The 417,341-nt window shown below is 39.6% G+C and overlaps 2 protein-coding genes across 4 annotated transcripts; one reads left to right on the top strand and one right to left on the bottom strand.

Moving 5' to 3' along the window:
- Positions 1-7,345: 7,345 nt before the first annotated feature.
- On the bottom strand, positions 7,346-350,917 carry slmb (beta-transducin repeat containing E3 ubiquitin protein ligase slmb). 3 transcript variants are annotated; one of them, XM_067135559.2, is made up of 12 exons: positions 350,778-350,917; positions 193,473-193,695; positions 185,409-185,595; positions 156,233-156,326; positions 123,806-123,976; positions 103,023-103,214; positions 92,608-92,870; positions 65,994-66,104; positions 63,982-64,060; positions 61,296-61,464; positions 19,612-19,655; positions 7,346-15,993 (listed from the first exon to the last, which is right to left on the bottom strand). In XM_067135559.2, exons 1-11 carry the CDS (start codon positions 350,829-350,831, stop codon positions 19,645-19,647), a joined length of 1,554 nt encoding a protein of 517 aa, XP_066991660.1. In that variant the 5' UTR covers positions 350,832-350,917; the 3' UTR covers positions 7,346-15,993; positions 19,612-19,644. The 3 variants fall into 3 exon arrangements, with proteins under 3 accessions (XP_066991660.1, XP_066991661.1, XP_066991659.1); XM_067135560.2 differs by having other exon boundaries at positions 61,292-61,464; XM_067135558.2 differs by having other exon boundaries at positions 61,274-61,464.
- A 100-nt stretch (positions 350,918-351,017) lies between these two features.
- Positions 351,018-413,275, top strand: LOC136857143 (oxaloacetate tautomerase fahd-1, mitochondrial). The gene is made up of 4 exons (XM_067135561.2): positions 351,018-351,127; positions 375,371-375,464; positions 393,110-393,256; positions 412,771-413,275. The coding sequence occupies exons 1-4, from the start codon at positions 351,066-351,068 to the stop codon at positions 413,116-413,118; spliced, it is 651 nt and encodes a 216-aa protein (XP_066991662.1). The 5' UTR covers positions 351,018-351,065; the 3' UTR covers positions 413,119-413,275.
- The last annotated feature ends 4,066 nt before the right edge of the window (positions 413,276-417,341 follow it).

The following is a 417,341-nucleotide window of genomic DNA, read 5'->3' on the forward strand; positions in this document are numbered from 1 at the left end:
ATACACTTCTCCACACCTCGAAACCAGTTACTGAACCAACTCTGCCACTTTTCTTCAGTTGCATTTTCACACTCTTGATACCATGCTGCCAGAAGCTCCTCGTTGGATGAAAAACGCAGCCCTTTCAGCTTCATCTTCACTTCTGGGAAGAGTGCGAAGTCACATGGAGCAAGATCAGGACTGTATGGGTTCGAAACTCACTGTCGGCAGCCCTGAAGATGGTTTTCCGTGGTTTTCCATTTTCACACCAGGCAAATGTTGGGGCTGTACCTTAATTAAGGCCACGGCAGCTTCCTTCCCATTCCTAGCCCTTTCCTATCCCATTGTCGCCATAAGACCTATCCGTGTCTGTGCGACGTAACGCAACTGTCATAAAAAAAGACTGTATGGAGGGTGATCAAGCACAGTCAACCCTGATCTGGCAAGAAAATCCATTGTTACATTAGCATGATGAGCTGGAGCATTGTCGTGATGCAAGAACCAAGTGTTAAGCCGTGACCTTGGACGGAGTTGCTTGAGAGCCTGGATGACCTGAGGCAAGTCTCACTGTACCACTTTGCTGTAACTGTCCTTTGTGTTTCTAGCACATCCCGAGTCAGGATGCCCCGTTTAGTGAAGAATACTGCAATCATCCTTTTCTTCACTGACCTTGACTTTCACAGTCACAGGAGTACCCTAATCTTCAAAAAGCCAAACCTTGTTCTGGGATTTTGTTGGGACATCGTAATAATAAAGCAGAGTTTCGTCACCTGTAATGATGCTATTGACGTTACGCGAAGTCCCATTTTCAAACTGTTTTAGCATTTCTCAGCACCATTTCACTGGATGTGCCCTTTGTTCCTCTGAAAGTGAATGGGACACCCAAAGGGAACAAACTTAACATGGAGATGGTTGTGTAGAATTGAATGACTAGGTGATGCAGGGATGTGGAAGGTCTTTTTCTACCTGTCGATAGGTCAACTGCCTCTTCTGCTGCAACATTTTCCTCACAGCTTCAATGTTTTCCTCGGTCACTGATTCAGACGGTCACCCAGAACGAGGATCGTCTTCAACCCCAAAATTTCCCCTCCGGAACTCTTTGTACCAGCAGAAAATTGTTGTCCGATTTAGACAGTCTTTCCCCAGCACAGGAGTAATTTCCTCCAGGCACTCCAGTTATTGTGTAAAAGTCTTGGAAGAATTTATTCCACAATGTTCAAAATATTTTGCAGACCGATCATAAAATAACACTGAAATAAAATAATTCTGATTCCCCTTTATTTAATACCAATCAGGTTCTTAAAATATTTCAGTTGTTAATAATAATATTAATAAGGAAGAAGAATTTTTTTTAAATGTGAATGGATTTGAAGAAAGTGGAACCAAAATCATTTCCTTTAGAGATTACTGTATGATACTGGTGTCAATACAGAATAGCAAATACTGTATGAGATTTATGAACGGCATTTTTTACACACCAAGAGAGTGGCCATGTGTTAATGCACTGCATTCAGGAGACAAGTGGGTTTCAACCACACCATCGGCTGGCCTGAGAATGATTTCCTGTGGTTTCCCATTTCAACTTCCATGTAAATGGCAGGACAGTTCCTATTCACAGGCCACTGCAGATTCCTTCCACCTACTTACCCAACACCCTTCATTTCATCTTCATTAGCTCAACCAAGGTTGGCAACAGGAATAGCATCTGGCCGTAAAAACAGGCCACATAATTTCAGGACCTAGTGTTCACAATGCACTATGTCTTCCGTTATAGGCTAGAGGAATTTTGTTACTTTCATTGATCTGTCTGTCTTTGTCTTATCCTTGGCTTTGACAATATGAATGACTGGTATGAGCGATCCTAATAATGCCATTCCTTATGCAGCCAGTCCCTGCCATAAATGGTGTGAAAATGTTGCTCATAGGGTCAGTTGGTGCATGCATTGCAGTGGGCTTGGCAGACTGATATGTAATAGCAGCCCGGCCCCGCGGTGCAGTGGGCACCGTGTCTGCCTGTCACCCGGCGGCCCCGCGTTCGTTTTCCCGGCCGGGTCAGGGGTTTTTAATTGCAAATGATTAATATCCCTGGCCTGGGGACTGGGCGTTTGTGTCGTCCTTAACTTTCTTTTCCTCACATTCAACACTCTACACTACCGCAATTCCAATTACATGCAGGTTCATATAATATGGTGCAAGTAGGGGCAAAAGATCACTAAAGGTCGACACCCGGAACAAATAGCTTTTTTTAAAAAATATATGTAATAGCAACTTCTGGCTCGATGAGGAAAGCAACGGGAAACTACCTCACTCATTTCCCCAGTATGCCTCTTCAGTGACGCCTAGGCCATCTATGACAGCTGATGGCTGAGCTGTTGAGGATCCAACCAGCCTTAGGGCTGTACATACATACATAATTTCATCTCGCCTCATCCCTCACCTCAGGAAAAGTGACCAAGGGGTAGATATGCATTCAAATATTTTACGGAGTAACATATTACATTTAAGGAATCCGTCAATGCATTCGGTCATGCTACACTTGCTACCGTGCCCTCTCTCCACATCCATGCTTTGAGACAGGCTTCAGGGCACCTCCAGGGGACACCGCTACGATAGAATACTACGTATTTCATACTTCAAGGAATTTTCAAGCAAGAAAATATATTTCATTTACTTTATGCAACTCCTTTATCAAAACATTTGGAGTGCAGATCAATTCAAAATAAATTTAATAATATTAACTTCAAAGTTAATTGAGGATCCTAACAAGCTCTTGCTCATGTATACCACTTGTGGCATGATTTGAAGAAAATTGGTAAAGTTGGTTTTCTTTCCATATCAAATTTTCACAATGTTATCAATCTTCAGTCAGAAAACAATTATATCTTGAAGGATTTGCAGCTTTCATTTACAATGTGACAATTTGGGATTATTCATTACTTCTGTCTGTTTTTAAGATAAGAATGCATTTAAATTTAACAGATTCTTTGGATAAATCAAACACAGGAAGTAGCACTAGCACATTCAGAAAAGTACAGCCAAACTCTTGCCAGATGACTTTGTAACGACAATGTCCGTGGTGTCAAATAATATGGCTAGCTGGTGGGGAGCAAGTGTTTCATTATTCAAAGATGAACAACTGCAGAGAAGTTAGCTGATGATTGATTTAAGGGAAAGTACAATATGATAAGATAATCCCTCATAACATTAGTACGAATATTTTATCCCAGATTGGCAATACAAGCACAATACTTTTCAGTGTGAAGTATCTGAAGATATTATAATAAAAAAGTTCATAGTTAGTCAATAAAAGCAGCTATATAAAACAGAGTACCACAGAGATGCTTCATATTTGGCAGACAACAGAGGACTGGAATACAATAGGAACTTTATCCATCATCAAAATAACAAACACAATTTTCAGAGTAATTATTTATAATGATTCTTCCCTGCACTTCATACTAAGATTCATTTCACCACTTTGTTTGAAAATTTTGTGTAGGGTGCTTAATAAGTGGAGGCAGGAACATTGAAGAATAGCAAGTTTTCACAGTCCACTCTATGTAGAATCAATTCCCCCCACAAAAAAAAAAAAAATTACATACACACCACGAATATATCGCATGAGCACAATGAAGATTGCAACACAGTATCATCATAGGCTGACTTGTTCCACTTGCATTTAATGCAGATTGCTTGCACGAAGTACCACTACGGGGTGTTTTATGTCCCTCCCTCATTCATAGATGCAATATACCAAATAACGCAGAAGTAATAGTGTGAGCAAAGTTGAATGAAGATGACGCACGTCCTGACCAGACATTCAACCGCTAGACGAGTTTGAGAGAGGCCACAATGTCTGGCTAAGAAAGCCAGGTTGGATGTTTAGGCTAACTGTACGTCACTTGAACAGTTTTGACTACACTGCGTGCTTGTGTTGGATGCAGGGGGAACATAAGGGTACACACATGCCTCGTGAAGGCTCAGGTTGACCCCAGCAGGGAAGAAGATAGTTTCATCATTCAGCAGTCGTAAACACTCCATGGGTGTTGCTGCATACCATCCAAAGATATGCCAGGAAAGGAGAGAATACACCTGTATATCAGTACCATATCCAGGTAGTTAGGGGCAGGATCTGTCATCTCGGGATCCCTTACGACATCTACCATTACGACCTGAGCCTCGCTGAGCACGTTTGAATATCTGCCAGAACAGCCAACACAGCAACTTGCAGATTGGTGGAGAACAACGCACAGCATTGAATCATGATTCTGTCTGGATACAGACGACCACTGAATTCAAGTCTGGAGACATCCTGGTCAGCACAGTGATCCATGCTTCATTGTGGAATGGCACACTGCCAATGAGAGGTGTCTCAATGTAAGGTGCCATTTCCTACAATTCCTGCTTTCCCCTCAGTGACTGAAGGAAACCTCACAGTATGGCGATCTGTGACGGCGTGCACTTCCCCCTCTGGAACAGCTTGACAACCTTATTTTCCTAGTAAAATAATGCCCAACCTTACACATCATGATCATCTCTGGCTTGTCAATACCAATATACTTCCTTGTCCAACACCGTCTCCAGACATGTTGGGCACAAAGGACATTTGGGTCCAGATTGGATGGCAATTTCCGCCAATAGCAGCTAAAGCAGATTTAGAGGGTCAGTTGCACAAGTTGTGGCAAGATCTTCCTCAGGAGAACATTAACATCTGTACGCCACCTTGCCCGACTGTCTCCTGTCTCCATGCTACAGGTGATCCAACACCATACTAAGTGCATCCTGCAAGTGTACCATGCAATAAATGCTTAGTATGTTATAATATTTTTATGTTTTCTGTGCAATATCAATGGCTCCTTCATAGACCAAAGTTCTTTGTGCAAATGAGATTTATATTGCCTTTTTTTCTTTTTTTTAGTGAGTGGTGTTATTTTTTCATGTCACACTGACATGGATAGGTCTTATGGTGACTATGGGACAGGACAGGACTAAGAAGGAAGCAACCATGGACTTAACTGAGGCACAGCCCCAGCATTTTCCTGGGGTAAAAATGGGAAAACAATATCATCTTCAGGGCTGCTGAGAGTGGTGTTTGAAAAAACCATCTCCTAAATGTACCTATTGCTGTTACTGTATCAACAGCTGACTGGAATCACATTACAACTCTCAGCAATCTGTTCTTGCCAACTTTGAGTAGTGGGTACAGGTTACCGGTACTTAACAATTCACGGAGTCTTGAACATTCAGAAGCAAAATAGATGTCTTACTGTGCTTGTTAAAGACCAAAAGAAAAGGTTGGATAGATACTGTAGTTCCCTAATTACAGAAGATTTTCTTGAACACAGGATAAAACACATATACTGAAGTACCTTCCAACAAAATATTTTGCAGTACCAAACGTTGACCTAGTGATCATACAGATCTAATAACCAATATCCACCTATTAGATGTTTGAATTTAACATACAAAGCCATCTTTAAACATTATATTAATGAGGGAACATTTATACAAGCTCTCCAGTAATACTATGGGGTTAGAAATAAAAGTTATCTGCGAGTACATCAAGACTAATTGAAGATATTTTAATTAACTTTGGGAATGAAAAGCTGCAATCATTTCAACATGCATGCCAGACATTGGAACCATTACTCAGATTAGAGTTACAATGAAGATGGCTTTTGAACAATTATGGATACTGAACCAACTTAACTAATGGCAATCAAAAATTAGTCAAAAGTGTGTGATGTATAGTTTTCTATTTCACTTTAGAATCTATCTATCTATCTATCTATCTATCTTTCCCATTCTACAAAGACAAATACCACCTCGAGACTAGTAACAGCATTGACAGGTCTTCTGATCAGATCAACGGTTCCACACTTTGTCAATCTTTGTGTAAGAGGTTTGGGTTGAACGATCTAGTATCAGCAGTTATTCTGTCAACAATAAAGGGCTCAGCTATCATCATTAAGAACCATGGCCAGTAAAACACTCGTTTGGTCTTAAATATTCAAGATACATGTTTATAACTTTAGACTGCATTTATGTAATATTGCCAAATATGTATTCACATTTACTGTAGTGGTACTCTTTGCCCTTGTAGCAACTTGCTGTTTGTAAGCAAGAAATGATAGCTGCTCAATACCAACATATGCAGCAGACCTGGACACTGAAAAAGATAAAATAAAATGCAGGGCAGTGAAATGAAATGTTTAAGTATGATAGGAAAGACAAGAAAGGAAATGTTTAAGTATGATAGGAAAGACAAGAAAGGACAGAATAAGAAATGAGGACATCAGGAAAGAAATTGGAGTGTAAAAGTTTTTTAACATAATGGAGAGAGATAAGCTTAGATGGTTTGGATATGTCATGAGGATGGAAGAGGGCAGGATGCAGATGAAGACCCAAACAGGACAAGGGAGGGAGAGAGGGAGACCCAGACTAAGGTAGTTAAAATGATTGAGAATAGTACAATTAGAAGAAATCTGGATTGGAACACAGTTAAGGAGGAACAATGGTGGTTGGATAGAGGAAAATGGAAGGGTGCCATGAACATCCCAACTTAGTGGGAGCTGGATACAAGAAATGGATGAATAATAATAATAATAATAATAATAATAATAATAATAATGATAATAATATAAAAGAGAAACTGGCCATGAAAATAGAGAAATTACTGTATACCCATTATCATATCAAACAGAAAATGGTCAAATATTTCCTGAATGATTATTCAAAATAACACATCACAATTGAACTAATTACTACCCCATGCTCTCCTTCACAGCCCTTCACATGGATGGTGGTAATGGTTCGCTGAACAGTTTGGAAAAAACTGCTACCGTATATGAAGACAGTAGGAATATATTTCTCAAGGAAAATGGCTAGTTGAAACAGGAGGCTAATGTTCTCAAGTGCCCTGAAATATACTTGAGAGAAGGGAATTCTACCTTTATATAATGCATAAATATACTCAGTAATTAAATAATTTCTAGAGTTTAAAGCTAGTGAAAACAAGCTTTAAGTTTTACAAAAATGTTGAAATGATTGCAGCCATGGGACTTAAGCATAAAATGAACTATTGGGATATAAATAACATTTCAAAAATCCCAAATGCATTGGATGGTGTTTAAACTGTGGTTGCCTTGGCAAGAGACTGCGCCACCACTCAGCTATTGTGTCCCTTTTCTGAAGTCTGAATTTCATTTTATCTCAGTCCCCCCCCAAAATTTGAAATAATAGTTACTTCAAAGCAACATTTTACAATGAACCTTGATGGGTGTGAATGAACTGTAAGCAAGTAATAAGGAGGCCACTATACAGTAGCAGTTAAGTAATTCTGCAACAAAACAATGAGCTAGGAAAATGGACAGAAGAATTTGTTGGTGTATTATTACTTAATTTTTCCTTTCCATAGCTTTCATCATCCACCTGCCTTACAGAAATACTAAGGAACTTCTTCTTCACGGTAATATAAACATATTTTTAGAAATCACATAGCCAAGAAGCATAAAAATCACTCGGAATTAGACCAACATTCACAATTCATTCTCATATTTACACATTAAAAAATTAAATATACAGCAAATTAAATTAAAAACTTGGTCATAAAATAACATTGCAACATAAAATTTTGCAATTCTGGTGCTATTAACAAGAATAAATTAAAGAATATTAAAACATCCTTAGCCACACTACATCTTATGGTGACAGCTCGAATTATTTCTGCCAAATATTCCATCAAGTTCAAATATCTCATGATAATCATTTATAATGATGCCCATTAGATTCTAAGTATGGAAGGAAAATAGGAGAACTCCATAAAAAGTGTTCCAGAAAACAGAGAACATTAGCTTGGCAGCAGCCAGATTGAAACTTCTGTACCATGGTTCACCTGTGATCTATAAGTGAATCTATATAAGCCCAAGCATTAAAGTCAACTGTTATTTCATGGAGGCATTTTTATGTACAGTAATATTATTTAAAGATAAAAATTTCATTGTTCCGTATTAAAGTATCACAGTTAAATTGAAATAATAAATATGGTAGTTCAACCTATTCAATACAAATAAAAGATGTAGAGATTACATTCTTATTTAATTGAAATGGTACCGGTTTCGACACCAGTCATTTTTATATCGCCTCTTCAACTGATATTGTGTGGACTTGACCGTTAACTTCTTTCTTACTTATGCATTGTTTTTTGAGTTATAATCGGCTGATGATGACCCAGACTGGGGTCGAAACCGGTACCATTTCCACTTTTAATTAAATAAGAATGTAATCTCTACATCTCTTGTTTACTCGTATTGAATAGGTTGAACTACCATATTTATTATTTCAATTTAACAGTAATATTGTATCACAACTCTGTTTTGAAGCATGTGGACTTGTATTTACACAGTTCTGAAATGTCCTAATCTCAAAGAAGGTAACCATTAAATTATTATTATTACTGTAATTACTTCCGTCATAATGTACATGTAAGTCATCTGATTAATATGATCCTCATTACTCCTGTCAAATACCACTTGATCATACCACATGAAAAGTCAGGCACTTCATTATAAGCCATTTTTATTTTGACTAATTCTTTCTTTAGACGTAAAGTTAACCCTCCCCTTTCTTATTACCAGTCTGTGACCAAGTCTCAAAGTTACTATTACTAGTGGAGCAGTATATAGCAACTGGTAGCATCTAGTCCACAGTGCAAGCTACAGCCTTCTAATTAAAAGGCAGCAGTCTTTTTTTTTTAATGTCACTGTTCATACACAGATCACCCTGAACACTCTTATGAATGTACCAGTGTTGTAGTAGTATTCTTAGTTCAGATTTTTCCAAACCATAGATCCTGATTTTGTCAATTGAAGGTATTTCTTTCCTATTATGGATTAATAACTGAAGAAAAAAATATGGCATATGGCTTTTAGTGCTGGGCGTGTCCGAGGACAAGTTCGGCTCGCCAGATGCAGGTCTCTTGATTTGACTCCCGTAGGCGACCTGCGCATCGTGATGAGGATGAAATGATGATGAAGACGACACGTACACCCAGCTCCCGTGCCAGCAAAATTAACCAATTATGGTTAAAATTCCCGACCCTGCCGGGAATCAAACTCGGGACCCCTGTGACCAAAGGCCAGCACGCTAACCATATAACCATGGAGCCGGACACTAACTGAAGAGCGAAAGCAGGTAGCAGGTAGGGACCCTCTTCGGAGGCAGCCCTACACAGGGAGTGACGCCCCGGTCTAAGAGAGTCCCAGAGCACACACAAAAAAAAAAAAAAAAAAGTGTATGGATTTCAGTGCTGGGAGTGACCCTGTGTGTGTAACATCTGGTATGGGTCCCAGCTCAGAGTTACGAGTGAAGACCTCAGTGGCATCTACTGCGGAGAAGGTGGACTTAGGTACGGTGGAGATAGCGGGACAAACCCGTAGTGTCTGTACTCTAAAGGAGCCGCTACAAAAGGCGTTTGACTCCATGTTATGGGCGGCCTAATTTGAACCTGGCAGAAGGTAATAAAATGCCTCTGGGAGTGGTGAACCCATCGTACAAACAGCCAATAAAATGAGTGCGAGTGAACTGACACCTCGGAAAATGCTAGGGAGTCACCCTGAAGTGATGCGCAGTTCCCGGTGCTCTGGGGGAACTGTGAGAAGTGAACTACCAGACATCACAAGAATCGGTATCATCAATGTCATGACTTTGAATGGCAAGGTAGAAGAACTGATAGAGTATATGGAGAAGGACATAGCAATCATGGGAATAAGTGAGACAAAATGGAAGGGGAAAGGGCAAAAAGAACTGAAGAAAGGGTATAGATTATATTGGAGTGGAGGAAAGATGGCAACAAATAGTGTTGGTGTTATATTGAGAGAACTAGCGCAATATGTGGACAAAATTGACCAGATCAGTGACAGGATAATTGAAGTTAGACTTTGACTTGAGAGTGGAATCAATACAGGTTTATGCACCCCAATCGGGGAATGCAGATGAATGTTGAGAAGAGTTTCTAGAAGAATTGGAAAGTTGTATTAAAGACAAAGAGGTTGTAATAATGGGAGACATGAATGCACATGTTGGAACAGACAGACAGGGAAAAGAAGAGATAATTGGCCCATATAGTTATGGAAACCAAGATGAAGGAGATTTGGTAATAGATATTTGTAGAAGGAATGGATTGTTGGCAATACATGGTTTAGAAAAAAAGAACTCACAAAAATAACTAGAGATGGTTGGAGAGATGGAAAGACAATGATTGATCTTATTCTGGTGGAGAAGGAGAAACGTAGACAACTGGAAGATGTGACACCAATGCCAAGAGCAGATTTCGAAGGAGACCATAAAATGGTAGTAGCCAAATTAAGACTTGGTAAAATAACAATAGAAAAAAGGGAAAGAAAAGGGGATTGAAGTTAAAAGAGAAAGAAATTAGGGAAAAGTTTCAAGAGGATCTGAAGAAAGAAATTCCCAAAGATGATGTGAACAGTGTGGAAGAGGAATGGACATGTTTCAGAAATGGATTTGTAAAGTGTGCAGTAAACACGTGTGGAAGACTATCAGTGAGGGAAAAGGAAAAGGAAACTTCTTGGTGGAACAACAGCATAAAGGAAGCAGTCAAAGAGAAACAAATGGCTTGGAGGAAGTGGATAGGCAGCAATAGTACAGAGAATTGGCAGAAAGATAAAGAAGCCAAAAAGGTAAGTAAGAAAATAGTACAAGAAGAGAAACAGAAGAGCTGGGAAAGTTTCACAGAAACTTTACAGGAGAATATACAGGGGAAATAAAAAGGTTTTGAATGATTTGGTGAAGAATACTTTACAAAATAGGGATGATACAAAATTTGTTAAAACTGAAACAGGGCAGATATTGAGGTAGATGAGAAGGAGCAAGAAGAAACAATGGGGAAAGAAGAAGAACAAGAAAAGGAGAGCAGATTTTGAAGGAGACCAAAAAGTGGTGGTAGCCAAATTAGTAATAATAATAATAATAATAATAATAATAATAATAATAATAATAATAATAATAATGCTATTTGTTTTACGTCCCACTAACTACTTTTTAAGGTCTTCAGAGACGCCGAGGTGCCAGAATTTAGTCCCGCGGGAGTTCTTTTACGTGCCAGTAAATCTACCGACACGGGGCTGTCGTATTTGAGCACCTTCAAATACCACCGGACTGAGCCAGGATCGAACCTGCCAAGTTGGGGTTAGAAGGCCAGCGCCTTAACCGTCTGAGCCACTCAGCCCGGCAGCCAAATTAGGATTTTGTAAAATAACTAAATAGAAAAAAAGGGAAAGAAAGCCATACAAAAGATGAAGAGAGGTAAAGCAGCAGGAGTGGATGAGGTAACTACGGAAATGATAAAAGCAGCAGAACGAACAGGGCTACAGTGGCTGTATAGATTATTTAGAATAATCTGGAGGAAGAAAGAGATCACAGAAGAGTGGTGAAAGGGTTTAATTATCCCGATATTTAAAAACGGTGATAAAAAGGAATGTAATAACTACAGAGGGATCACCCTTATTGTCCATGTAGCTATTTTAGTGAGTATTGGAAGGAAGATTGAGGAGGAAGCTAGAAGGAGAAATAGAAGAACAGTATGGTTTTAGGAAAGGCAGATCAAAGTTTGACCTGATATTTACAGTAAGACACATGGAGAAAATATGGGAGTTTGGAAAAGACATAGTGATGACATTTACTGACATTGAGAATGCTTATGACAGTGTGCCCAGACAGTTGGTATGGGACACATTAAGGAAAAAACAAGTTAACAGAGTGGAAGTGCAAATAATAAAAGCTATGTACAAAAATTGTGTTAGTAGTGTGAAGACTAGCGCTGGAAAACCAAGAATGTCAGATTGGTGATACAAAGCTGCAACAGGTAGATAATTTCAAGTATTTAGGATGTGTTTTATTCTTTTCCTTTATGTCGCACTGACACAGATAGGTCTTATGGCGACGATAGGATAGGAAAGGCCTAGGAGTTGGAAGAACGTGGCTGTGGCCTTAATTAAGGTACAGCCCCAGCATATTCGAACTCACTATCTCCCGGATGCAAGCTCACAGCCGCATGCCCCCGAGCGCACAGCCAACTCGCCCGGTGATGTGTGTTTTCCCAGGATGGTAATATAGTAAGTGAGATTGAACCAAGGTGCAGTAAAGCTAATGCAGTGAGCTCGCAATTGCAATCAACAGTGTTCTGTAAGAAGGAAGTCAGCTCCCTGACGAAATTATCTTTACATCGGTCTGTTTTCAGATCAACTTTGCTTTACGGATGCGAAAGCTGGCTGGACTCAGGATATCTTATTCATATGTTGGAAGTAACAGACATGAAAACAGCAAGAATGATTGCAGGTACAAACAGATGGGAACAATGGCAGGAGGGTACTCGGAATGAGGATATAAAGGTTAAGTTAAGAATGAACTCTATGGATGAAGCTGTACCCATAAACCGGCTTCGGTGGTGGGGTCATGTGAGGCGAATGGAGGAGGATAGGTTACCTAGGAGAATAATGGACTCGGTTATGAAGGGTAAGAGAAGTACAGGGAGACCAAGACGACGATGGTTAGACTCAGTTTCTAACGATTTAAAGATAAGAGGTATAGAACTAAATGAGGCCACAGCACTAGTTGCAAACAGAGGATTGTGGCGACATTTAATAAATTCACAGAGGCTTGCTGACTGAACGCTGAAAGGCATAAAGGTCTATAATGATGTATGTATGTATGTATGTATACTTCTCTTTCATTTAAACTGCAACGTGCCATGCTTCTGCATCACTCAATATAGTATTTCAAAATAACAGAGAATCAAGTAATTATGAGTCGAAAGAGGTTTCTAGGCGTTGAAAGAATTATCGTAATCCTCACCAGATGATGTGAATGTGCATCAGTGAAAGGATGGTGATTTATATTATCAATCTACATAAGGAAACATCCTGTAGTGAATCATACATCTGGTAGACTGCAGCAGAAATTTAATTTAAATATAACAGGGTAATCACAGTAAACTTTGGTAACAGAAGTCTCTGATAATGCAAGCACACCATGCACAATTCTGCCTATCTTTCTGCTTCTATGCAGGGATTGGCCAAATGAAACTCTCCAAGCAAACTATCAAGACTGTCTCCAACATGATTTTATGGTTACATTGTCAACAAAGAAACTCTGCCTTTGAAATGGGATTTCTTGAAATTAAGGCAGTCATCTCTCCTTACAGATTGCACTGCTAATCTCTCTCCTATCTCTGTTTAATTTTCCCCTTACAAATTATTTGACTTCGATAACCACCTGGCCCTTGATCTTTTCCACGTTACGGAAAATCTTGTGAACAGTAATTTCATTCCCTTGTGAAAAAGAAACAAAATATTTAATAATTTTAAATCTCATGTGGATTGGCAAAAAGAGAATAACTGCCACCTTCTTAATTAAAACAGCTAGGCGGAGTAGCTCAGACAGTTAAGGCGCTGGTCTTTTGACACCAACCAGGCAGGTTCGATCCTGGCTCAGTCCGGTGGTATTTGAAGGTGCTTAAATATATCGGCCACGTGTCTGTAGATTTACTGGCACATAAAAAAAGTTCTGAAGACTAAATTCTGCCACCTTGGCGTCTCCGACAACAGTAAAAGTAGTTAGTGGGATGTAAAGCAAATACAGTAGAACCTCGATAATTCAAAATCGGTTAATGCAAAATGCCGCCTAAATCGAGGAATCTTTTGTTCCCGGAAACACGAGGTATGGTTTTGCACGTTATTTAAATTGTTTAATTCGAAATACAGGTAATTTGTAATTCAAAGAACAACGTCGGTCCCAGTATTGAAATTCAGACTTATAATTAAAATTGTCCTTCATTTTGTTAAAAATAATATTTTAAGACATAATTTGAATAAAAAATTCTCCACGTCATGATAGAACGCGTCTTCCAGAATGTGCAGGCGTATCTTTCCGCACTTTCACTTTGACGTGTCTACAGCATGCTTCAGAGTTGCCAAATTCTAGTGAAATCATAGTTCTTCTGTATTCCTGTAGTTACTCCTTTTACTTGAAGTTTTAGTGTGCAGTTATAAACTTCAAAGTTGTTATATTTGATTAATACTGTGTTTTAGTTTATTGTTATGGTACTTTAGTTTAGGGCACGTGTTCCTTTTTTGTGTTGCGAGATGGCTAGGTGTCAGTATTCTTCTAAGACACTCAGCAAGAAGATGAAGATTATAAGGGAGGTCGACAAAGGACAAAAAACGAAAAATGAAATAGCTAAAGACTTTGGAATTCCTGTGTCCACGCTTTCAACGTTTAAAAAAAAAAATCGTGATAGCATAGGAGCTCAGGAAATCCAGGGTGTAAATACAGCAAAGCAAATGCGCATTTGAGGAGCTAAACACACTGATTTGGAAGTACAATTGATCGAGTGGTTTCAGCACGTTCGGGGCGAACAATATCCCTGATGATGGAGAGATTATTAAGGGGAAGGCGAATGAACTGGCGCTAAAGATGGGGCTCGAGTTTCAGTGTTCAAACGGGTGGATTCAGGGTTTTAAGGAACTGTACATTATCACGTGGCAGGCAGTGTGTAGAGAAGCAGAATCAGAGAACACTAGCGATGCAGACTGTTGGCGAGAAAGTGTGGCTCACATAATCAATTCGTAAGCACCAAACAATATCTTCGATGCCAATGAGACTGCATTGTTTTTTAATGCCGAGCCCAAACGGACTTATGGTTTTAAAGGAGAGAAGTGCCATGGAGGGAAATCTTACAAGAATAGGGTCTCAGTCCTGAGTTGCAATGCGGATGGAAGTGAGACTCCCTCCCCTTGTCACAGGAAAGTTCGAGAAGCCACAATGTTTTACGGGCATTTCTGTACATTTCAATATGCCATTACATAAACTTGAATTCAGAATGACTGGAAGGTATTATACTACACCTCTAAAGAATATAAATAAATTGGAGCGATATTCACTGCCGCTCCGAGTAAATGATCTGTCTCCAAGATTTTAGACCGAAACTGGAACTGTCAACACTTAAGCACAGCAACTATAGTCTGGAGAGAGTAACTACATTCTATTTTCCTTCCATAACATCAATTAATGTCATTCAATTGAACTACCCTCCCTACCTCCCCATCCTTGGAAACTAATTCCTACCAGAATTAATAAACAAGGACAATAGCATATTATAAAATCCACTTGTATGTTTAATATTCAGCATGTGTGGAATGCCTTATTCAGAGCACTAATTCTTTTTAAATGGGCATATACTATTACACACAACTATTAGTAAATATAACACTGCATAGCAGTGCTTTAGGCCTATAACATCCAAAAGAGCATTTTTGCACGTTCAGATGGTATTATTAATCCTTGCTTGCAATTATCTGTAACAATAAAAACAAAAAACCTGAACAAATAGGAAAGCATCACACTAGCACAAAAAGATGAACATGTTTTTACTTCATGAGCAATCCTGACAATTTCTTTTGTATCCTTTGCCAAAAAAAAAAAAAAATGATTTGACACTGTTAAACAAATTAGCCGTAAAAAGTTGCTTGCTTTACAAAATACTTTTAGGTGCCCAATGCTCTAAGTCACAATTAAGAATAATATGTGAATGTAGAATATGTGAGGATAAAACAGCCCTAGTTTACTGATGCAATATACAACAAAGTACAATCATACATAATGTCACTTTCAGTTTACAAAATATCTGTATACCGCTTCACATCAGGCTCTTTTTTCCCTTAAAACGTCCCATACTAATGTAAGATACTCCAAATGGTGAGGAAACTGAACTGAGACGATGCAAAAAGCAGCTACTGCAGTAAACAGATCACTTAAGAATATGTACACCACGTCACACCAACATACTCGCATCACCACTATCGAGTTTCCAGCAAGCGAGCTGCCTGCGATGTAACCATCAAGTAAGATTGATGATCCTCGCAGAATTAAACAACACAACAGCATAACAAGAGCTTCTCGTCACCACATCTGACGAGATCATCCAGTACGGCCAACCTGAAATGGAAAATTAAATGTCAAATACTACAAGATAGCAGCAAGGCAAGGAGGAGGAGTCAGAGATACTGGACACACTCCTTTGTTTACTCAAAATTGATTCCTGATCCTCCTCACAGGTTAGGGATGGGAATTTTCACAAATAATTCATAATATAAGATTAAACTACACAATAAGATTACACAATGTTTGGTTCTATGCACGAGAAGCAGCTTGGTTATAGGTAACAATGTTCGAGAAAAGGGACTCTCACAAGATAACACGCCGTAACATATTGACTCAAGTATTAGACCCCTTTTCCCCCCACATTTACAGCAAGAAAAGTAAGTGAATACATGACTTCTAGGCTATAAATTATACACGTAAACATTCAACACCATTCTTTAACAAACTTATGAGTGTATTCTGAGTTTTACTGGCTATTTTTGTTGGAAGGCAGTATTTTTAAATTGAAAAAGAATAAATTGTGAATATACGAGTTTTAGGCTTACATATAAAGTAACAGTCAGTCTTTGTTATTCTTATATCACGTCATTCGTTCATCTCATTAATAACTCCTCTGATGAGGTTAACGTTTGGAAGGACATCCGGTCGTAAAAACTTGCTACGAAGATTCGTCTCCCTTCATACTCGACCCAGTAGAGAAAAGGGATAAGGGTATCGCATTATTAATGCAATATTAGTACAAAAGAACATAACTGCAATCATTTGTGTCTGTCAGTTAAGAAGTAGGCCTACCACACAGTAAACCTGATCACTGCTTTCATTTGAATTATCGTCTTGTGCCACAAATTTCCCTGCTACCAGCGAGTTGTCATTCCAAAAGACGTCATCTTCACGGGAATTGAGAGCATTTGAGATCCCGTCTTTTTGAAACTTAAAAAATAGTTTTGTTCCCGACTATGGAGTCCAAACATTGAGAATATATTCACAAATAGTTTCTGAAGACGGTCTCTGTTATTCCCAGTTGGTGTATGTATAGTTGAAGAAACCCGTTCCTAATAAAGCCGGGCTGCAGAAAGAGTGTCAAAATACCAGCTGACAACTAGCATATGTTACGAGTTGTATTTCCGAATGTAACACATAGTGACTGGAAGAATTCTTCGAATAACTGTGGCTATTGAAAGCTAGACGTTTATTTCCAAAAATATTTCGTGCTTGTTCTCTACATTTACCACATCAGGATTTACCTAACCAGCTGTAACTGAGATAAGGAGGAGGAGGAGGAGGAGGAGGAGGAGGAGGAGGAGGAGGAGGAGGAGGAGGAGGAGGAGGAGGAGGAGGAGGAGGAGGAGGAGGAGGAGGAGGAGGAGGAGGAGGAGGAGGAGGAGGAGGAGGAGGAGGAGGAGGAGGAGGGAGGAGGAGGAGGAGGAGGAGGAGGAGGAGGAGGAGGAGGAGGAGGAGGAGGAGGAGGAGGAGGAGGAGGAGGAGGAGGAGGAGGAGGAGGAGGAGGAGGAGGAGGAGGAGGAGGAGGAGGAGGAGGAGGAGGAGGAGGAGGAGGAGGAGGAGGAGGAGGAGGAGGAGGAGGAGGAGGAGGAGGAGGAGGAGGAGGAGGAGGAGGAGGAGGAGGAGGAGGAGGAGGAGGAGGAGGAGGAGGAGGAGGAGGAGGAGGAGGAGGAGGAGGAGGAGGAGGAGGAGGAGGAGGAGGAGGAGGAGGAGGAGGAGGAGGAGGAGGAGGAGGAGGAGGAGGAGGAGGAGGAGGAGGAGGAGGAGGAGGAGGAGGAGGAGGAGGAGGAGGAGGAGGAGGAGGAGGAGGAGGAGGAGGAGGAGGAGGAGGAGGAGGAGGAGGAGGAGGAGGAGGAGGAGGAGGAGGAGGAGGAGGAGGAGGAGGAGGAGGAGGAGGAGGAGGAGGAGGAGGAGGAGGAGGAGGAGGAGGAGGAGGAGGAGGAGGAGGAGGAGGAGGAGGAGGAGGAGGAGGAGGAGGAGGAGGAGGAGGAGGAGGAGGAGGAGGAGGAGGAGGAGGAGGAGGAGGAGGAGGAGGAGGAGGAGGAGGAGGAGGAGGAGGAGGAGGAGGAGGAGGAGGAGGAGGAGGAGGAGGAGGAGGAGGAGGAGGAGGAGGAGGAGGAGGAGGAGGAGGAGGAGGAGGAGGAGGAGGAGGAGGAGGAGGAGGAGGAGGAGGAGGAGGAGGAGGAGGAGGAGGAGGAGGAGGAGGAGGAGGAGGAGGAGGAGGAGGAGGAGGAGGAGGAGAGCCATCTAAATTCTGCTGACAGCCTACTGTGTCTAACATCAAAACTTTATCCCATCATGGCCCCAAATTCATCTAAGAAGAAAACCGCATTGTGCTGTATGCATTCAAACTACCAGAAGAGAAAAGGAAGGAATCAAGATGCATGTGGTAAATGTGGTTTTGGACTTTGTGTTGTGCCCTGTTTCAAGGATTTTCTTGAGCTCAAGCACTTGTAGAAACTATTCCACATGTACTAATAATTCTGGAGTGTATTTGAAACCCATTTTAGATTTATTTTAAGCCAATTTTGTATTATATTCTAGTAATAGTATTGTTAAAAGTTTGGTTGTGAAAGTGTTTTTTCCTTTTAAAAAAACTTAACACCTGGCTCAGAGGGCTCACTTGATCATCAAAACATGGCAGTGAAAAGGTTCAAGCAATTCTTTCACTTATAGAAACTATTTCTTTTGTTAGAATTGATGTGTTAAAAAAATTAATTTCATTCGTACCAATTTCCAATCCCTGAGGTCAATTGGGACCAATGATTAAATAAAATATATCTCCCTCTTAACATAATTGACCATGTTTTATATCATATTAGGCTTACAAAATGTGTTTAGTAACAGTAATCTGATTACAAATTATTTAAACGTGAAAAAATCTAGTGGAAATTGTTCCCCATTGGTCGGCTGTGATTGGGCCATTTCCGGACTTTCTGCCGGCTTCGGAAATATCATGCATGTGCTCGGCGTCTTTTACATCCGGCCGCCCTAGTGAGCGCGTGTGCTCGAGGGCTCCCCTCGGGAACCCCAGTTTAATTTGGTAAGTGTTATTTCAATGTTATCTGGTTTTGTTTAATCTAATTTAATTACTTTGTTATTTCGGTATTTCCTTGCTTAATGTCAGTTTTGAAGTTTTAAATTAAACGTGTCCGAGTTTGCCCTAGATTCCCGCTGATGGTAATTTCAAGTCTTTCACCTATTTTCTAATCAACAATCCATTCATTTGTGTTTTTGGATTCGTAATTGTATGAGTTTGTCAAAGGCGTTAAGTTTCAGCTGCTTTGTGATTTAACCTCGTTTTTGTAATTTTTCGTTTGTTATTTTTAATATAGTTGAGCTAGAAGATGTTTCTTGTAAGTCTTTTCTGCCCCATAATGTCATACGTTCCCATGGACCTCCTAGGGCTTCCAAGCACCTTCCACTCTCCTCTCTTAGTTGTCATTTTTAGGCCTGTAAGTGTTCCCTTGTATACGATTTAATTTTGCGTATCTAAAGATACTCGTCATGTTTCCATATTCTAATGTGAATTCTCTGCCACGGCGTTGTACTATTTCCTTATTCATATTACTAAGTGTGTATATTATTTACAACTATTCTTTACTCACCATTTTATGTCAACTATTATTATTATTATGTGTAAGCTGAGTCTCGAACTACCGCTACACTTACCTATCACAATGAAGCAATTATTTGGAAGGAGCGTCACTCAAAAGCTGTAATCAGAAATAAACATTGCATGTTACAACAAGCACAGTTCTCACTGAAATACCACACACAATTCCTTAACACTACATTAATAATGTATTTGTTTGTGTTGCCTGTTTATCAACATAAAAGACACTTCGCAAGAGATCAAACTCCTGTATGCATCTTAAAACTTATGTCTTCACTGAAAATAGTTTCTAGCCCAATTTGATAAGAAAATTAAAATTTTGAAGTACAAAATAAAAGGGAAAGTTGGGTAGGGGGGCACTTGGTCCATCTACAAAGGATATTAGTTAAAAAATTATTCTAAAAGTAATGGTTGATATGGTTTCCATGAATGTTCAACAAGCTAAATTTGTCTTGATCGCCAAAGAAATGTTTAATGATCATAAATCTTCGCTAAATTGAGAATAAAGTTTCATACAGATGGTAACAATTCAATAACTACTTAATGTTAGAAACCCTTAACAGTAAAGCAGTGACAAATATGATTTTATCGATAACTTTCCTTAAACTAAACTTGCGCAGTAATTTGGGGATATAACAATGAAGAAATTCTTTTCTATAATTGTGGAGTAGATTATTTCCAATAAAAATGCAAATTCAAACTGAACTAGAAAACAGGCAACACTAACAAACAGCTCAAAACTTACAATGTCCACTACTAAATAACAAACTTGAAAGATGCTTAAATTTAAATGAACACTTGTGTGTATTCATGCTTTATTTTCTTGCTTGAAATCTTTTAAACTTGTTTTCTATGTATTCCTGATTTGACGTGTACATTCCACAAAAGAAACCTGTCTAGTAAGTTCTGCTTTGGAAAAATCCAGTTTACACATTCAGCTTTTCTCACTACTTCACTTTCCTTTCCTACTTACCTTCTCACTCTTGCTAACTGGTTTTTGTTGCACTGGCTACCTCTATTGCAGTGAAATTGTCCGAAACTAATATTACGTTTTAAATGAAGCATGATGCTGCATTAGTCTGATGTAATAGTGTAGTACAAATACTTTTCTTAAGGTTTTATTTTTCTTTAAAGACAAATTCCATAGGAAGAAACCTGATGATGGAATATAGTGAGACTTCCCCTGCTTAAAAAGTCAAAAAATGTAAGAATTGAGATTTCCACTGCCAGAGGTGCATATGGTCCTGGGGTTCACTCAGCCCATAGCAAAAATGAATACCAGGGGGGCTTGTTCCACGAAAAAACTTTGCAACCTTTTCACTTTGCACTTTTCAGTTCAGATTTTGTTCCACCATCACTTTTCAGATTTGTCTTGCAAAGTGAAAAGTTAGGAATCTTTTCACTTTTCAAGCCTGTTATGTTGCTCCATCAGTACAGAAGTGCAAAGTGCAAAGAAATGAAGTGAAAAGTTCTCAGAAATCTTGCAGAGAGTCTATTCCCTTTTCAGCTGTTAATTAACAAGTATCTACACTAGTTTCTTAGCATAGAATTTGATTTAGAGATATAAACATGTTACGATGAGAGCTTTTATCATCAAGTGAGGATAGTGATGATGAATCCAAAGAATGTACAAAGACAGGATTAATTTTCATAAATTCACTTCAATGGAATTTCACGAGTGTTTTCATGTTAGCCCAATACTGGTCATTATTTCTTGAAACCTGCAGCAAAAAGAAGTCAATCCCTTTCAGAAAAACAACAAATTCTTATATGCTTACAATGGTGAGGAAATGGTGCCCAGTTGCACGGTGTAGCAGCAATCCATGGGACATGAAAGTAACTATTTGCAGAACTGTTACTCAAGTCGTAGATGCTATGTAATATTTCCTAACGTAGTACGTTGGCCTGATAATCCATATACAGTATTTTCTTGCGTATTAGACCCCCTTTTTCCTTTTCAACTTTTACAGCCAGAAATAGTAAAACGTGGTCCAGTAAGCGATAACCTCAAAATTTTGTGCAGCGAACACATGACTTCTAGGCTATAAATTGTACTTGTACACATTCTATACTATTATTTAACAAACTAAGAATGTATTTAAGTTATACTGGCTATTTTCGTCGGAAGGCAGTATTTCTAAACGTAAAAAGACAATTTATTTTATTTATATCGTGTCAGAAGCATACATAAGTTTAATATTAAAGATAAGGAAAAACGTAAAACATAATATAAATACTCCAATGGCGAAGAGCCACATTAAACTATGTGAGCCCAAAACCTTGCAACATCAAGTGCATTTGGCTTCGCTTTAACCAGGTCTTCTGTTGTGCAGCTGAATGGGCATGAACTGCATTGCAGCAAATGGGCTGTGGTCTGCTCTTCTCCACATACACACAAGGTACTGTCCACTTCGAAACACCATTTCTTCTAGTTTACCCTGCACCGCGTAACACCAGAGCGCAGTCTGTTCAGTGCTCTCCAATTCACCCAATCTGTGACATGGCCAGGAGGGAGTTCCTCTTTTGGGGTCATCCATTGACTGATCCTCGTATGTTGACTCCTGACGTGCCATTCTTGAATTCTTGCTTGCTGCGCTGTTCCTGCAAGTGTTTCGGTTACTCTGAAGAAGCTTTTCCTAGACTCAAGCCGCTGGCGTGGTGGCTCATATCCAAACAAAGGGTGGGCTTCCGATGTCAACACCTTTCTCTTTTCTTTCTTGGCTGCCACTTCACGGCGAATATCGGGAGGTGCTATCCCTGCAAGGCAATACACTTTTTCCAAAGGTGTAGGTCTCAAACATCCAGTAATAATGCGGCAGGTTTCGTTGAGTGCTACATCAACTGCTTTGGTACGGAAAGATTTGTACCACACCGGGCATGCGTATTCAGCTGCGGAATAGCAGAGCGAAAGGGCAGATGTCCTCACTGTGTCTGGCTGTGCTCCCCAAGATGTACCAGTTAGCTTCCGCACAATATTGTTTCTAGCAGCCACTTTCTGCTTGATGTTCAAACAATGTTTTCTGTAGGTTAAGGCACGATCCAGAGTGATTCCGAGGTACTTCGGGGTAGGATTGTGTTGTAATGCTATGCCTTGCCAAGTGACCTTCAGAGTTCGGGAAGCTTCTCTGTTGTTTAGATGGAAAACACAGGTTTGCGTCTTAGTTGGGTCTGGGGTTAGTTGATTCTTCTTGTAATAGCCAGCAAGAGTGTCTAGAGCTGTGGACTATGTTTGTTCAATCGCCTCGAAGTTATCCCTCTGAGAAGTGGTGACACAATCATCAGCATAGATGAAACTATTCGTCCCGGCAGGAAGAGGCTGATCATTTGTGTAAATATTGAAAAGCACTGGTGCCAACACGCTTCCCTGAGGTAGTCCGTTCTTCTGTATCCTCCACCTGCTTCTTTTTCCCTGGAACTCAACGAAGAAACTTCGATTTTGAAGTAGGTTTCTAATGGCACAAGTCAGATGGGAGTCCTTTTTCATGCTGTATACCATTTCAAGGAGAATTCGGTGATTAACAGTATCATATGCTGCCGAGAGATCTATAAATGCAGCTCCTGTGATTTTCCGGCTTTCAAAGCCATCTTCTATGTGTTGACTTAATTTCAACACCTGCGATGTGCAGCTTTACCCTCTCCTGAATCCAGCTTGCTGTGGAATCAGAAGTGGCTCGATTTTATCAGTTAACCTATTGAGGATTAGTCTCTCCAGAATCTTAAAAAGATGGCATAATAAGGAGATTGGCCTGTAGCTCCTAGGGTCATTTTTATCTTTGCCTGGTTTTAGAATGGCTATGACCCTAGCCTTCCTCCATATTTTAGCTATCATGGAAGACTGAATGCAGTTATTCATGAGTTCTAGCAACCAGCACTTCGCAGTAGGACCAAAGTTCTTAATTTGTTCCATTCGAAGGTCATCGAGTCCTGCTGACTTCCCAATCTTACATTTACTGAGAGCTAATTCCAGTTCAGTTAGTGTGAAATGCTTAGATAACTCATTGCTCTCGTCTGGTTGTCTGACTATAGGATTCTTCCCTACTCTCATGGAAAGCTTTGGGTTTTCATTAAGCAAAAGTTGGTGTGCTATTTGATCTGCACTCACATTGGCATGTGTTACCTTGCATAGGATCATTGCGCAAGCGTTTTAAAAGTCTCCAAGCTTCTTGACTGCTCCTACCCATATCGACTTCAGACATCAACTTCATCCATGTCTCCTTCTTTGCCTGGGAGATAGAAGAAAGAACACTTTGTGTTGCTTGAATCGTTTGCTCACTAAATGGGTCTTCTTCGTGAAGCCTGTAGTAATCATGCAGCAGAGCAGTTGTTTCACGAGTTATACCTTGAAGGTAGCGTGTCCTGCAGCCTCTGGGAATTGATGCCCGTGAACAGAACTTCACGATATCAATGAATTTGTCATAATCTTGGGGTATAGGAGAGAGTTTTTATCCTCTCATCCAACATACTGGAAAACCTTTTCCAGTCAGCCTTTCGAAAGTTATATCTCCATCTGAACCGAGCTTCGTGTGGTCTTATGGATGAAGAGAGGTGACATATTAGTGGCCGGTGTTGTGTTCTTGGGATTGGTGAACCCATTTCTTTAGAACATTGCTGCACAAAGTAGTTGATCACAAAGACAATAAATGGTGAACACTACTTTTAGGCCTACGGTACATATAAAAGTCTTTAGTTACTCATATCACGTCATTAGTTACATCTCATTAATTCCTCTGGTGAGGATGACGTCAGAAAGGGCATATGACAGTAAAAACTCGCTACAAAGATTCATCTCACTTCATACTCGACCCCGTAGAAAAAAAGGGGTAAGGGTATCGTGTTATCATATAATTAAATACTGATACAAAAAAACTTAATGGCCAGTCATTTGTCTCTATCAGATCAGCAGTAGGCCTACCACACAGTAAGCCTGATCACTGCTTTCATTTGAATTATCGCCTTGCGCCGCCAACTTCCCTGCCCTGCTACCGGCGTGTCGAAGACCAAGTTGGTCTTGGCGTGTCGGCATTCCAAGTGACGTCATCTTCACTGCCATCTCGTCAGTCGCGTCAGCTATGCTTCATTCTTTTTGAGCCATGCACTACAATCGAGAGCATACGAGGTCCCGTCTTTTTTAACCTTTTAAAAATTTTGTTCCCGACTATAGAGTCTAAACAGGGTGAATCTATTCCCAAATGGTTTCTGAAGATGGTCTCTGATATTCCCAGTTGGTGTATATGTAGCAGAAGCCACTCTTTCCGAATAAAGCCGTGGTGTAGAAGACATGCCACACCATCAGCTGATAACTAGCGTATGTTACGAGTTGTACTTCTGAATGTAAAACATAGCAATTTGAAACATTCTTTTGATAACTGCGACTGTTGAAACACAGACCCTTATTTTTAAGTACATTTCATGCTTGTTCTCTACATTTATCACATCAGGATTTACATAAACAGCTGTCCGTGAGATAAGACAGACCACATTGTTTAGGTTAGATATATTATCGCCCTGATTGTGCCAAAGGTTCCCCGACGGAAAGAATAAAAATAAGTAACAGGAAAATATACCGCGTTTATGGACATCTACAGGTGTGGCGGTAATGCGTTTTATTACCATAATGTTTAATTTCGTATGTTCGTAGTCTCTTTTTTATTATCGCATACCCTAGTATGTTTTGTTTGGCGTCTCCGAAAAAAGTTTAAAGTACATGGTGACATAAAATTATTATTTTTTTTTTTTCCCCAACTTCAGGCAAATTTAGATCTCCCCCAATGACAACGTAGTGTTTTATTCTCCGAGTAAATCAACCGTAAAATGTGACGAAAAGTGCGGAAAATGTCGAAAATTAGTGAAAAATGGAATGTTGTGTGATTCATGTGATCGATGGTGGCATTATAAGTGCAGAAATTGCCCTAGAGACATAAAAACTAATGAAAATGTTGACTGGATTTGTGAGCAGTGTGTTCGGAATGTTGTTGTTGGGGACGGCGTTGACGAAGCACCGAAAACAGTCGATGAGGAATATATAAGTGCATTAGAAATTATAAACATTCTAAAAAAGGACAATGAGACTCTTAAAGTTGAAAATCAAGAATTAAAAGAAAGACTGCGATCGCTAGAATTTGGGACTGACCATTCTTCGAGTGATATACCGGTACAAGTAACAAACTCGAGCACGTGGTGTCAAGTAGTTCGTGGATGGCCGGCTAAGAAGAAATCTACAACTGAATTTCCGGAAATAAACATTAGAAATAGGTTTTCTGCCCTAAATAATTTAATCCTGGAAGAAAGTGATCGCGCGCGTGAAATCAAATCATCGCGATCCGTTGCCGTGCCGAGTTTAAAATTTAGGCCTAGAATTCAGATTCAAGACCCAGTTAGGCCTAAATCAGCGAAGGTAGCTGTGTTTGGTGATAGCCAAGGAAGGGGAATTGCGGGAGTGATTAACGACGAGAATATAGCAGCAACCGGAGAAATATATCCAGGAGCTTCTATCAGCAGTGTTGTGGAAAACGTAGAAGCAGCAACTAGGAACTTCGGGAGCGGCGATGCAGTGCTTATCATCGGTGGGACGAACGACGTAGCTCGCGACGACGCCAAGAATGTAAGATCACAACTTAAACATACACTAGGGAAGCTGACCCACACTAACGTTTTTGTAGTGAACGTGCCCCACAGGCATGATTTGAGTAGAGACTCGTGTGTGAACATTGAAGTGGACAAGGTCAATACAGATATTGTTGAAATTTGTAAACATTTTCGGAATACTCAGGTTATTGAATGCAGCAGTTTTGAGAGATACTGTTATACAAAACATGGCCTCCATCTAAACAATTCAGGTAAACGAAAGATAGCAAATATTGTTCTAGATTTTATTAATCTTAAGATATGTACTGTAAAACAGGCAACTCCCTTGAGTTATAATACTGACCAGGAAAACTAGTAGAAAGAGCCAGCTGTACTTCAAGCTGGCTCAGTCAACTAGAAAAAGAAACTCAGGATAGTAAGGAATTTCAAGTTACCCAATTGCAACAGTCAAGTTTTAGGGAGGAAGGGGGTCTGAGATTGCTCTTGGTAAACTGTCAAAGTGTAGTAAATAAACAATTAAAATTCGGTACATTGATGGAATCTTATGAGACTGATGTGGTGATAGGAGTGGAATCGTGGGTTGAAAGAAGGGGTGGGTAATAGAGAAGTATTTCCAGAAGGGTACACAGTCTATCGTAGAGACCGAGGAGATAAAAAGGGAGGGGGGGTGTTTATTCTGGTGAAGGAAACTTACTGTTCACATGAATGGTTTACCGATGAAAGGGATGAAATATTAGGGATAAAATTAGTTTATGATAATATGAAGGAGGTGGGAATTATAGGAACATACAGGCCTGGAAGAGAGGAAAGAGACATGGAAATCTTTGAAAAAATAATAGATTACTTGTAAAAACAATAATAATGATATGGTAATAATTGGGGGAGATCTAAATTTGCCTGAAGTTGAATGGAAAGGAGCTGCAAGTGAAGCCCATGAACAGAAACTGGCAAATAAGTTAATTTGGGAGGGAGGATTTACACAAGTAGTACAAGAACCGACTCGTCTCAATAACTTACTAGATGTATTCTTGGTTAAACCATGGGAAATTGTTGATAAAACTGAGGTAATTGAAGGAATAAGAGACCATAAGGCTGTAATAATGGATGTAGGACTCGTACCAAAAAGGCTTAATAAGAGGGTTACACAAGACAAGAAATTGTACAGAAAAACTAAAGTTGATGAATTTGGGACTTACCTTAAATCACAATTCAGTTGTTGGATAAGTGAAGGGAGTAACGTGGATACACTTTGGGCTAAATTTAAAGGAATTATTTGGGAAGGAGAGAAGAGATTTGTACCTGTTAAGAAGGGTAAAATGACTTCAGACCCTGTTTATTATACAAGGGAAATAAGAAAATTAAAAAGAAAATGTAGAATAGTAAACAGGAAAATCAAAGAGGGTAGGGAGAGTAGAGAAACTAGAAAACAGCTAATGAGGGAACTGAATAGAGTGAAAAGGAAGCAAAAGAGAATTATATGAATGGCATACTTCAAGAGGGTAATGACCACAAAGGGAAATGGAAAAAGCTGTATTCATATATCAGGAATCAAAAAGGAAAAAGAATCCAAATTCTTACAATGGTGGGAGAAGGGGGTGAACACTATTTAACAGATACTGAGAAAGCAAACCTATTTAGTAGGGAATTTAGAGATTCAGTAGATGATTGTCAAGAGTTGGAAACCGAAACAGAAGATAGAGAGGGAGAGAGACAGAGGGAAACAAGAAGCTTCTCATTCACAAACGAAGATATTTTCAGAGAAATCCAACTGCTTCAGCAAGGAAAAGCAGCAGGAAGTGATCAAATTACTGGGGAGGTATTAAAGACAGTGGGGTGGTACATAGTGCCTTATTTAAAATTTCTCTTTGACTATGTCATAAATAATAGTGTAATACCAAAGGAATGGAAGGAATCTATAATAATACCAATTTATAAAGGAAAGGCTGATAAAAGGAAACCAGAGAACTACAGACCTATCAGCCTGACCAGTATAGTTTGTAAAATTCTGGAGATTTTAATAGCAAAGTACATCAGAGGGATATGTGATGATAAAAATTGGTTCATGAGGAGCCAGTATGGATTTAGAAAGAAATTTTCTTGTGAGGCACAACTGGTGGGATTTCAGCAGGACATATCAGATCAGTTGGATTCAGGAGGTCAGTTAGATTGCATAGCCATAGATCTTTCCAAAGCCTTTGATAGAGTGGAACATGGAATATTATTAAAGAAATTGGAGGGAATAGGATTGGACGTAAGGGTTACACGTTGGATAAAAGCATTTCTAAATTCAAGGGTTCAGAAAGTCAAAGTAGGAAATAATGTATCTCAGGAAGAGAAAGTTTGGAAGGGAATTGCACAGGGTAGTATAATCGGTCCGTTACTTTTCTTAATATACGCAAATGATTTAGGGAACAATATAACATCAAAAATAAGATTGTATGCAGATGACATAATTGTTTATAGAGAAATAAACAATATTGAGGATTGTTCAGAATTACAAAGGGACCTTGAAAGTATCCAACAATGGGTTGAAGAAAATAATATGAAGGTTAATGGAGGCAAATCAACTGTTACAACTTTTACGAACAGGAGCTTTAAAACTGAATTTGAATATACTTTGGATGAGGTAGTTATCTCAAAAGATGGCAAGTGCAAATACTTAGGTGTGAGATTTGAAAGTAATTTGCACTGGAAGGGTCATACTGATGACATTGTTGGGAAAGCATACAGATCATTACATGTCATAATGAGGCTTCTTAAAGGATGCAACAAAGAATTAAAAGAAAAAAGTTACTTGAGTATGGTTCGTCCATTATTGGAATATGCAAACAGTGTTTGGGATCCTCACCAAGAATACCTAATAAAAGAAATAGATAGTGTGCAGAGGAAAGCAGCAAGATTTGTAACAGGGGATTTCAGGAGAAAGAGTAGTGTATCAGAAATGTTAAAGGAACTTGGGTGGGAAACTTTAAGTAAGAGAAGGGAGAAAACTAGACTTATAGGATTATATAGAGCCTATACAGGAGAAGAAGCATGGGGAGATATCCGTGAGAGGCTTCAGTTGGAAAATAATTATATCGGCAGGACTGACCACAAATATAAAATTAGAAGGAATTTTAGCAGAAGCGATTGGGGTAAATTTTTCATCAATTGGGAAGGGTGTGAAGGAGTGAAACAGTTTACCAGGGGTAGTGTTTGATCCTTTTCCAAAATCTGTACAGATATTCAAGAAGAGAATAAACAGCAACAGAGAAAATAAATGAAGTGTTAGAGGGCATTCGACCAGTGCAGGTTATTGTAAATAAAATTTAAAAAATGTGTGTGAATAAATTAATTCCATCCCCTGGTCTAAGGAGTTTGGACAGCCAAAGTAGGGGACTGCCTGTAGGAGTGAAGTACAGTGGGGACTTCGAGGGCCCTGGGACCGCTACGGTAGCTGTGAAGGCCCTTCAGGAACTCTGAAAAGTGGTGGCAAAAGGGGCTCTGGTTAAGACACAGCAGGTCGTTATGCTACTTAGGATCCAGAACGGGTAAAAAAAAAAAAAAATAGTAAATAAATAAATGCAATGTAAATATTAATGTTATACCAGTTGTATAGTATCATTTGAAGTAATTCCACATACTGTATATCAGTTGACTATATTTGTAAGTAGTACAGGAGATATTATAAGTAGAATTTTGTAAACAATGTAAATTTATTAAGGATGAGCTGTGTGTTTAATAGAAAAAATTGTTAGCATAAATTATATAATATTGTATTATAGGAAAATTTTATTCTCTTGTTAATTTAATATTTAGTGCTTGACAATAATGTATTTTAGTGTACCATTTGCCACCGAGGTAGACACCTCATTTGCAAATAAAGAGATTTTGATTTGATTTGATTTTGATTTGATTTAAAACAATCATTTTAATTGGATAGCTTTTATCATGTTTTAAACTTACTTCTCTCCAAATTTACACTCCCACTGGCTCGAGTTACGAGATATTAAACGACCACTTTGTTAATGATCTCGCCTGCTGTATAAATAGCAACAACCGCAAATATTTCTCAACTAAAGTAAACTTGTTTCCTCATCCCGAGGTGGTACAGCTCTTCCCCAGTGGAGGGGAGTTCCATGTACCGCTTTTACCGCATAGCAACCTTCCTGCCATTCGTAAATCTCTGGCAGTATGGTACCGGGAATTTAAGTCAGACTCCCGAAAGCAGCAACTAACTGTGCTAACCATTATGCTGGCGGACATTATTAACTACAAAACACGGACATATTTCATGACTGATACATGCTTGCAATGTGCGGGTCGGACACGAAGATAGGCCTATTCACCTATTTGTGTGACGACATCAGAGCTGCAGTAGACCTACGCTATGGAGGCAGACATTTCTTAACTATGAAACACAGACGTACTGCAGGGATTCGACGCGTTTTCATTGCGTAGGTCGTACGGACGAAACTATTCACAAATTTGTGCGATGTCATTACAGCTGCAGTAAGACTTGTACCCACTTTGAAGTGGAATCATTATCTTCTGTGACGAATTACGTTGGGGGGTCTTATATGGCGAGATTTATTATTTTCATTTTCTTTGTCTCAAAGAGCCGGGGGGGGGGGGGGGCGGCGGCGTCTAATACACAAGTAAATACGGTAATATCACGAAGGAATTTCTAATGAAGGGTGTCTTTCCTGTGTGTGGACGTGTCAATGGTGGTGTTCTTAATTTTTATGCTCCTCCTGAGCATGAAGATGTTCATGTTAATAGACATGGGCATCATTCTATCAATATTATTTTTTAAGTTGCCAAAAAAGGATGTCCTGTTCCTCCTTGACAAATTCTAGCACAACCAGCTTGTTGTAATTATCCCTCTTTCCCATTATCAAAAATCAAAACTTCGAAACTACCAGTACCACATTTAAATTGTCTCAACATAGAAAATACAGTGGAACCTCGATTATCCGTTCCCGGAAAATACGTTTTCCCGGAATATGCGTTCAAATTACGTGGTCCCGCGAGCATCGTAATTAAATCACGTTGTAAAAGTCCCGCATTATCCGTTCCTCGAAGAAACTATTTCCCGGATCAACCGTCCAGAAATTCCAGTCCCATCAACGCTAAATCCTCGGTCAATCGTTTTTTAATAAACTGTATCTCACGAAAAGACGGTTATGGCATACTTGTGGATCTTGGCGTTAATGCCCCGTCATTGCGATGTTTAGTAGGGCAAGTACTGTACCGGTACTGGAAAAGCGATCGGCGGTCAACTTGCATAAGGGACCATCTTAGCATCGCATTCGGGGGGTATTGTTTAGAGAATCTCGTAAAATCATAAAGCAGACAGTGGCCACAACAATTGTAAGGAGACACGGCGCATTTCGACAGCTCTGCTTGAAGACGGAACGAGTTTCGTCAAATGTTCGCACTTATAAAACGCCCATATTATGTCCAGGGTTAGATGTTTAAATTTTTACACTTTTTCGATCGTACTGCCGAACAGGTTTTCGGCACTTTGCTCAGGGCACTGTACAGTAACTGGGCTTTCAGGCAGGAATCGAAACTGCTCCTTCTTAACACAAATTCAGTACTTTTTATATTATCGTACATGATTATGTTAGCGAAACCAGAACAGATGTTGCACCTTACATTAAAAAAGAAAGCCATGGGAGGTCTTGGGATTGCCTATTACTGTGTAAGTCCTAATGTAATACTGGGAATTTTATGTTTTCGTGTTAAAATACCAAAAACCGCAGTCGTTTTATTTGCGCACGTTACATTTAAATCGTTTGCATCATTTCCAACTCGTACTGACCTGTGCAGCGAGCGCGGTTTCCAATGACCTGAAGGTCACGAATAATCGTAATTTCTGAAGTTGTGATGATATTTCTTTTATCTTTCCAATTTGATTGGATTTGTGACGGGCAGAATTGAATATAATGCATTCGAGAACTTTTAAGGATCAATACTTACATTCGAAACCATGTTTTCGAGTTCAACATAACCTTTAAAAGTCGATGTAGACCTAATTTGCGCGGTACGAGATTTCCAGAAACTGACTACGATCAGTATACCGGAGACCAAATTACAATGAAAGATTAAGAAATGAAGGGATTTCGCCATCATGTTGGGTGCTTTTGTATCTAATGTGCTTTATTTTTTTAGATGAGAGGATTAAAAACTACTTGTGGTCGATTGTCGTTTGGCTTGGCGTTATTAGATTTTTCAAGAGTTTGGCTAGCCTAATCAAAGTTGCTGAACTGAAAGAAGTTTTCACGGAAAACTCACTAAATTTTCCCCGGTAAAACTCAATGTAAAGTATCGAGATTTTGACTCGCGTACCGGTAATTAATGCGGTTTCGCGGTCTGCTTCTCATCCAGAGGGCCCGGGTTCGATTGCGACCAGGTCAAGCAATTTTACGTTGATATGTCTGGTTCCAGGCCCACTCAGCCTACGTGATTACCTTTAATTGTGGAGCTATCTAATGGTGAGATGGCGACCCCGATCTAGATAGCCAGGAATATCGGCCGAAAGGATTCGTCGCACTGACCATGTGTCACCTCGTAATCTGCAGGCCTTCGGGCTGAGCAGCGGTCACTTGGCAGGCAAAGTCGCACTGGAGCTGTAGTTTGGTTTGGTTTAGGAGTTTTTTTAAGATTATAATTATACATATTTCATTTTTGTGATGTTTAGCCAAATTGTTGATGGTTTTCATTCATTCCCGGATTTTCCGTTTTCCCGTGTTGTACGTTTTATTTTCATGGTCCCTCGAAAAACGGAGAATCGAGGTTTCACTGTAACATTAAAATCGTGGAGTATTATAAAGTTTGTTTATGGAATAAACTTCATCGATTCACTCTTATGCAAAGAAGACTTTTCATTTTGCGAAAAAATTGATAAGTAATACCTAGATCATGGTGGAACAAAAAATCTCTGCACTTTGCAATAATTGAAAAGTGTAAAGTTGAAAAGTTGCCAAGTTTGTTCGTGGAACAGGCCCCAGGTTAATTCCTGAGAGCAAAGACGGCCCCGGTGTAGAGCTAACCCCTCTACCCCACCAAGTGCAGAGGTTATAGATAGTGGAACCCTCCCAGGGCCTTCATGGCCTGTACGGAGATGACTTTGCTTTGCTTTTCTCCTGTTTAAAGATACCTATACGTTTACAGACACATTTTACTACTCATCACTGGTCTTATTGCTTTATTTAACCCTAACTAATTTTATAGCCATTTGATTCCTGGCCAGATCACAGATTTTAATTCTGAAATGAGGGCAAGAATGGAGTTCATTCAGCCATGCTGAGACTAACTGTGGAATTCACCAATGTGAAAGGCAAAACACCCAGTCAAGAAAGCCAACCAATACAGCTGAGGATGATGTTGATCACGTGGAACTCCAGTATCTGCAAGCTATCTGGCTGGGCAGCAGTCATCTTAGTAGACTAAGGCCCTAATGGATTGTTGCCCCACAGGTTTGATTTTTTTTAATGTAGCTACTCAGGCAACATGACAAAGACAGGAACTAACATAGTGTACAAACAAATCAGTTTATGTAACATACTGAAAATACAGAAGTTTCAAACATGTTGTGATTTAAACATTAAATTCCGAAGACCAGCAACCACAGAAGTAAGGCCTGATGCTAAATGTCAACACATGCAAGTCAAAGTTCTCAATTTATACGGTTCTCAAGCGCAACAAAGTTTGAAATTTAAGAAATCAGTAGTATTACTACTAACTAGTTGCTTCACATCTTCCATAAGCATTCAAAGAACATTAAATCTAATAAAATAACTTAATAATGTACAATACATTACTAATTCAAAAAAGTGAAGCTGGAGATTTCCAAAGCACAGAACTTACTTCCCATTCAAGAATAGACAAAGGTTTCCTGTGTTGAAGATTGCATCTGCATTACTGGGAAATGCATGTGTATTAAGACATCAGAATGTTATTGACAGAGAGACTGTACCCTGTAAGGGACAACATTCTACGAGCATCATGGTACAGACTAAGATTATCCAAAAATTATTAACTTACAAAAGTTAGAAGTAGAAACTTGCCTAGTTATGGGTCTCTAAACTGTATGCAAAAAGTTCTGACTCGGGCTTGAAACACAAACAAATTATTTAAAAGGTCCTATTTTTGCAATGTTATCTTTCACCATTACTTATTTATTCCAAACTAGGAGTTGTCAAATTATCTGGGATGTCATGTGTGCACGAGGAAATGAGAAGTTAATGTGACGACAGTACATTAAGTGTTTGAACATACAACTGAGGGAGGGAGATAGAGATATGCAGCCTATACCGAAAAAAAAAAAAAAAAAAAAAAAAAAAAACTTTCAAATTCACAAAACATGCCACTTGCAAGTACAATATAGCACAACTAACTGTTCATAACAATGAACATAGGCAACATTCATCTTAAGCTATGACAAGACAGAGGACTATGCTATGTTTGCTACATCAAATTGCCACACAGGAAGCCATGTTTTATTCAAAAAGGCTCACTATTGACCAAGAAATTGGCCAATAGTGTGATGCGGAAAAAATAAATGATCTGAACGACAACTTTTTGTTGTTACTGTCGTAAAAGGAGGTGGATACATGGACACGGTGTGAACTTTAAAAAGAGCAATGCTCAGGGAATTTTATCATTGGATATATCCGTTATGTGAAAATTAAGTTAAAATTGATGAAAGTTTCCAAAATAACACGAATCTGTTTGATAATATTTATCACTTACAGGGGATAAAATATAAAGGAAAATTAAAAACTCTTAACACAATGCGGACCTGTCCCGAGAAAACTCGTGTTTGCCTAGCCGAGTGTTGCGGACCAGTCCCGAGTTATCTCGTGTTAGCAGAAGACCCAGCAGACTGAACTTTAGTGCTATCTTTTGAGATATACGGGAACTATTTGGACGTCAAGGGTGATAGAACTCTTGTTATGTATGGTTCTACACAATCGATAGTCTCATTTCTTTTAGAGTATTCTTCACATCATAGATTTTCTTTGCATTTCTAGAGAACATGTTTACAAAGTTCGAAGAGCCATGCAAGATAATTTCAATACGGAACAATGAAGTTTTTATCTTTAAAAGATGAAATTATTCGCGAATTATGTGCCGATACAGGCTCTGAATATCTAAGTGATGCTGAATATTTAGAGTTCGATGATGAAATATCTTCTAACGGAAATGTTTCAAGTGATGACGAGGATATAGTCTTATCTTCAAGGTGTGGAACTCACGTAGCGCAGAACGGTTCTGATAATTGTGTTACGGGTGTAAATGTTCCAAATATTGTAAATAATGTAGTGTTTTCTGACCACTGGGTATTGGACAACAGTGAACCTAAGCTAGAGGATTTTGAACGTGCTCCTGGTATAAAGGTATGGCCTAATGAATCTGGAAACATAGGACAAGTAGCAGGACTTATGTTTGGTGAGGAATTTTTTCAGTATGTAGCTGAACAGACAAACTTATACTATGAGCAGAATTCACATTCTCATAACGTATCCCCAAAAAACACTGAAGTGGACTAATGTCACTAGCAGAGAAATTTAAAAAATACTGCTCTGTGTATATTGATTGGGCAGGTGAAGAAATCATGTCTGAAAGATTACTGGCCAACTGATCCCTTCTAATAAAAAAAACCCATACTTCCGAAAATATGAGCCGAAATAGATTTCATGAAATACCCTGCATTTCAATAACTATTTAGGAAGGACACTAGAAAAATGCACAGTAGTACTTCAAAAGCTAGTGAAGTTCTGACAGTTTATTTGAATGCATGCACTCTGGCTTAGAGGTAGTTAGAAAGTGGCCAGGAACAGGACTGTGCATGGGGTGAAGGGCACCCGGTCCACAATGTGTTAAGACCTGTAATTAAAAAAATGAAAGATAAAATATTTATATTATCACAACAAAAATTCCTGTCTGAATCAGAATGTTTTAAGGTAAAATATCAATGAGTGATGAACATAACCTGATGTAATCATTTTGTAAGAAACCATGTCCCAGGCATTATCCTGCATGTTCTGGTACCTATATTCTTCTAAGGTATTTTTCTGGAAGTGTGGATCCTTTACTTCAATTAATTACTCAACAATAATTTCTACGTAAGCAAATGCAGTGCTGAACGACTTGTAACAAACACTGGGAGTGGGAAATATTGCCTAGGTACAGGTGCACAGCCGACATTCAAAGCAAATCCCATGTGTATACCCATCCCGTGCAAAGTTTTAAAAATATAGCAAAGAATTAAACACTACAACGCAGTATTGTGCAAAAATGTTGTGTGGCTAGTCAAACTGTCAAAAAAGGAAACTATTTTTCTCTGCATAACGAACTCTGTGTGGTCACAGCTTTATGCCAATCCCACAAGGGAAGTTTTGAACATACCAGGAATTGATGAAAGATATTTGCCATGTAAAAGAACCGGATTCTGAGGGGAAAGGTGAGTGTGCATGTCTGTGTGTCTTGTTAATATTTACTAGGCAAGCACCATTTTTTTAAAAGTTATTAGGTTCAATATGAAAGAAGGGAGGAGTACATCTTTAATATGACATGGTTCAAAAGGAAAGCTTTCTATACTGATGAGGTTTCGAACCAAGTTGATTTCTCAGTCATTCAATCAACAACAATAGGTATCAAAAGTCCGTATTTAAGACTACTTTAAGCTTTCCTCCATAACCAAGCATGTACTTCATCCGTATGTTACTAGAGCATCTCTCATTTTTACAAAGGGAGTCAATCAACTTCCATAGGTTTACCATTAACCACAAAAGTAAGAACAGATTTGTAAGAGAAGGAGAAAAACATAGAACAGTGATTCTAGCTAAAGTGACAGCTCAGTGCATGAGATTTTGGATTGCATTGTAATTACTTCAAAGTTCTAAGCTCTGATCTTCATTAATTCACTGCTTTCCATCAATGTATTTCTCCAACCATTACATTTTGTTTGTTCCATGTTAGCTTTTTTTGTGTCAGTATTATGAACAAGTTGGTATTAAAAGGCCCCTAACACATCAGTAAAGAAAAGTTAAGAAATACTGAATGCAAGTGAGTAGTGATTTCAAGATATTTTTTGGTGTCATTGTAGTATATATTGAGCCAATTAATGGAGAATAGAAAAAAAACTAAGTGCATATCATTCTAAAAGGAATTCTTAGACAGTGGTATTTATATGGTATAAGCACATGACTAATATGTTATATAAACCAAATGTTTGGAATTTCACAGAAAAAAGCTTGACAGTGTAATAATTTCAGAGCAAATTCCTTAACCAACAACCTTATGAAGTCAAATATTAGCATTAATTAGCAACAGAAGATACAAAATAAACTAATGGATAAGAGTGACTTGCCAGGTAATAACTTGGTTATGAGGACATGAAAAGTTTTTATTCCGTGGTTTCCCCATTTTCACACCAGGCAAACGCTATGGCTGTACCTTAATTAAGGCTATGGCCACTACCTTGCCAAATCCTAGCCCTTCCCATCCTTCCATCGCCGAAAACCTTTTGATGTGTTAGTGAAATGTTAAACAACTAGCCAAGAGTTTTTATCATCATATTAATGTTCGAACTTCAGGGGATGTAGTAGTAGTAGTAGTAGTAGTAGTAGTAGTAGTAGTAGTAGTAGTAGTGGGTGGGATAGGGAACAAATGATAAAGAATAATATATCTCCTAATATGGATTACGACTATTGACATTTTATGCCCATATAGAAAGTTTAAATCACACAAATCCCAGGTTGGCTAAATACACTAAAGATAATGAAAAGGAACACATTATAGAATAAAACAAATTGACAGGTCAATGCGGGAAGATGCGAGCAACAGAAAGAGGGGATAAGGGCATTGAAGGACAAGGACAATGTTCATGTCTTTGTATACTGCCTTCTTCAAATTAGTAGGCTATATCCTCATCAATCCAATTTGTACAGCCATTTCTTCTATCTCCCAATGAACTCATATCTTGCTTCCTGGCTCCATCAGGAGGGCAAGCATGAATGCTCACTGAAGTGTCATCTTGAGATTTTCAGCCTTGATGTGGACACTATCATAAGAAGATAGCCGGATAAATAAAGGAAAAGAAAGCTGAGAAGAAATGGATGCAGAACTGAGATTGATGAGGAAAGGAAGGTTTTACAAGGACGTACAACTGGGTAACTATCCTTGATTCACTGTCCTAGTCCTTTTATGTTTTCATGTTTATTCTTGTCCTCTATTTCTGCCGCTTCTTCATCTCGCAGTGATCTGATTGTGTTAATCATATTATGTGCTTTTATCATGTTCCCTTCTATATATAACCCGATCTGTCACTTCTTTGTTCCTTTTGGTAACTTTTATACTACAGATAAGATGACTTGCAACAAAACATGGGTACCATTTAAATTTGAGTATTTCTATTCTGCTGGCACCAAAAGTAACACTTATTTGACATGAAGCTACGCTTTAGCTTAAGATTTGCAGTTTCATGTGACTATACCTAGGGAACAAATTATTTTTTTGAACATGTCTGTTAGCAAAGAGACGGCTGGACCATATGAAGCCAGTGTGTATAGTTTGCTAAGGAAGTCTTTCAGATGACTAAGGTATACAACAATGATGAGTATAGGGTCTGATATACAGTAAATGAAAATGAGAATGAAAATCAAACAGAGACTGAAGTGAAACCAATGTTGAAATTTTCAATGATTCAGCACTTCTAATGACTAGGAGTGAAATAAAGTTGACAGAAATAGAATTTCAACATTCTATGTCAAGAATCAAAGAAGACATGAAAGAAAGAAAGAAAGAAAGAAAGAAAGAAAGAAAGAAAGAAAGAAAGAAAGAAAGAAAGAAAGAAAGAAAGAACTTCTAAGTAAAGTTGTCAAGAGAATGTGTTTATTGAACATTAATACTTGTACTAATCCCTATTCCAGAAGCTAATAAGATAATGAATGATGTGTTTTCCAATGCTAGAAGAACAAAGGAATGGAAAGTATTATTAGAGGGCAATGCGCCAAGGCACACTGCTCACTGCTGCTTTGAGGATTTCCGTATTTCCTACAATTCTAAATATGAAGTTACATGTATGTCGATATTACTCTACTGGTAGTAGTGATTAATGGAGAGAAAAACAAACCCCATTCCTAACTTTCATAAATATACAACATATAGAAAAATAACATATTGGAATAAGGAACTCTGTACTGGACTGTAGGCAGATAGTAAAATTCATCAAAAGAATTAAATATCAGGGATAAAGTTTTTCAAAAGAATTAATTAAATATCAGGGACACAATTATAATTTAGAAGCACATTAAGCTTCTGCCTACAAGCAAATAGTTGCATGAAAATTTGGAAAGAATGTGATCTTCCCTCATGCATTTGTGAATCATGTTCTTGTCCTGTAAATCACTACTCACCATCACAATCAGTATATCATTCCTGGATTATTATTCTGGCCCTGGACTATACAATTTCATTTGATATTTTTGTATTAGCATCATATTCAATGACAAACAACAATAAGTGATTGTACTATAAAGAATCTGAATGTGTAAGGGGCCCCATAGTAACACTTAAGGTAATCAAAGCCTGATGAAGGAAAAAGATCACAGACACATACACAACAAAGAACTACAAACATCATTAAAATTAAAAATCAGGATTCACACACAAAAGGAAACAGAACTCAGTGATGGACTTCCGTTACTAAAAAGATACTGGAGAACACAAAAAATATATCAAAGGTTTGAAGAAAAAATGTAGCTCTCTAAATTAACATTAATATTGACTGAGTTGACAAGCAGCTCCTTTCAATGCCCTGTAAGTTAGCTGCTAATTTCCACTGCAGTCAAAATTAATGAGAAAACGTCAAATTATTGAAATCACTACTAAAATGGCCACTTTTGATGCTGTAAATTTTGTACATGAAGATAAAGTTGAAACTACCTCAAAGGTTTGTAATTAAATCTGGAACACCAATTACTATGTTAATCATAACACATTTCCCTCTAAGCAGAGTTTCTGCACATCCTTACTGTTAGTGCGAAGAACTAATGCACTGTTTCAAAAGGAAAAACTGAGCAATTCAGGGTTAGTACAAAATAAAAACAAATAAAAAATTACAGTTATTTACATCAACCCTCCTATTGCCAGCCATTCTAACCTTCCTGCAAGTGATCGCGGTTCTCTTCATTCTTTACCGTTCCTTCCAAGTATTTATCACAGTACTTTCAGACTATTACATTTCTGAACAGCTGATTATAGTGTCTGTCAGTTCAAGAATGCAGTCCCTTCGATGTCTGTCCTGTTTTAAAGTAGTGAAGCGAACAGTGAAAAATAGTTTCTTCATCCGTTTTGTAGCTAGCAAGTAAATGACTTCATACTGACTGTTCAGCCATCTGAGATGACAATTAATATGTCCAAATGACATTGTATTTATATACTACATATTCGTTGATGAATAAATGCCTATGATGCATTGTATTTCAAGAAACCTACTTCATGATTAGGAACAATACTGTAATAAAGGATGAAAGTGTATGACCACTTTGCATTTGAGTAAATGTCAAATATTATCAATATCGTTTCTGCAGAGTCGCGTATGTACTGAACATAATCATTGATCAACAAAAGGAAAATTATATCTAACCTGTATTCTACCTGCATGAAGCTTCATCGACCTTACAAAAGTTACCATACTTTGATTGATTGAATAGTACACACTGAACAGAATGTGTCCCTTTGGAGATACATCTGAGCATTGAAGTTGGCCATTTTGCCTCGCCACATGCTAATGTAGGTTGTAACAGCTGCTACTAACAAAAAGTGTGGGGCGATTATCAAATCTCCTGTACAATATTTTAGAGTGAATGTCAGTAGAGAAGAGCTCAATAGGAAGAGAAAGCAACTTGTTTTCAATATTTATGGTAGATTATAGGATAATAACCACCAGTGAGCTGTAGAAGGAGTGTTAACGAAGCAGCACATTTGAATGCCGTGTCTATTTGCAGTGCTTAGGTTATATGGCTCATACCAAATTCAAAGATCACAGTTATTCACTTTCTTGTAGGTCTTGAATTGTAATAACAGACATAACCACCCTGTGTATGTGAACTGCATGCTTCTCTCTACGTAACTGTCAGTGTAGTGAACTGTTAACATAACTGACAATTGACAAAAGAAAACTGGAGGAGAGAGGTTCAGCCCGGATATAGAAGGACATCTCGTTTGGTTCTTGCCTTACCGGGTACCAAAAACTGATGGTTCTGAAGTGGTAAAGAAAACAAAATTAGGCACTGTTTAGCCATAATTTCATTAAATTACATTTACTTGTTATGGTCACTCTTCAACTGAATACCTTTTATTTATTTTTAAATTTACCTGTACTGTAGACCACCAAAGCCTGAGATATGCTAGTCTATTTTATTGAAAATTCAAATATGTACACAGCATTAACGAAAGGAACGGCCTTGCATACAAAAATTTGTATATTCATGTAAGAACAGGACCTATCAAATGATTGCTATTCATTACACTTGGTACATTAATTTCAATAATAAAAGTACTAATAATGCCTAGACACCCCACACTGTGTTGATTGAAACTTTCAGCATCCCATGCTCCTTGGCATTTTTAAAAAAGGGGCCTATACTAGGTGAAAATCATCCAAGTTGTCTGTACAAGTAAGGTGCTGCAGGATGAACGACCAGCAATTTAAACAATTCTTAACAAAATTTCAAGCAGAGCGTGTAAGGTCCAATACCCAAGACTTTTCGAAACACACAAAAAACAGCAAAATCTGAAGCTTGTATACCATCATATTATCACCCAATGTAATTCGCCGGAGAACACTAACAATTCCACTTTGGAGTGGGTACAGGCTGTACTGCAGCTTCGATAAATCCCACAAATAGGTCAACAGTTTCACCTGCCAACCTGCGCATTGCTAACACACATCAGCCATGTGATAAGTCTGTTTTGTAGTGTAACAGTTAGCACAATTAGCTGCCATCCTCCAGTTCGATTTCCAGTACTGCCTGAAATTTAAGAATGGCAGGAAGGCTGGTATGTGATACAATGTCACACCGGGAGCTTATTGGATCTGCACTGTACAAACTTGCTACTAATAATAAAAGAGACGGTCGGCCCATTAAACATATTTAAGCATTGCCAAATGATCATTGTAAATGATATCAACTTTCATAGCCTTATGAGACACAGATGGTCTAACATATCAACTGAGCATGGTGAAAGTGTTATTCTCCTCTTCACATGCTGCCGACCTCCAAGTATGGTATAGACACCTGTAGGCCTAATTTAATTTCAGTCCAGCTTCAAAGCTGTCGAGATTGAAATGATGTATCTTTGAAGATAATGATCTCCACATTCCTTGTATGTATGTATGTATGTATGTATGGGCCCAAAATCAACACTTCATTTTTCTTTTCTTTCTGACGAGTTCGAAATAGTCTGACCTCTTTCCGCTTTAGAGCATACAGACTTAAATTTCTGCTGCATTCTAACAGATGTATCATTGTACAGTATCCCTTATGTAGATTGATAGTATAAACCACCTTTTCACTGATATGAATGCTGACACCATCTGGTTAGGATTCCAATAATTCTTTCAACGCCTTGAAACTTCTTATGACTCGTAATTACCATTACTACAAGATGCAAGTAAAGTCTGCCTAAATGGAGTAAATGCTCACTCAACTACAACTGAGACAGATACAGAGACATTACCCAACAAATTCTTTAAGGAATAACTGGGTGGAACGGCTAGATCTGCATTTACTTTCAATGAATGGTGCCTGTCCTAACAATGAAAATATATCTTCTCCAATTCCTATATTTCACAGTGCTCAACTGAAATAACAAAAATAGAGTATCCTTAGAATATAAATTGTGTCTGTTAAAAAATCAAGGACATGGGATTAGCACTGAAACCTAGTAACGATGTTTAGGACGGAATATTAAACAAATTAATCTCATTTTTATCATTAAGTATTAAGTGACCAAAAAAAAAAACAAAAAAAAATGTAAACATCCATGCATCAAACAGCAAAAAATCACATCCTCTACAACCAGGGTTTTTCTTCATACAAACTTTTATGCAATTTATTCTGCACAAAAGTGAATCCTTCAATACAGCTACACAGTGTCCAGTAAGCTAACTTAACTTACAGATAATAAGCAATGATTCTTGCTGTGCAATATTAGAGGAGGACAGAACAGAGAGGCGGTAATACATGTAAGTCTTAAGGAAAGGCTAGGTATAAGCATTAATCCCCCGAATGTGAAAGTCTTTTTTGGGGGCTGGTTAACCAAAACTGTTTATTACAGATCACAACATAACAGTTTTTTTCACTCTCAGGTTTTTGTTAAATAAGGTCTCCATCCTTAAGCGATGATATCAAAAAATGAATTAATGTCTGTCTGAAACCTGGTCAAATCTCAAACAGCACACTCAGTTCTGGGACCCTCAAACAACCTATGTATGACAAGTGTATATAGTGGAAGGGGAGATCGATTCCTGTTACACAAAAACATTAGTAATTTGCTCCGATGTGGGTTGGTGTTCCAGATAATAGTCCTGCATAAAGCCTTCAAAGATGGAATTGTATCAAAAAAAGTTTGTGAAGAAATGAGTGACAGAGCGGGAAGTCATAATTAGTAATGTAATCCAGAGAGGGAATGGCCAGAGACTGAGATGATGAAGTATCAAAAGGCAATTGAAGGCATTCCAGTTAGTTAATAGTACATCAATAGGCTTGAACCAAGCAATCATCACTGATATTCACCATACAATGCCTGAAGTAGATTGCGTCTTAGTTCCTTTTATACACATCTAAAGGAGCTGACTACGCACTGGTATGTACAAAAGACTACCAAAGAGTCAACATTCGACAAGTTAAATATGCATATGGGGTTCGAGCCAAAAGTGTATTGACATGGTGGACCCCACATAAACTATTTTAAATAGTTTCTTTAATAGACCATGTACCTGTTAGCGTGTGTTCAGGGGATGGTGGGTTCGAACCCCACTGTCGCCTGACCTGAAGATGGTCCTCCATGGTTGATCATTTTCACAACAGGCAGAGGCTAGCCCAGTCCTATCCCATCATCGCCATAAGACATGTCCAATAGGGGTAAGATTAAAAAAAAAAACATTTAATCAATTTCCACAGGACACAATGAAAAAAAAAAAGACCACTACCACTTAGATCACATGTTATACCTGGTTATCTGAACTATGCCTTGAGTTGCAATTTCTACTCCTACTCCAACGTTATTTTTTAAATACAGTAAGTTTTCCATCAGAGCACTTCATTCATGCTTGCAGATCCCTGGGAGTCTGTGAAAACTACAAAAGGAGTCCACGAAGAATGATGATTTAGCGTATCATATCCCCTGTTTCCTCAACATTTAGCAACAAAAATAATTTACGACTTCAATTTTCATGTTCTGTGAATTGTGATGAGTTGTTCTGTCAAATACTGTGGTAAAACTCTTGTGTGTTTTGGTGTTCATAATTTTCAAAGATAGTGCAAATACGAATTAATGGTTAAAATCAGGTTTGCTAATGAGAAAAATTACTGAAGAACTTACAACTAAAACATGCACTGGAGAAAAACACACAAAATGGAAGTCATTTAGACTTTGGAATCACATACTTGAGAAAAATTGTTAACCACAGTATTAAAGTCAGATGTACAACTGAAGATTGTCTACCATTGAGCTAAATCTCAAAAAGCTGACTGGTTCAAGAGAGGCCCAACGAACACATTGATTGTTTCAAGTAAGTTAAGGGCCACGACACTTAAAAGGTTGGGAACTGCTGTTCCGTAACTACTTTTGCCCTTTCAGTCTGCTTCATTCTTTGGTACCCTGCACTCCTTTCTGCCTTCATTTGCATGCTCTTTTACTTCGTTCATTGATCAGGTGTAGTATCTCTTTAGTTATCCATCCATTCCTACTTCTTATTGTCTTCATCTTGCTATCAACAGCCCAATCGACCTCATTTCTCAAAATCGTCGACTGTTTATCTATTGCGTTTCCTTCACTCTTGATTTAGTCCTTGTGCAACAATTCCTCCCTTCTTTTTTCTTCGTTCAAAGAAGAAGCGCCATAGCCTTACATAAAAACATATCTACCAATAAAATTAATAACGAGTTACACTTAAGTCAGCTGAAAGATGTCTAAAACTGGGTGAGAAGTCCACCAAAGAGATTAGATATTGCCTACGCTATTCGTCTGTTAACTGGTAGATGTGTTTCAAAGACCAGGGTATGAATGCAAAGTATGACATTTCAATGGTAGAAACTTTCCAAACAGAGATTTGCAGATGATCTGTTTTCAGGGAATCACTCAGAGCTTCAGTTCATTCTAACTAAACCAAACAAACCACATCATGCAGCAGCTCCAAAGGGCCATGGCCTACCAAGCAACCACTGCTCAGCCCAAAGGTCTGCAGATTATGAGGTGCCATGTTGTTGGCACAACTAATCCTCTCAGCTGTTTTTCTTGGCTTTCTAGACCAGGGCCACTATCTCACCATCAGATCCTCACCATCATTTCCTCAACTGTAATCACGTAGGCTGCGTGGACCTCAAACCAGCCTCAGATCCAGGTAAATTCTCAGACCTGGCCAGGAATCAAACCCAGGGCAGGCACGCTACCGCTACACGGAAAGGCTGGCTGGAAAGGACCTGCTGATTGACCTGGATTAGCACAGCAAACAACCAAGACTTCTCAAAAATGAACATGCGCTAAATATTCGAGATTGAAGTAATGCACAATTTGGTTTTGTCAGTTCTCAAATATGGTCATAAAACACCATTTGCAACTAAGAAACAACCATTCTATTTTTGAGCATTTCTCAGAGAGATGATCTCTGCAACACCATCACAAAGCATAAAACTGGAATGAAGACTGACAAAAGTCAGCACAGTCCAAGAAGTAGAGCTGGGCTGGGAAAGTAGGACTGTCTGGGCACTGTAGATGAGAACTGCATTGACAATATTCATGATGATTCAGTTCAACTCTATGGTATTCCATGTTCGGCCCCGCGGTGTAGGGGGCATGCGTCTGCCTGTCACCCGGCAGTCCCGGGTTCGATTCCCGGCCGGATCAGGGGTTTTTAATTGTAATGATTAATATCCCTGGCCTGGGGACTGGGTGTTTGTGACGTCCTTAATCTTCCTTTCCTCACACACAACATTCCACACTACTGCCATTCCAATTACACGCAGGTTCATACAATATCGTGCCAGTAGGGGCAAAAGATCCACATGGGTCGACACCCTGAACAAATAGCATTAAAAAATTAAAAAAATTATTCCATAGAACAAATTCAGACATAACCATCCATTTTATTGTGCACATTCAGAATCGGGGGCCCCAATGTATTTTTCCAGGAGCTATGAATTACCACCACCTTACACCATCCTCAGTAGGCCTATTCATAGTGGTGGGTTATCGGGGTACTTAAACACACGAGTGCCACGTGCTGATCACATTCACTCCTTGCGCGAAAAGTGCCAGAGTCGACTGAATCAGCGCGATGATTTTGTGTTTAACAGCTTCTGCTAATAGATGTGTCTGGGTGTTTCGTTCTGTTAGAAAGTTGAGGTTGTAAGCTTTCGCAAGAGTGGCATAGTTTTGGCCTTTGAGATCGTTGACACAAATGGAGGGAGTTAATAATCTGCGACGTTGACAAGCTCCGAGTTGTTGACAACATGGCGAGCTGTAGTAGAGAGAGTTTCGTTGCTGGCATGGATGACGATAAGCTAATAGCCTATTTAGAGGAAAATGATGTAATAGCAGACGAATTAGAATTGGAAAATGATTGTGATAGTGACGTGACACCAGGAACACCACCATTATCACCAGTACCAAAGAGGAAGTGCTGTTCTGGCCCCAGTACATCAGGTGTTCAGGTTAGTACTCAATTTCAGTCTGTGAAATTGACTAAAAATTAACTGTCAGTTCCGAGTGATTCAGTAAGCGACAGTGACAATAATAATGAAGGTAATGTCAATGTTAATGTTGATATCCGAGAACCTTTTCCGAACCAGTCTGATAGGCCTACCACTCCAGTCATTTACATGGAACTCGTTGGGCATAAACATGCGCCACCACATAATGCTCCTCCAATAAATTATTTTCAGTTCTTCACTAATTCATTCCTAAATTTGATGGTAAATGAAACAAATAGGTATGCCCAACAATTCCTGTCAACATATGCCTTCTCACCACAATCAAGCATTTCTGATTGTAATTTTTAACATGGGTCTTATCAGGTAGCTTTCGAATTTTCGTATTGGTCTGTAATTGATCACCTTGTTACACCATGATTTGAGAAAATGTTTTCACAAAACAGATTTCAATTGATACGATTTTTTCACTTGACAGAACATAGAAAATTTTCTGGTCCTGGTTCTGAAAATTATGATCCATGTGCTAGGTTTGATCCCCTACTGCAGCATGCTAACAGGTTGTTTCAACATCACTACACACTACATAAACAGTTATCCATCGATGAAAGCCTAGTGGGAACTAAATGCCGCACACAGTTGCTTCAGTACATGCCTAACAAACACCACCATAAATGGATAGAAATGTATGGAAAAATGTCTATGATGTTAAGGTAATTCCAAGTGAAGACCTTGGTGGAGACCATAGACTGTTGGTTGCAGTTATTGCAGAGGAAAGACCTCCCAAAGTCTGTAACAAAAGAGCCCCAAAAATAAAAACTAGGCGACTAACCGAGCCAAGTGTAAAGGAAGAATTCAGGGAAGGTGTCTGCAGGTTGCTGCTGAGAGAAGAACTGAAATTAGTAGATGAAAAATGGGATACTCTAAAGAAGGTTGTGGTTGGTACAGCAGGAAAAGTATGTGGACGACAGTGTCAAATACGAAAACCTAAAGAAACTGCCTGGTGGAATGATGATATTAAAAAGGCTATCAATGACAGAAACCGTGCAAGAAGATCCTTACATCAAGCACGAACGCGGGGAGATCAACATGAAATAGAGGAGAAGCTGTCAGAAAAATTTACAGATCAAACAGTTCGTTGCAGCTGGAAAGCAGGAATGCAAGGAAGATCTGGCTACCAAAGGAAATAAAAAACTGTTAAACAGTATTGTTAAGAATAGAAGAACTCAAAATGAATCTATTCAATCTGTAGAACTTCCTAATGGTGAGGTGACTAGGGATAAGACCAAAATATTACAGGAGTTCCAAAGGCACTTTGAAAATTTGCTGAACTGTTATGAAAATGTCACTCCATTAGACAACGAACCTTATGATTTTAGCAGCACAAATACAGTAGTCTGACGTGGTTGGAAGTAGAGACAGCAATATCTAAGCTGAAAAACACCACATCAACTGGATCAGATGAAATAAGTGTTGAGATGATCAAAGCACTATGAGAGGTAGGACAACAGTGGATGTACAGTTCCAGTTCCAGTTTGGCCGCCATAGTGAAGCTGACAAAACTTCAACCCACCTGAGTGATCAGAACGAAACCCGAAGGTGCGAGTTCAACAATCGCAACCTCTGCATGTTAAAGATGCAGATGCTAGTCCACTTTCTGACGGATTTTAATTTTGTGTTCATTAGCAAGGAATTTCATGACATTGTCCGTATCCATAACTAGGCTACAACAAGACAAATATGTACCACGCTAGTCAGTTTCACACGATTATGTTCCCAATCTAGATATCGGCTACCATATCGTGCAACAAATATTCAGCACACTTCACTGTACCACTCAACACAAAATAAATTACTAACTTCTGAATAGAATGCAAAAAGAGCACAAATAGGCTCACTGTTATTCAGCAATCTCGCTGCTAACCAGCAGGCAACATTGAACATTCCTGAGGCTAACAGCTTGCTGCCCGAAGGTGCAACTTATCCTGTGAAATTCAGGAATTCAAGGCCTTTTCCCACAATCACGCAATTGTGATGACGACTATTACCTGAGATGGAAGTCAAGTATATTTCACAAGGGAAAACAAATAACATTTTCAGGACTAGGAAAAACGTTATCGTACTAAGCAGTAATAGCGAAAATTCGTGACAAGATAAGAGAGTTACTTTTATATACATTTCATACGATAAGAATCGGGACTTGGAATTTATAACGTGCTAAGCGGGAAAACGTGTTCATGAGGAACACACTAACGAGGTTTCACTGTATATTACTGGCACCATCAGAAACAGAAAAGGTTTACCCGATTTATCGAGGAAAAAATTCAGTAGAATTGCCAATAAGTATTTCAGGAAAGGACCCATGCTCTTTGTAGGATCAAAGCAGAAGAAATCTCAGAAAAACCATATAGTACTTCTCAGAACAAATAGTAGGGCAACAGAAAGTGAAATCCCTCCTTCTCAAAGGAACCGTGAGGAGGCTGTAGTAAAACCTGATCTGATTTGAGTACAATAAATTCATAGGAGGTATTGATGGGAATGACTTGATACACTTTTACTTGGATGAACGAAGAACAGTGAAGTATTGGAAGAAAGTGGCATTTAACATTATTGTAATAATGATGCTAAATGCCTATCTTCTGTATTGTGAGAATAATGATATCAAACCCATTAACGCGACATTACTAGCTAGGTTTGACGTGCGCCGTTACTCCTGAGTGAGCGCAGCGCGCACCTCTATATTTAAAGACCATAATATGCCCATATCAAGTAGAAGGTATTTTTAGTGGATAAATTTGAGATATGATTTTTTTTAGGAACATGGCAGAGCAGGTTGGCTATGGAGCCAACTCTGCATTTGGGAGAAGTGAGAGTTCGAACCCCACCGTCTACTGTCCTGAGAATGGTTTTCTATGGTTTCCTGTTTGCGCTTCTAGGCAAATGCCGGGACAATTTCTATTCATAGGCCATGGGCCTCAGCCGATTCCTTCCACCTCAATGCCCAATTTCATTCACTATCATTCATTCATTCATCCTCAATGGATGTTAGCATCAGGAAGGGCAACTGGCCGTAAAACAAGCTTTATAAATTCATCTCACCTCATCCCCTACCCCGTGTCAAGAAACGGGACTAAGTAGCAGACAAACAATTTATTTAGCTACGCGAATGTTTAAATTTAAACGAACGTGAGATAAGAGGAGTATGCTTAGTATGAACTAAACTAATGCAAACATAATCCAGCATAATAGGAAAGAAGTATTTTACACAGTCATCACTTATGTTGCTTCAGTATGCTTCGTGGAACACTGTTTGCAAATTTTGTTTCTGGGTTTCAACATTTGTAGCGGGACCATGGTTATTTCATCCTTTCCTAACACGAATGTAATATAACTTTCAATCCATGAAAGTGCCTCCTCTTTCTCAGAACTTGCAGACACACTGTTTCAGAGTTACACTCACTTTTGTAAACCTCATCCGTTTCATTACCATCACTTTCCTTGTTCTAGTCCACTTCATCGTATCACCCAAACACAAAGGTATCTGATCAGTGGATGCCTTTATAACTTATATAAATTCACTAAGAACAGTCACAAAATAAATATTTCACATTAAACACAAGCATAAATCAAACCTTAACTACAATGCGCGCAATATGAGTAGCACTGTTAATCGCTACTTAGTGCCCTGCTCACCAAACATGCACTGTCGCACCTAATAATGGATTGAGGGTCCTGGTTTTCAAAGATAATGGAAATGACTGACACATCCCCTTCTGAACGATCTGTTTGAAAGGTACAGGGAGTTTCAATAGTAGAGGTTGTATAAAATTCCTACAAAAAAGCGCAGCGCTCACCATGTGAGTAACCATGGGTTAACAGACTTCAGATTTACTCATCCATTACTGAGGCAGCGAGCACAGAATGGACGCAACACAAAAGGAAGCTCTTCAGATTTTGACAACAAAGAAAGGAGAAAACTCAATGTCTGGCGTCAAAACACTGCCAGAAATGAAAGAAAAACAGTGTGTAGTTTGTTCTACTCCTCAACAACTCAAGAGGTCCCGTACCATATGTATAAATTGTACGAAGGGGTTACACCCAAGTTGTGTGGAAGAACATCAGTGCAAATAATAGGCGAAGTAATCAAGTGCTGTTGTGTTTTTTTCTCTTCAGCAGTATAAGGAAACTTAAAGATTTAGACTATTGCTGTACTCATTGTCTTGTAGTTTTAATAATTTATACGCTATATTGTTGTATTTATTGCCTTGTAGTTTCAATAATTTGAACGTGGAACATCATGACTGCAAAATGTAGAAGACATGGTCTGGTGGCATTGACAATTTGTTTTCATCAACTACAGAAAGTAACTTAAGGGTGTATATTGTTGAAATATTTCCATTGTTACTTTTCACTAATAATTATTGTGTACACTACAAAAGGGCTGTGCATTAAATTATTATTCAAGGCCAAGGGCGACTGACTGTGGAACAAAAAATTCAGTGAGTTGTGAGTGCAGATTTAAAAAAACCACTTTTGGGGGTTGTTGTAGTAAAATTGATCGAATTTTTAATGATGTTTTGTATTAAAATTGTGTGTGTATTTTATCCATGTTCTTGGATTTAGGCAATATCACAAACTGTACTTCCAAAATTATACCTAAACTTTAAAAAAATTATTGAACAATTGTTGAATTGTTGCAAATTAAAAATAAACTGGAGATGTTTTTCTCCTGGAGACAGGGTACGAAATCAAACCGATTTTATCCTGATCAGAAGTCGTTGGAAGTCGTCTGTTTTAAACAGAAGTTACCCTGGTGCTGAATGTGGTTCAGACCATATCCTCGTCATCATGAGAATGCGACTAAAACTCAAAACCACAACAAAGGTACGGGAAATGAAATTTGATGATAGAGCTCTATGGAGCTTCAGCGAGGCTATTCGTCCCAAACTACAATCATTAGGAATAAATCCCACTGGCACTGCAGATTCGGTATGGAACAACTTGAAGACTGCTGTGAGTAGTGCATGCAAGGAAATACATGGGCAGAATTCATTTCCTAGGAAGCCATGGTTAAGCGCCGAAACTTTGAGCTTAAAAGAGGAAAGGAAACAGCTGAAAAGAAAATTATGAAACTGATGAATATTTAAAAATGCACGCATCACTATCTCGGAAAATTCAAAAGCAGTGCAGACTTAATAAGGCAAACCAGATTCATCAAATCTGTGAAGAGATTGAACTGCATAAGCAGCACTGTCAACCTTGTGATCTCTTTATGAAGATAAAGAAAATTACCCGCGACTTCAAGCCCCGTTCATGGGTTGTGGAAGATGAAGATGGTACCCTCATTGGAGAGGAACAACTAGCCATTGAAAGATGGAAAAGATACTGTGAAAATCTATATGCAGATGCGACCACCAGGAATGTTTGCAAAAAGTACAACCCTAATCAATCTAACTCTGAACCAGAGCCTTCAATATTGAGGAGTGAAGTAGAAGATGCAATTAAACACCTGAAGAATCATAAAGCATGAGGAAGTGATGGCATCACTGGGGAAATGATTAAGAAAATGGGAGAAAAGTGGGTATGTTTAATGTACTTCATCTGTAACAAGATATGGGACAGAGGTGTATGGCCACAAGACTGGCTCATTTCCATCTTCATTCCACTTCACAAAAAAAGGATTAACAAGGAACTGCAGGAATTTTCGAACCATTTCACTAATATCACATGCAAGTAAAATATTATTGGATATCATAAATGAACGTTTGACACCTTACATTAGATATCAGCTCCCGTCAGAACAGGCTGGCTTTGTCAAGGGAAGAGGAACTAGAGAACAGATTCTAAATATACGTCAGTTGGTTGAAAAGGCACATGAATTCAACATTCCTTTGTTTCTGTGCTTCATTGACTACCAAAAGGCCTTCGATTGTGTTTTGTGGCCGAAGTTGTGGTGTGTTCTAGAGGAAATGGGAATTCCATCTCATCTCATCTCATTTCATTTCACTTATAAAAGGCTTATACCATAACAACTTGGCCAAAGACAGAGTTGATGGTTAGCTATCATCAAGTTTCAAAGTCTCCAAAGGTGTGAGACAAGGATGTATCTTATCACCTCAATTGTTTAACATCTATGATGAATATATCATGAGGCATGCCCTCGACAGTTGGGAAGGAGGATTTTCAATTGTTGGGAAGAGAATTAATAAACTCCGTTTTGCAGATGACACCACACTTGTAGCCAGCAGTGTATAGGAGCTTGTTGAGATAACTGATCATGTACAACAGGAAAGTCACAAACTTGGCATAAAAATTAATTGGAACAAGACAAAACTAATGATTGTCAACAAAGGTGCAGAAATTCAGCTGCCACAGCAACTTAACAATCTCCAAAGAGTCTATCAGTTTCCTTATCTTGGTTCAATAATCAAGGATAAAAGTAGCTGCGAAAAAGAAATCAAATGGCGTATCATTCTAGGACATACAGCTATGGAAAAATTAAAGATGATCTGGCAAGATAGGCAATATCTATGAATACGAAAAAAAGATTAGTCCATTCGCTTGTGTTCTCGATCTTCATGTATGGATGCGAAACTTAGACCATAAAAGCTAAAGACAGGAACCGAATCAACGCCTTTGAAATGTGATGTTGGAGAAGGATGTTGCGAATACCGTAGACAGCCAGGCGAACAAATGATTCTGTCACCTGGGAAATTGGAATACAAGAAAGTTTATGCCAAGTTGTGTACCAGAGAATCCTGCAATTCTTTGGTCATATAATGAGAAGAGACGATGACAACCTGGAAAAATTAATTGTCCAAGGAAAAGTTTCTGGCAGAAGGACACGAGGACGGCTTGCAAAAAGATGGGTTGATCAAGTAAGACAGATCCTGAATTTACCATGGAGAATTACTATCCGGAAAACGCAAATATGTACAGAATGGTATCAGCTTATAAAAGAAACAACAAAGTCCTTGGGTCACGATACTCAGTCATGAGTGGAACGACTGGAGAGGGAGAGCAGCAGCATTTCTTGTTACAGCTAGAAGTGTATTTTATGAAATACTGCAAGAATAATACACATATTTTTAAAAATCAACTTTCAATTAATATTTTTCTGAAAGTCTGCAAGAACCACTAAAAATTCTTAGCCAGAATTTCAGAAAATGGCTTGGAAATAAGCGGGTTAAAACTAAAAATACCGTATTTACGCGAGTAATCCCCGCATATTAAAAAAAAAAAAAAATTGAGGCAAGAAATCGGGGTGCAGGTTTTATTTGTGTCAAGGTTGCCAACAGGCTCCTGGCTCACCTGGTTTTCGATGCAGTGTACAGTTATGCTTTGTGCAGCCGTACATGGAAGAAAACTGTCCCCATATATCACTTTAAAACGGAAAACAATTCAGACTTCTAATTCTAAACTGTATATTTTTTTAAATAGTACCGTATTTTACAAAGTAATTTAGATTCAAAATTTCTCCGCATTAAGATAGAACGCGTCTTCCGGAACGTGCAGGGGTAGCTTTCCGCACTTTCACTCACTTTGGTGTGTCTATAGCAGTGGTTTCCAAATGGTGACCCGCGGGCTGCATATGGCCCGCGAAGCCATTTTTGCAGCCCGCAAGAGCACTGTAAGAAATAATGTGCAGAAAAGTCACAAAAATATGTATTACCTCGTTCAGAAACGTGTTAATTTTTATACACATTATTGACCCAAGTCAGAACTAATTATTCTTTAATACTAGTTCCCCTTGTTCTCAACAGATTATTTTTGATTTTGCCACATTTAAAATCCAAATTTAAAGTAATAATGTTATTATTTTTGCGTCCCACTGACTACTTTTGATGGTTTTCGGAGATGCCGATGTGTCGAAATTTTGTCCCACAGGAGATCTTTTACGTGCCAATAAATCTACTGACACGAGGCTGACGTATTTGAGCACCTTCAAATACCACCGGACTGAGCCAGAATCGAACCAGCCAAGCTGGGGTCAGAAGGCCAGTGCCTCGACCGTCTGAGCCGCTCAGCCCCGCTCCAAATTTCACTCTTTTATGCAATTTTAAAATAATGATTTAAGCAAATGAATGATCAAACACTCATTTCAATTGAATTAATGCATATCATTTCATAATGGTGCCTCTGTACTATTTGCAGAATTTTACAAAAATTGGCCTACTCTAGTGCGGCCCACAAACACGACTAAGGTTTCCAAAATGGCCCTCGAGCCCTTACAAATTGGAAACCCCTGGTCTATAGTTTCATAGTTGAAAATAGAGTGAAATCTTAATTCTTCTGTATTCAGTGTTTTAAGGAACCGCACAATATCACGTAGCAGGCAGTAAGCAGAAAAGCAGAATCTGTGAAAACTGGTGAGGGTTGGCATTTCTGAATTACAAGATGGCTGTTAATTCTAAATTACGTAACTGGAAGTCTGATTTCTGTTTTACAAAGACTTCGAACTAACCAGGTTTTTACTGTATCGCAAAACTAACATCAGATTTCACCGGTGTGTCTATTTCAAGTGATTACATTGCACAAAAAGAATTATCCACCACCGGTCGTGTTACTGTTCAGTAAAAAGTTGCGCAGTAGCATGGCATATCGAAAAAGCAGTGGCAACACAAAGCGAGACAGTTGGAAATTGGCTTATATTGATATCAACATTTCTTCAGCTTGCTTGCGTAATGAATGCCACAAAAGAAATGGAAAAGCTTAAGAAAAGATCAAGAATTCCTAACCGGGATAGAACAGAAAACATAAGCAATTGCAATTCAATCGGTGTGTTGAAAAGGGTACACATTCCAAAACCCTTACTTTTCAGGAGAAAGGAAAAACCGTTTTGTAGCTAAAAGAAAGGTGTGATCAAAAAAGTTTCTATTAGGCATTTATACATCATACTTCTACGTATTCAAGTATGGAAATCATATTACGTATGGTTTTCAAGTTATATAATTTTTTATGTCAAAGAATATGTCCCTTTTTATACTCAAATTTGAGAAAGATCTTTGTAGAGGTAGATACTGTATAATAAACTCGTAATTTCAGAAGTCTATTAAGCAGTAACACATTATTACACAAAATTCACCAAGCATCATTTCTTTTATAGTTATTCATTATCATTCCGTCTCTTTAAACATGTTTTACTTTACGAAGATGTCTAGCCTCCATAACCCTTAAATGGTGTATATCTTCTATGTTTAAAATATCGTGAAGATCATCAACATTATCGTCCATTCCTTCAATGCTGAATGAATAAGTCGAATATTTCACCACGATTATATTACTGCAGACAGTAAATACCACGAAAATAAACTGCGCACTCAGTTTTTCTTCCCCGCTACTCGCTGCTATACAACGCTTATACAAGGGTCCTGATCAGTATTAGCAATTCAATGAATAACGATAAGAGATGTATATACACACAGGAGGTTTATACACGGTTTATTAGTAACGACTTTCACCTAAACCTTGTATGAAAGTTATACACCGTTTATTAGTAAGACGGTAAGAAGAGACCACGTGTGAGAAGTATGTTAGACGAACATCGGAATGCGCCAGTGTATCTGTTTCAAGTGTTTACATTGCACAAAAAAAATTATCAACCACCAGGTAAAAAGAGACCGCGTGTGAAGCGTTTTAGACGTGGTGTGTGACGAGTTTGTACGTAATCTAGAAGAGGATTCTAGTGATACAAGAGACAATGAATCTTCCCATCTACAGGGAATTGAGCCTATTGCAAGTTCAGATTAATGAAATACCTGTCATGTAAGTAGGGCTACTTGCTCATTTTCATGGAAAATATATTTCATAGCAGTGATAATGTATTTTTATAATCTCAGGCAAAGTAGCTATATCCGTAAATTTACATGTTCATATTTGCGTAAAGACCACGTGGACCTCGCGGAGTGATACGAAATGTTCGTTTATGCCTACGTTACTCTTTTGATGGAAGGAATTTTAGTTCATTTAATTTTTTTTCAAAACAGGCTTCCTAAAGTGAGGGTGCGGGCATTATTTGAGGGCGAGGATTACTCAGGTAAATACGGTACTACACAGGCAGGTAAGAGTGTTTCACCGTCCACTAAATTAATTGAACTACTATTTACAGTTAATCACAAGTTCACTTTTGTTTTGAGTTTCCCACTCACCATAGTTTCTGCTCACAACCATAAAAAACACAAAAAAAAACACACACACACACAAAAAAACACTACCACGTCAAATTCCTTTTCTCCACATGGCTCCTCACAGCACAATGTCATTCCAGAACAGTTCTGACCTAACAAGCCTTGCTGAATACCGTGCAGCTTTTGGATGGACTCTCTCTCTATGAATAACGCGTCAGCGACAGTCTCGTACTGCTTACTTGCACTTGCCATCGATTCACTCAAGACACACTCTCGAGACTGGCTTCAGACTGACACGTGCCAGTTAAGTTTTCTACAAATACATAGCGTGACCAAAGATTCTAGACGTACCCAATTCCAGATAATTCTGTGTGCCTGGTCCACTGTTAATCAGCTTACACCTTCTTCTAGGAGCTCTCAATCGGGAGCCTCAACAGTTTGCTGGCACTATAGATTTGAACACAAAATTAAAATCTTTCAGAAAGTGGACAAGCATCTGCATCATTAAGCGCACAGAGGTCGCAAATGTTGAACTTGCACCTTCGAGTTTTGACTCGATCATTCGACTTGGAAGTTTTCAAAATGGCGGTCAAAGTAATTCCTGCTGATTCCTCCCCGTCACACATGCTTGAGTGTAACCTTCAATTCATTGTCTAAGAGTGTGACCAGAAATAATAATGTTTAATAACTCACTGTTATGAAATAGAAAGCTTCTACTAACATGTGTTTTAGAAAGAGAGTGATCTGCAATAATACTTGGATAATTTTATTGGTCCCCGTGCATATGTTTTCATATTTGTTGTTTAGTGTTTTTCACACCTTTCAGTGCACTTGTTATTTTTTAAGCCCCAGCAGAAAAGGTCTTCATAATTGTTCTCTCTTGTTTTTCACACCTTGTAATAATTTCCTCTCATCTTTAGAAATAGTACGTATAGTTTTCACTGAACCCACGGATACACGACGTAAAATGCCCTCATGTCAGAAAAAACTTATCTAGTTTTTCCATATCCCTGTTGGATAGTTTTTATTCGTATAACACATTCATTTTGTTGTTTTGAACGAGGTTTCACCGTATTGCTGTCTGTAAATCACGCGAGCCTAGTAAATTAATGTTACGTTTGCATTTCATACAAGTATTTAATAGCATGAAAGTAAGTGCTTACTTCAATGCATATTTCACCACTTTTGGAGCATAGTTTCATGCTTATATTGGCGATTTATACAGCATATATATCCGATGTCTACTCATGAACAATGGAAAGAGAGCAGAAATGAAAACGTCCTGCAGGCAATTCATTTCATAATGTCTGCTTGGCATCAGATCTCACGAGTCACAATTCATAACTGTTTCCAGAAGTGTGGCTACAATGAAAGTGTCAAATATGTCGACAAAAAGTCAAAGAAACATTTAATATTTCTGGGCATGAACGATGTGGAATTCAATATGTACTTGTCAATAGACAGTGAACTCCTCATATGTTCTATTCTCAGTGTAGAGAAACTGTGTGGTGATATAACAACATCAACTTTTCCGAAGCTCTGAGTGCATTCGAAATACTTCGATCCTAAATTTATAATGCAATATCGATAGCAGCGAACTACTTTCATCATTAGTTCGAATTTTGACATCTGCAGTGCTTTGTAAAATAGCACACATTCTTGGGCATCCTCTCCTAGGAACAGATTTTATTTCACAATTCATAAAAGAAAAGCAAAAACTGTGTGTGCATGTGTGCATGCACTCTTTGGGATCAGAACAGAATAATAATTAGCTTTCTGCTAGGTAGCAGGATATTCAGTCAAGGAATAAGTAAACATGAAAAGAAAACAGAGATCATACAGAGCAGAAACACAAAATATACAGTTCTCGATAATACATCCTTCCATCACTGCACTCCGAATTTAACACAATGGTGCTTTTACTAAGAAGAGATAATCAAATGTGCCAATATGGCAATATAAGTGTTCCTGACCACTAAAAACGACAAACAGAATAATTATGTTTGTTACGTGCGGACTATGAGATGAGCAAGAGAATTCAGTTGTATGCACAGAAGGAACCAAACAAAACCCCCGCCTGAGAGAACACCCATTTACCGGTACAATGGCTCTGTGTATGCGTGTAATGAAATGGCCAACATTGTACATGGACAGCACACGTAACAGTCGATGAAACATGGCACTGAAAGATCAGCGGATCACATGGACACATTCACTGACCCACACAGCAATCTACCGGCAAATGTAGTAAAACGCAACAACCACAGCATCTTATTTTGCAAATAAATGACTATTTGAGTCAATGGACTTTCTGAAATAATGAATATCCTGAGATGGATTTGTTTCTATTTCTCTCTTATTAGAACCAACATGGAGCAACAACTTACATTCTGGTGATAACATGATTACACACACCCATCTATTGGACTAACATAGAAAGATCTGCACAAACAACTTCCACAGAACCCTCTATTGGGCTGGCACAGAAAGATCAGCGGAGGAAACCTAGCCATCTGCCGGTGCATATAGTTTACTGCAACAACGTAGGCATTGTATAATTTGAATAAATTACTATTATAACATCACTTTATAGATGAAATAAAATTCCTACTTCTATTCCAAAGATTCCTTTCCTGAGTGGCTATATTAAGAAAGCCTTTCTACATTTCAATAAAGGAAGAGGCACCAGAAATTTGGAAACAAAATCAACTATACAATTATTCTCCTACATTCATTACGCTACATGTAAGCCACAAACAACCTACAGCTTCGGCCACAGTGCAAAAGGCAAGCGGAACGTAGTGTGGTGGCAGAGATGAAACTCAAACCTGTGTTAGCAAATGTATGTGGCATATCGCCAGCGACAGGTCATTTTGGAGGGGAAGTTGGTTCAAGGACAACGCTACCCGACGCTAGCCTCTCACTCCTGTTTGAGATTTCAGCTGCGCCGCCTGCAATGACTGTTAGTGAATTAACAAGTGCTAATTTCTTAAAGGTCAAACTCAAACTTTCCTATGGAACAACAGAGAGAACTTCGAAAATCTGATAGTGACAAGAGAAGCCTGGAAAGAGATTGGAACGATTTTAAATATACCAGGTAAATTCAGTTTAAAATCAAACATGGTTACGGACATAAACAATATTGTCATTATTACTGTACATCCTATTATTGTTTAATTTATATTATCCTTCGTAATATATTACCAAGATGAAAACTTGTGTTCGGCATTACATCCGACTTTTATGGGTCTCTGGAAGTTTGCGACTTTCATATGTAGTCACGCCTAAGTTTTGGTAAGAAGTCAAAAGTTTAAATGGACATACAAGTAGGCTATATTTGAAAAATCTTATCAGGAAATCAATTCAGTTCTCCATATAAATGATTAAATTCCCCATGCATTTCACGTTATTTATTTACTGGACGATCACAAAATTCTCTCCTAGTACTACGTTGAATTCTTCAGTTTAAACAAAAAAAAAAAAAAAAAAAATTCTAAAAGCAGAGACAAAAGAGAAAATTTTGAAACTGCCGTTATCTAATCACCATGTGCAGGGGAGACACTGCGCCGCTTACTGACTCTTGCTAGATGTCCACACAGATACTCTTTCCTTCCCGCTCTTCAACTTTTCGATAGCGGCAATGCTCCACTCGCTGCCTACACTATGACCGAAGCCTAAAGGTCATGTATTTGAAATTCTGCAGCGTAATTCTTAGTTCCGAGGTGTCATGCGGGTGGAATTTGAAAAATAAGGATATCAATATGCCCATTCTTCCAAAAATATACAAGTTGTCAGGATGTCATCAAAGCAGAATACTACAGGGAAAGGAAATATATAATAAAGAAAAAAGAAGGTTTCCAGTTTAGACGGAAAAGTTATCAATTTCCAAAGATCTGTTAAAAATAATTTCTGTTGAGGGTGCTCTTTGGCGGGAAAATAAAATTCTATTATTCACACAAAATATCAAAAGCAAACACTTCTACTAGTTCAGAGTAACTCGTTACTGGACACCACAATTATGATTAACCCTGGTTGTAGTTGCAAGTTCTGGAAGAGCCATCACTGTCCGTAATTACTTTGAGATGTAAGTGTACGTGCGTGTTGGGGAGCGGTTGCTGAGCGTCGTCATCGATGATTGCTGCTGCTGTGGTGTTCCATCAGGTGGGTTACAATTGAGAAAATCCCAGATGAGGATCGTGTCATCGTGCGAACTGCTCACTATCTGGAACTCGTCGAACTGCAGGCGGAACACTCGTCCTGTATGCTCCTGATGAAGAAACATAACAATACAAATAATCAATAATTATTACTAATAGGGAAAAGGCAATGAAAGAAATAATATTACCAATATTTTCAGGCTTAAAGCACTGAGTTAGTCAGTTCCAAATTCAGTTGAATTGATCTGCAGTCTTTTTGATCAAGAAAGACTAAGGAAAGACACACCAGAATATGTTTTAGTCTTTCCTATGCCCTTATTTGCAGACAGGAGTTCTTATTAAATCACCCCATGTAAATCCTCCTCTCCTCCTGTCACTAGACTTCATTTCTGGCCAAATTTCACCCAGCCTCACTGTAAACCACCTTGACATCACACTGAATTCAGTGATCTGAGACATAAAAAGAACTCCTGCGGAACTAAATTCCTGTACTTCAGAGTCTCTGGAAACTCTGAAAGTAGTTAGTGAGACATAAATTCAATAACATTTTTACGATCAGTTTAGCAGCATGTATGGTCTTAATAGTACCATCAAAGAAGGTCGGCTACACTGGAATAGACAATGGGAGAAATCACTGTCTTATATCCATACATTTCATTAAGGCTGTCTGGGATTCTGAGGAGCAAAACACTATTCGAAACTGCTTCAATGCAGTGATGACGTCACGCTAGATGAATTTTCCAAAGAGCGAGGAATGGCACCGAATAACAGGAGACTTCTCTCTTGAAACATGTCAACATTGTTGTTCTTCCAGTATGTGAAACCACAACAATAGATGAAATATATGAAGATCAGAGGACAGAAGCAGCATTAGTGCAGGATGAAAGGGATAATGAGCAGATTCTGAGGCAATTCGTAAGGTGCTGAAAGTGATGGAGGCAATTATTGACATAATGAAGCGATAAGTGTGCAGTTTCGAGAAGATGATGAAGAAGCAATGCCTTTGTTAAACAAGACATGCAGTAAAATTTTAAAATTAAAATCAAGAAAGCAATCAGCAATAGAGGGTATTTCAAACCCATGTAAATATTAGTGTTTGACTGTGACATAAGATGTATTATTAGGTTCAAAGTTCATATATTATCAACTAGCTCATGTACCCGTGCTTCGCTACGGGATTCTCAGAAAGACTGACTGTGGTTTTCCTAATGGAATTGAACATAGGTCATTACAAAAACATCAGTAGGAATGTAGCGACTGAAAGCAATGCTATCATATAAAATACTCGATCAAATGAAAACCGCACTCTTTCTTACTTTCAACGAACAGTACTACGGTGCCGATCTAACAGTCCAAAGTTCCAGAGCTGGAATGACCAGGTCGCAGACTGCCGGGAACACTCATCTGCCATTATTCCGTTAAATTTGCACACTGCTCATTCCAATCAGTGCCTCAGAGTAGACTGAATAGCTCGAATGCTATGATGAACCAGTGTGTTACGTACCGGTAGTATCACAAAATTTGTGAAACAGAGGAATGGCATGCTAAAGAAGAAAGTTATTTAACTCCCCAGCTACTTCCCGCCAATATTCAGATAGGCTGTTACACTTGGTACGACCGGGCGAGTTGGCCGTGTGGTTAGAGCCGCGCAGCTGTGAGCTTGCATCCGGGAGATAGTGGATTCAAACCCCACTCCCGGCAGCCCTGAAGTTGGTATTCGGTGGTTTCCCACAGCGTAAGTGCTGGGGCTGTACATTAATTAAGGCAAAGGCCCCTTAATTCACACCCCTAGCCCTGTCCTATCCCATCGTCGCCATAAGACCTACCTGTGTCGGTGCGACATTAAGCAAATTTTAAAAAATACTCAGTACGCAGCAGTAATCCTATCTATCGGAGATGAGTGGAAACAGAAGACACAAAGCACATCACAACGAACAATGGTCAATGTAATATTATTGTTGATTAATTTTATGAGCTTTCTATACTGTAGGCCTTCACATTAGTTTTCTTTGGGCTTTGTAATATTAGGGCGACATTTTAGGTATTCCCCTAAACTACCATTTCACTCAGCGTGAATACAGTTATTGATGGCCTAGATTATATCGACTTATTACCGTGACTTCGCATACCAATTTTCATTAAGACATGGCTACTTATAACAAATATTTGAGAATTAAATTTCAGGCTTTCCCTTAAACTACCATTTCACACAGCGCTAATAAAATAAATTATAGGCTAGATTGTAGCAGTTCATCACTCGACTTTACATACCGATTTTCATTAAATTCGCTTCAGCCGTTTTCTCGTGATGCGTGTACATACATACATACATACATACAGACACACAGACAGAAATTACGGAAAAGTAAAAAGTGCATTTCCTTGTTACTGTGGACATGACCGATACAGAAATACCATTCTTTTCAAATTCTGAGCAATGTACAAACAAAACTCTTATTTTATATATAGATTTTGTGTTTTTGCTGTATTTTACCATTTATGACATCCAAATTCTTGGGTCTCTTCAAGAACATACCAACAAGATTCCACTGTACATATAATTTTGTTTAAGAACTAATTAAAAAGCAGAGAAGCATGTATCTAACTAAATAATGGTACAAACTCACCACTAATGTTCGTAAACAAAGTGTGCTGGCAGGAGCTCTTGGATCTAGTGCTGCTATTAAGTCCCAAACTTTAATTTTTCTGTAACATACATAAATTAATAGATAAATTCACTTAATTTTGCAATCAATATTCACAATAGCCAGCAATAAAGGTACACAGAAAGAACAGGCTTTTGTAACCTTTATAAATTACGAAAGAATTATTTCAAAAATTTGAAAAGCAAAGGTTTCAGTACAAACATTTTCTTAAAGGGAGTTGGAATGCCCCGTCTCACCTATATTAAAATTGCTCAGGATAGATAAAACTTGCAAAAACATTGAAAAGTTTATATCTGTATATGGCATCTGTTATATCTTCACTGAATGAAATGAAGAGACCTTTATAGTTTGCTTACGACGACTCATCTCCTTTTACAAAAGCCATTTTTGAGGGGAACAAGATACTATACTAGTGTGCGTAATTTGGATGATGAGAACTTTCCTTGCTATTATTTTGGTTTTGTCGCTTCTTGAAATTGCTGTAGAGACCTAATAAAAGTTCTAATTCAATCCCCATGGTAGTTTTAGAGATCTGAGTGCTGGACATATTTTGCTGAAAATGTGAGGTAATACTATACTTCTACAGCATAGTGAATACTGATGATGATGATGATGATGATGCTTGTTGTTTAAAGGGGCCTAACATCGAAGGTCATCGGCCCCCATAGTGAATACTAATACAAGGAACCACTGAATTACAAACCAAGTACTAGTGACTAATACAATCAACCACTGAACCACAAGCAAAGTATTACACTCTTAGAGGTAAATTTATCACAACAATGCTATTAACGTAAGGAATGATGCTCTTGCTCTCTCTACTAATTCAAAGAAACCATAGCCTTCATTGATAGTTAGTTTTAAAATGCAAACTCTTCACTAGAAATGCTTGAAGAAAAAAATAAAAAAATAAAATAAAATGGAGAAATACTGAACTATACATTTGTAATCTTCAATGTGTTTGGGTTTTATTTTAAAACAATGTATCAATTTAATCAGGAATACTGAATTATTTTATAGGATGGAAATCTAAAAATTATTTCTTTTTATGGTTCCAACTCCCCTTATGAACAACTAATTACTTTCCTAGTGGCACATTAAGACATTTAAAAAAAAAATCATTTGTAGTACGCACGGCACTGAAAAAAACATCACAGGCACAGTTAAAAGTACTTAAATAAAAGAACATGTACCTCAGAAGATTCTTAGTAAAATCCTCAAACACCACATCTCAGAAATGACTTGCTCGCTCTTTCTTGTGGGAAAAGGTACATACATAAAAATTAACTATGAATATATGAGGGCTGGTTCATTTAATGAACTGATGTTCCTCTTCAAACCACGTTTGAGCCTTGTCTTTAGAATGTAGTTTCTTCTGCTTATACACCATCTCCTTTATGATAAGTTTCCCAGAATGATTTTTTGAAGATGATTAACTGGTCTCAAACTGAATTTTCATACTCTCTCTAAAGTTGCAGAAGTATGCTCTTTCAAGGTTGACTTCAACTTGAGAAAAGGTGAAACATCGGCTGGAGCCACGTCTGGTAGAGGCACGACAACAGTTCACGATTTCAGTCACATGACCTTATTGGCAATCAAACCCAGGACCACAGACATCTGAATGTAAAGACTCTGACCAGTCTGCCACAGAGTCGGGTGTTCCAAGCTAATTACAAAAATGGTTCAACCCCAAGAAGAGTAAAAAGTATAGTCTAAAAACAATATCTGTTAAAATTGTCTTGTAAATGAAACCTGAATGCTAAAATAGCTCTACACTTGATATTTCAGAACTACATGGTTCTGGGATTGTGAATGGGAAATTTATGTTTTGACAATACTGATTACTTCAATTATATATTATCTTCTCACAGCTTCTGTTTCTTCATACCAAAGAAAAATTTCAATCCACATATAGATGCTAAAGTAGAAATAAGACAAAAGAAAATAGCAACACACTTTTATAACCAACTTACCCGTCATAGGCTCCACTGACTATCCTCTTACTGTCGAACCGAATACACCGTACTAGCTCTTCATGACCTTCTAGTACTCGTAAACAAGCCCCACATTCAATATCCCATAACCTACAGAAAGACAACATTAGTTATAAGTTACACAAGGACTCAAAATAATTATATAAAGCAATCAATGATAATTACTACTTCTACAGCTTAAAAAAAATCTTTTTACGAAAAAGTATATCAGGTACTAACTACAGGACAAATCCTCCGAAGTTCATTACTTGACGAGTTATGTTAATACATTCGTTGAACCAATCTCTCAAGCGATACATTTCAGGATAAAGATTCTTATATTATACTTATCACAAACACTGTATCATGTTTAGTCAATAGCTCTGGAGTTGGCTGGCAGACACTTTTAGAAACACGACATTCCTAACAACAGGCCAATAATAAAATCTTTGAAATACAACTTTAAATAGCTAATAGGCCGTTACATTCTTATACCAGACTAGCTGATGTACCCGTGCTTCGCAATGGGATTCTCAGAAAGACTGACTTTGTGGTTTTCTTAACTGAAATCAAGATAGGTCATTACAAAAACGTAAGTATCAATGTAGCGATTAAAAGCAATGCTATCATATAAAATACTCGATCAAATGGAAAGCCGCACGTTTTATCACTTTTAACGAACAGTGCTGCGGTTAGATTGCGGTGCCAATCTAATAGCCCAAAGTTCCAGAGCTGAGATGACCAGGCCGCAGATTGCCATGAACACTCATCTGCCATTATTCCGCTAAATATGCACACTGTTCATTCCAATCAGTGCCTCACAGTAGGGACTGAATAGCCCGAATGCTATGATGATCCAGTGTGTTACGTACCAGTAGTATCAGAAAATTTATAAACCAGGGGAATGGCATGCTAAAGAAGAAAGTTATCTAACTCCCCAGCTACTTCCCATCAATATTCAGGCAGGCTGTTACACTCTGTACGACTGGGCAAGTTGACTGTGTGGTTAGCGGTGCGCAGCTGTGAGCTTGCATCCGAGAGATAGTGGATTTGAACCCCATTGTCGGCAGCGCTGAAGATGGTATTCCGTGGTTTCCTACTTTCACACCAATCAAATGCTGGGCCTGTACATTAATTAAGGCCTAAGACACTCCTAGCCCTTTCCTATCCCATCGTCGCCATAAAAGCTATCTATGTCGGTGCGACGTAAATCAAATAAAAAATACTCTGTACGCAGCAGTAGTCCTATCTACCGGAGATGAGGGGCAACAGAAGACAAAGCACATCACGACAAACAATGGTCAATGTAATGTTCTTGTTGATCAATGTTAGGAGCTTTCTATATTGTAGGCCTTCACATTTAGTTTTCTTTCGACTTTGTGATTTGTAAAATATTTTATACCGTAAAATGTAGTTTCTTATTCTCCGACTTACATAGCGATTTCCATTAAATACTGTTTACCTATTTTCTCGTTACGGCGCTGATATGGACTTGGTAACAAAAATCCAAATTCCTGAACATGTTTGTGATCAAAGCCAGTACGGTAACAATATATAAGACATGAATAATAGGAAATTTAATACTATATAACCTTAGTTATGTAGCATTCATCGATTACACCTCTAATAAGAAATATTTGAGAATTACATTTTAGGCCTTCCCCTAAACTACCATTTTTCTCAGAGTGAATACAATTATTGATAGCCTAGATCAGGGCCTCTCAGGGTGCATGCGCGTGGTGCATGCACCGTGCACGGTGCAAAGGACGACTTGGCTTGGTTGACCAGAGTGCAGACCCCCCACTCCTCGATTTGGAGCAATAGAGCTAACTCTCTCTTTCCTCACGCCTGTCTCGCTCGCTCCGCCTGTCTCCCTCTCCCCCACTTGCGCCGTAGCGCTCCAAATCCGGGCTGAGTTGAGCCGAGTATAGCCGAGTAGAGCCGAGCATAGCCGAGTAGCCCAGAGACGAAGCGTTGATCCGAGCCATACCGAGCGGCACCGATGCACAGTGCACGGAGCTCTTGCGCCTTGCTCTGCACGCACGAGATTTTGGGCGTTTGAGAGGCCCTGGCCTAGATTGTAACAACTTATTCCCCAACTTTGCATACCCATTTTCTTTAAAATACGACCATTAATAACATAAATAGTTGAGATTTCAATTTTAGGCCTTCCCCTAAACTACCATTTCACTCAGCGTGAGTAAAATGATTTATAGCCTAGATTGTAGAGGCTCATCCCCCGACTTCACATACCGATTTTCATTAAATTCTCTAAAACCGTTTTCTCGTGATGCGTGTACATACAGACAGACAGACAGACAGACAGACAGACAGACAGACAGACAGACAGACAGACAGACAGACAGACAGACAGACAGACAGAAATTACGGAAAAGTACAAAGTGCATTTTCTTGTTACTATGGACATGACCGATACAGAAATACCATTATTTTCAAATTCTGAGCAATGTACAGACAAAACTCTTATTTTATATATATAGATGATAGCAAAGAGTAAAGAAAAATGGGAGTGGTAAAACTGGCATTTAACATACTGAATATTTGGATAGTTGTAATGTATTAAATGCTGTACTCTGAGTATTTTAACCATATTTTAAACCTTAATAACTTGTACAATTCATTAGCTAAATGTCCACACCACTGGAACCAAAAATCAATTATGTACTGCAATGCTTGCTGTAACAGCCGATGGCTGAAAGTTTGCACCTTATGGTGTTCTTAAAATGAAAAACAAGCCAAAAGTAAATTTTCCAGAAGGGATCCACATTCATATCCAAGATACATCACCCATACAAAACTGGATATGAACGGTTTGGGGAAATCTAGCAGGGTCTCTCCAACACCCACCTGACAGAAGACCCTAAGGTATTATTCGAAACCATGAAAACCGACTTGACTGAGATTTCTGGTAGACTGACATGGGTCCTTCAAATCTTGAACGCTTTGATAAATAGATCATTCAACGAGAATATGCAAAAACTATCAGTGCTGGAAGGCAGAAAGTGTGCACGAACTTACTCCAACAGGCAAGATTCAGAAACCAATTCTGGAGCGAATATTCTGCACTTGGGACAAAATTTCTTCGAAGGCGATTGAAAAGAGCTTCAAGAAAACAGTAATCTTGAATAAGTTAGGCAAGACTGAAGAAGACTTCTTATGGAGATATACGAGCAGTGATAGCATCAGCAATTCTACCTGTAGTCCTGGCAGCAATGGCCTATAAATTGTAAGACTTCTTTCCTTCTTTTTTTGCTGGTTGTCAATTATAAGACTGGTACATTAGTTAATTAATATTTATTTTGTTTCAGGCTGTAATGGGGAGAATAATTTCCAGTGTCCATACTTCAAACCCATATGTCTAACTTACTTGATGTAGGGCCTACTGTATTTGACTGATCAGAAGAAAACTTGTGCTATAATTATTTTAAGCTGAATTATATGTAAACAAGCTGAACCAATTTCATGTATATTTGATGTAACTTTTAAGCATAAATAAATTGTACAATAAAGGTGTGTATATATATCTGAATTCCACGAACAACTGTCTGAAATTTCCATTTTTCATGTCTTTGAAGAATTGTATATATTTATTTATTTATTTATTTATTTATTTATTTATTTAGTTATTTTGAACCATGTAAGCATTACATTTTTTTTTCAAATTCACATACAACATTATTACATTAGTATTTACAGAATCCATACTTATCGGGGTTGCTGAGATGAACACACACTCCTATGGTGTGAAAATGTTGCTCATAGAGTCAGTTGATGCATGCATTTCAGTGGCCTTGGCAGACTGATATGTAATAGCAACTTCTGGCTCAGTGAGGAAAGCAACAGGAAACTACCTCGCTCCTCATTTCCCTAGTACGCCTTCTCAGCGATGCCTAGGCCATCTATGACAGCTGATGGTGGACCTGTTGAGGATCCAACCAGCCTTAGGGCTGAAGACTGAACATACATACATACAGTTTTCGGGGTCGTAATGAACAGTGACATTCCGAATGTCATCAAGTCCAAGTACAATCTCATCGGCACGGGGAGTGAGAAGTGACGAGACAGGAAACGCCCAAAATGATAAACATTATGGATATATGTATGTATGTTCCAGCACAGCTCTCAAACTGAACTTGGTAAAACAAAAATACTATGGAGGTGAGAAATTCCTACCCCATGCTAGGGGTGAGGAATGCGAGGGGATGACATGTAAAAATAATAGTGATGACGATGATGCTAATTTTTTAAAGGGGCCTAACATCTAAGATGATCGGCCCCTAACTGTACGTGATGGACGACATGATTTGATAATTAAAATTTTAAAATGTATCCACTGACTAGAGTTTAAAATATATGGTGATGAAAAATGATTCCAAGATTATAACTATCAGTGGATCTAATTCACAATGCCTTATTTTCTAATAAAATTATAGAAAATACAGGTGACAATGGAATAAGGCATTGCTTGGAAGTACAGATATATATAATTCATGTTAGAAGTTAAAATAACACATTAAAATATACAAACACAAACTAAAATAGAGTAAATGGGATACAAGCGCAGTTAACACAAATACACTAAGACAAAAGACATTATTACACACGATAAAAAAGAGCACTATCCCTCATAAAACGGATGACGAGGTCTACTGACTGCTCGTCATCTCTCAGGATGAAGGAGATGGTAGATTTTTAGCCTACGGCGCAGATCGATCAGGTCTACACAATCCGGAAAGATGTGCACCATGGTAAGATGATTGCTACTGGTACACACCGGAGAGGGTTCCCTTTTCAGCAAATAGCAGAGCATTACTATACAGTGACCAATCCAAAGACAACATAATACCATACCTGCCAACTTTACAAAACCAAAAATTAGTTTTTATTATGAAAATCAGGAGATACAATTGGTCAAAACTGCTTATTCTACATGTCTTGCACAATACAGTACTATGATGTACTTAAAACACTTATTGTCTCAAAGCCCGACTGTTGCTATAACGAGGCTACAAGGCTAAAAATTACACATCTCTATTACACACAGAAAGTATGCGAGTGAGATGATCAGTCTCTGATAAACCTTCCGAAAATAGTATGAACTAAAGCTCCACACGTGTGAATCGGTCATGCACTTAAATGCCATTACTTACCAAATGCATAGCATAATATATTGCATAAAGTGCCCGCGCGATTTCGCGAAGCGCAATGCTATTTGCATCAAATAACTAGCTGTTGTACCCGTGCTTCACTAGGGAATTCTCAGAAAGACTGTCCTTATGGTTTTCCCAACTGAAGTCAACTTAGGTCATTATAATTACGTCAGTATGAATGTCACGATTAAAAGTAATGCTGTCATATGAAATATTGGATAAAATGAAAAAAAGCACATTTTCTCACTTTTAAAGAGAAATACTCCAGTGTCAATCTAACAGTTCAAATTTCCAGAGCTAGAATGACCACGCCGCAGACAGCCGCGAACTCTCCTGTGTCATTGTTCCACTTAAGATGATGCTTGTTTAAAATGACCTAACACCTAGGTCATCGGTCCTTAATGGTACAAAATGAGATGAAATGTAATGACAATTTAAAAGTCCTGAAACTATGATGGTTGTACTCTAAAGGGGTCCAAAATCTGGGTCATCGGCGCCTCATAATGGTACTTACCTCTAGCAAAGTAGAACCATGGTATTTGTCATGTTGCGGTACTAACGAAAAGTAGCGTAGACTCTCTGTATTCCACACATTATGGTACTACTCACAGGTAACGTAATGCGCACATGTAACACAGACCTATGGTGATACTTGCATTGCAGCACCATTTGTAGGCAACGCAAACGTATGGTGTTCCTCACATGAGTACTAATCACAGGGACTCGTACTATCCCGTGATGTTCCCCACATACTGGGTACTAATCATAGGCAAGGCAACCCGTGGTGCCGCTCATAGAGTGATACTAATTACAGGTACTGTAAAACCCAGATTCACACACTGTCACCACCAATCACAAACCTACTGTGTACCGAACATAGTGGTACTACGCACAAGTAAAAGCAACCCATGGTGTTCTCCGCGTGGTGGTACTAATTATTAGTATCATGGTTCTAATTCAAACACCCCTAGGTAGCCCCTTTCAGTCGCCTCTTACGACAGGCAGGGAATATTCTTCGCCTGCGTCCCCTACCTACAGCAAGGTGTGTGTTTGGTCCTCAAGAGCTAATTTATTTTGCTCAAGTCTGCCAGCAAGTCGGTTAGAACCCCCCTATCCACCACCTGGAACACGCCACGTGGAATTATCACCTCCCCCCCTGCTACACCAGCGAAGTAGGTTTGTGGTTATGCAATTTTAGCGTGCACATTGCTCATTTCAATCACTGCCTCAGAGTAGGGATCGAATAGCTGGAATACTATAATGATCCAGTGTGTTATGTACCAGTAGTACCAGAAAATTTATAAACCAGAGGAATGGCATGCTAAAGAAGAGAGAGATCTAACGCCCCAACTACTTCCCGCCAATATTCAGGCAGGCTGTTATACTACGTATGCATCAGTAGTCCCTTCGATCGGAGATAAATGGCAGCAGAATGCACAGAGCACATCACAACAAACAATGGTCAATGTAATGTTACGGTTAATCAACTTTTTGAGCTGTCTACAGTCAAAAATGTAGGAAAATAGTATTTTCAACATCAACTTTTTTTAAAATGGACACCCTGTATTATTTCGTGCGCAATCGTTAACATGAAAAATCACATGAGTAATGGCGTTTGTTTCATCGCAATAGGCCAATTACATCCCGAGATATTGCAACGTGAAGTTGACGCTTGAGATAAACGAAACGCACAGCAGTTGCACATCTTGAGACCCAAGCGCGAATCTAACGGTCCTCTTACTCACAATATGATTGCTGTACTACGATGCGACAGGCACTGTACTGAATGCTATTTGCACTGTTATCAAGAGGGGTGAAAATAGGAGAAGGGTTTCCTGCCACAGCAAAAGGATATGTAAATAACGGTTTCTCTCTTGCGTGTTTTATTTACCTACACAGTACATTGCAGTACCTGTACTGTACTACTTCAGAATGCACATCATTCGTACAGCAAAGTTACTATAACGAAATTCTCTTATTTTCATCCCTCTTGATAGCAGTGCAGATAGGATTAAGTATAGCGCCTGCCGCATTGTAGTACGGCAATCATATTGTGAGTAAGAGGACCGTGAGATTCGTGCTGGAATCTCGGGATGTGCAACTGCTGCGCGTTTCGTTTATCTCAAGCGTCAACTTAACGTTGCAATATCTCGGGATGTAACTGACTTATTGCGATGAAACAAACGCCATTACTTATGAGATTTTTCATATTAGCGATTGCTTACGAAATAATACAGGGTGTCCATTTAAAAAAACGTAAGTTGTGTTGAAAATACTATTTTCCTACGTTTTAGACTGGCTTATAGTATTTACTGTAATTAGCCCCTTCCCTGCCTTCATGCCAGTGAAAGTCATTCTTCAATATCTCTTGTTGTTCCAGATATATCTGCGGTGAAACATTTAAGTGGGCCACCCTGTATACTGCAAGCCTTCATATTTAGTTTTCTTCCGACTCTGTGATATTAGAGCATCTGATGTAAAGTGAGTCTTCCTTTCTTTTATGACTCCCTCTTGTGTTATTAATCAAGCGATCGCTCCATCATGACTTTTCTCATTCTTATAATCAATCATCTTCAGAATATTATTATAGTCTGTACGGTAAAACTTAATAAGACATAAATAATCAGAAATTGTACTCTCTATAACTTTTGTTATGTAGTACTTTTCGATATGACCAATTAGATAGGTAATTAGAAATTACATTTTTGCACCTTCTCCTAAATTACCATTTCAAACAGGGTGAATAAAATTAATTATAGCGTAGACTGTAGTTCCGTATTCCCCGACTTCACAAACCCGATTTTTATTAAATTCTGTTCATCCATTTCCTTGTACCTCAGCGCTGATATAGACTTAGCAATAAGAATCCAAATTCATTAATATCTCTGTTATCATAGCTGGTATGGTAAAAATTTATAAGACATAAATGATGGGCAATTTAATAACATATAACTTTATTTATGTAGTATTTATCAATAGGGCCAATAATAACATAAGTGACAAATTTCACGCCTTCCCGTAAACTACCATTTCACTCAGCATGAACACAATATTGTTTATGGCCTAGATTGTAGCGACTTATCCCCGACTTCATATACCGATTTTCATTAAATTCTCTTCAGACGTTTTCTCGTGATGCACGTTCGTTCATACATACAGACAGACATTACGGAAAATTAAAACGTGCATTTCTCCTTGTTGCTATGGTCATGACTGGTACAGAAATATCATTCTTTTTAAATTCTGAGCAATGTACAGACACACTTATATTATTTGAGATAAATTAAAATTAGTCAGAACTGTCTCCAAATAGCTCCTAAAATCTATAGGAAAGCCAGAGGTCCCGGGCTCGATTCCCGGAAGGGCCTGGAATTTTAACCTTAACTGGTTAATTTCACTGGCATGGGGGCTGGATGTATGTGTCGTCTTCATCATCACGACGCGGTCGCCTACGGGTGTCAAATTAAAAGACCTGCATCTGGCGAGCCAAACTAGTCCTTGGCGCTAAAAGCCATACGCCATTTCATTTCATTGAAATTCTGTCACTAAATTACGAAAAAAGACTCCATATCTAGTGACTAGTCTCTAGAATCGACTAGACTGATGTGAACGAACACGAACATAGCACGCAAGAACGAGAGATTGACAAACGATATACGTGTCGTGATATACAAGTTTCAATAAACATCCCACATTCGCGCACATTTCTCGCATTAATAAACGTAGATATTTTGTTTGGAAGCGGCCAATGAGTGAAGTTTTTTCTGGCAACTGGTGTAAAACAGCTGAAATGGTGGGATTTGAAAACAAATGTTTGAAGTTCTCCAAAAATAAGCTAAAAGTAATAGAAAAATCGAGAGGCGGGAAAAACTGTCGAAAATCGGGAGTCTCCCGCCTAAATCGGGTAAGTTGGCAAGTATGTAATACCACTGCTTCCCTCCGAGAAGCCCGAAGGGAAGTCCTCCATATCTTCGTTTTATCTTTTATCGCTCTCAGCTTACTTGGAAGTGTCACTCCATCTCCCAATGTCTCAGCAGAGAGCGAATATCACTTGCTGGAAACTTGTAAGGCGATGGAGGCAGTGTAAATACCTCTTTGGCAGCCTTATCTGCTAACTCATTTCCCCTCTACACCCGTGTGGCTTGGGAGCCACATAAATGTTATTCTGGTGACGGCATCCAAACACGTGGCCAGCAGGTCCTGGATCCGCCGCACAAGAGGGTGCCAAGGGAAACTAGTATCAATAGACTGTAGCGAGCTCAAGGAGTCTGTACAAAGTGTCGGCGCTCATCAGACAGTGCGTACCGCAGAACTTCACCGATACATAGAGCTCTGCTGTGTACACACTACAGGTTTCCAGGAGAGCAAAAAGAAACCTATCATTATCGACAACGAACGCACATCCCACCTTTGTTTCTGTCCTCGAACTATCCGTGTAAACGACGACTGAACCTGGATACCAGCCAAACTGACAGGAAGAGCCTCCGATAAATCTAAAGGTCCTTGTTTTTCTTCGGGCCAGTGTGCAGATCCAGGATTATTTCAGGTTGTCGTATTATCCACGGAGGTACCCCACTTGGTTGTCTGACAAGGCAGGGAACCACAGGTACATCAAACAATCTGCGATTGCTATCCAAGCGTATTCCAGCCAGCCACGTTGCTCAAGGATAAGCAGCGTACAGCCGACAGTTTTCATTGTGGAACACTCAAGGACAGCTTGGGTGAAGTGGCATCTGTTGCAAATTTGCAGCACATGACAGAACCATTTGCTGGTGCCTCAGGTGTAAAGGCGCCACACCAGATTCAGCAACCAAGCTGGTAATTGCACGAAAAGCTCCCGTCGCCAACCTAACCTCGCTGTGGTGGATGCTATTCAGTTTTGAAAGGACGGCGGCTGCACTGCCGTAGTCTAAACTGGATAAAATATGTGCCCTATAAAATCAAAGGAGCACCATGCAGTCAGCCCCCCAATTAGTGCTGCTAAAAAAATCCAAAATATTTGACTCCTTGGTGCATTGCACTTTTAACTGCCACACAAGTGGCTCCCACGATAATTTGCTATCAAAAAGGAGCCCGAGAAATCGGTGTCAACTACGGGAAAAGCGATATTTCCTAAATAAAGCTCCGGATGCGAGTGAAGAGTACGCTGCCAGCAAAAGTGGACAACAGAGGTCTTTGAAGTTGAAAACTGAAAACCATGTTTTAAAGTCCACTGTTCCATTCTCCTGATAGCTCGTTGTAATTGTCGCTCTGCGATTGCCATATTATGCAAGCTATAATGCAGAGCAAAATCGTCCACATATAGCGATGATATTACTGCTGAACCAGCAGCAGCGACAATACGTTTATGGCATTCGCGAAGAGAGTAGCACTAAGAACCAATCCTTGTGGGACTACATTTTCTTGAACGTGGTATTGCGAATATGTCCTCCCTACTCTGACACTGAATTTGCAATAAATACTGGCAAGTTACCTCAGAATCTCCAATGATGCAGGACTGCAAGGATACCATATAGCTATGTGGTGTAATAGGCCTTTTCTAAGTCAAAGAAAATAGCCATCAAATGCTGTCTGCGGAGAAATGCATCCTGGAGAGAACTCTCCAGGCGTACCAAGTGGCCAGTGGTTGAACGAGCAGCTCGAAAACCAGATTGGCACTCGAACAAAAGTCCTTGTTTCTCCAGACACCACACAACTCGGCAATTTATTATCCTCTCAAATAGCTTACACAAACAGTTAGTAAGACAAATAGGACTGTAATAAGGCTCTAAGATGGGTATGCTTAGCCGCCATTTTGGTTCATACATGCACAATGGGCCATCTGATCGAACCGTAGTTTCTCCTATGAGTGCTTGCTTCGTCACATTGAACGTATTGCTTTAATCACCGCGTGCAGTGACAGAATAGTGCTGTATTTGTGTGGATATTTATTACATAATGGTGCGTTGTTCTGCACCTAATTGTAGTAATGTCTCTACTGCGAGATGCGAATTGTTTAGATTCCCTTCTGGTCCATTATGCCTCCAATGCCTCTGCTACACCTTCTACTTCAATTGCTAACTTAAACCTGCATCCAGCTCCCACTGACATTACTACACCCCTTAATTCAGTCACATTGATCATTCAATATTCATTTCTGCCCCAAGTCCAGCAACAGGAGTTCAACTTCGAAACACCACAGTTAAATTATTTGTCAAAACTAACTTCATATGACAGAAAATTTGTTTAACGTTGGTGGTCGTACAACAAATGCATTATTGAAAACCAAGATCTGTGGTAGGCCTATATGCAGACGTTTTAAACTATGAGCTTTCTGACTCAAGCTCTGAAACATTCGTATTTTTTTAAATGTGGGTGGTCTAAAGAACCCAAATTGAGAAGTTATGGAATTAATTTATAACTGTGAGGTCTTCGATAAGGATTATAAACATCATAAAATGCAAAATAGTGCAAATCTTGTGAGAAAATTTTGAATGATAAATGTATCAGTAGATTTTTTTCCAACATGCTGTAATTCAGCAGTATCCGCACCCAAAATGCTCCCAGTGGGATTCTTACAGGAACCTCTTGGCTATAAGTATGAGATTTTTGTTTCAACAAGGTAAGAATAACGGGAAAATGGTCACTGTCACAGTGATCATCGTGCTTATTCCAAAAAAACAGCGGAACTAATGTGTGTCGTAACGTACACTGAAATGAGTTGGTTCACCTGTGTTCAAAATACATAAATCCAGCTCTGTTACTAATGTTTCCAATTTCCTTCCCCTGGGGCAAGCTGACCTATAAGATCAGTGACATCATTTGTGTTAAGAGGCTGGCCTAGTGGAAAATGAACATATTACACACTGTTGCTATGACAGGCATCAGTATCTGCACCCAAAATACTCCCAGTGGGGTTCTTACAGGAACCTCTTCGCTATAAGTATTAGAATGAACAAAAATACCCATGCCACCGGACGCCCGGTGAGCATAATATCATTCTGTCAAGTATAGTCTGAAATTTCTCAAGACTGTATGATGACCTGGTCTGAGGTTTGTCTCCTGAATACGGACTATACTTGCCGCGAACTTACTATTGGGCTGGCGTAGCACAGCAAGATGGCAGTCATAACTGTTACAGTCCCACTGCCATAGAGTGGAGGAAAAGAGAGAGTGTTAGGTTATGAGCAAAAAGATGCTCTTAAACCTAAACACTATCAATATCAACATCTACATCCGTAGATGTAGATGAAAGCTCGACGTCCATCCCATCATCAAGAGATAGAGGGACTGACACCATGAACTTCGACGCTTTCCGGGAGGTGGGGGGATGATGTCCCGCTACAAGGGGAGTGTGCAGGTTTTGGAGCAGGCATACCTGCTGGCGCAGACTCATACCCTCCAGTTGGAAGGCATGATTACGCCTTTGCAGAAGTGCGGGAGCGCCCGGTGAGGGCGTTCCTCCTCTCCGCCTTCTTTTCATGTTTAGACGGGCTGGGAGATAGTTTCCCAGCCCTGGTTGACAATCACGCCTCCACCAGCTTGGTTACGGCTTTCGTTGACCTATGACGGGGGGGAATTGGACTTCCCCCTCCCTGCTGCGCCGGCTTAGGAGTCCCAGCCGGCATGGACTTCTTTGTGGTCGAAGGTGGTGTGACAGTTCACATTCTCTGAGGAATAGTTTAATCTGAAGACCAAAGACATCCATAAATAGATCATCTTTTAAACTCCAACAAATTATGTAAGAATAAAGCTACACCAAAAGGACATCATAATAACGTACTGTTTTATATCAAGACTACGACATTCTTAAAAGAATAAGTGACACACAAGAGTTGGACGTATGTTTAAGAGACATCAATTTTAATGGACTTGTGTAACCACAACATATTTTATCAATGTTTCAAGACATGTCAATAGTGTAATACAAGGTGTCCGGGTTTAAAGTATAATAATATAAAATTTAATAACTTGAGAAGTAGTGGAGATAGTTACTTGCGGTTTGTTTCTACAAGTAGGGAAACTCAAAATGTTTGTTTACATACTTAATAAACTTCGATACGCGCACCATTAGTGGCGCGATAGACACTGAATTGGTATTCCACTTCTCTCCAAGTATTCTGCAGCATTGTAGGCATAACATATGCGATAGCTGCATGAATGTGATGACGCAGATCCGGTACATCACGAACTGGTGTCTGGTACACTTGATTCATGACAAACCCCCACAAGAAAAAAATCAAGTGGCGTAATTTCAGAGCTTCTACGGGGCCAAGCAATTGATGGACTACCTCTCCCAATCCAGCGATCTGGAAACACTCTATTCAAGAAATACCTCACAACTTCCGCATAATGGTATGGTGCACCATCTTGCTGAAAGATCATGTTGTGGCACAACATACTGCTCCAAGATGTCCAGGTAACGTGTTCCATTAACTGTAGGCTCCGCGAAGAAGAATGGGCCAATAACCCTGTTCTTCAACAATCCACACCACACATTCACTATCGGGAAGTCCCGTTCCAACTATCACTACATGGGGGGTTCAGATCCCCATATGAGGCAATTGTGCTTGTTGACTGTGCAGGAAATATGGAATGTAGCCTCATCCGAGGAACAGACCGAATTGAGGAATGCCTTGTTTCCATTAATTTTTTCCAGAATTGTCTCCGCGAATGCCTTCCGTAGCAGCCTGTCCTGAGGTTTGATTTTCTGAAGAAACTGCAGTTTGAACGCCCGTAGACGCAACCTTTTGTGGATGACATCGTGTACTGTTGAATGAGGTAACTGTAACTGCCTACTTGCTTGTCGAATTGACTTACGAGGGCTCCGCTTGAAGAACTCGCGGATTAAATCAACAGTAGCCCCTGAAACTGCGTGCTTGGCATGGCGGACCGACATCGACAGCAAGGTCCCAGATTCTTGAAGGCATCTGTCCCATTTCATGATTGTTACCTAAGTGGGAACATCATCAGTTGGTAACAGTCAATACTCGCACTGAAATCTACGTTGCACTAGTGTAACGGATTTTATCTTCGCAAGCGAAAGCACACAGGACACCTGCTGTGGAATCCACATGGTTACTGGCGCGCTTCTCATGAACAATGCAGTTACGGCCATGCACGTGGTACCACCGCCACCGCAAGCGCAAACAGAAAACATTTTGAGTTACCCTAGTAGTAGAAACAAACTGCCAATAAATATCTCCATTATTTCTCAAGTTATTAAATTTTATATTATTATACCTTGAACCCGGACACCTTGCATTAGGTGTTGGTGTTTGCAAGTTACATGTAATGTTCTTTTCCATTTATAATTTAAGGCTGAAGATGACCCAATACAAGAGTTGAAACTAGTCCCAACGTAGTAAGTAACATTAACATATTAGGTACAGATGGGTGTTTTAAAATACTGGGACACCCTCCCTCCTGCGGACATAAATGTGGAGGGCCCTTACACAAGGTAATGTGTCCAACGGCAGAACAGGAGGACGAGGATCCATTTCCAATGTTATGGTTTCCCAACGGCTGTGAAGGCGGAAGAAGATAAAGCCATAAAGGCACTACTCAACTAATTGGAGTCTGCGGCAGTCCGCAGCAGCTATGGAGCTTGCTACTGCTTGTCTCATTCTACATGTGCGTGGTGAAAGGTTCTTAAATCAAAGTGTGTGGGCCTTCTCCCTGCATGTTGAGGTCCACCTTGAAGTCATGCTTGTGGCATTTTCTTCTGCAACTCCTATAAAATCCAATGGCGATGGGATACGGATGGTGGAAGCAGATTTAGAGTGAATAGCACCAACATAAATGCTAACACCTGGGCAATGACTGTACAAAACTGTGTTCTTTGGCGCAAAGCTACTGCAGAAGGTGTGTCACTGTTTGAGCAGGCACATCTCAAACAAGAAATAGAAACCCATAAAATGCGGGAGCTACGTCAGATCCAACCACGTCCTCTACCCACCTTTGGATGTGACCTGAGTGGCTGCATGTTTCATGCGAAGATTGGCTTGATCAGTCATAAGTGACATCTCCACAGGGCCAACAGACTTTAAGACGAATTGCACAATGAAAACGTATTCTTGGAAATTAGTAGTGGCCGACGACGACAATATAAGTATTGAATAGGTGGACCTTCTCATCCTCCTTTGATAGTGATAAAACATCCAGCTCCATGGCTAAATGGTTAGCCTGCTAGCTTTGGTCACAGGGGTCCTAGGTTGATTCCCGGCAGGGTCAGGGAATTTTAACCATCATTGGTAATTCCGCTGGCACGGGAGCTGGGTGTATGCGTCGTCTTCATCATCATTATTTCATTCTCATCATGATGTGCAAGTCGCTTACAGGCATCCAAAAGACCTGCACCTGGCGAGCCGAAGATCTCCGACATACCCCGGCACTAAAAGCCATACGCCATTTCAGTGATAAATCATCGATACGGACCGAAATGAAATTCATTTCTTAAGATTAAAAACTTATCAGCCATGAAAAAGCTGCCACTGTGGATCAGTGGAAGAGTGTCGGCTTCCGGATCCCAAGATAGCGGGTTCAAACCCGGCAGAGGTAGTCGGATTTTTTAAGGGCGGAAAAAAGTCCATTCGACACTCCATGTCGTACGATGTCAGCATGTAAAAGATCTCTGGTGACACATTTGGTGTTTACCCGACAAAATTCATTAAATCTTAGCCATAGACGCCCAAGAGAGTTTCGGTTTACTCGGTCTGCCATCTAGTGGGCCTAGAATAAAACGGAACGTCGAAATTGACAAGCAGACAGCCAGATGGCGTCAACTTGAAATGTCTGCACACAGTAGCTGAGGCCATACAATTATTATTATGATTATTATCATCATCATCATCATCATCATCATCATCATCATCATTATTTTGCCATGAAAACATGTCCTCCCCTCTCATTTCGAATTTTCTTTACAGGACACCAGTGGACGATTGTTACTATTCGACTCCAACATAGACTTTGAATGTCGATGGGGGAGATCACTAGTGCACATAGTGAGAAAACTATACCAAGGATCATTCATCGCATTCAACGTAACACTGGTGAGCATAAATATTGATAATGGAAAAATTGCAGACGCTTAAACGTTCGTAATAACGGATGCATCGGCGATAGGTTCTCAGTGTAACCCAAGGATAATGCACAGTTTAATAAAAGAATTTTCAAGGGACAGGGAGAAAAAAAGCTGTTTTTATAGCGGGTTCTCGCTATTTGCCATACTCTCTTTAGCGGGCTGGCCCCGTGGTGTAAGTGTAGCGTGCTTGCCTCTTACTCGGAGGCGCCGGGTTCGATTCCTGGCCAGGTCAGGGATTGTTATCTGGATCTGAGGGCTGGTTCAAGGTTAACTCCGCCTACGTGATTAGAATTGAGGAGCTATCTGACTGTGAGATAGTGGCTCTGGTCTAGAAAGCCAAGAATAACGGCCCAGAGGATTCATTGTGCTGACCACATGTCACCTCATAATCTGCAGGCATTCGAGCTGAGCAGTGGTCACTTGGTAGGCCAAGGCCCTTCAGGGCTGTAATGCCATGAGGTTAGGTTAGGTCTTTAGCGGAATTCTACTGCAGTTCACTTGATGCAAATATCCACATCTAACTCCAGTATGTATTACATACATACATACATACATACATACATACATACATTATTATGTATTTCTGTCTTCCGAGGCAATAGGGAAAATTCAAACTACAGCAAAAGCAAGATACTGGAGTGCGGCAAGTTCCCCTGTAGCGGCTAGAGATATCACACACAAGGATACATGAGGAAGAAGTAGTGAACACAATAAAAATAATAGCTGTAATTACAGCTTGCCTTTTCTAAAATCTTAATAAAAGATGTATTATGTTATCTATCCTGTCTGGTGCTTGGAATGATTAGTATACTGGCCTTCAGTTCCGAGAGCCCCAGGTACGATTTCTGGCTAAGCCTTTCTGTAGCCCAGGGGCTGGGTGTCTTGAGTTCGTCTTAATACACATCTTCAAATACATACAACACATCATACCACAAACCACCAGACAAATACATAATAGTGAATACATCCCTCCACATACGGTTGGCATCACAAAAAGTGTCCAGCTGTAAAACTAGGTTAAGTCCACTGTACGTGCCTACTCCAGGAAAGTGGGAAAAGGCCAGAAAGAGGAGGAGAGAGACTATGTTAAGTATTCTGTCTGGAGGCAGAGTGAATCCTCAAACGAATTCCAATTTTAATTTTTAAGACATAATGAAAGACATGGCTAGTATAATGGTCGTCTGGAGGTTTGTGAAGGAGGTATTGCATATTTTAAAATGCAATTCTTAATGATATTGACTGTTCAATAATTTGAACAAATATTTCTGGTGAGTGGGAAACGCATTTCTCTTAAACTGCAGCAAAGATGAGTATGCAGTTACCGGGCTCGTACCACTGAACTGCTAGATTTCACTGCTGTTGCTCTCCAGATTCCACTCACCAGTGTTGTCATAGTAAAGTACCATATTTGCTGTATTTCGCTATTCAGTATAGCTGCCAATGTTGTTTTACAGTCATCATCATCATCATCATCATCATCATCATCATCATCATCATCATCATCATCCGTAACTCGTATCTGAGTATACGTTTTTAACCTACAGTTCATGTTTAGTCCACTTTGTACAGATGACGTTGATGGCTCAACAGACCAATCCTTGCACAGAACATGCAACCACATTTGGTACAGCTGAGAGGGGGGTTGACGTCGTCGTGTTTGTCTCAGTTTTGTTGTAAGACAAGCCTTTGTTTACAGTCTTTGACGCTCTGCTTCAAACTCCTGGAGAGCACTGGAAGTGGTTCCATGCCAGCAAGGGTGATCTTCAGAAAATGTGTGCCAAGTACTGGGGTCAATGTTTGAGCTCTTCATTGTCATTTTGAGCTCATCCTTGTAGTGCTTCAGAGGGGCACCGCAAGTCCTCCAGCCGGAACGAGTTCACTGTACAGTAATTTGCAATTAAATGTTAACCAACCACTGCATAACGTATGTTACTTTTAACCCTACAAGGACCGGGGGGGGGGGGGGGGGGGGGGGGGAGATTGGAGGCCCACAGTCAGAATAAATTGCTTTTTGTAATGGGATATGTTGTTTTAAATTTTGAAATTATATGATATTGTTATTTGAGTCATAAGCTAACTACCATAATAAAATAGCTTATTTTATAGAAAAGTAATCAGAACCGCTATGGGCCTGTGAGGTCCTCCCTTGGTCCAAATGAGAACCAATTTGTCTACTTATAAATACTATGGATGTTCTCGTCAGCCTTTCCCATGTATGTTCCAATAATACACAGATAATGGAAATGCACAACAATGGAAAATCAATAAAAACAACAGATTGTTGAAGCAAGGAGACCGGTTATATTTTAGCTTTGAGTGCGCTTCAGATAAAATAGTATGTTTATACATTGTTCATTAGGCAATTTATATATAGTGAATCAACATGAGTCAACATACATTTAGTGACCAAGAAATAAACAGAATGTTGGGAGAGGTGGACAATGTTCAGTTAAACATTTTTGATTATCCAGATGAAGAAAGTGCAAATGAAAACAATGTGGAACAAATTGCATCTGATTATGACAGTGACGAGAACTGGTCTACATTTGTTTCCCAAGAGCCAAGTGATAACACCATGTCTCATCGTTCCAGTGGCCCTAGGTATAAATGTAAAAGTGGAAGGTATTATATAGGGAACCCTAGACGTGCTACTAGGAGACGTGTGACAAACATAGTTAGAGAAAGACAAGGTCTAAGAGATGATAGAGCAAATGGTGCTAAAGAATTATTTGGTAAACTTTTTACTCCAGAAATAATACACATTATTCCACAGCATACTAATGAAGAGGCTGTCATCAGAAATCTATCACCAGTTACTGAGAAGGAATTGTTGGCTTATATAGGGCTTCATATTATGATGGAGCCAACAAAGACAATAAGGTTGATTACCATGATACGTGGTCTACATTATGTGGTATCATGAATGCAGTAGTAGATTCAAAGAAATCACCAAACTACTTTAAATTTGATGATAAATGAAGGGGAAAATGTAGACCCACCTACAAATTTGCAGCTGTACGAGAACTATTTGAGAAGGTGAATACATTGTTGCCGAAATTTCATTCCCCTGGACGAAATGTTGTCTTTGTTTTGGGGGAGATGTCCATTTAACGTTCTTTTGAAGGACATGCCTAGTAAATAAGGAATTTGGTAAGAATGTTGTGTGATGCGGAAAAAAGGTACATTCTCAAAATGGAAGTTTACATCTGGAAGAAAACTGTATGAACCCAGAAATGAAAGGGCCCCTATGGCATTGGTCACTAGGCTTGTAGAACCTATAACAGTCTGCTAGAATTGTGACAACAGACAAGAACTACACATCTGTTGAACTTGATGAGACATTATGGAGTGACTTTTAGCTTACTTTAGTAGGCACTTTGCAGGCAAATCGGAAGTATGTACCCAAGGAACTAAAGAATGCAGAAAATAGACCGCTTCATTCATCTACGTTGGCTTTCACTGACAGTGATTCTAACAGTCCACCCACCAGCGACAAAAACCTAAATGTAATCTCCATCATGCTTTCAACCCAACATACAGCAGAAAATGTAAGTGACTATGACAAACACAAGCTTGATATGGTCTTATTTTATAACAGCACCAAAGGAGGGATTGACACAGTGGCCCAGATGGTTCTGAACTACTCCGTGAAAAGAGGAACCAGGAGATGGCCGCTGTCCATGTTCTCCACAATAATTGACATCGTTTGCATAAACATCTTCACACTGTTCATTTTGAACTTCCCACAATGGAAAGAGAAACATCCTAATCAAAGGCTTCAATTTTTGCAACAGCTATCACTGGATCTAATAAAACCTCAGATTGAATAACGAGCAAAGAACCTTACAGGCATCAATAAAACAGTTATTAGTGCTGTGGAGGATGTATTTGGCAGGAAGCTAGAAAGTGCACCAAAAGTTAAGACAGCTCCGCCAAGTGATATCAAACTAAGATGATGCTACTGTTGTGTCCAAGTTGTGGCAAGAAAAGTAAAAAGTGATAAATTAGGGAAGTCCAAGGTTGTTCGTGTAAAGTGTTCGAAACATGTTTGCGGCAAACATAGCAAGAAAACTGTAATCTGTTTACAATGTGAACCTGGAAATGACACTGACTAGAAAGATGTTTGTGTTTGATGTGTGCTTGTAAATAATATTTGGGTGAATTTAATTTAATATTTTATGCTGAAGTTTTCCTTAAAATTATCCACGAAATGGTGTTTCATAATTTATTGTAGTATAATCCGCAGTTATGACATCTTTTAGAATGGGCCTCAGAACCCCCCTCCCATGGTCCTCGGAACAACCAAACCTTGGTCCTTGTAGGGTTAATAAACTGAAGACCGTACTGTGGCCTATCAAATGATGAAATAGACCTCTTCCCCAATCACAAAATTTCATAACCTTAATTTAACAGTCACCTGTACTAACAGCCCCCCCCCCTTTTTTTTTTTTTTTTAAAGGAACTTGTGGGCACTTTAGAAATGTTTTATTGTAAGCAGGTAAGATGCAAGTACAGTAGGAGCCCGTTTATTCGAAATAAAGAGGGCGGAGCCACTTCGGTTGACGCGTTTTTTTTTTTTTTTTGACACATGGTAAATATTTTCGGAAGTTAAATGTCGAAATAAAATGCATAAACTCTGTTAAGCAAAGGTGCATACTGTATATCAACATTAATGTCACTGTATGAAATCAGTGATTTTCTTCTAAATTTTCTTGGTGCAGCGCTGTCGTGCAGCTACGTCACGCCACCGTTTACTCAACAATACATTGGCTGGTGTAGATTCATTGCTTTGTTCAACACAGTCCAAAGCAATCTGAATTAATGAAACAATTTATTTTGCAATGGGGTAAGGAAAGCATTGGAACTACAGTATAAAACCGCAAGGCCAGTGGAAGGACCTTGGGTTTCTAGTTTTCTAACAGAAGCTGCAGTATAGTCCGAGCAGTAAACAAGATGAAACTCCCGCAACTGAAGCAACGTTAACCACAGTCTAGATAATCTTCATGACGAATAATACAGTAATAATAATAATAATAATAATAATAATAATAATAATAATAATAATAATAATAATTTATTCAAGAAAAAATGTATCATGGAACGAACTAGATGGTAAGAAACTGTTCTGTTTTATGCTACACGTACATTCTGGTATAAGTCATGATACTAAAATAGGGTTTGCCTAGTAGCTCTCAGCACATATAGCACGAGAATTACTAATATCGATGGCTAAGAATGAGATGGTAAAAACAAAATATTAAAATACAATTTTGCCACAGCATTTTGGTTAAGCGAAGTTCAGTTAAGAGGGGGTCTACTGTATCAAATATCAATAACTGAAATTTTCAACCAACTCCTGAATGAAGCTAGTAAGTATTATTAACAAACCTAGAGGACCTGTGCTGATCCGCAGCATCCGTTATAAATACAGTAGAAGTCCGTTATAGCGAGAATCCATAACGGCGAAAAAGTTACTCGCTATAACGGATTGTCGTTATATCCGATTTGTTGTAAAAGTCGGGAATGGTAATCAGTTTGTTCAAAATTTGAATTTTCGCGGATAATATCCACGCTGCGGTTTACTTGTTTGTTGTATTTCCAAATCCGATACTACGTGAAAGTGTGTGTTTAATTTCCATTCTGAACAACATATTACTGTATTTCTCCGAATCCAAGACGACCCCCACTTGTTCCTTCAAAAAATTATCAGGCTTAAAAAGTGCTTTGTAAAATCATATGAATGTCTGTTATACAGTATGCATTTTTAGACTGTAGACGCCGAACATTGGCTTTAGTTATGCCGTCATTTTTTGCGGCTGTACGATTATGCTTTATTTCAGCGGGTTTAATAACCATCAACTTAAAATTGGCATCATAATATCGAAGGGAACTATTTGAAAATTTGCCGCCAATACACATTCCACGCGTCTCTACAGTACGACGATCCATCAGGAAAATATTCTTGCTTACTATAAAACTGTTATTTTCACTCAGCGTCAGATATAACTGGCTGCCGCTACACGCACGTCTTGCTCGCCAGATTCGGCCAACTTCAGCGGCTAGCGATGTATAGGTCTTAATCGCGGACTTCGAAAGTCAACGAACGAGTTTGTTGCGGGCCACTGAATGCATTTTTTGTTTAGTATGCATTTTTAACCTATTTCGTCTTCACGGTAATGCCGAATATTGGCTTTAGTTAGGCCTATGCCATATTTTCTTGTGGCTGCAACAATTATTATACATTTCCGAGTGTTTAATAGTCATTAACTTAAAATTGGCATAATAACATCGACGAGAACCCGTTGAAAATTTGCCGGCAATACCTTTTCCACGTATCTTTACAATACGACGATCCATCACGAAAATATTCCTGCTATCTATAAAACTTAATTTTAGTAAGCGTCAGGTACAGCAGACGCGTTATTACTGAGTAATACCAATATAATGGTCCATTATTGGACATTACAAACTTTCCAGCTAACTCATTCTTGGTTGCCTGCGTTTCGCCCTCGTGTGCTAAGTTAGGCTCGTCAGTTGGGACTTAGCACACCACCCACGACGCAAGGCTAGTGCATATCGTGGAGGCCAAATTTGTAATGTCCAATAATGGACCATTATATTGGTATTATAAATTTACTCATTCAGGACAAATATTTTAGGTTCCCTATGGGAATCAACATCTACATCATTTGATGGCCAGGCAGGCATCTATTTTTTGGAAATGAGACATAGCTCTCATAGTGCATTGGCACTGCTGGTGGCTTCTAATAGCCTATGCAGTGGCCTCCACGATATGCACTAGCCTTGCGTCTTGGGTGGTGTGCAAAGTCCCAACTGACGAGCCTAACTTAGCACACGAGGGCGAAACGCAGGCAACCAAGAATGAGTTAGCTGGAAAATTTGTAATGTCCAATAATGGACTATTATATTGGTATTATAAATTTACTCATTCAGGACAAATATTTTAGGTTCCCTATGGGAATCAACATCTACATCATTATTACTGAGTAGCCGTGGCCTTTCTAAGAATTCGAAGGCTCGCATGTTTTGATGCCATTCTGCAGATTTGAGAAACGTTTTTGTAGAGGATAATAGAATGTCATTCTCTCTTCGCTATTTCCCGAGATCCAATGACGTTACACATACGCACTATACGACCGATCGCCGCAGCTAGTGATGTAGACCTATGATAAAGAGGTGGTCGTTTATTTTCAACGAGTTTTTGTGCGCGCGCACGGAGGGGTGAAAAGAAACAGTGTGGTTACTGCGGTAGTTGCCAGTGGTGTTCATTACTATCAGGCCGTGAATGCAAAACAACCCTTGATTTTTCACGAGATTGTGAGAAAAAACGTAGTCTTGGATTCGGAGAAATACGGTATCAATCCAAAAAGCTTCTGTGGCAAACATTTCAGTTTTCTTTGTCAAACGGCTTCACCTAACCTAACCGTATATGCATCATGAAAACATATTTGAAACTCATGTAGAGAAATGATAACCACCTCGCTAAAAATTGACATGAGATAGCTTTCCGAAATTTAACTAGACGCGAGAAAATATAAACTATCCTCTGAAATCAGTGAAGTACCCTGCCATATCTTGAGGTGTATCACTTTCTTACTTAATTTCAGTATACGGTATACCATTAAAATTACGAGAACGTTTACTTCAGCCTTTATTTTTGAAGAGTTAACAACTGCTATTGGCCACGTTATTTACGCATTTATTACGAAAGCGTGTTATCCTCTTTCATTTCAAATTTTCTTTTGAGAACAGCAGTCGACGGGTATTACTAACAGACTCCAATATCGTCTTCGAATGTTGATGAGAGACCTCACAAATGCACATAGTGCAAAAACTATACCGTACCGAAGATGATCGATTGCATTTTGTGGCAAATGTTTCAGTTTTGTTATTCAAATAGTGTCACAAACTTACCTGTACTATATGTATGATGAAAACATACTTCAAGCAGAAGTAGAGAAATTATAACCTTCTCGCTATAAATTAACATGATAATAGCCTTTCCGTAATTTACCCGAGGCGAGTAAATATAAACTAACCTCGTAATCAATGACGCACTCTGACATATCTTGAGGTGTAGGCCTATCTCATTCTTACTTAAATGAGGTATTAAGCATTAAAAGTAAGAGATCGTTTATTCAGCGTTTATCTTTAACGAGTTAACAATGGTTTTCGGACATGTAATTTAAGCATTTACTACGAAAACATGTTCTCCTCTTTAATTTTCCTCGCGGAAGAGCATTCGACGGGTATTACTACCGGTAATCGACTCCGACATTGCCTTCGAATGTCGACGAGAGAGTTCGCTGGTGGGCATAGCGAGAAAACGATACAGTACCGAAGATGATCGATCGCATGCAATATAATGACTGGGTGCATAAATATTGTCAATGTAAAAAATGGAGCGCGCATATTGCTCGAAATAACGGATGCGTCAGTGATAGGGTTCTCGCTGTATCCGAAGGATAATACACAGTTTAATATAGGAATTTTGAAAGGATGGACAAAACTTATCATTATAACGGGGTTCTCGTTATATGCCGTACTCGCTATAGAGGACTTCTACTGTATGTCCGATAGTGTGTCTTGATGTACTGCCTGGGTACCTTTTTGAAAGTTTACTTTTAGGATTTTATTGCCTGTTAAATATGTGTGAATTTTGGTAGAAGTATATTTTTGTAGCAACCGCATCAAAATTCTTAGTTGACTTTTTCAAAATTGTGGGCATTCCAAAGAATCTATACTTCGATTTAGCCGTCTTGGCCATAAAAGGCTCCGTCTGAATTGTTAAAAATCACCTCTATAGTACTGCATAGCAGAAGGATTAACTCCAGAAAACTCTTCATGGTTAAACATACATTCTATATTTAAGTGATATAGTATACTTCGTCAGATTTAGGCAGCATATCATTGTAGGAAGTATAAAAAAAAAAAATTGTGACGATTGTACAGTACTCATTTTTTGTTTTGTTTTACAATTTGTTTTATGTTGCACCAACACAGGTAGTCTATGGCGATGATGGGATAGGGAACAGCTAGCAGTGGTAAGAAAACTACAATGGCCTTAATTAAAGTATAGTACACGATCCTTTTCTTGATACCAAGTTCCCATTCAGCACTAGGGCGCTCAGGTATCAAGAAAAGGTTTGCGTACTATACACCCCCCAGCATTCACCTGGTGTGAAAATAGGACCATGGAAAACCCCCTTCAGAGCTGGTGACAGTGGGGCTCAAACCCACTCTCTCCCGAATGAAAGCCAACAGCTACATGATCCAAATGGTGCAGCCATTCCCTCGGTTTTTACAAAAAATATTTGTAGCTTTTTTGTTACTGTTGTGTTTTGAATGTCAAGTTCTAGTTTTAGATAATTCTGTTTTGTGTGAAACTTTGTCCTTTTGGCAGCCCAGACTGTCTACGAAGTAGGTGATCCTTTCAAATAATGAAAGTAAGTGATAACTGTATGTATTTACACATTGCACTACAGATATGTACAAGATTCCAGCTGCCATTGGGACTGTCGCCAATCAACTAAACGAGCCCGAAAACTGTACGCGAAATACTCTCAACAAACCAAGAGTCCCGACTGATAGCTCAGATATGTAAACTACACCAAGGAGACATCATACCACACGGCACACGCGTGTGCGCCCTTCAGAATTCCTGCCAAGCACATGGCCAATAGTGGACCAGCAGATGGCCTTGAAGTACTGGCAAGCACTTTTAGCCAATCACAATGCTACATTTATCTTAAAAAATTTAAAAATATACAGCACAAAATTTTTAAGCTTCTGAAGACACTCTGCAAATCTACAGGCCATGAGCTTTCGCTGAAATGCTTTATGATGTCAACTGGTTCAGCCATTCTCTCAAACTAGTGATAACAAAAATCAGCCTAGTGTTTTAAATATATAGATCGTAGCTTTCATCTAGCTATCCAGATTCTCATCACATCAGCATCCCAATCAATACAAACATCCCCTTTAGTTGGAATACCTTCGATCTTTAATTTTTTATTCGTCATAAGAATCAAGTTTTAAATGTTTTGACGAGATCCTGGATGAAAGTACAGCACCAATTTAGAACCTGAAATGATCTTCAAATGAACTACCAACTTACGCACTTACCTGCTATAGTCTAGCCATACTTGCCCAATTACTAGTAGAACCACTCGTATAATCAACTTTTTTTTTACCCACAGGGTTCATATGCCTCTGAACTCTGGAGTTATAAACACTAAAAAGAAATTTAGAATTTCCATATGGTCGCACACATTAGCATTTCAGCTGCAGCAAACGATTTAGCTTTTTCCTGCTGGAAAGAACCACTAAGTATTAAGATAGTGGATCGAGTAACCACCTGATTGTGTTGTCCGAGCTGCCGCTGACCACTAATCGATCTCTATATTGAAGACACGCTATTCCTCTTTTGTGACCGTTTAGAGTCCGCACAAATTCGCACGTTGAAGTATTCCACACCTTGATCGTCCTATCACCCGATGCAGACACAATGTACTTCTCGTCAAAGTCTACAACATTTACAGCAGCTCGATGTCCAACTAGCACACGACGGAGTGTTATTTCTGTCTGCGATGTCATATCCCACACAGCAATGGAACGATCCTGAAACAAAGAAGTACATCATTAATGTTTTGAATTTAATGACAATTCTATAGTAGTAGTAGTAGTAGTAGTAGTAGCAGCAGCAGCAGTCTATTGTTAAGCATATGGCAAATATTAACCAATAATTAAAAGAAAGTATGCAGTTTTATAAAGTTGATGTGATTATGGGTAGGGGACCACCAGTTTTACAACCCAGACAAACCACACAGACATCACTTCACTTCAAAATTCCCAAAAATATTGGCCGGAATTAGAACCACAACCAATATGGTGAGAAACTAAAGATTACATCACTCAGCTTTCATGCCCCGTAACCATTTTCACATCACCTAATGATAGAGACACGTCTCTGATACGTGTTATGTAATAAACTCTTTAATAAAACTTGTGACTGGTAACAGTTTATATTATTTCATGAAGAATTCAGCCCGGATAAGGCCTTTTAAATGCATGGAGTCTTATCTTTTTCTTCACTGCACTGGTAGTTTCTTGACTCCACGTTTTTTAGTTTTAAATGGACGAGTATAGAGGTAATTGCATTGCTTTCTTATATATCTCTTTCCTCCTCTTTTTCTACCGCTTTTTCCCATGCCTGTGGGGTCGCAGGTGCAAACTATGTCGGACATGTGGATTTGGCCCCGTTTTACAGCCGTGTTTCTGTGGTGGTTGGTAGTGTAGTGTGTTGTCTGAAAATGAAGAAGAAAGTGTTGGGACAAACACAAACAACCAGCCAGAAGAATTAATCTGAGGTGATTAAAAGCCCCGACTCAGCCAGGAATCAAAGTGAAGGTCTCAATGCTGACCATTCAGCTAATGAGTCCAACATATCTCTTCAACAGTGGAAAATTTATTTCCTTCTAAGTCTCTGGTATGAGCAGCAGCGAGATGGCACATCAGATACCACAACCAGCGATAACACAGAAGATTTTGAGTTAACTGTTTACCGGTAAGTCCATCTCTCACAATAAGGCAATGATTTTTTTATGTCTAATATTTTACTTTAATGCTCTGATTAATGATAAATAACGTCTTAAGTTCATTTTAAATTTCAGATTGGAGAAACATTTACTGAAATGTTGCGAATAAATTATGAATGTTGATTTGTATTATTTTAATTATTTTGGTGTATAGATGTGATTATTACGTGCACCTTAAACTTGTATAAAATAAAATATAATAAATTAATTTTTACAGTAATACCCATACTCGTATTAAAAGTTTCGGTATAAAAAGTGCGATGATCATGCGGTGAAATACGGCATTCTCATCAAAGGTCAGTGTTAAGTGACAATTTGCATAGTAGCATAGTGTTGATTTTTGTTTTTTTCCACCAAATGGAGCAAAGGGGACTACATACTATTAACACCTCAATATATCAGTGCACATTCAGAGAAACTCCATCAATGATCGCACCTGAGAGCTATTACCAACCTAAACCAGGGCCTCGCAAATGCCAAAAATGTTGCGTGCAAAACAAGGCGCAGAGGTTCTGTGCACAGTGCATTGGTCCCACTCGACACGGACCAGCACGGCGACTCTGCTAATCTCAGCTCGACTCGGATTTGGAGCGCTATGGAGAGAGAGAGAGAGAGAGAGAGAGAGAGAGAGAGAGAGAGAGAGAGAGAGAGAGAGAGAGAGAGGGGGGTAAGATCTATGTAAAGCAAGTTGAAAAAACGATTGATGGAGCCACCTCCAAACGGCTTCCCCTCAAGAGACATTGCAGGGTGAATCATTCCACAGTTCTTCTCCACACTTTTTCTACCATGAGGTGACTGGACACAAAATCGCAACTCATCTATGAAGAGCACCAGTGACCATGGGTCCACAGTCTGGTTCCAGTATTGACGTACAAATTCTAATTGCATTGGTCAGTACTCGAGGGTAAGCAAAAAGCCAGTGGGGGAGTCATTTTGACCTCAAATTGGCTTCCACCAGGAGTCTTCATCTTCACACACGGTGATATATATATATTTTTTTTTTTTTTGGGACAAGTTCCATCGACACAGATAGGTCTTATGGCAAAGATGGGATACGAAAGGACTGGGAGTGTGAAGGAAATGACCATTGCCTTAAGGTACAGCCCCAGCATCTGCCTGGTGTACAAAAACAGGAAACCATGGAAAACCATCTTCAGGGCTGCAGGCGAGAGGCATGAACCCACTATCTCCCGAATGCAAGCTCACAGCTACGCACCCCTAACAGCACAGCCGACTCTCTTCGTAGTGTGGTGATCCCTTTCAAGATCTGAAAGACCAGGAACCTGTCCCTGTCATCCCTGGCAGGTGTAGCCTCTGACGGCCTGATCCAAGTCGACTCATACAAACGATACAACAATCACATCAGCAGCGTAATGATTAAACAAATCTGAAAGAAAAACTGAAGTAATTTTCTTACTGGATAATCCATTAATAGTTTTCACTCTCGAAAGCTTTCAAAACTTAAAAAGGTCTTACAGAAAAAACCAGCTTAAACAAATTAAAGGGGATACAGCCATTTTGGGTAACATTTTCCCAGCAACATATGGGAATTATTGTTATAGGCAAAGGGACAAATACCCTACTCCTATGTAATAATAATAAAAATAATAATAATAATAATAATAATAATAATAATAATAATAATAATAATAATAATTCCACACACACTTCACAAGAGTCTGCGAGAACTGGGTCTTCCACCGAACATCTACAAAATTATGCAACATTCTGTCCTCCTGTCAACATGCAACATTGTGCGATCATTCCTCTCGCAAGAATGAAGATCCCGTGATCTACAGTTTTGTATATACCTGTACATCAACGTTTGTATTATAATGTGTAAATAGTTTAATTATGTAAGGCACTTGGTGCATCCCGTGCCCCATTACTACCCATATTTCCTGTGGAGAAGTGTATGAATAATAATAATAATAATAATAATAATAATAATAATAATAATAATAATAATAATAATAATAATGTTATTTGCTTTACGTCCCACCAACTACTTTTATGGTCTTCGGAGTTGCCGAGCTGCCGGAATTTAGTCCCGCAGGAGTTCTTTTATGTGCCAGTAAATCTACCGACACGAGGCTGTCGTCCTACTCCTATGTACATGCAATATTGTTTACATTCAAAATTGGGCTTTATTTATGTACGAAGTACAGTATTCAATCAATCAATCAATCCAATCAATCAATCAATCAATCAATCAATCAATCAATCAATCAAAATTGATCTGTATTTAGGGCTGTTGCCCAAGTGACCCATTCCCTAACAATATTGTTTACTTACTCTCTTTTCTTAAATGATTTCAAAATACTTTGAATTTTATCAAACATTTCCCTCGATAAAATCCAATTATTCCAATCCCTAATTCATATGACCTCGTCTGCAATCCATTTGACCTTGCCGAGGTGGGGAGGCTTGTGCGTCCCAGTGAAGCACACAGCCGAGCCGAAGGTGCAACCACATCGGATGGGTTTCAGTTGAGAGACCAGACTAAAGAACTGTTCCCTGAAAGGGGGACACCTATCTTTCAGAAGTTGCAAGGACGACAGTCTAGATGATGGACTGATACGGCCTTGTAATAATACTTGCCACGTTGCTACTGGTACATGGCTGAAAGCAATGGGATATGCTCCTCTCTCTGTACGAATTATTTACTGATGATGGCTTCCTCCTGGGTAAAATATTCCAGAGGTAAAATAGTCCCCATTTGGATCTCTGGGTGGAGGCTACACAAGAGCGGGAAACCAACAGGAAGGTGGATACTGACGTTCTGCAAGTTTGAGCCTGGAAAGTTAGAAGTTGAATCATTGTAGTAGATTAGAGAATCTGAAAAGGAAAACGGATGGCTGAAGTTAGATGCATTTGTATATTGAAGTACATTGGCAGGAAAAGCAGGATTTTTTGACTGGGCAACTACAGAATTATCAACTTAAAATCAAACAGGGGAAATGCACGAATTTGTTTAATAATGAATAAGAAAATAGGGCATGGGTAAGCTACTGCTATCAGCGTAGTGAAAGGATTATTGTTGTCAAGGTAAGACAACAAGCCAATATCCACCACAATAGTGCAGGTCTATATACCTACTAGTTCAGCAGATGTTGAAATCGAAGGAATATATGAAGAGAGAAGATTTCATACAAAATGTAAAAGGTGGTGTGAATCTAATTGTGATGGGATACTGGAACACAGTGGTAGACCAAAGAATAGAAGGTAATGCAGTAGGAGAATTCAGAGTGGGACGAAGGAATGAAAGAGGAAATCGGCTGGTTGAATTCTGCACCTATCATAATTTAGTCCTTGCTAATACTTTGTTTAAACACCATGAACAATGGTTGTATACATGGAGAAGACCTGGAGACACTAGAGTGTACCAAATAGACTTCGTTATTAAGCACAGATTCAGAAACCAAGTGGTGAACTGCAGGGCTTTCCCAGGAACAGACATGGAGTGACAAACTTGACCATGAAATGCCATCTGAAGTTGAATAAAGGAAGTAATACAAATAGATGGGACCTAGGCAAGTTGAAAAAAAACAATGTGAGGGATTGTTTCAAAGAACATATTGCACAAGGACTAAATGAAACGGTTGAAGGAAACGGCAGAGAGAGAATGGACAGTAGTGACAAACGAGGTCAGTAAGGCTGCCGAAGAAAGATTGGGAAGAAAGGAAAGGTCAACTAAGAATCAATGGATGACTCAGGAGCTAGTAGACCTGACTGATGAACAAAAAGATAAAAGACAAAAAAGAGGAGGGCAAAAAAGAATACAGGCAATTAAAGAATGAAGTGGATAGAAAGTGCAGGACAGCTGAAAAAGAAGTGCCAGGATGTTGAAGGTTGTATGGTCCTAGGAAAAATAGATGCTGTATACAGGAAAATCAAGGAAACCTTTGGAGAAAGGAAAACTGTTTGTATGAATATTGTGAGGTCAGATGGAAAACCACAAACCACTTCTAGGGACAGAAGGAAAGGGAGAAAGATGGCAGGAATATATCGAACAGTTGCATCAAGGTAAAGAAGTAGATGATATTGTTCTGGAACAAGAAGAGACTGTTTATGCTGATTAAATGGGAGAGCCAATTTTGAGGTCAGAATTTGACAGAGCTTTGAGAGATTTAAATAGGAACAATGCACCTGGAATAGATGACACCCTCAGAATTACCGACTGCCTTATGAGAAACCAGCATGAACTGACGTTCCTTCAGTAGGGACTAACAATGGCCTAGAACAAGTCATACTCAGTACTTTTCCAGTGACAAAGAATTTACCAAAGACGAGTCAAGAGCCGGTAATCATCATACAATTCTTTGTACTGCAGCACCAGACAAATCAATGTTTGCAATAGGATTGTATTATATGAGAATACTGTGTTTTAATCTGTCATAGACTAGTTTACTTATGTGCAGTCAAAGAGTCATCTAATGTAATGGAAGATAGCACCCATGTAGAGCATCAAACTGGGAGTCTAGAAAATAGAAGCCATCCTTTTAAATTCAGGTCATGCATGTGAATTTGATATCTTCTGTAGTGCACAATATTTGCAGGTATTGTTGGAGATTAACCTGAATGAGTGCAATTTCACATCTTTGAACAATGGGGAGGGGCTTCTTGAATGGCAAGGGGCTGAATGGTTCAGTAATGCAATCACAGTCGAACTACTAAGTGTCATAGATGTTGAGACCCAGATGAGATAAAGCCATGGCATGTGATTTATGGCCATGATGTCTTATTGAATGAATAACAGATGTCACCATGAGATAAGTATGTAAATGCCAGCCATTGCAAAGAGAAAATATTGAAGCAATGGCCTTGAATAGACACAGTGGAATTAATGCAGCAGTCGAGAATATGGAGAAAGTAGAAATGTACATGCTGAATATACCCACTTGTGGCATCTTAAGACTTGCTCTGTGCGAATCTGTCTGGCGAGCAACAGGGAGAAACTCCCAGCTGGAACAGAAAGATTTAAAGGACCACTGTAACGAATTTAGACCTTGTCTCCCACCGGCTACCAAGAGAGGATATGGGTTCCTGAGCGAAACAGCAGTCTGCATAATTCGGAAGGGATGTCGTAACTACAATATTCATTACATGGACCGAGGACGAAGCGCAGTTGACCAGTCATGGAACCTAAGGTATGAGGGTTTGTTATCCATGCGCCTACTCACAAGATGACATTTTCATTGCGTATTATATTACAGCTACTTGTATGCATTTGATGATGTGTTTGGTGACTTCCATATCATTTAAGTATTTGCCTGTGTTCTTGTATTGTGTTGATTTTGTTGGATTTGTTTCATTCTTTGGTTGCTGGTGCCAAGAACATTTGAAGGGTGTGGGTTTGTCCCATCCATGCTGTAATGGTCGCGACCATAACATCAAGAGTCTGCATCATTTTGGAGGTTATAGGGATATTATTCTTCTACTTTTGTTCATGGGCCTCTACATATCAGTTCCTAATTAGCGTTGACCTCTAAGATCTTTTGCTACCATGTTTTTTCTTCAATCCCACCTAGATATACCTGTTCCCTTCACAAAGCTGCAGGCTGTTCTTACTGGGTCTTGTTGGATTTTTCTCTCTCTCTTCACCCAGTAGTCCTAGAGTGGAGAGTCTGATTCTACCCAGCACCTCACATTCGAAAAGTATGTGTTCAGCTGATTCCTCTGCTTCACTGCATTTCCTACATAGATTGTCTCTTATTACCCCAATTGTATGTAGGTGTTTTTTCAGATGGCAGTGTCCTGTCAACAGTCCTACTACCCATCTTATATTTCTCTGCTGAGTTTCAGCAGTTCTTTAGTATACTTCTTGTTTGGTCCTCTTATCAGTTCCTTTGCTAGTCTGCAACCTGGAGTATTTTTCCAGTTTTCTATTTGTTTCTTTTGTACCCATTTTCCTATGTAGTGTCGAGCTTGTCTATAAGAAATCCCGCATACAGGTTCTGGGCCCACAAAATGTGTTTCTGCCCCTTTCCTGGTCAGTTTATCTGCCTTTTCATTTCCTTCTATACCTGCATGCCCTGGTAACTATATTATTTTGACAATGTTGTACTTTGAGAGCTTCAGGAGATGAGAGTGGCAATACCAGACAATTCTGGATACTATCCTGACTACCTCTAGTGCCATAATGGCCACTTGGTTGTCCATAAAAATGAAAATGTTCTTATTCCTATAGTTCATTTTCAAATTTTCTTTAAGACATGTTGCGATAGCTATCACTTCAGTTTGAAAGACTGTAGTGTGTCTGCCCAGGCTCATCTGGATTGATCTCTCAGGTCTTCCCCCATTGATCCCCCCTCCTGTTCCATCCTCCGTCTTTGAGCCTTCAGTCCACCACACTGTATCTTCTCTATCAGTATTCCACTTGTTGATATCCAAGTCTGAATTTTTTATTATCTGGGTCTCAAATGGTTTTTCAAAGTTGTACTTTGGTATCATATAATCAGAAGGCATGTGTAGAACTTCCGATGATCCGTTTTTGGTTAATGAGATGTACCCAAAACTTCCGACTTCCCTCGTCCAAACAGAGGGGACAACGGTAATATAAAATAACAGCCACTTCTTCATTGCATGCCATATCAACAAATGCCAGATACAAATTAGGCATGTCGCTGACTCAACGACAGCCTGAAGCAAAAGATGTCGTCCCCGACGGTTTTGTCTCGAGACAATTTTGCCACCAACAGTTTTGTCTCTTCCAGTGTATGCCGTGCCTTAAAATTAGTTCAAAATATGTAGAAAAAACTGTTGTAACTCTCTAGCAGGTTTTGCAAGTGGAAGTCAAATCTGACAGGCTTTGCAAATCAGAATGTGATCAGGATTGCCGCCGATGAAGATGCAATACCTGCCAAATTTGACTTCCACTTGCAAGACCTGCTATCCATGAACTTTATTTTATTTTATTTCTTTTAACTTTTGGTAAGATTAAAAACTTTGACAACATATCAGAGGTTTCTCCTGATTTATCGAAGAAAAATGATTAATTTATTTCTTGGGAATTAGCTGTAAGCTGTTTTTGCCAATTTTTTCAGTTACATTTATGATGCATTTAGCAGGATTTGCAGGTAGTAGACTCATTTAATTTTCAGTTGCGGAAAGAAATAAGATTTGTTGGAAGGTAACAAGCTTGCTCAAGCATCTCCTCAAAACAAGAAGACCAAGCATGTGCGCTGTATTGCCCAACCCCTTCATTATCTGGTAGTATGTTCACAACATGATCTGAATCAAACAGAATCAGGCCTGTGACACAAAACCCACTCTTTAGGTTATCAACAGAATTTGCCAATATGTAGATCAGAAGGGCCAGAAAAGAATGCTTACAAGCGGTCCCACGAGTGCACTTCAATTTCGTTAATACGGCTTGGCATGCCACTTTCACAGGTTTTAAACAGCCTGCATCCAGCAGTTGTAGGTGGTTGCTATTCGGTGGAAGGAGAATGAAAGATTGCTCACCTGGCTTAGTAAGTTTTCTCCAATAACCACCATCTGTCCATTTTGCTTCAGATACAATAAACCAATTTTGAAGAACCAGTCTTCAAATACTGGCAGATCAAACCATCCAATTCCTAGTGAAACAGGCTCCTTGTGGACCACCCTCTTACCATTTATAAAGAATATATGGAGAGAGCAGTTTCCCCAACCCCACTTGCTACCATCATTATAGAAACACTAGATTTTGATAAATCCAACTCTTTTCCAGCACACTAACTCTCTTGTTGAAAATTATTTGTTGCTTGTCTGGGTCATCCGACATGTTGATCTTTTCATAGTTTAGATTTTCCAATGGTGGTTTTCTGCTTAAGTATGTTTCAACACCCACTTTGAACATATCTGTACGAGCTCTTTTAATACTTTTGTTTAGGTACACAGAGATTTTCCAAATGTCTGCTTTAGATCTTTTATTTTTTTAATCTCTCCTCCAGTCAGACTGATCAAGGTAACCTTTCACTAAATACCTAATCAATCAATCAATCAATCAATACTGATCTGCATTTAGGGCAGTCGCCCAGGTGGCACATTCCCCATCTGTTGTTTTCCTAGCCTTTTCTTAAATGATTGCAAAGAAATTGGAAATTTATTGAACATCTCCCTTGGTAAGTTATTCCAATCCCTAACTCCCCTTCCTTATGTCCAATTTAGTGACAGGAAATCCTCTGTGTACAGACCTAATAATACGCTGCTTGTTCCAACCTTTCCTCTTCTTCCTCATTTAGCACAGGTGGTCCTCCCAATTTCTTCTAATGTGTTTTTGGCACTTTATTTCGTAGGGTAGACCTACGTATACTGTACAAATTATATGCTTCCCTGTATGATAACTTGCCATACTGAATATCACGTACAACTTTCTGTAATAGTTTTGGATAAAATTACAGCTTGATAAAGCACCTTTATTGCTCTGCATCAGTGCATCTGACAGCACCTTGATGCATGTATCAATGCTAACAGAGGGCATTTTTGAACATTTCTTTTAAAAAATGTTCATATGTTAAGCTGGTATATTCTGTTCCTGTGTATTTCCCATTATTAATGTAGTATGCAGAGTTGCAGAAAATGAGTTCTAACATGGAAATAAAGCTTTCCTCGACCCAAGTCCTTATACCATACTTTCTTGTACATGTGAGGAATGTGTACAGAAACTTTGGCAGCACCATATTGCTACATCCTGTATAAAGGAGTTGTTGCACCACGTGAGGAACTTGGAACTCAGAATATTTAAGGTACTAAGGTAATGAGTTTCAAACATATATGTCTGCACATAATTTGTATCACCCTACTAATAACAAACTGATTTCATTCTGCTCCATGGAATGATAGTAAGCTAATACAGAACAAATTTTCTTTATGGTAATGATTTCAAACAATGGAGAGAGAAAGTTCACAGTAAAAAGAAGGAAGACGGGGACTTAATGACTTGTAATGTGATACTCTTAACATAGGCCTACTCAGTGCATAACTCCTTCAACATTCTTGTCCAAAGCCATAACAAGTAATAAACTTCATTCCAGTTCCGTATTGACATGTATTATAATATAATTTATTTTAGAATTTCGTCTTAGGCAAAGCTATAACTCGTAAATGGAACTAGCTGCACAATTTATAACATAAAAGTTAAATTTCTACTAAATACTGAATTTTAAATAAAAATTTATCACTTCCAAACCTTTGAACATGTGACCATCATCCCATTGTTGAAGCGGAGATGGAGGACGGCTTCACAGTGGTGAATGAGGGTGTTGACCATTTCTCCTGACCCAACATCCCAGACTCTCACTGTGGAGTCACTTGATCCACTGATAATGACCTTGTCATCATACTGCAGGCAGAGTACTGAACCAGTGTGGCCTGTCAAAACCTAAAATGTAGCAAGAGAAAGATTAAACATACAATTTGGCTTTCAGAAGTGTATCTGTAAAATGCGCTATTGCTTTCAAAATGAATGAAAATGAAACTCAAGGTTTAAAAATTATACAAATAACTTTATACAAACAGGCGTAAAGCAGCTGAAATGCCACATATCTTTGACCACTACTTTACCATCAATGCTGAGAGATCTAAATGTACAGTAGAACCTCGATTATACGTTCCCAGAAACTACATTTTTCCGTATTATTTGTTCAAATTATGTGGTCCCGCGAGCATCCTAATTAAATCATGTTGTAAAAAATCTCACATTACTCGTTCCTCAAAGAAACGATTTCCCGGATCAAACATCCAGAAATTCCAACCCCATCAATGCTAAATCATCGATCAGGCATTTTTCAAGAAACTGTACCTCACGAAAGGACGACTACGGCATAATTATGGATCTTGGTGTTGACGGCCCGTCATTGTGATAATTAGAGGAAATACTGTACTGGTACTGGAAAAGCGATCGGTGGACTTGCATAAGGGAACATCTTAGCATCGCATTCGGGTGGTATTGTTTAGAGAAACCTCAGAAATCATAAAGCAGAAAGTAGCCACAACAACTGCAAGGAGAGAGAGTGCATTTCGACAGCTCTACTTGAAGACAGAATGAGTTTCGTCAAATGTTCGTACTTGCAAAACGTCTACATTTTGTCCAGGGCGAGATGTTTATTTTTATTTTTACTTTTTTTCGAATGTATCGTCGAACGGGTTTTCGGCACTTCCCTCAGGGCACTCTATGGTCACTGGATTTTCAGGCAGGAATCAGAACTGCTCCTTAACTAACATAAATATAGTATTTTAATATTATCGTACACAATTATGTTATCAAGTCCAGAACAGATGTTGCACTTTACTTACATTAAGGCCATGGGAGGTATCGAGATTGCCCATTACTGTTATGGTCCTAATATAAGACCGGGAATTTAACATTTTTGTGTTAGAATGTTATAAAAACCGCATTAGTTTCGTTTGTACACATTAAATTTTAAAAGTTTGTATCATTTTTCACTTGTACCGACATGTACAGCGAGCGTGCTTTCCAGCCGAGCTCAACGTCATGGATAACCATAATTTCTGAAATTTTTATTATATTTTTTCTCTTCCCAGTTTGATTGTTATTAGTAACTGGCAGAATTGATATAATGCATTTGAGAACTTTTGAAAATCGACACCGGTACTTACATTCGAAACCGTATTCTCGAGTTCAACATAACTTTTAGTCGATGTAAGCCTAATTTGAGCGGTGCAAGATTTCCATAAACTGACTGGTACCGGTGACCAAATTACAATAGAAGATTTAAAAAAGTGATTTCACCACCATGGTGGGTGCTTTTGTATCTAATGTGATTATTTTATTAGATTAGAGAATAAAAAAACTACTTGTGGTCGATTGTTGTTTGGCATGGCGTTACTGGTCATAGATTGTTCGAAGAGTTTGATCAAAGCCGCTGAATTGAAAGAAGTTTTCACAGGAAAGTGACAAAGTTTCCCCGGTAAAACTGGATGTAAAGTTTCGAGATTTTTCGAGATGTTTCAAGCCAGCCCTGCAGTCTAATTTGCCTGCCTCTCACCCGGAGGGCCCGAGTTTGATTCCCAGCCAGATCAGGCATTTTTACCTGGATATGAGGGCTGGTTCCAGGTTCACTCATACTACGATTACCTTTAATTGAGGAGCTATCGAATAGTGAGATTGCAACCCCGGTTTAGAGAGCCAGGAATAACGGCCGAGAGGATTCGTCACACTGACCAAGCGTTACCTCATAACTTGCAGGCCTTCCGACTGAGCAGCGATCGCTTGGTAGGCGGAAAGCCCATTGGGACTGCAGTTTGGTTATAATTATAATTATACTTATTTCATTTTTGTGATGTTTAATCAAATTGAGATGGTTCATTCTTTCCCGGATTTTCCATTTTCCCGTATTGTACTTCTTTTCCATGGTCCCTCCAAAAACAGAGAATCGTGGTTCCACTGTAATTTGAAACAGAAACTTATTTCTGCACCAATGAAGTATACTACACTGCGATATGCAGAACATAAAGGAGTTTCCCTGAAGTATGTGCAACAGATGCAGTTAGGAATTCCTTGGACAACTGTACCAATTACCAGCTAAAAGTATCACCTAAGAAATGAAATTAAAGTTGAATATTTTATCTATTAACACAGACAGAATATTTGAAGCTCTAAGTAATCTGCCATAATCAGGAATGTAACATCCCCTACATCCAAGAGAGACAGAGACTGTCAGCTTCCCACAACTCAAAATAGCCAGAATGATGTTTGTAACTAAGAGACCTCATGGACAAAATGAAAGTTCAGAACTTGTCAAACCTGACAACAATGAACCATCTATCGTATATATAATGCAAAAGGCTCTTAGTGGGTCCGTCCCGTCAATACTTTATTACATATGTAAAACGATGCTACTTTACATCAATCGTACATGTTTCAGGAAAATGATTCATTCCTTCATAAGCGACCAAAATATTGAAAGAACAATACAAAGACCCGAAACAACTTACAAATTATGAACACTTTATATTATACATCTCGACCGAGCTCGATAGCTGCAGTCGCTTAAATGTGGCCAGTATCCAGTATTCGGGAGATAGTAGGTTCGAACCCCACTGTCGGCAGCCCTAAAAATGGTTTTCCGTGGTTTCCCATTTTCACACCAGGCAAATGCTGGGGCTGTACCTTAATTAAGGCCACGGCCGCTTCCTTCCCTTTCCTAGCCCTTCCCCATCCCATCGTCGCCATAAGACCTATCTGTGTCGGTGCGACGTAAACCAACTAGAAGGAAAAAAAGAAAAGAAAATTATACATCTAAAAGTAGCTTAAAAGATTACAGCATTATTATTATTATTATTATTATTATTATTATTATTATTATTAATTTATTTTATTTTAATTTTTTAGCCAACAGAGGACTACTTAGGTTTATGGAGGTTTTCCTTCTTTTTGTCAGCCCAGTACTGTTTCATCCTTTTTGAACGCAACTGCTTCTGGAATCCCTTCCTATTCTCTGCTTGTTGATTTTCGTCTGTAGTCTAGTGTGATTATCTTTCAATATGTTGAGTGTATTTGTTTTGTATTTTAAATCTTCTATTGTAATTGTGATGATGATGATGATGATGCTTGTTGTTTTAAGGGGCCTAACATCGAAGTTCATCGGCCCCTATTGTAATATGTAACTCTCTCATGTCTTCTTTAAGTGTTGTGATCCATCTAATATTATTCTTACTCTTACAGGTAATTTTTCTATTATTTTTCTACTGATTCTATTTTCTGGTGACCGTATTACACACCCTAAGAATGATATTCATTTCTTTTTCATTGTGCTAGTCTTAGGTTTTATTTCTTTATAAACTGTTTCATTGGAAGCTAGTCTCCACACTCCATTTACTTGATAATTTTTATCTAAACAGTACTTTGAGTACTGTAATGTAACTGTGTTTGTTGTTTTGAATAATGTTTCACACGCATATGTAATTTATGGCTGGGTGACTGTTTTGTAGTGTTTCAATTTGGTTGCTATTGAGAGACACTTATTATATGTATTCTTAGTAACATACTTTGGTGTAACCAGTTTATCAATTCTATTTTGCCATGCTTGTTTCTCATTCAGGTTGTGTGTGTTTATTTCACCTAAATATTTAAATTTTCCTACAATTTTTATTTCTTGGTCTCACAGCTTAATTTTGTTTGCAAGTGGAAGTTGAGTTATAATTTGTTTGGTTTTTTTCAAATGAAATATTCAAATGAATATTTTGAGCTATATCCTGTAAAGATTTTATTTGTTGTTTTGTTTCCTGAATATCATTGGCCAGAAGTGCTGGATCGTCAACAAATCCTAGACAGTTCCAATGCATGTTAATCTTCTGAGTTCCAATTTTTATATTTTTCAAGTCATTCTTGTACCATTCCCTCGTAACATAGTCTAGTCCACAGTCTTAAACCAGTTGTTACCAAGAATGGTTCAGAAAATTCTCCTCTGAATTTAATTTTAGAAACTGTATTAGAGTAAGTTCAATCAATTTCATCAGCCCTGGGTGAAGTCCGAAATGTCGGAAAATTTTTAATAATGATGGTCTGTGGATAGAGTCTTAAGCTTTCTTGAAATCTACGAACATTAATATTTCTTGGTTTAGGTTTTATAGGGGTATGTGTATCAATAAGAGCTTTTTAGGTTCATCACTGATCAAGAGCTTGTTAAATGCTTACACCATGATATCTGCGATCTCCTTATTGTTATGCGCTATTTTTACATCTTTAGGGCAGGGGGTTGTATTTTTGCAATTGTTTACGAAAGGCTTTGCAATAATCTCTAGAATTTGTTTTGTAATAACATTCCTCAATAGAGTTTATTAAATCTTCTTGATACTTTATCTTATATCTTCTAATCGTTTAGGTGAATTCTTTTCTGACATTCTTGAGGTTAGTGGCATTTTCTTCTGTTCTGTGGGCTTGAAATTTCATCAAAGCTTGATGTCTTATCTTCATGCATTCTATCACAATCAGAGGTCCACCAGGCATGTCTTTTCCTTTCTGCATTCTGTTTAAGAATTTGTATTAGGTCATCTAAATTGTCTGTTAGTCTTGCAGTTCCTGTTTTGTGTCGATACTGGGCATTCTGGATTAACTGATGAGGATCATATGTCCTTTTCTCTCAAACCCTATTTTGTCTTTCTTCTTAATGGAGTAAATTTAATCTCGATTTTAATTAAGTTATGTTCTGAACCAGTGTCTGATCCCCTTACAACTTCGACACTGTGGATTTCCTTGCGAAAGAATTTGTCCCTACACACATGCTCTAGCCGCTATTCCCCTTTTATCAAAACAGGATGTTTCCAAGTTTTAAGTTTTTGCAAATTTCTACGAGTCTTTGGCTATTATTATTATTATTTATTATTTGGGTATTATTGTCCCAGGTTGCTGTAACATCCTTTCTGAAATTATGATATGCGACACAAACACCAAAGAAGTTTCGAAATGTTTTACTAACGCTAGTGAAATTGTCTTCTGGGAATTCGGATGACTGTTTACATATACAGTATTAAAATAATATTGTCTCAAAAGCTTACGTCCTTAAAATTAATTTAAATCTTGTTGGCCTGCTATGAAATTTAAATATAACACTTTCACAGTATTCAATACGTATGTTAGGCTGTCGGTGTCTGATGCTATGAAACACACCATCATTTAGAATGATTCGTTACGTGCAATGGGCCGACCGTGTCTTATGATATTAGTACCAGAATTGTACAGTGCAGATTCAATAATCTCCGGGTGCAACTATTCTTCGTAATCATGCTGGGTTGTGTCAAACTGTTCTTCATTTCAAAAATAAGAGGATCGAAAGTCAGTAAATGTTGGGATCCTGAAAATAAAACGGAGTACAAAGTCATTTATGTTACGAGAGATACTTATGTGCAAAGCGTGACTGCTTTGTGTGGGTTGTAACGTGGTCGGACACGCAATGAAGGCACTTTATGAGTAAGTAAACTGAGAGCAACTAACAGTGAAGGGAGGGGAAACATAGTATGCAAAATGGAGGAAAAGTTGTCAGCTCGGGGCATGTGGCCTCTGGTTCGATATTGCTTGATCTTTCTTTTTCTTTATTTACATACTGACCTAATTTGAAGAACTGATTTTCTTATATGGAATTATCACTTAAATTACAGTCATGTTCATAGAAAACAGAACACCTTGAAAAACTAGAGATAGGAAGTTCATATTCACAGGACATGTTCATTAGTATGTTCTGCAGAAACTATTAGCGTTTCAGTCACATAGGTTCAGCATGTGTCATGTTGCCTTGCAGGCATTGGGTCCTCCACATGTACTGATAACTTATTCCATGCGTTATGGCATCGACGTGTATAAGACGCGACTGGAATCCTGGGATATAGCCATCCAGGCTGCATTCACATGGTTCCACAGTTCATCTTTGATGGTTGGCATCGAGTCACAGCGCCGCACCTGTCGTTTCACCATATCCCACACATTTTCGAATGGCGAGCGACAAGTCCGGTGATCGGGCGGACCAGAGCAACAGTCTGAGATCCTGTGACAACAAGAAGGCATGTGTTCGTGCAGCAACATGTGGTCGCGCATTGTCCTGCAGAAATATGGCGTCTGGGGTATCGTGCAGAAAGGGTATGACTATGGGTCGAAGGATGTCATTCACGTAGGTCAAACTGGTCACAGTGCCCTGGACACACACCAACTGTGGTTTGTGGTTGTACCCAATAGCACCCCACACCATAAGCCTTGAGTTGGTGCTATATGTCTTGTGCGAATGAAGTCAATGTGATACCTCTCCCCTTGCAGCGAACCAAAATGCAACCATCATTTTCAATCAAACAGAACCTGGATTTGTCCAAAAAACACTATCTGCTTCGTAATCTATAATCTTCATCTCCATATTGACAAACTACACAATTACAAATAGGAAAGGATTTCCACCTATCAATACTTATTTATTGCATTTATTATGCTTCAGTACAGGTTTTGACACCCTACATAGGATCATCTTCAGCTGAACACAACGAGATTGCATATCAAACACAACTCAACCACACCAATAACAATAATATAACATCACTGCACAGCTACAAATGGGAAAGGAGCCACTACTTTGAACCCAATGCCACTCAAATTTTACGGACGTCACAGGACAACATGATTCAATTTTGACATAAAGCAACAAGATTCAACACACAGCAGAGCTGAACATACATATTTTAGCCTAATTCTATCCATACGCCTGACACTCTTTTTTTAAATTTGGAAAGTGTTTTATTCTACGTATATACATGAAGACAAAATCTTTTATACATACGTGACAATTTTACAAGCAAATCATATTATTCAAGCTCCAGAAACAGCAACCAAGTGTACAACTATGTCAGTAAGACTTGAACACAGAAGTCAACCGATGAACTGAACAACACGCAAGACACAAACGTTCATGTGCATGAAGTGTTCCTACATATATTGTATTTATCTTATATACATTTTAAGTAGAGATGTGTTTTATAAACTAATTTTAAGACCTAAAGCACATCATTATAGAGATACAATTTCATTGTAGCACATAGTGACATACACGCCAGTTCCCGTTTTGGCATGCCCCATTTGGATGTGACCAAATGTTTATCATCACATGGCATTCCCTAGACAATGTAGTCATAATCATAGCTTCACGATATAGATGTGAATGTATTGTTCAGCTGAAGATGACCCTATGTAGGGGGTCGAAACTGGTACTGTAGCATAATAAATGCAATAAATAAGTATTGATAACTGGAAATCCTTTCCTATTTCTAACACTATCTGCTGCCATTTCAGTCCCCAATGACGTCGTTCCACACACTATGGCAGTCTAGCATGTTTACTGTATGCACATTAGCCAAAGGTAGGCAGAAAAAATGGACAACGCGCTGATAACCCAGACCGTAATAAACGGTGACGGACTGTCACTCCTGAAAATGTACAATGTGTTCCACTGTTGCACCAGAGCCAAGGAGGACACGTATCTGTGCTGCAATTTCATTCGGAAGAGGTGTCAATCTTCTTAGGAAGGAGGGGAGGGGGTCTGGGTGGTGCGACCAGACCCCATCTTGTCGTGTTCTACAGCCTTCTGTGAACCATTCTGTACACACCCATTGCACTGCTGACACACATCATTCCACACGAGCAGCAATTTCTCGGATGGATCAATCACGTTCTCTCATGCCAATCATACGCCCTATTTCAAACTCATTTGACGGTACAGTTCTCGCATACGTCTGCGAGGCATCCTGCACATCTGCTCAAGTCACACTGATCCATTTACCTTCGGTTTATAGCGACAACGAGAGCCGCAGGTACATTTTACCAGTTGGTGGTGGTGCGCCGAGATATTAACGTGGACCTTGAACCTGAGGGCCGACATGGTTAAAATGCTAATCGTTTCTTGAGAACATACTAATGCACATGTCCTGTGAATATGAACTTTCTATCTCTAGTGTTTCTAGGTGTTCTGGTTTTTATGAACTTTAGAGTATTATCACGTATTATGTTTTTGCAATGGGTGATTTCTTAATTTCTCCAGGGCATTCATATATATATATATATTTTAACCGTATTTGTTCAATATGCTATTTCAATATTACACTTTATTAAAATTCTGGCTATGAATGCCTGTTAATGTATGTAAGTATTGCATATTTATTTTCATTGCGATTCTGAAAGAGAGTTTTTTTGTTTATTAATAATCTCGTATTTTATTCTACTGATACAATTTCTGGAATAACTTATTTCTTGCCATTTCATGAATTATTTTGATTTCTTTGTCAAAATTTCCTTTAGTTAATGGACTGTTAAGCATTCTATTACTGTAAAAAGCAGCATGTTGTCCTGAATGGTTAACGAGTCTTTGATTTTTGAGTTTGTTTTCTTTATATCTGGTATTCAGAATGGTCATCACTTTAGATACTGCTATATTGAGGTAATTGCAAGTTTTATTTTCTTCAGATTCAATTGTAAACTTGATGAGTTTGTCTATTCTATTTAAATATTCCAAAAGTTCTTTAGGTTTCAGTTCTTGTTCATTCACGACTACAAAAATGTCTGCAACATACCCAAGTCATGCGCCCAGCACCTGTCTTTAGCCAGCTACTGGACTCGAAATGGTTCATATAAATTGACACAGGTGTAGAATATATTGGAAGTGGAAAGTGTTTATAGAAGTTTTTATTTGTAAACCTTGTTAAGTAGTACCTACTGTATGATCTGAAGTGTGGTGATAGAATGTTTTATTTGTATGCCATGTAATTACCTAACCTGTACAGTGTAAATATTTTGGTAACATACTGTATGTGTAACTAGTAGGTTTCATTTCTATATTTACTGGAACTGTCCAGAAAGTTGTCACATGAATTTTAGAACAGGATGTGTTGGCCTTTATTAGTTATGTATTCTAGAAAGTATGTTCTTACTATTCTAGAAATTCGCGATCATGGGTATTTGAGAAAGTTATTTAAACATCGTGACCAAAGTAAGAGTTGTGATTGGTGAATCTGGGTGACGATAGGCAGGCTCCTGCGTTCTGATTGGCTACGCCAAGGCCAGGGTTACCTTTTTAAAGAGCGAGGCAGCATTTCGGGGTCTGTCTTCCATCTCTTGACTGTCCGAAAGTTTTGACGTCATCAGCAACGCCTCGCTACCAGGATGGGCCATTTTGGGGTAAGCACTCTTGATTTCTGTTCCACCTTAAATTACATTCGATGTTCGCTTGCCTTTTGATTTAGGAGTTTGCCCTAACCGCACCCAGACTCGCCACTCAATTATTTTCGATGCCTTGTGTGGGACCAAGTTGAACTGGCCTCAGCGCCAAGTTTAGATATTTCTGATTTAACCCTGTTTTAATTGTGTTGTTCAGATATTTTGCAAGGTACATTTAACTTCACTCTAAATTGTAATAGCATGTTACGTTTCTTCTTACCTTCCAAACTGTATTGTACAACTTGGCTTGTAATTAGAGGTATGATATTTGCGTGACTCTTTGAACTTATAGGAAGCTGTTGTCAAAGAACATCTAATTTTTGTGTCTCAAACAACATGTAATTTGTATTTTATAAACTGTGTACCGGTACTTTCCGCATGGCTGAATTTGTTCAGAATTGTTGTGCAAAGCCCATTTGTAAATAATACATTTTGAAAATCAAGGATCACGGTTGATTTTCCGGAAACTGCAACCTAAGCCATCTCCATGCCCTTGGTAGGTTCCCAGCTCCTTTCCATGTTCCTGGTTTATTATCATCAAGTTGCCCCTACTGATATTTGCCAGTGTGTTATCGGCGGAGTTCCGCGTAGTTCATCAGATGTTTTATTGCGTGTAATGTCTTAGGTACTGTGTATTGCACTTCCTTCCTCCCTTTACTGCGTTTGTGTAGCTACTGAAGTAACGGTTACATAAGTAATGGCCAGCATTCAGAAGCTGGTGAACCCACTGCTACACCTTGATCCTGTTTATAAATAAAGTATTATTGTTAAATTAACACATGTGTGATGGGCTCCGAGAAATCTCGTAGTATGCTTGCCAGCGGTAGGTGATGGGGCCTGAGAAATCTTGGTTTTATTCACGGCATTGTTTTCGGTCTTCCTGTGACATCTCTTGACCATATCTTCAACTATTTCGGACGTGCACATTGAGTAGAATAAATCGTAGATGTATATCTGCCACTGTTCTTTTATTCACGGCCTCTTTTATTCTTTGATTTAGTTTCGAAACGTCAACTTTCTTTCTGCCGGTTCAGTCAATGACAAGATACAGCGCCTGCAGAATATGGTGTTAGCTGACGATATTTTAGAAGAATTATATGCCGATGATCGTTCAAATGGAAATAGTCTAATGAATTAGTGGAAACTGAAAGTGAGAGTGATAGTGGAAGTGATATTCAAGCCTCTAAAGGCCGTAATTTACCTAGTGTACTTATTTATTCAAGTGATTCTGACGACGACAACGATGTAAACATTAATGATGTGTTAGGAATTGACGCTGAAGATGGTTTTGTAAAGGCAGATGCACTACTACTAGGGGCATTGGAGAGTACCCATACCAACTTTTAAAGAAAATATTGACTGGTTTAATATTTATTTACATTTTTATAATCAAGTGCACCCTAGTATGCTTAGTAGAAAAATGTCCGGTCCACAGGGTATGTGACAAGCCTCAAGCATCCGGTCAGCAATGTGTTAAAAAATGATTATTTTCTAAAGTTAAGATTAATTATATTATTAACTCTTCTACTTCAACCTTATTTAATTAACTGCACTCTATCAAATTATTTCTTATAATATTAATCGTTTCTGGAACCAGTATATCTTGAATATCAAAGCTATGGATGAATGGTATTATTGGTTAATTTGACATACTTTGTTCTACCGCAAAAACTGTTGGTGTGAAGACAAGTTAGCCTCACTACTAAATCTAAAACATTTTTGTCTTTTAATGTTTTATTTGTGCTGTTTTGAAGATCAGCCTGTTTCTTAAATTGACTATTGGTCTAATTCGTATACAGTGGAACCTCGATTATCCGTTCCCGGAAAATACGTTTCCCCGGAATATGCGTTCAAATTACGCGGTCCCGCGAGCATCGTAAATAAATCACGTTGTAAAAGTCCCGCATTATCCGTTCCTCGAAGAAACGATTTCCCGGATCAACCGTCCAGAAATTCCAGTCCCATCAACGCTAAATCCTCGATCAATCGTTTTTTAATAAACTGTATCTCACAAAAGGACGGCTATGGCATATTTATGGATCTTGGCGTTAACGCCCCGTCACTGCGATAATTAAAGCAAGTACTGTACCGGTACTGGAAAAGCGATCGGCGGTGAACTTGCATGAGGGACCATCTTAGCATCGCATTCGGGTGGTATTGTTTAGAGAATCTCGGAAAATCATAAAGCAGAGAGTGGCGACAACAATTGCAAGGAGACACGGCGCATTTCGACAGCTCTGCTTGAAGACGGAACGAGTTTCGTCAAATGTTCGCACTTATAAAACGTCCATATTATGTCCAGGGTTAGATGTTTATATTTTTACTTTTTTTGATCGTACTGCCGAAGAGGTTTTTGGCACTTTGCTCAGGGCACTGTAGAGTAACTGGGCTTTCAGGCAGGAATCGAAACTGCTTCTTAACACAAATTCAGTATTTTTTATATTATCGTACATGATTATGTTAGCGAGACTAAAACACATGTTGAACCTAAATGTAATTTTAAAAAAAGAAAGCCATGGGAGGTCTTGGAATTGCCTATTACTGTTTAGTTCCTAATGTAAGACTGGGAATTTTACGCTTTCGTGTTAAAATACCAAAAACCGCAGTCGTTTTATTTGCGCACGTTACATTTTAAATGGTTGGTATAATTTCAAACTCGTACTGACATGTGCAGTGAGCGCGCTTTCCAGATGACCTCAAGGTCACGAATAACGTAATTTCTAAAGTTTTGATATTTCTTTTATCTTTCCAATTTGATTGGATTTGTGACGCGCAGAATTGAATATAATGCATTCGAGAACTTTTAAGAATCGATACTTACATTCGAAACCATGTTTTCGAGTTCAACATAACCTTTAAAAGTCGACGTAGGCCTAATTTGCGCGGTACGAGATTTACAGAAACTGACTACGAACAGTATACCGTAGACCAAATTACAATGAAAGATTAAGAAATGAACGGATTTCGCATTCATTTTGGGTGCTTTCGTATCTAATGTGCTTTATTTTATTAGATGAGAGAATTAAAAACTACTTGTGGTCGATTGTCGTTTGGCTTGGCGTTATTAGATTTTTCGAAGAGTTTGGCTAGCCTAATCAAAGTCGCTAAACTGAAAGAAGTTTTCACGGGAAACTGACGAAGATTCCCCTATAAAACTGAATATAAAGTATCGAGATTTTGAACTCGCGTACCGGTAATTAATGCGGTTTCGTGGTCTAACATGCCCGCCTCTCATCCAGAGGCCGGGGTTCGATTGCGACCAGGTCAGACATTCTTACCTGGATATAAGTCTGGTTCCAGGTCCACTCAGCCTACGTGATTACCTTTAATTGTGGAGCTATCTAATGGTGAGATGGCGACCCCGATCTACAGAGCCAGGAATATCGGCCGAGAGGATTCGTCGCACTGACCATGCGCACCTCGTAATCTGGAGTCCTTCGGGCTGAGCAGCAGTCGCTTGGCAGGCAAAGTCCAACTGGGGCTGTAGTTTGGTTTGGTTTAGGAGTTTTGTAAGATTATAATTATACATATTTCATTTTTGTGATGTTTAGCCAAATTGTTGATGGTTTTCATTCATTCCCGGATTTTCCGTTTTCCCGTATTGTACGTTTTATTTTCATGGTCCCTCGAAAAACGGAGAATCGAGGTTTCACTGTATTTTGTTTATGAATTTTGGGTTATGCCCTTAATGGGGGTAGCCTCGGGTTCATATTAAGTAGCTGATATCCTTAGAGTTTCATAAGAAGTTTGTGCCGCCAAACATTTTTTAAAGTTTCTTCTGAATTAGGTTGGTGATATCCTCCCTTACCAGCCTCAGTGCGACCCACATAAAACAGCCACGCTAGTTTCTTTTGTACTGGGTTGGTGGGATCCTCTTTTACTGGCCACAGCGCAACCCACATGAAGTTTATCTCTGTTCATATAGTACTTCGTACTCTGGGTTTTATTTTCAAAGTTCCAACATTCACTAACTTTCCATCCTCTTATTTTAGAAATGAAGAGCTTAACACAATCTGCCATATTCAGAAACCACTGTCACACCGACAGATTACTGCATCTGCACTGTACAATTTTATAGAAGGCACTGGGACCTTTTATGTTATTTAGACCAAAAATGGCTTACAGCATGGTCGCATCACAGCAAAGAAACAATAACGGAACATGGAATGATGATCGTCCATGACGTGACAGTGCATATAGTGCTGGCAGAACATATAAAGGAACTGAATGAATAATGTTGAAAATGTTAATGAATGGTTTTTGTTAAAAGCAATCGTAAAGACTATTGTGAATAATTTGAAGTGGCCCCCTTGATCGCTAAGACTTGATACATCTAGGAGGATACTATGAGGAACCCCAAATTTTGCTGATATTTCACACAAAATTTCGGCATTGTTCCTCTGGCCCTGATTAACATTCAAACAACTTTACTGCTAGAAATTCTGTAGGAGTGTTTGAAATATTATATTGTTGGCTCTTTTCCTTCAAATTAATTAGATTTTGAGTTATGACATACAACTGCTGACAGTGGGGCTCGAAACCACTATCTCCCAGATGCAAGCTCACAGCTGCACCCCCCTGACCGTACGGCCAACTCGCCTGGTAATGCCAATGTTGAGAGGGTGTTTTCTATAAAGCACAGTGATCCAAAGAAAAATTTAACACCTCATTCTACTAGGAACATTCTAATTCTTCAGTACAAGTTTGAAGATATGTCTTGTCAACAGTTTTATGAACACAAAAGTAATGCCAAAATTGTTGAGTAAAATAAGATCATCTAATATGTGACTGGGCAAAAATAAAACTAACTAGTTGTACGTTATCTTGAACAGAATTTTGAGATATATTTGGGATACATTTCATTAAATGGTCCGTAGCCTTCATGTAATGTTATGTTTTAGGCTGTAATATTCTAACCTGTACAGTCCAATCAAGGAAAGAATGAGTGCAAGGTACAGTCTAAGCTCCTTCCTCACAAGCACATTTTCCTCAGAAACAACTGAACCTATAGATACAATGTTTGTTGTGGGTATCCAGAGGGTTTGTTCCTACATGGGAGATGAGTTATATTCTGTCTGATAAAATATTAAATGCAAGGAACATACAATACCATGCGCTCCTTTTTTCAGCGACTATACAAGCATTTACATAAAAAAAACGTTCTGTTACTTTATTAAATTTTAAAAGGTGACTTCTTTTTCACGTCACACAATATGGTAACCCTGAATACTCAGCACATCTCTAAGTACAGCATCCCAGAGGCCTGCGGAATGTTCTAAAATCGGAACAATGATCTACACACTGCTCTTGTATGGCAAACACGAGGGAAGAATCAATAAATCATTATCTTTAGAAAATAAACTACAAACCACATCCAGACCATTCAGATGAACTCAAGTTACCCGTAGTTCAGTGCAAAACTGGTAAGACTGCTGGTTTGAATAAGTGTGCAGAGCAGATATAAAACATTTTGACCAGAAAATAAGAAAATGACTGCTGGTAATGTTTTACCATTTGCTCTCCTTTTTTTCTTCAATACTGCTATTAATCCACTCTGATTTAGACTCATGCTCAAAAAAACCAGAACACCTTGTGAAAGACTAGAGATAGGAAGTTCATATTCACAGGACATGTGCATTAGTAGGTTCTGAAGAGATGATTAGCATTTGAACCATGTTAGGCCCTCAGGTTCGAGGTCCACATTGATATCTCAGTGCTCCACTACCGACTGGTAAATGTGCCTGCAGCTCTTGTTGTCACTATAAACTGAAGGTAATGAATCGGTGTGGCTTGTGCAGATGTGCAGGATGCCTCGCAGACGTATGCGAGAACCGTACCGCCAAATGAGTTTGAAAAAGGGCGCATTATTGGCATGAGAGAACGCGATGCATCCATCCAGGAAATTGCTGCTCATGTGGGACTCAGTGTGTCAGCAGTGCAACGGGTGTGTACAGAATGATTCGCAGAACGCCGTAAAACACAACGAAATGGGTCTGGTAGCACCACCCAGACTGCCCCCCGGAGAAGATCCAGGAACTCATCCAAATGGCATTGCAGGACAGAATGCATCCTCCTTGGCTCTGGCACAACAGTAGAACATATCGTACACTATCAGGAGTGACAGTCCGCTGCCGTTTATTACGGTCTGTGTTAACGGCGCGTTGTCCACTTCTCCACCTACCTTTCATTAATAAACATGCTAGACTGCAATGGTGTATGGAAGAACATCACTGGGGACAAGAATGGCAGCAGATAGTGTTTTCAGACAAATCTAGGTCCTGTTTGTTTGAAAATGATGGCCGCATTTCGGTTTGCCGCAGACGGGGGTAGAGGCAACACACTGACTGTATTCGCACAAGACATACAGCACCAACTCAAGGCCTTATGGTGTGGGATGCTATTGGTTACAACCACAAATCACAGCTGGTGCATGTCCAGGGACCTGTGACCAGTTTGACCTATGTGAATGACATCCTGCGACCTGTTGCCATACCCTTTCTGCACGACAACCCAGACGCCATATTTCTGCAGGACAATGCGTGACGACATGTTGTTGCAAAAACGTGTGCCTTCTTACTGTCACAGGATGTCAGACTGTTGGGCTGGCCCGTCCGATCACCGAACTTGTCACTAATCGAAAATGTGTGGGATATGGTGAAATGACGGCTGCGGCGCAGTGACCCAATGCCAACCACCAAAGATGAACTGTGGAACCATGTGAATGCAGCCTGGATGGCTATCTTCCAGGATGCATTCACGTCTTGTATGTGCCGATGCCATCACACATGGAACAAGTTATCAGTGCCCACGGAGGACCCAGTGCCTACGAGGCAACAGGACACAAGCTGAACCTAGGTGACTGAAATGCTAATCGTTTCTGCAGAACATGGTAATGAACATGTCCTGTGAATATGAACTTCCTTTCTCTAGCCTTTCAAGGTGTTCTGTTTTTCATGAACATGAGAATATTTCTGCACTCTCATGAGAAAAATACCTAATGTCCCCAACAGTTCGCCAAATGTCCATAACATGTTGAAATGAATGTGTACATTAGTTAATAAAAGCGTGTTTGAACGATCTAGTCATTTATAACCTGTACTTCACCAGGGTATGGTCGGGCTCCTTCGGTGAATGGTCACCGTTGAGGCCTTCGATTCAGAGGGTCTCAGGTTTGATCCATGACCAGGGAGGGGATTTTAATTGTGTACGGTTAGAATGAACATTGTTCATTTATCTATTTTTGCACCCCCTGTCACTATTGGAGCCTTTACCTTTGCTGTTACCATTAGCTATACACAGACAGTTTGAGAGAATAGAGTTAAAAATGCTCACCAAAATTCTACGTTTATAATGACGCACAACACAACTACTGCCACTGTCAGAATCAAGGTCAAGTAATGTATTCAATTCTGTATCCATACTTACATAGGTTAAAACTATCTACAAGAATATATAAATTAAAACACTTAAAATAAATACTCAGTAACACACACTAGAAAATAACATGACCATCAGTGCAAATTGCAAATTCCATTCAAAAAGAAGAAGAAAACAGTGTGATTAGGAACTAAAGCAGACCATTGCTATCCAAGGACAATGTAGTAAGCATCTGTCCAACATATTATCCGTAAGTAATCCAGAATATGGCAGAGAATTTCAGTAGTACACAATGTCGACAATATGTCGACATCAGAGCAGCTGCTACAAGTTTTAGAGATTAATATCTGCTTGCTTCAATGCCAATTCCCTAATATCTGTTAAGTACAGAGTAACAATTCTATTTAAACAGGCATGTTATGTAATGAGCGTAAGAACTACAGATGTCTCTCTCTCTCTCTCTCTCTCCTATCTTCAAATAATGATCTACAACATCCTAACAGATGGAACTGAACCACTTTTGATTCCACAACCACCAGGATGAAGACTTGGACAAGATTGCATCACATAGAAACTAAATTTAAAACAGTACACCAGTACTGTAATGGTTTTCAGATGAGGAATGTAACAGAAACTGCCTTTCTAGATCTGACAATGGCCTATACGACTTTACCCATAGTTACTTTGAGCACAAATTGTATGTCACAAAGAAGAGCTTTAATCTCCTTTGTATGATATGAAGCTCCTCCAAAACTAAAGCTTCAATTTGAGGTTCCAGGGTGACAGCAGCAATAGAAGAGTTCTGAAGAATGATATTACATTGGGAAATGTTCTGATCCCTGAGAGTTTATGACCAACAATTCCCATGGGCGACCAGAAGCATACGGTGGGTATCTTGCTCTCACAATCAGGCTGAACACAGATTAACTTAGGCACTAAAAGGAGTTTAACTATACAACCAGAAGAACTCGTGTGCTCTTTCCAGTTCAGTGGCAAGGAAATACACAACAACTTGGGGTCGCATGGAGAGGAGTTTAGCTGTTACACTGCACTTGATGATGATGATGATGATAATGATGATGATGATTGTTGTTGTTTAGAAGGGCCTAACATCTAGGTCATCAGCTCCTAATGGTACAAAATTATACAAAATGAAATGACAAATTAAAAGCCCAAAGACATCCACTGACCACAATTCAAAACGTGAGAACGAAGAATGAATGGATATGAATTTAAAACGATCAGTGGAACCGACCCACAGTGCCTCACATGCACAGAAGCTGGCGTAGAACAACAGTAATGTAGACTCGTGGTATTCCACACATTATGGTACACCTCACAGGTAATGAAATTCGCACATTACAGACCTATGCTGTTTCGCACTTGCAGCGCCATTTAGAGGCAACGCAAACCTATGGCGTTCATCACATAAGGTTACCAACCACAGGGACTCTTTACTATCCCGTGGTGTTCCTCATACAGTTGACACTAATCATAGGCTAGCCAGAACCTCGGGTTCCCTCATCCCATGGTATCTCTCATATAGTACTACTAGTCACAGGTACTGTAAAAGCCATCGCGTTCTTGTTTGCTACTAATCACAAACTTATTCGGTACCCAACATAGTGGTACTACACGCAAGTAAAAGCAACACATGGTGTTCCCCGTGTGGTGGTACTTATCACAAGTAGTTTCATGGTTCTAATTTGATCATCCCTTGGTTGCCCCTTTTAGTCACCTCTTACGACAGGCAGGGGATACCGTGGGAGAATTCTTCGTCTGTGTCCCCCACCCACAGGGGATACACTGCACTTGCACCACAACACCTAGCTGTTTCTCTGGAGAGAATCCGCTCATTCAAACACTGCACCAGAAATAATTTCTTATATAAGATAAACTGAACTAACTGGGGTGTCACACTAAAAATCAGTAAAATCTCTGGCTCATCCCTTTGCTACTCAGCTGGTGTATAAGCATGCCCTGTGTGGTATAAACCACCACATATGAACTAAGACATTCTCCTCAACAAGGTTCTCTGGCTGGTCACCAAGAGTAACAAAACAGCTCTTTGAACCATCTAGCTTGCATGTTCCACATAATACTTGGCAATGAACAGTGGTATTGAAGAAACACTTTGAGGTGGTTACCTCTGAAAGGCAGCCTGTTGTACGTCTGAAGTCATGGCAAAGCTTCACGAGTACAACAGTCCCTGCCACTAGCAAGTCTCAAGAGTGGAGATGTAGATAAACAGCCTACTACAACACTGGCCAACTCCACTTGGAGACCTAGCCACAGCACACAGGAAAGTTGGCCAGTATGGTACACACTCGACAAGCTCCGTACATAAAATCAGCTTCATGGTCCGTATCGCACTTCAATAGATTCACAATTAAGTATTTATTTTCCACCTAGTCGATACAATGATTGCTTAAGGCAATTTTTAATGGTCAAAAGTGGTACATGTTTCGTACATTATCAACATCTTCAGCCACGTAACACTGTTTAGATGAAAAATGTATAAAATTGACAAAGTAATGCTTTAGAGGAAGTGTTAATTTTAAGGACACTTCCTCTAAAGCATTACTTTGTCAATTTTATACATTTTTCATCTAAACAGTGTTATGTGGCTGAAGATGTTGATAATGTACGAAACATGTACCACTTTTGACCATTAAAAATTGCCTTAAGCAATCATTGTATCGACTAGGTGGAAAATAAATACTTAATTGTGAAGCTCCGTACAGTTGTCACAAGATCAATGGCCGCTCTGAAATATTCAATAGCATCAACTGTATGGGAGTGTAGCATGGAATAGACAACAAAGCTCCTGTGCCGTTATGTGTTGTGTCCTATCCAATGTACACATGACCTGACTGCTGCAAATGGAAAGTGACATGGTCTGGTAACTGCAATGTTTACAATGGTGACACCCGAGCACTAAAGATGAAAAAGCAGTGCAATATCTTAAAGTGATAAATAAGAACATTTCTCAAATATGGATTAAACATGGTAAGGTCCCTCAACAAATATGGCAACTTCTCTAAGGCTCATGTAACCCATAACAATGTTAGAAAGAGCTGGATATGAAGTGATGAACAGTAACTGAAGAAGTAGAATAATCATCTGTAAACTCCATTAGGCTTAACTGAACACCAAAGACCTAGCAAAGGAATATGAAATGCACTTGATTGAAAAGTTAATTTGGGTTGTGTGTTGACACATACAGTATTCTTCATCTAATCTAATTGGCAAGCACAGGAATTCTGTTTGATAGCCTACATTTTACCATGTCTCTACTGGTACTGTACATTTATAATTAATGAGGCTGGGGCTAAGATGCCCATGGTCTTATGAAAGGTATAATCCCAGGATTTGTACAAAGACTCTTTCAATGATGCCTAACAGATGTGATATAGGTCCATCCTACAGTACCCTATAATACTAAACAGAACATATTAAACTACCAGGGTATAACTGACAATGAGTATTTCAGTATCTGCAATTACTATTTGAGCAATAATCAACATACTTTACTAAAGACATAAGAAGTGTTAAGCTTTCCTTTATAATTTAAGTTTGGTACCCATTTTTTACAACCACTCATTTTGACCCCGCAACATACATTTAATAAATTGGATACAAAGACAAAATTCCAAAGAAGAACAAAAATTACTTCAATTTTAACGTATCTATTAATGTCAATTGCAATATCAGTTCAAGTAATATGCATCTCCAGCATGAAATGGGAAAAGTAAGCAAATCAGTAAAATTCTTGAAATAAACGCAACCAGTAGGCACGGAGGTACCACCATATGTCATCTAAATATTAAAAGTGTATGCATAAACTATGATCAGAAAAGCAAAAGCAAGATAAGCCAGATTCACAATACCTTGGTACATTGGAGGGTATTTCTGTCCCAGATTTTTATTGTGTTGTCTCTAAGACCAGAAACGATCTTCTGATCATCATACTGTAGACAATAAACACCTTTAGAGTTTTCCGATCTACAATTAATTCTTTGTAGTACATGTCTACCCATCCGCCAATTGTTCTCTATACTCTGCAAAGAAAAAAAAGACATGAATTAGAATACAAAACAGAATAAAACACAAATGCAAGCAATATGCAAGTCCTGTAAGTGATATGTAGGAATGAGATAAAACAAATGTGACTAAAATTTTCCAGGATTCATATTCCACAGCAGTGGTGGAGATTTTTGTTTTACAAAATTAAAAGTTGCAATGCACCGATGTACAAGGAGTTTTTGGGGGGGGGGGGTTAACAGGAAGTACAACTAGGTTAACTATCCTCTCTGAACACATTATATGGAAACAAAAAAGAAAAGAAAATAAACTGTATAAAACTGAAAATGAATTTTTTTAAACAAAAAATAAAAAATTTTACTAAGCAAAAAAGGAAATTGAAAAACTCGAAATTTTCTCACATAAAGCGAATAATGAGATCGGTAGTACTCTCATTATCGGCTAGAATGAGCGAGTGTCTCCCGCAGGTTAAGGTTCCGTCTTAGGCCAGAGAGAAAGTGGATCATGGCGAATTCGGAACCACAAGGACTCACTTGGGGGGGGGTCTTCCCTTTTCAGGAAGTAAGAATGTGTAGATCTTCCACGACCTATCCTCAGCCTACACAAAACTACGGCCTCTCATCGTAAAGGCTGGAAAGAGGACTGGAACATGGCAGTTAGTCTTCTTGATTGTTCTCAGCTTTTGGGGAGTTCAGATAGCTGGCCACTCCGATTCCCAAGACGACAAGATAGTTTGATGGAGATGACCATATCCATACTAGGTTCATAGCTCTATGTGGTAAAAGTGCCACTTCTTTTACAGCTTCATCTTTAAGTTCATTTCCCACAATCCCAAGCCATGTGAATGTGATTCTTGTGCCACCATACACAACCTGGATAGAAGGTCATGAATTTGCTGCACCAGTGAATGTTGTGGAAAACATATGTCAAGAGACTGCAGAGAACTTAGCAAGTCAGTAACCACAAAAAAGTGGTTTCCATCAATCAGTGCAAAACTGCAGAGGTTCTAAGATGGCAAAGAACTCTGCAATATACACGCTACAGACACTAGGAAGAGAGATATTTGTTCCAGTATGATCAGAGACTAAAGAGCATCCCACAATTTCACCGATCTTAGAACCATCAATGAAGACATTGTCGTGCGGCTGGATACTGGTGAATAAAGTCCTGGAAATACCTCCGATGAACAGAGGCATCCATACACCTTCGATCTACAGAGTACATCTAGCAATATATCGAGCTGCAGGACTAGCCACGGATGTATTTCGCTATGGGTCCGCTCAAGACAAACGCTGATAGCTATGTTTAACTCAAGACACAAGCTATCAATTCAAAACCTAATCGACCATGTGGCATTCGGCCAGTTTCAGTACATCTGGTGGTATTGGGTACTAATAATGTGTTGATATCCTGGATGTTGTTGTATTTTGCCAGCACATGTAAGGTATATGCTGCCTCCTTGTTCGTAAAAGTGGAACTCCCGGTTTAGTCAGCTGGGAATGAGGCTAGAATGGAAAACTCCCATTACCAGCCTGACTCCACTGTGGTGAACACCATCCACAATGCTCAGCGTAAATCTCGATGCTGAACTATAAGCCACACTACCATAGTCAATATGGGAAAGGGCTGTAGTGGTGTAAAAACGTAGCAGCACCGCACGGTCAACCCCCAACGAAGGACCGCTGAGCAACTTAAGCCTGTTGCATCTCTTCATGCAGACCACCTTCAACTGACAGATGTGGGACTGCCACATTAGCTGCTTATCAAAATGGAGACCCAGGAACCCTCAGATGTCTACCACTGGTAATACACTGTTTTGCCAGCAGAGCTCTGGTTAAAGATGCTCACGCCGACGTCGATAGGATTGTGCAACAGAGGCTTTTACCGCTGAAAATAAAAAATCATGTGGCAGAGCCCATCTGTCGACTCTGTTGTAGTTATCTCTCAGCAAACGTCATCCTTCCAGAGCTACAATGAACACCTAAATCGCCTACATACAGCCAAGGAATGGCCATGGGCCCCGCAGCAGCAACTATGCCATTGATGGCGATTGCGAACAGTGTGACACTCAGTACAGATCCCTGTGGTACAATTTTCTTTTAAGTAATATTGAGAAAATGCATTCCCAACTCAGAATCGAAAGAACTAGAGGACATGAAATTCTCAATATATGTTGGAAAATTTCCCTTAAATCCCCACTAATTTAGTACGGAGGTAATCCCATTATGTCAGGTAGTGTTGTAAGGTTTGACTAGCTTAAAAACCATGGTACAAGGAGTTCCTTCTGGAGAAAGGCCTCCCGAATTGCACTCTCCAGTCTGACCAGATGATTGGCGGCACACCGATAAGAGCAAATACCATACTGGTAGTTAGTCAACAGACTCTTCCACTGCCCACTGAAGTCATAAACTCGCCATTCTTTCAAACAGCTCACGCAGGCCATTTGTAAGGCATATTGGCCTGTGGCTATGCAAAGGCTTTGGATATTCACCTTGCTTGGGAATTGGTATTACAAGAAGGAAACACACCCTCATTCCATATTCTGTTGAATAGGGTGGATTTGTCTGATCCAGGACATGTGCCCTGCAGAGTGAAAGTGCACTCCGCAACTTCCACTCCGTGAAAGCCACGTTATAGAAATGCAAAGTACTAGAGGCAAATGACAGGTGATGACTCTCCGCCTCGCGCTTCATAGAGAGAAATGCAGGCTAATATTTTTTTTTCTAGAGCTGGACATAACTGTGAAATAAGACTTGATGTGATCCACAATGACTGAAGAAATCCGATTGTTGATGCAGGGGTGAAGCTGATTCCTGCCCATGGTGCCCCTGCATAGGTAGTCGGAATTGAATTTCCGTTACTGACCGTCAGCATTCCAGAAGGGAAAGGCTCTTATCAGAGCCCAATTTAACAATTATTTCTCTTCTTGTAAAGAAGATCTTTTATATGAAATACGTTTAAAACATAATTGTGATATTTTATGTATACAAGAAACTCGTAGGGATGTTAATCAATGACTTCCTAAAATCCCTAGAATTAGACTGGCAGTCGAATGTTCTCATAGCCAATATGAAAGTGCCATCTTCACTAAACCAGATATCAGGATTATTGCAAACCCCATCAGAGATGAAAATGACTTACAAATTATTGTAATAGAATTGAGCATCATTTTTTCTGTTTACAAACCCCCAAAAGTACGATTTTCATTCAACCTGATTATCTGAATTTGCAGAAAGTGTCCATCTTCATGGATGATTTCAACAGGCACAGCATTATATGGGGTTACCCACATGATGAGAATTTTTTTTTTTTTTTTACAATTGGCTTTACGTCGCACTGACACAGATAAGTTATGGCAACGATGGGACAGGGAAGGGCTAGGAGTGGGAAGGAAGCATCCGTAACCTTAATTAACCTACAGCATTTGCCTGGTGTGAAAATGGGAAACCACAGAAAATCATCTTCAGGACTGCTGACAGTGGAGTTCGAACAAACATCTCCCGAATACTGGATACTGACTGCACTTAAGCGACTACAGCAATCGAGCTCTGTGATGAGAATGGAGAAGCTGTTATGCATTGGGCAGAATCACACCAACTGTTCCTCATTCATGATAAACTTCCTTCATCCTTTAACAGTGGAAGGTGGAAACGTGGATATAATCCAGACCTTGTTTTTGTGAGAGAGCGGATTGCCCATCAGTTTATTAAATCTGTCTTTCTACTCCTAACACACAACATCGTTCCATAATGTGCCAGATATTAGCAGCAATCAGACCAGAGTGTTTACTGTAAGAGAAGATATAATTTCGAAAAGGCAAACTGGGAATGTTTCACGTCCCCTTTAAATAAAAAGAGGAGTATGATTAGTCCCATACCAGAGGCATATGACCACTTTATTGATGCAATTAGACTGTGTTCTAAAGAAGCCATTCCAAGAGGATGCAGAACTAATTACATACAAGGTCTTCCCCACGAAACATCTACCCTACTGACAAACTACTTCAATTAGTATGAAAGGGATCCTTTTAGTGCTGAAACTATTGCAAGCAGACAACAACTTACCTCTGCTATTTCAGAGAGTAAATAAGTGGTTAAAACTGATGGATAGGAGTAGCCGGAAGGCCTGGTGGCTACTCAGGCATCTCATATTGATCCTAATAAAGCACCATCTCTTTGTAACCTATCTGCAAACCAAATTGCTCACAACTCGTCCAAAATGGCAAGTCTGTAAACTCCAGTTCTAAAAGAAAAGTGGATACTAAGACAAAATTCATACTAGAGACCAGTATGTTTTATAATTCCTTTACCATGGCAGAACTGAATGATGCTATAAATATCAGTTAAAATGGAAAGGCTCCTTGTGTAGATGAAATCTGTACATATCAAGAATTTTGGACCTGTTACTAGAGAATGGGTACTAAATCTATTAAACAATTGCATTTGAACATGCAGAGTACCCAAAATCTGGAGGAAATCTGAGTTATAGCATCCCTCAAACCAGGAAAAGATCCACATGATCCAAAACTTACATACTGATTTCCTTGCTCTATCATTTATTGAAGATCTCAGAACGAATGATTCTGGTAAGGCTTACAAAAATAGGTGAACCACTTTAGATTCCAGAGCAAGCTGGTTTTAGAAGGGAAGAACTGTACATCACAAATCCTCCATTTGACCCAATATACTAAAGATGGTTTTGAAAGTCTGAAAATAACTGGGACAGTCTTCATCGACCTAAAGGCGACCTATGACACAGTCACCAAATTCTGCTGACTGAACTTTATAAGATGACAAAGGACAAGGCAACAATTTCTTCGATGTTTCTTGAAAATCTAAGATTCTTTGTACATTTTCAAGGATGACATATTTGTTGGAAAAACCTCAAGAATGGCCTACCCCAAGGTAGTATTTTGTTTCCAACATTATTTAATATTTACACAAATTAGCATTAGCTGAAAAGGGAGTAAAAGCAGCCTACATAAACATACTTAAGGACATATATGAATTATCTTCTGCCTTTGTTAGTGTCAGTGAAACAACTGAAGATTTTCCCATCCAGCGTGGTGTAAAACAAGGTGACCCCATCTCACCAAAGCTCTTCCCTGCAGTCTTAGAAATAGCAATGACCAAAATTCAATGGAAAGATCGAGGCATCAGAATCAATGGGAGGAAGCTGAATCGCTTGAGATTTGCGGACGATATAGTATTGTTGGCTAACGATAAAGAAGAAGTGCAATCACAAGTACGCGATCTTGTACTAGTTTGTCAGCAAGCAGGCCTCAGGATTAATCTGTCCAAGACAAAGGTCATGCATAACAAGTGGGCAACTTCAGAAAACATAGTGATAGAGTGAATAACTTGAAAATGTTGGTGAAAACATCTACCTTGGCCAACAAATCAACATGAAATGAGATAAGTCAAGAAATTTTCCAAAGAATCAAATTAGGATGGCAGGCATTTGGTCGATATTCAACCGTCTTCAAATCCAACATGTCAGTAAAGAGGCAAGGTCATGACCAATGCATTTCCCTGTGATGACCTATGCCTGCGAGACCTGGACAATGAATGACTTTGCTAAATGGAAACTAAGAACTCCCAGAGATTAATGGAGAGGTCTTTGCTTGGGTTTACCAGAAGAGATAGAAAGAGGGCCCATGACATAAGAGCAGTCACAAATGTCATTGACATCATAATGAGAATATCAACCTTGAAGTGGCAATGGGCAGGACATGTGGCCCCGATAAGGGATGACAGATGGACCAAGGTTATTCTAGAATGGGAGCCCAAGAGATAAACTGAGACCACGAGGAATACCACCGGATTGCAGGGACAAAGACATCCGTAAAATCGCCGGAGTTAATTGGCAAAACATCGCTCGCGATCGCTGGATATGGAGGCAACTCCTAAATACTTACCTAAGTTTCAGACTTCAAGAGGCCACATCAGTTATTGATAGAACTGGCCAATGGTGATTGTGATTTACACAAATGATCAACCCTTGCCAAAAGGAACAAAAAGCTTCATTAATGAAGATGACTGAGCTACTGTCACCCAGGGTGATCAGTCAGTGTCGAACGGAGACTTAAGGAAGCCTCAGATGAACTGAGTCCATACTGCAGAGAAAAACATCAAAGCCTAACACCTCAAAGACGCAAGTTTGCACTTTTCACTTAAAAGAATATGCAGGCAAAAAGAAAAGTGAAGATTTTCTCGAAGGGCACTCTCTTGGATCATTGCTCAATGCCTAAATATCTAGGGGTAACTCTGGATCATGCACTCGCATATGAACAACGTTGTATTAACACGAAACACAAAGTATCTACACGAAATTCCATTCTTCGCAAGTTATGCAATACCAACTGGGGAATGCAAGCTCAAACAATCAGAACTACTCCTTTAGCACTGAGCTACTCTGCAGTAGAATATGCATGCCCTCTTTGGTACAGATCATGTCATGCCAAACAGGTAGATTACTCACTCACTCACTCACTCACTCACTCCGTAGGCTTCTGAACGACATGAAGTTCCTGTGCCGATCTCGCAATCCTCTTCCATCCTTTTCGATCTTCAACCTGCTCTTCCCAGTTATCAATTTGGAGGGTCCGGCATACCTTGTTGATCTCCTCCTTCCAGGTGCTTCTGGATCTTCCTGAAGGTCTTTTCCCATTAAGAGATCCCTTGTATAGATCTACTGGTGCCCTGTTATCCAGCATCCTCAGTACATGTCCAGCCCAGCGCAGTCTGTTGGATTCTATCACACCCATTATAGTGTGTTGTTGAGAGCGGGTGTAAATCTCATAATTAGATCTTTTCTGCCAGCTTTGAGAGAGAGAATCGAATCATGGGCCAAATATTTTTCTATAAACTTTATTGTCAAAGACTTGCAACTGCTGCTGCTCTTTCTTGGTTATACTCCATGTCTCAGAACCATACTGAAGTAATGATCGAATTATTGTATTGTAGATAATCATTTTTGCATTCCTTGTTAAAAACTTGGAGCCTAATATAGGGCTCAGAGTAAAATGCCTTATTTGCATTCTTAATTCTAACTTGGTGTTCCTGTTGCCTTCTGTTTTCCTCATCAATTACCAAGGACTCTTAAATATAGATTTCCCAATCTTCAAAGGCAATCTATCAACCTTCTCATGATTCGGTCTCTGTACAACCAAGTAATGTGTCTTTATCATTTACCCGTGAGCCGATTTTTGCTGCCATTTCCTCTAGTTCCACAAATAACTGCCTAATATCTAATTCATACCTGCCAACTTTTGAAAAGGGCTATTAGTCAAACGAGCACACGACAAAAAATCTAACAATTTTCGACATACCTCGGCTTTGATATACTAACAATTTGTTGGTTGTTTTGATCCACCTTTTCAATACAAATTACAGTTTGTGTTGCAAAGTTGTAATGTTACAACACCAATTTACCGGGACATGTTTCGCTTTTATTCACAAGCATCATCAGCCTATACAATTACCTCAAGGTTTGTCATATTTGGATTGTTGTTACAAATTTCATTACATTGAATGTAAATCTAATTTCAGTGATAACAATATTTAAAACACAAGAATAATATACACATTAAAAATTATGACAATATGATTTGCAATGTTAAAATGGAGTAACTCTTAATTCTAAAACACATTGACGTCCAAAACACAGTTTTTACAATTTGAAAATTTGGCTAAAAATTGTTTGCAATGTTAAAATAAAATTGATTCAACTATAATTTGGTATTAAAATTTGAGTCATAAATATAAATATTGGATGTTTCTGAAGTGCGTTGGTTTCTAGAATACAGTAACATTTCAGTATTGAGAATTTTAGTTAAGAATTGTGCTCTCTAAATAATGTTATTTAAAAAGACTGTAATTTTGCATTATGCGTGATTAGTCATCATGATAATCTAGAATTGAAGTCTTGGGTTCGTTGGAAAATGGCTTTTAGGTTTGATGAGGCTTGCTGCTGCAGTTTGGCAATTTGATCAGAGGAAGTATTGACATATTTAATTCTTGTTTGTAGCGACCAGACTCTCCGTTGGAAGTTGATTGTTTTGATGTAAGTTATGGTTAAAAGGGGCTACAATCCAAATTTTGAGTATCTGATTATGTTTCTTTCGATTTATAGAATGGAAGAAGCATCTGGAACAAATGGAAATGAACTTCAGTAATATTGTGTGTGTGTTGTGTTTGTAATATGAGTGTTGATGTTGCATTATAACTTACCCCTTTGTCTGCTGCTACAGAATCTTGTGGATCTTATTGCATTACTGTGACTATTGTCTGTTGTGGCTCTACTCCTTGTGTTGTACGTATGAAAGAGCTGTTGTGAAGGGCGGGTAGGGGGTTGAGGGGAAGAGATGTTGGTGGGGGGGGGGGGGGGGTCGTTTGCTATTGACGTGCTATGTGGTAGGGAATTCTTATCTGTTGTCGAGGTGGGGGTAGAGGACGATCCTGCAGGCGGGGCGTTAAGCTTTGGCGTGTTATGTGGAGGGGGACTTTTTTGCGTTGCCGAAATGTTTTCAGTTGTGAGTGTATTTAGATTGAATATTTTAAAGAATTTGCTTTTATCTGATTTGAGATTTCGTAATAATGTTGGCAACTGCTCTGTTAACGGACTTTTTATTTGGACCGCGTCATTCAGGTTTTTTCCTTTATTAAAGTATTGATCCAAATAAATATACATGTTTTTCAATTCTGTCATTAGCTTCCCCTTTTCGATTGTTTTGATTATTGTAAGGTCTTTGTCTATTGAGGTGTAATGATGGCCGGTTTCTTTCATATGATTACTCATTGCGGAGTATTTATTGTGTTTTAAAGCGTTAAAGTGTTCCGTGTATTTGGTTAGGAAACTGCGTCCAGTTTGGTCAACATATGAAGATTTACACTGTGTGCATGTTAGTCTGTATATTCCGGAGCCTTGAAATTTGTTATTGTAGGCATTTACTGTGTTATGGTTAAAAAATAAGTTTTTGTTAGTGTTATATGTTTTAAAGGCTATTTGCATATCCCGTTTTTTGAGTGGGTTTGCTATTTGGTGAATCTTTGAACTGGTGTAAGTGAAGCTTGCGTATTTGGATTTTTTAGTCTTTTCCGGTATGAGGTTTGTGGCTATTTTGAGCTTTACTTTGTTGAAGATTCGATTTGCTATGTCTGCTTTATATCCATTGGCTAGTGCTAGTTCTTTTATAAAATTTATTTCTTTTGTAAAATTCGCAGGTGATAAGGGTATTTTGTAGGCTCTGTAGACCATACTGAAAAAGGTTGCTTGTTTGTGGGATTTGGGGTGGAGTGAGTCATTTCTTATTGTTATAGGCATCTGTGTTGGTTTTCTGTACATAATTATACAAAAGAAATACATTTTATAAAAGAACTAGCACTAGCCAATGGATATAAAGCAGACAGTAAATCGAATCTTCAAGAAAGTAAAGCTCAAAATAGCCACAAACCTCATACCGGAAAAGACTAAAAAATTCAAATACGCAACCTTCACTTACACCAGTTCAAAGATTCACCAAATAGCAAACCCACTCAAAAAACGGGATATGCAAATAGCCTTTAAAACATAACACTAACAAAAACTTATTTTTTAACCATAACACAGTAAATGTCTACAATAACAAATTTCAAGGCTCCGGAATATACAGACTAACATGCGCACAGTGTAAATCTTCATATGTTGGCCAAACTGGACGCAGTTTCCTAACCAGATACATGGAACACTTTAACGCCTTAAAACACAATAAATACTCCGCAATGAGTAATCATATGAAAGAAACCGGCCATCACTACACCTCAATAGACTAAGACCTTACAATAATCAAAAGAATCGAAAAGGGGAAGCTAATGACAGAATTCAAAAACATATATATTTATTTGGATCAATACTTTAATAAAAGATAATTAGAGAGTGGATGAGATTCCTTCCAGAGAACACTGGATTACGGATGGGGATTAAAGCAGACAACCTGAGGATACCATGCCTAGCCTTTGCAGACGATCTGACTTTATTGGCAAATGACATACAGGAGGCTACTATTCAGCTCCAAACACTGCACTCAATAGCGGCTAAAACGGGTCTTTTGATCAACATAGGAAAGACCGAGTTTGTTACTAACATCAAAGATGCCCCTGGAAAGATGAGAGTCAGTGATAATATCTACATCAAGAGAGTCAAAAGTGTAAAGTACCTTGGGGAATGGTTCTCAGAGGACCTCAGCGAAACAATGGCTCTTGAACACAGGAGACTCAAACTAGATAAGGTTTACCATGCCTGTAGAAAGCTGTATGCTTCAAAAAATCTGTCGATGAATGTCAAACTAAGACACTACAATGCAGTAATCAGACCGTCAGTCCTCTATGCAGCAGAGTGTCTATATTTAACTAAGAAGACCCCACTAAGAGCCCTCGAGGTACAAGAAAGAAAGTTCCTGAGACGGATAGTGGGACCAAGAATTTTACCAGATGGAAGCCGATGGTATCAACCAAATCGTGAGCTATATAAACACCAAGAAAATCTCATAGATGCCATCAGAAGAAGGCGACTGGCTTTTTACGGACACCTATCCAGAATGGACTCAAATAGATTATCTCATAGGATCTTCAAGGCTGCTAACAAGGGCAAAGCTACTGGGTTCGTGTGGATGAAGCAAGTGGAGAAGGACCTTTCGGAACTCCACATAAATCAAAACGACATAGCTGATCGGAGTAACTATCATACAACTCTTAAAACTAAATCCTTTGTAACATCCCTCACAGAAGTTACCCACAGACCAAAAGACGAGACCAGGAAATGGTCTGAGGAACGTAAGATTGAATTTAGCCGGAAAATGAAGGACTACTGGGCCATCAGGAAAGCTCGAGGTACCAACAAGAAAACAGCTGCCAAACCAGCCGCTAAGAACACCAATTGTGGCAAACAACGATGATGACTTCAAGAAACAGCTAAAACACAAGCACCGTGGTCCATAGATGGCCCTAACGAATTAAAAAAAAAAAAAGGAAAAAACCTGAATGACGCGGTCCAAATAAAAAGTCCGTTAATAGAGCAGTTGCCAACATTATTACGAAATCTCAAATCAGATAAAAGCAAATTCTTTAAGATATTCAATCTAAATACACTCACAACTGAAACTATTTCGGCAACGCAAAAAAGTCCCCCTCCACATAACACGCCAAAGCTTAACGCCCCGCCTGCAGGATCGTCCTCTACCCCCACCTCGACAACAGATAAGAATTCCCTACCACATAGCACGTCAATAGCAAACGACCCCCCCCCCCCCCACCAACATCTCTTCCCCTCAACCCCCTACCCGCCCTTCACAACAGCTCTTTCATACGTACAACACAAGGAGTAGAGCCACAACAGACAATAGTCACAGTAACGCAATAAGGTCCACAAGATTCTGTAGCAGCAGACAAAGGGGTAAGTGATAATGGAATATCAACACTCACATTACAAACACAACACACACACAATATTACTGAAGTTCATTTCCATTTGTTCCAGATGCTTCTTCCATTCTATAAATCGAAAGAAACATAATCAGATACTCAAAATTTGGATTGAAGCCCCTTTTAACCATAACTTATATCAAAACAATCAACTTCCAACGGAGAGTCTGGTTGCTACAAACAAGAATTAAATATGTCAATACTTCCTCTGATCAAATTGCTAAACTGCAGCAGCAAGCCTTATCAAACCTAAAAGCCATTTTCCAACGAACCCAAGACTTCAATTCTAGATTATCATCATGACTAATCACACATAATGCAAAAATAGTCTTTTTAATAACATTATTTAGAGAGCACAATTCTTAACTAAAATTCTCAATACTGAAATGTTACTATATTCTAGAAACCAACGCACTTCAGAAACATCCAATATTTATATTTATGACTCAAATTTTAATACCAAATTATAGCTGAATCAATTTTATTTTAACATTGCAAACAATTTTTAGCCAAATTTTCAAATTGTAAAAACTGTGTTTTGGACGTCAATGTGTTTTAGAATTAAGAGTTACTCCATTTTAACATTGCAAATCATATTGTCATAATTTTTAATGTGTATATTATTCTTGTGTTTTAAATATTGTTATCACTGAAATTAGATTTACATTCAATGTAATGAAATTTGTAACAACAATCCAAATATGGCAAACCTTGAGGCAATTGTATAGGCTGATGATGCTTGTGAATAAAAGCGAAACATGTCCCGGTAAATTAGTGTTGTAACATTACAACTTAGCAACATAAATTGTAATTTGTATTGAAAAGGTGGATCAAAACAACCAACAAATTGTTAGTATATCATAGCATAGTTCAATACGGGTCTAATAATGAGATTAGTTACATGTAATACCTCGGCTTGACGAAAATTATAATACTTCTGGGCTGCAAAATAATAATTAATGCTTTAAACAGGATACTTCAATGAAATCACATCTACTTACTTCATAGGCCAACGATTTTTAATGTAGATGAACATGACAATCTTATTTTTTCCTACTTGCTTTACATCACACCGACACAGATAGGTCTTATGGCGATGATGGGATAGAAAAGGATAGGAAAGGACTAAGACTGGGAAGGAAGCAGCTGCGGCCTTAATTAAGGTACACCCCCAGCATTTGCCTGGTGTGAAAATGGGAAACCACGGAAAACCATCTTCAGGGCTGCCGACAGCGGGGTTCGAACCCACTATCTCCCGGATGCAAAACATAAGAATCAAAAGAATCCGTGTTAAACAGCAGCAGGCGTGGTTAATATTAGTTTGGAACATACATAGCAGGACTTCCTTGATAAATTAAGTAGATATGTGACAATTGAAGAAGGCTTTACACAATAAAACTTGTTTAACGTAACACATGCAAGAAATAATACACACTGCAAGTTACACACTAACAATACCCACTGCACATTACATGCTAGGTCGACTTTAAAGTCATAGTTATGGCCTTTTTAGCTTCCTGCAAAAAATCTTGAAAAAATGTTTTGTCATAACAGGAACCAGAACTCCTGATCTTCAAAACAGAAATAGACTCCAGAGATTTATTGGACATGGATGATGTGAACTCTGTTCTATTTTTCTTCACAAGGCCGAAAACGCATTCAACATTCTGCATTGCTATGGGGTATGGTGAGAATAGAGACCATTACTCTCGAAACTTGGTTATACTTAAGAAGTCCATCGGCTCCACGAATTCTGAATATTTGTGCCCAACTGGAATCACTTGCAGCATCTTGATTTGCAGAGAAAGTGTCATCTACCTGAAGAGCTGTGAACTGCCTCTAAAGCTCATTCAACAACTCATCTGTAGTTTCATTTTCTCCCTTGCATAACGTGGCAGGAAACTTTTCCAAGAAAGAAATGAATGGAAGAAAACTGTGCATCTTCAATTTTGTCTAACCTAGCAACTTGACCATACCTTAACACATCATCCTTGAGTGGTAACTTGTTGATGATGTAGTCACAGGCAGTACAAAAGTAGTTTCTCACTGATGAAAAGTGATTCCAGTTGGGCACAAATATCAAGAATTTGTGGAGCCGATGGACTGCTTAAGTATAACCAAATTTCTACAGTAATGCTCTCTATTCTCACCATTTATCTGTATCCTGGAGATCATTCACTATGTTCGAAGTCTGACTGCCAATAACTCTTCATCACTTAAATCGTTTCTTCCACCATGTGCAATATCACACCCACATACCGTGCAAAAGGCAAATTTTCTCCCTTTCTGGATTTTAGTATGCACGAAAAATCAACAGAATGAATGAAAACCTACAACCAGTTTTCCAGTCAATGACCGGGTCAGGGATGGGATGAATGAAACCCCAACTTGTGGCTAGTATAGGAATTGTGCCAACTGCTGAGGCCTGTCACACTCCTCTGGGGCAATGATTAATGACTGACAGATGAAATGAAATGATCGGGGAGCGTGTTGCGGGAATGAAAGATGACAGGGAAAATCGGAGTACCCGGAGAAAAACCAGTACCGCCTCCGCTTTGTCCAGCACAAATCTCATGTGGAGTGACCAGGATATGAACCACAGAACCCAGTGGTGAGAGGCTGCCGTCTGAGCCACGGAGGCTCTGGGAAATCACTCCAATAAAGACCTGAATGGGTATCCCAAGCATCAGCTGGTTGAGAACCTTGGGGGGGAGGGGGGGTGCACCCATGTCGAATAAGTGTACCTGAGGATCAACTGAAACTATAGCATGAACATTTTTTGCAGTTCTAAACTGCTCCATGGAAGAAGGAGAAGAAGAGCAAGAATAAATAATTCAGTCTGACCCAAGGACTAAAACGTACATTCCTACAGTAAAAGAAATCAGGAAGGCATTGAGAGAATTGCATATTGGTAAGGAAGCAGGAATTGACAACATTCTATCAGAAGTCATGAAGATTGATATGCACACCACCGCCAATCTATTGCAGCCTCTATTCGAGAAGGTATGGGTTACTGGAAAAATGCCGGCAGACTGGAAATGTGGGTTGTTGGTGAAGTTGCCAAAGAAAGGGGATACGTCAAATTGTAACAAGTGGAGGGGAGCCATGCTTCTCTCAATCCCTAGGAAAGTCTTTGCCAGGATTCTGCTGAACAGAATTAACCCTGTCCACTCGCTGGTTGAGAAATTTTATTTTCAGCCCATTCACGTTCATTTGTGTCAAAAATATGTGAAACTTCTTTATTGCTTATGAACACACAAAATAGTATAACTTATTAATACACTTATGCAAGATTGAATTTGGAGCTCTACAAGACAGTAGAAAGAATCACGACTGTGATGAGGAAAAGGAGACTGATGTTTTATGGGCATACAAAAGAATGAACCCTGAGAGATTGGCCAACAGGATACTACTTCTGCAGGAAAAATGGAAAAAACAACCGGGATGGCTTACACAGGTGCACAATGACTTGGCAGAAATAGGTATCAAGGAGGAGGATATAAAAGAAAGGATATCATTTAGGAAGAAGCTTGCGAGAATGAGGGATGCGTCTGAAGAGCAACATGCAAAGCCACAGAACATCTCTGTGGAAGAACGAGCAAGAAGAAGCCAAAGACTCAAGCATCTTTGGCGAGAGTGTAAAGAGAAGGGTACCAGTCTGCGTGACAGAAGGAAGATTGTATAAACGTGGCCCATAAGTGGCCGTATCGCTAAATAAATAAAAATAATACACTTATGCTTAAATCTTATCGAGTCTTATAATTTTTCAGTGTGTGTAACTTTTGAAACAAACATCAGGGTGCAAAGCCAGATTATTTGAACACGTTTCACAAAAGTAAGTAGTTTCATGGTGCATTCCTTCCATTTTCCTGTTGGTACACACAGTACAGTCCTTCTTGTTCTTAGCCCACTGGTGTGTGTACCATCCAGTCTTTCTGCTTTTTCCTTGTCTCTGGCAAATGCTGACGAGCGAGACCATTTCTTCAGAACACGATCACCAATCAGCTGTTCTATCAGCTCCTTCCGGGTCTGAGATGGTCCATAGGCTTAGCTCCAAACTTCATGTTCTGGCATTAAATTATGTATGAATTTACAACAGCTATTTCTAATCCCCAGAAAAACATTTTCCTCCCACCATTTTACAGTTTTTCTTACGAATGAGTAAGTAGCAGAAAAATGATCGGCCCGGTCGACCCTGCCCATTTCCTTTTTGTAATCGCACACAATTGGCTTTGGTGTTTCCTTTTGTGGACCACCTTTTCCATATGAGCTCACAATTTGTGTTACCAAGTCATGGCAAGAAAACAGAATCAAAACGACATGCTTGTCCTTCCTCCCTAAGACCATAACATCTCTTACACGATAAGCCTTTATCTCACCCACTTTCAGTTTCAGGCCCTTTATTATATCTGGTGGATTTCCTATCCTGCCAGGAATAAGCGTTCCGATAAGGTGACATTTCCGTTTCAGAAGTTCCTCAGCCAAGCTGACACTAGTGTAGTATCTGTCTGTGAAAACCTTGTAACCTTCCAATGATCCTGCTACTGCAACAGCCAGCCTGTCTATCAAATTGCAGACAATCATGGTAGTGAACGGTTTAACAGCATAATCTAGATTATTTACAACTGCAGTAACTTTTCTATAATAAGAAATCAAAGAATAGATGTACCCAGTAGTACTATCAGCCAGAAAAATTTTCTTATTTCCCACTTGCTCTGTTTTTAGGGGTTGTAGGTCTTGAGACTTATTTTTCCTTTGAAACCTTTAATAGATTCATCTACTCATATTTTTGCCAGGTACGAAAAATTTGCAGAACTGTGATTGTATGTATTTTAGAAGGTATCTGATTTTCTGTGTCTTAGTAACGGCGTAGTCACTTTCAATATCTCCTGCTTAGGACCCACATGCAACATTCATAAAATCTGCATAAATCTATCTTGCATAAAAACATCACAAAAAATGGCACGTGTTACCCACTGCTGGGAGAAGTAGTCTTGTAAGTTAGGTAAATTGACAAGTCCCGTGTTGAGAATAACACCTGTAAACAACAAGCAGCAAAATTTCAGTAAATGTCACCTTTGTCCATTTCCTTCATTGTAGGCATCAGTTTATGAATTTTCTGCTCAGGGTATTTATTAATTTCATTGGCTATACCCTCAACATTTTTGTTAAAAAACAAGCTAAAATATTCCATTCCAGTAGTCTTGCATCAACTGGTAGATTGACATCCCGTAACGCTGTTTGTGCCATTTTTCGCATGTTTTTATGCAAGACAGATTTATGCAGATTTCCTGGGTGTTGCATGTGGGTTCTAATCGAGGAAATATTATTGGCCCGCCAACATCATTCGAAACATTCTGCCATAGCATAGCACTTGCATCAACGTTTGTATCTGTATACTTTCATCATCTGAGGATTGTTCAATGCTTGATTCACCAGCACTAAACTCAGAAATGTCTGATAAATCACAGTCACTGTTTAGTACTGTATCCTCAATGTTGCTATCTGGAATACCCATACTTTTATTCTTCCATAACTGACATGATCTAATTGATGCTATGACAACTGAACTGGCGCGCAGGGAGAATTGGGCTATAAACATTCCATGGAATATCTAGCTGTACTGGGAGAAAGATTACTCGTAGATGTTCCGATGTTTGACAAGAGAGTTCAGGACACATGCGGCAAACTTTCTGTATAGGCATTTGTCGAAATGGCTCGACGCTAGAGTTTCAAGCGGTCAGAAACAGCCCCACCTACAAGGTATCGAAATTCATTCATGGCTTCTTAAAAAACCATTATGTATTCAACAATAAATAGCCTACCCCTTGAAAAATTCAATTAGTTTTTGCAAAATTCTGAAAAAGTTTAACCTGCAACCTAACCATATTATATGCTCTTATATCACAAACCTGTTCCCAAACATCCCTACTAAAGAAACTGTCAAAATTATCCAAGATAACATCAATAAACACAGCGGCCTTAGTAAGATGGAAAAAAGAAGAATTCATGAAGATATTAAATTTTGTTCTAAATAATAATTCTCTTTTAATGGGAAACATTATCAGCAAAAAGGCTTACCAATGGGGGACCCCCTTTCAGGCATTCTAGCCAATATTTACATCGATTGAATAGAACATACAAAAATCATTTCACAAAGATTTGTTGACGATACTTTTGTGGTTATAAGCAAAGACATTAATAGTGATGACTAGAGCCCGGATTTTTTTTTAATGCATACGTGCATATGCAAATGCATATTTTGAATGTTACTGCATATTTTGAGTGTTAGTGCATACACAGACATGCGTTTCTCTTATGTGTGCTCGAATATCAGAGATTCCTGAACGAAATGAAAAATTTAATGAACTTTGTATGTTGTACATCCCTTGGCAACATGAGAAGCCTTCCCTGATTAAGGAAAAAGCGTTCAGTGTCAATACAAGCAGGTAGACGGATAACGACTCTTTTCACAATAGCTATTTCCTTCTTTCTGACATTACTCTTTCCTTCTCCTTAAAGTAGCCTTCCGAGATTTGCCTAAACAAGTGCGTTCATCTGGTAACTTGCTCTTCGTCTGCTGCAGTGTTTCACTTGATTAAACCCTAAAAATGCCTAAATTTTTGCCAGAAGAATGATCCCAGCAGTCAGTGCCAGTGTTCAAGTATTACCCATTTACGTCCGTCGACATAGAACGATAATTTTCAGCGTATAAATTCATTCTGGCCGACAACTGAAAGTTATTGACTCCTGAAAACATTGAAAAACTGTTGGAACTTAGACATGCATCATTTTGCAAGGAATTAAAAATGTTTATCAATTTAACACTGAGTTAAAATTAAATAATGCGTCTGGTAATTGTATTTTCATTTTATTTTATTTTATTTTTAGTGCATATTTTCGTGCATATTTACAACATTTTTAGTGCATATGAGCATGCATATTTTCAAAGTTTTTAGTATATATGAATCCACGCCCTAGTGATGACATACTGAATTCATTAAACAAAATAGACCCTAATATTGAATGTACCAAAGAAGACGAAGTCAAAATTTTTTATTTTTTAGATCTAACAATTATGCATTTGCGTAACACCTTTGAATTTCGTATTTATAGGAAACCTGCTCATTCACGCATAACTATTATTCGTCCCTGCACCCTAAGACTCAAAAACAAGCCGCTTTTCATAGTTTAACATATAGGGCTCTAAAACTTCCGTGGTTTCCCATTTTCACACAAGGCAAATGCTGGGGCTGTACCTTCATTAAGGCCACAACCGCTTCCTTCCCAGTCGTAGCCCTTTCCTGTCCCATCGTCGCCGTAAGACCTATCTGTGTCGGTGCGACGTAAAGCCAATAGCATAATATAGCACTTTCTCTGGAAAATTGAAAAACAGAGCTAAAATATATAAGACAATTAGCTCATTTCAATGGTTTTAAAAGAAGTATGGTCAATCGATTAATTAACAAAATAACAAAATAAATTTAGTACCAGATAAATCCAAGAAAAAATCTGCCACATTTACATATAACCAGATCATGAATGTTCTAAAAAAACATAACGTCAATATAGCTTTCAGGACAGCAAATAAAAACCAAAATATATTTTTTAACCATAATAAAGTCAATAATAGAAATGTTTACTCAAGATCTGGAGTTTATAGACTAACGTGCACACAATGTGGGTTCACATATCTGGGTCATATTGGGAGAAGCTTTTATACAAGGTATTTGGAAAACTACAATGCCTCCAAACGTAAGTATTCAGCCATGAGCAAGCATATAAAAGAAACGGGACACAAATTCACTTCAATCGAGAAAGATCTAACCAATGTTAGATACTTAGACAGGGGAAAATTGAGTGAAATGGAGAACTTATACATTTTTTTTTGACCAAACCTGTAATAAAGAAATTAATCTTATCGACATCACTGATAACAAAACTCCGTTATATGAGATAACTACAAGGTTGATCCAAACTGTAAATCATAATAAGGTCCCTATTATTTTTCAAGCACAGCACTCAAATGTTCCAACTACCATGCCTAGTCTTAGACCCGCCCACATCAGTTTGGGCAACACCTCCTTAGCAATAACACGTGCACACAAAGCACAACCCACTCCCCTTCCCTCTCTATGCTCCACCCATCCGCTCTCGCATCAGTATTTCACTAGAAGTAGAAAGGTTAGTCGTTCAGACGCAACCGGAACAAGTGGATCCAGCTCACGTCAGATTGAAAATGTAAGTTCAACCACAATCATGGAATTTACGCTATTATCATTAACGCGGGTTATAACATTCATAATTCTAAATTTCCTTTTCTTCTATTTATTTACAGACAATATACATTAACAATCTCATGGCAGAACAATGAAACACCGGTAATATTAATATAAAAAGCATCCAAAGTAACACTTCATAGAGGAACAGCTAACTACTGAATAACATTGGATAAAGCACTCCAACATACACGAAGTTTAATCCACAAAAATGGCTTAATTCCTTATAATAGCAACAACCTACTATGCTTCTTTCCTAATGGGATATTTCAAGCTTTGCAGGAATGACAACAAACTATGATTCCTATTTTGTTGCTGCCAAACGAATGGCCAATTGTTGCTGTGTTCAATTTGTAAATTGTTAGATAATTTAAATGTATTCATGTAACAAATTTTGTTTTAATTTTTAAAATTTTTGTACATATCACCTACAGAAAAGCCCCCCCCCCACCCTTTTATTTGTAAAACATAGAAAAATTCTTAATATAACGTCATATTTGTATATATTGGTTCCAAATGTTCAACAAGACAAGATCTGGGTCTTGACCTTAAAGATTGACAATAGGGTGAAGATGCCCAAAAACAGGGCGAAACATGTACCTATGTAGTGTATACAAATCACTCAGAATTTAATCACCACAAACGGTGAATTGTACTGAATCGGTGGCTACAATAAATTTAATCTAATAGAATCTTAATTATTGTTATCTTCAATACGGAACAAAAATGAGATTAGTTACTTGTAACAGATATCCCATGTCAAGCTATGTTCGACATCCGATTTTTTAAGTAAAGAGCGAGTGTCGAGCAGACCTTGACATTCAAGTGGAAAGGGTTAAAGAGCATGTGAACTTAAGGCTCCGACAAGAACAGGCAGGCTTTCATCCGAATCACTCCTGCATCAACCACATAAACACCTTGAGGATAATTCTGGAGCAGTGTGCCGAATGGTCATCTTATCACTACGCAATGTTCATTGACTTTGAGAAAGCTTTTGACTCGATCAACAGAGAAGCTATATGGAAGGAAGTGAAGTATTACCGAGTGCCAGCACAAATTGTCGATCTCATTCAGGAAACGTACCGTGATTACACATGTAGAGTCATTCATGGTGCCCATATATTTGAGCCTATACCTGTACGCTCAGGAGTTCCTCAAGGGTGTATCCTGTCACAAACTATGTTCTTGGTTGTGATTGACACGGTAATGCGGAACGTGATTTGAAATGTGAAACGTGGTATCAATGGGGATTAATCAGTAGGCTTTAAGATCTGGAATTTGCTGAAGATTTGTGCCTCCTGTCCGAGGCACATGGGGAAATGCAAGCAAAATTCGAAGATTTGGTAGACAAAGGGAAAAATGTGGGACTAACGATCAACTCAAAGAACACCAAGGCCCTAAGGATTAACACCAACAAAACACACCAATGTGTCTTCAATGGTGAATCTATTGAGGATGTGGATGGTTTCACTTACTTGGGCAGTGTAGTTGCCAAAGATGGGGGAGCTGCACAAGATGTCTCGCAGTGCATTGAAAAGCAAATGGTGCCTTTGTACGACTCTATCCGGTGTGGAAGAACAACAGAGTACCTAACAGGACCAAACTCCGGATCTTCCGAAGTGACGTAGAGTGTGTTCTATTTTATGGGTCCGAGACTTGCAAAGTGACTGGAGTAATTACATACAAGTTGCAGACCTCACCATGTTGGTTTCTCCTAAGGCAGTAAGTAATTCAGAGGGAATGTCATCAATTCCAGGTGTCTTGTTCTTATTTAGGTATCTCAAAGCTGTTGAATTCTGACCTCAAAACCTCATCAGCATCAACAGCCTCTTCCTGTTCCAGAACAATATCATCTATGTCTTTACTTTGATACAACTGTTGGATATGTTCCTGTTATCTTTCCGCCTTCTTTCCCTAGAAGTGATTTTCCATCTGAGCTAGTTTACCTTCATCCAAAGGTTTCCTTAATTTCCCTGTATGCAGCATCTATCTTTCCTAGGACCACACAGCCTTCAGTATCCTTGCAATTCTCTTTCAGCCATTCTTCCATAGAAGTCCTGCACTTTCTATCCACTTCATTCTTTAATCCCCTGTATTCTTTTCTGTCCTCATTTTTTGCATTCTTGTATTTTTGTCATTCATCAACCAGGGCTAGTATCTCCTGTGTTATCCACAGATTCTTAGCTGATCTTTCCTCTTCATAACCTTTCTTCAGCAGCCCTAGTGACCTCATTCTTCACGACCATCCATTCTTCCTGTATTGTGTTTCCTTCAGATTTTTCATTTAGTCCTTGTGCAACATGTTCCTTGAAACAAGCTCACACTCTTTTCTTTCAACTTGTCTAGATCCCATCTCATTGCATTCATTCCTTTCTTAAATTTATTCAACTTCAGATAGCATTTCAAGACCACCAAGTTGTCAGTCTTAGTCTGCTCCTGGAAAAGTCTTGCAATCCAACTTCTGGTTTCTGAATCTCTGCCTAATCATAATTAAGACTAATTGATACCTTCCAGTGCATCCAGGTCTCGTTCACGTATGCAACCGTTGCTTGTTTTTGAAAAGAACCTTATTAATCCATAATAATTGAGGTTCTATGTTGTCCGAATTAATTGAAAGTACGGATTAAATAAAATAAATTATGAAGTAAGCCAAGGTACATATTTAAACACACTGTTCAGTAAAAAATGAACATGTACAGTACAGTATTTTAAATTTAAAAAATACAAAGTTATTTAGTATACAAGATATAATGCAATGCAGTATTAGAATAAGGCAATTATGGCAGACCTCCATTGACCACACATGACGTGCTTACTGGTTACCGAGCTCGATAGCTGCAGTCGCTTAAGTGCGGACAGTATCCAGTAATCGGAGATAATGGGTTCAAGCCCCACTGTCGGCAGCCCTGAAGATGGTTTTCCATGGTTTACCATTTTCACACCGGGCAAATGCCAGGGCTGTACCTTAATTAAGGCCACGGCCGCTTCCTTCCACTTCCTAGGCCTTTCCTATCCCATCATCGCCATAAGACATATCTGTGTCAGTGCGACGTAAAGCAAGTAGCAAAAAGTAGCATACTGGTTTAAAGCAACTGCTGGACCTTCTGTTGTATTCCTTTGACATTAATTTCTTTATTACAAGTGATAAGCTTTAACAGCTTCATTTCAAGTAATACTAATCCCATATTGACTATAATATACAATACTGTATTGAATAGGCAGACCACTTAATTATAATATTTAAGTTTATCTTGAATATTAATTGATTGATTAATTTCTTTAATAATTAACTTGCTCAGCTGCCTCAAATGTTCATAATATGCAAATATGTTTTCATCATTGTTATATTCAACATATATAATGACATTGTTCGATGGTCTTTAATTTCACAAAGTTTTGACTAATATCACCTGCTTCATCCTGGTCATGTTCATTTGCTCCAGAGCTTTCTGCAGCGATCACACTTTCAATGATTTCCTCCTCTGATAAAATGTAATAACCTGGACCATCCTCATTTGCTTCTAGTCACAACTCAATGTCTTCCAGTGTTGTTGAATTTTCACCACCTTGGTTGACAGTGTTGTGAAAATCCTGTTCCAAACACCCATATCTGGTCCAACCTCTTCATTTATTCAAAATTTCTTCCACAAGGTAATCAAAGTTGATTGCTTTATATCGTTGACAGCAGATGCAAAATTGAAAATCATGGATCAGAAATAACCTTGGAGATACGACATATTTTGCCCTCTTCTGTCTTCTGCACCTGGTTCCTCAACTTCCAAAATTGCATTTCAAAACTTCTTTTTGTACAGATGCTTGGCTGTGTAGATGATTCCTTGATCCATAAGCTGGATCAGAGAGGTTGTGTTTGCTGGCAAGAACAGGCACCTGATCATCTTATCATCACTAGTCAGCTGTTTGACTTGTGGATGTGCTGGACAAAGGTCCAGTAAAACTAGGGCCTTCACTTTATTGTCAGGAATTTTCAGAACTTCAGTTTGATATCTTGTGATTTCTGGCACTGATTTTTTGTGAAACCAATCCATTGTAATATCTGAAGTGAAGCATGCACTTTTTGAGTTGTGAACTGGTATTGCATCCATAATATTTTGTATTGCACACAGTTTCTTACTTTTGCCTACAGTCACAGACTTTAACATGTGACTTCCATCACCATTAACGCATAGCAATGCATAAACTATCTTTACTGAACTTCCTCCCACCAGGCGAGTATTTTTCAGTCTTATGACACTTGAGTACCGTCTCCAATACAACCGTCTCGTCATAACTGTACAGTTAAGAGAGAAGAATTTCATACTGTTCCATACTGAATAGAGTTCAGTATATACCTTCTTTTAACTTGATAATTGTACAGTTGTGAAGGTTGTGTATTTTCAGTTTTTAAAACGTTGTTCAAATTTTTCTTGAATGGCTTAAGAGCTTCATCGTTGGCACTGAGATTTTCACCACAAATTTTATTCTTATATTATGACTCCTCCTGAACATAAACATAGCCATCCCAAACTGCCTTTAAAGTTGTTTGTGTCCAACTGTTTAGCTAATCTCTCTGCTGCAGCCTGAATTTCAACCCTACAGACAGCCAATCCATAAGAACAGAGTTGACAAAACCCTTTGTAAAGTGCAGTATCCAGGGATTGATCTAGTGGTATCTGCATTCTTTTTACAGCACTTGCTTCCTTTTCTCCATTAAACTTATGGACAATCTTACATAGTCTTTTTTCTTTCTTATGTCCAAGACAGTTTTGTGGTAATCCCATACTGCACACAAATGCCTGACACAGACACACCCTTTTCGAATTATTTTATGAAGCATAGTTTATCGTTAAGAGAAAGAGATATTTGCTTATGCTTTTTACCTACACTAGGTTTATTAATGACATCACTGTCTGTTTCTGTACACCTACAAAACACGAACACTTTCTAAAAATCACATCTGAAGCGTAATCACACATGAAGTGTATCAGGCAACCGACTGATCGAGACTGATGGGAGGCAGTGTGAATGATGATCGTCATGAATGCACACATTAAACCGAGTGGCTGGGGAGGGTCAACAACATGTCACTAGCTGTGGCACAAACTGCATAGTTTACAGCATTTAGCTCGTAACTCACCTTTATACTGTAATTACATTTATGTATTATTAAATGGCTGTTCGGATTAAGTGAAGTCTGGACTAATGGGGTCCGGATTAATGAGGTTTTACTGTATTAGCAATGACTACATTATGATCAATGCAGAATTCAACCAGCCGATTTCCTCTTTCATTCCTCTGTTCCAATCTGAATTCTCCTACTACATTACCATCTCTTCCCTGGCCTACTACTGCATTCCGGTCTCCCATCACAATTAGATTCTAGTGATCTTTTGCATATTGCAGTAAATCTTCAATCTCTTGATATATTATTTTCATTTCTTCACCATCCGGTGAACTAGTAGGCATATAGACCTGTACTATTGTGGTGGGCATTGGTTTAGTGCCCATTTTGAGAATAATCCTTTCAGTATACCAATCATAGTAGCTTACCTGCTGTCCTATTTTCTTATTCGTTATTAAACCAACGCCTGCATTTCCACCGTTTTATTTTGAGTTTATAATTTTGTGTAGTCGCATGACCAAAAATTCTGCTCTTCCTGCCAATATACTTCACTTATACAACTACATCTCACTAAAGTCTATCCATCTCCCTTATCAGATTCTCTAATCTACTACAATTATGTAAACTTATAACATTCCATGCTCCGATTCACAGAACGTCAGTATCCATCTTCCTGATGATTGCCCCCTCACGTGTAGACCCCACCCGGAGATCCAAATGGGGGGCCTATAGTACCTCCGGAATATCTGACCCAGGAGGAAGTCATCAGTAAATCATACAGACAGAGCTGCATGTCCTCTGGAGTTAGTTACGGCTGTAGTTTCCACCTGCTTTCAGCTGTGTAGCAAAATGAACACAGCTATGCCACGTTAAGTATTATTAGCGATTAGCAAGAACAATGTCTTAATACCATCATTCAGAATAATTTGGGTTAAGCGGAAGATCTGCTCTGCATTTTTGCTGCACACATTGACCAATGAGGAAGAGGCAACACAGATAGAAAATGCTGGAGGTTTCAGCAACACATTTGACCAAGATCAATTTTTTCCTGAAAACCTTCATCTCAAGCGACATGAGCTCGTGTTACGAGTTTGATCCGAAGACCAAGTAACAATCAATGGTATGGTGTTCACCGCATTTGCAACAAAAGGTCAAACCGTCAATGTCGCATCCAATGAGACTGTTTTGAGAAGGCCGCCGGTATGCATCCAGCGTGTCTGGCCAAAGTTGTACAGGACTGGAAAGTGGAGTCTCCTCTACGACAACGCCTGCCTACACAGCGATCTTCAAATACCGCCAGACTGAGCCAGGATCAAACCTGCCAAGTTGGGGTGAGAAGGCCAGCACCTCTACTGTCTGAGCCACTCAGCCCAGCATAATAAAAGTACTTAGTGGGACGTGAAACCAATACCAATAATAATAATAATAATAATAATAATAATAATAATAATAATAATAATATCACCACACCATATGTTGTTTACAGATAAAAAAGGCATTATTCAAGATAGTATAAAAACTTCCATGACACAGGTTTGGGTAGACGAAAACCCTCATTCGACCATCCAAAAGGGATATTAGCAGAAATTTTCCATCAATGTATGGGCAGGTGTTTTGATAGGTTATTTAGATCTCACTTCTTTACCCAGTAGACTTAAATGGACGTGCGTACCTTCATTATTTTGCAACACAAGCTCCGTGACAATTTGAAAAATATACTCCTTCAGGACAAGCAGTCTGTGGTACGTGTACTGTGGAACACCGGCTCACTTTTATGGGAACGCTCGACAGTTCTTATTCAGAACCTTCCACAATATTTAGTGTACTTGTACCATGTTGCAAAATTGACAGACTCCAAAAACACATTGCCAATGAGTTTCTAATTATTAGAGACACACCTAGGGATACCCAAACATGTACAACTGTCAGTGATAAAACAAACTAAAGCCTGCCTTATGATGAAAGGCGATGATTTTGAGCATGTTATAATGTTCTCTTCCATGGTGTTAGTGTGTATAGTGAGCAGCAGTTTAGCGATGGTCTGAGCAGTTATGTCATTACTCTGTCGAAAACCAATCAGCTTATTAAAAGTCTTGAGCTTGTGATAGTTAGGTAAATACTCATTGTAAAGTTTATATGAAACAACGATTTTGCAACATTAACAGTAATGAATCTCATGTTAAATCCATATTGACTGTTGAACTTCTTACAAAATTGTACAAAAACTATGTTTTATCCTCCTAGTCAATACTACATATTTTACATCACTGAGGACGACCCAATGCCGGATCGAAACATGTCTATTTAGGTGTGAAGTTTAGTTTCAATTGGACGTAAAATATATAGTATTGACTAGGAGCATTAAAATAGTTTTTGTACAATTTTGTAAGAAAAAAATTAACAGTAAATTTGTGTATTAAATCAGAGATGGTCGACTGCGTAAGCATTAAGATTTTACATAAGCAAGCCAGTAAGCAAGCTTTTAATGTATGCAAGAACTTAAAGCAAGACCGGAAGCTGGCATGCTGATTCATGATGCTAGCTAGTCACAGGAACTAAGAGCCTTTGAACTGTACAGAGGATAATTAAGGAAAGTAAATATTCAATATAGGCAAGTGGGACTGTACTATTTCAGTCACAAAGACTTTTCAGCATGCTGAAGCCTTCCAAGATGATGATGATGATGATGATGATCATTGTACAGTTCCAGTTTCCCAGGTACTATTAATGAGCCTCTTCCACTTCTTCCTGTCAATATACAACTTGTCATGGAGATCATCATCCACTGTCCATCCTCTGGTAACTAGATTGACCATCCATCGGGTTTTAGGTCTTCCTGCAGGTCTGTTCCCCTCCACCTGTCTTTCCAAATTTATTCTGGCTGTTTTTGTAGGCTCCATCCTCATCACATGCTCATACCATCATAGTCTGGGTGTGTCGATTCGGTCTAAACAGGGATATCTTTTATTACATTAGATGTCTTTATTCCAGCTTCTTTCCTCACTTCCTCATTTCTTAACTTGTCCGTCTTGGTCTTCTGGATGGTGGAGCTAAGAAATTTCATCTCTGATGCTTGCAGTCTCTTTGTGACGGTGAACGCTTCAATACCATAGGTCAATATTGGTATGAAATAGCTGTTAAACATCATCAGTTTGGCCGGTTTTGGAATCTTTGCTATTTGCTTTACATCACACCGACACAGATAGGTCTTATGGCGACGATGGAATAGGAAAGGCCTAGAAAGTGGAAGGAAGCGGCCGTGGCCTTAATTAAGGTACAGCCCCGGCATTTGCCTGGTGTGAAAATGGGAAACCACGGAAAATCATCTTCAGGGCTGCCGACAGTGGGGCTCGAACCCACTATCTCCCGATTACTGGACACTGGCTGCACTTAAGCGACGGTTTTGGAATCATATCATCCCATAAAAGTGTTCTTACTTGTTGGTAGAATTCTGCTCCCTTCTGTGCTCTGTAATTTCTTTTCTGACCAAATTTTCACTGGAGATTTACACTTCCAAGGGAAAGAAAACTATCCCCCCCCCCACACACACACACACACACACACACACACACACACACACACACACACACACACACACACACACACACACACACACACACACACACACACACACACACACACACACACACACACACACACACACACACACACACACACTAGCTGGTGGTCTACTAGTTTAAAACTTGCTGGGCACCCATCTCTGTTGACTGCCATCACCACTGTCTGTCTTGAAACCTTCCAAGATGATGAGTTTAAACATGAAGTTATTACAGACAATGCCTTGGAACCAGCTGTCATCAACCAGCAAGAATCTGCATAGGATACAGATACAAGAACATGGAATAATAGTTGAGGGATGGTGTAGTTATTTTACTTATAATATCTGAAATCCAAGATTTACAGTGTTTACATTGTTACTTTTTTCACATTGTTATTGCTTTCACACTGCTTCTTCTTCCAAATATGCACTGATGTGAATATAAATCCATAAAAAAATACCCATAATTTTAAAAGAGTCTTGTATACTGGAGGTTTGTAGCCAAATATCCTCAACGGCTAGAACTTCCGAAGTAACCTTATGGGATGACTATATCGCGAATTAAGAAATAATACCACTTATCTGACAATGCTCTTGCTATCCATTATTTTCCTGAAGACTGGTCACACTTCTCAACCACATATGGATATTCAGCCCATCAGAACAAGTTTCATTATGTTCATTTCCCTATACCTACGTACAGAGAAGAAAAATTAACCTTACCGCAACATACTGTAGGAATGTGTGTTTGCACGACATAGCCTATTTATCCACTCCTGTAGTATAATGTATTTAAGATTCATTTTCCCTTACACATCAGCATAGAAAAATGAACACAATGAAAAACTGTGGCTGGAAGGCGAGACCAATCTTACGGAAAATAATGGATAGGAAGAGCATTGTCAGAAATGTGGTATTATTAACCCACAATATGCCAAGGAAACCTACCAAAACATGACCTGATGTAAGGATAACTGGTAGCTATTACTTTCTCTCCCGCATGACATCACAGTTTGTATTATCTTTCTATTTCTGTTTCTCTCTGCACGACCTGTCATCGTTCGTGCCACCTAACGTAGTGCAGTGGTGTTACTCCTGAGTACCTGTACTGACAATGACATATGAAGCACATTTTTCAAGTACCGGTTTTAAATATGGCTGCTGCAGTGCTTCGGTTATCACTCAGAGCATGCACACCCAGTATGTACATCTGTAAGCTAACCACAAACGCCATTATGGAAGCATTTGCCCGTATTTATGTTTGTCTGTGCTTACTGAACGTGCCTCTGAAAATTCACAGTTCCGCCGAGTGTGAAGTACGCACTGATATTCGTTTTCTAAATGCAAAAGATGTGAAAGCTGTTGAAATTCATCGACAGATTAGTGAAGTGAGTGAAGAACACACTATGAGAGAAGGAATGGTAAGAAAATGGGTTAGAGTATTTAAAGACGGCCATACTAATGTCCATGATGAGAATTGTAGCGGGCGACTGTGTCATTACTGAAGACTTCTGTAGGTGCAAAAAGTTGATGCAAAGGTTCGAACTCGCTACGATGTAGTCATTAAGTTATGAGCTGCCTGAAATTTCAGGGAGTGTTCTTTATGAAATTGAGTCAGGACGCTTAGTTTACCGGAAGTTGTGCTCACGCTCAGTACTGAGGATGCTGACAAAGGTGCACGAAATCAAGTGTGATGATAATGATGCTTGTTTTAAGGGGCCTAACATCGAAGGTCTTCTGTCCGAACCAAGCGTGTAGGCAGTGCTTTAACTTTGAGCAGAACAGTAATGAAGGTGATGCATTCCTAAGCCGAACTGTCACCGGTTATGAAACATGGGTGGCTTATGTTATACCAGAATCAAAACAGCAATCCATGGAATGGAGACGCTCAACATCACACAAGAAAGTGAAGTGCAAGCAAATAATTTCAAACTCCTGCGTACTGTGTTATGGGACGGGAAGGGTGTGTTGCTTGTGGACTTTTTGTACCAGGGTAACGCAATAAATGTCAAGACTTATTGCGAGACCTTACACGAACTTCATTGTGCAATTCAAAACTAACAGCGGGGCATGCTCACAACGGGGATTCTTTTGCTTCATGACAATGTGTGCCCGAGACCTCATTGCTTTAAATGGAAGGGAACAATTTGTTCATCCTCTGTATAGTTCTGACAACCACTCACTCCTGCACTTGAAAAAGCATTCAGGAGGTCAGCACCATGACCTAAAAATGACCGTCTGGCACATCAGGCGGCAGATTTCTGTGCGGATGGAATTCAGAAGCTGGTTTCACGATATGACAAGTGCCTTAATATACTTGGAACTTATGTTGAGAAGTTGTTTAAGGTACAGGCTTACATGTAAACCAAGAACCGTTTAAAAATTGGCATTACCTTTTCTATATCAGAACGGTACTTATTTAAAAGAACATGCCTGATATATCAGAAATGGTTGCAAATGTATGGGGTGCTGGTGACCACAGCGAAATATCTCTGAAACTGTAGGTTTCCAGGCCTATGTTAGTTTGGAATTTCTGCCTCTTTTCAGAGTCCCACTCACTCAGCTCTAAAGTATGTACCTATAGATTTGGAACACGCTGTACAGTGTAGTGGATGAAATTATACCTAAGTGCATGAAACAAATGGAGAGCAACGACTAACACTTCTGGTGCTAGCGTTAGGGACAGAATTTATAGTGGGTTTTTATTAGGAACGAAGTTATCCAATGGCAGTTTCAGGGGTGCGCCCCCAAAATTGTGAGATTTTCACATTTCAAAAAAGATTTAACTGTACAAAAGAATAAAAATAGAAACCAGGCACTACTTAACCACATTAAACAATGATCTTAAAAATATATTAACCACAGGCTTTGTTTGTATTGATGAAAATGCCTTGAACCATACTGTTGCTGTGTACATGCCATCACTGCTACAATATGTCATTGTTAGTGCTCAACTGACAAAATTATGCTGAAGGACTGACAATAGATTTGAATATATCTGAAAAATTAACAAAATGAAAGTGTATTCCAAGGAAATGAAATTTTATTAAAAATTGGATTAGTTCTTCCTGTGACTATTGTCACAGTAAAGTGAAGTTTCTCAACAAAACTTATCAAAACATACCTGAGAAAGACATGATCAGTGAATGCCTTAGTAACTTAACAGTGATTTTACTGAGAAGGAGAAAAGCTACCACTAAATGTGTGAACCAGATGTCATTGATGAGTTTGCCTCATAGAAAGCACGCTGATTTCAATCTACCATATAACTTGAGCCTGTGAGTTATAAATACATTTTGTGTTCAACATGGTTCTTTGTGTTATAATACAGCATTATTATTTATTTTTTCTATGAATTAAGCAAATAGTTTTAATCATTCTGTTGAATATTATGTTAACAACCACAATGGCATTTTGAAAATTATACTGCTTTTGATTTTGTACGAACATGAGCATGCAAATAAAGTTTGGACCCATCTACGATTCTCCTGGAACTGCCACTGCCTTGAAATATTAAAACTTAAATATTAAACTTAAATAGAGCCCTCATTTTGCCAATATGAAATGGCAACAGGCTGAAGCACCTCCTCACTTTGGTGTAGGGGTGAGGAACTTCCAGAACAAGCAAAACCATACATCACACTACCAACTAACATACAAACATGCAATAGTGAATACATCCCACCACATAGAATTGGGCTAAATCAATACAGAGTGCTGACCCTAGGTAGTTGGGAAAAGCCAGGAAGGAGGAGGAGGAGGAGGAGTTTCTCTTATTAATAACATACCAAAGATTCAAGATTGAATCCAAAAAACTCAAGAAATTTCACTGTTCAACAAAATTTATTATTACTTACATCTATGTCTTGAATTATTTTAGGAAATAATGTCCTGTAGAATGAGTGGTTTGGATGACTTTCTCCTGGCTTTGGTTTAAATAAATACTGTATCCTGTAAGCAAAAATAAAAATAGTTAACATACCTAACTATTATCTGGTACAGCACTTACACTAGATTTAAACAACAGGAAGGAATGATACAAATTCCTTTTTAACCACCCCACAAAGTCTACAAAATCTCCATCTAGTCCAACTTTCAACAAACACACAATCTCACAGTAAGCTGAAACATGAAGATGAGAGTTACTAAACTGTCAATTCTAACGAGTGGGGAGCTAGGCTACGTACACTTTAAATAAACATTTACACTTCTGTGTTACTGTAAATATCCATTAGCCTAAGAGATACATTGTAAAAACAGAAGAATTGCAATGTACTTTGATAAGGCATCGTTTCATAAGAAATAAAAGGATGAAGTTTTGCTGCATTAAAGCACCTGAATGAACTAAGCACCTCTACAATTAATCCTCTATTCACAGCTAGAAATGTGGCTACTTCTGCTTCCATACTTCTTAAAATGAAACCTTTAAAGAATTCAATAATTTTCTCTTAGGTCTGCCCTTGCTTCTCCGATCCCCTATGGCCATTTCCATCAATCTGCAAAGTAACCTACGCTCCCCCATTTTCTCCAATAAAGTAATCACCTAAGCAGATTCAGATCAACAGCTACATCCAACTAGTTCATCCCTAAACATCTTCAAAATAAACACTCTGGTAACAGTTCCTACTTATTCATATCAGCAATCATTATCACTACACTTTCATGTCTATTACCTCCGTTCAGAGTCCACCCAGCTCTTGTGTCCGTACAGCACAGTTGGCCTGAAAACAGATTGATGTAAGGATAATATGATCTAAAAATGCACTTCCTACTGAAAAAATACAGTGGACTGCAACTGTAAATTCACTGCGATAGCTTTCCCAGACCTTTATTCTATTTATCGCACTATACTGTCAACTTGGAAAGAGGCATCAAAGATTTTGAAACTGCCCCATTCCTACTGTTGCTTAGATATTTAAGTGCTGTGTTTCGCAACAAAAATTACTATACTTCTCAAGAGTCAAGATACCAGAGCTGTAGTTGACAATTGTGAGAATCAAGTCCTAAAACCAAACTGTCAGCAATATGAATATGCAACAACAAAGTATTTCTGTAGTATTTCCTAGGTACTAAAATTCACATTCTCTATTCTAGTTACATCCTCCTATAACGAAGTACTGGTCACAGAATTATTCTTAGCAAAATCTTCATGAATTGTTCTTGCAAAGTTTTCATGTTTTGTGACTAATAAAAATACATAATATTCAAAACATTTTTAACAATATTAAAACCATCAACTTTCAACTATTTCAGCAGGACCAGAACACCAACCCGCAGCCATGTATTCTGGACTGTTATTAATTATGCCAAGCTCCACCTTGTCAACACAATTCTAAATCTAAACCATCAAATATAAATATATATAAAGTACGTACAGTACTTATAGTAAGCCAGGAGTGTACAGGTTGACATGTCAAGAGTGCGAAAAAAAAAAAATTATGTGGAACAGTCTGGTATAAGTGTAGAAGTATGCTACAAAGAGCATGTCAATGCAAGAAAATATGCTAGATACTCTGCCATGTGTGAACATATGCATAATAATCACCAGTTCACAAATTTTGAAAGTGACATGGTTCTGCTACACCCTTTAAATAAGGGCAAATAAATGAATATTCGAGTACAGAAACTTGACCAGGTAAATAGCCTAAACGGGCAGAGGATAGTCAGTTATTTGAACTAGCAATCCAATATTCTAGAAAGAGAAAGAAAGGGAAAGGTCTGTGCTGCAGACTCGTCCTACTCCACCCCTCTAGATGTCAACCCGCTAACTAGACAGTCTGTTGATTAAGCTTATAGTGCCCACACACCTGTAAGGCCTTTGCATCTAAAGTAAATAACTTTTACTTTCAGTGTTGGCTTCTCATTTCATCATGTTGCCTTCGAATCATCATATTTTAGTTTTCTCTTTTTCTTACAGACAAAGAAAGTCCAATTTAACCTGACAGGCTTGATCTCCAAAAAACAAATATAATAAGTTCTGTTAGAAGGGTCAAGATATTGTTTTGGATAAGCAGACCCATACTGTTTTAACTTCAGTAAGTATAACAACTTGAGACCCATAAAGGGCAGTGGGACTATGAAAGTCATAAATGATGCCACACCACATTAACATTAGATCATGGTCAGCCAGCTCAATTTTAGCATACACAAACTTTTTACAGTTTTACACTTTTAATGTTATTGTATTATTGTTTTTATCCAGTATTTCGTTACAACATAAAATAGTTTAAAATAAGGTATTTTAAATGCATGTGATTTTAATCTAGAAGCTGAAGAAGAGAATGTTAATTCAAAAAACATGTACATTATATATATGTGTATTTGATGGTTTAGTATATATACTAGATTTTGAATTGTACTGACAGGGCAGACCTTGACATAATTAATAACAGTAAGTCAATACAGACCATTGGTGGCCATCATGGTCAAGCTAATAGATTCTGGACTGTATCAAGTATCAAGAGGTAGAAACACCCGAAGGTTTGTACAGAAAGCGTAAGTTTGTGTAACGTACTTTTCAAGTTACACACTGGGACTCTGTCAAATTTAAAAAAAAGAAATTAAAAATGGTCAGGTAATCAATTGAAAACATTATAAAAACAATTAAAACACTGTCAAATAAAAACAAAACTTACAGTCAGGTTCATTGTTTAGATAATAGGTAACAAATTGAAATGAAAGCCAAGCAATAAGTAACTAGGTGAATAACAAAAAATGTTAAGTACCTGGAAGAGAGACATTAGCAGATACACACTATAATCATATGTTATCTTTATACACGACTGACTGGCCTAAAAGCTCAAGTCACTATATTAACTGGAACATCCATACCATCTTACAAAATTGTACAAATTTATTTGGATCATCCTCCAAGTCAATACTATAATAATTACATCCAATTAAAACTGAACTTTACAAAGACATGTTTCAACCCAGCATAGGGTCATCCTCAGCAAGATATATATATACTTTAATAAATTTAAAAACATCAGATGCACAATATGAAGTGATAGTTAAAAAGATTTTTCTTATAAAACATGATGAAAATTAAGAAATGTGAGGTGGCGATCGTTAAAACAGTCTTGAGCTGGAGGCCTTTTTGTTTCAATGTTTCTGTTGTACCCTGATGTAGTTCAACTGATATCTGTATACTGCTGGCTTGCTTGTTATGTTCAGTCATAGGCTGATATACGTAAATTATTATTATTATTATTATTTTTATTATGTGCGTATGGACCCAATGGATCACGCAAAGCTCTAACAATTCTGCTTTCTGAGTTGCCAAACAGCTCTCATCCTTTCTCCGTGGATCCTTTTTCGTTCTTCTGTCCACTTTGCTTCAGTCTTCTTTTTCACTTCGTTCTCTGGTTGCACTTTCCATCCATTAATTTTTTCCTGTAGAGGTTTCTGTCCACGGTGTCAGTTGAGTCCATATGGGCTTTTTCCAGATCCTTCTTCACTTCCAGTACCCATGGAATATTTTTTAGATGCTCTATGTAGGTGAGAATCTTGTGTGTTAGTCTACTTGCCGGCAGTCTGCGAACGTGCCCATAAAATTTCAGACGTCTTTTGCGGATGTCTGCTGCAATGTTGGAAAGCTCTTCTGTCACTTTGCGTGACCTCAGTCTATATCCATCTTCTGTTTTTCGGGGGCCAAGAATTTTCCTCAGGATTCTTCTTTCTTTTTTTAAAATGTTTTCTAGGTCACCTTTCCCATTTAGTGTACGGGTCTCACTGACATACAAGACTTCGGGCTTGATTACTGTATTATAGTGTCTGATCTTTGCATGGCGGGACAAGCACTTTTTATTCTATATGTTGTGAACCCTACCGTAGGCTTTCCGAAATTTTTGTAGGCGAATTTTCTGGGCAGCCTTCTCGCCTCCCGTTGGTTCAAGTATTTCTCCCAAGTACTTGAAGTGTGGTACTCAGTTGATCTGCCCTTATCTTGTGTTCAAATTTTGGATGTCAAGTTTTTAACAGAAGAACTTGGTCTTTTCGAAGGAAATCTGTAGACCAACCTTTCCAGCACATTCACTAAGGGTTTCAATTTGTTTAACGGCTGTGACTACATCATCTGTCAGTATGGCAAGGTCATCTGCAAAAGCGAGGCACGATATCTCAATACCGTCTTTGGGTCGTTTTAGTCGTATGGGGCGCCAGTATCCCATGTGTTTCAATGCCTTCTCCCACTCGCGGATGACTGTTTAGGACGAGGTTGAAAAGAAGTGGAGATAAGCCGTCACCTTGTCGGATGCCAGTTTTAATCGGGAATGGTTCAGAGATCTCCCCCATGAATTTAACTTTGGAGATAGTGTCAGTGAGTGTTGCCTTGATGAGGTTGAGGGTCTTGGAATTAAGCCCCAGTTCCTCAAGAATAATGCTGTCGATCAACCGAGTCGTACGCTTTCCTGAAGTCAACAAAAATGCAGATGACCGGTTTGTTCCTCAATGCTTTGTATTTAAGAGTTGCCTTCAAGTTGAATATTTGTTCTGCACACGAGCGACCAGGACAGAAGCCTGCTTGATATTCGCCAATACTTTTTTCAAGTTGTTCCTGCGTTCTCTTCAAAAGGCAAGCTGAAAGAATTTTGTATGTCACTTGGAGAAGAGAAATGCCCCTGTAATTGTTCACGTCAGTCTTGTCTCCTTTTTTGCATAATGGGTGGATGAGGGCTCGCTTCCAATCCTGAGGTAATTTCTCTGATTGCCAGATATCTGTAACGATTTGAGCGAGTTCCTTGAGGGAGTTAGGTCCAAGATTTTTCAGAAGTTCCGCAATGATGCCATCTTCTCCGGAGGTCCTATTGTTTTTTTTAAGTTTCAGGATGTGGCCACGGATTTCTTCCTCTGTCGGTGGTGGAGATTCTGGGAAGGTGTGCCTTGGGGGTTCTTGATGGAATCTTGTAAGGGGCTCTGGACAGTTGAGGAGATCAGCGAAGTAAAGTGCTAGTTCCTGACAATTTTCCTGATTATTGAGTGCAAGTTTTCCATCTGATCTTTTGAAAGCCTGGTTTTGAGGAGCATACCCACGGACTTGTCCTCCGAATTCCCTGTAGAAATCTCGTACGTTGTAGTTACGAAAGTTATCTTCAATCGAGTCCAGTTGTTGCTTCAAGTGTTTTCTCTTGACCTGCCTGATGATTTTGGCTACTCGTTTTCCGGTTTCATTGAAATATGTTTGGTTTTCTGGTGATTTCTTGCTGTTATATTTCTAGAATGCTTCATTTCGTTCCTTCAAGGCACGTTCACATTCAGAATTCCACCAAGGATGTTTAGTATTCTTTTTCAGGGGAATTTGCTCTCGAGCTTTCTGGATGATTTTGTTGCGGAATTTCTCCCAGGTGCCTGCATGTTCCCTTTCCCACACTTCTTGCAGCTTAGTGTTTCCAATCTGTGTCGTGTCAAACTTCGGTATGTGTGACCTCTTATGACGAATTTTCTTCGGGGTGAATTTTACCTTTATTCTCACTAGGTAGTGATCAGAATCGACGTTTGCTCCTCGGCGTACCTGTACATCGTGTACCTCCCTCTGCATGGAATGAGAGATGGCAATGTGATCGATTTGAAATTCACCGATCCCTGGAACGGGAGACCTCCAGGTCTTCTGTTTCCGTGGAGATTTTCTCAGAGAAGTTAACATGATTTTAAGATTGTTTAGTCGACACAGTTCAATGAGTCTCAACCCGTTTTTGTTAGTGAATTTGTGAGCAGGGAATTTGCCAACAGTTTTCTGGTGTTCTTTTTCTTTATCAATTTGTGCATTAAAGTCGCCCAGCAAAATTTTTGTATCCTCTTTTGGAATCTTCGCCATGATTTTCTCCAGTTTAGCCCAGAATGCATCAGTTTTTTTTGCAGTTCTTTCTTATTGTCAGCGTTAGTGGGTGCATGTACGTTCACTATTGTATATTTCTTGTTAGCACATTGGATTCGCATTGTCATGAGCCGGTTGCTTATGGGAGTGACTTCTTTTATTGAGCCTACTGTACTTTTATCTACCATGAAGGCCATTCCTAGTAAGGGAGTTCCCTTACCAACTCTCCTGTCCGTTTTACTCTTGAAGATCCGGTAGTTTCCATAATCATTTGTGTCCTCATCAGTGAATCTCGTTTCCTGCAGGGCAAGTATCTGGATTTTCTGTTGATCTAGTTCTGTCACAAGATTGTGCAATTTACCAGGTCGGATTAAGGTATTTTCATTGAACATGCCAATGTATGTGAAGGTTTTGGATGTTAGTTTGCCAGAGAACTCCGACTTTCTGTGTGTTCGTGATTGCCTGGGTTCCCCAGAATCCGAATACCCAGTAGCTGTCTCATGACGGGTGGATTGGTTACCACCTGGGGTAATGCTGATTTTACTCTCACAAATCATCATAGCTTGTAATCAAAGATTGGTCCAGTGTTTCCACTGGGGAATTAGGACCAGGGATTGCTAGTTCCTGGAACGTAACTATACAGCCGTACCTACTAGGTAAACAGACGCTGACCACTTCGCTGCTCGATCCGAGTCAGACGCGAGGTGGATTTAATTTTTGGTTCTTCCGCCCTCTCAGCCATTGAGACATATGTCCTCTTCTGCCATCGAAGTCGTTGACCACAGTTCTAGTTTCTTCAGTAGATCCGCGAGTGCTTATTTGACTACGTCTTATTCACACTTGTCCTGTATATCTACAGGAGATTTCCCCTAATAGCCATTGGGATGCGCCATGTCAGGGTTGAGGGCCTCATCCCAGTGTCTCACGCAGGGTTATGCTTAGTTCGTACTCAGTTCGGAACTAAACCCCCACGTGAGCTGACCAAGTAATAATGTATTATGCTGTCCAATGCATATGCGTCACATTTCCAGTCTTAAAAATGGCTGACAATAGTGGCCGGCAATGTGACCTTAGCAACGCTGATAGGAAAAGGAATATGGCATATCTTATTCGTGGTTTCTATGGAATTAATGACAAAAGAAACAAAATGAGTGCAGTTATGTCAACTTTAGATCGTGTTATCCATGGAATAACTGTCGTATTTTCCAAGATAGAGGACATTTACGGCATGAAATTCATATTAAATATTAATCAAAAACCCTGTTATACAGCAACAAAATCACAAGATAACACTCACTCACTTATAATACCACAAGTAGAACCACTATTATTCCTCAGAAGCCTTAAAAGAAGTACAGTTCTTCTGTATAAGCCGGCAAATGACGCAGCACCATTATGCATGATCTTACCCACTGGGTAATTATTATTATTATTATTATTATTATTATTATTATTATTATTATTATTATTATTATTATTCTTGTTTCGTTTCGGCCAACTAAGGACCACGTCATTTCAACCGTTTCCCTTGAGCTTTAATGTTGGTCCAGTACTCCTTCATTCGTATACGGTGTTGCTCCTTTCGTTCTTCCGTCCATGCCTGTCCAGTTTTCATCTTCGGCTTTGGTAGGAAACTCTGATGTTCTTGGAGTTTTTTCTTAAGTGGGACACGTTCCTGGATATCCTCAAATGAGATCCCAATCTCCTGCAGATCTTTCTGTACCTCACTGAACCATGCCCCCTTTGCCTTTTTCTCTTGGAGGAAAGTGAAAATGCGGTTGGTTAACCGTGTTGAATTCATTTATTATTGAAGTTGAACCGCCTGATTTCTAGTGTTACGTGGCCCGCCTGTACTACCCGTGTTCTCTGACTACGGAACCCAGTCCAGTCGAGCGCAACCAAACAAGTTTAAGTTGTTGAAGTGGGTGGTGGAAGGTCATCTTAACTTTCCCCTGTGTACACGACAAACGTGAGTAGATATAGGTTAAATATGTGTATATTTTGACAAATAAAATGCATATTGTCAGAAATAGTTGTTGATCCATAAAATATTAATTTTATTAAGAGGTGGAATTACATGAGTCGAGCGTTACATTGAGTAGATTAAATGAAGTTTATATATGTGGCAATGTAAAGATATGATGGAAATATGAGGGAAGGAGTGCGAGTGATATTAATAATAGATATCCTTGAATATATTACTTGAGGAATTATAATAAATGTGACGACGTATGAGGAAAGAATTTTACGTATGGTTAGTAAATGTAATTGTGTGTAACGCAGTGATGGATTACGGTTATAATTGACGCTAATATCGACGTATTTTCAAATAACCTATAATGTGAGTTAATGGCAAACTGATAATGGATTTACAGGATGTTAATAGATTATGGTCATCGAAAATAATCTCAAATAACCTAAAATTCAGACTATTATGGCAACCTCGAAGAGAATTTCAAATGCTATTTAATATTTAAATTGATTTAAGCTGAAACAGCAGATTATTGTTGGCAGGTATGATATTAGTGTCATCGTAATGTTAGCTTATCACTATTAATGGGTTAGGAAGTGTCATCTAAGGTATTCCTTGACTAATTGCAACTATATAATTGAATTTATGAAGCGACGCCATCTATAAATATCCTGACTGCAAATTTGTTGAGACTATCTTGGAGATGCGTATTTCATAGGAATACTTTGACTACATCTAGCCATGATTTAATGATATATATATATATATTATGATAGGTAGCTATTAAAAGCTACAGACATGAAACATTTCTTATTTTGCATGTGTTTTTAGATGATAAAGTTAGTTACAGAAAGCAAAATGAAATGGCATTTGGCTTTTAGTGCCTAGAGTGTCCGAGGACAAGTTCGGCTCGCCAGATGCAGGTCTTTCGATTTGACACCCGTAGGCGACCTGTGCGTCGTGATGAGGATGAAATGATTATGAAGACGACACATACACCCAGCCCCCGTGCCAGCGAAATTAACCAATGATGGTTAAAATTCCCGACCCTGCTAGGAATCGAACCCGGGACCCCTGTGACCAAAGGCCAGCATGCTAACCATTTAGCCGCGGAACCGGACACAGAAAGCATTGACAGATAATTACCAAAACAAGAAATATTCTCAGATTCTTAAGTTTGAAACTTTGTAATATATCAAAACTAGATAAACAATCAAAATTGGATTTCATGTCAGAACTTGACATTCTGCTAGAACTTGACAGTTTCTTAGACTCTAATAATTCGTGAGAATTTGATTTTATTCACAAAAGAATTTCATTCTTATTTTACCCTTGTTATATCATTTATACAATTTCAAGATAATTAATTGATTTAATTAATTCCTTAATGTCAATATGAAGAATTATACAATTACTATTTTTTTTAATAAGAGGATGAGAAGATGAAGATTGTAACTCATGATATGTCAAAATGAACTCATCGAAGAAATTAAATCCATGAAAAATTAGGAGAAGAATTATTTGATAAGATGAGACCTTGGACAATAATGAGATAGTTGTTGATTGATGATCATGGATCGAAGGTTATGATAAATGCAACGACTTCAAGACATATTTTTTCTTTTTTCTTTGGATGAAATACAAATGTACGTAAAAAAAAATATTTGAAAAACATTTAGCTCACCTAGAGATACTAAATTAATTTCAATAAATATTAATAATTAAGAATTTAATCCATTTTTATTATTTATAGATTATAAGATTAATTTAAGGTAATATCTTACCTGATGATGGTGATAGAGTTTAAAACAAAATCTTTATGACCAAATGATCCAATCGATGTTCACATATACTGAAAGATAGGAAAGGTAATTCTCAGTCGGATTAATGTTTAAAATGCTGATATAACTTATTCCCTGAGATGTTATTCGTCGTTAGCCGTGGCTTTTCTTGAACGCCAGAGGGTGACCATAAAGAGAGATGGGCACCGGAGTACGGCGCACATAACAGCATACCTGCCAACTTTTAGAAACCAAAAATAGGAAGATATTTTAATTCTTGGATTTCATCACATATATTCCACCACGGTCTACGTGAAAAAAGGTCAGGATAAAAGGCATACTTATCTACAGTTACAATGCAAATTAACCATTAAATTTAAAATCTTAAACTAAGAAAACATAAAAATAGTTACAAGAAAATGTACCTAATCACTCTCATTTATGACATTTACATACGAATAATATTTGTCACACCGTCACACGCAACAAAATACATAATACCGTATTTTCTCGCATAATTAACGCACTTCTTTGACGAAAAATACAGGCGAAAACTTCAGATGCGATTCAAGGAATTCGGATATTTATAAATTATTTACAATTCATTTACATTTAAAAGATACATCAAATATAATCCAAACACAATTGGTTCAACCCATTTGCAGTTATCGTCATTTGGCGTAAAATTCCGGCGTGAAATTTTTTCTGAAAAGTCAAATAGGGTACATCAGATAAGTTAGACACGTGGACTTGAAGTACGGTACCGACACTGGAAAATATTCTTCCAAATACGAGCTGACAATACGACCTGAATGACATACCGGAAAAAAAACCTGTCCAACACGAGAAGGGCCGGGCATCGAAGGAGGGACCCTGCTACATTACTCCAAACCGTTCGTATCCAATCTTGTACGAGTGACGTGTCCATCCACCCTTTTTCTTGAATACGAACGTGGATCACTCGCGGAAATTTTGCTTTAGGCATTGTTTTTCGTTTTAGAACAAAGTAAGGTGCATGCTTTCTGCCATCAGCTACCGGTATTACAGCAAGCATTGCAGTACATCGTCGTTTTTGTTTTTTTGCTTCCGGTAGCGCGTGCGATAACACTGTATGTTCCTTTCTTATCGACTGTTCGACTTCGTGGTATATGGAAACTGATTGGCGTCTGACCTGCCATTCCTATAAGGAAGATAGAATATTCCTTCACTTTACGCTTTTCAATCACAAAGCGCTGAAAATGGTTGAAATCATTCGTCACGTTTTGGCATAATGTTGTTCTTCGTCGAAGAGAAAGTCCATTTCTCTTCATAAAATTAATTCAGCCTCGGCTAACCTTTAAATATGAGACAATGATTCCACGTGCCGCGGCTATTTCTCATTCTTTAAAATGCAGCATTTTGTGAGAAACAGCTTATCCAACATTGCGTAACAAAATCATATAGTTAAGCAGATAATCCTCTACTTGCGGAAACATGCCGCTTTTTGGTCCGCGAAATGCTTTGTGAGACTTGTTGGCCGCTTGAAGTGCACTTCTGTTACCGCGGTAGCGCATGTTTCATTTGGACACTGAAAACTTGCTGCCCGCTGCTCTATTCCCGTATGTTTCGGCGTAACTGATCACCGCAAGTTCGTATGATGCAGTACTGTACCAGTTTCTTAGAGTACTGTGGACTGACAAACAATTTTGAGATCACATAATGTCCCGTACGCGAAACACTCGTAAAACTAGTGCAGTGGGATTTCCTGCCGGCTAATACAGCACGTTGCCCTGTATGTGGAATGCCCGCTTTCGCAATAGGAAGCCTGCTACCTGAGTAGTTGGCGGCATCTTTATTTCGAAACGCATCCGGAGCTGAGTTATGGATCTTCGAAGTTGTGGGTTCGTAAAATTCCACTTTGGACCCAAAAATATTGGGATGTGTAAATTATGCAAGGGCGTCGATTACGGTACACGAGAAAATACGGTAATTTCCTTTAATATCCGGTAAAATGTACAGAAATTTATAGGCATCTCTTAACACTTGGAGATAACGTTTGTCATATTTTTTGGCCATAACGAGAAAAGAAAATACCAGAAACTGTCATAGAAATGCAAGGAACAACTCCGACGAAACTACGCACAGAAACGATGTTAACAGCGCGCGAACAACACAATAACAAACTCATTGTTTCGTCCCGATTAACTGAGTCGTTAGCGCGCACTAGCCTCTTGCTTGCAGGACGATTGCCGCCCCGAATCCCCAGCTTAAAGCGCACACGCTGCTGTGGTGAGCGGGAAAAACGATACACGAAGGCGAAATAAAGCATCAAATACGCTTGAAAATTAGGTTTCGTAAATTACACAAGCACATAAGAATTTATCCTTTATTCTAGGGGAAGAGTATTGGCCGTACTAGAGGTTATATTAGTCAAAAATCGGAAGAAGTAAAATTAATCGGAAAATCGGAAGACGAGTTAAAAACCGGAAAGTTTCCGGGTAAATCGGAAGGGTTGGCAGGTATGTAACACGGATAAAAACTCCTGGCCTCCAAAATAAAAATAGACTCCAGAGATTTATTGGACATGGATGATCTGAACTCTGTTCTATTTTTCTCCACAAGGCTGAAAACAAGTTCACATTCTGCATTGCTATGGTGTATGGTGAGAACAGAGAGCATTACTCTAGAAATTTGGTATGCTTGTTAAGTCCACTGGCTCCACAAATTGTGCCCAACTGGAATCACTTGCAGCATCTTGATTTGCAACCAAACTGTCATCCACCTGAAGAGCTGTGAACTGCCTCTGAAGCTCATTCACCAGCTAGTTTCATTCTCTTCCTTGTATAACATGATAGGAAACTCCCCCCCCCCCCCAGCCCCAAAGTGCATCTTGAATTTTTTTTAGCTACTTTTACGTCACACCAACACAGATAGGTCTTATGGAGACGGGGAAGGCCTAGAAGTGGGAAGGAAGCGGCCGTGGCCTTAATTAAGCATTTGCCTGGTGTGAAAATAGGAAACCATGGAAAACCATCTTCAGGGCTGCCAACAGTGGGTTTTGAACCTACTATCTCCCGAATACTGGATACTGGCCGCACTTAAGCGACTGCAGCTATCGAGCTCTGTCATCTTCAATTCTGTCTAACCTAGCAACTTCAGCAATCTTTAACACATCAACCTTGAGTGGAAACTTGTTGATGATGTAGTCACAGGCAGTACAAAAGTAGTTTCTCACTGATGAAAGGAAAAGGGATTTATCTGTATCCTGGAGATCATTCACTATGTTCAAAGCCTGAATGCCAATAACTAACTCATCATCACTTCTTTGATTGTGAATCAAGCACTGTTTCTTGTAGGAGTTATTCATGATAATCTACAATAGGAATATAGCATCTGAAAACGTCCGAGAACAAATGTCTTGATATCCACTGAAACATCGGAAGGAACCTGGATCACTGAACGTCACATAAAATTATAAACACACACTCAAGGCAGTCAAACACTTCATAAAAACATATCAAAGCATACAAAGTCTTAAGCCATTAAATGAACATGACGCCAACCTTGTGAACAAAGAATACGCACATGGTAAAAAACATACACACGTGGAAAAAATTAATTATTATTATTCTTTATAACTTAATGGGCTTCGCTAACAGCAGTATACCCGATCACTGGAACAAATGTAATTAGTCCAACGAATAAACAAAACCGCAAAAGCAGGAAGTTTTAACACAAAAACTCGAACACTTCATTAAAATGTCATAACCTTAAAAGGCCAAAACAATCAAGGAACGCCAATTTCGTGAACAATGAACACTCACGTGGTCAAATCACAACAAGCAAACGGAGCGGAACAAAGAATTTGCAAAGCAGAGCCTGTCAACACCTAAGATTCACATGGAAGAACTGTCATCCCGACTTTAAATTCAATTCCAGTAATGACACAAACATCACACAGTTAAAAATACCAATCACATCAAAGAATAAGTTATCGACTATAGTGTACTTGCCTTCTACCCACACAAACGGTCGATTGTACGGAAGTGGAGTGATTATCAAATGTTAACATTTCAAATTTTTGTCTGTGAAGTCGTAAAATGACACCGTCCATCCCTAAAACCATCAAATGCTGCGATTTCCGTAAATTTTACGGATAAACTGCAAAAGTTGGCAGGTATGGAATATCTAGATTGTAGTAATATGTTTTCAGCATCATTATTTGAACCATTTAACTTATTACACCCTTTGTCAGAAAAGTACCCAGACAAGTGCTATATTTCTGAGGTTTCAATGCGAACAAAGGAACAAATGTTGGTTTTATGTTACCTGGTATGTGTAAGTTTTGAGATGGCCTTGGCCGTGTTTCCACACACATGCCCTAGGTGGCAGGACTATGCTTAGCAACACTCTGTTTGGTTTAGTGACGGTGACACAATGGACGCTGATTGTGAACAAAGAATGAACATTAAATTTTGTGTTAAGCTTGCGAAAACCCCTAGTGTAATGTGGATAATGATTACACAAGCATATGGAAGCGATGCACTGCCAAGAAGTCATGTATTCGAGTGGCACAAAAGGTTTCGGAAAGTAGAGATTAAGTGCAAGACGATCCCAGGACTGGCAGCCCGTCTACAGCACATTCCAATGCAAATGTGGAGCATGTAATGCAGTTACTGCAAGAAGACAGTCGTGCAACTGTGTGTGTGATATCAGAAGAGCTTAATTTAAATGGCGACGTGTGTCATAAGATTTTACGCGACGATTTAGGGAAATGGCAACTGAATGCAAAACTCGTCCCGCACACCCTAGCAGACGACCAGGAAGAGGGAAGACTAAGAATTTCTGCGGAACTACTTTTTGCTAAGAGCTTGCATCCCAGAGATAGTGGGTTCGAACTCCACTGTAGGCAGCCCTGAGGATGGTTTTCCATGGTTTCCCATTTTCACACCAGGCAAATGCTGGGGCTGTACTTTAATTATGGCCACAGCCACTTCCCACTCGTACGCCTTTCCTATCCCATCGTCACCAGAAGACCTACCTGTGTCGGTGCTACGTACAAATATCAAGGGAAAAAAATTGTAGAACTACTGGAGAGAGAGAGAGACGTGGTCCCACATTTCCAACAAAAATTATTGCTGGGGATGAAAGTTGGTGTTATCAGTATGACCCCCATACGAAGCATCAATCCTGAATCACCAGCCTCGAGAAAAGCCAAATGTCAACCTTCGAGAACAAAGACAATGTTGATCACCTTAGACAGTAAAGGGTTAGATCACCACGAGTACGTTCCACTAGGTGAAACAGCAAGCCAAATTCTTTACATTGAAGTCTTGAAGCGTTTGTGACAAGCAATTGCAAGTAGTCCACGTCATGACCGCATCGATGAGTATAATCAACAAGAACTTCAAAATTAGATATCAGGAACACGTCAATGCAGAGAAGTACAGAAGATTCTCTGCTATGGGAGCTCATATGAAAGAAGCGAACCACAAATTCACTAATATAAAACAGAACCTTCAAATCATAAGTAGGATCAATAAAGGAACGCTAATAAACAACCTAGAAAACATCCATATTCTTCTTGATAAATTAGAGAACGGGGAACGGAATCTTAACGAAATGAATGAGCAAAAAAACCTCTTATACGAGCACATCAGTAAATATATGGAATGGATTAACAGAAGACAAGTAAGACGAACAAGTGAAATAATTAAGCACGACGTCGCGGAAGCACAGCTAAGTCTCCCTCCTCCCTCACGTGACGTACTAGATGATGACAACTTGATTTCCCTTTTCTCCTACAGATTGCAGCAATTCGACATTGCCGCCCTGATTTGTGGCAGACGCAAGACTGGTTCTTACTGCATGACAATGCAAGATCTTGCACTGCTTTATCTGTTACCGAGTATCTGGCCAGACATTCTCTCGCTGTTGTCCCACATCCACCATATTAGCCTGACCTCTCGCCTCACGACTTTATCTTGTTTCCGTGAGCGAAATTGTGACTGAAAAGAAAGCTTCATCAAGATATCACAGACATTAAATGGGCTACGACACATGAGCTTACAAGCATTGCAGTTGACAATTTCCCTGCTTGCTTCCAAAACCTCCAGAAACGCTGGCAATTGTGTATAGATAGCCAAGGGGACTACTTCGACAGGATCATTACTTGGCAAGTGCAACTTTTCTATTTTTTTTTTTTATGACCTCAGTCCTGGAACTTTTCTGTCATAGGTTGTATATGAACTAAGAAATCTAGTGATCATCAGGAAACTAAACATCAGGTAAAATCATGGTATACTGCTGAACATGGAAGTTTTAAAAAGAAAGGTTATGCTATTCCAGGTATACATTACATAAAATCCAGTCCACATTAAGTGCAAAAAAAGCCTTATGTTTGCATACAGAACAAATATGAATATAAAATGGCACTTGGAGAGAAGCTAAAATTTCTGCAAATCTGAATTTCACAGAAAATTCTAAGAATCCATGCAAGAGCAGCTTAGACATTAATTAAGGGTATCGCCGCCACCACCACCACCACCACCACCACCATCATTGTACAGCTCCAGTTTTCCGGGTACTGTTAATGAGCCTCTTCTACTTCTTCCTGTCCATATACAACTTAACCTAAAGCTAAGTCAGGGCCTGAAGATGCTTACAAAGCCTAAGCGAAACATGTCCCATTTTAACATATATGCAGAGGTGCCAACCTTTGAAGTGGGTTATCAGTAATCCCATTTTTAACTCCCCCCCCGACAAAACGTTTACGAGTCAAATACAAAGCACCCCGTTTGCCCTTTCCTACAGCAATCTATTCTAAAGTATATCATATCACACAATAAAATTTGCTCATTATCTGTTAGTTCTGCAAAGCAGCTGCTTTTCGGTGTAGGTTTTCTTGAAACATACTTCCACCTGAGATGACATTTTCGTCTTCAGAACCATAAGCGATTCCAGTGTAGATGTACTTAATGTAGGCCTGAATTCTGCTGATTTTTCCTAACACTGAAAACTCTTTCTTTGGGAGAGCTACTATGAGGTACACTTAGTACTGCAAATACAACATTACTTAAGGTTTTATACTTAATTTGTCCACTTTCATTTTTAAGCTTTGCAATGTTGCCCCAATTCATATCAAAGTTAGGTCCATGTAAAATATATTCAGGGAAAGTATCACACTGGTAAACTGCAAATTCCTCTTCAAGTTTGTCATGTTCACTTTCCTTGACCAAAGTTGGGAATCTTCGAACAAAATATTCAAGAGATGAATAGGAAACCTCCATTCTGAGAGAGATGTATACAACTTCGGCATGATGAAGAAATTCATCATCAAGGGGAAATTTCCTGGTAATGTAACTGCAAGCTGCCATATAAAACTCTCTTACAGAATTATAAAACATCTCTTCATCACAGTCATTATCTTTCAAGTATGCCCTAGCTTTTGCTCCAATTACCAAGTCCTCATTGGCTTTCTGGTATTTCCTCCTCTTGAATTCAACACTCAAAAGGGAGGTAGATTCTGACTGAAGAGAACATGGCTGAACAAATCTCACCAGTAGGTCAGTTAAAAGACCAGTAAGTTTCCTCCTGAAAAGATGTATGGCTCCATCATCTTGCTGCAGAAATATATTCACAGAGTTAAAAACAGGAAGTGAACTCTGAAGAAAGTAGCAAAACAGTTTTGTGTGTGGGTCTTGTATGAAAGATTTCATAGTTTCAAACTGCTTGGTGGTCTCATTTTTATGGTGGGTCACACTACAAAACATGAGTGTCAAAGCTTCCCACTGCTCAAGAACTCTCTTAATAGACTGAAGAAGTGAGAGCCAACGGGTACTAACATATTTCAAAATGTTGTGACCCTCTGTGCCACAAACAGCCTGATAAACTTTCAACGTGTTTTGCCTTTTAGAACTCTTATCAAGACAGTAATATAACTGAACCAAAAAGTTCTCTACATTGACTGGCAATTGGGCTGCTGCTTTTTGTGCACAGATGTGTATGAGATGACTTGAACAACCCGGGAAATAAACAGAAGAATGCCTGTCCTTCACAAATTTGGCAACACCTTTATTTGCCCCTATCATTGTGTATGCATTGTCAGATGAAAAAGAAATGCAATTTTCCCATGGAATGGCTAAAGAAGACAATTCACTATTAATAACAGAGAAAATTCCCTCACCTGTATTGTCGGTGCTCTCTAACAATGACAATAAAAGAATTGATATTTGACCTGTCTTGAGCATTAAAGAAAGAGACAACTATAGGATAAAGTTTAACTGCATTTGAATCCGTTCTACTATCAGTAGCCAAAGAAAAAGGCGTTATTTGCAAAAGTTCACTTATTTCCTTTTTTGCCTCAGATGTCATGTATTGAACTAAAGCAAAGATTTTAGTTCTTGCACAACCATATTTCTGAGATGTTTTAGAGTCGGGGAACATTGAACATTGATCTGAACAAATTTCCAGCGTGGTCTGAAACTGATATCGGAATATTATGCTCCAAAAGAAATTATGTGAACAGCAATTCTGCATTTGTCACCGCAGTTTCATTACTTTTTACGAAGAACGACGAAACAGACTGGTTTTGTAATTTTGATTCACGGTATGTGTGATGTTTCTTGGATTCTATGCGTCTTCTGCAATCTATATTAAAAATTAAATAATTGAAGTTCAACCAATTCAATACATAAAAGAAAGAAATGTAGTAATTACATTCTTATTTAAATGGGACCGGTTTCGACCTTAGTCCAGGTCATCGTCAGCCGTAAAAACAAGTAGGCGAAATCACATAATGTTTATGAATATTGGAGAAATGGGTTAAGCCTACCTCACGGCCGACTTGATACGTCATTCCCGCGGCATTCTAGTTAAGAGAGCAGCGCATATCTATGTAGCTGGCCATGATTTCACAACGCTCGCAGGAAACAGAAGGAAGTGATGACCAAAAAACTGCGAAATATGTTTAGTTGCCAAATTACAAACATTGAAACGAGGAGGGTTGACCAGCAATGCTCTAAGGGATTAAACATTTTTTTACTTCTTTCCTTTTTTTCCACAGAAATTAGTTTTTATCGTGACAATGTTGCTTTTCCGTAATAATTTCCCCTTCGACCGTAATGCCGTAATCGCGAAGTGAAATCTGTAATCATTACGGACAATCCGTAATAGTTGGCACATCTGTATATGTAATATTTGTATCTTAAAGATTGTAAAGTATTGGAATGGCGGTTTTTTAAATAAATTTGTTTGAAACTTTTACATTACGACTTAATCATTGGCAATGTTTCCTTGTAAGTGCCAGAAGGTACCTAGTGGAGAAATACGGACAAAACGATTGCTGTCAAGAATATGGCACTTACGTTGTTCTCCATTTCTATCTGCTGGCACATGTGACGTTTTCAGGTTGTTATGCAACACAATAATGAATGACCTATCATTCTGTTTTGGAACGTACTCAGCACATTTTGAAATATTTTATTGAGTGGTATATGTATGTATACATCACATTTTATCTCTCATATCGTGATGTAAGCCTACATACCGTCTAACCTGAAAAGGGTAACAAACGACACATTTCTAGTTAAGTTTTATGATGGTGCACGTTTTGTACCTGAACGACACACCAAGTATCTTTCCTATACAGCATAGAACATGTTAAATAGCACTCTAATCATCATTATGAAATGAAACATACAATACGTGCAGAACGTGTTATGAAGTGGACATGTCTGCATATGAATGTTACAAGGTACATTGTTATGAACATACAGTTTCTTCTCTAGACAGCTGATGATAGTGATCTCTATACTTTACATCTAAGTAGTCACAGAGCGCCAGCAGATCCTTCTTTTCTGCACTGATATGATGATGCTTCTGCACACGAGAAAGCTGTGATGGTGGAGGAAGTCCCCACATTTTCTTTGTTTTCTTGAATGTTTTGTAGGACACCCAATCACTATCGAATGACGTTCTGACATGGATTACTTTAGGGCGTTGGTTACTCACTCTAATGTGTGAGGCTTTACTGAGCTGCAGCTTGGTGGTATTGATGTACTCGTTGGTCAGAGCTCCAAAGTCAAACCAATCGTCTTTACCCATTTTAACTATACTGAATGGTTTTTCGGTCTTGCGGACTTAATAACGGCCGGTCCCGTGGTGTAGGGGTAGTGTGCCTGCCTCTCACCCAGAGGCCCCGGGTTGATTCCCGGCCAGGTTAGGGGTTTTTCTCTCGACCTGAGGGCTGGTTAGAGGTCCACTCAGCCTACGTGATTAGAATTGAAGAGCTACCTGACGGTGATATGGCGGCCCCGGTCTCAAAAGCCCAGAATAACGACCGAGAGGATGCGTTGTGCTGACAACACGACCCCTCGTAATCTCCAGGCCTTCGGACTGAGCAGCGGTCGCTGGGCAGGCCAAAGCACTTTCAAGGGCTTAAGTGCCGTAGGGTTTGGTTTTGTTTTTGGACTTAATAACGGCCTCTTGCTCATCTGGGATCATGGCTTTCATTACTCGTTTCCTTTTCTCAATGAGAACGAAGTCCTGTCATACGGTATAAAACCATGTCTGTAGTATCAAAATGGTCTTTAGCAACTAAATAAATGAGTGTCAATATCATCACCCTTTTTTGTTTTGTTTTGTGATGCACAGTTGTCACACCATATAACAACATTCGTTTGTATATACGGACGTCATCACTTTGAATAAAAAAGATATTTTATTACCCCCTAGACCTCCGCTCCCTTCATCCTGCAAGCAAATGAAACTGTCATTTGTGCCTGAATCATGCATACATTGTTTATAGCAAGCTAGTTGTCATGAGTAAAACACACAGTTATGCGTGAGGGTCAGAACAAACAGAACCTGTTGCATATCCATACTCACTGTGCAGGTACTACTGGTGGGTAACTGAGAATCACAGCTATAACTTTTCGTGTTTGTGTTCCCCCCCCCCCCCCCCTCGCTTTGCATGTAGTTGTAGTTCACTGTTGGCCTTACGTCGTTCCGACTCTGAAGACTTGGCTTTCACAGCACTATGCAGCTCGTCACAACGCTGGCAAGTGTCTGTTCTGGGTTTAGCAATGGAGAGTGTCTTAAAATCGGTCTTGAAGAGGCTGCAATAGAATTTGTATGTTACCTTATTGTCTGGATACTTTTCTTTGAATGCAGTAAACATCCAGTGGTAACTTAAATACGGACTGAGATATTCTTTCTGCGATTTCTTGCTACTGTAATGACTGCATTCTCGGGGAAAGGAATCTATATGGTTTTTCACCAGATCCTTGTCATTTGTGGTGAACTTAACCTTATGCCTGTTTAAGCCTTCAATTTTCCCCCTTCTGTCTTCATAAACCATAACACCTTTCTTTTTCTTTTCTTGAAGTGTCCGAAGCCGCCGATTTGTCACAGCAAGGATGTCCTTGAAGGTCTTACTGCACACTTGCACATTCTCATCTCTTGCCTTAGCGACACTGTACCACATTGTTACTTGTCTCTTACTTTCTGACAGATGGTTGTATGTTCCGTGTCGTCTTCTGTTTACGTCACAAGTTTCAGTGTAATTAAAAAGGTATGTACCTTGCTCATTTTCGCCCGAAGTTTAGAACTGGGTGAACAAACTCTCCCTGTACTCGCGTAGCGACGTCTTACAAGCATATTTACACTTAGATGTAAGTTGTTCTGATGGTGCTTTCTTGCCAGGAATCTCACGACCTGTAGACGTTATGTAAGGTTTAACAGCAGTGTGTTTCTCCTTATGATCTTTGTTTATCGTTGATTTGTAAACCTTCCGAGATGTATGCGGTTCCATGTCAGTTCATCTGCATTACACACACACAATGTAATAACGTGTCACACAACCACTATAACAGCATTGCCTAGTATGAGATAATGCAGTACAAGCTGCGACACTACACACATTGATGACCGGACCTCCCTAGGCACTTGCGTCACTCTCCAGGCCATGGTCACTGGCACCAGTGTCTGCTTGAAATGCTAATGCTATCTGTGTACCGGGCTTGGAATTAATATAAATGTTTCTGGTACATGAATCCTTTCCAGAGGGATCACCACAACACACAGACTCATATCGTAACAAAAACCTCAAAATGACATTTGCGGCACTTATGTCATTTTCCACTCTTCAATTTTCTCGTCCAGTGTGGAGTAAAAAACTGTACATAAAATAAATGGACCAATATCATGAAAAGGTATTACCAATGCTGGATTTGCATCGGTGTAGAGCCAGACTAATAAGGTGTCCTCTGAGTTGCCTGAAAGGTGTCTGTGCTCTTGTTTTCTTCATTTCTTTTGGGCAAAAGCCTCCAAGATCTCCTAAAAATGAACTATCCAGCACGGAACAGAACATAGTAAACAAGAGTTAATAGCAACCTCAAGCGAGGTGTACACAGAGAGCTGACAGGAAAGACAGGCTACATTGCTCCATTTGAGGGACGAGCAAGGAGCTACCTGCGGGAGCCAACAGCTTCTTTGCCGCATCCTCTGGCCTGTAAGACTCAGTCATTAGTAGAGCTCTGTACTTAATGAGACATGATTTACTTGAAATACGCAGCAACAGTGATTATGAAGTGCAATTGCCCATTATAGTCAAATACACCATTGAATAACAAGTGTTTATTGTTGAAATGTATATTTTACTAAAGGAACCATGTATGATAGGTGTGTGCGAAAGTATTGCGAGCAACTTCATAAATGTTCGTTGAGTGTGGAGTCGAAAACTGTAGGTAAACCACAAGCCCATGCTTAGTTTGAAAAGTAGCGTGCAACTGAATCTATCTTAAACAGGTAAAAGCATTATAAAAAAAGGGGTAATGAAACATGTGAGTCAGACTTCAGGTTAGCCCCCAAAAATCATCTAGCCATTTAGCATAGGAGTGAGGTATCTCGCACACCTCAGTGCAGAGTGCGCTTAAAATTCTGAATTATTTTCCCTATAAGGTTTCCACAGTGCGCAAGCTAAATGTTGCAGATCCTGTCACTTGTGTTAACTTATCCCAATGGATGTTCCAATCCATGCAAGACTGAAATATAGATCCTTCGCTTTTTGATCATGTCTGACAAACCTGGTTTCACCTCAGTGGGTGCATTAATTCTCAGAGCAATCGACACTGGGACACTGAAAATCCCCACAAGATACACAAGGTATCTCTTCACAACACGAAAGTGGACATTTGGTACAGTCAGTGGATAAAGAATAATTGGACCCATATGAAACACTGACATGGATACAGGTTTATCTCTCTTCTTTAACATGTTAACTGAGACAGAGAGAGAGAGAGAGAGAGAGAGAGAGAGAGAGAGAGAGAGACTTAAGTCCAGTTTCAGTTAAACAGTGCTACAGCCCACAGTGCATATAATTCCACAGCTGCAATTAGGAATCTATTTGGTAACCAGACAATTGATAGAGGATTATGGCCAGCCCATTTTTCAGATTTTTTCTATTTGTTTTATGTCGCACCGACATGGGTCTTACGGCGACGATGGGATAGGAAAGGCCTAGGAATGGGAAGGAATCAGCCGTGGTAGAGCCCCAGCATTTGCCTGGTGTAAAAATGGGAAACAACGGAAAACCATCTACAGGGCTGCTGACAGTGGAGTTCGAACCCACTATCTCCCGATTACTGGATACTGGCCGCACTTAAGCGACTGACGCTATCGAGCTTGGTGTTGTTTTTTTTTTTTGTTGTTTTTTCTCTCCAGCATGTGCAACTTCTTATTTGTGGAGACAGAAATTTGTAACAGGTAGTCTTATCTGATCATTCCAAATAAAACTGAGGCCCTGGAAAACAAAATTAGGAGTAATTTTCAGCAGGTGCTATGACAGTAAGGAAAGAAATGGAAAAGCATGGCCTGCTTTTCTTTTTCATTTCATTTCATTTCAACGTGGACTGCATTATCAGGGAATCTATGCAGAATAATTCTTTCAGGGGAAGGAGGCAACATTTCATCCTCCTGAGTGAGAATTTGGTGCTCCTTCCCAACCTATTCAGCACATCAAGTGGGTAGAACTCAAAGGAGATGCTTCCAACTTTCTTCTCTTAACACCATCTGCCATTCAGAGGATATGACGACGATGATGCTTGTTGTTTAAAGGGGCCTAACATCTAGGACATCGGCCCCTAATGGTACGAAATGAGACAAAATGAAATGACAAAAGCCCAAAAACATCCACTGACCACGATTCAAAATGGATGGATGGATGGATGGATGGATGGATGGATGGATGGATGGACGGAATGGAATGGATGGGATGGATATGAATTTGAAACGATCAGTGGAACCAACCCACAGTGCCTCACATGCACAGAAGCTGGCACAAAACAATAGTATTACTGACGAAGGGACCGCCTCTATAGCACAATACTGAATCGATGATACTTGTAGTCGAAGGGGGTCCAAAATCCAAGTCAGCGGCCCCTCACAATGGTACTTATCGCTAAGAAAGTAGAACTATGGTATTTGCGAAGTTGCAGTACTAATCAAGAGTAGCGTAGGCGCGCAGTATTCTGCACATTATGGTACTACTCGCAGGTAATGAAGTTCGCACATGTATTACCGACCTACGCTGTTTCGCACATTGCGGTGCCATTTACAGGCTACGCAAACCTATGGTGTTCATCACATAAGGGTCACATAAGGGTACTAACCACAGGGACTCGTACTATCCCGTGGTGTTCCTCATGTAGTGGGTACTAATCGTAGGCAAGCCAGAACCATGGGTTCCCTCACCCCATGCTGTCGCTCATATAGTGCTACTAATCACAGATACTGTAAAAGCCGTCGCGGTCCTGTTTCCTACTAATCACCTATGAAGTTAAGCATTTCATTGTTTCCTTCCTATGTGTAGTGTACATACTGTAAACATTTGGTCCAATTTTGAATGTATATTTTTACTGTAAGTATGCCATACAATAAAAATTGAATACATAAATGAGTAAATTAATATCATCTTCAACAATTAGTTATGCAACTCTCTGCCACTCAAACTGTGTGTTAAGAAGTGTAACGCAAGAAATTTCATTTTTTGTCTGTATTGAACTGAGAATTACAACGAATAAACTTTTATTGTCCACCTATTCAATACAATAATGATGTTGTTTATAGATTTAATTACAACATTCTAATTATATACAGTACTAGTTTTGATGCATTTTTGTGTCATCTTCAGCTGTACAAAGAAACGGAAAATAGGCGAATTATATAAAACTCATGATAGACATTGAATTGTGCGTGATATAAATTCCAATGAAATCTACATTAAAATCTATATTAAAACAATGGCACATAATAAAACCTTATTGAACAAGTTAAAGGCTTGCGAGTCAAACATATACTGAATGCTGAATAACAGTTCTCAAGTTGTCCCTGTGGACATACAGTAGTAAGCTCAAATTTGGTGAGTTAGTGAGACGCCGACTACACTCAAGTGATAATTAGTGGCAGACTTCAAGATAACCAAGCAGTGATACACGGTCAATAAAGTAATAGAAAGGTGTTAGCAGGGGAAGAATGTCTGCAAGATCCAGGGACACTCACATTAAGTAACTGTAACCATTAATCAGGCCGCGTGACAAAAGGAAATGAATAGTGATTTACAGAGACTTACTGCTATTCGGGTTAGTCCACTTGAGTCAATGAATGGATCTAACCACAAGTACGTTATATGAAAACGCGTAAACAGTATTCATTAACCAGTTCCCATTTTGCCTGTATGTTTGTGAGTTGTCGAAACCAGGACTGTAATCAACTAGAATCGCGCCATAAGTGCCTGCATTCATCTATCCGGAGATGTCTAGATTTTCAACTGCACGAGGCCATAGTTCGAGACATCATGATCGGGACCAAACAGATGACGAACCAGGGACTTCTCGCTAAGAGGGCCGCAGTGATAGCCACCTAAACACTTCAGATGTGCCCTCCGATGGCGACCAACTACAAGCGGAAGTGTTAAGTACATTCCAATATTTTAGCACCAGTTTCATCTCACGTTATATGCTTAAAATTGTGTACAAAAATTTTTCTAGTGCATCTAAATACATGAAGGATAGGCGAGGGCCGTAGGCATGTTTAAAGTGATGGAAACTTTTTTTATTAATCGGGTTTTAAATGAATTTTTGTCCTCTATGATCGGGGTGATCAAAAGTTTATTCCCGTGAAAGCCATGCATGGATTAGTTATAAGGACCTTAGCATTGATAGACGTGAAGCATCTTAAGATGGGAGTTCTATTCCAAGATTATATTTGAATCGCTCCATTATATTGCCGGTATTAGTTGTCATAAGATTTCAGGTTCGATTTATTTTAACGCTTCACAAGACATGTAGAGATTATCTCCCCCTCGTAAATTTTAAGACTGCTGACCAGAGGAAGGTGAAGGTACAGCACGTGATGCGATCGATGATGATTTATACAGATTACGCGAGTGATGTGGTATCATATAAATTACCTAATGGAATAGTGTTCTAGATCAAGGAGCTATGTGGTCTAATACACTAGTGTATAAGGAAAGAAGCGATAATTCGTGTGACAATAAGTGAAATGACAGACCAAGGAGACAAGAGAATAATACGATTAATATAATTCAAGGGCCAGGTCATTGATAAAAGTGAGATTTGTAATAATAATAATAATAATAATAATAATAATAATAATAATAATAATAGATTCCCAGAGGAATGCAACAGGCTTCGGCATCTGGCACAACTCCTATCCTCGCCGCAAGATGGGGGCTTCATTCATTCCATTCCTGACCCGGTCAAATGACTGGAAACAGGCTGTGGATTTTCATTTAATTTTCATGAAGCGTCTGGATTAGGCAGCATGTGTGAAGAAAATGTTGCATGTGATTTGAATAATAACAATAATAATAATAATAATAATAATGAAGCGCCAGGACTAGGCCGCATGCAGTACGAATTAGAATACTGCACAGGGTGTGAAAGTGAAAATGAAAGTGAAATTGGTCTCACAGCTGACGGGACAGCTTACTGCCTGAAAATTATTTATGACCCTAATGCGAGAGAAAGGAGCAGCCCGGACATGGTTCGCCTGGCTGTCCAAGACTTGTAACACTGAAACGATAAGCTTGCTCTCCCAAACACTGTATTAAACTCGGATGCAACTTGTATCTTGCAACCAACGTTGTATATTCGACGTGTCATTAGATAAAGTGACTCCACCCATATTTTCTTTTATTACATCCAATCTAGGGATTTCAGGTATGTACCCCGAAATTTAACGATGCATGGGTTCGACTCCCATATAACAGCGACAACCATGGATCACTGTCAGCAGACCTGGAAGGGTCATAATTCTTCTTGATATATTCTTGTATGTTAAGTGTGATACTTACTGTTGTAATGTCAGGTGGTCGTTCATTATTTCTTATACATATGTTCTTGTACGTATTGTGTGTTTGGGACGTCTTGCAGGGAACAAACGTCGTTCGGTCCGCCTTGTGATGTGTTGGGATAGGACATCCCAGATAAACATGCTTAAGGCGATATTGTGAATTTATTCAGATAATCACATCAATTTAATATGCAAATTACGGTGATGTGACATTCATGAATATAGGAATGTGCTTAATCGAATTTTCATTAAAACCTCACAACCATGATCAACAGTAAGTGTGTCATTTCGCGAGAATTGCCATCAAAAATGTATATATATTTAATTGTGCATCAATTATACCTTAGTGTAAGATACCAGCGGGTGTCGCCAGTATAGAAAGAGATATGTAAATTCCTAAGATGTGTGTTTATAATGTGTTAGAATTGTCATGCGAGTCAGTAGACTGACAGGACAATCTTCATCAAATAACTGATTTTATTTTCATGTAACCAGATGGCATTATCTCATGTGTGTTATTTACCCTGTGACTATCAGATAATTAAATCTTTATATTTTTATTGGGAACAAAAATCTTCTCCTTTCAGTAGTTAAAAGTATTCCTCTCATACCATAGAACACGCTACTTTAAATATATTTAAATTTAGTGCCCATTTTTAGCAAACAGATTATTGACCCCTAAGCTCTTGAGCTTACTCGTTGAAACAGTTAAAGTAGGGAAGATGGGACTTCGACACCCAGGAAGTGATTTCCGAAGTTTCTCATCCTAAGGAAACCATTCAAATATTTGCTTGTGAAAGTGAGTTAGTTAAATGATGCCCTGATAAGCCTGGGACAGGTGCATTATGAACTTCACAAAAGTAGTCGTCCAGAAGCTTGGTCAGGAGGTTCTTCTGCAACTATTCTTGCCTCCAATTTTCATCTCTTCCATTCTTTATGGAAGCATATGCAAGGACACTTTTTTCATGGTGAAAATGATCTTCAAACGTGGCATGCCAACTTTAACATAAAACCAGTAGAATTTTTCAGTTCTGGAATTGAGAAATTGCCCCAACATTGGCAGAATATCATTAATAAGATGATATACTCCTGATTAATAATAATAATAATAATAATAATAATAATAATAATATAGTGTGTAATTCACCACTGCATCCCATTGTCACAAATATGCAACAATTAAATTTGCAAAAATATTAACATGTGAGAGGTCGCGCCCGTTTTAGAGCGCGAGAGGTCACGCGAAGGCAAATTGCTCACGCTTAATATTCTAATGAGCTGCTATTTTCCTTTTGCAGTGAATGCTCTGATAAAAATATAAATATGTACCCTGTTTAACTGCCTTTCAACTAATACTAACATAATTACCCAGTAACAATATTTTCGCAATGTAAAAAATTAATGAAATGTTTTTGCAAAATCTGGTAAAATTATGCAAGTTTTTTTAAAGAAACTTTCTTGGAAATGTAGTAAGAATACACTATGCGAGGGGTCGCTCGAAGACAATTTGCCGCGGCATATGCGCGAGTGAAAGAAAACTTAAACTACTCGGGAACATAGCAGGCAATACACCGACGATAATCGTCAGGTGGGAACGAAATTATTAATAAATATTTTTAAAGTGCGGCAAATTGCCGCTGGTGAGACCTCTAGCGTATTAAAACATCTTGTCACAGCTACAACACTACGGACTTATGCATCATACTAATATAATTGTTGTAACCAATGTGTGTTGAGATTAACAGGAACAATCCGAAGTGTGCGGACCTGTGTGGAAGTATGAAACTTTAAAACTTCTCAAAAACTGACGAATTTATCTAATTACCGACAAGTTGTGTATGAAAGATCTTAAAATGTATATAGCTCCTCTTCTCCTTCAACACAAAAAATTTACTAGAAAACTTGGGGTTTAAAGGACCTGGCGAGATATTTAGCCTTCATTACCACGGCATCACTGATACTAACAAATCTCCCAAAGATGTTGAGTTATGAAACAAAAATTAAATATGAGAGTTTTGAAACAAGGACAATAGAGGAGAAAGACAACTTTTCAATCTTTTAAAATCATTTTGTTTAAGATACTAAGAAAAAAATATATATATGGAATGACTTACCAGCCCCGTCTTTCTGCCAATCCTCTCCATAGGGAGTCTGTACGAACTTTTCTTTCAATTAATTTTTTCCAAAGCATCCCTTCAGATATGACCCGATACCATTCTTTGCAGACCAACTCTGCAGCACAAAGCGAGTCAGCATCCAGGTAGGATAGTATAGTTTCTGCGACATGATCTAGTCCCTTTTCTGGAAACAAAATGAAGTATTAAATTTTAATGCCATTTACATGCTCTGAATCCAATACTGTAGATCCTGAACATTATTTTAAAATTCACATAAAATATGCACTGATGGAAGCATATATTTTGCAAAAAGAAAATGGCTTGATCCAGGGAGCAAAGCAGAACTTACATGGAAAGGCCGTTGCACCATGGGTGTGGTCTACATCGACTATGATTACAGTAATACAATTTAGTATTACGTTATTAACCATTTTGAATATATTCCCTCCCTACAGACTACTGTTATGAACCTAAACGTCTGAACAGTAAAAAAAAGAACAACAATTATTATTATTATTATTATTATTATTATTATTATTATTATTATTATTATTATTATTATTATTATTATTATTGCTATTAACTTTACTATTACTGAACTGGTGCTCAGACTATCACAAATGTGTAAAGTGAAACCGAAAAAACTCACTGAACTGGCAAAGAACAGACACATCTAAGATGATGTCATTGCTTCCTACTGTGAATACTATAGTGCACAGCAAGCAATCTGGTGAGTATCATTGCCGATATATCAATGGTAAAGTAATTTTCAGGATTTAGCATCCTTGTTAGAGAAGTCTATCGAGGACAGATGTGTTTCTTTTCTGAAGACGCAAAACAACATAAAGGACTTCTCTGACAGGGCAAATTTCCAAAACATTATGGCAGCCTAGTATGCTGGCGGTGGCGGTGGTGACTATTGTTTTAAGAGGAGGAACAACTGGGCAACCATCCTCTATTAACACTAATCAGAAGGAAAATATGGAAGGGATTCAACACTTCAAAAAATGAAGGCGTCGGCCAAAGGAAGACAAGAGCAACGAAGGGTGCGAAAATGAGCGACTCCCTAGGCCTTGTTAAAATACCGTCGAGATCAGAAAAGAACAAGAGTTGACGGAGGGAGGGATGAAAGCAAGGAACCCGACAAAAGTACCGCTAAGTGGAAGGAATCCCAGTACCCCGTGGATAACAGCACACACCCCGAAGTTAAGAGCCCCTGGGGCCTCCTACGAGAGGCAGGAAATACCGTGGGTGTTATTCTACCGTCCCCACCCACAGGGGGCGGGGTAAGGTGAAACCTCCATAAAAACTTGTTACCCGAGGCAGAGAGGCTGGCTAGATAATAATTTAACATTCAGGAGGTTAGGATAGGGGGAAAAAAAAGTAATGAAGAAAACAAGTGCACAGACACCTTGTTACTGTCTCTACACAGAGGCCAATCCAGCATGGGTAACCCTGAGCTGGCACAGACCTCGGGATCAACAAGCACACAAGACCCCCACACCGATGTCCATGTCCTGGTGTTCCTAGAGCAGGCATGTACTGAGGTATGGAGGGATCTTGCTAACCATACTAGAGGGATAGCGGAGGTAAGACCATGATCATCTTATAACCAACAAATTCAAAATTATGTTCACTGCAAGAAGTATCAAAACATGAAACGGTTTGCTGAAGACAAATGTATGGAGTATGGGTACTTCTGCTTCTGCTGCTTCAAACTAAATTTTCAGGTTGTTAACTGAATGATGATTATGATGATGTGCAGAATAAGAAAATATCAATTTTTGAATTTTTGTCAAGTATGTATGTATGTATGTATGTATGTATGTATGCATGCATGCATGCATGCATGCGCTTAACAAGGAAACTCCTGAACAAAATGAATGAAAATTAGTATTTGAAGTCATGGGTAAAAGTACTACCTACACTCATGGTTATAAATAATTTTATTTGTGGTGGGTTAAATTTTCAATTATCTTCATTAATGCTGGCACTACAGATAAATGCTACACAATGGATGTTGTAGAAAATAAAATGTATGCACAGTACAAATTAATTTTATGATAAATAATGGAAATATTTAGATTTCACACTTACTTCCTACTTCCTATTGTTATTTAATTTAATCTTACCAAAGAATCTGTAGTAACAAACAGAGGAGAAATAGTACATTCCGATCTTCTATACTTCATCCTTGTTGTAGTACAATGGTTAACCAGCCCGAATACTTGTTTTATCCATCCTGGAATGAGGTGTGAGCAGACATGTGCATGATGCACCATTGAAGGGAGATACTTCGCCAACATAAACAATCTCTGGGATGTAGGGGGTAGTAAGGATGTAGGATACTTCAGTTAGACACTGCGAGTGCAAGGTGTAACAGTTGGGACAAGAGTGTACAAAGAGCAAGCTTCACTGAAGAAATTATACCTATCGCTGTTGATTGCAAGGCTTTTGTTCACGTTCACTACCAGCATGCAGGGAAACTTGGTTGTCACGGAGAAGGAATTCAATGAAACATTATATAGGACTCCGGTGTTAATATTAGCATTCCTAAGTCATTGACTAATTTCAGTCAGTCACAGGATAACTTTATGAACAGTGTTTATTAAGACATTCTCGATACCCATGGTGCTTTATATACGTGGCTTTGTACTCGAAAAGTAGTACAGGTCGTAGAAATATGTGGCGTAAACAAGGTGAGAATGCCGGATGAAGAAAGAAAATACATGTCTGTTAACTTTAGTCATAAACAATGGCGATACAGGTTACCCCATTCAGTAGAGATCCTCAATATTTCTGTACTTGGCCTGCCAGCACATGAAATTGCACTATGGTCAGGAGTGCTGATCAGGAAACTAAATACACAGAAGGTGCAACAGTACTCTAATACTGGGAGGGGGTGAAACTGTACATATGTACATTTTCTTGAGTCAGGTCCTCTAATTCTTTTCATGTAAATGGCCCAGAGGTAAAACCCAAAACAACACTGAGGATATCCCAATAGAAAGATATTGCTTCCAATAACAGAACAAATATCTTAAAGCTACACAGCAGCCCCACAACGTGTTTTACACCTCCTACACTACTCTCACATTTAAGTTAATTGTTTACCAATCAACAATGTTCTGCATTTAGACATTACATAGGCCTTCTCATTTCTGTAAGTAGTTTACTTACTAAAGAGCCTATTCTTTAACCCTCGAAATACCATCATCTCACCATGAGACGATTCGGATCCCGGCTGAAGTGCTATCGTCTTGCAGTGAGACGATTCGTAAAATCGATATAACTCCTAAAATTGGTATAACAATCTATTTTATGAATATTCTCGCTGAGAAATGAAATTCTCTATCTGGTAGGAAGTGCAAGTTGGTCTTTGGTTGGGTAAATAAAGCAGTAAGCGGCAATCTTGTTAGCTGTGAACTGGTCTTTGTTTACGTCTGCTCAAACTGCGCTGTTGCTTCGCGCGTTTAAAGGTTATTGTTTGCTAGCCGATTTGTGATTTTGTGACTGATTTAATTATTTTGATTAGTTTATTTTATTTAGTTATTATTAAAATATAATCATGAGTGAACTAAGTGGTTCTAGTGCAATTAGAGAAGCACTGGAGGAGCTTGGGAGTGATGAAAGTGAAGACATTGGTAATGTAGAAGATTTTCCTGATGATTTATCATTAGACGACTTTTCTTCTGGAAGTGGGGAAGAATATGACTGTAATTTAGATACCCGTGACTATAGTGATGCGTCAAGTAGTGATGTAGACAATCCAAAAGTGCAAACCCTACCAGGCACATCTAGACCTAATGGCCAACCACAACACTCTCTCCGAGTCTTTTTAATTCTTACTTTTTTATTTTTCATTGAGGTTTCCATTATTATATATCATTGTGCGTGTAATGAAATTTGGCACATTTTGTATATCTTGGAATTTAATTTCACATAATGTAGTGCTCGTTACCAATCTCAAAAATTGGAATATTTTTAATTTTTTTAAAGAAAAGTATGACTAAACATCAATTATATTTTTACTGGATACTTGTAAGTAAAACATCCTACTATTATTTATCAATTTTTTTCTGAACAAACTGATATATAATATGCCACATTTAGTTACGAATTTGTATTTATTATAATTTTTTTTAAATGTATCTGCACGCTGCCTTAAGAATGCTCAGCACTTATGAGCGAAACCATCAGCACTTGGAGGGTTAACAGACTGCCATATTCACATTTTCACTCCAGTCGCGAATCACGTTGCTTTTATCCATTTGACTGAACCACCTGTGACCTGTCAAAAGACAGGTACAATAGCTAGTGGGGAACATATATGGTGAATGAACGAAGACTAGAAAGATATGGTTACAATTAGTGGAATAACAGCTATGCCCTGTTACAATGACATCATCCTGTTAGCAGCTAATGAAACCTGAACAGCTTCACTACTTGACAGGATGGAAAGTATCAGTACGAACCCGAGACACTAACAACTCCACTCAAAAATCAAATTTACGGTGGTTGACAGCAACAGAAAGATTTCCACTGGTACATGATATCTAGAAATTGTTAACGAATTTAATCTAACACGAACTGAACACAAGCAAGAATGCCCAGTGAGAGAGTAAAGTACAGACATGAACTGGGATGGCAAAGAATACTGTTCCATTAGACATATTTTGACTCCACTTTGAAATTCCATAACTATTACATCAGTAAAGTCTACTAATTTCATACTGAATTTCTAGAAGATGATTTTCTATTCACATTCAGTGAGGGAAGAGGTGTACAAGTATTAAAAGTTTGAGGTACTAGATTAATGTCATTCTAGTAAATGTGGTTCAAAAATAGGATTTTGAACAAAAATGTGGTTAAAGTTTAGGTATATGCTCAGCTCCTGTGACAAGGAAAGGGAAAAGTACATTGACTGAGCAAATGTCATGGGATAGTTGAGCACTGATGCGCAGGTGTGTTGTCTGTGCACCACATGCCCCCTGTGCCAGCAGCAATTGTATAGGAGACCTTGTGAGCAGTGGCTGTGCATGTGACAGGCGTAACATGGAATGTCGTCGTGAGCTGACACCGTTCGAACAGGGTATGGTGGTAGGTGCCCGACGGATGGGAAGTGCGATTTCGGAAGTGGTGCGGGAAATCGGCTTCACACGATCAACCGTGTCCAGAGTGTGTCGTGAATGGTGTCACCGTCCACAAGAGACGAACGACCGGCTGTCCAGCCACCCTCAATGACCGTGACCGGCAACATCCGAGACAGATCATCAATAGTGAGAGATGGGCAACCGTGCAACAAATCACGGCTCAATTCAACACAGGCTGTGCTAGACACGTCTCCCAGTGAACAATCCATAGGAACATGGGTTCTATGGGGTATGAGAATCAGCGCCGCACACAGGTGCTACTGTTAACCCAACGTCATCGGGCACAACGCGCATTTGTCGCCAGTCACCAGGGATGGACACCGAAACAATGGCGTAACTTGATATGGTCGGACGAATCACGATTTCAACTGCACCATGCCGATGGGAGGCACCGTGTACGGTGCAGACCACATGAAGCAATGGATCCCGCCTGGCTCGAAGGTGTGGTCCAGGGCGCTGGTGTCTTATGGTCTGGGATGCGTTTTCCGGGTATGGAATGGGCCCCCTAGTTGTTCTGGAAGAGACTTTGAATGGTACGCGGTATGTTGAGCTGCTCGGAGACCATCTCCGCCCAGTTTTGGCCTTCCAGCGCCCAGACGGTTCTGCAGTGTTTCAAGATGATCAACGCGCCGCCACATCACTCCCACGTTGCCCGGGAATGGTTCCAGGAACATGCAGCGGAGGTCCAACAACTGTCATGGCCACCCAGGAGCCCCGATATGAACCCTATCGAGCACATCTGGGATGTCCTGGAATGCATGCTCCGTGCCATGGATCCTGCACCCACGAACAGACCAGCATTGGTGGCCGCTCTGCAAATGATTTGGTGTCAGCTGCATCCAGAGGACTACCAGGGACTTGTTGACTCACTTCTACGGTGTCTCACTGCAGTTCGCAGGGCCAGAGGAAGCCCCACACGCTATTAGGTGACTATCCCATAACATTTGCAAAGTCAGTGTATATCAGGTACAAGCAAGCTGCTTGTTACTGTTGAAAATTGTTCCTTGTGTTGTCACTAGCTCTCATATATGATAAACAGTATTTAGGTATAGCCTATGTTGACATTCTGAAAATATTATTTTAGTCAGGCTGGAAACATGTTGCCAAATGGAAGGGAATGCAAGTAACGAAATTTATGATGTACTTTTACTATCCACCCACTTTCATATGGAACACTTGAGTGAAATCAGTCAGAATATTTAAAAACTGTCATACAATACCCCCATCCACCTGGAATAACTCTAATCTGTGTTAAGTACAGTATAAATGTTTGTAGTAATCTATATACATATAAATGGAAGTTGGTTTGGAGTGACCTATAAAGATCCTTACAGCCAATCACTGAACCCCGTGTACCTCAAGGAGAAAAACAATGGAAACGAAACGGGATTGGAAATGATAGTTATATAAATTCCGCTTCAGTACAGAATTATCCTCCAAAGTAGCTCTGTGCAAGAAAATTGCCAAAAGGGTGGGGTATTTTAAGCTTGCCTTATGTTGCACAGGTACAGATATGTCTTATGGTGACAACAGGATAATAAAAGGCTAGAAATGGGAAGGAAGCAACCATGGCCTTAATTAAGATACAGTCCCAGCATTTATCTGTTGTGAAAATGGGAAAGCACGAAAAACCCACTATCTTCCGACTGCAAGCAGATAGCTACGTGACCTAAACTGCGCAGTCACTTGCCCGGTATCACAGGAAGTATATTTTTAATTCCGCTAGGGAATGAATTTGGAAAAGGTGAGGACATATTTTATTTTGTAAAATGTGCCGTGTTAAAGTGAGTGTGAAAAGGAAGTTTCTTGTATAACAGCACATTAAACGAGGGAGGGATCTGAAAACTGTAACAACTGCGAAGAACAACAAGTGTTCCCAGATTCTTCTGGGGCAAAGTGATAGCAGTCACATCCAGCAAATTGTCATGTGCATATTTATATTACTTTTATTTAATCTGTTTATCATCTAGGGTTGGTTTTTCCATTGGTATCAACGAGGGATCTCACATCTACCGCCTTAAAGGTTATGGCTTGGAGCGTGATATATTTGGTCAGGGATACAACTGGGAGGACGACCAGTACCTCGCCCAGGTACTTGCTGAACAGGGGCCTTGAAGGGGATGGGAAGATTGGAAGGGATAGGCAAGGAAGCAGCCATGGCTCTAAGTTAGGTACCATCCCAGCATTTGCCTGGAGAAGTGAGAAACCAAGGGAGAAAAAACTTCCGACGATGGCTGAGGTGGGAATCGAAACCCCTCTACTCAGTTGACCCCTGAGGGCTGAGTGGACCCCATCCCAGTCCTCGTACCACTTTTCAAATTTCGTGGCCGAGTCGGGAATTGAACCCGGACCTCCAGGGGTGGCAGCTAATCACACTAATCACTACATCAAAAACCTTGTAAATAAGTTAAGAGATAATTATTTCTGTAAAAGCAAGAGCTGTGCAGTAAATGGAACAGGAATAAATTACTTGTAAAACCACTGTTAACAGTCTCCACAATTCAGACTGGTCAAATATTTTTAAGTTGTATTACTTCTTATACAGCATTTTTCATAAATTCAAGGCCATTTTATTGACTATTTCCAGTGATTTTTTTTTTTAGTTCAACAACATCCGCCCTTAGTGATAAGACACTCCTAGTACTTATCCCTGTAATCATCAACCATTCCACATCACACACATTACACACCAAACAGCAACCATGTTTCATCTTGCCAAACCACTCCATTCCACTCCAAACACTACCTTACCTTTGTTCTGGAAGTACAACCTGGTCTCTAACATAGATCCACGGTTTGACAAGAACACACAGCGCATGCTTACAAAATGTCCGGAGCATAACACTGATCTTACATAGTGCAAACCACTATCATCACTCAAATGACTATGTCAAGAAGACATACATACTTGGCAGAAGAGAGATGAAGTCCCTCTGCAACATGGGCTTGAGGTATGAGTTGATATGACCATGTTGATAGTGACACATCCGAGAAAGCAGGTGTTCCACAAATTCCACTTGGTCCTGTTCGCTCCATTTCTCAAAGAATTTGAGGCAAGTTTCTCGTTCTGTCACGTACTGAGGAGAAGGTTCTTTCTTGCGGGCAGGGTCATACAAGATAGTCATTGGGTACTGAAACAGAGAGACCAATACTAATCAAAATCTGAGGATTAGCAGCCGTATCAACATAAAAAAACTATCATTTATGAAATTTTCCACTTGATTATCTCTAATTTCTGTCACAAGACATTAGTTCAAAGAAAACATCTTATATCAGTTCCTAAAGTTTATTTATTTATTCTTGTGTCACAAACACATAAGGCAAACCTCAAATATTACATTTTTTGTGACCAGAACCTGGCTACTTCCAGGGCATTTACTGTGGAGTAATAAAGGTCTTCTTGAGTACAGGAGGCTGGACACAGTTGGCATTGCAGCAAATGTTGTACCATCTGGATTTCTCCACATTCACATAGAATAGCATTCTTATCACCTTGCTAAGTTTTGATCTGCCCACTCCTAACCTCAAACTATTCAAGGACTTCCAAGTCAGCCATTCCTCGTCTATGTTCTCCCTGTTTTCTTTACAGGTCGCCTAGTTAACATAACCTAGATATATGCTAGTTAAATAATATTACATATTTCAGTCATTGGATGCTCCAAATTAAAATGTAAATACTGTAAAACTGTTTATTTAGTTGATTGCCAGCATAATTGCACCAATTACATTGGAGTTTTAAATGTTTAGCTTGACTATAACAGTGTCATGCGGGAGCTGTGTCTGGATTAGCATGGAAGGGCATCCGGGTACTCGATTCCGCATGATGTCCACAAACCCGCATGACACTCCAAAGCAACAGAGTGGTAAGTGCTGGTGTTACAAGATTATGAACAAGCAATAGAACCCTGAAGTTCAAAATACTATGTTTTGCCTTGTCTGTGATAACACTAAAATACAATGGTTGGGCCAAAAGTCATGGCAACTATTTTTTTTTTCTTGAAGAGAACAGCCCGGTACGAAAATGTGACATATACAGACGAAAGGACAAGGTGTTAACTACATGTGTGGACAATGAATAGCACTGAAGTATCGTAACACACTAATTTATTATGGTAGTATACAGGACAATATGGCCTTCCCGATGCAAAAGAATGACAACACAGTACACATAAAGTTGACGTGACAAACCTGGGCCTAAAGAACCTCAAAGGTCAAAGTAGTCCCCTGCCACTGAAACCACACGCTGCCAACGATGTGGGAGGCACTGAATACCACCTGCCTCAGCATTTGCCGCACCACGTGTGAATCAGGTCACCTGTTGGCACACAGCATTAGCAATGTCCTCTCGTGTTGCCAACCGCCTACTACGTAGTGGTTCCTTAATCTTTTGAATGAGATCAAACTCACAGGGCGAAATGTCGGGAGAGTACGGTGGGTGCTCCAATTCTTCCCATCCCCAACGTCGCAGTAGCTGCCCTACACATTCGCTTTATGTGGTTTTGCATTGTCGTGCAGAATTATTGCCCTGTCCACAAGCTCCGGACGTTTCTCCCGAACTCCACGTCGTACCTGTCGCACCAGGAAGTCCCTGTAGTACTGTGCGGTCACTGTTCTGTCATGTGGAACAAAGTGGCAAACAATGACATCCCTCACGTCATACGCGACGATCACCATCAATTTGACTAGGGAAGGATTCTGACGGACCTTCTCTCCCCTTGGTGATCCAGCATTTCGGTACTCTGCGGACTCACGTTTCAGTTCTGGTTCGTATGCCCTGGCCCAAAAATTCATCGATGGCAATTATTCATGTTACCAGCGTGCAAGGTGGTCGAAGCATATTGCATAGCGCACCCACCTTTGAACTTCTGTCAGTGCATGCGGTATGCACCGCAATGCGATTTTGCGCAGTTGCAGCTCATTACGCAATATCCTGTGGACAGTGCATTTCTCGATGCCACTTGCCCTCTCTAACTCCAGTAGCGTCCATTGTCTGTCTTCATCCAGGAGCTGCTTGATGACTGCACGTGCCACGTCGGTCCGCACAATGACAGGTCGTCCCGAACATTGCTCATCACTGGTTGACACACGTTCTTGCTGAAACTTTCCTACCCACTGTGCTACTGTACGGTATGGTAGGACAGTATTCCCAAGGGCTTCCACTAATTCACTGTGACATTCCATCGCATTTCTCCCTCGGAGAACGGCTAGTTTGATGTAAGCGCGCTGCTAAATACGGGTTACTTCCATCTTGCACAACACTAACCAACTGACTGATTTCACAGCCCTCGCTGTGCTACTACCAGCTATCACAGAGCCATCTGTTCTGCATATATACTATGCCTGCAGAAATTCCACACGACACATACGTTTGTGATCCGTTCACATATCTACAAGGAAAAAAATAGTTGCCATGACTTTTGTAGTTCTGTTTTCCATTTAATGTTCACCTGTCTGATATTATTGTTAATACCCTAAGGGGAATAAATCGAAGTGTTATATTCATGTTTTACGTTGTATTCGTTGCCTGGCTACTAATTCCTGCCACCTGGATGACGAAAATTTCTGGGAAGAACACTGTTCATGGCCAGGGGCTAAGTTTCCGAAATTTCACTACCTGACTTATCAAATCACCACATTTAGAATTCACAAGTACACCTATGATTTAGCAGTTAAAAAACTGAAAGTAAATCTTAATCTTAATAAGGCCACTATTCTACAGGGTGTCCGAGAAGTCCTCGTATCCCTAGTTTCATATTATTATTTTGTTATATTATGGCATGGACAATTGAGTTTGTATAATTGGGGAATTCAATAGTTGTTTTATTGGTATTGGTACCCTGCTGCTAGCGTTGTTCTCAGTCTCATTTCAGTTGTTAAGTCATGGCGGATGTGAGCGGACACAGCTACACTGTTCAGGAGTGATTAGTGGCGTGTGTGTGGTGCACGAACGAGCATATACAGGGCAAACAATGACAGTGATAATGAGTGCATTTAGAGATCGCTTTGGCAAACCCCCACCTCGTCAAGCTACTCTGCTTGATTGGGAGAAACATGCGTTTGCTTCAGTCAGTGTCAAAGAAAGGCCGCGTAGTGGCACGGTAGTGGACGTAAGAAGACGCAGGAAGAAACGTGTGCCGCCGTCGCTCAATTGAGCAGTCTCCATTAAAATCCATTCACAAAAGAGCAGCTGAACACCAAGTACCGTGGTCAACAATGCATGACAACATTGAGATTTGAAAATGAAAGGATTTAGGCCGATGTATGTGAATTAATTATCTGACTGACATGGAGCAACGAGTTGCAGCCTGCCGTGCTTTGCTGGCACAATTCCCAACTGCCGTGTCTCGCTCACGAGTGTTATTTTCTTATGAATGTGCGACATATCGCAGTTCATATAGGAGGAATGTGGTTTTCTGGTCTAAGGAAAATCCTCATTATGTTTGTGGGTTACTGTAGTCACGTCCTAGTTCTTGAACCATGGGCAACGGCTGAGTGACCTAGTAAGTGGTCCTGAGAGTCGGGATACCAGTTGCTATGGAATAGGGAGTGGGCATCTCGGGCATATTCTGAGTCGTGGCCCTCCTTGTGCTCAGGTGGCTAGGACTATACAATCCACCGGTGGTCCATAACCCGTTACAGGAGAGATCCTCACATGGACTATGTGCAAGTAGGGCAGCATCCTGCTTCATGAATTTACCGAGCTCAGAACACTAAGCAAGCCTCGGACATATGGGAGTAATGGAGTCCCACTCCCATTTGACAGGCGAGGGACTCCTTGGAAACGAATTGGCGAACGAAATGGAATTCGATGGGGAGCTATCAATATTAATGGGGCTTATGGAAGAAAGAAGGTAGAACTGGCTGAGTCAGCAAAGAGGATGCATCTGGATGTGCTAGGAGTAAGTGATATTCGGGTAAGGGGAGATAATGAGGAAGAGATAGGAGATAAGGTGTACTTGACGGGTGTTAGAAAGGGAAGGGCTGAGTCTGGGGTAGGGCTCTTTATCAAGAATACCACTGCACGCAACATAGTTTCTGTTAGGCACGTAAATGAGCGAATGATGTGGGTAGATTTGTCAGTTGGAGGAATTAGGACTAGAATTATGTCCGTGTATTCACCATGTGAGGGTGCAGATGAGGATGAAGTTGACAAGTTTTATGAAGCATTGAGTGACATCGTGGTCAGGGTCAACAGCAAGGATAGACTAGTGCTAATGGGCGATTTCAATGCGAGAGTTGGGAATAGAACTGAAGGATACGAAAAGGTGATTGGTAAATGTGGGGAAGATATGGAAGCTAATGGGAATGGGAAGCGTTTGCTGGACTTCTGTGCTAGTATGGGTTTAGCTGTTACGAATACATTCTTCAAGCTTAAGGCTATTCACCGCTACACATGGGAGGCTAGGGGTACCAGATCCATAATAGACTATATCGTAACAGACTTTGAATTCAGGAAATCTGTTAGGAATGCACAAGTTTTTTGTTGATTTTTCGATGTTACAGACCACTATCTGATCTGTAGTGAACTAAGTATCTCTAGGCCTAGGGTAGAGAAAGTGAAATCTGTCTGCAAACGAATAAGGGTAGAAAATCTCCAGGACGAGGAAATTAGACAGAAGTACATGGATATGATTAGTGAGAAGTTTTGAACAGTAGACAGTAAGCAGGTTCAGGATATAGAAAGTGAATGGGTGGCATACAGGGATGCTGTAGTAGAAACAGCAAGGGAATGCCTAGGAACAACTGTGTGTAAAGAAGGGAAAAGGCGAACATCTTGGTGGAATGATGAAGTGAGAGCAGCCTGTAAACGTAAAAAGAAGGCTTATCAGAAATGGCTCCAAACAAGGGCCGAGGCAGACAGGGATTTGTACGTAGATGAAAGAAACAGAGCGAAACAAATAGTTGTTGAATCCAAAAAGAAGTCATGGGAAGATTTTGGTAATAACCTGGAAAGGCTAGGTCAAGCAGCAGGGAAACCTTTCTGGACAGTAATAAAGAATCTTAGGAAGGGAGGGAAAAAGGAAATGAACAGTGTGTTAAGTAATTCAGGTGAACTCATAATAGATCCCAGGGAATCACTGGAGAGGTGGAGGGAATATTTTGAACATCTTCTCAATGTAAAAGGAAATCATCCTGGTGGTGTTGTGAACCGCGAAGCTCATGGGGAGGAGGAAAATGATGATGGTGAAATTATGCTTCAGGAAGTGGAAAAGATGGTAAATAAACTCCATTGTCATAAGGCAGCAGGAATAGATGAAATTAGACCTAAAATGGTGAAGTACAGTGGGAAGGCAGGGATGAAATGGCTTCATAGAGTAGTAAAATTAGCGTGGAGTGTTGGTAAGGTACCTTCAGATTGGGCAAAAGCAGTAATTGCCCCTATCTATAAGCAAGGGAACAGGAAGGATTGCAACAACTATCGAGGTATCTCACTGATTAGTATACCAGGCAAAGTATTCACTGGCATCTTGGAAGGGAGGGTGCGATCAGTCGTCGAAAGGAAGTTGGATGAAAACCAGTGTGGTTTCAGACCACAGAGAGGCTGTCAGGATCAGATTTTCAGTATGCGCCAGGTAATTGAAAAATGCTACGAGAGGAATAGGCAGTTGTGTTTATGTTTCGTAGATCTAGAGAAAGCATATGACAGGGTACCGAGGGAAAAGATGTTCGCCATACTGGGGGACTATGGAATTAAAGGCAGATTATTAAAAGCAATCAAAGGCATTTATGTTGACAATTGGGCTTCAGTGAGAATTGATGGCAGAATGAGTTCTTGGTTCAGGGTACTTACAGGGGTTAGACAAGGCTGTAATCTTTCACCTTTGCTGTTTGTAGTTTACATGGATCATCTGCTGAAAGGTATAAAATGGCAGGGAGGGATTCAATTAGGTGGAAATGTAGTAAGCAGTCTGGCCTATGCTGACGACTTGGTCTTAATGGCAGATTGTGCCGAAAGCCTACAGTCTAATATCGTGGAACTTGAAAATAGGTGCAATGAGTATGGTATGAAAATTAGCCTCTCGAAGACTAAATTGATGTCAGTAGGTGAGAAATTCAACAGAATTGAATGTCAGATTGGTGGTACAAAGCTAGAACAGGTCAATAATTTCAAGTATTTAGGTTGTGTGTTCTCCCAGGATGGTAGTATAATAAGTGAGGTTGAATCAAGGTGCCGTAAAGCTAATGCAGTGAGCTCGCAGTTGCGATCAGCAGTATTCTGTAAGAAGGAAGTCAGATCCCAGACGAAACTATCTTTACATCGGTCTGTTTTCAGACCAACTTTGCTTTACGGGAGCGAAAGCTGGGTGGACTCAGGATATCTTATTCATAAGTTAGAAGTAACAGACATGAAAGTAGCAAGAATGATTGCTGGTACAAACAGGTGGGAACAATGGCAGGAGGGTACTCGGAATTAGGAGATAAAGTCTCATTTAGGAATGAACTCGATGGATGAAGCTTTAAGCATAAACCGGCTTCGGTGGTGGGGTCATGTGAGGCGAATGGAGGAGGATAGGTTACCTAGGAGAATAATGGGCTCTGCTATGGAGGGTAAGAGAAGTAGAGGGAGACCAAGACGACGATGGTTAGACTCGGTTTCTAACGATTTAAAAATAAGAGTTATAGAACTAAATGAGGCCAGAACACTAGTTGCAAATCGAGGATTGTGGCGACGTTTAGTAAATTCTCAGAGGCTTGCAGACTGAACGCTGAAAGGCATAACAGTCTATAATGATAATGTATGTATGCATGTATGTATGTATGTATGTATGTTCAAGAGCTCAAAAGGAACCCCCACCATGTTATGGTATGGGCCGAGATATCATCACGTCACTTGTGCGGACAGTATTTGTTTTGATAGGTATGTGAATGGAAAATCTGATTTGCATATGTTACAATCTTGGCTAATACCTCAGCTTCAAGACAAGGCAATCATGGGTCATGTGTGGTTAAAGCAGGATGGGGTTCCAGCACATTTTGCTATTCAGGTGTGTGAGTTCCTTGATGAACAATTCCAAGGCCGCTGGATTGGCCGTGGCTCACCAACATCTCCAGCCCCGTTGAAATGGCCACCACGAAGCCCGGACCTTACCACGCCAGACAACTCATTATGGGGAATAATCAAGTCCCATGTGGCTCAACGTCAGTACACGACTAATGAAGAATTGCGCCCAAGTGTGGAGGAAGCCTTTCGTTCCATAACTCCTGAGATGCTACGCAAGATGTCAATAAAGACTTGGAGACGGGTAATACTCTATGTAAGGCAAGATGGTGCACATACAGATTCCCTGGATTCATAGTTTTTTATGTAAGTACTCCACTATAATATGAAACGAATGAAACTAGGGGTACGGGGACTTCTCGGACACCCTGCATAACAATTTCAACTTTGAAGGCAACCTGTATTGACAGCCCACCCACTAGTAATCTAAATCTATTTTGCCTAGAATATCCTCAGTTTCCCTTACATTAAATTTAGAGGGACATGGTGCAGAAAAGTGAAGCCCTAAGCCATCAGTCAATCACTCTTCAAAATAATGCCTGCGTTCATCAGTGACAAACTTGGAATTGGCGTGAGTGAGCATGCCAGTTTCTGAACACACTCGCAACAGAAACGTATGGGTTAGTGTTCAGATGGTGGTGGTGGTGATTGTTGTTTTAAGAGGAAGTACAACTAGGCAACCATCCTCTATATAACACTAATCAGAGGGAAAAATAGAAGGGATCCGACACTTCGAAATATGAAGATATCGGTCAAAGAAAGACAAGAGCCATGAAGGGCGTGAAAATGAAAGACTCCCTAGCCCTCCCAAACCTAATAGCGTCGGGGTCGGAAAAGAACAAGAGTTGACCAAGGGAGGTCGGATAGGATAGATGAAAGTGAGGAGCCTGGCACAAGTAAGTGGAAGCAATGCCAGGACTCAGCTGAAGGCCCCGTGGTCGCCAACCCACGCTCCAAAGTTCAGAGCCCCTGGGGCCCCTTTTAGTCGCCTCTTACGACAGGCAGGGGATACCGTGGGTGTTATTCTACCGCCCCCACCCACAGGGGGATTAGTGTTCAGAAACTCAGGAATAAGGTCATACCAGTTCTTGTAGTAAGCGGAAGTGTTATTCCAATACATATGCGGGAAAACTAGTGTACACAGAAACAAACACAATCGATGTTCCTTTCTTTGTAGAAATGTTTTCTGCGATAATTTCATTTTTCCGTAATATGTTCTCCTTAATAGTGAAGTGAAATACATAATTACTGGAAATCCGTAACAGTTGGCACATATTAAAAGCTTTTAGAATATTGAGCATTCTAAAAGGAATATTAACTAAAGAGTTATTGCCTTTTTAAATTATTATTATTATTATTATTATTATTATTATTATTATTATTATTATTATTATTATTATTATTATTATTATTATTATTATTATTATTAAGTTTTATCGCTCACTATCAGTCTCTCGCAAAGTACTACTCGTTGCGTATGACTCGCGTCGTGTTTACATGTCAGTCTCGCTCGATCATTCTGTTTGGTCCAGTCTTAGACCGAAAGCTTAATTCTGACGTGACAAGTAATTTCCCTGCATTTTCCCTGTATATTTGCTGCTTTTTTTAATTTTCCCTGGTTTTTTTTCAGAAAACTGGTACCTTGCACTACAATGTCCTAAAAAAGTAGTGGCCGATGATCTAGTTATTAGGCCCATTTAAAAAACAAGCTCCTACAAAGTAGTTTTACATTGCAGGGCTGCAGAAACCACGGGCGCCAGGTCGCCGCGGCGATTATTAATGTTCAACCGGCACGTAAGTTTCTGCCCCCGAAAAGAAATACGTTTTCCGCTTTTTCTTTCTTTTCCTACCCATTAATCTGCAACAAAAGCTCCGTGACATCACGCGACGTCACTGAGCACTATCGATAGTGGATAGTACATGCAAAACAGACTCCAATCCTCAGATTTCAGACTTATGCTACTCTCGATCGTTCGAAGATAGCGAATCGAGTAGCAGGACATGTCAGAAATGCGGGTTTGTTTTGGTTTGTTATCGTATGTAGACTGTAATTTCATGAAAGTTGACGATAAATGTTAGTTTATTTGTAGAATGTAAGTGTGTGTGTATTTATACGAGTCAGTGGACACGTAGGATCTGTAATTATACGCAGGAATGTGAGAAAGTGTTTTGATCGTATTGTGAACCAGGTTTAAATCTCACCATGGCAATGCCTCTTATACAACCATTCTGACGTTTTCTACGGAACAAAACATTAAGAGAGAAATTTACTAGGAATATTACATCATGATTATTTTGAAGCCGATGACAAAACTGTAGTGTGCATACATCATTTTGAGAATAAGCCTGGGGTTTACGAAGTATTTTCTCTAATTGTAAACGGTGAACCTATTCGTGTTCTTAGAAAAATATTAATTCAGAATATAATTGATACTGTGATATTCCGTCAGTGTCTATGTGCTTCAAAACGTCGAATTATTTAGATACAAGTGCATTTTATAATAATCTGTGCCTGCCTGCGGAAATGTTTGGCTGGATCTTTGAGTATAACAAAACTTGTATGACAGGTGGAGCAATCTGTATACTGTTAGAAGAAATAGTGATTTAGAGGGATTAGCTGGGTTTGTAACGCAGGGTTTTACACTACCAACACATTCTGATTCATGTTGCGGTTCTCTGTTATCAAGCAGACTACACCAAACTGAAGCTCGTCCATGTGGTTAAAAATCAAGTTTTGGAGTCAATAGAGTTTTTGAACTCATGTTCTTTAACAGATAAAAACCTAGTGTCTGAACGTTTTATTACTAAGGTTACCATCACTGCGTTAAGTGCTGCTATGCCATATGTCAACATTATCTGAGCATTGCCAGGGCCGTTAATTGGATTAACAATTTGGGGTGTACTTGGGCTGATTGGCTCAGACGGTTAAGGCGCTGGCCTTCTGACCCCAAGTTGGCAAGTTCGATCCTGGTTCAGTCCGGTGGTATTTGAAGGTCCTCAAATACGTCAGCCTCTTATCGGTAGATTTACTGGCAAGTAAAAGAACTCCTGCGAGACTAAATTCCGGCACTTCAGCGTCTCCGAAAACCGTCATAAAAGTAGTTAGTGGGACGTAAGGCCAATAACATTATTTCGGGTGTACTTCCCTTTCATTGGGTGCTGAACATAAATTGTCCACTACTTCAAAACTAAGACAACAAATTATGTTTCATAGTTCTCATGACAGCGAATTGAGGAATTTCGCACTTTAATGTATTTTGAAGCATTCAAAATGATGTTAAAAATATCATTTCAACAGTTTTATAATGTAGTTTCACTTATCCAGCAAAATGAAATCTAAGAGAAAACGTTATTTGACTAACTGAAATTTCTAAATAAGTGGATTGTTGTTCTCTTTTCTAGTAGAATATGTGTGATTCTAGTTTATTATATGTGGTGCGTACTTATTGGCGAAGAGGTAAGATCGCAAGGACCTTCACAATCGAAGAAATGTTCATATTACACCTTTAGAAAGTAACTGGAGCTGGGTGCATGGAAACACTTGAGAAAACTTGGCATCTCAGAATGGTTATCTGCATCAAAGGTAGTTAGCACTGGAACAGATGGTACTGCTTCTGTGCTTGATGCATAACATGGATTAGTTCATAACATTGGACATATTTTTATTGTGCACTGCATAGCACACACGCTTCTATTCAGAATATTTTCGTACTGTAAAACGTGGACTGTTGATGAACTTTATTCATTACAGAAATTGCTTTACAAATTCTACCAGCAGTCTCCTAATGGGCTACGAGAACTGAACGCTGTTGCTGAAAGCCTTGAGATGAAAGTATGGAAATGTCGGCATTTGCAGAGTATAAGGCGGGTGGCCAGCAAGGTTGGTTGTGTATCAACTATGACTGACTGACTGACTGGAAATGTGTCCTTGTGCACTTGGAAAATGTAATCGCAAGTGAAGATAAAGAAGCTGCAGTGCATACATGCTACATTTCTTAATTTTTTTAATCGGAAGAATTTGTCCCTTATTTCGGATGGAGCAGCTCAGGTAAAAAAAATCCTCATTTGAATTACTAAAAATTACCCCCGGCCCATCTGAAGAAAAATTTGTAACAAATACCGCTATTAGTGGCATTTTCCAAGAGATACAGCTGAAGGGAGTTGACCCAGCTGCTAGTTGTGCTGTAAAATGCCAGAAAAAACTGATTAGTCATACTGTCAGATAGCTGAAAGATTTTTGGTTCAAGGAACTGTAGAGAAGTGCACAACAATATCTGATAACTTTGCATGGTCAACTGGAATCGATCTGGAAAATTATAGTCTTGTTGAGATCTCAATGTTGGCAGAACTTCTCAATTTGTGCAAGTTGTTCCCTTAGAACGGTGGGAACTACATAAAATGCATACAAAATGAGTGGTATGAGTTCCAAGTTCTTGGAAGAGGAAAGAAATTATTCGAACTTTTGAGTTGGCAACCAGTAAAAGATTTCTTATCCTGCGACAGCAAGTATCGATTGTGTGTGCTCTTTGAGTCTCTACAACATCGTGTGAGCGAGAATTAGTCAGACGAGCCTTATAAATGACAGATTCAGATAGTCATTAGAATCAAACATTTTGTGTGATATGAATGGAATTCGATTCTACAATGCTTTTTTATAGTGAAACCTCCAGTCATACTCATGGTCACAAACGACCATGCAAGAATTAGGTCATTATTCTGCTCAATACCTTTGGAATTTTTTGTAAAATAAAGCTACTACAGTCGATAGTCCTAGTTAGTACCTTTAATAAAATGAAAGTGGTGCTAAAAAAAAAAATGCAACAGCGAAATCAGCACGAGTACACATGGTTAAAAGGATATTATGGGACACATACAGGAATGCATGCTAGTATTCCAGGATGAACCAAGTCTCGGCTCTCTTACCTCGGACGTCCGAAGTTGGAAGAGGGAGACTCCAAATCGATCAGTTACCCGTATACTGAATAAGAAGTTTAAAATTGATTATAGTCAATGGAAGAAAACATACGGAAAGTATTTATCTCTGAAGTATCATCTCTGTTTGGGTTAATAATAACGAAGTTTTTAAACCATGTATGTACATAAAACAACTTTGACCGAGCTCGATAGCTGCAGTCGCTTAAGTGCGGCCAGTATCCAGTATTCGGGAGATAGTAGGTCCGAACCCAACTGTCGGCAGCCCTGAAAATGGTTTTCCGTGGCTTCCCATTTTCACACCAGGCAAATGCAGGGGCTGTACCTTAATTAAGGCCACGGCCGCTTCCATCCCACTCCTAGCCCTTCCCTGTCCCATCGTCGCCAGAAGACCTATCTGTGTCGGTGCGACGTGAAGCAACTAGAAAAAAAAAAAGAAAAAAAAAACAACTTTGATTCACAGATATGGAACATTATAGAGTTCAAGTCACTAATAAGTAAGGGCGGCAATAATTATAAGTTTAGTATTATGTTTCGTTTTTTTATATTTGTTCAGTTTTGTTTCTTTGTTCCTAGGTATTGTATATTTCTAATTAGTAGATTCAGTTCATTGATACGTAACTCGTACTCTATTCCTTCTAGTGAGGTTGTTTGATGTTTGTCTGCCTGTTTTATTTACTTCGGTTTTGTTTGTTTGTTTTGGCTGCTGATGTACAGTGGAGTTGAAAGAGAGGGAGATAGGCCTGCCCTATCTCAAGCTGAAGTGTTGATTCGGTACGTCTGCACGTGTAGAGTAGAGTAAGGTAGTGAATAGTGTTAGGTTAGAGAAAGTAAGTTGTCACTGAGACAGCGAAAGATGAGCCGGGTTATGGAATCAGTCTCGGCAGTGGAATACAGGCGTGTCAGCCTGCATGTAGAGCTAGGCAATCCGCACACATGTGGGTTGTTACATGAAGGAGTGGTGAGGAAATAACATTGACAGCTTAAGGGGTCTATGATGTATCGGTTTCCGAGCCTCATGAGACAGGTCTGGTCGTGACATCCAAGGGAGATGTTCAATAAATTTCCAATTTCTTTGAAATCATTTAGGAAAAGGCTAGGAAAGCAACATATAGGTAATCTGCCACCTGGGCGACTGCCCTAAATGCAGATCAGTATTGATTGATTGATTGATTGATTGATTGATTGATTGCTTGATTGATAAGGGGGTAGGAGTTCCTCACCGGGGGTGATGTCGCGGCCAGACAGATTTAGGATAAGAGTTAGTATATATTTTAATGTAGTAAAGTAGTTAGTTTAGTTATAAGTAGAGGTGGTGTGTTGCATGTGGAGCTGGCGATCCGCCCATGTGCAAGATGCTACATAGTAGATTTAGAGGTAGTTAAGTAGTAAGTAGTTAGTGCTTAGCTATAAATAGTCTGTAAGTGGTTATTTCGAACTGCATATTGGAACATTGTAACTTGGCGAAAGCCTGTTATGTTCAGTTCAATAAATACATACATAATACCTTTAATCTGATATTTCTGGACTTAAATGTTTAGATTAGAATAATACCGAGGTCAACGCAAAGTAACGCAACACGATTATTTATAGGTATCAGGTTGACGGGATCCTTACTCTGCATACTTACCAACCTTCCAAACTGAAAAATTGCGTGATATGGCATTGGGGGGGGGGGGTTCAGTTATCGGTTACGTGAAATAAATCCGGATTGTTTCCTACCAACATGATGTACACACAGGCTAAGTTACTGCAAACATATACAATTAGAAAATATCTATTAAATGTTCATCTAATTGAGCAGGCAGAGATGCAGATTCCTTTTCGGCAGCTCAATTCATTAAATGACAAAGGCATCCTACAATTAAAAAAACAAAATCCATTCCCATTCTCAACAGCCTTGCCATACCCATCTTTAACGCTACCATTAACTTTTTATTTTATTTTTTATTTAAGGGGATGGTGTATTCTTTCAAACCAAGGTTTTGCCTTCCTGTAAGTTTATCATCGTCGCGGCTCCGTATATAATGTAGCCTACTCTACATATACTGCTGAATTTGTCTTCCGTTAGTAGAGGTTTTACTTCGGAGATATGATCATCTTAGGATAAAACCAGTTCCACATCTGATTTCCTTTCCTGGGTAATTATTTTGGGAAAGGGACATACGGACGACGCCATTCAACGAGTGCCTCAGGCAGAGGGGCCCTTCACACTACTTGCAGATGAACGTCTGCAGAAAGATATTCAAAAGGTCCTTGAGCTTAAGAGGGAAATTGATCACAATATTTGTGAATTACTCAACAGTTTTCGACTCGACTAACAGAAGGATACTCATGAGAAAACAAAAAAATTGGTTAGCTAAGGAAAATGTATTTGTGCAATTAATGCAGGATATATTTGCCAAAAATAGAGTACAAATAAGCAACTCAATCTCTACATCCACAAGAATTGAGCAAACAATAGGTGTTCTACAGGGGGACCTATTAAGCCCAACCTTATTTAATACAGAAAGGGAAGGTCATGTTCAGAACAAATTTTAAATCTAAAGAACATAATAGCTATAAGGAACATCAGAAACTCTAAATTTGTAATCACTTTTGTAGATTTTAATAAGACCTATGATTCAATTGATAGAAATACTCTGATATTTTGAAGGAATTTGGACTTGATAATAAAACAATTGAAATAATTAAAGCAACATTAACTAACACAACATCCAAAGTAATTTTTTTTTGGTAGAACTATTTGAAATAAGATCTGGTGTACGACAGAGAGGTGGTTTGTCACTTCTACTCTTCAATTGTGCATTAGAGAAGGTAGTTCGAGAATGGAGGAAAGCCATCAATACTAAAGATGTTCAACTAGAAAGAAATCCAAATAAAAACCTTATAGATTGGTTAGCTTTTACAGATGACATGGCGTTAATTACAGGGTGATTAGATAATGCTCAAGAGCATATACGAGAATTACAAAAACAATCTGACAAAATAGGATTGCAAATATCATTTGAAAAACAAGGTTCATGAAAAACATCATTAATGCCCCTCAAAATATCACAATTAACAATAACATAATATCTCGGCCAGATTGCTTTAAATACTTGGGAGAATGAATAACGAACACAAAAGAAAACGTAGTTATAGATATAAGAGCAAACAAAATGGAAATGATGTTTCATATGACAAAAAATATATACAATAAAAAATCTCTTTCCTGGAACTTGAAATTAAGACATTATCAAACGGCCAGAAATTCAATATGCAGCAGAAATTGGGGAGCTTGAAAAATTAGAAAAAGTGGGAAGAAGAATTTTGAGAAAACTGCTGAGACTACGATCAAACGGAGAGCTATATTTAAAAGTTGAAAAACTGACAACTGTAACGAGGAAAAAAAGACTACAGTCTTTTGGACACATTTATAGAATGAATAACAATAGATTAACCAAACAAATCTTCAACTTATTAAACAGTTACAGATCCACGCCAACGTAGTTCACTGAAATTGAAAAGGATATGAAAAACGCTGGAATTAAAATAGATACGATGGAAAACAGAACACGTTTCGGAGAAGTAACACGAAAGGCGGGATTTCAGGAGAGAATTGAAATTAACAACGGGAAAAAAATGGACTCAAGGGGAAAAGGAACAACATTCTCAGAAAATGAAGGAAGTTTGGAAAAGAAGAAAGTTAAACACAAAGAAAAGTAACCAAAGTTGATTTATCGTAACCTCGAAAGGGTTATTCGAATAATAATAATAATAATAATAATAATAATAATATGACATTACAAAAGCTATTAAAAAAAAGAGGAGTTTACATGTATGCAGATGATATGGTTTTGACATCTTCCTCCAGGAATGCATAACAGATGGCCTTCGACTAACTGACGACATGGGCTGAATCTAACGATTTATCACTGAACGGGAAGAAGATTGTGGTAATTACTGGTATTAAGGGAAGGAAGACGAAGTATGGCAGAATGCATTGTATGCTACGGAGAACCACTGACGACAGTAAGTTTAAATACTTAGGCCTGACTTTTCAACCATCTGTAACCACGTTCAAGTTTTACTTGAAAGAAAGACTCTCGGCAGCTATATTAGCCATTAGTGACATTCAACACCTGCAAAAGTTGTCTTTGAAGAAGGCAGCAGATGTTTTCAAGATAAAGACATAGCCTATAATTTTCATCTAAAATGGGAACATCTAACACAATCAAATATGGACATAGAAAAACCGAAGGCGACGTTTTTGAAAGGGGCTTCATACGTCTCCAAGCACACACCCTCTAGAGTCGTGTATGAGTTATGTTCAGAACCTATGTTCCTGAAAGACCTGCGCTTACAACTGCCTCTCCCATCTATTAAGAGTTACTTATGAGACCACCGCCGGAAAAAATTAGAAATTTGGAATGATTTCTATGCTACAGATGCAATGGCTGGAAAGGAATAAGACTGAAGCAAATTAAGAATTGCGACACCTCGTAACAAGATATTTTTGCTATTTGCTTTACGTCGCACCGACACAGATTGGTCTTATGACGACGATGGGATAGGAATGGGAAGGAAGCGGCCATGGCCTTTATTAAAGTACAGCCCCAGCATTTGCCTGGTGCGAAAATAGGAAACCACGGAAAACGATCTTCAGGGCTGCCGACAGTGGGGTTCGAACCCACTATCTCCCGGATGCAAGCTCACAGCTGAGCGCCCCTAACTGCACGGCGCACGGTTTTCACTACAAGATCTGTAGTTCAAAACATTTTCATACACCGACTGAAGGATGTATATGTTCCTGTGTAGGGAAATTTGTGATCGGTACCATGCAGAAAAACGCATGAAAAGAAACATATCCTTGACTCAATTCTAATGCCTGATTGTGAAATGACTAAGTATACCTTCTAATATCAATTGGCTATTGGCTGCATTTAAAATTAGTGTATTCTTTGAAGTTAGCGAGTAAAAGATTGGCAACGTTAATAATAATAATAATAATAATAATAATAATAATAATAATAATAATAATAATAATAATAATAATAATAGTAATAATGCTATTGTTTTTACAGTTTATTTTTGACGGTTTTCGGAGAGGCAATGTTAATGCCTATCGCACTTCCTTCTAAAACAGGAATTCCCAAACCAAAAGACAACTCTTAATGTGTTGAAGAGGGTTACAAAACGTAACCACAATCGGGTAAAAATTCGTATAATTTTGGTTACTACCGTAAGCTGCAATTGAATGGACACCATTTTTAGGCAAGCAGTAACCTTATATTCATTGCACATTTCTGAAAGGAAGGCAGAGGTTTTAATTCTGGCAGAGCCATATTTCGCTGCAATGTTTTTGAGTTCGGGAACATATTCCGTAAACTAGCTGATGTACCCGTGCTTCGCTACGGAATTCTACATTGTATACAGAATTATATGTTAAGTAGTGTACACCTTGTGAGCAAGATTGTATCATATTGCATAGCAACGTTACCCTAGAAACGCGACGGGGAAGTCACGCAACGTCTTTTCTCATTTGAAGACTGGGTTAGGGAATTTTCACTGTGATGGTAGTCTGCTTGCCTACTCTGTCACAATCAGTTTGTGGAGTTTTCATTATAATGGCAGACACTCACTCTCCACCTGCTTTCTTACATTCTCAGAAAAACTGCCTTAGTGGTTTTCCCAAGTGAAATGAACATAGGTCATTACAATGACGTCAGTAAGAACAGCGCAATTAAAAGCAATATGAAATACTCGATCAAATGAAAAACAACACATTTTCTCACTTTTAACGAACAGTACTACGCTGCCGATCCAACAGTCCAAAGTTCCAGAGCTAGAATGGCCAAGCCGCCCAGCCTTGATCCGTGAACAATCTTAGTCTTTTTTCGTTCGGTGGGGGGGGGTTCGAATAGCGGGGTGTCCCAGGAGGACAAATCCATGCCCTTTTACTAATCTCTTTCCTAGGAGTACCCGATGAGTCGGAAAATTTCATTTCACTACACTGATGGCGGAAAAATCTGACTTGGAGGCAAATTTTTCCTCCAAGCCAGAGGAGAAAACCCCTCTTCACTGCTAATTTCGAACAAAATGAATGTAGAATTTTATAAAAGTGAAGAGGAAGACTCTTTTCTTAAGTAACGTCTCTTTTCAGGGTTGAATTTTGAATTATTAATGAATTGTAGTGCTGTAATCTGGAATAGGCTTAAATTGTAATTCTAGACCAGGTCATACTACTATTACTAAGTGAGCCTCTGCCAAATCTGCACACTGTTCATTCAAAACAGCGCATCAGAGTAGGGAGTGAATAGCTGGAATACTGATGAACCAGTGTGTTACGTACCAGCAGTATCAGACAATGTATGAACCAGAGAAATGGCATGAAGAGAAAACAGTTTAAACTCCCCAGCTCTTTCCCGCCAATATTGAGTCAGGCTGCTATACTCGGTACGCAACAGTAATCCAATCTATCAGAGTTGAGGGCACGATAAGAGGCAAAGAACATCACAACAAACAATGGTCAATGTAGTGTTTTTGTTAATTAATGTTATGCGCTTTCCATATTATAGGCCTTCGCATTTAGTTTTCTTCCGCCTCTGAAATACTACTCTTATCACAGTCGGTACGGTAAAACTGAATAAAACATAAATGATCGAAAAATTGTATTCTCTATAACTTTTGTTATGTAGTACTTTTCTATAGGAGCAATAACGAAGGTATTTAAAAATTAAATTTTAGGCGCCTACCCCTAAACTACCATTTCACCCAGGTTCAGTAAAATTGTTGAAAGCTTAGACTACAGTTCTTTCTTCCCCGACTCTATATACCGATTTTCATTAAATTCTGTTCACTCCATGTCGTACGAGTCGGAATGTAAAAGATCTCTGGTGATACATTTCGTACTTACCCGACAAAATTCATTAAATCTCAGCCATAGATGCCCAAGAGAGTTTCGGTTTACTCATTCTGCCATCTAGTGGGCCTAGAGTAAAACGGGACGTCGAAATTGACGAGCAGACAGCCAGATGGCGTCAAATCGAAATGTCTGCACAGGGTGGCTGAGGCCATACGATTATTATTACTACCCATTTTCTCGTGGCTCGGCGTTGATGTGGACTTGGCAACAAAAATCGAAATTCATGAATATCAGTGTTATAGCCGGTACGGTTAAATTGTATAAGACATAAATGATCGGAAATTTAATTCTATGTAACTTTAGTTATGTAGTATTTATCGACAGGACCACTTAAAATATAAATATTTGATAATTGAATTTCAGGCCTTCCCCGAAACCACCACTTCACTCAGCGTGAATAAAATGATTTAGCCTAGATTGTAGTGACTCATCCCCCGACTTTACATACCGATTTTCATTAAATTCTCCTCAGCCGTTTTCAAGTGATGCGTGTACATACAGACAGGCAGACAGACAGACAGAAATTACGGAAAAGAAAAAAGTGCGTTTCCTTGTTACTGTGGACATGAACGATACAGAAATACCTTTTTTTTTTTTCAAATTCTGAGCAATGCACAGACAAAACTCTTATTTTATATATATATATATATACTAGCTGATGTACCCGTGCTTCGCTACGGGATTCTCAGAAAGAATGACTTGGTGGTTTTCCTAACTGAATTCAACATAGGTCATTACAAAAACGTCAGTAGGAATGTAGCGATTGAAAGCAATGTTATCATATAAAATACTCGATCAAATGAAAAACCGCACTCTTTCTCACTTTCAACGAACAATACTGCGGTGCCGATCCAAAAGTCCAAAGTTCCAGAGCTGGAATAACCAGGTCGCAGACTGCCGTGAGCACTCCTCTGTCATTATTCCGTTAAATATGCACACTACACATTCCAATCAGTGCCTCAGAGTAGGGATTGAATAGCTCGAATACTATGATGTACCAGTGTATTACGTACCTGTAATATCAGAAAATGTATAAACCAGAGGAATGGCATGCTAAAGAAGAAAGTTATCTTACTCCCCAGCTACTTCCCGCCAATACACAGGCAGGCTGTTACAGTCGGTACGACCAGGCGAGTTGGCCGTGTGGTTAGGGGCACGCAGCTGTGAGCTTGCATCCGGGAGATAAGTGGATTCGAACCCCACTGCCGGCGTCCCTGAAGATGGTATTCCGTGGTTTCGCATTTCCACACCAGTCACACCAGAATGTACCTTAATTAAAGCCAAGGCCGCTTCCTTCACACCCCTATTCATTTCCTATCCCATCGTTGCCAAAAGACCTACCTGTCCCCGTACGACGTCAAGCAAATTAAAAAAAAAACTCGGTACGCTGCAGTAATCCTATCCATCGGGGATGAGTGGAAACAGAAGACAAAAAGCACATCAAAACAAACAATGGTCAATGTAATGTTATTGTTGATAAAGTTTATGAGCTTTCTATATTGCAGGCCTTCACATTAGTTTTCTTTGGACTCTGTGATATTAGGGCGTCATAAAAAATTATTTATATCGTAGACTGTAGTTCCTTATTCTCAGACTTTACATACCGATTTTCACTACATTCTGTTTACCCATTTTCTCGTGACTCGGCGCTGCTATGGACTTAGTAACAAAAGTCCAAATTCATGAATATCTCTGATCATATGCGGTACGGTAACAATGTATAAGACATAAGTGATCGGAAAATTAATAACTTCTTACATACGACATCACTAAAGTTAACTTACGACATTACTAAAGTTATGTTAGTTACGTAGTATTTATCGATACGACCACTAATAACATAAATGACTTAGTTAAGAATTACATTTCAGGCCTTCCCCTAAACTACCATTTCACTCAACGTGAATAAAATAATTTGTAGCCTAGATTGCAGTGGTTCATCACCCGATATTACATACCGATTTTCATTAATTATCTTCAGCCGTTTTCTATCGATGCGTGTATAGACAGACAGGCAGACAGACAGACAGACAGACAGAAATTACGGAAAAGTAAAAAATGCATTTTCTTGTTACTGTGGACATGACCGAAACAGAAATACAATTCTTTTCAAATTCTGAGCAATGTACAGACAAAACTCTTATTTATATATATATATATATTACATTTTAGGCCTTCCCCTAAACTACCATTTCACTCAGTGCGAATAACATTATTGATAGCCTAGATTATAGGGACCTATTCCCCGACATTGCATACCAATTTTCGTGAAGATACGACCACCAATAAAATAAATATTTGTCAATTAAATTTTAGGCCTTCCCCTAAAATACCATTTTTCTCAGCGTGTATAGCCCATATTGTAGCGAATTATTTCCCATATTTTTCTAGCGATTTTCATTAAGACACGGCCACTAATAAATATATGAGAATAAAATTTCAGGCCTTCCCCTAAACTACCATTTCACTCAGCGTGATTAAAATAATTTATAGCCTAGATTGTAGCGGTTCATCACACGACTTTACATTCCGATTTTCATTAAATTCCCTTCAGCCGTTTTCTCGTGATGCGTGTACATACATACATACATACATACATACATACAGACAGACAGACAGAAATGACGGAAAAGTAAAAAAATGCATTTTCTTGTTACTGTGGACATGACCGATACAGAAATACAACTCTCTTCAAATTCTGAGCAATGTACAGACAAAACTCTTATTTTATATATATAGATAAAGGACTGGCGTGATCGGAACAATTAACTGGGAGGTTATATTCTATAATAAACGACGTGAACAATACTTCTACACGTGTTACACTGTCAGTATCGTCGTTACACCTGAAATCACGTTTATTTTTATTTTTCAACATATTGGGCATTGTATTTATGTTTATTTGTGAGCACATATTTTGAAATGACTCTCCTCTCCAATCCCCACCCCCCAACAATGCGAGATACTGAAATCACACAAGCATTACAAAAGGCAAATGTTGAACCTCTTCTTGACTCGGTTATATACGGAAACGTGTTCTTTTACACACTTCAAAAAGGTCGTCATATTTCTTCGCCATATTGCCGAGGAACCGAAAAAAAAACACGCAGGCCGAAAACCACGATAGCCTACCAGCCTATTAATGCCAACACCATAGAAGTCCTACACACCGAGCTCGATGGCTGCAGTCGCTTAAGTGCGGCCAGTATCCAGTATTCGGGAGATGGTGGGTTCGAACCCCACTGTCGGCAGCCCTGAAAATGGTTTTCCGTTTTCACACCAGGCAAATGCTGGGGCTGTACCTTAACTAAGGCCACGGCCGCTTCCTTCCCATCGTCGCCATAAGAGCTATATGAGTCTATGCGACGTAAAGCCAATAGCAAAAAAATAGAAATAAAAAATAAAATAAGAAAATAAAGTTCTACACAAATCATACAACTGCACATGTGAAACAGATGATACAATATTCCGCACCCATAGGCTATTATGCAAAACTTCCACACGCTAAATTAACCATCAACTATTTCGAAGATGTTCGACGCCAACTAAACGCGACACGGGAGATTGTTACGGGAACTTATCGACAAAATATCAATACAATGGGCAACCGCGGTATCAAAACATAAAGAACCCATTTCTAATAGACCTGTTCGAAAGACGACTGGTATTTTGTCATCTCGCACTTTGGTCCGAAATTACGCGCGGGAGTTTTGAAAAATCGGGTGAATTAATAAATTAAGCGGGTGGAATGGCGTAAAATCGGGAGTCTCCCGCCTAAATCGCGAGTTTGCTGCTGACTCCCGAACTTGTGGGCTTGCTCATCAGTTCAGAAAAATATTGTGCGCCCCTGAAGTATGGTCTCGATGGCGCGCTAGACGCCAGCGTCTCGGAAAGGTATGGCAAACCAATTTGCGATACCATTGGTACAATGGGTCGAAACACACCTAATGTCTCACGACTGAAAGGCCTGAAAGAGCATGAATATTTTGGTATCAATGAAATGAATAATTATGGCTCCGTTCTGGGAATGTAATTTTTAATATAATTCCACTCTTATTAGCCTTCCAAATCTTGTTATATGAACAGTAATATTTAAATTACACAGTTCATAAGCAGTTTGCAGAGTGGTGAGAAAATCTCTATTCTTGGGATAGGTAGAAATTTTCGGAGGGACAAAAGAAAACACCTGCAAACATGATCGTACTGGGTAATATACACTGCAAGTAATTTTCATGTGAAGTCCAACCAATCACAATAGATTCAAGGTTTTCTGTATTAAATCTACCGAATTTGATTTACTTGCAGTAGATCAAGTTTCACTGTTATGATCAGTGTAAAATCTCCTTTTTTTAAAAAAAATCTTAGTATATTGATGTAAATTCGTGTCCTTGATCCGAGGTGGTGCAGCTCGTTTCATGCATACCCCCATGGAAGAGAGCCTTCTGCCAATCTTAAATTTCTGGCAGCACGAGGAATCGAACCAGGACCTTCAAGAATGGCAGCTAATAGTAACTATCTTTACACTACGGATGCGTCGAGATCAGGACAAACAGGATGATGCATGGATACTTAAGAATAAAACCGGTGAGTAGATGAAATTTTACACTTTCAGGGAGTAGTTCAAATTCTGCGTTTTTAACTTGTGAAGCATTTCAAACTATACTAACTGTTGTAGCCAAGGCAAGTTGCACCAGGACAGTGTCTGTAATTACTGGTGAGGTTTTCTTATATTTTTTCTATGATTTTTAAGTGCTGGTAAAAGCACATTTCTACGTCATAAGATAAATATTTTTCCTAGAGGGTTACAGTTATAACCACAGGCCTACAATAATGTCTTTGGACAGTTTATTCACGCAAGTCCCACGACAGTAAACTTGAAACTTAAAGTAATACACAGAACACATCTTCCTACTTACCTTTCTAATGTTTACACCAACTTCAATCCAGTTCCTTGGAGTGCAAGGCTTTATATTCATTATTCTAGTATTATACGAATTTTTTGTACAATTCTCACCAACTCTGATTGTATGTTATGATCAACCGTCGACTGTCTAATGCCGTCAGTTACACAATATATAATTATGGATCATAATATGAACACTTAGGAAGGCACGTTTGCGTGCTTGAAACAATCTATGACAAAATGGACCTGAGAAGCAACGATTTCATGAATCCGCTCCCGCCCAGAGCGTAGTAATGGGTACCGCGGAAACCTAGCGCCTCCCGCGCATAACCAGCAGTGTTCAAAGAGAGTCACGGCCGACTGGATCCCTCGCTGCGCTAGCTAGAGCGACGCATCAAGTCGGCCGTGAGAGAGAGAGAGAGAGAGAGAGAGAGTTTTGCACAGTCCCGCTAGATGGCTCTTAAACACCACAATTTTTCTCCGAATCCCCCTAGAATTTCAAACTTCTATAGGCCTATTTATTAGAAATTGGAAATGGTCACGGTTGAACATAAAGCGTACGTAGTGAATGAGATGACGACCAACCATATCACAGTTTACACTCATTTTCAAATTACACAACAAAAGGAGAGGAAAAAAGTTATAGTCATATGAATTATTATAATTTATAGACTTAAAACCGAGACGCCATTGAAGCTTAACTCATCAGCCTCGTTGAAAAGCAGCACAAAGATCCCTGAACATTTGGAACTGATGAATATAAATTAGATAGGGCACAAGATAAAATGCTACTATTTTTGCGTATTAAAAAAAATATATGCTATTGGTTTTTACGTCCCACTAAATACTGTTGGTTTTCGGAGACGCCAAGGTGCCGACATCTTGTCTCGCGGAAGTCCTTTTACGTCCCAGTAAATCTACGGATACGAGGCTGATGTATTTGTAAACCTTCAAATACCATCGGACTGAGCCAGGATCGAACCTGCGAAGGTGGGTTCAGAAGGCCAGCGCCTCAACCGTCTGAGCCACTCAGCCCGGCACTCAAACAAAAGTACAAATTATTTCCACTAGTACTCATTTCTGTCACGACGGAATAGTTCATAGGCGTATATAATTACTTTGACGAGAGTTTAATCCCGATGTGAACATGGTATGTCTGATTTGCTGAGAGTGTAGTACCGACCTCCACCCAGCGTCTCGTGTTCGGACGCACAGTGCTACGCATAGAATACGACAACAGTGCGAAAATCTGAACTTCTGAACAAACGACTAAACCTGGATTCTGTTCACGTAGTTTATTGGACACATTCACAATGTACAGCCTATGGCCACTCTTGAGCGGTTTTCCTCTTGTGCTTCACTACACGCGATGGTCCTACCTCTTGCTCCATTTATCTCACTATGAATACTGACTCACTGACTGGTGCAGATGCAACACCTTATCTCTACACCGTACAGCTTGAGACCTTCCCCCCACAACGAGAAGACTTCCTGTATTATACCACGCTTTGTGCCTTTATTTCTCGTTATTTAATCACTATTTTACAAACAAGCATACACATTATTGATTACGTACTGTACCAGGAAAGCCTAGGTCCTGGTCCATATCAATCGAAAGAAACGTTATTCCAGCATAAAAGATCCGACCGACGTACGAACATCTATGTAAAGAATGTTCCAGTATGTGCCAGACCCCACGAGTGCACTAGGCGGAGTCAAGTGACGTCACCTGTCGCTCGAAGCTCATCTCCCCTAGAGATATTTCTCGAAAAGAATTTTCTTTTGCCAGCTTTTCAACGCCTTAACCAATTTCAACGGGGCAAACGCTGAATCGTAGCGGACGTCATAAAAGTTAATCCCTGTGAATTTCGAATTAATTCATCCCATGGTTGTTGAGTTATAATAATTTAAAGTCTAAACGAAATTACGCACTCACGGTCACATGGCCAAGAGATGCTACCCCTCCCAGCGCTGGTATCTATATATGGCAAGGCTAGCCAGCAAGCAGGCCAGTACAAGGACGAGTATACAGATGTGTGTGAGTGAGACAGAGGAGAGACCGACCCGCGTACAGTATGTTCGCGCAATCACGGTGAAAGTACTTGCCGTCGCATTTCCGGAACACGAAGTTATATCGCCGACATAATTATAAAAGACGTCGCACTGTATTTAGTACATCGCGTCGCGACTACAGCCTAATTCTAAAAGTCATTTAAGAATATAATACGAGTGAACTTATTGAAGTGCAAATATCAAATATTTAACGTTCACAGAATATGTCATTACGTGTAGACTTAGGTTACTTCAAATGATATTGAACTTCTACAGAAACTAATGTGTAGAATCACCAGAACTCATTTCTTTTCGAGTATTGAACTGTATTTCTTTATTCACGCCACCTCAGTATACGACTTACAGTAGTAATTTGAGTGAAAACTAAGAACTTTTTCTGAGGTAATATGACGTTATAATAACAAGATAAGCAGAAAATAATCCTTAGTGACTTAATGACTGTGTTCAAAGACTGTGATTATCGACTATGATTTGCCTTTTCAAGTGTGAACTGTGTAATTATGAACGTTTCAGTAACGACTTTAAATAGTATTTCATACAGGAAGGACTGTGATTCTTCATTTAACGTCTTGAAATTCAATTACGCCATAAATAGTGTTCAGCAGTAAATGACAGTGTCAGTGATAACTACTCGCACTAAGTGAATTTTCGTGTGCGAAAAATCACCCTAACAAGCTGCAATTCTACATGATCCAGTTCCAGCCGTCATCACCTCATCGGGAACGTCAACATGGTGTATTAAGGGAACATCGCCGATCCTGATTCTCCACGGAACATTCCAGATGTCCATCCTTCGACATTTTGTAGCAACATTTCTTTCAGTAAGTGAGTAGTAACAAACTGACTAAAATTTTTTTATTAATTTTGAACAGTGGAAACTTCAGTGCCGCGTGTGAACAAATATTTCAAAGTTCTCATAATTTCTCAGAAGTGATTAATTTAATTTCAAATTTCATTTTTATATCTCACAGAAAGACTTTAGGCTTTTCAAGTGTGCTATATATCAAGGTTTACAAACTGAAAACTTTTAACAGAAATTTAATTTCTCATATCAACTTACAATTACAAGTGTGTGCTTAGGTTTAGAAAGACTTTAGGTGGAGATTCAATACCTCATATTCTCATATATGACAGACTTTGGAATCAGTGATATGTATTCCATTTTCATGAACAGAATTCAGGAAGATAACGTTCAAACTTTTAATTTCAATGCCAGATTTGAGTCCAATAATCATATTGCAGGGTGAAGAATTAATAAATTGTTTTGAAAAAAAAATTTTTAACCATCTATTATTCGCTCTGCGAGTCTATCCTACTCTGTATCGGCTCCAAAACCAAGTTCCACTCCCTGAGGTCCTACTCATGCCCTTTACCCAAAAACTTTTCCTGGTACAGTACTCTTCCGAACTCTCTAAATGTAATTAAATTAATGCGACGTACTACATTTCTTCGAACTCGCGTACAGTCGAGTAGGTGCGACGGTTGCTTCCCCAATTAAGTATGTCTTATGTCCACGTGCAAAGGCAAGATGCTTCGCCTATTTGTTTACATCAGGATTAATCTCTTGTGAAAAGAAGTATAGCAAGCACACGAACTTTAAAGAGAGGATATTTACAAAAACATATTTACTGTATACAGAATTTAAGTCGCCCTAGTGTGATGAACTTTATTGTTGAGAGATACAACTCCACAGCCCACTGTCTCTATGAAGAGGTCTTCATATGGTCCTCCGTCATTAATCCGACTTTGAAAGAGTTCGTCCTTTTGTCAGATTCTAATTAGGTAGAATACTTTTGAATTTTATTCAATATGGAATTTTCATAACTATATTTCCCTTCTAAAATTTAATTTAATAGAAATCTATATATATGAAATAAGAGTTTTGTCTGTACATTGCTCAGAATTTGAAAATAATGGTATTTCTGTATCGGTCGTGTCCATAGTAACAAGAAAACGCACTTTTTACTTTTCCGTAATGCCTGCCTGCCTGTCTGTCTGTATGTATGTACACGCATCACGAGAAAACGGTTGAAGAGAATTTAATCGGTATGTGAAGTCGAGGGATGAGCCTCTACAATCTAGGCTATAAATCATTTTACTCACGCTGAGTGAAATGGTAGTTTAGGGAAGGCCTAAAATTGAATTCTCAACTATTTATGTTATTAGTGGTCTAATGAAAATCGGTATGTGAAGTCGGAGGATGAGCCTCTACAATATAGGCTATAAATCATTTTACTCACGCTGAGTGAAATGGTAGTTTAGGGGAAGGCCTAAAATTGAATTCTCAACTATTTATGTTATTAGTGGTCGTATTTTAAAGAAAATGGGTATGCAAAGTTGGGGAATAAGTTGCTACAATCTAGGCTATCAATAATTGTATTCACGCTGAGAAAAAAGGTTGTTTAGGGGAAGGCCTAAAATTTAATTCTCAAATATTATTAGTAGTCCTATCTTGATGAAAATCGGTATGCAAAGTCATGAAATAAGTAGCTATAGTCTAGGCTGTAAATTTATTTTATTCACGCTGAGTGAAATGGTAGTTTAGGGGAAGGCCTAAAATGTAATTCTCAAATATTTCTTATTAGAGGTGCAATCGATGAATGCTACATAACTAAGGTTATATAGTATTAAATTTCCTATTATTACATTGTTACCGTACTGGCTTTGATCACAAACATGTTCATGAATTTGGATTTTTGTTACTAAGTCCATATCAGCGCCGAGTAACGAGAAAATGGGTAAACAGTATTTAATGGAAATCGCTATGTAAGTCGGAGAATAAGAAACTACATTTTACGATATAAAATATTTTACAAATCACAGAGTCGAAAGAAAACTAAATGTGAAGGCCTACAATATAGAAAGCTCATAACATTGATCAACAATAACATTACATTGACCATTGTTTGTCGTGATGTGCTTTGTCTTCTGTTGCCCCTCATCCCCGGTAGATAGGACTACTGCTGCGTACAGAGTATTTTTATTTGATTTACGTCACACCGACATAGATAGCTTTTATGGCGATGGGATAGGAAAGGGCTAGAGTGCCTTAGGCCTTAATTAAGGTACAGGCCCAGCATTTGATTGGTGTGAAAGTAGGAAATCACGGAATACCATCTTCAGCGCTGCCGACAATGGGGTTCAAATCCACTATCTCTCGGATGCAAGCTCACAGCTGCGTGCCCCTAACCACACGGCCAAATCGCCCGGTCGTACTGAGTGTAACAGCCTGCCTGAATATTGATGGGAAGTAGCTGGGGAGTTAGATAACTTTCTTCTTTAGCATGCCATTCCCCTGGTTTATATATTTTCTGATACTACTGATACGTAACACACTGGATCATCATAGCATTCGGGCTATTCAATCTCTACTCTGAGGCACTGATTGGAATGAACAGTGTGCATATTTAGCGGAATAATGGCAGATGAGTGTTCATGGCAATCTGAGGCCTGGTCATCCCAGCTCTGGAACTTTGGGCTATTAGATTGGCACCGCAATCTAACCGCAGCACTGTTCGTTAAAAGTGATAAAACATGCGGCTTTCCATTTGATCGAGTATTTTATATGGTAGCATTGCTTTTAATCGCTACATTGATACTTGCGTTTTTGTAATGATCTATGTTGATTTCAGTTAAGAAAACCACAAAGTCAGTCTTTCTGAAAATCCCGTAGCGAAGCACGGGTACATCAGCTAGTATTAAATATATTCAAAGAGCGATTCTTTCCTTGTAGCCTATGTGCTGCTATCAATGATTTATCGCGTATTTACGTATTGGGCATAACGTCAAATCCATCAACATTTATTTATTCAATTATTTACCTGCATTAAGCCTCCGTGGCTCAGGCGATAGCGCGCCGGCCTCTTACCGCTGGGTTCCGTGGTTCAAATCCCGATCACTTCGTGAGATTTGTGCTGGACAAAGCGGAGAAGGAATAGGTTTTTCTCCGAGTGCTCCGGTTTTCCCTGTCATCTTTCATTCCAACAACACTCTCCAATAACATTTCATCTGTCGATCATTAATCATTGCCGCAGAAGAGTGCGACAGACTTCGGTAGCCGGTACAATTCCTACCCTCGCGCTAGATTATTATTATTATTATATTATTATTATTATTATACGTTTGTTGCCTCAATATTTGTATTAATGCATAATAAATTATTCGTTGGGTACAGTGACGAGTAAAACACTCAAGCTTTGGCCGCGTAGATCGCACTCCAAACCTACTTCTAAAATTATATAGACCTGACTAACGAATTACGATGCGATTACAGGTGTTAATGATCTAACTTTGTTATATTAATACAATGTTTGTGAATATTTCATAATTATAGGGTACAGACATATCAAGTCTTTGCACTGCACGGGTCGGACGGAGGAAACAGTTCGCCTCTTGGCGTGACGACATCGGGAGAGAGAGTGCGGCCTGTACATCACGAAGGCAGTGGTTCCAGCATTAGTTGTCAATCAAAATTGGTACACATATGACTTACTATCTGAAGAAGAAAAAAAAGGTACTCTGGCGGTAAGACACCCGTAACACCCCTTTGGGCGGGGTGAAATGGGGTGAAGTATAAAATTAATAGAAAACGACCAATATTAATGTAGAAACCATGAAGAATTAAAAGCAGTAGAACGTAAAGCATGGCTATACGTAAGTAGATTACATGAAACCGCAACAGCAGAAACAGTCACGAGCTTCCTTCAAAGAAATGAAATAAACTATAACATCGAATGCGAACAATTGAAAACAATAGGGAGAAGTAAAGCATTCAAGGTAGGAATACCTTTTCATCATTACGCCAAGACGCAAGAGAAAGAATTTTGGCCCCAAAGATTGATCATAAGACGGTTTAATTTTCGGAGGACAAGACGGGAACCCGAAGCAGTCGACCTCCGAAACTATTGAACTATGGAAACTATTAGCTAGGAATAATAAACATGACGAAACTCCAATAAGGAACCCCGCGATCAAAGAGACATGTAACATAGGAACTGATATTAAATGTTTAATATGGAACATAGAAGGGTTGGCAAGTGTACTTGGTGCATTATCTTGCGATAAGTTATCTGAATATGTTATAGTGGTGCTTACAGAAACATTCTCATTGAAAGAAATTCGCATAAATAATAAATACGCAATCCACGTGTTAGTAACTCAAGGAGACTCTGGGAGACCAAAGGGAGGGCTAGCATGTCTATTATCAGCTAGAATGTCACCTTTCAGTTTAGTGCATAAGACAGACAATATTTTAATGATCAAAACAGCACCCTTATCCGTTATGTGCGCCTATTTTCAACCTGAATGGAAAGAACACGACATTATAAATGAACTGATGTTAGGTATCTCTAAATTGGGAAATACTGATCTTATAATTGCCGGGGACCTAAACTGCCGTATAGAGGTTGCAAACAAAAAAGCGGAGATGGTAGTAAGCTACCTGGAGACAGAGGTATTTTCATTACTAAACAAGAAAAATGAGAAGACATCTGTCTGTTACGTCATCAGCCCAGAGGCTGGTTGGATCCTCAAAAAGCACTACCATAGGTTATGCGGTTATGAGGAAACCCCAAAAACCAATGGCAGCACTAAAATGAGGCGTACCAGGCAAGATGAGGAGTGAGGTAGTTTGCGATTGCTTTCCTCACTGGGTCAGAAAGTACTACTGCAGCACAACTGACCCTATGAGCAGCACCTTTCATAACACTCAGATGCACTAGTCATGCTCTGAATGTCATTACTCAGCACTACCCATACCCCAGCAACTTCCATATTGTCACAGCCATGGATGTTGACTGGGACTTCGGTGGAAGCTACACTTTACTCTGGCCTGTGCCAAGAGATGGATGCAAAATTACTGTATCCATCAAGAAATGACAGCAGGCAGGAGAAGACATACATAGGCCCAAATGGAAGCAGCACTATTGATCTTATATTCAGCAATAAGATAGGTCCCACGGAAGTGAGGCGATCGGTACTAAAAGAAATAGCAATAAGGAAACACCTACCAGTAGAAATTGTCATAACAGGAAACTTCGATTCGTTAATCAAAACCAACCACAAGAAGCTGCCGCTGCGGAAAAACGAGGAGGATAAATTAGAGGCCTGCGCTGTATTAGAACCAACGATCTTGAATGACTTAAATGGGTCCCTTCAACACACAGAAGATATAATTAAGCAAACGTTAGTTCAACAAGATAACAAAGAAAGGAAGTCTAAACCATGGTTTAACCATATCTGCTATAAATCCAGGAAAGAAGCTTTAGGCGCCCTTCATAAAGCCCTGGAATTTCAAACACCAGAAACACTTGCAGAATATTCCAAAAGAAGGAAACAGTATAAAGCAATAATTAAAGATGCAAAGGAAGAATTCCAGAAAACGTCAGAAGAAAATATGATCAAGAAAGCAAGCGAGGAACCTTTTTCAATCCTGAAACAGAGACAACCAAAATATATGAGGCAGATCCCACTAGAAACCTGGGAATCATTTCACTGAACTACTACAAGCAAAGGAAACCCGAGACTTGACTGAAGATAATGACTGGGATGTAGCGCCAATTGAATTATTCAGTTGACGAATTAGAAGAAGTCGTCCGTGAGAGTAAGACTAGGAAAGCAGGAGGTCCAGATAACATACTCTACGAACATATCAAAGACATTTGGGCAACCCTAAAAGAACCTGTCACGGAACTTATGAATCAATGTCTCAAACAAGGAAAAATACCAGACAAATGGCGGGAATCAACTTTAAAAGTGATGTACAAGGGTAAAGGAGATGTGAGTGATCCGAACACCTACCGTGGAATCGCTCTTGAGTGCACATTACTGAAGATTCTTATAAAAACACTGACAAATTGATTGAGGGATATAGTAGATGATAAAATACCGGAAGAACAGTTCGGATTTAGAAGAGGCAGATCAACAATCCAGGCAATCAATTGCTTGCTTGAAGATATCCAAGAAGCACTCAGGTTGCAGAAAGGAAAGCTCTATGCAGTGTTTACAGATTTCCGCAAAGCCTTTGACTCCACAAGCAGGAGCCTGATCCTTCGGAAACTGGAAGAGATAACAGGGAAAAACTGTTACACAAAGCTTATTAAAAATATATTATCAGAAAACTATGTGAGAATATGCGATGATTTAGGACAGTCAAAACTAATCCTAGAGACGGTAGGGGTCCTTGAAGGGGATCCTCTGAGCCCACTCCTTTTTAATGTAATAACACGTGACGTTACAGAAGCAATTGCTACCATTCATGCAAAAATGTATCTATACGCTGATGACATGGTAACTGTATCGCCATATCGAAATGAACTTCAAAAAGCAGTCACCAATCTGACAAATTGGTCAAAAGAAAACAATTTAGAAATAAATGATCAGAAGACAGTAGTCATGGTATTTAGAAGAGGAGGAAGAAGAGCAGCATCATACATAATACGCTACGAAGGTTCACCTTTAAGGATTGTCAATACATTCAAGTATCTAGGAATGACTTTTCAGACAACTGGAACCACATTTACAGCTCACATAAAGGAAAGGATTCTGACTGCAATCATAGCAATAAATGACATAGATCACTTTAGTCAACTGTCAATCAAAACGGCCTTGAAACTCTTCCGCCTCAAAGTTACTCCAACCGTCACCTACGGCATTGAAACAATTTGGACCTTCCTGAAAAAAAAAAAAAGATCTAAAAGAGATAGAAAGGGTGAAAGCAATTTTCCTTAAAAGAGCCCTATGTGTATCTAAATACACACCCTCTAGACTTGTGTATGAACTGACCCGGGAACCTTTCTTCATTGAGGACTTGCGAAATACAATGACTCTACAATCAACAAAGGCATATCAAGAGCTCTTACATGAATTAAAATTACATACATACGTACATACATACATACATACATACATACATACATACATAATCATTATAGACTGTTATGCCTTCCAGCGTTCAGTCTGCAAGCCTCTGTGAATTTACTAAACGTCGCCACAATCCTCGATTTGCAATTAGTGCTGTGGCCTCATTTAGTTCTATACCTCTTAAATCGTTAGAAACCGAGCCTAACCATCGTCGTCTTGGTCTACCTTTACTTCTCTTACCCTCCATAGCAGAGTCCATTATTCTCCTAGGTAACCTATCCTCTGCCATTCGCCTCACATGACCCCACCACCGAAACCTGTTTATGCGTACAGCTTCATCCATCGAGTTCATTCCTAAATTAGCCTTTATTTTCTCATTCCGAGTACCCTCCTGCCATTGTCCCCACCTGTTTGTACCAGCAATCATTCTTGCTACTTTCATGTCTGTTACTTCTAACTTATGAATAAGATATCCTGAGTCCACCCAGCTATCGCTCCCGTAAAGCAAAGTTGGTCTGAAAACAGACCGATGTAAAGATAGTTTCGTCTGGGAGCTGACTTCCTTGTTACAGAATACAGTCGATTGCAGCTGCGAGCTCACTGCATTAGCTTTACGGCACCTTGATTCAACCTCACTTATTATACTACCATTCTGGGAGAACACACAACCTAAATACTTGAAATTATTGACCTGTTCTAGCTTTGTATCACCAATCTGACATTCAATTCTGTTGAATTTCTCACCTACTGACATCAATTTGGTCTTCGAGAGGCTAATTTTCATACCATACACATTGCACCTATTTTCAAGTTCCACGATATTAGACTGTAGGCTTTCGGCACAATCTGCCATTAAGACCAAGTCGTCAGCATAGACCAGACTGCTTACTACATTTCCACCTAATTGAATCCCTCCCTGCCATTTTATACCTGTCAGTAGATGATCCATGTAAACTACAAACAGCAAAGGTGAAAGATTACAGCCTTGTCTAACCCCTGTAAGTACCCTGAACCAAGAACTCATTCTGCCATCAATTCTCACTGAAGCCCAATTGTCAACATAAATGCCTTTGATTGCTTTTAATAATCTGCCTTTAATTCCATAGTCCCCCAGTATGGCGAACATCTTTTCCCTCGGTACCCTGTCATATGCTTTCTCTAGATCTACGAAACAAACACAACTGCCTATTCCTCTCGTAGCATTTTTCAATTACCTGGCGCATACTGAAAATCTGATCCTGACAGCCTCTCTGTGGTCTGAAACCACACTGGTTTTCATCCAACTTCCTTTCGACGACTGATCGCACCCTCCCTTCCAAGATGCCAGTGAATACTTTGCCTGGTATACTAATCAGTGAGATACCTCGATAGTTGTTGCAATCCTTCCTGTTCCCTTGCTTATAGATAGGGGCAATTACTGCTTTTGCCCAATCTGAAGGTACCTTACCAACACTCCACGCTAATTTTACTACTCTATGAAGCCATTTCATCCCTGCCTTCCCACTGTACTTCACCATTTTAGGTCTAATTTCATCTATTCCTGCTGCCTTATGACAATGGAGTTTATTTACCATCTTTTCCACTTCCTCAAGCATAATTTCACGAACATCATTTTCCTCCTCCCCTTGAGCTTCGCGGTTCACAACACCACCAGGATGATTTCCTTTTACATTGAGAAGATGTTCAAAATATTCCCTCCACCTCTCCAGTGATTCCCTGGGATCTATTATGAGTTCACCTGTATTACTCAAAACACTGTTCATTTCCTTTTTCCCTCCCTTCCTAAGATTCTTTATGGCTGTCCAGAAAGGTTTCCCTGCTGCTTGACCTAGCCTTTCCAGGTTGTTACCAAAATCTTCCCATGACTTCTTTTTGGATTCAACAATTATTTGTTTCGCTCTGTTTCTTTCATCTACATACAACTCCCTATCTGCCTCGGCCCTTGTTTGTAGCCATTTCTTATAAGCCTTCTTTTTACGTTTACAAGCTGCTCTCACTTCATCATTCCACCAAGATGTTCGCCTTTTCCCATCTTTACACACAGTTGTTCCAAGGCATTCCCTGGCTGTTTCTACTACAGCATCCCTGTATGCCACCCATTCACTTTCTATATCCTGCAATGGTATTCCTGATAAAGAGCCCTACCCCAGACTCTGCCCTTCCCTTTCTAACGCCCGTCAAGTACACTTTATAATCTCCTATCTCTTCCTCGTTATCTCCCCTTACCCGAATATCACTTACTCCTAGCACATCCAGATGCATCCTCTTTGCTGACTCAGCTAGTTCCACTTTCTTCCATAAGCCCCATTAATATTGATAGCTCCTCATCGAATTCCATTTCGTTCGCCAAGTTGTTTCCAAGGAGTCCCTCGCCTGTCAAATGGGAGTGGGACTCCGTTACTCCCATAGGTCCGAGGCTTGCTTAAAATGTTCTGAGCTCGGTCGATTCATGAAGCAGGATGCTGCCCTACTTGCACATAGTCCAAGTGAGGATCTCTCCTGTAACGGGTTATGGACCACCGGTGGATTGTATAGTCCTAGCCGCCTGAGCACAAGGAGGGCCATGACTCAGAATATGTCCGAGATGCCCACTCCCATTCCATAGCAACTGGTATCCCGACTCTCAGGACCACTTACTAGGCCACTCAGCCGTTGCCCATGGTTCACGAACTAGGACGTGACTACAGATTTTCACAGAATGGAACTAGCAGTCTATTATTTGTAAAAAAATTGTAAATCGCTTCATTATAGAAAGAAACTCCTCCACTGTTCTTGTCAGAATTTGTTCTGCGCTTTTCATCTTTCCAGCTTGGTCTTCATTCCCTTTTATATCTAACAATTTCCACATATGTTAAGGCTGTCGATTTATTATTTTCTCAGAATATGAATAAAATTTGTACAGATTTTTTCTTTGTTCAACATATATGATGCTTCAACAAGGAGGTCTTAAGGTTAAAATCAACGGCATTATCAGTCCCTTGAAGGATGAAACCCTTAAAGAGTGTAAATGGCCAGTGTCGTAAAGAAAGATTTAATCAGAAAGATGACAAGTCTATTTAACGTCAGTTCACTAGCCATACCACTCATAACCAACCTTTACTGCAAAACAACAGTTTCAACCAATGGACAGGTTCACTACGATTTCAAACATGGGAAGGAAGTTTCACTTCTTACATACAAAAAACTTTCTCTGCTAAGGAACAAACAATGCAGAAGCCCGGGAACCAAGTTCTCAGGTCTCGCAATAATGACTGCTGCAGAAAGCAAGATACCTTACTCTAAAACAATGTTAACATCCATGAGCTCTTGTGTAAGGATTCGAACTTCAAATAACTGAACCAAAACAGAACTGCATTTGAATTTTGCTTTTGTTCAACAAAGGCAAAGTTAAGTGTTCCTACCACTTTCTCCACTAAAGACTATCAGTGAACTGAGGAAAATCTGGAGCAGGCACTGAACAAAAATTATGTTCGATATTAGGTTAATTCCAAGTGCTACGTTAAGATTATGGTCGGCGTACGCATTCCGATACACCGGAAACAAGTTCGTAAGATCAAATGTCATATACACGCGGCAGTTTATATGAAGTAGGACAGCAAATAAATAAATAAATAAATAAATAAATAAATAAATAAATAAATAAATAAATAAATAAATAAAAATAATAATAAGCCCCTTCTAAAAATTAAGAGATAGGCTATCTAAGGAAAAAATGGCTGGAAAGTCATTTCTGCGCAATATCGGCTTCCTCTGTTCAACAGCGCCTAACAGTGTATACAGAGTGTAACTATAAGTTAAAGCCAAACTTTCAGGACACATGTTTAAAAAAATTACATGTTTTAAAACTTCAATTTTCAATATGCAGCTGTTTACAGCAAATTATTAAGAGGACAGTAAAATGTAAGGTAAAATATTTCCTTGTGATTCTTTAAAGCCCAACCCATAATTCAGATTCTGCGTCAGACAGGCCCAACCATACCAGTGACACGATTTTTTTCACTTTACCAATGGGAGGTTAAGCATTAAGGGATGCACATATCAGAAAGAGTCCTGTGGCGGAAAACGTAGCTTTTTGGAAGTATATGCCTAAAAAAAACGTGCAGAACTCTGAAGCTTGTGGGTGCAAAAACATTTTATTCTGCAAACCTTGAAGTTTGTGGGTAATAAACCTGACGGACCTTTTGTTTTGAATAACAAACATGACGATGTTGTTCCACGGATTTGCCACCCTACACATGGTTCTGAGCGAAACGTAATTTTTGATAACTGCTTTGTTAGTTATCCACTTTTGAAACGCTTGCTGAAATATCATAATGTAACATGTGTAAGAATGGTCCTCAAGAATAAAACTGAATTAACCGAGCTTTGTAAATAGTATAGTACGCGAACCTTTTCTTGAGCCCTAGTTCCCATTCTGCACTATGGAGCTCAGGGCTCAAGAAAAGTTTCGCGTACTATACAGAGAGTTGTATTTAGCTCATATCTTTGGTTTTCAAGAAGACTGCATTCCAGTATCTAATGCACCAAACAAAAATTAAAGTGTGATTTTGATCTCAAGTATGCATTTAGTTGACGGCATAGATGAAGTTACAGAAGAGCAGAAGGAGGCATAAATGCTGACATTCTGTAATTCAGTTCAAGGGGGAGTTGATACTGCAAATCAGTGCTGTGCAGAATGTGATGAGAGGAAATAGGAACAGGTAGCCCCTACCAATGTTCTTCCATGAATTGAATATTGCAGCTATAAATAACCATATCACCCACTCTGGTAACAATCGGAACAATGTACCTGGAAGGATATACGTAAAAATATTGGCTTCGTCAACTGTAAAAGCTTGCTTGGACAAAAGGGTTCTAAACCTGCATAACCACGTTGAGTGTCGAAAGATTGCAGCAAAGTTGTTACGTCTGCAAGAATAGCAAAACGAAGTACCGTACTAATTTAAATTCTACAACAAATGGTTGTGTATCTCATGCAAGAACAATGTGCAGTGCATGTCTGGTCCACAATAAATGCCAATAAATGTCCGTTAGGACTTTCTAATAGTATCGTAAGAGTTGGTATCCCATTATCTGATACTTATTGAATTGAATACTTTGCCGAGTTCTAGAAGATAATTTCTAATATGGAAATGAAGCTTTTCCGGGCCTTATGACTATATAGCATACCTATTTTCTTCTTTTACATGTGAGAAATGTGTCCAGAAAGTTTAGTTTTCCTTATTGTTTCATTCTGTGTATGATCTGCCTACAACCACGCTAGATGCCGGAAGAGCAAAATACAATGTCCCAAAACCTCCTGAAAGCTGATACTTTCACGTTCGACCTGTTTAGCTCTTAGCAACTAGCACCGGAATCATTTCGAAACACTAACATACTCAGTACATTCAATAACAAGGTACGTAAACTCATATCCTCGCTCCGAGGTGGTGCAGCTCTTTTCAGGCACACCCCCAATGGGGGTGAGCTGCATGTACCATTTTAGCCCCATACCAGCCCTCCTGACATTCTTAAATCTCTGGCAGTACCGGGAATCGAACCCGGGACCCGAAGGACGGAAGTTGACAGCACTAACCGTTACGCTACGGCGGCAGATAATGACAAGGTAATCTCCAGTGTCTTGCGGCATACCGTTAGCTTTCTCACATTTTATGAACGTTTTCAGAAACAAAGTTAATGTTTTATCACATTGTCAAAAAAATCAAATTTGGACACGAGAATTGAGAAAAAGAATTCTACCGCTTTTAACGAGGAAGACAATATTTAGCTCGACCTGTCTAACATGTATTGGAAAACCACTATAGGAACAGCTAAGAGAAAAAAAACGGATAAAGCGGCAAGACCGTATTAGAAAAATATATTGACTCACCTATAGGAAGCGCGAGGCTGGCAGCTCCAGGATTCTGAATTGATTCTGACATTAATTCCAATCAGATGAGCTAGATTTTTACTCTTTTCCTTTCCGAACCAATTTCCCATCACAAATTCACAACAGTAGTAATTTTTGTGTTAAAAAATAGCATTCATGGTCCATCTGTTTCACTTACATGTTCATCCATCCGACGGCTTATGCTCTTTCCTTCAATTATGGTTATGAATTTATGATAGGTCTGCAACACCAATCGCGATACTTAGTACACGAATCTTTTTTTCTACTTGTTTAACGTCGTATTAACGCACCGAAGGTTTTCGGCGACGGAAGTATTGGAAAGGGCTAGGATTGGGAAAGTAGCGACCGAGGCCTTACTTAAGGTATAGCCCAGCATTTGAATAATGTGAAAATGGGAAACCACGGAAAACCATCTTCAGGGCTACGTACGGTGGGATTCGAACCCATTATCTCCCGACTGCAAGAACTCGTATCACTGAAGAATGAAGAGACGGATAACAGAAGACAGTAGTCGTACGAAACACAGCAGTGATTTTATAATATTTCAATGAGAGAAGCAAATTACATAGGCATCGGGGATAACTGGTCGAACGTTGATGTGAATTATACATTTAAGACTGTATTCGAAGTGTTGAGGAAACAATTTATCATGAAGGATTGTATGATTTATTTCGTTAGAGAGTAATCCAATCAATTCACCAGTTGCATACATTTCCCATAAAACTTAACCGAATTACGAATACAAGAGGAATTTTTCGCATTCGTACTTTCATAGGTCATATTTCACGCTATCGCGATTGTTAAACACAATTGTACTCCCTGACCTGAAATAACCTGTGTTTGATGTTCTTTTCTCCTATAAAATCCGATAGAGAAAAGTCGCCTGATGGTTGAAAATTACAATTTTGAATCATAACTCAGGCCCCGCTTATATCAAATTAACAGATACAATTATATATTGTTTATAGGAACTAATTAAAGATGCTGGTTATTTCGATTCCTGAATAGGGACGGCTATCAGGTGGATTATCTAATGTATGGATGAAGGCTTGTAGTAAGAAAAAGAATGAGATTGGCTGAATGGTCGGGCGTACTGGTCTTCGGTTTAGAGGGTCGCGGGTTCAATTCCCGGCCGCGTCGGGGATTTTAACAGCGAACAGTTAATACTGTTTCAGTGACCGAGTATGTGTGTGTCTCGATACACATGTTCATCTATAGACACCACACAACACATCACATCACAAACTACAAAAATATGCAACCCTCCATAAAGGGTTGGCGTTGAGAAAGACATCCGGTCTAAAACTGGTCTGAATCCATACAAATTGCCATCCCCAGGTAACTGGAAAGACAAGAAAAAGGACACTGTTCCGTGAAGTAGTGAATAGCAGACAACGTCCGAATTCGCTATCTCCTAACGTTGAAACTTCTCTTCCTTTTCGCGGAACATACATACTCCACGATCTGCAAATAATAGGAATTATATCCCACGTCATCAAACATCTCACAGTGTAGTCTTACACCTAAATTGTACACATCAAAAGCAAAGTAGTACCTTCATGCAGCAAAGAAGAATATAAAGGCCATGGGATTTGAAAAAAACAACAGCAAAGAGAAGCCTGAAATAATAAGAGTAAGGAGCAACCTCCCCGAAGTTTACAGGAAAAAATGGTGTCAAATTTCTCTATTAGAAAATCAAATGATCATAAATATGCCATAATGTCCCTCGGCCATGGCCATCCACCAACGGTTGCTAATGACCGCCAGCCAGCCTGCACGGTTGCTAGGTTATACTTCCGTTACACATTTTGTTACACGACGCTTCATTACACAAATTTTCGAATGCCCCCCTCCCATCTCTGTCACATTTATGTCTAAAAATGCAAACTTAGCTCGAGATACTACATATACCAACAGTGGCGACGATTGAGGGGTCGAGAGCCGCTGCCGCCGAGCCACTTGGTGGAGAAAACATTGCGTTTTAATTCCATTTTAGCAGCATGAAACCAGGAATTATTTAAAAAAACAGTTTGTAGAAACCCTGTTGTCTTATCAGCTAAATCTTTCCTTTAATTTCTTTAATTACTGAGGAAAATACTTGGCGGAAATACGCAGAAAACGTCGCGACTATTCTATCCGTACAGCGTCACAGCAAGTAGTGAATATTCGCACAGCGGCATGTAGATGTGTTGCGTCGAAGGGTAGCAACGGTATATTTTTGCCAAGGTCGGACACTGATGTATGATTCACCCGCTTGCTGCGCGCATTCGTCAGTCCAGCAGTTTCACTCACGAGGGGAACCCGCCAAGTGTAACAACCCGATTTTCCAGAAACTTCACTCCGCGAAAGAGAGGCCGAATTAAGCGAACACATGTTTCGGTTTATCCATAGACACTCGGCCGTTTCCGAGAAAATGACGGTCGAAGTATCAGTCAATGTGCCTGGGTAGTTCTATACTAAACGATGTTTATTTGTATAATCATGCCATACTCCTAGGTAATTGTAATACATGTGTAATAATTGTTCCTTTGGTGAAAGTTTTATTATTCAGTATTGAATCAATCTCAAAAAAACGAGTATTACTGCACTGTGAGCCTTTATCGGGTTACGTAGCGCATACCTATCTACGAAATGTCACTGTAATATCTGTCCCAAATAGAACAATACTTTTACACAAATAAAGTCGAAAATCTGCGGTGAATTAAGAAATAATACGAAATATTTTACTTGCAAAGAATGATATGGATACATACTTTAATACCTTACAACTATTATTTTTCTGCCTCGTCGCAGCGCTTTCGTATGTGTTTTGTTTTCCTAACCCTTTCGTGTGTGATGTCTTTGCTCACTGAAGTTGTTTGCATTAATTAGGTCTCGTTTCCTGTATGTTGCTCATTCGTTTTGTGCCGTAACTCATTCATTAAATGATATATTTATTGGTCCAGGGATCATGCTATTTTGTTGTTTGTACTGCCCGCGCTGGTCATATGGACAAACATGATAATTCAGAGACAAAGCACTTCCATTCGTCGGTGCTAGCCCTGGACCTCACGAAACAAAAGACGGCACGAACAGCAGAATACAACATAAGGGAGTCCTGTCTACGCCCTTAAGTACGCATACATATTTCTCTAGGTACTTCTTTAGTCACGACGGTATTTCCTAATTTACCGCAAATTTTTCACATCGTGTGTGTAAAAGGAAATATGTTCCATTAGGGACAAATATTACAGTAACATTTCGTAGATAGGTATCCGCTACATAACCCCTTTATCGTTCTGTCGAAATTAGTTAAGAGAACATCAAAAACATGCCATTTTGTAGCTACCTTTAGAATGTTGAAGAAATCCTCCACCCACCCCCACCCCTCCTCCCACGGCCACTATATCCACAAAATCCGGATACGTGTCTACATTTTCCTGGCCCCGACACCTCTAATTCCCAATCGTCGCTACTGGATACGAAAGCATTCTTAAAACCAGTAACCTCATTGTTCTAATCTAATTACCTTAGGATGAAATTCCTTCCCTTAACGTCTCCTGTCTTCGGCCTTTATTTGGTGCTTGCAAGCACCCGAGCTTCCTAGTTATTCTCTACAGTTAGTTCATAATGATGCAACAATACTTACTATAGTTACATTCGTGACGAACACCAGAAATTGTGTTCGCTGGACAATCATGAGCCCAGTTCGCAACAGGGTTCGCAGCCTTTGACCTGAGATGTGCAGCTTCAGGTCAACGACCTCTCTGCCACGCCTCATCAAGCCACATTGCTAACAGCCTTTCATTTCGCGATAGGGAATAAATACCCAAGAATGTATCATGATTTCATTTCCATTCTCTGTTATAATAAAATACATTTTCCCACTCTGGGTGGAGGCGGTAGAATAACACCCACGGTATCCTCTGCCTGTCGTAAGAGGCGACTAAGACAGGCCCCAGGGGCTCTGAAATTTGGAACGTGGGTTGGCGACCACGGGTCCCTTAGCTGAGTCCTAGAATTGTTTGCACTTGTGCCAGGCACCTCACTTTCATCTATCCTGTCCGACCTACCTTGATCAGCTCTTTTTCTTTTCCGACCCCGACGCTATTAGGTTTCCCAGGGGGTAAGTAGTCTTTCATTATCACGCCCTTCGTGGCCCTTGTCTTCCTTTGGCCGATATCTTCATTTTTCGAAAAGTCGGATCCCTTCATTCTTTCTCTCTGATTAGTGTTATATAGAGGATGGTTGCCTAGTTGTACTTCCTCTTAAAATAATAATCACCACCACCACTATAATAAAATGCATCATTAGCACTCTCAGATGAACTATCCTGTACAGTTGCATCACCAACAATTTAGTTATACGTAGAAGAGAGATTTTATTGCGTTTATCTGCATATACAGACTGTTACCCAGGTTAACTACCTAAGCAGGTACACATACAACTACTTCTGACATTACTAAATCGATATAGGAGATAGAATTGAATTTCACATGATATATTAATTACACGAAATCAGTATTAAAAGATTAAAATTATTTATGTACTCTACAGGGTATGAATGTAGGTCATATGGGGAAGCGGACACTAAACGCAGACAGAATATCTTATTCTTGGTATAAAATATATGGATAGTTGATGTATCCGTCGTTGACGTAAACGATCACTTAGCTTGTGGTAGTGACATCCTCCAAGTGCTGTTGCTACTCCAACCACTACTCTTATACCTTCATATCTTCCACACAATATAAATAACATTTGTTTGAGCGCCAGTTGCTTTTTTTAAGAAAAACAACAAAATTCGGTAGAGCATACCTCTTATATCAATTATCTCAAGGCGTGAGGTGATAAACTCACATATCTGGCAATATACAGGGATATGGATCAGGACAATATTAAATTACTGTTGCATTTCCACAATTGAGGATTGTACATGGAGCTGGAATCACTTATTATAATTAAAATAAAACTGATTTTATGACTATAATTTACGTCACAATGAACAATCATTGACGTCTTTTAATTTAACAAAAAAATATATCGTGAGATTTGCGGTACTAATAAAAGGAAAATTTAATCTAAAAAAAAAGCTATTGTCATGAACTTGAAGTGAGATGTGATATCGCCGCTGATTACATTCTTCTTCATGTTATGAATGCATAACATGTCTGATGCTTTAATTACCTGATGTCTGCATTCACCGCTGTTGAACTTGAAATTCTTGGGAAAACCTATGAGCTGAAGTTGGGAGCCGTCTGCTGTTATCTTCTTATATAACAAGGAGTTGGCCTACATACCATGTACGCGTGTAGGGAGCTCCAATGTAATTACGTCCACTTAATATATTATAAGAAATTTGAAAATATTACTGAAACATCTTGTGAAGTCCATCCTCACAAGAAGATGATGTTTCTATATCAGCATAGTACCCGTCTCTGCTCGGATACAACCACCACTTGTAGACCTCCTCGATGCTTACAAGACCTCTTGAAAACACAACTCTTAGCTCTGACCATCACACTAAGACCACTTCTTCAATTTGATACATCTGACTGTTACATATGATCTGCACAATATCATCTGAATAATATGAACTGAATATGATACCTCTCACCACCGTCGCATCGACTTATATAACCTCGCGATGACGACTCATCTCCCTATTCACTGTTCATCCCTTCCACTTCCACATACAGTAGCTGGCGAATACTGACACTTGGTCGCAATCACGTGCTCATGCACTGATGTCATCAGTCATGTGTCGTCTAAGCGTACCCAAGCGGATTGAGAATGACTATGCTGAATGCGTCACCGGGAAATCTACTTGCACAGTTAAACATAGCCTCGATTGCAAAATACTATGCCAGCTCATCTAGCCAGAGTTACAAGCCACAGCATGACAATATGAAACCAACAAATCTCACTTACACAGAATAATTACAAACAAATTTCACTTAACCTATGATTAAATACAATAATATACGTGATACCTAATTATTACAGTCTAAGTGATGCGAAACAGAATATATAAAATCTAATGAATAATAATAATAATAATAATAATAATAATAATAATAATAATAATAATAAATACTGAATGGAATCTGTAACCTTGTTGTACGGTTACAGTGCCTAGTAATATTTCTATCTAATTACAACAAAACGCTTCTCGACATTAAATCCGCTGAGGTGTTAAACGTCTTTCAGAAACGCGAATTTATCCAACTTTTCGGATATTTGATGATACAAACAAGATATTGGTGGATTTCGTTCTCTTCATGTACAGATCTTCCTATCTGCCCTCCTTCCCTTCCACACAGATCTCAAAATATCTGGTAAAAATTCAAGTATCGAGTTTATAAAAAGTACAAACAGATATCCAAAACCTTTAAAAAGGTCCTAGAGTGATCTGCATTGCAACTCTCCAGAGTTAAGTTACCTACTCATGGACTTGAAACTTCAAAATAACTGCAACTGGTAAGTAGTTGTAGAACAAAAAAGTTCTTAGTTAAAATTCTCAATAAAATTTTCATGAGCGATGTTCCTGTAAAACTAACAGTAACAGAGATACTTCGAGCTTTACGATTCAGGCCCCCTCAGAAGCCCCCATCCTGCTAGAATTTTCTGAACAGTACCCTAAACTTACCAAGATTCATGAAAATTCACCCACCAGTTTTTCCCTGATGCTGCAACAGAACCCGAAATAGGCCATCACTTGTCCAGTCCGGTATAAAAACCAGTCCGAGACTCGCACAATCTGCCATTTGTTAACAGCTAAATACTCTTGAGGTGGAGGTAACATATCCACAATACCATATATATATAATAGTCTTAAGTAAAAGTGAAAGACGTTTTAAAGAAATAACTCTTGGCAGAACTACAGTATATCGTCGTTGCACCTCGAAATATCGTTATGCTACAATGTTGAGGAAAGAAATACTGACCTGCAGCATGTGTATCACAGAACGAAAATTCGTTGATACAGTTCACGCAATACTGAACCTTAGATAGATATGCATTATATTCGTTAAACTGATGGTTCGTAGTACTTCAGCTTGATCATTAGTTTTCAGCATTCTCTTCCTGTTTACACAATTTCCGTAAAGTAAGTATACACGGAAATATTTCTACTACACGCTCTTCACTCTGATGTTTTCCTCCTGCAATGGCATTCGAAGGGATTGAAAGAAGAGCTAAAAGTTCTTTTTTTTTTTTTCACCTCTTCGTTGGGTCTACAATATTTAAATAATCCCTCAATACTAGACCAACTGAGTAAAATTAAATAGCCAGGAATTAATATAGCTGTTAGGGGAAATACGAGGTGTTTAAATTGTCTAGTCCAAAATCCTTCATTACAGGAGTTACATTCCAGATGGCTAACTTGCTGTGTGGCATTAACGTTTAAAATATCATCGATGTAAGTTCAAGAACGATACTGTTCCGAAATCCTGAACTTTTTCGTGTCAAGGTTTCCTCTGCCACTTCAGATGGGATAATTCTGCCTGGAACATTTTTTTTCCCACTGCCACAATATCGAAGTGTTTAGATCGTAGAATATAGTTGGTATAATAAGGCAATTTTATTTGTTCTCTCTTAAAACACTTGTCTCCATCGCCCTTGCAGCGAAACAGACTAATTTAACATCGCTGTAAGATCTGTTTTAGGTGACTGTACGGTAGGAGTGTGCTCGGAAACGGCAACAACAGCCATAGAACCATACGAAGTACAGCCCCGATATTTTCCTAAATTAAAATGGAAAAACCACGGTAAACCGTATTCCTGCCGACGGTGGGGGGTTATAACCACTATCTTCAGAATGCGAGCTTCTGCTCTACGACTCGTACCACTAGTCAACTCTCTCAGTAAGAAATGACTTTGCGTGGCTCAATAAGGAAACAAAATGCATGTATTTGTGAACAAGTTTCATCTTGTAACCAAATGCGTACCGGTATTTAACGAAATTAATTCCAAATATTTGAAAAAGCATTAGTAGTTCGTCCATCTCCAAACAGTGCAGCAGAAAAGGAGAGGCGCGAGACCAATTGTAACTGCAGCATAAATATATTTCCGCATCACAACAGCAGAAAATATTTCCTAGACTACAAAACTATTTTGTAGGTTCATTGTTCAATACCGCTACATGTTCCAGAAGTTCAATGGATCAGGATAACACAAGACTGACTCGGTACTGTGCAAGTTATGAAAGGACATTAGCGACATTAAAGTCTACAGTGACGAGAACTTACTATTAATAAGAATCTGTACACGGACATCCCTTAACTGAGATGCCAGACCTTTGAACAAAAATATACATCGATTCTAGGGGCAATAATGCTACCCATGGAGGCTGAAAACAGACGCTTTACGAACATAGAGACTACCATGGATAATGTGAAATACGTGTTAATATTGAAAGATCTGTGTTTAAGAGTAACGTAACTTTTTTCAAATGAAGTTTCGAAGACCACCTTTAACAATAATGGCATTGGTTTCGCGTCCCCCTCAATACTTATTATTGCTCCTAGAATCTATACTTTTTTTTTCAAAAGACTGGCATCTCAGTTACGGGATGTCTGTGTACAGATTCTTATTGATGGTAAGTTCTCGTCACTCTAGATGTGCCGTAATTTCGATCCGCAGTTCTTTTACGTGCCAATAAATCCACCCACAGGGGGCATCTTCCAATATTGCTGAAAGTAAAGAACCCGCCAACTTGAGTTCAGAAGACCAGCGCTCTATTGAGCTACTCAGCCCGGCGAAGAACACCATTTTCGCAACTCATACATTTACGCTAAAAGGACTAGCTTCACGATTCATTGTATCTGCAGACACCGTAAACCGGAAACTTTTCAACTTTTACACTTCTCTTCATCTACTTACTATTGGGTAAATATTTTAAAACTTCCATTAGATGCGAAATAAATAGTATTCAGGTACTACCTAGATATAGGCCTATTTATTCAAAGGTTATACCACATTCTGTTTTAAGAGCATTGTTCCTGCCCTTATTTTTATTTTTGAGGAGTTATTTATTTCCTATTCAACACCTTGGCAATACGTCATAACAGGGATAAAATTAGACTCACTATATGGAATACAATTAGCCAATATAAAATAGCATGATCTCTAAATCAATCATGCCAGTAGAACACCACCTGTATTCCTCTTTAGAAAAACCGTTACTCTCGTTCTTGGCAAACTGTAAACGACTGGTTGTCTTAAAGGAATAAACATATAGGTATACGTGTATGGCAAGGAACGAGAACTGTATGTAAAAGAAGTGTAAAAACTATACGTTGAATATGAAATTCTGAAGGCTTCGGTATAAGAACGAGGATAGAACAGCAGAAGAAAAATACTGGATGAATACAAACAAATACAAGAAGCAGTGTAACAGACAATTGAATGGGTGCTCGCAAAAAACGGGCTAACCAACAAATTTGGAAAAAATGAGTTATGTGCTGCCATCAATTGTGGAAGGTTCAAAGTATCTTCTGTGAGTTGGGCTAACCTGAAGCAATCCTGTGTGATGAGATACAATGCTTTGAATTTTATGCCATTTTATTTAGGCCAGTTTTGTTATTGCAAAATCGAGCTAACAGACTTTTAAAGAAGAGGCAGTAAAGATGGCGTTGCTGTATTTGTAGGTTAGCTAACCTTAACCCCATGTATACTAGAGGCTGTGGGTGTTTCTTGTGTTTTTGTGTCAGATGAATGGAAGGATTCAGTAAAAAGAGCTAGAGTAAGAAAGCCATTTCAAGTAGTAAAAATGACAAGTGATGTTTGTGAGCACTCAACCTTTGCTAGAAAAATTAACCAAGAGAACGGTATCTGTAAATAAGCAAAGAGTACTAATTAGTAAAGTTTCAGGCAAACTATTTATGAAAGATGTACCATTTAAGTATATTTTAAATATTTATATGGAATTGTTGAGGAATATGATTGTGTTGACCTTCACAAAAAGAACAGTAATGGTGGTCGGCCATCACTTGTTAGTGTTCAGCTGTCACCAAAGTACAGTGTTACAAGGCCAATAAGGCCAGCAGAGCTTTAAGGACTTGCTTGAGCTACTTGAATATGTCCCTGCAATATATTACCAGTATTACAGAGAACTGACAACTGGTAATGGCCAAGAGGTGAACTGAGGAATCATTTTCCAATGCATTAGAATATGGCCCACATGGCTGATGATTGTCGCATGAGGGAAAGTTATGTCATATTTCAAAATAAGTCTGAAGCATCTTTATGTCTAAAAAAAAAAAACCCATGGCACTTATGCCCTTGGAAGGGCTCTGGCCTGTCCAGCGACCGCTACTCAGTCCGAACGCCTGCGGATTACGAGGGGCGTGTGGTCAGCGCGACGCATCCTCTCGGCCGTTATTCTGGGTTTTCGAGACCGGGGCCGCCATCTCACCGTCAGATAGCTCCACAATTCTAATCACGTAGGCTGAGTGGACCTAGAATCAGCCCTCAGGTCGAGAGAAACATCCATGACCTGGCTGGAAATCGAACCCGGGGCCTCCGGGCGGGAGGCAGGCACGCTACCCCTACACCACGGAGGCCGACATCTTTACGTCCAGTTTAATGTATAAAACACCTTTTTTGTATTGTATGAACATAAAGTTTGGTTACTAATCTAAGGTGAACTATTGACTAACTAGGTCAACGCAGAAGTCAATTTTCTTCCATTTTTATATTCCTATTTTTCCAAGCACTGTTCATTCTTAACACAGTTCCAATATATGGTATTGATAATTTAAAGGTACTACATCAAGATAAAATAACGAAACAAATATTTTTATGGTATAATTTTTGTTTTGTTTTTTTGACATTTGCAGAAGTTGATTTATCTCTGTTCTGACAAAATGTTTGTTAGCCCGTTTTTGCGAGCACCCATTCAATTAAATTCTAAATCCTACGGTCACCATGTTTAGTCTTGCTGGCCATGAGTTCCTGAGAGAAGACAATTGGTAATCATGCTGTTTTGTCCTTTAAATGGACAGTCTTCATGCACGAACTCCAGAAGAAACAATGCCAGGATAAAACATGATTCTGAATTTCTTTATCACGTGAACGCGGATGCAGCAAACTCGTTCAGACCGCCAGTGTACGTCCGGCAATCCTATTAACCCACGATAATCGATACTGAAATTCCGTTCATACTCCGAGGCATATTAAATTACTCGACGTCTGTAAGGGAACACTGCAGTCAAGGAAAGGGAGCTTATCAAAATGGTTGGTTACCTTGTCCTGTTTCGGCAACAAGCAAGGACAGCCTTCATCTCTCTCTCTCTCTCTCTCGCTCTCTCTCTCTCTCTCTCTCTCTCTCTCTCTCTCTCGTTTTCCCTCTAATATCTCACGTAAAGGAAGTTCATCCGGACTAATTAAGCGACTATAAATTAACGTACTATCTGGCCCCACAAAATGAAAAGCAAGCTTATCATTTTACCAACCTGTTGATATCAGGATCAGAGCCACGAGACCTCCAGTTTTAGACAGAATCCGAACCACAGGGACGTGACTTTTCATCTTTTAAATCCCACATGCCTGTTCTGGGTTTGAAACCACGGCTGTCTCGGTGAAAAATCACTACTTATGTCATATACTAACACGATAAGAAATTTGAGCAAGACTTCCAATACAACATGTACGTATTGAGCGTAGACATTATCGCAATGGAGATCGTGATAGTGAACTAAGAGGGAATATGAACTTGAAATAAACTTTCAACTTATTAGGTCGTGTTAAGTACCTACGAACAATATGTACGAAGAGATGTTTAGTACGGAACAAAACTGCCCAACCGGACACCTATTTCGCATCGGACGCTCTTACCAACTGAGTTATGGTGGCCTATGCTCCGCACTGCTGTACTTCTAAATTGACGTTTTGGCCGATTTTGGCTCTGTCTGGTGGTTATGCGCTGAAACATAAGACATCCAACCAATCCCAAGCAGCCATTCATATCGATTTATATCGGCGGAGCACGATCTGAAACCTAGTTTTTTGTTCTGTTTTTAACGAGTTGCTTTACGTCGCACCAACACAGACAGGTCTTACGGCAACAATGGGACAAGAAAGGGTGAGGAGAGGGAAGCGGCCGTGGCCTTAACTGCCTGATGTGAAAGTGGGCAACCACGGAAAACCATCTTCAGGGCTGTCGACAGTGGGATTCGAATCCACTATCTCCCGAATACTGGATAACGGGCGCACTTAAGCGACTACAGCTATCAAGCTCGGTGAAACCTATAGTTGGGCCCAGGAGGGTTGAAGCCTGCCGGTTAGCGCCACTGGCGAGAAAAAGCTGACTAACGCTGTTCGAAAATGGTCTGTTGCTATGACAACGATAACAGAGATACCACATTTAAGGATATTATCGTCACGTGGGTTGGCTTGCTCTCAGTCGCTTTTGTGATATTATTCGGAGTACTGTGTTAGTTGTAGCTGGTTTATGGAATAATTTAAGAGTTTGTTTCCTGAATATTATTTTCGTCGTTAGTTTAATTTTTGTAAGTTAATCAGTGGCAAGTTGTACAGTTCTATTCTCTATTTAACACGTGCAGTTGTTGAGGTTATTGTCCGTTTAGTGAATATGAAATCTCATATTTATCGGCAATGACGTGGTTGTCTTAAATGCCGGAATTATTTGCACGAGCTTAGGAACGGGTTAAAGTTTAGTGAATTGCATTAGGCCAACACAGTTGATTATAATATTCAGCCTGTATGAAAGGGTGATATGTCGCAGATTGAGGTAACTATGACAACGCAGCGTACTTCGTAGTTACTGCTTTCGCCACTCAAATGTCAGACTTCAACTCTCGTGGGCCGAACTATAGTTGCCACCTCTAATATTTACATTCACCACGTGGTTGTTCCACAGCAGAACAAGTTATTCCGTAAACACTGTACACATCAAGGAGGGTCAGTGGCTGGACGAAGTCTATTTATTTATTTATTTATTTATTTAGAGTCAAATAACGATCAAGAAGAAGACCACATGGTTAACCTATCTCGCTCAGCGTGTATAGCGTGTATGGTATTCGGTACGGTTCGCTAACGTAGTGGTTAGTGTACTAAGCGGTTTACTGTTCCCGAGGTGAAAAACCTGTTAGCCGAAGCTCTGGCGAATGTCAGGAAAGTTGTGCACAGTACACAAAGAGCAATACGCTAGGCGTAAGAAAATGAAGGTGTGGTGGAGGACTGCATCGAAAGTTTAATAATATCTCTGGGAGCTGGTGACAGTAATTCATGTTGAAGGGTTCCAGTGACTCGGAGATCGGTGGAGTGTTCCCTTTGTAAGTCTTAACCTACTTCCTGTGCCAGCCATTAGCGGTGTGTGATGCGTTATTTCCGCATTCTCTTTTATTCTCAATAATACTGTATCTTATCTTTTCAGTGTCGGAGGTTGTTAAGTGTAGTTTTTGTGTATTTGTTTTCAATCCAGATTCATTAGCTTTTCTGAGTTCGGTATTACATTTTACAAGGGCTGTTTACCGCGGTCGTATTGCATCAGCTGTTCTCGTGGCAGTAGTGCGCTGGCAACAGGGGAAAGCCCATGCTCATGTTTCACGAAACGTCAATTTAGAAGTCTAGCAGAACGGAGTATAAGTCATATTCGTTCTGTTGGAACGAATCTAAGGTCTGGCACTACTGTTGTTATATATGTTAGAAGCGTCATTACTGTAGTAGTGCCAGGTCTGTAGCTTAGATCTTTCCAGAAAGAACAAATATAACCTAGCATGGCACTATAGCTCTACTGGTAAGAGTATCAGACACGAAATCCGAAGGTTGTAGGTTCGGATCACAATGGTGTTCGGTTGGCCAGTTTTGTTATGTACTCAACATGTCTTCGGTACGTACTGTATGAAACACGACCCAAATACGTTGAAGATTTACTTCGAGAACTTGCACCGGACAGCCAGAGATGAGTAAAAATTGCATTCGAAATGTCAGAAACAGATTTTCTGAGGACATGCTAAGGTTTTGTTCGATAAAGCTGAGAGATTCAGAGAAAAGATCTCAGGACAGAACTATACCTTCAGAAGGAACCGGACTATAATAGTAAACATTGACTTTCGTTCGGTTCTAACTGGTCCTTCAACACAATTTTTAACCCTTGAGTTGGCTTCTGTTCAGTTCACCCAGCGACAGAGCCTTTTATCAGACGTCTGGACTGGCTTTTGATTATTTCATCACAATCGAACTATTATTTAACGAATACTGTACTAATCAAAAGAGATATGTTCGATCATTTGCAAGAAATAGATTCAGAATCGAATACTGCACTAATGATTTGTGAACCACTGTCAAGAAAGTATCATACTTACATGGTCTTGCACTACGCTCCCTTGTTGACATGCTGTCCCATAACGTCCTGTTTTGTTTGACTCAAAATGTTGCAGTAATAGAGCTGTGCACAGCTTGGAGTTCAGTGAGTGTAAATACCGTTATTATGACTGATAACTTGTGACAAGTGATTTTCGGGAAATACTCGAGGACGATTTCAGTGATGACGGGTCAGATTTTGAGATCGATGAGGATAATGAAACGCAGGGCCTACACACTGCAGGATTTCTTTGGGAAGAGGTGAATAACCTACACTTTCCGGCGTGATGATGGTGATACTCAGCGTTGTTATCAGAAGGTACACTATGGCCCACGAAAGTTTGAGTCTGACGTTTAGCACTAACAGAGAAACTTGACTAACGGCATGTACTACGACTGTAAGATCAACAACCGGATACGTAGGCTGCAGTTTTGCAATTTGGAAGATATTACTTTCGTACTACAGTACCAGTCTCCCATAAGATCAACCCTTCGTCCACGTCATGGGAGGCAGGCATAGGTATGGCGTAGGGGATTGACCGTAGGAGTGATGTACATGTACGTACAGCGGGGACTACGTATGCCCTATGACCACTACGGTAGCTGTGAAGGTCTCACAGGAATCCTGAAAGTGGTGGCTAACGGGGCTGTGGTGAGGACCTCAACCGCAGTAACGGCGGAGTCCTTTGGTACGGCGAAGCTGGCGGAGGAGGCAGCCCTACTTGAGGTTAAACGAGGAAAAAACCACTGCTTTGGGGTAAAAGTGATCTTTAAAGGCCAACGGAGATAGCGCAGACAGGAGGTAACCCCTCCACTGGACTAGGGAACTGTGGGCCGATAACTCACCCGAAACCAACTTTCAGAAACTGACGAAATGTATACCGTCCGGATTTTATGGAGACAACTTCTGCAATGAAATAACAGACACGAATTGGGTTCTGGACTGGGAGAACTATTTATGAAACTGGCGGCTGGCAGAAAGGGAGAAATAATGGCAAAAACAAGAAGGTATAACCTGGAGATACTTGGGATGAGTGAAACGAGATGGACAGGCTACGGGCAGAACAGCGCGATGTCTTCATTTACTCCGGAAGAGAAGCAAATGAACAGCATTCAACTGGAGTGGATGTCTTAAAAAAAAAAAAAAAAAAACCATTGGAGTCTACCACTGTATCACACTGAACTATACGAATAAGAAGCAAAGTTAGATCTGTGACCATAGCGCACTGCTACGCGCCAACAGAATTAGCAGAAGAGGAAAGTGATTGTGATTATATTTTCAAGTACAACTGAGCAACCATCCTCGATTAACACTAATTAGAGGGAAAATACGTAAGGCACGCGAAAGTTTGAAAAATGAAGGTATCGTCCAAAGAAAGAAAAGGCGTGAAAAATGAGACACTAGGCTTCCACACATAATCCCGTCGGGGTCAGAAACGAACAAGAGTTGATCAAGTGAGGTTAGAGAGGTTAGATCAAGTTAAGAGCCCTTGGGGCTCCTTTTAGTCGTCTTTTACGACGGACAGGGATGGGTATTATTCCACACCTCATACCCACATGAGGACAGACAAAGAGAAAGGAGTTTTATGATGGGCTGACAAGGATAGAGGAGGACATCGTGATTTTACTGTGATCTAAATGCAAAAATTGGTAGTGAAAATGAAGGAAATCATGGGCAGATATGGAATAGGAGAAGATAATAAATAATAATAATAATAATAATAATAATAATAATAATAATAATAATAATAATGCTATTTGCTTTACGTCCCAATAATGCTATTTGCTTTACGTCCCACTAACTTCTTTCTTACGGTTTTCGGAGACGCCGAGATGCCAGAATTTAGTCCCGCAGGGGTTCTTTTACGTGCTAGTAAATCTACCGACACGAGGCTGACGTATTTGAACACCTTCAAATACCACCGAACTGAGCCAGGATCGAACCTGCTAAGTTGGGGTCAGGAGGTCAGCGCCTCGACCGTCTGAGCCACTCAGCCCGACAATAGGAGTAACAACGACCTAAGATTCATACACCTTTACAGTAACTTTGGATTGTATATAAGTGGATCACTGTTTCCACATAAGAACAGCCACAAGATCTCGTGTGTTTGTCACCTCCCGACAGAAAACAAAACTGATCACTCGACAATAAGCAAAAAATGGAGACATTCATTCCTGGATGTGAGGAATAGATGTGAAGCAAATGCAGGGAGCAACCGTCACTTTATGAATGCTGATATTAGATTGAGGTAGGAGAGCCATTAAAACAGGCAGCCGTACGAATGAAAATGTTTAACTAAGGATAATTTGGAAAACCAGAAGTCCAAAATGAATTTAAGATACAATTGGACGTAGTTATGCATTCGTAGACTAAGCGACAATTTGCTCATTTCAGGCTTTTCCTGCATTCTGGTGGCCAAGATTTCAAACTTCAATATAAAAATAAGAAATGCCAACTTTCTTCAGTAAAATTTCTGTAAATTAAAAAAACCTAAGCGCCATACGATTAAAGTCCATTACTGTGTTTTGCATTTGAAGACCAAGTATCATCCTTAAAAGCAATAGTAGACCAACCGACTAAACATTCTGCAATTGTAGACCAAGGCTGTCACTTGGTCTATAAATGCTTTGGTTCTTAATGTCGATGCTTACTTCTGGCGGGCTTTTAGTTTAAGACTGAAGGTTCTTTTACTTAATACTGCATTCGGCATCTGCATTGCTTAGCAGCTGCAGTATATTCTGGTGGGTTTGTTGTGCGTATTACCTTCTTTATAATCCCACTTCGGTTTTTCCCCCCTAGTTGTTTTACGTCGCACCGACACAGATAGGTCTTACGGCGACGATCTGTATTGTTTAGCAACTGCTGCAGTATTTACGAATCTCCTAGTAAGCTCTAAACATCCATCCTTCAAGAGGAAAGATGTTAGAAGCATTAGGAATAACTGTTATGAAAACGGTAAGATAGTTTTTTTCATATTCCTATTAAAACGGATAAGGTTTATAATCGGATATTTAACATTTTTAATATCTATTTTAGGCATCTCCGCAAGATCTGGCTTTTGACAAAGAGCATGCTGAACACCGCATTCAAGAGGTAACTAATCCCGCGCAACATTTTCAAGCCAATTTTCGTATACCTACTGAACGTGGCGGAGGTGTTTCTGATCTACATGATCAATTTGATCGACCTAAAACGGACATGAATCACTGTGAAAGTAATACATTTTCACCTTCAGTCAACCAGGACCTTCTGCATTGTGATATTTCACTTCCAGTTGGAAGACAATGTGTAAATGGTTCGCCTGAAGTCACAAATGTCAGATTTGAATGCCTGTAATAGTTCCGAAAGAACAGCTCAGGAATCTGTTGAAATCGAATTGTCCGACCCTGAGTTGCGTGCATTAATAGAAACAAAATTAGGGAATGCTGGGGAAATAAGCCACTCTGGCGAAGATGTGCGTATTTTAAACGAAGTGTTTTCTAATGAAAAGCCTCAGAAAGACTGTGATGATATTCCACGCTTGTACCAAAAGTGTTCAGATAACAGTATTCTGTCAAACAACATTTCTATTATAAATGAAATAGTTCCTAGCATATCAGGAAATATGTTATGCCAAAATTGTGATGAAATGCTGGAAACTGGCACCTGCAACAATTTCGCCCCACATGGAGATACTGGGACATCAGATGTGGAGATAGAATTGGACACTAGCGGTGCTATTTCAGGTGGCCGACCAAGAAAAGGAAGGTAAATACTAATCAAGACTACATCAATACCAGGGGGATAGTCACATTCAGTAAAGAATTTCGGGATTACGAATGTAATTGCAAGCTCAAATGCCAGGAATTAGTTACAGTGGAGAAGAGACGAGTGATATTTATTAATTTTCATAAAGCTGGCTCTTATGAAGTTAGATGCCAAATAATAGCTGGAATGGTTAAAGAGGTCAGTATTAAGCGGAAGAGAGCAGTAGGATCTGAGAAGCGGAATGCGTCCAGAGGGTATTTACTGTGCAATAGGAAAGTGTGTAAAGCAATATTTTTACAAACATTACGAATGTCGAGTTGTGTTCTTGGCAAAGCTTTAAAAAAAATGGAACGATGTGAAATCATGGATGGGAGAGGGAGTGCTGGAGGACATAATAAACTACCAGAAGCTAAAGTCCGTGAAGTATGTTAGTACATTTCAAAATTTCTGAAGTATAAATAACATTATTGTCGTTCACAAACAAAGGCAGAGTATTTAAGTCCAGGTACTGCTCTCAATGTGATGTATGGTCTCTACTGTAAAAACCTTGCGAATCCTGTTTCTTTAGCATTGTATAAAAAATATTTCTAACCAAGTTCAACGTAAAGTGCAAAACACTCAAGAAAGACACATGCAATACATGTGATGCTCTAACCATGAGGATAGAGAATTAATCAGAATTGGATTCTTCACTAGCAAAAGAGGAACATGAAAGTCATTTAGAGGAAGTAAACCTTGCAAGGAATCTCATGAAGCAAAATTTCATGCAGGCTAAAAACGACACATCGAGAGAAACTGAATGCATTTCGTTCGATTTTGAAAAGACATTGCCACTTCCAAGAATACTAACAAATATAGCGTTCTATAGACGCCAACTTTGGTTGTACAACTGCGGTATTCCTGATTCTAAGGACAAAGAATTTTGTTACGTGTGGGTGGAAGGAGATGCTGGAAGAGGAGCCTAAGAAATTAGATCATGTTTAAGAAAACACATACTGGCTCATGTATCACCAGGCACAACACATTTGATTCTCTGGTCAGATTAATGTGGGGGCCAGAATCGAAATATAAAAATAGCTTTGTTACTGAAAATTATTCTAGAAGAACATCCTAGCCTATTAACTATCACACAACGCTTTCTAGTTTCTGGGCACAGTTTTCTGAACAATGACTCGGACTTTGGTGATATTGAATCTGCATTAAAATTCCAGCAACGTCTCTATGTGCCAGAAGATTACATTAAAATCATAAAGTCTTGTAAAAAGAGAAATCCTTTACAAGTCTTCCAAATGGTAAAGGATGACTTTGTAGGTATATCGGCAATAGAAGGCGCGATCACCAACAGGAAGAAAAGCGTTGAGGGGGAAAAGGTAAACTGGTTACTGTTCAAGGAAATCCAGCACAGGAAATAAGAGCCTCTACTAGTTTTTGTGAAATGTGATCTAAGGCGGGAAACCTACACGGAAATAAACATTGGAAAAAGAACTGGTCGAAAATCTGTCGGTGACAGCGTTCATTTGTCAAGAAAACTGCTTAAACTGTGGCCGGAAGGAAAACCAATAAGCTCAGAAAAATTACGTGATCTGAAGTCCATGTTTTACTTGATCCCTAAAGACTGTTTGGAGTTTTATCAAAAGTAAGTTAGTTCTCTTACCATATTTTATGATATCGAAGGTTTTTCAGGAAAACATGATGTCGAAATAACTCGTGAAGTCGTTTGAGAAGGCGAACTTTACTCTTTTTCTTACATTGATTTTACCATTATTATTTGCATCATTTAGTTGTGAAGTTCATACACTATAATGAACATGTGAATGGATAATAATAAGAGAGTTATTACTGACGATAGAATGTAAAATATTAAAGAGCCCCCGTGGCTCAGACGGCAGCGCGTCGGCCTCTCACCGCTGGATACCGTGGTTCTCCCGGTGACACCATGTGAGATTTGTGCTGGACAAAGCGGAGGTGGGACAGGTTTTTCTCCGGGTACTCCGGTTTTCCCTGTCATATTTCATTCCAGCAACACTCTCCATTATCATTTCATCGCATGTATCACTCATTAATAAAAATCACCTTGGGAGTGGCGACCCCACTGTAATAACAGCCTATATATGTTTCATTCATTAGATCCCTGACCCGGTCAATGACTGGAAAACAGGTTGTAGGTTTTCATTTCAATGTAAAATATTAACAGTGTTGTACTGTGATATTGTGCTTGAAAGTTCTTTCTTGTAGAAATATTGTGCTAGTTTTGTATTAATCTGTTTCGCGTTTGTAGACTAAACGCCACCTGGCGCTTGGTCTCTGATTGCATTATAGAATTTCTGAAATCACTTGTAGACTAAGACACTTTTTTATCAAAATAAAATACTTATAAAAGGTTTTTGCTTATATTATTTTAGAAAAACAAAATATGGTGCTACGTGAATATCATAAGATATGATTTATAGAAAAATGCACGAGATAGATAGTTTTTCTATAAGCATTCGCAAAGATGCCTTTTTCTCGAAACATGAATGTTGTCGCTTGGTCTATCATTGCATAACACCAACCAATTTAAGAACAGGTTTGAGGCCCTCGCTAAACAACCAGATGAAGAGGTAAACTCTAAATGGAACAGTCAAGGGAACTCTTTTGAAACATGTGAAGACATAGACTACAGAGAACCAAGGGAAGGAGGAAGGAATGAATATTGGATGAAACTTGGAAATCCATCCAAAAACGAAGAGAGTGCAAGACAGTGGTCAACTCTAGCAGAACAAGAAACCAGAAAGCAGCCAGCAATGACAAAAGCAGCCAACAAGTAAATTACGAAGAAAGTGCGGAGAGATAAACAAGTGTTTACAGAGCAATTACTGTCAAAACGAGCAGCAGCTAGAACTGGTAACACCAAAGGAGTATAGATAGATAGATAGATAGATATGGTTTATTTTAACTGGCAAAGTTAGGGACACGTGTCCCTGTCTTACACTCAATCAGAGAAATATATAAATAACATAAAATAAAAATAGTTGCGACTTGCTTTACGTCGCACCGACACAGATAGGTCTTGTGGCGCCGATGCGACAGGGAAGGGCTAGGAGTGGGAAGGAAGCGGCCGTGGCTTTAATTAAGGTACAGCCCCAGCATTTGCCTGGTGTGAAAATGGGAAACCACGGAAAACCATTTTCAGGGCTGCCGACAGTGGGGTTCGAACCTACTATCTCCCGAATACTGGATACTGGCCGCACTTAAGCGACTGCAGCTATCGAGCTCGGTAAAAAATAGTTGAATACTGAATTTAAGAAAAAAGAGACAAACAAATGACTACGCTACTGAGCTATCCACCTGTACATGAAACATCTACTGTAAAACACAATATAAATTAACATCTCATTTCCTAAGTATAATAATATAATACCTGCGAAAAAAATAACATACAAGTTGCAATAATAATAATAATAATAATAATAATAATTAGACAATCCTAATATTTACAATTTATTCAATTCCAGAAATATATCACACTAACGAATGCTACAGTTTTCGTGTTTTTATTGTCGGTGAAAAACATTACAAAATGGGGATCGCGATAAGGTTAACTATGCAGGGAACCATGGCTGAGTACTCTCTAACATTACTGATGAATGATATAATAATAATACTGATGAGAAGGCCAGAATGAGGAGAAGAAGACGAAGAAGAAGAATAAATCTGTGGCACTACGAGCTCGTTTCATGGAGATATTTTGAGCACATTTCAATCTTCCGTGGTTTGATATCCCCTCTGACCTCCTGCGGAAGGAAGTTCCATTCAAGGCTGACCACAACAGTGAAGGAATTGTTGTAGGTTGAGAATTTATGCCTAGGAATAACGTGCAATGTCGAGGTCAGCGCTCTGGTATTTTTATCATGGTGTTCAGAAAGGCTATGAAAGGTAAGGTTAAGGATTAGGTGCACTGAAGTCAGGGTATGCATCTTGCGTCTGTCTTCAAGGCGTAGCCATCCGAGGTCGACGTAAGATTGGGTAACATGATCTGAAAATGATATGCCATAACGAGAAAGCTGTCTACGAAGAATTTTTCGGGGGGAGAAACCAAAGATTTAAATGGAATAGCACCGAGGGAGCTGGTCTTACGGTTAGGGTAGTGCTGCTGTGAGCTTGCATTCGGGAGATAGTCGGTTCGAATCTCAGTCGGCAACCCTGAAGATGGTTTTCCATGGTTTCCGATTTTCACGCCAGGCTGGAGCTGAACCTTAATTACGGCCACGACCTCTACCTTCCCAATCCTAGACCTTTTCCATCCTTCCGTCGCCGAGAACCATCGATGTGTTGAAGTAGCCAAAAAAAAGTCCGTCCAAAAAAAAGTACACACTTTAACTAACACAAATACTTCGTACGTGTTACTAAAGAAACTAATTATGTATCACATGTTTAATAGAAGCTTCCTGCAGCACCTATTCAGTTTTAGGTTCACAAAGTGGTTGTCGTTAACATCCAGATACAGACCGATGGCAAACAGTAGTTTGAACAACATGGGTCAATGTGATAGCGAGGATTTCTGCACATCCTGCTATAATTTCTTGGCAGAGTGCCTCCAGCGTAGGTAGGTGGTTTCCTACGATGCACGACATCCTCCTACTGTAGGTCCTCAAAGGGTAAAATCCTTAGGTATTAAATCTGGTTAACGTGTGGAGAACTCAAATGCACCTGTTCGTCCTATCCAATACCCCTGCAGATTTTGCAAAACTCCATTCGGCGAGCACGACTGTCCTCGTTTAAAGACTGCAATAATCTTGGAACGTACACTTTCCATTTCGCGGCTTTCAGAAAGCGTTGTACACTCGCAATGCTCACCCCTGCCTCATGAGCATATTGATTCCTGAGGCGACGTTGCGAAATTTTTTAAGACAATACCCGAAGAAACAAGACCTGCTAGCTGCACGAGGTCTTCCGAATCTACCCTCGTGCACATCACTAATGGCACCATGCATTTCGAACTTAATCACAACGCCGTGTAATTGTCAAGAGTGTTGGAGGTTGCGTACCGATGCCTCCACGCACGTGGAACTTCGATATATTCAAACTTGAACCGCCACTTTAAAATGAAGTTCCATCCATCAAGCGTGCCCCAGCCATTTTGATTCACTGCAGTAAGTTACATATTTTAAGAGCCATACGGGTACCGATATCAGTTGAGAAAACGCCGTACTGCAACTTGTATGAAAGACTATAAAAACAGGTATTTCAATGCAATTCTGAAAACAATACTAAGATACCGTCTGTTAAAGTGTGCACACATCTTTTTGAAGGACCCTGTATTTTTCAAATTATGACTATAGCCTATATGTAGATATACATTTAAATAGTTTCGAGCTAATTAGAACAGCTAGCTCCCGGTCGAAAAATTTCAAAATTAATTAACTGCATGCCATACGATTTCCTTTTCGATGTAAAACTTAAATAACTTAATAGCTCGGGGAATTAACACTTGTACGTGGAACGGAAAAACTGGCAAGATATAATTTGTTGGAAATGTTATTGCACAGTAACTCCTTCGCACTGAGAAGAAATTCAGTAGCAGTCTGTGACAGATCCTCGATATAAAAGACATAATATTTGGAATAAATGATTTATTCTGCTTTCCTCATTCTATATCCAAGTACAGTAGAACCTCGCTTAACCGAAATGCTCAGGCAAAATTATATTTTAATATTTTGTTTTCACAATCTCGTTCTTAGCCGTCGATATTAGTAATTCGCTTGCTATATGTACTGAGAGCCACTAGGCAAACCCTATTTTTATATCATGACTTATACCAGAATGCACGAGTAGCATAAAACAAAACAGTTTGTTTCTTACCATCTAGTTCGTTCCATGATACATTTTTTGAACAAGGAGGAATTATTACTAATACTGCATTATTATTATTATTATTATTATTATTATTATTATTATTATATTCCTCATGAAGATTGTCGCCTCTGCCGACAGGCAGGGGATACCGTGGGTGTATCTTCGCCTGCGTCCCCCACCGACAGAGGGTGGTGTGTTTGGTCCGCGAGAGGTATTTTATTTCCCTCAAGTCCGCCGGCAAGCCGGTTAGGAACCCCTATCCGCCACGTGGGAGTATCTTATCTCCTCTTCCCAGCTGCTACGCCAGCGTAGTAGGTTCGTGGTGCCGAAAATTTGTCCTGCAGGAGTTCTTTAACATGCCAGTAAATCTACAGATACTCTACTGACGTATTTGAGTACCTTCAAATGCCAACGGACGGAACCGAGATCGCACCCGCCAACTTCAGCTCAGACGACCAGCGATCTACCACCTGAGCTACTCAGCCCGGCAAGTAAAATGAGAATATTACCCTCACAACTGACCTCCCAGAGCTAAATCCATAATAGACATTTCCAGAAACTAAAACAATTTAGTTCGAATTTAAAATGTTCAAACTATACCCATCAAACTCTGATTTGAATTGCTCCAGATTCATTCGTCACTTTATAGCGACTTCCATCGTAATGCTTGAACTTTTTGCAATGCTTCGTATTTTAGCAGTTCTAAAATTTCACGTTTCAAGTCAATAAAGTTAAAGCAATCAAGCAAGCAACCTTGCAGTTCTACAAGACTGTTGATATCGTGATTACAGCCACTGTACCTCAAGTTCTACGTTTAGTGCGAACTATACGGACGTGATATTTCATTTTAAAAATATCGGGTGCATTGGTAGACATACAAACTGCGGTCACCTATGTGGAAGTAAACAAAGCAACACTAGCAATCACCTCATTAATAAACATTCTATATCCCAGTACACTGTAATTACCGGACAAGTTGGCCGTGCGGTTAGGGGGGCGCGGCTGTGAGCTTGCATCCGGGAGATAGTGGGTTCGAACCGCACTGTCGGCAGTCCTGAAGATGGTTTTCCGTGGTTTCCAATTTTCACACGAGGCAAATGCTGGGGCTGTACTTCAATTAAGGACACGGCCGCTTCCTTCCCACCCCTAGCCCTTTCCTATCCCATCGTCGCCATAAGTCCTATTTGTGTCGGAGCGATGCAAAGCGAATTTAAAAGGAAAAGTGAATTGTAACTAGCAAATAGTTGATCGCACGATAAATTTCAACGAACAAGAGGTACAGGGAGCGAAGGGTGCATGAGTAACCAATGGACGAAACAGTTATCGTCCACAAAAAAAAAAACTTCGTCAGACAGGGTAACCGCATTTCTGGATGGCTCAAGCAAATTGAACTGTTAATTTCGTCCCGGAAAAGGTCGGGCTGGGCCGAGTAGACCGCAATAGCGCTGTAGATGTATCTCCCTATTGATCAAGCTTAGGGTGTGCTCAACGTCGGCCCTTTGTGGTGCCATGGAACGACCTTCGACACAGATTCAGATTGAAAAAAAAAAAACAGCGGGAGATTCAGGACTAAGGAGAAGCCGATCCAACGGAATGATAGAGGATGGTAATAAATTCACCGATAGCATCCAAGCGTGAAGTGAACTGTCGTTGTAGCGGGTGATGATTCTACATTTAAGTTATAGTAAAATAGTGATCATCCGGTCAGTGTACTTACCATGCGCCCGTGTGATCCCATATTACTCGAAGGTAAGTACTGGAGTGTCCCTAAATCTTAAGGGTTACCACTGCGTGGACTGAATATGGCGTAAGTCCCATGGACTATTGTTCACAGCATAGAAACTGAAAGTGGCCGAGGCCTGGGACCATATCGCCCTACTTTCCAATCCTCTCACCGTACAGGTCCAAGCTTAGGCTTAGGCTCCGAGGTCAACAGACCTGAACTTAGCGTGTCCAAGTCACTCAACATTAACGGGAGGAAATGGCACGTCTTCACGCCACTGACAATGATGCTGACAATGGAAACCAATACGCTGAATTTTAAAAAACCGTTGAAGATACCATAGATTGGATCTAGTTTGTAAGATATGAAATGAATTATTGTACTCTACGTCCAGCTACTTGGCTGAATGATCACGTATTGGCCTTCGGTTCAGAGGGCTGCGGGTTCGATTCCCGGTCGTATCGGGGTATTTAAAAGCATGTGATTAATTTCTGTGGCTCGAGGACTGGGCGTTTGCATTCGTCCCAATACTTTTCTTCGCCTATATACAGTAGAACCCCGCTTAACAGAACTTCGCTAACCGTAACCCGGCTTGACCGAAATGCTCTTGCAAAACTGTAATTTAATATGTGCCGAGAGCTACTTAGGTAAACCCTATTTTTATATTATGACTTATGCCAGAATGCACGTGTAGCATAAAACAAAACAGTTTCTTACCCTCTAGTTCGTTCCATGATACATTTTTTTCTTGAACAAGCAGGAATTATCATTACTGTATAATTATTATCATCACTATTACTGTATTATTCGTCATGAAGATTATGCAGACGACACCGACTTTGCCAATAGCAGTTCTGAGAATTGAGTTACAGCAGATGATGGATTTAATGCATTGGAGGTAAGATTGATTTCGAATTTTTATTTTTATTAAAATAGAGTACCACACGCTTTAATTACAGTACTCAGTTCAGTAGTAACAACAATTGTTTCATTATTTCAGACTGCTTCGCGCTTTGTTGAACAAAGCAATGAATTTACACCAGCTGATGTATGGTTGATTAAACGGTGGCGCGACATAGCTGCACGACAGCACTACATTAAGAATATTCAGAAGAAAATCACTGATTCCATACAATGAGTGATATTATGTACAGTATGCACCTTTACTTAACATAGTTTATGCATTTTTATTTCGACATTTAATTTCCGAAAATATTTGCCATGTGTCATCCGATAAAACGTGTCAACCGAAGTGGCTCCGCCCCCTTTATTTCGGATAAACGGGTTCTACTGTACAACAATACAACACTACCAACCACCACAGAAGCAGTGAATACACTCCTCCATACAGCGTTTTTATCAGGAAAGACATCCGGTCCCAAAACTGGGCCAAATCCAACACCAATGAACTAGAGGAAAAAGGCCATGAAGAAGAGAAGAAATATACGAATATAATATTAAAGACGTGGACGATCATTTTTGGGATTCGATACGTAACCGGCATGGCTTTTATGCATATCGTCGTTGCCGGGGCGAAACCTCCTATGTGTTAATATTTTTGGTGATATACTGACCCGCAGCACATACATTATGAAGAGCGAGAATGCCTTGACAACTGTCACACAATATTGCACCTTAGATGACAGAACCTGACAGACCAAATATCTAAGCTAAAATATTTCACATAGGAGGTTTTGTCCCGGCAACGACGATATTCAATAACTCTCGTATTTCCTGTACGACCTCAAGTTCAACTCTAATCTCTCCATACTTACACCATAATGTATTTAATCTTGCCCAGACTTCCTCAATCGCTCTCCGAAGATTTCTTCATGACAGTACGCTATGGATGAAATAATTTATTTACATCAATAGTAACAAGTTATATTACATATCTGAATACTATGAAAGCACTTCGACAGCAAGTGAAAATCTTTAACAGAGAAAGTAAAATGTAAAAAAAAAAAAATCTGATTTCATTCCAGGAACCCTTGACGTCACTCGAATCTCTTATAGTAAGTCTATTGCTCGCGTTGCGAATAATAAGTGTGATCAATATAATTTTTAATTATATTTTTCCCATTGGTTTTACGTCGCATGAACTAAGACGTAGGCATCGATTGAACAGAAAACGACTAGGGCTCGGAAGGAAGCGACCGTAACCTTAAGAATCCACAGCATCGGCCTGATGTAAAAATGGAAAACCACCGACAGTGGAGTTCGAACCAACCACTTCCTGAATGCTAACTAACAGCTACACGACCCAAAACGCGCAGCCAACTCAGTTATAGTACTGCAATTTTCTCCTCAAATTGCTGTGAATGCTTCACATGCACAAATTTACCCAGCACTGGAATAAGTGACAGCTATACCTGAAGCAAACACTTCGCAGAGATATCCTTTGTCTTTAAATATATATATATATATATATATATCCAAACCGATGTCAGTAATGCTCAGTAACAACCAAGAATGAAAGATATTCGCTTACCAACTTCAGTTTAAGTTCTCAATTATTACGAGCACTGAGCCACGGGAACTCATCGTACTACAAAGATTTAAAAAAAAAAAAAACAGTCTATAAACAATGTGGATGAGGCTTCTATGCAGGGATCAGCAACGCGTCGATCGGCAAGCCATTCCAGGTAGCTCGCAGATAAATTTCAGTAACCAGGCTTTTGGGTACTCAAAGGGATACGTGCTCTGTTCTGTCCAGCGGCAAAACCAGTAGTGAATAATATAACTCTGAAAAATACGGCGTTATACTGCTATCTCTGAGTCAACGTGTTCAATCATGAAGTTTATGAAAAATTAACATAGAAACAGGCCAACATATGAATATCTGTTCTCATGCATCTGGCTTGATGTAATGCATCCGGTTTGATGTCACGAACTATGAAATAGATGCCAAGAACGTGAGTGATTAAATGGATTGCCAAACATAACTTTAATATAATCATGATTCTTATTGAAGTCCACTGCAAGTGAATTGCGTATATTAAGAAGGCTATGTGACTGTTCTTATCAAAAGAAGTGTTCAAACACATGTTGAAATTTCAACAAAATTCCCTTTCACATGTCAATAAAGGTATGTTAATAACGAATTATCCATTTGCACCTCACATATTGCAGGAGACCTATAGTAGCTAGCCGTTTTGTTAAGTAGCTCTAACATACCCATAGATTGCCGAGCGCTGTACCTCAACCAAAGAGAGAATAATACGATGTACGTATGTTATAGGAATTATGTAAGTTAAATCGAACAAGCGAGTACTGAACATCTTCGAAAATGCATAACGTTGTAACTTCAATAATGAATGTACCGATATTGCCTTTCTACACTATCACAATGAACAGCAAGACTTATTTCGCGACACAGAGGAATGCAACTTACCTGTACAGTGAAAAGCTACGATTAATAGGAATTAACGTTACAAAACAATGAATAAGAACTGATTTCGCTACGCATTCAGACTTTCTAACATTTTGTTTGTGATTTTGTGATGCTTCAGGGTAGATCTTTATCTCGCCGAAGTCAACATTACGCCGTCCTTACGAGAGAGGGAACATGGATGTGAAGGCTCCATTTGAGCACTACCTGCTCACAATTGAAGTTGCAGCATTCTGTCGAGAATTTGGAATTATGGCAATGAGGGATGAAATTTGTAAAAAAGTAAGTAGAGATACAGTACATCTGCATTCAGAACACCCTCACAACCAAAAATAAACTTTTCGTTTTGCGAAAAGCTAATGGCCATAAATATGTCTCAATAAATGAAAAAATATTGATAACGAACGATTTATTTGCATCTTTGGCCACTAAGGCATATGCCAACAACTAATGTGACGACACTGACGGTAATTTCACCACACACACTACACTATACAAAACCCACTGCAAGTTTGGCGAATAAGGCCTACGGTAATGATTAAGGTGACGTCACTTCTTTCACAATTTTCGGATGACCCCCAGCCAATAAGACATATCCCTGTCAAAATGAGCGGTCGTTTAAGACGAATTAGAAGTTTAACATAATTCGTACATAATGCACGTAGTATACTTTGTCTTCATGGGGAAAGTGTTTGTTCCTTACTGAATAATTGTTATATACGAACTACTAAAAAGCAAAGCCATCTCCACAGAGTCCATGGAGGTCCTGGCGAAAGTGAAAAGTACAAGCTTCCACCACCGGCACTAGATGAGACAGTGATTAAGACCTACCATCGCCACTTTCGTCTCCCCAGGAATTAACCCGATGATTTTCTGAAGTTTCCCAGCAAAAGCTGGAGAAGTAAGTGTCAAAAGGCCATTATTGGGTCCTCAAAAGGAGTATAAATTAACTAGAAATACATAAAAACTAGAATAGACATAACATTGGTTACAAAGAATTTGGTCTGGAACTGTGGACGCGAAACGGAACTGAATTATCACTTCTACCACATGTTACTCAGTCTGATCGACGTTACTGTAAATGGAAATGGCCACCAGTTGAAACGCGACAACGCTGTGGCGAGGAGAAACCAGCGATTTGCCGCTCTAAAGTTTAGAGTCTAAACTGTTGTGTGCTTTGTGTATGCACTATGTTTACGAAACAGGAACGTGCCCCTAGTCGCACAGCAAGACAATGTCATGAAGGTCTCCGTGAAGCATGTGGCTTTGATGAAACGTGGGCCGCCATAACGTATGAACCTGAACTTAAACGTCAATCCAACGAGTGGCGTCATTACGAGTCACCGTGTAAACGGAAGTTCGTCAAACACCTACGAACGTGAAAGTTACGGTGATTGTCTACGACTGCGACGGTGTCATCGTAACACATGCCGTGCAGCAAGGACAAACTTAACGCGAAGTACTTCTGTAATTTTGAGAGGACAGCGGCAACAATTCCTGCAAAACCCTCCCATGATGTTGTAGGATAATGTGGCACACCCTGTAGTCGATTTGTACGATCGCTGGGGATGGGAAGCGCTTTTTCAGCTGCCATATTCACGGGACCCCAAAGATGAAGGAACCATTTCGTGGCATTCGCTTCCGGACTGTACGAGATTCTGCAGGCAGTAGATCGCTCCTTTAGTGACACCAAACGAACGAATGGCAGCAATACAGGAATTCTACGACTTCCACATCGCTGACAAGTTGTAGGTGATGCTGGTGACTACACTGAAGGACTAATTTTTTCACATAGGTGTAACTTTTGTCTTGGTAATAAATAAAGAGTTACCACTATTAAAGTTTTAACTCATATATATGGGCCTGTTGATCAAGTTTATATTCAGTTTATAAAATAGGAGTATCCAACTTAATATCTACGAGCATATAAAATTCATTTATTATTATTATTATTATTATTATTATTATTATTATTATTATTATTTGCAACAACACTGGCCATATATCAAATACTTCGACCAGAATTGCAGTTGAGTGATATGTAACATGCTGCAAACCATGCAGCAGAAATGTATCATTAAATTTCCTGTATTTACAAGGAAGGTACAAACGATTTCTAACACTGCCCAATATTCACATCGATTATGTTCGTGAATAAAAGGGGTGAATAATAATTTTAATAATAGTAATAGTGGTTCATGTTTGTGGGTTACTGTAGTCACGTCCCAGTTCGTGAACCATGGGCAACGGCTGAGTGGCCTAGTAAGTGGTCCTGAGAGTCGGGAAACCAGTTGTTATGGAATGGGAGTAGGCATCTCGGACATATTCCGAGTCCTGGCCCTCCTTGTGCTCAGGTGCCTAGGACTATAAAATCCACCGGTGGTCCATAACCCGTTAGAGGAGAGATCCTCACTTGGACTATGTGCAAGTAGGGTAGCATCCTGCTTCATGAATCTACCGAGCTCAGAACATATTAAGCAAGCCTCGGACCTATGGGAGTAATGGAGTCCCACTCCCATTTGACAGGCGAGGGACTCCTTGGAAACGACTTGGCGAACGAAATGGAATTCGATGGGGAGCTATCAATATTAATGGGGCTTATGGAAGAAATAAAGTAGAACTGGCTGAGTCAGCAAAGAGGATGCATCTGGATGTGCTAGGAGTAAGTGATATTCGGGTAAGGGGAGATAACGAGGAAGAGATAGGAGATTATAAAGTGTACTTGACGGGTGTTAGAAAGGGAAGGGCAGAATCTGGGGTAGGGCTCTTTATCAGGAATACCATTGCACGGAACATGATTTCTGTTAGGCACGTAAATGAGCGAATGATGTGGGTAGATTTGTCAGTTGGAGGAATTAGGACTAGAATTGTGTCCGTGTATTCACCATGTGAGGGTGCAGATGAGGATGAAGTTGACAAGTTTTATGAAGCATTGAGTGACATCGTGGTCAGGGTCAACAGCAAGGATAGACTAGTGCTAATGGGCGATTTCAATGCGAGAGTTGGGAATAGAACTGAAGGATACGAAAAGGTGATTGGTAAATGTGGGGAAGATATGGAAGCTAATGGGAATGGGAAGCGTTTGCTGGACTTCTGTGCTAGTATGGGTTTAGCTGTTACGAATACATTCTTCAAGCATAAGGCTATTCACCGCTACACATGGGAGGCTAGGGGTACCAGATCTATAATAGACTATATCGTAACAGACTTTGAATTCAGGAAATCTGTTAGGAATGTACGAGTTTTCTGGGGATTTTTCGATGATACACACCACTATCTGATCTGTAGTGAACTAAGTATCTCTAGGGCTAAGGTAGAGAAAGTGAAATCTGTCTGCAAACGAATAAGGGTAGAAAATCTCCAGGACGAGGAAATTAGACGGAAGTACATGGATATGATTAGTGAGAAGTTTCGAATAGAAGACAGTAAGCAGGTTCAGGATATAGAAAGCGAATGGGTGGCATACAGGGATGCTGTAGTAGAAACAGCAAGGGAATGCCTTGGAACAACTGTGTGTAAAGATGGGAAAAGGCGAACATCTTGGTGGAATGATGAAGTGAGAGCAGCTTGTAAACGTAAAAAGAAGGCTTATCAAAAATGGTTCCAAACAAGGGCCGAGGCAGACAGGGAGTTGTATGTAGATGAAAGAAACAGAGTGAAACAAATAATTGTTGAATCCAAGAAGAAGTCATGGGAAGATTTTGGTAACAACCTGGAAAGGCCAGGTCAAGCAGCAGGGAAACCTTTCTGGACAGCCATAAAGAATCTTAGGAAGGGAGGGAAAAAGGAAATGAACAGTGTTTTGAGTAATTCAGGTGAACTCATAATAGATCCCAGGGAATCACTGGAAAGGTGTAGGGAATATTTTGAACATCATCTCAATGTAAAAGGAAATCATCCTGGTGGTGGTGTCAACAGCCAAGCTCATGGGGAGGAGGAAAATGATGTTGGTGTAATTATGCTTGAGGAAGTGGAAAGGGTGGTAAATAAACTCCATTGTCATAAGGCAGCAGGAATAGATGAAATTAGGCCTAAAATGGTGAAGTATAGTGGGAAGGCAGGGATGAAATGGCTTCACAAAGTAGTAAAATTAGCCTGGAGTGTTGGTAAGGTACCTTCAGATTGGCCAAAAGCAGTAATTGCTCCTATCTATGAGCAAGGGAACAGGAAGGATTGCAACAACTATCGAGGTATCTCATTGATTAGTATACCAGGCAAAGTATTCACTGGCATCTTGGAAGGGAAGGTGTGATCAGTCGTTGAGAGGAAGCTGGATGAAAACCAGTGTGGTTTCAGACCACAGAGAGGCTGTCAGGATCAGATTTTCAGTATGCGCCAGGTAACTGAAAAATGTTACGAGAGGAATAGGCCGTTGTGTTTATGTTTCGTAGATCTAGAGAAAGCATATGACAAACTACCGAGGGAAAAGATGTTCGCCATACTGGGGGACTATGGAATTAAAAGAAGATTATTAAAAGCAAGCAAAGGCATTTATGTTGACAATTGGGCTTCAGTGAAAATTGATGGTAGAATGACTTCTTGTTTCAGGGTACTTACAGGGGTTAGACAAGGCTGCAATATTTCACCTTTGCTGTTCGTAGTTTACATGGACCATCTGCTAAAAGGTATAAAATGGCAGGGAGGAATTCAGTTAGGTGGAAATGTAGTAAGCAGTCTGGCCTATGCTGACGACTTGGTCTTAATAGCAGATTGTGCCGAAAGCCTACAGTCTAATATCTTGGAACTTGAAAATAGGTGCAATGAGTATGGTATGAATATTAGCCTCTCGAAGACTAAATTGATGTCAGTAGGTAAGAAACTCAACAGAATTGAATGTCAGATTGGTGATACAAAGCTAGAACAGGTCGATAATTTCAAGTATTTAGGTTGTGTGTTCTCCCAGGATGGTAATATAGTAAGTGAGATTGAATCAAGGTGTCGTAAAGCTAGTGCAGTGAGCTCACAGCTGCGATCAACAGTATTCTGTAAGAAGGAAGTGAGCTCCCAGACGAAACTATCTTTACATAGGTCTGTTTTCAGACCAACTTTGCTTTACGGGAGCGAAAGCTGGGTGGACTCAGGATATCATGTTCATAAGTTAGAAGTAACAGACATGAAAGTAGCAAGAATGATTGCTGGTACAAACAGGTGGGAACAGTGGCAGGAGGGTACTCGGAATGAGGAGATAAAGGCTAATTTAGGAATGAACTCGATGAAGCTGTACGTATAAACCGGCTTCGGTGGTGGGTCATGTGAGGCGAATGGAGGAGGATAGGTTACCTAGGAGAATAATGGACTCTGCTATGGTGGGTAAGAGAAGTAGAGGTAGACCAAGACGACGATGGTTAGACTCAGTTTCTAACGATTTAAAGATAAGAGGTGTAGAACTAAATGAGCCCACAACACTACTTGCAAATCGAGGATTGTGGCGACGTTTAGTAAATTCACAGAGGCTTGCAGACTGAACGCTGAAAGGCATAACAGTCTATAATGATAATGTATGTAATGTATGTATAGTAATTTCCGAGCAAACCGTCAGGAACAGTAGAACAACTGAAGTGAAGATAACGAATGGTCACACAGTACTCTAAGAGGTTGCGAAAGAACCGACTTAGGTTACATGTGCAAACTGTTTTGAAAACTGGCACTCAGTTTTAGGAACACTTCAGTTACTAATAAAGTTACGAGATAGAGCAAGGATGAGATGGTTAGATTATTTAACTATGATAAAGGTATGGTACCGGTATCTAAAATGAGACCACAACAGTATTCTAGATTTAGATCGTTGACTGCGGATACTTCGTTCAGAGGGATTTGCAGACTATACACTGAATGGCATACATATACGCTTGGTGAAATTATGCTGATAACGCACAATGAAAAGGCATAATGTAGCTTTCTACGCACAGCCCGTACCACCTTCCGTCGAGAGGAATAATTTCTCTGCACCCAGAACAAACTTTTGATCCACGCAGGTCACGGAACTCCCCGTAAGATGTCTGCGATTTTGTACGAAGCAATAAAGCGAACGCGGTTGGCTGAAGTCACGAAAGGAAAGATTACCTTACCCGACAAGTCAGCCGATACAGCGTTCTACGTTTTCTTCTATCCTGAAGAATGACAGTTTCACATATCAAATAATTCCGAACACGTTGGGTGGAGACGAAGTCGTCTAGTAATCTTCCTGTACATATACCGTACATAAAACTGTAATTTTGTCTGAACATTTCACATTTTGACCCATAGTGTACGTCGTTTATATTTGGGATTGGGTATACAGAACTCTAAAGACGGTTCGATTCAATTTTTGTCTATTAACGCTTGTTTTGTGTGTGTAAACATTACGGGAAAACGGCTGAATAGAAGAATTTTTCGAAAATCGTTATTTAAGTTTGGGAATAATGTGTGGACTAGGCAATATATTATTTGATTAGTATACACAACATCGGAAAATCTGAAAACAATGTGTGTTTAGCTTAAAAATGATGATGCTTGTTATTTAAAGGGGCCTAACATCTAAGTCATCGTCCCCTAATGGTACGAAATGAGAAGAAATGGAATGACAAATTGAAAGTCCAAAATCCTCCACTGACCAGAATTCAAAAGGTAAGAACGAAGAATGAATGGATGGATAACAACTTAAAGCAATCAGTGGATCCTACCCGCAATGTCTCGCATTCACAGAAACTGACGTGAAACAATATTACCGACCAAGGGACTGCATCTATAACATAATACTGAATCGATGTTTTTAGATAAAGAGGTCCAAAATCCAAGTCATCGGCCCCTCATAATGGTACTTATCGCTAGGAAAGTAGAACCATGGTATTTGTCATGTTGCGGTACTAATCAAAAGTAGCGTAGACTCGCGGCAATCCACACAGCATGGTAATACTCACAGATAATGAAATTCGCATATTGCGGCGCCATTTACAGGCAAGGCAATCCTATGGTGTTTATCACTTACGTGTACTAACCACAGGGACCCGCACTATCCCGCGGTGTTCCTCATATAGTAGGTACTAATCACATGCAAGCCAGAACCATGGTGTCGCTCCTGAAGTGGTGCTAATCACAGGTACTATAGAAGCCGGCAACGCACTCTGTTGCTACTAATCACAAACCTATTTGGTACCTAACATAGAGGTACTACGCGCAAGTAAAAGCGACCCATGGTGTTCCCCGCGTGGTGGTACTAATCGCAAGTAGTTTCATGGGTCTAATACAATCATCCCTTGGTCGCCCCTTTTAGTCGCTTCTTACGACAGGCAGGGGATATCGTGGGTGTATTCTTCGTCTGCATCCCCCAGACACAGGGGGTAGCTTAAAAATAGTGCCGAATTTGATTAGTTTTATGTATGATAGGGAATACTCTTCTGAAAACGTACGAAACTGCAATAGAATGCGTCAATTGGCACAGAATTATTCAGCCTATACCAAAAATGAGTACCAGAGTAACTCCTAAGGACAAAGGAGGTCGGGCTTATGATCAACCACTGGATCTCACCTCGTACCTGGGTCAGGAGCAGTGACACACACACACACACACACACACACACACACACACACACACACACACACACACACACACACACACACACACACACACACAGAGAGAGAGAGAGAGAGAGAGAGAGAGAGAGAGAGAGAGAGAGAGAGAGAGAGAGAGAGAGAGAGAGAGAGAGAGAGAGAGAGAGAGAGAGAGAGAGAGAGAGAGAGAGAGAGAGAGAGAGAGAGAGAGAGAGAGAGAGAAAACCCTACCTTTTCTATCCCATCGTATTTTAAAACAAATGAAAGTTAATGCGACGTTAAAGACACGCATGGAGAGAGGGGTATTCTTCAAGGAGGCATGCAATGATTTGTCTTCTCTCTCGTGATGAGGGCCTACAAAATAACTACTTGGGAATCGTCAGTACATCGCGAAAAATAATTTAAAACGTCATCGAAATATTTATATATTCATGAGAACTAGGAATTTTATTTTTCTGATTCATTTTACACTATAATCAGTTTGCAACTGAAATCAGAACAGGAGTCAGAAATGCAGCACTTTAGAACCCAATCGTAAGAACTATGTAGGGTTTATGTGTAATATGATCTTAGTAGTTACCGTTTGGCTCTAGTCCTCTTTTTCTGATCATCTCTTGTTTGATACTGTACCAGCGGTCGAAAGCTAAGCCAGCCAGCACTACAAAGGGGTGATGCAGCAGATTCATCACTAAGCAGCTCATTACTGTACGACCAGTTACGGGGTCATAGCAACCTGCTAACCACATAGTACCGTTACTAACCTCCGGTCTACTCGCTTGCTAGCAAGCTCGCTCAGCATGATCCGTACTGTTAAAAATAGAGGGAGTTTTCAACATATGTTATTTATACTTTATCTGAAGGGTTGCACCTAAAATTAAATCCAAATGTCTTTAATATATCCTGATATAGTGATAAACCCACAAGCCCTATATGTATTCCCCATAATTTTAGAGTTTTTTTTTTTTTTTTCTGCCGAGCTGATTGGCTCAGACGGTTGAGGCACTGGCCTTCCGACTCCAACTTTTCAGGTTCGATCCTGACTCAGTACGGTGGTATTTGAAGGTGCTCAAATACGTCTGCCTCGGTAGATTAACAGACACGTAAACGAATTCCTGCGGGACTAAATTCCGGCACCTCGGAGTCTCCGAAAACTGTAAAAGTAGTTAGTGGGACGTAAAATCAGTTACATTATTATAAGGCTTTTCTGCTCAAATGTTACTGGCACTGTATTACCAAGTAATGTAATAAACCATCAAGTAAGCATTAGACTGCCAACAATGCGGCCAAATCTGAACATCAACCCCATGATATCGAAGTTAAGTAATAATGGGTGTGGTAAGAACTTCGGCCAATGACTGCGCGTTGTTCGCGCAAGATCGGAAACACTACCCTAAAACAAGGGATCTGTCCTCAAATTTCGGTTTCCTATCATTTGGCTTAGTTTGTGAAGTGAAGAATTAAAAACTACCTCTGCTAAGATTGGTTTGGAAATGAGCATTAATAAAACGAAAATACTAAGCCCAGACAGTCAACCACTTAAAATGGGAAACCAATATATAGAAGCTGTCGATGAATACATCTATCTTGGACACAAGATAAAACTTGGAAAAGACAACCAACGTGCAGAAATTCCTCGCAGAATAGGTTGTGATAGTACATATATCACACCCCCGAATTATATGTAGAAGTTAGAGATATTATTGTCAGTATTCGATTTATTATTATTATTATTATTATTATTATTATTAGTATTTCATTTATATATTTTACCATTTATATTGGTAAGCTGGAAGATATCCACATATGTAGGTATGAGTAATTTGTTTTGCACGAGTGGGAAAACATTGCTTTAACACCTTAAGTGCCACGTATGCAGTAAAAAAAATTGCCATCCAGGCCATTCTTTCTTGTTTTACTATAGAGTATAAAATGGTGCACCTTATTACAGAAATGTACCTTTTAGTCACCTTAGGCCAAAATTGTAGTCATAACATTGTGTTGAAATTGTGGTGACACATTGGTCTCACGCGGCCTATACAGCTGGAAGGTAGTGTCAATGGCCGCGTGAGACCAATGTGTCACCACGTATCCTAGCACAGTTCTCACCTTCCTGACACACTGGTATACGTCTGTCTCATTAGCTCATGAACTACTGAAGAATAAAACTCTTATCTTTGGAACACTGAAATCTAATTGGAAGTATAATCCAACTGATGTTACTAAAAGGAAGTTAGCAAGAGGAAAGACAAGAGCCCGGGAAAGTAACACTGATGTGGCGATAAAAGAGACGCCTTAATTTTGACAACTAAACACACTGGTGAGATGGTCACTATTCAGAGGAGGGATGGTGAAGAGCAAAAACCACGTAGTGTTATAGAGTATAACAAATACAAACCGTACATTGATTTATCAGATCATAAAAAGAGCTATAGTACTTCCCTGAGACGGAGTAAAATGGTACAAAAAATAGCTATAGAGATATTGATTGGCATAATTATAGTAAATGCCATCTGTATTTCCAATCAACTTGGGAATGAGAGTATATCTGTTACCCAGTTTAAAGAGGACATTGTTGAACAGTTAACAGGTACTGGTATCAAACATTTTCACATTCCCTCACAAGTACCAAAGAAACAGATATTACCCCACCGACTGGAGGATGTAGGCTGGCAGGGAAGACAGAGATGCAGTAATTGTTATGAAGAGATCCATCAGGAATCAAGAAGGCCATATGCCATGAGGAAGACTCTACAGTCAAATTACCAACCTGTGAAAATTTCTTCTGTTTGGACTGTTTCTTCAAAGTGCACATATTTGTAGTGTGATAGTGATTGTAAAACAGAACGTCTCATTTGTTATACTTTAAATTCATATGCAAAAAGTGTACCAATTTTGTGATGTGATTGCGAATGAGACAAAGTTGCAAATACTTTTTCTAGAAAGTTCATGTAATTTTTTTGTCCTATGTTTTCAATTTGTCTATAGGCCTAGACCCTGATATGAGATAATGAACAATGAGTACACTATACAGTACAATATTTTGTTATTTGTACACATGACACGATCAGAAAACAATAAATAATGTCATAATTTATTTATTGTGGGTGATATATTACAGTGACGTACAGGCTACGTGGTGCCACGCTGGACTCTCAAATGGACAGGCCAAGAATAGATTCATGACGTACTGGCCACCTACTTTCATTTAACATACGTTTACATGTCAAATGTGATGACAGTATGGCACCACGGGGCCTGAGACTTTGAAACTCTGGTAATTTGAATGGGTCATCTGGCTACCCCAGTGTTTGTTGATGTACTTGTGTCAGGAAATTCCATTAGTCATGTATATATCCCAGCCTGATGAGATGAGCTTGTTGTTGTACCAGGGAAATTTGATGATTCATGTAAAACTCCCGAGTGTTTGTTTATAACTTGGGAGAAAGAAGAGGTTTACTCATGTTTGGCTGGCAAGCACCAATCCAGACGTATCATCTGAGAGGAGGGGGATGTTGATGTCTATAAAGGTTGATCATACGGCGGCAACCAAGAACATTGTAAGGGTGATTGTAGAGGTGATTGTAAAGGAACGAGAAGGAAGATAACTACAACTACAACTGAGGCACTGTACGGGAAGGAAGTGGTGCTGATACACGGTACTGGAGTGACACGGCTGCAATGGACTGGACTTCAAACGTTTGTGGAGCGTAGTCTTGTTATGTTCGTAGAAAGTGGCTGATTGTGGAGAGTGCTTGCGCATTAAGTATTGTAGCACTTGTGGTGGCCTAGCATTATATGTTGGTGAAAGCTATCTCAGACTTTCCATAATTTATGTTGAGGATCGACAAACGTGTGTATATATCTTTACAAGTGTTAAAATATGTGAACACAGTAGTACAAGGTACAGTATCTGTGTGATGTGATAACTGCCGATTATGAGAATCGGTAAGTCGAATTGATATAGAGACAGTGAAGGGTATTTATCTTCATACATGTACATTGTTCATCGGACTATTTACAAATGGTAACTTAGTATTCGCTTTCGTTTCCCCACGGTTTTCATTATTGTTGTTGTTGTAAATATGGAGTCTTCCAGCAATATTTTATGTGTGTATTATATGTATAATGTTGTATGTTGATGAGGTGCTCATGCACGGAATTTGTTCAGAATATAGTTAGCTATTTTAGAATCAGTGTTATTGATAAACCTAGGTGCAGTTCCTACCTAATTAGTCGTTTTCAGGAGGTTAGGTAAGGCCTGCAGCAGATGTACCAGTACGCAGCATTATGTACACGCCCTGGGATATAAAGTTTATCATGCTCTTATCTAAATTCGAGGGATCCATTCTGGTGAACTCTGGCGCCCATACTACGGACATTTCGGTTAATTATGCTTATTAATTTTATTAAGTTTTTGAGTAATTTTATTCATATATTTTTATTTATTTATTATTATTATAATCAAAAAAGTTTCAAGGTATGAGTTGTATAGCATTTCTAAGATTCATCCTGACCAACAAGGATGTTCCAATTAACCTGAAGACCAAGATTTATAATACGTACGTGCTGCCAGTTACTACTTAAGGTCTGGAAACGATGACTCTGACGAAGGACAGTGCTCTCAAGCTTCAGCGAACACAACGAGCCATGGAGCGACAGGTGCTAGGGATCAACCTTAGGAATAAGATCCGTTCAGAGGACATCAGGAGAAGAACGAATGTAACAAGACATCCTAGAGAGAGTAGCAAGACTAAAATGGCAATGGGTAGGCCACGTAGCTCGACAAGACTACAACAGGTGGACCTCTAGGATTGTTCACTGGAGACCACGGGAGACCCCAGAAGATATGGCTCGATGACAAAGCTGTTTGCTGGAACACGCTGGTTCCAAGTGGCTCAAGACCGAAAACGATGGAAACATACGGAAGAGGCCTGTATCCTACAGTGGATTGAAATAGGCTAGAAAAGAAGAAGCACGCCAAAAAGCGTAAGAGGACTTGAATTTATACACCCTAAACTGTTCTTCATAAATACCCGTCAAAAGTCCTCAAATATACAATCAGGCAGAAAGTAATTCGAATTTATCGGAAATGTGACTATTCAAACAATGAGAGTGAACATAGTATTTATCTTGAATTTTTCAAAATCGTCTCATAACTAACAATGACAAGCCATGAAACTATGCATTGCTCAACAACTAAAAAAACAAATACAAATTACAGTAATGGAATTATTCTATGATAGTCAAGAACCACGAGCAATTTAATTGTTTGTGTGGCATGCAATTTCTTCTAAGAAGAGTTTCCGAACGCATTTCCTCCATTCCAGAAGTCTTTCCATCTTAAGGATACTGATACAAGTGAATTATGTTGATATTCAGATTGCAGTACACTACAAAAATCTTGCATTAAAATATAGAATAAGAACAATACGATCAAGGTCAACAGTTTTACAGCGAATTGTATGTTCAGTTTACAATCTAAAGTCCAATTTTCGAGGCTTCTCAGAAAATTGATTCAACAGGTATTATTGGCTTTACAATTATGTCCCTGAATGTTTGTTCAGTTTATTGTCAATTTCCGTTTATTTTCCTTTTGTAAAAATTCCACTGGGGATGGGGTCCTAACCTCCAGTACACCCCCCCCCCCCGGGTTACGCCACTGACCTAAACCAAACCCCATGGCCTACCAAGCGACCGCTGCTCAGCCTGAAGGCCAGCAGATTACGAGGTGCCCTATAGTCGACACGACGAATCCTCTCGGCCGTTGTTCTTGGCTTTCGAGACCGGAGCCGCTATTTCACCGTCAAGAGCTCCTCAATTCTAATCAGTAATCACGTAGGCTGAGTAGATCTCGAACCAGCCCTCAGATCCAGGTAAAATTCCTGACCTGGCCGGGAATCGAACCAGAGGCCTCCGGAAGTCACAAAAGAGAAATATGAACACAATCGCGAATTACCATTATTGAGCCGTTTTATAGGGGAATATTAAAATTTGTTAAAGGCTGTTTGCTTCTGAATCAAGTTTTGTTGTTCAATTCGATTCGGTAAGTTATATACAGGAACATTCCTAAGCACGATTGTGAAAATAACGGTTTACACTCTTACAGTTATTCAGATATACGCTGGAGAGTGAAACAGGTAGTTTCTGTTATATTTCCCAGACCTGTTTTTTTACGGCCAATTGGCGCCAAACAAGGGTGGGTTGGGGATTGGTTTGTTTATTTAGCTTATGGTAAAAGTTAAGCTGCGCATAAATTGAGGAAGACCATGATGAAAAACCAAATGAATACTTTACAAAACAAAACAAGTATAAAATGTGAAACACAAAACACAAAGTAGAAATCGAGAGATATATGTGCAATACAGAAAATAGAAATAAAAAATACAAAAATGATGCAAAATATATATACATACATCACCAAATGAAACATTTGAACTAAACTACTATGTCTGGTTGTTGCAGCCACTATATGGGCATCTGAAGGCGATTTGTTGCATTGTCTGGATTCTTTACCACAGCCCCAAGAATGCATCGCGAAGCCACTTCTTTCGTTTCCAGTGCGCACTGTTTAGTGAGACCCATACACTCCCGCGGAAGATGATGCTGCATGGGGTCAAAAATATGGGGGTGAGGATGATTATCAGCAAGATTGACGACTTTTTCCGTAATTACTGTTAAGTGAGATGTGGGGTGTGAAGAAGGGGTGCATATTAATTTCAATTTCCCCTATATCACGCAGCAACAATATGCCAAGGAAGGCTTTTATGAGAGTGATGGAATCCTTTTCAATAGGTTCCGTAATATTCGGAAATTATTAAAAGCGAAGTTACACGTATTGCAACATGAAATCTGAAGTTCACCAGAAGACAGAAGTCGATAAACGACAACGAAACTACGAAGATGCAACTTGCCATCGGAGAATCATTTTCAACAGAAAAAAAAAAAAAAAAAAAAAAAACCATAATATGTGTAATGAACCTTTAACATCAAGTATATATTTATGCTAGTGGAAAGTAATGTTCGTACTGAGATAATACTCCAGTTCGAGAATAATTAAATTTTCCGCAATTTCCCCAAATCTCTGTCTAACGTAAACAACCATATCACCTAACATCAGTATTCAAAAAACGAAATGATAAAATATATCTCCATAAATACCTGCCCCAAGAAATAACTACTGAATAGGCTACTACACTGAAAAAATTGCTCAGTATTAGCCTTGGGTCGGCCTGCAAATGCTGTATTGTGTAACTCTTTGATAAACAGAAGTCTTGACAATTCCTGGTCACATAAATAAGTCGTCGGAAAAGGCACCAAGAATTTGACTGCCCTCTCGGCGAGCTCGAGGTGGTAGTCCCATCGTGCTTTAATAAAATAAAATAAAATCTGAAAGACGAGATGAAATATTTTTTCAGTGCAGTATCACATGTAAGTTCAATGATCTGTTATTTTCTATCTGGTAACATTACTGGCAAAATATCTCAAAATCAGAAAATGATTCCCAGGATCCAGTCTTGAGAGTCAATATTTTCAGAGAAATAAGCAGTGAATTCTTATCCAGGTTGCGACAGTAGCATTCTATGTCTGCCAACACATCAGGGTCAATATACTACATCTTTTCCAGTTGTAAATCAGAAAACGTCAACAGATATTCAGAAAACGCCAATAGCAATTCAGATTAGTCAAGTGTCATTCAGAATGCATCAGATGTATCTAATCAAATGCAGTTCAGGAAATACCATATGTTATTCAGATTAATCGAACGTAATTCAGGTAGTCACATTTTAGAAGAAATCAGCAATAAACCATTTATACTACCTAGAATCATTATTCAAGTAACTCGTAATTGAAGTCAAGCACAATGAATCTTAACTATTTTCTTGCATGCCCGGTCGGCAATCACTCACTATTGTTTTGTAACTTAAGAACTTTCCAGTCTGTCAAACACAAACACTTCAATATAAATTATAACACTATAAACATACCTGTAAAAAAAAACTTTGTATAAGTAGTGTGTGTGTGTGTGTGTGTGTGTTTGACAGACCGGAAAGTTTTTATGCTCCATTTTACTAAGTCGATATTGGAGAGTATGGTTTCCTTCTTTAAAAAATGTCGTTTTAATACGGGATAACTTTGACTCAGTATTTAAATCGGGGTAGTTATCGAATTAAAGAATAAATAATGTTTTACATAATCATTCGCTTGCAAACAATTCTTAGTCAGGCAGATCTGAAAAAGGAAGACAATATCAAATTCAAAATCCCAATACTATTTACGTCTTACATATTCCTCTTTGGATTATGGCTTTCTTCGTAATCCAAAATTAGTGCACACCGGTTACCTCCTATCTCGCTACCGGGACAATATTACCACATCATCATTGCTGCCAACATATCAGACACGATCGCTGATATACCCACTAATTAAAGACAGTTGCCACGAAGATAATTACATGAGGATAAATGCAAATCCCTTAAAGCCTTTAACAACCTACTGGCATGTCTTCCATTACCAGAGCTGCAGAGTGGTCAACAGTAGTATACTGTGCTGCACGATCACAATCTCCTCCGCGGTTATTTTTACGTCGCACCGACACAGATAATATGTCTTATGGCGACGATGGGATGGGATAGGCCTAGGAATTGGAAGGAAGCGGCCGTGGCCTTAAGGTAGAGCCCTTGTATTTGCCTGGTGTGAAAATGGGAAACCACGGAAAACCACCTTCAATGCTGCGGACAGTGGGGCTCGAACCCACTATCTCCCGATTACTGGATACTGGCCGCACTTAAGCGACTGCAGCTATCGAGCTCGGTGAGTTTTTTTTTTTTTTTTTTTTTTTTTTCACTCGGTCAATAACTTCTTTCCAATCATTTAAGAAAATGCTAGGAAAACAACAGATTGGGAATCTGCTACCTGGGAGACTGCTCTAAATGCAGACCAGTAGTGACTGACTGATATAAGTAGAAGAGAGTCTTTGCTCCTGAAGTCCAGGAGTTGCTACATCTATATATATAAAATAAGAGTTTTGTCTGTACATTGCTCAGAATTTGAAAATAATGGTATTTCCGTATCGGTCATGTCCATAGTAACAAGAAAATGCACTTTTTACTTTTCCGTAATTTCTGTCTGTCTGTCTGTCTGTCTGTCTGTCTGTCTGTCTGTCTGTCTGTCTGTCTGTCTGTCTGTCTGTCTGTCTGTCTGTATGTATGTACACGCATCACGAGAAAACGGTTGAAGAGAATTTAATGAAAATCGGTATGTGAAGTCAGGGGATGAGCCTCTACAATCTAGGCTATAAATCATTTTACTCGCGCTGAATGAAATGGTAGTTTAGGGGAAGGCCTAAAATTGAATTCCCAACTATTTATGTTATTAGTGGTCTAATGAAAATCGGTATGTGAAGTCGGGGGATGAGCCTCTACAATCTAGGATATAAATAATTTTACTCACGCTGAGTGAAATGGTAGTTTAGGGGAAGGCCTAAAATTGAATTCTCAACTATTTATGTTATTAGTGGTCGTATTTTAAAGAAAATGGGTATGCAAAGTTGGGGAATAAGTTGCTACAATCTAGGCTATCAATAATTGTATTCACGCTGAGAAAAATGGTAGTTTAGGGGAAGGCCTAAAATATAATTCTCGAATATTGTTGTTATTAGTAGTCCTATCTTGATGAAAATCCGGATGCAAAGTCAGAAAATAAGTCGCTATAGTCAAGGCTGTAAATTATTTTATTCACGCTGAGTGAAATGGTAGTTTAGGGGAAGGCCTAAAATGTAATTCTCAAATATTTCTTATTAGAGGTGTAATCGATGAATGCTACATAACTAGGGTTATATAGTATTAAATTTCCTATTATTCATGTCTTATACATTGTTACCGTACTGGCTATGATCACAAAGATATTCATAATTTTGGATTTTTGTTACTAATTCCATATCAGCGTCGAGTAACCAGAAATGGGTAAACCGTATTTAATGAAAATCGGTATGTAAAGTCGGAGAATAAGAAACTACAGTTTATGGTATAAAATATTTTACAAATCACAGAGTCGAAAGAAAACGAAATGTGAAGGCCTACAATATATAAAGCACATAACATTGATCAACAATAACATTACATTGACCATTGTTTGTCGTGATGTGCTTTGTGTCATCTGTTGCCCTTCATCTCCGGTAGATAGGATTACTGCTGCGTACAGAGTATTTTTTATTTGATTTACGTCGCACCGACATAGATAGGTTTTATGGCAACGATGGGATAGGAAAGGGCTAGGAGTGCCTTAGGCCTTAATTAAGGTACAGGCCCAGCATTTGACTCAAAAGTGGGAAACCACGGAATACCATCATCAGCGCTGCCGACAATGGGGTTCGAATCCACTATCTCTCGGATGCAAGCTCACAGCTGTGCACCGCTAACCACACGGTCAACTCGCCCAGTCGTACAGAGTGTAACAGCCTGCCTGAATATTGATGGGAAGTAGCTGGGGAGTTAGATAACTTTCTTCTTTAGCATGACATTTCCCTGGTTTATAAATTTTCTGATACTACAGGTACGTAACACACTGGATCATCATAGCATTCGGGCTATTCAATCCCTAATCTGAGGCACTGATTGGAATGAACAGTGTGCATATTTAGCGGAATAATGGCAGATGAGTGTTCCTGGCAATCTGCGGCCTGGTCATCCCAGCTCTGGAACTTTGGACTATTAGATTGGCACCGCAATCTAACCGCAGCACTGTTCGTTAAAAGTGATAAAACGTGCGGCTTTCCATTTGATCGAGTATTTTATATGATAGCATTGCTTTCAATCGCTACATTCATACTTACGTTTTTGTAATGACCTGTGTTGAGTTCAGTTAGGAAAACCACAAAGTCAATCTTTCTGAGAATCCCGTAGCGAAGCACGGGTACATCAGCTAGTGAGGTAATATGAGATGGGTCTTGACGTAGAATTTTACTTTGGCCCATATCACCTCATGTGATTGAGCATGGGTGAATACGGTGCTAACCGCAAGAGTGTTGTCCTGTGCCACAAAACACCATTTCCAATTTGGAGTAGCATGATGCGTTATCACACACTACCACTAACTCGTTGAATTAGTTGCCCATCTCTTCCCAACAATCCAGAAGGGATGCAATCCAATTATTTGCTGATACAGCTGTGAATGAACTACTTCGCCGACAAAAAGTGAAATAATAAGTCTGATTGGTCCGAACAATTTGTTTACCTTCTTGAATATGAGTATTTGTTTAAATTCCACACATATTCAGCTTTCTTGTGTTTATTTTTCAATTGAATTTATCGTTGTCGCCCTGTGGTGTAGGGGTAGCGTGCCTGCCTCTTACCCGGAGGCCCTGGGTTCGATTCCCGGCCAGGTTACGGATTTTTACCTGTATCTGAGGGCTGGTTCGAGGTCTACTCAGTCGACATAATTGAAATTGAGGAACTATTGATGGTGACCGTGAGATAGCGACCCGATCAAGAAAACTAAAAAATAATGGCAGAGAGGATTCGTCGTGCCGACCAAAAGACACCTCGTATCTGCAGGCCTTCGGGCTGAGCAACGATCGTTTTGCAGGCCAAGGCTTTTCGGGGCTGTTGCGCCACGGGGTTTGGTTTATAATGCCAAGTCGATTAAACGTGTATAAAAACCTATGTTAACCTTTTCATGAATATCGATAATGATTGCGTACCATCGCAAAATTCGTAGACTGGTAAGTGCCACTATTAATCGAAAACAATTATCGTATAAACGAAAATGGAACTGTAAAAGTTCTATAGAATCCAGAAGGGCCAGTGGTCTCGTAATGCCCCTTGAAACACAAATCAGCACCAACAACAGTGAATCTTGTCAAACAACGCAGTAAAGGAAGACTAAACTTGAACATACGCTTTCTACAATAGCGTAAAACAATATGATACCTCTCCAAGTGCAACAAGACGCCTTTTCCATTCACCTACAGTATACCCACCTTAAGATTATGACTTCAGTTTACCAGAACTGCTTGTCAAACAAGAACTGAAAAACGAAATCGCAAGTTGGTTTCTTTCAATGTCCAGTAGGCCAAGCACTACCACACTGCAACAAGTCACCCAATATAAGATGGGGGTTAAAGATACGGCATGCAAGAAAACAATCCAAAATCCATTCTTAGCACAAGTTACTTGAATGGGTGACATTTTGCCATCTCTCACAGTAAAAAAAGAAAAGTTTAATCACTTTGGAGTAAATATCTTTCGGCGTCTTAAGCAGCCCATTTGACACTTTCAACGAAAAAGAACGTAAACTTTTTCCATAACTATACTGACAGCAATGGGACTGGGCGTTCGTATCTACCCCAGTACTCCCACCTTCATACACGCACTAGACACGACACTACCCTACCCACCATCATGGGAAGACGTAATAGTCAAAACAGTCCTCCACAGAGAGTTTGCGTCAGGAAGGGCTGTAAAAAACTCGGCCACGTCCACAAGTACTACACAGATCGCACCCGTGACCCCACCAGAACGTGAAAAAACCTGTAGAAGAAGAAAATTATGATGATGGCGGTTGTTTAACGGGCCAGAAAGGCAACGAGAGAGCCGAAATAATGACATCAGTAAGCCCGCTGTCACACAGAGCATCGAACGATCAAGAGCAACCAACTGCCATCGAGCACCAACGACTAAATTCATTTACCTTGTCACACTGGTCATCGATCGAGAAGGATCGACTGCGCGGAAACAGCTGATACTCCCGCCCAGTACCGTACAGACTATAGGACGTATTCATATTAACGAGCGGAAAAGAATGTTTTCTGAACGCGATAATTCGTGTGAAGATATAATTCTAACGTATGAACATATTAGGAGAAAGGAAAGAACCAGACAATCGCAGTGGACAAGGCAAATAGCCATGGAGAATTCCACCAACGCGTGCCTTCGTTGTGGAATGACGAAGAAAAATTCAGGAACTAGTACCGAATGCCCATCAATAATTATAAGGAATTAGTGGAAAAAATGAAGTCACTAATGAACATCAGGCAAACAAATTAAAGGAAAAGTATAAGTTTTGAGGAAAGGCTGACAGTATCGTTAAATTCAATATTCACAACGATTTTTTAAGGTTTAAAGTCAGAAGCGATGTTCACCTCCGAAACAACTATGTCCGTGACAAAATATATCAAAAGATTAATGGCAGGTACATTTCTTTGCATTCTACAGGTTGCTAATAAAGTATTGATTTAAAAAAAAGGACTGAAAGCAATGGAGGCATTTATGTACATCAATTGGAATTCATAATTTGAAGATACTACAATTAACAGTGGAAGTATATTTACTTAGGCCTACAGGTTTCTGGACATTGGGGACTCATACATGTCTGCATCTTACAGATTTAGGATTGCTCACATTGCATCAGCAGATCTGTACCTATTTTATGTGATGCCATTCATAGAGCACTACACCCAGAATTCTTGAAAGGGTGAAAATTGCAACAAAAGCCTCACAGCAGTGGCTCATTGTACTTCAGTTATAAGACTAATACCATTTATGCTTATTTTTTAAATGCTGCTGGTTCTTGGAACATAATTACTGTCTTTTTCAGATGATATTTTGAGGTGTTTATTAGATGGAGGTTAACAGCTTTTTAATTTTGTTTCATAATACTTGGTGAGATCCCACCTACCAAAATAATAAATATATCAAGATGTGCTTCCAGTTAAAATTTACATTATACCTAATGTAGAAATAGTGTGTCAAGTTTCATTACAACCCTGTAAATAATTTTGAAAGAAAGAAAATGTACATATGTTCTGAATATTGTGTAAATGAGAAAAACAAGGAAAAGCAATGAAGTTCCTTACACTGTTTCTCTCCTTCATGATCCTCTGTAAATCTCTTCTTGCCTCTCTTCTTCTTTGTTATTGTGCCATGTTCAGAATAGTAGCATATTGTTTTCATGACAAGCATGTTGCTGAATTTCTGTACTGTCTTTTGTGCAAAGAATCCAGGTCCAAAACCAAACGTTGTGCAAGAATGACAATCCTGTCATAATTTATATCATTGAAGACTACAGCATCTTGAAAAGCAGCTAATTTTACCAAATGGCTGTGAGAAAGGTTCAATCAATCAATCAATCCTGATCTGCATTTAGGGCAGTCGCCCAGGTGGCAGATTCCCTATCTGTTGCTTTCCTAGCCTTTTCCTAAATGATTTCAAAGAAACTGGACATTTATTGAACGTCTCCCTTGGTAAGTTATTCCAATCCCTAACTCCCCTTCCTATAAATGAATATTTGCCCATATTTGTCCTCTTGAATTCCAACTTTATCTTTATAGTGTGATCTTTCCTACTTTTATAAACGCCATTCAAACTTATTCGTCTACTAATGTCATTCCACGCCATCTCTCCGCTGACAGCTCGGAACATACCACTTAGTCGAGCAGCTCTTCTTCTTCTTCTTCTTCTTTCTCCCAATTCTTCCCACCCCAAACATTGCAACATTTTTTAACGCTACTCTTTTGTCGGAAATCACCCAGAACAAATCGAGCTGCTTTTCTTTGGATTTTTTCCAGTTCTTGAATCAGGTAATACTGGTGAGGGTCCCATACACTGGAACCATACTCTAGTTGGGGTCTTACCAGAGACTTATATGCCCTCTCCTTTACATCCTTACTACAACCCCTAAACACCCTCATAACCATGTGCAGAGATCTGTACCCTTTATTTACAATCCCATTTATGTGATTACCCCAATGAAGATCTTTCCTTATATTAACATCTAGATACTTACAATGATCCCCAAAAGGAACTTTCACCCCATCAACGCAGTAACTAAAACTGAGAGGACTTTTCCTATTTGTGAAACTCACAACCTGACTTTTAACACCGTTTATCATCATACCATTGCCTGCTGTCCATCTCACAACATTTTCGAGGTCACGTTGCAGTAGCTCACAATCTTGTAACTTATTTATCACTCTACAGAGAATAACATCATCCGCAAAAAGCCTTACCTCCGATTCCACTCCTTTACTCATATCATTTATATATATATATATAAGAAAACATAAAGGTCCGATAATACTGCCTTGAGGAATTCCCCTCTTAATTATTACAGGGTCAGATAAAGCTTCACCTACCCTAATTCTCTCGAGATCTATTTTCTAGAAATATAGCAACCCATTCAGTCACTCTTTCGTCTAGTCCAATTGCACTCATTTTTGCCAGTAGTCTCCCATGATCCACCCTATCAAATGCTTGAGACAGGTCAATCGCAATACAGTCCATTTGACCTCCAGAATCCAAGATATCTGCTATATCTTGCTGGAATCCTACGAGTTGAGCTTCAGTGGAATAACCTTTCCTAAAACCGAATTGCCTTCTATCGAACCAGTTATTAATTTCACAAACATGTCTAATATAATCAGAAAAAATGCCTTCCCAAAGCTTACATACAATGCATGTCAAACTTACTGGCCTGTAATTTTCAGCTTTATGTCTATCACCCTTTCCTTTATACACAGGGGCTACTATAGCAACTCTCCATTCATCTGGTATAGCTCCTCCGACCAAACAATAATCAAATAAGTACTTCAGATATGGTACTATATCCCAACCCATTGTCTTTAGTATATCCCCAGAAATCTGATCAATTCCAGCCGCTTTTCTAGTTTTCAACTTTTGTATCTTATTAAGGTTGTCTATGGACATCTCTTCCAAAGTAAAAAAAAAAAATGAATTCTCATTAAGGTTCTGTGTATTCACATTTGTGTAAATTTCTTGAGGAGTTCAGGTGAGGCTAGTGCTCTGTACACTAGCTTAATAACTACAGGAAAAGCTTCTGGAATATTGTTCTAATGAGTAAGTTGGCAGTGTAATAGACTGATACTTGTCACAACTACATGTAAATTACACACAAGGTCTTATTACCCTCATCACTATGCATAAAGTACTGCCTCCCCAAACTTTGCACAGGCAAGCTGATCTAATTGCTCACTTGGCAGTAATAAACCTATTAATCTGAATCCTGCACTTCCATCCAAGTTACTGGTAAACTCCTTGGTACAGAGTTACAACTTTTTCCACAAATCTCTTTCTTACCTCAATGTTGATTTTGCCTTTCTGTATATTTTTCATAAGCATCTTTACTGATGTGAACACTACCAAGCTTATCTATCTATCCTGAAATACTTCACTTATGAATCAGTTGAAGGAAAATTAAAACTTTGCCTTCAATTTCACCAAAAATGAGGACCAAACACTGCAAACAATAATAGATGCTAATAACAAGCACCTTGCCTTCTATTTTTAGAAGTGAATAGTATGCCTTTCTAACAACTAAGTACCATGGCTGTTTACAGTAGAATGTTAGTTAGGGCTGTTGCTCAGGTGGTAAATGATTTCATTTTGCTATATCTTACATTGTGTGACAAAATTATTTTTATATTTTTATTATGTATATTTTCTGCCATCACATCCCCTTAATACCTCATCACACAAAATGCAGATTTTAATTTTGTAGATTAAAATCTACAAAACTTTAGTAGAAACACCTGTCGAAACAGTTACAAATGAATTTTCCACCTTTGTTTTTCATTGTTTACATTGACCTACAGCACAAGAAATAAAAGAATGGGTCTACTTTGATGCCCTCAGTAGGCCTATGTGTTATTAATAAGTTATAAGTAACAGACAAGAAAGTAGTGAGAATGATTGCTGGTGCAAACAGGTATCAATGGCAGGAGAGTACTTGGGATGAGGAGATAAAGGCAAAGTTACAAAGGTATAAGGTGTCAGGGAGGGATTCAGTTAGGTATAACTGTAGTAAGAAGTTCGTCCTATGCGAATGACTTGGTCTACTGAAACCGTGCAATCGAATATCTAGCAACTTTTAAAAAAGATGCAATGAATATGACATGAAAATTAATCTATGTAATGCACATTCGCGCGCTTTTCTAATAATAATAAAATTAGTCTTTTCAAGACTAAAGTGATTTCAGTAGGGAAGACACCTAAAAGGGAACTGAATGTCAGGTTGGGAATACAAAACTGGAACAGGTAGATAATTTCAAATAGTTATTTAGGATTCTCCCAGGATGGCATCATAGTAAGCAACATTGAATATGGGTGCAGTAAACCTAATGCAATGAGCGTGCATATACAATCAACAGTAATCTGTAAGAAGGCAGTCAGCTCCTGGACAAAAGTACTCGTATCTATACACTGGTCTGGTTTCAGACCACCTGTGCTGTACAAACCTAGTGCAATGAGCTTGCATTTGCGATCAACAGTATACCGTCAGAAGGAAGTCAGCTCTTGGACAAAACTATCAATACACCAGTCTGGTTTCAGACCACCTGTGCTGTACAACTGCTTACTATATACACATAGAGAGGACCTACTACCAGTATTTCAAAATAGGCTACTCCTTTTAGTTAAACCATACATGTTCTACCGCATAAAATACACAAATTAAGTTGTAATAATGCTAATAATTAATAAATTGGAGTTAAGGTTACTTTCCCATTAGGTGCAAGTACACATAACTCACTGAGGATTCCAATAAATATTGATGGATAAGTAGAAGGAAAACTGATCAAATTTAAAAAGTAGAACATTTCTCAAGGAAATAAATTTTATTAGATTCTTTCTTGATCTACAATAGTTCCTGAATTTTAACTATGAAAACCCTTTGACCTAGTTCACTCAATCTTTCCATGTCATCATGAAGACACTAAAAATAACATTGATTGTGTTTTCTTTTCAGTTTTCAGTATCTTTTCTAAATATTTACTTAACACATCACTGTCACTTTCACATTTCTATTTCTTTCTTTTAACTGCTGGCAGAGCTGTTGGTAGAAGCAGAACTCACTGGACTGGACCTTAAAGTCCCTTCAATAATTACTGAACTGCAGGATTTAAACCCATCCAACACAAATTATTTCTGCCTCCTCCTTCTCCATCTCAGCTTTGTGAGAAGGCTCTCCTACACCAGGTGCCACTAGAACTGAAAAAAAATGAACAATATATTAATGCAATTCTTCTAAATTGGAACTACATTTTAGTCTGCACACAAGCCTTCTGTTTAAGAAATTATTAGTTTCAATAATTATTATAGTAAGATGATTGTTAGGTTAGATTATATCACTTTCAGTTATAGGCCTATCTGATATATTAATGAACAGATGGGTAGAACTTATGGCCTAGAGACTGAATATTCCCCTCTTTCACAACTAGAACACTGGTCCGTAGTGTAGGCCTACTTTTAAAAATAAATATTACAGAATTGTACCTTGTTCCAGCAATGAAGGGTTCCAGAAAGTTGAGGGCAGTGAAGTGAGACCCATTTCTTGTTTACTGTACAGCAGAACCTGGGAGGGGAGGGGGGGATGTTATCTCTCAAAGTTTAATACCGGTACCCTGCCCTCAGAATTTGCCATATTTTGGCACAACTTTTTCCTGAAACAATGAATTAGAATATTGTGACAAAGAAAATATACTTGTAGTACTTATGGCATACACTTATTATTCATTAAAACGAACAATGCTGTTCATTTCATTAGGTAGGCCTACGAGATGGAGGTTAGGAAAGCACTGCTATGTTTTCCAACGTTTCTTCAATTAAGTCACAAGAACGATAATTACTAATTCTCCTAGTGTAACTTTCTTTACTAATCTATTCCATACAATATATTTTATTAATAATTAATATAAGATATCACTACACATAATCATAATAAATATAATAATTACTTACCAGTTTTCGTCCCAATTCTCAACGCTATAAAATGCCATACGAAATTTACGGTCTCCCTATTACTATATCCAGGGAGTCTAGGATTATACAACACTGTTTTCATACACTAGGCAAATTAATGTTTCGATTTCATCAACAGAGCACAATTACGTCCGCCATTATCGAACGACTGCGACTGAAAAACGAACATGTCTGTTTTCACAAACCAGTCGATCTTCATCGCTCGTAGTTGATCGCTGACGATCGATGCTGTGTGACTGGTGCCACTGCCCTCTGTAGGTTTGTTTTCTTAGTCGGTTGATCGCAGTCGTTCGATCGATCCAGTGTGACAGCGCCCTAATACAAGGAAATAAAAAATACAATGTTTCATATCAGCCGTAAAAGAAATAAGAATGAAGTGTACTTCTCTAAAGCTGATTCCAACGCTTGTGTATGCAGTTGGTTTCGAACCCACTAGCTCAAAACAAGCTGACAGTTACAGGACCCAAACCAAGTAGCCAACTCCCCCGGTATTCAAAGAAGAAGTGGTTTGGATGTTCGAATATACTGTGTGGTACAGCTGCGCCCAAAGGCCATTTTATTTCGATATAGAAGGGCGGTCGTAGAAGACTTGATAGGTAAGGAACAATTTACAGACATGTCAATTCACCGCCATTTTTGAACAGTCATCAGTATCACATTAAACCGTGTTTTTCAGAATATTTTATAGTGCATCCCTCCTAAACGCTGTACAGCATATGTAATAAGTCATAACTTACGCCATGTAATTACTACCGTAAAAGCGTTCAATAAAAGCTTAAAAACTGGGTCATAAGGCTGTAACACACAAGTAATTTTTCGATCAGAGAACAATGTTCTCTACCTGAACCAGAAACCATCAACATAGCAAAAATGATCGCCATACGTACGTTCAACTGTACAGTATGAAATCACCGATTAAAGGACACACAGGAATACAACACAATGAACAAGCTGATCTTCTTGCAAAAATGAGTATTACCGAAGATCTGTTTAACAGAATCCAGCTTCCCTATACGGACTTCCTTCCATCACAACGTCAATGATCTGCCGTAAAGTGGTCGGCTGAATGGACAGATTCACAGACTCAAAGACGACGACATTATGTAATCATCCAGCAAGCGTTCCCACAAAACACTGGTTTCAACATTTGCATCTTCAGAGGCGCCACTTTACATCCATCATCCGCATGCGTTTGGGACACGGCTGTTAGCCCAGCCATTTACATATAATCAGTGTGTTGAACTCTCCCGTGTGACTGATCCGTCAAGGGTTGTTTTGGTTTTTTTTTTTGCTAGGCGCTTTACGTCGCACCGACACAGATAGGTCTTATGGCGACGATGGGATAGGAAAGGCCTAGGAGTTGGAAGGAAGCGGCCGTGGCCTTGATTAAGGTACAGCCCCAGCATTTGCCTGGTGTGAAAATGGGAAACCACGGAAAACCATCTTCAGAGCTGCCGATAGTGGGATTCGAACCTACTATCTCCCGGATGCAAGATCCGTCAAGTGCTGCAGATCTGAACCACATAATATTGGCTTGTAAACACCATCAAGTTGCTCAAAACCGCCTGTATAAAAGGCTACAAGAACTTCGTATCACCCTCCTTACCAGCGGTACAGTGCTATTATCCCCTCTTAAGCACGAAGTGTATTTACAGTAGTTCTAGTTCAGTACCTTCGTGATACAAATTTGACTATATGAACATTTCTGGGTTCATCAGAAAGTGATGAATGTTTATGTCATATGTTTCTAAGTGTTTACTCTCCCAGTCGTGACTGTTCTATTGGTTTATCATATGCTTCTATTATGTATCCCGTTCCTTGTCCTATTCAGGTACATGTGTATGGTGGCTGCATGATCGGAGGAACGAAAGACAAGAAAATGAAATAAAAACTGACTTGCGTGTGGCGACAGAAAGATACCAGCGTCCCCCTCTAATATGTAACGGTTAGGGTGGAGCCACGTTTACCTGATTTATGTAGGTTTTCTCTTACTTTAAACTTAATCTGTACAAAGTTTGTTTCTTCTTGCTATGGATTGTAACCACCGAAGTGGGTGTCTAATAATGTATTAAGGATGTATGAGAGTGGACCCTCGTTTCCCTTGCTCATTTTGCATTTTGGTGACTAAGTATTACCAAATTTGTAATATTTCTCCTTTTTCGACCCGTAATTTTCTTTCCCGTCTTAAGTCACCAATGTAGTATGGTTTATCCTCTGCATCGACTGGCCTTCTGCCCAATTACATTTTATTGTAAGTTATGCCATGGGATTGCTTGAGTGGGTTCACCATCCCGATCTATTTTGTTTTCGGCATTTGTTAACCGTGTATTTTCTCATTCTAGGCCGTGTAGTATCAGCTACTGCTCCTACTTCTCCTGGGTCCTTCTGATACACGTGTTATGTTGCTTCCCTGCTGAGTACAGACAGCGAGTGTCAAATTGGGTAAATTCTGTTAAGCTTTTAGTGTACTAAGAGATACCTGGAAGTGAAATCTATACCCGAAGTTTGGGAGTTCTATCTCCCTTGCATTGTATAACTTAACCCAGATTTCCCTGACCAGTTAGCCACTTTTGAATTAGGACCAGCAAGTATCAGCCAAGATATCCCCGAATAAACAGTAAGTAAATTACTTTACAGTTCGGTAAATATTTTTATTTTTTAATTCATCATAACTTGATAATACTGAAACAAGAAACTATCCGTATGTATTCATGTGAATACTCCCGAGAGACACATTTATTTCACTGCGCCAAAAGTGCGGCGGTGGGCATACGAGGGTGCACTGTTTCATTCAATTGGAAAGTCCTATGACGACTTACGCTTTGTTGTTATGAGTGAATATGTCACTTTAAACACCGAAATGTGGTGCAATCAAGACATTTCAACTGTGTTTGACTCACGTATTCATTTTATCGTTTTTGAATTGACTAAACAGAATACTGAAATTCTTGAGGACTGCAATCAAAACTTCATAAATACTACATTTTACACCTGTCGTCCTGAAAATCATCTTCAGAGTGATTGAGAAAGTGATGATGAAATCGAAAAGGGGGACCTCAATCATGTGATAGTACTGTACATATATCACACCCAGGCACTGTATTCAGAAGTAAGAGATATTGTCGTTGTTCGTATTATTATTATTATTATTATTGTTTCATTTGTATATTTATTCTTAATATTTTAAGTCGGAAGGTCTTTATATGTGATATGAGAAATTTGTTTTGTACAAGCAGATGGGAAAACAGTGCTTTTTACAACTCGGAAACTTTCTGTGAGCAATGGGAAACAGCCCAGAGTCCGATGAGCTGGCCTTGTTATTTTCTTGGGACCATGAAGAGGTTTGGGGCATGGTCTTGGTATGGCAAGAGGATATTCCACTCGTGATTGGATGGCCAGAATCAATCTAAACGCACCATGCGAGAAAATGGGGAATCTGAGGTCTATTTAAGCATGTGTGAAAACGGATAGACATGAGTGAAAACAGCAGAGGAGTTGATTTTAAAATTTTTTGGTGTACGTAGAGATGTAACTTTTGTGGAACGTGGTTGACGTGAAATTTTGTGGAATATGATGTGTGGTACTGATCTACGAACTGTGGAGTGCTTAGGCACTTGGTATTTTATCACATGTGGCGGCTTCGTGTTTTATATGTTGGTGAGAGCTATGGGGTGCTGTATTTCAGACTTTCCATAATTTATGATCTGGGACAAGCGTGTGTTGCTCAAGTGAATGTATCTTTAAACCAAGTGTTAGAATCAGTGAACACAGAATTATGAAGGTACAGTATCTGTGTGATAAAACAAGTGCCAATTATGAGAATATGCAAGTTGTGTTGATACACAGAGACAGTGAACGGTGTTTATCTACATACAGTAGAGTCTCGATTATCCGACTTAAACGGGACCCGGAGTACGTCGGATCACCGAAAAAGTCGGATAATACAGAATAACTTTGAAAATGAACTAAAACAATCAGGAAGGCTATACTGTATTACGTACTATGTTTTACGGGACTCTATTTATTGACTTATTAATTCAATTGTACAGTAGATGCAGTACTCTTTTCTTACTACGCCTGTAGCCTGGTGCAGACGTCTTGGCTTGGGCTGCAAGAGTTTTGATGTCTTGATATTCAGCCCAGATTCATCACAATTAAAAATCTGATCACCGGATAATACTTCAGCAAGAATTATTTCTTGAAATTGTCTTTTAAATTTCACAACATCATCGGATTTAGCTGACAATTTTTCTCCACAGATATTAAACTGCCCAATGCCGTACCGTTTTTTCTACAGATCAAGCCACCCAACACTGGCAGTAAAATTAGGGTCCCTTTACTAAACCCCTTCTGGATATACACCGCCATTTCTTGCAGAATGGGGCCCGGTTTTTAGTGAACCAAAGAAATAGTGCTTCACTTACTTTTTCGTACTCACATTTTCCATTGTTTTTTTATAATTTTCAGTGCATCACTTGTTGCTCTGGTAGAGCACCACTTTTCAATTTATTCCCTCGTATGTTTCCAGTCTCCCACTGTAACACGTCCAACACCATAATCTGGAGCGATATTTTGGAGAGTTTCCCGTTTGTCCAGTCTTTTTAACCCACTCTACTTGTCTTCCACAGAAACAATCACTTTCTGATGTTTACTCGCCATACTCACAGAGGATATACTACATTGAACAATCCTACCGCATGGCTGCCAGTGCTTGTCCCACAGTCGCACCTTCCACACCCCGTGTCCCAGAATTGCATCCATCTAAAGTTCAAATTAAGCCTACCAGTGTCGGATAACACGGAGTGTCGGATAAGCGAAGGTCGGTTGAGCGAGACTCTACTGTACATGTGCTTTGTAATTGATGTTTAACAGACTGACTAAATGGTAGCTTGGTTCTAGCTTTTGGTTTCCCACCGTTTTTGTTGTTGTTGTAAATATGGGGTCTTCCAGCAGAATGTTGTGTGTGTATTACATGTATATTTTGGCATGTTGATAAGGTGCTCATGCACAAATATTGTTCAGAATATAGTTAATTATTTTAGTCAGTGGAGCTACTGATGAACTTGGGTGCAGTTCCTACCTAATTAGTCGTTTTCAGGAGGGTAGGTAAGGCCTGAAGCAGATATGCCAGTACGCAGCTTTATGTACACGTCCTGGGGGAGAGAATTATCATGCTTTATTAAAATTTGAGGGATCCATTCTGGTGAACACTGGCGCCCATACTACGGTCATTTCGATAAATTATTTTAATTATTTTTCGTCAATTATTTTATTAATTCATTTCAGTTACTTATTCTGTTTATTTTATTCATATATAATTACATGCTAATGCAGTGAGCTCGCAGTTGCGATCAACAGTATTCTGTAAGAAGGAAGTCAGCTCCCAGACGAAACTATCTTTACATCGGTCTGTTTTCAGACCAAATTTGCTTTAAGGGAGCGAAAGCTGGGTGGACTCAGGATCTTATTCATAAGTTAGAAGTAACAGACATGAAAGTAGCGAGAATGATTGTTGGTACAAGCAGATGGGAACAATGGCAGGAGGGTATTCGGAATTAGGAGATAAAGGCTAATTTAGGAATGAACTCGATGGACGAAGCTGTACGCATAAACCGGCTTCGGTGGTGTGCCATGTGAGGCGAATGGAGGAGGATAGATTACCGAGAAGAATAATGGACTCTGTTATGGAGGGTAAGAGAAGGATAAGAGGTATAGAACTAAATGAGGCCAGAGCACTAGTTGCAAATAGAGGATTGTGGCGATGTTTAGTAAATACACAGAGACTTGCAGACTGAACGCTGAAATGCATAACAGTCTATAATGATAATGTATGTTTGTATGTATGAAAAGGGAAGGAGACAAATTGCAGCCCTGCCTCACTCCTTTCTGGATTGCTGCCGTTTTTTCATAGCCCTCGATTCATATCACTGCAGAATGATTATTGTACAGATTGCCGATTATCTTTCAGAATTTCAGAGCGCTTCGTCGAATCAACATTATCGAATGCCTTTTCTAGCTCTAGATCTACGAAAGCCACGTACGTGGGCTTGTCCTCAATTCGATCCTGTAAGATCAGACGTCAAGTCAGGAATAGTTCACGTATTCCTACATTTCTTCTGAAACCATCTGATCTTCACCCAACTCAGCTTCAGGTTGTCTTTCCATTCTTCTGCAAATAATACTTGTCAACATTTTGCAGGCGTGAGATATTGAACTAATGGTGAGGTAGTTTCACACTTATCAGGACCTGCTTTCTAGGAAACAGGTAAAATAATTCTGCCCATAATCCGATGGCACATATGTATTGTCCTTGCACACTAAATGGAATAACTTCGCCATGCCGGTTCCCCCAACGCAGCCAGTATTTCTGAGGGTATGACATGAATTCCAGGTGCTTTGTACCTATTTAGGTCTCTCAAAGCTGTCGAATTGTGACATCAAAATTGAGTTTCCCACTTCTTCAGCATTAACAACCTCTTCTTGTTCCAGAACCTTGTCAATTACCTATTCCCCTTGATACAATAGTCTAATATGTTCCTGCCATCTTTTTGTCTTCTTATCTTTTCCATCTGAGCTCGTGATTTTCACACACCTATTATTTCTTTCTCCAAAGGTTTCTTTGATTTTCCTATACGCAGCATGTACCTTTGCTACAACCATGCAACCTTCAACATTCTTGCACTTCTCTTACAACTATTCTTCCGTAACTACCCTGCGCGTTTTTATCTACTTCATTTTTTGATCACCTGTATTCCTTCCTGCCCTTATTTTTTGCATCCTTGTACTTTCACCGTTCATCAATCATGTCTAGTATCTTCTGACTTGTCCACTGAGTCTTACTTGATCTTTCCTTTCTTCTTAACCATTCTTCAGCAGCCCAACCGATTTCATTCTTCACTCTATTATAGCGTTTTCATTTAGCGTTTGTGTAACATGTTCCTTGAAGCAATCTCCGTCTCTCCCTACCTTGAACTTGTCTAGATCATATCTCATTGCAGTCCTGATTTTCTTCAATTTCTTGAACTTCGGACGGGATTTCATGACCCAGCTGCGGTCAGTGTGCACGCCTGTTCCTTGGAAATGTCTTGGAATCCAACACCTAATTTCTTAATCTCTACGTAATGAAGTCTATTTGATACCTTCCAGTGTGTCTAGGTCTTGTCCACGTTTACAGCCATCCGTTGTGTTATTTGAACAAGGTATTAGCAAGGACTAAATAATGATCGGTGCAGAATTCTACCAGCTGACTACCCCTTTGCACTCCTCTGCCCTAGTCCTTATTCTCTTGCTACATTACCTTCTTTTACTCGACTGCATTCCAGCCTCCCTCTTCTATCACTTCATATACAGTATTCTTTCAATTTCATCATCATCATCCGTTAATCTAATAGGCATACAGACCTGCACCATGTATTGTAGTGGTCACTGACTTCGTGTCCACCTTGACAACAATAATCCCTTCACTATGCTGGCCATAAGAGCTTACCCGCTGTCCTATTTTGTTATACATTATTAAGCCAAATCCTGCATTTCCTCTGTTAAATTTTGTGTTAGTGATTCTGTAGTTGCCTGACCAAAAATCCTCTTCCTGCCAACGTGGCCTACTTCACTCACATCTAACTTTAGTCCATTTCCCTTTCCGATTTTCAAAGCTACTAGAACGATTCAAACCTCTTAACATTCCACGCTCCAACACGCGGAATTACCAGTATTAATCTCCCTGATGACCCCCCGCCCCGTGTAGACCCCACCTGGGAGGCTAAATTAAGTTCACGGCAAAAATCTGAAGTGTACAGACATTTTTGTTAACAATTTGCCTCACGTCACACCGACATAGATGGTTATTGTGGCGTCAATGAGATACGAAAGGGCTAGCAGTGGAAAGGCAGCAGCCATGGCCTTTAAGGTGCAATCTCAGCATTTGCCTGGTGTGAAAATACGAAACCACGGAAAAGCATCCACAGGGCTGCCGACAGTGGAGTTCGAACCCACTATCTCCCGGATGCAATCTCACAGCTGCGCGCCCGTAACCGCACTGCCAATTCGCCCGGTACATACAAAATAGTAGTTTTAACTACACATAGACAATTCCATCCATGCAAGAGCTGAATTTCGAAAAAACACCGAAGCACATGTTTATTTTCAGAAGAGTTCACATATCAATTTTCATGTCTCCAAAATTAGCAACTAATTGGATATAAGCTTACCACCTCAAGAACACTCCTACAAAGGTTGAACTTCATAAAACGCCGAAACGCACACTTATTTTTAACGAGTCTATATGCCGATTTGTTTTTCTAGTGGCTTTTAGTCGCGCCGGCACAGATAGATTTTATGGCGACGATGCAATAGGAAAACCCTAGGAATTGGAAGGAAGCGGCCGTGGTCTAAGGTACAGCCCCAGCATTTGCCTGATGTGAAAATAGGAAACCACGGAAAACCATCTTCAGGGCTGCCAACAGTAGGATTAGAACCCACTATCTCCCGGATGCAAGCTCACAGCCGCGCGCCCCTAACCGCACGGCCAACGGCCCAGCATAAGTCGAATTTCAAATCTCCCAGTTTAAAAGGACATTCTTTATAATGGGGATTAACCAGTTCATGATACAAATATCGAACAATACTTTGTCTCTTGCCTGTGGCGTAAGAGAAGAAAAATGTCCAAATTTTAGGATTATATGGATTTCTTGGGGTTATTACCAACAGACGAAGTATCGCAGTGGCGTGCAGTTATTAAAAGTGGATGATGAATGTAGTGGACACCGGCTTCACAAAGGAATGCAGTTCCCATACAAAGTAACTTATTGATCAGTTCCGTGTCCTAGCAACAGTGGAGAACACAGAACGAAAATAACACCTAAACCGAGTGGTGATGGCGGCGATTGCTTTACGACGAATTACAACTAAATAACCCACCCACGAACTCATAAATGAACAAGGACAGTCCACAACATACGGTATTTCAAAACTAACCAGATTCATTAAAATCACTACTTACGTTATAATTATAACAATTGGGAACATGCATAATTTTCAAAAATATTTTTTTTGAAAAGTACACCAATGAAATAGTACGTAAACGTATTACATTGTGGTATGTTGCCTTGTTTTCTACCATTAAAAAAATGTTTAATAGTGCCTTTCCGCAAGGCGAGTGAAACGGCCTCTGACGTAAGCGGCGCGCTGTGACGTCACGATCCAGTACCGCATGGAGCTCTACCAGCCGTTGTGCATCAGCCGTTGCTAAAAGCCGATTGTTTATTATTCATGATCGCGAGTAACTTCGAAATGACAGAAGAAAGGTTCGAAACAGCACAGTCAGACAATCTACCCTGTGTAGATGTCATCATTCTTGAAAAATGTGACTTTTGTGGCCGCAGAAATTCGCGGATAACAAGCAAGTTTGTAAGTGGCGTCTTTTATATACGTGCAATGTACTGTAACCCATAGTATTAGGATAACAACGAACCTGGATAGATATCACATCACTTTCAATATTTCCTTCTAGACTGATTCCCCTATTAAAGAATAACATTACATTTTCGGGCTTTCAGCATTAGTAAAGTAAGAAATCGGATTTCAGCACTAACATAAACATATAGGTAGCATTATAGTACTAGTCCGCTTCTGTGGTGTAGTGGTTAATGTGTGCCAATCCCGGAGGCCCGGTTTCGATTCCCGGCTCTGCCATGAAAGTTGAAAACAAATAGTACGAGGACTGGAACGGGGTCTACTCAGCCTCGGGAGGTCAACTGAGTAGAAGGGTTTCGAATCCCACCTCAGCCATCCTCGAAGTGGTTTTTCGTATTTTCCTACTTCTCCTCCAGGCACCTAAGGCCACGGCCGTTTCCTTCCCTCTTCCTTGTCTATCCCTTCCAATCCTCCAACAAGGCCCCTGTTGAGCATAACAGGTGAGGCCGCCTGGGCGAGGTAATGGCCCTCCTCACCAGTTTCATCACCATACTCAAAGTCTCAACGTTTCAGGACACTGCCCTTGAAGTGGTAGAGGTGAAATCCCTCGCTGAGTCCGAGAGAAAACCAACCCTGAAGGATAAACTGATTAAGAAAGAAAGAAAGAAAGAAAGAAAGAAAGAAAGAAAGAAGGAAAGAAAGAAAGATCATAGTACTATAGGGCTATAATCTATCATTCCCAAAAAAATATATATTTATGGTTGGGACAACTGGCCTACCCACTTCCAGGGCCCATGAAAGAGAATTAAATATCTTTGTGGAGGGAAAAAAGTTAAACATGATAAAGATAAATATGACTTCACAAGTCGGGCTGAGTGGTTCAGACTGTTGAGGTGCTGGCCTTCTGACCCCAACTTGGTTCAGTCCGGTGGTAGTTGAAGGTGCTCAAATACGTCAGCCTCGTGTCCAAGATGTAATTGAAGCATTTAAATAAAGCATCATACATTACAATTTAAAGTTTTACCACTAGAACAGCTGACATGGAAAAGTGATTTGAAAATTCAAACAAATTCATCTTACGTTAAAATATTAAAAAATATATATATAAACTGTAAACTTTTCCGATATATCACCAGCATTTCTCCGGCTCGCCAAAATCCATTTCTTCCTAGTTTTAGCGTCTTTGGAACATTTATAAACAATTTGTTTGGTATGGTATGCGATGTGCTATTGCACATCGGAACTCTACACCATTTATAAGTTTTCTGCCTCACTGTCTGCGCAGGATTCATTTTAAGTCTAAAATATACCACTCAGATTATTATCCAATGTATAGACCTCGAATTTAACCATACTAGACACTAACGTAAAGTAGAAATACGCGAAGTGTATCCTGCTTCTCACAGCACACTGTGTTATTTCGTCTGCTAATTCAGTCAACCTGTACGATGACGTCAGACCAATGAGATCGCGTGCTTGCGTGACGTGACATTTTCGTAGATTTTTATCACGTTTGGAGTTATTATTTGTACATTCTGATCACATTTTTGAATTCTGCATGAAATTTTGAATCAGATTAGCATATTTTTAATTAAAACCCCGGATCATGCATGTTCCCTATTGGAGTTGAAGAGGGCAGGTTTACTGCTTCACCCATTCCGGACAAGGAAACTGAAGCAGGGCACAAGGTGGCTACGAAAAACCGGAACATTGCTCGGTGTTCCCAGATTTCGTTCGGCCAGGTCGTATTAATGTACTTAAGTCCGATTTCATGCCGTGGTGGTGGTGGTGGGGGGTATCAAACCTTAACCTGGTGTTGCACAATTTGTTTCTACAAGAGAAGTTGCTTTTTCTGAAGGTTGAGCTAGGGATTATTTTAACGCTCCCTTTCACTCGGGGCTAAAAACAAAATGACCGCTTTAAATCATGTGTTGGATGCAGAGTCAATTTAGATATGTTGAATGGTGTTCCTAACAAATACGTCTACAGAAACGATTTTCTTAATACGAGAAACAATTTCTGAAGAGACTTAAAAACCGTCAGTAAGGTTATAGATGAAATTTGCTAAGGAATACACAACAGAAATAAAAAGTGGCCCCTGTCCGACGCTGAAGGTACTGATGGCATTATGAATTTACGCCGAGAGTTTTCATATACTGTAATGGCTAGTGATGTTAGTGGATCAAAGTCTACGGTCAACAGAATGGTCTGGAAACTATCTGCAGGCATGTCAACGCTCGCGCGTTTTCATTATGTCTACCAAATGTATTCGGACAGGGGCCACGTTTTATTTCTGTTGTATATTCCTTAGCAAATTTCATCTATAACCTTACTGACGGTTTTTAAGTCTCTTTAGAAATTGTTTCTCGTATTAAGAAAATCGTTTCTCATAGACGTATTTCTGTTAGGAACACCATTCAACATATCTAAATACACTTTGCATCCAACACATGATTTAAAGCGGTCATTTTGTTTTTAGTCCCTAGTGAAAGGGAGGGTTAAAATAATCCCTATCTTAACCTTCAGAAAAAGCTACCTCTCTTGTAGAAACACAAATTGTGCAACACCAGGTTAAGGTTTGACCCCCCCCCCCCCCAACGGCATGAAATCGGACTTAAGTACATTAATACGACCTTACCGAACGAAATCTGGGAACACCGAGCAATGTTCAGGCACGCTTGTGCAAGTAATTTGGTGGCGCGCGCGTGCGCAAGCGTGCACATATAAACAAAATCTGCAGGAGAGCGACAGAAACAAGTGGTGACTTGTCCATCGCCGCTCACACTGCCCGCCACAAACAAGTGCACGCTTGCGCAAGCTTGATCCGACGCAACTTCGAAGCAAAAATATTTGTTTTGTAGATGCAAGCGTGCGTGATCTCAGTTGATTTCTGACCATCGAAGCAGTGACAGTGTAGTGTTTTGGAGCTCTTCAGGTGATACACTCTTTCGGAAATTAGATTGCCTCCTTATTCTAGGTGTGATTTTGTCCAGTATATAGTAGAGTGCCTGGTATCATTCTGAAGTATTCAAAAAACTTATCAGGCTATCTTAGCAAATCGTTGAATATTCGTACATACTCTATCTTCCAGTCTGTCCAAAAAATACTCATTCACCCACTCTTCCCTGATTTCCTGCTCATCTAAAAATAAAAACTTTAAAATATTTTCCAAAACAATGTCCTTATCGTCTGACATTTCCATTTCGACTGACCTGTTCATAATAATTAACTTGCACCTGCTTGCATTTAGTGTGAGCACATTGCTGTTCACACCAGCGTGCCACCAAATTACTTGCACAAGCGTGCCTCCAATATGATAGATGCCTTATTTTGTTAGCATTTGGGGTGTGATAGATTGCAGCCATGTGAAAATCCAATCCCCTGGAACAATAGCAGTAATAATAAACAGTTATTTGCTTTACGTTCCACTAACTACTCCTTTACGGTTTTCGGAGACGCTAGATGCCGGAATTCAGTCACGCAGTAGTTTTTAGTTGCCATTAAATCTACCGACACGAGGCTGATATATTTGAACACCTTTAAATTTCTCCAACTGAGCCAGGATCGAACTTGCCAAGTTGGGGTCATAAGGCCAATGCCTCAACCGTATGAGCCACTCACCCCGGCGTAATACTGTAGTGGTGAAATATATCGTGACTACATGGGTTATTTTCCTGCCATTTGTCAAGATGCTTGTTAATTTTCACGGCCATATGGCCAATGGTATTAAATTATTCTGCGATGTCTTCCCATGCGTCCTCCTTTTTATGTTCTATATAGTTTTAATATAGTGATGATATGAATAAAACCTGCCTGCTGTCATTTCTTGATGGATACAGTACTTTTGTATCCATCTCTTGGCGAAGGCCAGAGTAAAGTGTAGCTTCCACCGAAGTGCCAGTCAACATCCATGGCTGTGACAATATGGAAGTTGCCGGGGTATGGGTAGTGCTGAGTAATGACGTTCAGAGCATGACTAGTGCATCTGAGTGTTATGAAAGGTGTTGCTCATAGGGTCAGTCGTACTGCAATAGTACTTTCTGACCCAGTGAGGAAAGCAATGGCAAACTACCTCACTCCTCATCTTGCCTAGTACGCCTCATTTTGGTGCTGCCATTGGTTTTTGAGGTTTCCTTATAACCGCATAACCTTTGGTGGTGCTATTTGAGGATCCAACCAGCCTCTGGGCTGATGACCTAACAGACAGACATGATTAAAACAGTTTCGCTGGACTCAATCTAGGATAAACCAATCAGTACGTACACACACACACACACACACACACACACACACACACACACACACACACACAGAGGACAAAAATGACAGAACTTCAATAATTACTGGCTATTTAGAAAAGCCTCTTTCTTGTCCACACAGCGAGTCTCCATCTGTCTCATATTTGCCTGGAACGGGCCATCCCACGTAATCTAGCACATTGCAGACAGGCTCGAACACACGGACTGACTATCACCGGAGAACATACCGATGCAGAAAATATAGGTAAAGATCCTGACATAGTAGTGAAAACCATTTATCACAAGGCCATGGTTATCACTCATACCTTCCAAGTGATGTGGATTTCAATATCAGAGAGATTGCTAACAAAAACACGCCAGTTTATTTTTACACCGCAAGACTGGTATAGAAGTTGTGCAACAATCTAAACGCAGGTCTCCTAAGTTAGAAGTAAGAGTGCCAAAGAGATGACTTCATATCAACTGAACAACTGGAACGTGCTGTGACTCAGAAAAAGAACCGTAATAGACGAACAGTTCAGATGGCTGAATATTACATGGCTTCGCTTTGAAACAGAATCTCAACTTAGTTTTAAAAGTAAAACGTCATTCGATTCAGGAGAAAAATCGGCATTCATTAGAAAATAAAGGTCGCACAATTACAGAAACAAAGAAAAAGGACATGAAGGACTTACTGCCGTTTATTCCACCGATACATCCTGCCTATTTCATGCAGCTTCCTGTCGCCATCTCGGACAGGGTCTTCGAATCGCTATGGGGAACCAGAAGAGGGTGATAACGTTGCAGACGAAATTTTATAGGACTGAAGTGCCGATAAAAATTCTGGGAATATACAGCATTTAGTGAACAAGATCGTAATACTATTCTTTATTTTCCTGACAAGAACTCAATGCATTATGTAAGACGAATATCGCGTACGAGATGAGAACGCTAAACTTTAATGTAACGATGGCAATTTACACACCTCAGTACAAAGGTTTTTTAACGTACTCTGTAAACTTTTGATTTTTCCTGTTTGTTTCTTTCTCTAAAATGAGAATATTACTTCTGTTCTGTTATCACGAACAAGAATGGAGCGACTTTCGCAAGGGCGAGTTTATGTGCCTCAAGATTTTTAAATGTATTTTTTTACAAGTTGCTTTACGTCGCACCGATACAGACAGGTCTTATGTCGACGATGGGACAGGAAAGAGCTAGGAGTAGGAAGGAAGCAACGGTGGCCTTAATAAACGTAGAACCCCAGCATTTGCCTGGTATGAAAATAGGAAACAATGGAAAACCATCTTCATGGCTGGCGACAGTGGGTTCCAGATGAAAAATGATAGCTACGTGACCCAAACCATGTGGCCACAGACTCAGTTCATCCTTCCTGCCATAACCTTCACACTAAAGGTTTTTACGTCACTACATCGTGAAACCCAATTATCGCATGCTTCGTAGAATTTATAAAAGCCTACCAAACTTACGGGTGAAAATACCTCATCGTCACTGAATGGGCTTGATTCGCTTTGGTCTCAACACGCCATATCAATAGGAAGTAAAATGCAGCACGGTATTTCATTGGACATCGCAAGAATGGACAAAACACAAAAGAATAGAATGGCTAAGATTAACTATAAGCAATTTGACCAGTACCGATATGAGGTGATAGGCGAAACGTATCTTTCAAACGCACATATTAAAAAAAAAAAAAAAACTCTGGATAGGAACTGAACTCGAGACGTTTGGATCCATCTATATCAACCTATGCCTCAGCCATCCACGCCACCTGGAACAGGCACGAAGCGGCCTGCTGTGTATCACTCCTGAACTTGGGACGGATGAACCAAATGATAAGTGACAGGTGTATTTCTTAATTTGCTGGATTAATGGGGCTTTGAACTCCTTACATTCAGTCATTCCAGCGTCCAGAATAATCGAATGTTAGCCATACAGCCAAACTGCTTTTAGGAGCGTAAAAACCGTACTGGATGGACTCCAGCATGCAGTTGTATCTGCGAGGAACTTGCACAATATCGCGCGTTCATTTTTTTTTCAGCGACTGTACATACATAAAGAACCCTGACCGCACATCACTACTACAGACTGACGGGTATTTTAAGGCTGACTTTTTAAGAGTCCGTGCGCAGTTTCTTTGTTCGGCCCTTCACTAACTGAAGTCCCGCGTCCGTCAGATTCTCAGATTTATGGCATCGTGTCAGAAAAGTAATTCTCACCGAGTTACAGCTATCACTAATATTAATCCGTGACAGGTTGACTGGTAGTAGTAGTAGTAGTAGTAGTAGTAGTAGTAGTACACGCACCTGTAAATTACTCCTCGCCATGGCAGATGTTTCTATCATTTGTGTTTACCGTATGGCGTTTAGTGCTGGCAGTGTCCGAGGTCATGTTCGGTTCGCCTTATGCATATATATTTAACGCCCACAAGCGACCTGCGCGTCTGGACATGGGGTGATAACGAGGTAGGAGAAGGGTGAAACCAAATTTTGGCATATAGCCTACCTCTGTCGCATTACGTCAAGGGGTCTGTTCGAAGTTTAACGTATCCATCCGACGCAAAAAATCACAATCAACAATGATATGTGACCTCAAGCCATTTGAACACTACGGAGAGGTTTGGAATTAAATCCATCCAGGCTTCTGGCACGCAATCTAGTGATTAGAAATTGTATACTGCCATCTCTCCTATACTGCCGGCCAACATTCTGTTGGTAAGGACTTTTTCCACCAACGCAGAGTTGCCAACCTTTGAAGTGGATTATCAGTAATCCCTCACCCTCCGCCCCGAAAAGATGACAACAGCTTTGCCCTTCCCTGTAGCAATCTATTCGAAAGTATGTCATATTACGCAATAAAATTTGCACACAACCTGTAAGTTCTGTGATAAAACAGGTAGAACTCCATACGCTATACCGCAAGGATTATTACATAAAACGTTACTTTAAATGCTGCTCATTCCTTGTAGCATGTTTCTCACGCAGAAGCTGCTTTTCAGTGTAGTTTTTCTTGAAGCATCCTTCCCACTGTGATAACATTTTCGTCTTCTAAACAATAAGCTATTCCAGTGCAAATGTGCTTAATGTAAGCCTCACTTCTTTCTCAATCTTCCTGTCAACTGTCAGGTACACTTAACACAGCAAATACAACATTACTGAAGGATTTATGGTGGAGAAGATCAGCGCCTGAGCTCCTTCATTCACAAATGAATTTTACAACGCATATGGATAGCAAACGAAGTCACGATTGAATAAGCATCGTTGCTAACTCAAGCATTTTCACGCGTACGATTTAGGAGAAAGGCTCGAAAGGATTGAACATTTTTTCTTCTTTCCTCTTTTTCCGTAAAAAAATAATGTCAGCTTTCCCGTAATAATTTCCCCTTTGACCGTAATTCCGCAATCGTGAGGTAAAATCCATAATAGTTGGCACCGCTGCCAACGGGACTAACTGGCAACCACGGTATCAGACCATACAGATATTACGTCCTAACAATCATGGGCGCCAGGCGGGCTATAAATGAAAAGTAAATCCGTTGAAGACAGACGTCGAAGTGCCGAAAGAGACTACCAGAAATTCCCAACACTACGGGCTTGGCAGTAGGCTACTTGACGCGGCACTGCGTTACGTCGAGTAGCAAGTGGAAGCTAATGTTACATTATATCTAACAGATGTATGTATTGTATTAACGTGTTGCACTCCATTTATTTAAACATATACTTATGACTTCTTCGTATTTCCGAATAATCCAAGTTTTTTGTAATTCGACATAACGTCAGCCCGTATTAGCTCGATTTACCGGGGCCCTGCTGTATTCGATTTGTGCTATGACGGTACTGATAGAAATGGAGAGTGTACAGCCGCGAGTCCGCTTTTCGCCATTTACCTGAACCACATTATATAATCGACCTGTTGTGACGTACCCACTTGGCCCACAGATGTTTGATAAAATTATAACGTGGCGGGTCACTTTAATATTAAAATAAATAAATGATATGTCATTGTTTTTCCATAAACAGTATCCCAAGGGCGCCAGTCTTCAAGCTTATGGCTTGAAAACGAAAGTTGATAAATAATAATAATAATAATAATAATAATAATAATAATAATAATAATAATAATAATAATACGTAATGAGACTCAAAAACTCCCAGGGGTGAGGTGAACGGAACACAAATCATTAAGTACACTAACTTGGAATTTAAGGATCATTAATAATCATTTCATGAAATACAAATTAAAACAGCTATTTATTAGGCTGAAAAACATGACGTAACGGCGTACTAACGAAATCTGAACTTACGGAAGCAAAAGAAAAAGTGAATGAAATTAACTCTAAGAAAATGAACTGTTGCGCGAAGACTTGCAGTAACTTATGCCATAAGCTCACCATATGTAGACTCTGTTGTCTTGAAGCTGATGTGTGGATCTCGTACCGGCTGCCTTCTCTGTTGTTGGATTCCAGTCCTACTTCTACATTTCCTGTCCTTAACACTTCCTACTGTACTCCTTACATAAAGTCGTAATGAGTCCTAATTTTAAATGCAAAACCACCATGGGTTATGTTCATGGAGAGAATACACTTGTATTCTTCCGTATTACGGAACAGTAGCGTAGCTAAATTCATAATAAAAGCTCTCCTCCCCGATACTAGTGAAAACCGGTCTCCCGTTGACTATCTCTCGTCATTGAGATAACAAGTCCCAATGAGAGTAACTTTTGAGTAGAATATACTCAGATGCGAAGTGAACTAAGTTAAAATCTTCTCCGACGTGTAGACGTAGAATCGTAGGAAGAGTCTCTTCCAAGAGTGAGAATCAGAATGTCCAATAAGAATGTGAATCTCAAAGTGAATAAGAATGCTAATAAGAGTGCTAATGTCCGCTCGAGCTCTTGTCGGTGGTATATATCGGTTCAAAAGTCTCCTTCCATCAGCCATATCACATGGTCCAGTAAGATTCGAGGTCTCATCCCTTCTCCGATGTATTGCTGTGAATCCATCACGTTGCTTCATTACGTTCATTCACATAGGCTGAACTTTCCCGCTGAAATAAAGCGTCCCGAAGCGGAGTTTGAAAAGTGGGTGTTAATAATGTATCAACTGTCTCTTCATGAGGTAGAGAGGGTAAGCTCTCTCGTAACCTAGATGACGTTCTTTTCCTGGAATTGGGCTGAAATTAGCCTGGCGACTCTGGTGACCTCACAACGGCTATTGGAAAATTTACTGCAAGTTATAAATATGCATGATGTTGAAATACTTTACCCAATAATTTGTTCGTTCAGAATACGTTATAGCCGCGATACAAAGAAATGAAATGATGATTGAAATGGATGATACAAACCCTATATATATTAATTTAAACATGACCTATCAGTGATTAAATATACATACACATCTTATCAATTAATTACATAGTTCAATAATTAAAAACATGCAATGATGTCCCAAACATCACACTGTCACAGACTAGTACGATAGTTATAATAAAAATAATTAATGGAAAATAAAAAAGTCAATTTCTGAAATGATGCTATTCGATGGGTGACAATTTCGAAATTCCTTCCAAAATGATGCGGTAAAACAGACCAATAATAATACTGTTACGAATAAAACAGCGTATGTTTTATTACTCTAATTTATTTAATGATGACCCTATATATGTGTACACACAATTCTAATCAACCATGAATGGCCACACTTACTAATTGCTGTATATTTACAAGTCTCTCGTCCCTATGGCACAGCAGGGGGTCCAGCACTTTGCTATTACCTGGGGGCGGCCAGTCCTTACTTTCACTTCAAGTCCAGTCAACGTCATACACCAGCTGTGTATAGACAGCTGGATTTTAACAGGACTACAGGTTACACAACACAAGATGACTATTCCTGTGTTCGACTCCAGAGTCAGTCCAGTGATTCACAGTCACATGCAGTAAACAGCTGAACAGCAGTACGATACTCATAACAGCGAATCTTAACGCAGATCCAATTACCCTTACACTCAGAATAACTGCTTCAATCGCTGACTCCCGGCGGTCCTCAATCCACAGAAGTACACACACACACACACACACACACACACACACACACACACACACACACACACCAGTATCTAAGGGAGTACAAACTTCTGTCCAGTCGTCTTCAGTCCGGCTACTCGCTGGACACTCCGACGCAACATTCACAACAGCTCCTCGTTCAGACCTCGGTGGGACACTAGCGATAGCTAACACCTCTGTCGCCCTCAGCCCAGCCAGCGATCCCCAACACACTGACTCCACCACGGATTCCAACGCTGACTGACTGCCCGCTGCTAGCCTCCCGTTTTATAGCTCGGGTGATGTGAACCAAAGTATTCGCGAGGTGGCTAGAGGCGAAACATTCTCGTTGAATCGACAAGAAATACACAGGTAAGCCAGATGACGAGAATAAGACACGGAAACGCTAGCCTTGTCCTCCAGGCCGGCTGAGAGCTCCCCACACGCCTGACTCACTAGCCCCTTCCAAGAAGTACCGAAAGGGGTTACTGCAGGGCTGGCACGTAACAATATTACGAGGTCCTACTCCGATGTGCTCTATAGCGTGGATTAGGAATTATATCGTAATCGATACAGTAAAACAAACCCAAAAATTCCAGATGATATGGTTGAAGTAATTTTAATTCATAGTTGCCTAACGTGGTACCCAGATTGATTCCTGAATTGTAGATTCAATGCCGTTATGTAAGGAGATGTGACTCAGGCGGTCATGTCCTGTATGTTCATGATGAGATGCCAGACTGAATCCTGATATATTTAACGTAGAAGTAGCGCCGGGATCTAGTTTTAAAAGAACCGAGAAATATTATTTTGTCGAAAGGTAGGGGAATAAATTGTGTGTGATGTGGCCATTTATCCAGTTCCAAGTAAAGCCGTAGGTGTTTTGGTTATAACGTGGTAGCAACTCTCTGTGATGGTTCATATCGAATCCTTGTGAAATCTAACCACGTTGTAGACTTCCTTTCGAGCGATGTGTAACAGACGCAAGAATTTCATTTCAAGATGTTTAGGAATTGTTTATTGTGTACCTTGTGAAGTTTGGGAAGGAAGTTCCGGCTAGACAATCAGAGACAAGGGGATAAAAGGGTCAAAGGGTGTAAGGTAGTGGGGACACCTGTTGGTTGACAGTATTTGTAGATTCAACTTGGATAGATAGATCGACTTCGCATTTAGATTTTTGGGTGGGAACATGATTTTTATTTCACACTATGCCCACATTTTAATACGGAAATGGAATTGCTAGTTGGTCATGGGAGATAAGAATCCAGTGTTCACTGTTCTTGAGGTGATCGGGATAACGCAATGATATTTTATTTTAATCTGTTTGTTTTGAGGTATATCTAGAGGTTACGTCTATGTTTCACTTTGATACTAGAGGGGTGCTAGTTATGATCATCTCTGTCCGAGTTATTACTAATGCGTATGTGATTTTCTTTGCGGAACTTATTGTCGGATGTGTTTGTTGTCATTGGCTAGTTAAAGCACGGATGTATTTGGTTCATTGTATTAGCAGGTCGTAACCGTAGGGATAAGTGATGCAGTAAGTACACTCACCCTACATTTTCAGTATGGGCATCCTAGCGTGCTCAAATCTCTTCGCTATGAAATCACATGAATGTGGGTGATGTAGATTAGTCCAAGGGATGACCAAAGCTGATGCACATAGTTAAGGTGGATTCATGTTTTAACGTCTAAATGTAGGATTGTTTACTTGTGAATAGTTTAATGGGAATTCAGATTAGAGGGTTACCCATTACGATACTTCATTTTCCTTACTGCTTTAGATTTAATGGTGGGAAACAAGTGACAAAGCAAAGATAGTGTTTGGTAGTCATTCACAGTATTTTCTTACAGGACTGCAAGAAACCAAAAAATGTTACACATAATTACGACCAATTTAACAAGAAGTGTCATAGAATAGTGTTAAATGTACCGTAACGAATTATGTCAGTCCGATTTATAAGAAGAGAAGCTGATGTACCCGTGTTTCGCTACGGAATTCTCAGAAAGACTGTCTTTTGTGGTTTTCCCAACCGAAGTCAATGAAATGAAATGGCGTATAGCTTTTAGTGCCAGGAGTGTCCGAAGACATGTTCGGCTCGCCAGGTGCAGGTCTTTCGATTTGACACCCGTAGGCGACCTGCGCGTCGTTATGAGGATGAAATGATTATGACGACACATTCACCCAGCCCCCGTGCCAGAGAAATTAACCAATAATGGTTAAAATTCCCGACCCTGCCGGGAATCGAACCCAGGACCCCCCGTGACGAAAGGCCAACACGCTAATTTAGCCATGGAGCCGGACACCAAGTCAATATAGGTCATTAGCAATGACGTCAGTAGAGGAGTAGCGATTAAAAGCAATGTTATCATATAAAATAATCGATAACATGAAAAACCGCACATTTTCTCACGTAACGAACTGTACTACGACGCCGTTCTAACAATCCAACTTTCCAGTGCTAGTATGAGCAGGCCGCTGACACTCCTCTGCCATTATTCCGCTAAATGTGCAAACTGCTCATTACAATCAGTGCTTCCAAGTAGGGATTCAATAACTGGAATACTATGATGAACCAGTGTTACGTACCAGTAGTATCAGAAAATTTATGAACCACAGGAACGGCATGCTAAAGAATAAACTCCCCAGCTACATCCCGACAATGTTCAGGCAGGCTGGTTGGTATACTCTGTATGCAGCATTAATCCCAACCATCTGAGATGAGTGGGACCAGAAGACACAAAGCACATCACAACAAACAGTTCAATGTAATGTTATTGCTGATCTAATGTATGAGCTTTCTACATTGAAGGTCTTCACATTAATCATTAACACTTTGCCGCATGCAGGAAACGGGGTTTGGAAATTTAGGAAAATCGTGTCAAAATTATGTTGACAAAGTCAAGAACACGAATTCAAATGTATATATTTTATTCGAACGGAGTTGCCGGTTTTTAAAATTTGGGACATATTTGTCCCACAATGCGACAAGGGATTTTTTTTCATTTCTTAATTTAGATGCTAGTAAACTTAAAATACAGTTTATTTCTTCTGTGTAACACAAATTGACGTTACATGTCTCGCAAACATTGTTTAGGTTCTCCACACGAAGTAAACATATTCAACACATTTTTTTCCTGGCATCCAATTTCGTCATCTTATGTCATGAGCGATTGCTGCAGTTGACATACTTTTCTTCTGGGAGGTCACATAATTGGGGCAGGTACTTTTCCCGCTTAAAAATCGGCCAATCAGGCTTCTGGCAACACTGACCAAATTCCAAGTGAGACAGTCCTGGATCACCGGCATTTTGACAGAATAATAATAATAATAATAATAATAATAATAATAATAATAATAATAATAATAGCTTTACGTCCCACTAACTACTTTTACGATTTTCGGAGACGCCGAGGTGCCGGAATTTAGCCCCGCAGGAGTTCTTTTACGTGCCAGTAAATCTACAGACACGAAGCTGATGTATTTCAGCACCTTCAAATACCACCGGACTGAGCCAGGATCGAATCTGCCAAGCTGGGATCATAAGGCCAGCAGCTCAAACGTTTGAGCCACTCAGCCCGGTAACAGAGTATCTGGTAGACTATATGAGCATTGTTGACTCCTATGTCCAGCAGGTCAAAGAACAGTCTCGAATAACATTTAATTTTGGCTTTTCTATCAACTTCATATGTAATCTCTTTCTAGTTCATCAAGTCAACTCCACCACTTCCTTTGTTATACTTCTGTACCATGACTGGGTAGGTTACATCATTTACACCAGGTGATTTGGAGCACCATCGTTTGATTCTACCACAATAGTGGATATGAAATTACTCTGAAGAAAGGCGGGCTTGTTGTCCATCCATTTGATTGCACTAATTCTATTACAACTAAAATGTGAAATGTCACCCTTTCTCATCTTATTGTCACAAGCGAAAATTCTTTGGCATCTGCTTCATATTGGGACGAACAGTACTACAACATCTTATATTTCTTTCAGCAAGGTAGTGGCTGAAAAATTGGCGAACTGAAGCTATTACCAATATAAATTTCACACCCTAAACCTTAAAGTGATGCAGTCAGTTGCATAACTTCACTTTCCCGTAGCCCTAAATATGTTCCACTTTCTTTTTTGTTTGTGTACAAATCGAATTATCCCGTCTTTGCATCTCACCGACACATTTTGAAACCCCACCGGATGGGTTAATCCTTTATGTACTGTCGCTTTATATTGTGCCACATGGATTTGATCATGTGTTCATGGATTGTTTGCATCTCGGTCGCATTTAATGATAGAAAACTTTCATTCAGATGGTTCATCACTTTTCGAATTTTCCAGGCTTGATCCTCTGTACTGCAATGTTTTCTCATGGTCACAAAAATGCAAGAACCTTCGAATATTTTCAAGCCTTTGACTAGTCATAATTTGAGATATATATGGAACGCTCATGTGTGGATCAGTAGACCAGTAATTCCTTATGGCTGGCAAAACAGGGTACCCCACAACTAAGTTTCCCTAGACGTGCCTTAATTTCTTCGTCTACTCGTAAAGGGATGCCGTTCTGTTGAGCATATCTAAATGTTTCTGGAATTATAATGGTGTCAACTAACAGGGGTAAGTTCATTACAGACAAAGTCTACTGAATTTAGTTCACTTCCCCGGTCTTTAGTGCCGGCTATCACTCTTCCGAAATCATATTTCTTGTCACTAAACACATTCAGCTGATAAGGCACGGACCAAACAAAAGGGGACCTGAAGCACGTGGGGATTTGGTTGTACTTATCACGGGTTTATCTTTATTGCTTACACTGGCACTAACATCACGGTTGCTCTCAGGCACTGTTGAACTATCGTTAGGTGTATGGTTAATAACTTTCTCCGGATCATCAATGATAATGCTAGTCCAATTATTCACGTGTTCTTCGATGAATACCCTAAATTCCTCGTCCAGAACGAGATTGTTTTCATCACTGTTCCAGGTATACAGATACTGCAGAATCTCGCCCTCCCGGACAGCCAACATGCGGCGCCTTACCATATGACTACAAAATTATAACGGACAAATATCCCTACAATACTTCCAGCATATCAAGTTTCAGGCCAAAGAATAACCAAGAATACATTTTGCAATGAGAAATTCAATTCATTACTTTTACAGCATACACAGACAAGTGTGTCACAAAATTTAAAAACACAGTTACAACTTGTAATGTAATTTTTGTCTTAAAATTGTAACTATAATAGTTTTCTTTATGCCTGTGCGATACGAAATATTCGTTTCAATTAAAACACAAGAGCAGAACTGTCGGGATACACGCTTCAAACGGAAGCGCTTCGACAATGTGAAAAGCACACATTCAAGAAAAGAATGAATGTCCTTGTGTACGCTGTTGACAGCAATAACGTCCGGCTCCATGGCTAAATGGTTAGCGTGCTGGCCTTTGATCACAGAGGACCCGGGTTCGATTCCCGACAGGGTCGAGAATTTAACCATTATTGGTTCATTTCGCTGGCACGGGGGCGTGTCATCATTTCATCCTCATAACGACGCGCAGGTCACCTATGAGAGTCACATCAAAAGACATGCAACTGGCGAGCCGAACTTGTCCTCGGACATTCCCGGCACTAAAAGCCATACGCCATTTCATTTACAGCAATAACAACCACATATTAACAGTATAGACATTGTTAAACACATGCGCATTGTTTTCAGAGTCATACGTACTTGGTTACAGGAACCGATCAAATTCTGGGGACATGTCCCATATGCGTCAAAGGGTTAAGTCTTCTTCCGACTCTGATATTAGGGCATCTTATAAAATTATTTACAGCGCAGACTGTAGTTCCTTATTTCCCGACTTTACATACCGATTTTTATTAAATTCTGTTCACCCATTTTCTCGTGACTCGAGCCTTATATGGACTTAGCAACAAAAGATCTAAATTTATGGATATCTCTTATCATAACCGGTACGGTAAAAATGTACAACAAATAAATGATCGAAAATTTAACACTGTATAACTTCAGTTATGTATTATTTATCGACAGGACCACTAATAACAAATATTTGAGAATTAAATTTTAGGCCTTCTCCTAACCTACCATTTCATTCAGCGTGAATAAAATTATTTATTGCCTAGATTGTAGCGACTTTTCCCCGACTTTGCATACCGATTAAATTCTATTCAGCCGTTTTCTCGTGATGCGCGTACATACATACATTACGGAAAATTAACATTTCCTTGTACTGCGGACACGGCCGGTATAGAATGTACACAATTCTTTTTAAATTCTGAGCAATGTACAGACAAAATTCTTATTATATATGTACAGATTAATAGATCTCTAGGGAAATCATTTCTCCGAATGGTGATAGCTTTATTTAGCCAAAGATGGCTTAAAAATTCTAATAAATTAAATAAATCGCGTTTTGAGTAAAAGTAAATCCATGCAATTACCACGAATGTTCACCTGTAAGTTTTTGTTGTGGGGAAGTAACTCAGCAAAGTGACGTTAAGGGGAACTGTTCGATGTGAAGGAACATTGTTGCCAAAACGTGGTGTGCATTTGCTTTCGTTTTGATGTTTTGAATGTTGTTGAGCACCAGAAGTGTTGCGGACTTATTAAATTAACTTAAGACTTGTTCGGGCCATCAGCCTTGGTGACTTACTATTTTGGGCCATCAGTCACAATTACTTATTTTGTTTTGGCCATCAGCCACAGACTTTAATGAGTAAAGTAATGTATGATAGTATCGGTCCACGACATAGTCGCAGGTCACTCCTACTCAATTAAGGGCCCATGCCGTGTAACTAATATCCTGAGAGGCATACGCCGATTGGAGGCCTTAAATCCATCAAGTCTCCTGAACTCGGTCACGAGAGCTGGACTACCGTAAGTCAATACGGTGTTACATGGAGTCTCGCATGGAAACCGAATTAGGGACTTCCAGAGTTTTTCTTTATCAGTTACCGTAATTTAAGGAAATGGATTTAAATTAAAGTTGCCCTTCAGGTAGTTAGGCGAATACCTCCTTAACCAAGCCAGTGTATTTATTTCAATTTAAGGTAATTATTTAACTTCACTTTTAATTCAGGAAGCCATACAGTTGCATATCAGTTTCATCATACATTACAACATTAATATATTTTCTTTGAATATTTAATATTTCAACTAGCCTATCTCAGCATTTAATTCAGAGCTAGGAAATACTGAAAACTTAGGATACATAAGCAAGTGATGAAGAGCCCGTACGCGACCCAATAGAGAAGGATCTCATGTTCATGCTATTAATAATAAATTGGAAGGTAATTTATATTATTTTGTCGCTGATTATCCTGGCCCAAAGGGTCAACACACACACACACACACACACACACACACACACACACACACACACACACACACACACACACACACACCATGTCCTCTCAGTCATCATCGCCAAGCCGTATATTCCAATGCAATTGTTTGCATATGCATGATTTTTGCTTAAACACTGCGCTGCTCGCGCTGTAAATACTAACGCGAGTGCTCGCGCGGATGACAATTATGAACTATTCTAATTCCTTTATTCTACCGTAAGTAGTAATATACTTATTTCACAAGTCATTTTATCTATTCAACAACGGCATTATCTATTCTAAAAATTATACCCTTTATTTTTGAAACTTAATATCACGTGCTACAAACAATCTTATGAAGAGTATGACAGAACTTCCCAGAAATTTACAACTGTTTACATCTCTCGTATCCTCAATCACTTCCATTGTCTGTTGCCCCCTCTCTTGTTTCACACGAACAGTGAGTAAAACCAGACGGTATCTGCATGATCGGGCAAATTCATTTGAAACACGTACTGCAGGATTTCCGGGTGGTTTTGTTGCGACTTCTTTCGCACATGTAGCAGTGTCCTCGCGCTCCAACTTGCGGACGGTTAGCAGGTCTCTCATCATCTTCAATTCCAACAAATAAATTACACCGCCTCTTCAGTTCTTTGGGAATCATTTCTTGTTGTATCCTTCTTAATATATGGGTTTGATGAGATCCATTTACAGGTCGTATTGGAACTCCCGTCTCAAAAATATTTGGAAATCCACGGTTCTTATAAAAGACTAATGCATTGATTCCACCAATGTTCATCAGATCAAAAAATACTTTCAATGAAACATCATACTCTCCACATATTTTGTCCAGGATATTCACTGAGAATTTTGTCTCGTTGTAGAATGTTATTCGTGCTGGTTTCTTTTTCATCCCGATTTCCCTTTTCTCGTGTAATGTAGACAACACCAGAACAACTTTGCGAGAGCACTGGAGTGTTAATGTTTCTTCCTCGACTCCCGTTCTTTTTTTATCACTCCTTAACATTCTAACATTGAATTCTTCGTCAATAAACACATCTCTACAATTTTCACGTACGTGAGAGTAACACCACAATTTACAGAATTCTTTAGTCTTAACTTCACACTGAGTCTACTCTCAGAAATATAAATAAGTTCCTAATTCGGTTATATGTTATATGTGCAGATTCATTGTGAAGAAGGAATGCAGTAGTTTCATACTACTACATGGCAATATGTACAGCATTCAATTTACCAGTCTTTCCGGCCCCCTGGCTGAACGGGGTGCGTAGTCGTCTTCGGTTCAGAGGGCCTCGGGTTCGATTCCGTTCGGGCTGGAGATTTTAACCTTAAATGTCTATTTCCTCTGGCTCAGGACTGGATGTTTGTACTGTACCCCACATTCTTCAAACTCACATACACTACAAAATCACGCAGTTCCCATACATGGCAGACGCCGCCCACCTCCGTTGGAGGGACTGCCTTACAAGAACTGGCACCAGGCGAGCCAGTATGTCCACAAACACTCCCGCCACTACAAGCCGCACGATAAATGCACAAATAAATAAATCAAGGTCTACCAATCTATTTCTACATTCCTCATGAGGTAATTCTGCAAGTATCAAGCTGCATACATATAAACCTGCACATTGCTGAAAAATACTTACTGGGATATCATCACTTCCCTGTACTGGATTAAATACTGAAGATGTCTGAAGAGCAAATGGTTCACATATATTCGGTAAATCAGACTGTAGAACTAAAAACTTACAAAGACAGAAAACAACATAGCTAACATATAACCTGACTGCAACTTGGGGACTCGGACGGTCTTCAGAGCCCAACTTGGCCTGTTTGATCCTGGCTCAGTCCGGTGGTATTTGAAGGTGCTCAAATACGTCAGTCTCGTGCCGATAGATTTACTGGCACGTTAACGAACTCCTGCGGGACAAAATTCCAGGACCTATGCGTCTCCGAAAGGCGTAAAACTAGTTAGTGGGTCATAAAATCAATAACATTATTGCAACTTGTAGGCCATTGCCCACTTTCGATTTACACACTTAATCAAAAAATAATATTTTTGAACAACTAAATGTTAAACCTAATATGTTCTGTACACTAATATTTTATAATAACGGAATTTACTTACACTTAAATTGTTTTGTGTTGTGGATAGTGGAAAAAATGATTCCAATAGCTGCACAAGCCCAAAGTTACTGCATCCAAAAACAGCACAAACCCTGTAAGACGGATGGTTCAGCGCTTGTCTGGAATTTCAAAAACTTTCCCTTCGCGGATAAATTACATTTTTACGCAAAGCTTCTTCTTAACGAACAAACCCAAGAACAAAATTTCGCACAACACCAGATGATCGGTATTACTACTACCCTCTGTCTTCCTTAGGCCTGTCCGCTAGGTGGGCCGGCAATCAATGCCTTGCGATATTACGCAAAGTGGCACGTACTCTGTATAGTATATTTGGGCAATGCAGCGGGGTTTTTTTTTTTTTAAAATTTATATTTCAATCGTCCTCAAAGCAACAAAAGGCCTGTCATCATTGTTTGAAAACTTGCACTATTCCCAACGCTTTATAAACATGGCGCAAGATTCTGGAACGTTTGTGTTTTCCGTACAAAGTTATTAATCACGAAATCTAGACCAAAATGTTATATTTTGAACACTGCTCATAATTATAGTGCCTACCACTTATTACTAAGTCCTGAACATACGATTAGTTAAAAGTGCTCTTAGTTTCAGAAGTTGAGAATCATAATTATTACGTCTAGAAAATGTACTGGAATAAAAATTTGGAGAATTTATTTGGAAAACCGAGGGTTTCCGGAGGACATTTAGTGGGATTCATACAACGTTTTGGAAACCCTGATTGCGCGTGTTCAGTGTTGCCGACAAGTTGCTTGATACTTACTGCAAAGTATTTCTCAGTTCTTGAAATTTTAGTTGTTACGATTTTGTGGTGTTTATGCCCAATATGGAACATGCCTCATAAACAGAGAAAACAGAACAACCAAAGGCTACTCGATGCGCTGAAAACAACCGGGAAAAGAAATTTCAAAAAAGAGTGGGAGAGAAAACAGAACAAGCAAAGGCTACTCACAAATTTATTTTCCGTCTCGCCTGTGGCACAGGAACCGGCTTCAGCATTAAGTTCCGGTACAGTAAATTATAGTGCAGTTTTAACACCAGTGCAATGTGTATCAGGGTGGCTTCAGTGAGTGAGAACTATGACGTAGGTGAAGTGGGAGCACAAAGTTGAAATAAAGATGCTCTGAAAACATCCGGGAAAAGAAAATTCAAGAAAGAGTAGTGCAAGTGAACTGACATGGTGTAAATATTAGAGAGGAACATTTTGTGAACAGCGTGCGTGTTTTCCTTATCTTTCTGACTAGACAGAATTCGAAAGCTGTTAAAGGATTCCAAGGATCTTTCAAAACATGAGTTAAAAAAAAAAAAAAAAAAAAAAAAAAAAAAAAAAACACGACAAATCATATCAGCATAGAAAATGTGCAACAGCATACTGTGCAAAGTTAACATCAGAAAATAATCCTATGGCAACGTGCGTAAAGTAAATGGTAAAAAATGTATTTGATAACTTGAAAACACTGCATTGTGGGCCATTACCTTGCAAAGAAGAAGTAGAAAAACAATTTGTTTTTCTTTGTCACATCGATACAGATAGGTCTCATGTTGACGATGGGATGGGAAAGGCCTACGAGTGTGAAGGAAGCGGCCATGGTCTTAAGGTACCTCCCCAGCATTTGCCTGGTGTGAAAATAGGAAACCATGGAAAATTATCTCCAGAGCTACCGACAGTAGAGTTCGAACCCACTATCTCCTGGATGCAAGCTCACAGCTGCACACCCCGAACCGCACGGCCAACTCGCTCAGTGTATATTGATGATACTTGTTGTTTAAAGGAGCTTGACATCTAAGGTCATCGGCCCCTAATGATACGAAATGGACGACATAAGATGATAATCAAAATATTAAAATGTATCAACTGACTGGAGTGTAAAATAAAGGGTGATGAAAAATGATTGTGAGATTAAAACTATTAGTGAATCTAATTCGCAATGTCTTATGTTCTAACAAAAGGATAGAAAATAGAGGTGATAATGGAATAAAGCATTGATTAAATACAGATATATATAATTCAAGTCAGAAATTAAAATAACGCATTAAAATACGCAGACACGAACATAGGATCAAAGTGATAAAAGCGCAGTTGGCACAAATACACAAAGACAAAGTACATTATTAAACGCGATAAAAAAAAAACAATAACCCTCATAAAACGGACGACGAGGTCTGCTGCAGCTCGTCATCGCACAGGATGAGGGAGATGGTACTCGGGAGTTATAGGCTACGGCGCAGACCGACCAGGTCCACGCACTCCGTAAGCATGTGTACCACGGTAAGATCGCCGCGAGTATACACCGGAGGGGTTTCTCCCTTCAATAGATGGGAGTGCGTCACGATACCGTGGCCGATCCGAAGACGACAAAATACCACTGCTTCCCTCCAAGGAGCCTGAAGTGAAGTCCTCCATACCTTCGTTGTAACTTTTATCGCTCTCAGATTACTTGGAAGAGGAATGGCCAGCAGTGTCTGTTCTCGAGCAATCCGTGTTAACGACGTCTGAACCTGGATACCGGCCAACAACGGAGAGAAAGAGCCTCCGATAAATCGAAGGGTCCGTGTTTTCCTTCGGGCCAGTGTGCAGATCCAGGATTATTTCAGGACGTCGTACTAACCACGGAGATACCCCACTCGGTTGTCTGACAAGGCAAGGAACAGAAGGTTATGTGAAACAATCTGTGACTGCTATCCAAGCATATTCCAACCGACCGCGATGCTCGAGGACAAGCAGCGTACAGCCGACGGTGTCCATTGTTGAATACGCAAGACAGCTTGGGTGAAGTGGCATCTGTCGCAAATTTGCAGCATACGAATGAAGGAGCTGCTGGCGCTTCAGGTGTAAAGGTGGCACACCAGATTCAGCGAGCATGCTAGCTATGGGGCTTCTGCGAAAAGCTCCCGTCGCCAACCTAACTACTGCAACCCCGCTGTGGTGGATGCTGTTCAGTTTCACAGGAACGCTTGGTCTTGCTGAACCATATCCCGCACTGCCGTAGTCTAACCTGGATAAAATATGTGCCCTATAGAATCGTAGGAACACCGTGCGGTCAGCTCCCCAATTAGTGCTGCTAAGAAAGCCTCTTGGTTCATTGCACTTTTAGCTGCCGCACGTGTGGCTCCCACGATAATGTACTATCGAGAAGGAGGCCAAGAAATCGGTAGGTGTCAACTATAGGAATAGCGACATTTCCTAAATAAAGTTCAGGAGGAGGGTGAAAAGTATGTTGGCGACAAAAGTTGACAACAGAGGTCTTTGTGGTGGAAAACCGAAAGCTATGTTCAAAAGTCCACTGCTCCACTCTCCTAATAGTTTGCTCTAATTGTCGCTCTGCGACTGCCATATTACGCAAGCTGTAATGCAGAGCAAAATCGTCCACACATAGCGACGGTATTACTGCTGAACCAGCAGCAGCGACAATACCGTTTATGGCAATCGCGAACAGAGTGACACTAAGAGCCAATACCTGTGGGACTCCATTTTCCTGAAAGTGGTATTTCAAAGACGAGGGCCATCCGGAAAGTAGTACCCGTTAGCCCGCATGAAGCGCTGACAACTCGGGTAGCCGCTGGGCAAGGTCAGACCGCGTCAATGGCTTGTCTGCCTGCTTTGTGCGAGGTTCCGTGACGCTAGAATTGCCTGGGTTATGTCTGTGATCGTTTAAAATGTTTAAACAAATTGAGAACCCCGCCAGTTGCGAAGTGAGGGCCGTGATTAAATTTCTTAATGCACGACACTTTCGACCTTGTGATATTCATCGCCAATTAACGGAGGTGTATGGAGACAATGTGATGGACGAGTCGTCTGTTCGGCGCTGGTATCACAACTCAACCTGGGGAGGTGGAATACACACGACGAGCGTTCAGGGAGACCATCTGTCATTACAGACCAACTGCTGAGCACAGTAAACGAATGCGTGAGGAACGATCGGCGCGACCCAATTGATGAACTCTGAACATTTTCCTAATGTCTCTCGAACAATTGTTCATGAAATTATCAAAGACCATCTGCATTATTCAAAAATCTGTGCAAGGTGGGTCCCTCGCATACTTACTGAGGAGCACAAAACCAAGCGTATAGCTGCAGCACTGACGTTTCTGGGACGTTCTTCCGATGAAGGAGACTCTTTTCTGACTCGCATCATTACTGGGGACGAAACACGGGTTCGTTATGCATCACCTGAGAGTAAACTACAGTCAATGGAGAGGCATCATACTCATTCCCCAACCAAACTAAAATTTTCAAGACAGTTCTGTCCACCAGGAAAATCACGGCAACCGTTTTCTGGGATCGCTGAGGTGTACTGCTCATTGATTTTATAACAGCCCGTGGAGAGACAATTAATGCTGATGCGTATTGTGAAACATTAAAGAAATTACGGCGGGCAATACAAAATCGACGGCGAGGTCTATTGTCTACAGGCGTCATTCTCCTTCATGACAATGCCAGGCCTCATGCAGCTGCCACAACACAACTTTTGCAGCAATAGAAGTGGGAAACCTTCGACAATCCCCCATATAGCACGGACATGGCCCCTTCGGATTTTCATCTCTTTTCGAAGCTCAAAGACTTTCTGGCGGGAAAAAGATTTGACAGCGATGAAGAACTTAAACGAGCCGTGACTACGTATCTCAAAACGCTGGCGTCGGAGAACTATGATGTTGCAATACAAAAACTCGTCCCACGTTATGACAAATGCCTACATTTGCTTGGAGATTATGCGCAATAGTGTAAAGTATGCTCTTTCCAATAAAAATGTGTATATTTGTTGATATTTACTCCTGTGTCTTTATTGCGCGAACGGGTACCGCTTTCCGGATGGCCTTCGTATGTCCTCCCTACTCGGATACGGAATAGGGGGCGGGGACAAAAAAATTCGCAATAAATACCGACAAGTGACTTCGGAATCCCCATTGATGGAGGACTGAAAGGATGTCATATCGCCATGTGGTGTCATAGGCCTTTTCTAAGTCAAAGAAAACAGCTACCAAATGCTGTTTGCGGAGAAACGCATCCTCGATAGAGGTCTCCAGGCGTACCAAGTGGTCAGTGGTCGAGCGAGCGGCTCGAAAACCACATTGGCACTCGGACAAGAGTCCTTGTTTCTGCAGACACCACACAAGTCGGCGTTTTACCATCCTCTCAAATAGCTTACAAAGACAGTTTGTAAGACAAATCGGTCTGTAACTTCCTGCATACCTAGGATCTTTGTCAGGCTTGAAGACAGGAATGGCTATGCCCTCGCGCCACTGACACGAAAAATCACCTATCCACATTCGGTTGAACACACAAAGAAGATATAGTAGACTATCCTCACTAAGGTGTTTCAACATCTGGTTATGGATACTATCTGGTCCAGGAGAAGTGTCCTTGCCAAGCGCTTAAGGCGCTGCGGAGTTCCCACTCCGTAAAGGGCAGGCTGTAGTCCTCTGGAGTGTGAGTGGCAAAACTAAGGTGATGACGTTCTGCCTCCTGTATCAGAGCGAGAAAATCACGATGGTAATTCCCGGAGCCAGATACATCCGCGAAATGGAAATTCCCGGTACAGAAGATGATCATTGGATACCCGAAATACGTCGAAGTTTACTCCACACTTGAGATGGAGTATGTGAGGTCATAGACGATACATCTCTCCCACGAAGCTTTCTTACCTTGGCGAATAAGAACTCGTCCCTTAGTGCGTAGTTTTTTTAAATGTTACCAAACTGGCCACAGTAGGCTACCTTGCGATAAAGTTTATGTGCGCGACTGCGTTCTTTGATAGCTGCTGCAAGTTCGGCGTTCCACCAAGGAACGAGTTTTCGGCGAGGAGTCCCTGAGAAGGAAGGAATGGACTCCTCCCCAGCAGCAGCAAGAATAACTTGGATGATCTAAGTTATTTCCTCGCCGACGGTTCGCCTGGTATCGTCGTTAAAGACAGCTAGTGATGTGTACTTTGGCCAATCAGCATATTTAAGAATCCATCGAGGTGGAGCCTCGACGGATTCTTGTTTCAACAAAGTAAGGGTGGGAAAATGGTCACTGTCACAGAGATCATCGTGTGTACACCGTCAAAAAAGAGGAACCAACGTTTGGCTGCATAGACATAGTGCCGTAACGCACACTAATGTGAGTTGGTTCCCCTGTGTTCAAAATACATAAATTCAGCTCCTTTACTAATGTTTCCAGCTCTCTTCCCCGGGGGCAAGGCGTCTCAGAGCCCCATATGGGACAATGGCCGTTAAAATCACCCAACAAGGGAGAGGTGGACGCTGATCTATAAGATCATCGACATCATTTATGTTAAGAAGCTGGCCTCGTGGAAAATATACGTTACACACTGTTGCTATAACATGCAGCGGTACCACACCGCAACTGCATCCAGTGGGGTCCTTAGAGGAACCTCTTCGCTATAGGCATCAGAACGCCCGGTGAGCATAATATCGTTCTGTCGAGTCATCATCATTTCCCTTTATCCGGCTGTAGCCGGGTACGGGCAAATATGGTTCCTCTCCACTTTCTTCGGTCTTTCCACCACTCCTCCTCCAACACTGTGTCCCAGTCCAGGTTTCTTTCTATAATGCTGCGTTGGATGGTATCCTTCCATCTCAATCGCGGTCGTCCACGGCCTCTCCTTCCATGGATTTGCATTTCCATCACCTTTATTGGCATTCTTTCGTCGCTCATTCGCTTTATGTGCCCAAACCATCTTAGTCGGCTCTTCTCTATTCTATCATTCATTTTTTCCACTCCAATTTCTTCCCGGATTTTCTCATTCCTTATTTTGTCTCTTCTACTCTTCTGTATCATACTCCTCATGAACTTCATTTCGGCTGCCTGTATTCGACTCTCATCCTTCTTTGTCATTGTCCAAGTTTCTGCTCCGTAAGTTATGGGTACGTAATACATCTTGTAAATAGTATCCTTTGCTTCCATTGGCACATCTTTATCCCATAACATGTTTCTTACACTATGATAGAAACAACTTACAGCTTGAATCCATTTACTAATCTCAGCATCCAGTCGAGCATTCTCCATTGATTCACTCCCCAGGTATATAAACGTTTCCACTACTTCCAGGGACTTGTCTGCAAGTCGAATCTGACCTTACCCTTCTTTCTCCCCTCTAGTCATAACAAGAGTTTTACTCTTTTCTACACTTATTTTCAATTCACATTCTTCGATCTTCCCATTCACCACATTCAACTGTTCTTGAACCTTCCTGTCGTCTTCTCCCCAAATCACAATATCATCTGCAAATAACATCATGTTCATTTCTCTTCATCCATATGCTGCTTTTGATGTTCTCATGATGCCATCCATTACTATTGTAAACAGGATTGGTGATAGAACATTTCCCTGTCTCAGCCCACTATTTATTTTGAACCAACTTGTGTCTGCACGCAACTACAACATTCCTTATACAATGCCATGATCATTTTTATTAATCCCTGTCCAATTCCTTTTTGCACCAGACTGTCTCAAACTTTCGTCCAGGGGACACTGTCATATGCCTTTTCAATGTCAATGAATGTCACCACCATATCATTCCCGTACTCCCAATGCTTTTCCATTAGTCGTCTAATAATGAAAATGGGCTTTATTGTTGACCTTCCACTTCTGAAACCAAACTGGTTTTCCTGTATCTGATTCTCACCTTCAACCTTATTCTACTTTCCAGTATCTTAACAACATGGGATATTAGAGTAATTCCCCTGTAGTTCTTCAAAACTTTCTTATCACCTTTCTTGAAAATTGGGATGATTATTCCGTTTTGCCAATCCTCAGGGACCTCCTTATTCTCCCAGACATTCCTGAGAACCCGTTATGTCCACTGCAGGCCTACAGCTCCAGCTGCCTTTATCATCTGCACTGAAATTTCATCTATTCCAGCAGTTTTTTCATTCTTTATCTTACTGCCATTTCAATTTCATTCATTGTAATTTCTTTATCCATTTCTTCATCAACTAAATGCCTTTCCTGGTCGTCCATTGAATGACTGTCATCCGTTCTTATGTTCAGCAGATTCTGAAAATACTCTCTCCATTTATTTCTTCTGGCTTTGTTAAAATTATGCCATCTTCATCCTTCACAAATCTGGTGTTTACTTGATCTCTCCTTTTGTTTCTTAAGATACCGTACAGTAATTTCTTGCTGCCCTGCATATTATCGCTCAATTTCTGTGTGAATAAGGCCCAGCTTTTCCTCTTTTCTTCCTCCACTACTTTCTTGGCCAAATTCTTTGCCTCCACATATTTTCTTCTACTTTCTGCAGTCTTAGATGCTTTCCATGCCATTTTCTTTTCCTTCACTTTAATCTTTACCCTATCATTCCACCAGTGTGTTTCTTTGTCTTTCACATTTCCCGATGTTCTACCACACACCTTTTCTGCACATCCAACCAGTGCTTCCTTAAATCTTTTCCATTCCTCTTCAACATTCCCCACCTCTGTCCTGGGTACCAAGGGTATTCTTTCCCTTTGAAATTCTTCTTATATGCTTTTCTCCTTCAACTTCCATACTTTAATTCTTTTCTCTCTTCTTAATTGGGGTTTTTCAATCTTTCCAACTTTCAATTTTCCTATCACAACTCTATGATCTCCACCAAAGGCTTCTTCAGACATGGCTGTTACATCTGCAAGGTTCCTCCGGTGTTCTTTCTCTATGACTATATAATCCATCATGGTCTTTGTTCGTCTGTCTCCCTAACCACACCTTGTAATCTTCTGACTGTTCTTCTTCCCAAAACCAGGTGTTTCCAACAATCATTTGATTCCTCATACAAAAATCCACTAACAACTCGCCTTCTTGATTTACATTTCCATATCCAAAGGGCCCTACAACATCTTCGTTTCCTTGTCTTTCCATTCCAACTTGTGCATTTAGATCTCCCATCAATAGTACTTCCTTATCTTCTATCTGTCTCTCCACTTCCTCTAAGAAGTCCTCTAGATGTTCATCTATTCAACCAGTTTGTGGGGCATACAACTGAAAAAGATCTTTCACGCCATTTTCAAACTGGAGTCTCATCATCATCATCATCCTATCGCTGATGTACTTTGTATATTCTACATATTCTTGGATTTCTCTTCTAAGTACGATGGCCACTCCATTATTTGCTTCAGGTCCTCCGCTGTAATACAGCCTGTATCCTTCTCTCAGAGGGATCTCCCCTGTACCCCTCTTCTTGGTCTCGCACAGTCCAAGTATGGCTATATCTTTTGCTATCATGAAGTCAACCAGTTCTTCTGTCTTTCCCGTCAGTGTCAGTATATTAACTGTTGCAATTTTGATGTAGTTTGGTGCTGGTTGCCCATTTTTCACAGTTCCCCCAGCACCTGAAGAGCTGCGCGTCGCTTTTAGCAGGGGACGCCCTAACCTTTTCCGAGGCACCATATCTGCTTTGTCCATATAGGCTATTGTTACGAGGGCTCGCCACACCCGAAGGCATTTTCTACCTACTGCCAGGTTCAAAATTAGGCCGCCCCTAACATGGAGACAGACGCCTTTCGTAGCCGCACCTCTGGAGTACAGACGCTACGGGTATGCCCCTTCCGCCATCTCCACCGTACCGAAGTCCACCTTCTCCGCCGTAGATGCCGTAGAGGTCTTCACTCGTAACCCTGAGCTGGGACCCATGCCAGATGTTACACACCAGGTCAGTGTGCTCTGGGACTCTCAATGGCAGGGGCTCCACTCCCTGGGTAGGGCTGCCTCCGAAGAGGGTCCCTACCTGCTACCTGCCGTTCTGTCGAGTATAGTCTGAAATTTCTCAAGACCGTATGATGACCTGGTCTGAAGTTTGTCTCCTGAATACCGACTATACTCGCCGCGTACTCACTAATGAGCTGACGTAGCTCAGCAAGTTGCCTGCCATAAAAATTCCACTGTAACAGTGCCATACTGTAGACTATAGAAGAAGTGTTAGGTTATGAGCGACAAGATGCCCGTGAACCTAAACACTATCAACATCGACATCCGTAGATGTAGATGACGCCCAGAACTTCGACGCTTTACGGGGGCGGGAAGTTCACCTACGAGGGGTGCGCGCAGGTTTGGGAGCAGGAGTACCTGCTGGCGCAGACTCATACCCTCCAGATGGAGAGCATGATTTCCCTTTCGCAGGTAAAGTGCGAGAGCGCCCAGTATGGGCGTTCTTCTTCGCCGCCTTCTTTTCTAGTTTTTAGACGGGTTGGGAGATGATTTCCCAGCCCTGGTCGACGATGCCGCCTCCGCCGGCGGCGGCACGGCTTTCGCCGACCTCCTGGGGGGGGAGGGGAGAGACAGCCTACCCCCTTGCTATGCCGGCTTAGAACTGCCAGCCGGCACAGACTTCTGGTTGATCGAAGGTCCTTGGGCGCAGCGATCATCACGGGTAACGATGTCGTAAAAGACGAACTGGGAGACTCTGAGCTATCATGCTGTAGTCGAGTGTACGGGTAGGTTTATTCGTGGAATTAAACACGGCGCGCTTCCTGGTAGGAAAGACCATCCAGGGTCTTGATCTCCTGGATCTTCTTTTCACTCAGATATGTCGGGCAGTTCCGATACCGAGGAGAATGAAGACGAGAGCAGTTAGTGGACTTGTACGGAGTTATGCACTCCTCCGCGCCGTGGGCTACTCGTCCACATGTACCACACACAGACTGATACGAAAAACGATAATTTAAAATTGAATGTGTATTACACCTAGTATTAAAATCCTGGTCGTATTAATATACACCGAAACCCCTTCGGGTGGAGGACGCACATGTAGAATACACCGGCGGTATCCCCTGCCTGTCGTAAGAGGCGACTAAAAGGGGCAATCTAGGCGCGGACAAGGATTGCGGTTTGGTACAATGTGTTGGACCTACTGTGGATGACTTAATACATTCACAGGTAATCCCTGCCTGTCGTAGAAGGCGACTAAAGGGTCATGTGGCCATGGTTCCCTCTTTATTTATTTTTTCAGGGTTAGTTATAGACCATTTCAAAATGTTTGATGTGCGTGCTGCACGGACATGGGCCTCTTACGTGTGCGGTTACGTCCAAAAGCCCGCATTTGACCAACGAGGGATCTTGCGAGCGGGAGCGTCATGTACCCTTGCAGTAGCATCCGCCTGACAACACGGGTCCCCACACAGCCGAATGCCAGCAGGACATATTTTTTCTCTATATTTAATGCTCTGTACACGCTGTGGGGTACATGTTATTGCGGGTGATTAGAGGAAGGGAGTCCTAGTGCTCATCGCCTCAGTCATCCCGTATTAGGCATCATCCAACAATGGACCCCGGGCAGTAGCGGCTATGACCGGGTGAGTATTGACTTGGCAGCTTGGTTCGGCTACAGAGACCCCTGATCGGAGTGGGTGGCATTCGGGTAGGATGATTTCGGGCATGGCTATGAAACGAAGTCGCCCATCCCAAGGTGGTCCCCCACGGAAGTCTTTAACTTTTGCTTCCCTGAGAGGTTCAACTCTCTGGGAACATGCGCAGCGAGAAAGAATGGGATCCATCTTCCCTAGGTTTCTGGTTGCTACCAGAACCGATGGGCTGATAAAATCTATCCTTTTTAGTAGACACATTGAAGGCGTCTACGTCGAACTTCAGGATCTCAAGAAAATGTGCAACAGTAGTTTGCTTTTGAAGACTCGTACAACACTGCAAGCTGATCAGTTGCTTAGGTGCGACCACTTTGGTGAAATCCCCGTAAAAGTAGAGGAGCACAAATCCTTGAATTAGGTTCGCGGAGCATATCTGCCAACTTTACAAAAACAAACATCGGGAAATTTTGATATGAAAATCAGGAGAAATCAGAAGATACAATTGGTCAAAACTACTTATTCTACATATCTTGCGCAATACAGGAGTACTATGGTATGTATTACAACACCTATTGTATCAAAACCCGGTTGTTGCTATATGAGGCTACAAGGCTAAAAGTTACACATTTCTGTTGCTTTCGCAGCTTGTGCCTGGTCTTTTCTATCGAGCAAGCTTTTAATCGAGTGTCATGCGCTACTCGACGGTGCGAGCTAGTTCGCCTAGTTTCGGTATCTCCTAAATATGGTATGAACGCGCCACGCCTTCATCGAAACGTGCGGTAGCCTCGCTTCAGTGCCACTTCGATTCAGTAGTGATAATACGACGCAACAACGGACATGTCGGAACTGACAAATTTTAGCAATCCATGCAACGAGTGCTTCCGCCGAAAGAAATTTCATGAAGACGAGGCGAACACAGGTCGGTAAAAGTACTACAATTTGCCTTCAGAATGCAAATGAGGTTTAGTGCCCAACGTGTATTTAGTAGGTCTATTTCACTGTTATGTACTAATTTCCGCTGTTAATAATTGCGGTGTCTGGTGTGTTACATTCTAGAGAGTTACGTACTGATTATTCTCAGAGTAAATATACACTCAATATGTGACTAACAACCTCCTCTCACTAGTTCTGTTGCAATTATGCTATAGCAAGATCCCATTTTAACGTGAAATGTAGTATGAAAAAAATAAATGTTTCTCGATATGTGCATGTAATACGCAGTGCCGCCATATCATTAGCCATTCGAAGATGTATTGTCCATGCTTCAATTTTTAAAAAATCGCACCACCTGCAGACTAAGTTTTGGAAGGTAATCATTTCCATGACTAGCTGTACGATACACTGGTGTGCATTGCAACACTTTCAATCACTTTCACATTACCACTCAATACCAGTCATTCGATATGCATTCTAGCTTATTTACTCGAGTCGCGATTTTTGAAATTGCATATTATCGAGAGTCATTAGCGATACTGCATCTTCTAAACATAACAGCATATTTCAGCATGTAACTTTGATGTATAAGACAATTTCAATACCCTCGAACAAAAACTTTATTTACTGCCAGCAGGACAAACACACTATTTTCAAACTGAATCATAACGGTAAGGTACTTTCCTTTTACTACTTACAACACAAGCGATATTGTCCATCAAGACGTTAATGCCATCCGCGCGCATTTTCTTTCATTTTAAAAATCCACCGAGTACTTATAGTGGTACACTTCACCGTAACTAACTCGTTCAAAAAGTATTTTCTTCACGGAATTTCGTTTCCGGTAAAACAACAGAGAAGATTAAATAATTTCGAACCCAGGTCCATAGAAGAACCACTTAGACTAAACTTGGGTGATATCTTTCTGCCGGGTGAATGTTCCGAGCGCATGGCACCTGCATATAAATACTGTCCAATCACGTCTGTTCGCCTAGAAAGATCATTTATCCTCAGCTTATGAACTGACGCAGCCTGTCTCTAGAAAACATTTTTTTGCTATTTCGTTTTACAGCACGTCGACACAAGTCCTATGGCGACGACAGGACAGGGCTGGATTTGGAAAGGAAGCGATCGTGGCTTTAATTTACAGCCCCAACATCTGGCCAGTGCGGTAATGGAGAAAACCCCGAAAAACTCCAGTGCTGCCGACAGTCGGGCTCGAACCCATGATCGCCCGAATACAAGCTCACAGCTATAAGAACAAAACCGCGAGGCCAACTTCCTCGGTCTAGAAAACAATGATGTTTGTTGTTTTAACGGGCCTAACAGCTAGCTCATTGACCACTAATGGTACAACGTGCAACGAAATGAAACAACTTCAAAATGTATCCACTGACCAGAACCCTAACCGGATGATAAAATGATTATGAACCCAAAACCATCAGTGGATCAATACACAATACCTTACTTTCCGAGATATTTGTCGTCCAAAGGGGTCCAAAATTCAGGCCACCGACCCCTCATACTAGTACTAATCACTAGTAAAGCAGAACAATGGTATTCCTCCTATAGTGGTACTAAAAATGAAATGGCGTATGGCTTTTTGTGCCGGGAGTGTCCGAGGACAAGTTCGGCTCGCCAGATGCAGGTATTTCGATTTGACAACCGTAGGCGACCTGCTTGCCGTGATGAGGATGAAGACGATACATACATCCAGTCCCCCTGCCAACGAAATTAACCAATTATGGTTAAAATTCCCGACCCTGCCGGGAATCGAACCCGGGACCCCTGTGACCAAAGACCAGCACGCTAACCATTTAGCCATGGAGCCGGACTATAGTGGTACTAATCACAGGTAACGTAGACCCATGGCATGTCACACACAATGGCACCACTCACAGGGAACACAGACTCAGGGTATTCCCACATAAGGGTAATACTCACAAGCAATGCAGGCCCATGGTGTTCCTTACATAGTGGGACTAATCATAGGTAATGTAGACCCACGATGTATCGCACATTATGGCCTCAGGCGGCAGCGACAACATCCCAGAGAGCGTCGGCCGTATTTGGCGCGAGAAATTACACAACACCGGCGGGATGAAGCACCCGCACGGAAGGAATCATATCTCTACTGCGGACATATTACACGGCGGTGACACGCTCGATTCTGTGCAACATTCCCATCACGCGAGAGCCCATCCAATCTCAATACGTAACAGATACACGGCCAGAGCGCTGATGCTTGGATTCGTATATACGTATGCCGAATCGTGTCAGGAGCTAAAAGGGCAAAACACGCGTACAGGCCCATCGCTCGCCGAGGAAAACTTGCTCTCGTCAGAGAATACGAAATAAGTCTATCACGTAGCACGATACACCCGCTGCTGATCAGTGAGCTTTTGTTTCTTAGCCGCTCCCCGGGGTTGCAAACGTACCATTGTATGTGATCGTCGTAGGTAATGGCGAGTCTCACGAATTTAATATCATAAGATCATTCGACATAGGTAAGGTCTACAGTATTCTGCTTTAAGATCAAACAAACTGTGTAAAAATAACCTACAAGAACTAAAAAGTGTTTCTTTTAATTATACCAAGGAATACTGCAAACAAACATGCCAAAACAACATCTCAAAGGACGAAAATGGCGTGCATTTTTAACCCCGGAGGTTGCCTGCGTGCGCGACTAGTAACGTAATAATTTTCGCGCGACTAGACAAGGGTTAAGCCACGAGATCTCGTGCCTATCGTAAAAGGCGACCAAAACGGGCGCCAGTGGGCCCTGAACTCGGGAGCGTGAGCTGGCGACCACAGAGCCCTTAACTGAGTCCTGACATTGCTTCCACTTGTGCCAGGCTCCTCACTTTCATCTGTTCAATTGCCCTTGGTCAACTCTTGACCTTTCCTGGCCCCGACGGTATTAGAGCACTCGAGGCCTACGGAGTCTCATTTTCACACCCCACACAAATGAGCATGTAATTTTTTTTTTTTTTTTTTTTTTTTTTTTTTGTTACAGTGCGTTAATAAAGTCACCGGAACTTTGAAAACTCGTACCTCACGTATCTGACAGAATAAGTTGGCAAGCTCGATTATGGGACGTTATCAAACATTGTAGGGGAGAGAGGGGCAATTGCACGCACCTAAGGCAAAACACCTGTATAAGGTACTATGCTGGATTCAAAATACTTCAGTATGATAGGAAATATAGCTAAGAATACGGAGTGTGGAATACAAGTACACAAATGGTGAAGTTCCCGAGTCTTCTATCAAAATTTAGAAGTTGGTTTTGCGTACCACTACTCACCCATGTGGGGCAATGGCACGCATGTACTTCTTTCACCACAGAAGAGACAAACATCGTTGGTGGTATTCCTCTGTGGCAACCCAGACACCACTTCTTCCGTGAAATCATTATCATCTTGACAAAGTTCATCATAACGAACTGTTTTCTTGGAAAAGTACTTTCTTTGTCTTCTTCATGTTCGTGAATTTGCATCTTGAGTCTTCTTGACAATATGTATAATCGTTTATTTATATTCTTTTCCAACTCCTCAAATACTGACTTTCTGGGTGTGGCTGTCAACATTTCAGAGTGCTGCTTAGACCTAGACCTTTGTGTTTTCGCACAAAATGTTAATACTCTGATAGGGACAGGAGAGGAATTGATACAACAATTCCTCTTTTCCTTGCAGAAATTAAAAAGGAGGAAAGTGATGTGTGACTCGAAAAGAAGAATTGTATTCTACACTGATGATTGCGTGTGTGCAGGAACAAGTCCTCATTCATCCATCCTGATTTGGAGCAGACGTAAATGCCTCCTGGAGGGCCTCCACGTGTTATTGCAGTGGACATCCTCACACCAGGATATGCAGTATAAACATGGGTGGCATATAATTGCCCTTAGGATTCATGGCGAAACATACAGTAATATTTCGTCCTCGTTCTAAGCTTGTCGCTCTCCTTACTTGCTTTTGACCTTTGCGGGCAATTATGGGAGGTGGCTTCTGGGCGGTCGAAATGCTGGGCTTACGCTAGTTGCTTCGTGCTTCCGCAGACTGAGTTCTGGGTTTCTTGTTAAGAAACCTTGTGGCCAGCTAATTTAGTAGTGTTAAAATTGTTAGAAAGTTTGTTCCTGTCCGCAAATACATAGGCAACACGACGTAGTCATGCCGTAAAATAGCCTAGCCAACTGAAGAATGTGAGAACAGGGCGCGTACGATTACCCCTCTAGACACCTTCTGTCCTGCCATTTTATAACCGATGAAGGAAAAATGGAAATCACGTGTGTATCACACGAGATCTCATTTCACATTACGAAAACTGAAGACTTTCGAGAAAAAAGTGGACAGTTTAGTACGTACCTTAATATAAATTCAACTCTTCTGATGTAAGATGATGTAACAAAACTAATATTTCTTCACAGCACAAGAAACATACGCAACGCAGGCTGACAGTCTGCTCGCATCAACGTTATGGTGACTCCCCTTTAGATTGAAGCAGATTACAGAATGCTTGCTACCATGGGAGGGGATTTAGAGGGGTGCGCCCCATTACCCCTCTCTCCCCTAGAACCGGCTGTAGTGTTGCCAGAACAGTGCTAACAGACGTATGTACAAGGTTAAGCCGGCAACAATGCATTTGACGTGCGCACAACAAAAATTAAGAAATCGATTTGCTGATGAACCCTCACCAGGTAAATCTGTGTATGATCTTGTACCGCCGGATTCGTGACACGGGTTCCGTGCATGTTAGAGACGTAAATTAATTACTTATCACAATGACAGATCTCCGAGAAAATCCCTAAGATGTTTGTCACAAGAACTCTGAGTATCAATTGGTGCACACATTTAGCGCTAAAAGTGGCAAGCTACGCTCGTTTCCAGTCAAGGCCGTCCGGGAGCTGAATCTGCCTGCTTTAGGGAAACGCCACCGTTACTGTCGGTGGTTCTGTACCATCACACGACATGTAGCCATTCTAAACAATACCTTTTTCAGAGATGAAGCATGGTTTCACCTCAGTGGCTACATTAACTCACAGAACACCAGAATTTGGGTAACCGAAAATCCGCATGCCTTACATGAGGTAGACCTACCGCTTCATTCCGAAAAAAATCTGCGTGTGATGCGCAGTATCGCACAAAAGTATCGTTGGGCCTTTGTTTTTTTTGTTTTTTTTTTTTATACAACAGTTGATGGTGCCGTATATAGGCACAACGTGTCACAATCCGCGGCGTAACATATCACTGGAATGTACTAACCACCCAGAAATGAGGCCCTACCAGAGCTGAACACAGTAGCTAAAAAAGTATGTCTTTAATGTTTGTGCTCAAGAAACGAGCGAAAACATACCTATACTAACCTCAGCAAAAATATTCCCAAACTATCAACAACCTTTGCCACCTCAGTATAACACACTCCGATGCTATCAACCGCCCCGGGTTATCATTACGCATCCACATTCAAATATGGACATTTGAATGAGATCTATATTTCTTCATTCATCCAAGATCCAATAGCAACATTTAGGCTTCAACATCGGACAGGCCAGACCGGCCACCTCCTCTTCTACTCAGCCCTAGATCCCAGAGCCAGAATAATTAATCATTAGCAATTGAAGTCCCCGACCATCTGAACCGAAGTGCAGTACTCTGACCATACAGCCTTGATGATCATTTTCATTTCCCCTTATCCAGCTCCTGCCAGGTCGGAGTGTTAATGGCACTTCTCCACCGTTGTCTCCTTCCACCACTCCTCTTCAGTAATTGTATTCCAGCCCAGCCTTCTTTTTATACTGTTCTTGACAGAGTCCATACATCCTGCTCTGGACCTCCCTCTTGCCCTCTTTCCTTCTATCTCAGCCTCCAACACTCGTTTTGGTATCCTTCCCTCATCAATCACAACATCCAAACCATCTCAATTCATTCTTCTCCATCCTACCACTCAGTTTCTCTACCCCTACCTCTTTTCTGACCTCAACACTTCTTATCGTCTCTCCTTGTCTTCCCTACCATACTCGTCAGTAATTTCACCTCACTGGCCTGAATTTTACTCTCATTCCTTGCAGTCAAGTCCAAGCCTCTGGTGCATTCATTAATATAGGGATATAGGACATCTTGTATATTATCTCTTTACATTTCTTAGGAACTACTGTGTTTCCCACCATGTTCCTTGCATTCTGGTAGAACGTATTTCCCGCTTGTACCTTTCTGCTGATCTTATCCAACCTTGCATTATTTCACTTCCCACATATTTGAAGTATTCAACAACCTCAAGGTTTTGTCCCCTAATATTAACGATTCCTATTCCTTCTCCTCTTGTCATCACTACTGTTTCGTTCTTTTCCACACTGATTTTCATATCATATTTCCCAATAGTCATTTAAAGAATCTAGCTGAATTTGCACTTTTGTATTGCTGACTCCTGAGACCACTATGTCATCTACAAACAACGATCTTTTCATATCCCTTCCACATCTTGAATCTGTTTCCTTTATCATTTCATCCATAACCATTATAATCGTAAGTGGAGACAATACGCTTCCCTGTCTTAGTCCACTTTGGTTCCTAAACCAATCTTTCTTCCCACTGGTACACCCTGTGGATGGGGGCAGTAGAATAACACCCACGGCATCCCCTGCCTGTCGTAAGAGGCGACTTAAAAGGGGCCCAGTGACAACTTGAAGCTTGGGTTGGCGATCCTGGGGCCCTTAGCTGAGTCCTGACATTGCTCCTCACTCTCGTCTATCCTATTCTACCTCCTCCGCTCAACTCGTTCTTTTCCGACCACGACGGTATAAGAGCATTCGAGGCCTAGGGAGTCTCATTTTCAAGGCCTTCATGGCCCTTGTCTTTCTTTGGGCGATACCTTCAATTTTCGAAGTGTCGGATCCCTTCCATTTTTTTCTCTTCGATTAGTGTTATATAGAGGATGGTTGCCTAGTTGTACTTCCTATTATAACAATCACCACCACCACTGGAGTCTCGACACAACTGAAAATGCTTTATACATTGCCTTCACTAGTTCCTTTGATTGCCTTCCTCACCCTTTTCTTTCCAGGGTTTCCCACACCTTTTCTATATTAAATCTACCCTAAACCTTCTCTAGATCAAGTAATATCACTACCAGATCCTTTCCATATTCCCAATGTTCTTCCATCAGTAATCTCATGGTAAATATAGTGTCTAGCGTTGACCTGCCCCCTCGAAATCCATACTGCTGTTCTAAATTTCTTTCCACCCTTCCTCTCATCCTCCTTCCATTTATTCTCTCCAATATTTTGGCTACTTGTGACAACAGTGTAATTCCTCAATGATTGTGGCATACATTCATGTCAACTTTCTTAAATACTGGTATTATTACACCAATGATCAGATAGTTGCTTTTTCTTCCATATACACCTTATCAGCCTATATAACCAATGTAGACCAATAGGTCCTGCCGCCTTTATTATTTCCACACATATTTCACCCAACCCAGCTGCTTTTATTTGTTGAAGAGCCTTCTACCTGTGCCACTGCAATATCATTCCATTTCTGGATAATCATTTACCATTACACTCTTTTCTGCATCATTTCTCACACTCAGGACTTTATCAAAACAGTCCTTCCACCTATTCTTTATCTCCTCTGGCTCTGTTATTAAATTTTCATTCCCCTCCTTCACTTGTGTAGATTTTTTCTCTAATTTTTTACCAATCCATATAACATCCTTTTCCAACTCTTATGTGAATCTCACCCAACATTTTTTCGTTTGCTCATTGACCACTTTTTTTACACACTTTTACTTTCCTAATACTTAATCTTATTACCTTCTTTTCTATCTCTTTCATTCTTGCCATGCTTTCTTCTTTTGTTTAACAACCTCCTTTAACTTATCATTCCACCAAGGAGTCTCCTTTTCCTTCACTCTCACCAAAGTTCGGCCACAAATCCCTGCACAGCTTACTAATGTCTTTTTTTTAATTTGGTCCATTCTTCTACACTTTCTATTTGTGATATATGGATGTGCTGTTTTAATTCTTCTGAAATTGCTCCCCGAGTTCTTTTATCTTTTAATTTCTCTACTTAAGTTTCTTCTGTCTTATTTCTTTTTGTCTCACAATTTTACCTATATTTAACTCTCTCTGTCTGCTAAGATTGCCAGGAAGAAAATGCCTATTATGCAGCACCGGAAAAAAGCATATCCTATCCTCACTTTTCAAGACATCTCATTGTAGTTTACATTTTCTTGTGCCTAAGTGATCCCTCTCTTCACTCATTATATTAACATCACAAAAATAATTCATACTGCCCAGTAAAAAAACAAAATTTGTTCATGCAATTTATGAACAAATTTAAAACTCAAATCTCAATACATCCTAGTATTTTGATTGTACTCACTTAAATTTGGTATTCCTGTGCACAATGATGCATTGTTTACTAGTTTGTAAAATTTCAATGTTTTAAGAATAATAGTTCTTCTAAAAAAGAAATTAAAATACTGACTTGGTCTAGCATCAGAAGGAGGTGCACGTTTAGGGCCAGGCGTCTCAAGGAATGCAGGAGAGGGTTGAAATAGAAAATCGTGGTCGGACTTAATTTCACGGAAATCTGGTCATCGTCATTGCTGTCTCCCGTCAACTGCATCATTATTCCCACCACTATCATTAATGTCTGAATCGGAAATTTCATGCATCAGTATCACACGAGTAAGTCGGATAACATCACTATTGTCATCGTTTGAAACATTCCCCACATTATCACCCAGTATCATTTGAATCATCGCCCGATTAGACATAACCAGAATCATCACTCAGTTAATTAACATACTCTACCAAATCATCATAATTATTACAAACACATGGTCTACAGGTATGCACCAAACAGCTGAAATAGAAAAATCTTACTGACCTCTAACTGGTGCCATTGGAGCTATAGCAACTACCATAGGAATAATAAAGTGATTCCACCAATATGATAATTCCCTTTTATTTTTAGGATTAGCTTTAATTACTCTAACCATAATTCAATGATGACGTGACATCACACGAGAGGGAACATATAAAGGCCTCCTACTACAGAGTGATGCCGACTGGAGCTGCCATCTGTCAGATATGTGCAAACTATTACGACTTACAAAGACAGCTGCAACATGGAGCTCGATGGTGCTCCTGGCACTTTTCGCTAGCCTACAGAGGAGCGCGATTGTGCTCCCTGGCACTCTTAAGAGTTAATTTTGCTACCACTACTCTGTGGTCTCCATCAAACATCTAACCTGGTAGTGCTGTTACATCCTTTAACCTGCACATTACAATTAATTGTCCCTACCAGTATCATCTTAACATTTTTAGAAGTGCAGGCCAACCTTTAAGGTAAGCACCCAGACAATGAATTAAACTGTTCAAATGGGTTTCAGCATGATACGTTTTGGAGCACCTAATTGAAGAGAGCATTTGCAAAATGGTTGTTCAGAAAATATTTACCAACACAGAGAATATGTTTCTTCAGGTTTGGAAACACACATTCATAAGCTAAGAGATTCAAAATATGTACCAAACAGCTTTTCAATAGTTGAGGAAGCATGCGTACACACCGATATTCGTATCCAGGTACCCCTAAGTCAAAACATTCAAGACAAAAGAGTCTCGCGAATTCCCAATCAGTTTTTAAATCCAAAAAGTGTATGACCAATTCAGTGTTTGCATTTCGCATAGATACGAACTTGGATAATACACAAGAACACCTTTAAAGACATGATACATTAGGCTGATCAAGCTACAATAATCACAATGTGATGTACTAGGTTATTTTTCATTTTTCCGGTATGGCAACAAGTTGATCTTTATGAGTTATGTAGAATACTGCCAGCCTTATTATGCTGTATAGAATAGTGCAGTCAGCCTTTACCATCACCTTAAACAATGAGTTTGAAAGTTTCTGCATATATCTCGTCCAGACCCCCAGCTTTACCTTTCCTCTAGAGCTTGATTGCAAACAATACTCCCTTCTTTGTTATGCCAGGACTTGATTTGTTGCATTCCTCTATACAGGGTGATTTGTCTGACCGCACATTGTTAAATATATTCTCAACATACTCCTTCCAGCAGTTCAGCTTTTCTCCAGCTCCCGCCAAGATAATGCTATTGGCATTCCTCGGTATAGCTTTATAGCACTTGTGACAATTCCTGGAAGTTCTTTGATTTTCTTATAGAGATTGAAGAAGTCATGTGACTCTTGGAGGTATTCTATCAGTCTACACCTTCCCACCAACCAAAGTTCTTTTGCCTCTCTCCATTTTCTCCACACTGCTCTGTTCAACTCTTCATACTGATTTATATTTTTTTATTTTAGCAAGTTTCTTTACGTCGCACTAACACAGATCTTGTGGTGAAGATGGTGTAGGAAAGGACTAGGAGTGGGAAGAAAACGGTTGGGGCCTTAATCAAGGAACAGCCACAGCATTTGCCTTGTCTGAAAATGGGAAACCACAAAAAACCATCTTCAGGGCTGCCGACAGTGGGGTTCGAACCAACTACTATCTCCCGAATCCAAGCTCATAGCTGTGCGCCCCTAACCGCATGGTCAACTCTCTCAGTACTGATATTTACCCTGGGCTTCAGACAGTCTGAAACTACAGATTGGCACCATTTTCTGGATCACTTTACATTTCATCAGCTTATAATTTTTGTCACATTTTAGCAGGTCTCCAGGGGATGCTACACACCTTGTTGCGAACAACGAAACAACATATTGGCCGCACATATAGTTCAGTTCCATAGGTGCACAAATACAATCTTAAAACAAGTCAGATGGAGGACCAGACTGCCCCAAACGAGCAGACACAAACACATCACTCAGAAGGTGATTCAAACATTTATTACACATGAATAAAACACTGATATTTACATGTATGTACAACAAATTCAGAGGTACACCAAAACCCGTGTACTGCTGCCGTTCGCCATGTTCAGTATCTGTCTATTTAAAACAAAACGCAGCAGCACATTGCCAACTGTAGCAAATTAAATGCGGCAGGCGAGTACCAACACAAAAGCCGCAACACACATGTTGGCTGCTTACCAGCCCAATGGTCTTGTCACTAGCCAGACCTAACTGACCTGCCCAATGGGCTTGCCACTAGCCAGACCTAACCTATTCAGAACAATAATTCATAACTGTAACCTATGTATAATGCTGATGTTGGCAAGCCTGTGAGCTTGTTTGAGCTAACCAGAACCACTGTCATGTTTGATCTAGGCCTATAACCTATACTTCACGAACCAAATATCGAAGTTTCAACTTCCTGTTACAAGTTATCAAAAACTTGATACAAGTAAAAGAAAAGTAAAATTATCAAAAAATTTGTAGAAGAGGATGGCAACTTAAGATTTATTGTGAAGAGAACGTAACAAAGAACTGTTAGTACTAAAATAACAGATAAAAATTAAATTAATACTGTATCTTTATTATCACCACTGTTAACTTCCTTGTGTTTTTCTATGGGATTCTTCATGCTCCGTAAAAATTTATAAAAGCACAGTTTTTAAAATTAGCTTAAACCATGATTCAACATCTTAACCGGGCATGACGAGTTAACTTGTCTAGAACCTTCAAAAATTGTCATCCCCTGGACGGGACGAGTTATCTCGCCTTTTATTGTTGCTGAGTGCAATTCTATGATTGCTTTATAGATGTCAGTAGGTTCCAGGCTTCCTGCGCCACAGTGTGAGAAAATATTTCATTGTATTTTCTTCCACACATAATGGCTAAGCGTACTCGTCTGGATGATTAAACTATTCTTCATCTCACTGATTCAGATGACAACTCATTGGATAGCAACGATAGTGCAAGTGGTGAAAGTGACAGTGAACTTGCTTCTGAAAATGAAGTATAGCTTGCCTACAACATGTGATGCAGTCATTTAACACTGGCATAGCCTTTTACGTTTGTATCGGACAGTAAAATAAATACTGATGCAAGTGATTCTAGCAAAGCGAACCCATTGTACTATTTTAGCCAGTTTATAGAGGATCTAATTCAGCTAATATGTGAGCAGACAAATAAATATGCAGAACAACTTTACAAAGTGCATACAAACTCAGGATTGGACTCCAACAACCACACGAGAAGTGAAATTATTCTTATCCCTTCTCATTTTCCAAGGAACAATAAAGAAGCCCGCTTGTGAACTGTACTTTAGTCGCAGGGATTCCATTTCGACACCATTCTTCAACAAAGTGATGAGTGAAGAAAGGTTTTTTTTTTTGCTAGTTGCTTTACATCGCACCGACTCAGATAGGTCTTATGGCGACGATGGGACAGGGAAGGGCTAGGAAGTGGAAGGAAGCGGCCATGGCCTTAATTAAGGTACAGCCCCAGCATTTGCCAGGTGTGAAAATGGGAAACCACGGAAAACCATCTTCAGGGCTGCCGACAGTGGGGTTTGAACCTACTATCTTCCGAATGCTGGCTGCACTTAAGTGACTGCAGCTATCGAGCTTGGTAAGAAAGGTTTTCATTATTGTTCACTATGACAATGCCAAAATGAGTGGGAAGTTGTTCAAAATCTCATCTGTTTTGAATCCAACTTGCAAGAAGTGCCAAGAATTGTATACACCACAGAAAAAACTTTTGTGTGGATGAATCGCTTGCTGTGGAAAGGAAAGCTGCAGTGAAGCAATTCATACCTTTTGAAAATGAGTCGCTTTGGTTTCAAATTGTTTGTTTTTTTGTAAGAGCCAGGAAGGATACAGATTTTGGAAACACGTATCCCTATACTCCTATATCAAGTAGAGCAGTCATGAAACTGTCACATGAACTACTGAACACAGGATACACAGTATCTAGATAACTGGTATTCCAGTGTCCAATTAGCTGAAACTTTATGTAGCATGAACACTGATATAGTGGGAATGATGCGTATAAATTGCCTTGGGGTGCCTGATGTTCACAAGAATAAACTGTTCCAGAAAGATAAGGACATTGCCAGATATAAGGACAAGATTACAGTCCTGTGCTGGAAAGATACTATTAGTACAATTCATAATAAGACTTTCATAGACACTGAGAACAACGTGGAACGAAAACCCAAGCTAGCAGTGGACTACAATAGGAATATGGGTGGAGTACATATAAGCAATGGACAAATGGAGGCATATCCTATTGCACAAGAAAGTAGAGAAGTACTAAGTACTTCAAACTTTTCATGTATTTGCTACAAATCGTTTGTTTCAATGCTTTTCAGCTGTATAAGAAAAATGGAGGAAACAAAAGACAGGTTGCACTTTATGACTGAGCTGGGCAAACGGTTCACGAGAATCTTGAAGAAGCAGCCAGTGGAATTAAGTCCACAAATAGGGAGGCCATCATTGAAACCTACAACACGATTTACAGAGAGGCATTTCCCAGACTTCGTCCCATCCAGTGACAAGAAGGGCGTGACAAGGAGGGGCAAAGTGTGTTATGACACAGGTGTTTGGAAAGAAAGTCTGTACTGGTGCCCAGATGGACTTTGTGCAGCTCTGTACTTCAAGGCATATCACTGTAAATATAAACTGGTTGAAGAAAAAATTATTTTGAAAATTATTTGTCTTACAATTCTTTTTTGTCACATAATGTACAGTACAGTCATTTACTTTCATTTTTCACCGATTATCCTGCTATATTGTTATAAAACAAATTCATGTAGTGTAATAATGAAGTACTTAATTCCAACAGTAGCATTGTTTGATTGGTTGTTACTTAGTGTCAGACGTAGCTGACCGGGCGAGTTGGCCGTGCGCGTAGAGGCGCGCGGCTGTGAGCTTGCATCCGGGAGATAGTAGGTTCGAATCCCACTATCGGCAGCCCTGAAAATGGTTTTCCGTGGTTTCCCATTTTCACACCAGGCAAATGCTGGGGGTGTACCTTAATTAAGGCCACGGCCGCTTCCTTCAAACTCCTAGGCCTTACCCACCCCATCGTCGCCATAAGACCTATCTGTGTCGGTGCGACGTGAAGCCCCTAGCAAAAAAAATAAAAATAAAAAAAAATAATAAAGTAGTTGAATCAAAATATTCAATGATTGTTTGAAGTAACAAATGCAAATCAAAAGAAACCAATTTTCCCTTTGCAAAAATCAAACGTATAATAATAATAATAATAATAATGCTATTGGCTTTACATCCCACCAACGACTCTTACGGTTTTCGGAGACGCCGAGGTGCCGGGATTTTGTCCCGCAGTAGTTCTTTTACGTACCAGTAAATTTACCGACACGTAGCCGGTATATTTGAGCACCTTCAAATACCACCGGACTGAGACAGGATCGAATCTGCCATGTTGGGGCCAGAGGTCAGCGCCTCAACCGTCTGAGCCACTCAACCCGGCAATCAAATGATTATAAATAACGTATGTCAGTCATGGCCGTCCATCAACAGCTTCTAATTTCAGATGACCACCAGCCATAAGAAATAGCCTTCACGGTTGCTAGGTAATACTGTATGACCATCAATCTATACCTTACATCACAGCCCGCAAGGTTACACTTCAGTCACAACTTTTGTGACGCTACCTTCCAGAACTCAAATTTTCAGATGAGCACCAACCATAAGAAAAATTTATGTCAAAATGGGCAGGCTAGATAACTTTTCTTCCACAAAAGCATACACATCGTAATGGGCGAGATGAGATACCATTATTCGCGGAAGCACATAACAGGCGTGACAAATTAACTCTTTCTCAGTCAAAATATATTCCCACAACGTATGTTCGTTTCTCAGTGGAAACCCCGTCCAGTTAAGAGGTTAAACCAAGGTGGTTTCTACTAACGAATCATGAATAGCCCACCATCCCCTCCATCTTTGAGCCAGACACGTAAAGCAAATCCAATTCCAGATACTGGTTACAACGGACCTGAAAAGACTAATGAAGTTATCCGATAGCTTTATCAGGATGATTTCAGGTTAACTTACAGTCCGTGGAGGTATCCTCACAAGGAATACAGGGTATATAAAACATACTGTAAATGCCATCCAGTTGTATTCCACCAGCTTGCATTGCTCATGGATAAACTCCATACAGCCAGAGATCCTGGTTATGGAATATGTAAAGATAACTGGATGAAGTGGCATCTGTGTCAGTTTGCAGCATATAACAACAGCACTTGCTTGTGTCTCCGCTGTAAAGGTGGTACACCAGACTCTGTGAGCAGGCTGGCTATAGGGCTCACACGGAAAGCTCCTGTCACCAGCCTAATTGTGCTGTAGTGGACACTACTCTGTTTATTATCCTCTATCGGACCGGTGTGCATGTGGGCCCCTTGGCGGACGGAGTACTAGTAAGGTCCATTATATCAAAACAGGCAGACTAGATAAGTAGTCTTCCACAACGGTATGCACGCGCAATGGACTAGACAAGTTACTTCATCATTTGCGAAGATATCTTCGCGTGTGCCACCCGGAGTTTTCTTTCCTAGCAACAGTATGAACTACACCATCTTACTTATGCTCTCATAGAAATAAGAGATTATGAAATAACAACTTTCAATAAGAATTGGATTATTCCATACAACATGGAGAATGTTATGATAGTAAATGATATAAAACAATAGTTACTATTTATTCATCATCATCATCATCATCATCATCATCATAGGTTGTTCTGCCATTCGGCAGGTCCAATCATGGCTGTGATCTCCATATCTCTCAATCTTGTGCCCTTTTCACTTCTGCACAATCTTCCTTTCTTTTTCTAATGCTGTCTAATAACTGATATCGTCTCCTTCCTCTTCCTCGTTTTCCTTTTATCATCCCTTCAATTGCTACTCGTAGTAAGGTGTTTTGTCTTAGATTACGCCCTATCCAGTTTTTCTTCCTATTTTGGATTACGGTCAGTATGCTCCTCACTTCTCCCACTCTCTTCAGAACTTCATTTGATATTTTATCTTCCCACTTTACACCTTCAATTCTTTGCCAAATCCACATCTCAAATGCCTCTTATTACACTATGTTACCTTTGAATCTGCAAATACTGGACACAATATTGCATGTAAGAAAACCTCCCTGAGTCATTCGTTAGATATAGAGCAATAGTATTGCTTGACATGGCAATTTAAGGCCAGGCAAGGTCAGTAACAGAAAACTAATGCACTGATGCAATGACAGGAAACAGGCCATGCTGAGATGAAGACCCTAGAAGGAACTAGCGAGTTATTTTGTTCTTATCGCATTATATCACATTACACTATGAGGCACAAAAACAACATTCGAATGAATAAATGATTTCATAAAGAAGCTGAAAACATGGACCTTAAAAGGTGCTTTTGATGTGGTACATTTTGAAACAACGATACACGCAAAGTGCCACATCGCATTCCCCACAATCGAAATTCGATCTTAATGCCTTTCCCTTCTTCTCGGAGCACACTTTGCATCTGCGAGATGATCTCTTCTGATGCCAATGTTTAGAACTTGGCACTTCAAAGCGAGCGAGACCTGTAACGCTGTAACCGGTCTGCCAAGATTAGTGGACGGTAGTTCTGGGTTCGTGTCCTGAGCAGAATGTACTAGATTTCTAAGAAGTAGCACGCAAAACTCCTTGCAGGACAGCTTTCCTTCACACAACGTGTGAATTATGAAGGCATTCAAAATAACTATGTTCAGCAGATGGAAAAATAGTTTCCTGGTCCACTTCCATGTTTGGCGGGAAATATCGTAACTATCGGCCATACGATCACCCATATGTGCATTGTAGCTTTTGATTATTACAGGCTCTGGTGCAATCCCATTGTCATCCCTAAAGTGACTGGATGGTGGATGGTTATGCATATTAGTTAGCAAATACACTTCACTCTTATCTTTCCAGCTTATTGCATACAGGTTTCCCTTCACTTTGCTAATAGTTTCATCAGTTTCAAATCTTTAGGTCAGAAATTTTTCGGCATTTACTTCTGGTTATGTCGTATGGTGCCACAGCTGTTTATTTCCACACATGCAAATCACTGAAGAGGGCAGGAGAGGAAAAGTAATTGTCCATGAACAATTTATGGCCTACGCCCTCTACTTTCCTTGTTAGCTGCAGAACTGTTCCATGTCGAGAATTGATGTTCGCTGTGGCATTTTGCCGTTGTTTCCCAAGATAGGCTGTCATATCGTATGTGTAACCATTTCTGTCGCTGAGCTTCTACCGAACCGCTTATGTTTTTTGGTATGTACTGCTTGAAGATCACTCTGCCTTGGAATAGGACTATCACTTCATCAGGTGCTAGGTGTTCTGTTGGGCTGTAAACAGAAGAAAATTCATCATTGAGGTAAATTAATTAGTTTCGTAGTTTCCAACGTCGACCATAACTGGGGTCAGTTTTGTCATGTGGGCTGTCGTTTCCAAAATGTAGAACCCTAAGAATGTCGAGAAAGCGGCCATGTTTCATTGTCTTTGAATAGAAGAGAGTAATACTGCTCTTGGGTAGACCGGTAATCCTTCACTGTTTATCTCTGGCAGTGACCCATCTGTACAATTATGACCAAGAAATGTTACAGTTCATGTATCTGAATTTCCGGCTGTTTATGATCTACACCTAAAGTCTGAAATGCGTTAACGGTTTGTCTCTCCAAGAAGTATTCCGAAAAGTTCATTGGTAAATATAAATTTAAAAATTTCTAGTGGAGGTGAGTGTGAAATGAAATACCCAGGTGATATCCTAGGCGAGATAATCCAGGGAGAGGGCCAGTAAACACTTGCACATTTGCTTTGTCTTTCGGCAGTCTTTCCCTCCATTCTGAATCACCCACGTCACTTTCACTCTCACTTCCACATACAACACTGTTCCCAGGTTCTTCTGATTCAGATACAGTTAATACATCTTCATCGGAAACCGAGTCCACCAAAATTTCCCGCACTTTGACCTGATTAACGGAATTGAACACACTCGCACATCCAGCCAGGTTCACTGGTTTTAAGGAACTAATTGCTTCATTTGTGGCAGGAAAAGCGGTCACCAAATTCTTCTGCACATTTTCATACGCCATAATTCACAGCACTGCACATTGTAGTGGTTACAAGTAAAGCTAATCATTCCGTATTGACAGTTTTCACTTTACAAAGGAAATTTAATTTGTCCTATTCAATGCATATCTCCATCTTTTAGATGGAGTAATATTAATCAGACATGTTTTGGCTCATTTGAGCAATCTTCAGTGAAAAAAGTTAAAAATTACAACACAATGAATAAAAGTGCAAAAAAAAAAAAAAAAAAAAAAAAAAAGTGAGACATGATGAAATTTCATAAGTGGTTACAGCAAGGTTGAGGACAATCGTTTTATGGAGAAACTGAAATAGGTCAGTAAACAGTTAACACCAAAAAGGAAACAACCCATTCGAACATAATGTTTTCACCCAACTTCGTGAAGTTTAATAGTACATAAGTAAAAAGCACACAAAGTCAAAAACAAGACTATAAAAACTTGCATAAAATATTTAAAATTCCTAACTGGAACGAAATGCACTCACGCGACTAGGTCCGGCTGAGAGTCGCTGTCAATTTTCGATAAAGAACCTAGGCTACATGGTGATTCCTTGTACTCCGCCAAGATAGTGGGCACGTGGAATGTAACAGGATGTACTGGGTGAGGATCAAAACCCTAGTACCATGTTTTGTAAACGTACGTACACAACAAATTAAATTTTACTTTTACCGACACAGATGGCGACGATGGGATAGGAAAGGCCTACGAATGGGAAAGAAGCGGCCGTAGCCCCAGCATTTGCCTGGTATGAAAATGGGAAACCACGAAAAACCATCTTCAGGGCTGCCGACAGTGGGGTTTGAACCCACTATCTCCCAGATGAAAGTTCACAGCTGTGCGCACTTGACTGAATGACCAACTCGCCCGGTACACAACAAATAGCGAACGCTATGCGTCTATTTTGCGCAACTAGAAAACTTTCTTCAGTTTATCCCGAATATTTCACTAGAGGCACGCAGGTTCATTTTGTTTCGGCAGAGGGTTTAAAGCCGCATGCCCTTCCCGACACCACAACACTGATGAAAATCTCACCCCAGAATCGACCAGGTTTCGAACATCATCCGTCTGTGTGGGGGGGAATCCCAAATGAAACAATGCTTTAGAAGAATTTAAAGGTGGAGGGGGGGGGGGACTAAATGAGGCGTGATACGTATAACCCGAAAGTATCATAATACATTACGTAAGTAGATAAACTTATTTTACATTTGAATCTTAAGAACGACGATGGAGCTACGACCCTTATCATACTTTCCTTGTAGAAGACCAGTGTATATACTGTTTTACACCATACATGAACATCAAAATAATCCTCTTTACCCACAATAATAAATGAATGCTAGAAACACGTGGTGACAAGATCTGACCAAGGGAGGTCGGATAAGATAGATGAAAGTGAGGAGCCTGGGACAAGTAAGTAGAAGCAATGCCAGGACTTAGCTGAGGGCCCCATGGTTGCCAAAACACACTCCCAAGGTAACAGTCCTCGGGGCCCATTTTAGACGCCTCTTACAACAGGTAGGGGATACCGTGGGCGTTATTCTACCCCCCCCCCCCTCCACAGGGGGATGCTAGTAACAGCAAACACCAGCCACGTTCAATCAGTGCAATCAATCCCCCTCGTTATAACCATGAATGTCAAAACCTCGGACTCTCGCAGTGTCATGAACAGTTGAATCCCTAACCTCAATAACAGTTAGGAATGAAGCTCGAACACCAGAAGAAATCACTGCAGGCATATTACGTAAAGAAAACTATAGCACGGATCACATCGAGTGGAGATTTAAAATAATAAATAATTCTTAGACCACTGAAACGACATAATATGTCATATCAGAGGCATTCGCGAACATAACTGAAATTAGCCAAATTCACATTTGTAGGTGAAAACTAGGTCATTAAGTTCATAGAATGTACAATTACCACAAATTATCGAAGAGATGCCTGCACTGCCTACCTTAATTGGTAAATCCCTAACTCGAAACAGTTCAGATCCAAATTTAGAAAGTCACAAACCGTTCAAGAGCTCTGAACAAGTTCTCTGACAAAACTGAGAATCTGACTGAATGTGACATGTATGAAACAAAAAATTTAACATTTAAAAAAAAGGAAAACTATTAGAAAAAGTTCGACCAGGGAGAAACAAACAAACCAACCTCAACAGTCCGACTCGCTAACCTCAATAACATTACAATGTAAACATCACCCAGAAACAACTGAATAGTTCTTCATGTATTAAACAACTGAAAATAAACGGTAACAGATTACAATGCATTTACAGGTTGTAACCACTGGCGCTCAACACAGTATAATATAACCACACGGAAACGCGTTCTTAACTCGAGAAATCGGCAACAACTTCAAACCCAATTTACAGAAACGGAATACCACCCAAGAGTTAACCTACGAAGTAGTTCGTTATTAAATTAAGTGATTTAGCAAGTAGAACTACTAAATTAACTGATTTTAGGAAAGGAGAACGTTCCTAAGTTCACAAACGTCAAACACTAAAGCAAAACTACTGTTTAGTCGCAAACAACACTCTGAGAGATTCTCAGTTATATAGCCTACACCTAAAACGACTGTGATAGATTACAAATTAAGAGAGAGTAATTTTAATTCAGCCGACATAAATACCACTCTCAATGCTAGGTAAACGCCATAAGCTGGAAAATTTTGTACCTCAGTACAGTTCCCTACCATGACAAGGGAATTTTGAAGAGTACGGCGACCTTACACTCCACTGAGCCAAATGCAGACATTGCTTCTCATTTAAAATTTAACTCTTATCTGTGGAAGTCCAAACTTGAAGATCCTGTAGTTAACATCCATATAAAATAAGACAGACCAACGTATCTTACGTCGCAAGATGGCGATAGAAACTTCACAGCCAGGTCACAAAACACACTTCAACACTAATTTTATTGAGGCATTTTCCTAACCTGTGAATTGGTGTTGGAGTCTTCGATTATCTTATCTGTTTCCATATTAAGCATTGCTCACACGAACACGGGCAAAACAACACTAGATACAAGGCAATCACCACCACTCACACACATACACACAGGATTCGATACCTGAATTTGTGACTATGACGTGACGTCATTGACCTGTGTAGATGGCGCATGCTATGCTACGGCATTGTAAATTGCTAACAAAAGCAGGGAGCATTGCGTAAAACCTATATTCCCAATTCCACCAATACCAAAATATTTAGATGTTAAATCAAAATGTCGCTGTGCAATTTCCATTTAACGGGAAAGAAAATAATTGGAGCCATATTAAACTACAAGTAAGTGATAACAGGGCTTCTGTACGATGTACAGTTATTAAGTACTTCCAACATAGGCGCCTCTGATGTTTTATAAATAACTGGCAAATTTTAATACGATTACACGTACATTGCGCCTGTGCCGTGTGCTGCCTGGCCATATGCTACACGAAGTTATACTATACTATGAGTTTACAATGTTCATAATATCTCACTGTATCTGCTATGTTTTTATCGGTTTGTCTAGGATCACAATTAATTAACTGTAAACTTTGGCTACTACAGTACCGGTAACACAAATTACAGAGAATATTTTAGCATTCACACTGTAACACAAGAGGTTGACGAGTTTACTTTAAAGTCTAAAATGAAAGAAGAAAAAGTTATACACTGAAATAATTGCTTATTTCTGATGTTGACTAATTAGTTAATAATGTTTAAGCCCAGTAACCTGCAACCATTACCTATTAATGCCGATATTGTACGCCTCTTATTATTTCCCACAACTTTCCGTACTTATATTACGGTACTGACCCAAGAGGATAGAATAGAAGTACCGACATCGGCAGTCGCTCAGGATTTCAGAAATGATGACTGGAATTTTAATAATAAATTTTATTGCGCACAATGTGCATAGAGGTTGACAATTAGATAAAACAGCGTGGCGTCTAATGAGCTCTGCAGAAGTGTTAGTCCTTAATAAATTCACTAATCGAACAGGACCTCGAGGAACACTTCTGGATATATCATCCACATACTTGGTCACATAGCCTACCCACACAGTTTGTGTTCGGTTCGTGAAATACTTTGTTTTTACACATCTTGAAATGGAATCCGTGCACAGCCAATCTCGTAACTATGTGTCTCAGTTGGTAGCACGTTTCCATACATTTCCGATCCGTCATGGCCTCCGTTGAGTAGAAGTCTTCCCAAATGTCCCTATTTTTTTCTCTAAGTTTATGCAACAGGTTATCGTATGCTGCGCCTCCTGGTAAAACAAGATTGTATCTCAGGTCCTCAATCAGGAAAGTTTCTCTCGCGAGTTCATATACCGGTACAAGTCGAGATCTTGTAGTCTTTGATACACTCAGGACTCGCTTCAGATATCTGGATTTTATCTTTTCCAGGTCTTCTAATTGCTTCACACTCAGAAATTCCCCTATGATCTCAAGCTCATAGGTTAACACTGGTAGAACTTTTACTCGAAAAAGCATCATGGCTGTATCCACTGCAATTTGTGTGATATTCTCAGTGTCATTCATCGCTTTCAGAGCTGCAATAATTCTAGCTCTTATATGGATCATGAAACTGCTGCATGTGGTTTGCAAGGTTATACCTAGGTATCTGAAACTGCTAACTCTGCGAAGGCGGACGTTATTACACCATGTATGCTCCGTTTCCTTTGGTTTACCTCCTTTCCTGAATACGACTGGTTCAGTCTTCTCATTTATTTTTATTGCATTCCTGTTTGCCCAGTCCACTAGCAAGTTCATCGCACGTTGTAGTTCTGTTATGTCTTAAGCCGCAGTTGCCATGTCATCAGCATACAGGTACATTTCTGTGTCTGTCTTTTCCTTTATCTCTGACACTACATCAGAGGTAAAAACGTTAAATAATATAGGACTAAGTGGATCACCTTGAAGAACTCCTATAGTCTGTGGCATCCAATCTGACGACCCAATGCCATCGTCCACCTGTATATAATTCTCAGCCAACAGGTTTGATATGAGTGTTGTGACATTAGATGTTCCGATTAACTTCTCCAGCTTATCTATGAGTAACCTTCTGTTTACCCAATCAAATGCCTTGGAGTAGTCAATGGATGCCACAAATAATTTGCGTCGTGGAATTTCTAGGGTAATACGAATGTGATTCAGTAAATTCTCCAGTGCCATCGTTGTAGATCTTTTCCGTCTGAACCCAAATTGCTCCTCTGGTAACAGTGGATCCAATTTATTCATCACTCTCTTCGTTAAGATCCTCGTCAGAAGTTTTAAACCTGTTTGTTCCATCGCGATCCCTCTGTAGGAATTCGGGTCATCTGCGTCTCCTTTCCCCTTATATAGCATTCGGATTGTTGCCTTCCTCCAGTCTGTTGGGACCCTTCCAGTTTCGAGGCATTTGTTCAATAAGGCACTCCATACTGGTAACATTTCCCTCACTGACTCTTTTTAGATGCTCATTTCTGACTCCATCTGGTCCTGGTGTTCTATTGCTTCTTCCCTCGTTGCTGACCTGAACGATTTCATTTTCTGTTATGACATTTGATGGGTCTCTGGGTTCTGGACACCTGAGTGTTGGTCTCGTGTCTCTCGAAGCAGTTGTTTTGTTGAGGTGCGATTTCCATGTTTCCATATCGATCTTAGACTGTATTTTGCTCGTTTTCAGTCGTAGAGCCTTGTATGGATCTAATTTAGCTTCTTCTATGATCCTTTTCTGTTGTTCTTCTATGTACTGAATCTTTTTTCTCTTCAGGAGCTCTTTGTACTGAACTCTCTGTTGCCGGTACTCTTCCAAGTTTTCCATGTTCTTTCTTTCCCTTGCCCTGTTCAATTTTTCTAATGTGCTTCTCCTTGCCTCATAACATTGTTTGTCGAACCAAGGTTTTGACTTTCTTGTCCCCATGTTTAGAGGAGCCACTTCTTCATAGTAACTTGATATCCACCATGCTGTGGAATCTATTTCACCTTCATATATCATTTTCTTCACCAGGTCGATCTGGCTTGTCTTTGCTTTCACTTTGTTTATGTCTATATTCTTTCTGATTTTGGCTCCTAGAATTTTGGCACTGCCCGCTGTTTCAAAAAACACGTGTGTTGCGACACTCAATTCCAGAAGTTGTTCATAATCTTGAGAAGTCCAGGTACCTTTTCTATCAGCATCTCTTGTCTTTAAAATGCTGTTGGTTCGTATAAACCGTCTGTATCTGATGAATATTGTGCTATTATATTGAAAACAAGAAAAATATAATAATGTTTGCTTGACGATCTCTGGCGCAGTCGATTATTCGTCGTCCTTCTGCTCCAAGATACCATGTTGGATCCCAGCCGGGCGCGGCTTCATAATAGGATCTGTAGAGCACCAGAACCTCGAATGAAATAATATACAGCGATGAGCGATCCCATCCTTCATATCGTGTTGCTATTGAGCCAAATATTGATATCCATTCAGTTACTGGTAATCTGGCAACCTTGCTTTGATCTGTGAACAACAGCACATGAAGACGAAAACATGGGAGCACACTTAACCACAGCTTTCTCCGATGGGTGCCTAAGACTCGCCCATAAGTTCTGTATGATCTGCACGCCTGGCCAATTCATGTGTATTGGAGGAGCTGTGTTGCTGAGACATCCCCATTTTTAGAATCGATGTTTCCTCACTAAGCGCTGCATTAAATCATACCATCTCATGTCTTGACTATCAACCTCTTTGGACAACCTTGTCTTGCAGGAGGTGAAGGGAAAGGGCCTTTGAGTGTAGACTCCCACTCCTCGATTTGGAGCAATAGTGCTGCCTCTCTCTTTCTCCACGCGTCTCGCTCGCTCCGCCTGTCTTTCTTTTCCTCACTTGCTCCGTAGCGCTGAGCCGAGCTTAGCTGAGTCGCTCTGAGATGACCTGGTCCAAGTGGGACTGATGCACTGTGCACAGGACCTCTGCGCCTCAGTTTGCATGCGTGAGATTTTGGGCGTTTGGGAGGCCCCGTGCTACGGGTTGGCATCTTGTTATTACATCACGCTATGGCAAAGACAAAGGTTTAATTAGGGAGTCTTTCACTCTTCGTAATACAGCTGACAAGATGAGATAAGCCGTAAAAGTAATTATGGCAATACCTGGAATTAACATTCTACAAGTAGGCCTAGGCCTAATCATAAAGATGTTTCCCAATTAATTATAGTACACATGAAGGTGAATTCTTTGAAATTAGGTAGTTGTAAAATAGAAAGAAAAAAAAAAAAATATTAGTATACAACTTCACAATGAAGTACACTTAGTTCAAATTCATCCATTTCAGTTAACTGTTTCTGCTTTTGCGCCTGGAGAATGAAACTGGATTACCAGAGGTATGTTCTGATGATTTGCCCTCTTGAGTAATGCACTGCAAAGTTCCAATAAGAAAGCCGGCTCCAAAAGTTGTATTCAGGTCTCGGAACTAATGTAAATATGAGTGTGTCGATACTAGATCAAAATTATTTTCGATGAGAGGAAGAAAACCTTTTTTTTTTTTTACAAGCCAGTTGTTTATATCATCAAAGCCACTCAAGATCAGAAACCTTACAAATTGAGGTGCGTGTACAGGCTCTACCTGTATTTTTTCTGTACATTTTTGGGAACTTCAAAGCTGATAGGACATGGAGAGAGGCGTTTCCGTGGGTTTGGAGGACAGATGCACGTGAGCTCAGTTGGCGGTTGCTGTATGGAATATGACTTTAGATTTGTCTACTACACTTACTGCAATGCACTGGACATCACAGTGCAGAACCACCAATATAATTCAGCATAAGCCACCACTGATCCCTGCTGAAGTCAATGGCATTTGAAAGCGCTTAATTGCTACAATATATTTGAGAGAAATTCCATCTTTTCAATATTTCAATTATTAAAATACTATTGTATTATAGTGTAACACGTTTTGCCCCTTCTTTGCAGTATTTGAATCCCAAAGACTTGAAAAATTTTTTGTATTCTGAAGCTTTGTTCATTTTTTATATCATCTTTCCCTTGTAGGAAACTCCCCTCTGTTGTAAAATATACAACTTTACAATGAAGTACACTTGATTCAAATTCTTCCATTGCGCCTGGACAACATAACACTGGATTACCAGAAGTACGTTCTGATGATTTGCCCTCTCAAGTAATGCATTGCACAATTCCAAGGCTTAAGTTATGTTGCATGCTGCAGTTGATCCACTATAATCCAATTGTATTTTAATAGGTAAATACATATTTTAAAGTATATTTTAAATATATTTTAGCACTGTCAATAAGTTACGGGCTTTTAACCGTGAAATTTATTTCATGCAATAATTGCTACACCGGGTGAGTTGGCCATGCGGTTAGGGACACACGGCTGTGAACTTGCATCCGGGAGATAGCGGGTTCGAATCCCACTGTCGGTAGCCCTGAAGATGGCTTTCCGTGGTTTCCCATTTTCACACCAGGCAAATGCTGGGGCTGAACCTTAATTAAGGCCACAGCCACTTCTTTCCAATTCCTAGGCCTTTTCTATCCCATCGTCGCCATAAGACCTATCTGTGTCGGTGCAACGTATAGCCAGTAGCAAAAAAAAAAAAAAAAAAAAAATGCTACAATTTCGTGTTGTTGGCTTCCAGCACGACAAAGAAATTCCTTTGGAACAAAATTCCAAAACGCTGATGCCTTTTAAAGTCTATAGCAATTGAAGCGACATTATTATTAGGCCTATGATTTATTATTTGTATTGTTTATATAAAGAAAGTCCGGCTCCTTGGCTGAATGGTCAGCGTACTGCTCTTCGGTTACGACGGCCCCAGGTTCGATTCCCAGCTGGGTCAAGAATTTTAACTGCGTACTGATAACACATGATTAATTCCTCTGGTTTGGGGACTGGTGTTGGCATTTGTGTCGGTACACTTCTCTTTATTTATACACACTATACTACTAACCACTGTAGAAACACACAGTACTATCTACATCCTTCCACATACGGTTGGCGTCAGAAAGGACAGCCGGCCGTAAAATTGGACCAAATCCATATCAGTTGCCAACCCCAATAAAGTGGAATTAAGACCAGGAAGAAGAAGACTGTTATTATGAAGAAATTAAATTATCAAAAGTCATCAGTTCAAAGGCAAGTAGGGTCCTTTACAGTACAGTTATCAGCTCTTGCGGGCAGCCTAAGCATCAGTGAAGAACCATGCTAGTGAAATGAGGATTGAGGTGAGGTAGTTTCCATTGCTTTCCTCACTGAGCCAGGAGGCTCTGTCACCAGTCTGCCAAGCCCACTAATGAAATCAGTCCTTGTTATGAATGGCGTAAAAGTGTCACTTGTAGAGTTTGTTGGTGAGTACATTTTGGTTGCTAGAATGACTGGCACGTAACTTGTTGGTTCAGCACTAGCATCAGTACGTTATGTCATTCATGATCAGTAAAAATCAGTAAGTTGTACATTCTTATACTGAAATGGCTTTTAGTGCCGGGAGTGTTCGAGGACATGTTCGGCTCGCCAGGTGCAGGTCTTTTGATTTAACGCCCGTAGGCAGTCTGCGCATTGTGATGGGAATGAAATTATGATGAAGACGACATATACATCCAGCCCCCATGCCAGCGAAATTAATCAGTTATGGTTAAAGTTTCTGACCCTGATGGGAATTGAACCCAGAACCCCTGTGAGCAAAGGCTGGCATGCTAAACATTCAGCCATGGAGCCGGACTCTTGTAGTGAGAGGTTGACATTCAGTGATTTAGCATTTGTGCGGTATTTTAAACCGATTCCATTTTATAGAATTGCAAAACATGATGAATGAAGAACTACAGCATGCAACGTAACTTAAGCCTTGGAACTGTGCAGTGCATTATTCGAGAGGGCAAATCATCAGAACATAACCTCTGGTAATCCAGAGTCTCGTTCTCCAGACACAAAAGCAGAAACCGTTCATTGAAATAGATGAATTTGAACTAAGTGTACTTTGTTGTAAAGTTGTATACATTTTACAACAGAGGAGAGTTTCCTACAACAAGAAAGATGATATCAGAAATTAACAAAACTTCAGAATGTGAGGAAAGTTGAAATATCTATGCTAAGAATTTTCAAGTCTTTGGGATTCAAATATTGCAATTATGTAATGGTGGCAGAAATGGATTTTATAAATTAACAGGCAAATAAATTACAAAATCTTACAATAATATATACAGATTAGAACCCTGCCATCCTGGGCCCAATGTGTGAGAAGCCAGGCTCTGTCTGTCACAAGCCAGAACAAAGTGGGGAGTAATAGAAGAGTAACACCTCTTTAAAAAACCTTGGACCGAGCTCGATAGCTGCACTCGCTTAAGTGCGGCCAGTATCCAGTATTCGGGAGATAGTAGGTTCGAACCCCACTATTGGCAGCCCTGAAGATGGTTTTCCGTGGTTTCCCATTTTCACACCAGGCAAATGCTGGGGGTGTACCTTAATAAAGGCCACGGCCGTTTTCTTCCCACTCCCAGCCATTTCCTGTCCCATCGTCGCCATAAGACCTATCTGTGTCGGTGCGACGTAAAGCAACTAGCAAAAAAACTTGGCCCGGCTGGTAGTACCTTGTGAGGGTCCCTGTCAGGGTTACGGTGAAGATAGTCAACAGCTTGGAAGGCGGAAGGCGACAACCAAGTCCCAACGGCGGATAAAGCGGATGAACTATCTTCATTTAGCAGCGTCTGTTCTTCAGTGAAGCGGCTGCGAAAGGCGTCTGACTCCAGAGGAGCGGCCTATTATTGAGCTCCAGGGCTTACAACCTTGGTTCTACTACCGGGAAGGAGTTTTCCGACCCATACTGGTTTGAACAACCAAGCATCATGGAATGTTGTCACAAAAAGGACACTACCTCGTTGAGGGAATCTACCGCTCCTAAGAGGCCTGTGGATTCTGGGGAGCCTGAACCAAGATGCTTTGAAGACATTACTACATGTACAAAATTCAAGACGAAACAGAAATACTACTTTGGGACGTTGAATGTCAATTCACTACTGAAAGTGGGAAAACACAAAGAATTGACGACGATGATGGACAAACACAACATAACCATCTTAGCCACCTAAGAAAGAAGACACCGAGATGAGGACATAATGGACTTTGAAGGATATAGGATTTATAAAGGCAAAAGGGCTATAAAAATAGGTAAGAACATGCCTTTACTTGGCACAGCTTTTGTTGTTCACAAGAAGGTTGTCAGTTCAATCGTGGACTTCTTCAGCCCCTCTGAGAGACTTTCCATTCTAACTCTCAGCTGCGGTAACAAAGGATACACACTGATCAACGTGCATGCACTGAACAGTGAGGACAACAGACGTAATTCTGAGAAAGTCGAACAGTTTTGGGACCTTCTTGAAGAACAGTTGGGAAAATACCATCTAAGAACATCAAGATCTTATTAGGTGACTTTAACGCTCAGCTGGGAATAGAACCACAATTCAGATCAACAATTAGAAACTATCCTGCTCACAAAATGACTAATAGAAATGGTATAAGACTCGTCAATCTGTGTCGTACCTTCAGTCTTCAGATAATGTCAACATTCTACAAACACAAGCCAAGCAAACAAAAAAACTTGGCGATCACCAGGCAATGTGTGTGGAGAGAAACAGATTGATCATGTAGCAATGTCCAGGAGAGCGATTAAGGAAATAATGAACGTTAAAGTGCAGAGAGGTCCCCAGTTTGATTCAGATCATTACCTCTCCAAGATCAAAATTAATTTCATTCCTCTCAATAAGGCCCTGAAACTAGGAAACAGAATTTATAAATACAACCTTGGAAAGTTAAAAATCAATCAAAATGTCTTAGAACAATACCACCAGCAATTGACATTTGAATCTCCTAAATGAACAGACATCGCCTCCAAGATCCAACAAGCAGCTAATACTGCAATCCTGACAGCTAAGAAGAGAAAGCATAGATGGTGGAATGAGGTCTGTGATGAAGTGCTGACCCAAAGAACAAATGCCTGGAAAAAGTGGAACTCGACCCGAAGATTTTGATGTGTTCTGTGAAGCTCGAAAAGAAGCAGCCAAAACTTTCTGAAGGGCCAAGCGACTATATGAGAAACAGTAGTTAGAACAGATCGATCAGGATTTCTGGAAAAACAATTCCAGAGACTTCTATCAAACATTCAAGACTAATTTGAGAGGGTACTAAGCCCCCAGCCTTAGTTTTAGAGATGAAAATGGAAAGCTGGGCTTGACCAATAAAGAAAACTGTACGATCATATCTCGGTACTTTGAAAACCTTCTTAATTGTGAGGAACCAAAAGAAAGATTCCCTGGGTGCGACCCGATCCACAAACTACCCAACTCTCTCCCTCCTTGTAAAGAGGAGATCAAACAGATTATAAACAGCTTAAAGAATAATAAGGCAGCTGGTGAAGATTCGATAGTGGCAGAACTACTGAAGCTGGCAAATGATGAAACTCTAGATGTACTAGTCAAGCTTTTTGAAGATATCTGGAGAACTGGGATGATATCAACTGAATGGCTGTCAGCACTAATCCACCCTCTGCACAAGAAAGGTGATAAAAAGAATGTCAACAACTATAGGGGCATCTCATTAGTATCTGTTCCCTATAAGATTTTCTCCAAAGCAGTTCAGAACAATATAGAAGCTCACCTTGACCAACAGATTGGGAAATATCAGGCTGGCTTCAGAAAAAGCCATTCGTGCCCAGAACAGATCTTTCTGAAGAGCATCATCAGGTACAAGAAGACAGGAGGATACAGCTACGTGGTTGTGTTTGTTGAATTTCAGAAAGCACATGACTCCATTGACTGCGAGTCATTAATGGATATTTTGGAAGAGTTTGGAGTGGACGATACGTCAAGAAATTTGATCAAGCAAACTAACCAACACAGTGTCGAAAGTAAAATTTATGGGTGAGATCTCAGAACCGTTTACAATCAGAACGGGTGTAAGACAGGGAGATGGACTATCCCCACTCCTCTTCAACTGTGTTTTGGAAAAAGTCATTCGAGAGTGGAGGAAGTTGTTAGACCAAGAAGTAACAAAGGAAGATCAGTTCAGACTTGGGTCCCAAGCACAAAGGGGTGTACGTTGACTGCCTGGCCTTTGTGGATGATCTGGCCATTTTTTGCTAACAACATAGATTCAGCAGTCAACAAGATCAACAGGCTGTCAGAAATTGCTGAAAAGGTAGGACTCCAGATTTCTATTCCGAAGACAGAATGTATGACAAACATCTGTGATGGACCTGAATGGATGATCACTAATCTTGGAAAAATCGGTCTTGTCAAGAATTTCAGATATCTTGGTGAAGTCATCCAGCAGAATGGATTAGAAGAGGAAGCAATCAATGTCAGGATGAGGAAGTTAGACCAGGCATACCAAATGACAAAGAATATCTATAATAAAAAGTCTATGAGTATAGGGACCAAGTTCCGACACTATAACACAGTTGTAAAACCTGAGGGATTATATGCGTCTGAAACTTTGACCTTAAGTAGTAAAGGTCAAGTTGACTGGCTGGAAAAAAGAGAGCGCAGGATACTAAGAAAAATCCTAGGTAATAGGTGGGTTGATGGACAGTGGCTAATGAGACCAAATGAGGATTTGTACAGCAAGACAGAACCTTTCACAGCGTCAATTAAGAAGAGACGGCTACTATTTTACGGTCATCTCTTGAGAATGGCTGATGATCGACTAACAAAAAGAATATGGAATTTTATTCAATCTAAGGCGACAAGGCCAAGATGGTTCCAGGAATGCGAAAAAGATCTGAGGCAGATTGGTATTTCAGACCAAGAAATTCATGACAGGAACGCATTCAGAAGATTGGTGAATAATTATCAAGGTTTCAAAATGCCATCAACTTCTAGAAGACGGAAAGGACCTTTGTCTGAAGAGCATAAACAGGCACTCGTCGCTGGGCTCAGATGATACTGGCAGGAAGTCAAAGCCGGAACAGAAACAAGACCTAGACACTAAAATGAAGTTGGTTGTTACCACGCAGTCCATAGAGGCTCAACTCGATGTATTAAAAAAATATTACAAATTAGATTCACATAAACATAATAATACTTATTTGAGAAACCAAGTCACTTAATTCTCCGGAATGTAGCAGCTGCACATGAAGTAGCTTTGTCTCTCTGTGTGACCAGCTGCCAATTTACATGCCAGCTAGTTAAGTATTTCTCATACCTCAGTCCCTTTCATACTGCAAAGTCAAAGATGAGACTGATTTAAGTCAAGAAAGTATGAAACTTGTTCTAGCCCATAGTTGGAGACATACCGCACTATAAACGCTAGGTCTGTGTCTCACTAGAAATTAATCTGGGTCATACGAAAAGTGGTTTAAGAAATTCCAGTTGTGATAGTACATATATCACACCCTCGCACTTTATTTGAAGTGAGAGATATTATTGTCAGTATTTGATTTTTATTATTATTATTATTATTATTATTATTATTATCATCGTCAGTATTTCAGTTGTATATTTTGTCATTAATATTTGTAAGCTGCGAGGTCTCCATATATGTAGTACGAGTAATTTGTTTTGACCATACGGCTGGGAAAACATTGCTATATTGGAACTTGGAAACTTTGCATGAGTCATGTATATATCCCAGTATGATGAAATGAGCTTGTTGTTGTATTAGGAAAGTTCTATGACTCATGTGAAACACCCAAGAGAGTTTGTTTATGTCTTGGGGCCAAGAAGGAGTTCACGGTGTGGTCTTGACAAGAGGATCTACCATGATTGGCTGGCGAGGATCAATCCAGACGTATCATGTGAGAGGAAGGGGAATGCTGATGTCGGTAAAGGTTGATAAAACGGCGGGAACCACACACACTGTACGGGAATGAAGTAGTGCTGATACACGATACGGGAGTGAAACTTCACAAGACGGTACTGGAGTGAGACTGCTGCACTATACCAGACTGGACTTCAAACGTTGGTGGAACGTAGTCTTTTTATGTTTGTGAAAAGTGACTGACATACAACTTAGTATTGTATCATTTTGTGGTGGCCTGGTATTATATGTTGGTGAAAGCTATCTCAGACTTTCCATAATTTATGTTCAGGAATGACAAGCGTGTGTTGCTCAAATGTATATATCTTCAGAACAAGTGTTAAAGTCAGTGAACACAGTATTACGAGGTACAGTATCTGTGTGATATTATAAGTGCCGATTATCAGAATCAGCAAGTCGTGTTGATACAGGGACAGTGCAGGGTTCTTATATACATATATGTACATTGTTCAACGAACTATCTACAAATGGTGTAGATGTTGATTCCCATAGGGAATCTGAAGTATTTGTTCCGAATGAGTAAATTTATAATACCAAAATAAATGGTCCGTTATTGGACATTTATTTTGGTATTACTAACTACAAATGGTGGCTTAGTTCTCGCTTTCGTTTTCCCACTGTTTTCATTGTTGTTGTTGTAAATATGGAGTCTTCCAGCAATATTCTGTTTGTGTATTATAAGTGTACTTTCGTGTGTTGATGACGTGCTCATGCACGGATTTTATTAAGAATAGATATTTTAGAATCAGTGGAGTTATTGATGAACCTAGGTGCAGTTCCTATCTATTTAGTCGTTTTCAGAAGGTTAGGTAAGTCCCGAAGCAGATATACCAGTACGCAGCATAATGTATACGCCGTGGTATATAAAGAATTATCATGCTCTATCTAAATTCGAGAGATCCATTCTGGTGAACTCTGGCACCCATACTACGGACATTTCGGTTAATTATGTTTATTAATTTAATTTATTTCAAGTATTTTATGAAGTTTTTGAGTAATTTAATGTTATTTATTTATATACATATTTTTATTCATGATTTTATTTATTGGTAGTCATCAAAATATTACACAGTGTCTGAATATTGTCCTCAATTTCAAGGAAGTCTACAGAAGCAGTTCACTGCAATATGTTAACATCTCAAGTTGTTGTATTGGAGTTTTAAATAGCCCATTTATTATCTTCAGATTATAATAACAGAAGTTATAGCAAGTTTCAAGCACATACATTCATCACTAAGTTATGTGGAGACATCTTTGAGAGTGCCCTCTAGAATAGATATGGTATCTCCTGTTTCCCAAGAGGCAACTAAAACGAATGGCTCCTCATGTGCGTTCAACTTGGGAGCGTGGTTTGGTAACCGCGGGGCACACTACCTGTCTAACATTATCATCATAGTCATCATCTGCACAGCTTCCAGCCACTGGCTTGATGTGGTTAGAGCATAAGCCTCTCCATTGTCTTCTGTCTTCCAAACATCTCTCTGTCATCAATTTAGTCCAGTCTCCTCCCTTATTTCACCCATTTCTCCACACCTTTCAGCTGTGTGTTCCGTGGTCTTCCTCTTGATCTGCCTTGTATTCGCATCTCATGCATCTACCTGGGTATCCTCTTCTCCAGACTCTTCATGGGTCCATATAATCTTAGCTTTGATTCCTGTACCCTACGCTGCAATGGTACAGCTTGCACTAGTTCTTTAACCTTCTCATTTCTTATACTTTTTGTTACTCCTATCCTTATCTACCTCAGCTTTATTAGTATTCTCATACTAAGTGAAGTCACTGGTACAGATTAACTTCCTCCAATTTTTCCTTCTGCACCCCCTGTGGGTGGGGATGCAGGCGAAGAATACACCCACGGTATCCCTTGCCTGTTGTAAGAGGCAACTAAAAGGGGCCCCAGGGGCTCTCAACTTGGGAGCGTGGGTTGGTGACCATGGGGCCCTTGGCTGAGTCCTGGTATTGCTTCTACTTACTTGTGCCATGTTCCTAACTTTCATCTATCCTGTCTGACCTCCCTTGGTCAACTCTTGGTCTTTTCCAACCCCAATGATATTAGAGCATTTCAGGCCTAGGGAGTCTCATTTTCACGTCCTTCGTGGTCCTTGCCTTTCTTCGTCCATTACTTCATTTTTCAAAGTGACGGATCCCTACTTTTTCTTCTTTTTTCTCTCTCTACCCCCTGTGATTGGGGTACGCAGATGAAGAATACACCCACGGTATCCTCTGCCTGTCATAAGGGGCGACCAAGGGATGATGCCATTAGAAACATGCGATTACTTGTGATTCGTACCATTATGTGCAGAACACCCTGGGTCAGCGTTACTTGCGTCTAGGTACCACCTTGCAAGGGTTTACGTTATATAGCAGCAGTGCCATTCTGTGCAAAACATTATGGGTCTGAGTGTTGCTTATGAAAGAGATCATCATGTGTATTCCATTGGTCCATTCCACTGTGTTTAGTATGGTCTGCGTTACCTACGAGTATTACCACTTAATGTACACCACCATGGGTCTACGTTGCCTGCGGTTAGTAGTACTGTGTGAGAAACACCACGGGTTTGGCTCACCACCATGTTTAGTACCACTGTTTGAGGAAAACCATTGGTCTGCATTGCCCGAGATTAGTAGTATTACCGGGCAAGTTGGCCATGTGGTTAGGAGCACGCAGCTGTGAGCTTGCATCCGGGAGATAGTGGGTTCGAACCCCACTGTTGGCAGCCGTGAAGATGGTTTACTGTGGTTTCCCATTTTCAGACCAGGCAAATGTTGGGGCTGTACCTTAATTAAGGCCACTGCTGCTTCCTTCCCATTCCTAGGCCTTTCCTATCCCATCGTCACCGTAAGACCTATCTGTGTCGGTGCAATGTAAAGCAAATAGAAAAAAAGTAATCTTATTGTGTGAGGAACACCATGGGATTGTGTTGCCTGTGGACGTTACCATAATGTGTGATGCACCATGATTCTGCATTGCCTATGATTAGTACCACTATGTGAGCGATCCCATGAGTATACATGGCCTGTGATTAGTTCCACCAAGTGAGGAACACCACAGGAATACTGGCGCCTGTGATTAATACACCTAGGTGAGGAGCACCATGGGTCTGCGTTGCTTGTGAGTGGTGCTCTTATATGCGAAACGCCATGGGTTTGTGCTGCCTGCGAGTTGTGCCATTCTGTGTGACATACTATGTGTTTACATTACCTGTGATTAGTACCACCATACGAGAAACACCATGAGTCTACATTACCTGTGATTAGTACCACTGTAGGAGGAACACCATGGTTCTGTTTTACTAGTGATTAGTACCGTTGTGAGGGGCCAGTGACCTGGATTTTGGACCCCTTTAGATAATAAGCATCATCCCAGTAATTAAGACATTGTGAATTGGATCCCCTGATTGTTTTTGTCTTGTGATCATTTTCTCATCACCATTCGTTTTAGATTCTAGTCAGTGGATACATTTCTAAGTTTCAATCTTCATTTTGTTACATCTCGTACCATTAGGGGCCAATGACCTAACTGTTAGGCCCCTTTAAACAACAAACATCATCATCTTCTGTCTGCAACCAGGTTTTCCTGTATTTAGTCCAGCCTTCTTTTCAGTCTCCCTTTTCTCCTCTTATCAGGCACAGCCATTTCCATTACCCTCCTCCTAACACAATCTTCCTTCCTCCTCTTTAACATAGCCAAACCACCTCAAGAATTAACATAAAGAAATAAATGAACTGGATTAAAGCCACTATATATATATATATTTATTAATAATAAAGCCAAGCTTTCAGCCAAATTGCATTGGCCTTCATCAGGGCATGTGAAGTTTTGCCTCCGACAGTGAGCAAAGAAATTATCTGAAGGAACATGGAAGTCATGCCCATACTATCCACAGCCTACCCCACTAACTGGACTCAAGGATCGTGGTGCTGTGCTGTGGTGGTTGCGAGGGAAGTTACTGATGCACCGCCCTCTGTCGACAGTTTGAGTGCGTCCCGCTGTGCTATGGTGGTGTTATGCTTGTATTTCTGCAGTACAGGTCTCCATGTATTTGATAACTTGAAGCCGTCTTCCCTGTTGATGTTATTTGGGCGCAGCTCTATCTCTATGGCTTCCCTCACAAAACGAGCATAGAAGTCTTTTACAGGCGCGATGACCTTCGCCTGGTCAAAGAGGATTTCATGGTCTGTACTGTAGAAATGTTCTGCTATGGCAGACTGGCTTATAGCGTTCCTCGTGGAGGATGAAAGAGCGACATTCTTTACCGATCTGATGTGCTCTTTCACCCTTCCGGAAACTCAAATCCCTGTTTCGACCAGTCAAAGAGAAGCCACATCTTGAAACACCGGGCGTATATGAAATTCCATGTGGTTGTGGTTGTTCATATGTTGGCATGACAAAAAGGCTTGTTAGCACCAGGGTGAAAGAGCACATCAGGTCGGTAAAGAATGTCGCTCTTTCATCCTCTACGGAGAACGCTATAAGCCAGTCTGCCATAGCAGAACATTTCTACAGTACAGACCATGAAATCCTCTTTGACCAGGCGAAGGTCATCGCGCCTGTAAAAGACTTCTATGCTCGTCTTGTGAGGGAAGCCAGAGAGATAGAGCTGCGCCCAAATAACATCAACAGGGAAGACGGCTTCAAGTTATCAAATACATGGAGACCTGTACTGCAGAAATACATGCGTAACACCACCATGGCACAGCGGGACGCACTCAAACTGTCGACAGAGGGCGGTGCAACAGTAACTTCCCTCCCAACCACCACAGCACAGCACCACGATCCTTGAGTCCAGTTAGTGGGGTAGGCCGTGGATAGTACGGGCATGACTTCCATGTTCCTTTAGATAATGTCTTTGCTCACTGTCAGAGGCAAAACTTCACATGCCCTGATGAAGGCCAATGCAATTTGGCTGAAAGCTTGGCTTTATTATTAATAAATATATATATATAGTGGCTTTAATCCAGTTCATTTATTTCTTTGTGTTAATACAATGAGCCACGAAAACTTACGTTCATTAATCACTTCAAGAATTGCTTCTCTAACTTTTATGATTAATTCATCCACACCTAATGTACCATTGCTTGTCTCATTCCTGATTCTATCTCTCCTCGTCAGTCAACACGAATATCTCAGCATCTTCATCTTTACAACACATATCTTTTTCAGTTGCCCTGTAGTGACAGGCCATGTTTCTGCTCCATATATGTTTGCTGGTCTATCTTGTGTATTTTCTCTTTCAATTTTACTGGAATACTCTTTTCATACTGCATACTGGAAAACCTTCTCCAAGCATTCCACCTTGCCTGGATTTTGCTTGAGGTTTCCTTTGTCATTTATGGTATAGCCAAGATATTTAAAATTGTGTTGCTCCTATTCTACTTATCAAAATTTGCATCTCACTGGCCTGGATTCTGCTATTATCTCTTCCCCTCATTAACTAAGTTTCTGAAGGATATGTGTCAGTATTGGGATATAGTTCATCTGGTTTATTGCTCTTGTGCTGTTTTTGAAGACATCCTTGTTCCATACTAGCTTCTAACATATCTGAGGAATGCTTTTGCTTGTCTCTCCTGCTTACTTATTTCCGTATTGTTTCGTCCATTTTGTCCATTTTATGCCTCAGTACTTGAAACTCTCCACCTTCCTCTGTTGTTCCCCACCAGTTGTTACTCCCATTGTTGATCTATCTTTCCTTCCATTTGTAAGCACTATCTCACTTCTCTTTATACTAAATTTTATGTCATGTCCTTGTACTATTTTATCCCATGAATCCAGCTGTTCCTGAAGAACTTCTCCTCCCTCTTTCCCCATACCATATCTGTACATCATTGCTTTCATCTTTTCTTCCCCTGTTTCCTCTGTCTCTCTGGTCAATCTATCATCCATTACTATAATGAAAAGTAAAGATGAGAATACACTTCCTTGTTTCAAACTATTCTTCTGTTCTAGCCAATCTGTTCTTTCTCCTCTTACTTTCACTTAACTCTCACTCCCTTCATGCATGTCCTTTCCCCTCCAAATAGTCTGTTACTCAATTCCTTTGTTTTCCAGGATCTTCCTTATCTTGCTTTACACCATTACCAGTTTGTGCCTTTTCAGTATCCAAGAAGGCCATCAGTATCTTTCCCATATTCATGGTGCTGTTCTTTTACCTGTCTTATGGAAAATAAGAGGTCTACAGTTCACCTTCCTGTCTGAAACCATACTGCTGTTCTATCTCCATCTACTTTTGTCCGAATCCATTTCTCCAGGATATTTCCAAATATAGCCTCCGTGGCTCAGACGGCAGCGCGTCGGCCTCTCACCGCTGGATACCGTGGTTCAAATCCCGGTCACTCCATGTGAGATGTGTGCTGGACAAAGCGGAGGCGGGACGGGTTTCTCTCCGGGTACTCCGGTTTTCCCTGTCATCTTTCATTCCAGCAACACTCTCCATTCTCATTTCATAGCATCTGTCAGTCATTAATAAATCACTTTGGGAGTGGCCACCCCATCGTACTAATAGCCTATATCTGCTTCATTCATTCCATCCCTGACCCGGTCAATGACTGGAAAACAGGTTGTAGGTTTTCATTTTCATTTCCAAATATATTCATTCGTTAACACATTAAACTGTCTCCCTATTATTCATAGGTTTTACTCTTGGCATCTACGAAAACCGTAAAAGTAGTTAATGTAACATAAAATCAGGGACCTGTTCCACAAATTAACTATGCAACTTTTCACTTTGCACTTTTCAGTTCAGATTTTGTTCCACCGTCACTTTTCAGATTTAGCTTGCAAAGTGAAAGGGTAGGAATCTTTTTACTTTTCAAGCCTGGTGTGTTCCTCCATTGGTACAGAAATGCAAAGTGCAAAGAAATGAAGCGAAGAGTTTTCATAAATATTGCAAAGAGATGATCCCTTTTCATCTGTTAATTAACAAGTATGTACACTAGTTTCTCGGCGTAAATGAAATGGCGTATGGTTTTTAGTGCTGAGAGTGTCCAAAGACATGTTTGGCTTGCCAGGTGGAGGTCTTTTGATTTGATCCTCGTAGGCGATGATGAGCATGAAATGATGAAGAAGACAACACACACAGCCCAGATGCTAGCGAAATTAACCGATGATGATTAAAATTCCCGACCCTGCCGGGAATCGAACCCGGGACCCCTGTGACCGAAGGCCAGTACGCTAACCATTTAGCCATGGGGCTGGACTTCTCAGCGTAGAATTTGGTTTAGTGATATAAACATGTTATGTCGAGAGCTTTTAAGTGAGGACAATGATGAAGAATCCAATAAGAGAACGTACAAAGACAGGATTAATTTTCATAACCTCACTTTGACGGAATTTCGCGAGTGTTTTCGTAGGATGACTATATTCTTGAAATGATCGGTCATTTATTGAAACATGCAACAAAAAGAAGTCGATCCCATTCCGAAAAAGAACAAATTCGTATATGCTTACATTGTTTAGTAAATGGTGCCCAGCCGCATGGTGTAGCAGCAATGCATGGGAAATCAAAATCAGTTATTTGCAGAACTGTTACCAAAGTCGTAGATGTTATAGTAATGTAATATTTCCTAACATAGTACGTTGGTCCGATAATCCACATAATATAGCAACGGAATTTCTAATGAGGAGTGAATTTCCTTCTGTGTGTGGATATGTTGACGGTACTCTTGTTAATATTGATGCTTGTCATCATTTCAGAGGTTATTTTTAAAGTTGCCAAAAAGGATGTTCCGATTCTCCATGACAACTTCTGGCACAGCCAGCGTCTTATAATCATATTCCTTTCTCATGATTAAAACTTTAAAACTACTAGTACCACAATTATACTGTCAAGTTCGCCGCGAAAGATAAAGCATTAAAATCATAGAGTATTATACAGTTTGCCCTTGGAATAAACTGGACCACTAAGGATCACACTACAACTTCATTTCTTTCTCTTCATGCTGAATTTTCTCTGTGTCCAATAATCCTTCATGCGTTCATGCTTCCGTTGTTCATCTGTCCAGGCTCTTCCGGTCTTCTTAGCTCTTCTTGCGGCTTGAAACACCTTCCAAATTCTTCAGTATGTTCCTAAACGTATTCCTTTCTAACAGCAGGACTTCTGAGATGCTTAAAATTTACATATCCTTCTTCGTTTCCTTAATCCATGCTGTAGTGGTGTTTTTTCTCCAGAAGTAATCAAATATCTGTTTGATAAGTCTGTTTGTGTTCATTCTGTACAAATGTCCGAGAAACACCAGCCTCCTTTTCTTCATGGTCTCTTGAGATTCTTGCCACCTTCTGGTAAACTTCTTTGTTGATCCGAAGTTTCCATCCGCTTTCAGTTTGGACAGCTCCCATAATTTTTCTGAGGATCCTTCTTTTCAGGACCTCTAGCTTCTCCAGCTTGTAGTTCATAGATAGGCATTCACTGGCATACAGGCATTCTGTTTTAACCACGGTGTTGTAATGTTTTAATTTGTAATTCCAGGATAAGCACTTCTTATTGCAGATGATTTTTGTCAAGCCGTATGCTCTCTCCATTTTTGAGATCCGTTCTTCCACTGCAGCCTTTTCTAGTCCATTCTCCCGTATCATCTCACCAAGGTACTTGAACGTTTTGACTCTTTCTATCCGTTCCATCTCTGTTTCCAGGAATTTTGGTCCATCTTTGATGTTCATCATGAATTTGGTCTTATCTGCTGAGATCCTCACCCCTGTTTTTCTGGTGATTCTTTGTGGATGGTTGCGACCTCTGGACTTTCTGATAGTATAGCAAAGTCGTCAGCGAAAGCGAAGCAGTTGACTTTAATTCCTCCTGATTTTCTCCCTAGACAGATCGGGATTATCCCTTGATGTTCAAGTTCCGAGTTCCATATTCTCACTCTTTTCTAGGACACGGTTGAATAGGACCAGGGATAGTCCATCCCCTTGTCTCACGCCTGTATTGGTTTCAAATGATTGTGAGAGATGCCCGAAAAATTTTACCTTGGAGGTTGTGACTGTTAGGGTCTCTTTGATTAAATTTGCCAGTTTGGTTTTGACTCCAAATTTCCTAATGATCTTATCCAAGGTGTCTCTGTCCACCGAACTGAAGGCTTTTTGAAGTCTATACACTACACCACAATTTTCTTACCACTCAACATTCTGTGGCGGAGTATTGACTTCAGGTTGAATATTTGTTCGATACAGGAGCGGCCTTTCCTAAACCCAGCTTGATATTCCCCTAGTTGTTGGTCCAGATTCACCTCTATTCTATTAACCCATTAGCGCCTGAATTAATTTTTTTCAGAGATTAATTTATTTATTGTGTTTTACTGCATGTTTGAGTCCAAAATTAACTAATGAAACAAGTTTCAGAATTTTGGGACCGCTAGGTCATAAGACATTTGATGTTGCCATATATAGCAACTGTAGGCGCTTGCACTACCTATTTTTTAACAATGAGTTTTGATAGACGAATTTAGGATACAGAGTAGGGGTTTTTTTTGTTTGTTGTACAATAACAATATTGAAAATCTCAGCATTATTTATTGTAAGAATATGGAATATTACTTTTTATTCATGTCACAGCTAAAATAGAATTATTGAATACAGGAAAAAAATATTTGTTTGTAGTACAGAGACATATATGTATAGTTTTTTGCCTGTCAAAACAAAATTCTCACTGGAACAATAGAATAAAACCAAAAATAAGAAAATAAAGAACCAAAGAACTTCAGATGCAATTACACACTATAGAGTAACTACAGTAGTCAGTATTTTCTGAGGCAGATAAAAGCCTTCCCTCAATACTCGCGCGTTAGGCACAGAGATAGAGAATGACAATCTTTTCCTGTCTTCGTATCATCCTGCATGTCCCAGTAAGACAACTTGGAGGGTAACTTTACAGTACAATACTTTTCCAAAGCTTTAGCAAGCGGGCTACTGCTAGAACCCTATGTGGTCTTTCAAAATGTTTTATGCATATCTTATGCTTTTGGTACATATCAAGTCACGGTTTTAAGGTGCAATACAGCATTGTTAATACGTATGTCTTGTATAAATTATTGGAAAAAACTCTTGAAAAACGAGACATGGAAGCCTCCTTTCAGCGCTCGCAAACAACAATGTATACGCAGAGAGCAGCTCTGTTGGCAACTCTATATTCTTTGTTTCGTCAGTTGTTTATCAGATCGCCAAAGTATGTACGTTGGTAAATTGTTGTTTTGTGCACTCTCTCGTGTTTTAGTTAAAGACTGCAAAATGGGGATAAACAAAAAAAAAAAAAGTTATACTGACTATGGATGAGAAACTACGTGCTATAAGGTGACTAGATTCTGAGGTAACAGCCAAAACTATTGCTTTGGAGTTAGGGGTAGGAAAAAGTACAGTTGGAGACTGGAAGAAAAATCGAGCAGAAATTGAAAAGTGGTGTGCTGCCTAAGGTAGTGGAACTGGAATGAAAGTTAAAAAAAAGGTTGAAAGATAAGCATAAGGAAGCTGAGGAAACATTATTTTTGTGGCATGAACACTTAAGAGGAAAAGGCTAGCCCACTACAGGGTCGCTATTGCAGGAAAAAGCATTGCAATTTCAGCTACAAATAGAAGGAGAAGATTCAGAATTTACTGCCAGAGATGGATGGTTGGATCAGTGGAAAAATTATTCGGTATTCGCCAGATTACCATTAGTGGAGAGACTTTATCCGCTGACAATGAGGCTGTGCCATTGTTTAAAGACTATCTTTCAAAGTTAATTGATGAAAAGGAAATTTCTGGGGAACAGTTATACAACTGCATTGAGAGTGGTTTAAATTACAAGATGCTCCGTATGAAAATGCTTGCTTCAAAAACAAAAAAAAAGCTGTGGCACCCAGATAGAAGAAAAGTAAGGAACGAGTCACCATCTTGGCTTGCAGTAATGCAACCGGCAACCACAAGCTTAGGCTTATATTAATAAGGGAATCACAGAAACCTAGAGCTTTCAAAAACCTGAAAAATCTGGAATCATTGCCCCTATATTACACACGTCTAAAGAAATCATGGATGAATTCAGAAATCTTTAAAACTTGATTCCAAAATGAATTCATACGGCTGTGGAGCAATATCTCAAAGACAATAATTTGCCGAGAAAAGTTGTACTGTTTCTTGATAATGCGCCTTCGCATCCTGCCAGTGACAAACTCACAGATGGTGATAACAAAGCATTATTTTTACCACCAAATGTGACTGCTCTTTGTCAGCCAATGGACCAGGCCATCCTTGAAAAAGACAATGCCAAGCATGTGTTCCCTGTAGATTTGCAGTGTTTTTTACTCAGTCCATATCTACAAGCATCTGCCATCTATTACAAACTGAAGCTCGAAGTACATAACTTACCTGTATACTATCTCAACACTCAAGAAGGATACTGCTATTTATGGCATGAAATTGAAAGAGGATTAACTGTAAATGACTTTGCAAGCATCATGTGTGACTTCATACTGATAAATGTTGCTTATGAATCAGATGAGATAATAGTTTTCAGCGATGGCTATGGCTTCCAAAACAGAAACAGTATAAGCCTACTGGAAAATGTGTTTCTGTTATTAGCTAAAGAAAAGAACATTGCCATCTCTCAGAAGTTTCTCACTAAAGGACACACACAAATGGAGTGTGATTTAATGCACTCTGCAATTGAAAGTAAACTGAAGCATCATAAAGTAGTCTGTGTGCCTGTGGAGTATATGTCGGCATGTAAGTTTGCAAGATTGAAACCCAAACCATACAACATTACGTATTTCGCACACTCCTCCTTTACGGACTACAGTTCCGTGAAGATGGTCTCTTCCATCCGACCAGGTCAAAAATGGGAACCCTACAATTACTGACTGGCCTCTGCCAGTAAGGATCAAGACTGATATCACAGGTGTGTTTCATTCATGGTGAAATATTATTTATTTTACGTGTTCGTCAGATTTTCTCCCTTGTATAATTTTTTTTCTTCAGATACTGGAAAAAACTTCCTCAAAGACAATGAAAGGGCAGTGGAAGTTACTCAGTGGAGACAGTGAAAAATCTTCATGGCACACCTTCAAAAATAAAGGACAAATATCTGAATCTTCAGCAATTGAAACCACTGATACCTCAAGATGTTTATGATAACCTACATCATGCTTAACCCTGAAACTGATTTTACATTGCTAAAAGTGCATAATGATCAAATCTGCTTAGCTGGTGTGCTCAAGACAAATGTGAACATATTGCTGGTGCTGTGTGCAATTATTGGAACTGGAAAGTTTGAAAACTAAGCTCTTTCTAACTTGACTGTTTGCTCCCTTTTTCTAGTAACTTGAATATTTCTTTTTTTTTTTTTTTTCCTTATACATGTGATTTCGATAAGCTGCTCTACATTAAAAGTAATATAATGATTTTGATAAGCTGCTCTACATTAGATAGTCAAACCTTAAAACCTCATATGTCCAGATAAAGTTAGAATTTTATATCTTGAAACAACGTAAGTTTCCCAGATATATGAAGACACTTGAAATGCTTATTTATGCTATTCAATAGAGATATTAACACTAAACAATATGGAAACTCTAAAATTACAACGGTGGAATATATTCTATGCAATTTATAACATTTTCTCCCCTCTCCTGAAAAGTTGGCTAAAAGTGACTTGCAGTGTTTTAGAAGAGTAAGCCAACGACATATAAGTACATGATACCCAACGCCTCTGTTCATGCACTGTGTAGTTCTTATCTGTCTTGTATGCACCTCTCATGGATATTAGTAATCTAATATCTGATTTATGGATTTGCTTGTCTTTCAGAGCTGGTTTTGCTCAAAATGCTACCGTACCTAAACAACCAATTGTTTTCTTGAAAGCATCAAGTTCTTATATAACAGAAGGGCAGTGTATTGAGGTAAGTGTGTAGAATTAATGTCCTCATATGAATGGGAACATACTATAGAATATATCCACACTGTTCCATTGCCTGTAATAAAAGGTGATTTAAAGGAGGAACCCCAGGACTCTCAATGTAGAAGTATGTGTTGTTGACCACAGGCACCGTATACAAGTCTGGCATTGCTTTCATTTGTGCCAGGCTCCTCACTTTCATATTCGACTTCTCTCGGTTATTTTTTTGCTTTACATTGCACCGACACAGATAGTTCTTGTGGTGACGACGGGATATGAAAGGGCTGGGAGTGGAAATGAAGCAACCCTGGCCTTAATTAAGGTACAGCCCCAGCGTTTGCTTGGTGTGAAAATGGGAAACCATCTTCAGGGCTGCTGGCTGTGGGGTTCAAACCCACTATGTCTGGAATGCAAGCTGATAACTATGTGATCCAAACAGCACAGCCACTTGCTCAGTTATTTATTTTAAATTTATTTTATGTGAAGCGAATGGAGGAGGATAGGGTACGTAGGAGAATAATGGACTCTGCTATGGAGGGTAAGAGAAGTAGAGGGAGACCAAGACGACGATGGTTAGACTTGGTTTCTAACGATTTAAAGATAAGAGGTATAGAACTAAATGAGGCCACAACACTAGTTGCAAATCGACGTTTAGTAAATTCTCAGAGGCTTGCAGACTGAACGCTGAAAGGCATAACAGTCCATAATGATAATGTATGTATGTATTTATTTATTTATATATATATATATATATATATATATTTTTTTTTTTATCTCAGCAAGACAGATGTACAGTAGTCTTTCATTCCAGTAGAACAAAAGTATTGACTTCTATTTTTTTCTTTTCCTTCAAGCATTGAAATAGCTAATCATATGTCATTTTTCTGAAATATTCTTGCGTCTGTCATTAACATTATCAGGCGAGTTGGCCATGCGGTTAGGGGCGCGCAGCTGTGAGCTTGCATCCAGGACATAGTGGGTTCGAACCCCACTGTTGGCAGCCCTGAAGATGTTTTTCCATGGTTTCCCATTTTCACACCAGCCAAATGCTGGGGATGTACCTTAATTAAGGCCACGGCCGTTTCCTTCCCATTCCTAACCCTTTCCTATCCAATCGTTGCCATAAGACCAATCTGTGTCGGTGCGACGTAAAGCAAAAAAAAAATTAACATTCTGTCAAATTTCTATATAGTGACCATCAGTTTGGATGCACTTGCACCATCTGTGAGTGAGACACTCTATCTTGACCTTGAAAATTTTTTTGCTGCTTTTGCAGAGATCAGTACAAACACTTTCTTTCCGTAGGTCGTCATTAAAATAGTGACCTCAGGGCGTATTCTTCAAGTGACCAATAGAGGCAATCTGGATATCCTCTTGTGGACAGGGGCGAGGAACTGTAGAATATATCCACATAATCCCAATACCTCTAGTAAGAGGTAACTAAAAGGAGGAACCCCAGGGGCTCTCAACGTAGAAGTGTGGGTTGATGACCACAGGCCCCCTAGCTGAGTTTAGTATTGCTTCCACTTGTACGGTGGAACAGTGTTCGTTGTAGTATTGTTCTGCTGGTTAGTGCTGTTGTGCTGAACACATTTTTGAATTTATGCCATATGGATAGAACAATAATTAACTAGTAGCAATGCTACCATATATACCTGTATTTCTTACAGATAAATTACACTACAAAGCTTCTTCTTCTCCTCCTCCTTCCATTTTGGCCAACTCTGCACCACAGTAATTCGATTTCAGCTGCTTCTGGGCTTTGATCCTTGACCAGTACTCCTTCATTATAATTCAGTTCTGCGTGTAACCTCTTGCTTGTATTTTGAAATTAAATAAACAAGCATCTTTAAAAAGTGTTTTCCAGTTGTGAGAAAAAAAAAAAAAAAAAAAAAAAAAAAGCTAGCTAGTGGATCTACTTGAAAGTCATTGACAGCTGTTTGGGGATTTTCCCCAGGGCAGTGCATGGCAAATGGACAGGAAGGTATATTGGAGCTTGTTGGGATAGACTGGATCAAGAGGTACAATCACTTGCTTATGATCAAGGATTGTACAGTACTTCTGTATGAGACAGCCGGTAGGTAGATAAATTTCACACCAGCATATAGAGATAGAGAGGTGACCCGATGTTTACCTTACTACCTCACAATAAGGATAGGTTTGTTCTCTGGACTTTTATGACATGTAAATAGGTCAAACTATTACAACAACTAAATTCAGCTGATTAAACAGTGCCACACCTCACTTTTGGTTACCCTGGACACCGACACCTTTGAAGCAAAATATAAATTATTTAGCAATCTTGCCATAGCTTGCTCTCTCTGTTTAACTTGTCTGCTGTCCCAAGCCCATACACACAACCAAAATATACAAAGTCCAAAATTTGAACATGTTTTTGAATGTAGGCTATGTTATACGGGATAGAACAGTAATAGACAACTAACAATGCTACCAGATATACATGTATTTCTTACAGATAAATTACACATCATCATCATAATTTGATTCTCATTCTTCTTCTTCTCTTCCTTTCGTTTTGATCGTCTGTGGACCACGTTAATTTGATTTCAGCTGCTTCTGCCCAGGACTCCTTCAGTCTTTCACTCTGCAGTCTTCCCCTCTCTTCTTTGCATGATGCTTGGGTCCAGGATCTAACTTTTTCCTGGAAACTCTTAGTGTTCTTGATTCTCGGCTTGTAAGATTCCCGGTCGCTGACTTCCATTCCTTGCATTTCCATTTCTTGCACGTCCTTCAACTCCTGCCAGCGGACCATAGTTTTCCTGGTCTCAAAAAGTCCTTAATACCTGGTTTGTCAGTCTTTCCGAGTCCATTCTGTAGATCTGTCCGAAGAACATGGCTCTTCTCTTCCGGATGGTGTCAGATATTTCTATCCTGAGGTACAACTCTTGATTTCCTTTCTTTTTGTATGATCCATCCTCTGTTCTTTGTGCTTGCTGTTTTGATGTTGGTCACATACTGTGTCTTCTTGAAGGAGATCCATTGGCCTGCCTTACTTGCTTGTTCCTTGAGCTGGGCAATCTGATTCGATGCCTCCTCTGTTGACTCTGACAGAACCACAGTGTCATCCACAAAGGCCAGACAGGCAAATTCAATTCCTCTTTTCTTGTATCCTATGCTCATACTGCCTAAACATTGCATATTTTGGCACCACACCCTAATCACTTTGTCAAGAACACAGTTAAAGAGAAGGAGAGGTAATCGATCTCCCTATCTGACCACTGTTTTAATCCTAAAACATTCCGATAATAATCCTCTGAGAACTTGTTCTTGGATACTGTGTCAGATGCCTGTCACTATCTGGTTAATGAGCTCTCTTGTCTTCCTGTCTAGACTCATTGGACCGATTATAGAAACGATTAATTTTAAGCCTTACCGAGCTTGATAGCTTCAGTCGCTTAAGTGCGGCCAGTATCCAGTATTCGGGAGATAGTAGGTTCGAACCCCACTGTCGGCAGCCCTGAAAATGGTTTTCCATGGTTTCCCATTTTCACACCAGGCAAATGCTGGGGCTGTACCTTAATTAAGGCCACGGCCGCTTCCTTCCCACTCCTAGCCCTTTCCTGTCCCATCGTCGCCATAAGACCTACCTGTGTCGGTGCAACGTAAACCAAAAAAAAAAAAATTTAAGCCTTAGACAATGTCTACCTAAATGACATCTAAGTTATGAATGATGTTCCATTGCTTAAACAGTGTTCAGCTGGTGTTTAGCTAGATGTCATTTAAGTTTCAGTATTGGTTTAAAAATGGAAATAGAGGTATCTTCCATGCTGATCTTTGCTTCTCACAACCAATTAAATTCTTTAGTGCGCACACCAAATGTTAGTTAGCTGTCGTTTGTTTTACGTATTACATGATATGGCTAAACATGAGCATGACTTGTCCACAAATAAGAACTTCGCTTCCTGTAGAATTGAAATCTCATAATATTATAAAGAATAAAGTGACACGCCACCGTATGAGGAAGTGTAATTTTTATTATAGTACTGTTGTTACAGTGAGTGTAGTCTAAAATTGTACCGGTAAAGGAAAGATAAAAATACAGTGCTCTGTAACCGAGTGAGTTGTACGGGCCATTTAGAGATCATGGTTTGAACCCCACCATGGCAGCCCTGAAGATGGTTCTCCGCAGTTTCCCTATTTTTACACTTGTAAAATTCACTCTGATGCACCTGGGTAGTGCCTATACTTTATCTTTCAATCAAGTTGAATCGAATGATTTTGGTTTGCCTAGACATTGACAAGACATAAGTCAACTGAGGTTGTTAGTCTCAGAAGAGTCCAGTTTACAGCCGCTCTTAACTCCGGGCGCGTTATTTCATTGCATCTGTTGGGGTTCTGATAATCTACCAGTGCAAGTTTTCACTGTAGCTGAAAATAGTAGCCACAGTTTCAGTGAGCTGTGACTTAACCAAAATACTGTTGGATGCTTCTTTAAGCATAAAATGTACTAATTATGAACATAAGTCAAGAGCTGTTCTTTTAAGGCATTGATAACACAGCCACATTCCTACATAACCTGAGGCTGTGTCATCATTCACTATCATTTGTGAAATGAGCAGAAAAGAGGCGGGCTCGTTTATGTCATTCTTGTGAACATTTAGCATGTCTAATTGAAATATATGAAATGTAGATGGTGAATCCATACTGGATGTTCTTATGAAAGACTCAGGTTCTGAAATTGAGGACAGGGATGACAATTACACACCACGTGATGAATCTGTATGTTTTAATAGATGTGTCCTCAGTATTTGTCAAATATCAAAGTATTAACGTAACTGGCATCCATAGCTGCATCAGAATGTTTTTTGTTTACAGAACTTATTATTTTCATAAATTTATTTTTAAAAATTGATACGCTATTATGATAACTAAAACTAATTTTTGCATAAATTTTTGCATAGAGGAAAGTGTGATCTTTCTGAATATTCCAAAAGTTATTGCAATCATTGCTTTCCCTATCATTGAAAAAGTTTCAAAACCATTCAAAATCCTGCAATTTCTGGAGGTAAGCAAATTCAAATATGGCCATCTCCTGTGTGTTAACTTGGAGATTAGATGGCCCTAACATGGTTCAGATATCTTTTCTTTTTATTTACTCCATTATTGCCAAGTACTGGGCTGCCTCCTCTGCCACTTACGCTGTACCAAAGTCTACCTTCTTCACCATAGATGCTATTGAAGTCTTCACTCTTAACCCTGAGCTGCGACCCATACCAGATGTTACACACCGGGTCAGTGTACTCTGAAACCCAAGTGGGCAAGGTCGCCACACCCTGAAGGAGAGCTGTCTCAAATAGGGTCTGTACTCGTTACCCTACTGATTGTCATTCATTTTTACAAAGCAAACTTAAATGCCAAACAGTGTCTAAAACAATGTGGGAATAGCTGCTCGTCCAGTCATCCAGCTTGATTTTCTTCCAAGTTTGAGAGCTTTAGTATCGTATAGGCCCTCTGTAAGGCTGACACCTATGTGGCTTACTCAGCACAAGTCTACGGAGGTCACTCTGCGGTATCCATTCCCATTCTTCAATGAGAGCCTCTGCGCGTTCCTGGAGAGTGCGCGCTGAAAAAGGATGACCACGAACCCATCTGTCGAGCATGTTCCACACGTGCTCAATGGGATTCCATACCTGCCAACTTTTACAGTTTATCCGTAAATTTTACGGAAATCTTACATTTTTACGGATGGACGGTGTCATTTTACAACTTTGTGGACAAAAAATTTGAAACGTTAACATTCGATAATCACCCCAGTTCTGTACAGTTGAATTTTTGTGTGGGTTGAAGGCAAGTTCACGATAGTTGATAACTCATTCTTTGATATGATTTGTACTTTTAACCGTGTGATGTTTGTGTCGTCATTGGAATTGAATTTAAAGACGGGATAACAGTTCTTCCATGTGAATCTTAGGTGTCGACAGGCTCTGCTCTGCTCTGCTTCGTTTGCTTGTTGTAATTTAACCCATATCCTTTGAGCACGTGGGTTTTGTTCTTTGTTCACGAAGTTGCCATTCCTTGGATGTTTTGGCCTGTTAAGGTTATGACATATTTTAATGAAGTGTTCAAGTTTTTGTGTTATAACTTCGTGTTTGCAGTTTCGTGTATTCCTTGGACTAATTACATTCATTCCACGTGTATGTGGTTTTTTTTTTTTACCATGTGCATATTCCTTGCTCATGAGGTTGGCATCGTGTTCATTTAATGGTTTAAGACAATGTGTGCTTTGACATGTTTTAATGAAGTGTTCGAGTGCCTTGAGTGTTTTTTATCATTTTATGTGATGTTCAGTGATCCAGGTTCCTTTCGATGTTTCAGTAGATATCGAGACATTTGTTCTTGGACATCTTCATATGCTCTATTCCTGTTGTAGGATTCATGAATAAATTCAACAATAAACAGTATTTCCAGACATTTAAAGAATCATATTCTGTTGATTTTCCGTTCATACTAAAATCAAGAAAGGGAGAAAAATTTGCCTTTTGCACGCTATGTGGGTGCGATATTAATATTGCACATGGTGGAAGAAGCAATTTAAGTAATAATGTGAAGTGTGGTAAATACATATGTTAAATCGAAGGAAGAAAACAAGAAAGTCAGGTCTGGAAACGTTGACAATGACATAATTAGGGCCGAACTGTTTACTTCCTTTTTGGTGGAACACAATGTGCCCTTCAGTGCGGCTGATCATGCTGGTGCTTTATTTAAGAAGATTTTTCCCACATCAGAAGTTGCAAAGAAATATAGCTGTGGTCGCACGAAAACGACATGCATTGTAAATGAAATGGCAAAAAATGCATCATCGGAAGTTGTTAAGTGCCTTCAGAATGGACCATTTTCTTTGGTAACAGATGGAAGCAATTATACGAATGCCAAGTTGTATCCTATTGTTGTTACATTCTATGTTTTTCTGTGGGGGGAAAAAGTAGTTAGCACTGTGCTCTCCATACCAGCGTTAGACGGGGACTCAACATCAGGTTACCTATGTTTCACCCTGTTATCTCAGCTGAATTCTCATAACTAGAGATGAGAATTATGGGCACGAAAAACAGTTAAAATAGGCAGGCATATAGGCTCTTAAATTAGCCAAAATAGGCATTTAAATAGACACTAATGTGTAAAATAGGCAACAAAATAGGCACGAAAAAATTACTTATAATTTAATAACATACTCAATTACTATAAAAGGAATTTACAAGCAACGTTTCAATGTTTTCCGGTAACAATCTTGTTCTCCTCTCATTCATAATGTTTTTGTACTGAGAGAAAGATCTCTCAACATCACATGAAGTGATAGGACAAAACTTCAATGAAGTAACTTCATCTAGTTTTATTTCGCTGACAGCGGCTGCCTTCCCAGAGGTTCGGTCAAAACTTCTCCTGACTTCTTCCACAATCGTAAATGACTCAACCAGAGGCATGCCACTCTTCTCCAACTTGGTGATTGCTCCCGGCAGCTTGTTGAATTTTGAAGATGCTCCGTTCTAACTCCTCGTTCAATAATTTAATGATTATTTACATTTTAGCAATATAAATTATTGAAAGTTCACGACTAATACAGCATTGCACACAAAAAGCTTGCCACAATACATAAATTAATTGGTCAATATATATGCCACAATGACGTGAGACCACAGTTCTCAATCACAGAAAAGATAAAAGGAACAAACGAACTTACTACCTCCTTACAGCAACATTGACAGACTGCCCTTCCATTCGTAGTGAAATTGGGATCCCGTGTGATCCACCGCTTCAGCCAGTAGGACTTCGACGATTTTTCTTTGGGCATTGCCGCAAAAACACTTCTTCAATTTCACAGTAAATCACAACACGTTCTGAACATAAAGCGTACGCGTACAACAGTTTGAATCGAAAGGGAGGTACAGGGCATATGGATTGTGCAACATAGTTCGACGTTGACTGGTTCTCTCATATGTCTTAGGAAGTTGGAGGGGTTGAAGGCTTCGAGGTCAAATTGTTCCTAATTTCTCCTGATGGAAATTTCCCTAAAACTATTTCTAGTGACTTCTGAGAATTCCCATTTTTGTTCATGGGTTAAACAGATATTGAGCAAAGAGAAGATAATTCTGTCGAGCACACAAGCTACAATATAATGCACTGGAAGAAAACCAGCTTTTTAAAAATACAGTCATAAGGCATCAAATAGGCAGTTATACTCGAAATAGGCATTTATAGGCACAATAAAAACAAACAAAATATAGCTATCAAGGTCCTAAAACAGATATATATCTCAAAAGTCTACGTTTCTGAACACAGGAATAAAATAGGCAAATAGGCAAATTCCCATCTCTACTCATAACATATCAATTGAAAACTGTGTGGCTTTCTGCTCTGACAATGCTCCTGTCATGATAGGACACAAAAATGTGGTTTAAGCAGTTCTGAAGGAAGTTCAACCGGATATTGCTGTCATAGATTGCATTTGCTTCCTGATTAATCTAGTAGCTGAAAAAGGTGCTGGAAGATTACCACTTAAAGTGAGGCTACTTAAAGGATGCAACAAAGAAAAGAGAAAAGTTACTTAAGTATGGTTCATCCATTATTGAAATATGCAAACATTGTTTGGGATCCTCACCAGGAATACCTCATGAAAGAAATAGGTAGCGTGCAGAGGAAAGCAGCAAAATTTGTAACAGGGGATTTCAGGAGAAAAAGTAGTGTATCAGAAATGTTAGGGAAACTTGGATGGGAAACTTTAAGTAAGAGAAGGGAGAAAAGTAGACTTATAGGATTATATAGAGTCTATACAGGAGAGGAAGCATGGGGGAAATCCGTGAGAAGCTTCAGTTGGAAAATAATTACATCGGCAGGGCTGACCACAAGTATAAAATTAGAAAGGATTTTAGCAGAAGCGACTGGGGTAAATTTTCATTCATTCATTCATTGGGAAGGGCGTGAAGGAGTGGAACAGTTTACCAGGGGAAGTGTTTGATCATTTTCCAAAATCTGTACAGATATTCAAGTAATGAATAAACAGCAAGAGAAAAGAAATGTTATAGGGCATTCGCCCTTTGCAAGTTACTGTAAATAAAGAATTTATGTGAATAAATGAATTACATCCCCTTGTCTATGGAGATTGGACAGCCAAAATAGGGGACTGCCTGAGGGCCCTGGGATCGCTACGGTAGCTGTGAAGACCCTTCAGGAACTCTGAAAAGCGGTGGCAAAAGGGACTCTTGTTAAGACGCAGCAGGTTGTTATGCTTGTTAGGTACCAAAATGGGTTGGAAAAAAAAATGCAATGTAAATCTATTTGAAGTAATTCCACATACTGTATATGAGTTGATTATGTTAGTAAGTACAGAAGATATTATATGAGTAGAATTTTGTAAATAATATAAGTTTATTAAGGATGAGCTGTGTGTTTAATAGAAAAAATGTTAGTGTAAATTGTATAATGCTGTATTTTAGGAAAATGTCTTCTTTTTTTAATTTAAAATATTAGTGCTTGATAATAATGTATTTTTGTGTACCATTTGCCACCGAGGCAGACACCTCATTTGCAAATAAAGTTATTTTGATTTGATTTGAATATTATAAACCTGTATCATTTATATTATGTCTGGCTCCATGGCTAAATGGTTAGCTTGCTGGCCTTTGATCACAGGGGTTACGGGTTCGATTCCCAGCAGAGTTGGGAATTTTAACCATCATTGGTTAATTTTGCTGCCACGGGGGCTGTGTGTATGTGTCATATTCAACATAATTTCATCCTCATCATGATGTGCAGGTCACCTACGGGTGTCGAATCAAAAGACCTGCACCTGGCGAGCCGAACTTGTCCTCGGATACTCCCGGCACTAAAAGTCATACGCCATTTCATTTATATTATTATAAATGAAGATGTTGATGATGATATCAATAGAAACAAGGAAGTGAACTGAAACTATGAGCTTAATAAATGAAAAGGGCTGATGACTTCGATGTTAGGCCCCTTTAAACAACAAGCAAGCAAAAGATGAAAATCCACAGTCTGTTTCCAGTCATTCGATTGGGTCAGGAATGGAATGAATGAAGCCCCATGTAGCGGGAAGGATAGGAATTTTGCGGGCTGTCGAAGCCTGTCTCACTCCTCTGGAGCAATGATTAATGACTGACGGATGAAATTAAATGATATTGGAGAGTGTTGCTGGAATGAAAGATGACAGGGAAAACTGGAGTAAACGGAGAAAAACCTGTCCCACCTCCGCTTTGTCCAGCACAAATCTCACATGGTGTGAGACAACAAAGTGGGATTTTAATTTAGAATAGAAAATAGTTAAGGTATTTGCTTACACTGTTTTACTATGGAAGAGTCACTATCACTATCAGCCATATTCAATCGTTTTTACGATGTGGCCTCTTTAGGTCTGAAGCAAGGTAGGTTTTCATGGGGTCTCTCCATCTGGAACGGTCTTGAGCAATGTTCTGCCAATTGATCCCAGTAATCTTCCGGATGTCTTTATCCCATCTGTCCAGTGGCCTTCCCTTAGGTCTCAGATGATCTTTCAGACTCCACTCAAGCACAAGCTTTGTCCACCTACCATCAGTTCTCCGAGCAACATGGCCTGCCCACTACCATTTTAGGGTAAACACCCTTTCTAAAATGTCACTGACCTTTGTGACTGACCTGATGTAATCTGCTCTCTTCCTGACTTTCTTTGTGAAGCCTAGCATAAACCGTTCCATAGCTCTTTGGGTTGTTCTGAGTTTATGCTTAACAAACTCTGTCAATGTCCAGGTTTCACAACCGTAAGTTAGTACAGGGAGAACACTCTTGTCAAAGGCTATCTTCAGGTGTGTTAGCATGTTGGATTTGAAGATTGAAGAATTTCTTCCGTAGGCTTGCCATCCTAGTTTGATACATCGGAAGATTTCCGGTCTTAAGCTGCCCAAGATAGACATACTCATTGACCTGTTGTAATGTGGAATTTCCCACATGCAGTTTTCCTGCTGGGGCCCATTTGTTGAGCATTACTTTGGTTTTAGAAAGGTTCATGGATAGTCCCACTTTTTGACAGGCTGAGACAAGATCTTGTATTAGAGTTTGTAGTTCATCGATGTCGTTGGCCATAAGTGTAATGTCGTCTGCAAACCTTAAATTGTTCAGCCTTTTCCCATTGATGTTGATTCCTGTACTTTGCCAGTTGATTTTTGACATGGCCATTTCTAATACTGCTGAGAACAGCTTGGGAGATATGGGGTCGCCTTGCTTTACACCTCATTGAATGGGAAAATCCGTGGTTGGCACATTGACGTTCACGAAGGCTGAAGAGGTTTCTTAGTTATGCTGGAGTACTCTCATGTAGGCAGCATCGACGCCGTATTCGGCTAAGGCTTGCTTAACAGCAACGTGGCTCACCGAGTCAAAGGCCTTTTCAAAGTCCACAAAGGCTAGACAGAGCGGCATTTGATATTCATTACTTCTGCTGATAACTTCACGAAGGGTGAGTATGTGGTCGATTGTTCCAAAACTTCGGCGGAAACCTGCTTGTTCAATTGGCTGGGCAAAATCAAGTGTTGAACTGATTTTATTTGTCAGTACCTTGGTGAAAACCTTGTAAAGGACAGAAAGCAAGCTAATAGGACGATAGTTTCTGATGTCATGTATGTTCCCTTTTTTGTGCAGGAGAATTATTGCTCTGTTCCAAGATGGAGAGATGAATGCATTGCGTAGACAAGACGTGAATATTTTCGCCAAGTGGCTAGAAGTTTCATCACCAGCAAGTTTGACAACGCTAACTGAAACATTATCGCTACCTGCGACTGATTCTTTTTTCATACTGTTTATAGCAAGTCTGATCTTAGATGGGAGAACTTCCGGGACTTGGGAAATGTTGGATAAGTCAGGCAAAGACAGGTTATCATCAGCCTTCTCGTACAATTTGCTATAAAAGTTTCTGATGAACTCAAGAAGTTCTTTCCTATCAGTAATTTGGCCATTGTCCCCATCTAATGCAATTATTTGCTTCTTCCCGATCTGTAGCTTCCTTTTAGCAGACTTCAAACTTGTTTTTTCAGATAAGCAAGTTCTTAGAGTATCTTCATTGAATTTATTTAAGTCGGTTTTAATTCTCTTTCTTATGGTTTTGTACAGCTCAGAGTACTGTATTTTGTCACAGTCAGACTGAATTTTCATTTCTCTCCTCATCTTTAGCAGGTTCCTGGTATCGTCACTGAGTTTCTTATCCCGAGTGTTATTCTTTTTCAACCCTCCAATTACTTCAGCCATATCCATTAGCATTTTTGCCAGATTTTCACCAGTTGTTTCATGTAGGCTTTGTTGAAGGGCTTGATGGAATTTCTCTTTATTTTCTTCTAGATGTTTAAGATTTATTTGTTTATTTTCTGGGCCGATGACCTTCGATGTTAGACCCCTTAAAACAACAAGAACAAGCTGTTTCTTTTCTCCCGTACTAGTTTAAGTCGATGTTCCTTAATGTTTAACTCGGCTCTAGCCCTTACTAATCGGTGGTCACTACCAGTATTGAATCTGTTGAGGACTGATACATCTTTAATGATTTGAGGGATATTAGATAGAAAAAATCAATCTCATTGGTGAATTCAAAATTGGGACATCTCCATGTCCATTTACGCCCTGGGTGTTTCTTAAAGAATGTATTAATTATTATATGGAAGAGTATGTAGCTGCAAATACATCTAGACTATTCATCACTATATTCATTAAATAATTTAGGCCCTAATTGACTTTCATACTGGTGAAATTCTATGTTGCTGGGTTCTTGATCTTGAGCAGTAGAAAGTAATAAATGCACTGTCCAAAAGTATTAGCAAAACATGTTTTGAACATCTGGTTTGTTTCAGTACTTTTAACAATTGGTACCAGACAATTGTCTGTCATTTATCGGTTGTGGAATCGATAAGAGGCACATCAGCTCACCAGGTGGATTAGACAAGGTTGCTGATGCACCACAACCCAAAATGACAACCAATATCTGGTTGTTTCTATGTTACCTCTTGTAACAATCTGGATGCTTTCCCAACATTGTCATCAAGATGACCCTTCCAGTGCAAATGACTTCCAAATCTCACTCCGAAGTATTTGCAATTGCCATCTTTTGGGACAATTACCTCATCCGAAGTATATCTAAATTCAGTTTGTAAGCTCTTGTTTGTAAATGTTGAAACAGTTGATTTGCCTCCATTAACCTTTGTATTATTCTCTTCAACCCATTGTTGGATACTGTCAAGGTCCCTTTGTAATTCTGAACAATCCTCAAGGTTATTTATTTCCCTATAAACAATTATGTCATCTGCATACAATCTTATTTTTGATGTTATTCTTCTTTTCTAGCCTATTTCAATCCACTGCTGGATGTAGGCCTCTTCCATCTGCTTCCATTGTCTTCGGTCTTGAGCCACGTGTTCCAGCCAACAGCTTTATGTCATCGAGCTATCTCTTCTGAGGTCTTCCAATGCCTCTCTTATGTTCCTATGGTCTCCAGTGAACAATCCTAGAGGTCTTCCTGTTGTAGTCTTGTCGAGCTATGTATCCTACCCATTGCCATTTTAGTCTCGCTACTCTCTCCAGGATGTCTGTCACATTCGTTCTTCTCCTGATGTCCTCTGCACGGATCTTATCCCTAAGGCTGATCCCTAGCATCTATCGCTCTGTGGCTTGTTGCATTCGCTGAAGCTTGCGAGCACTTGCCTTAGAGTCATCGTTTCCAGACCGTAAGTGGTAACTGGCACCGCGCACGTATTATAAACCTTGGTCTTCAGGTTAATAGGAACATCCTTGTTGGTCAGGATGAATCTCAATTTTCGGAATGCTATCCAACTCATACCTATTCTGCGAGGAATTTCTGCATGTAGGTTGTCTTTTCTAAGTTTTATCTTATGTCCAAGATAGATGTACTCATTGACAGCTTCTATATATTGGTTTCCCATTTTATGTTGTTGACTGACTGGGCTTAGTATTTTTGTTTTACCAATATTAATTTTCAAACTAATCTTAGCAGAGGCAGTTTTTAATTCTTGGATCATGTTTTCTAGATCTTCCAGATTTTCACTTATGAGCACAATGTCATCGGCAAAACGCAGGTGATTCAAATATAACCCGATGATTTTTATTCCTTTATTTTCCCAATGAAGAGTTTTGAATACATCTTCCAAGGCAAGGGTAAACAGCTTTGGAGAGATTGTGTTACCTTGGCAAACTCCTTTGCCAACTGGGATTTTATTGGTGATGAGGTCTTCATCCATTCTGACTACCATTGTTGCTTGATCAAAGATGTTTTCCAGGAGCTTTATATACCTTGAGTTTATCATTGCATTTTGAAGTGCCTTCATGATTGCCCAAATCTCCACTGAGTCAAAAGCTTTTTTATAATCAATGAAGGCCAGGTGAATCTTTGATGTATTTATGGTCTTTCAAGAAGAAGGCGAATAGTCTGGATGTGTTCGACAGTTGAGAAACCTTTACGAAATCCTGCTTGCTCGGCAAGTTGATAAAAATCCAGTTCTCTTGTGAGGTGGTTGGTTACGATTTTAGTCAGGAGCTTGTAAAGGGGTGATAACAAACTTGCAGGATGATAGTTCTCTAAATTTTCCTTATCACCTTTCTTGAAGAGTAGTATCACTTCCAATATTTCCAATTTTCTGGTATTCTTCCAGACTTAATGCACTTGTTGAGGAGTATTCTCACGGCTTCTAGCAGATCTCTTACCTAATTTAAGTATTTCATTCATTATTTTATCCTCCCCAGTGGATTTTTTATTCCTTAGTTGTTAAAGTGCATTTTCAATCTCAGCAGTGGTTACTTCCGGTGTTATTTCATGTGTATAATTCTGGGCTAGTTGTTCATCACTGGGTGGTTTATTAATGGTTGATGTATACAGCTAGTAGTAGAAATCTCTAATAACTTCAGTAATGTTTTGTGTATCTGTTACTATTTCTCCATTCTGGTTCTTAAGTTTTGTAATTTTTTGTCTTCCTATAGACATGCTTTTCTTTAAAATCTTCATGTTTTTATTTTCTTCAATTGTCTGCATGATCATATTATTATTATTATATTTCCTTAGACCTTTTCTTATTTCCTTGTGAATGGTCTTGTTAAGAGTTTTGAATTCTGCTGTAACCCTGTCCATTGTCTTCCTGTTCTTAATGAGCTTCATGGTATTAAGTGAAAGTCGGCTCCTCGTATTAGTTTTCTTGAATGGGATCTTCTTTGCTGCATTTTTAATACTGACTGTAATCTTCTCATTGAGTTCGTTCACGTCCAACTATTTCAAATCTTCTATTGGGTTAAGTTTTTCAGTAAGAACTTGTTGAAATGATGATCGATGTTTTCTAAGTCCTCTACATGTGGAAAAGTGTGCCCCCTTGTCATTTTGCACCGTTCAAGTTTGAGGTCAAATGTGAAAGTCGCTCAAACTAGCCTATGTGGTCACTTTCTGTATCAAATCTGTTGAGAACAGTAACATCTGTACAATATTTCTTCTTGTTGGTCAGGATAAAATCTATCTCATTCTTGGTTTGTCCATCTGGGCTCTTCCATGTCCATTTTGGTTGGATGGGCTTTTTAAAGAAGATATTCATGCAATTAGAGATTTTTGGCTATGAGATATTCTAGCAATCTTTCACCTCTTTATTTTCAATTGCCTAGTCCATATGTACCAATGTTCTCTGGGTCTCCAATTTTCTTTTGACCCACTTTTGCATTGAAGTCTCCAATGATGATACAGAGTTGTGTCTTTCCTGAATTTTTCGCTTTGGTGATATCTTCATACAGCTGTTCCACTTCCTCTTCGTCAAGTTACAAAAAACGAGAAGTTATTTACCATGGACTACGTGTATTTTGATTCAATGCTCCTCATGTATTGATTAGGTGGACGTCTTTTCAACCTATTATAATTGTTCATCAGTACGGACCAAACGTGAAGATTATTTCGTATGATTGGATAAGGGTGACGCAGGTAAGAAGTATGCAAGCTGTGTCAATACTGTCTGGAAAAGATATGACCTAAACCAAAAGTACTACATTTCATTCAAATCCTTCTCGATAATGGTCAGCAAACTTGAATTTCTTTTCACACTTCAGGAGCAGAAGTGCCAGAAACCAACCCTGTCCTCCTGTCCATCCCTAGAGTAAAAAAGGAAAACTTTACTCATCTTGAGCTTCTTGCAGAGTCCAGCTGTTAACTATGCTATAAAATTAGCGATAAAGCGACTTTGAAGAAAGATTTCATGATTATTTTTTTACCAACAGTCTTGTTTAGGTTCATTTTCAATTACATTCATTGCCACTACTGCTCAATACAAATATTGTGTTATCCTTCAATAAAACCTGGGCTACGACGACATGATTACTATTAAAAAATATTTGGCTGGTACTGGTAATGTGGATCTACTAGATTGTTTAACACCTACACCCGCTCCTGAATTCAAATACTGTCCTGTCACATCCATAGATGTAGAGAGATCATTCTCTGCATTGAAGCTTGTTTTAACAGAAAAATGCCATAAATTTAAACCAGAAAACTTGGAGAAGACTGTTGTTGTGTACTGCAAAGCAAATTATAGACAGAAAAAGTAGGGTGTGCAGTGTAAAATGAAAGAGGAATCTGTATTTAAGTGTGTTTCTTCACTTTTGTGTACTTATTTTTACATGATTTTCTTATATACCTAATAATTGATTTATCATGTGTATTAATTAACACACTGTGCCTTATGTAGGAGAAGTGTGCATATTGTTTTAACAGTGAACACTGATAGATTGAAACGTTTCACAAACTATGCACAGATTGTTTGTACTAGTGGCCACAGCTGTAAGTAGTGTGACTTTTTTTCATTCAGTTGTTTATTCATGATCGTGATTTTATGTGTTGGTGTGGGCGAATCACGTGTGTTCAGTAAAGGAATGTTACATTTACATTTCATGCAAGTGTTCCAATAGCATATTTCAGCATATTTGCATGCTTATATTGGTGATTTATACAGCATATAAATCCGATGTCTAATGATAATGCATGCCCCCATGCTGCTCAGTGTATGTCAATGATCCTATAGGTGACCAAAATCATCACTCTCAACTGGCCAGCTCATTGCCCTGACCTCAACCCCTTCAAGCATGTGTGGGACAAGTTTGGATATGCTCTTTGTCAACAAGTTTTTCAACCCCTGTTTTAGGTTAGGGCAGTTTATGTCAAATTGGACACAATCACACAAGGTTACATTAACACCTTAATTGCCAGCAAGCTGTTACTGATTCATAAGGTCATAACACCTATTGTCAAGTGTCTTGGGTCCTGTTTAGGAGGTTTTCTGGCCAGGAGATCCTTCACAGTGGCTTGTAGGAGGGCCATTTGGTTGGTGCCAGTGGATCAATGTGCAAAACTTGCATTTGTTCCATTTTTTTATGTTTTTATTCATAAGATTGTGTTTTACAGTAATGTAAAGTTGTAGTTAGGAGTGTTAAAAGCCCATGACAATGTCTTGCACTTAGAACATAACTTTGGTTCATCAAAATGTACATTTCTCCAAAAAAAAAAAAAAAAGTGTTATGCATTTTTTGCTCACAGTATACACTCAGCATGTGCAAATTTAACTCACATTAGAATCACTGTTAGCTCTTGTAATATTCAAGTAACCTGAAGTGTCCTTGTTACAGCTACCACCTGGTTCTACTGCTATTCATGAAGAAGTAGAGTTGGGAGTAATTATTGGCAAGAAAGGGAAGAATATATCAGAATCACAAGCATTGGAATATGTTGGTGGATACTGTCTGGCTTTAGATATGACTGATATGAAGACTATTGTGAGTATTTATATATATATATTTAATACCATTCTATCTGCAAGCCTGTGTGAATGAACTAAAGTGCTTCCACAATCTTGTACTTGTAACTAGCTCAGTGTCCTCTTGTCTTTAAATAATAAAAAACCAAGTCCATCCATAGTCTCCTTCTTGGTCTCCCTCTACTTCTCTTACTCTCCATAACTAAGACCAATCAGTATTTTGTCAGTATTAGGTAAAGGATTAGAAAGGATTGTTTACCAACAACTCACTTCATTATTTAAATACTCATTCTATTCTTAACAAGTTTGTCTGGTTTTCAAACAGGCCATAGCACTATGACAGCACTTCTCAAAGTCACCCATGATATCAAGTTTGCAATGGACAGAAAGGAACTAACACTTACGGTACTATTCGATTCAAGCAAGGCATTTGATTGTGTTCATCATGTCCTCTTCCTGACTGAATTATACACAGTGGGCATATCTGTATCAGCTCTTTCTTTGTTTAAAGCGTACTTGAGAGGGAGGTCCCAGTGTGTAGTATTTGACGAACAAAATTTCTCTGAATGGTCTAGTGTACATTTTGGCGTCCCTCAGGGTGCCGTGTTGGGTCCCCTCTTGTTTTCACTATTTATAAACAATCTGCCGGGAGTTTTACGCCACATGAGACATCATATGTATGCCGATGATTTACAGATCGATTACCATTTTCCTGTGAATCATGTTGACAAAAGTATTAGTAAAATAATGTAGATATAGAAAGACTACATCAGTGTATACTAAGCCATAATTTACTATTAAATGAAAACAAAACCTTAGCAATTTTTCTAGGATATCGAAGAAATTTATCAAATCTTTTCAACAGGGACATTCCTCCAGTAATTATAAACAGTTCTATAGTCAAGTATCAGAAATGTGTTAAGAATTTAGGTATTCTTATGGATAACATACACTCCTGGACCTTTGGACCTTCCATGCCTATCATTTGGTCAAGAAAGTGCCTGGTATATTGCATCAGTTTTGACTAAACTTGTCGTATCTTCCTTTTTCGGTGAGAAAGAGGTTGATCCAGGTATTTCCTATTTTAGATTACGGCGCTGTAGATTACGGCACTGTAATTTACAGCGATGTCTCAGAGAAATATAATACCAAACTTCAGCGAGTTCAGAATGCCTATGTGCAATTTGTCTTCATTATTCATAAAGACTGTCTTGCCCAGAGTGGTTGAAACTCAGAGATAGACGATCATACTCAGCTGCTTGCCTACTGCTGAGAATTTTAAATTTAACACTCCCTCATATTTGACCAAGTCCTTTGTTCAGTTGAGTCAAGTGCATGATAGGGACAGTAGGTTTACAGATACAGTAACACCTTTCAGGTTCCACAGAATCATAAGGTTAAAGTGCAGCAAGTCGTTCATTGTCACTGCCTCTCAATTATACAGTGACCTTAAACTATTGAAATACAGCAAAGTAGTGTCGGAATTCAGAAAAAATCTTAAATACCACCACCTTTCCACTTATTAAGCCATGTAAGTGAATTTTCACCAAATTAATTAAATAGTACAAAATATCATAATCTCCCAGATGCATTTTAGATGTTCAGTTTTATTTGTAATTCATCCTCGGCATTAAAATTCATAGGTTTCTCCTATGTCTTCTCTTTCTTGTTCGTATAGTGTATGTTTATGAAATGGTAGAAGTAATATTGTAATCTCCTAGATGTTTTATTACCGAGCTGGATAGCTGCAGTCGCTTAAATGCGGCCAGTATCCAGTATTCGGGAGATAGTGGGTTCGAACCCCACTGTCGGCAGCCCTGAAGATGGTTTTCCATGGTTTCCCATTTTCACACCAGGCAAATGCTGGGGCTGTACCTTAATTAAGGCCACGGCTGCTTCCTTCCCACTCCTAGCCATTTTCAGTCCCATCGTCTCCATAAAACCTATCTGTGTCGGTACGACGTAAAGCAACTTGTAAAAAAAAAAGATGTTTAGTTTTTAATGTTGTTTTTATCCTCAGTAGGAAAATGTATCTTATGCTTTTTTACATATTCTTTTTATTAGATTTTGTATATTAATTGATACATGTAAGTTAAAGTGACAGTTAGTTACAGCCAAAGGGACCTCTGGTCCTGCTTGTAGTTGACTTTAAATATTATATTTATATTCTATTATTTGCCCAAGTAACTTATCCTCCTCCATTTGTTTTACATTACCTCACCATCAAAGTCTGTTCATTCCTAACTTATTTCTTTATTGCAGATGCCTTCCTATCATTGCTGCCACTTGTTTCTACCAATAATAATTTTTACTACTTTCATATTTATTAATGTTCAGATTATGAATTAGGCATCTGAATCCAACCATCTTTCACTCTCTAATTGTGAAGTTAGTCTGAAAACAGAGTGATGTAAGGATAATTTTGTCTGAGCAGTCACTTATTTCTTACAGATTACTGCTGATCACAACTGCAAGCTCGCTCACTTTTGAAAATACCATCTTGGGAGTATACATATCGCAAGTACTTAGTGATTCTCTTATTCCACTTTCATATTCCCTACCTAGCATTCAATCTTCATATGTTTCTTCTCATCTGACTTCTCTTTCATCTTGGAAAAACTATTTTCTATTACAATATACTCACTGCGCCTCTTTCAAAGCTCCCAAAAAGAAACAGTTGAGTAGATTGATGAGAACAGCCAAATATCGTGCCGACTTCGCTGTGATTGTGGCCAACCTTCAGTAATGAGGAGGAGAAGATGATGATGATCCTTGTATGCACCCCATTCTCTTTATATATCCAGAACCTGTGTACTGTCTATTCATTAGAACTTTTCACTGATATTGTCCATTTTCTTCTGTCTTATTTCCTCACCCTGAGGATTTTCCATCCGTATCCATCTGCAGACACGCTTCATTGACTTTGTCCTAGGCCTAGTGATATCCACCCAGTTCACTGCAGATAGGATACTGGTTGCTATGAAGGAAAAGTGCCTGAAATACCCACATGTTCCTAATACACTTCTTGAATTCACGGTAGTTACTGTACATATACAAGGGTGGATCTAAATTAATGCACATAAAACTACAAGTTTTACCTATTTTTCAACACATGAACCAAGTCTCTCGAGACAGTGTGACACCAGGTTGAACATGCTCGTTCAGAGAACTCTATTCCATGAGAGTATAGCACCTGTATTAGCTTCCGTATATTTTCCACATTCACTCTTTCTTTCCATGTCCTTCCATTCTATATTTAGTTCTTCTTACTGGCCCTTTCCCAGTTACTTGGGATGGGCACTACATATGGACTAAGCTCATTTCTGCAGTCAGACGCCCTTCCTGACACCAGCCCTGTGTTGAGGGATGTGTTCACTTTTGCGTGTTTCTCTGGTGGTTGGTTTTGCAATATATTGTGTCTGGATAAAGATATGTTCATTAAGACAGTCACAGACACACAGCCCTCTAAACCAAAGACCACTTGTTGACCATTTAACCAAGGAGCTGGACCATTTTAAGTTCTCAATTTGAAATCGCCCATTAACACGTTCGCGGCCGATGACAACACACATGCTTCACCCTCTGTGCCAAATATTAAAGCTTGTATTTCTGTTAGTATGTATGTAAACAAGCACAACTCTTATATGTGTGTTACTGAGATGATGTTAAACATATGCTCCAACTGTTAGTTAATATAAAGTAGTTGTTACAATTTGGTATCTTAAGTGCAGCCAGTATCCAGTAATCGGGAGATAATGGGTTCGAACCCCACTGTCGGCAACCCTGAAGATGGTTTTCCATGGTTTCCCATTTTCACTCCAGGCAAATGCTGGGGCTGTACCTTAAAACCACGGCCGCTTCCTTCCATTCCTAGGCCTTTCCTATCCCATCATCGCCATAAGACATATCTGTGTCGGTGCGACGTACAGCAAGTAGCAAAAAAACAATTTGGTATAATTTTCTGCGATGTCAACAGAGAATAGTGAGGTTGCAGGGCCTTCTCAGCAGAAGAAACACCACCTCCTAGGCTCCCTAAATCTATCATATCACCCACAGGAATACATTTGCACATTTTGCCAAAAATGTGTGGCTAATGAGAACGGGCATAGATCGTGGAAGTTGTGCAGATTGTTAGAAGGAGTGGTGATGCTGGACTGCATGCTTTACTATAGTGTGGCCAGGACGGCCAGGCTAGTGTCTTGAGCAATATTTCATGAAATTCCGCAAAAGACAGAAGTAATTGACTCCAAACAATGCCATGTCTACCAGTGTTTGTTGCAGCACACTATTGGAGGCTACTGCATTGACTAGGTCCGTTGTACAGCAATTGTTCTCACAGCAATAACACGGATTTTACCACCCAGCATTTTTGCCAGAAATGTTTGAAAACGTGTTTATCTGTTGTAATAAAGTTATTGAATATCTATGACTGAACAAAACATTCTTTCTCCGATTCCACTTCATGTCATGGCGTATGTTACGTCAAACGGCACTGCAGGTGAAAAGCCTATCGGTATTGCCGCTGACGCACTGTGTGCGTCGTGGTTCCCATGCACAGAAATATCATTGAAATAACTTAAATGATAATGTAAAAGGATAAGAACACGGAAATAAACACCAATAAGCAAAACAAGTATTATGGTACTGCGGAAAAAGTTACTTGTGTCCGAGCAGTCGCAAACGTGTTAACGCTGTAACTAGTCCGGATTTTTAGGCAGTAATAGGTTAAAAAAAACTTATTGACGTGGGGAAGAAGTATAGTGTACCCTACACAACAGTTATGCTATGAGTCTTGCATAAATTTTAGGGGTACAGTCCGTCAGAACCCCTATAATTTATTTACTCTTGCTACAAAATGGAAGAACGGGCTAGATGACACTTCGTAATAACCTAATTAGTTTGCATTCTAACCTATTACTGCCTAAATATCTGGAGTCTAGGCATAACTTGCTGTCTTTGCTACTTACCCTGACTACTAGGATGGGGCTGATGACCTTCGATGTTAGCCCCCCTTAAACAACAAGCATCATCATCATCTGACTACTAGGATGGGAATTTCTCTTGCTCGAGACTCTCAAAACAAATAACCAAACTCGAGAATCTCATAGAGCATCTTGAGAGAAATTGAATAGTGCTTCACTCTCTTGAGCGCATTTGGGAATTACAAAAAAATGTTAGTGTTAGAACTTCTTGCTTGAAGCGCGGCATTCAGATTATTTTAAACAAAGTCCGTATGACCAACCAAGTTGGCCTTGCGGTTAGGGAAACGCAACTGTGAGCTTACATTCTGGAGATCGTGGGTTCGAACCTCAATGTTGACAGCCCTGAAGATAGTTTTCCATGGTTTCCCATCGTTACACCAAGCAAAAATGCTGGGGCTTTACCTTAGTTAAGACCACGGCCGCTTTCTTTCCACTCATAGCCCTTTCCTATCCCATTGTAGCCGTAAGACCTATCTGTGTCGGTGCGACATTAAAAAAAAAAAATAATAAGGATGTTCACATGAACACTAATGCTTATTTACAGAAGGGAATGACATAGAACAAAACTTAGTTTAGATTATCTTAAAAAAACTCAGTAAAAATGTAATCAAACCGTTATTTAATTTCTAACCCTGGTAGAAGATTAGGCAGGTCATCAGCTAAACAAAGTAGTTCCTTGGCCATGGAATAGTGAAACATTATTTTTAAGGACTTAATATTTATTGTGAAGTATGTCTAGTACGTCTGTAATGGAAATTGTTTAGTTTGTGTTTCTGGTGGAGAAGCCGCCAAATAAAATGTCCACTCTAGACTCGCTCAAACAGACTCCCACATTCCCCCATCCATTGAAAATAATGCACTTTTACAGATTTACACACATACCTATACACTGGGTAACAATGACATTGAATCGCACAATTATGTTGTCTTGAAGAATCAGATGATGCGATCTTACTGTCATTGAACTCTTGAGGTACTGTAGTGACTACTGAAGTCAAACTTGTTCAATTGTTACCAACTTAATTCTAAATACATGAACATGATGTAATAAAAGTAACATAAACTTAACAGTTTTTAAATATTTTGTCTCGAAAATATAAAAGAAATTGCTTGATTTACATTAAAGAAACTTAAACATTTACTGCTTTGGCACTTCTTTAAACTAACATGACTTTTGACACTGAGCATTTACACGGTACTAAATAATTCTGTGCCAGAGTGTTTATTGCACTTATTTAATAATTATTGGCACAACAACAATGAACAAATTTATTGTTTTCCATTGAATAAAGTTGTCTGTTGCTGTTCTCTTTAAGTAGCCCATGATTTATCTTGTCTTTCTTACAACGTTTGTATATACAGTGTAACGTTCCAGACGTTACAGTGTAATTATGTTAATTTTATTATGTGTAATTAATTCAGGAATTTAACGTCATGATATTTATCTTGGTATGTAATTGTATTATAATTCATGTTTAATCATTTGCTCACTATCATTTCATTACTTTGTAACTACGACTTGTAAACGAGGGCTGAATATCCTAATATTCGCTTAGATTCTTGCGACATTAGTTTAAAATTAACTTGCAGTAGATTTCCTCTATCTTGCCACATCACCGAGGAAGAAGGAAGGACAAATTTAGACATCAAGTTCTGAGAAAAGCGAGCACGTGTTCACGCGTCCTAACGTAAGCTACCGTATTTCGACCAGAATTATTCAAACTGACCACCGCCTATATTTTCAAAGGAGCGTCATGTTGCCATGGATACTGAGTGAAAGGACTTATAGAAGAACAGTTGAGATCAGGGTTAAGACCCGTCAACTCTAATATCTGGAGTGGGGAGAGACGTGTCATCTGATTGGACCACGTGTAACGACCTGTAATTAGCGCCAGAGAAGGTTATAAAAGGGCGTGTTGGAGCTCTTGGCTTCATCTTCTATTCTTCTACGAGTCTTCTACGAGATTCTGATCGATATTATTCTACATTATTCTACTTGATCTTCTACTTGATTCTTCGTCTTGATACTTAGAAATTCTGAATGAGGGGTGTATAGCCACTCTCATCAGGAAGTACGTACAGCTCGGCTACAAGACCGGTTTGAACCAGTCTAAGTCAATAGGTAGTATTAATCTAGATAGAAATGAAACTTCAGAGCACATTTTCAGTAAAGTCAGAAGGATTCTTAATTGAGTATCCTCTCCATATAACTCAAGGTGGTTCTTCTAACTATGACTTAGGGCTTATCTCCAATATACGGGATAAAGCATAATAGGGAGTGTTAGTTTTGAAGTCATCTTCCAATTAGTGGTGGGTGCAATTTGCAAGGTAGGAATGGTACTTAGCTGCAGATGAAGAGATCTCAAAGACGACCGGTGATGTTCCCGCTACAAGGATGGAAGCTTTCCAAGGACCAGCAGAACAAGACAACATGGTGAGCAAGCGAGTTAAAGATATTGCAAGTTTTCGCGAAGTAGAGTCATTCAATTTTTTGTTAAATTCATTGTCTATTTTAAATTCAGTTCTCGTTAAACCGTCGTCATTTATATTAAATATAATAAATAGTATTTTTCTAGTTCACTTTAATCAATCTGCCTTAATTAGCCTTTTGATTTATAATTCTCCTGCTTAATGATTAGTGCACTAAGTGATAAGAGTCCGTCCAAGCTTGATTATAAATTTTTATCTTTAAGTCCTCAACTTAAAGATTGGCGCCCTTAGCTTGAATGGTTGCATTTCTCATTCGATGATTGTTCTCCGAGAGGGGAAGTCACATAAATGCCGCTCCAACGTGTGGCGAGAAAATCATTAAGTACGGAGCAGTTAATAACAGTAACGATATCAGAATTAGTATTATGGGCAAAATTTGGATATCCACGTTTCATTAGGAGTGTTTGATTGTGGGAAGGGTCATGGCTGATCAGACGAAAGAGGAGAGGATGTTGCGCAGTGGACGGGCGATAAAAGGCAATAATGTATTGAGTTCAGAGGAAGAGTTGTGTAGTCTAGTAGAGGAAATTGAAGATAGAAGTGTAAGTAGTATGGAGAGTGAAGGCAAGCAGAAAGAAGTCAGTATGGAGTCAGATGACAGTAGGATGGGGGGCGAAGCGGAAGTAAACACTAACAATGAAAGTAATAATAATGATCAGTTAATGGGAATGATGCAGTTAATGTTAAGTAAGATAGAGGACAGTAAAACTGAAATAAAAAGTGAATTGGAACAAATTAAAACAGATGTAGAACAAACTAAATCTGAGCTTAAAGGTGAATTGGAACAAACTAAATCTGAGCTTAAAAGTGAATTAGAACAAACTAAATCTGAACTGAAAGAACAGTTAGAACAAACTAAAGCTGAATTAAGCAGGGAGATGAGGGAAAATAAAGAGGAACCGAATCGGAGAATGGACGAACACAGTAGGCAGTTACGCGATCTGGTGGTAAAAAATGAACATTTTAATAAGCGATTAGAGGACCAGGAAAGGGAATATGTACGGCAAGGGAAAGAGGTAGAAGAAAAGTTTGCGGAGCAGAGAAGTGAATTCCTGGAATTAATGGGGAAGGAAAACAACTCTACTAGGGAGGAAGTAATGAGGCAGGTCACTAGTATTGATAAGAGAGTTGAGACTCAAAGAGGGGAAATACGGATATTTAAAGACCACGTCCAACAAGAGATTGACACGGTAAAGCTTAGAATAGAAGATGAGACCCGGGCAAGTGAAGAAAGGTTTGCGATAGCTGAAGAGAATAAGATTGAAATTAGGACATTGAAAGAGAAGCAGGTTAATTTGGAGAGCGAAATTGATAGGAGAGACAAAGAGGTAGAATGCCGGATAGAGAAAGCAGAAAATCAGTTAAAACAGGTGGCAAAGGATAAACAGGTTTTCACGGGAAGGCAATGTCTAGGAAATAGCTACATTAGGGAAATTGAACTACCTAAATTTAATGGGAAACAAACGAACCCGCTAGATTTCCTTAAGATGATAGAAAAACGATTTGAAAAGCGTCTAGAGGAAGGGTCTATGGACTGGGAAGACGTTATGGAAAATATTGACCATGCTTTTGTAGGAGAAACTCGGTCTTGGTTCATGGTATATAGGCAAACGATGACGAACCTGAAAGAATTCAGAAATAAGTTTAGAGAGAAATTCTGGAATGAAGCGATACAAGCTCGGGAGAGAGAAAGGGTGGTATTTGGGAGGTACAAACAGCATGAAGGAGTTACTATGACCGAGTACTTCCTGGCACATGTCATGATTTGTCAGAACTTAGATGGTATAACCGAGGGGTCTGATGTAGTAAGACTACTTTTGAGACATTTTCCGGACAGGGTGAGAGAAGCGGCCTGCATGCAAAAAGTTGGAACTATTCAGGAGATGGAGAACCTACTAGGCAGTTTTGATGCGTTAGGTAACCTTAGGAGTAGAACGGAGAATATTCAGAACTTTAGTCATCACAACGGAATGAGACATAACGGTAGAACACAGAATCACGAAGCTCGCAATCAGTTCAGACCTCAGCAGAACAGCAGGAGCGGAGCACCTGAATATAGGACAGGAAATTCCCAACGGAGGCCAGAGCAATGTACTAATGAGTCCAACGTCAATACACAAAGGGAACCTTTAAACTAACTAGAGGCTGTAATGTTAGGTCAGAATTCCAGCCTAGTACGAAGGTAGCGAAGTGTCTTGTCATGAAAGTGTTACCATATGACCTAGATGTTAGAGACGATTTGTTGTATGAACCCGAGCAGAATAATGGAGATTCAAGTAATAAAGTAGTCAATCCCGTTGTTAAATTGAAAGTTTGGGGGGCGTGGGTTAAAGTTTTGATTGATTCTGGTAGCCAAATATCATGTATTAGTTCTCAGTGGTATGAGTCATTAGTGAAACAGGGTATTCAGTTGGAGGAAATGCCTGTTAAGTCTACTTTCATCATTACGGCTGTTGGAAAGAGGTCTAAGCAAATTTGTAAACAAGTAGTTGTCCCGATCTGTATTAATAATTCTATTAGCGTTCAGATATGTTTGGTAATTCCGCATTTAATATTTGATCTTATCTTGGGATCTGACTGGTTAACGTTAAAATTGGCTCAGTTAAATTACAATGATCTAGTGCTAAATTTGAGGTGGAATAATGAGGATATCAAGGTCAAGTTTGAGGAGGAAATTCAGAGGAAAACGGAAGTTAGTACAGTGTGGAGAATGAGAGAGGTTTCTAAAGTTAATGAAGAGGCTAGTGAGGGCCTGAAGTTGTGCCAGTTGTGGATTAATGAGGATAAAATATGTGGCTTAAAAGAAGCCGTAAGTAGAAATGAGTTGAATGAAGTCCAGAAGGACAAGTTATTTGAAGTGTTATGTGAACACGTGGAGATTTTCTCCGAGAAACCTGGTGTTACCCATTTGTACGAACATTCTTTTTCTGTGCTGGATAAGACTCCATTCAGCGGACCGCGGTATCCGATACCACACAAATATGCAAAAGCCGTAGAGGATCAAATTCAAGCTATGTTAGCAGACGATGTGATTGAATTATCAAACAGTCAATACGTTAATCCCTTAATTGTCGTGCCTAAGTCTGATAGATCAATACGTTTGTGTATTGAATGCGAGAGCGTAGTGAGAGTGTTAGGTCTGCCTGAGGAACCACCTCGTAATGCTGAATTTTACGTCCGACTGGCACGGGAGAACCTGATTAAATCTGGAGATAAACGTAAAAGGCAGCAGAAACGTAAGGTACTGGATAGCTTTGAGGTAGGTGATATGGTTTTGGTGAGAGTTCCAATGTTGTCAAACAGTGAGGATAAGGTAACAAAGAAATTTTTTCTTTTATATCAAGGCCCTTATAAAGTACATAGAAAACTAGGACCCTGTGCTTACAAGTTGGCGGATGGCGAGAGCGTAATGAATGGTTCATATAACATTAGTAGTTTACGGAGATACCTGTCGTGTGAGGTGGCTGAACCGGATTGTGAGATATAGGTCAGTAACTCGGGGAAGTTGCTACTTGTTATGTCAGACTACGTCTCAATTGTGGTGGTATTTCCTAGTTGTGTTTGTAAACAAGGGAGGTGTTTGTGTGGCGGTAGATTTACGCTCGTTCATTGACGATAGATCATCTGTTTTCCGTATGTGAGGCCATGAAATTTTATAGATTATTTGTTTTCTGAGATGTTACAGAAGGCTAATTAAAGCTGACGACGGCAAATAATTAATTTTCCCGTATGTGCATTTCTAACTTGCAATAATTTTACCGTGAGCTTAAATCACGTGTGTATTTGTGTGAAGTGTATTACATCCTGCTTCAAGATAAGGTTGAAACATTCGAAAGAGTGATAAAAGTGTAAATTGTTTGTATCATTTGTTTTCCATAGTTTTAATGTAAAAGATTGGAAGAGAATGTGTTACTGCTATCTAGCAAAGAATGTCGGAAAGATGGGGAGTAAAAGGACAAAAAGACACTCGGCAGAGTTTGTAATCTGAATTGTATATATATTATGTTATATTCTCTAGGATAATCTTGTTTTTTTACAAAAATGGAAAGTTGCTTGTGTTGGGCATAATTTAGTATCTAAACCTCAAGATGAACTGAAATAACAGACATTCGCAATGGTAAGCAGTCTAAGAGAGATATGGAAACAGTGAGATATAATTAATTGTATGAAAATAATGTCGCTTGTTATGGGCAGGTAATAGAGGTATTTCAAGTCAATGTGGGAGTAAGTGTGTGAGTTCTCAACTCATGTGATATTTGTTAAGAACTCATGGGGGCGTATGTAACGTTCCAGACGTTACAGTGTAATTATGTTAATTTTATTATGTGTAATTAATTCAGGAATTTAACGTCATGATATTTATCTTGGTATGTAATTGTATTATAATTCATGTTTAATCATTTGCTCACTATCATTTCATTACTTTGTAACTACGACTTGTAAACGAGGGCTGAATATCCTAATATTCACTTAGATTCTTGCGACATTAGTTTAAAATTAACTTGCAGTAGATTTCCTCTATCTTGCCACATCACCGAGGAAGAAGGAAGGACAAATTTAGACATCAAGTTCTGAGAAAAGCGAGCACGTGTTCACGCGTCCTAACGTAAGCTACCGTATTTCGACCAGAATTATTCAAACTGACCACCGCCTATATTTTCAAAGGAGCGTCATGTTGCCATGGATACTGAGTGAAAGGACTTATAGAAGAACAGTTGAGATCAGGGTTAAGACCCGTCAACTCTAATATCTGGAGTGGGGAGAGACGTGTCATCTGATTGGACCACGTGTAACGACCTGTAATTAGCGCCAGAGAAGGTTATAAAAGGGCGTGTTGGAGCTCTTGGCTTCATCTTCTATTCTTCTACGAGTCTTCTACGAGATTCTGATCGATATTATTCTACATTATTCTACTTGATCTTCTACTTGATTCTTCGTCTTGATACTTAGAAATTCTGAATGAGGGGTGTATAGCCACTCTCATCAGGAAGTACGTACAGCTCGGCTACAAGACCGGTTTGAACCAGTCTAAGTCAATAGGTAGTATTAATCTAGATAGAAATGAAACTTCAGAGCACATTTTCAGTAAAGTCGGAAGGATTCTTAATTGAGTATCCTCTCCATATAACCCAAGGTGGTTCTTCTAACTATGACTTAGGGCTTATCTCCAATATACGGGATAAAGCATAATAGGGAGTGTTAGTTTTGAAGTCATCTTCCAATTAGTGGTGGGTGCAATTTGCAAGGTAGGAATGGTACTTAGCTGCAGATGAAGAGATCTCAAAGACGACCGGTGATGTTCCCGCTACAAGGATGGAAGCTTTCCAAGGACCAGCAGAACAAGACAACATGGTGAGCAAGCGAGTTAAAGATATTGCAAGTTTTCGCGAAGTAGAGTCATTCAATTTTTTGTTAAATTCATTGTCTATTTTAAATTCAGTTCTCGTTAAACCGTCGTCATTTATATTAAATATAATAAATAGTATTTTTCTAGTTCACTTTAATCAATCTGCCTTAATTAGCCTTTTGATTTATAATTCTCCTGCTTAATGATTAGTGCACTAAGTGATAAGAGTCCGTCCAAGCTTGATTATAAATTTTTATCTTTAAGTCCTCAACTTAAAGATTGGCGCCCTTAGCTTGAATGGTTGCATTTCTCATTCGATGATTGTTCTCCGAGAGGGGAAGTCACAACAGTTATAACTGATTAGCTGGAAAAAAAAAGAAAAAAATATAAATCAAAGATTCTAGATAAAAAATAAAAATCTTACAATACTGTGTCTTATGGCAAACCTGTTTAGGGTCATTTTCCTGAATGAAGGAATATATACATTCCTGCAACCTCCAAATCCATCATATTAGTTATTCATTTAAATTTCCAACAGAAACTGTGTTTCATGTTATGGTTTTCTTAATTAACTATCCCACTCCACTCTGTACTTTTTCTCTTAACGCCCATTAAGAACACCTCATTATCTCCTCTTACTCAAATATTGTTAAATCATAACATGTCTGGATGCATTTTCTTTGCTGACCCAGCCACTTCTTTTTTTATTCCATAAGCCTCATCAACATTGATAGTACTCCATTGAATTCAATGGCGTTCTAATGGAAGTGAAACCACGCAATGATGAATAGGTCCGAAACTACCTAAAAGGTATGAAACAGGACCCCCAGCAATGTAACACAGTTATACGAGATGTTTTAGCAGTTTTGGGTATACTCTTATTGGCAAGCTCTCATAGGTTAACGTGGTGCCTTCAACTTGTTTAAGAATGAGCAAGGAGAAAGTCAATCTACACATAGTTCTCCACAAGATTGACAGAATGCATACTGCAGTCAGGTTCACCTTCCATATATATAAAATAAGAGTTTTGTCTGTACATTGCTCAGAATTTTAAAAGAATGGTATTTCTGTATCGGTCATGTCCCCAGTGATAAGGAAATGCAATTTTTACTTTTCCGTAATTTCTGTCTGTCTGTCTGTCTGTCTGTCTGCCTGTACACGCATCACTAGAAAACGGCTAAAGAGAATTTAATGAGAATTGGTATGAAAACTCGGGGAATAAGTCGCTACAATCTAGGCAATAAATAAGTTAATTCACGCTGACAGAAATGGTAGTTTAGGGGAAGGCCTAAAACTTAATTTTCAAATATTTATGTTATTAGTGGCCCTATCTTAATGAAAAGTGGTATGAAAAATCGGGGAATAAGTCGCTATAATCTAAGCTATAAATAATTTTATTCACACTGAGTGAAATGGTAGTTTAGGGGAAAGCCAAATATTTAATTAATAAATATTTACATTATTAGTGGTCCTATCTCAATGAAAATTGGTATGCACAGTCAGAGAATGACCCACTATAATCTAGGCTATAAGTAATTTTATTCACGCTAAGTGAAATGGTAGTTTAGGGAAGGGCCTAAAATTTAATTCTGAAATATTTATAATATTAGTGGTCGTATCGATAAATACTACATAACCAAAGCTGTATAGAATTAAATTTCCGACCATTTATGTCTTATACATTTTTACCGTACCGGCTATGATAACGCAGATATTCATAAATTTGTAATTTTGTTGGTAAGTCCATATCAACGCCGAGCCACGAGAAAATGGGTTAACAGAATTTAATGAAAGTCGGTATATAGAGTCAGCGAATAAGAAATAGCAGTCTAAGCTAGAAACAACTTTTTTCACCCTGAATGAAATCATAGTTTAGGGGAAGGCACCTAAAATGTACTTTTTAAATACCTATCTTATTGGTCTTATCGAAAAGTATTACATGACAGAAGTTATAGAGAATACAATTTCCAATCATTTATGTTTTATTCAGTTTTACCGTACCGACTATGGTAAGAGTGGTATTTCAGAGTCGGAAGAAAACTAAATGTGAAGGCCTACAATATCGAAAGCGCATAACATTGATCAACAGTAACATTACATTGACCATTGTTTGTTGTGATGTTCTTTGTCTCTTATGCTGCCTCTCAACTCCGATAGATGGGATTCCTGCTGCGTACCGAGTATAACAGTCTGACTTAATACTGGCGGGCTGGAGGGAAATACAGTAGCTGGGGAGTTAGAAACCTTTCTTCTTTAGCATGCCATTCCTCTGGTTCATACATTTTCTGATACAGCTGGTACGTAACACCCTGGTTCATCATAGTATTCCAGCTATTCGATCCCTACTCTGATGCGCTGTTTTGAATGTGCAGTGTGCACACTTAAGCAGAGGCTCACGTAGTAGTAATATGACCTAGTCTAGAATTACAATTTAGGCCGATTCCAAATTATAGTACCACAATTCACAAAATAACTCAAAATTCATCCCTGAAAAGAGCCGTTTCTTAAGAAAAGCTTCTTCCTCTTCACTTTTATAAAATTCTACATTCATTTTATTCCAAAGCAGTGAAGAGGGGGGTTTCTCCTCTGACTTGGAGCAAAAATTTGCCTCCAAGTCGGATAGATTTTTCCGCCGCCAGTGTAGTGAATTAAGATTTTCCGACTCATCAGGTACTTCTAGGAAACAGATTAGTAAAAAGAGTATAGTTTTTGCCCTGGGAGTCTCCACTATTCCACCCGCTCTCTGCCGAAAAGAGACCAAATGTTCACGGATCACAGCTATCTGCGGCTTTTTATCATTCCAGCTCTGGAACTTTGGACTGTTAGATCGGCAGCGTAGTCCTGTTCGTTAAAAGTGATAAAATTGTGGTTTTTCATTTGATCGAGTATTTCATATGAAAGCATTGCGTTCAATCACGCCATTCCTACTGACGTCATTGTAATTCATTTCAGTTGGTAAAACCACTAAGAGAGTCTTTCTGAGGATGTAAAAAATGCAGCTGGAGAGCGAGTGTCTACCATTATAACGGAAACTCCCCAACCTGATTGTGACTGATGGTAGGCAAGCGGGCCTACCATTGCAATGAAAATTCTCTAAATCAGTCTTCATATGAAAAAAGACGTTTGGTGTCTTCTCCGTCACATTTCTATGCTAACGTTAAGAGTTATGCAATTTAATACAATCTTGCTCACAACGTGTACACTACTTAACCTAGAATTATGTATACAATGTAAAATTCCGTAGCGAAGCACAGGTACATCAGCTAATCTTAAAATATATGTACAATTATTCAAGCAGATGAGAAAATATCACAGCTAGCCACCAATATGGATGGAACATTCGTCTGATAGTGACGTGACATATCATGAATGTTGTTGACAGGGATCACCATCGACTGACTTAGATGGTTAGAGCAGATAGATGGATCACAATACAGCAGATTACTGTGAATTCAGTGCTGGATAACAATGATGTGTGAGCAGCCATACCATCCAGGACTACGTCCTTGCAATGAAGTACAAAAACCACTATCCCACTTGCGTACTACTGCTCACCGTACGTCACAAGGCACGGAGAATTACATTAGCACAGGAACACAGAGCATAGTGAAAGATTGCCTCGACAAATGAGTTATGGTGTCAGTTTATTCACGCCGATGGCAGTATACGAGTGCGTTGGGATTCTCTTGACAGCAGGGTACAATTCAGGCCGGAGGTGGTTGTACTCGTATCATTGTATGGGGACTGTTCATGCGGAATGAAATGGGACCCCTGGTACATCTGACAATGTCCCTTACTGATGAATGATACAGGAACGTACTGTCGGATCTTGTCCACCCATTTATTCGTCTCCAGCACACTGCAGGAGACCTGTACGTACAGTAAGACAGTGCACCGACCAATCTTCTTGCCCCTTATGGGGTTGAAAATATTCGTATTGAGAGTTTTCTTGTTAGTGTGAAGCAGATTTTTATTTTTATTTTTTTAATCTGTCATGTGTTCTCGTGTAAGGCCAATTTCCTTCTGATCCTCTCTTATTTTCTGATCCATCTACATCCTGTTCTGGTATTTCTTGAGTCCAGATTATACTGTACAAGTTGTTTCAGAAGTATCAAATCATGCATTCTCATGATGTATCCAAAGAATCCTCTCCTTGTATGCATAGTATCAGTAATGGGTTGCAACTCATCGTACACCACTTTGTTGGGCACTATCCACCACTGTCAGTCTTTGTGAAATTTGTTGTTGATATAGGTTATTCCGATTCTTCCTTGTATCGCCTAGAGACTTGTCAGTCTTCGATTGTTTGTTCAGGTGGAAGTTTCTGCTGCATATGTTGCTTCCAGGTTTATAATTGTGTTGTAGCATTTTAGTTTAGCATTTATGGATAGGTGGCTGCTATTTTTTTAAATAGTTGTTCCAGGTTCATTTCTGTGCTTTTAGCTAGCTTGTTTGTTTTTATTTAAATTAAGGTTTTTTTCATTTAGGGCGTTTGTTATTACTTCTTTGGGTGAGAATTTTGACATTACAGTAGAGTCCTACAAACTCGACCTAATGTGAATTGAGAGGGTGTTGAGTTTTACAGTTAAAGGGCGGGTTATTCACAACTCGTAATATTTTACTGCATATACTGTAATAAAAGTTCTAGCACAATGCAGGACACAGAAAAAATATGACACACCCTCAAAAAAATTGTTACCGAGGCTTTATAGCTGCAGTCACTTAAGTGCAGCCAGTATCCAGTATTCGGGAGATAGTGGGTTTAATCTCCATTGTTGGCAGCCCTGAAGATGGTTTTCCGTGGTTTCCCATTTTCACACCAGGCAAATGCTGGAGATGTACCTTAATTAAGGCCACGGCCACTTCCTTCCCACTCCTAGCCCTTTCCTGTCCCATTGTCTGAAGGTTTTGACTTACCCATTCTTCATTCCGTGACTGACTGCTGGCTGTGGTACAAATGTTTCATTTTAAATTATTTCAAAAAGAGTGCATCCCTGTAAAAACGTTGCAACTTCAGACATTAGGCGCACTATAACTTTTTCGTATTTCTGAAACACCGCTGTATCCATGAAATGTGTGGCGCGGCACTTTCACTCTTGCTTTCTTCAATATTCTGCTAACTTCAGTAACATTTGTTGTTGCTATCACTCTGATTGGTTTTCCAAAACATCATTATTGCCATAATCACCATCTAAAACAATGTCTGTAAGTGCTTTCAATCTCTCGTCGACATTACCGCAAAACCGGTTCTACTTCATAATGAATACTGAGTACCGATGAAAATAAACTGTTATTCAACAGTTCCAGTGTCACACAGAAATAAAGACAGTATTGTTTATCAACAGTACGTGCCTCTAGTTCCTTACAGCATGTATTGTTAGAAATTTTTTGCAAAGGTTATTTAACATACGAAGATAAGCGAGGCACTGCGTCATTGCGAGCTGAGCTCATAATTTGATTCTTGCGACCACAGCTCGTCAGATGACTCAAATGGGTCAATGGTGAAACACTGCTCTTATATCTTGATCAGCAAAAATCGTTTGACAATTAAAAAAACATTCATGCTTGTCAAGTTTTAGAGTTATACAGAATGTCCAGTTAGCAGGATTCTACTGTATTACCATTTATGCTTAGTTCTTTTAATGATGTTGCTTTTTGGGGCATAATTCCTGTATTTTTTAATGATATTTTGAGGTAAATTTTAGTTGCAACATTTGGAAGTTCTGATATCTGTGTTTTGTCTAAATCAGTTGCTAGTAATGCCAAGTCGTTGGCGAAAACAAGGCAGTTTCTTTTAATTTTTATGCCTATTTTTGTTTTTGAGGGGGGGCATTTCACTCCTCAACTTCACTTTCGACTTTGTTTGTTTGGGTCAATTTTATCATATTTATTAATTTGGTGCGTAGTCAGAGGCGTTAGAATTTTTAGTGACTTCTGTAATATTTTTTTAAAAACATATAACCCAAAGTAATATCCAGCGAGATTGAATGCCAAAATTATGAAATTCAGCGTGTGATATCAGTATAATAAGAGCTGTAATGCTGGGATTAGAAAGGTTTTGAATGGAATGCAGGTTAGTCAAGCTTATGTGTTAAATTTGAGGAAATAGTCCTACACCCTCTTTCTCCCATCTTGCCCCAGGTACTTATTTTCATTGTGTACTGTACTTCAGTCCCTTTAATCTACCTGCAGACACAGATGAAGTTACAGTTTTTCTTTCAAAAGTGTGCATTTTTTATACAGTGCTGTATAAAATTGAACTGTACCAGTACATTGCAGGCATCAATGTTTGTTTATTACAAAACATTAACATGTGCTGAGAAGGTATTTAGAAACAGTTTGATATAGTAAGAGACTTGAAAATCTTTTCAGAATATGTTTGTACCTTATTTTCATACTGCAAAATATATAATGGGTGTGAAGGAGATAAAATAGGATGAAATGTGTTACAGTTAAATTAAACAATGCTGATAATAATTGTCCTGTCTATGGTACAAATAAAATGTCTAGGTTCTAAACTAGATGATTAAATTTGTAATTTTTGTTCTTTCTCTCATTTGATTTATTTTTATAAAAACATGTAAAAATAAAACTTTTCTAATTCAAAATGTTTAATGGATTTTTCTCAGTCCCTTCAATTTCAAATTAACCACATTTGATGGAATAGGAAAAGATATAATATGCTGTACTAATGTTGAATTCTTCTCTGTTTAGAATGAGGCAAAATCCAGTGGTTTTCCATGGACAGTTGGGAAGTGTTTTGATACTTCGTGTCCTGTGAGTAGATTGGTCAGCTGCAAGGAGTTACCGGATCCTGGAAAAGCAAACCTGTGGTGTAGAGTGAATGGAGAGCTTGTACAAAATGCTTGTACAGACGACCTTTTATTTTCTGTCCCTGCCCTTATTAGTTACCTGTCCTCTTCCATGACCTTAGAACCAGGTGACCTAATTCTTACTGGCTGCCCTCCTGGTAGCACTGCTGTCAGTGATGGAGATATCATTCAGGCTGGTCTGGGAGATATCTTGACTATGGAGTTTCCAGTGAAGTGTGCAGCTAAGTGAGGAACAGAACGGTTTATACAATATGTTTGAAATACTCATTATTCAGGGAATTAATGTGGGTATCAGGTAATGTCCATTCTGGTGCAATGTTAATTACCATGTATATTTGTGATATGACAAATTGAGGTATAATAATTAAATACTGTAAATAAAATTATATGATGTGTGTGAAGGAGATAAAATAGGATGAAATGTATTACAGTTAAATTAAACAATGCTGATAATAATGTGCCTGTCTATGGTACAAATGTCTAGGCTCTAAACTAGATACTTGGAATAAGAAAGGAAAATATAGGCATTACATATATATATATGGGTAAGAAGACGTAAAGGAGGGAGAACTGTGACATAGAACCGAGTGTGGAATACGTCTTATTGTACACAAAAGTGAGCCTGAAAACTTAGATATCTCTAGTTATTTATAATCACCAACCATGAGTAACCTAATTTTCAAGATGTGTTGTTAATGCAGTGACCTATGTACAACCTGGGAAGTAAGGTCAAAAGGAAATTTACCTCTCCAGCTACGGGAAAAGGAGATAGTGACTTTATGACTCCCATCGAGAGGATCTCTGTACGAGATCAAGACATCACCATGTCAGTGTAAGATGATACCTGCAAAAATCAGGTTATTGAGAAATAAGAGTTTGAAGTTTTCTAAAGATTCTAAATAGTGCTTGTGAAAAACTGCGACAATTGCAGATATCATATTCTTGCACTGAAGGGGAATGATGCATCTGCAGATGATTTTGATTTGCACTGATCTTTTTTAAAAAAGCTCTTATGTAAATCATTTATTTGGCTTCAAGGGGCTAATGTTAAAAAATTTAGCAATTTTTGCTCGTTTACAACGGCCGTAGCCTTGTTGAAACACCGGATCCCATGAGATCTCCTAAGTTAAACAACATTCGGTGTGGTCATGATTTGGATGGGTTGCCACACTAAACAAGGAATAACTTTAAAGGGAAATCCTTGCGTACCTGAATACAGTAAGTACACGAAAGGGAGAAACAGTGCATTCACACTACACTTGCTTAGAAAGACTATTAAATGGAGCTACAAACGGTACCGCTTTGAAAAGTATCACACCGTACAGACTACTGAGCAATCTAGTGAATACATGGTCCAAGTTTGAGGTTGATATCTTGAATACTTTTAGAGTTTCAGTAGTTTGAGTGCAGCAGTGCAATTTCTTTCTTGGAGGCTTGAACTATCCGGTTCACTTGGGGTAGCAGCCTCTTTTCAGGGCCCGTCAACAATCTGTTAAGGTTAAAATTTCCGACCTGGCTGGGAATCAAATCCAGGGCCTCCTAACCGAAGAGCACTACACTGACCCTTCAGTCAAGCTGGATTTCTAGTTCAGTCAAGGAGCCAGATTTCTAGATTTGAATTCATATTCATTAAATTTGTCTAACTTCCAGCAGTTAGGAGTTTTGCTACTATTGGCTTTATGTCGCACTGACACAGATATGTCTTATGGCGACAATGGGTCAGAAAAGGGCGAGGGCTGGGAAGGAAGCGGCCGTGCCCTTAATTAAGGTACAGCCCCAGCATTTGCCTGGTGTGAAAATGGGAAACCACGGAAAACCATCTTAAGGGCTGCCGACAGTGGGGTTCAAACCTACTATCTCCCGAATACTAGATACTGGCCGCACTTAAGCGACTGCAGCTATCGAGCTTGGTGCAGTTAGGAGTTTTTAGAGACGAAAGAAGAAGTATGTTACCTTACTCGTTTTGTTCACTCTTTTATGAATGTCATTCCAAAGAATTGTAAGGAAGATCATTTCCAGGCTCTCCATTTTCTTGCTTAAGCCTTCTGCCCCCCACCTTGTGTTCATTTCCTGTTCATTGTCAGCAGATATTGAATTCAATGCATCTCTAATATTCTTGAAACTGTCCTATAGAGCATGAACAGCATCAAAATGTGATGACCATCTCATTTCTTCCTCAAGATGATGTTGGAACATTCCATTGATACATAGAAGCAGAGAAAAACCAATACAGATACTGAATAAAATGAAAGAATTTTGCTGTCTCTGTACAACACTCTGCCATTCTACCCTCACCAAGTTCAGGTTGTGTCCCACACAGGGGACATACATGGTGAACTCATTCAATTGATCAAACCATGCTTGCAATCCAGTATAGCTTCTGGACATATTTGAGGCATTGTCATATGACTGACTATGGCAGTTTGATAGTGGAATTCTGTTCTCATTAAGGAACTCTACAAGTGTGTGCCAGATTCTTTGCTGCATGAGAAAAGATGGGGATGAACTTCAGGAAATATTCCCCATGCTCATATCCTCAGATATACTGGACAGTAAATGTCAGTTGATCAGTGTGCGAGATGTTGGGAGTGAAATTCATACTTATTGAGTAACACGATTCTTTTATTTCCACAAGATTAACACAAAGAACTTGGTTTCTCATTTATCCAGTATATTCATCACAAATATTTGCCAATAAATATGATGGAGTTCCCCCTTTTCTCAATTCCCAAACATTTCCCAAAAATGGGTCTTTTTTTTTTCCTCCACGAAATGGCAATCCTCTGGAGGCAATAAAGCAAATTTCAGGGATGCTTGCTCTGAGTGATGCTGTTGAAGTAATAAAGAATCTATACTTTTCCAATTTTTCTATTTAGAAGAAACACACATAAAATGCAAGTAATACAGTAATTAAAGTTCACTACAAAACTGTGTTAGAGATTTCTGTCTAAGTTTATACCACAAAGCATGATGTCTATCACAGTGGTTGCCACAAAGAATGCAAGAGTACTGTAAGCCTCGATCATGGTAATTCTTGGTTTTGTACATATTTGTGATATTTGTCCTACATATAACCAGGCATTTTGTTTGCTGGCCTGTGTTACTGAATCTTGTGAGTCATTGGTCCCTATGGTTTTGATCTGTAGTTCTGCTGAACTTCTCTTCATAACCATATTAAAACCATCTGACTCATTACCTCCGGATGCTTCCTTGCTGTGATTAATATTTGTTGTTGAAGATCCTGCTAATGTTACTTGATAGACTTCTTATATTTTCTCTATGAAATTTTCCTGGTATGTTTCATTGACTAATATGGATTCTTGTGGGCAAGTAGTATTATCATGTTGTCCTATTGTTGGTTCCAGAGCTTTAGTCTTCCCTTTTGTAAAAACTGATGAACTATGTAATTGTTAGTTTACTACTTTTCCTCTTTATCACTTGATAATCTCCAGCCATCATTCCAATGCAGTCTGTTCGCTACCATCTACTACAGTTTTCACGTACCGTATTACTGTATTATCAGTATCTATCCCATTTCTTTATGCCAAATCAAATATGCCTTCATGCACTTGTGATAATGTTATCAGTTTTCATGTTGTGCAATAGCATTAATGTGTTCCCAGTCATTGAATCATGGTGTAGCAAAAGGAGATTTTGTTTTGGAAAATAAGCAGTGTTCAAAGCAGTATAAATGACCTTGGTATGGTGAGTACAGTAGCCAATCATGGCATGCTTTACACACTTTTTTATATATGGTACATCTTGTCTGGATATTCTCTTCTCCATCTCCTTTATATGCCCTGCATTAGTTTGAAACATATCTTTCATGATTCTGAATCAATGTCAGCCCACTTCGAATCTATTATTGCTGATATCCCATAACCCTGGATCTGTGTCTTGGATCACAAATTCCTTGACAGTTTCACATTTGGGTACTTCCTCTTCTGGAATGTCTTCAGCTTCAGGAACAGGTAATGGTACAATTGGTATGTCTGCTGGAACTGAATGATTGGGTGCAGAAGTGATTGTGGACTTGGTTGATGTGAATAGTATAGATGAAGGAGCAGTACTAGTGGCTGACATTGCACTTCGATTGAACCCAGAAGTAAGTTTGGTTATTTTCTCTTCTGCAGTTGATTTCCTCTTCAGCACTCTGCTCAAAATATTTTAATTTCTGTTAATTGGCTAACAGGAATATCGCTAACAAGTAACAGTTTTTCTTTTTTTCCCCACTTCGTTTAAGCCTTCACCACAAAAATATTACTGGAACATAAACAGTACACACACTACTTCCAATAATGGAAATGCACACAGTCTGCATTATTGTCCCTAGACGTTAATTGCATTACAATATTCTGCTTCAATAACATTGCAACCTATATAAAATGGGGAAATCCAGTGTTGAACTCTGGTTTGTTATCAGATTTTGATACTTTCTCCAGGGTGACTGTG

Source organism: Anabrus simplex, chromosome 1 (genome assembly GCF_040414725.1).
Source record: "Anabrus simplex isolate iqAnaSimp1 chromosome 1, ASM4041472v1, whole genome shotgun sequence".
Lineage (NCBI taxonomy): Eukaryota > Metazoa > Arthropoda > Insecta > Orthoptera > Tettigoniidae > Anabrus > Anabrus simplex.

What these genes read in the sequence shown, in the direction of transcription:
- slmb (XM_067135558.2), bottom strand. Translation starts at nt 350,831, where the DNA reads ATGCTTAATATGGAAACAGATAAGATAATCGAAGACTCCAACACCAAT. An exon ending in ACTCCAACACCAATTCACAG is followed by an intron (nt 193,696 to 350,777) that starts GTTAGGAAAATG and finishes TCTCTGTTTCAG; the next exon opens with TACCCAATGACTATCTTGTA. An exon ending in GTCAGTGGAGCCTATGACGG is followed by an intron (nt 64,061 to 65,993) that starts GTAAGTTGGTTA and finishes TGTATGTTACAG; the next exon opens with AAAAATTAAAGTTTGGGACT.
- LOC136857143 (XM_067135561.2), top strand. Translation starts at nt 351,066, where the DNA reads ATGTCGCTGTGCAATTTCCATTTAACGGGAAAGAAAATAATTGGAGCC. An exon ending in GGAGCCATATTAAACTACAA is followed by an intron (nt 351,128 to 375,370) that starts GTAAGTGATAAC and finishes CTTGTCTTTCAG; the next exon opens with AGCTGGTTTTGCTCAAAATG. An exon ending in CAGAAGGGCAGTGTATTGAG is followed by an intron (nt 375,465 to 393,109) that starts GTAAGTGTGTAG and finishes TCCTTGTTACAG; the next exon opens with CTACCACCTGGTTCTACTGC.